Below are 488773 nucleotides of genomic sequence, written 5' to 3'. Positions count from 1 at the left end.
CTCACTTCACTATTTCTCATATACACTCTCAAAATGAAAAGCTCCCACCAGCCCTGAGGACAAAGAGGGATGAATATTTGATGTAAATATTTGTGTATTTTCTCTCTGGTGCAGACTGTTTGCCGTGATACATCCTGAAATATATAGGTCAAAAGGAAATCAGGGGGGCCTCCCATTTGGCTGGCTTTTACTTTTAGAGACAGAACACTTCCCTGATCTTTATTTCTAGACAAAGTGCTTTAATTATTAACATGTGGATGTGATAGCAGGACTCTGCACCCTTTCTGGGACTTGATCACACTTGCATACACACACACGCAGGGTTACGTTGTCTTATTGGAGATGCCAGACACATGTGCGTGTGGAAGTAGTGTCAATCAATAGTATCTGACTGCGTCATCAGGAGACAGGAGCTGTGAAGGTCAGCCTTTGATTAGCTCTCGGCCCTCACACTTCCCATCACAGCCCTGGAGCTGTCTCTCTCCGTATATGACAGTTAAAAGGATTTTTGATTTGAAGTTAAACTTGAAAAGTTGCGCAAACTTCTTAAAATTGGTCATGTCAGAAAATGAAATTATAAATTATTATGTTTTACTTTGGAGATATGTTTGGATTTCATGCTTTTAAATCCTTGGATGCCTAAATAATTCATTATTTATGAGTGCATTTTTATAAATTGTGGATACGGTACTCCCATAAACAAAGGACAAAAATGAAAAACTATCCAAATGAAGCATTTTGACAGATAAATCAACACTGTCCCATAAAAGGTTTACAGATAGATTAAACATTTTCCAAAGAAAAAAACCAATTCCATGAATCTATTGAGATTAGTCCACAGTTTACCTTAATTCACATCCCCTTCTTCACTCGGCTTTTTAATACTGTCACTTCAACAATCAGTAAAAGCGAGTATTGACCAAATTGTTGATTTGCAGTGGATTTTCTGTAGCCGTCCAATGAGGAATGTGAGGTTAAGTGACATTTGGTTGCTGGGGACATAATCCAGCTTTAAACTTCATGAGTGCATATAAGCAAATTACAAACCCGAGGATTAGATGAACAACACATAATGAGATGTAGCGGCAGATATCACTATCCAGCCTGCAGAGCTGCAGCCTGCATGGCTTGGGGTTCATCCTCTGATATTTGACAAAATAGGAGAATAAAACCTGTCCAACTTGTTCCTTTTATTTGTGGTGCGATCTGTATACGTCCAGCTCAAGAGGCTTTGAAGAAGAGCAGCACAGTATCTACCAGATGACAGCATGTTACTCTTCCACTTCAACTTAATGTTTTCATCTGAAAACAACAGCATGAGTTTGAGGTTTTAAGGGTGTAGCAGTCATCATTTGAAGTTTGTATGATGGTTTTAGGAATTTACATAATTCCTAAACATTCCAACTGGTTTCTTGGTGAGCACCAGATGGATTTTCCCTGCAGGGAAAATAAATTAGTCGGGCTGTTACATAACCACTTACATTGTTAAAGCTGTTTTAAACTTAAGTGGGGAAATGTATAGGCACACTGTGTACCGTATTAAGCTTTAAAGCCAGGTCCTTTATGCTCCAGCTAACTCCAGATGAGTCGCAATCTTCATAAAGGAAACCCACTGAAGCCCTTTAATAATATTGAGTACTGTCATCAATTATGGTAAATGAGCTCAAAGTAGATTTCCACATTCAGCATCTCTACAGTCCAGCTGTATCTGTGCAGATACAGATGTATTGACAATCTTACATATGATTTCATTGTCTCCTTTTAGATAATTTGTCTCTTAAGGATTTCAGTCTTACATGATGTCTGTCTCCTTTGAGGTCCGATGGATTATGTGGAGCAGAAGAAAGCTCACAGAGCAGGGCAGATGTGTCATGGGACAATCCAGATGAAAAATAGACAACTATATGATCCGGAGGTATACAATCTGCTCTAAAAAAGGGAGAGCAAACTATTCAATAAAAGCTATTGGATTTGCCTCAAAATGAAATTATAGGCTATTCAGAAGCTCATAATGCATGTGCGGTAACAATAACTGGGTTCACTGAACAGATCAGGATTTGGGAAGCAAAGCCCAAATCAATAAATGCATGATTTGTAATAATTTGTAATATTTACGCAACTGCTCAACTTAAAAACTGTTTGCTCCATTTTACACCTACAGGATAGGAGCACCAACTGAAAGATAACACATTATTTCTGAGTAGGACACGTACAGTTTTAGCACAAATGCTTATTTAGAAGTATAGCATGATACAATGGGACTTAAACATGTAACATGGTATGAAACCTATAATGTAGGATATAAAAGATAAAGGTGGTGAAAATAAAAAAATGTCCTACAATATCAAATTATTTTATAATTAAAAACTAATAGAACTTCAGTCAACCAGTCATAAAGAGTAAAAAAAGACTAAAGAGTTCATCATTGCAACAATCAGACTGACCTATCAAGAAGATCATATATAATCATTATATGATTTTAGAGCATTGGGCCCAAACTTTTAGGCTTGTGACCCCTTAAATAACCTCAAAGGTTGTGTGTCAGTGTGGCTATTACTTGTTATCAGTTTAACCAAAGAGAAAGGATCAGTTTAAGCAAATATTTATTTTTTTAGGATATATAGAGGCCTGGAGAGGTAAGGTAGGTAAAACTATCTAGTATTCCACAAGAAAAAAAAGCAAAAAAAAGGAAAAGTCTGAAAAAACAACCCCATTTTGTTATACAAACAATTTTGTATAACAGAAATATTTTCTTTTTCTTATCCTTTTAATCATCCTGTAAAAACAGATTACAGTTTACATTGCACCATTACCAACTGTACACATGGGTGGTAATTTACAGGCAGAATTTTTAGATTTTCCTTAGAATTTACATAGCCACTGGGTGGATAAGTTGGAAAACCTACACCACACAGGGCCCAGTTAATAAATTTGATTGATTATTGGAACCATTCCTGGACCACTATAAAAATGTCAAGAAATGCCTTTAAGTGGTAACCACAACTTTGAGTCATAAACTTGTTCTTATAACAACATTATTATAACATTATTTATTTAAATTTATTCTGAGATCAAGTGATTAATTTTATTTATATTGGAATGTCAGGATGCTTATTCAATAATTCATAAGACTTTTGTTAGTTTTGTTCTGCTTGTGAGTTTACTTTTATATGTGTGTGTGTGTGTATGAGAACTTGGAGTGTTGAAGTTGTATGAGAATGTTCAAAAACCCAACAAAAACATTTAAATATATTCAAATCTGATTACTTTTGGTCCAAAGAAATTAAAAATGAAAATGAAATGATTCACCACAATTCTTTCCCTGGCAGGTTTTTGTTTTTATTTAATTCTATTTTTTTTACATGATAATCAAATTTAGAGAAATATCATATTCATCATTTAACTGAAAGAAGAAAAATATAATGAGAAAAGTCCAAATAGAAAATTTGGGCATTCTTTTGGTGTTTATTAAAAAAAATTGAGGGGTGGTGGTGTGTTTGGGGGGACTCGAACATCAGAACTTCTAAGCTGTTTCTCATTATTACTTGCATGCAACAGCAATGTTATGAAGTCGACATGAAAAAAACGTAAATAAAGTAGGAAAAATCCTGAAAAAACACACTCTTGACCTCTATAAAAACCTTGAAGAATATTCTATTACGTCTTATAATATTCTTCGAAATGAAAACGAGAGCGGCGGGGAGCCAGGTGCGTCTGTAACAAAGCCCCGCCTACGTTTACCTTAAATGTCCATTGCACGGAAATATGATTGGCACAGGGCTACAGCTGCTCGCACGGTGAGACATGGCGGAGTTTGTAGCCACACAGAGAGAGCTCCTGAAGAGTTTTTACACTTTCCAACATGTCGAAAGAACTTGATTTCGGGACGACAGTGTCTTCGCAGCGTATGCAGAGCGGAGCTTAAAGAGGCAGAGACGTCTTTCTTCTTTTTTTTCTCTCGGGAAGGACGGAGCGGCGGTTGGGAAAATGTGTTGTCATCTTCGTGCAGTCAACAGCCTTGGGCAACAAATATGGCTACTTCTTGTGTATCCTCCAATTCGGGTTGAGAACCGTCCCAACTGGGCCGAGCGAGATAGTTTCGTTTACTCGCGAAAATAGTCCGAAGTGAAGTTTGACTAACCAGAAAGATTAAGAAGCTGGATTTGTCCCGAAACTGGTTTCGTTAAGCCGAAAAGGGGAGCAGGGGAGCGAGGAGGAGGAGGAGGAGGAGGAGGAGGAGGAGGAGATGGAGCCCAAACATAAAGAGTTACTGGAGAAATGTTACCAGAACTTGGTGGAGTCGATAACAGATGCGGGCCAAGTCGTGGATGTTTTGGCTCACTGCGGGACCCTCAGCCAGTCTGAACGCTACGAGCTGGGGCACAACTGCTCCTCCAACTCGGAAAAAGTGGACCTTCTCTTGAAGATACTGATAAGTAAGGACAGGGACCATTTCGCAGAGTTTTGCACGGCTCTGGAGAAGACGCACCCTCACCTGCACTCTGTGCTGCTGGATGGCATCGGGCCAGTGGATCATACAACTGGTGAGAAGAAAACCCGATTGTTTATTGCTTGATAATTACGGAGACATGCATCGTAGTGCTGGAGAGAAAGGGCAACATGCATGTATGAAAGTAGATGGAAGCTTATTACAGTGATGCATAGTGTGGTTAGTGTCCTGTATTTTGATTATGATCCAACTTGTTTTCGATCTTGCTCTGACCATGATCTATCTAACTAACATTAGGGGTATTGACCATATGACAACTTGATGAAGGGCATGACTTTTCCTTTGGGCAAGTAATAAAGAGAAAGAGAGAGAGAGAGGGAGAGAGAGGGCTGCACAATCATGTGACCTGATGCTTATTTAGCCTACACTCTCACTACTGTGCTTGTTTCCTTTGCCATGTCACTAAAAGCACAGCCTGTTAGCCTTTTGTGAAAGTATTTAATGGACCTAAAAAGACCAAAACAATCAATGCAGTGACAGGCAGGGCTGCCTGAAGTTGTGTGTGTGTGTGTGTGTGTGTGTGTGTGTGTGTGTGTGTAAATCAATAACCCACTGTCAAAGTCAAATGACTGAGTAAAGAATTAAATGTGTGTTAATGCACAAAAGGGGCAGTGACTTACTTTAGAGTGATGTGTTTCATTTGTGTCTTAAAGCAACTGTGCATCTTTTTAATCTTATTGTATTGTAACATAAAGGGGGTTTGGTGCTGTACCATCACCTTGTTTTCAGTGCTACAGTAAGATTAATTTTATTACTGGTTTGCAGTGTGTGCATAAAAACTTAATAATTAAAACAACACACTTAGAAGAAAAAAGCAATCCAAGACATAGTCCACATAAGCCATACATCCTTTGTAAAATACACAGAACAACTACACAGCAGCGTCCAGCAGTACACTGAGAAATAACTATATTACACATTGATTTATTGATAGATTTATTGTTTTAACACAAGACATGCTTTATTATTTCACTCTCGTCTCATTGAACTTGACAGCAGTGATTTTTGTTTCTCACATGAAAACAAACAGCTGCTTGATAAAATGTCACATATCTCTCAGGCAAAAAAAAAAAAAAAAATATTTTCATTATCTGCTGATTATTTTCTTTACTGATGAATCATTCTGTCCATAAAATGTCTGTTACGATTTCTTCCAGCCAAATATGACATCTTCAAATGTTTTGTTTTGTCTGATCAACAGTTCAAAATCCAACAATATTCAGTTTAGCTATGTATCACATAAAGAAGCTTCAGATTCTCACATTAGATAAGCTGCAGCCAGTAAATTTAACATGTTAAAATGTCAACAAATGGCAACATTTTTCTTTTAAGAAATGGCAAACGATTATTTGATTATCAAAATAGCTGCTGATTGACTCTCTGATGTTTGACTAATTGATTAATCGCTGCAGCTCTACATATCTGCTGTGCATTCAGTGTAATATGAGGCTAATTTTGTGTTGCTTGCTCACAATAATGCACCGCCTTCTCCCACCCTGTGATGAGTACTCCTAAATATGTTTTTCTTCCTCACATCTAAATCCTAAAGCTACATAAATACTATGGCTGCTTTTATGATGCTAATAAATTCATCATCAAAGTCTGCATAAACCAATCCAGTCATGATTTTTTTATCCCAACTTTTCAGTATTGCTTTGAGCACTAAATCCTTCATTCATATGTATTATGTATACGGTAAACAATATTCATCAGAAGTAATGTCTGCACACTGGTACATGGCCCTTGCTCAACACCTCTACTGCACCTTTTGCATTTCAAGAGAAATATTTGCATTGCTCGTCAACTTTGTTCACTCTCTGCTATCGTGTCATACTCTGAGCTGACTGGTTGAGGTCTCAATTATGCATTTATTCTCTTCTCATTATTTATGAGAGAACTGGAGCTGCAGAGTGAGTCCATTTTTCTAAGCTTTTTCAATTTTGCGCTGCATTTCACAATCGTGCACCAAGTCTAAAAGCTGAGCACTGATATGCTTTCTGCTGCTGAAGGGAGGGATATACATGAACATGTCCCTGTTGGTAGTCACACAGGACACAAATGGGCTGAGCTGCTTTTTGCTACTGGGCAGACAGGTTCCTCCACTGCACAGCCAAAAGAAGGGCCTTTCCCAAGGAAAAGAGTAACTTGTTACAGCTCAAAGTTTCTAGATAATACGCACCCTCAGCAGCGTTGTCGTACTCCCAAGTCACCCAAAATCCCAGAGGGTCAGAGAGGTACTTCATTTCTGCGCTCAAAACAATGTTAGTAAAACAACAGCAGAGATGCTAAATGAAGCAAGAATTTCACTGTGATGTGATTATGATGCATGCATATACAGCACTTTAGAAAGGTGTACGTCCTGGAGGATGTTTGTTTTTTAATAAACAAAGATATTCTTTAGTTTTATATAACCATAGCTTCAGGGCTTGACAGCAGAGACCTTTTGTTTACAGATTGCTCTCACCTTCTGTTAAACAATAATAAGACGGCAGCATCTCTTAAGGGTGTGTGTCATGGCTGACGTGTTCTTGTTTGTGCTGTGTCACTGCAAAATAAGACTGGGCGTTTTGTTAGTAGGAGAGTAAAATACACAATGTTGCTATGCTATTATTTCCTTCATTCTTGATTTTAATAGGGAGAGAGAAATTAAAGAATTCTTCCAATGAACTTCAGCAATTACCATGAACATTAGATAAATGGAACAAGCATTTTATTGCAAAAATAAAAACAGTTTTTGGCTGTTTTGTACTTATTATTGAGCATCATTATGCTTTATTTAGTTGTAGATTTCAATGGTTGCTTTTTTTGTACAAGAAAAAAACTGAATTTAAGACTTGATCTCAGATAAAATTTGTAATTTGTCTCATAAACATACAGTATGGTAGTATATGTACCTTTTTTATGATGGAAAAAAGACACCATTTAACATGGTTAGTCATGCTCTCCATACTCCGCTGTTGTGAAATACTTAGCTAACTTTTTCACTGGAAATATTTTGACATCTCACAAAAGCACTGATGTAATGGGATAAAATCACTGGCTTACTAATCTCTATAAAGAGATATCTGCATATGAATGCAGAATCTGTGGGCAACGGGACAAGATTTTGGTATTGGAAGCGTTAGTAGTCCTATTGACCAATCACATTCGAGCGGGCTTTGGTTGCATGCAGGTAAACAGTCCGTGTGGAGAGCGAAAGAGGCAGAATGCATTGGTCTTAGCTTTTTATTAGCTAATTTTAAGTTATCTACACTCAGAAAACTGTATGTATTTGAGTTGTTGGCTGTTGCTCGGGACAAAACGAGACATTGAAGGTTGGGCTTTGGGAATCGGTGATCGTCATTTTTCACAATTTTCTGACATTTTATAGAGCAAATGACTAATTGATTAATCAAGATAATAATAGACTTCACAAATTCGATCTTTGCTGTAGTTTGAATTTTGGCTTAAATGGTTAAGTTGAATCATGTTCCCTACTTAACTGTAAACTTAAGAAGCCAAATGGTCAAGACTCTAATCTGTCATCAAGGGCAATTTTCTGGAGCAATTCAATCAATAAATGAGAAAAGAAAAAAGACCTTTATAGATGCAGTATAAAATATGTTTGAACCTTTACATCCAAATGATATTTAACTTATTAGAGCTGTCAGATCTGAGTAAGAATATGTGCCTGTTTTCATAGAAAGGGCACAGTATTCAGAGTGTGGTGCTCCTGTTTTCAGCTTTTAGAGAAATATTGTTCCAGTGCAGCCTAAATCTTTACGACAATAGACAGTTTCACCCTGTTTAAGTCTTGTGCTCGTGAACATTTTAGGTACAGTACCAGTCTAAAGTTTGGACACCTTCCCGTTCCCTTGAATGAGAAAGTGTGTTCAAACTTTAGACTAGTACTGTAGGTCAGTTCAAAAAAAGTTCCAAAGAGCACCAAGTGGCTGTGACTGTAGAAAAGAGATCAACCTAAATGAGATACTTGATTGGTGGGGGTCAGACCGCAGCAAGGTCCAGGTCACATGACTTCCACAGAGCAGAAAAGTGAGTGGGCTATGACACAGTGAACCTTGCCCATTGAGACACTCTCAGCTCAAACAGAGTCATGGGAAACTTAAGCTAGAACGAGAACAAAGAGAGCTTGATCCATGGGATGCCACGGTTCCTGAGGCACATCAGTCTTTTCTTTTTTTTTTTCTTTCAGTCCTTTGCTGGGAAAAAGAGGGGTGAGCCACGTTAGCTGGGTTCCTTCCAGTCTTAATCAAACTCATAGTCTCCTTTAGCTAGTGGGAACTCAGCCAGCCAGGGATTGATTTAGAGTACTGGGACGTGGGTAAATAGAATCGTTTGTCATGCTCTTGCACCGAGTCGAGTGCTAGACTTTACATCAGGGGTAGAAGTTGCTGATTTAACCAAACCTTAAGCTGCTCGCCCCACAGCCAAGTTAGATCTCTGTGAGTATGCACTGCTGGCTGTTTGATCAAGGCTTGTGGAGCCTGTTAAACATCTAGAGCATCATTTAAAAAAAAAATCCTTTTTTCTGACAAACCTTCAGGTTGAAATATGTGTAGGTGCTTATTGGATTCACAGCGGGGAGTGTTGTTGAAACAATTTAACCAACAAAACATGAATCAAATCAAATGCCAAATATTCGGTGATTCCACCTGCTTCTTGTTTTACATAATTTTCAAATTGAATATTTTTGGGGTTTTGGACTGTTATTTGGACAAGATATCAAATTGGTAATTTTTTAAAAATGGTTTTCTGACACTTTATGGATTAAATGATTATATCCACTTTGTATATGTTTTTTAAATTTCAGATTATTGTCCAATCAATAGAAGATTTTTGAGGCTGACATCAATATTTGAGATTGTAATAAATCTGTTAATGATACATTGGTCAATCGTCATTTTTTACATGACCACTTAACAGACATTTATGACAAGGATCCATATTTGATATGTCCGGGACATTTTGAAGTTGAAGAATAACTTGTGTATATATTAATAACTTGTCAGTGCTCTCCAGTGAACAAACTGTTTGACACTGTTTTGGAGCTGAAATGATTAATCAACTAGTCGATTCACAGAAAATTAATCTATACTATTTTAATAATTGATTAATAGTTAACTTTTCAAGCAAAATACCAATTATTTCCTTATTTCCTTGGGATCATTTTATAGAAAAAAACGATTAATTGAAAGAATACTCTGCAGATTAATCAAAAATGAAAACAATCCTTAGTTGCAGCTCTATGCTGTTTCTAATTGACCTCAAACATATCTTTGACATTTCTGCCGACAGACTGTACGCATGATATATATGCAGGAAGCCATTGTTGGCTTATCCTCGGTTCTGACTTTGGCGGCCTCTAGTAGGATGAAACAAGACACTGTGGCAGACAGCAATGCATGCCGCTATCCCTAGATTACACCAATTTTCACTGTGGTCGTCTAATGTTTCTACAAACAAAAATGTATGACTCGGAATAATACAAAAGATACCATAACCACATAAAACTCCTACACATATTGTCTTTTAATTGCTTATTCGTTTTAACAGATTTACTAATGATGAACACAATTGTTAATTTTAGGCTTTTGGATTCTCTTCAAGAATTACTTTCACGTCGGTTTTTCAAATAACATGATCTTCTCCATAATGCTTACAGTGTTGTACTCGGGCTGCTTTTCTGTACAGTTAATTGTGAATCACTGTAGGCTATAAAAGAAGGGGCTTTCACAGGGGGGACTGTGTGATGTTGTCAGAGGAGATAAAAGGAGAAGCTCTGAGGCTGCAGCCTCTTTGGGGCCCTGGCTAGTCAGTATTCAAGCTCCCTGCCCAACTGATAATTAGCCACACTCTGCTGTCAGCCCACAGGCCCGTCATCCCAAGTTGGGGAAAGTCCCACCTTATTATGCCTCCAGCTGGCCTTTTTTCAGTAAAGGCCCCTGAATGTAACCCAAGACGCAGAGCCTTGATGTACCATACAATGCTGGAGATAATCATCTGACTATAATGCAGACATGGTCGAGTACACTCGGAGCTGACTTTAATGTTTTGTTCACCTCACAGGGTCCACTTACAGCGTCTTGTCCACCATGCCGTCGGACTCCGAAAGCAGCAGCTCTCTCAGCAGCTTAGGTGAGTGTGGCGCTCATGGCGGTACGCAAGTGTCAGGTGTAGTAATGTCGAAGAAAAAAACGTTATCTTCCTGGAAAAAAAACAATGAGCGTTCTAAGGGACCGACCACTGTTTTATAACTCTGGTCGCTCCCTGTTTAGACTCTGAGCACATGCATGTGATTACACAGATGTGACAAGGATTTAGAAACTCTCAACACACACACACACATACACACACACAAACACAAACACACTCATAGACCTGTTTCATTTAGTCATTGTCTGAGCGAGAGAGAAACCGAACTTTTATCAGTAGGGGAATTTCTGTGTGATATATTCACAAGCACCGAGGTTAATGAGTACAACAGCGAGGTAGATAAATGAGGTAGAATATTAAACTGATTTAGGTTGCAGAAATGCCAACAATAATAAAAGTGATACAGTAAGATGATGATTAAGGTCGTTCCTTGTTAACTAAATACATGTAGATGTTTGGACTAGCAGCCACCACAAAGAGCTCTTGCCTCTGATTAGTTTATATTCATACCATGTAAGTTTAGTCTTTGCTTCCTAATTAGATTTGACTGTTGAACTTTGTGAGTTCAAGTTTTCATTTTGTCATTTGAGTTTGCAAGTTTTCAGTAAAAAGTTGGAAAAACACGGACTACAGAGTTTTATTAAGTACACATGAGCTATACACTTGCCCTTAAGTGGGCATTTTCAAGAAATAGATGATGAAGCTGCACTGATACCCCCATCGTTTGAGCTCTGTGAACAGCACATGCCACCAGTGACATGCTAACTCACACAGGTACGCCTGGTCAAGCCTCCTCCCCTCCACCCGCCCACATGGACAGCCACCAGGTGCAAGAGAAGATGGAGACCGTTCTGTTCCAGCTCCGACATGTGACCCGTGAGCGGGACGAACTACGCAAACGTCTGGCGCTCTCTTCACCCGGAACCACCTTCGATGACTGCAGGTACTGTTCTGATCTCATGCACCTAACTGCCTGTTTTCCAAAACAAACATTGACTGAAAGGCGTAGTGATCCTGTGTGTACTTACACTCTGTGAATAGAGGCATTTTGCCTTGTTCAGCTTTTAAAAGCAACAAAAAAACCCCAAAAAACAAGTGAGCGAAGGTCTTCGGTGATGCGAAATTGTTTTGAAATACGCTCAACTCTCAAGCACCAAGTTTGTATGATGTTCATCTCGCTGTTGCTTCCGTCATCCTCCCATGTGGCGTCTTAAAACTTGATTTTGATGCATTGCAATGTTGTCTTTGTTCTTTCCCTCTTTTGTGAAACAGACCTAACTCAAAAGCAGGTCATGACTACGAGCGTCTGAAGCTGCAGTGCATGAAGGCGATGGCAGACCTGCAATCCCTGCAGAACCAGCACAGCACCACCCTGAAGAGGTGCGAGGAGGCTGTGAAGAAAGCAGACTTCTATCAGTGAGTAGAAAGCCTCCTACAGGTTCTTTTGTAAATTTTTTAACAGACAGTGCATTTATGCTGTATGTATACTAGCCCCAGCCTCCAGGGTTTTAGCTGGTATTCAGTTCCTCCTCTGACATATTCACAGCAGATTGCACCAGAACAGATTTTATTTTTGTGAGAGTAATAGGGATGAAGCTTTTATACCAGTCCAGACGCTGATGAGTTAAGCCCTGAAAAAATCCTTGCAGCCCCTCATCAATTTAATTTCATCTTTGTGATTGTTTAAAAAAAAAAAAAGACTGTTTGTATTGTCTTCTTAACTGAATAAACCCTGAGTCGTCTTTTTAAACCAAATGTTGAGACCAGAGACTGAATTACTTCTCTATAAGTAATACCCTTCTTAAAGAGTTCATGCCAAAGCATGCTCTGTAATCATCATCTGAACCCCGTGTGCATGGCACGGCATCTGTGCCATGAGGATAATGCTATGAACAGAGCATTTGTTTTCCTATGAAATAAGCTGCACCGAGTTGACGTGAAGGGGAGGCTGGTCCATTTGTGTGATTTAATGATGCCATACTGTCTCCAAAGTGTAGGGAACCAACATCTGGCCCCAATGCAAACAGACAGATGAAGGATTATTGCCATGTTTAAGCCTCTCCTTCTGGGCTATGTTTGCACATCAGAGAAAGTCTTTATTTATTACTGTCCTGTCTGTCTCTGCACTTTTCCATTCACACTAAACATCATCCTCTGTGAATGGGAAGCCATTTAAATCACATTCATTCCAGATCGATGAATAGATCAATAAGTCACTTAACACATAGGCTAGCATTAGCACTCGGTAATCATGGAGGATTTTGTTGGTCCTCTTAGTAATTTGTGTTTGTACAGTTACAAGTTAATCAGCATTACATAAGATGGTGTTTTACTGTTAAGATCAACACAAAACTAATTTGCATCTTATAAGTAGCATGAAGAGCCTTGAGTGTGATATTGAGACCAATTATCACACTCAAGGCTTTAAAGAATTACCATGCAATTATTTTGCTCCACAGTACCTAAGTAGTGTATATCAGGGAGTGCGAGAAAGTTCATAAACTAGTTTCTGAGAGGATAAGGCTGGCATCATTCGATATTTTGGTTGTTGTCAAATCCCATGAATAGACCAAAACATACGATCCATATTCCGTTTTTTATCATAGAGGACCGAAGAAACCAGAGAATTTTCACATTAGAGAAGGTGCAATCAGAGAATATGGACATTTTCTTCTTGTGATTTTGAGAAATTTGAAATTTTTCTCTTCAAATGACTGAGGCATTAGTTGCTAGGCGGCAACTAATTGATTAATTGCTGCAGCAATTTTCAGCAATGGATTAATACACATCTAGTAAGTATTCATGGGTGCAGGACGGTGTATGTGGGATCAACTCAGAACAGACTAAAGTGACCATGTTCATCATAAAGTAAGAAAGCACAATCTGTAACAATGTGACTTAGAAATGTAACTTTTGGAGCTCTGTGGCACAGAGAAAAAAGTTGTATCAGGCTTTGACTACATATTAAATTCTTCGTAGTCAGATCAATTATATTTTTGTATGACTACAAGCGCTATGAAGCTGATTTGAAGCATGACTGGCAGCGCTCAAAGTCAGATGGTACTTGCTGTGGTATCTCCTCAGTACACTACACAGCCGCCTGGCGAGCGAGCACACCCAGCTGAAAGAGGAGCTGGAGGCGGTGAGACAAGACAACATCCAGCTGGTCAGGGAGCACAACCATGTGAAGCAGGCCTGCGAGGAGCTGAGGAGGCTACACGATGACGACCAGAGAGAAGTGACCGACATGAGGATGCTGCACCAGCAGGTACTTGCGCAACTGGCGATCCCACCTACATTTAGGCTCACACACCTACAGATGTGAATACAGATGCATACACAAAGATACAAAGACGCATACTGTTTGCACACACTAGTACTCAGACACTCGTTTCCATTTCAGGATGCCCTTGAGATGCAATCATTTGGATCTTGACATTTGAGACAGAAATCAATTTATTTCTCTCTCGGTGACCATTACTTAAAGGAGGATGACATCGTTCAGAGAAATCGGGTCAGACAGTTTGGTCTTTCCATGTCTTGCATCGATCAAAAAAATTCTTTTGAATTAGACGAATGACTTAACCTGTGTCTTTTACTTTTGCTCTGTCTGATACATTTTCAGCCTCGCTAGAGTCAGAAGGTCAGATCATTAAATGTCTGCATTATCTTACATAACGAAGAGTAGCGTCTTATATGGCTCTTTGATAAGAGGGACAAGGATGTATGCCTCATTGTCTCCAGAGCTCATGTCACCATTAGGTAAAATACTGTTCAGCGTCAGTCAAATTAGGAATCAAATCAGCTCAGTGATGTCAGTCCACAGTTGATCTTTGGACTGACATCAAAGTTGTTGGATGCCGGTGACAAACTACTTATTTCCTCTTATGTGAAACTTGTCCTGGTTTGTCCTTTTTAGTTTTTTGGCACTCAGTCCATGATTTGAATCATATGCTATAATAATTAACTAGTTAAAAGGATACGTGTACCCTGGTCTTGACCAAATGATACAATGTTGCCTTTCAACGTGAATCAGCTTTGTGTTCACGCCGACTTATAAATAAACCAAGAGTCATAAATAATGACAGACAGATAGAAAGTGAACAAATGAGGTGTCTTGTACCGTATCAGTGCCACAGTCCTGTAGTAGCTCCAGTTTACATTGACAGTACAAACAAACTACATCAGAGTTTGCTTTTCAAGCTTGGGCCACACCTGAGTTCAAATGACAGTGATCACAACAGCCTAAACTAACCAAACCAACTGAGCAGTCACACCAAATGGGTTATATCTCAAAGCGTCCTTTAGTGGTATGCAAGTTAATGTACATACAGCATGAAGCTAGAAGCTTTTCTCTCTCTCCTCTATTTATTGTAGAGTTGCTAGTGTAGAGGCAGACAGGAAATTAAGGTAGAGAAAGGGGTCATGATATGCAACAAAGGTCCTCAATTAGAATCGAACTGTGGATGTTGTGGTTATGTGGTCTGCACACTAACCATTTGGCTACTGGGCCACTAAGCTTTTCTCTTTATTACTTAATGTTTTGTTAATTTTATCTCTAGCACTAAGAAACAGAGTTGCCACCAACTTTTCTGAAAACAAAAGTTTGTCAATTAAAGTCTTGCTCTGGCCTGCTACCTCAGCACACAGTGGATGGCCTAAATTTTTAGTTGATTGCTTACTTTCCTATGCCAGGACACTGTTAACTTATATTTAAGACTCAGTTATTTACAGCACCAGTCAAACTTTTGTACATACTTTCTCATTCTAGTGAATGGGAAGGTGTAAGTGTGGTGTATGTAAGTGGAAATGAATAAGGTACTCCTGAATGACAAAACCTCATTTTTATATAATAACGCTGAAACACTCAGTCCATTACATTATTTGGCAGTGTCCCTATTTTCCTACTGTAAATGCACCATGATATATGATACGAGTTGTCCAATTGTGTGCCTCTAAATTAATACGGCACCTGAATGATGTAATTTCTAGGTGATGAGAGAGGGGTCATCTGATGTCCTCAACAAGCTATACGACACAGCTGTGGACAAATTGGAGGCCATGAAGAGTGACTATGAAGCTCTGAGAAAGCGCTACAACGAGAAGACGGCCGGACACAACGCAGACCTGAGTCGCCTGGACCAGACTGAGGAGGAGAACCATCGGCTACAGAAACAGCTGGACATGCTGCTGAAGCAGAGGGACGCTGCCATCCTCTATCAGCAGCAGTACTCTTCATCTATAAGAAGGTTAGACCGGAAACATCTGACGTACAAAACCAGCAGCACTAGAAGCTGAAGACACATACTTGGCAGCTGTAAAAAAAAAAAAAAAAAAAAAAGCCTAATGATTAACAGCAGCAAACTTTGCTACAAACTCAGTACTTGAGTTTAATGCCAAGGTCAGATCTGCACATGACCAAGTGCTTAAAACATTCTTAATCCAAGGCAGATGAAGCTTTGCAGATGGGCAGATGCTTTCCCATTTTAACTTTTCCTTTATGATGCGGAGACTGCAGGCTTGGTCACTTGCTGTTTTTGCTTGTCTTGTGTTCTTATATGTTTTGCCTTTTTAACACAACACAGAAAATATTCATCTGCAAATTTGTAAAGAGCTGTAAAACCCAACACATTCCCTATCTGGTACAGATTTGACAACACACAGCAAGAACTGTCCAAGGCCGCAGCCCAGAACAAGGAGTTGCAGCGAGAGATGGATCGGCTGCAGTCGGAAGCGACGCGACTCAAGACCCAGCAGCTCAAAGCGGTAAAGGACTGTGAGAAGTACAAGGAGGAGCGGGACTCTGTGATCAACGAGTACCGCCTGATCATGAGTGAGCGGGACCAGGTGATCAAAGAGGTGGACAGGCTTCAGACCGGGCTGGAGGTGGCAGAGGCCAAGTTGAAGAACACTTCCTCAGAGAGGAGGGTGGCCAATGAGGAGCTAGAGGCTCTTCGACAGGTAAGAGCTGAAACAGGAGCTCCTTTAGTCCCAAACAAAGAAAACTGTTCTGTTTCGATTGTTCGATCATATTTGAAAAACACATTAAATACATGCTTATTGATTAGTAAACCTGTCCATTAAAACTGACTTATTGCATAATATCTGTAATCTACTGTGGTTAAGCTGGTTACTGCTGCTATGATCATTAATCTAGGCAACACCCAGTACTTATTTAGGCTAGCCAAAAAGTAATCGTGTCATCATTGGTGTTAAAAGGCGAGATGAGTCAACCAGTCAAGAAAGAAAATTGGAAATTGATGTTTCTTTTTAACTGGCCACAATAAGTAAAAATGATGTTGTAAGAAGTCTGTTGTGGAAAATCTTCTGATGTGCCAGTAAATCTTCAGGTCTCCCACAACATTTTATAAAAACCAAAATGACTCAGATATATTCAGACTCAAAAAACACACTTGAAACTGACAGAGTTCAATGTGAATAGGTTTACTGCGCGTCAAGTGGAAAACAGAGCAAACCGAGGCTTCGATCTCAGGATGAGAAACTTAATGCAAAATCAGACATCATTTCATATACTATTCATAACTCCTCCTGCTGTCAAGCCTATTCTGGGCTCCAGCTTTTTATCAGTTTCACCTGGCCTGAAAACAATGGTGTCTCAAACTTCCCTAAAATCCAAAACAGTAAAATTAGGCCTGCTGGCCTCTTAATTACACATCATAAGCAAATAACCAAAACATCATGTAACTGATTAACCCCTCTGTGTACTGTCTCTATAATGATTGTGCACTGTCATGACTATTTACTCAAGGGAAATTATTCTCCACAAGTCTTTATAATCCTCAGTTCTTCACCTAATGGGACATTTGTTGTTAGTAGCACCTTTTTGTTCTATGAGATGACATGAGAAAACATTTTATTGATCCCCCTAAGAGAAATTCTAGTGTTACAGCTGCATAAGAAACCAAAGACGTAGGCACAGATAAGTAGGAGAAATCGTACAAAATGAAAATGCTTTATACATGAAATAAACTTCATATATTGCAGTGGAACAGAAAATTGAGACAGTTATGAGTATTTATTCACGTTTGATCTCTATCGCTCAGTGGTTTTATGTTTTTGTGATATGAAGGAGCTGGCCTCAGCACTTGTGGACAGGGACCGGGCGATCTGTGAAAAAAACGAGCTGCTGGAGAATTACTGCCACGAGGTGAAGGACAAGGCCGAGGCCCAGAAAGAGCTGAGCCAGGCCTGCAAGGACATCGAGACGGTGCGTGAGGAGAGGGACGTTGCCCGCAAAGAGAGGACAGAGGCCATCATCCAAAGGGACCAGCTGCTGCGAGAGTATTACCAAGCCAGACAGGTAACCAGACAGACGGGAGATTTATCATTACAAATGCAGGGATTGATTTATTCTTCTGACAATAATCCCTTCATCCCATCTCATATAGTAGTAGTAAATGTTTTTTTCAGCAGCTGGCAGGTTTCCACACATTGATTTTTTTTTTTTTTTTTGGAGAAACGTTTGTATCAGCCATCACACTATGTTTCAGTCTGATTGCCAGATTAATTGCACTGAAAGTCCTGAGATTCCTGCATTAGGAAATTACCAGTAATTACTGTGAAAAGGCTCTCTCTGACTTTGAAGTGCACAAGAAAACTGCACTGCTCCAGAAATGGATAATTAAGCCGAACAACAGAACAGTAAAGTCTAATGGAATTAATTTAGCCATGGACTTAATTAATACTCTCACTACACTTGACAGTCTCTCTGCTGTACATTTATTTAGAGCGAGAGAGAGAGCATGCGCTACAGATACACCGGCAGACTGTGAGACTCACATTCACTGTATTATACCTGACACACTTCAACCACATCACTTAATCCAATCTATCAATGTTACTCATTTAAATACTTTTACAAGACATCATTTTGCTTTTTAGTTTATAGCAACTACAGTTTAATTGAGACATAGTTTATGGTTAAACATAATGAAAAATGGAATCTTAAAGTAAGTTATGTTGAGGTTTTTCTCTCACCATGTACTTTTTGTTTTTACTTAAAGGCATGTAGTAAAGCATTCAGAGCAGAAATATCCCTGCTATAAAAGGAGATGCATCAGTGTGGGTGTGTCTACATGTACAGGTGTGAAAATTAAACACAATCCTGGAGATCCAGTTTGAGCAATGCATCACTTGGTTTGAAAGTTTAACATACCTTAACACTACACAGCTGCTTATAACACTATGAGACAAGATTTTACATCTCTGGAAAATGGTAATGGACCACACTTGTGAGGCAAAGAGAAAAATTAATGATACTCATGATATAAAATAGGAATTTGCACTTGTAGGTATTTGATTGGCCAATGCACTGTGTTGCTGGATGACATTACATTGCAGGACTACCCTGTATTCTTTTTGCCAGAGACCTCTACATCGGCACCCCTGCTATCTGTCAATGCAGGGGTATCACTGAGATAAATAAGGAGGCTGTGTTTTTTGGTCTTACCACTGCATCAGGTGTCTCATACATGTGGTGGAATAAAAATAATTATTACAGAGAAGGAAAGTCAAATAAAGCCAAGTTCTTCAAAATCTGTCTACTGTTCTATATGTATATGTAATGCCTACATCCTTTCTACACTTGGACAACAATCAACTAACATGCCCTGCTACTCCTCCAGCAACAAGACTCTGCCACTCTGGATAAAGAACGAGCCAACAAGGAGATCGAGATGCTGAGGAAGCAGTACGAAGCCATCTCTCAGGAGCTGAAGGAGGCCCTGCAAGAGGCCGAGGTAGCAAAGTGTCGACGAGACTGGGCCTTCCAGGAGAGGGACAAGATAGTGGCAGAGAGAGAAAGTATACGGTGAGGCCACAAATACAAATCACATGAACACAAAAGATGATGTCTTTCTTATATAATATGTTTACTTGAACTAAAATAGATTTGTTTACATCTTGTGATACCTTGTGTGCATCTTTCAGCACGCTATGTGACAACCTGAGGCGAGAGAGGGACAGAGCTGTGAGTGATCTGGCAGACGCTTTAAGGAATCTGGATGACATGAGGAAGCAGAAGAATGATGCTGCACGGGAGCTCAAAGAACTGAAGTAAGTAATTACTCCACACTTATTTTTTTTCACTTCTTGCCAGGGTTATACCATTTTTTGCACTATTTCTAGGTCTAAAACTTGAATATTATTTGTGAAGTTCCACTCATTTGATGGTCTGCGCTCCTCTTGTTTGGGGATCCAGAATGTAGATTTCATATCAGATCTTTTTGTGCCATCCAGGGGAGGAATTAATACACCGACTGAGAAAAGTTCAAATTCCACCTAAAGGTGACTTGTATTTATTTAAGAACTACACATTTCATGTTTCCTACAGAGAAAAGATGGAGGACCAATTAGAAAAGGAAGCAAGATTTCGTCAGCTAATGGCTCACAGTTCACACGACTCGGCCATCGACACGGACTCAATCGAATGGGAGACGGAAGTTGTAGAATTTGAGAAGCACAGAGTAAGAACCACTATGAATCATTTTTTCAGATGTATATTCAATAAACTACTTAATGTGCAAACTGCAATGATATTAATTTTAATGTCTTATTTCAGGACATGGATTTGAAAGCACTTGGGTTTGATATTGCTGAAGGGGTAAATGATCCTTATTTACCAGGAGATTGTGGCATATTTGTCAGTAAGGTGGATAAAGGAAGTATTGCTGAAGGAAGATTAAGGTAAACGTCCCACTTCTTTTTTCCTCATCAGTAGTTTTCTGTGACAAATTTCGATTTTAAAGACACTCACTGTTCTCTCTTCGCAGGGTGAATGATTGGTTGTTGAAAATTAATGATGTAGACCTGACCAACAAGGATAGGAAGCAGGTGATCAAAGCAGTGCTGAGTGGAGAAGGAGTGATCAATATGGTGGTTCGCAGAAGAAAGTCACTAGGAGGACGCGTCATCACTCCGATCCAGATAAACCTCGCTGGGCACCAAGGTCAGCTCCATCAAGAAATAAACTTTACTATTAACATTTAAAAAACACAGCAAATTACATGTTTAAAGATTATTTAACTGTATAGATTTGTATAGAATTCATTCTTTTTCCATCTTACCTCTCAGACTGTGGCATAGGCCTGGAAAGTGGAGTGTTTGTTGCCACGTTGGCTCCAGGCAGTCCAGCTGTCAGAGACGGTGCTCTTACTATCGGGGATAGACTGTTAGCTGTGAGTATGCTGGCAAGATTTTGTTTAAGTTATTTGGAAAGTAATGATGCTCATTTAAGGCCATGCCACTGCTATTGATGGGCCTCTAGTGCCCTCTACTGTACAATGTGGTGTTTAAATAAAGGAAAACACTGTTGCTGGTTCCCAAATCTACACTATATACTAATACTATATTATACAGTGTACATTCACTGCACTATTTTTCATTGTACACTTTTTGGCTGATAGTATACAAGAAAGTTATGTATTTTACCATTTTTTACTAACAGGAAATAATACAAGACGAGCAGTCAACTGCAGCTTTGGAAAGCTCCTGCCAGTATCAGATTTGGAAAAACCAAAATGTTTTTCTAAAGATTTTCTGACTTTGAGATGTTAATGGAGCTTTGTCACCACTGTTCACAATTAGTTTTTTCAGCCACAAGCAGCTCATCAAATCATGTTTGTTTAGTATGCATTTAAACATCTTTGACTAGTTTTCACGCTTTTCCAGTGTGAATGTACTTCATACTCAAAACCAAGTTAGAATCATATACAGTATGGACATTTGTGAACTCTGTAATTCCCATACATATGACTCTGTGAGGGTGACATGCATAATATACTATGTTGTGTATGGAGGCAAAGACATTTTTCTCATCTTATTTTTTTGTCCACTACAGATTAACGGAATCACACTTGATAACAAGTTGCTCTCTGAATGTGAAGCTCTACTGAGGAACTGCCGTGATTCTCTCAGCATCTCCCTCATGAAGGTGAAGTCCTCAGACACACATAAAAAAGTACCACTGCAGGGAAAAGATTAATTTACCGTGTATGGAAGTGTCATTAAACCTGTAATCTTTTCAAAATCAGTAAAATATTATTAAAGCAGCATTTTAATCATGCTGTGTATAATAGTAGTTCATTATAAATCTTAATTTCAACAGCCTCTATGAAAATAAATTGTAAAAAAAATCATTTATAGTGCTGATATTACTAATTAGCTGGTCTTTGAGTTAGTGTTCATTGTCAACACTTCACTCACTCAACCATCCAATTTTGAGAAACAACAAATTATGTTTAAAGAAAAAACAGCAGACTTTTATAATATAGTAATGTGAGGAACATATTTAGACCTTTTTAATGATAGAAAGGTGCAAAGGTAGCCCTTGTATGCTTCAATTCCATAACACTGAAAAAACAACAGGTATTTGATCACCTCCCTTTGTCAACAGTTCCTCCCACAGAGCTGCTCCGGCCAGAGTTTATTTGAAAGTTTGAGAGATTCGGAAAAGACCTCTAGGCTCCAGTCCTGTGAGATCCACGCCAGGAACTGCAGGAACTCTAAACACAACTGCTCCAAGCACAACTGCTCCACACAAACAGACATTTGCAGCTGTGACTTGAGCGGCAGGGACGATGACGCGTGTAAGGATACAGGTGATTCTCTGGACAGCAGCAGCGGCAGCATTCATTGCCACCACAAACCCTTTTCCAACAGCTCTCTACACTCCCGCTCCCTTTCTCACCAAGGAACCCCCTCCTCCTCCTCCCACAGTCCCCAAGAGCCCCACCCAGACTTTTGCTACAGGAGGCAGGAGCTCCACCGTCGCCCCTTCACCTTCACCCCCGTGCACTCCGACTGCAGCTCCCCGCAGAGCGCTGCGGACCAAGGGCAGAGCTCACCAGTGAAGCCCAGCGGAGGCACGTGGCCAAAAGTCATAGCGGGAGCTTCTGTTCCAGAGTTCCAGCTCTCCATCTACAAAAAACCCAAACCCAAACAGAGGAAGTCCATCTTTGACGTAAATGTTTTCAGGAGACCTGAGGCACCTCCAAAACTGGACTACATGTCTCTTTCCCAGTTGCCCAAACACTCACCACAGAGCTCAATATCTGAATCTACTACAACACCCCCCACCCCTCCAGCCAGGAGCGACTCGTTCAGGTTCAAGCATCGCCAGCAGAATAGCTCGGCATCGGACTCGACCATCGCCACCAGCGTCCCCCCAGTCTCCCTGGCCCAAGCTACAAGCCCACAGGAAGAGGGAGAGGCAGGAAATAAGCTCTACTACACCGATGCTCCTCCAGGAGAGTCAAAGGTAGGCGCCAAGAAACCTGCGGAGGAAGAGGGGAGTCGACGCAGGGCAGAGGAGCAGGAAAAGAGGAGGTACAGGCCAAAATCAGCACCGGCACTACGGCGAAATGTGACTCCTTTACACATTCCCGTTCCAATGCAGGTAACTGAGATGATGTCCTAACCTGATCTGGCATGCTTTTTGACACGTGTATGTTTATAGTAAGCCATCTGTTTTCTGTTTCTAAATTTAGTGGTTAAACACTTTTCCAATTAACTGATTAGTTGACAAAACGAAACATTATTTCACCTTCATAATTAATTAATAGTTTTAGTAATTTATCAAGCAAAACTGCCAAATATATATGATGGTTCTGATGATCTGCTGCTTTTCTCTGTGAATGAATATCTTTGTGTTTTGGATTGTTGTTATTGATTGTTGTAAACTATAAATTGATTACAGTAATTGAAAAAATAATTGTTGGTTACAGCCCTTTTTCTTATTAGATGATTGTTTGCTTTTTCCAGGTACAGAGTTTCTCTAACGACGAGCACTCCCCTGAGCCAATGGACTTGTTACGCTTCTCTCCTATGCGAACTAATCGGTACAGCATGCCTTTTGCACCCCCCAGCTACAGCAGCATCACAGCACGTAAGTTATCAGAAACAACTTTACCTGTTCTGTTTCACATGTCCTGCTGAGTTGTCAATCTGTTTTTCACTGGCATTTGAATGCAACATGCATTTCTGTATCAAATGACATTAAAAGAGTCTCTACACTTGAGATGTAATACAAGTTGTTATATTTATTTGTAAAATTGTTTGACATTTAAGGTATTCGATGTACTTGTGATCTCCATAATTTATAAATCATCATGTAAATTTTGTCACTAGTGTTGAGACGTTCAATATTTCTCATCACAATGCCTGTGTTGAGTCTGATATGATCTGTGTTTTGGCCCTTTGTGTTCCTCTAGACCCAGCACAGCGAGGTTTAGCCCCGTGTACTGCTGTGACGGCTGTGATGAGGAACCCGGTCTACACTGCCTGGAGCCATGAGATCCAGACCAACAACTGCCCTCCAGCCCCCAGTTCAGGCGTCCACACACATTCACACACAAGGTGTAAACATCTGGCAGTCTTTTCCTGCCCCTCTGCATTCTTGATAGGTCACACTAATAGGTCTTCCTCACAGCAGACAGTTTGACTTGTCATAGTAGGAAAAGCACAGGTGTTACTGATTTAATATTAACCATGGCTCTGTTCTGTTAAAGTGTCCCAGTAAACCATGACAGTGTGACAGTGAGCCATGAAACCAGGACGGAGAGACCTTTAGCCATCATTCATGTTGTTATGTACACCTGTGCCTATATGTTTAGTGACAAGTAGGTCCAGCTTCTCCTGCAAATAATCAACAAATTTTATTTTTTACCTTTTTAATATCATATATTTAGTGTTGAAACAATTTGATTAATAAACAACAGTTTTGATATTTGATCAGTACTTTTCATCAAGCAAAAATACAGAACATTCTCTGTTTCCAGCTTCTCAAATGTGAGGTTTTACTGCTGCTGTCTGTTCAATATCACTGTAAATTGAATATCCTTGGGTTTTGATCTGTTGGTCAGACAACACAAGCAATTTCACCTTGAACTCTGGGAACTTGTGATGGAAATGTTTTGCTATATTTTTGATATTTCATAGACATAACAATTAATTCTTAGATTGATAGTGAATGTATTAGTCATTAGTTGCGGCCCTTGTATTGTTTTAGAACATTTAACAGTGATTTAATAAATCCTGTGATGTAGTGATGGTGCATTTTATTTTACAAAACAACATTGTTAACCTTGCCCCAGATCTCAAAAAAACAGATGGCATGGGGCGAATTATATCTTGCTCTGGGTTGAATAATTGACTGCCAGGGGACTTACTGAGGCCTTTTTTTTCCACTTTTAGCCCCCAGCATCAAGGTCACCTCAGTCTGGACCTCAGCCACAAACGCACTGGAGAGGTGACTGAGACGAGCTGCAGTCAACCATCACACAGCACCAACTCCCTCCCCTCCAGTACCAGACTGGGTACATATAGAGTCCTAGTTTACGCAAATCATAACTTGTGTAATATGTCCCATAAATGATCTGTTGCTGTATATCCTCATGGTTAAGTCAGTTCATCCAAATTACAAAAAACAACTTTTGTCTTACCTCCAGTCATGCAGATAGTTATGGTTTGATTTTTTTCTGGATGGTCCACAGACATTACTGTGAAAAGTTTTTATAGGAACTATTTCTTTGGCAGTAGTAAGTAACCAGGACATTGTTTCTGCCTTCACAAACGTCAGAAGAAATTACAGTATTATACTTATAAAATATAGAATCTACCATCAGAGAAAAAGAGCGGAGGTATAAATGTATATTGCACAGCAGAGGCTGCATATTTAATGAGAGTTTGGACTGTCATTTAGCAAATTGACATCTCCTGACTCAGCTTAGGAGATGACAGTGAGTGATTGGCCACATTTGCTTCACGTAATTAATCAGAGCAGCCTATCGCAATGTCAGGAAAAACAGCTCCCCAGGTTCACTGATCAGTTTCCTGAAGGAAACCTTGTATCTGCATGGCTTGATAACAATAGTTAAGTAAGAATGTTTTTGTTTTGTTTCTCATAATTTGGGTGAACAGGCTTCTTTTTAAATAAATTCTTCTGTTTGTGGTGCTTTTTAGGCTCCTTAAGTACTTCGCAGTTTAGGGCAGAACGCATTAAGATCCCCCCAACTCGTTATCCTCGCTCCACTGGATCTGACAGAGGTACTGATTAGTCTAGCAGCAACACGGTCTGTTAGCTGCATTATTACAGCTTTAAAAAAAAAAAAAGGCGTGTCTGAATTCATGCCTTTCTTTTTTGTCACTCTAGGCTCCCTTTCCCATTCGGAGTGTAGCAGCCCAACACCTCCAATGTCCCCTGTCAACCTGGACACATCGTCTTTCACAAGCAGCCAATCGCAGAGCTCCATTTCCACCCAGCCCAGAATATCAGTCAGCCCTGCTCCAGTTGGTGACAGGCGGAAGGATGGGTAGGCCAGCCCCTTGTCTGGGTCATTATACTACCATCATTCAGCAGAACACGACATGTTTTCCACCATTTGTCTGTACCTCTGTCTGTTTCATTTTGATGAAGTGCTTGCAAAGCAGTAAACAAAGCTGTGAGCCTCCATCTCATATTGTTAGAACACTGACGCACCATCTATCATTTTCTCTTCCTCTTTCCTCTCTGTTGTAGGTCATTATAACATGAAATCTTTCTCTCCTGGTTTGGGTGATCACCCCTTTTTCTTCTCTCAATCTCTTTCTCAGATTTGTCTCTCCTCCTTCTGTCAGACTTCCAATAGCAGTTAAGCCCAAGTTCTTCTCTTTAAGAAGCTTGAGGTTTGTCCTGTGCTGCTTGTGGGAAATATTTGTACCGCTAGATCATTACAGCAAGGATCTGAAGACTTTCCATGTACACACTGCAGATATGTTATATTCTAGCCCTGCTTAGCAGCAGTGGCACTAAATGTTTGAATGTTTAATAGCCTTGATAATGAAAGGTAATGGATACGTATCTCTTTAAGACATCTTTTTTCTGCTTGTTATTAATTCAGAATGCTGTTGAATTTTGTATGATTGCATGACTTTGAGACTCTGAAATGCACTCGGCATACTCCACACAGCTTCCATATGTTATTGTCGAGACCTCTCATGGGTTAGCAATGCATCTTTGCTGTAAAGGAATCAGATGAGAAACAAAATACAGAGAGCTACATTGCATTGAAACATCAGATTACAGGCAACAGCTTCTCCTATGAATTTTATTTGGTATTATAGTTTATATCTTTTTTATAGTCACATGTTGCAGTTCCAGCAAGTCTTCATGGTTTCCCACAGATGTTACAATATCACAGTTAAACAACGTGTTCCTCTTTTCCTCTGAAGGCCATACTTGGAGGAGCCACGCAATGTGACAGTGCAGAAAGGAGCAGAACCACTGGGGATTTCCATTGTGAGTGGAGAAAACGGCGGAGTGTTCGTCTCCAAAGTGACAGCAGGCAGCATCGCACACCAAGCACGTTTAAAGTACGGAGACCAACTCCTCGAGGTACAGCAGCCAATGCACTTCTTTTAAAATATATAGCTGTGTGTGTATATATATGTGTGTGTGTGTGTGTGTATATATATATCTCCTTTCTTTCTGTTTCTAATGAATCACTGCTCTTTCCAGTTTAATGGAATCAACCTCCGGAATGCCAATGAGCAGCAGGCACGGCTGGTGATCGGGCAGCAATGTGACACTGTCACCATTTTGGCTCAGTATAATCCTCACATGTTTCAGCTGGGCAACCACTCTCGTTCAGGGTAAGAGGGAGAGTCAAACACCACAACGACAATTTACACAGATTGGTCTCATGAATTTTAGATCAAATGAATCTGGCAAAGAAATCTGGAGCTTCAGTGTCTATCAGAGTTATTTTCAGTATAATGTGAAAGAATGAATGGATTTGTTATGCTAAATTCAGTCAATACATGAACACATAACACTGTGTTCTCAGCAAACAACACATTATGAGTACACAACCAAACATCAACATACTGCAGTGCAAACAACAAACAGGGCAAAACGAGTGGCTTATGTAACTGAGATGAAATAACAAATACAAACACTAAACATAGAAGAAACATTTTTTTAAAATATGTTTGCATGCTCTGTAAAAATCTGCTTAAACAGTGAATAATCTATGTTTTTGAGATTGACATCCTCTCTGAATCTCATTAGCTTTTATTTTAAGAAATTTAGCAAAGAGTTTAATATTTTTCTGTTCTCCTCAGTTCTCGGATGGAGTCCATCAGCAACCAGCCAACTCCCCAGGACAGTGGCGCTACCACACCAGATAATCACTCTACCATCGATACGCTTAGTGAGCAGGATGAGGGCACCATGACACCACCGTCCAAACAGACAACTCCTGCCACCAGCCCTCACAGCTCCTTTAGGTAGGACTGGACTGCAACACTGATATTGATTTTTAGGTTCAGTTTATTACCGTATTTCACATTCAGTGACAATTATTTCATGGTGAATACTGGCTGGTGACCATTTTGCATTACTATAGAAAATAAATGCAGATGCTGTAGGGAGACAATGTGTTGGGAATGACTGAGGTTTTTCTCCAGGGTTCCTGGTTCAAGTTTGCGCCGGGCTGCAGAGCCTCGACTAGTGAGGTTAAAGAGGATCCATGTGGAGCTGGGAGTTCAGATCTGTGGAGGAAACTTGTATGGCATCTTTGTAGAGAGTCTGGAGGATGACAGCCCTGCTAAATGTCCTGATGGCCTGCTGCCTGGAGACTTGATACTGGAGGTATCTGCACTGTTTATTAGTCACTCACTAAGAAGGTCATGTGCACAAAGTTCAAGAACTGCTTCTACTTTATAAGTACAACCTCCTCTTTATAACTGGCTGTGTCTTCATAACTGTTATGCATTGTTAGGATTGCTTTTACTGAATATGATGAGTCATTCTGTGTTGGCAGCCTAGCTCAGTGTCCTTTTGTCAGCTGTGTAATTGATGTTTTCATACAGTACAACGGCATCAGTATGAAGAACAAAACTAAAGAAGAAGCTTACCTGGAAATGTTAAAACCGGCTGAAACAATCACATTCAAGGTCCAGAACTGTGTGGAAGAACTCGCTGCACTTAAAGATTCGCCTGGAGATGGATTTTTTATAAGGTACCATCAGTTATTATGAAACAATCCAAACTGGTGACAGAGTAGCTAAAGTTTCAACATCAGTGGGGCAAAATTAGATTTTGTATCAAGCATTGAAGCCAACAGAATATAGAAACATAAGACAGGCAAGTCCAGTAATTAGTTACAACCGTAGATGTTTGGAGGTGTTTAAGAGGCCTAACAAAGCAGGCAGAAAGGAATCTTCATACCAGTTTTGGGGAATTGGGTCTTACATGCTCTAAATGTTTTTAATATTCTGCGAAGTGGTCTCTCAATCTGCTGTTCTCTTGTTTCCCCCATAAGGTCAGAGGAATGTGTTCAGCATAACTGTTTTATTGTTCATCTGTTGTCAGAGCACTTTATGAGAGGGTGGCAGAAGTGGAGCAGGAACTCAGCTTTAAAAAAGATGACATCCTGTATGTTGAAGATACACTACCAAATGGCAATTTTGGCTACTGGATGGCCTGGCAACTTGACGAGAATGCACAGAAGCTGGAAAAAGGGCAGATTCCAAGTAAATACATGTAAGACCAGGCTATAGTTTAATCTACTTTTACACACTGGAGGTTATGTATTTACCCCCATCAAGCATGTCATCTGTAGTTATCTAGTCAAGTATTTCTTTATTCAAGCTTAGATGTTAAGGAACATGTGAACATGCTGAAATGTCTCCATTAGGATGGACCAGGACTTCTACAGGAGACACGGCATGGCCGACATGAAAGATGATAACGGCACCAGTAAGACTCTATCTGCAGCCGCGCGGAGGTCCTTCTTCCGCCGAAGGCTGAAGCACAAACGCAGCGGATCCAAGGACGGGAAGGACCTGATGGCTCTGGACGCCATAAGCACAGATTCTTTACCCATCACAGAGGGTGAGTAATCATCTACTGAGGCAGGTTTATTAGCAATACACAAGACCAGACACGTAATGAGAAGCCCTAGATTACCCATAGACTTCTAGCGTGAACTTTGTCGTAGTGGTGGTGAAAGATGTATTCAGTGGAAAGTCCTGCATACTCATTGTAAGTAAAAATTACAAAGAAAGTTGAAAGAAAACAAGTGATTGATAGTCTAGATCAGGTTGAGTTCATTCTAATGTGTAAACTGCAATCATTGAGCACTGAGTCAGCAAAAAGTTGACAGTTGAGATTTTTTTTTATCCACCAGCAGTAAAATATATCTCATATTTATTGAATTAATTTGCACTAAAGTCATCAGATAAATCTACTGGAGAAAAAGTCATTTTTTATACCTGGAATGAAAATACTAACTATTAACGTTTTTTTGTGCATCAGCATCCTCAAGCAAAGAAAAATCAGGCTTGTGACCAGGTAGAAATATCTGAATGGAGAATACAAACATACTGTATAGTGACAGCAAATTTAAGTACTGCTGAGCAAAGTAATAAAGCTTCAGCTGTTGGTGTCTGGATGTGTCAGGCAGCTCCCAGGTATGAGTGTGTTTATAAAGCAGGCTGATGCTATAAAAAGCAGAGATACAGAAAGTCATGACTGTGGTTATTACAGGGTAGCTGTATCTCGGTGTACTTCTGCGCTGTCTTGTGTATTTTGGAATGAACATTAATATATTTCTGTACTTCCTGCCCAGACGGAGTGAGCCTGATGTACCAGCGAGTTCAGAAGGTGGAGTGCTCGTTCCCCAGACCGGTGTTGATCATAGGTCCATTAGTGGAGGCCAGTAAGGACATGTTGGTGAAGGAGGTTCCCGACAAGTTCTGTCGCTGTTTGCCTGGTGAGCTTGTGTACACATCACACTGAGTCTGTAATGAGTTTATTTTATTCATCAAAGATTTGACGCGTCCATCAGGTTAGTATCATTGATGTCATACTGTACAGACTAGTTTTACCTGGAAGCTGCCCAGTGCAACCAGTCTGATCTGTTGGCCACTAAGCAGCTCCACTCTTGCAGTGGGAGGTTGGGTCTCTTGCTTAAGGCCACCTTTTAGTGGTAGCGTGCTTAAAATTAATAAAATAACTTCAAGGAAGTAAATAATTTAGTTGATGTGAATTCTACTATTTTTAAAAACCCTTTTTTTCCCCCTTCTAGAGATTATGAAGGCATCTCAGCAGGCGATTGAGCGGGGCGTGAAGGATTGCGTGTTCATCGACTACAAACGGCGGAGCGGCCATTTTGACGTGACAACTGTGGCATCAATAAAAGAGATCACAGAGAAGGTAAATTCATCTCAGTTGTCTCACAGTTTTCTATACCAGAGCTTTGTGAAATGGTAACTGCGGACTCAATAATCCTTTTTTTATGATTACTTATTCTTTTATAATCCTTAATATCAAAGTTTATTTACAACCAGTCTACAAAGTACAGCAAAGTCTGTCTGTATTTAATACCATGTCTGTGCATTAGTATTCAGATGTCAGATTTGTCTGTGTTAAGTTTGGAGTTTCCTGAAGAGACAATAAAGTTGTTCTACCCTCCTGGGTTGGCCAGATATGAAATGAAATCTCAGGTTCTTATGAAGATGTAAGACTACTGGCAGATTGGATATTTGAGTTTCCTCTGCAGCGTGTCTGGTCTTAATCGTAGGGAGAAAGTGAGAAGCACATAACATCCAGAATAAGCTCTGAATAGAACTTCTGCTCTATCACACTAGAAGCAGCCAGTTGAGGGTGGTTTGAGCATTTGAATAAGATTGAATAAGATGCCTCAGTGCACCTCCCTGCAGAGATGACACCAGGGCAGACCCACAACACTCCAGAGGGATTATACTGCATGTCCCATCTGGCCTGGTAAAAGCTTTGAGATCCTCCAGGAGGATCTGGAGCCCATGGCTGAGGAGTAGGATAAACAGTGTGGGATATTTGGCTTAGCCTGCTGCCACTGCAACCTGAATAAGAGATGAATTGATGAATGGATGTCCAAAACTGGAGTCAAGCAGCTGTGTAAATTACTCTACCCACATGTCTGACAACTACCAGGAAACAATTATGTGCTCAACTTGAGTCCAACCAACCTAAATTTTAGCTTTAATGTCAACTTTATGTTGTATTTTTAGTTATGTAGCCAAAACCATGAAGAAGTATGAGAAACAAAAGTAAGCTTCTGTATTTTTTGGCATATTTTTTTGCAACATTATGCTTTGAACCATCCCTCATTTCTCACACAGTCTTTTGCTGTCATTTTTTCTCTCATAGGACTGTCACTGTTTACTTGACATTGCCCCTCACGCCATCGAACGTCTTCACAGCGTTCACATCTACCCAATCGTCATATTCATACGCTACAAAAATGCCAAGCAGATAAAGTGAGTAATTTCATGCCTTCAAAAGTGTTTGTTATTTTTCTTTCTTTCTTGCCTGAAGACATGTCAAGTGTGTGTCAAGCGTGCTTTGTGTTTTGGTGCCGTTGCCGTTTACTCAATAAGTTCAGATCTTTCAACTTTTTTTGGTCATATAGAATAAAGTGTTAAGAAAATTTGATTTTACAGACATTTATGCCCAAAGAAATATCAAAATATAAATCATTAATGCACACAAGGGATCCAAGCACACTTCAGTGTCTATAGCATCTAATTCAAGTATCTGTTCTAACTTTGCAGTTAACTGATTAAACATTATATTCATATATAATCAAAAATGTTTCAATCAAAAACAGTTTGCATACAAATGTACAAGATTATTTGGTATAAATGCATCTTTTTCCAACTCAGCACGTTGTTTTAATTGAGAGGATGGATGTTAGAATAACTCAGCTGCACAATTTCATATTATCCAAACTAAATTTTCATCTATGTTGGTGCCAGTTCTCCTTCCAGTCAAGACAGACACTGGAAATTGACATCTGCAGACGTCTTGCTGCTTTCATAATCATATTCATCCTGCAGACACAACAAAAACTAATTGATCAACCTGATTTGATCACAGTGTCATTAGTTCAGAAACCACAGCCTGGTCTCTTCCACCACCTGCCGAGGTTTTGATAGGATGATTGTGATATCTCAAAGATCCCTCTGCTTTTTCATTTTTAATCGCATGGGGAAGATTAAATCTGCTGAACCCCCAGCATGGTACGCACACACACACACACACACACACACACACACATGCATGCACGCACAAATAAAGACTGACTCGGGTCTGGCAGAAACAGGCTTTCTCAGCCACACACATACACACCCACACATCTATGAAGCGGTGCAGCAGGCAAACATGGTGGAGATTGATTCCTACTAAGCCTTCGCTGTCATCAGCTGAGTGCCAGCTGTCCAGAGAGAGCTCGCAGGGCCTGTGGCTCCGCTCCGTGGCGTAGGTGGCTAAAACACTCACTGCCCCCACCTGCCGCCGCCACGTACACACAAACACACCTCCCACCTCCTGCCCGCTACAGCGATTCACAGAAGCTTGAGCTTTTTCATGGTTTTTTTTTATCCTCCGGGAGGCATCAGCAGACCAATATGTTGACAGCATACTGAGTGCCAGGGAGAGATGGGAGTGTGATTCTGGGTTAGGTCAGGAGCTCCCACTGGATGGAAACTGAGGACCGAGCAGTCACATGGAAGGGTTTACAGTGGAGGGATCTCATTAAAGCTCTGCAGTGTTTTGTCTAGACTTACGTATGTAGTACCTGATAGAGCTGCATTGTATATATGGTGATACATACTGAAATTTCCCTTAAAGACAATATCTTTTGATTGTTTTAGTCAATTGTAGACAATGCTACCAGTCAGTGAGAAGGAAGGTTTTGTGGATTTACAGGATTTTTGCTTTTCAATATGATAAACTACTTTTATTTTGCAGGTATTCAGTGAGTTAGCCAAAAACATACATAACCATCTGGTAAATCTCAACTGAATTTCCTGTAGCACCACAGTATGCTGTTGTATACTACAGATACACTTTTGAAGTTATGTCAGTGCAAATATTATCATCCAGTCAGGTCAGAGTAAGGGAAGTGACATATTTATGGACAAATAAAAAATTTTGCACCTCAGATTTTCAAAAGTAAGATACTAAAAGTGCTCAGGATTGCATTGTGGTTGGAGTTTTAGATAAATCTGTTGAAATCCAGCTCATAATCATACAAAGCATGATGTCAAGAGATGAGAGTTTGTGGGTGGTGAGTAGAGTGAACAGCTTTAAAGCAACAAAACAACTGGGCAATGATGATGCTTAATGAGGTGTGAACATTCACTGTAATCTCAAAATCGGATCTCAAAAATGACATACAGGTTCTTCTATTTATCTGTCAGACTCTGACTCCTTCCACGCGGTGGTATTGAATCCATGTGTGAACCGTGAAGTGAGATTTTCTAGCGTGCTGACAGGTGCTGATTTTGTATTCTCAGAGAGCAGAAGGACCCTTTGTACCTGCGGGATAAACTCTCACAGAAACATTCCAAGGAGCAGTTTGAGACGGCGCAGAAGACAGAGCAGGAGTACAGCCGCTTCTTCACAGGTTGGTTGAAATGACTGATTTTCATTCACATGGACTTATAATAGTAATAATAATTATTATTATTTTGAGCATATAGACATCTGCAGTGCTCTGTAATTGTACTAAACGAGGTAGATCAGAAATGTGCATACGATTTATCATTTGGGAGTCACTGCAGGGCTGAACAGATTTTTTTTTTTTTTCCTTTGTCACCTTAGACCTATTAAAGGATCATATTTCAACACTAACCCCCCAGTGGTATCTATGCATGCAGATTGTTCCACTTGAGTACAGTGGAGGTATATAGACATGAGTTGTTTGTAGAGCTGCAGCGATTAATCAATTAGCCAATCAACATAACATTAATCTGTAACGATTTTGATAATAATTTAGGATATATTTTTTAAGTAAACATACCAAAAATTAGCTGGTTTCAGGTTCTTAAATGGGAGGATTTAGTGCTTTTCTTAGTACCTGATTAGTAAACAATACATTTGAAGAATTTGTGGGGAACTTAAATGGATATTCTATAGACAAAACAAAGAATTGATTAATCAATTAAATAATCGGTAGATCGATAATGAAAACAATCTTCAGTTGCAGCCTAGTTGACTAGTTGTGGTGGTCAAAGTATTGAAAAATGTGGACATTTTTCCATCGTGGCCTTGTGAGACAGTACAGGAGACAGAAGTTGGGATAAAGCAACACATTTTTAAGCCAAGCCTGAACCCGACATAATTTACATCATAGTTTCTTGAAAGACACAGTTCAGTTGAGTTTTTCCAATGTAATATTAGAATGCTTTACGCACTATGAATAAAAATAAAATACATCCCCATTGTATTGGGATGGTGGCAAAATCTCAACAGCTAATGTCTTCAAACCTGAGCAAATACAACCAAACCTGTCTGCACTAATAGACATCAGTTGGGTTAAATGGGATTTGGGTGAACTAACTTTAGGGGCTATGTTGCACAGGAAGGGTCCCAAAAAGAAACCAGAATACATAAAATAAAATGAGGAAAATATACAAAAATATCTCCAGCAAACCAAGTTGCAATAAGTCATGTTAATTGTTATGGTCTAGTTTAACCATAATGAGTCTCAAAAAGCTCTGGAGGTCATCTCATGTTTTTGGAGCAGAGTATCTCTGTAGTCTATCACAGATCTGAGTTAAAGTTTGGTATCTGGAGCAGCAGCCAGTCTGAGAGACCCAACTGTCCAGCTGATTAATGGCTCTATAAAAGGACGCGATTTATGGGGAAGGGTTTTGGAAATGAACACATACCACCACTGATCCCTCTAACAGGGAGAGGTGGCCAGCCAACTTCTTCACACAAGCCACAACGCTGAGAACTATAATTATCAGACGTTATAACTCAGGAGTATTGGGCGGTAGACAGCATGAAATGGAGCTGATCACATTGCTGAAGTACTGTTTATCTCCAAAACCCAGTCAGTTGCAGCCCTACATTTGTTTGATTTTTCTACCATTTTTAAACTAAATGATTCATGGATTCAATGTAAATAATCACCATTTACAGCCTTATATGTGTATATACAAGGAGCAAAGCTTTGGCCAAATCAGACATACATGCTTAACTCTCCCTTTTGTAAACCTCCCCACCCTCACTGTGTTGCAGGCGTTGTCCAAGGAGGCAGCGTCTCCTACATTTGCACTCAGATCATGACCATTGTGGAGCAGGAACAGAATAAAGTACTGTGGATCCCAGACGGAGCACCGTAGAAATCTCACTTCTCACCTGCATGTCTCTGCTAAACATCAGAGAGGACGTACAGCTACACAAAGTTTTATTTTATTTCGGGATACGCAGTGAATCGGTACATCTAGCAAACAACACGGTTAACTCCAATACGGTTTCACATATAGCAATATCAGCACTGATGATGATGTAATATTCCCACTACAATAGTGATGTACTGTACTACCGATAGATTTGTTTACACTAGTATTTAATACAATGCTTACTTGAATGTTTTATTTTCCCTTATATCCAGTAGCACTCCTTTAATCCCACTTTGAATATGTTGGACCACAGGAAGTTTGCTTTGATGCAAACTGAAGACTTTATTCTAAGTGAAGATGGAATGGACCACTGTGTTCCCTTCTCTATATTTATATGTATTTCCCTGCCATTTAATTTATCTAATCAAATCAAAGATGTTGGTTTTAAACCTTTTGTTATACAGATGTAGCTGTCTAGTTAATAGAAGAGATGATATTTTCCAATTAATGTTCTTATTTATAGAGAAGAAACCGGGGCAAACTTGCTTCCTTCACATTATGTTGCAGTTCTAGGCTGTTTTGTATCTATTTTGTTCTCTGAATGCACCATTTTTTTCCCTCTGTTGACATCATTTCAGTCCTCAAACATAATATCATGCCAAGCTTGAAATATTTGCTAATCACTATCCGTTCTTGGATTTATTAACACCACAACTTCCTTGATAAATCCTCCTGCAGGCATGATAGTTTCACCACAAAGTCCCAATTTGTGTGTTCTACTGATATTGCCAATATTGATTATAAATATTGTTCATCTTTGTCAAGTGGAATTTTTAAGAAGGGATATTTTATTTCTGGTTCGTGGTTGGCTGTCAGCTAAACATATTGACGTGCGCATCTTGGATTTTCAGTAGATCACGTTATCAAGTTGAATGAAACACTTTAGGTCAGATTTTCTCATAATGAAGGTTAATATTTCTACAAAATATTAAAAAAGGTACACTTAATGGAATGCAACTGGTCTGTGTTTTCTATTTCTGTCTTTAATTGTAGGTTGTATCAGGTCTTGAGCTTTTTCACTAAATAATTCACAAAAAGCAAGCTGATATTTGTCAAGAGAATACTTGGATCAATGCACTTTCTGTCCACTGGGGGGAGTAAAACACTACTGAAGGTAAGACTGGTAAGCGTTCTTTCTTTTTTCTCTTCATACCACACCATCAGGGCTGCCTCTTAAAGTCCTATATGTGAACTTAGTAGACTTTCCAGTCATTATTGTTTATCACATAGTTTATATTACAAACTGCTGAACAGCAATGATTCTTTCTTTTCTTTACTGTAAGAGCTGAAATATGTTGGAGATGCTGCATCCACGAAATAAGTTCATACTTTCAGGAGTTGCTTTATCATCCCTAATTCATACAGACCTTCATTGCTGTAAAATAAATGTTTACGTGTCTCTTTTTTTGTTAATTACTGACTAAAATGTAAATCATCTAATTGATTACAAATAGAGAACACGTACTTAAGCTTATGATGTGTTATACAACAGACGCATTAATGTTATGTCAGTAAGACGTGAAAAAAAGTTTACAGTAGTTAACGCATTATTGGAAATTGAATGTAATTTCTGAACATGGCTGTCAATCGGTAATAAAAGTGAACGTGTCTCCACAAAAGTAACAGTTTCACAGTTAGACGACTGTAACCACAAAGTTACAATCATCAAAAATTGATGAAGCGGTCACTATAAATAACCAGACATCCAGATAAGCATCGACGTCTGCTATTGATGGCTCCTCCCCCGCTACCTGTAAATCTGCGATGCCATCTTCCAACAAATGGATGTGACGGGCGGCCGGCGGAGCCCGGAGAGCGAGATAGACCGAACCCGCTGTTTAACACATGAAACCGACATTTTTTTTTCTCTCTGATAAGAATATCGCTAAACTGCGACCTTCAACGTGAGGAGCGCATTCAACAGTGCGCGGTGCGGAGCTGCTGAAAGCTGCGCTGTGAAACAAGGTGGAGTGAGTGAGTGAACCATCATCCGACGAGGACAACACGTCTCTCCACATCATCATCATCATCATCATCATCACCACCACCACAATCAAACTACAGCTTTTTCCATCGGGGATGTCAGGGAAATCGTGAGTTTTTAGAGAGTTTGCCAGAAAATGTGATTTTTACGCACAGATCAAATGGATGACGCGCAATCCCAGTCATGAACGCGCATCGTGAGACGCACCACTGATATCTTGATTTCAGAGGAAGTTTTTTTTTTTATTATTGTGCGTGCGTCTGCGGTCGACTCAACTTTTTCTCGCCGAGTGAAGCCAGATGAGAAGGCAGAGGAGTGGAAGGTGGTTGACTCAACATGGCTGAGCCGCTGTGGCATCAGGGGGCGCTGGCTGGAGCTCCCCAAAGCGCCTGAATCACAGTTGGGTTGATTGTTTAGGGGCTGGCACATGACCAGGAGTCGATAATGTCGAAAAGGGATAAAATCAACTCGGATCCGTCCATCCATATATCCAAGATGGATATGATCATCCCGTTTTCTCCAGACGTGCCCTGTGACAGCAATGGCCAGCGGATGTGGTGGGCTTTCCTCGCCTCCTCCATGGTCACTTTCTTTGGGGGTCTCTTCATAATCCTCCTGTGGAGAACTCTCAAATACTTGTGGACTGTCTGCTGCCACTGTAACGCAAAAAAGAAGGTACGTCCGATCATTTCATAACCATCAAACCACACTGAAATGGCATATTTACCGCAGGCTTTCAGCCAGTGCGTACAGCAGCGTGTCCAGCCAGTTTGATTCATGAAATGGGCTCGTAATTAAATCTGTGTTAAGGCCTCTTAAACAGAGAGCACAGTGCATGACTTTGAATAATGAACTCTGATGCCTATTGGTTTAATCTTACATACAGTAACAATGAGATACCTTGAAATGATTTCACTTTTGGACTTGATACAAGTGTTTCTGGGCAGGTTTCCACATATACATGAAGCTGACACTTGTTGGTGAACTACCTTCAATTTGTTCCTTTAGGCTGGTTTAAAATGATCCAGAAGACAAGCAGGTTGTGAGGATTATTAATGGTTTCTCTTCCATAACTGTTGGTTGATATTTAAACATATTAATTATCTTTAGATGGACCTAAAAGCATAAAATACATCATATTTAAAGAGTTTTAAAAGCACAAATATTCATGTCCTTTCCGAATCATGTCAGGTTTCAAAGTTCATAGTTCAGTTTTATTGTCATTATATAATACAAGATATGCGTAATAAATGCATTAGTAGTGGACTTGCTATGATGTTAACCATGTCATATTTGAAGGGTAGGTTCAACCAAATTACCAAAACATTGTCTCATGTAATACCACCTGTGGTATCTGGTCATGTAGATAATTTGTGGTTTTATTTGTTCAGGTTTTGAGATATCTGTCTCTCAGGCTTCTGCCTACATCCCAATATAATGGAAGTGAATGGAATTTCATTTGTGCTGCTATAAACAGTAGAGAAATAAACAATGTTCTGGCTACTGTGAATGACTCACAGATCTCACACTGTGATCATTTGGCACTGGAACTAGTTTCTACTGAAGTATTAGGCCTTATGAAAACTGTTCTAAGTGCAGATAAATCTTTTTTTTTTCGATGCCCTGATCACTACAAATTTCCATTCACCCCCATTTTATTTGGTTGGAGGCACAATTTCTTGTTATTTTGGTGAACCCACTCTTTATCATTTTAAGGCATTGACAGAAATGATCAGAAACGTAAAGATTGTATTAACTGGTGGCACAATTTCCTATAATTTATCTTCTCATCAACATATTCTACGGCCATGATTATTTCCTGCTTGAAACCCTCCAGTGAACTGTGCAGCACTATTCGTTTGACACATTTCCAAAAGTCAGAAATAGTTGTGCTCGTTCAGGACATACAGAGCTCGTCAGCTGCTGATACACGGGTCAGACATTGTTGGACGTCCAACAGACATTCTCTTGCCAGCGGTGCGTATCTGAATGTCTGTGTGGAGGTTAACACTCATTCCACAGCGTAATCCCTAGAAATCATTTTCATAACGTTTAAGGCAGACTGCCACTAGATCTTCTGCTTTACAATTGTTACGACACAATCTGCCGTTCAGTCAGCCGCAGTCCTGTGTTTGGGGGAAAAAAATAGCATGTTGCTTTCATGTTCTTTTGTCCTTTTTTAAGTTGTTTTTTTCAGAGAAAAAATATTAAGTTTGTAGTCTTTCTTATATGCTAAAGGACAAAGAAACTCACTGATCAAGGTGCCAGAGGTGGAGCTGTTCATCTCTTCACCTAATTTACTGTATGTGCATTAATCTCTCAGACAGGCAGGATGGAAGAGGAGAAATGGCAAAGGCTGCATCCAGGCAGGGTGGTGCTGACCTTTTGAAGGAGACATCAGTGTCATTTCCAGGCTTTGGTTGTAGCCTTAATTGTAACCAGCAACAACCAATGATTATTTTCATTACCGATTTATTCTGGTGATCATTTGTTTAATTATTCGATTAATTTCAGTCTTATAAATTGAGTTTTCTGTTGTACAGATTGAGGCAAATTTGTGATTTGTTACTTATATATAATAGAAAAATAATAATTATAAAATAGGATATGCTTGACTTAAAATGTCAAAAAAATACTGAAAATTCAGTATTGATGATTTCCCATCACAAGTTCCCAGAGCTCAATAAATTCTTTTTTTTTTTCCTGCCCAGCTGTCAAAAACCCTAAAATATTCAATTTGAAATGATGTAAAACAGAGAAACAGCAAATCCTCACATTTGAGAATCAAGAAGCAGTGAGTTTTTGGCATTCTTGCTTGACAAAATAGTTATTGATTATTTTTCTGCCAGTCAGCTCTAGTTACAATATTTGTCTGAATCTGAATCTGTCAACCTGCATCCAAATTTTATGTACAGATGAATAGAAATGGAACAGAGATACATCTGTGATCCAATCTGATAGTAAGAACAGGATGAGGTTGTTCCTTTCCACAGTCGAACAGTGTTCATGTATGAATCCAAGAGAGCAGTCACATTTTGTTCAGATGCTGAAGTGAAGCTGGTGAGCTCCACCAACCTGTTGTGCCATCTCTGTGGGAGTCAGCCAGAGACGGGGTCATTCTTTCACTTCCAATCTTCCCCTCTGTGCCTTTTGCTCTCCTGGCATTCGTTTCGTAACTCCTGCCCTGTCTTCCTTCTCACCCTCCTTTTCTAATCCAAGAATCAACCTTCCTCCAAAGTGTCGGAAGTGCAGTGTCAGGCGCATACGGTATGTGCCATATGAATCAGTGTTTTTGTTGCTAAGCAACTAGCAAGCAAAGGATTTCATTATAAGAGTAAATCTCTCTCTGTTATGCTGTTGTCTAGGCTGTGAGATGTGGCAGGTTGTGTTGGAGGAACACCTCCCACCCCCTCCCAGTCTGTGCATGTCATTAGCAGCCCAAACAAGGAGCTTTCGGTGCATTGTTCATAGATGGGACTTGATAATCCGTTTCCTCTTTTTTGTTTGTTTTCCCCTCTCTGGGGAAATCGCTGCCCCGCTCTGGTCTGGTCTGTTCTGTTCTGGGCAGCTGTCATGTCTCTGAGACTGAGCCTCCTGGTCTGTAGTTCTGCCTTCCCAGTCAGATGGTAATCGATGAAAGTCGACGTTTGTGAGGTTCTGATAAATGACGGTTATTATCTGTCTGGGAGGAAGTAAGAAATTATTGTAAACGACACTATACTCACAATGGGAGTACGGACTGACGAGCTGTGGCAGCTCCTCAGTCATGTTGCAGACTCACTGTGTGCAAGTTTCATTGAAGTGATGTATTTTATTGTGCTGCTGGAGGTTTGAGAGACCACAAACCTACAGGGAACTTTCTTTTAAAGGGGGCATATCATGCCTTTTTGTGATTTTCTGCTATTTTTATACTGTTATGATGTCAGATGTCTGTGTTAAACATATGTTAAACAAGTTCCAAAACTTGAGGTGAACATATGTAAAATGCTCAAAAACTGCTTCGAACGCTTCGTTTGCCATGTTAACTCTACATCCTTCCCGTAATGACGTCAGATGCCCACAAATGGCTGTCCAGTCTGTAGCCTTTGTTGTTAAGGTTGTTGCTAAGGTTGTGCTATGGGTTGATGACGTTGTCCACTCGGATTCAGGCTCAGACATGTATGGATGTATTTGAGTAGTTTATATTTCGAGTAAAGAACAAGAAAAATAAGGGAAATCCGACTACAAATGTTTGATTATGTAGACTCTGGAACTAGCCAATCAGAACAGAGAGGACTCATGGCGAGGGGGCCCTTAAAGAGACAAGAGCTAAAACAGCCTGTTTCAGACAGAGGGGCTGCATAAAGGGCCAATATAAGATACATGATGAGTTTTCTACTTCAGTAGAATATAATTACAGACCTGGAAATGTGCATGATATGTCCCCTTTAAAAGTGGATTCATCATTGACCAATATGTTGCATGTTCAAGGTATTTAAAAAGGCCCCTCACCACCACATATTTTTATTTATTTTTAACATGATATTTATTTCACCCATTATTTACTACATTATTTTTTATGTTTAAACACACATTGAGTTGTTAGTTTTGAGCAAAACAGCTCTCTGCTGCAGGATTAAAGAAAAAACAAAAAAACAAGACTGATTTGGTTAGTGTCCATTTCACTTTATCTGTAGCCAGGAGAGCTTGAACACGACACATTGTTCTTCAGTATGAACTCAAAAGAAGAAGCACTTGAAGGCGGCATCATTTATTTAACATCTAGGCCATCAATCCTTTGACAATAGTCTCAGTTCCAGCAGTTTAACTTGTCAGTCTTCTTTTTAAAGAGAGTATATATATATATAAATATAAATATATATTTGCAATGTCTGTTTAATTGGCTGTGTAATTAGTTAGGCAAGTATTAGCTACTCATGTTGCATAATATAACCAGCATGTGCAGCTTGGCTCTCATTACACCATCTGGGATCCAACAGGTCTCAGATTAACACAACTGTTAAACATCTCAACAGTGCCAGAGCCTGCTGCTTTTTGTCAGTCAGAAAGACAAAAGATGCACTTGCTGCTGGTAGACAGATGTTCATGTGTATATCATCTATGTACTGGGTCTTTATTTTTATATATGTAATTTTCGTGAACTTTTATATAAACTCCAGGCACTTGAAAGTGGTCAAAACCATTTTTTCAGGCAGTTCAGACTGCCTGGTTTTGTCTTTTTGAGCTCCTCATCATCTGTGACGTGGTAATTGGCAGCTTGACAGATTATACAGTCCATAGTATGTTTCTGCTTTAAAGTCGTCAGAAGACGCTTTGGACTAGTTTTCACTCATTAATTTATTTCCTCTATGGCAGAAAAATACATTACACAACCCTTCAGGAAGTCCTGCAGGTTAAACTGAACAAACTAAACACTTTCAGGGCTGACTAACTCTCACACAAACACCATAAATAGACTCTAATGGGGACATATTATGATTTTTGTGATTTTCTGTTATTTATATATTGTTACAATGTTGGATAACTATGCTAAACATGATCAAAGTTCCAAAACTTGAGGGTAACATATGTAGAAATGCTTCCTGTAAGTCAAAATCCCAGGCTTAAACCTGCTCTGAACGCTTTGATTCCAACAGATTTTTCCTCTGCGGAGATGTCGTGTATACCCATAAACAGCTGTCTGTTCCGTAGCCTTTGTTGCTAAAGTTTTTCCTTGTGTTGTTTACGTTGTCCGCTATCATATTTCGGAGCGGATTCCAGCTTGAACATGTACGGATGTATTTGAGAAGTTTTTGTTTCAAGTAAAGAATGAGAAAAACTAGTGAAATCCTACTACTATAGGAGCTAAAACAGCCTGTTTCAGACAGAGGCTGAACTGAGGGGCTGCATAAAAGGCCAGTATAAGATAAATAAGGAATTTTTAAAACTGTAAATCATGCAAAGATATTCCAATAGAGCCCCAGATTAAAAATATAGATGTGTAAAGGTGCATAATATGTCCCCTTTAAGACACTTGCTAGCCTAGCCATATTAAAGCTACACACAACCCATAATGCACCACTCCTTGTAGGAGTCGGTACTTTTTCCACTTAAAAAGAATATCTGATGTTGTGAACATGTAACTGTCTGGTTCTCGAATATAAGACAACCCCCACTTTTCAACTGTAATTTCCAGAATAAAAAATAATTAGATATTTGGGCCGATATGATATTTCAAATAGTTTTTAATAATGTTCATCAACAGGTGAGTCATTCATAAATAACACACAGAGGCCCATTTTAGCATCTGATTCCTCATAACATCCATGTTCTCACACTCCTGCTGATTTTAGCTGCAGACTAGAGGCATAATTTCACTGCTCTTTGATGTCTGCACTCATGTTAGCCAAATAATTGTGTTCATTCATTTAGTGATTCACTAATTGGAAGAACACGGGGTTAAGTGCTGTATATGGTACATCTCTGAAGCAGATAGAGTCCCTATAGATCAGCCATAGATCAGTTATGAGACTCGGATATATCAGGAGGTTTTTTTTCCTGCTCTGAGAATATCTTGATTCATTATTAATGCAATTTATATTAATATGTTTTTAAATAATTTACCCATTTTTAGAGAAATTGTGTCACGAGCCACATGTTCTATTCTAGTTTAATGCACTCGCTCCTATGAGAAACGATTATGGTTGATCAATTACCTCTGATGTCAGGAGGACTAGATTTAGGCGAGATAGTGAAACCTAAATTTGGAGGCTCAGACAATTGATCAAAATGACCAAGAGGAGATGTGCTGTCTGAGCGTCTGTAATGACTACTTGTACTTTTCTGGTGTCTGTTGCCATTAAAAATGTATCTCATCTTTTTTTATTTCATTAAAATAAAATCCAGTAAAACACAGTAACCCTCTTAATGGTTAGGTAGCTAACTAAAACTAAAGAAATGACTTCTACAAACACAGACTCTTCTTTTCAGGACAAAATCCACAGAAATGTTATGTGAAATACTAATGACAACAGAAATGGTGATTTTCAGTAATGCAGTATTGGCTAAAAGACTAATTTAATTGCTATTCATGCTCACAAATGCCATGATTGACTTTGAAGAATAATATAAAAAATAACGGAGAAAAAAAAGGCAGCTATACATCTTCCCATTTCCTGTATGTGACCTTCACATGAAATCAGACCCTTTAAAGAGTAATTGGACAGTGGCATGTCATGAATCACCAGTCTTTAAACTCTGCCCTCACTGGCATTAAAAATATCACGACCAGTGTGTTTTCAGCTCTCATTATTATTATATTTAGTCATTAAAGTACTGGGGTATAACAGTATGATGCCAATTAAGTCCACTTAAGAGCTATCACCTCCATCAACGCAGCCTGTGTCATTTCATTCATTAAAACAGGAAAGTTCACTGTCAGATGCTCGTATAACTGCATCAAACTAAGTGTTTCATGAAGTTATGTAAATCAGTTTAAAGCACATTTAGTTACGCAGTTTTATTGGTCAAAATATATTCGCTTACTGTTAAATTCCACAATGACTAGTTCACATGACTAGTTACTAAATTGACTGCTGTAAACACAGTTACTGAGCATCTTTCTTATTGGATGTTTTTTTTATTGCACTTTTGTAAAGGAGTACTTAAGTGATTTTGTATTGCCAGATATCTTAACTTTTAGTCTCTAATACAGTATGAGTCATGCTCCAAAAAACATTTCCCTTAATACAACTCAGTATCTTGTTTCTTTATACCTCCTCTTCCTGATGAATGCGTCATTTTATAAACTCTGTGCACCCAGTAAAGCAGGTTTTCTGTCTAATTGCATAAGACATGGACATGAAAATGTGGACATTGTACAGATATTTGTCTGTTTTTGTCAGTTTTTTTTCTCTCCCTCTAGATGTTTAATATATATGGGAAAACTTGCAGCCAATTACTGTACTGTACAAATACAGCTCCTGACAGAAATCTGAGGAGAAACACCCCATTGTCTGAGAATAGTGAAAAATGTCCACTAAGTCTTATCATTATTATTATTATTATTATTATTATTATTATTATTATTCAACCAATCCCAAATAATTTTCCATAAAAGTAACAAGCCTAAACAGGAAATTGATTATGCCAAATATGGTATATCTCATGAGGGTAACAGGAGATGTTATATTATTCAGTAGGACTGCATAAAAAAAGAAAGCAGTATCAATACTGAAACATTGACAATGACAGGAAATAAAAATCTTGAGCACCAGTTCACTTACTTTATCATTATAGGCCCTGTATAATATTTCTACTAAGTCTCTGTAGCAATGATATAGAAGTTAAGTATTGTTACAACCTAAGGTTTAGTACTTTATAGCGAGCTTAGTGAGAATTTATAACAATATAATATTTTTAAAAGATTTCTTATGTTCACTTATGATTTTTCACTGTTATCAGTATTGTATTTTCTGACTGTACCCAACTTTGCATTTGTTTTAATTTATTACATCATATAGTAAAATATGTTCTGTTGAAGCCACTCTGTGACATTTTTATCATATGGTATCAGTATATTATAGGAACTGTAAATAGACCACCATGCTTTAAACAAAGTGGTGGTCAAATGGTCAAACAGCCCCTGAAACCCCCTCTCCCTACACCCTCTCTATGATGGAATTGAGGGTGCTGCGTCTCACCCTTTTTGTGACTTCCTGAAACTGACAATCTGACAATCGCACTCATGTCATGCAGCAATTGGCCAGGGGCACAACTGAGTGCAACACTCTGGATGCTTTTGAGGAAACATTGTGCAAAATTGTGCACTGTTACAGCTATTTGAATGTGTATTGTGTCTCACCCCTCTCAGTGACGGCAGTCTTTTCACTTCACCTTTGAGTGTGGCCATTTGGAACAGCTATAGACACTTTCATATGAACTAGTTTGCTTTGAGCATACACAACCGTTAGTCTGTACATGCTGTCCAGAGACTCTCCAAATAATTGGGAGCATGCAGCATTTCTTTCTATTACTGTCAGTTTACTGCCCTCAAACTAGAAACCTACATGTTTATTGTATAGCTTTGTATTCCTTTGCAGTTTAACATCCATTCAACAGGCTGCTGAGTGACAAGGCAAACAACATGTTCTTTTCCCTTTCAGTCTCTAACCCATAGTTTGATCCACTCACCCTGATCTCCTTAAGGGGATTCAAAAGTGAGATTTAACTTAAATTCCCCCAGAGACTCTGTTTCAGGGCCAGACTGATGAGATTTTTTTTTTCAACATAAATGATGTAACCTTTGAAAGTGGTTTGGTTCACAATGTAAAATACCTGCTGCAAAAGTGCCTATGGACCCGTTTTACTACTAAAATACGTTGTACTCGACTCAAATTAAAACTACAGTTTGTGCAAATCATAACTAAATAATATGTCTGTCTGAAAACAGCTGATACCTGTTGCTTCCTATGTTTTAAAACTGCAGTTTAACAGAATTTTCCATTCCTGTATCTCGTTTGCTGCATTTGCAACTAAGTGAACTAGACATGTTATTATAGTGTTATCAGGTTAGTGCTGCAGGCTCTGGACAGGCTGTAGGAAGTGTAACATGGTCTGCTGATGGTCTGCTTGTCTCTGACTAATGGCTGTGAACATGATTGAATTTCTTAGTGCAGACAGCTATTTAGTAATAATAATGGAGACGGCTGAATGTGTGGCCTGTGGGTCGGCACCACTATAGAATACTGTGCTGAAACCATTTTTAGGTTATAAAGTGTAAAATATTGACATTAGTACTAGTAGTTGACTACTACTTGACTATTTTTATTTTCTGAGACTTAATCATTTTCTTCACTAGATGAAGCCACTTTTACTCCACCACATTTATACTACAGATGCAATTATTAGATTTTAAATGGACTAAGGCTGTTTAATTAAGACACTGTTGTTATACTAATTGGTATATGAGTCTAGTGAAACACTAAAAATGGTTCAACGTAATGTCTGGTGACACTTTCCACATGTACTATTAAAGGGGACATATGCTTTTTATGATTTTCTGTTATTTTTGTAATATTATAATGTCAGATGTCTATGTTAAACACATTTCCCAAACTTGAGGTTTGAGTATGTAAAAATGTTCTCTGCAAACAGAGCGTTTAGAGGTTTTGACTTTCAAAGTTACCTCTACTTCCTCCTCGTGATGATGTCAGTGTTCACACATGCCCACAAACAGCCGTCTGTACTGTAGTCTTTGTTGCTAAGGTTGTTCCATGGGTTGTTAAGCGTTGCGCACTTGCATATTTCGGATCAGGTTTGGGCTCAAACGTACAAATTTCTGTTTTGAGTAAAGAATGAGACTGAAAAAGTAAAATTCTACTACTATTGTTTGTTAGACACACGTACTTGAAAGGGAAATGACAATAATTTTTTTACTTACAAATAAGCCAGAGTAACCACCAAGCAAGTTCTGTTGAAGAGGCTGAACTAAAGAGGCTGCTTAAAGGGCCAGTATCAGATAAATGAGTTTGTTTTTTTTTAAACTATAAATCATGCAAGGATACACCAGTAGAGCCCCAGAATATATATATATAGACTTGTAAATGTGCGTGATATGCCCCCTTTAAGAAATATTGATTAGATTTGCCAGGTTTCATCTGTCTGGTTGATAATGCCACTCTAATGTTTAACTTCAGTACTTAAATATATTCACATTCATGTTAGCTGGTTAGTCTGACATTTTCACCACTTGCTGACAACTTCACTATTTTATTTCAGCCATCTGTTACTGCAAACATGGTTATATTTTAAAGTACAGTTTTGAATGCAGTTCATTTATTTTTATTGGTTTATTATTCCTTTGCTGACACTTAACTTTAATTGAAGTAATTGACTTCAGTTCATTTGCCAACTCCCCTCTTCTTCCTAAACCAGACTGTTGGCAAACGAATGCCCTTGTCATCTACACACAACTGTGCTCCCCATAGTTGTGTGGTGCAGACCACATTCATTCATTCATTCATTCACTTACGTCAGTGGTGCTGCACGCCCTTCAGCTTCACAAAGATTTATGGTGGAATGGAAGCACAGCACATGTTGCATAGTGGCATGCCAGGAGTTCTTTGATGCAGGCTGTCTTATATCGCAGGGACACACAATAGGCCCATCTGCTTCTGGAGAATGTGGCATGTTGAGATCTTGGGCATAAACACCACAACAACAAAATGCAATAAAGTGTAAACCCATCAAAACACCCACAGTTATCCCCACCCCTCTAACTATGTAAACTGCATCAACCAATCATTAACAAAGAGCAGAGATGGTTCAGGAGAAAGGCCTCAGATAGTGATGTGTGCGACACAATTAAGGTAGAGGAGGTAAAGAGTCCTGAGTCGTGTTAGCTTCGAGGCTGTGGGGTGTTTCATCAGGGAGCATGGCTAACCTCTGCATCCTGTCTCGATTTCCTGCTCTGTGAATCATGCCAGTCCCAGCAGACAGACAGACAGATAGACAAGCAGACAGACATGCAGCCCACTCAGTGGAGCAGAAACACCGGGAGCTCAGTGGCTGCCATGGATACACTCCTGGAGTCTCTTTACTGCTCTCACTCTGTATGTTTACTGTATACATGTATGCATGCATGTGTGTGGGTTTATTTTGGAAGCCTTGAGCCTGGCCACTATATTAAAAATAATGTATTTCTGTTTTTCAACTGGTGATCAGCAGTCTTAAATGTTGTGTTTTTGCACAGTCAATTGATAAATGTGGGCTCTACTTTCTACTAACAAAGTTTGGGTTTCTGTAGTACTCCTTTATATTGATTTAAAGTCATTCTGATGAATACTTGTATTAAAAATTGATCAAATTACTATATATAATGTGAAAGGGGTTGCTTGTAGGTACAAACCCACAGAGAACTTAGTTCCTCTCAGCTCTATAGAGCATTTTAGCATCTTTTAGCTCATTGTTTTGGTTTTATGGCTCACAGTTTTACAGTTTTGATTCACTCTCTCTGCTCTCATCAGCTTTGTTTTTAGTAAGCGGCTGTTTTCAGCAAAAAAGCTGTAAAACCCTACAACACCCAGCAGCAAACAACAGACAGACAAAGTAAGCGACTAGCTGGTGAACATAGTTGAGCATTTAGCAACTAAAAAGCCTGATATTTTTCTCAGGAGATGATGGAGACTAAAACAGAGCTTAAAGGAGAGTGAATACTGGACTTACATCAACCAGCAACTTAATAAGGTCATATATCAGTGCCATGTTTATAGCTTGTCTGTGCTGCCCTTATGTGGCCAAAATAATAATTCAAATTTAAGGAAAAGTTTTGCCATTATTGTGGATGTAATGTTAATAAGGAATATATTTATAGTGCTCTGAGACCTGTCCCCTCTATGTCATGATGCTCCCTGCTAAACAGAGAACTGCAGCTGATATCATGCTAAAGTTTGAGGTGGAATAACATTATCCTGTCTGACAGATGTGTAAACACAGTATTGCACTTCTTACTGTTTCTGGCTTTTTTCCACCTAGATTGAAAATAACCACAACAGCAAGTGAGCTATCATGAACTGGCTGTAGGTCGATGTAGCAGCTTTTGTATGATAACAATCAATGATGAGTGTCAAAACTGAATTTTGGAAAGAGATTTAAAAAGAGATAATTACTAAATTGATCATTTACTGTTTTACTTTGGTAAAGTTTCCGATATTTCACTGTACGACTTCCTGCATCCTTTATTCTTTCAGGAGGTCCATCGGATCACCACAGGCGATGGCATCAAGCGCGTCGACAAGGACGACCCGGCAGCCAGCGAGGTGGGCTGGATGACCTCGGTTAAAGACTGGGCTGGAGTCATGATATCCGCTCAGACACTGACGGGCAGAGTCCTGGTGAGTTCAACCATCACCCCCGTTTAATCTTTGATTGACATCTTGGGCTCCTTTAGCCTACATGTAGCAGGCTGTCGGTTAAGACGTCAATGAGATGAAGCATGACAGCTGATCATGATCACCTCCAAACTTCCTCATGACAGCTAAGCACTCTGGTTGAACTCCCTCACAGTATTTTTGTCTGTGAGGGGGCATCATGAAAAATATTTGTTATTATAGGACAAGCCAGAAACCTTGCTGAGGAGGAGCTGAGGAGCTTCTATCTGACAAGCCACAAATCTGAAGCGCTTGAATGTTCCTTAAATTTATTTCTGCTTGTCGGAGGCATAAATACACTGTTTTGAATGGCATACCTTGGTAGCTTATCTCCCAGACAGGGAGGCAGCCACATCAAAACAAAGCTAGGGCAACAAAGAAGAGAGAGATTTAAAGAGTGTATTAAGGTCATACATCCCATAATGCCCTCAGACAGCGGAGAGAAACTGATCCAGAAGGAGAGAGGAAGGGAGGGGAGGGACACATACAGTTTACCAATTGCATTTGGTCAACTGAGGTGGTTGCCATGGCGCCTGCCACCTGGTGTGTCTGTTGACAGTGTCACATGGCGTACACATGCCTTTACAGCCACAAGTTATCATCTTTATATTGTACAGCAGGATTAAATGAAGGCATGAGATTATCAGATCCTTATCTTGTTGCAACCTGTCCCGCCCAGTGAGTCAGTATAGTCAAGAATAGGCGTTTGCAAGGTGAAGTGAAGGAACCCAGCTTTGGCATGAAAGAGATTATGCTACTTTTTTTTTTTTTTTTAGTTTTTGATTTAACAACAGTGCTTAATGATTTGGCTATAAGTGCTTGGCAATCCAAGAGCAGTACTGAGGACTGATGAAATGAAATGGCATGAGTGGGGACGCCATGCCAAGGCTTGCCGCAGTGCTTGGGGCTCGATCCCACTTTCACCCACCGCCCTAAATGATGCAGTGCTGCATCTACTGTTGGCTCAGTGTGCGGAAGATGTTAATCATGAATGCTGGGCAGCCACAGTCAGCGTCATAGTTTGATGTGAAACATTAACTTCATTTTATACTTGTGTTAGAGGCCATGTTGGAAAGGTTGTGACAGCTTCTAAAACTCAAATCAAGTCAAATCTATCTGTAGTTGTAAACAAAAAGATTTTTTTTAAAGGATTTCTGGTTTCTGTATGTGTTTGTATAATGGATAATAATCCTGCTTTTGGTGGATTTTGTCATTTTAAACCCCATGAAGTGAGACGTTTTTAGATGATGTCTGTAGCAGTAAGCTTCTGCAAGGAGATGATTAATGCCACGAATGATATAAAACACTTTTCGGAGGGCTAAAAACAGCACAATTTCTTCATCTTCCTCCAAATGTCATGTGAAACTTTGATGAGTCAGACTGAACTCAGGTTTTTCCCCACGGCATCGTATTATTAGTTCGTCCCGAGCACAGACGCTAGTGACTGTTAATGGTGACAGCAACATATTGCTAACAGAAGCATGACTGCTATTCTGTGTTTCCTTGTTTTTCAGTTTGAACCACCAACACTCAACCCATACGTGCGTATGTGTGCATGCAGCTGAAGTGCTCTGTCTCAATGATGAGACACACAACTGTTTAGCGAGTGCTCGTCTGTAACCATGGCAACTGCAGCTTACCTAAACACAGCAGATGTGTGTTTTCTGTGTCAGCCTGTTTAGGGAGGCACATTAAAGCCTATTTCCAGGCTGTTTGAGAGGGAATTTTAGGGAGGGGAGTAAGAGCACGGGATGGCTTAAATGAAAGGCTGAGTGTGTGTGTGTGTGTGTGTTTTATTTCATGCATCTGTCTCTGTGTGTTTGTGGAGGAGGGTTGAGCTGCTTTTCCCACATGTTCACTCACACTGTTTTTTCCAAATTTATTTAAAAATGTACTGTTTGCAAGCGGCTAATTTGACTTTTTATGCCTGCATATTTCTATACCTCTTTACCGGCAGCCTTCATTAATAAACGCAAGTAGAGGGGGAATTGATTGTTTTTTAACCTCCGTACCCAAGGAGTGGAAAACTAGAAATTTCATTTTTTCTCCATGATACATGTGGTGCATGTGAATCCAAGTGAAATGCGTGTCCTCTCATTAATATTACCAATTAAATCTGCTTAAATTATTAAGCAGAGATGTTGAGGGGGTTGAAGACGAGGGAGAATAAATCTTAACCCTCAAAGACAACTGAGACATGGATTATGCAAAAAAGGGGCCTCAGCTGCAAGATGCCTAAAGTAGTTTGCAATTGTGATGTAGATATGTGAATCTCAGCCAGACAGATATCAGTTGATGTCTCAACAAACTCACTTTTCAGCTCAAAACAGTAGTTACAAAGTGCTTTACATGATGGAGAAAAGAAAAGGGAAACTAAATGTGATGAACAAGCAACCAAACATATAAAAACAAGAGTCCTGTGCAAACTACAAATTTAAAGTTATAAGATCAAGAAAATGAAGTATAAACTCATAAATCAACATTTTTATGCTAAGTTTCTGCTCAATCAGCTCTTTTAACATAGAGTACAACAAGCAACACAAGGTAAGAAGCTAGTAAATGTTTAAAGTACAAGACAGAGTTTTCAGACTTATATGATTTTCCCATCAGATAGCATTTGAGTGGACTGTCGTGTTTTTTCATACTACTTGAAATCAATCTCTCACGGTTTATAATCTGGCATTTCAAACTGAAATTAGGGGTATTAACCTCAACAAATGCAGCGTGACATATTTTAACCAAATGTGAGATGCTGTACGGTGATTCTGGCTGCAGACTGAACTGAATGTTTACCTCTCATGGTGGATGTTGAGTGATAAACAGGTGCAGGCTGCCCTGTGGAAGACCCAGAGGCCTGATGTTCATTTGCCCGGCTGGCCTGCATTTTAGCAGATAGTAAAAGATCAAACGTCACCTTTAGGGCTATTTGATTAGCCGGGAGGACACTTCCCGATGACCTTTCAGTCTGTAAAGGTTTATCTGCTGGAGATCAGCGCTCTGTTCCTCATGCACTCAAATAAAACAGAAAAGGCAAGGCCTCGTGTTTACTTTCTAATTCCAGGTCAGCAGCATGTTGTATGTAAGGACATGGTTTCCCTGAGATTGGGGACACAGAAGGATCCCATCTGTCAGTTTATGCATTATTGCATTTCCCCTCCCCCCGAGACATGTTTGCATGAAACAAGACCACCCTCACTATTCATCAAAAATGTCATCATGTTACTGTTTGCTTGTGTCAAAACAAACAAAACTGGCTTTGGGGGCTGAACAGGTGGCTGCAGCTCGTACCTGTGCCAAAAAACCCAGTGGGTGTACTGTAATGTCATGCATCTATTTCCTGTTCAGTCACACTTCCCTCGAGAATGTAATCTTCAAGAAATTGTACGATGGGGAGTGTGACAGAGCGAGTCTGAGGTTAATGTATTCTGAAGGAAAATGTGATTTCTCTTAAATGATGGGACCCTGCAGAGTGACATTTAGCCCATGTGTGCTCGGCTGTAGAGGTCCACAGGGGGAGCTGGGATGTCGCAAAGCTATTATTCTGGCAAGAGAGAGGTTTTCTATTAATGGAAGCACAGAACTGCCCTCTGGTACTGTTCAGTTTGCAGTCTTTACCCCCTTACCCCAGACACAGTCACAGGTTAAACACAGTCAATGATATTAAAGGCCTGGACAAATGGTCCCTAGTATCGTGGGTTACTCCTTGGCTGTAACGTCTTTTATATAAAGGATTCTGGCATAGTCATTATATATCTTAGTTGGGCATATTGTTTATACCAATTTGAATTTGTTATTTTTTTTCTTCTTTATGTCCAAGGCTTTTCAAGAATGTTTACCATAACCATCATCTTAGTGTATCATGTTAGCATGCTAACACTTGCTAATAAGTGCTTAATACAAAGTACAGCTGAGGCTGCTGGAAATGTCTTCAGTATTTAGTCATGTACCAAAGTATTGGACAAATTGAAATTTTGACTTGATAATGATGCTAGAGAAAAAAATTAAGGGATCACCAAAGTGATCACAATTAATCCTGAAGGGAACATGAGTGTCTGTGCCAACTTTCATGCTAATCCACCTGTCAGATTTTGAGATATTTAATTGGAGAACTGAAAACTTTGACCTGCTGGTGGTACTACAGGATAAATCAGAGGGTCAGAAGGATTTATTCTTGGGACACCATGTATATTTATACTAAATCTCATGGTAATCAATCCAACAGTCCAACAACTATGGATATTAGTTCTATTTGGGAAGAATATGTTAAGAGTTTTTCTGGCACTAAGGTTCCCATCATCCTTTGAGTAAACAAGAAGCATATTGTTGCCATGAAGACAGTGAGTTAGCTGTGGGTTACACTTTGAGATCCCTTGTTTACATTGTGATGAATTTGTACCATGACATGCAATGCTACATTACCTATTAGCAATTACAACTGGATCTTCTTTCAGATTTTCAAACAGCATCTCCTTGAAGGATTTCATAGTGTTGTGCTTGCATGTAAACAGGGAAAGTGCCAGAAATAGTTGTGTGAAGAATGGGGGGAGAAAAAAAAGGGGAGCTGGAGAGAGAAATTCAAACCCTGTTCCCTTTGTCACCTCCACACACCTGGCTGATCGCTGCATGAAGTGGGTGTGAATGTTGGATTGTCAATGTCAGAAAGTTGCAGAAATTGTTGCTGTTTCCGAAGCGGTTCGACCATCCGACAAGTACTTCTGATAAAGCACACTGGCAGATTAAGCTCTGAGAAGGAGAAGGCCTTAAGGGTTAAAAAGTGTGCAAAAGGTGTCGGCAGATTTACTTCCAGCTCATCATCACCGGCTGTCAAACAAAATGTCCTAATGATTCAGAGTTGTCTCGGATTACCGAAGGTCAACATGTGGAGGAAGTCGTATTAGATGACAGGGGGAAGGAGTCGTCTTCTGTCTTGACCAATGTCGTCTAGATTTGATGTCGCCTGGGAGCAGCTGCAAGGGGAGAAAGGAGCACTGAACGAAATTATAGGTGGGCCAGAAGGGCGTTTTCATCAGGCGGACAAACTCACCTCCTCCTCCTCCTCCTCTGAGTGGCTCGGTGAGCAGCGGCAATTGTGCCACTACATGGAAAAGCTTTTTGTTTGATGAGAGTGAAAAAAGGAAAACAGAGAAGGGGAGAGAGAAGAGTAAACACTCCTGTGGGGACCTTCTCTCGTCTCTCAGAGGCGATTATGGCACTGCAGCAGCAGAAATGTCCAAAGTGCCATTCGGAAGTGATGGAAGCACTTATCCTTCACATGACTGAGAATTCAGCTTAGTGCTGCTTTATTATTACAAATTTTTGACGGTGTTCAGCATTTTACTGTGTGTGCCCTTTTCTTGACATTCTCAGTTGACTCTTGGCTTCAGATTAGTACATCGGTGTTGTTATATGTAACAGATATTCTACCAACATGTCTGTGGCCTTGTGGAGGCGACAGGAGGCTGTTGGCCACCTGTGTGACTTTCACCGCACCCAGTTGCAACAGAGTGAACAACGTGGCAGTGTCACTTGGCTTTCTGCCCACCTCTAAGTCTGCCACTATTTTCGGGCGACAGCAGCTGCCAGGCTGTTTGTCAAGGCCTCCCAGAAGGAAACAATGCCACAGGGACTAAAGTTATTTTGTTGCTTTTGTCATCTCTAGTTAAAATAAGAATATCTCAAGTAATTTCTGTCTATAATTGAGTCTTAAAAACATTATTTTCTGATATGTTTGATATAACAAGAAAGAAAAAGGGAAATTACTGCACTAAAATAAGAAAAATGAAACTTGATTTTAAAAATACATAAAAAAAGAAAATAGCGCATAAACACAAAAAAAGAGATTTCTTTAACCTCAGGAACTTATTGGTTTTAGTTTTCATTATTCAAAAGAACTGGTCAAATGTAATGCAAACATATTGTATTAAAAATCAATGTGAAAGTTTAATTTTAAGAATGCCAATGCACAAAAACTATTTAGTTTAACCCTCCAGTCAAAATTATACTTTGTCCAATACTTTGATTTATGACCAAATACCTGCAAAACTAGTGACATTAGTGCTAATTAGCAAATGTTAGCATACAAGCACACTACAACAAAGATGGTGAACATGGTAAGCATACCTGCTAAACACTAACATGTTAGCATTATCATCGTTAACATGTTAGCATGAGGACGTTAGCATTTGGCGCAGTATTGTTTTTTTCTTTTCTTAAATGGCCCTTATGCATAATCAGCAGCTCATTTGTATTTAGAGCTGAAACAATTAGTTGGTTTAATCGATTAGTTGACTGACAGAAAATTAATCTGTAACTATTTTGATATTAAGTGATTAATCATTTGTTGTTTTTCAAGCAAAAATGTGGCTGCTTCTCTTTGTCATATATGACAGTAAATTGAATATCTTTGGGATTTGGACTGTTTGTTGGAGAAAACGGGCAAATTGAACACATTGTGGGCTCACTTTTTTTAAAAACATTTTGGGACTAAAAGGTTAATCAATTAATCAAGCAAATAAAATAATCGTTAGTTGCAGCTCTATTTGTATTTTATCCCCATTTTTGCTTAAGATAATCATTTTCTAAGTTGTAAATGTCACAAGATGGCATTGTTTACTGCAAACTGTAGTCGTCAGTGTTTTCATGCAGCAGGAAACATACCCTCTGGCTGCTGATAATTGGTTTAAAACAATCTGCTCCTTCAAGAAATCCTAGTATTTTTTGTTAGAAACTGGTAAAAAAAAAAAAAAAGAAAAAATGATGAGCCTCATTATACAGTATGCTTATCTTAGCAGAATTCAGACAGGCTTCTTATTTTCAATTCAAATGTCGTGGCCGTCTTCTTTAGCGCTTTGCCTTGAACGGTGTTTAAAGTGTCTGGAGTCTGTGTAGATTTATAACATCATTAATATTAGCCCTCGGTGCAGCACGTTGTCTGACACTCAGACAAATCTAAGTGTTGCTTTGACACATTTATTTGAGATTGTCTTGACCTGTGGCCATCTGTGCCTGCAGAGTTTACAGATTGAGAGTTGCTTAATTCTCTGCGCTCGTGAGGCCAAATTCTTGCAGCAATCACACCATTAGTTTTGGACACCAGCATGTATCAGGTGTGATAATTACCATCCTCCCAGGGGATGGGAGGGGAGGAGGAGTTTCTAATTTGGATCTTCTCTATGATTCTGAGTTTGGCGGGCCACATTTTGAACACGATCTCATTTGGCACAAACAATCAGGGGAGTATAATTAGTTTGGTGGAGTAGCATCATATTGAGATATGAGGGGAAAAACTATGAAGAAGAGCTTTGTGATAACATTCTTCCCCGTCTCAAAAATCCCATTCATAAGCAGAATTTTGATAAGAAACTCTCAACCGTCACGAATTGGGCTCTCCAGATTTCATTAAAAATCTTCAGCTACACAATGACCTAACAACTGCAGCTGCTATAAAGCTCTTCAGTCTTCAAAACTCATCACAATCTCCCCTTTCCTCTCACAGGAAAGGCAGACATGGAAGAGGTGTAAATGAAGAAAGTCTTGATTTTTACAGCTGGCACTTAACATCAAACAGGCTTTCTCTTGGCGAGTTCAATTTAATTAATTAACAAAGCCACTTAGAGAAATTGAATATCTGGAGGTTAATAGATGTTGCAAACTGGGCACACAACAGGTTATAACTTTGAAAGTTCACTTTAAGCTCAGCCGTCGGTCTGTGTGGCTAATTGCAATCTAATTATGTCCGACTGCAGAATAGGAATCCAATCTCATTCATTAATATCTCAGAAGCTGTTCTCCAACACGTCCAACTGTTGAGTTCCTGCTCCATGCATCACGCATCCCCATCGAACCCTTAAAAAAACATGTGGCTGCTACAGTTACAGTATGTCCAGCTTCCCAGATACAGAACATGATTTACATTTTAACACATGATAGGAATTTCCATTTCCACTGTACAGAGTTTCTCTCTCAGTAGGAACCCCTCCTCTCTGACGAGCTGCTGGAGAAGTTGAGTCACTGCTCGTACTCCAATCACACACATAGATATACGTCAGAGAAGTGGTATTTTTAGACATATTAGATTATTTTGTCACTTCTTTTTATTTGGCAGCTCCTTTGTCTTGTTTTCAAGACTCAGAAATAAGTGAATTACAACATCATATTTTGGCTGAGACACACAGCGAGAGGCTGAGGGGACACTACATCCATCCCCTCCCATCCTAAGCTCTTTACGCCTCTCTGTGAGAGTGGTTGGGCTGCTTCCAGGATGGCTTAAATCACAGCTAAGCCAGTGTGGGATTTAGAGTTCTATACTGCGTGTTTTGACTGTGGATATTTTAATAGCTGAATAAGGGGGACAAACTGTTGTAGAATAAGTTTAAGTCTCTTAAATAGAGCGGAGCATGTTGTTTCGGTCTAATGAGAGTAGATTTTAGGATCAATCCTGTCACATGAAAGAGTTATAAAAAGAGAATCCCAAATAGACCAGGCTTGACTCAAAATGTTCAAGGATAGAAGCATTGTTTTCACAGCTCAGAGTGAATGTCGTCAGCGCTCATAGATCAGATCGCTCACTATATACAGTGTCAAACAAACAGAGGATAAGGTTTCAGGCTGCGGGTAGTTACAGTGCAAGCTATACAACATGAAACACAAACTGAGCACTTGTGTATAGCTGCCAAGAGTTTAAGGGAGGATCCAGTTTCTAAGTGCTTTAACCTCCATTGTGTTTTTAATATCCCTGCAACAAAGCAAATATTTAGAAGCCAAATATAAAGCTACTGTTTTACAGCTTGAAGTGGATATTCTTCTTTAATATGTGATCGTTGTTTTAACCTCCTCCTCCTACTAGTATTATAATAATATTAAAGATAATAATGTAATTCTATATGCGTTACAACTTTCATGCAAAGAAACAATGTTAAGCAGATTACAAGAGCAAAAATAAACAGATAAAATGTTCAGTAATAGTAAAAATTAAAACTTAAAACAGAAAAAAAATGAAATATTTAAAATTTAAAAAAGGCACACTTAAGGATAAAAACATGAAAGCAGTGGATATAACATCACCTTAAATAAAAGCCAGTTTAAAAAGATTTGTCTTAACCTTCCTTCTAAAAATACTAAATAAGTCATTCTAACATCAACAGGACATTTATTACATGTACTGTTGACAGTATTTTGAAAGAATGCTCTCACATTTCATAACTTATTTCATCGATGATGTTTTTGTTGAGCTGACAGCATAATAATGTTTAATATTAAATTATTTGTTTAAGTAACTCATGCTCATAATTGTTCATAAAAGTCAAACAGACTCTTTATGTAACCCTTTGTGCTGTTAGTTTACATCTTGTCAGTGGGAGAAATGGTTGAATATGAGGATGATCTCAGCCTCTAAACATAGATTGTGAACAAGCCCTTATTTGAATAATAATTGGAGTTCTTCTGAATCCCTTAATCCAAACAGAAAAGGTTTGCTAATCTCCAATTTTACTTGTTGATTAAACAGTTTTGAAACGGTTCCATTTAGGGCCTGACTGATGCTTGCTTTTTTGGGGCCGATACCAATACTGATATTAGGGAGTAAAAAAATTCTGATATTGATATATTGGCCAATAATCTTATATATACAGAATATATACATAAACACACATTTTTTGTGTAACAATGTAGATGTGACAAAGATATGTAATGGATGTATGATATTTCACAGTTTGACAAGTTTAACTTTACTTGGAATTTAATAATTATATTAAAAAAAAACAGAACAAAAAAAAAACCATACCATGTACCTATATATATTAAACTTGAATTAAGAAAAAGGATCAAATATACATAATATGCTGCCTATATAACTTTAAAAAATAGACAAAATATCAGCACATATCAGACAACCTATTTGCTGATACAGATAGATCTGTGATAGGCCAATATCGGCCGATAATATCGGCTGACAGATATATCGGTCGGGCTCTAGTTCCATTTATTCCTTTTTTATATCTACAACACCTCAAACGCAGAACTCTGTGACTCTGATTCCATTGCCTCCACCTTTCGTTCTTTCCCCTGCTGCCACTGTCATGTGCATACAAATGTAGTTTTTTAGTAAATATCCAGCACATGTTTCATCAGCATGTTGCATCAGCAGGCATGTTGTTCACTCAATACACCTGACTGATGAGTAGGCAAGAGATGAGAATGATGAGAATGCCTAAATAGGCATTCCTGGTCGCTCATTAGGAGTTTTCATCCCTGCTAGGAGACAGAGAACCTGCCTGGAGCTGCTACAAAGCGTTGCAACGTTACTGCATTCAGCTGCAATTTGCAGAGGGACTGAGAACAGAAAACTTAACAGGTGCTCTTGCTGACGTTAGCAAGAGACAAGCAACGTAGCACAAGAGGGACTTAGACAAAGCCCCTATGGAAAATAAAAAAAAGTCTTAGGTGTATACTTTATCAGACATAACATCCTTGCTTATTTTTAATCTAAGCACGCACTCCCATGCCCCTGAACCTATTTCTCAGTCTGCCATTTTCTTCCTACATGTTCAGCATGGATTTTCTTTTTTCTTTTTTTTTTTTCTTTTTTGGATTCCCATTTGAAACCTGCAGGAGCCTGTTACTTCATGCTGTGTGTTCTGAGGTTCACTGAGCATCACAGATTACAGCTTGGTGTGTTGATGTTGGGTTATGGAGTGAATCAGGAAGTGTGAGTGGCTGCACAGACCCTGCAGGCTCTTCCCCAGGCAAACCTCAATTCTCAAGAGTATACTATTTATTGTTTACAACAACAACCATTTTCCTCTGTGGCATTCAGTGCACTATAGGAAAGGAATAAGACACATTTTGTGTTTTCTATATATATATATCTTTCTCAGTTGTGGTCATGCTGGAAACGTGCCACATTCAGAGAAGATATTATTTATATCAAATGATAAATCAATGTGCATCAAGCTGCCACATACTGTAATTTGGACAGCAGCTGTTGGGAAAGTTCACTGGCTATTTTTAACCTGATGTTTACAACACAGGAGGGTGTTTGCTAAACGGTGTTAATGATTATGATGTCATCAACATACAGTGTCTTTGATGATGTGTGTTAGAGAAAAAAAAACAATCACAACATAAACAACATACGTAGAAAATGATGACAAATAAAAATTAATGCTTTCTTGGTTTTAATGCACTTTAAATGAATTCTATGAGCGAAATGTGAAAACCCTTAATTCAGACTGACATCATATGCATAGTTTTGGATAGATCCTTAAAAAAAGTTAAAAATGTTTTGTCTGATAAAGTATACGCCTAAGACTTTTTTAAAAAATTTTCCATACTGGCTTTGTCTAAGTCCCTTTTGTGCTAGGTTGCTTGTCTCTTGCTGACATCAGCGATAGCACCTGTTAAATTTTCTGTTCTCAGTCTCTGCAAATTGCAGCTGAATGCAGTAATGTTGCGACGCTTTGTAGCAGCTCCAGGCAGGTTCTCTGTCTCCTAGCAGGGATGAAAACTCCTAATGAGCTACTAGGAACTTTCCTCTGGTGCCTTCCATAATTACCCAAAACAGTGTTCAAAGTTTGCACGCAGCATTAAGTATAGTTTATTTTAAACGTATACATCAGGGTATGTATAGTAAATCAGGGCATAGTAACACAAAACTTTGCACGTATAAAGTTGTAGTTTTCATTGTGTTCAAGTGTGCAACTTGCATGTAACTTGTGTATTGCAATGTTTGCCTGTACATATGTCACTTCATCCAGTGCGCTTGAACACTTGCCTGGATCCAGACATTTGTATCTGCCCACTTCACTGAGTAGAGTTGACTGATTATCTTGACAATTCTGTCTGATATCAGGCAAGTTGAGCACACAAATTTAAGTAAATAGCAAAAAAGTTGGTCTGCATTAATTTGTTTAAACATCCTTGGTAGAAAAAACATCCACACTGAAGAGAGTCATTCATGATGTTGACTCCTCGTAAATAGTCACTGTTAATTTCTTTTAGCCATGAAAGTGATGTGTTACTAACCTTAGCCAAGCAGTTTCGTGTGTCTCAATCCCACAAGGAGGCAGTAAATCAGCGCTCATACGCTGTAGGTTGTTTTTGACCGCCCTGACAAACAGCATATGTTGTTTTATAGGTGTGAGGACTTGTGAGGATTGCTGTAACGCCAGGGAGGGTGTGCGTAAATGATGTAGAAGCTATAACAACAGCCTTTCATCAAATATCAAGTTTTCAAAAACAACTTGACAGGGGACTTAATAGGTGCCTATGGTGCAAAGTGACAGGTTACAAATAAAGGGTTCCTTACAGTGGATAGCATTTTTATAAGGATATTTATTTTGGGGTTAGAGCTCTGTAATCAGAAAACAACAGTAAACTACCTATGGGTTGTGGCTATAGTTTTATGAGTTAGAAAATGGATATGAAGAGGAAAGCTCTACTGGCTGTGGCCTCTCACTTGGCAGAGCCAGGTTGTATAAAGCTGAATGTTGTGACAGAGCTTTCTCCATTCTGGACTTTCCATTCTCTCAAACATCATCACTGTCAAGATGACTTGGACTTGGTCTTTGGTGCAAATTTGCTAGTGTTTATTTCTACACAAAAGCTCAGCGTGAACAGATCCCTGAGTAAATCCACTTGTTGCATGGTGGTGTGACCAAGCCCTTAGTTTGTACTGATTTAAAACTACGACACAGGATAGTCATGTGAGATGAACAGTATCTACTGTGCTTTGTATACATACACAAACAACCAGTTGGTGATTGCTGTTCTTGCCCAGTAAAACTACCTGTAAACTCTGCTGTTTTCCTGTTTGCTTGTTCACTGTGGAGGCAGATGCATCCAGATTTAGGAATGATGATATTATTACCGAATAGCAGGTCTATCCCTCTTGAAATGTTGTAATGCTGGTGGTGATCCCTAATGATGTGGAAGCAGCTGCATGAAGCTCCACAGAAGCCTGGAAGACAAAGGAAATAATCTGCTTTCATTGACAGGATGAGAGAGAAATCCCTTAAACCCACCGGTTTAAGTCTCATGTGTGAAAGTTGCAAAAACAAAAGAAAAAACACTGATGGAGTCGTGCTTAGGATACTGTACTATTGTGGTGGAAATTCTCTAATGTAATGCATATATACTCTTTGAATACATATATACTCACGTATTCTTAATTCACCAGATATATGCTCTTTTATTGATTGCTTTATTCATGTCTTTTAAAGTTTCATACAGCTTCTTTTTTGTGTTGGGTAGTGCGTACTTGTTGTGGTAAATCAGAGTAGAATTTGATCCTCCCCAGGGCATGATGTACCCAACAACCAGACAAAAATCAATAGTCTGTCAAGCATAAATGGATAAAGTAAATACACCTGTCAGCCACTCTCTAATTTGACTGTAACCAATATTTTGGGGAGGCACTGTGATAATAATTAAAGACCAGTGAAATTGATGGAAGGATCTGGAGATGTGTTCTTATCTGATGTATATATGACACTATACTGCCTTATTAGTTCCTATTAGTTCCAGTTTCTCTGCACAGACTCAGGTCTTTGCTACTTTGTCAATTCAATAAAGACCTCATATTCTTCTGAAGGACATTGCCTCTGAACATTTTTTTCCAAAAGTTTATTTCTACTACACTATCATCCTTGGAAATTATCTTGAACATTACATTCAAGCTGGATCCAACCACTTCAGTACTGTAGATCATGCATTAGACAAGCATAACAGTTCTAAAACTGGGGTCTCCATAATCCCACTGGGGTCTTCAAGGGTTCCTAGCAAAAGTTTACTTAAACTGACAAAAATGTTTTTCCAGTTTGGGAAAGTTTTAAGACTAGTATTCTAATAATATACTATACTCCATATCTGCCCTTGTACAAAGTAGACCGTATATATAATTCAATAATGAATCAATAAAACATGAGCTATGTGAGTCTCCTGGGTGTCCCTACATGTCCAAATGTGGGTCTATCACAAGAAAATATCTGTGAAGCAGGGCCTTGAATAATGTAATATTTTCTGTGGCAGATGATTGTGCATGTCAAATTATCCCCTTCTTCCTCTCCTCCTCCTCCTTCTTTTTCTTAGTTGGTCTTAATGAAGGAGAGAATTCTCCACTGGGGTTTTGTGGTGTGTTTCTGGTTTGTTCAGGGAACCAACACTGACCTACAGTACAATCTCCAATGTATTTTGTTTTTATTTATTTATTTCATTGTGGCAGCATGTGGTTATAATACATTTATGCTCTGTACATGTTCTTGCTCTACATCAACTTCTTTAATTTGTGTTTCTTGAACAACACCAAAATGGAAATGAGAAACTGCATACAAGCCAGTCAGGGCATCAGGGCATCAGACTTAGAAAAAAGGGATAAGCAGTTTTGGCACTAAAGATTCAAATCAAGTCAATTTTATTAATATAGTGTCTAGACAGGTCTAGACCGTACTCTTTACAATATGATTTACAGAGACCCAACATTCCCCCATGAGCAAGCACTTGGCAACAGTGGCAAGGAAAAACTCCCTTTTAATGGGAGGAAACCTTGAGCAGAACCAGGCTCTGGGTGGGCGGCCATCTGCCTTGACCAGTTGGGATGAGGGAGAGAGAGATGTATAATAGAGATTAATGATGATAATAATAATGATAATAATAATAATAATAATAGCAGTGGGCATTGAGCAGGATCATGGGGGCAGTGGGTGGCTTGCAATCACAGATCCAGATTCTACAGCTCCAGAGGCAGAAATACCTGCAGAAAGCAACAGGAGGAGAGAGGAGAGAGATGAGAAAGTACAGAACTACAGGAGAGAGAAGATGCTGAGTAACATGCATTAATGGTACATGAATGCGTACAGATGAGAGAGAGAGGAGGAGAGAAGAGCTCAGTGCATCATGGGGACTCCCCCGGCAGTCTAGGCCTATAGCAGCATAACTAAGGGCTGGTACAGGGCAAGCCTGAGCTTTATCAAAAAAGGAACGTTTTTAGCCCTCTCTTAAATGTAGAGAGGGTGTCTGCATTCAGGACCCAAACTGGAAGATGGTTCCACAGGAGAGGAGCCTGATAGCTGAAGGTCCCTTGATGGTGCCTGACCATTAAGGGCTTTGTTGGTGAGGATAAGGATTTTAAATTCTATATTCTGGATTTTACAGGGAGCCAGTGCAGCAAAGCTAAAATGGGAGAAATATGATCTCTTCCTCTAGTTTTTGTCAGTACAAGTGCAGCTGCATTCTGGACCAGCTGGAGAGTCTTTAGACACTTGTGAGGGCAGCCTCATAATGAGCAATTGTAACGATCCAGCCTAGAAGTAACAATACATGGACTAGTTTTTCTGTGTCTTTTTGAGACAAGATGTGCCTGATTTTTGCAATGTTACTTAGTTGAAAAAATGCAGTCCTTGAAATTTGTTTTATGTGGGAGTTGAGGGATCAAAGACAACTCCCAGATTCCTTACAGTGGAGCTGGAGGCCAGGGTAATGCCGTCTAGAGTAGCTATATCATTAGATAATGTGTTTCTAAGGTGTTTAGGGCCAAGAAAAATAACTTCAATTTTGTCTGAGTTTAATAGCAGAAAATTGCAGGTCATCCAGGTCTTTATGTCCTAAAGGCATGCTTGGAGTTTAGTTAACTGATTGATCTCATCTGGCTCCATTGATAAATATAACTGGGTATCATCTGCATAACAATGAAAGTTTATGGAGTATTTCCTAATAATACTGTCAAAAGGAAGCATACATAAGGTGAATAGTATTGGTCCAAGCACAGAACCTTGTGGAACTCCGTGTCTAAATTTTACGTGCATGGAGAATTCATTGTTAACATGTACAAACTGAAATTGATCTGATAAATAGGACTTAAACCAGCTTAATGCAGTTCCTTTAATGCCAATTAAATGTTGTCTCTGCAATAGCATGTAATGGTCAGTGGTGTCAAATACAGCAGTAAGATCTAACAAGACAAGTACAGAGAGAAGTCCTTTGTCTGATGCAATTAGGAGGTCATTTGTAACTTAACCAGTGCTATATGGTGCACTCTAAATCCTGACTGAAAATCCTCAAATAAACTATTGTTATGTAGAAAGTCACACAACTGATTGGTAACTGTTTTCCCAAGGATCTTAGAGAGAAAGGCAAGATTAAATATAGGTCTATAGTTGGCTAAAACACCTGGATCAAGAGTAGGCTTTTTAAGAAGAGACTTGATTACAGCTACTTTAAAGATCTGTGGTACATAGCTGGTTTATTAAGACAGATTGATCATATCTAGTAAAGAAGTGCTAACCATGGGTAAAACTTCCTTAAGCAGCCTAGTTGGGATGGTTTAGATGAAGAAATCGCAGAAGTTAGTTTGGGAAGGTCGATTGGTTGGAAGATGAATGGTTCTAAGTATTAACAAGCCTAAGAGTCTATAGCCAGGTTGCTGGCTCTATGAGGCTACACAGTGGTGCTTTGATCTAAAATGCTGATGTTTATCAGGTACAATGTTTACCATGTTCACCATCTTGGTCTAGTATGTTAGTAGAGCTGAAACGATGACATTATGACATTTTACAGACCAAACAACTAACCAATTAATTGAGAATATGATCAACAGATTAATCAATAATGAAAATAATTGTTAGTTGCAGTCATTTTCTTCAGTCATTAGCACTAAGTGCAAGGTACAGCTGAAGCTGATACGAAGGTCATTAGTTTTGCAGGTATTTGGTCATGAACCAAAATAGTGGACAAATTAAAATACGTTGGAGGATAACCAAAGTTACTACAATTCATCGGTAGGGGAACATGAATGTCTGGACCAAACTTCATGGCAATCCATCCCACAGTTGTTGAGACCAACCAGTCAACACTGACATCCCTAGACCCATACTGCATGTCTGATAAAGAATGAAAGTTTAGGCAATAAAATCTTTGAGCAAACATTAATTTAGTGTCTTTGTTTTCAGGCTTAATGCCCTGGAGGTCTTTTGTGCCAGACACCTTTTTTCACACTGTCATTATGTCTCTCCTGCAACTGATCAGTCTAATGTCCTTCATAAATCAGTCCAGAGAGTGAAGGAAGGGCTCTGGAAAGGGTCACGGATTGCACAGCCTGCAGACTGACACGATGAAGTCGTCCAGCTCTGTGTCCTCCAGCTTCGCCGCAGTTATGAATCATGAGATTGACAAAACAGCTTGGGCATGATCAGAATGACACATGATGAGCTAATTTCTTACCACACACAGGTCTGATGATTGTATAATATTTATCATCCTTCCGCTGCTGTCGTCAGTGACTGCAGCTCATTATGCAATCTGATTGTTATCTTGTCTGATGATGAGTAATGTCACAGTTTCTGCCAAGCTAAGGTTTAGGTTTTCAATTACATCTGACACATTCATATATCTCAATACAGTGCAGTGAATGAAGCCTCCTACTCTGATACTGTAAATCTGATGAATACAGCCCACTCAGGCCTCATTTTTCCTTGACTCTTCTCTCAATGTGTTAATTGAATCTAAGAGATACGGGTTAGCCGGGATCACAGTTGCATTTCTCTCATTTAAGTCATAATAACAATAATAATAATGAACAAAATCATGGTATTTTTTGTTTAAATATTATTTGAAGCGTACAACATTCAGTTTAAAAGTGTATTCGTGTTTACACTGGACACTGGAAAAATATGAAGATGAGAAAAAAAATATTTGCGCTCAACTTCTCACAGACAAAAATGAATGGCCTGTCATTAATGGCCTGAACTACTCAATGGTCAACTATGTTCGCAATGTCACGGAAATGTAAATGCTTGTCTACTTCCCCTGACTGTGACCTTGTGAAGTCACATCCAAGTGGCACAAAACACAGAACAGCCCTTCTTTCATGCTGTGATTTAGACAGTTAAATCACAATTTCTTCATTCAGGCAGATGAGGCTGTAGACTGTTTTTGAAACACATGCTGGCTAGGTTATATTAAGATCATGCTTGAGGAGGGTGCCAGACTTCAGGAGAACCATCCAAGGCCCCATTAGTATGCATGTTGTGTTTTTGCCTGTCGCCACGAGCATGGGTCACACGTAGGCGCAGCCAGTGAACACAGGTCTGGGCTATCTTAAAGGCCCAATCTGCCATTACTTTAACCATGTAATATGAAAAATAAGCATTTGTTTGTTCATTAGCAGATCATAACTGAAATTTTAGGCAAGTTTGCTGTTGTGTTTACAAACATGACTCAGGTTGACTGTTACGTGCTGTCTATTGTCAGTTCATTATATATTAAAAGTCCTGTCAATCAGTCTGGGAGTCACAGCACATCTCCAAGCCTGTGTTTTGAATTTTTGATTGTGGGCGACGTTGTTCTTTATGTTAGGAGTATGTTGTATGTCTCATGTAGTATGTCTCATGGAGTATGAGGCCCAACAAGTACAAACTGTACCTTTAAGATACTATTCTATACTATACATTTGGACTCTTGTCTCTCAACAGACATTATCTGCTGACATTCAGATAAACACTCCTTTTGAGGTATAGATTGTGATCAATATACTGTAGTCTATTAAATATATTGTATATACTTTAAGTTTCTGTTTTTTAGTCAGACATTCACTCTCCTTGTAACCCTTTGTGGGTCTCTGCCAGATCTGGCTCTATAGCAGCAAAATACTCCTCCATGTTCACCAGTTATTTGTAAACTGAGTCTCTATTTCCCAGTAACAAAGTTAGAAAAAGGTGGCACTCCAGATGTCAAAAAAGCAAAAGAATCATCTCATGCAGTAAACTTCGGTAAATCGATTTGCAATCAATAGACAAATTTGAATTTTTGCTAACTTTGTCTGTCCTTTGATGCTGGGCAGGTAGTGTACGGTGGCTTTCAGAGCTTTTTTCTGATAATCGCTGCCTGCTGCAGCTTAAAGCAAAGCTATTAGAGCAGTAAGACTGAACCAAAACAGTAAGTAAGCTGTAAAACCAAAACAATGACCCCAAAGACACTAAAGTGGCCCGTAGAGCAGAGGGGAACTGCTAAGTTGGGTGATAATTTCTTTGGGTTCATCACTACAAGCGACACCTTCCACATTTACACGTGGCCATTTAATCCATTGTTAATATAATAATATTGATTAGTACAGTTTTAAGATTGTGCTGCCATAGTTGAAAATAGCCTCAATGTTCATGCACAAAAGGGCCATTAAGTAATTGTTTAACCTAATCAGCACGGACTAAGTCTGATTGACAATCATCAACTCAAATCTCAAAGCAATATAATCAGGATTATCATTTTAGCCATAATTGTGAAGCCCTATTTGAGGCCTGACGAATGTTCTGTGTGTACTCGAAGTGCTACAAATAGATAGTTAAGAGCCTCAAAGGATCAAAAGGTCATAACGAGTTGAGTGGTCATCATTTATCATGGTGACTTAACAGCCAATATTTCTCTCCCTAACTGTCAGCATGGAAACAACTACATCAATAGCTTGAGATTGTAGAGCTGACGTTGCATCACATGTCACGCATATCCTGTAGCATGTCCTGTCAGCTGCAAAGGAGCTGGAGTTCAACAGTAATGATATCGTAAATGTCTCAAATGTTCATTTAGTGTCTGTGTTTGTCAAGGATGCGGTCTATCACATTTATGGCCATTGTCGTAAACATGCTAATTTGCTGTTATCACCCTTGGCGAAGGATAAACTCTGCAGGAGCGCTGTAAACAAAGTCTTGTTAGTGAGGACAGTCATGATGACCAAAGTGTCTCCAACAATTCAAGGCCCATCACACAAACATTTGCAGCAGCTCAGTAAATCTGATGGAAGCACATGAGCATCAGAACAAATTAGATGTAATTGATTCTTATAATTTACGGAAATCACAAGACTCAATTACAGTAAGTGCAAAAGTTGTACTAAAGTTTTTCATGGAGAGAAACATGCATTATGAGTAGAGCTTTCTTGCGTTTGGTTCATAAAATTTATGAACATGAACGAATCAATTTCCATACTAGAGAAAATCTTCCTATCGATTAAAACAGGATATTCTGAGCTGGGTATCGCTCTGCCACTCATCTTTTTAAAAACGTTTTTTAAGCTCTGAAAAAGAAATCTAAACAAGAAAAAATGGATACTCACTTGTGTCGCAATTCTTATCGCTGTCTGTGATTGCACTATTCAGCTAAAAAAAGGGACATTGATTTTCTCCTCTATTGTGAGGTTATGTGAGTGTCCATTATGTCCAAGATGCCTTATTAATCTATGTAGCATTTGAGGGCAGACAGATGGGCTGGCTGGAATTCACGAGAATAGTCCTTAGGTCATTTTATTTTGGACAGTAGCACTGTGTTCCTGGGATAGCTGCTGTGGGTCAGACAGTCACCCATGAGGAACACCAGGTCAGGGCCTTATGCTCCGATGCACATTAAGTTCCACACAGTTAAAGTAAGAGACTCATGAACAGGATGTGACACATAGGAAAATGGTGTCAGCTCAGACTGGAAGAGTTAACCTAAACAAAGACAGTCAGTTGACTGCACACACAAATCTCTGGCACCCCATCAATGAGAGCTTTGATCACACAGTGATGAAGGGTTTAAGTGAATAGGGAACAAACTGACCCCTTGTTCTTCTGAATCCTGTTTTTAGATGCAGCTCACAATGTATAACGACCTCCCACTGCAGAATTTGGAAAACATGTTTTTTTATCTTACCTGAATCTTAATGAGACTCTGGGCCACTATTGCATATATCAACAAAAAATTTTCATCCTTAGGATTTTTATGACAACAAACCCTATTTTTGATACTATTTATGGCCAGCATTTTGCTATCTGCAATAACCATTCAATGTATTTACATTTTGTAATTACCCCTTTATATAATCATTCTTTTTTTTAGTGTTGGGTCTTCCTTTCCTGTGCTGGACTCAGATGGCCTTCCTAAACAAGAGGGATTCACACAAACGATGCATGTAATCCAGAGTTACTGTTTGTAATTTCATCTTGATGATATCAGCCTCACTGTTTACTGTTTCCTCCTAACATTGTGTCACAGTATTGAGTTACTATTAATGCAAATTAAACTGAACTTCTCTGCAAATTAACCATCTCCTTACCACAGCCTTATATAAAACTACTTGTGTCATAAGTAGCATGAAATCTGATCAGAGATGATTGTGATGTGATGGAAAAGACAAATAATTGGCTGACTTCTTTATAAAAACATGAGTTTGTTTGGATGTGCTGTAAACAGATACAACAGTTGCTGGCAAAGTAGCTGCTCAAGGAGTGCTTGCTGCCCACAGAACTCACAGACTTGTAGTATGAAACCACACTTGCCTTTACCAGGACTGAAATCTTGAGGTAAAAAAGCATCCTTGGTTCATCACTTCCCAATGTTTTATTTTAACCTCTTTCTTTTCCCCACCAAAAATAATTAAATAAGTAAAACTGAAATATTAGTGAGACCTGACACTATCCTGGGCTTTGAGCTCATCCCCTGCAGTAAAAGTGATTTTTCCGTCCAGGTGAAGTGTGTGTGTGTTTTTTTTTAGCAGGTTATTCATGCTGGTTCATGGTGAGTCACACTCCAGGAAGACTGGAGGAGCATGAGTGGGTTCTCTGATATTTCCAGGTTGACGTCTGAATGGGTGAAATCTGGTGGTGCTGTCTGCAGAGCACTGACATATTGTACATCATGGGCAGAATCTATTCTGAAAGTGGACTTTAAATGCACTTACTTCATTTTCAAAAATCCATCATTTTTACAGGCAGCTTTGGCCAACCTCCTTTCAACACATCATGATTGGACTTGGAGATATTTTAGAAAAGAGTTTGTAAAACTTTTTCCAACCAACCTCATTTTCCTACATTTTGCAATTATAATCTGTACAACATACAACACCTTCTCTGAACCTCAGTTCAACCTAAAGCTTTGTCCTAAAAAAATCTTGTGACAATAAAGAAATCAGACAGTGACAGATAGACTTTGTATAAAGCTTGAATATTTAATTTTTAGGCCTATACATTTAAATGACTTGTTCTCAGCCATATAAAAAACACTATTAACAGTAGTTGGAAAGAAAAATGTTCAAATAGTGTATCATTGTTATGACTTGTGACTTGACTTGGACCTGCCCTCAAGGACTTGCAGACTTGACTCAAGACTTACTCTGACTACCCTGAGACTTGACCTGGATTGGATTTAAATTACTTCAGACCTGCTTTAACAAGTTTGAGACTTGACTCAGACTTGTGTCAAATAACTTTGGACTTGTTTTGGGACTTGTTGTGACAGACTTGTGACAGACTTTTCTCTCTTATTGTGTCACTGGAAGTACAATTAAGTGAAGGGAAAAAGTATGTTGGAAAGAATAAATGCAAATCGTCTTGGTCATCATGTAGAGGGACTCATGCAGTGGTCCCAGTTTACTGTGCCCCTTGTGGGTGGAGCCATCTGCCAGCAAATGGCTGGAGTTGGAAATGTTGAGAATACAGATGTGATGCCTCATTATCCAGTGACAGATATGAATGATGAACACTGGCACCTTCTGCTGTCACCTCATTGACAGATCCAATCATGAGTGCCCCCCCTCCTTGTTGCAGCCTGTGTGTTTTATTTACTGCCATCACTGAATCTTCCCTCTGCCAGTGACATTAGCATTTCTAGGGTTGCACCAACATTGCTTCCAGTTTCTAAACTGGGGTGTTCAGAGGCATAGAGAGAGATTCCCTGGCTTTCAAAGAGGAAGGGTATATTAAAAATTCATGCGGATGCTTTTTGTCATTACGAAGCCATCAGTGGTTGCAGGTTGACAATACAATTTCACATCATGGAAATGTATTAGGCTGAGCTCATTCATTATGGATGCCCATTGGTTTCTTTTTCAGGATGGCCATTGTGTCATTTCTAAATAGATGAAAGCCAGGTAGGATCAGAGCGTATTTCACTATGTAAAACATTTGTTCTGTTGTCTCAGAGGAACCTTTCTGTTCTTATCTATGTCCCATCTACATTAGCAATGGCTTTTAAAAGGGAAAATTAGGACATTTCGTAATGGTATTGAGATGCTGTGCTTTTTGACTCCTAAAAATCTGTTATACTGTACATTTAACATGTTTTAAGAATTTAAAATCTAGGTCATGCCTGACCCAAATGGTAGAAAAGATGTATTTTGTAACTGATGCACAGTGAAATGTATAAATAAACTCATAAACTGTGTTGTGGTTTAGTTGGTTTTTAGCCTACTTTATAAAAAAAGGATGCTCCAGTTAGGTAACAGAGATTTTGTCCGCTGCCCTCTATTTCTGATAATCTTCCACTTTCTTCTCTGGTTGGACAAACACAACATGACAGCAGTCACTCTTGAATTTTACTGTGTGATACTCAGTGACAACAGCATTTCCAGAGGTGAGAACACAGGTTGTTTCCTACAGGTAATATTGACTAAACTGAGGAAGCGGTCACCTCGGAGTATCAGGATGTGCTGACTGATGTTGTGTTTATTCCTCACTTAACTATCTGTATTTACAGTTTAGGCTGTAAGTTTCACTTGAGCTCTATCAGTGTCAAAGCTGTCACCTGACAACTCCGGCTTTGTTTGCTAACAATCCTGGATCTCATGTTTATTACCCTGCAACCTGCCTCCCAGCCTGCTCTCAAAGTCTATCGACTTACTCCAGGCTTCAGTTTATTCAGCAGCTTCTCCCCCTGTGCAGAAAGGCAGAGTGACAGAATAAAAGTGATGCCCCGGTTTTATTATCATGCTGCTCTCTACTGTGGCTACCGAAGCTTCAGGCTCTGCTGTATCCTTCCTTATTTGTGTCTGTGAAAGCTGAAGCCACATTCTGTCACTTCGCCCACTCTTCCGCTGCCAATTTACATGATGAGCTGAGCTCTTGTGTATTTATTTACACTGCCAGATATACAGTAACTGATGAGTGTGTTTGTGACACTGCTGTTCCAAACTGTGACTCTTTCTTTTTGGTTTATATAACACAATTCTAACAGGCTGCCGAGATGAATCAAGGTCTGTGGATGCTCACTGATAGGCATTATACATTTGCTACAAACCTTGAAACACATTTAGATAATTTCATTATGTTTGCTCTTCTGTTCACATTGAGTTCAAGGTTATCTAGTTTATCCTTCTGACAAAATAGACCATCAGTTTTAGAATGAAAGATCAATTAATAATGTGTTTCAAAACATTATATACACATAAACAGTATGTAAGGCATTTTTAAATTTTTATATTCTTTTTACCTTTAATTTCATCTGTTAATATTGTATTTTATGTTCCTGGTAAAGCAATTTATAACTTGATTAGAAAAATGCACTATAAAAAATGTTATGGTTATAGTATTATTATTATAAGTTCTTAAAAAGGGGCAATTTGTGTTTGTAAGCACCTCCACGTTTACAATATGATTTAAGGTATCTAAATCATTTTGTGTCTCTGTGTATAGAGAGCATAAAAAGTGCAAAGCAGCTGAGGATTGAATAAAGTAACTACTGTCTTGTTCTTATCCAGTTCTTATGTTGAAGCATATTTGGATGGAAATAATATGGTAATAGCATTATGACTATATTATATGATAACTTGAGTAAAATGGTCCTTATTTCCTGTTTTCCAGGTGGTGCTCGTATTTGCTCTCAGCATTGGAGCCCTTGTAATATACTTCATAGATTCCTCTGAGTAAGTATTTCTTCTAACTTTTGAGTTTAATCTTATTGAGTTGTTATTTTTACCACCTTTGATCACTGGAGGCTACTCTGGCTTATAGGTCATGAATGAGTCCTGCAACATTTGGAATAGTAGCTAGACTACTTTTATCATTTTTCAGAGTTCGGTTTGAAAACTTTCCTCTCAAGTTACACATTTTCTCATTTGACCATAAGGTCAGATCTACTCTTGAGATGTGGTTATGTGAATGCTAATACTTTCATCATCGGAATGTAGCCTTGTAGCGATGAAACCAACCAGAACAGGTCTGAAGATGGATGGATAAAATACAGTGTGGGCTGTTATTCAAAAAGGTTGTTAAAACCAAGAGACCAGGAAACTGAGTGGTGGCCTTGAATCTGTGTTAATAAGGTGCCCAGGCTTGCTGTACCTGTACATTTACTAATTATACTGTATGTATTATGGTAATATAGCAGTCTAAATCACTAAAATCCTGCTGGTGAAAATATTTTTTGCTGAAATTATAAAGGTTATAATAGACCATTGGAAAATTGTATGTATTGCAGACATTTATGATTTAGATTAGCCTCAGAGATTATCTGTTCCCTACAGTCATGTAAATCCTCATATAGTGTATATTACGAGCCTTAATAACATTAAGTGCATTGTGCTCTGTATATGGTATTTGTGACCAAGCACTTGCTGGCTGTTTTTATCCAATCCCCTTCCAGGTAACTGATCCGGGCTTACTTGCAATCTCTGTGGACGAACAGCCAGTGCTCACAGATGAAATTTGCTTAATCTCTGTAATGAAAGGGTTAGTCTCCCTAACAGGCAGGAAAGGACCCAAGTTCCTGGTTAGAACAATCACCATCGCTCATCAAACTAGAGGAAGCGGAAGACCCTTTTAGCTCCGCTTGCGACAGTATACTGTTACTGCAGCCCGGTGATGTTTGGACAGGACATGCCATTAAGACTTAGAGCAAAATACACCGGGATAAAAGCTTTTATCAAGCCTAAAGGGAGTCCCCGCTGGGAGTCATTTTAAAGCAGGGAAGAGAAAATGGGCTGTAAACTCATGTAATCTGGCTCATGGTCCTGGAGGCAGGCATTCAGATTATTTGTTTTCATAAGACTACATATAGCTGAGAGCTTGGCCTGCTCTGATGTGGTTTGCGAGCATGATCTCATTTCATTATCTGACCAAGCTCAGGTAGAGTTACATCCTCACCAATGCCATCTGTGGCCTCCTGTTCTCAGAACTTGCTGCTAGCGGTGCTGGATACCTTTTCACGTGTTGAAAGATGACCTTCGACCTCTCTCTTTAACCTTTTCACGCATAAGAAAGTACACAATGAGGAATGGTCCTGCAGCATCTGTTTGACTTTTATAATCATGTTCATCCCACTCGGCTCTTTTGTCCCAGTTTTTATTCAGTCTTATCCAGGTCTTTCCATTATTCAAACAGTATTTTTTCACTACCTGTAAACCCAACAAGCCCAGTAAGCCTACTTAAAGCCAAAGAGCAGCCAGTTAGCTGCTCTCTTGCGTGCCTCTAAGTGGCAGCAGACTGTAACAGATACAGCCCTTCCTGTAATTAGTCCTTTGAGGTGGCTGAGGCTGTTATATGATGGACAGGCTGACCTGGCTGGAAGCCACACTGAGACAGAGCAGACTCGCTTAGATTCATTGAGAAGAGCTCAAGCTATGAGATCCACTGAGATGAAGATGTTGGTTAGGTCCCAGAGGGAGTTTTACACCATAAAGCTTTAGATAGGCTATATCTTACTTTGCCCACTGTGTTTCCATGTAGTCCCACTTGTGAGATGAGATGAACACAGAAAACTCTGTGCTGTATTTGTTTCATTAAGGTCGAACTTGGACCAATGCTAATGTGTCCATTACACTTAATATCAAAAACTGTCAAGGATTAAAAATATTGGCATTGAATGCTTGGTCAGATTCTTAGTGTTGTTGGCTTTGATAAGGTATTTCCTGATGTAAAGTTGCATTAATTGATATTTTGGCCACTGGGGAGCACAAAAAAAACCTCCACAACAAGCTGACAAACCAACAGCTAATAAGCTAATTCCCATAATGTTGTTACGGCTAACTATTGCCTATTTAAAAATCCAGCAGACAGAGAGCAACATTAGCATTCATTTGGAGTCATGTTTCTGTCCACCTGGTAAATATAAGTCCAATATTCAAATGTTTAGCTGGCTAACTTTGTCTGCCATTTTGTGCTGGGCAGGTACTGTATCGTGCAGTCTGTTTATTTGAGCTTTTTTTTTTTACTGGAAACCAATGGTTGCTGCTGGAAAAAGGTTTGAAAAGAGTGTTGAGCCCAAACCTTAACGTTATAGTAAGTGTGCAGGCTGTAAAACCATAACTGTGAGCTAAAATAGTCTCTGTTAACATTTCAAAGTTCTAATTTGCATGATGATTGTCTCTGGTTTTGTCACTGCAACTGGAGCAAACCTTTTCACTTTACTTATATTTGTTAATATGAACAATTAGTGAAGCTTTAAATCACAGTTTTGTTAATGGTGCACTTGCTAATTTATATAGGAAATGTTCGGCATGGCTGCTTGTGTTAAGACATTAAAATGGATGCATTTCACACATTTGGCTTATTTTAATTAAAAAAAGAGTTTTGTAGTATTCCTCAACGCAAAGTATCAACAAGTTTATCTGCACCAACACTCAATATTACCACCTATATCTAAAATTTTCAAACGATACCCAGTTAAAGTGAATTGTGTGACCTTTCACCCCCAGCGGATTTAGCTTTTGTTCAGCATTTGTTTAAGGTTGTAAACACTCAAATGAATCACATGCAGTGCCATCAGAAAAAATTAAGGCCTTCCACATGTGAGCTATCCTATCTGTTTGAGCTTGAATTGAATGAGGAAGAGAGAGACCAGAGCTACTTTGGGCAGGGAGAGTTCGTGATCCATAACAGGCTTAGTCCTTTTCCAAACCAGGCCTACTGGAACTCAATTATTCAGCGCCGCAGGTCTGCCTCCACTATATGGTCTGTCAACCGGCCATGACAGGGACTTTGCTGGGCTGACGTGTCATTACAGTTAATGAGGGCAGAACTATCCAACATGTTGGGACTATTCTTAGAGGTGCCAGAAAGATGACTGGAGAGAATTTCTTTTATCATTTCTTATGTTTTTATCTCTATTACTATTTTTGAGAAGAACAAAATTACTAAAACACAAGCCCAGACAGTTGGATCTAACAAATTAATTGTTAAATTTACACCTATGGTTGAATATAGGAGAAGGAAACAAACATACAAACTAACCAAAGAGTTGATAAGATACAACAGAGGGGGAACAAGTAGTCCAATATAAATTGGAATACAGTAAATACAATCAAAACATCAACCATTTGTCAGATATCTTACAAAAGTCAAAAAGTTAATTGCTTCATTGTAGTTCCCCCCAAAAAAGTGTGTGCAGCTTGCTAAATGTTCCAAAACTTGTCAATTTGGCTTGTAAAGTAGCTTGTTTTCTGAAGCAAGACAACAGGTTATCTTTTGTAACCGCTTGAAAATTCTGCAGCTTTTTTTTTCCATAAACAGGATATAAGTAGTTTTGTAACAAGAAAAAGACAACAACTGAATCAAGATCTTTAATTTCTTGTTGTCATAAAGCCCTTAGCATAGTTTGAGGTCAAGAGGAATCATTTATCTGTTATTTGTGCTTTATCTTTTCCTAAAGTCGATAGCCGATAGGCCCTCCTCTGGCTGCATAGGAAGGATTTTTATAAATACAACCCTGATTAGACTGAGGGTTAGATATGAATGTGAGTGTTCCACATCATATACCAACCTCTTGATCAGTATTATCAACCGGATGATCAACCGAGTGTCGCTGCTGTGCATCAGTTTGGTTCAAAATAATCCCAGAGGTATTTTCATGTCACCTCATGAACTCTATGAGGGCAGTATTTTATTAAACAGAGTTTATTCGATTTTTTTTTTTTACATAACAAAAGCAATTTGCTTTAATCCGAGTGGTATTAAACAGCACAGGCTGAGATTGTAGCTGTTGAGTGATGTGGTGTGCATTAGTGAAGCTTGTGAGTGTAGGGACCCTGCATGATGCAGGTAGTGGACTAACAAAGAGGCATGAAAAACAAACTAAATGTATGAGAGGGACGTGCTTGGCACTAACATGCTGCAGAGAAGCAAGACTGCGCATAAGGAATGCATCATTCATAATAACCTGTGCATTAAGTAGGTGATTCCCAACCTTTTAATTCTTGACCCCTTAAAAGCTTTGTCAAAAGTTGCGTATATCCACGAGTTGTGAAGACTTAGCCAGAGAGTAGTTTTTCCTTCTCAGATTCATTTATTTGAATAATTTTAGAGGACTGAGGAGGTAAAATTATCCAGTAGTTCACAAGAAAAAGCAAAGATTACAGTCAAAATATATTTCAAAATGATGTTTTTTTCATAGGATTTTGTGTCAAAGAAATATACATTGTCTTCTGCTTTCATATCCTGTTAATTATCTGACAACCCTTAAGTACAATGTAACCCCCTTGGAGGGCTCCTGACCCCACCTCTATAGGTGATTTTTTTATGTTTAATCTATTAATTGTTTTGTGCAATTCAAATTTTAAAATAGTTTGAAAACCAAGTTCCCAGAGCCCAAGGTGACGTCTTCAAATTTCTCGTTTTGTTCAACCAAAAGTCCAAAGTTCAAATATGTCAACTTACAATCATATAAAACAGAGAATATCAGCAGATCATCACATTGAGAACCGGTGAATGTTTGGCATAGTTGACTGAAAAATTACTTAAAGGATTAATTAAACATCAAAATTGTTGATTGACAAATCAATTAATCTCTACTGTGCACTTTTATTGTCAACATAATTAAGCAGTCACTGTTCCATCATAAATATCTTCTATTCTATTTTTATTCATTTGATTGATCTATTCATTAAAATGATATATTAATAGAACATATATTCCACAGCACAGCTGTGCACTAATTAATTATCCACCGCTTTGTTAAGTTTTGAATGTACAGTAAACTTGTGTTTCATTTTAGGTGTGAATAATATTTTGATGGGGTCTTCTTTTTCACACTTCTAGGTCATGATTATTATTACAGCATCATACTAACGTATTACATTCACATTTACTTGGTTAATTATTTCTCTTTATTTGAATTCTTAGTGCCAGATACAAGCTTTTTGAGGGTGAGACTTCACTACATTTGCTATGGCTGCCTGATTTCATAAAAGACGATATGAACCCTGCATGCATTTAACCCTTAAACTACTGCTTCGGCTCTGCATTTCCATTATGTTTGACTTAATGTTTACCTGAAACATCTGTAAGATCAGAAATGCAGGCCTAAAAGGTAAACAGCACCATTTTCATTATGTAATATTGCACCTGGAATACAATGTATTCTTCAGATTGTTCTGCAGTTATTTAAGGGTTAATCAGGTATATCAACAAGTTATTGCTTGTATGACAATAAATGCATGTCCTTCCTCAACAGAAAAAAAACATTGGAAAATATCAACTATTGCACCTTTTTGAACACTTATGTTCCTCTTGTTTCAGAAATCTCAAAAATGCATTTTCAGGAAAAGAAGAATGCATCTTTTATGCTTTTTTAAAAAGAAATGTGGTTGTAATTTATCAATGCATTGATTTTCTCACTTTGCTGTCAGCATTTGTCCTTGGACATTAACATGCTTTGTTTCTGTCTCTAACAGTCCTATCGAGTCCTGTCAGAACTTCTACAAAGACTTCACATTGCAGATTGACATGGCATTCAATGTGTTCTTCCTGCTGTACTTTGGCCTCCGCGTAAGTAAAACCAATGTTTCTTTCATGTTTAGATAACAAAACATCTTAAATTTGTAGTTTTACATCTTTGCAAGTCAACTGTTTAACTGAAGGCTCCTGAATTCTCCTTTATTTTCTGCAGTTTATTGCTGCCAATGACAAGCTGTGGTTCTGGTTGGAGGTGAACTCGGTGGTGGACTTCTTCACGGTGCCTCCAGTGTTTGTGTCTGTGTACCTGAACAGGAGCTGGCTTGGTAAGGATGCACACATCTCTCACTGAGGCTGATGATCTGACCAAGCATTATACAGTGGATCTTTTAAGTTTTTATTTCCTAGCAGTCTGTGGTGCCACCCAGTGGATTTACTGTGTGTGACAGCAGCCAGTGAACTCACCAGATAATCTCAGCGCATCACTTTGCTGCAAAACGGGAACTTCTTGGTATTTTGTGTAGATGCAATAGATGGGCACACCTACAACTTTAGCCATATAATTTTGATAATTTTGTCATGGATATATGCTTTATGTTTTGGACATTGCATGACATGCATGAGAAGTTCAAATGAGCTTCATTGTTAATGTAAACATAGTGTATCAAATTAAAAACCAATGGCACAGCATGAGATCTGAAAAGCATGGTGACAAAAAAGCTTTCTGAGCTTTACACGTCTCTTTTGCATGACAACACTATCAAATATTGTATGGCTGTCAGCTGGTGTGCCATTTAAAAGTGCATTTTTGAAAGTTGGTTTGAATGGAAATGTCATTTTCTATCGATTCCATGTCTTCGTCCGCGTGTTGTGGGCAGTGGGTGTTGCGCTGCAGGTGTCATTCACTTGCCCTTCATCTCTCCCGCAGAGCTCCCCAGCACACCTGCAATAACACTCGAATGAAATCATGCTGTGATTGAAAAGTACGCGAATGGATAAAAAAAAGGTAATAGGCTTTGTTGGGGGCTCGAGCGCTAGAATAGAAGTCAATCTGCTAAATGTGCGAAGCTCATCACTCGGAGAGGTCTGTAAGGAATTAGAGGATTATGGGGAATCATTTTTTTTCTGCATTACGGGTCTCCATAGCTGGTTTTTCTTCTCCTGTCAGCTGAGAAACAAACCTGTCCTGTAGCCAACAACAGCACCTCTCTTAGCAATGAACACCCTGTACTTTATAGTCAGTATGACAGCTTGATAGATATTGTTGCATAATGTGCCTGTGTATTTTCTCTGGGCTGATGTGATGTTACTTGTTGGCGTGAAAACAATAAAAGTAGAACAAGCTACTGCTGGTTGCTGGTGCCATCTAGTGGACATGCGAGAGTATAGCTGGCATTTATGTTGATACCTTCTTTCACATTATCATTATATTGTCATACTAGTTATTGTTTTGGGCAATGTTGTTGTTTTGTACATGTTTATTTGCCGTTTCATCACTGTAGTTGTAGCAAACAGTGCTTATATTCAAGCTTAAATGACTAATTGAGAATAATTTTAAATTTTATGTTTGATTTGCTTTTGGGTCTAACATCTGTGTTTTCTTGTACATTGTACATTATTTTACATTATTTTATCATTTAAGCCTTTGCTTATTACTTTGAATTAAACAATTCAGCTGCACAGTGAAATGCTGGCTTTGGTTTTGCTGAGGATGTTGGTATGATGGAAAATGGAGAACTCAGAAAATGTACCAACCAAATCTCTCATCATTGTTGATATTATAACAATGGTTTTGAAGTGGTAAACATTTTTTTTTTTTTAATCATGGCATGAGTTATGTTGCTGGTGATTTTTTTTGGCTGCATTTCCCAGAGTTCCCGAGTCACACAGTTTGAGCAGTGCTGTGATTTTGTTGATATTGTGTGTGTAGGTGTAGGTGTTGATCTTTTGGTTGTCTGTTAAGCCATGCACAGCTCCCACTGCTCGTGTTAACTGTGGATTTCTTCTATTTATTTCACACAAACCAAAATGCAGCACTTCCTGTCAAACACAAACAGGTGTTTAGAACAGCTAATATATGCTGTATTTGTTAGTTTTCATGCACATAGTTAGGAGCCTGAATGTAGGTTTGAAAATGTTTGTATTGTATTATATCAGTTGTCTAGTAAAATGGGCTTTTATTTGTGTTCAAATTTACATATTAAAATGAAAGATAGCTTTATTTCAAACTAAACATTGAGGGGGGCAGGTGGTCTGTGAGCAATCATGGAGGATTAGTGACTGCTTTACTGATTAGTTAAACTGAGGTTGAACAGGTTATGAGGTCATAACCAGCTCAGTGCTGTGTGATCACAGCTGTCGGACTCCCTCCACTGATCAAAACTCCACATTTCACCAGGCGCTCAGCCAATCTGCCAGTCCTCCTGTCTGAACATTTTGACACAATTAAACACACAGTACGCACTATTATTTGCTCATTCACACACATTCATTGATGCATGACAAGCTCGTGGGTGCGAGCATGACACACGTTTTGTTTGGATGTTCATGCAGCAGCTAGTAACGATAAGTTTTTACTGCACTTAGAAGTTTTAAATTCTGACCGGCTCTGAACCAGCAGGTATGAAATACGAGCAGCCACATAAGCAGCACATTTATCTCTCACTGTGAAAATAATCCAGTGCAACTGTTCCAAATATTAAGAGGTAAACAGGACATTACTCTTCCAGATAAGATATTCATATCTTGGTGGCAGATACGCATTGCAGCTTTTTCTCCCAGCTTAAGTATAAAAGCAGAGAGAGAGAGGCTTTTAGTATCAAATTGTCCACTGAAACTAAATGTCCTCAAATACAAATTCTCTAAAGTACTCTTTATCAACTTTGGTGTCAGGACTTTTAAAGACATCAACAAGATTATTAATGGGATAGAAAAGAAAATATAGTAATGCTAGATTTAGGGGCCTGTCATTTTCTGATAATTTCCCAGGAATTTTTCTGGAAAGAGAGACATGGGTCACAAAGTTATTTGAGTTTAGTTGGCTGAGAGTTAGTTGAGTTCATAAGCAGTTGATTTCCAAAATGTTCTTGAAAGGAGCCTGAATTTTAACCCAAGTAAATATTCATTCGTTGTTGTTTTATTCTCAATATATGTTGAATTGTATGTTTGCCTGTAGACAAATTTTACATTTTTGCACATTTAGCTGACCTGCTTTGCAGTGACAACACAAAGTCTCTATAGTTACAGCAATTAATGGGATTAATTAGAATTAGTAGAAAATCATATAGTCCTTTCCACCAACTGTCCTATGAATTTACAGAAACACTTCACTTCATCTCTAGGAAATTACAACTATTGGACTCGTAAAATAAAGCATTAGGTTCTGCTACACAAAATTATGTTTATTTTTTTGGACTTATCTCTAGTCTTTGCTTTTGTTCTTAAAAAAATACAAGATGAAAAAAATCAAATGAAACAATCTGAGAAGAAGAAAAAAATCTTTTCAAAGCTCATTGACAGATCACAAGCAGATTTAATTTTAAATGGTGACAAGCTGGAAAGGTTTTTGAACCACCATTCTAGAGAACTTTTTTACCCTTCATTGTTTGTACTGAAATGATTTAGAGCATACGCAGTACTTTTCTGACTATAGAAGTGATTCATATTTCAAATTTTAAGTCACATTTCAGACTCTGCAGTGCTGCTGCAGCAGTGCTGTATTTTCTCTTTGCTGGGTCATATTTCAAGCTGTACTTTTAGTTTTAAAGTCAGCTACAATAGCTGTTATTACATCAGCTGTGATTAATTTAGGGATTGTTGCAGAATCACTAAATCCATCAAAAAATACAGGACTGCCAAAGCTTCTCATTTTTCCATACACAGCTTTGCTGGCCACTCACATGACTTGTTTTCTGTTTTAAATGTAAAATAAAGATAAACGCTGTTCTTGTCCAAGATTAAAGAATGAAATTTGGATTGTCCAGAGCAGTTACAGGGTTATAGGGATGAGATGTGGTTTACATTGTGAAGCCAGCTGATGGACAGACGTCTGACCTCTTCCTTTCCCTGGATGAATCCTAAAGGAGCTTACACTCTAATATCCTGATGGGAAAAGGGTTTGCTTTAAGCTCACTGTACACGCCCAATCGCAACGAGAATACTAGAGAGTCTGAAGTAAAAAAAGAGACCTTTTTGACGCCAACCTGTTGGGTGCCAATATCATGAAAGCACTTGATTGCTTTTGTTTTTTTTCTCTTTTTGGAGGAGGATCATATTTTTCTCTACATGATATCTGACAAGGTGGATGCAGAAGAGTGAAGACGTGGTTTTGAAGCAGACTTGTCTTTGGAAACTTTGTCTTGGAAACCATATTGATTTTCAGACATGATTCCCACTAAGATGTTAGTGTACCGGGGACCCGATGGAGGCACACACTCCCAGACGATTTCAAACACGAGAAGGAGAAAGAAATCAACCGGAGAGCTCTTCCAGAAGGGCTACAGAGTCAGGATGGGCCACGGGCAGGTCAGCGAAAAAGAGGACCAGGACAGCATCTGTTACAACTTCGGTTCATGCGTCCATGTAATCTCCTATTGGGGTAAGACCTGCAGGAACGTGCTAGCGAGGGGGAATCTCCGCTAAAGCTGAAGGCTGGCATGTCTAGAACTCTTTGGACTCAGTGTCAGCTGGAGCAGGTTCAGGTTCAGGATTTGCTCTGTATTATGATCCCCATCTGGCGAACCCTGACTTGAAATGAAAAAAATAAAAAGAGCTTTGGCAAGGCACACCGCGGTTCACGTCATTTTATAAAAGATTATTTATTTATATTTTTTGGCTGAATGGTTTCCCGTAACGTCTTTGATTTGTGTCATTTGGCATTCGCACAAATCCATTCCAGCAGGGAAATTTGTCTGCACGATTAATGCACATAGAGATGGATTTCACTTGATTGCTCAATCTTGGCTGAGATGGCTTTTAATTGTTTATGCAGCAACGACACTGCGGCGGATACTGCTTTTTTCCAAACTTGGTTATGAATCATTTGGCTTTTAAACTAAAGGTGGGAAGTTCCTTTTAGCAGGCAGGTAAATAATGAGACATAGGAAATGGTGATGTCTGTTGATTTATTTGAGCTTTTTTGACAGACACAGCAGTAAACGGGTAGTAATGAGATTGCGATATACATAGCTTTAATGATGGTATGATACAGTCAATCGTGTACGGATGGATGGATGTCAAAGCAGCTCAGGCTGATGCCACTGCTGATTTTGTTGTTGCAACATTGTCCTTGACCTCCTGGCAACAGACTCCAGTTTTTTTTTTTTCCTTTCCATAAATACCCTTAAATTTAGGATTTGACGTCACAACTGTTTACTCATTCAATGTGGCGTGACAGCATCCACCTGTCTTTACTCTAATCCAGGTTTTCATCTCTTCCACGTTCAGGGTTTTATTCAGCAAGAAAGAAACATCTATCAGGTAGATGCTGGTGCTGTGTGAAGCTCCTGAGATTAAAACAGAGTGTTATGAGTTGATCAAGAGATATCTGGGATGCCGAGCTTGTTTTCATTTTTTCCTCACATTATAAATATTTCTTTTATAATACAGTAAGTGCTCAGTATCGTTTGATCTGTCGGAGTTTATTTTTTATCAAAATAAGTCCAATGAAGCTGATAAACATGGATGAGAAATGGAAAGGTATGACTACTTTTTAGACCACAAGCAAATGTCATTGATGTTGTTTTAATTGTTATTGATCATCTCTGGTAATTTCTTTATGGTTTTTTTGTCTCACAGGCTTGAGGTTTTTAAGGGCCTTAAGGTTGATACAGTTCTCAGAAATTTTACAGTTTTTGAATATACTAAAGACAAGGTAAGTGTATTCATATTTCATCTCACTTTTTATTAGTTTAGCAGAGTGTAAATTTTGTTGTAATGTGAAATACTGCACGTACAGTGATATTGCACTCATTTTGCTCTTAAATAAGGCACTGATTTTACTTTGAATGTGGAAAATGAGTATTTTGCCATGTTTTGCTTGATGCAAAATTAATCACAGTATGATCACACGCTCTCTTTCAATTTGGTAACAATTAATATTACGTGCAAAGATAATTTCTCGGCACTGCAGCGTGCTGTTTTGTGCACTGGACGTTCTGTACTTTATGATGGAGTCTTGAACTAAACAGCTTTCTGTGTGTTAGAATTAAAGCTTTTTGCACAGATGTCATGTCAGGAAGAGCTTATAGTGCCACAAAATGCTTTAGAATAATCTCCTCACTCATGCACTCAGATGAAGGTAAAAACAGAACACACAAAATAGAAGTGGACAGAGGTCATACAGGGACTGTGAAGAACTGAGAGTTTCATCCCATAATAAGACATCATCTGTATTATTTAAAAAACATTGCACCTATAAATCCTAATTACATAGTGAAGACTTCTGCTTGGTCACATTTTTGAGGGACATCTGCATTTTGTGTTGCATGTTTTGTGTTTCTGTTAAATCCCTCTTTTTAACTGTTTCTCACAGTAGCCCCCTTACATAATAGCACACTCACGTAATTTATGACTGAACTCAAAATGCAAGCCGTATAATGCATTTTAGAGCATGTATCTTCCAAATCTATCAACTTGTTTTGACATCTTGTACGCCGTTTGTATCTATGCCAATGTAATGACTAATGCTAAATAACTAAATACCTCATACTTTGTTGTCTGGCTTTCTTTTTTTTATTTTTTATAGCAACTCGATAAAGCTGGTGAACTTGTGCTCAATCTTCATAAGCACATGGCTAACTGCAGCAGGCTTCATACATTTGGTAAGTTAATGGGAGCCATTGAGGTAGAACAGGAAGTATGTTGGTATAATGAATACCCGCTCATTATTAGTGTATCATTTTTATTGCACTGCCAAAGAGGATAAAATCCATTATTTGTTTTTATGGTGGTTGTATAAATCTCAACCTCTGTTCCAGGTGGAAAACTCAGGGGATCCTTGGGAAAACTTCCAAAATTCCCAGGCACTTTCTTACTGGGAATGTGTCTACTTACTCATGGTTACTATGTCCACTGTTGGCTATGGAGACGTTTATGCAAAAACCACCCTGGGCCGCCTGTTTATGGTCTTCTTCATCCTTGGTGGTTTGGTAAAAATCCCTCTCATTACTTATTCCTGCTTAAATCCTCCATGCAACCAATCATTACATTGCGCCAGGTGTTAACAAATGCTGGGATGCTCCCAACTCAGGGCGCCCCATCACCCGTTGTTTACACTGAGCTGTTTTTGTAGCTCATCACTTCGCCACAGTATGTTGCATGTCATGTATCGTAATGAGTTGTGTACAATATTGCAGCATTTATTCAGGTATAATGCTGACATTTTGTTTTGTTACATATTCATTATTTTATGACATGTACAGTAGAATATTTGCATCTGTTATTAACTGTTTAAGTACTGCGGTTTCAGGTGGCTCCACTCTCCCGCTCCCCCTCTCCCATTCCAACAAACACAATGACTTAGGGATGATTTATTATAGCCCAGTTTAATGGATGTAGCAACATAATCTCACTTTCTGCACAAATATTTAAAAGCAAATTTACAGAATATAATGTGAGGATGAAAGCAATCAATCAAACACAAAACATCTTTTATGAGATTTGCTACAGACTTTAGTTAACCGATGAAGAGAGTAACCAGAGGTTATTTAGAGAACACTGTTATTCAGATTGTAAAATATTATGCAGGAGTGGATTGTTTAGTAAAAGAGAGTTGTGTATAAAATGGGTGTAAGTGACATTAAGTTTTATGTCTTTGGAAAGCCACAATGATCTCTTCTTGATCATCAAAATAAATTTGTCATCATTAAAAAAATACCCAGAAAGAAAAAAAAAAGACTCAAATGAATAACTTTATTTACTTTTAGAGCCAAAGGGGCACTTAAAGATCCCTTTTTGCTTTGTAAACAGCATGTTTTATTGGTGCAGATCCCCTGCAAAAGTACTCTTGCAATTACATCTTTTGCTTTTTTGTAAATTCCTTTTAGTTTATTTGCATCATGGGAATTGCAAATCTGTTGTATTATTTAACTAAAATTCTTGTGCATTAACAATCAAATACTTACAAGCAGTTAGAAACTATTTTACCAGATGTGTATCCTGTTAATGTCGATTTTAAATTTTACTTGCAAACTTACATTTTGAATTTTAATATGTGAAAAATGCTCACGTTAACTATAATGGAAAAGATGCAGTCATTTGAAGTTTAGATTTTCCTCTCATGTATCATTAGTAAAATGGCATCTGTGTCCCTTTCAGACTCAATTCTGTTAGTAATAGTAAATAGTAACACAAATATATTGTGGCATTTTTAATGCAAGTCCTCAGACTGAGTTCTTCATTGTGCAGCAGTGCAGAGGTTCAGAGTTAAGCTAATTGTCTGCCATCCATTTGGCTTCGTTATTCAAATCATCCCGACATGTGTGTTTGTTGGACAAAACATGGCACATAAGGCTTTTTCTTAATTTGTTATAATTTCTATTTTTCTATCACAGATTGACATACCGCTCATCGGCTGTCATTTTTCTCCTTTATTTTTCTTTTCGTTCAATATCTGTAAATATTGGCCCGATAATTTCCTTTTATTTCTTTCATTTTCATACTTTTTCTCAATATTTTGAATGTAACTGTGGTATAATTTCAGGCTACATTCAACACAGTTTTCTTAATTCATTAATGACTAATTTGAATGAACTGCAGCTTTTTTTATTTTCTTTCTCCTTTTTCCCGTTATCAACTAAACATTAATACTACTCCTGCACATAGCATTCCGCTTCCAGACTTCACGGATTGCTTTAAAGCAAAAATAGAGGACCTGCTCTTCTTTGCCTGTCTTTTTTTAGTCTCTTCTTCTGTCTCCTATCTTCTCCTTAGGCCATGTTTGCGAGCTACGTCCCTGAAATCATAGAGTTAATAGGAAACCGCAAGAAATATGGTGGTTCCTATAGTGCTGTTAATGGGAGAAAGTAAGTATTCAAGGAGGCTCTACTGCCTCCACCGCAGTAGAACCTTCTCTGCATGCCCTTTTCTTTTTCTTTTTCATGCATGTAGGCCATGTTTGCTCGCTACGTGCCAGAAATTGCTGCTCTCATCCTTAATCGGAAGAAATATGGAGGGAGTTATAACTCGACCAGAGGCAGAAAGTAAGTCAAACAAATGGAAAAAACAGCAAACTTTTAATGGTGTGGTTTTGTGTGACTCAAGTGGCCCTCTCATAAAGAGGTGACATACCCTGACTTTTGCTTAACTAGACATCATGAAACTGTCATTTGAGATGTAATGATCTCAATTAGCACTAAAGTCACACTGTGACTGAAGAACTTGGCCATGATAAATGTGTAGAGTTTATTGTATAGCTGCTGCTTTTATTTGTGCAAGCTGTCATCTCTGCTTGTCATGAATGAACGTCAGCTTTTACCCTGCAAAAAAAAATCTCCATCTCAACAAGTGATTTTTGTCTGTTACGGTGTCATAAAAGTCTTTTTCTTTCAAGTGAAAGAAACTGCTTGTGCAGTTGGATTATTTTGATCTGTTTTCAATAGAAATCTACTTGTTTTGAACATTTCTAAATCTTATTGTCAGCATCTCTAAAAAAAGACATTCTTTTAAAATGAAGTCAATTCGTATTGGAAGCATGTTGAAGTAACTTTTACTGCCAGACAGGTTTTTTCACATTTTAGGAAAATAGGACTTTGAGAGCTCAAAAATAGACAAAAATGACATGAAAAATGGATATTTTTGCAGTGTAGTCATATACATGTATTACTGTCATGCTTAAAGATAGCACATGTAGGATTTTCTCACATCTCTTCCTGTGATATAAACTGTGATTATCCATGCTACTGTTGGGGAAAAGATTAGAAAAGATTAAACCATGGCCACTAATTAAAGAAAAGGATGGTAGGCTGTGCAGACTCCTCATCCATTTTAAAGTGTGTCTTGGTCCATTTCAATCAATGATTAAGTTAGGTTGTTTTGCCATTGGCTGAAGTAATGATGTAGCTTAAAGTGAGCCAATAACTGTTGCTGTGGCTATAAGTGTAGATTACATGATAAATGTAAATGCTAAAACATAATATAACTGGTGCACCAGTAGAAAACTGATTCAATAACTGTCAGATATCCATCTAAAGTTTGCTAACATTATCTAACATTAGCCACCAGCTACTGGTCATACCGGAACAAGTAAGACTGTAGAGGCAAAACCTCTGAGTGTATTGAACTGAGCAAGGGTGAGTTTTATTTGTTATGAATTAATGTTTCATTTGCAAGAGGAAATATGTGTTATTTCTTTTTTAAAACATTACATAGTCTTGCTTTAGAACTCAGTCATTGTTGCTATGGTTACATCCTTGATTTTATTGAACAGCTGCCAGCCAATCAGAAATTAGTGGTAAAACAGTGATAAATAACTCCAGTCATTATAACAGCATCCTCTATTATACTGTATACTTTTTTGGATCAGTATTGTGCATCAAATAAGTCAAAATAAAAAAGTGACACCTCTCCTGTCACACTATAGAAGGATCTGGGACTCTTTGGGATATCCTGGTTAAATAAATGATTTTAATAACCGTATCACAGTTTATTCTTCACTGGCACATTTTAGAGAAAATCCTACATGTTCTGTGGTGTCTTGTAATTAGACTGCTTATTGTCAATGTACATTTGTGCCTGTTTTGTGTTTGTAAATCAAGTGTTTGCATTCATTCACACTGTTTGATTGTTTTCATCCATCTCCCATCACATCCATCCAAAATCCAAATTTGCACACCAGACAAATTGCATGTAATACAATAAATCAAAAAACTGATGGAAAAAATAAGTAATACTAATACTTTTTACTACGTATCTATATGTGATTTCTATACCACTGATTTAACAGAAAGCAGAAAAAAAGCGACTAATTATTGATAATCATGTTTTTTCCCTAACAAACAGAAATAGTGATTAATTCCTGATAAAATATTAAATGAAATACAGAAACTAATTAAGATTTGTCGATAGAGACATTGCCTTGAAGACAGAAATAAGCAACCATAACAGTATTGATCAGATCAGATACCAAACCCATACTTTTGGTCCCGTGTGCCATTGCTTGCTTCATGCTGATTTTTTTTTTTTTTTTTGGAATTTTCTGTTTTTCTGCACTGGAAAAACTATTTTTGTCCTGCTATGCTTGTCTATTTTCCATGCTTTGCTTCTAAGCATTCTTGGCCTTTATCTTCAGTCTGACCTACACCCTCAGGAATAAATAAAATCTTGAGTTTAATGGAATAGTTTGATATTTTGAGAAATGCGATTATTTGCTTTCTTGCTGAGAGTATTACAAGATTAACACCACTCTCATATCTGTACAGTAAGTATAGAGCTACTGTAGAGCCTGGAGGTGATAAACATAAAACCACAACTTGTTGTTGCATTTCTTTTTGTGCACAGATTAAACAAACAAGATATAACATGTTATATAGTGAGCTTTTGAGGTGCTGGTCGGTGTATTTTTCTGCTTTGGACAGAGCCAGGCTAGCTGTTGCACCCTGTTTGCTAAGCTAAGCTAAGCTAATTGCCTTGTGGCTCCAGCTTCATATCTAATGCACAGACATATCGATCAGCTCATCTAACTCTTTGCAAGAAAGCAAATATGCATATTTCCCAAACTGTCGGACTATCCCTTTAACATATACACCTTTGTGTCCCAAGCTCTGCAGCTGTTTCTAAAGATAGTGAGATACTGCTGGATGCCTCAGCCCTCAAAAGAAAATATGGCTTCTGTTAGAATGGCTTTTGGTACTTTTGGTAATGGTGGTCGTTCACTTTGTTTTGGAGAAACAAAGACTTGGTTTCTTTAACCGAGTCTTTGCTTCTTTTGTAGGATAGTTTTGTAGAAAATTAATTATTAGAGCTTAATAACTATATAATAAAATACATTCCAGTTCTTGTGTATCTTGTTTTGTGTGATTTGTATTTATTATGATTTTGTCTATTTATTATTATAAGTGAAATCAAAATGTATTAATATGATTCATGCAGTATATGAGACTTTTTCTTCCTTGTGATGGTCATAGGGAGCTGAAGCAAAGGACCAGCTCATTAGTGTTTGTATTGGGTTGTTTTCATGCAATTACTCACACAAACATAGTGGACACACTGGCACCAATAACATCTAGCATAGTAGGTACATTTTAGCAGCAGCCTACAGTTCTGAGGAATTAAGAAAATCTGTGGATGTAATTTTAATCTGCACATGCTTTTAGCTTCGGCCTCCTACATTTAAATATAATACATATTCATTTTAGTGTCTACTTAAGATGTTTTCACGGCTGTATAGTATAATTAGGGACATTATTTTTCTATTTCCCTCTGCTCTTTTTGATATCCTTACAGTACATGGTGTCATTACAGTCATTATTGTAATAGATTCAGTGGTGGAAGAAGCACTCAGATCCTTAAAGGTGCAGTATGTAGAATTTAGTAGCATTTAGCAGAACAGACTTGGCAGAAATGGAATATAATATTCATGTTTTCATTAATGTTTTAATTAGTATATAATTACCTGAAACTAAGAATTGTTGTGTTTTCATTACCTTAGAATGAGTCCTTTATATCTACATAGGGAGTGAGTCCTCTTCCACAGAGTCCACTATGTTGCACCGCCATGTTTCTACAGTAGCCCAGAACGGACAAACCAAATACTGGCTCTAGTGAGAGCCTTTCATGTTTTTTGCAGCCACTGTAGGTTCTCCTACAGGCTTGGAAATGGGAGGGGGGGATATTCAGTTTGTTGCAATCTGCAACCTCACCACTAGAGGCCTCTAAATTATACACACTGCACCTTTAAGTACCAATACAGCAATATAAAAATACTCCATTATCCATCACTCCATTACCATTAAACATGAAAAATCCTACTTAAGTAAAAGTACTTAAGTATTATCAGCTTGATGTAGTTAAAATATTGTATTATTATTATATATGACATCATTAGGTTATTGATACTGAAGCATCAGTGTGTAAGCACCATGTTACTGTTGTTGCTGGAGATGGAGCTAGTTTCAACTACTTTATATACAGTTAGCTAGTTTAGTCCAGTGGTTCCTAACCTAGGGGTTTGGCCCCTCCACAGGATCACCAGATAAATCTGATGGGTCGTGAGATGATTAATGGGAGAGGAAAGAAGAAAAAACAAACTTCTGATACACAAATCTGTTTTCAGTTTCTGTACTTCTTCTCTAATCTTTGATTTGTGGTGAAATATTGGATCATTTGAACATTTACTGAATTGAAACCATGTGAGAAGTTTAGAGGGAAAAATCACTATTTGGTGGAGCTGTCAACAACTCATAGACATCTGAAATGTGACCCCGACTACACACTGCTTTTTGTAAGACTTAAAAAGCCAAAAAGGTCAGAAACCACTGGTTTCATCTTTAACAATGTGTTGTATTTTAAAAGATTATTATACTATCCATACTATCCGTGTCAAATATTCATCTGAAAAGTAACTAAAGCTGTCAGATAAATGTAGTGGAGTAGAAAGTACAATATTTACCTCTGAAATGTAGTGGAGTAGAAGTATAAAGTAGCATCAAAGGAAAATACTCATGTAAAGTCCAAATACCTCAAAATTGTACTCAAGTACAGTACTTGAGTAAATGTACTTAGTTACTTTCCACCACTGAATAGATTTAACATCCTTTAAATTGTTTTATAAATTACTGGAACAGTGCAAAATATCTTTTGATTAATTCATTGCACATTAAAGCCATGAAGACACACTACAGTAGATTTCCAGCTGTGTTTTTTCTTGGAACAGCAGCACGTCTAAACAAACCTTTACCTGGTAAACAGTTGAAATTATTGTCTTAATAATTTTTAAATAAATATATTATAAAGATAGGAATACCTCTAAACTAGGTTCCTTACATAAAGGATCTTTGATACAGTGTGTGGGGAATCTGTCACTGTGTGCTGATTTCATAATCTCCATCTAAGTAAACTCTGATCCTTTATAATCTGATACTGAAATCCGCAGTGCTTTCTGACAGACTCATTCAATCCTCACTCGTCACAACAGGAACATAAAACATCCCTCCTGTGACATAGTCTTTATCATTTCCACACAGATTCCAAATCAATCACCTGAATACAACATTACCGATTACTTTTCATGTCCATTACATCCATTTCATCTCAGGTTTACCTTCTGATTCTAGGATAAAAATGAAGATGAAACAACGATTTTTGTGTGTGTGTGTTTTGTTGTTGACTTTTATTCCAACTATGTTTTAGTTTCATGATTGTTCTGCACCTCGTTTTCTAGGCACATCGTGGTCTGTGGTCATATAACACTTGAGAGTGTGTCCAACTTTCTAAAAGACTTCCTACACAAGGACAGGGATGATGTCAATGTAGAAATTGTTTTTCTCCATAAGTAAGTACATTTTCTTTCACTTGTGTTGCTGAAAAAACAGCAAATTTCATTGCTCAAGAAATAACAATCATCTCTTCAGGAGATTAGAAATAGTGTTTCTCCTCAGATTTAAGAATTGCTCTTCTTTTCTCAGTATTTCCCCTAATCTTGAGCTGGAAGCCTTGTTCAAGCGCCACTTCACCCAGGTGGAGTTTTACCAAGGGTCTGTCCTAAACCCACATGACCTGGCCAGAGTCAAGGTAACTGACTGATAATGCTTCTTCCTCTGTGGCTAAGAGGGAAACTGTTTTGATGTCCATAGAGTCTAAATTATACGGTTACTGCTTGTTGTCGATTGTATAATTTTGTCTGTTTTCTGTGTGTAATGTTGTTTTCAGATTGAATCAGCCGACGCCTGTTTGATCTTAGCCAACAAATACTGTGCTGACCCTGATGCTGAGGATGCATCCAACATCATGAGGTAAACCGCTGCAGCCTCTCCAAGAATTACTGTTTGGTTATTTGATCGTTTGTTTGTTTGTTAGTTTTTTTTCATCCTGTGACCAATTATGTATGATTGAGTTTTAGCTTCTGAGAAAAATACTGAAATTGGTGAGAGCTTCAAGGCTATTTCAGTTTTCAAACAGTTGTTAATGGGTTTCAGGGATTTTCATGTCGTTGATAATAATACTGTATAAATACAGCTTAAAATCTAAATGGAGAATTGCATTGAGGGTTTAAATACTCTTCCAAGTTCTAAGAAGTCAGAAAGAAAGAAGAAAAAAGAAAAAATGTTATATTTTGATTATAAAATTAGAAGTTTAAATGTGCTACAGAAATAAGGAGGTACTTGATTCTAATCAATATGCTCTATAAATTATTTAACATGTAATAATCTGTTTATACACAAACAATTGTCATCATGCAAAGACATATTGACATTCGTCTCCTCAGTTAGCACTGTGTTGGTTTTTCCTTGTACCACAAACTCCACTGGCCCCCCTTGTGTGAGTAAAATGGAATCTTTGAAAATACTAAATCATTTACAATGAAAACTGTCAATACAACACCAACTGGTAAACTCATGCAACAACGGACAGGTACTGTATTTTGGAAATCCAGATACAATAGACTGACATACTGTATATGAAATGCTACCAAACGCTCGTACCTCAAAAAGTGAATGTCAGTGTCTGATATCAGTTTCCACTTCTTCCTGGACTCAAATTGTGAGTGTAAGGGAGCCTGTCAGAACTGGCTCTCAGACAGACTCTAAACAAACTCCGGGTGCTCACTTTCCCTTTTGGAAAAGTTTGAAGCACTCAGAGGGAATCTGTTAAAAATCTGCAGTTTTCTTTTACAGAGAGAAACAAAAAAAAAACAATCTCTAGTTTTAAATCTCTGGGCATAAAATATAAACTGCCTGCTGCCTACCTGTAAATTCTGTTTTTAATACACAGTATGTGAATGTTATTCTAGAGGTGCAAGGAGGACAATGACAGATAAACCTTTTGGAAGTTTTGCAAGTGGTCTGATTTTGTTTTGTCCTTTTTGTCCTGCATTAGAGTAATATCCATCAAGAACTACCATCCAAAGATCAGAATAATCACTCAAATGTTGCAGTACCACAATAAGGTTTGTATAATCTTACTTTTACTTGAGTCATCAATTAGATTTGCTATTGTTGTATTTTAACATTTTGAACTTAATATTTATGCTTGGGTTAGTTTACACTGATATCATTTTAGTTTTGAAAGATGTTATTGTTTGATATTTTGTATGACTTGGTTTTTAACATCTTAGAAGTGTTTTACTGCAGTTTATAGTTCTGTGAAGCAACCATATAACTTTATGTTTTGTTTTTATCCCCTTAGGCTCACCTTTTGAACATCCCAAGCTGGAACTGGAAGGAGGGAGATGACGCCATTTGCCTTGCAGAGCTGAAACTCGGCTTCATCGCCCAGAGCTGCCTGGCTCAGGGTCTCTCCACCATGCTGGCCAACCTTTTCTCCATGAGGTCCTTCATCAAGGTAGCCACAACTATTCATCCATCGGTGCTCACTGTATTAAGTTCAAGAGTAAACATTGTCTGAATAGATAATAATGATTATCCCAGATGAGGTCTAATCTGGTGAGTGGGTGGAAATAGACTTGTAAAAAATAAATTAAACTTGGATAACCTTGTTTTTGTGTTGTTTTTTTTGTTGTAATAGTAAGAGCTTGTCTGTCCTTTGCGCATAAACCTTGTTTGCAGATTGAGGAGGACACATGGCAGAAGTATTACCTAGAAGGAGTGGCCAATGAGATGTACACTGAATACCTGTCAAGTGCCTTTGTGGGCTTGTCTTTCCCTGTAATTTGCGAGTAAGTACTCAAAAACATACTCAAGGTTTTGTGTTTCCTAGATGTACATTAATACACACTCTGTGGCATTTAGTATTGGTCTTTTTAGTAAGTTTTCTGATTTTTCAATGAAGAGTCAGAACGCAAAGGTTGAACATATGAGAGAATTTTTACTGGAAGCTGAAGGCAGCTGTGGTTGCAATAAATGTTTTATATATTTATCTCAAGATCATACATTAATTATCTGGTTAAGTGCCGATCAAGTCTCTTGCTATGTTACGAAAATTCTTATTATTATTATTGCTTTTTAACTTGCGTTGAGAAAACAAAAGACTTTTCTCAAACCTTGCAAATTATTGTGTTATTATGAGAAAACAACAATCCAAAATCACATGATCTTGAGATAACAGGTTTTAAAAAAGAGCAACCATTGCCACTCTTTGGCCTCCGTACAATAATTACTATTTCAATTACTGGATTTGTTAGTTGAAGACTCAAAGAAGCTAAGGTAATTCCAAAAGTATGCACTCCACAGGAAAAATGGATGATCAGCTTCAAAAATATACTAATTTATACCGCAAAGTAGAAAACTGGCACTCCCAGTTAAGATTAGTTTCAGAAAACTGCAGGCGTTAAGTGTGCATGATGTCTAATTATATTGTTGTACTCTTCTACAGACTCTGCTACGTGAAGCTAAAGCTACTGCTGATAGCTATAGAGTACAAGTCTGATCAAAGGGAAAGCAGGTAAGTGGATGTGCTCACAGTGGATTGTAAGTTATTAAAATTCATGAATGCAAAAACTTAAATGCGCAGGTGTGTTTGCTGTCAGTATTTACTTGCAGTGATGAAGCTACTTTAAATCAGTTTGTCTGTTTGACTGCAAACACAATGTGCTTTAAAAAACGTGCTAATTGGTGTCTAAATCGTTTTGTTCACAGACATCACAGGGCTTTCTGACAAATTAATGTGGAAAGTGGCCATTTGTTTCTTTAAGCACAGCTAAAGCTTTGTTTTAGTGGTTTCTCTAAAGCACTGATGCTCATTTTTATACCATTTGAAGTGTCACTGCTACAGTATCTATTTCATCAATTTAATTTAATAAACAGAGCATCCAGTCAAGTGAGGTGCGAGAACTAATCCTGCCAGCCTAGTACCATTGCCAGTGATTACAGCAAAGCCTTACGAATTCTGATATAACTTTCTGCTGTAACATCCCTGGTCTATAAATTCTGACAGCACCCTGATAAACCCTGGAAACCATGTGAAAATGCAGGAGGGGACCCTGGGCTTCTTCATTGCCAGCGATGCCAAAGAAGTAAAGAGGTAATGAACGGGAAAAGTAAAGTAACGTAACGGTAAAGTCTCTTTTCTGATAGAGGCTCTTTCATGCTGGGTTGAATTTGCTGCTCTGTTGCATAATGTATCATGACACACACCATATCTCTATTCACATTATTTCTATTGAGTAATAGTATGTAGGAGAAAGGGCAAAGAAAACTTGGCCAAGCTTAATATGATTGTACACAATTCAAATGTTAGAATGTCAGATTGTTAATACTGTAAGAGGCTTGTTTGGTGGACTAGGCTGCATGCTGCCAGTCCTGACAACTTGCCAGATAGCTTAACATGTTGTTAGTTAGCATGCTTATAGATGATTATGTTAGCTGTTAGCTAAGTATCTGCTCTTTGCTTGGTCCAGGGTAAGATTCAGATTAAAGCAATGTTAAGTCAACATCATTTAAGGAATTCTCAGCCAACTCTTGGCACATTTTATTTCATGAATGTCCCAGAATTTTCCTCCATATTTTCCAGTTTTTCTGTCTGTATCAAATACTTTTATTAAATGTTTCTGTTCAAGAGTGACTAGATGTGAACTGAAACTATTTGTTGCAGATGTTGGGAAGATAAAATGTCTGTTAACAATTTATTTCAGCATCTTGGACAGTGGTTACATGGGATTCTTGTTTTTCTTCCATAGGGCACTGTTTTACTGTAAAGCTTGCCATGATGACATTACTGATCCCAAAAGGATAAAGAAATGTGGATGCAAGAAATGTAAGTGATTACATATTAATATATTGTCTGAGTTGCTTTGCCTTCATCAACAGGCTTTCGCAGACTAAAGTGAAACAGCAGACAGCATTAGTATAGCGGTGTGATCATGTGTTTACATGACCTACATAGCTTTGTGTCCAAACCACTTAGTTCCTGCTTTAATAATTCACTTCATGAAATCTTGTAACTTGTGCATGAAGAAAGGTCATCAGAAAGTTTCCCTCTTAAAACTACATGTTTAGGCCTCTGTATGACATCAGTTATTGCCCTCATTAAAGGGTCAGTTCACCCAAATTATAAAACACAGATTTCCAGTGGTGTCATGCAAATAGTTTAGTTTTGGTTTTATGAACTTAGGTTTTGAGATATCCTTCACTGGATTTCTGCCTTTTTTGAATTTGGGTGAACTGTTTCTTTAAAAGAAGCTTAGCATAAAGACTGGAAACAGGGAAACAGCTAGCCTGGCTCTGTCAGAGGGTAATGAAATCCTCCCACCAGCACCTCTTTAACTCACTAAATGACATGCTATATCTAATTTGTTTAACTCAGACAAGAAAAGCAGTGACTTCCTGTCACCGTGAGGTTGCCAGGCAACCACTAGAGTCTTCAGGAAGTCACTATGCCCAACCAAAACATGTCCAGCACATAACAACCTGTAAAACCACATCTTGTCGTTCTTTTTTTAAATTTTTTTTTTTTTTTTTTTTTTTTTTTACATTTTTTGATTTTTACAGATTAAACACATTTGATTATTAGTTTCCAGACTTAATGCTAAGCTAAGATAACTGTCTCCTTACTTAGCTTCATATTGAATACAGACAGATATGAGGATAGTGTTGCTCTACATGTGCAAATACATGTATATCCCAAGCTATACCCCAAGCTATTCCTTTAAGTATTCTTACTTTTTTTATTCTTTCCTTGTTGGTTGCTCAAGTATGTTTGTCTGCTCCTGATGGACATGATAAGAGCATCTACACAATATTCTGTTTTCAATCTTATTCCCACCTATTATAGATAAAATATTGAAAAGCAAGCAAGTTAACACAGGTAGATTCCTCCTTACAGATTCACTATGTCTAAATATGCATTGTGTGGATGTTGGCTATAGTGTCTTTTGTACAAAATCTGTCTGTGCTGTCAGTTCATTGATAACTTTGTGATGTTAACAGGCGTTCAGAGAGACTATTAACACCACAGGTACCTGGATGGATTGTATGTTTCTAGACTTTAAAAATATCATGTGCCACTTTGTTGTTCTTTCACTTGGATTTACTACAGTTTGTCTTGTCTTTACACTAACTATTACAGCTAATATGTAACACTAACATTTGGTGTATTATTTTACTGCTGCTTGGGAACTTGACACACTTTTCTAAAAAATTCACTTTGTAGTGATATATTGTGAGTAATGCGGATTCATTTCCGCTCCGAAAATACAGCCTGCTGTCACTGATTGAAACAATCTGTTTGAATGTAATGTAAATGTTGCATGTACAATGGTTGATGCTGCCTGGATCCTTTCCCGTTGTCATGTGCACATCGCTTTTCAATCGAGAAAAACGTTCAACAAAAATGAGCAACAATAACAATTTTGGAAGACGACACAGAGAGAGATAAGGACAAAAGGATAAGGATAAAAAGTTGAGCATGCAATAACTACTATCTGTTGTTATTGAGATAATGCTAAAAATTTGTTGATGCACCATTATTAACTGAGCATCAGCGTTTCATTCATGCCTGCTTGGGTCAGTAATACTCCAGATCACCACCAGATGTCCCTGCGGTCCTTTGACAAACACAACAACATCCCTGCATGAGGAGCATGGCTTTAGAAACGCAAGGATGAGAAATGAGGGACATTTCTCATTTTAACTGTTTGATAAAAGAAATAAATCATTTGACATATATCCCAAAGCGATGTAATTCACAGAGGTGACTGCACACTGTCTCACAACACATCAAGCAGTATGTGTTACTTGAACATGTCAAATGAATTTATGGTCTTATATAGTTTTACACAAGTGTTGGAACTTATTTATATGCCCAGAAAACTGTTTTATGTGAGACATTGTCACATTTACTTTTTCACTTCTTCATCTTATCTAAGAGTTTAAATTATCAGTTAGATTTTATATTGTTTAGTTTTTAAAAAAATCAGAAACCAGTACAAATACTTTAGTGTTGTAAAATAACATATAACATGCTCAAATATTGTCTCATTGCATAGTTGATATATAGAGGTGAAGGATAGGGGTGAAGTCAGGAAGTCAATCAGGAATTCATGAGAAAGAGTTTCTTCTGCTGCTGAAGAAATTCATGACCTGCCCTTCCCCCCCACCCTCAGTCATGTCACATTTTTACCCACAAACCACATGACTTAAGGACCTCATGATATTTACCCCACTAGTCTCATAAATGAACCAAGCTGAATAAACCACAAAAAGTGGGGAAAAAATCTGACATTTGCTCGCGGTCAAGCCGAACTTCATCATGTGCATCCCAGCAGCAGCCTTCCTCTGTGCCCTGTCTTGCCTTTGTCCACTCTTCCTCCAGAACGACCCTCACCATTAATCTGCTCTTCCTCTCCTCTCGTCTGAACCCATGACTGTAGCCAAGAAGCCCGCCTACAAGAAAATGAGACTGGCATGTTGTTTTGATTGCGGCCGCTCAGAGCGGGACTGCTCTTGCATGCCAGTTAATGTGCGTTGTAACATGGACTCTCCTCAACGCGACATCCCACTCTCTGCTGTCTCTGTTAATGATTGCTCAGCCACTTTACGTGCCTGTAAGTTGTCGCCATGACATGTGCTCTTCAAAGTTTGTAACATGCACTGTGTAACCCGTGCAGTGTGTCTTTTAGCTTGTGTGGTGTCTAGCTCTAGCAGCTGTATCAACACTGTCATGGATATAGATGTTGCTTTACTGTTTTAGCTTTATGATTTTTTAGTCAGCTGGTGCTCTTCCCCCTGTGTTGCTACTTTTGGAGTGACTTTTAGCTGTTGTGAAGCATGCTGGTATACTGTTTTGCTGGTGTTTTGTCAGAGAATGTGAATTCAAATTGACCTTTAAATTAGATCAACAGCCACTAATCCTTAATTTTTGCAGAGTGTGAAAACAAATCTTCCCCTCAACAATAGTGATATAACTTAAATAGTTGAAGGGGATTCTGGAGTGCTTCCCCCTCCAGTGATCTCGCCAACATGAAACCATGAAACCTACATGTAAAGCTGTACATCCCTGTCACACTTTTCTCGATGCAAACTCAATCTTATAGTCCTCCTGGTGGAGAATTTTTTATGCATTTCATCAAATTATTTGTTTTTTTAGACGAGCACAAATGCCATAATGATGTCACTGGAGAGGGTAACATCTTTTCAATAATAACCCAATTAATATTCATTTAATCAAAATATTTCACTAATATACCCTCCAGAAATGTGTAAACAGGATAGGATTTGATATATATATGTATAGATGCCACTGACAATTTTTTTAAAGATGGTCTTGAGAGCACCTAAGGGAATTATATAAGGGAAGGATATTGAGGTTAATGTACAGGTTTTATTAAATTAAAAATTTAATTAAAAAAAACCTTGAACAACCACTGTCGGTAAATTCTCCAAATCACATTCAATACATAAACCAGTGTCCCATTCATTGCTGGATTGTAGTTTCTGGCTTTGAGAGTTTTTATAGCACAATAATACAGTAGAGTACAACAGTACGATAAGAGGAACATACAGTAAGTAATACAATAGGACAGTTCTGGATCATATCGGACTTGTTTGAATTGACATGAACCGAATAGAGCTGCATATGAATTCTCAATTCAAGTGTGATTCCCCTTTAAAGCCAGAGGGCATGTTAAATTGTACTGATGTATTGCAGAAGGCACGAATAATGTGTCTGAGTTTGTAAAGCGTTGATACAATTTGCTGGAATATGTTGTAGACTGTCATACAATTTTAGCAAACGTCTCTTGATCAAAGACCATTCTGTGTTTAGCTGAACATCCCTGGGCGTTTCTACCCCTCAACATGTCTTGCAGGGTTGTGTGCTCTGAGCATCGCCTGGCTAGCTAAGCTCGAGCAGAGCTCCGGAGTTGCTGTCGACACAGTGCGGGAGACGCACGGAGTGAGGCCTTATACGGCCTGACATGGAAATTATGTTTGCATTTTCATTTTTGGAGTGCTACCGGTTGTCATGAAACTCAGCCTGACAGTTCCTAACCACCAGGCAGCCGAGTGCCCCCCGCCCCTTCTTCTTCTCTCGTTGTGGGACAGATGCTAGCCTGTTAGTCCTGTGACTCTGCTCGCGCCCTCCGATTGCAGGCGACAGATGCCAGGACCAGCAAGGTCCCTGTTTGAACATTGCTGTCACTGTCCTGCCTTAAGCTCAATGCATGACCTTTATTGTAAGCAAGGGGTTGAAATAAGGTACTAATGAGCATGTGTGGGACTCACGGCTCCAAAAAGTTCCATGTATCCGTGCAGGTTGTCTTAGGCAGTGTAGAGGAAGGAGAAACAAGCTTTTGGGGAAGAGGAGAAAAAAAATAAAGACAATACTATATAGACTTTAGAACAATAATACATATTGTCACATAATGCAAGTCTGGTTACATGCATACATCCTTACTAAATGTTGCAGGTCTACCCAGTAAGCACTGGTGATTTTCATGTCAAAAGACATCAAGACATGTAGGTGAAAACCGGGAAAATGTGGTTGACATTTTTAGAGGTCAAGGTTACATTTTAATGGTTATATTTCAATGTGTATTGTAATAAGAGTTTACTTCACACTAAAACATTCATTTAATGCTGTTAAAATAACAGTTATATGTCACCTTGATAGAGCTTAAACAATTAATTGATTAATTGATTAGTCAATCAACAGAATCACCAACTAACTGATTAATTGCTTATGTTTTTAGGCGAAAATATCAAACATTTCTTAGTTTTAGCTTCTTAATTGTGATGATTTCCCAATGTGACAGTAAAGCTATATGAAGACATTGAAGGCATTTTTCATTTCTTACATATTACAGACTAAACTATTAATTAAGAAAATAATTGGTAGAATAATTGATAATGAAAATGATTGTTAGTTGCAGCCATAAACCTTGAAACACTAAACCCTTAAAATTTTTAACCAAATTTTGCCCTGTTTGAACCCAGCCATCTTTTACCTGCAAATCACCAAATAAACGCTTACTTTAAAGTATCAAATGTGTTTATATTCAGCAGGTGACTACCTACAAACATTTGACTATGTTTCACAATTTAAACTTACTGACCAAATCACTGAAAATAACATTTTTAACTGACCTGTGTTTTGTTTTCTCATTGCTTTGTCCATGTTGTCTTCAAGGCACACCTTTTTTTTTTATATGTGCCTTAAAGAGAAACCCCTCAGCCTTCAGTTCTCAAATGTCATTTATAATTTGCTTTCATTGCAACCTGTTCTTCCCTGTAACCTCTCATCTGTCTCTGCATTTTTCTCAGCTAAAAATAGCTATAATGGATATATCAAATCAAGTAAGTTTTGATTTCCATTCTCTCTTTTGTCATTTGTTTCTAACCCATTCCACTTGTGCATTCTTAGCTATCACCACTTGTTCTGTCTTTAACCCTCTGTATTTCACTGTTTTAGTCTTCATTGCTCTGTCCAGTCTATCATCATCCATCATTATATTTTATATGCAACGCATTAGGAAATTGTGTGGTTTGTGTTAGGTATCAATTGCAGCTCAGCAGTAGATGGTGCTGCTGCTTCACTGTGAATGTGGATGAATTAATCCAGTGTAGATTTGAATACATGACATTAAAACATTTAAGGTAAATTTAATGCAAGGATTTTTTATGGAGATTTATTTTTAGAGAATAGACAAGCGGCATCAAAAATACTGTAACACTTGAGAGTTAGTATAATTTTCTCTTCAGTTCTCACCCAGCCAGCAGAGGAGTGTGAACCTTGTGGGCCATCCACTTTAACAGGATCTGTGATAGGCAGCAAATATGCCACAATGTGTTGTCCTGGAGAAGTGCTGTGCATGTTTGACATGGGGCAGATGAATAGTGGAGGTCTAGAGCAGGGAGGATAATCTGCTAGACAGCTGACTGTTGAAATAATCATCTCTATTCTCCAGTTTTAGCTCCTAGCCATTTTTGAGACTAAGGAAAACACTTTTTCTCTGCCTCATTATTGTCACTATTTTATCTTCAACAGTTTTACCCCCATTATAACACCAGTGGAACTGTACGCTTTCACATTTCAAACACTCAAATGGATACTGAATTCATTCCGCTCTCATCGGGCATAAACTGCATACAGCAGCTAGTGGTTGTTAATTCACATTGTCACCTCCTTGTTCTTATGGCATAACAATAGCTGGAACACCTGAAAGCATATTTATTAATTCATGCGTATTATAAATATCAAAGTAAATGTCAAATCCAACATTTCATTGGTGGCTATACCAAGTGGTTAAGTGGTGTTTAATAAAAATGAGGTTATTTAATTATTCAGTTATTAGCATTCTTGTGCCAGAAAGAATTACCCCCAAAAACCAGTGAATATGCTTTAATTATGATAAGAGTCACAAGATGTTTTATTAACATACACACTGCAGGTCTTATTGAAGTCAGTTTAAATCAAATCCTATCTTGGTGCTAATGTAAAGAATTAAAGGTTAGTTCACTCAAATCACACAAAAAAATTGTACTTATCCCTTGTGGTATCTAGCTGTCCAGATAGTTTGTTTATTCCTCTCCAATGTTTTGACATGTCTGTCTCTGAGATTTCAGCAGCTGTCCCAATACAATAGAGGTGAATGGAATTTTGGTTCTGATGATTTAAAGCCCTGCAAAAGTAGTTGACACAACTGTGACAATGTAATGAAATATTGTGAAAACAGTTTAAATAGGGAGTATTTCTTTAGAAGAAAGTAGATCCAATAAAAACTGTTCACAGCAAGGTGGTTGGATTATCCAGAGTTAAAGATAAGACAAATTGCTGTTTTTCAAATGGAATTTTTTTTAACAATTTAAGCAGAACAAACAAAATTCCCCTCACCTGGTATACATTGTATTGAGGTGGAGGTAGAAACCTGGAACCTGAGCCAAAAATTTTTTTTTTTGTGATTTGGCTGAACTGACCCTCTAAAAAACAAGTGAAGAATCCATTAACGTGCATTGTACAGCTGCTGATTTTGACTCTTCTTTATTTAGCAGTAAATGATGGGCCCCTAATCCAGTCATCAACTTATCAATACAAGTCAGCTAAACTGAACCACAACTCAGCCAGCATGGTCTGTAGGGGCCCCCGCAGCGGAGTCACTGCTGTGTCGGTCCCATTGGTAAACAACCGCAAGGGAAGCCTGCTGCCCCCCGCTGAGCCCTCCGCTCTGAGACTGAGCTTTATGGGCTCCAGGGACCTGGGCCAGGTGGGCCGGCTACCAGGGGTGGCAGAAGAGGCCAGCCGGCTCCACCGAGCACGTAGTCTGCCGGTGAAATACAGATACCATCCCAGTCACTCCAATAACGCCACTCTCAGTCACAGGCACTGTAAGGGCCACCCTACCCCCCCACCCCCCAACCCCCGACCCCCTCCCCTCGTCATGTTTGGCAGGCCTGTACTCAACAACAGCACAACCAAAGCATGTGCTTGCCAGGCTGGAGTGGTTGCATGTGTAGCATTCCTTACTAATGACCCAGTGTGTGCAGCTGTCAGCTGTGAAACATTAAATATTGAACAGGCCAAGCAAGATGTGAAGGGCCAGTGTGTTGGAGCATCTCTCTCCACTGGAAGCCCCCCGTACTTCAACATTTTCCATTATGGTGTCACACTCAGACATGTTAGCAGTGTTTGAAATTGTGTGTTCATCTGCAGAGGAGCATGATCAGTGAGCCTTTATGAATTTTAATGAAAGCTCTTTTAGTTTCTTTGTTTAAAAAACAAAAAAAACCCCTGCTGACAGCTTAAACATTCATTTAAAAGACTCAAGTGTATTTTCCATGACTTGTAACCAGCTATTCCCATTACAAACTACGGCGAACTATGTTAAAATGTGATTTGCGCAAGCACTTTTGTGGCTGCTTATGCTTATTTTACCAGCGTCTGCCACGGAGTAGAGTTGTTTTCCTTCACTGTGATATCAGCTTGTGAAAATATTTGTCTGATTACTTTACTCGAGGGTAAAACTTGTAATTTGTTCCCTTTGAAGAGCTCAATGCAGTTTTGTGTAGTGATAAAGACAATGTCCAAGGGCCATCTCAGCTGTACATAAATCACTCTGGCAAGAGGACCAACCTAATTATATGAGCCAAGGGCGTCACACACAAGATGAAGAAAGACCAGCAATCCAGACTGGATTCAGTATTGGCACGAGAGCCTTATTTATAATGTTGAATGCTTGATGTTTATAGGTTATTACCTTAATTAAATGAGAATGTGAGTGATTAGCATGGCCAACAGAGAAGCTATCCAAGTCTGAGTTTGTAGAGCGTTGAGGAAATTTGTACTAACAAGGGATGGAAAATTAAAGCAGCCTAATGAAGGTTTTAAGTATTTGCGGTGCAACATAATCTGAGTTATAAAATGTAGCTTAAGCAACTAAAACAATTGGCATGATGGTTGATGATGGCACTATTGCATGTTTGTATCTTCATACACAATCATGCAAATGATGTGCTAATGTATCCTGTCGTCATCATGCAAACACTGGACTGTTTTCTGTTGCTCACTAGTTAAAGTGTCCTGTCCATTCCATCGTTTTCACCCAACTTCACTTTCCACTCTGTCTCTTTAACCGTATTATCTCTTTGAATTCACTGACCTCAAATTGTGGTGTGGCGTTCTTTTGCTGTCACTGATGTGTGGATTTTTTCCGTGTCTTCTGATAAGTTCGCTCCCTCATATTGTTGCTTCTTGTTGCAGTTGAAGAGGACCAACAGTCGGCGCTTTCGCCTAAAAAAAAGCAACGCAATGGAGGCATGAGAAACTCTCCAAACTCCTCACCGAAGATAATGAGGTAGGACTTCACTGATGACATATGGTATCTGCTGCGTCTGACTGTGTGTTTAGATTGTATACGTTGATTTTTGTTTGTCTTCAAAATGCTTATACAGTATATTAAAACCCGAGAGATATATCAGCATGGCAGAGTTTAGCTTATCATAGATAATGTGTGTACAGCTTGGTCAAAATTCTTTAATAACCAAATTTAAACAAGCATTAACTGATTGGACACTGTGGGGTAGCAGAACCACAATACCATTTTATCACCTTATAAAGCATTTTTGTGGAGGGTATTAGAAAACAATTACTTGTTTATATATCTAGCACACATGGGTCAACAGCATTCATTTGGAGTTATGTTTCCCAACAGATATAAGTGCAATGTACTCTTTTACTAGCCCCGTTTTGGTCTCCATCAACCCATAAGGGAGATACCTGCTTTTTATCTGCTAAATGCTATGTTCACCAGCTAGTAGCTAACTTTGTTTGTCTACTGTTTGGTACTGGGCAGGTAGCATTTTCCCTCTGAAAACAGCAGCCTGCAGCTGGAAACAAAGCTAACAAAAGTGGTGAGATTGGACCAAAATAGTTCAGATGTGGGCTGTAAAACCAAAACAATTAGTTGAAAGAGGCTAAAATGCTCCATTGAGCTGAGGGGAACTTGCATGCCGGATGGTAATTTGGGTAAACTTTGGGTTCATCACTATGTACCACTACAAAGTCATTTAATCCAGTGCTATTAGCAAGATACTGATTACAACAGCTTTAGGGATCCTTTAAAAAAAAGTCTTTCTGGTTATATTAAAAAGCACATATCGACTGAAATACAGTATTTTTTTTGGATTTTAAAAATTTTGGTATCAGCCTTAAAAATCCAGTATCACTCAGACTCTAAAAACAACATCTTAAACATCTGCTCTCCTGTTTTCTTGAAAAACATCTCAGACTTGCAGAAGCGCTCTATGCCACAAGGTTTCAAGTGACACCCACTGACTATAGCTCTTAAACAGGCATGGCACTAATGACAGCACCAGCCAGTCAGAGAGGCTCTAAAGGATAGATAGCCCAAGGCTATTCATCTATTGTCAGATCCCTGTGAGCTCTTTTCAGCACGTAAGGCCACAGATGATATGTATCCTCACAATGAAAGGCGAATTCAAATGCTACCTTGCTTTTATCTTGTCCCGTAAAATTAAATCAGCACTTATTGATTTTGACTAGAGATAACACTGTTATTCAACATGAGGCCATTACAGGGATGATAATAGTAATAGTCATTGTCATTAAGTGCCATGTTATAAGGAAGGCAGGCAACAGGGAAGTCCTGCAGCTTGACGTATACAAAGTGGAATTGCACATATGTAATTTAATTAAAACTGACAGATGACTTTATGTTCCCATTGCCAATACTGCTGCTATTCATTTGACATTTAGAAATTAAATCCACAAATGTCTGTATATTTTAATACTATGAGGTACAATACAGATCAACAATATAGTACAGTGGTCATAAGAATGACTCAGTATTATATCTAAAAGGCATGTTTATAGGCATAATTTAGCATTTTCCTTTGATCTATAGCCTCTGTTTTTTCAGGTGGGCGTCTGCCCTTGTTTGATTTGGTTCAAAGTGGTGCCAAAGTTGAATCGCTCCGGGTGATTTCCAGACTCTTGGGTAACAAAACCAGGCTTTCTAAGGCAATAGCCATCAGCTAAATATCAACCCACCAAACCAGCCCATCTATTTGCCATGTTAATGCACTGTACGATACAGGTTGATGTGTTATTTCATACAGTGTGTCTGCTGCCTAGAGAGGGGTTCGCTGCGGTAGCCTAAGGGATACTTCATTGCAACATGCGGAGAAAAAAACATCTGGGTGTATACTATATCAAATGTGTTTTTACAGGACCTGCGGCCTCAAGGCCTTCGTAAATAAGTAATGATCAACAGATTGGCTGTGGGTTTTGAAGAGCAAGCCTTTGTCAGTTTGCATGATGGGGAGGATTTTCAAAGACTTCGCCTGCCCTCGGTGCTCGTATCTGAATTGCAGTATTACAGTAAGCCACTGCAGTGATGCTGAAATAGAAAATCTACATAATATGCATGTCTAGTTTCTACTTTATGTCTCTCTCAGCTGTCATTACACTCCTCTAGAAGACACCTGGCCTTATGTTTTGCGGTCATGACGTGTGAAGTCTTGTCAAATGTGTCATCCTACGACTTAAGTAGTGAATTATGCCGCTGATCATTTTGAATGTTTAGGAGTGCGCTTACGGAAATGACACTCACAGACGCCTCTGCTCTGTGTAATGAAACGGAGCACACAAAAGAAGAAAGTGATCAGCTGTGGAAGCGGACCTGTCTCCTGTTTCCAGATGTATCAGCAAACTAACACGTCCTGTCTGGAACTTAGCAATGACGACCTCACTGAAATTAACACCATTTCCACAGGCTCCTTGATGGGTCATAAGACACATCTAATTGTGAGATGTCACAACGTGTTTGGTCACATCGGATCGTGCCGTGACATACACGTCATGTCTGCTACAGCACTGCTGAGGCAATTGGCAGTGCAGGATAGTGACAGGCCGTCATGGCTGACAGTGAGCGATAGCTATCCTGGCAGAGCTTTGCCTCACCAGTCATCTCCACAAGGACAAACTGAAGTGACAGCGGCTCCACTGAGTGGTGAAACATTCGACTTCTGATGAAATATTTAGCTGTGGTGTAAAACCTCTAAATGCTTTCACTCTTATTAAGACAAGATTACAGATTCCAGACTCTAGCAGAAGTTGATGATTGATCAGAGTACAATGAGAATTGTGGGAGATAATGTATGATTGTAATAGAAATAGTCTGAATCAATACATTACTTGATATACAGGAAATTATCCAACATTGATCAAGCAAAAATATGCTTAAAAGATCTGCAATGACTACTAGCAATGACTGTTTATTAAGAATTGAGGGTTTGGAAAGAGGTGCACTTTTCCAAAAAGACTTTTTTTTTGATTTTGAAACTTGATGCAACAGTATATCCAGGCCTCAACAAGAAAATTGATTTCAGGCATTTTTTTTTGTGAAACAATTGTTTCAACACAGAATGTCTCAGAATAAGACACATTTTTCATTTGAGTCTATACCCATGTTTACCTTTATTTTCTGTTTTTGATTTGATGTTTTTGGAGCTTCAGAAACAGAATAAAGCAACAAATCATCACCGATTTCCTGCTCTGCTCTGTTTTATATCATTCTAAATTTAATATGTTGTATATGTCAGACAAAAACAAGAAATGTGGTGACAATACCACGAGCTCTGGAAATTGTAATGGCCGTTTTCATTACTGTCTGACACTTTATTGACAATTAACAGTAATAAAATGAATTGTTAAAATAATTGATGATGAAAATATTAATTAGCTGCAGCCCTACACAGAAATGACATGGAGTTTAAGGTGTCAATGTGTTTTGAGTTTTACAGTAATATTTCTATAAAGAAACTGTAGATGATGTTTACTCCAGCCTCCTGCATTGTGCATTAATGTTGTCGTGTTTCGTTGAAAGGATAATATCTACATACTTCCACCCACAGACTTTACTGTGCACACACTGTGTCCTTTCAAATTAGCATTGCTTTGACAGATGTGATTCTGAGAGGTAGAAAGTGGCAGAAAAGACATTACCTTCTCCAACTACTTCCATTCTTGAAAGGACATACAGGACTTGCCTTCGGGGTATATCAGCCCAAAGGCGAGCTTTTTTGGCTTCAGTCTCTTGCAGCCTCAGGGATGGTAGTTTCAGCTGACACTTTCATGCATACTTAACATGTTACTTAAGGTAGCATTCTTTTTAAGTACTCACATGGATTAAAGAGATGCTCTTCTTAACGGGAGAAGACTTGAAGTCTTTAAAAGGTTTTGGACAGAAACAGAAGGCTTTTGTCTGGGTTTCACAAGATAACATCTTCAACTCTGATCTGAATCCAACAAAGTCGATTTAGTGCAAAGAGAATTGTGTTGGATGGCACACGGCCTCCGTGGTTACCACTGTAGCTGATGGTTAGGGTTGAGGTTTTCATTTTAGGGCTTCTCTTTGTCGAGTTTGTATGCTCCCCTTTCTTCTGTGTGGGTTTCTTCCCGCAGTCCAAAGACATGTAGGGTAGGTGACTCGGAAACTTGGCAGTAATTCCATATTGTTAACTTTCAGTGGAATCATATCATGATGATTTGATCATATTGCTATCATTATATATTTTTTTATTCAAATATATAACTCCAAGCACATTTAATTTAATTTTTGTCTAATGTAATACATACCAGTGGAACGGTTTAATTCACTGAACATCAGTTTTATTATTTAAATGTAATTTTGTATACATTTGCCACATGGATCTGTAATATAGATCCACATCAGATAAATATTCTTGATAATATGGTGTAAATTTGAGCGTGAAGTGTTTTTCTGTTGTTCAGGTCCTTGTTCAGGGTACACCCTACAGTACCTCTCTCCTAATGCATGCAGGATTGGCTACAGCCCTTGAACAGCAATAAGTGTTTTAGAAAATGTATGAGTGGGAAATGTGTCACGTTGGTTACAACAGATCTGCAGGAACCTTAATACTGTAAGAATGATCAGAACTACATTTCTGTGTTTGAAGTTGAGTAAATTTAAATTTAAATTAAAAATTTAAAAAAATGTCATGTATTGCTCAAAGAAATAGCATCATATACTCTAGAGCCTTTGAACAAACAATGTTTGATCCCAAATTAAAATGTTCTCTCTTGGATGAGCACTGGAGTGACTTTAGACAAAATCCTAGCAACTGAGGTCGGATATCAACTCAAGATGCATTATTTCTGTTTTTATTCAATTCTATTATTTTCTGTGATACTGGACATGATTTTACACTTTTTGATGTATGTTTAATTTAAATGCCTTTTGTTTTTTATGTATGTCTTTGCAATTTAATCTATTTATTCAATTGTATATAATTTATTTAATTGTAATTTCGAGGGGGGAAGGAGAAGAGGTGAAGGGTTTGGAAGTCAAATAATTGTTTTTGGTGTCATTAGATTAAATGTATATATATACTTTAGTTAAAATAAGAGGAAAAACCGCAGGTTCTCATGTTCGGAGACCACTTTAGTGGTCAGTGCTGGGCAGGCTTAAGGTCACCGCTGTGCTCAGTGAAATTAGTTTATGTAGTTCTGATGCTCTGTTTAAACATTAATAACCTTCACTTTGGAAAGCAAATATGATTGGGCAAATTGCTGAAATATTCAAAGTCTGGTATGTTAAAGCTTTTACCACGCCGCACACTACGTCAAAAGCTGTATGCAGTAAGGGGGCGTAATTGCATCTCCGTGCTCATGCCATTCAGTGCTGTGTTGCTGCCATCTCCTTCCGCCTGGCTGCTGCCGCTAATGTCACTCTGTTTGATGACATGGCAGTTTTGTTGGCATTTTTGCAGATGGCCTCTGACAGGAATGAGCAAAGAGGGGGGAAAAGGAAGGCAACTTTTTGAAGGGGTTTTGGTGAAGTGATGTGTTTGTATATCCTTATGGTCTATTGATTTAAGTGTTTGAAGATTTTTTGTATACTGTAGGTATAAAGTATAGGAGTATTTTTTAGTATTTTATAGTATTTTAAGATATAACTACTATGCAGTAATAATATACAGTCTTCTGCTTCATGTTCACCTTGGATGAGCACATAACTCATAATTTATTAACATTATCCGTAGTTTTCTATTTCTAGCATTTACATGTCTTCTGTTTCATTTGTTTATTGTTTATTTTTTTATTTAATTGTACTATATCTCATTTTTGCACTTTAATATTATCATTTATGTCTGCCTGTGAATTATATTCTTAGGTTTATCATAATAATTATGCTTTACTAGTTCAGTTAATTTAATTCGGTGTCTTATCATATTCTTTCATTCCCTCCCTCCTGTCTTTTTGTTTGATTAGACATGACCCGCTCCTCATCCCAGGGAATGAGCAGATCGAGAGCATGGACGAGAACGTAAAGAAATACGACTCCACAGGGATGTTTCACTGGTGCCCGTCCAAAGACATCGAGAAGGTCATCTTGGTGGGTTCTGCTCCTTCGCTCGGCACACGTCATTTGTCCCTGACACTCTCTGCGGTGACAGATGTGTCATGTCACAAAGCGCCATCAGAGGTTGACAGGGCACTTAAACACTCTGTAATGAGGTGTTTGACATGTCATTTGCTATATGGGGGCACTGTACATAGAACATTTCTTGTACTAATACATATGCCATTTTTCAAATTACTTTCATAGTCTATTGCAGTCATGAACTGCATGATATATTTTACTGCGTGAGTAGGCAGCTGAGAGAGGAGAAAGCACTAACATTTGCTAGAAAAGCCAATTCATGCCAAATTCCTGTCACAAACATCATTTTTTAAAATCTTTCTTCTTTCCCTCTCAGACCCGGAGCGAGGCAGCGATGACTGTTCTGAGCGGTCATGTGGTTGTGTGCATATTTGGAGATGTGAAGTCAGCGTTGATCGGTCTGCGAAACTTTGTCATGCCCCTGAGAGCGAGCAACTTTCACTACCATGAGCTGAAGCATATCGTGTTTGTCGGCTCCCTTGAGTATCTGAAACGCGAGTGGGAGACTCTTCACAATTTTCCAAAAGTCTCCATTCTGCCTGTGAGTGAGCACATTTCAAATATTTTCACTGTAACAGGTTTAACCAAATAAACAACCCTGTCTCCTAAAAAACTATGCTATCATCCAGCTAATTTGCATCAGCAATATCTTTAGTTAAAGCAGGAAATGTTTCTACTGCCAATGTTAAATGTTTTCACTGAATGTATCTGCAAATTGTTCACAGTCAACATACAGTATTTCATTTGTTTTTCCTATAATACCTAATCCTGGCAACTAAAGCTTGATGAATGTTTTTGGTTATGTGAAGGCAACTCAAAGTACTTGTTGACGGTTTGGGGAAAATTGTCATCTTGCTATTGAAAAAGTCAGTGTTTCCTATCTCATGCTTCAACTCAGCATTGACTTTTTCATAATTTAACCAAGAGATTGATCTTTTCCTAACCATAATCAAGTGTTTTAGAAGCCTAACAACAAGTGGTACTTGCAGGAAAGTTTGTCAAAGTCCTGTCCTTTGTACACCCAACCATTCACTAATTTGTTCCTATGACTTCTGTGCAATATAAGAACACCACATGTCCTGTATTGGAAAAATACTGCCAGTGAACATGAAATTATTAGTGTATAAACATTTTGGTAGGAGACAGGGTTGTCATAAGGCTCAAGGATGATAACTGCCATTTATAAGTTGCCACATTTTCAGTTACCTCTTGTATCATGTAGGTGAGATAACAAATTCTCTCCTTCACTTCCATCTCAAAGGGCACACCATTGAGTCGGGCAGATCTGAGGGCTGTCAACATCAACCTCTGCGACATGTGTGTCATTCTGTCAGCCAATCAGAACAATATTGACGATGCATCACTGCAGGACAAAGAATGCATCTTGGCGTCACTCAACATCAAATCCATGCAGTTTGACGACAGCATCGGGGTCTTGCAGGCTAATTCCCAAGGTAAGGAGTGCCCTATCATAGTTCACTGCACCGCCTAGAAGGGACAGGGCGCTGGCACAGAGAATATCCCTCACTGGGTGCTGCCTGGCTGACCTGGTGTCATTGCATTTGACAGTAAACCCTACTGACTATTCCTCCGGTTACTGTAGCAACTGGTTTCTTCACAAACCTAATTGGTGGCAACAAGCACAGCACTGGCACAAAACCCTCACCTGGCTTACACATTTTCCATGTTTCAAAACATGGAACTAGTTTATATAAATCATATGAGTGTATTATTTATGAATATTGCATGTTATAGCGCTCAAAAAAGCAACTGAAACACTGGGTTGGCTTCAGATGGCCTTCAATAATGGTCATTCTTTGGCTTTGAGAGAAATGCTTTTAGGAACCTTTTGACCTGAGGAGAGAAAAAAAAAACCCTGCCAATTTCATTATTCCTCTAATACATATATGACCTCGCATTTGCCTTAGTCAGCAGTAAGTGATGGATGTCAAAACATGGCCTATGTATAATACATACAGCATCAGTGATTTAATGTGCTTACTTGTCAGTCTGAGGAATGTCAAGTCAATTTGAATTCAATCTTGCGTCACTTATTTTCTATTTCATGGCTCCATACTGTACATGCTCTGTGCGTGTGTGTGTGCGTGTGTGTGTGTGTGTGTGTGTGTGTGTGTAAAAGGTTTCCGTCTCCATGCACACACAATCTAAGGGAAACAAAATGAGCAGTGTGTCACATCTATTATATATAGACTAATATTGGACCTTGTCAAGAATACGGTAACATCACACTCAGCAACTTTATGCTTTACCAATGGCTGGGAATGGATGAAATAGCCTCAGTGTATTAGTTCTGCTGATATGCCTGTTTGTAGCCTCTGATGAAGTATTGAATATTGCATTAACAGATAGGCTTTTTGTCATGTTTGTGTCCATTTAGGCTTCACACCACCAGGGATGGATAGATCTTCTCCTGAAAACAGCCCAGTCCATGGATTAGTAAGACAGACTTCTGTGACAACTGGGGCAAATATTCCCATCATAACAGAACTAGGTACGCTTGCTGCTGTATATTTGTGTCAGTTGATTGATATGCTAACTGTACTGTTGCATGTTTTCTTTCAGTTAAATAGTTGTAAACAGATCTGAAAACACAGTTTCTGCAATTAGAGGCTGTTGACACTTGATTAACTGTACTAAAAATGGAGTTTTTATGTTTTTTTTTCCCTTGTTGACATGCTTCAGTAACTGTTTTTCCTCAACACTTGTCTAGCGCCATTAGCAAAGCCAGGCAAAAAAGTGCCTGTGATTTCATTCAGTCAGGATAAAAGCAGTGGGACCAGCATACAAATGATAACTGAGCTGGGTAAGAAGTGGCACTGTCCTGTACTGCAGTGTTGTAACTGCTGCTGCCTCCATATCAGCTTTCTTTTGATTTCTCTCGCTGCACAAGAGGCTCAGTCCATTCCCATGGCATCACTTTGAGCACATTTTACCCTTGGTTCTAGTTGAAATTGCCTGTCTTGTTTTGGCCCCTTATCTCAAAGCAAAAATTTTCCCTTTTATTTTTCTAAGAATTACAAGGCCTTTGATCCCTCAGAAGTCCTTGTGGCTGTTTTCATAGCATCTTCTGTTGGATCACATTCTCTGGCCCGTGCCCTCTTTCATCTCAGCCCTGTCGATATGACTGACATTTATTTCTGTCTGCACAGAAGTACCAGTTCTCAAAGTAAATTTTACATCATTACTTTCTGCCAGCTAGTGCATGTGTTTTTGTGCTCAAAGACATCTTCAAAGAAGGTTCTGGGGCAATGATATACTTTCATTTGTTTTGACATACAAGTAGAAGTAATTGGAAGTTCTGTCTTGGATTTACAAGACAAACAATGGCATATTGGTGCTACTGATATTGACCTCAGGAGGACTTTGAATCAAGGCCTGGAGCTTTGACAATATGCATGGTGTCATGAGTGTGCATGAATGGCCTGGATATGGAATGTGACAGAGGCAAGTTGGCCACAAGGCCAAACACAAATACTAGACATAGTTTCATTTGTGTCGCTTAAAAGAAACTACAATTTTCTCCAAATTCGGGACTCAGAAATCAGATAGAATTCATCGAACCATACACAGATTTCTAATACAGTCCATATCTGCAGCTACTGACTGTTGTGCGCATCCACTGTACTTTTGTGTCCTCCTCTTCATGTGAATCCAGTATAGTATTTGCCTGATGTATGCTGAAGTGCACAATCCATGCTTTCTCAAACCACAAAAACTTTCCATAAGATCTGGTTTGATGTGCAGAAAATAAACAAGCACAATTTAAATAAGTAATGAAATGTACATGTTTACTCCTTCTAGTGAATGACTCGAACGTTCAGTTCCTGGACCAAGATGATGATGATGACCCAGACACAGAGTTATACCTCACGCAGCCTTTTGCCTGTGGGACAGCCTTTGCAGTCAGTGTGCTGGATTCCTTAATGAGTGCTGTAAGTCAGAGTCAATTTAGCTTACTGACAATACTGTAGATATAAAGAGCTTTTGATAGAGATTTTTTTGCAGTGACAAATCAAATCTGTCAGCTATCTGAAATTTGCAAAGAAATCTTGTGTTTTGATATTGGGACAAATGGCAGAATACCTCTGGTCCCCAAAAATGTCTCTCTCTGCTCCCATTAAAACAATAGATGGCAAGACTGGAACTTGTACTAGGTATGACGGCTTCATTTGTCTGCCTTTCAGTTTGAGTGAGGTTAGAACAAAGCTGCCTTCAAGTGCGCTCCAGTGTAGACAGAGGTAATGCTACCTAATGGACAGCCCTCATCCATCATCTTAGTCAATAGTGCTGTCAGCAGCTGAGGGAGATGTCACTGTGCTGTACAACCAGGGGGAGACAAGAGACTGCAGTGCAAAGAAAAGGGCAAACATTTGCCCTTGTTAAAATCAACAAAGCAATAACTGGTTGTTAAAAAGATAACAACTACACTGAGGAAATTAAATCTTCAGGTTTTACCTGCAGTTTTTAATTGCTGATTTTTCCACAGAATTATTTGTTATTTAGCTGTAAGAAATGCCTGGACAGCATGAATGTGTACATGGACTGCCTGTGTCTCTGTCTGATGGGAGTGAGAGTAACCTGCAGTAATTGGATTCTCCTGTCTTTTCACTCACAGTGCAGCACAATGTGAAGCGACAGAGCAGGGTTAGATAGCACCACTCGGCCTGGCTGTGTTCAGTTGTGACTTTGGTGGCGTTTGCTTAAGGATTCACCCTCCTCTGCTTTCATTCCTTCAGACATACTTCAATGATAATATCCTCACCTTGATCCGGACGCTGGTAACAGGCGGGGCGACACCCGAGCTGGAGGGACTGCTGGCGGAGGAGAATGCATTACGGGGCGGCTACAGCACACCACAGACCCTGGCAAACAGGGACAGGTGTCGCGTGGCACAGCTGGCTTTGTACGACGGGCCCTTTGCTGACCTCGGGGTAAGTGACTGGTCTTGTCACCTAAGGGCTACGCACATCTTTGTCTGCTTGTGTTGTGGGAGCTGGCTTTAGTGAAAGGATTCAGACTAACAGGGACAGCTGTGATTCAGACTTTAGATACCTAACAGGGATATATGCCTAAAAATAGGTAAATTCTGTGATGATAAAGTTTTAATCCACTCCAATCATGAAATAAGCCTATTGGCATTTAGAAAAATGTTACATTTCAGGGGCATAAATATTCCTACAGTCATACAGTATGAGTTGTCAGTTGTAGTCTTATGGACCGCAGAGAGTTGCAAATGAAAGTAACACATAGACATATTTTATATGATGTTGTCCAATTTAAAACAGATCAAAATTGTATTTTAATGTAAATTATTTTACTGATCAAGATCAAATCTATACAGGAAACTTTGGAATATATAAAGTTATTGCAAATTATTTGTGATGTACCTACATACTTTGATGAATGTCAGTGTACACTCATTTCTAGGAAAATCTTTCATAATATATGATGATGTTGAGCTGATTCCTCAACAACACAACAAGCGATAGGCCAAATTTAACCAAACCATATGTACATATATCTAAATATCTGTATATTGGTTTTATCTGAAAGATTCACACATGACTTAAATCAACATGTGTATCAGATAAACATTGTATAATATTATACAATATTATAATATTTTTTGATGCTGGGGGTATATTTAAATTGTTATTGTTTTACTGCTTTTAGTGTTGCTTTAGTGAAAATGCAGACTGTATAGTGCATTGTCTTAGTGTCACTGTCTTGCAGGATGGTGGTTGTTATGGTGACCTGTTTTGTAAAGCCCTGAAAACATACAACATGCTATGCTTTGGCATCTATCGGTTACGAGACGCACATCTAAACTCACAAAGCCAATGTACCAAACGGTGAGTTTTTTTTTTTTTTGTGCCCTCACATTTTGATATTCAAAATTGGTATCCACAAAAAAGCAATGTTTAAAAAAATTAATTACTTACTACCAACACTATATTTAGAACTCTCTTCCCATCTGTTCCCTCTCTCCTCTAGGTATGTCATAACCAATCCACCATATGCGTTTGAGCTGGTGCCCTCAGACCTGATATTCTGCCTGATGCAGTTTGACCACAACGCCGGCCAGTCTCGAACCAGCCTCTCTCACTCTTCCCATTCGTCCCATTCCTCCAGCAAAAAGAGCTCCTCTGTCCACTCTATCCCAACCACCAACCGTACCAACCGCACCAAAAGCAGGGACTCACGAGACAAACAAAAGTATGTGCCCCTCTAGAGCTCTCTGACTGTCTATGTCCTTGAACAGTGCCTGCCAACAGTTACTGTTGTCCTGTGTGTCTTTTTGCAAGGTCCAGACAAACTGTAACATGTCTGGGTGTCGATGTGTGTGTTTGTTTGTCTGAACGTGTGTGTATGTGTAACTTAGTCTTGTCTTAGTTTGCATTCAACAACATCACACAGCACAGAGCAGTGTGGTTTTCCTCTTGAGCAGGTCAATCCCATGGCATAGGGCAAAGAAAACGTCCACGAAAGGTTTCACCAGTGTGTGAGCCCCCCACACACTGAGCTTTTTCTTGATGTTTCATTTCCATCCGTTGGCTGTTACTGTGGTTTAAATTTTTCTCCTTTTTTCCCAAATGATTTACATTATGTAACATATTCTTCTTATCTTATCGTTTTTTTTATTATCATGATGTAACATATTCCTCCTTGATTTTAACTCTTCAAAAGGACATTTCTTAAAGGTTGGATATCCATTCAAAAGTCCAATGGAGTTAGAAGCAAGATATCCATCTTCTGTAATAAACAGATACAATTTGTTTATGGTACACTTTGAGACACAACACATGTAGCAGAGGACAGTACAGTGTTTATTTCTACAACTAAGGTAAATTATGTTTGTGTGCAATGAACTGTTGAACTTGTTTTGATCTAAGTTTTATTTGATCAACTTCAAAAGGATAATTAAGGTTATCTTCCCAGTTCAGTTTTTGCTATCATCATCATTAAAAATTCCAACTCCAAACTCCTTTTAAACTTTTCCGATGTGAAATTATGCCATCTGGATTAAATGTGGAGGACAGGCCTTGAAAGCAAATGAAAGCATTTTTTAATCATTTCTTCACATCTACAGTCTGTCATGTTAATATAATAATAATAATAATATTAATAAATTTAATTTGTACTGCACTTTTCATTCTTAGTGAAACTCAAAGTGCTACAGTATTAATAACATAGAACACACAACATAAAGAAAATAGTTATAAGAGTCAAGATTAAAAAAAGCCTTCCTCAATAGAAAGGTTGGTTGGTCAGATGGTTACAAAGGCTGTTCCACAAGCGTGGTGCAGCAGAGCAGAAGGCTTGATCCCCCATGGTGCGGAGCAGAGCTTAGTACTGGGGGCACGGAGGAGCAAGCTGCTGGCAGATCTAAGGGTGTGGGTGGAGGTTTGTGGTATGATCAGTTCCTGTATGTAGGGAGGCACATGTCCGTTGATGGATTTGTATGTGAGCAGCAGGACTTTGTAGTCAATCCTAAAGAAGACAGGGAGCCAGTTCAATGAAAGCAGAATTGGTGTTATTTGTTTGTGTTTTCACACTCTCATCAGGATTCTGGCAGCGCTGTTCAGAATGTACTGGAGCTTCTGGATGCTCCTGCCAAGGATCCCTGTGAAGAGTACATTGCAGTTGTCCAGTCTTGAGGAGATAAAGGCATGGGCAAGTTTCTCTGCATCTGGCAAGGTTAGAGTAGGGCAGAATTTAGAGATGTTTGAGATGGTAGAAAGAGGTTTAACATAGATGTCTTTTATGGTCATCAAAAGTCAGCTGAGGGTCAAACCTAACACCAGGATCAATAATAATTAAGGAGGAAAGGCGGATATCCTGACTGTCAAAGGTGAGATGAGGTATGGGGGATGACTGAATCTGGTGTGGAGTGCCAATAAGGAGAGCTTCACTTTTTCAGAGGAAATTTGTGCTCATCCAGTCCTTCATCTCTTTAAGACAGGTGCTGTGGTGTGACATGGCTGCAGAAGGGCTTGGGGCAGTTTTAATATACAGATGGGTATTATCAGCATAGCAATGAAAAGACATTCCATGTCTTCTGATGACACATCCAAGGGGGAGCATGTAGAGGGTAAACAGGACGGGGCTGAGAACTGATCCTTGCGGAACACCGCAGGTGACAGGGAGCAATCTAGACCTGCATCCACCGAGTGAGACATACTCAATCCTCTCAGAAAGGTAGGACGGAAACCACCTGGGTACAGAGTCTGACGGTGCAATGGTGGTGTGGATGCACTCCAAGAGGAAAGTGTGATCCACAGTGTCAAATGGAGCACTCAGGTCAAGGAGAGAATCAGGATAGAAGGGCACCCTGCATCAGCTGCCATCAGCAGGTCATTCACAACCCTGAGCAGTGCTGTTTCAGTGCTGTGTGCTGAACAAACCTGACTGAAATTTTACAAATTGGTTGTTGTGTTTAAGGTGGTCATGAAGCTTAAAAGCAACCACCTTCTCCAACACTTTGGATAGGAAAGGGAGGTTGGAGATAGGTCTGTAGCTGGCAAGAACTTCCGGGTCCAGGGTGGGCTGGTTGGAAGGGAGAGAATAACAGTTTGGGTGATGAAGGGGCTGAGAATGGGGATGTGTGATTTGAGCAGAACTGTGGGAATGGTGTCTACAACACAAGTACAGGGTTTCATCTTCCTGGGGATTTCCTCAGTGTGGCTCTGCCTGACACCAGTAAAATGGTGTAGAGATGTTGACCTTGGCTCTGAAAAAGTCAATGAAGCTGTTACATTGCTCTCCCATAGCCTCAATTGGGTAAGATGATTGTGGCTTCAGCAGATGATTTACAGAAGAAAAAAGATGCTTAGGGTTGCCAAGATTGTTATTAATTAGGTTGGAGTATTCCTTTGATGTTCACGGAAGGCCAGTTTATGGACAGTGAGCCCAGAGTCATTTCAGGACATATCCAGCTGTTTTTATTTTCTGCAGGTCATGAGTGAACCAGGGAGCAGAGCGTGAAAAATTGACCTTGCGTGTCTTGACAGGGGCATGAACATCAAAGACACTGCTCAGAGCTGTATTGTAGAGTGCCACTAGTTCATCCACTGATGCAGAAGCTGGGCAGGTGATGTGCTGGAGGTCCATAGTCATGATGGCTGGGTCACTGCTTTTCCAGTTCCGAAAAAGCATTTGACGCTTAGGTTTAGTAGGGGGTGATAGGAATGTCAAATCCATTGAGACCACCTCGTGGTCAGACACCCAGATGATAGACCTGTACAGTAGGTTATTGATGAGGGTGGAGTCAGTGATGACCAGATCAAGAGTGTGCCCCCTGGTGTGAGTAGGGACATCAACATGCTGCTTCAGGCCAAGACACTCAATCAGACTCAGGAACACCATTGCAAAATGACAGGAGGGGTCGTCGATGTATATTCATATCACCAACAATGACAACGTTTGTTGACATAGAGCAGAGTGAGGTGAGGAGGTCGTGTATCTCAGGGAGGAAAGATGAGTTTGGTTTGGGGGGGTAGTAGATGAGAAGCACCATCAGGGAGTACGGAGGTTTACATTTTACATTCAATAGAAGAAAGATCAGGCATTGGCAGGGAAGACAGTTTCAGTTTAGACCGATGTATGATTGCTAAACCACCAGCACAGCCAGAGCTGCAGGCTATTTCCATGTAACTATAGCCAGGAGGGCAGGCCTCATTAAGCATAGAGTAGTCCCCTGGTTTATGCCAGGTTTCAGTTGGGCACGTGAAATCAAGCCCCTTGTCCAAAATGTTGTCATGTATAAGGAAGGATTTAGCGGTGAGACATTGTGTATTAAATCATTCCATGGTGGCAGGGGACAGAGCTAAGGATTGAAGTCTGCAAACTCTGCAGTACACTGTGATCCACTTCATAGTTTGCATCTCGCCTTGTATAGGGTAGTCTCGCAATGATTCCAATGGTGACGCCCAGGTTTGTTTTGCTTACGTATTCCACACTGAAACCACGGTGCGAGCCTCTATGGATGTAATAAGTTCTGTTTCTTAAAATCCCAAACTCTTGGCAGCGGATTGAAAACCCCTTGTCAGGTGTAATTAGGAAGCTACATGAACTCTGTAGCTGTGTAGGACATCATATTTAAAACAGATTTGGGCAGAATGGTAGCTTTGGTAACAGCCACAGTCACACAGTGGAGATCATTACAGCAAACATGAGGGGAGCTCGAGTTGAAGAAAAACCCCAAAATACTAGAGTCCATCAGTGACAGTGCAGCTCTGGATGATTTCCGCGCTGATAGAGAGTGCAGGGGAGCTGGACGGGGCTTTGTGGCACACCTGAGTCGATAAGATGGAGGAAGAGACAGCCGCTGTCATCCGGAGAAAAGGGTTCCCAGTAGAGCAGGTAGGAAGCAGTTTATGTTGAATAATCCAAAAATCGACAAATCCCAATAAAGAAGGTAGGAAGCACTTTCCATTGAATAATCCAGAATCTGTAAATCCCAGTAGAGAAGGTAGGCAGTACTTTACTTTAGTTAATCCAAAGTCCACTAGTTCGATAGAATGTACTCCAACTCAGGGAGTGATCAAAACATACAGAAAAGAGAAAAACATAAAAAGCTTGAACAAAGTGCAGGAAGGCCACATTAATCACACGAGCAGTGAAGTGCACAGTCAGTGTTCTATTTAGCAAAGAGGAGCGGTAGCCAGTATGCGCCGGCCAGTATGCGCCAGCGTTCCTTCATAATGCAGAATAGCCTCTCTCCCACCACAACACAAGCACCAAAACAAACAAATGTGTGACATGGGCCAACAGAATGTACAATACTACAGAATATGTCCCCTCAGAGTAAGAATAAGCAAACGTGTGACCTTTAGTTTTAATTATAGTGTGCTGTCTTTGGTTATAACTTTATAACCTTTCTGTCACTGGGTCTCTAAACCTTATAGCATTCCAAGTTTAGCTCTGTTGAAACTTGTGTTTGCAGAATGTTTGTTTTGTTTAAATTAAAGTTTATCCTTATTGTACTTGAAAGGCACTTTAAATTACATGTCTTAAAAGCTTACATTATGTCATGTCTATGAAATACATATGTTCTCTTTAGGACTTTTGAATTCTTCTTACATTTAAATGGTATTCTTCTGATTAAATGTTATTTGCCACCATGCAGTATTAATTATGTTAGATATTTAGAAGTAGAAACTGTAACTTATTATTATTATTATTAATAAAGTTACACCCACATTATAATTACATTGTTTTCACATATGAATGTCACATTTCTACTTTATATTTGTTAAACTTGTAAAGAGTCTTTTTCAAGGCATATTAATGAATGTTTGGGTACCTAACAACATGGTAATTATTACTTGGTGGAGTAATAATTTCTTTGAAATTACACATGGTAATTACATTGCTAGCAAAGACTTGTTAATATGCAGCTATGCATGTTCACACTCTGCTGCAAACTGTGTGTGCTAGAGCAGGGGTTCTCAATCTTTTGTAACTTAAGGCCCACTTCTGATTGTTAAAAAAATTCCGAGAACCACCTTCCCAAGTAAATGAGTAAACACATAATATGACAAAAAAGGAGAAAAAATATACTGGGCTGTAAATATGTGTTATGTCACAGCTGTAATGACCAAAATAAATATTCTGCTTACCCTCAGTGAGACACTTGGGCTTGCTTCTGGGAAATAATTAGATCAAGTGGTGGTGGGATGGGTGAGAGGCTGACATGCAGAGTAGCATTTAAAGGTGCTTTCAGTTGTTCCTTGCCTTTGATTTTGTGACAGTCACAATGAAAAACCCTCACTCACATTAATAGATGGAGGTGAAAGGCAACAGAAATTTGATTGCCCGTTGACAGAGAGGGATATTGACTGGCAGCCAGTACCCAGAATGAAGCAAGGTTAACTTGTGTGAGCTAAAGCTTCAGTCTGCTCTCTGATGATAGTTCCATCAGTTCATTTTCCAACACAGTAGACAGAACCACATCACCTGAAGCAGGATCCACAGAAAAAGGGTCTGTATCCAAAGGTTTCCATGTCATGGGTCCTCTGGGAAGTAGTCTGTAAACTTGTGACTACTGAGTCAAATGATGGGTTATTGCCGTGGATATGTTGACATGAGAAGAGGCATCCAAAGTTTCACTTAGGCGTGAAAATATGTCAAATTGTCCCTCCATGACTCTTCTGTTCCAAAGAATAAGTTTTTTCTTGAAGCCCTCATTTTTGTCAGCAATCAAAAACACTGTGCTGTTTCTGCCTTGCATTTATATGCTGAGCTGATTTAACTGGTCAAATATATCTAATAAATAGGCCAGTTTTGCACAAAAGTTACCATCAGGGTAATACTCAGCAAGAGGGGAGTGCTGCTCTTCCAGAAACTTGTTTTTTCAGTTAAAAAAAGTGATTAAGCACATGTCCTCTTGAAAGCCACCTTACTTCACTGTAGGACAAGAGCTGCAAATGATCTGCATCAAGTCTTTCATAGAGAGCAGCAAAACACCTTGAGTTGACTGCATTTTTCTTATAGTTGACAGTTTTCACAGTCACACTCATGACTACATGTAGTTCTGGTGACATCTGCTTTGTTGCTAGACTTTCCCTGTGTAAGAAACAATGCGTCCACTTGGCATCAGGCGCCCTCTCTTGGATCTGCTTGACAACACCACAATGCATTTCTGTCATTTCCAATCAAGACCTTTTTCAGTGAAGTAATTATCAAGGTAGCGCATTACATTTTCTGCCATTGTTCTTGTGGGAAGCTCTTTGCAAAGCAGTAGATCCTTGTGAAGATTACTGTCCCTGCAGTATCTTACAAAAACGAAAGCAGCATTACTAACGTCAGTCAACTCGTCTAGGTGTATGGAAAAGTATGGGCTTGCTTTTATTCCTTCCACAAGTTGGCATTCAATGCTATCACTCATGTCAACAATTCTTTTGCTCATGGTGTCACTGGAGAGTGGTACTGACTGAATTTTGGTTGCAACTGCCTCCCCCTGTAACACTCGGCACATATCCACGGTGCTAGGCAAAATAAGCTCCTCTGCGATCGTAAAGGGTTTCTTGCAACAAGCTACATGAGCAGCAACCATATATCCAGCTTTCAGTGGCTTTTGACTGAGTCTGACTGAAACCCGTCCCTTCCTTAGGAAATATTCTTTTGGCTTCCACACACATCCCAGGTGCTTTGTGTTTAAGTGTCTCTGGAGCTTCAGTGGTTTTAGTGCTCATTTGACAGGATTTTGCCATATTCAACACACTGTGCTTTCGTCTCAGCATTACTGCCTGTCATTATGAATCCACATTTAATGTATTCAGGGTCATATTTCCTCACCACACACTTTGGAGCTTTATTGGTGCAGGTTTGTCTCCCACATCCAGACATGTGATTGGCAAAGGACAAAAAAAAAACAGGAAATTATACAGAGCGCAGAGCACGGTGCGGCATTATATTCTCGATTAAATTTACTGTTCAGTCTGTGACAGAAAACAGCTAAAAATGTCTATCTCACTTTTCTAAGAGTCCAAGATAATGTGTTTGAATGTTTTGTTTTGTCCAACCAACAGTGCAAAACCAAAAAATAATCAGTTTACGATATGAAAACAGAAAGAAAAGCATCAAATCCTCAAACTGGAGAAGATAGAATCTGCAAACTTTAGGCATTTTTGCTTGGAGCATACCTCGAACAATTAATTGATAATCAAAATAATTGTCAACAATTTTCTGTCAATCAACTAATTGATTACTCAACTATTTGTTTCAGCCCTAATTCACACTCTCAAAAGCATTCAGAGTGTTTGTGAAACCTCTTTAATATAATTTGTGCACAAAATTTCATTCAGACATAATTTTTTTCTACAATCACAAATAATTTCTTCACATTTACAAACTTGCATTTCTCCAGCAGAGTTTTTTACAGGTTTAAAGGATGAGTTACGAGCAGACACTTACTGATCATCATTTGAAAAGCTCAAAACTTTGAGACCATAAATAACTAATTTGAGACAACTAGACAAACTATTTGTACCCATGTTCAGTGTAAACTCTGACTTATCGATCTCACTGTTTAGAAGCAGAAAAATAACCCTATTTCAGTCTGAATTCTCTCTAAATCTGCAACATCTGTTAGTCTGGAGGTTTTAACTCATATCCTTTGACAGTGTCGGTGATTAATGCGGGGACCTCGAACCACATGAAAACTGGACTTTCAGCTCCATCAGAGAAAACTCTGCTGAGTTCAGACTGTTTACTGACAGCACAGCTACACTCACAGATAACAGAGCCTCCTACCTGCCTGTCAAACAGCAAACAAACCATAAACTTTCTCTAAACATTTCAGATCTGAGTGGAGTCCTACAGGGATCAACATATGTGAAGTCCAGCAGTTGCTTGCTCTGCCTGCATGCTGCTGCTGCAGTTCAGAGGCTAATAAGCAGAGCCAACTGCTAACAGCCACCACTGCAACCAACAAACTCCACAAATCCATTCAACAGTTCCACCATCCATAGTCAGACACACACAGCTGCTTATTTAATGCCAAACTACAGCTAAAAACTTGTGCTAACAGCTAACGCTGCTCTGGTGTGAGTGTTTTGCAGGCTAGCGAAACATCCTGGGGCTGACTTTTTACGGGCTGTGCCAGAGGTTACGGTTCAATGAAGTAAACAGAACTATATCATCAGCAAAAAGGCAGAGATTCAGTCATTGAAGGACTAGTGTGTAGGCTTTAGTGGCATCTAGTGGTGAGGTTGCAGATTGCAACCAAATAAATACCTCTCCCCTTCCTACAGTGTAGGAGAACCTACGGTGGCCACTAAAAGCCCTCTGGGCTACTGTAGAAACATGGCGGTTCAATATGGCAGGCTCCAAGCTAGAGGACCCACTCCCAATGTAGATATAAAAGGCTCATTTTAAGGTAACAAAAACACAATTATTCTTATTTTCATGGGATTATACACTAATTAAAACATGCCTATGAATATTACATTCCATTTCTGCCAAGTCTGTTCCGCTATATGCCACTAAATTCTACCCACTGCACCCTTAACTCACCAAACCGAACACTACCCACTCTTTGGCTGCACTGACATATTCTTTCCTTGAAAACCACAAACAGAATCCATGGCAAAGAATTTCTTTGGAGGACCTAGTGCCCATTAAGAACACACTTGACTTATTGCCCAGTATACAGACACAGCTCTAATTGAAGTTATACAAGTGCCAGATGGCTTGTAGCTACAGCCTCAGTACCTAATTTTTGCCAGTACGCCCACAGGACACCACAACTGAAGTCCACAAAATGTATGTAGAGTGGACTGGCAATCTCCTATTACCCCTCCAGTACCCTTACAAGAACTTGGTTGGTTTGACAACTAATCAGGGCCTGCCAGCACACTGGCGTAATTTATTAGGCTGAGCAGTGTGGTACCCAGATGTGGAGCAAAACTTTATATCCATAGGCACTGTCCCAGACTGCCACAGGATATTGAAAAGGCTTGTCAACTAAGATACCTTAACAATAATAGATATAATAGGACACATCTCATCCACTCTTGGCACCTTGCCACTGCAGAGCCTTTTCAATACCTCAGTCACCTCCACCAAAATAATGGGCATAGTCTTCCTTTAGGTTCATTTAGGTGAGAGTGCCTTTGCTGAACAATAGCCCCAGTTGAGGTAAGCAGTTCTCCTCCCTGCTCAGAATAGACTCCCCTTACTGAGTTGTCTAATGGTATGCCACAACCCTTTTTTGTACTTGCAACCATAGAAGTCCTGCAACAACAGTATGGAGTCTTCAGGTGGTGCCCTATAAAGGACCTAAACTTGAGAGACTCTAAGGAGGCTGGAAATTCCAAACTGTTTTTTGCTGTACATGCACAAACACACAAAGAATAATTTTAGCCTTCATCTTTGCAGAATGCCGTCACATAGAGGCAACCCTCTCATTTTCGGGGAAAACTCCAACACAGCAGTGCTCAGCCAGAGGTTCATAAGTATCACCAAACCCACCTGGTGGCTCTAACCCCAGGGGTACTCAAGAAAAGGTGCAAACCCCTATTCAAGAGCATGGCATTTTGACTGTGGCTGGCAATATAGGAACATGACAAATTTTAATGTCCATAACTCAAAAATTGTACAAAGTACCACAGTATTCCTAGACATGATATTGGTTTTCCCAAAAATCATGGCTGCTATCACTTAATAAGTATTATTGTCTGCCACTGTGTGTATTTTATTACAAATATTTAAACATTTTCTATTATTTGAGCAACACATTTAGAGGATTTTGCACAATTGGTGGAGGTATGCATTCTCAAAGTACTCTCAAATATAATGTTGTTTCTGTGGGAATATTCACATTAAATATTGTTTGATTGTTCATTCAAAAAACGAATGAGCATGTATTACATTTTCACAGCTGCTGAATGAACACAACAAGATTTCACTGGTTAGTAATCGGTGCCCATTTGGAATAAGAAAACAAGTTCAGCTACGCAAGTTCATTTACATTGCCCATTTTACTGAAATATATTTATTTCTCCATAAAGTTGCTGAGCCTTCTTGTTTTGTGCTGATTTCAGTATGTTATATAACACATTTGATATTATATAATATGATATTATATAATACATATTTGATACATATTAGCTGCATGCTGCTCATTGGGTTCTGAATTACCTCTGAAACATGGACAACATCCTCCTTCCAATTGCTTTGGCAACAGGCATGGGCCCAATGTGGCTGCTTGACACATGCTACAGTGGCTAGATGCACAGTAACTGCACTCAAAAGATTTTCTGACATGATCCATGTTCTGTTTTTATTATTTGCTGAGTTGCTCCCTACTGTTTAACCTACTCTACATCCATATGTAATGAGAGCATCTGCTGTTTTTTATACCTTGATCATCATGTTGTGCAGTTTTTGTTATTAATGGTCATATAAGTATTTCCCATTTAGCTTACATTTAGTGTACTACTTTCTTTTTCCAAAGTGCAACAAGGATGAATAGAGTGGGCCAAGGTATGGAAGTGAATGGTTATGCATGATGTTAAATAATGCATCAAATACGGTCATGTTCTTGCTGACATTTTGCCCTCTGAATGAAAGCCAAGTAGTTTGGTGACTGCATCGGGAGCGCATGGTTATGACCTATGCAGTACATGTGACTGTAGGTTTGACTGTACAATGTGATTGAAACTGAATGGTTTGATGCTACTTCAGCTTAATCTCTATCAAGTGATGTTTGATGTTTTATTATTGGCAACATGTATCTACTGGCATATGTGTTAATGTATTGTCTTAGCCTACAGCCTTAAGTCATGTTGATGAAAATGCATGACCATGGACATTGCCAAGTGGATGTATCATCAGCAATATATAATGCCAAAATATCCATCTCCAACAATAAGAAAAGAAAGTTGCATCAAGCCAAAAGCCTGAAGCCCCTCAAAAAGAAAAAAAACCCTTTGACAGTATGAATTGTGAAGGTATTAACTTCTTATTTGGTACCGTGAAGTATGAAAACAGATCTGCATGTTTGCTGACCCAACAAAACAGCATGCTTCAATAGCAGTATGGTATATGTGAAAGACATTTACAGCCTTGAGATGAGTCACATTACAGAGGTGAAAAATGGGACAATGATGGGACATTAAGTGATACTTACCTGCCATTAAAAAAACCCATTTTGGAGCATATTTTTATCATGTCAGAATTTCTTTCTACACCATCTATACAAATGATTATTTTAAAATATACAATGTCCTCCCAATGTTCTGTGTGTGCTTAAAACACAAATCAATTTGATGACACTGAAATTGTAATCGACGACCATGTAGCATTAACTGTCTGATGTCCCTCCTCTTTGTCTTTATATGATTTTGGCTCTTTCTCAGAAAAGACATGGTTTACAGATGAGCCAGAGAATACCCACCTGAGGACCATACAGATCAAGCCTGTGAATACCCTCTCCATCAACCAAGTCAGTCAGTGTAAATCCACAAGCAGCTTGATTCCACCCATCAAAGAAGCAGAAGACGAGTGCTGAGCTCTGGACCCTCGCTGACACCTGGACGCCTTGACTCCCAGAAGACTCATCGTGTAGGTGTCAGACTGGGATATTTTATCATCTGCAAACACAAATCATCATTGGCCATTAGATGGAATGAACACATAACTGCTTTCCTCATTCACCTCTACAGCAAGCTTATTGTACATGCAGATTTAGAATCCTTGTACATGAAGACAATCATAGTCAAATGTTGCACCCACACTTAACTATTTGTTTGCACAGCTAATCTGTAGTGGTGACCAGACTCCATTATTTTTTTGTTCCATTTTGGGGAATGAGGGTCACTTGAAGGAGAACAGCAACGTAAAAATGATTACTACTGAATATTATAATTACTGGATCAAGATTTGCAAAGATAAAAGTTGCCTTTTTAGCTGTTGATGAACAACTACTACTACTGCATTTACTTTACCCAGTGTTGCAGAGTTATTCTGTACAGTATATTAAAATGTGTATTTTACATCCAGCTGCAATCCCACCACAATGGCATTGTTAGTGACTGACTCTCAGTGATTGCTTTGCCATTTGGAGCTAATTCACAACATTTGTGACAGTTATGATGGCCAGTGTCCATGTGTAAATGGCATTTGGCTCCAGCCTTATCTCTATCCATTTATATTTGTCTTATCTTTGCCTTTTTTGTCATTTGTAATAAATGTTTTCTTGTTGCTGTTTGGTTGCAATGTCCAAAACCCCAGAAATCTTATTAAGTAAAGCGTTCAAGTATCTGCAGAGTTTCTCCAGGGGTAAAAAGTTAGGGATATTCTTTTTCTTTTTTTCTTTTTTTTGGTCAATAGCCAAATATGATAGAGCTGTTTTGATGGCAACATTATGATGTAACCAAAACTCTCACACACTTTCTAATACAATAGAAGAGCTATTCATTGACTTGAGACTCCATAGACAGCAAAGCCAAATACTATAACATGGCACCATAACATAAGTCTGTAGGAGTTAAATGTAAAAGCCACATATCGCATGAAGTGGGCATCTTTTAAGTCCTCCTTTGGCTGTAAGCACTGCCTGACACAGGATTGTCTTGGAGGCCATTAAGTGCTTGCATGTACTCCATGACCAATCTTAATGCCATAATCAGACATGTTCATGCTTTTTGTAGATACATGAAAAACAGCTCTATCATAAAACTCAATTTGGGCTATTTATATGTTCTGACAGCTTCTGTTGTGTTGGTAAACCATCTTGGTGATCGCATATCTGATATATCCATAAGACAAACAAGTTATACACATCTGATGAAGCACCAATCATTTGTGTAGTTTGTAAGCAGATGAGGCCAGAATGCAGAGCCAAGAGTGGTTATTAATCATGTCTTATATAAATAATAGAGCAAAGCTATATCGGCACTGTTGTCACTTTACTTCAGGATCAATGAAGGGGAAAGAAAGGTAAAAAACAAAACAAGCAATCCATAATATCCTTAATCCACCAAGGATGCGTCACAGTCTAGCCTAGGATTTGTGTTGGATGTGAAAAGAGAAAGGTTGTGACATTTTTACTGGCACAGAGAACATCCAAACCATCCATCCCTCAGTGCCAGTAATGTGCCAGGCAGTGCTGAAGCCAATGGAGGACTCCAGAAGACCCACTGCTGCGAAAAGAGGCTTCTAGTTTGCTGAATTTAAGCAAAATTTACTTTTGCTGTGAGACTGAGAAATCTACTTTCCTCTTTGCTTTCCATCATGCAAGCTCAGAATCCGTTGTTTTAAAAAAAAAAACACAAAAAAAAAAACTTTGAATTTCTTTGAATGACGCTTCAAAAAGATCAGATTTAATGTAATTCCCTGGAGATAACTAGAACTGTAGTAAATCATTTGAAAAGTCTTAAAGCTATTTTTTAAATAATCAATTATCGATAGCAGAGCCTGATAGCAATTCATGTTTTATGACATAATTTATGTACTCTTCAAAGAAATCTGTAAAGCTTAATGTAAAATATTTCTTTCTAGTGTGTTCTTGTTTGAAAAATATTCTTGTTTGACAGTACCTGTGGGGTTGAGAGACATTCAGCATTGCGGTCTAGTTTGTATTATTTTGTGCATTTTTTTTTAGCACATTGACTTGTGGATACAATGACAGTGCTAAGTTGATATTTCTGACTATGTCATAATACCCAATAATAAATACAGTTTATTGTCTTGTACAAATAGGCTTGTACATAAATTGTACATGATTTCATTTTGTATTTTCACAAATTAAAAGCTGATGTATTGTGTTCTACAGTATGTCTTGTGTTTTTTCTACAGATTTTCCCAGAAAATGAGTTTAATATTTTGCCACCAGGCTCAGCACAGAAGACATTACTTACACATTTTACTTAAATGCATTGCACAGGGACTATATAAAGCCTTCTCAGTGATAATGACATAAGGCACTTCCTGATGGCCAGACAGATCATGTGACACTGGACACTTCGGTGCACCCTCTGGATAATGGCTGATAAAAACACTCTCCACATTCTCACCTTGGGGATGGAGAGGGCCCATCATGTTGCTTGTTAATGATTTTACACACCATGGCACTGTGGGAGACTGTCAGCATGCCAATAATATTTACAGTCTAACACCTCGCCGCTGCACAGGCAGCTAGAGAGGCCGCTGGTTTCCCTGATCCTCCTGCCAGTGGCAGTGTCACCTTCTTGGTAAACAAACACATGTAGCTATCACACTAAAAAACATTATTATTAATGTTTACATCAACTATAAGGACAACTAAATGGATTTAATGGATTTTAAATAAAGGTTACTATACAGTGATGTGCTGAGCATAATTAATATCCATGTACCATATCATATTATGATGATGATTGTCATTAATAATGTTTCGTTATCAACCGCTATCACATACAGTAGGAACATGCAGTAAAGCACTGATTTGTTCGAGAAATGTACAGTAGAAGAAGCAGTTTTACAAACAGAAATAATCTCACTGGATAATTTAAACCACAATGGTTTAAGACAAAAACAACAGCTCAGCTAGCTAAGGAGTGTTATTTAACCATAGCGAATTGTGGTTTCAACAGTTGGCCTAGCTCAGTGATTTCCAACCAGGAGTGGTCATACACCAGGGCGTACTTCTGCAGTTACCAATAGGTATGTGGAAAGACTGTGGAGTAGCTCAGCTAATTTGAAAAAATAGAAACTTACTATTTTTGTTTTTAAAAAGTATATCTATAATCTAAAAAAAAACAAAAAGCAAAAACATTAGTTGGGCTACCTCTTGTTAGTTATGGCATTCTCTGATGAAACTGAAATTGTTACAACCATAAACTGCATTATTTACAATTTTGTAACTTATGTTGAATGATATGTGATATATACTATAATAGTTCACATTTATATCAGCCAACATATCTTCTGAAAAACTGATTTAGTTAATGAGATTTATTTTCCCAAGAAAAATCTGTGCAACTACAACTTCAAACTGGAGTCACTAGCTACCACACTGTGCTGTGCGTGTATATACACACAAAAATCCATGGTCCCCCTGTGAAGACAACTCTTGTCCAGCTGCACAGGCTTGGCTCGTGATAATAGTTTCCATGACAATGCAGCACTATCATCAATGCCAGCCTGGATAAACAGTGATCCTTTACCAAAACAAGGGGGTCATTATACTGAAGCTTGTCAAATCAATGTTGAGAGTGTCCTGGCTGATTAAGGCGTCCCCTCTCAGTCCTGACACAGTGTCAATACTGGCTGGCCTGTGGCGGCACACTCCCATGATTGGACTGAAATGCCTATCAGTCAGGCAGCTGAGCTGGACTAATGATTCCCTGTGCTGCCTATTAGAGGGACATGACAATTTAATCCTGTGGGCCAGGCAAGGAAAAAGTGACCTTGGTGCTTTATATTGAGGCTGAGGTAAATTGACAAGAGCAGATAAATCTTTACCTTGGGCTATTAACAGAATTAAAGAACAACAACAAAGGCAGAGGGCCCTCTCGTTTTTGTTTTGTTTGCCCCTGCTTTTCTAAACCCTATTATATAAAAATCCCCTTACATTTGAACATAATCTGACAAAAAGGAACCAAAAAATATCACAGCATCATTAAAACTTTTGTATTTTTATAATATCTAAAACATTTCCCCTCTGTGCAGGTACCATCGATCCAATGCTTAGAACAACAAAGGGTCAAATAAAAGCCATAGGTTGAATTCTTCTTTGCTTTGCAGTCAAGCTGGAATATTGAAAGTGGATATTGCTTGAAGCTCAAGGTTTTTCAGATGTTCAAAGCCATTCCAGCATGGCCCCGGGGCAAGGTATATTGCCTTGGACATCTATCTTAAGGCTATGAGAACATTGTCTACATGGTTGGAAAAAGGCCATGTGTTTACACAGATGTTTCAAGCTTTTAGCACACAGATCTTCCTGTACCAAGTTGCACCACCATCTTTTGTGCCAAGGGCCATATACATTTTGCATTAGTTTACCCTTTGATACAGAAATGAAGGAGGGCAGGAGAGCTTGTACGCTTGCATGCACTATATAAAACAAAATAAAGATTCTCAGCGCTGCCACTTGAATATTTCTCTGAATATGATTTAAATTGAGGAAAACTTTACTGTTAACATTTCCTTCACAAAGACTTAATTTGTTTCTCTCTCTTTTCTTTTTTTTAAATAGTTGACCTGTACGCAGAAGAAACATTATGCCTCTCCACATTTCTACTGGAGAAACAGCAAACAAATGGCAAAAGATAAGGATTTCATCCCTGCTGTAAGGATAGATTGTCGGCACTGGGAGGCAATTTGCCTGTAAGGCACAGTTGCTGCACTGACCCTTTATGTTCCCTGTAAAGGTCAACATTTCTTTTTCTTTTGTTTCACTCCATGCATGCATAAATCAAAGCTCTTGGCTATTTTCATGTTTGAAGTGGGAAATACCACTCATCAAAAACAAAATATAACCTGTACAATCATAGTATATTTCCACTTTAATATAAAATACCATATGTAGTTAGTTAAATGTGGTTTGGTTTCAGATATAATTGTTTTAAGGTGGATGCAATTTGGCTCAGCATCTGCAATCAGACATTTCCTGTTTTTGTGGTACTACATTATAATTTTGCTCATTTAAAACACCTTCTCCTTTGCTTCCATGCAAAGAAATTAGCAGTAACGTACAGCAAACAGATGGCACTCCCATAACATCACTTCTCAGCCCAAGTTGTAAACATGATTTACAATTTGCAAGATATTATTTACTGTGATTCATGTTTCTGTCAGTTCAATACAGGAGGTTAATAGAAATGCCAGCATGCTCGCTGATTTACTTAGTAAAATTTTCATCCCAAGGTTCAGGTTCAGAAGATTGGAGTCAGAGAGAGTTACAGGATTCATGCATTATGCAGAAGAAGCTGACACGACCTTCAGCCATCACAGTCTTTTCTATATATCACACTGGGCTTGACCCTCCCAAGGCCAGAGGGAGCATTTGATATATTTAACCACTACTGCCATTAAATTACTCACATTCTTTATGAGCTGAAGCCATTTTATACAGCTAGCAACATGAAGGCAATATAATTTTGATTAAAAGTGGTTTTACACTTTGTATTTGCCTTTTACCGCGGGTGATGCTTCAGCAATAAGGAAGACATTCATAAGTCAAAAGCAAACTAAATCAACAAATAAATCTCCTGCATGGGCCTTTGGATTTTTATGTCTCACATTATGGCTTCACCATATGTTGGCCATATGTAGAAATAAAAGAAGAAAATCTGCTCCTGCTGCTTGATACAGAACACATCATAAAATGATAGGAAATAAAGTGCTGTTTTAGAGTGTGAGGTCCATTTTAATATAATTGGCTTTAGAATTATTTATGACATTAATTGCTACATTATCGACTGGCTGTCAGCTCTTTGGGCTTGCAGTACATTCTTCTTCACAAAGAGCGCTAGCTCAGCCTAAAGTAGACTGACAAGCTAATTATACGATCTTCCCTCTCAATGATAAATGTCACTAATGTGAATCTGGCCCAGAAATAAGACTCCCTAGTTGCCTCAGCCGCAAAAGTTACCAACTCCAGCCAGGATCTTTAGTTAGGGACGCTTCACTCTGCTTCATTTCCTCCTGAATCGAGTTATCTTAAAGAATTCAAGCCCTAAATTTTAAAATTGCTCGTTAGGTTAAGTGTATTATCTGTGGAGGCAAACCTGAATTTACACCTATTTATATCTACTTAAATATGTACTCTCAATGAATAACGAGTATTTGATAGTGTATTCTATTTTTAAAACCATTTTGCATCAGGAGCATTTTACCCCCAGAAGTGTTCAACGGCAAACATCAAAAACATTTTCCCGTCACTCCACCCCAAAATGTTTCATATGAATTTTATTTTAATGATGCTGTTTACATATTCCAACTTCACTTAGGATATATCCTGACAACAATGAGAGCTGACACATACCAAACTTGGTATGTCCCAGAGCCATCTTCAATGGCTGGGACGCTGTCAGCTCCACCTACATCAGTGACAGTGTCTCAATGGTAGCGCGACACATGTCAGAAACTTTTAAATGTCTGCTCTTTTCAGCAGAGTGCTTCTGCAGCCCAAAGATGTCATTTTATGTGTATTAATGTTTGTATGAATACTGGTCAAAGAGTAAGCAGTCTGTGCTGCAATATCGGCATAGTGTGAGTATGAAGCACGTACTTTATCATCACTCTGAGGTTCAATTGAACCGTCTTCACCAATAAACTCATATTCTTGAAACATATTCCTTTAATCTTTTTTTTTTTCTTTATACGATATCTAATTAATTAATGATATAATTACTCTCCAGTTCAATCAGGCAGCTATCAGCAAAAGAAAAATTCAGCCTTACGATCAGATGTTTGGGCAGGAAAAGCCATCTCTGGTGATTGCACATGCCTAGTGCAGCCCCGACACACATCTGAACTTCGACCTCCTTTGATCAGCAGTTTTGGCAAGGCAATCCATCATGGTGCTCTTACTGTCAGAAGAGGTGCCTGGCTGCAGCTGTGTGTCACTGGCTAAGAGGGGCTGCTTAAAGGCAATCATGTCAACCTCCACACGACTGCTCAGACTCCCAGATTGAAGGAGGACTTGACAGGGCCAGAAGAGTCAGCTGAAGACACTGGAGGGCTGTGTCTGATTGCTCTGTGGCAATAAAGTGATGGCTGATGTTATCCTCTGTGAACAACCAACTGAATCGACTCAAAAAAGGTGGAAATTCAACAAATGAATGCACGACCTTTCTGCTAAACTATGGCTTTCACCCTCCTTTGCTTTTGAGTTGGTACAGTTGATACACATTGTATAGGGAAAAGGGTAGGATGATGTTTTAAGAACAAAAACGAGGTTCTGTTTTTATTTGAAATGCATTTTAACTTTTCTGTCAAAATTCTATACATGAAAGAAATCCTTTACCCGTGATCTAAAGCTGTTTAACATTATGAAACGACAGGATATGAACAATTTTTAGTCTGACCTTCAAAAAATGTTTCTGCCTCAGGACAATGTCTAGACAGACAGATTATTATTTAAAGGGATCACTGGCTGAACAGTATGTTGAAATTAGAAGAAATCTAAAATCCTTTATTATTATTTTTAGACTTTTCTCCAGCAAGGTTTCAGGGTGTGCTGACCTTACATAAACACATCAAAAACAACAAACCCAGTGGGAATAAAATATATTTACATGCTCAGGAAAACTGGTGGATGAGTGGGTTTTTGCCCAGGGCAGGAAAATGATATGGGTGTATTGCGCTGATGTATACAATATAGATATTTGGAAGAAAGCCTGGATTCTTGTACATAAAGAGAACTCCTGAGCAGCAGGTTAGGTCGTCTTTGCACACCCAATGCCACTTGTCAGATCCTGTAGCATGTAGCGACATACTGGTATAAATAAGGCGAACGGTGAGTGATATTCCAGTTCCACTGCCAATGATTTCCTGGCGGGAAAGCAGATAGCGTGTTTCCCGTCACTTCTATAGAGGCACCGAGTGCATTAATGGCAAAAACAGGCCTGACTTTCAGACAAAGAAGCTGAGTGACGGCTTGCTGACTGCAGCTCCGAGTGTGCAATAACATGATGTGAAAGGACATTGTCAGGAGCCGAGGAGACGAGCCCAGATTGTACATGGTGACAGAAAACAGAGATGAGGACAGAGATACTGGTGCCATATTAGTAGCCAGCATATTCAAACACCATCCTTGAGTCTAAGCAAACTTGACATCACCTCCAATGGCTTCAAAGTGTTTGCTCCCCTCCACCACCACTACCACCCGCCCCCCCTCTCTCCTCTGTCTGCAGCCAGCTTTCCCCTCTGATGTGTCTCCAGACTCCGCTCTCTCTTATGTAGAGAGTTACCAGCAGGCCTGTTCTGTCAGGACAGGAGGATAGGGGCGCAGCGGCCTGCGGATACCCTCAGTCAATCTACATTTGGTCACCGCGGTGGGAAGTGTGCTCATTTTTTCCGATATCTGAGCTACTTGAGGTGATCCGAACACTGAAGTGTGAGGAGCTGTCACCTTGCATAAAGCTCCCCACCAGCGGAAGATGTACGTCTCCTGATATGCAAACGGGGGGAGGGGGTGGCGAGTTCTCTGTCCTGATAGGCTACGAGGACACATGGGACTCTATAAAAGAGGGGGGCATGTATTCCACTCTGTCCGCCTGGGGACAAGAGGTCGGCGGGGAAGGAGGCAGCTCATCACCAGGCCCCCTGCAGTCTCAGGACAGATTTATGCTGTTACTGGGCCAAACATGCGGGAGATATTTTAATGCCGTATCAAAATATCAACAAGAGACCAGCAGAGAGAAGCATCAACAATCGATACATTATTGCTTTTGCAGAAAGTTGGAAGACAAAAAGAGCACTGTTAAACCCTACACTACAAGAATTATTTAGCTAGTATAACTTTGAATGGAGCTGTTTGTTTTAGTTTTGTGTTTTTACTGGAAGGTGTGCTGTAAACCTGCCCACTGGCAGTGGCAGGCACCTCTGTTTGTGCTCCACAGGCCATTAACAGTTCACCCCACCTTCTCCAGCAGGGCAGCAGCTGGGGAGAAAGAAGCATGCAGCAGCAGTGCAGGATCTCACAGACACAAAAAAACATGGCCAGAGGTAGGGAGGCTGGAGTACGCTCCGAGTAAAGTTGGCAGCTGTGCGGCTGTGTGTGATGAAGTGCAGCTCGCCATGAATACACTCTGGGGCTCCCTGCACAGCTGGCGACTGTAGGTTACAGTTCTGAAAGATGGAGCGCAGGAAAGGGATAGTGGGAGGAAGAGACAGATGAGGGAAACGCAGAGCTTGCATCTACACATAATTTGTCTGTGGTGGGCCAAATTCATGTAACAAGGAAGATGAGGAGGAGGGTAATAAAATGTTATTGTGTCAGTGTAAGAGAAGAATAGAGCATTCATAGGCGTCTGCAGACAATTGAAGAGTCATTAGCATGACAGCATGGAAGCAATTTGGGCACTGTGTACTGTGGATATGCAGTATGTTGGTACACTAAAGCAAATGAAAACACTGGTTATCTTTTGTGCATCTTGTAATCTTACATCGTAATACAGCCCTGTTAATGAAATATGTATGAGACACAACAAAGTCATACACAGGTGGATCAGATGTATTAACCATTAGCTTATGGAAGAAACAACAATGATACTCAAACAAGCTGTCAGGAGAACATAATCACAGTGATTTAAATGAACATTTTTATAGCCTAGCGCAATCAGTTTTTAACCTTTCAGAGTCATTAATGTGTCAAGGGGTGACACAGCCAAAGGATGTGACACTTAGCATCCAGGGTAGCCATCCACTGTATCTGTGTGCTCTCCTCTTTCATTATGTTCAAAAGAACAATTAATAGCAGTTATAATAGTGTACAAAAATCTATTAACAAAGCTATTACACTTTTATCATCACTGACAGCTTCCACACTGTAACTTACTAAACCTTACAGTACCAAAATATGAATTATGAGTTGATTTAACTAAAATGCTGACAAAGAATACTAAATATTAAAGAATACCTCTGAAATGATAAATATCAAAATTCAGACATTGTTTTTAAACAGATTATATTGTAAATTAACTGTAAACTAATGTGTATGTTTGAATAATTAATAAAATGACATAATTTGACACATTTGATTAACTGAAATATAATGGAAATGCCACTGAGCATAATGGTTGTGAAATCATTGTTGCTGAAGAAAGACAATAATGTTTACATATAGTCGAATACGTCAAAACAAGTTAAAATGCAAAGTTAAAACTGACTGACATTCAGACATCATTGGGGCATGTTGTATTTAATGAAATGTTACGCTGGCCTGCTTATTATTTATATACATTACATATTTTATCATAGATTACCCAAAGCAACCAATATGAGAGAACTGAAGTATTAGTTTAGACCATAAATCATTCATTTCCACTGTTGTTTTTGCTGATATGCTCCTGCTCCCGAAGGAAACATGGAAGCACAAGCTGATAAAGTTATGCAGACATTTATTTTTCACTTCCAGTGATTTAGCATGACTGCTTGTCGCGGTGATTTAGAGGAGACTGCAGTCTGCATTCTGTTTATTGTGACCATACAAGTGCAGCGCCTGCATGCTTTCAACTTCAGGGTTATTGATTAAAGTTTTAAATGGTTGCCATATTACCCAGGGACTTCTGGGAGATTAATTTGCGTCAATGTTCATCTGTAATTCATTAGCCATTTAGACAGCTCAACCACAAGGACTCTGACTATAGAGAAAAGGCAATTTTTCACACAGTGAAAGTACGAGAGCCAACAAGATGCTACTAACAGTAACATACAATAGATTTCATGTTGCAAAGAGGATTCGGTTCAAGACTGAGCATGATTATGTTTGAAGTTTGGAATGAAATAGAATTTCTCCAACACGAGGAAAATCTGATGTATCTACCAGTCTTATATGATAAACTACTACATATGCACAAATTAAAATGTCCACCAATCAGTTTATTCTATATCAACAGTGAAACAAATGACTATGTATAATGTGAAAGGGGTCATTCAGAGACAAACCCACCCAACTACGCACTTCCAAGCATTTTAGCCTATTTTAGACTCTAGTTTTCTTGTTTCATTTTACAGCAAATTTAGTGCATGGTTCAACCTTGTTTATGGTAGACAGGCAGCAGTTTTGAGCATAAAGCTCTGATAAACACACAAACCATTTCCTGCCAAGCACTAAAAAACAGATAGAGTTAGCCAGCTGATAAAGACAGTCAAACATCTAGCAGCTACAGATTGGTATATATTCTAGTGGAGACAAAAATAGAGCTACCATAAAAAGAGAGTGAATATTAGACTTTTGTTCATCAGGAAGCTACAAACACACCTCCAAATAAATGATAATATTGCTGCGTGTCTGCTGGATGTGTAAAAATGCGACTGTTTGCTAACATGTTAGCCATAGCATAGAAGGGCAAAGTGTGACCAGAACTTCCAGGTTCTGTTCTAGCACTGGGAAAACCTCATTCAAAATCACATTGACATTGGTAATAACACTAATTACTTGAAATTTAGCCACGAAACATAGCCTTACTCAACAATATGTACGTAGATAAGGATGGCCATTAAAAGAACTTACAAGATTACTATAGTGTATTTAATATATCTGTATATATGTAATATATCATTTTAGTTTTGCCTCTTTTATCTCTGTTATGTGTATATTTGAGTTAATTGTAACCAATCATTGCAACAAATAAATTTATTTCACCAAATTCATCAGGTTTTACGTTGCTTCTCTTTCTCCTAGAGCTGGGTTATAACAGTGACCTTTCATTGAGACTAATTCACATAAGGCCTTGACCTTCGTGGGTTAAACGCCACCAGCTCGACAGAATGAGGCGAGTCCATTTCTCACATCCATGAAGGCCATGGATGAGTCCAGTATCTGCAGTTAGATTAGACATGTTTGTAATAACAACAAGACTTTGAGGACAGAACAGTGTAGAGGTTTTGAGACAGCAGAGATTACAGCTAAAAAGTTAGAACGATGACATTAGAAGAGAGCACTGGTTAAAACCATGGATATGGAGGTTACGATGACCTAAGTACCCACGCTGATGTGCTTTTAAAGTTTCATGGAAGCTGTAGTTCTTTGTATGGCATTAAAATCCTAAAGGTTTCAACTTCTAATACCGTGCTGTTGACGGTTCCTAATTTGTCTTAGAATATGGACAACAGATTTCTTGAAAAATAATACATCACCATCCAGTTTTGATTTGAGACGACATAGAGAACAAAAAATATGACTGTGAATATGACAACTGAGCTGGCTGCGTATGAAGGCAAGTTGTGTCCTGAGGCTTTGGGTCAGCAGTCAATTAAATTATCACACTAAACTGAAAGACTTTTAAAATCCCCTTACTGAATAATGGTTGTCAGACACTCTGTATCCACCATGATGTTCTGTAGAAAAGGTTGCTGCAATGGGATTAGGGCTTGATCCTCAGCTACAGCTGTGCCCAGTCTAAAATGACTATCCTCTTATCTCAAGGCAACAGAGCTACATTATGTTATGTACCGACTTCGTCAAGATAGAATGGATGTCATTGAAATTAATTTAATCTTCCTTAAATTAGCTTCTGACTATGATCTCTCTCAGTCAGAATTTATGTCCTCCAGAATTCAATTTCCTCCACGGTGTGATATGCTTTTATCAGTTGGTAACTATTCGGTGGCCTCCAATAATGAGAGCTGTCACAGAGACCAGAAGCGGATAGTGTTTGATGGCGACCATCTTGTGACCACTAGAACTGTCGCCCACATCTACCAGGGATTAAGAAAAAATAAAAGACTTGATGCTTCCCAGACTTTACACAGCAGCTCTCATTATAGGGAATAGTAATTTCAGAATCAGATGCTGATCAATCTGGAATTACTTTAATCCAATTACTAGTCATTAGACCAGTAGAGTGTATCAGTGTTTGATTCAGGGTTGCTGAAATGAAAGAAAAGGGCATCTGATGTCAGAAATGTTTTGAGTCACGATGGCAAGATAACAGCGTAAAGCAGAGAAAGACGCCTTTAAACTTGTTTCCACCCCAGTTCTTGCACAGAATTCTACAATAAATCAATTAACTGATAACACTTTATTGGATGGTAATGTTTATGGGATGTTTAACTTGTTGAAGTTATAGATAAACTGGTACTATAGTAGCTGTCAGTTTACATAAGTGCTGAAGTGATTAGTCAATTGATCACAAAAAAATCCTTTCACAACCATTTGCTTATATGTATCATTTCAAGTAATTTACACGAGAATCTACAGCCATGCTAGCAGGTCTATGAGGCTGTGGTTAAGCATGTGCTAAATCTCAGCATGCTAGCAATGACAATGTTAACATGTTGATGTTTGGCAGGTATAATGTGTACCATTTTCACCATCTTGGTTGTTTGCATTTAACATTTGCTATTTAGCACTGAACACAATGTACAACTGAAACTAATGGAAACATCATTAGTTTTGCAGGTATTTGGTCATAAACCAAAGTATTAGTTAAAAATTTGACTTCATGAAAAGTTACTGTAATTCACCCTGGTGGGGACATGATTGGTTGTGTACCAAATTTCATGGCAATTTATCCAATAGTTGTAGAGACATTTCACTCAAAAATACAAATGTCAACCTCATGGTGGCGCTAGAGGAAAAGTCAGGGGATCACCAAAGTCAGTAGGACACACAGCCTGATGACCATGTATGTCTGTACATGGATATCTGTGTTTCACTGGATAATTGAAAACTCTGACCTGCTGGTGGTGCAGGGGGAAAGTTTTTATGCTGTTCAGACTAAAAAGTCAAACTGAAGATGTCACCTTAGTCTTTTGGACTTGGCGATTGGTCATTATTTTTTCACATTTTACAGACTAGCAATTAAGTAATAATGAAAATAATAATTAATTGCAGCCCTGATTTATAGCACAATACAGAAACCTTAAAAAGCTGGCATATTCTGAGAGAAAAATGTATCCCAAAACCCACTGCTAAATAAAAATAAGGTACTCTTTCCTATCTGACAATTTGACAACAGAGACAGTTATATATTTTGAGACCATATAAGCTCTGCCATGTGTTCTTTTCACCAGAAAATCCAGAATGTCACTTCCTACCTGAGATGTTAGGTGCCCACCCGGCTGTCTGGTCCCCATTATTACTTTCATCTCGTCTCAGCTCCTGATGCTTAATAAGCTAGTACCTGAGGGTCCTGCCTCCATCTCTAAACTCTGATTTGATGTGGCAAGGAGACAGAAAACAGGGAAGAGGGGGGACAGAAATAAAAGAACAAGGGATCAAAATAACTGTGCCTGGCTGGCTGAGTGGAGTGGGGCCCATCAACACCAATAACCGTTAGCCGCGAACACGTGTGTCACAGCGAGACAAGTGTCATATCACTCAGCCCACTGCTTCATTTGACTGGAACACATCAATCACTCAGGGAAATCCACACAGACTTGCTGAGATAGGCCTCACCTCTGGCTCCCTCATTACGTTGCGTCAGTGTTAGTGAAACCTCGGCTTGTCAGGAATTCAGTGACGTCTTTCTCTACAAGAGCCTCTCTTGTCCAGTTGTTTCTATCAAAAGCAGAGTGAGATGCAACAGCGCACGGGAATCTTACAGGTATAACATGTATGTCAATGTATTTGGTGTTTTAGCTGACTTCTGCTACTACCCAGAACACAAAGCATCTGCATGGATGCACACATGTGTGCCCATGAGCTGGAGGCAAACCTCCTCGCTCATTAGTCATGACAAAGACTACTCGACACTATGACATTAAAAGATTTGTGCCTGCAACAAATGATTGTTGTCATTATTGATTACTCTAATTGTTTTTTTTATTAATCTTTTAATGTATAAAATGTCAAAAAAATTTGAAAAACTAAGACATCACAAGCCCCAAAGCTTCAAATGACCTGTTTTTCTTAAACAAATGGTCCAAAACCCAAATATATACAATTTACAATGATATCCAACAGATAGAAGCAGAAAATATTCACATTTAAGAAGCTGGAGCCAGTATATGTTTGCCGTTTTTGCTTTATAAATGACTTAAATAATTTATCAATTATCAAATTTGTTCATTTATTCTACAGCAACAATGCCCACTTATGTGCAATATGGGGGGAAAAGAAGCCCAATTTAAAAAAGCATCCTAAAAATCACATGATCAAATGTTGTCTATGAATTGACTAATTGATTAATTGACAAACGTGCTCACTTTCCTGCACCAGATGTCATACTTGAACGTTTATTGACATCCAAAATAATGAACGTTATTAATATCTCATGTATGACACTGCAGGTCTTTCATAAAACTCATTATTTAAACTCAAAATCTCTATGTACAGAGTGAAAATGAGAAAGTGTCCCTCTGCGGCGGGCTTAAACCAAGGATTAAAGGCTTATTAACAAAGGCCTCCCTTGAAAGCCCGGCTCTCTCCCTGGCCACCGCCATGCTGCGCCCAGCTGTGTATACAACTCCGACAGGTAGAATAATAACGGTTATACATCACTGCACCTGAGAGCCCAATCATCTAAATCTTCCCCTGCCACTACCTCCCAGACTCCATTACTTTATTGACACGCAATCTTAAGAAGGAGAGAAATATTGCACATGTAAGGTCACTTGGTTATGAAGACATATTATCATATTATCTGCATGAGGGTTGTAGGGCTCAGGCCTGACAAAGCTAATTATAATTGGACATGATACAGAGCTCAGAGCATATTACGTGCTTGGCTGCATGACAAAGTCGCAGCTGAGATATGAGGGGAGAGAGGAGTGGAACATGAGCTGAAACTCAATGCGAAGTGGGTGAAGCTGTGCAATAACAGCAGCGAGCTCTCTGATGATAATTTATGGATACATCCTCTATAAGCACCGGGCCAAACCTGTTCATGCTTGTTCACAGAGCACAAGATGGAAAGAGCCAGTTGTTCAAATACAAATTTCTTATGCGTGCTGACTTGAAACAGCTCTGCCCAAATGTCACATTTTGTTAGTGACAACAAAAGTGGCCCTGTGGCTTCTTATCTCCACTCCCAAGGTTATTTCAGTATCACCAGACACAAACAACTGTTTCTGTTTTTCTTCTTAAATGACTAAATCCTTGTGCTGCCTCCTTCAAAGAAGCCATTTACCTCCAAACAGTGATGCATTATTTTTAAAGCTGGCTCGTTCAAACTCGAATCAGTCGTCGCAAAAATTAAATCAACCTCAGAGAATAACAGGCAAAAAAAAGTCAAAGTCAAGTGATACTGTACATCTGTTCTAGTAATCGCATCACAGGGGTCATGATCAGTGCTGGATCGAGTAGCCGCGATTTGTGAGCAGACCCAGAGGTCAGATGTTAACTTTAGTTTAATAGTGTCAGGCACAAAGATGGTTTTTCCCTACTCATTTGCAGTGATTCATGGCTTCAATGCTCTATTAATATAATATGCATTCACTTAAGCCCATGAATATGACTATTTTTACAACTGGGCTCAAGTCTATTACTGTAAGACAGCACTATTTAACTTCCCACTTCTTAAATAGCTGTCATCTGTGGACTAATGGAAATGTACTGAAATGGAAAAATTATGATCATTTCAAATGAGCTGACTTTAAGGTTAATTTGAGGAGTTCAATTTGCATAATGTATGACGTTAGCAGTCGGTAGGCTGTGATCCCCCCATGACTCAGTTGAGTATCTTCTTTCAGTAAAATGTCAAATAAGATACACCTCGGAAAAAAAATTATTTCTTACTTGACCCTAGTGGTATTTAGCCATATGGAGATATCTGGTTTTATATTTAAGGTTTTGAGATCCACGACTTACCCAAGACTTCTGACACCACCCCGATACAATGGTGGTTAAAGCGATTACATCTCTGGTACTCAAAGCATCAAAAAAATTAAACATGAAAAACTCAGCAGTAACACCCCCTTCCTCGCTTTGACATTTTTCAAAAAAAATCTTTGTCAGATAATAATTCCTAATAAAAACTGAGTCGTATTTCTTGAAGAAGATGTTGCTCACTATTTCAAATATATTAAAAACTGAATTCTCCTCTCCAGTTTTGGGTTGATGCCAGAAGTCTTAGCAGCAGATATCTCAAAATAAAACTGAAATTCTCAGCATGGCTAAATACCACTAGGGGGAAATATGTTTAAGTCATTTTGTAATTGAGTTGAACTGACCCTTTAAGGCCACAAAGAAACCTTTTCATTTTTGTTTTGTTATAAAGTAGGCAGCTCTATTTTCTTGACAGAAAGCAAGACGACTGTAAACTATCAGAGTATTTGGTGGCCAGACACAGTGAAACGGCAACTGAAGTTTCTGGATTTAGTTTAATTAGAACAAAGTATCTGGATAACACACAGTGTATTCAAATCTAATCTATTGCATATGTTTCTTCTCAAAAAATAAACATGTCTACAGCGCTGTTGTGGCCTAACTTTTAAAACTCTCTCTCTGCAAAAGATACTCAAAACATCTGGAAGTCCATCTGCCAATAAATCTCCCTGATAAATGATGGTGCTTCAAAAGTCGGAGAAAAATAATGAGTGGTGCAACATCTTGGCACAACTAAAAACATACTTGAAATACAAGAGTTCATCTGAGATGCTGAGCTCTGAGACCACAAATCACAAAGGCTCAGTGTATTAGGAATTTATTTCAAAGCACATCATGTCACACACACATTTGCAACTGTATATCTTTCCAGATACTGGCGAGTGATACTGGAAATCTGGTAATGCTCATAGGTGGACTAGTTTACATTGCAACATCACATCTTGAATTTGCATGGCCCTGTTGTATATTGTTATTAAATGGCACACTTGTTTCTTCAAGCTGTTTTCCCTGAATGTGTGCAATAACAGTGAAATAAATTAAACTGTAGATCATTTTCCTGACTGGAGATAGGTCAATATGTCTGAAAATAATCAAGAATAAGCAGGGAACAGCAAGCTAACTTTAAATTACTGAACTTTTAAGCCATGCTATTTGAGCATCATGACTGTGCTTTAAACAATTAAATCTAATTAACAACTATTAAGCCTGGTGTTTCTATCTGAAAACTCACCCCAGCCATCCAGCTTTGTCATCTGGTTTCAGAAACTTGCCATGACAGGCCATTTTTCATGATTTCTCTTACATTGGAAAAACACCAGTATTTTAATTAAGAGGCCTGAATGTCCAGATGCTTACCTATTTTTTTTAAACGATTACTGATGGGAAAGCCATGAGCGAGGCAAGCAAACATCGATGAAGGCAAGCAGGTTGCAAAATAAGAATCCTCTTGAGTATGGTGAAAATTGACGTTTAAGGCTCTTTGAAGCTGTGACTGCACTGTTTGTGCCATTACATGCTCTATGCTTTTCTAACAGCACACAGTTATCTTGATGCTGCTAAAATACTTGAGTACCTTAAAACATCTTATACGACACTCATTTAAGGCTATTATGGTTAGCATTGCACCCAGAGCAATGGAATAAAACATGTCTTCTGAACGAAGCGTGATGAGTAAAGGGTCAGATGAGGGTCAAGAAGCAGATGAGTACCTGTCTGAGTTTGTGTTGCTATATGAGGACAATCCAACAGGTGGCATGAGACTCCTGCCCTACTCCCTCATTTCTTTCTTCTATAGAAGAGCGGACACAGCTGCAGGGGACTGACTATGCCTTTGTTGTGTTGTTATTTTTCATAATTGGCTACTAGACAGAAACTGAGCCTCGTATCTGCATTTCAGTGTTGATCATATAAAAGGAGCCACATTATGTTCTCTAATCTAAGAAAGTAAATGGAACATATTTGACTCAGTTTGTGTAGTGTTTTCTTTAGTAAGTCCTTGAGTGAATTTAAGAAAATATTTTTCTCCTAAACAATGCTTTTTCCTCCTTGTGCTTTCACATTAGCGCAATGAATATTAACAATATTGGCCTCTCAAGAATGTCAACAATTTTCTGGCTACTTATTTCAATATCCTCTTTGCACAAGGCTTTCATTTCCTTAGGTACGCTGTTAAAAGGCAGCTCCAGCCTGCCCTGACTAATTTCCTCTCAGCCTCACAGATCACAGGCCTTTCCCACCCAGTGCTCCCTTTGCTCCCACAAAGACCCTCGTAATCCTGCTGCTTGTCCACAATTAATCTTCCCAGTTACCACATTATTAACACAACCACCCACGGGCAGAGGATGCAAATGTAAAGCCAGGAACAAGCCTCTCTGTGTGCACTCCCCCCCCTCTTCATTCGCTCCACAGCGGAGTGGCAGGAGTGTCAATCACTCCAGGGGTTTAAACCTCTGCCCACTATCAGCATCAAGGGCTTTTCAAACTACCCCCCTTGTCTGCTGATCAAACAACGTGACCCCTCCCTCTACCAACCCCACAGTTGAGTTCCCTTTAGACTTTTTCCTCCATCTACCTTGCCCTGTTTGTCTGTTTGACTGGCTAAACACATAAGTTTCTGGTATTTCCTTTGGTTAAAATTATTAGTCAAATGACCCAAAATTAATCAACAACAATTTGATATTCAATAAACTGTTCACAAGCATTATCGTGGTATTGGTCTGTATGCAAGTAGTGTTGGAACAATCCATTCACTGATTAGTTGAGCAACAGAAAAGTGATCGCAACATGTAATCATTCGATTTTTAGGTGCCAATTAACATTTGGCAAGGGATGAAAATCAGCCCTCTTGGCTAACTCATTTTATGGCTTTTTTCCCTCTGCTGATCAACGGGCATCGTCCCAATAAAATAAGCCAACTATTTCAACAAAAAAAAATTATTTAATATGTTAAGAAATTCCCCAACATTTGTTTGTTCCAGCCACTCAGATTTGTTGCTTTCCTCTGTTTTCAATCATTATAAATAACATCTTTGGTTATTGGTTGGACAAAAAAAATAAATTTGAAAATGATGCCATTGTGATGGGTATTTGTTTGGTGTTTTCTAACATTTTAAAAACTAAATCTTAAATTTATCAATCAAAAGAGATAGCTCCTTGATTAAGGTGTCTAAAATGTAAAACAGGTTTAAAAGCAAACCACCATTACACCTGAAAAACTGAGGAAGATTGATGTATGGGAGAGATGATGTCAGGGGTTAATGTAGCTATATCAAACTAATGAAGTCAACATGTTTCATCAATGTGTCATAACAAACTGCTTATGACAAGGCATGCTTATATGATGTTATGAATGTATCTTATCTTATAATTTAAAAGTTACTTTGGTCCTGGAGTGATGCCATGTAAATGTAGATAAAACAGAAACAATACTCCCTTTTGTTTGTGTTGTTATGTTAAAGACATGTGATTACTCTAGCCATCTACTGGGGGTGAGCTCCACCAGTCGAGTCTTAGCCGTTAGCATATACTCTACAAATCATAGTCTTGATCAAAGCTGCTGCTGTGAGAATAGCTTGGCACCACTTTAAAAGAATATGAAATAATGTCCCAATCCAGCAATCCTAAAAGACCAGAAGAAAGAAAGGGAGAGCGTAAGAGCTGAATATGTGGAGGCTTTTTGAGAAGTTGTTCCCCAGTGGTTGAAATGCTATTGTGTGTCAGACAAAGGGCATGGTTTCATAGCACCCCCTTGTTTGCATGCATGACCAGCACTTTCAAATAAGGCCTTTAGATCTAAATCTCAGGCTCCACTCAGCACAGAAGGCAGCAGGCAGCTTTGTTAGTGGTGAGAAATTACTGGGGATGTCCAAACTGAAAATCAAGCGTTCACATCTCCAAACAAGAGCTTTGATTATGCTGAGGTCTACAACGGAGCCCCGCTGCGAAGACAGTCCTGCTGAGCTGAGGCATGTTGTTTACCAAAGTATCATACTGAAAGATACAAGATTGTCTTCTGCTGCTGTCGACTCTTTGGAGATTAAGCAGTGAATCATTACAGATTGAAGTTTTAGTTTAGCAAACATTTCTCAGAGGCAGAGCTGCACTCTCTGCTGAGTTTAACCTCAGCGGGTGGAGCCAAAGGAAACCGTTTTTTTTTTTTTTTTTGAATGAATGAAAATATATCAACTGACAAATCTGAGAGAAAGCAGAAGGATAATATAAATAAAACATGTTAAGAACATCAAAGACAATTCAACAATTCTTACTTTGTAAGATGGGATATTGCAAGGTTTTCTAAAAAACCTCAAATTTGTTCATCTTGTCATTTCTGCTTACATTAAAGCTGCTATAATAAATATTTTTATATTAAGAATGGACAACATGACTGTATGTGAAACGAGTCGCTCATAGTGACGACACCACAAAGAATTGTCACCCGACTCCACAGTTCTCCTCAGCTCTATGAAGCATTATAACATTTTTCAAATTATTTTGGTTCAGCCCCACTCCCCTCATAGCATCATTTTCAGTCACAGCAAAAGCTTTTAGCGAAAAAGCTCAAAAAACTGATTGCACACTACCTGCTCTGCATCTAATAGGAGACCTAGCAAGTACATTTAAACGGGACATATTATGCTTTTTGTGATTTTCTGTTATTTATGTACTGTTATGATGATATATGCTAAACATGGTCCAAGTTCTAAAGCTCCCTGCAAGTCAAGAGCCAGGGCTTCAACGTCATCCATGCTCATATTTTGGCTCAAACAAGTATAGATGTATTTGAAAAGTTGACATTTTGACTAAAGAACAAGAAAAAGTAGTGAAATCCTACTACAATAGTTTGTTGCATGGTTTGTTGACATAATCTCCCGAGGGGCAGCTTCCAAGACCTGGCCAATCAGAACAGAGTGGGCTCCTCAGGAGGGGGCCTTAAAGAGACAGGAGCTAAAACGGCCTGTTTAAGACAGAGGCTGAACAGAGAGGCTGCATAAAAGGTCAGTATGAGTTAAATAAGGAGTTTTTTTAAAACTGTAAATCATGCAAAGATGTTCCAGTAGAACCTCAGATTAAACATATAGACCTGTAAATGGGCATAATATGTCACCTTTAAGTAAGACACAATGAGACTCACTTGTCAGATGTCAAAGCCAACCACTCTAACACCTTCTCTTTGACATCATTTTACTGTCTTGTCTATACTGTGTTTCCTTCATGTCATAATGAAAAGATGGATTTTTCTCACTTCTCATGCAGAGAGCACATCCTCGCATTTCAGAGAAATTCAGGAGGCCAAGCTCAACTCACTGTCACTGTCCAAGTTATTATCAGAGAGAATGAAGAAACCATTTTTCTGCAGAAAGCGAAATTCTCACAGTGATATATCAAGATCTTGGAATTGGGAAAAGATTGTCTGTCAGTGAAATATGTGATAGTGTTTCAAACTTGAAGGGGCTCCTGGGAGCAGCAGAAGACAATGTAAATGACGTATTATATCTGATGACCTGAGCCACAACCATGATTCTGACTTAAGAACAATAAAGATGAGTGAAACATTATACACATGTTTTGTTTAGACATGTACTGTAGAAGATATGATTTCATAGATATACAGATGCTAAGATAAGAACCAAACCTTCAAACAGGGACACCATTAAATAGCTCAATAACAGCTCTGACTCAGTAAATATGTATGTCTGGCATGTCCAAGGGCTGGAGAGGAGGGGAATTAATTCTTTCAAAATAAATTATGAAGGGGATAGACTCACAGCTGTCTTCAGGATGATGATAACACCCTAAAATATTTGTATTATTATGTGATTGGATCATTTGGAACAATTTGTCTTCTTAAATCAAATTTTCATGTGAATATCCCTGAGAGACAAATGTTGCAAGTTGGTTTGGGAGTGTGTTTAAATTTCAAACAAATTCAAAGTTGTATTAATCAATATTTTTTATATTACCTAAAATTAAGATGTTAAGATGTGTCTAAAATTTGACCTTTCACACATGTGGTGATCTCTACAAATGGTCACTTGTACTAATAAACTCAAATTCACCCAATTCTGTAACTCTATGGTGCTTTTTAGCGTCTTTTAGCTCATTGTTTTGGTTTTGCTGCATATGTACTGTATGAGTCTCTATTAGCACTCTCTTCAATACATTTTCCAGCCAGAGCAAGTAGCTATTTTCAGTAAACAAGTCACTGTACGCTAACTTCCCAGGACCAAAGAACAGAGAGAAAAAGCAAGCAACTACGGTAGCAGCTATGCAGCTAGATAGCAGTTAGATATTTTTCTTGGAGACCCAACCACAGCTAAAGAGACTGTGAATTTTAAAATTATTTTTACTAATGCTAAAATTAAATTTGTTCAAGTGAATTCTAATGCTTTGCCATGCCTGCCAAATACAGAAATATACAATTACTTGCTAACACATCAGCCATGGCGACTCTTAAAGGTGATACACAGTATGTTAGAGCTGTGTATTCATTGGCTTGTTTTTGAGTTTTTCTGCCCCCTTGTGGCTAAAACGGATTAATGTAGCTTTAAGAAATCGCATCACTTGGCTGCTAACTCATTGGTGTTCATTAACAATGAGTTCAAGTACTAATATGGGGCACTAAACATTTTAATTATGGTATGTTTACATCAGCATGTATACATCTGATGACACCCCGACTAGACTGACATTAGACATTAGTTGCATCTTATGAAGGCAAGACTGAGGCACTTTATTTGTGACTCATGTTTAGCTTGTGGTCAAACAACAGGAACTAGTATGATTCTATCTGGTCCCTTCAGCAAAACTCTTCGTGCCTTGCCATGCTCGGACATCTCTTCCACAGACATGTGGCTGAGGAGAGAGTGGGCTGTCTGACAAAACACAAAGAACAAGCACTTCTCCAGCTGCCCGGTTCCCATGTGAGAGTGATGAGAACACACAGAGGTTTAGTCAGAGCTCGCTGGAGATGAGCAGCATGGAGGTAGGCCAAGGAGATGTCAAGTGTTCCCTTACAAGAAGCCTTACACACAGTGGGATCCTTCAGTAGCATTTTATTAGGGTTCTTGTATATATATGTATCAGCTAGGAGGTAACCAGTGAGTAATCTGGAGGGTTTTGTGAAAATACGGAATTGATGACAATGGCAAACACAAAGCTCACTTGAGGTGAGGTGAGGAGCACAGCTATTATTTACTTTACGGGATGACTGTGGGGATTTCAATGTCAGATATGATGAAAGCATAAACTCGCTTCCTCTGCAAAATGCTGAACCAGCCAAGCAATGACTGAAAGGGACTAGTTTCCTTTTCTGTGAGGGAAAACAATGTATAATTTCTATGCTAGCTTACTAAACATTAACAAAACATAATGTAACTATTACATGTAACTCAATTCCCATGATCATCGAGAACAACATGCATTAAGTTGGCCTTGAAAGAGTCTGCCATCAGTTTTCAAATGTCAGATGGTAAAATCAAATTAAGCTGCTTTGTCAGACTTCCCCCTACAAACCGCCAACATGTATGTCTCACATCACCTGAAAAATCATGACCAACACAATTTAATTACAACTAAAAAAAAAGTGTAAACATCACTCTCTTTCATCCCTTTATGTATGTGGACAAGAAGACAATGTGTTAAGAGGAAATAAATCTGCCTTGACAGCCACATCAAAGGGTGCAGTGAGGGGCTTACTGCTACTTAAGGCACAGGAATGCTGTTGCTAAGCATCAGTCCAAAACCTATCAGCCCTTTAAGGACTTTACTATTTTTGAGAGGGGGGCTGAGCAGGCTACTAGAGGCCAGAAACTTCACTCTGACACCACTATGAGAATTCATAAATCCTCAACACAGCAAAATCTGACACATGAGTGATTCTAACATAACACAGAATCCAATCATTCAGCTCTTTTTTGGGCTAGTTCATTACCACTTAACAGGGGCTTTTGATCTCTGAATCTTTACTCATAAATAAGTAACTATTTGTTGTCTATGAACTTCCTCTGCCCTTCTAAGGAGGACGTGCTTGTTGATGAATTAGGACATGCTCTACTGCGTAAAGGCTATGAGTCAGTGCTAGCCTCCACCTTCCTGTGAATAAATTCAATTCCCTCATCTTGCCCGGGTAAGGTACTAAATCACTGGCAGCGTCTTGGAGCGGCGGGGTGTCATTGGATGGCTGGGTAGCCAGCCTGTTATAATTCTGTCCATCAACCTAATTCATTATTTCAGCAGCTGCACATTTCTACTCTGAATTAGAGGAAGTGACAAGTTTGAGTTCAGTTCAAAGGAGAAAGCTTTTAAGTAAGACTTTGGCAAATGATCTAGACTAGCATGTCAACCACGCCCTGTCATTCACCACTTTGACGTGTAGTAAATTTTTAGGTCAGGGAAAGGGAACAAACTGAAGAACCACAAGTCTCACTTGCAGGAAATAGAAGCGATAGGTGACCTCTCACTAACTTGTAATCCACAGAGTATTAGTCATAACAACAGTGGATAAATCCCTTTGAGAGAGTTGAGCCGTCTAAGCATGGCATGGGGCTGCCTGGCCAACAAATCTCCTTTTTTTTATCTCATCGTTGAGATGAAAGAGAAATGGTGCTGCGGATTACAGAGAACAATCATGCATTATAAGCAAAAAAGAAAAAATACAGAATCGGCTTTGTGAGAGGCCACTCATTACCAATTATCCACTATTTCTGACAGCCAGAAAAAATTACCCAGCATCGCCTGAGACAGTCTATCAGTGTCCGTATCCAGCAACAGCACTGTGTAGCTGTTCTATTTGGACTCACATCTTGTTCACAAAAAGCACTAAATGTAGAGTAATTTGTCTTGTTGACTTTGATGTTACAAAGAAAGTTTTTTAGTGTGTCATCTGTGTAAGATTTTTGAGTTATATTTTCTTTTTCAGTATGCACTCACTCTTGTAGGGCTTGCTGAGATAATTAGGCAATGAATTGGTTGGTTAACAGGAAAAAGATCAACAACTCTTTTGATACTTGCTTGTTAATTTTTCATATATCAAGCAATAAGACTCAGAGTTTACAGCCATGCTAGCCCTAGCTCTGTGAGGTTGCTTTTGCTGATACTACTAAACACTAACATGCTCACAATGACAATGCTAACATCTTAGCTTGTTAGCATGCTTACATTTCCTGATTAGCACTAAACAGAATGTGCAGCTGAGGCTGATGGGAATATTATAACTTTTGCAGGTACGGTATTTGGGCATAAACCAAACTATTGGACAAATAATAATTTTGACCATATCAAATTTCATGGCAATCCATCCAATAGTTGTTGAGATGTTTCAGTTTGGATAACAGTGATGAGCCAATCAACTGACTGACTGACAGACAACTTTGCCATCCATAGCACTGCTAGCATAGCTTTTAACACCAAACATTCTCTGGTTTCTGCCTCTAAAATATAATGTTTGTAAATTAGTTGGACAAAATCAATTTGAGGCTCCTTGGGCTCCTTATGATACACCTTTTTTCACTATTTCCGATCCAATGAAAATAATTATTAACTTTGTAGCCCTAGTTGATACTAATTTTAAGCTTTATTTGTAGGCTTATGAAACCCAAATATGTTTCATAAACTACTACAATGTTGCTTATATAAGTCATTACAGCATAACCAGATAAAAGTATTTAAATAACAACGCTGCTGCATTTTCAATACTGTTGTTCTTTGTTTATTTATTGACTCTATTGACTCATACCATGGCATTGAGTGGGTGGAAGCTTCTCCCTTTATTGTAATCAGCTTTCATTCCAGCCCTTTTGATCCATTGGTTTCTTTTGTGCGACACACCTCATCACCTTTATTTTCTGCCATAATTGCATGGGAAAGATCTCCCCTTTGATACTGTCTGCATGCCAAATCACTATCGGGGAAAGAGTGTCGAAAAGTGCCATGTGCGCTGTCTGCTGGGAGAAAAAAAGAGCTCATACACCTGTGGAAGACAAACAGGGTTTTCAGAGATATGACATATCTATCATCCCGGCGCAGGATATGAACTGTTCTGTCATCTTAATGGTGAAGGGGGCTTTGCATAGTGGAACAGTAGGTGCTGAGAGACATGTGTTGCACATGGTGAACTGTCTGGCAGCTGGCATTCCCAGGTCTGCACCCCCCCACTCAACCTCTTCCAGGCCCCTGTCTCATCTCCTGGCTCTAATCTGCAGACACAGTCCTCTCCTGCAGGCTCATCACCGGGCTGCTGAGTGGAGCTGAACAGGATCCTCTGCTCCCCCTCAGGCCTCCTCCTCGTCCCCTTTAACATCACTACAACATCAACACCCACCCTACACAAGTGTCAGGTGAAGTACCCCACTGGCTCCTGCTAACACAGCTATTTTAAAAGGGAATTTAAAAAAAATCTTAGACTTAAATCAGCTTCAAAGAAATGCATAAACAAAAAAAGGTCTAAAAACAAAGACCAGATATGTCATAATGAGGCTGAGGAATAGGTTTTGAAAACAGGTCATCTCATCCAGAATAATTTATGAGTGATTGGTATTGATCAATAACCTGCTATGTGACATAATTATCCCATTTATATCACTCTTATTTACTTGCCGAGTTATGTCAAAAGGCCTAAATAATTCTATTTAGACGTGTTGCTTATCAGGAATATATTTTGTAAACATTTATCTTAAATTATGTACTGAATCAACGCTCAAAAGTCTGCAAAGAAAAAAAAAAAAAATCCTGCATTGCATCTCCCCGCACAGAAAGGCAGTCGCAGCCTTACCACATAGCAGCAAGATAAGCAGGGTGGATTCTACTGAGAGAATCTGTTATCAGGGATGGTGCTATGCACTGACATTAAGGATAATCATATCTATCAGCGCGCTGCCAAACATCCCCAAGTGAGCCTGGTGGAGAACAAAGCCTGCATCGTCTCTCGAAGCTAAGGTTACAGGCGGATGATGATGTACTTGTCACTGGGGTGCAAATGATCCACTGCCCAGCCAGCTCCAAGTGCAACGAATAGAATCCACACAAAGATATGGATATCAGCTGAACAGTTTAGATATCTGCTCATTCCTCTGCTTGATAGTTACAGCTGGCTTGCTTGTTACAGTCCTGAACCAGGAAACTGTATGGGCACTCCAGTAGCATATAATGAGCTGTCTGTAGATAAAATTGAAAAAGAAGTGTTGGAGGGAGAAAAGGAAGTTGGATAATGCTATCCTTCATCGCCTCAGCAGACACACCTGTCTGGGCGAGGTCTCCTCAAAGTCACTGTTTGTTCTGGATTATCGCTCTCTTGTTACACACAAGATTTGAATATCATCTTTTGTACATGATTAGAGTGATGTCTGTGTTATTCATACTCACCTTAGAATAAGGGAGGGCAGAAATTTCAGTTACACAAAGCAAAACATATTTTGCAAAAGTTCTATGAAAGTAGAAACAAAGAGTGTTGTGAAGGAAATAGAAATGAGTGTCTGTGTTGAAACTGTGAAACGTTGCAAAGGATTATCTGTTTTTCAGACCTAATATACCACTAAGACCATAGGCTAGCTATTATAGCTGCACTCTGAGTATCTCATTACTGACGACGCACAAAAACCAAAGCATAAAAAAAGCAAAAAAAAAGCAGGATGAGTAGCGTGTTTTGGCAGCCGTGTCAATTGCTTCAAGTAAGTGCATATCCCACGTTTTGTTCAAGGCCATGAGAAAACCAAAACAAAAAGAGTTGGCAGGACAATTTGAATCTGACAAAGTAGTTGAGGATGAGTCAGTGAATGAATCACTCTCAATATCACAGACCAAAGCACAGCGTTTGGAGAGAAACCCACCCTGAGCAGGGAAGAGCTCCATTGGCAGTGATAAATTGCCTTTCTGTGCAGTTTCTTCCACATGGTTCACATCAATATCCCATTCATTATGATGTATCGACTCCCATCACAAGTATCTTCAATGTATATTTTAGGACATTTCCAGCTGATTTAACTTTTTTTGGGGCCAAATCAGGAATGTGAGAAAACAAAATATCCACTATTACTGAATATTTATTCGTTTGAATTGCAAAAACATTCTGTATATTTTAGTTTACTTTTTTTTTTGCTTTGAAATATTTTATTGACAACTAGGAGGCAAGAATCATCAAAACAAACACTCAGAAACACAGCTCTATGAGCTTATAAAGTTGTTACAGCTAACATGTTAGCAACCAGATTTCTATTTTCACACTTGGCACACACGAAAGCTACAGTATCTTATCATCCCACTTGAGCGGTAGCCAAGCTTATGAATGGTAGTCCAATATTCACTACTTTTAGTTTAGATTTGGTCTACACCAACTCCTAAGAAACATATCTAACTCTTTAGCTGTTAGATGATCAACTTTGTCTACCAGACACATGTATACTTTGCCAATTTTCTGTTTTGTGTTGGCACAGCGTAGACTCTCTCTAAGCTCTAAATTAGTTTCCAATTTTGCTGAAAATAGCACCCAAAGATTAGAGCCTTTTTTCCTTTCTTTCTTTTTTTTGGAAGGTTTTGCTTTATTTTTTTTTTTCTTGGTTTTGTTTTAAGTGCTTCAGTTTGTCAAAATATTTTGTTCATATGTAACGAAAACTGTAACTATAGGGATTAATATTTCAACATTTAGGGATATATACTTATTTACTTTCTTGTCCAAGAGTGAGATGAAAAGATCAGTATCAGTATAGGCCTAGCTATATGATATATGCCTGGCTTAGCAAACAGATAACTTGGCTCTTTACATTTTAAACAAATGATATACATCATGTCAAAAAGAACTTAAGAGTTTTTGGTTGTTGTATGTTTTTAAACTTTGGACAGAGGCAGGCTAGCAGTTTCCCACCTACCTTCACTCTCTATGCGAAGCTAGATCTAGCTAGTGTTACGTTTTGCCCTGCTTCCTAGCTCATGTTTTCATTGTTTCATGTCAGTCATTCATTGTTTCCTGTTTTATTTTGAAATACTCCCCTCATTTCAGATACTTCACTTCCTGCCCTTGTGCGTTTCCCACCTGTGTGATTGTCTACCCCACCCTGATTTGTTTCACCTGTCCCTCACTATCCTTCCCTCCCTAATGTATTTAGCCTGTGTGTTCCCCTTTCTCAGTGCCAGTTTGTCTTAATATCTCTGTTTCTAGAGTTCTAGCCATTTTTATAGTGTTTAGCTTTCCTGGTAGTTTTGATCCCTGCTTTGTTTTTTCCTGGATCTTGCCTTTGCCTCCTCCTTTTCAAATTTTGTTTGACTTATCTCATGACTGACTTCCTGTGTACCGAACTTTGCATGTAAAGACTGTTTTTGATCAAGATTCCTGTTTCTGAGTCGTGCGCTTGAGTCCAATTATCTGTTGCACCAGTCGTTACAGCTACCTAACTATCTATTATGATAGTCAATTATGCATTTTATTTGTGCTGCCAGAAAAACCAAAACAATGAGCCAAAAGAGGTTAAAAGCTGCACTGAGCTGCACAAGTGGTTGTTGATTCTCAGTGGGACCTGTAATATGAGTTATTATCACAAATATTGCTTTATGGTGCTTTGATTGAAATATTGCGGGTGAAAACTAACTGATTAAACAACTGTTATGACCCTGTATAAACAAACCCGTGTTTCATGTCTTTATCAGCTGCCACCTAGAGCCAGTCACACAACCAGAGCAACCTCACATGACCTCCGACGGTCACCCCACACACACACACACACACATACACACACACTCACAGAGTCAAGGTGTGGGCAGACAAAATGGGTGTGGAGTGCTCAAAGCCAGACGAGGCAGCTCGTCTTGCTTGCAGAGAGAAACAACTATCAGTAGGATCACTCCACTTCACTCCACATGCTGGAGTCTAAACAAGTCTCTGTTTTCATTTCCATAAAGCCGGGCTCTGTCTTTTGTTCTGACGGAGATAAGATGTATAAATTATGAGCAGCTGACAAAGTATACTGGGGCGCCTCGGGCAGCTCATCAGTCATGCTCGGCCTGTCAGCAGGTAACTGATGGGGGCCCTACAGGCACAAAGCCCCCTTTTAAGCAAAGGAGGGGGAGGCAGAGGAATTAAAGCTGTTGTTGGCGTCTCGAGCACAACAGCTGACTCATATTTAACAGTCTCTTTAAAGGAGTGAGGCAGACGCCAAAACCTTCAAGCTTCAGAGTGTGTTTTGTAGCTCTCTCCTCAGGAGTGTGTGTCTCGCTGTTGTGCTCTGTCGGCATTATACAATGGCCTTCATGCAGGAGGTAGGCACACAGAGAAAGTCGCCTTAAGAGACCACCCAAGAGGAGCATGAGAGGGGTGCTAAAGAAGCTGTACAACTGTAATAATCTTCAGCTTTGTCAAAACTACCAAATATATATAATCCTCTCTATGTATCTACAGAGAATTCAGCTAAACTCCTTGACATTGTACCTAATAATGGTACAACCATAATGGATCACTGAGTTTCATTACAGTACTAAAGCCCAACCTAACCTGTAAAAGAAGAGGATCTGATTTACTGGTGCTTTTATGCACTGTGTGTACTTGAGAGATAATCGTAATGAGACAGTGTGCTCGGCTGAAGATGACAGGTAAGAATTGATGTTTCTTCCTGCAGCCATGTGGGTGGGAATGAGTGGGCTTTATTTCAGTCGGCACCGCAGCTCTTATCTTCCGCGGTCACTGTCGCTTTCTGTCTTGTGGACTCTAATCTAACCAGGTGGATGTGCAGAATATAACACAAGAGACAAAGTCAACTTTCTGACCAGCACTGCCCAGAGTATAACAAAAGTGCTGGTCTGTGTTTACTGTGAGGACCAATTAGTTCTGCTATTTTTTCTTGCATTTCTGTGTGTAGGCATGAGGTGCTAAAAGTCTGAATATTAAGAAAGGGTAGTTTGGCTATGAGATCTTATTTGTTTCAAGTAGATATAATGTCCTATGTAAAAAATGATTTCTATTCCACTTAACGTGAACATTTTTACTAGAAAACTGCTGTGGGAAACAAAGCTCTTTTGCAAGAAAAGGGGCAGTGAGTTCAGCTGGTTTATGTGCCCTCATCATATTTCTGCAAACCAATCTCCACGGCTGTCTGATGTCTGGAAGGACATAAAGTATCACACCTTCATTTGGGTCAGACAGGTACTTTACTGTATCAAATGATTGGGAGTGTAAAATTCTCTGAATAGAGTCTGATACCAGAAAAGGAAAGACACCACTGCCGCTCAGGAGATGTAAAATAATACAGCTTATCTCTGATGCCCAGGAGAAAGAGACGTGTCCACCGTTGCCAAATAATGGCATACTTCCATATGAGTCATTTAAAATGACTGTTAAAGCTTAAAAATATATTTTGTTCTGACATCCAGAACATCCCAATATTTATTTGAAGTCCTTGCCTTATTCAAAGAAAAGAAAAAAGTCTAGGAATTTGCAGTTGCAAGAATTGATGCAATCTTTGTGAGATCTTGCATTTTTTTTTGCAAAAAATGGTCAAAGTGGAGTGGATTTCACCAATCGCCATTTTTTTTCCACATAAAACTTATCCAATAGAGACAACTTTTACGAGCCAAGGTCAAATAAAAGTCAAGCCTCAATCTCCACTTCTTCAATTAACTATTTTAAAGCTGCACTAACCACCACCTTTATATGAGCAATGGGTCAAATGACTACAATATGAGTAACATGATTGGGCTTGCTGATAGTGACTACCCCACAAAGGATTATCACATCATTCTGTAGTTCCCCTCAGATCTATAAAACTTTTTCGCATTTGTCTTTCTGTAGCAACATCATCTCCAGCTGCAGCAAAGAAGCTCTACATAAACCCACTGTACACTACCTGTCCAGCACCAAACAGCAGACAGACCAAGAGAATGACTATTGGACTTTATTTATCAGGTGGACACAAACCATCACTAATCTGATACTTAAAACTAACCTTTTGGTTTATGGAGCATGCTGGCAATGCTACATTTTTAAAGCATGAAATGCGTTTAACTTCCTGGCAACTGTATCTATCGGCACAGACTACTATCAATAGAAATACCCTATGAACAAGGCAATCCTCAATAACTCATTTTTACTCACTGGAATTTATTATAAGCTGTATTTATTAATTTAGCAGACAGTTCAATCAATCTCAATTCTTTTCATATTTGAGCACGATTTTCTTACAAAGCTACTAGGCCACAATAGCCACTAAAAATCCTCATGCTGAATGTGTAATTTTTTAATTTAGAGTTGATATTTTTGGAAGATCTTCTCAGCTAAAGTTGTCTCCTGACCTCTCCACTGACCAGACTATGACCCTAGGAGGAGTGTCGTCTGAAGGCCACAGTGCATGTGCACACCTGCGTCTGTGTCTACATGTGAGAAAGTGCACGTGTTTGTGTGTGTACACTTCTGTGAATACTGGGTCATCCAGGTAGACGGCTCAGATAAGCGACCAAAGTGAGAGACAGATGGCCGATGGGAAACCAACTCCAATAACAAAGAACTTCAATACAAATGGTCAATACTTCAATCAGGAAGGGCTAATTATAACTCACGGGCTGATCTTGATTGATCGCTCAAGAGCACAATTACCAAACTGTCCACATTAAACTGATGTATGAGTGTTTTAGGTATTACAGCTCCTGAAGGTTTAATACGTTTCTCATTAGAACAGTGTACGGCAAATGTCCTTCCTGTGCCTGATTTAAAGGTGACACTGAGGGGCAGAAAAACATGAAAGTGAACTGAAAGAACACTTAGACTATGACAAGAACATGCTCGCTTCAGTACATGCGCTTGCTTTGAGTGTTGCGGAAAAAGACTAAAGGTCATTTGTGTCCTTTCATCACAAAGGTGGAAAAACAGTCGTCATTCTGTCAGACATGCATTGTGGCGTCTTCTCAAGACAACAGCGTCGTTAAAACAACCTTGTAGAAGGATGTGTGACCCTAAGCAGCTTAACACGGCATCACAATGTGTAAAAATGACTTTTAATTAATACTGAGGATAGCATACACTTATTGTTCTTCATATCATAGTGACATGCTTGAGAAAATGTATTTTTGCACAGAATCTGCATGATTATAGATTGGTTACTGAAGCGTAGTGAGTATTTGAAGACGACATCCAAGCTTTTTTGAGCCTAAGAACTGAGTATATTCAAATTCATGTGCATCTGTGAGCATTATATGTATGGATTATTGTTATATAATAATACATAACAAGGTCAGATGCCTAAAAATAACACAGGTTTATGTTTAAATGACAAAGACCTCTAGCAGCTGTGTTAATTATGACTCTTGCCTGTAAGAAGCAAAGGCAAATGTAGCGCAACGTTCTTATCGAGCCACAAAGTCAGCATATGGAGGAGGCTGGGGTGGATGGATCAGTCAACAAAGTCGTAGTTACTTTGACCCAAACCTTGATCTTTCTCTAAACCTGTTTTGAAAGTGTTTTTTTGTAGCTAAAGCTCACCAAACCTTAACCAGTGTCCAATCAGAAAATGCTCATATGAATCATTTTTGTAAAGATGATTTCTTACTGTTTTGTAAGACGATGACAAACAAAGTCGTCCTGCAGGCAGGGGTGTCAAATTGAAGAAAGTGATTATACAGGTCTTTGTTGTTTGTTGTTTTGTTTCATCAAATTTCCAGACAATGGACCATAACATGAAACTGTATATAGTGCTATCACAATTACAAAATGACCTATACAGTGATAGATTTCATCCACGTTTGTACAAGAAAAAGAGAGAGCGAGAAAAGAACAGAGGGAAACTGCTATGAAAACAGAAAGGGAAAGAAAGTGAGTATGTGCCTGTGTGAGTTTGTACCAAAGCACCCACTCTATTCAGATCCAGCCCAAAAGAGTTGTCTCAGTAACAACAATAGTGGGTAACATGATCTTTCATTACACATTGTGTAAACAGTGTAACCTATCAGTGCTGTCAATCAAGATGATTGATTGTGGCCTGTCACAGGAGAAGAGTGACATGTCAGGGAAAAAAAAAGTTTTTTTCTAACAAAGTGCAGTGCATTCAGGCTGCCACAGAAAGTGGTGATTAATGTGTTCTCACTGGGTAATCCCACACCCCTAGCTAATGAAGGAGGAATCTATCATCCACACTGTGGTGGCAGATGTCGCGAGGACAGCAATCCAAGTGCCTGGGAACAATTTACTTTCTTTTCTCTAATTGTTCCTGAAAAGTGTGACAGGTTTGGAGAAAAACACTTGAGTCGACAGCTCCTCGGGGCAGACACAACAACGTACAATGATCGCCACTTCAGCATACAAACCAACCATTTTCCACCTGAAAGTATCACTTACTGCGGACTGGAACCACTCAAAAAGATAAGAAAAGCCATCAGACCATTTTCTACAGCTAAAAGATGTTCTATTATTATTACTCTATGCTGCAAAAATGGTCTGAGAGGCAGCGAAAGAAGAAAGCTACTAAAATAAACTTTTCATGCACTGCTTTGCGCTGTATAAACTAACTGTATACATCCTTCATGCTAACAAGAGAAAGTGCACAGAGTTCATAAACAACACATCTGTGCTTCATTAAGCTGGCTACACCTTATAATCAAGAGCAAGGCAAGAAATTAAACAGCAATTAGAGAAAAAGGGGTTGAAGCTAAGGGATCATCATTCACGTCCCTAAAGAATACCATGTCTTACAAAACAGCCAGAAGTGAAACATCAGCCAGAGGAAAAACTGTTTGGGATTTACTGTTGTTTGCAAAGCTGTTATTTTCTATTGGTTACTTCACTTTTTATGAGTTATTAGAGGCAACAGAGAAAAAACATTTCAACATTTAATCTCAACATGTCATTTTAGAGCGTTCATTAATAACACAGTTAGGTAGACTAGAACGTCTTTCATGTCTTTCATGTTTGGGAACATAAGCTGCTATTAGCACAAAAGGGGAAAGCAGCAAAGTCCAAATGTGTCACAGCTGTCTGTCCTCACATCATTTAATTTAATCTGGTTTCATGCCTGTTCACATTACTGGCCTGATAAAACAGCAACACTTTCAAACATCTGCTTGCTCGGGGAGCCTGTTGATTATTCATTCAGCTGGAGGTCAGATGGCACTCGGCTCACACAGCCTCACACCCGAGCTAATAAATCAATTTCTGGAGCAATTATGAGTAATCGCATGTGCTTTAAAGTTTAACAGTCTGCTTTACCAGGTGCAGTTTTACGTGAATTATGCGAACAAGTTGAGTCATCGCTCTAATTGCGCTTGTTTTTGTGAATGATGACCTAAGTATGACCTCCACACATACAGTACACTCCTCCTCTGGCGCTTTACATAGAAACATGTGGAGCTAGATTAAAAAGGATCAAGCTGCAGTCAGTGTGGAATTCACACATACACTTAAGAGGAAACACCCCATCAGGTATTCTGCTGACTTGATAAAATGATTTAATATGTGTTGATGTGTGTGTGTGATGTGTTTAATATGTGTGTTCTGTTCTACAAGGTGTTTTCCTGACTTACCATGAGGCTCAGTGTTGGACCGCCTGTATGGATCAGTAGGCATCACGTAAAGGCTTGAAACCTGGTGATCTGGGCCAAAATACTACAAACACTTTTAATATCTGTCAATCAATTTTAAGGTATTTTTGAAAAACGTATTATAATTAATTTTTACCAGAAAGGGGCTGTAATGAAACAGCTCTAGCGAAACATTAGCCAACTCATTTTGGACTTGGGACCGCCGACTCTGTTAAGACAGTTTTCTGCTTGTCAGTGGTACAAATTTATGTGTCAGTTAAACATTTTGTATACCTGCTTATCCTGTTGCACAGCCTGTCCCAGCATGCTTTGGATGAGACGTGGGGGTACACCCAAGCCAGGTCGCCAGTCTGTCGCCGAGCTAAAACACACAGACAAACACAGTCACACCTACAAGATATTTACAGTCACTAATTTACCTGACGTGCCTGACGCTGTATTGTGGGAACCAGAGCATCAGGGTTAATTAACTAATGACTGAAACTGAACAGCAAAGAACTGATACAGTTTAACAGTCTGCTGCGCCCAGGCCTCGTTTCTTCTTGTACTTTTGTGGAGGGACAGAATTGCCAATGGGTTGCCACTAGCAATGAATTTCTAAGAGGATAACATAAATTCATGTGCCTCCAAAATCCTTTTGTTTTGGAAACCCAAAACAAAGTTTCCCTTTCATCAAAGTCGACTGTGCAGTAAAATCCAAATTATTTACATATTTCTCACTCTAAAAGTAGAAAAAATGAGACGTTTCAGCAAAAACTTGTGTAAACTGTTGTGTAAGGGACATTAAGTTTGGAAATACAGTTTACCATAGATTTGTTAGACAGGAAAAATTACTGTGAGCAGTTCAATAAACAAAGAAAGGAAAATCCTTTAGTGCCAGTGATGACAAAGATGAATCCTACAGTAAGCGTCAGATACACTACAAGCTGCTCAAACAGTAAAGAGAGAATAAAGATGATGATGTAGTGGGTAGTTGGCTGTGAACATGGCTAACACCCAGCTGTTATCATAACCAAAACAACTGGAAACACTGTCCTGGTGATCTCATCGAGGTCCAGTCAGATCAACATTGGTGTTTAGATTAAGCATCAAAGAGCTGCCACAAAGACTGAGTACCTGGCAGAGGTGCTGAACTGTGGGCTTGTTGTTTGAACAGAGAGAGCAGATCGAGGTCAATAACTAACTTCAAATAGCTGAAAGACCTTCAGTACTGGCAGGTGGCTGCTCACAGCATTATAGGTCAGATAGAGTCTGAAATGCTGCCAATTCAAAACTGATGTGAGTTTCATTTGTATAACTATCTTGTATGGCTGTATTTACAAATAGTATCTGACTGAGATCCGGTGGTGATTCACACTTTGCTACAGCATAAAGAGGACTGGCAGTTGGTGTTTGTTTCTGTAGCTTAACCTTGTCCAGCCTCCTCACTTTGGTGTAACAAAGAGATTAACAAAATACATATTTCACAGGGTGACTTACTGTAGCTACAGCAGTTAAAATCACAGAGCTACCTCTCTGTATGTGAATATACAACTGATGTCTGTATCTTCTCATGCATGTTGTATTGTACAAAGACATTGTATGCTCCTTAAGCAGGGCTTTTCAAGATGTGCACAGCCAAACAAGTGCATTCATAATTACTGTAGGGTTGAGTTTTAGTAGTCAGTTCCAGGTTGGTCTACCTCTTTGTTCCAGACTGAAATATTTCAACAGGTTTTGGATGGATTGCCTTTAAATTCTACAGAGACATTCATGGTCCCCAGAGGATGAATCCTATTGACTTTGGTGATCCCCTGACTTTTCCTCTAGTGCCAGCATGAGGTTGGCAAGTTGTGGTTTTGACAACTATTGGAATTGCCTAGAAATCATGTACAAAGATTCATATCTTATCTTACATCCCCCTGAAGATGAATTGCAATAACTTTGGTGATATCTTAACTCTTCCTGCAGCGCCACCAACAGGTCAAAAATGTGTTTTTGTTGTTGTTCCATATTTTACTTTTTGACCATATTTCTGCAAATCTAACAACATTCCCATTATTCTCAACTGTACTTTGTGTTTAGTGCCACTGAGCAAATATCAACATGCTAATATAAACTAAGGTTGTGAAAATGGTGAGCATCTTACCTTCTAAACATCAGCATGTTAACATTGCAATTGTGAGCATCTTAGCATGATGTTAGCATCTAGCACAAAGCACCATTTTGCTAAGTAGCTACAGCCTCAGAGTCGCTGGCATAGCTATAGTTAGAACAATGCTAGTTAGTTAGAGCAATGCTTATGCTAGTATAGCTCTGAATACAAAGATATAAAAATAAGTATGAAACTGTTTTCCTTTATCTTCTACAACTGGCGTGTGTAACTGATGATGTAAAACAAACACATGCTAACTCAGAATCAGTTAGACTCAGACTAACTGAACAGGGCAGAGCACCTCAGTTGTTCCAAAGTGTGAGTACACTTCACTAAAGTCTATGAAGAAACTCACCAAACCCACATTTATCTAGCATGCATGAAGTCAAACACAAAACTTGCTGCATTTTTGTGACATTGAGTGAATCATTTTAATCTCCCTACCAGCTGATCTGTGAGCAGCATGATGCTAAAGCAGCAACTTATTAGCTGATGTTGGCTACAGTAAATGATAAAGTACAATTTAAATGATTTCCACCACATCATGTTTATTTCAACTTCTATGGCTACTGCAGCTCCAGCTTAGGCCTCCCAGCAAGGACCAAATACAATTTTTCCCTCAGAGCAAAAGGACAAATTAGTCAGGACAAGGTCAAACAATGCCACAGAGCAGTGACACAATATAAACAAACGATTCCCTAAGAGGATTGGACAGAATTCAGATTTGAGAAGCAAGTTTGGCCCTTGATTTACATTTAATAAAATGCTATTGAATTCAATTGCTATACAGTAACTTCTCTAGGCAGCGCAGAATGCAACAAACACCAATGAACAATGATTCAAAGCCCAATTCTCTCAGATGTGCCCCATTAGCATCTACTAATGACTAATGGAAGAGAAAATGGTAATGTAAATCAATCAAATCCTAAGTTTTTTTGACAGGAGCAGTGGTCCTCCTCATACAAGGTCAACCCAAGGTAAAACTGCATAGCCTGAACCTAATTAAGCAATTACAAGCTCCATGTATGTGCTTTGTCGCTCCAATGTGAAATACTGTCAAGTGGAAGAACGCTGTGCAGACTGGACGGATGCTGTCTACTTTGATGTAGGCTTATGCATATGAAATGAGGTCAGATCCTGGTCATTAAAAAGAACTCCTTTACACGGGATATCACGCTACGAGAGGCAATTTCTTCAAAGGGCTTTTACTTAGGAGATTTGTAAAGGATTATGACAGGAAGGCATGTATAAACAAAGCAATGTGAGAAGAAAAGGAAAATGGGTCAGATAATGCCCTCTGTCACAGTTATTACATATCTCAATTATTCAGGCTGAGGAGAATGCTAGAAGTTACAGTGATCATTTGCCTGAGCAAGAATGCAGGACCAGTCCCACAGCCTGTCTGCTCTCATGTCATTTTGAATTTCTTCAATGATATTTTTAACTTAGTTGATATTGTTTCAGTTTGCTTGCAGTTTTTGCTCTGCTGTCAACAAAGAAGCAGCCTTTAGTCCCTCTGAGGATCAAAATCCTATTGCTAAAGTGCTTATGCTACAAGGGAAATATAATGAGGGGAACGAGCTGGAAACAAGCAAGTTGAGCAAGTAATATTATGCAAATGAACTGTCCAGAAAGCTGAAAGACACCACAAAACTAGAAAGATAATATACAATATAATACTGCATTGTTAATACAAGCCAAGAGTACCTCTTACATTATTTCCTTGCTGTAAACATAAATCAAGATGTAAGACCACAGGAACCACAAGAATGTGTTCACTCATCTGTTATTTGGTTCAGAGGTTAAAAAAAAAAAAAAGTACTGTAAGTAAGTAGATTTACTCAAATACTGTACTTAAATACAGTTTTAAGGTACTTGTACTTTATTTGAGTATTTCTATTTTATGCTGCTTTATACCTTTGCTCAACTACATTTCATTGTCATATTGTACTTTACTTGACTGTATTTACCTGACAGCTACACTGTAGTTATTTAGCAGATTTTACAAATAAAACCAGTTATCAGCTGATAAAATATGATTTATTGTCATGCATAGAAAGATAATTACATTTTGTAGACTTTCCTCTGAACTTTAACTTGAGTACATTTTTGAATGCAGGAATTCTACCTGTAATTAAGTATTTTAGTGTTCCAACTATATGTTGTTTTCATTCTTGATTAATATGTTGATTTCTTTTTGATTCATCGATTCATCATTCAGTATATGGAGTGTCAGAGAACAATGAAAAATGACCATCACAAGTTAAGGTGAGATGATGATTACTTGTTTTGTCTGCCCAACAGCCCCAAAACCAAAGATGTTCAATTTAAAACAGCTGACTCAATAAACAACAAACAAATGATTACTGTAATTGACTATCGAACTGTCAATTAATTTTCTGTTTCAGCACTAGAGTCTTTGTACAATGTGGTGTTGCTACTATAAGTAAAGACTCACCAATGGGTTATAGAACATTATTAATGTGCTTTGATTTTTTTATCTGATCCAAAAAACCCTTGAACACAAGTGACTGTAGGCTCATATTTGCTTTGGCCAAACAATCCCTGACCTGCCTCTGTACAACCATTGTCAACCCATTGCGCATGACGTAGAAACAATGGCTCATTCTTGGCCTAATGCACGGCAATGTGACATATAATAAATATTGCATCAGGGGAGCCTGCAATGCTGTCAGTCAGGAGATAATGCCTTTCGTCAGCATCAAACCAACCACAAACGTCTCCAAAGCAAATGATTCCTTTAAGGTATTCCTGTATGGTAAATGATTCATAGTGCCTGCATTGTTAAAAACAGCACTTAAGGGGGGACTGGTTAAAGTAAATATAAGTCACGGTGAAAAAGCTTGTAGTATTATCCAGGGCTGTCTGAAAGCATATTAATGCCCAGCGTTGTTAATGGATACAAAGGGCTCAAGAGTGTTTTAGTTTGAATAGATATGACCTGGCACCCTTCAAAAACTTTGAAACATCAATTAACATGACACAGTAAGTAATTCTATGTTTTTTTAATGACATAATTCTCTTCCTTAAGTATTTGTTGATACAGTTTTTAAGGGGGTAGCTTCCATTCAACATCATAACCAAGTATAAATGAATTCTAGTACATTAATTGCTTAAAGGGCAACACATGCATTTTATGTTTAGTTTGAAATACAATCAATGCCTCACTGTAACAGTTCATTAACTTTTACATCATTATTTCTGACATGAAATCAATACTCCTCTCCCGAAGAAACAGGAAATACATTTTAGAAGTACAATATGCCTTAACTGCTGATTAAGCAGTTTTATGAAATCAACAGCATCAGTTTTCATTAATGTTGTAAGTGTATTTAACTATATGACATAATGTAATTAAATATAACTGTCATGTTGTATGTAGTCATCTGTCAGTGCAACAAAAGAGATATGAGTGGATATCCATCACAACTGCTTTTGTGTGGTGCTAGCTGTAGAACAGTGACTTGAATAACATCATGAACTCCTGACATAGGCCCATAACACATTTCCTGCCATTCAAAATTCACAAATCCTCTCAAAATGGGGCCCACAGACGAAAGGAGGGAGGTACAAGATAGGTTGAAATTTTGGCATGTTGTGAAAGCAACCAACTGCTTTGTCTGTGTTACTTTCCTCCCTCGGCCAAGATTGTATAGGTCCAAAACATTAGAGTGTTGACAAAATGATGGATGAAGCATGGCAAAGTGGTTAGCGGTTGTAAAGGCACTGAAAACTTCTTCCAAAGCACAAACAAATGACTGCTTCACATTGTATCCATCACTGATACATTGTCCTAATTGGAAAATGAGACTCTGGGTATCAAAACACAAAACCACAGACACATTGTGTTGGAATACAAATTTCCCTTGGCTAGATTGCTCTGTGCACAACTAACCCTCTAGCAATAGAGCCCTTAAGTGTTCAATACTGATGTGTCAATAGTTTTATTGCTTCAATAAAACTGTTAATATGAAAATAAGAATAATGCAATAACAATTAATAATAATAACAATAATTATTTCATAATGTATTCATTAATTTATATATTTTACACAATTAATTCATATGATCATTTATTTAATCTCTTCATCTTTTTTATTTGAACACGTTGGGGTTCCATATTTAGCATGTATGTGTGGCATGTTATGAGCTTCAGTAAAAGTGTGCAATTAATTTGAGTATTCATTTGTAATTATGTCGACAGTTCAAAACATTTCAAAACTGACTTACAAGGCTCAACACCTGCAAGCTACATTTACTGCTTCTTATTGAGCCAATCATCAAAATTCACAATATAATAATAAGCTCTATGCTCTTGCAGAAAATGTGAAAAAAATGTTTAGAACACTGATTGGCTGAAGAATAAATTATATGAAATATAACAGCAATAATACTGCATACAAATAGATATGTAAAAATCATTGCAATAATTAGTCATTTTCAGTTCAGCTGCTATAAACGTATCATAACTATAGCTTCAGGAATGGCTGTTCCCAGTGACTGAATAACATTAAGGCATCCTCAGCCTCCACTAGAGGTCTCTGTGGCTCACCCCCTTCTCTCCATAGCATATCCCTATACAAGAACATGTAAACACAATTGTCTGCCTCACTACTGTAAACACCGGGGATGATGCAGGAACAAGGTAGCCATGGATCCAAAACAAAGAGCAAGCTATGTTTAAAGCATATATCTGGTGGAACTTAAACAGTAAGCTAAACATAGACACTTTGTCATTTAAAATATTTCTGAAGCTCCCTGTAACTTTGAGAAATCAAATTAACCCAGTGACCCAGAATCTAACAGTTTCTGAATACCCTCAACAAACATGGTTCAAAAAGAGTCAAACATTTAGGCCTCACAGAAGAATGAACTACAAGCATCAGCAGAGGTAGGATGCCTGGCATGGCAGGGCATTCTTCACACATTGGCAGCATGAGCGATGTGGGTCACTTAGCGAGTGGCCAGGATTCAAAACAAAGAAAAGGCCCAAGCAATGGGGTCCACTGGATAAATTTGTCAATGTCTTGTGCCTTAAGGCACCCAGCCTCGCCTGACCCCAACCTCCATTCTCAAGATAAATACCTCTGTCACCATTCACCTTCAGTCCCTGGACACAAATTTAACTTGTCATCCATCATCCTTGTGCAGAGGTATAATTTTCCCCCCTCCCAGTAATGAGTTTAAGACCTCCGAACAGGCCAGCCATGGGACCTCGCCACCGAACATGACAAAGCATTTTGGAATCCAGAATTTTTTTGTGGTTATTATTTGTATAAAATGACTTGATCTCACACTCCCCACCAGAAAGCTTGCCAACTGGATAAATGATTGACTGTGACATTCATAGCAACTGTGGGTCCATACAAAGTTCAAGCCGTGGAAGGTGTAAAGCTCCGGGTATTTGTTTCCCTCAAATGGCCGCGGCTGACAACCTTGTATGATAATGTGCCCACTGTACATCAACTTAATTGACACTTAAATCTGTCAGTAGCCTTACAAATGCCGACCTTCTTTGGGGAACAAATCCTTTTTAATGTGCATTCTTTGTGAGTGATTGTGCATGTGTGTGTGTGTGTATGTGGGGAGGGATGGTGATTGGGGGGGGGGGGGGGGGGGGAATGAGTGAGCAAGGATACAAACGAGATAAAGAGAGAAAGCTGTCAAGATAAACAGTACAGACAGTAAAAACAGAGCTTTTCTCTTCACTGTACGTAAAGCAAGCAGCCTCTTTAGCACAAGTTATAATACATCAAGCAAAATATGGTGAATATTCCTATAAATAAGTTTGTAAAATTCAGCAGCTGGCAGCTGGCTATGAACCTACACACTAAGGAAGAAAATCAAATTGCCTCCAAATCCCTTTTCACCTGTCTGATTAGGATATTTTTGCCATGTAATGTTATTAGCAGCCTGGTTAAAATGGAGCCGCTGTGCACTGGGGGTTGGCTTATTAATTGTTGTTTTCGTGTCACCACTGCTGTGTGCATCCAGTGATTTAATCAGCTAAATTCACTGCCATGGGAGCTGCGGCCTGAGCCAGGTTTAACGCTATAGGTGTAATAATAATATATTGGCAATGAACCTGTCATTACAATTCATTTCTGAGAATGATTTACATATATGTGCACTGAATAACACTGATTAGCCAAATGGGATGAAGTTATCTCGCTCCTTCATTGCATTAATGTTGCCGTTTCATTAATTCAATTTTCACTCACTCCTTGTAGACCCTGAATGTCTGCTCATCTTGAAAGATTGCTTTGACTGGCTGACAGTTTAGAGCAAAATAGTAACCCTATTATCTCATGGACATTGATAAGCACTGAGTTGTGTGTGTGCCTTCTGCTTCCTGCTCTAAGGGCAATAATGACCTGGGGGCAGCAGTTTCTGTCTCCCTCACAGGTACAATCTTGTTTACCTCAATCCCCCAAAGACTCACACCTTTCTCTCCCCTGAGACCTGATCTGGCTTCTTTATCCTCACCTCAGTCACCTACCTGGTCCCTTTCTCTAATCACAAAGCATCTCACTGCTCTAAAGCTCTATGTTATCTGGAGGGGCAAGGCCTCTGGTACTCACCGCAATTAACATGGGGCTTTGTAACCACAACGCTCACTACAGCAAGTCAGTCTCAATGGGCGAATACTGCAAACAAGGCCTGGCTACCGTGTATCCATTAATGATGTTAACAAAGACTCGATATAATACCAATAAACCACCCAGCATCTACTTGCAGTGGTAAAAATGTAAAGCTGATTGCTAAATAAAGCCCCTTTCACACATGCAGTCTAACCCTGAATGTTCAGGAACATTTCCTGCATGGGGTCATGTGTGAATGGGAGCAGGGAAATCAGGAAAATCTGTACCTAGTAACATTTCAGGGAAAATGCCGGTACGGCTGTGTTGTGAATGAAAGCAGTAACATTGCAGGGACAAGCCAAAAAAAGAGTTACTTCCATCGAACAAAAGATGCTTTCACGTGGAGCTAGCAAACCAATCACAAGACTCTGCATTACTGCTAATGGACTGTTCCTTGTCCCATCTATTCCCGTATTGCTATGGCACGTGTGAAAAGGCGCAAGACGGAAATGCTCCTGAATGTAGCTGCATGTGTGAATAGTGAAAATCATTAGCGGTGCCTGAAAGGTTATCCCAGTATTTTACTGGGCTGGGAACTATGTGTGAAAGAGGCTTAAGAAGTATGAATCTGATTTTCTGCATCCACAACAGCAAGGTCAGGTGAGATTTCGACATGATGTCACGAAATGAGGCCGCAATTATTCTAAATCTCCTTTCCAAGGTGGAAGGATTGCAAACTGAGGCTCCTGCAGCCATCTCTCCTCACAGCCAATCCATTGAATGACAACAGACAGCTACAGTGATGCAGAGACAGGCGGACAGAGATGGATGGATCGATAGACTGCATATGCAGACGTGCCTATTGATAAACTCCTGCTGACAACGGGCGAACACTTCGGGCTCATCGGTGGAAATGTCAGTCATGCTGGCCATTAGTTTGCATGCATTTCAGGTCGGATGTCCTCAACCTATGACCGTGGGGTACTAAGGCCAGCCCACAAGGCCCGTAAGATGCCAAAACACTTTTTTATCACTTGTCAGATTGGATTCCACTTGGTGTCAGTCCAGGCTTCTCTACTACTGTATGTGACAGGGAATAAGGCAGCCTTGATTTGACAGTGATGAACAGATAATGTATGTGAGCAACTGAAATGGGTTTGATGTTGCCCTCTCCTCCATGAAATAACTGTACTACAAAATCAAAAATGTTTCTGAATTGTGGCTGCAACTAATGATTATTTAATTATCAATTAATTTGTATTCTATTTTTATTTAATAGATTGTTTAGTCTATAAAATTTTAATAAATAAATACATTTGTGAAAAATGCCCTTAACAAGTTCCGAGAGTCAAATTGCCTGTTTCCCTCAGGAGTTGGTGGAGACCAAAAACAGAGCTAAGAGAAAGTGAATATAGAACTTAGATTCACCAGGTGGACAGAAACTCAACTCCAAATGAATGACAATGTTGCTCTGTGTATGCCGAAAAAGGATATAGTCAACCGTACACTAACAATTTTGGTATATCAACTTAAAAGGTGATATGTCAGTGTTGTGCTCACAGCTTGTTTCCACTTAAAGTGGCTAAAAAAATCTGTTATCGCAGGTTTAAACAATTAATTGATTATCAGAATTGGACTGTATTGAATTGCACAACCTCTCGTACATTGGCAATGTTGTACCTTAAGGGTTTATTGTCAATGTACAATAAAATACCAGCCTTGTCTTTTTATGCCTCAAGTACTGCCGGCTGCATTTCTAGTCAACACTGTGTTGTACTTGACATATCAGCGTAAACTCCAGCCCGCGCTCTAACCGCTGACAGGTAATGGCTCATCACTGTAAGAGCTCCCAACTAGCTCCAGAGTGGAGAAGTCATGTTTGTATTCTAACAAGGCCGTTCTGGGTTGGGAATGGCAGTCAAATCTAAATTCTGTTCAGGGAGCAGAGAGAAAAATGCCTGATGAATTTGTCAATACTGCAGGAGTGATGGGCCTCATATGTGTGTAATGGACTGGATGCTTCTCAGTACAGATTGCCTGTCGAGATAGGAAACTATAATGAATGGCATGGAGGAGCATGGTTGTAAAGAGATACGACTTTTCACCTTCATTTAAAAGACATTGTTGGTTAAAGTCCCAATTCTTGTTGATTTTTTTTACCATGTAAATTTGAGGTTAATTCAGATATAATTTTAGATTCATCTCCTAATGCTGGAAAGCCACAATCTGTGTGTTTGACAGATGATCATAATTGAAATATAGGCCTGTTTTTCAAATCTTAAACAACACTATGCTGTGAATAACAGATTTAGTTGTTGTCTGATATTTCTACATGCCTGTCAGGCAATTGTTACACAAAATAAGTTCCAGTGTGTTTTAAATGGGACTTTTGTTTACATGCATATCACAGACTGAACCTTTAACACCAGTGTTGAAAGTTGTTTGAATTGAGGACCTTCTTTAGCTCTTTAAAAGTGTAACATTAACAATAACATCTTTTTTGATGAAATCTGATCTAAAGTCAGGCATATAATTACACAATATTATTGATGTAAACAAACCTTGAAAAACACCAAAAACATTTCTAGCTTAGATTTTGTTGTGTAGTATCAATATTAACAGACCTGCCTATCAATTTGAGAGCATCAGAGACTCCAGTGTGGTCTGGATTTTGGTTTTCCGGCAAATCTTTTGTTTACATTTGGATCACAGATTGTACCTTTGACAACAGTGTTGTACATGTGGTTAAAATAATTTTGTTTTGCTGTTTTACTGTTTACTGAATTGAGGACCTTAAACATTCTCCATTGAAATATAGCATTCAATTCACTCAAAGAGTAGAACTAGTTTAATATCAGAATATACTGAATGCCAACAGTGCTACAGTTTTTGTGGGCAGGTTTAAAAGAGAAACAGTTCTGTGAAATAGGGTTTGAGTAAAACCTTGGATGAATAATAGACTGCTTCCCAAGCAGCAGCACTCTTGGTGGTAGGAGGTTAATATTCTCACATGTCATTAGGTCTGCTGGCTCGACTGATGGCTCATTGAATCAGGCAGCAAATGATTTCCTCATGCTGCAGAGGACAGAGCACTTCAAAGGGAAGGGGCTGAGGTCAGGACAGCACTCCGCTTTGATTAATGACCGGGGCTCAGCAGAGGTTGCCTGTAGGTAAGAATGTGACGGTGGATTGAATGTGAAGGGGACCGACTTTTAAGCTAGATTTGACCCACCTCCAGAAAAACTTGCAGATACCATCACACAGGCTGGGTTGATGGGTTGTGACTGAAAAGCTTGCTGACCCTCTGGCTTATACAATCATAAAAATGAAACTTGTTGGCTGACAGGCTTACCTGACATCATAATAGCATTTGCACATTTCATATTTTAATAATGAATACAGAAATACAGCAGCTATCACCTCTAAATGTTAATCTTAATGTGAGTTTTTCTGCTTTTTTCAAAAGTTATTACACTAGTTCAGGCTTTATGATGTATTACTACACATAATCCATTAATTAGATACATTTATTCTTTTAAAAACTAACTGAAAATTGAACCATCTGATTGTTTCAATGGAATAAGGTTTGAGTGGGGATTAAACACACCACCACCTGGGTTGTCATTCTCCTGGGCCCCATTATCACCCTCCTTATTAGTTTTTGACTCAGCAGAACAAAACGTGACCGCCTCAATCTTTGATCTCTCACGCGCTGACACAAATCCTTTCAAGCCTCCCGACGTTCCTCTGCTAAGGTAATTAGCACTAATTAAAAGGTTTCCAGCTGCCTTGTGTGCATTTTTTGTTCCTCCACAACACATTGTCCTCACAGGTGCATTTCCTATGTTTACTGTGGGCACGTCACTCACATTCCTCTCCACTTGTTCACAGAGCATGATCAAGGAGATTAGGACTATTGTTTGGGGATGATAAAGGATTGAAATGCCAAACTTATTGCCAGTGGGAAGCCATTATAGGAGTTCAACACATTTGGAAAGAAAGGTTGGGTTTTCTCTGACTTGGTCACAGGTAAAAAGGTCATGCAAGACAGAAAAGTGAGTTTGACAGGAATTTGAATTCTTATGTGTATTCTAATGATATAATTGACTTACTTGCCCTTCATTACCAATTTACTAAAAGGTTATGAATGTTCTTGTTAGATTATAAATGTTTATTTCTCCTGTGCGTATAAGATGTTGGGTAATTAGTAATATCTTTTCTCCATATTTCCTCCATTTCAAGCTATTTCTTTCGATGATATCTACAGTTATAGCACCGATTATAACTTTGTGAGAGAATACGAATACAGATTAAACTTCTTGAGTGACTGAGATGTTTCCTGAAGTCTCCACTCTCCACTATTTAAAAAGAATCGGCCAGCCACATGACGGCCAATCTTTTAAATTCACTTGCAAGTCAAGGAGCCCATAAACATCATTAACCATCATTTCCCAGCCCACTTCAGTTACATGTGAAGTGTTCTTTATTGTGTAATGAGCCAAGAATCTGAAAAGATTGCCACTTCAAAGCCTCTCTTGAAAGCTGTCGCCCATGCAGCCTGCTGACATGTCAAGCTGGGATTAAACGTTCCCCCATAATCATTTCTTTGTTTTCAAATGAGCCCATTGTTTATCTGCACCTTGGGTGACAGCCATCAAGGGCACACAGTGCTGCAGAGGCACGGGAAGTGGCGATACGGATACTTCATGTGCTTGTAGGAGATTCACTTCAGCCCATGTTTAAAGTTGTTTTTTTTTTTTTTTGTTTGGAGATGTTCGTAGTTCTTGGAAATTCTGATTTAGATTTGTACGGCTGCCAGGACTTTCTGCCAAAGAAAAGGCAATTTAGGAGATTTAGGGGAAGGAAAATTTGATATGCATGTAATTTTGGACAAGATGTGGCACTTCTTGTATTTCTGAATAAACCCTTCAATATATCCTTCCGTTATGTCACTTTTTTATTAGTTTGACTCAGAAAGAGAAAAACTCCTCATGTGCAGCATACAAAACTCAATTGTCTTTTTTATTCTTTTCTTTTACAAACCATTTTAAACTTGATTTAGAGCACACAAGAGTGACTGTAAGTCTCATTCAAGTCTTGCCCCAATTGTTATGCAGGGAGATGCTCCCTCCATCTTGTATTAGAAAAACAGGCCTTTGTCCAAGACCAGCAATGTGTCATCAGTGCTGGGCCTCCAGTGAGGGAGGGACATTAAGCTCAGGCAGCAGGGGGACACTTCTCAGGGCCTTTAAGAATTACAGTAAATCTTCAAACACTTTATCCAAACAAAGGCCGCTGTGTAAGGGGAGAGAAAAGACACAGGAAACAGATGAATAAGCAACATCAATTACCAGGCCCTGACCTTGGGAGCCCTGGACCATGGCACACATTTCACACCAAATGACTGCAGATTGGGGCTGACAAGCCTGAAGTGGAGAGGCAAGACCTCATAAGGTTACCCCCCCATGCATTTCTTGGGGGCCAGTGCGAGTGAGGAAGAGAGAGAAGAGGATACTGAGAGGTAAAGGAGCTATGGGGTTCCTATAATAGATGAGTGTGTATTTTAAAGTAAGAAAATTTGAGCACTTAGCCTGACAAAATAGGCACTAGTGAGACACAAGTGATACAAGCAAGTGGACAGCCAAACAAGTTCGTTGGCAAGTAGGGACCTTTGAGGAAAAATGTCCAAAAGGCTGATAATTTAAAAGCACACCTTTGGTTCCCATCAGATCTTATGAAACTTTTATAACAGCCGCCCTTATTTCCTATACACATTCATGTCATATCATATAGACTGTAAATACAAACAGTAGAAATGGGAAAAACATTTACATGAACCTCCAAGTTCTTAAATGATGATCATTTATTCATTAGTGTATTAAAAGAAATACAAGAGAAGAAATGTAATGACTATGGTGAATGTTTTTCCTAATCAGTCACACTATCTGTGTCTATCTCCTTTATTTAGATCCATGACACACAATCATCAGAACCCTGGAAAATGACCGCCTTCGCTAAAAAAAGAAGCTGACATTGAACCACTGAAAGGGGAATGGCCACTTGACCTCATAACACTCTGAGAGAACACTGTAGTAATTAATTGCCCAACAACATACCCTGCATGATGACATGCGGTCATTCTAGACAAAACAATGGAATCACGCCTTTTGCATACCAACCGCAGCGCACAAAATTAATTCAATCTGAGTCGCCTCCAATTAGCCGGCGAAGCAAGAGGTGCAAAGCGCAGTCAGACTACTACTGACAGTAACAGTAACTGACAGAGGGAAGGTGCAGAGAAAGAACATGATTATACATTTAAGTTTTGCAATGTCAATATTACTATTATCTGACTAGTAGCCCTGAAACAATTTGTTGATTAATCAAAAAAGTTATTTATCAAGAAAAAATGCCAAATATTTGCTGGTTCCAACTTCTCAAATGTGAAGATTAGCTGCTTTTCTGTTTTACATGATTGTAAATTTAATACCTTTGGAGTTTGGAGAATTTGTCAAACAATACAAATAATCTAAAAACATCAACTTGGACATTTTCTAACATTTTATAGATTAAACAACTAAAAGATTAATGAAAGAAAGTAGTGACAGATTAATTGATGCTGGAAATAATTGTTGGCTGTAGCCCTGCTGAGTACTTAGCTGTCTTTTAAGTCTTATAAGCATTTTAATTAAATAATTACAAGATTAATCAATAGATTATCTGTCTATTGTGGTATGCATAGCTGACCAGTCTCTATATTGATTCTTTTTTAGCCATAGTCGTAAGGCTCAATGAACAAGTGAACTGTTGATAAAGTACCTGAGCACTGCAGCTAAACCTGAAGCCATTAACAAAGTCTTTGCTCCCCACAAGCGTAACCAAAACCCTGACTGAATTAGTGCACCCTTTAATTACGAACAACCTTAAATCAGAGCCTTGAATCTGAACTTTTTAATGCTCCGCACGCTCTAGCTAAACAATTTGCAGTGAAAAACTGTATTAACAACCTGCCTGTTTCTGCATTGATTGTCACAACATTAACAGTCCCCTGACTTTCTAGTGCTGGAGGGGACCAAATTGTAAGGCATTACTCACAATAACGCATATGTTATAATCACAGAGAACTTACTTAAAATTCAATCCACTTTGGCATCATTATCATTTATCAACATAATGAATGACTCCTTCAGAGTATGGTAATTATAATTTGATAAATCATCAGCAGAAAATTAACTAGATGTCAAAACATTCATTGGGAAGGGTGATGAATCGAGGATGATTGTGGTGATGAATTGTGTTAATCTGCGCAGTATGTATCCAGTGAAATGGCTAAACAGCCCAAGATGGATGGGGCACAGAAGCTGCAAGGTCAGACCACAAAGCTGCAGGAAGGCGAAGAATAAAGGAAAAGCTGTGCCTGTATGCATGTTTTACTTTTTATTTATTTCTCTGTTGGCTTCATAAATACTAATCTACTGAGGGTAGTGCTGACACAATTAGTCAATTAACCCACTGGTGGATCAACAGAAAACAAAATCGACAACTGATCATCGCAATAATAAATCGCTTTGAGTCATTTATTAAGTAAAATAATTTCTCAAATGTGAGAATTTGACTGTCCTCTCAAGAAAAACAACAAGCAAGGGCCCCAAAACGAAATATGTTCAATTTCACATGACAACGCCCTCTAGTGGCTGTGTAATTATGACAGGAGCGAATGGAGGAAATCCAGTGATGTTATTATAGAGCGACAAAGTCCATGTAGGAAGTAGGTTAGGGTGGATAGATGGGTCAATGAAACAGCCAACTTTAATATGGGGGATCACACTCAGATTGTTTCCATTTTCCAACTGCGAATCAACATTGGGGTTTTTTTGTTTTTTTTAAACCATGGCCACAACCATTCCCTAACCTGAACCATGTGGTTGTTACTGTAGCCATGATGTCCAAGTTCCCCTAAACCTTAAGTTTACCAAGTCATTTTTGTACCTAAACCTAACCTTAACTATAGCATTGTCATATAAAACATATTTCTTTTTTAACAATTATTTGTAATGGTTTTAGAAGGGTTTTGTGGGCGGCTGTGGCTCAGGAGGTAGAGTGGGTCATCCACTAATCAGAGGACTGGTGGTTCGATCCCTGGCGCCTCCAGTCCACATATAGAAGTGTCCTTGGGCAAGATACTGAACCCCAAATTGTTCCCGATGGCTGCGCCAGCGGTGTGTGGGTGTGTGTGTGAATGTGCATTAGATTAGATCCTGATGAGCAGGTTGGCACCTTGCACAGCAGCCTCTGCCATCAGCATATGGATGTGTGTGTCAATAGGTGAATGTTGACATCTATTGTAAAGCGCTTTGAGAGCTCATAAGACTAGAAAAGCGCTATATAAGTGCAGTTCTTTTACCATTTCAAGACAAAGACAAATGATGTCATCCTGCCAAACAGGCACCAGATCAGAAAATGTTTCTATGTGTCATTCTAGAGTGCATGGACCAATGATGTATTTTGCTTTTTAATTTGGAGGACTTTGCTGCTTTTCTCTCAAATGAATATAATCGAGTTTTGTACTGTTGTTTGGACAAAAAAAGGAATTTGAGGATGTCACCTTGGGCTCTTGACATTTTTAACTATTTTCTGACATTTTACAGACTTAAAGATTAATTAATTTATCAAAAAAAATCTACAGGGTAAATGATATGGCTGTAGATCGACACTCCATTTTGTTGTACAATCGTTTTTGTTGCACTAATACCAAAAAAGTACTGGTCTCATAACCTTCCCTCCACACACCCATAATCGTGATTCCCTCTTGGATGTTCCCAATGTGAAAGATGTGTCTGCTAAGTGAGAGAGGTCAAACATGAATCCAGATATTTATTACATGTGCTGAAACCAGATGGAGGCAACACATTCATCACAGCACCGTGTCACTGAGGTAACACCCGTTCCCCATAAAAAGCAGCTCCCTCTTCCCAGCATGGGCACTGGCCTCGACTGGTGTTTACAGTGACCAAACGTTGGGTTAGTCCGGCAGCCAGTCGCCTTAATCATCCCTACCTCACTCCGCCTGGCTCTGACCAACTGTGGTTATTTTTAAAACTTTTGCTTTTATCAATACTTTCTGCTCTACTGCTGTTGGGCAGATATTAAAGCTGCAGCAGGGCAAAGAAGGGCGTTTCTGACACTTGCTCCCTCATTTATCAGTCCCCTTCATAGGAGCCGTCAGTGACAATGAAAAGATTTCACAATACCGCTAGGCAGAAACTCATTCCACCAGTCATCCATCATGCTCAGCCCAGCGGCCGTTCCACTGACCTAATCGGTAATGCCTGGCTGCATGCTGGAGACTTCTTAGAGCCCCCCTTCATTAGGCCTATTTAGAATGAGGCAAGTCATAGGGCTAAACCCTGTTACTGGGTGGGACCTACATGCCTTGCAACCCATACCCATTTGGACCATATGAACCACATCATCGTTTTAAAAAGCCTCATGTCCACAGCCTTCAAGCCCAGGAGGGAATAAAATATTTCCATCCATGCATCAAGACGCTCTTGGAAAGGCAATAAGAATTTCAGATTTTTCATGGTAAAAAGATTTATCCTTTCATGTATTCTGGTCAAAAAAAAAAAAAAAAAAACGGGCGGAAAATACACACCATTAACTATCCAATACACAAATGGCACATAAAACCACACCAACTGAAACAACAGCAGTAAATAATTCACGGCGCTCCCAACAGAGATAATTTGCAAAGTTGTATTTTTGCTGGGAGGGGGTTAAATCTGCCTAAATCAGGCTCTCACTGGCTCGGAGGACTTCTTCAGCAGTTTCCCCCCTCCCACTGAGGGGCGGTACGTAGAGGTTCAGCCAGGTCGCGGAGCTGCTGAGAGTTTGGATCCCACTCCATGGCTCTGCCAGCCCCGAGTTCAGGCAACACTCTGGTGAGCGTTAGTTAACACACAGGAGGACAGCGGGGGGGGTCCAGGAGTGCTCTCTGACCCAACACTGGCTATTATAGAGAGATTATTCCCTAACCCCCACAGCTGAGTTTTCTGGCACATTTCCCTTATCTGCAGCACTCTTTTTGCTGCTCCATCTATTATGGCTGTCTAATGTGACCTGTCTCTTTTGTAAGTCACTCAAGGAAAACTGTGTTCATCTTGCCAACATTTGGGTCAAATTAAGCTTGAACAAAGATGTTCATTGTCTCATATTTGAGGAGAATGTAAAACACATAACACTTATCCTCCCAATGTGGTGCCAATACCATTAGAAAGGGAAATCAAGAAGCACTTGGGGCAATAGTACAACTTCACATAAATACTATAGTTGGCTTTTTCAGTCGAACTAATTGGACTGAATGGTTTTAAAGATGTCTAAATTAGCCTTAAGACAGAACATTAAGAGACCCTAGATGAACTCCCAGACCAGCTGCAATCTGGGAATGTGAGGATTTTGAAAATCCTGTCGATACGAAAACCAAGAGGAGCCAAAACTCCAAACAGCATCCGTCGTGTTCACTGACAGCTGCACTTTGGAGGTTACAGTTGGCACTAGACGAGGATCAACCAAGAAATAATGAGAGAAAAATAACCTTTGACTTAAACTGAGGGGAACAGCAGCTCCTGGTGAGTTTCAAATGGTTCAGTATTGTGCTCTGATGTGCCTTGCCTTGTTTGTAGCCACAGGCAGAGTTGTTGTTTGTGAATGCTACTTGGCAGAGGTGTTGAGGCTGTGTGAGACCTGCTGATGGGCCACAGGGTTCTTGCCTGACCCGTGGATATTCACAATGACATACAGGCAGATACAAGAAGGCGTCACACTGTGACACAACTTTTACTTTCATTCTACATATATAAACAACATTGTGATTTACCTACAATACAGATACAGATAATGCTATCAACGATTAACACTCATCCGGTTATGCTACAATCTGACCCTTTTTTTCTATTTATTTATATTTTCTTGATTGTACTTTTTGTATTTCATAGACGTTACCATCTCTCCACTCTGGCTATCTATATAGATAAGGGGTTGAATGGGTAGGGAGTTATGTTCTTATGTTCATTTTATTGTTTTCTTTTTCCCCAACAAAAATCCTCAGACACTTGTGGCACATTTTTCACTTGCATGTTTCATTATTTTACCATTAAAGCAAATAGCTCAAAGCAGTACCAGACCATTGTTACACCTGAGTAAATAATTGCATCACATGCTAAATCTGCTTCAAGTGTTAACATGATAACCAACATTTCAGCATTGTAATGAAAGAAATCCTGCATGTATTTTTCGAAATCCTTAGTGGATGTGTTGGTTGTGCTTGGCCCTGATTAGGTTAAATTATCTCACTGTAAACAAAGCAAATGCTTAAATGATGTGGGGAAAATGTGCTCTGAAGTGTAAGCAACAAATATTCCCTCAACCCTGTGTGGCTAGTAATGCTCATATCCTATTATTCTGCTAACTATCAGCAATTATCTCCCTGTCAAAGCTCCAGGTGACAAATTCTCCCCATATCCCGCCTGGCAGTATCATCAACCGGACATGAGCTTCATGTGATGGAAACTAAATCACTGGCTCTGCTCACAGCCCTGACAGACAAATGGAGTGCCTTGGAAAAGCTAGGCCCATCATTCTGGGCTGGGGAAGAAAAAAAGTCTCTCCCTCCCAGCTGACCTTTTTTTTATTCGCTGAGAGAGGAGATTAAATACCACAGATTCTGTATGTATGGTCTGTTTCCAAAATATGAGAATTATTAATGGCTTTTGCGGAGGGCCCGTTTAATCTTCTGCCAAGTTGCAGTCATCGTTTTTACCTTGGGCTGTTTTTTTTCTTACAGATGGTCCCAGAAAAACAGGAACTGTGCTTTATCCTTACAGCAAAGGCAAAGGAAGTGTGTGGGCAGCGTCTGGGCGGCAATAGTATGACAGAATAATCATCCCTCTTGAGGCGACGTATAACATTATGATGCTAACAGTATTTTAAAAATGTGCAACTCTGTGTGAATGGATGTGAACGTTCTATAGACTTGGCAAGGACGCCAAACACATCTCGACAAATGAGCTCCCGCGGACACTTAATTGTTTCACACCTCCACCAAGGTTTCTCTTTGCTGCACGATCATTTTCACCAGCTGAGGATTAATATCTCATGTTGTTATTAGCAGTGTGCTAGTTTGAGCCAGAGATGCGAGAAAGCGCACCTCCCCTGAAGTGTGCATACCTACAGCCACATGCCACTTTTCACACAGAGGGCACAAATCAACTCCCAAAGCCAGAATGACGACTCAATCACAGGAGCATGACACAACTAGTAAATTATTCTCTTGTCTTTTTGACCTCATGGCCCATTGAACCTTGGCTGAACAAGTGACCTGCTCGGTTGATTTAGAAAGCTCCAAAGAAAGTGCATTTGCAACTGCATTATAGTATTTGCATCTCAGTGAAATTAGCTCTACTGGCTGTGTCAGCAACTTCTTTTATGGCTTTACAGTTTACTCCCCTTTTATTCTACTTTAGCAGCAAAGAACTGAGGACATTAGTGTTATGCAACTTACTAAGCCTAAATTAAAAGAACACAAAGTCTAATGAAGTAACAATTAATTGTCCCAACTATGCAACAAGTCATTGACTTCATTACAGATAATGACTACACAGTTAAGTCACCAGGGTCACCTTATGTATAAAATGCTCCACATAAAATGGTATTTTTGCCAGGAATTTCATAAATTCAAATAGGGGATGATCACTCTTCCAAGCAGACGCCTGTGACTCACAACTAAATTGTCATCATTGTAATCATAGCCACAGTGTTTCATCATCTACTAGAATCAGATTAATCATATAATGTCTCTTCTCTACATAAATTAAACAAAAAAAAAGTGTACATTTAGGGCAAAGGGTTTGGACTGCTTCTCTCCGGATGGCATCACTGGGTCGTTCACAAACACAAGCTCTGTTTTCTCCTCTGTTTTCTAGGCAGTAAGTTAAGTGGACTCTGCTGCCTCTCCCATTTGTGATAGTCATGGACATCAAGGCACCCTCAAGATCTGGAGAGTGTACGGTTTGGTGACATTGATGTCTGCAGATGATGTTTTCCTTTTGGCTTCATCTGACATGTGACTATTTGTAAATGGAGGACCAGCAGCTAAAGCTGAAGCCATGCTTCTCTCATGAAAAAAGCAGATTGTTTGATAATCTTAAGGAGGGAGCTGCTGCCCCATGTGAAGGAGTTTAGCTATTATGTGATATTTGTCACAAGTGTTGGCAAAAAGGATTTAGACACTGACCACCGGTTAGGGGAATTGACTGCAGTAACATAAGTTTTGTTTTCAGATTAGGGTGGTGACAACAGAGCTGAGCTATAAAGCAAAGCTCTGTCAGTCATTTACCCAAAAGATTTTCAGTGGTCATCAGTTTTGGGAGCTGCATGAGAGATTGAGATAGAGACACAAACTTGATGAAATTTCTCCATAAAGTGGCTGCACAGGCTACAGTGCAGAGTTCTGTAATGGGAGTTGAGAAGCGCAAGTTGAAGTGGTTTAATAAGCCCTTTTCAGACCTGGAATACGTAACATTGCTGGCTTAAAGTGATGGCTTTTTGCCATTCAGACAGGTGTCTATTACATAATGGTTCTTACAGCTTTATTCAGAAATGACAGGCTCGAAAAGGAAAGCCACAAAGCTTGCATGATATTTACCAGCTGGTACACAAGAGAAATAGCAATCTCTCACAGGCAGCATCAGTGTTGCATATTAGGATTTATTTTGCCAGTAAAGCCTTAGTTCATGTCCATAATGAGGGACTGTTGCTCCTCTTCTCATGCTAAATTTTCCTGATAGAACGTTATCATCAATTCCATCATTTATTATATGAGAGCATTCAATTCAGATTTGTGCTGTGTTGAAAGTGTTGCAAACAAAATCACCTCAGACATTGGTACCAACATGTTAAATTGCCATCACATTTACGTCACAAGGTGCATGTCTGAACGTAGCTCTTGTAAGGATGTGTCCTGGCTGTATTGCTGTTGGTGGTGTTCCCGTCATGACCATCTGGGAGAAGATCGGCCAGACCAAACACCCTGGAAGTGCTACATCTTCCAGCAGACCTTTTCCTGGCTGGAAAAGTCGTGAGATAGAAAAACACTTAGGCTGCTTTGTTTGCCACTGCAACCCTGACCAGGAGAGGCGACTCAAAACTGAATGAATGAATAGGTAATTCCCTCCAGCTTGAGTCCACATCAGTACTGACCTGTCATGAAACTCGATGCTACTAATGCCTCAGCCTTCTTCAGGTTTCTCTTGAAAAGGGATTGAGTTATTGATACAGCAAATCTATCCGCCAGCTCCCATGTGAGGGATCAAAGCCACCAGAAACTGCCTGTTACATAATGGTCTCCTTGCCCTTGGCATTCAGTGGGCTCCGGCCAGGAATCCATACTGGGGGACATTTGTGTCCCAGTGGGATCAAAAACTTAATTAATACTTCTTCAACTTCTTGCTCACTTTAGAGGCTGCTCTTCCTATCTTTACCAATATATCACCTAGCATTGTCCACATACATAGAACCTCAGTAGCCTTTTCTCTCTGACCTTGGCATTTCCTCTCCGCCGCCGATTATTGATAATTTTCTGGCTGTGGTGCCTCTCCTCATTTGTCATGATTATTGCTGAATTTTTAAGCTGTCATCCGTGAGCATGGATCAATGGTTGTCGACTTCCCCTTTGTCATATTGGCAGCACAAACAGCCATTCCTCTCTAAATGAGGCTGCTCTTGCTTCTCTATCTATTAGCTGTCTGTCTTACTGGGCACTTGAACCTTTGTTAGGTCAGTCTATACATCATTCCTCCAATCAAAGCCTGACACTTTTGTATCATGCATGGGTAGTGACCAAGCAGATGAATGAGTGGGGTATTGTAGATGTTTTTTCCATATCCATATATGTATATTAACTAATATTGCATACATTTAAAGCAGTGGTTGCTTCCCAAGGTCAGCACAGGACTCCTCAAAGATAACAGGCTTCTCTGAATTACAACAAGAGAGCCTGAATTCACTTTGAATTGCATTTATAATAGGATGCAGTTGACAATCCAATTGCTCAAGTGTCAAATATTCCATGTAATAAGGCCAGATCTGTCAAACTGATTAATGAATTGTCACAGCGAAAGGAACCAGTTGTAACTGGTAGCAGCCATGAGTGGCTGACGATCCGTCTCATTCGACTGCATGATTTGTACCTGTAGCCAGGCCAGTGGCACGCCGGCTTCACCCAGCTCTACCACGTCTACACCTATTCCACCATATTCCTTCTTCCTCCCTCGACTGGCTGAACAGGTCTGACAGGCGGATTCCTTTTCTTTTCAATGTATTAAAGGCACTTTCCTGCTCTGACAGCCTGCTCTGTTCTGCCACCTTCTAGCTGAGGCTTCACACTACTCTGGGCAGCCACTGCGTCTTGACAGACCACTGTCACTTCCCATCATCCTCTCTGTAGATCCTGCTCTCCCCCCTCTAAGCACGCAGACCCACTTTCCAACCAGTGCAATTATTTTTTTTGACAAGCCATCCATCAGCTTTAACTTTAAAGCACTTTCCACTGATACCCATTGTTACAGTTCTCTGCCTTTTTATGCAGGCGGCAGGAGAGAATATGATACCAGACATTCAGACTACCCAACCATGTAAATCTACTTTGTTCTCTTCTTTATTTCCAATTTTCTGTTCCATTTTTGCCGAATTATGCATATTTGTTGTGCATAATATGCCCTTGTCAAATCCAATTAACATGTCCTAGCTTGCACAGTCAGAAAAGGTTATAATTTTCCAGTTACTTGAGGAGCGGGGGCTAAAGTCAGACTTAAATGAGCAGCTTAACTCTTACTGTGAGTCATGGCACAGTACCATCAGACTAGGATAAACATGCACTGTGCTTCAGTTTATGAGCCATGAGATAGAGCTGATAACATTTAAACAACTTTGGCAATGGTAATTTTAGCATCATCACCACCTCTACTACAAACTCCACCTTAATGTTTTTTCGGACCTTCGGATGGACACAGCAGAGAGCCGTGTGGCTTGGGGCCGAGTCACCATGATTAACTGACATCAATACTAACACACGGCCAAGCTGATCCATCTTGGCCCGGCCTATATAATTAGAATGACAGCTTAGAAAATTTGGTCTGATGCAGAATCTGTCTTATGCCGCGAGGAGCCCTAATTACTATCTCAGTGTGAGAGTTAATGATGAGAGGTGGGAGCAGCATCTGGGGGACTCGAGGGGATGCTCTCTCCCTCTGCCCCTGACATTTGCTATGTCCTAACAACTGGGCCACCTATGGCCCTCAGTGGTCTATCCTGCTGACACACACTGACCAGAGAGACAGTGATGTTTGGTACCAAAGCAGGTTGTGGTCCCCTGCTTATATCTTGATTGGCTGCCACTTAGAGGGGTCTGAAAGTTTCACGCAAATACTCATAGCTGTAGTGTTTTTCAAATGACCAAAAAAGTCTGGCTACCATCCAACATTGTCGGAGTATGTGAGTTAGAGCTGCAATAAATGATCCTTTTCATTATCTATTAGTCTACCTATGATTAATCAATTCATTGTATACAATTTACAATGCAACAAAGTAAAAAAAGCAGCATATTGTCATATTTGAAATGCTGGAACAAGCAAGTGCTTGCTGTTTGCAGTTTCTAAAATGTGAGGATTTAATATTTTTATGTGCCATATATGATCATAAATTGAATATCTTTGGATTTTGGACTGTTGGTCAGACAAAACAAGACATTTGAAGACATCACCTTGGGCTGGTATTTTTAGACTGTTTTCTGATTTTATAGACAAAATGATTAATCGATTAACTGAGAAAATAATCTGCAGATTATTTGATAATGAAAATAACTGTTAGTTCTTAACTGAATATCATAATTTTGAGGCAAGTCGTTTCATCCAACACTTCTTGGATCTAAAAAGCTGTTTGAGGACAGAGCGTATGGGCTCCAGCTACAAACTGTTTTCATGAACCTGTGCAACAATAACAAAGTGTGAACATATGGCTCTGAATGACCCAGATGGCCCGATCACTCTTGAAGACTGTTAACTTATCTCCACTATCATGAGATTTCTGAGATGTTCAACAATTAAGCAGGTGTTGATAAGATGTAATGAGAAAATCCTCATTCAGCCTGGAGTCTATGATTTGCTGTTTATTGGCTATTATAAGCATTAAGCACTGTGTGTAATCTCACCCTACAGACGATGACATGTTTGGTCTGTGCGTCTGCATAATCAGCCAGGGAGCTAATAACACGCAGGTTGTCATAGCTGTTAAAGACAGAGAGACATGCTGCCCTAAGTGACAATATGTCAGTGATTGTCTAGCAGATGAAACCATGGATATTAATAAATCAAAGTGACCCCTACCTGAAGCCAAACAGATGCAACACCTGGACATGTAAATTCTTGAGTAATGGATGCCATAAATTTAAATCGGAAGACCTCCGATTTAATAACCATGCAGACAGCTGCAAGTGGGAGCAACCATTTGGTTTAATGTAAAAGACAGTTTTGGAATACCAAGTATCTGCTGCCATCAATCAAATCTAAAGTGTACATTGCTGGGCAAGCAACTGAGATCCTGCCCTATCATTTCTCTTCTTTTATTATACACGGTATATATCAAAGAAAAAAGTGCGGGATGCTGTTGTTAGGTATGTAAGGTGAGTAGTCTGTGTTTGTCAGTAACAGTAGCTGGCTGGCAGCAGGGGGTTAACCTCCTGGCTGCTGTCAGTGTATTAATCACCACTGATGTGTGTTGTAAAAGGATTGCTGCAGGAAATAAAGACACCATGGTGTCAGCTGCAGTGCCCTGATGTGACTCCATCAGACAAGAGGATGCTTATTGACAGGGTGAGAAGGGGGGATGGACAGAGAGCGAGGGAGAGACAGAGGCAGCAATCAGTCCTCGAGTCAGTCACCTTGGCTCTGACGCAATGTCATGAAAGTCCACACCATTATTCCTCCGACCGCACAGGAGCATTATTTAAACTCAAACATCTACCAGGGGCTCAATGTCAGCAGAAGGGCACCCACCCGCACATATACACTTATACTGTGCACACTCATACACTATAGTACTGAGACAATTAGTTGATTAACACAAAAAGTACCATTGACAAAATTATGAATCAATTTTTTCTTTGCAGTCATTTATCATTCGCTGGTTCCAGCTTCTGTAATAAACATTTGCAGCTTTTCAAATGATCGTAAACTGAATCATTTGGGATTTATAACTGTTGTTCAGACAAATTACTCAAAATGAATATATTAGTTCCTTCAGGAATTCGCTATCTTGCAAAAGAAGAACACAAATTTAACCAATCAAGATCTTCTACTTTTCCAAATGCCCACAATTTTCAGCAAAAAAGGGTCAAACTGAAAAAATGTTTTCCAATTTCTTCACATGAAAATAATCTGATTAACAACCACTTTTACAAGACAAAGTCTTTTTCAGGCGATGCTTTTCCCCTAATGTATCGCTCTAAATCAGCTAAAAAGTTACAAAAACGGAACTGATCTAATATCTGCCACTAAACATTTGGATTATCATTGACATAGTAGAAAACACCAAGGTTAGCTTCTAGATTTAAACCTGCAAAAAAAAGAAGAACATCAAACTTCCTGGCTAGCTAGTTAGCTAGTCTATATGATGAGTGGAAACCAACAGAAATTCCAATGAATACATCTTCCATCTTTACATCTTCCCCATTTTTATTTTCTGGAACTTTTACATGATAATCAGTAAGGTCAAGGTCTTCATGCGATGTTTTGAAAAAACTGTAGTAAATTCATCATTTTTGCAGCAATGATCCTGCAAATGACATGTCACCTTGGTCTTTGGGAACTTGCTATGGACATTCATCATAATGTTCTGGTATGTTACGGGCTAAATGGTTAATTGGAAATCATATTTGATAATGACAACAATCAGTAGTTGCCAAACTACACACACACACACACACACACACACACACACACACACACACAAAAATCTTCCTGTGCAGAACTATCAGTAGATCAAAGCACTCAAAGCACTGAAGCCCTTCATCACAAACACACCGACAGCAGACACAGGCACAAAGCCATACACTGACATTGCTCGACTGCTGGCATTTCAGGCAGCACGCACAGTTTAACTGCATATTCCCTTTAAATACTCTGGAAACTCTACATTTCATGCTAGGCGATGCCCACTGCTCAACAAATACTAATTAAATTCCTGGGCCAAATTCACAGAGTTTTATAGCTGGCTGTACTTTAATGAGTAATAGCTCATGACTGCTTCAGCATTCACATTAATTACATGCTCCTCAGAGGTCTGATCGTTATTACATGCCTCAAAAGTTGAAGTAATTTAATTTAATCCATTTGATTTCATTTGGCCACCAAATAATGCTGTTGCAGGGAAATATTACACAAGAGAGACGTGAATAAAGGATATGACTCTGATGAGATACACTAAAGCGGTTTAAAAGCTGTGCTGGCGTATGTTTGTAAAGAACATATGAATAGGCAATGAGGGAAATTACCAAAGTGTTTGTATATATGAGGGCACTTGGCTTAAACATTTCTTATTATTGTAACAATGATTCAAAGCAAAAAAACAACACAAAAGACAAAATTCTTTATTGATAAAGCCAATTGAGTTTTTAAAACGGATCAATGTATTGGTTATCTGTAACGAGGCCCCTGTGAGTCTAATGTACTGTATATTTATACGTGTGTGCATAAATATACATTTTGTATGATGTATTTTCTATTTCACTTATCTCTCCTCTGCTTATTTGGAAGAATCAACACTTATTTTATGTATGTCCACATTTTTATTGTTGTTTATGTGCTTTTACTGTATTTACTTGGTTTATACTATATAGTGGCTAAAACCAGCTCATGCACACAGAAAAAGAGAGGCAGAGAGATGAATTTCCATAACGTTATCTTAGAGAGTCAGTGGCTCTGACTTCCTTGACCCTTCTTGGTAGACTACCTTTCCAACCTGCCTCAAAAAGGTGGGTTATTTAAGAAACAATTAGGAGCATACACAAAGCAATTTGCAGGCAGTCTAACTCCTCCGGCTCAGCCAGTGAAGGGCCTTTCAGCGCTGATTTATCACGCTGTCGCCTTCACAAGGCAACATAATTAATAGGAGCATGGACTTCTAATTCCACCCGCTTCCACGGCCAGTGGACTCCATTTGATTTATGATGGCCAAGGACTTTGCATTTTATCAGTTCATTCGCTCGTTATTTATGCTGATGACCAATTTCAATGGGTTGCCATCATCTAACTCACTACTAATCAAAGAGAATTAGGGTTCACTGCATTATTTAGAAGCTGCTAATTTATCTTCAGAACAAGGGGAAGAAACGTTTGCACCAAGCTTCAACTAACTGTAGATCTCACTGCGGCATCACATGGCTCTGCTTTTAGTTGCAGCCTCGATGTAAACGTCTTCAGTTTCTCTAATCACAAAGTGAAAATTGTCTTGCTGATACAATTATGACCGACTTTTACTTTATACAATACGATACAACTTTATTGTTTACACTGAAATTCATTTTGCGTCCTTAGGCAGTTCCCTTCAAGAGATTTACACACAGATAAACATCAAATTTCACATATGACACTTTTAATAGATACACAACACATCAAATAATCAATCATACATATCACATTATATCCACTGGATTCAGATCTCAGTTAGCAGCACACTGATTTTGGTTTAGCAACAGGATAGACTGATGTATGCATTTAAATTGAGAGACTCTAAATCGCCTATTAGAGGGAAGAAGTTGGTGCTATCCATTTAAAACAGGCGAGGAGTCAGAAGAGATACAATTATTTAATGGGTCATGGCTTATTTGCATAATTATACCTACAAAGTTTAGTATTTAAACTACAATTTATATATGTGTCCTGTGTAAGACCACACAGCATATAGCAAGAATATTATAAAAACAATAAATTCTCAGTGTTTTCCATGTTTTGGAGGATAAAAGCCACCAGAAGAGCCTCAAACACAAACCATTGAAAGCAATCAAGCCAGAAAATTCACATTTAGAGATGCTGAAACACAAGAGCCCCTTCTGCTCTCCGATAACATATAATGGTTCATGGATTCTTGTGCAAAGAGCTACAAAGCCAAACTCCCACAGATCCCACACAACAGCTGCATGGTGGAACACTAAAGCACAACTGGACAAGAAAGATTCTCCTCAGCAGCGAGGCTGAACAATACGAGTGAATTATTGTCCCGCTAAAATAATGGGTCATGAATGGCCCACAGATTAATACAATGCATTATAAAAAAACAGAGACAAATAGGGTCACATTGCAGCTCTGTTTGTTAGAAAAATTACACCTGTTCCATGTGTTATGAACCTGCAAATGCTATTCTGAAGGTTAAATTGTGTATTACTATAAAACAAATTGAGATGGAGAAAACGGTTGGCAGTGGGACATTATTTAACGTCCTTGCAGGCAGAGCTACAAAAGGGTAGGATTAAGATGCAATAAACCTTACAGAGTCAAAGAAAAATAGCCCTTGTAAACAATGCAGTAAAGAAACGAGTTGCTTCGCAGCACATACAGTAGGTTTAAGGCTTTACATAAGTCATTTTAATGCTACAGCAAACTTTCCAGACAGGGATATTAGATTCAAAAAACACCTTTAGATTAAGATTTGACCTTCCTAGCTGCAGCACAGAGCTGCATACAAGCCTCTGTAGTCATTCTTATTTCCTAGTCTGCATGCTTTGCACAGAGACGTTATCTCCCGTCAGTCTTATTATGTTCAATTAGTCAGCACAGTGACTGATAAGGTGTTTTCTGACAAAATGAATCACTCTGTTCAGCCGTGACACCCGCCACTGTAAGAGACGGTCGGACATTGGCATCGACTAAACTACATCCTCCCTGTTCACAAGGTGTATCATTTATCCGGGGGGGTAATAAGATGCAGAATTTACACAGGCATGTCAATAGGCATGTCAATAGAAGGACACTTAGCATCTATCATCTGGAGAATCAATGCCATTTTTCAGCGATGAATCCCAGGAAATGATAGCTTTCAAATAAATGGTGGAAAGAGAAACACGACACTCCTTGGGGAGAGATAGATGTAGGGCGGCTCAATTTCCCTCCTTCTAGCTCCCCTCACAGCTCTCAGCTCAGCTATCCAGATGCAAAAGGTCAAGAGACATTACAAGGGACAATCTCTAAGACAAGACATAAAGAATCTCTGGAGAATCTGTAGAACAAGACAGACAGCTAACTGTGAGGAGGAGACTGACATCTCTATCAATATCAGAGATAAAAAGTGCTGATTAAAAAGCAAGAGGAAGATAGTGTCCAAGTACAACAGAAGTCTGTGCTAACAGTTTTAAAGAACAGGCTGATGACTGTGAATCAGATGAGGCACACTGGCGTCTGTACCAGGCCAACGAAGAGAGTTGGCAGTGTTACTAATGGGCTTTTCTAGCCTTTTAATTTCAGTGAAGAAGTCCTCAAGATGCATTTGCTTTCTGGTGCTAATTGATCCTACCAAATTCACTTCAAAATTTTAATCTGAGTAAACCATGGTCTGCAAAATAGCATGACTCTCTGAAAACTAGTAGTTTGAGATAGAGAGTGCGACCGACCTCTCTTTCAGGATGTATTTTGGCGCTATTTTTGCAAAAAAGCAGCAGACATGGTGAAATGCTGCAGGGTTGGCAGTGAAAAGACGGAGTGGACAGAGGATTAATGAATAAAGTGTTTGGTAACTTGTGGGAAGCTACTGTTAGCCTTTTCTTGAAATGTTACCCATACTTTTTCCTGTCCCGCCTGTTTTTCACGGCAGTATGCAAGTAAATTCTGCTTGAAGATTCTGGTCTGACAGTGGCATCAATGCTAAAGATATGAATAAGAATAGAACAAGGAGAACAGATGGGAAACACCTGGTGGGCTATCAAAAGAAGGGGGGAAATCAAGCAATTCAAAAAACAATGCTAAAACAAAAGCTAAACTAAATACTGTAGCTACTGTAAAAATACAAAACTATTGATAGTCATCTGAAATAGTGCTATGAACAAAAGCTAAACTGCATACATTATTTAAACTGTAATGTAAAGCAATAATTCTAATAATAAATTTGCCTTGAAGTTTTTGCTGAGATGCTACAACTGAGACCTCCAAACAACCAGAGTCCTCCAGGACAGAGTGTCACGATGCTCTGAGGCTGATTGGCAACTTGCTAAATCAACATCAGAACTACAGGACATTAATGACATGATGACACAACCGATTTTTATCCGTTGTATCATCAGTCTAGACATGGTTTGAACCCATGCTCCTCTTAGTGACAGTTGGGAATGCTGTGGCAGCTCATTAATCACCAGGACAGCCTGGAGGAGCAATACTTAATCCCATGATGGTATCCTCACCATCCTCCACCGCTACTGATGCTCGTAAAAGAGAGAGAGGGAGCAAAAAAGAAAATGATTTACACAAATCAATCATTCAGACCTAGCGCTCATCGGCTGTAACACTGGCAGCCTGTCTTTACAGCTCCATTTTAAAGGGCGCCTGCTGACAGCCACACTTGATTAAGGGCTCTGGCTCCCTAACCTTTCATGTTAAGAAAGATTGTCACTGAGTGACACAAACTTTTTTTCCTCCCTTTTCCAGGTCGGTTCAAGGCAAGGATATTGGCATTCAAATTTGTGGCTGCTACTTTGAACAGATGTCACCTCTGGCGGGTAAGGGTAATTGCACCAGCAGAACCACTCTGAGTCCTGGGGCTAAACAACATACCACCACAGGGCTTCAGAGGGGGCAGGAGGCAGGAGGGATGGCCTCAACAAGTAAGCGCTTTACGAGCCTGCCCTCCACACTCCTTTTCCCTTCTCTGCAATTATCATCAAAGAACATCTGTTTGTTGTTCCTCAGGCACCCTCCCCTCACAAGTGTCCTAGCCTCACCTTGACCCATACTCTCAATTGTAGTGGATGTTATGACTAAAAATAAACAACGTGAAGGAGTGAGGCTACCCTTTGTGTGAGCAGGGCGTTCTCCCTTGCCGCTGCCGAGAGGAAGGATATCCCCCGACGAACACAGCCGCTTCCTCCTTCTGCTCACAGCTCCTGACAGGTACATGAACACCAACCGCTGCATATGTGGTGGATCAGACGTGAGGTAAAGTCACCACACTCACTTTGTGTCCTGGCTTTTAAGTTGATCCCCACTGGCCATTCACTGCTGTCAGTCTGAATGACCTGTCGAAGAGAAGTTCAATAGTTCCTGGTGAGCAACCTGATACACGCCGAGGCTGTGGTTGGTCCTGTGGTTGGTCCCGTTTTTGTTCCTTGACTGCGATCTATATCACAAGGCAATAGATGCCACCCAAGTAAAGGCTGAACATCTTTGCTCACAGGTGACTCGATGATTAAACGGAACATTACACCTAAATCAATTGTAGAAAAGGTGCGCATTTCTGAATTTGTTCATAGCCTTTCACAAGATTCCTTACACTGCTATGTAACAAGTGAGCACTCGCTGTAGATGTTATAATTCACTCAGTTCTCATCGGTCACTCAGGTCAATTAGCAGAGTTATGTGAAAGATGGCGCTCCCCTGCTACAGGGTACATCCAAAGTGCAGAGTGATGAACAGTGTGTGTAGACGTACACAAAACAGAATCCTTTACAAAATGTTGAGATCAGATTTAGAAGTATTTGGCTACTCTGCTTTTTGTCTTCAATATTAAAAAAAAAAAGAGTAAACTCACAAGAAGAGGCTAAAGGGCTTGGGGCTACTGTATACTGTAATTGTCACCTGAAATTATTGGGTACAGAATGTCTGCAATGGCTTCTTCTTGCTCCCCGAGGATATGTATGCTGATTTGTGCAACCTATTTCCCAAGCAGCCCTACCTGGCAGTATACCGCAATAAAGGCTTGTATTATAGCTCAAAACAACAAAGTTCAAATCTTGTAGTTTTCTCTACAAACTGCACATCTAAATTCCTAATTCAAAAACTAAAATCACTCAAAGGTTGTTCTCCTGCGTGTAGTGCAGTTGATGCACCCAAAGGGACTTTAAACATTTAATTCATAAAGACTTTTTGTAATGACGGATGATAACACATTAATATGTCCCGAGGGAGGGCACCAGCTGTGATCCTCAGAAATTATTCTACGACCTGTGAGGCAGATGTGATGACTTCTCTTCCAGGAAAGCTGGGGAAACATCAAATGACACTGTGTACCTCAGTGATTATCTGTCCTCACCGTTATAATCACTGTGGATCAGATTACATCCCATCAGACAGCCCATAACAGCCCTACTTCGAGTGATCACATTTAATTAAAATGTATACGTATTACTGTTCATAATTTCTGTCACACAGCTTTTGCATGCAGGACTTTGTTTTGCGATTCAGCGCTGTACCATGTAACAAAGGTGGAGTCAAAAGCGACAGCATTACAGATGACTGTAATTAAATAATGCGTAAGACTATTGTGCTCTGTGCCGTACTTTGTAAACTGGATGGACTCCAAACCATCTGTGTTTATCAAACGTCAATGGGTTGCTAATGTGTAAAAACAAATACAGATATCCTGAACATTAGATATGCTTGTGTTATACTTCTTTGTTTTTGAAATCCCTGGAGAAATTTGATGGCAGTTATAAGATTATTTCAACCACACAGCACGAGATGGATTAATGTGTCCGGCAGCCCAAACATAGACTTAGTCGTGCAGTTTTATCAGTGTCAATCATTGAGCTTGAACCCTGTGAGCGCCAATCTTTCATCAGTGGGCGGGATCAGCAGCATGGCTCTCAAAAAGTTGGATTTGAGCTTGGAAAAAAAAAAAAAAAAAGCACACAAAGGGTGATGGAGGTCTTACAGCGAAAAACAAAACAGGAACCTAATTAATTTATAAAATATCCGATGTGCGAGTCGACTACTTGCTGGGGTTTTAAAAAACAAAATGGAAAAAGGTTACGGGAGGGAGGGGTTCATATATAAGATGGTCAGCCTGCTCTGTGATGTCCCATAAATCTTCCTCTATCTTCTCTGTGGTGATGGCAGAAAGGGATGAGTCGCTCCCCCAACCCCCCTCCATCTCATTCACATGTCTATCTGCCTGTTATCCATGCCCTTGAGCAAAGATTACTGATGCCCTGCCTTTGATATATGACACATCATGTGCAACAATGTTTCATCCAATGAATTAACCCAGAGACAACGTGAAAACGTGAAACCCGGCTGCCGTCAGTCCCTCGGTTCCTTTTTTTTTTTTTTGTGTTCATCCTCGCTGATATTGTGCCTGTGAATATTATGGCTTGCCTGGTTCGCTGTTAAAGTGTTATCTGACCTCTGCAGGACTCTGCATTGTGTTATCTGGTGTGTGTGTCACCTCACGTGTCATCCCACAGGAAATTTTTTTGAATTTGACTCCCAGTTTGTGGGCTCATAATCCACTTGACATCATATTTTGTGATTTTAAATGCACAGCCAGAGTCATTTCCTATATTAATTGATTGATCTCTCTCTGTCGGCAGTGATAATATTTTAAAATATTTTGTCTTCGTCTAATATGAACCTGACATAAAATTGTACTATGATATGTTTGTTCATTCTTTTACAGCTGTGAAGCAAAGAACGATTGACATGATTCAATATTTTTTTACCAACTATCACTATTATCATCAGTTCACATTTAACATCATAGTCTCTTATCGAACAACTCTAAATTCATGCATTAATAGATATTACGACCAAAGAGGGGATGATGTGTTCAATTTTTACTCTTGCCATAATTGTGAGCAGCCGAGCAAAATAAAACATACAGCTCAATATTTTGACAGTGATGATATAGGAAGTGGAGTAAATGTATGCTTCATCTGTCTATAAACAAGAACTGAGTGGCTGCATCTCCCTTCATTCATAAAAGAGCTCCATTAACAAGAACAGAGGTTGATACACCAATCATATGCTGCCGTGCAACTAGCGAAGCAGTAACTTGGCACATTTATTATGAGCTGTTCCATCTGACGGCAGACATTTGCCTTTTAAATCTGGCTGTCTGCTGTTCAGTCTCATAAACAAGACGAAGAAGAAGAAGAACAGGCTTCCCACCTGGAAGGAGATTTCATTTTCATGTTTTACTTTATTTGTTTATGTTTCTTTGGTCTCATTGTGTGGGAGATAAAAACTTCAAAATAGGGAAGAAAAAATATGTAATGCATAACATGTAAGTGTAACCCTTTTCCTGCATAAATAAAAACAAATCATGAAGATAGATATGATCGTTCTCCAAATCTGAAGAAAAACAAGTTTCCAGAGAGATTTAACCCAAATACAATTCATGCTGGAAAGTATGCTGATAACCTACCTATCTATCTATGTTCCTAATAAACATAATTTAATTACTTCAGTGAGCAAAAAGAACTGTAGGACACACCTGAACCCATTATTATGGTTCTGGTTCTGGTTATGGTTCTGAATGGGAAAAATAGACTAATTACATATGAAACTGTGAAGCTTATCCATTTACTTTGAGGTAATGATAAAAAATAAAAAAAAATTTCACTAAGTCTGTTATAGTATTTTACAATATAGGGACATAAAGATTGGCACAAGTTGAAAAAAAATGTTTTAAAGTCATGTCACTTTCACTTAAACGATACTGACATAAGTATACGCATCTTGTAACACTTAAAAACATAAACCATTTCCAGTAAACTCATGAAAAATACGACTGAAATCAGGTCTGAGCATAACAAGCTGTATGACAACAACTGCTGGCACACACACAGAAAATGACATGAGCTACAGAAAGCTTCATCATAACTAGTGACAGAAAGCCGTTGTTGGAAAAAAAAATATGAGAAAACCTCTAGTACATGCAGCACGGCAGTCAAGTGCTTCTTCGCCACCACAAATCTTATATCAGTCTCTGAAAACAGTTTGTATCCCACAGTGTTATTCTTTTTACAGTCGAGTCACCTGCCTGATACCCTTCAGCCATTTTCCTCAGAAGCTGTCACACACGCCAGCTATAATATATGGCTGCACCAATGAGAACAGCTGTAGCCAATCTCCATCCTCTCTCTCCTGGAGCCCACTGCCTGTCCAGCATAAAATAATACATCAGGATTAATTGATTTCCTGTCAGTCTCATGGAAAAGAAAATAAATTTTCATGTAGTCTGTTTCCTGCAGCATTATAATTTTGTACATGGCAAGTAATTTAAGTTTTTTAATTATGCATGAGAATGAAAAACCATGACAAAGTGTGCTGCCACCTGGCCCAAGGCCACAGCTCTAGCCTTTGTATATGCTGAGACAACAACAACAGTAACTTAAGCACACATAAATAATATATTTATGTATTTTTAGAGGCTACACATCTCTGTCCAGAAACTAGTAGCCTACAAGAGTCCAAGTGTCAAGGTCAAGGGCCGGTCATTTGTCTTAAAAGTAATGACGTTCATTTGGAGCATATGAATCACCAAACATGCACTCTGATGCCAAAAAGTCAAGAGCAGGAAAGTCAGGATCACCATGATTCCCAGCAACTGACAGGAAAACAGATAATGTGCTAACAGAACTCTGAAACACTGGAAGCAATAATCTGTTCCTTCAGAGTATAGTTGCCTTAGACGCGGAATATATTTCAAAATCTGCTAATGACAAAAAGCTGCGGCCTCGTAAAACAAAGGACAGAAAAGTAAAAGCTCTACATTAAAGATTTACGCACAACAGTGTTTGTGCTCAGCTCCTTTCATTGTTCGCTGGATTAATGAGCGCTGGAGAGAATGAGCAAGCATTTCCCTAAGTCAAGCTAAACTAGAGCCAGAGATAGAGCAGAGGAGGGAGAGAGCAGCACACAGGGTCATCAGTAGGCCAGGGTCTTAAATCAGACCAAAGGCCGGCCCTTGTGTCAGCTCAGGACCAGAGGGGGAGGAAACTCTTGACAACAATGAGGAGGGGCTGAAGGGAGGCCTATTTGTTGTGGATTTTTTTGGCATTACCAGCTGGGCCTGAAAAAGCAGCTGGACAGAAAGAGGCTACAGTATGAAAGGCCTGAGCACATGCCTCTGGGTCATGAGGAACTATCGGTTATTCACTAACTCATACAACTCATACAAATGGCATGACTTTAACGAGGTAACGCGTTGAACATGATTACAGGCTTTGTTCATTCAAGAAAGCTCCAGAAAGCTGTTCGAGTGATTTATTTGATAGCTGTTGTTTTCTTACCCCCACAACTGCCTCACATCTGCAAACTGTCTGACTCTGAAACTGTCCTGTGGCTAAAATTACGACGTGATAAATTGCATCATGAAAGATTTAACTGTTCCGACATTAAACAAAACTCACAGCATAATGCGATGGTATTTCACCACAGATAAATATACTATATCTCCTGCTTTGTGTGACATCTGAAAGCATTTTGGGACTATTTGGCGTAACTCTTACCAATCCTTTTTGTGCTCATAGACACATACATCATCTCTCTCTCCATCTCTCGCACTTTATCTGCTTGTACACAAGTACAATCTACATGCAATGAAAAATACACGCTTTGCATCAAGAGTGCACCTTCCAGAGGATCAAAAGGATATGGTTGGACAAACAATCCGATATCCAAGGTTAAGAACACAAAGATAATAAATCGCTTGACTGTCATGTTCAATTTCCAGGACGGCATTACCCAGCATTATCCATAACAGGATTTAAATTGTTATCAGGACACTGAACAATCCACTTTGCGTCCGGCGAGCATCCTGCCTCTAGTGATTCATAGGGAGGAAACAACTATCACATTTTCCAGCGTCCCACTGCAGCAGCAGCAGAACACCGCACACTTCATGTACTTGGATGATTGGCTGAATAAATTGCTTCCATCCTGGCTGCTGTTGACACTCATGTGGACGACTGCTATCAGTTTTAATTGTCTTTCTTCCCTCACTCAGACTACGTCTGCAACTCCTTCCTGTCGCCCTGGAACACAAGGCCAAAATAAATTAAGTTCAGTCTAAGATTTAGCCCTGCGAGCTGTACAACACCACTATGGACAAGAACTCTAATGTTCTGTAAATGTTTCACATCTGCTGGGAGCTGCTGAGGTCTGCACAGCATTACCAGAATATGAAGAGTAAAATCAGCAGTGACTTAATTCCTCTGACCCAATAAATTACTGTAATGTCTGCCCGGTTATTTTTATAAAAAAAAAAAACAACAAGCACCTGTAATTTATATACACATGCTACATAGCACCCAATCTCCAAAAAATATCTTTGTATATTTCCTGTTTGGTTTGTAGTATGTTTTGGAGGAAATCATACAATCATTGCCTGGATCAGATTCACTGGCAGTCTTTTGAAATCCAGGAAGTGTGTCATTGTTATACTGCATAAGTCATAGGGAGGAGGTCAGGGTGGGTGTTTTGGTATATACTAGTGCTGTCACTTTTTAAAAAATCAAGTTCGAAACAAATTTGAACTAACATGGATGTTTCTTCTCATCTATTTCTGTGAAGAACAAGGGGATTTTCAAAGCATGGAATGATGTTGTTAGCCCACTAGCCACACTAGCTTCTGGAGTTTATGCTCATAACCCTGACCACGCTTTTTTTCCTGTCCCACCTGCTTCTTGCCTCAGCGAATAGGGTTCAGCGGGCGAAATCCTGTCTATCTGCGTTCCATTCACTCGCGTTGCCTTCGCTGCCTCTCTTGAATGGCAAACTAATGTTACAAGACAGTTGCTGTTTTACAAAGTCAACAAACACACAAAGATGCATTTTACTTTACACTGGCTGCAGAGCATTTTGATTTCAAGCAGATGATTACAGATCAAATATACATTTTTTTTTGTCCTATGTTGAACAGCAGAAGAGTAGTATGAATCTAAGTTACTGTAAAAAGTGACAGCCCTAGCTTATATGGTGGAAAAACACAATTTGTGCAGAATTATAAGCCTTAAACTTTATTTGCTTTATTAACTTTTAGGAAACAATTTAGCTGATGTAAGGATGAGGTTCAGAAGCTAAATTCACATACATCATTTTGTCTTAATGATGCTTGTGTGTTTGAAAACTGTCCTTTTATCCTGCTGTGGTAATGTAAATTATGGTTGTAAACAAACTTCAAACAAGATCAGAAAACAATAATAACGTCAATGTTGTGTACTATTAGTCCTTCAATTTAAAAAAAAGTAAATAAATCTGACAGTGTCAGTGTGTTGGCAGTGCTTTGACCCTTTTGTTTACATTTGGATTACGAATTGTTCCTTTAATACGGATCTGACTCAACTGTATGTATGAATGCACCATTAACAAAGCATAATAGCATTGAATACGTGTGAGTGATATACCTGCAGCCTACCTTTTTGTTAGAGCCCCTTGACTTATTGATATACAATCCGTCCAGCTTTTTCAGAAAATCTGAAAACAATCAGCGTGCAGCACAGCACAATGCTGAGGCATTAATCACAAAAGGCAGCACTTTATTCCACACAACAACGGGATTGTTGCAACAGCTGCTAAGCATTCTGGTAAAGCGAATGATTTATGGCTGTGTAGCAATAACGATGAGACAGAGTCATTACCATATCGACAGGCTCCCAGATGGATTATCCTCATTGATTACTTCATGGCCTGTTGATAAGTATTTGTTTGAAACGCAAATGGGGAAGAGAAATGTGCTCGATGTGCCCTGGTCTGCAGCCTGCATGGAGGAACCAATTTTCCAGAAATATTAACAATCTTTGACCTTTTCTTACCACAAACGTGTATCATGTTTGAGGTTATTTTTCAGCTTTTCATTCTCTGTGACGCCACAGTTGCCAGATCAAAAGAGAAGGGAGGTAAATAGTCAGTATGATGAGCAACAGCAAAGAGAGTTCACATGTGTAAGATTTCACAGCTAATCACAGGCAGCTCTGATTCATGGCGCACCTCGCTCCTCTTGCCCGTACATCATATGATGCTTTTTTTTTTTTTCCCTTTCGCCACCCAGGCTTCCCATCTTACAACCTCACCAAGGTCAGCTGAAGGAAATGATACCGCTACACCACAAGATTTATGAGAGATTCACTCCTGTTTGCCTCCCCGTTTACAGAATACATTGACTCCCACCAAGGAGCTGCTTCAGTCACTGGTGGTTTACAAAGCAGGAGCACATCTATTGGGTGTCACAGGGAGCCTAAGCCCAGCAGCTTGTCTCCTATGACAGGTGCTAATTGAAAACCAAACACAGGTTGCATCCAGTTTAAACTTCAAAGCGTCTCTTTGCCCCTCTGTTACCACACTGGCATGGATAACCTTGGACGCTGACACAGACACAAATCATAAGATGATATGTCACAATATAAAAACGTAACGATGTGCATTATGGAGCTGAGAAAAATAACTAAATCAGGCTGCAAATTTTTGTTTGCACACTTTAGAGTAAATAAATATGACCCGTTAACACTTTGAGCCATTAGAGGTCTCAACTGCACCATGGAAATGTTGACAAGCTTTAAAAAATATCCTTATGCAAGTGCAGAAAACCCAAATCAGTTTGTGCAAAGCCAGCTGAGACGTTTGGAGACAAGTTAGACATTTGCTCTTTATCTTCATGCAACCCTATTGCCAGACAGAACATTGATATCAGTTGATTCTGTAAAAAAAAAAAAAAAAAAAAAAAAAAAGTTCTTTGACATTTTCCTGGAATGTTCAACGTCAAAGGTTTTTAAATTATGTATTTTCTACAATAACCAACTGCCTATTAACAAATCCAACAGACCAGTCTGCAGCAGATTCATTTGGAGTCATGTCTCTGGCTACCCAACAAGTGTAAATCAAATTTTCACTCTCCTTTTACCTCTGTTTTGACTCCTGAGAAAAATATTTGGTTATGCAGCTGCTAGATGTTCCCTCACAAACTAGTCTCTAACTCTGTCTGTCTGCTGTTTGCTGCTGGGCAGGTAGCTTATAGTTAGTTCAACCAAGCTTTTTTACTGAAAACAGCACCTGCAGCGACTGCAAACAAGGTTGGTAGCAGCGGAGTTGTGCGGCGCAAAACCAAAACAATAATCTGTAATACACTAAAAGGCTCCAAATACTGAGGGGGAACTGCTAATCTGATAATTCTCTGAGGTTTTCACCACTATGAGTGACCCCTTTCACACTACACACAGTCATTTGACCCATTGTTAGTAAAAAAATATTGATTTGGGCAGCTTTGAAGTTATAGAAAGAATTTTGGTTTTATGTTTTTGTGTCATGTTGATCTCTGACAGTATAGTACAGTATCATATCCACTACCCCAACCTCCACATCCACTCCAGCCTGACTATATAAAAAGCAATTTACTTCATGGTCTGGCAATGAACATTAGCATTGGGCAAAGGTAAAATAATCCATTATGATCATAACTCCTAGGGGCACTGGGCTGCTTCATCTACATCTTTTCTTATTCTTCAGCTTAAAAAGAGAAAGATCTGCATGTTAAACTTTTTAATTTAAGGATTCTAATTATTTTTATTCCTCCTTGGTTTTATGCTTAAGGAGGCAGTAACAGTTTCAACTTTGTTAAAATACCTTGAGTGTAAAGAACAGAACCATGAGCTGACTACGGTAAAAACCCCGACTTATCAATCAGGTGTGAAGTTATGAATTAAAAAGTTTTATTTACCCCAAACTGACAATCTGTCTGTGAGTGAAAGGAGATCCTCTGCGGTCAGATGAACTGGAAGTGAGGATCGAGGGGTGACTGGCCTTCACGTGTCCTTGGCGACAGTAATGAACGGATAGTCGGTGGATGCGAGTGTGTCGCCCCTCGTCGGTGACAGGGTGCTGCCCTGCCCCATGCTCGGAGAGGACCGGGGCTTTAAATTGCTTCCATCTCCGAGACTCTGATTAATGAGAATAGTTCTAATCGGAGTTCCTGAGGCCAACAGCATTAGTCTTAATCTTCCAGGCCCCATCCAGCAGCAACACTGACATTTAATGTAGTGCTAGTGCAATGGTAATGAGAATTCATTCTTCAACAAGGGAGCAAACTCTTCTACCCCCCACACAGGTCCCGGATTTGGGAAGGTTATTGGCCCTGAGTTTCAGGGGTTATTAGTTCTGTTCAGGCCATGAGGTACCTAAAATATCTTGTGTTTTACAGTCCACTTTGAGGCAGGACAAATTAAACTCTGCTTGAGCACACAGACGATTTAAAGCTCCTTTACACAGCCTAGATGGAGTCTGGTATAGTGCTGAAGAACAGAAAATACCGACAACAATTTTAACCATTCTTTCTTCTTTTTGAAGTCATTTATTAAGCAAAAATGCCACACATGTGGTGTTTTCAGCTTCTAAAATGTGAGGATTTGCTGCTTTCTTTCAGTTTTGTATGACTGTAAATAGAACATATTTGGGTTTTGAACTGATTTTCAGACAAAACAAGCAATCTGGAGATGTTAGTCTTGGAACTTGGGATGGCCATTATCACTATAATATAATGACATTTTAAAGGGTACAGAGTGTAAAAAATAATCATTAGCTTCAGTCCTATCTGTAATGTGGTGTCATAAATCCCTTATCAGTTTTGTTTTTTGTCATAATGTAAGAATTAATCGATGAATCAAGAAACCTAACTGTCAGATTATTTGAATTGTAGCCTTTATCTGGCTGTGTGTGTGTGTGTGTGTGTGTGTGTGTGTGTGTATACAGCAGTGAATATATGCTTACATTTAATATGTATGGATTTGACTATATATGAAAAACAGGCAATCATAAAACAATAGTGTAAAATCAGGCAACCTCTATCAACTGAATGAAAGCCATTCCCGCTGTCGGGCGCACTTGTACCGATGCAAACAATCCTCCTGTGCTCAGTTAGCAGTAAGTAAATTGCTCTGGGATTTGTATTGCCGGAATGCTTTAGCAGGTAATTCCTCTCTGTCTTTCATTTTGTTTGTCTGTGTTAAGTTCCCACTCTGGCCCCATCCATTCTCACATCCAGTTCCCGGCTTTGTCCATCCATCAATGGGCGCACTTTGTCAGTGCTGACTTCATCCTGGCGGCTGCAATCACATCCGAGCAGGGCCCGACTGCCACCGGGGAGCTTTTTCACCTCCCATCTGCATCTCCCCGGTCTGCTGACGGGGCCCCTGACGTGCAGTGTTTTCTATTGCACAGGCAAGCAAAAAAAACACTAATGCTGCACCTCATTTCTCCAGACCACTCCTGGCCTCGCATGGCAAAGAGAGAGAAAGGAAGAAGGAGGAGGGGGGGGGGGGGGTGAATGAGGTGAGATTGAGAGAGGCAGGGAGGTAAAGAGGGGGAACATTTTCAAGAGGGATTGGCTCTCAGGTCAGACTAAAACTCAATTTGCCTTTTCTTCTCAAATACATCAATAGACATCACGGGTAGAAAATGTATCACTAATTAAGGCTTGATAAGAAGCAAGTCAACTGTACTTTGGAGAGAGAGAGAGGGAGTCAGCTATTCCACATGGAGGTTTCACTGATCTCTCTAGACATTTTAAAGCCAACTATATATATTATATGGACCACACATAAGGTTGGGGTTTGATTGAATTTCATCAAATCCAAATGTAGCATCAAATACACTTACCAAATCAGAATCTTTTATGAACCCTAAGTTTTAAGCAGGGCTGCAACTACCAATTATTTTCATTATCAATTAATGCTTTGATTGTTTTTCTTCAATTCATCCATTAATTGGTTGGTCAACAGAACATCAGATAAAACTAAAAGCTCAAGACAAGTTCCAAGAGCTAAAGCTGACGTCTTTAACTTTGTCCGACCAACAGTCCAAAACCCAATGATTTTCAATGTAGAGTGATATTAAACACATAAAAACTACAAATCCTCACATTTGAGATAATTAAAAAAATATATTTTGCTTGATAAATTACATAAAAACATTAACTGATGATCAAAATTTATAACTAATAAACTAATGGTTTCAGCACCAATTTCAAGAAACAAAAATTGTACATAACCTAATACTTAGGAAGCAAATCTAAAAAAAACCCAACTCAAACATACAGTCATTTTGCCAGGCAGATTATATATAGTTACTTAACCAAATAACTACCTAAATGTCGATAAAGGTTTAGATGGACTCAGGTCTTAAAGAATCCAAGTATTTTACCATTTTAGGAAATGTTTAAGGAGTAACATACTTTGGTACAATATCATAATATCTAGGTTTATTTTGTTGTCGGTTACATAAACAGACCCTAATGGCATTTAGGGTGTAAATAGCTCTAAATAGTATTTAGGAAAACATATGAGGAATGCTGGAAACATATATTACAACCTAATTAGATAGGGACTAAGACAAATACACTACAAAAGAACAAGGTTAGTCCAATCCATAATCTGACTTTCAACAGTTCAGCCATTTCAAAGAGGCATGGATGACATCAACAATGATCTTTACAGGAGAAAATCACACAACTCCATGATTCAGACTCGTTTACATCAGGGAGCACTAATTAGACTGCGATGGAGGGTTATTTAATAGGCTGGACAATCCAGAATGATCTTGTTATAAATGGGCCCTGTCAAGGCTTTCTTCAACCTCCAAATGAGTATTCTCACTTCACTGCCCCCATCCCAAGCATCAGCACCAGCGCCGAATAACAAATGATTGCTATTAACTGTATTGTTAGTAATGATGCCCGAGAACAAACAAAAGTCCATAAATAACAATTTGCTGGGGAAAAATGAGCCTTTAAATAAGACTGATACCAAGCTGAGTTGTGGTAAATGACATCCGAGGGCCTGCAGAGAAAAAGGAAGTGGCTGCTGTTTGGGTAAAAGGGAGAAAATGAGGAAGGACTGAAACAAGGTCTGATCCAGGGAATGAAAATTTGGCTGCTGTGACCTGCCCGGTGCTTCCCATGCAAGGAGTGTAATGTTATTTGCAGATTACAGCTTACTCCACACACACACACAAAAAAAAAAAAAAATCCCTCACGAAATACTCAGCTGAGTGAGCTTAAACAACAAAGCGGCTCCTGCTCAAGTCGTTTACCCGGACACAAAGGCAATTCCTCATATTAATTAAGCGCTGTCACCGACATGCTCACTCCCTCTCGCCAAGCACATGTCCGCAGTTCTGATATGTGGGCTAAGTGTTTTCCCTGATGCCTCACTCTCAGCCTGCTTTTCACATAAAGCCTCTAGTGGGAGCCGCTGTTTACAGAGTCAGTTCCACTTACGCAAATCCCCCTGCCGTGTAAACAATATCCACGGCGACTCAACAGAACCCGCCGCTGTGTGTTTACGGCATGAAAAATGTTTATCCAATTAAGTGACATTTCAATAACATAATCCTAAAACCATGAAGGCTTTTAACAAGATTACATGACCTACAGAGAGGCGAGAGAGTCACCAGTTCTGTGAGATGCGGCTCAATAACATTAAAAAACTGCAGCAAAATGCGTCCATAATTACTTGGAGTACAACCATCCCAGTGGCCAGTGCCAGTGAACAATAGCCAATGTCTGTAACTATGAAATATGATACTACAAAGCCCATCTTTGAAGGAAAAGAAGCTTATTTTTTGAGTCAAGAGGGATTTTGTGAGAAGAACATTAATTCAATTATTAAAAATGTGAAAATAAGTGTCTGGAAAGCGCCAGAATGTGAATGGAAACCGCTTTGATTCTCTTAATGTTGAAGTTGATGAAATTGTTGAGTGTTTTACAACAACTCCACAGTGTTCAAGTCAAGCTACTGCATCAAAATAATGGGACACATAAAGCCGAGGCCCCAGGTTATGTGCAGAAAACAAATATGGAGAAGAAGGTATCAAAATAATGAAAGATTGTTTATGTATTGTGGCATGAAATGGGAGGGTGTGTGAGAAAGGCAGCAGCGGGGAGGGGTGATGGTGACGGATGGACAGAACTGACAGTGCGGTATTCATCCTGCACGCTAGAGCGCACGTCCTGCTAGTGGCGGTCGACAGAGCAATAAATCACAGGCCCTCCATCCTGTATCTACAGCTTATTACGTCCACCATGACAAATAAATAATAATCCCTGTCAGCACAGCCCTTTGCTCAAGGATTGAGTCTGAAAGCGTTTGCTCATCACTCCTATTCCTGAGTGAAAACACCAGAGCAGGGGAATTGAAAGCCATGGTTTATTGGCCCTCTGAAAGTCTGGGAGACAGTGGAAAATAAGACACGCAGCAGCCAAAGATCTGAAAAATACGAGAGGGTGCGGCAGTATTCAATAGAAACAGAAAATGTTATGCTGCTCAGCAATCACCATGGTTATAAACATTATGATATTCTCTTTATTAGCTGAATTTAAAATGGCCCCATTATGAATTTCCAGTGGTGGAGCATATATTCAGATCATTTACTACAGTAAATGTATGGCAATGTATAAATATGCCATTATGAGTAAAAGCATTAAAAATGTTTACTAAGTACAGAAGTATTATCATCAAAATGTACTTAAAAATCAAAAGTGAAAGTTATGCTTTCAGACCATAACATTAAAGTATTAAATAATTATTATAACTGATGCATTAACATGTAAGCAGCATTTAATGTTTTAGTTGGTCGAGGTTGAGCTAATTTTAACAATTATTATATATTGTTGTGTAGTTAAATTGATAATAATTCATCATATTTTATAAGAAGGTCATATTTTTTACATTTTACAAATTGTTAAGTACGAGTATAGAGTAGCAAAAAATGCAAATCTCTGCAACCCTGCACAACAAAAGCATTAAAAAATAATGGATGATAAAGGTACAACTCCCCCAAAACTAGGGCTGGGTTTAAAAAAACAACAAAAAAACAATTTTTCGATTCGATCTTCATTTCAATTTTCCAATATCAATTCATAAAATCCGAGCTCGATCTTTTAATATATGCCTTTTCCCCATGGATTTTAAATCCGAAACGTATCCAGACATTTGCCTTTAGGCTTGGCGGTGCCTTCAGTGGAGCAGCTCCTGCCATGTTCAACGAGAACTGGCCGCGAGATTTCACACGAGATTCTTGTTGAACATGGCAGGAGCTGCTCCACTGAAGGCACCGCCAAGCCTGTTGCACAAAAGCTTTGTGAGACAATCACAGCAAAGTGTATGTTTTCCTGAGGTATTAGTGATGTTACATTACAGTAGGTATGTCTGTAGCCACCTTAATTACACTGGCTGCCTGGTGATTCGATTTAAAATCTTAAGTTGTTTATACACTGCACTAAAGAAAGCACTTATCTGGTCACTCAATACTCACTGACTGAGTCTGTAGAGTTGCACTACATTGTGTTGACTGCTGTAGTGTGTTCATGTTAAAAAAAAAGTACATTAATGTAACTGCTTTGGGGTCAATTCTTAATGTAAACATTAATATTTTTAATAATGCAGCAGTTAGATGATTCCTTGTACAATTTATTGCATTAGATCTCTGAGAATCTCTTTCATATCCAAGCAAAACTGATATTGTAACTGAAATATCCGAAAACTGAATCAATATTGAATCAGGAATCGATTCGGATCAGGACCTTGTGAATTGGAATCGAATCAATTCAGGAAATCCAAATTGATACCCAGCCCTACTCAAAACTGTACTTGACTACATGTACTTTCCACCATTGTGACCTGTTTTATAAGATACAGTATGTATGCATACTGTATCTTATAAAACAGGTCTAAGGACAGACTACATCAAAGTATGAACACATATGACTGTCAGGTTTTAGCTAAATCAAATATAATTTTCTATTTGGATAGATCCAGCAGTTATCTAATTGTTTAATCAATGAATGTGCAGAGCTGCTGGCTGTATTGTTTGGATCAATACAAATTGATTTACATGTGTCTGCAGAGAAACACATCCTCCTCGCCACTCGTCTCCCTCTGCATCTCAACCTCCCTTCACATTATTTAGAGGACATGTGCTGTAAAGCTCATTTTCAAGCCTTTGTCCCTCATGCCCTCGTGTTTCTATAAATTGTATAAGACCATTTAATCTCCCTTAGATGAGAAACCATTTACTTTGCACCGTCCTTCAATAAAAATTAAAAGCTCTCATAAAAACCGCAACGAGAGTGGAACGCCCTCAACTAAATCAAAGAGAGCTGTTCGTTTAAAAGCAGAGCCAGAACACTTCATAGCCCTGTTTTATTTTGACATTTGTAGATTACTTGAAGTGTTACAAAGAAAATAAAATGCTGATGAGATCCTGCCGTCATGAAGGTTACTGATCTGTAAATGCAGTTCTCCATCTTTCCTCATAATGGATTTAAAATTGTAAACATGTTGAGAGATGTGAGAGAATGTCCTGCAGCTCCTTCAGGGATTGTATAAACATTAATCATAGAATCACTCGGCCATGATTAATCATGTGCACTAGATCACACTGATCTCTAAGAGGGAATAAGAAACTCAACATTGCTGTCTCATAACACAGACTGCCAGCTACTGTACACACAAGGCTAATTTTAATCTAAAGAAAGTGACTTTATCAGCAGATCGTTTATCAGCATAAATACAGTGTGCAGCCTATTGGACAGGTGAGAGATACAACATCGGTTAAATGTGTTTCTGAGCAAATAAACTCAGTATATGCAACACCTCCTTTAAAGCTGAAACAATTAGCCGAATAATCGATTTGTTAATTGACAGAAAAATGTTTATTGAGCAACAACACTATGACTCTACAGCCATGCTAGTAGCTCTCTCTGAGCTAAATGCTAATATCAGTATGTAAACATGCTCACAAGGATAATGTGAACATAATGTTACTTCATGTTACCTCATGTTAAGCAGGTATAATATTTATCATGTTCACCATCTTAGTTTAGCATGTTAGCATGATAATATTAGCTCTAAACACAAAGTCATGTGTGGCTTATTAGTTTTGCAGGTATCTGGTCATGAACCAAAGTATTGGATAAACTGAAATTTTGACCAGATGATGGATCAAGCAGAAAGGTAAAATGATCAGTAATCATAATTCATCCTGAGTTGTCATAATTCATTCTCAAAACCATATTGCATGCCAAGTCATCAAACAGTTGTTGAGACATGTGACGTAAACTACATCTATCATGCTAGAGGAGAAGTCAGGGACTAAAGTCATTAGAATTCATAATCTGGGGACAATGAATGTTTGTACAAATTTAATGGCAATCCATCTATTAGTTGTTGAGATATTTCAGTGTGGATGATTTGCTGCTTTTCTGTGTTCACTGTATATTGAATATCTTTGAGTCAGCTGGTCATATACGGTTGAATCCTGGTCAAATCATATGTACAGGGACCCTGGTATGAGAGTGAGGATTTGATTACCTATCTCATGTGAGTTAGTGCTCCATAGTGGAATATATTGTGCATATTTATGGGCTGTATTGCATATTGTCTCACACTGAATCTTTGTACTGCAGTTTTGTGTACTTTTACAGACTTTGTCTGCTGATGGTTGCTCTTTCTTTATTAGTGTGTATGTTTTTATTGCACATGTTAAATTTTGTGCACACACTGCAAACCAACCACCCTCTCAATCTAATCATGTCTCATCACATGACGCAACTTCAGTCACATGATGACATCTGATCAACTTCCATTTGCTGAAGAAGGCAGCGAGATACATTTAAAAGCTCTGGAAAAAGCTGGTAAGTGAACCTTGAGTTTAGAATATTTTATCCCTCTTTACTTGATCGACTACTAATAATAATGATGATCAAATTACTTCTTCAGATTAGTTACTAAGACAAAAATGTAAGACATTTGGTGTTACTAGCTTCTGATATGTGAGGCTTCGCCGCTTTTCTCTGTTTTATATCTTTATAAATTGAATATTTGGGGGTTTTGAACTGTTGGTCGGACAAAACAACTCTGCTCTCATCTTCATCTCAGATAATGTGGTGACATAATCCACCTGTCAGGTTTTGTTTCTTGTCAAATGTACCGCCAAGACCTGAGGCAAGCGCATTGACAAAGACCTGATGACCTCTGACTGCGTGAGTAGAAACTGTACATCACCTAGAAAAAGACAGAGCCCAATTAACATGTTTTTGGGAAACTGTAAATCTTTCCTGAGCAAACACTGTACCTGAACTCACGGGAAAGGCCAAAATTCCACACAGCGAGAGAGTGAATATTTGGTGAAGTAAACCACGTGTCAGACCTTTAACCTTTGCTTGACAGATATGAGTCAAATGCTGTCAATCTCACTTTTTCTCTGTGAATTTATTATTGAAATCTTAAGGGATTACGATCTTCTAATCATCTTGTGCAGGGTATCCTAAAATTCTCTTGGGATGGACAGAGCAGACAGGCACCTGGGTGGGAGAAGCCTGATAAGAACTGGCTTGCCACTGCTCGCCCTGTTACATTTAGGGGGTCGGGAGTTCACGCCCCACTCTTCAACTCTTCAGGCTGGGCTTTGAACTCCTGACCCACTGGGGGAGGAGGAGAGGGGGGAGGGGGGGGGGGGGGGTTGCTCCATGCACAGTAGCTGCATTTACAAATGCATGCTGACTCTACGCCAGCAAAGCGGAATCGAGAGGAGTCTGATAACATCTCGCTTTAGAAGGAGCTGCTCAGCCGGCCCTTTGTATTTATGGGCAAGTCTCATGGTTACCCCCGACCATAAATCATGTTAATTGGTTTACTGATAAAATGTCTGTCAGGCCCCATTCACATTGTTCTGTGGCACCCCCAGTTACTGTTTAATCTTTGTCCTGCAATAGTTCATCTGTTTAACTGACTGGAGGGGAGGAGGAGTAGAAAAGGGGAGTTCTCCTCCATATCACAGCACTGCACAGTGTGATGGAAATTTGAATGATAAATGACATGACTTTCACTTTAAAACAATTAACAACAGAGGTTAACAAATCAGCAGATCACCTTTCCAGGTCATCAGATATTCTTTTCCCTGATTGAAATCTATTTCTTGAAACAAAAACAAGCGTCTGACTGCTATTCTTCATGCATGTCTCATCAGTATACTGACTGGTTGTTCTGTGTTTTGTTCAAAGATGGCAATATTTCTTTCTTCAGGGTGGTGGTGACAAATAAAAATCGTCTCAAAAGATGCCTGGGTTAAGACTTCTCAGTAAATGGTATTGACTTTCTGGCAAGGACATTGAAGCCCACAGGACTAAACTGTCCCTCGTCAACAGATAGACCACACACAGACTCTCATTTACCTGTCAGATTAACATTAGGAGTGACTCTGCTCCAGGCCATATGGCAAGAAACCAGGAACAGTACGTTGAGACAACTATTTGTCTCAGAAAATGTCAAAGCTCGTTAATATACGAAGATCAAGACACATTAGCAAGCAAGGCTTATAAAAGGAAGACAACTCTGTTTATCTTACAGAACAAGAAGACCACAAGTAAACAAGTAGTCTCTACTGGGAAACTTTTCTTAACTTTATTAAATGCGAGTGGGGAATAAGAAAACCAGCTGTAGTTCATAGTTCCAGATAATTATACACAAGTTACTTTCCAAATGGACCGCTGAGGCAATGCAATGCAATCTACTCTTATTTGGCTGGCGTTGATCTTTGCATGATTAATGGTTTGAAAGGATCCAGAAAAAAGGTCAAATGCGGAGTTGGGGATGGAGCAGCTTCGCGGGGTAATTAAGACAAACATGATTAATAACCCCAAGCTGCCACTGTGTTCTGTAAACAAGATGCAGCCAGATGGGATGCATATTTTGAATATTGTACATTAGTTTTCCCTGAACAAAAGGGCACACAGCTATTCAACGCACTTTTAAATAAGCATAATATTTATGTTGTTATAACACTGTAATAGCTTGTGATGTATGATCAGGGTGCATTCATGTAACAAACTTTAAACCTCATTGAGGCTGCACCATCAATCTAAAAATAGCATTACATCAATGACTACAGTAATGGAATAGAAAAGTCATTGGACTTAATTGCTCCTAAGCTTTATTGTCTCTAGAATATGAGCCGTAGATAACACGAGTACAGTATAATAGCTCCATCATGGAGACTTTCAAGACAAGCTGTGATTACGGTCCTGACTGAGAGGGGTAAAGTCTCCCACTCTTATTCAATCCATTATCTTGCCTACTCTCCTCTCTCTCTGCCCACCAGTGTGACTGACAGTATAGAGGGATCAGGTCCAGCTTCCAGGGAAAGCAGGGAGACAGGTGTCAAAATGGTCCAGCAAGCAAATCTAACCCTCACTAATCAGCCCTGTTGTTCCTCTACAATCCATGTCTAGTCCGTGGCTCTCATTCCGTATGAAAAACAATTACGCCGGTTTGAAGTTGAGCGCGCACTAACTCACCTGTCTCTTCTGATAAGTGTAAAGATGGAGCAGAGGGAGGGGGGTGGGGACGGAGAGGGCAGTGTAAGAGAAGGAGGGAAGGGATGTAGTGTGTAACGTCAAATGTGTTTGGATATATCACTTCTCAGGCCTCCCAAAACAGCAGGACTACATCTATAGATCTGTCCAATACTTGATTAACAGCTCAAGTGGAAAAAAGTCAAAACTGGAGGATGCGATGTCCAGAAATATCAAACCACGAGAGGTTAGAAAACATGAAACCAAGAAGATGAAAACAATGTCTGATTACAGAGAAGATCTGTGTTCATTAGCACCACCGAGGACATTATATTTTCAGTCCCATTTGTTTATGTGTTTGTTTGCAGGATTTCAATGAAATCTGGTGCAAAGTTACAGTAAGTAAAAAGCCAAGGAACGAGAGATTAGTTTTTGGTGCAAATCAAATCTGAACATCACAAAGTAGGGGATCTTGGAACATGTTCATTATTTTCTCATTATGAACTGTGCTTGGTTTGAACATTTGCAAGTCAGAAAACACTGAGGTTGAAAAGTTTGTAGACTTAGACATTTGTAGACTTAAATGACTTACTTCAAACTGAAATGAAGTAATTGAGCATTTCAGTTACTTTATTTAAACTAACTTGTTTAAACATCAGTTAAACTTAAGCTGACTGTCTAAAAAACATTCACTTTTCAGACAAATTTATCTCCTCTTGACCTTGACCTTGATTTCTCTCTCATTGGGTTGAGTGTTTATTTTTGTGTATTTTGATGCAGATACAGATCCAGATGCAGATTAAAAATGATCTATTATCTATATTATTATCTAGTATTAAACATATATAGGACTACAGCCTTGGTGGACATGTTCACTCTTGGATATAATATACATTAACACCTTCATAAAGTACAAAAACAGAAAACAAGAGGTTAATTAACTATTAATATTCAAGAGCTTTTCCCTTTACTTCAAAGGGGAATTATTCCAAGTAGGAGGAGGAGGATATGGGAACTTCAAAGAAACTGGGATGGACAAGGCACCACACACTCATGTATTGAAATAATAGCTGACAAAGATCCTCAGCATTTGTGTCAGTGTAATGCTCAGTGGCACCAAAAGCAGCGCCACTACCAGAGCCTCTGGTTTAATTCGTGGTGATGGGCCTGGGACTCTCTGCGGGCCGAGGAGGCCCACTGATGCGGTCGGCAGTCGGCCCTAATGCACCGGCTTGATGGGAGATGAGCGAGGGGGAGCGATCGCAGCCAATGGGCACTTGCTGAAGTAAGACCACAGTGACAGTTAGCAGCTGTGAGAACTTTCATTCTCACTCAGCGGGAGTCAGAGCTAAGTAAGAACGTTTGAGAGGTTTGACAGAGGGGTGTCGCAGCGGCGTGATTAAATGACAACTACGTGCCAACCTCTACAAGTGGCTGCGGGTGGGTGCGAGGGAGTTCAACCGGTCAGGAGGACGGTGATGTCATTTCAGTGACTCTTTGATCCACCATTCAAGAGTTTGGTTTGGATCCAACTAACTCCATTTTTGGCAGGACCACAACAGTGGGGCCAGCCCTATAACCACGTCTGTCCGTCACTGAGTCACTGACTGACTGACTGACTGACTGACTGACGAAGTTACACCCTTGTTTAGCCAAAGCTGGCTGAAGGCTACCAAAGCTAAGTATCCCAGAATGCATTTTGCACCAACCGATAGCAATGGCAGAGATTAAGCTGTTGTAATTTTCTGCTAATAATATGTCACTTTATCAAGTTTTAGTATTTTTTCAGGTGAAAAAGTAACCATTTAGTTTCCCACTATGTGGTCAGTTTATCCAAATAATGCCTGTTTGAGAAGAGATGATCTGTGAGCCATCACCACTTCCTGTCAATTTCTGCACGTTGTATGCATCTAGTGTCTTTTGAAAATAAAGCATTTCCATGTTCATGGTAAATAAAATAAAAGCAATGTAACAAATACATTTACAAATGCAAACTTTACACACATGAAACACACTGTATTGGGGTCATTTACACTTAGCATTAATGATTAACTTGATAGTTACTGCATTAAAACTATTTTTCGGGTTGTGCGTAAGTGAAATAATATATAAAACATATTAAAAAAAGACTAAATCTTAATTCAACCCTCCTTGCAACAGCACCATAAAGTCTACACCCAAAATGGTGCAATGTATTTTAAGTATTTTTAATGTTTTTCTCATGTGTACAGCACCTTGAGTTACAACTACTGTACAAAAAGTGCTATACAAATAAATGAACTTAAACTGACATAAAAATATGTACAAATTAGAAGCCCTCTAGTGTTTCATTCACGGTTCAGCCACATACTAGGTTTTGACTTAGTCTCGTTACTCTCCAACTTCTTTGACTGATGCCTGTTTTTGAGGCATCAAATGAGATTGCAGCTATGACTGCAGCTGCTGCTTTAGTATTTTTTTTAAATGTTTTATTGATTTAGTCCTGCTTATAATTTAGATTACACAGAAGGTTAATTAGGCTGCACAATATAAAAAATAGTGAAATATGCCCATCACAAGGTCCCAGACTTCTTCAGCTTGTTTTGTCAAATCAACAGTCCAAAACCCAAAGATATAAAATTGTCTGATATGAGCAGCTAGAACCAGTGAAAGTTTTTGTTTGATGAAGGACCCAAATGATTAATTGATCAATACTGTTGCCAACTAAGTTTCCTTTTCAGCACTATAGGGCTACACAGTTGAAATTAATCAACAAATTGTGCCTGTTGAACATCTCAGGACAGAAAAAAGGCAGTAAAAAAGGGATCAAGAAGTGTGTGGGATTTCTTGGTACTGTCATAGTCAGAGTTTTTGATCCAACTTTCTGGTGAGCAAGAACTTTGTAAAATTCACATATAATATAATCAAACTAATGTTCAAAGCAAAAAACTGTGCTCCAGTTTGGCATTAAGACACCACATACTTTGTATGTTTTATATAAAAACTTTAATAACTGCAAGTTTTTTTACAGCTTCCTCTGAATCACTGATTTGTCGAATGATTACATGATAATATTATATTATCACAATGTACTTCCACTGAAAGTTGATAATATTGAATTATCGTCCACCCTATTCAGCACTACTTACGTTATACTATTATAAAACAGTGACAAATTGCAATTGACTACACTTCAGTGTGTCCAATCCAACCCTCCAGGAAAACGAGCAATAAAAAAGCCACAACTCCCAGCGTGGGATGGCTTCACTTTCAGGGTCAGTAGACTTTCCAAAGTAACAAGCCGAGCATATGCCGCAGCGGTTCCCCTTATGTCCCAAGAAAGACCCAATTAATTCATCAATCTGTACACCTCTGTCACTGCCTAGTGCATTTTAGCCCCTTGCCAGCAGAGCTCCATCCATTACTGGCCAGGTTGTTCAGCTCTCCCCCCAGTCTGCCTGCCAAACAGCAAGCCAGGGTGGCTGCTGGGTAATTACACATTGCCTTGACAACGCACATGATTGTTTTCCTAGCAGTATATTACTTCATTAGTACTTCCCAATATGCCGTATTTTTTAAATGTCACTTTTTTTCCCCCAACTCAGTCCAATCTCGACTCGTCTGTATATCATAACAATCATTAATAACTGTCAGTCGGCAGCATCAGTTCAGCACTCGGGCTGCCTCATTAGCATGGCCCAGCATTTGTTCTGCGGAGAGGCTGATTATTTTCTACAACAAGCCAGGCCAATTACTTTAGTGAAATGGTATCACATAAATCAAAACTTAACAAGGTGGCAAATTTGAAGTTATCAGATTCCAAGAGACACCGTAACTAATATGTCACTGTCACAAGTGCTCTCTGCAGGTATGCCTCCGCCATACCAAATATATCATCCCACAGGATCTCACAGGCTTTCTCAAGGAAATTACCATATTCAGAAAAGCGGGAGCACAAGTGGTAGGAAAATGTAAACGGTAAAGTTCAAACAGGCTGGCTTTGGGCAGTGGAGAGGGTGAAATGGATAGAAAGAGACTGATCCTACTGTAATGTCTTTTCAGGCCATCCTGGGCAATACAACATGTCGGCTTTCTCTTGGAGCTCAGACCTCTGCTTTTACTCTTTACATGATGATGTTCATCCATCACATCACGACAGCTGCATCAAACCAACAACAAACATGCAAACCCAGCAATCTAAAATATGCTGACGCCATGCGCGGACTCATAAATACAGACCACTTTAGCTCCACTCTGAGTGGCTTTTTTTCTCTGTTTAAACTAGATTTTCCATCTACTGGGAATTCCCACAACCCAGAACGTGTGATAAAGTACACTTCTGTCCGTTAGCCAGTGACACGAGAGCGATTGCAGAAGCTGTGTAAATGGGTTTCTGTTTGTTTGCCCTTGTTTCTTCTCCCTCCTCTCACAGAAGCTACAGTATGTGCTGCACAATGACCGGTTTTCACTCGCTGTTAGTTAGAGAGGGATTACCTCTCACTAAAACATTCACCTCATCTTGATGTTATTTGCTCCATTTGTTTTCCACTGTCTGCAGCACCACTTCTGCTCATTTCTCATTTTTAAGTGAGGATTGAGGACAGATGGATGCAAACTCCAAGTTTCTGATCTTTAGCAGAAGTTATGGAGGGTTATCTTTGGCTGTATATCTCTGCTCTGGCAGCGCTCCCCTGGTGATGAAGGATTAACCACCGCAGCTGTCTCTTCCCCAGGATGATGCAGTGCACTGCTCCCCGACACGACAGCATCACTTAATCTTAATGTCCGCTTCTCCAGAGCGGCCGCACAGGACAAAGCCAATCAGCATCACATGCCATGGGGATGGACCTACAGCTTGGCCCTGGAGTTTCTCACTCTCACAGGCCTATTCATCAACTTCAGCCACACCAATCCCTGAGTTCTCCTCTCGCAAACCACAGCTGAGCCGGCCAGTGATGTATAGGATGAGGGGTGGGGAGGGGGGGACCTGGCGTGCGCAAGAGAACACTTATCAGATTGCACATTATGCACTGCTTTGTGTTCCTGAAGAGAAAAAAAAAAGAGGGAAGAGAAGTAATGAATGCACTCAGCCTTCCTTCCAGCCCAGACCACCTATTTGCTGTGTTTAAAGAGATATCTGCTCAATAGTGCTCTAGCATTAAGGATGGGGTAGATCTAGAATAGTGATCACTGTTCATTTAGATAAATTGCACTCAGAGAATCCATTTGTAAAGATCTGAATTCAGCTGGAAGCAGAGGAGGGATACTTCATTTTGTTCAGCATCCTCCCAGTAACCATTACTGGGTGTACAGGATGTGCATGCATAGCTATACAGGGAGAGGCATCCCATAATCCCATACAGATTGCAGTCTTCAAGATATGATAACACACACAAAGGCCATATGCAAGACACATGTTAATCATTCACTTGAAAGGAGGAACATGCTCCTTTTCTGGTCAACATGTAATACTGTTAAAACTGGAATATAAATCAAGAAGGCAGCGCATAGAGGGGATGCATGCAAAGTGAAGCAGATGTAAAACATTCAGAACAGATCATTCAGAAGACGTATCCATCCAATATCAAAGAACAAAGTAAGAATAGATACAGCTAATCCTTTAAAGTCAAAGAAATTTGATCGAGAGATGATAATTTTAAAAAAAAGTGATATCACTGGCGTATCGTGACCTAAGCTCATAATGTAAAATTATGCTAAACAATATCATGATGATAGCCTTCCCGTAGCAATGCGAGTACTTTGCCAACACCAGCCATCAACCCCCATTCTGAACCCGATAATAAAGAGATGACACTTTTATGATACCATAATTAACAGTGCTCTAGGATGAAATTAAATCAATATGCCCATCTAATATCATTTTCTCTAGTTATGCAAATCAAACATTCAAAGCCCTTGGAAAGTGATATGAATTGCTTTCACATTTCAGTTCACACATATCATATCAGACCTCTTGGGTTTGATGACATGGAGGATGGGGGGAGACTTAACGATGTGAAGACTGCGCTGAGGAGAGAGAAGAGAGCGGCTCTGACTGCTGATTAGCTTGCAGAGACAACAGGATGATAATGTGAAAACTAAGTACTTAGATTAAAACAATTCTGCTTATTTCTAAGATAAAATAGTACATCAAACTATAGAGAGGGAGAAAGAAATTGGGATTAACCACCTCTGCTGTAGAGTAACAAAACGCTATAATTACATAAATTATAACTTTAATTCTCCAGAATGCATGCTAGCACCCTTTTTAGCATGCCCGTATCTCTGCAGAGGGAGGTGAGGTGAAAGTATACGGCCTTTCCCTTTATGGATATGAAACAAAAGGGAGGCTGTGATGGCTGGGCGCAGACAAGGCGAGCTGCGGTGGAGGGGGAACCTAATGGCCGTGATTAATGACAATGGGCCAGAGGAGAGCTGGGACACAGGCGCTACATATATCATCCCTTCTCATCAGTCTATGCACCTCTGTGGCCTCTTCTCTGCAAAGCAGCACACTACAGTAAGAAAAAAAAAAAAAAAAAAAAAACCCAGCTCATCTGCTCTCAGTCAGCGTGTACCACCGAGAAGCTTCTCGTACGATTCTTTATGGGCCTCGTAGATGATAGCTGAGCAGGGAAATGACATGTAGAATAAGATATAATGAGTAAAGGGGAGATGGCTGTGTGTGTGATCACTCATGTTTTTCATGAACTGAATACTTCCTGTGCTTAAGTCACATTTCCAAGGTCTAATCTTCCATATGGAGAGAGATGAGTTATTGGCTATTTATGAATAGAAGTGATGATGAATGGTGCTGCATTTATCTGCATAAGTAACTCCAAGGGCTGGCGCGAAGGTTCAGGCGGCTATAATAAACATAGTTTGCACTCAGGGGCAGCTCTTTATTTATGAGGCTCTGTGAATAGACATTATGTGGCCATCATCAGTTCCTCCCGTTCCCTTGAGAGGAGGACAGGAAATAGCTCCTATATATGCAATAGTTTTAGAGCTTAAACTACTCTGACCAGGCTCCACACCATCACTGTAATCAACTCTACACAGGCTTTAGTTATGACCAATTAATGGACTACATTCTTATGGGAATTATAACACTCTCAGGGACTTGCGGTTTTAATTAGGAGGCACCTTGTTGGATCCTAGTTAATGCCTTCAACTTACTGAAAACATGGCAAATTAATCCCCAATCAACACTACGGGCAGATTTAGTCATTATGAAACTGCTTTCTGCATAAAGGGGTTGAAAATATCCCATATGTAAACGGTTTAATCGGTAGTCTTTGATTGGAGCCACTTGTCCATATCCTGAACACCCTTTGCAGGGCCAAAACAAGGTCAGCTTCATCCTGACCTCCACTTCTCCTCTTTTATAACACCGCACACCTAGCTGTGAGCTGCCTTATGAAGCTGATTTATGACAAAATAATCTCTTACCCAAAATATCAACTTTACCACCTGCACAAGTGAGCAGTTATTGTATCATTTACTGTACACCTGACAAGCATGTTGTGTTTCCAACATGCTCTCAAAACAGCGAATGACATCAGAGGGATTAATAGCTACGGGAAAATCAATACTAATACCAGTTACTTGATATAATAAAAGGAAATAGTAAATCTACAGCATACACGCTCCTCAGCTTTCTAGCACTTTATTACCAAGTTATCGAGTAGTGACGTTGGAATTTGTTGAAACTGTGCATGGGTGTTGGCTCTCGTTAGAAACTGAATGTCTCTTCCTGGGGTTTGTTCCATTTATTAACCAGTGTGAGTGATTCCAGCTTTTATAGTCACCTGCTGCAGATTTAAACCCCAAATCACATCATTCCCAATTTGCACTGGAAGTCCTGAAACGGACATCACGGCAGCAATAATTCTTTATGAAAACACATTGTTCATGTTAGCTTACAAACAGAACATTTTCCTGCAATTCATTCTGGAGGTTTTGTTGTCTATGAAAACATTATCAAACATTACAGTGAGTGTGAATGGCGGCACTGAAACACTGTTCTCACTGTAACCAGGAGAAATTCATCTGCATCTACCTTATTTTCCTGAGAGTAAATTGTTTCAGACGACTGCTTTAAAACCGTTCTCCTCAGGAATCATTTCTAATTCTCACACTGAATTCTTGTTTAATTTTGAAAAATGAAGTCAAAAGATAATCATTCCTCTAATCATCCATGTTTAAAACTGGTTTGCTACTGGCAATAGTTAGAATTATTCCTTCGTTTTTCCCTCTTCTGTTTATTGGTTATTATTAAATGCTTGATGCACAAACAAGGGATCTTGTGAGAAAACAAGGCGTCTTTTGTCTTACCAACTGTTTTCTCATATTTTCCACGGGTGCTGCATATAATTAATATCTCAGCAGTGCCGGGGGTTGTCATTTTTCAAATGGTTTCCCTGGAAATGTTCTACACCTCTTAATGGCCCTGCTAATGCTGTAGCTGTCATGTCTTGGACAGCTGCACTTTTACAAGACAAACTCAGCTGTGCCACGGGCCTCTCTGTGGACTTACTCACTCAAAGGCTTAGAGGCTGGTGCTGCCAGCTGGTGATAGTACACATAACATTTGATTAATCTTCACCTTGTGCCCATGACTGGCGAGTCACCTTCCAATAGTGTCCCTTGTGAATCAAAATTTTTTTTTGCTCTTTTCTGGCGGATGACAGATCGGCCAAACGGCCCCAAATACAGATGAAACCAGATGACCACTTATAGGTGGCTTCCAGTGTGTCAAGGCAGCGAGGTTTGAGGATTTAGATAAAGTAGTTTAGGTATTTAAAATGATAAAAGATGTTATTGTATTGAGAATAAAATGTGGATATATTGACATAACATTTGTGAATATGCAATTCAAACAAACACGTTATACTTGTGTTTAAGAGCTGTACAGGCTACCGAAAGCTCTTTGAAATGTCTCTTAAAGTAGTGGTTCCCAACCTGGAGGTCAGGACTCCCCAAGGGGTCACAAGATAAGTCTGAGGGGTCGCAAAATCATAAATAATAAAAATAAACCACCAAAAGCCATTACTACTGGACAATATTATGTTTACTGGAGGGGTTTACCTATTCAAACAAGATGACACATCACTCTTGGTTGAACTGTTCACAACATAGTCATATGCAACTAGTGACAAGGGAATCAGGGGTCACAAGCAAACGGTTTCTTAAAGGATTAGTTAAAATAAAGAGACATTTATGAATATAAATCATATCCTGTAGCTCGCTCATTGCTCAGAGGCTATGCACAGCCAAAGAAAGTATTTCCAAACACACATTTCACTCAGCAGAAAGCTTAAAATGCAACATTTTATGCATTTCAGTCAAAGACTCAAAACTGCTTTTGTTACTGAGAGCTGAGCAACGTATTCTAAGCCAACAAGAAACAGATCCAATAAATGTCAAAGCTCACAACAATAGTAAAACCAAATAAAAATACATGCAGTAAAAGTACAAAAAACAATGATTTGAACATTGATTTATTACCATAATATCCTTTCAAACCCACTTACTTTCTACCTGTCCTCTTCGAATTAACATTAATTGATATATTTGTCCTTTTTGCATACAACCCTGACTGAAGACAGCTCAGCTCACATTCCTCCATCACAGAACTGTAAAACCAAAGATCACTGAAGTCAAGATATGCCAGTCGTGATAAGTAAATCACCATGATGTGTGATATAATCACTGGGGAAGCACAAGTACTGCTGTTTTCTTCGTTTTAGACACTATCTCTCTATTCCTTTCGTGAAAGCAGATATTGTTGACTGTGAGATGGTTATCATAATTCAAGAGAGTTCAGCTCGAGTTCAGGACAAACACTTCATACGCTTGTTACTTCCTAATAAGATGACACAGCACAGATAAAGCCACTGTTTGGACATGTGGATCATGCATACAGTGTGTATGGAGAGTGGTGGGGTGGTGGCAATAAAGGCTCCATTGTAACAACCAAGACTCGCTCTGGGTTAGAAAACCATGTAATAGTGTTTATCATAGGGCAAGGAGTGTGCGGTCACAGGACATTCGAGGCAACACGACAACAAGTTTGCAGAAAGGACAAGAACCTTGAAAACGTCCCCCTTGAGCTTTGAGCAGACGGTTACAAACTGCAAGCCGGAGTTGGTGTACGTCTCCATCTTTGTTTGAAGCACAGCATGATGGTGGCCCTTCAACCCCATTTTCCAGAAGCTTAGACCTGGTTGTTTGATGAGGGCTTATCCCTCAGCTGACATATTATCGTTGGACAGGCCTCTGGCTGCGCCAAAAGAACAAGCTACGCAAAGGATTAGCCTGCACACTCGTGCTAATGCAGTCAAACTGTCAGAGAGATCAAAGCCACTCACTCCAGATTAAGACCAATTAAAGTAGGTGGCCCTACACAAATTAATAGCTGGAGCACTCACCTGTTAAAAGGAGGAAAAACAGCGAGAGGCTTTGTTCTCTCAGTCGAAGTGAGAAAACGCCTATTTTTCCGTTGTCAGTCAGTTATGCGTTATGGAAAGCAGTCAGCAAACAAAATCATTTGTTCCGCAAGGTTATGTGAAACTGCACGTGTTTATACTGCACTTGCACCCAAATGAACTACGACTAGAAGTGAATCGTTATGTCCAAATGCTAACATGACAGTTATGATTGCTGCTTTTACAAGAGCAATTTAAAATAACTGACACTTCACTTTAAGGCCACCTTCCAACTATTAGACTTTGATTTGGCTTTTACAGCACTGTATATTCTGTTACATAGCGCACTGTAGAGTTTAGAGCAGCTGCCAAATCCTATCCAAATCTAGGCTGCGATGAGGACATCTTATTTCCTGCTTAAAGGGTTGGTTCACCCAAATCACAAAATAACAGATTTTGTCACTTACATCCAGTGGTATCAGCCTCTGAGATTTCTCCCTCCACCACACTACAATGGAAGTGAATGAAAATTGTGGTTTGTGGTCTAAAAATTTAAATTTTGAAAACTCAATAGCAACATCACTTTCCAGAAGCAATGTCTTGGTTACTTTGGGTAATCCACAGACTTCACTGAAAACACTTTTCATTGGAACTGCTTTCTACTAAAGAAATAGTCCCTCCTGTATGAAAACTGTCCGAGATGACTTCAAAAATCCAAATAATCGCACTCAAAACCTGAGAGCACTGGGAAGGTACAGTCACAAAGAGCTGACTGAGGCTGCTGTTGAGCTGAAGGGGTTAACAGTCTCAGTTATTACAATAATGCGAACATCTCAGACTGAGGCATCTGAACCACAGCTGGTCAGATAGGCTGCGGGTCATTTGAGGGCCAACGGAGGCTCTGCTGATCAAGGCCTCTGCTCTTGACAGGGGGATGAATGATGACTGCAGAGTAAATGCCAAAACTATAAATTTCATCCCACACTGACCCAAAGCCCCTCTAAAGTTTATTTACATTTTCACATAGCATCTACCCTCCAACGTCAATGTCAAAGGCTCTCAAGGTAGGATGAATTAGTGATTGCAGCGCGTGCGCTCTAAAACACACATTGCCAGGAAAGTACATTTCGCTCCAACATGTCTGTTGTGTGCACGGCTGAGGAGCACACTGAAAGGATCTTTCATTAACTTGTCTTTTCTTGTTACTCGCTCTGAATCTTGCTTTCCACTTGATCCAGAAGAGCTGAGTAGAAACGGGTGCAGTGTCAAAACTTCTCTTTAAATACAGCGTTGTCCCGTCAATTACAAAAGCTAATGAGCAAATTTTGGTTTAAATTTTTTTTTCTTTTTTAAATCTGAGGCCAGACACATTTTTATATGTGGAAAATAAATAAATAACCTCAGCACCCCGTGGTTAACTTTCCAATGGGCTTTGCAGAGAGCTCTGTTTGATGTGGATGCCTAGAGTCAACTGTGTTTGGACAGTCATGGGGTGGAGCTGCCAGGCTTTTAACTGCTCCAGAGAACACAACCCACCACAGAGCAGCACATAGGAGTCCCTCTGTCCTGAGGCTGGACAGTAACTATCAACTGAGAGAATGAGAAAGGGAACCACAGAGGGATTTATTCCTGCACAGGCCTGGAGGCTAACATAGCAGAGCTGCTAAAACAGTGAAACTGCCCTGAAGACGTTTGTGGCGTGATTCTCAAAAAGCAATTCATTAGGTCTTCTCTGCAAAGCTGCTAGATATGAATATTACATCTTTTATTCAAAACGTTTCATTTCCCAACACTTGTCAACTGCAGGTGAAGTGATGCGGCTAACAAAAGCAGATGTTGTGAACTAAAAAATGATTTTAACTCAGATCTGTCAAAGCAGGGAAATATATACTAAGATATATATTCCGAGGGGGTGGAAATAAGTCATTGCTCCTGTTTTGTGGTGTGGGAGGCATGCGATGCCTAATTTGAGAGAACGAACGTGCTTAAGTTATTACTGCAGGAAGTCAATCTGTCAAAGGCAGGCTGTTTTGGCATGTTGCATACCGCTGCTGAGATCATAGAGTCAGATTCTGCTTGCAATTACTGCTGAAGGACCTTGGATGCAGGCAGGAGGCCATTAATCCTGCTTCTGGCCCTGGACGCTTTGACATGTCAAAATTCCCACTATCCTCCGTGCCACAGCTCTGGGAAAAATGCACCACAGCAGCCAAACCGCACCAGTGGAGTAATTGATGCCATCATTAATGTAATTAGGTTCACTTAAGTCAGCAGTACTTCATGACTTACTTTGTACTGTAATGTATGGGAAGTTACAGGGGAGAGGAGATCACTGAGATGTACTTTATTAACAGTAAGTTACTGCAGCTAAGGATGAAGCAGCAGACCAAGAGTGGATGAAGTTTTGAGATCCTCTACTTAAAGTAGTTTTGACCCTAATTTCTTGCATTTATAATATTGAATTCACCAATGGAATTGCTGAGATCTAGGAACATGGCATCATCGGTAATGCCGGGATCAGACAACAGGAATTCAGCCCGACTTAGAAACGACTTTGTTGTCGCCAATAAATTTCCAGTATTGGGCCGAACGGGCCTTGAAGTGTGACATAATTGAAAAACAGAGATGTGCATTTCAGAATTTTTTGTATTTTCCTGCCTAGTTTGACATTTCTAACCAATAGGGTGACAGACTGCTCTCTGGTGCACATACGTCAACACCGACACAGAAAGTCAAAGCTGTTCTCAGCAGCTGTAAGGCCGAGCTGAGCCGCACTTACAGCGGGGAGAGCAGCGGCTCATCTCCGCCTCCTCCACAGGCTGATTCGGGCAGGAAAACCTGCCGTCAGTCACCAGTGACCGTTTTCTTGATTTCAGTTAACGGTCACTGATGACTGACAGCAGGTTTTCCTGAATCAGCCTCGGCTGCACAGCTGCAGAGAACAGCTTTGAACAGCTTTTTTATGTCTGTGTTTACATATGTGCTCCAGAGAGCACTTCAGTTTTAATGATTGTGAAACCACCTGATATTAAAACATATCTGTGTATCTTCATTTACCAGAGTATACAATTCCCAAAACTCCCAATAATTTTTTACTTACAGAGAATCTGGAGGCTTTAAGTAATGTTCTTGACATGTTAACATATTTGTTATCTCAAGTTCTCTTTGAAGGATAGACAGCCTATACTGTTCTCTTTGTAACACACAGAACGAGTCTACAGTCATTTTTTTCTTTCTTTTCTTTTTCTTTTTGGGACACAAGACCACCAACATTACATATAGAGCTTCTGTAGCCATGACCGACAAGTTCTTAACCCTCCTCCCCAGTGACCTATGAACTTGCGCAAGGTCGTCAACAATGATTGGTCGGGGTCATACTCGTAGTGTTGCCAGTCTCCCGACCAAGACACGGCAAGAATTTATGGCACTATGATTGCTTAATCTGACATGGTGAAAGACATCATGAAAGACAAAAATATCACGTAGTCTGATCCCAACATGAAACAAAGTCCAACGGAACAAGAAATTTGAGCAGTTAGATATTCTTAAGGATTGTTAGCAACACCTGAAATGACAATAATCCCTCATTGCACTGGAAAACTATGCACACAATGCTATAGTACAGTAGTTTAGAACCAGGAAGTAGGCCTGTACAATGTGATGGATGTTTACAGACAGTTTGGTAAAAACTGGCTTTCATTTTCTCTTCCACATATGTTCTGGTGAGTAGGATGTTAATATTAGCATTTGGAAAAAAGGAAATACAATGCATCTTTACACCAATGTAAAAATGCTCTATTGCAAGTAAACATTCTGCATTCAAAAATATCACTTAAGAAGTATTAACAGTTAAATGTAAAAGTATGAAAAAAGTACTATACATTATGGTCTCATAATTCATAATGATATACTATAGTTTGATTAACATGTAAGCAGCATTTTTAACTGCTTTATATACTGCTGGGTAGGTTGATTTAAAACATGCATAAAAGAAATTTGTATGATGTAGCTTGAAACATCACTTGTGGATGTCCCATTAAACTGCATTTAAAGAAAAAGGGAGCTACAGTGTGTACAGATATTCTTCTTTCTTTATACGCTCTTTCTTTGGTCTAGCACCTGTTTTAAAGTTTTTTTTGGATATGCGCATCTACCACACACTTTTAAAATGATGCATCAAATTTTAGAAAATGATCTATATCCATAAAAGGCACTACTCACTATATAAATGTTGGAGGGTCAAAAGTACAAAAAGAAATGTAGTGTGGTAGATGTATAAAGTAACATAAAACGGAAATAATCAAATACTGTACTAGTACCTCAAAACAGTACTTAAGTACAGCAGTTGAGTTAATATACTTACTTTCTGCCACCACAGCAGTGAGTGTATAGGACTGCTCAGTGTATTCAGTGTCATTCCAGTTGACCTCCATATGTGCAACAACAATAGAGTCCCTTACAAACCACTATTCACTCTTTGTTCCTGTCCCAAAACCGTCTTGTTTACCATATAAAGAATGTGGTTTCATCTGAGTGAGAGCAATGCAGACAAGCTGAAAAAAAAGGGCTTCAAAGGAAGAGATTCATCACCATGTGTCGCCCCTCCCACCCACGCTACACCTACACATCGCTGTGATCAGGTCATTTAGCTGTTTAATGTGGTATGACATTTTATCCCCACCTTAAGCATCTTAAAGCAGTGTGTTATGAACAGTGTAATTTGAGTGTCAGCAAAAGCCTTAAGAGTTTCTTTAACCCCCATGTTTAGTCTCAGGAAAAAGGAAGTAAATGTTTCACACACAGGAAAATGTTGACATTAAAATTAAAGTTAATTTCACAAAAACAGAAACACTGGGAATTCACATTGACAAAAGAAAGCAGCATCTTGGCGAATGACACAAATGAACCTGTATAAAATGCTGGCAAGTCTGAATCCACTTGACATTCCATGGACTGTGGCACTAAGCATTTTGTCACGCATCCAAATATCTGCATAGAGGCTCATGTTATACCCGAGCATCTGTGTCCGATCTGAATAACTAGCATGACTCCCGTGCAGATGGTCACAGGATGTGACCACCTCGTATCGCCTGTTCCCATCCATCTACCAGTAAATAGCTCCTTTGACACCCTGTGCCCGCTTTTTGTCCAAGGCGCCTCACATGATTGCCGCCATTTTGAAAATAACACAAAGAAGAAGAAGAGATGAGCAGAAACATTTTTTTTTTCCAAAGTTGCAAAACATCACACCACACACACGGTACATCCCACAAGAACTTTTGACCCGTTTGTGGCAGACCGTGAGTCATGAGTTAGTCCTCTTGATATCACTCCTTTGAAATCTTAATGTCCAACTGCCCTTCTTCATGGCCCCTGCTACAGCTAAATCAGATTTATAACTACTGTCAAAGGCAGGGATGACAGATAAATTAATCTTCTCTTCACGAGTTTACATCTCGGGCATCTGGACTGCTGATCTTGCCCTAACAAGCGCAGAGGTCTCGGCGAGCTGTCTTTTAATGTTGATGTGTTCGTGGCTGGAGATAAATGGCTCTGTCATATGAATCTATTTATACAGTAGTTATATGGCAGTGCCACCAGATCCAGGACATTGCACTTCCACGAGACGAGCACCAGCATCTGTTAGAGGAAGTCAGCAGATGACACTTCTTTGTATTTGGAGCACTGTTAAATGCAATGTATGTCAGTTACTGTGTGGTAAAAAAAAAATACTGTATATATTTTCTTTCCTTCAACAAACAGTTTACGTACTATAAAACACTCTGAATGCACAATCCTCTCTTTTACTAAAGTAAATCTTTAGATTTTAAAAAAAAATCTGCATCCGCATACAGAACTGCATCAATAGACACATTGATAGAAATTCATGCCAATTGGCTGATGACGGCCATGATTTTTACAGACTGTACATTCTGTCTGGGAATGTAAGGACTTTTTAAAATGTTAACGTGTAAAACTTAATGTGATTTAGACCCATGACCACATTTAAATATAGACATTTAGGTTTACCATCTTGCTGTAGCAACATGCGACTGCAATTGTATATTGTGCAGATTGCATTAATTCATTATGCCAATCAATGTTAAATGGGCCACAAATACACAATATTGGCAACCAAGGCATGTAAAAAAGTACTTCATTCAGGCTGATCCAAATATTTTATGTACCATATTTAGTTGAAATTTGTGGGATGTATGGGTGAAAAAGGAGTTATGAAAAATCATGACAGAAAAAAGGCAAAAAATTCTGTCATGGTGGAAATTGGCAGCTCCTTTGCTCATAAATTTACTTTGAATCAACGAATTGAAATTATTATGATTATTTTAAACTGCACTTAAAAGATACATCTATATCTATGCTGTTGTCATCAAATCCCATGATAAGACCACAACCAACAATGTGTTAGTCTGTCTCTCAACACTTTATGACTTCCCCAGCTTGTCTGTGGTATCCAGCCTCAAGCCTTCGGGTTTATTTTACATATGGCTCAGTAATTTCCCAAACAGCTGGGCACTGTGGGTTTTAGTAAACTTTACTCAAGCAGGTGTAAATTGCACATTTGTTGGCAGATTAATGCACATTTGGTGCCCTGGTGAGTATTTACAGCAGCAGGACGGTGTATGTGGAATTGACTCAACATAAACTACATTGCCCGTGTTCATCGTAATGAAGGAACATGTGACCCACAACAGTGTGGCTCACAGATTTGTTTTTTGAGGTCTATGGCACAGAAGAAGAAGATATATTAGACTTTGGTTACAAAGAGAGTGCATGTTAAAAGGATTAACTCATTGTTGATTTTGGTCTTTTTAATGGAATTTTTTGACAACAAGAAAAATATAGAATATCCACACTTAAGGTTACATAAGTACTTTATAAACGGTCACATAGTAAATCTGTTTGATACAGATCCGTGCCCAAAACTAGTCACTTCTTCTTTGACCTATGGCCTAACCTAACACCAAATTTCACAAATCTCGGTTGACTGGTTATTAAGATACTGCTGGATATCTACCGAGATGTCAAAACACACATATACACCTTAAACACATTGGGAGATGAACATGTCACTATCAAACAATTTTGTAGATAATGGCAGAGTAGAGTTATTTCAAAAAACAGCTGAAAGACAGGACCACCAGCACTGCAGAACTCAAGCTTGTCATTGTCGGCCCACCCTCCTCAGTACCTACCACACCTCCTCACCCCATCACATGAATCACAGCCACCACCCTCCACTGCCTCTGCAACAAAAGATGCTTTGAGGTCATGCTCTTCTTCTTTGTGCCCACCACAGCGCGTGAACAGAGAGAGAACAGAACCACTCGGGACAAGGACAACTTAAAGAGGAGCTTATAATGAAAATATGTCCATCACGAGAGAAAACACATGCCGTTACTGAAGAGCCGTTGTGGTGATGTTTAAATAAATTAGCTTTTTAAAAGGTGTAACGTTGTGAGTAATTCTTCCCAGTCTTGACTTTGACTCTCCTCATCAAACTGGGTAACGGTCTTCATTGATGATAATATGCCTGAGCTTTAAGCTGCACCTCCTTTTATATTCATCGCCCCAAGAATCCTCTGTGGGGGTTTAAAACTTCAAACAGTACCTCATGAAAAAGTCAGGAGGTGTCAGACATGTGTTCCCCCTCCGCTCCCCCAACCCCGCTGGCTTCCCAACACCAAAGGCCAGAATTGATTTTGAGTGAAGCAGGACCAGCTCCACCCCCATCAGGGATCACCTGCCTAACCCCTGCCTGTGGCTCTGATGCAGCACTAACAATTAAGAAAAGACAGCGAAATATTGACGAGGTATCTGTGGTTTTCAGAGTAAATTTTGTTAATTACGTATCGTGTGCAGCAACTGCACAGCGTGTTTTGTTCAATGTGATTTCCTGTAAGAACATCTGAAGGAAGTTAAATTGTCACGGTTACATTTTTTGCTCTAATTCAACATGGATGATCCTTGTGTATGAGCTCATAAAGTGAGGTTTATGGAAGATTGAGGACAGATTATCTGAGGTAAGAGCACTGTCCTGCAACTGAGCAGGCTTTAAAGTTAGCCCAGCTGTACATAACAAAATGCGGTATGAAAGGTCATACAAGAGCCAACAGAGATAAAAGTCTGAGGTGGCTTTCTTGTCTAGTGATCCATTTACGATCCCCTTTAAATTAAACATTCCTTCCTGTTTGTCTGCATGTGCTCATCCTAGCAGGTAACGGCAACAAAGTGCAGGTAAATTTCAGATTTTCATCTCTGATCTTTGTGTTTTTGATTTTTTGGAAATGCCCTTCATTTATTTGAACTAATCATCTGAGTCTAGTTGATTAGATTTTTTTTTATCTGATTAATCAAAGGTTGATCCACATTTACAAATCCAAATTCTCTACATCTGCATTCACGAGAGAATGTAAAGAGAAAAAAAATGGAAGAATTTCCATCATTTCTTTCCATCTCATTTTAAAGGATAATAACAGCTTATTACAGCCGTGTTACAACCTGGTTTGGCCATTGTTTCCTTCTGTTATGACAGTATTCTACTGGGAACATTACAGTGATGTCCAATGGGTCAAGAAAGCGGTCAGACATTTCAAAAAAGGTTGTAAACATGCCAACAGTTTAGTTGGATTAACTAAACCACTTTATTTGAAGGAAAAACACGTATACTGTATGTAAAGATGGACATGGCAAGGTGTGACGTTGGCCACTAGTTTGCATTAGAGCCAGTTTGAGTTGCAGCTTACAGTCGGCCCCATCTTTTCCATTTGGAGCCAGGACCTTCCAAATAAAGGAGTGTGGGGTTTTGCTTTTCACGCTCTGGAAAAGCCGTACTACCTTGGACCAAAGTGACCGCTGGCTTACTGGGAACACCAAGCCGTGCATACTGGAGCTAAGGTTAGCTACTTTAGCTAAATTGTGCTAACAGGGCAGGTATTGTAATCAAGTAACATTAAACATAGTGAAATATTGAGACTATAGTCTGACTCAGTGCAAATCCTGGTGGTGGAGACAGCAGCAGGTGAGTGAACTGTCAATCACAGCTGTCAATCAACGCCCACACGGCAGACATCAAAGCTACTTTAAGTCTTCCAATCTTATTAATGGAGCAATCATTTCCGAAATGACCACCAGCACACTTATTAGAGGGACTAAATTTAGCGATTGAGAGTTTGATTTCATTTATCAGGAGAGGCAGACAGGAGTACTAAGAAATGGACTGCTGTGGACGGGGCCAGAATCAAAAGGTATTTTAGCCACCTAAATAAAGGCCCACCTAAAAAAAAATCAATATCAGTTTAGTGTATGTTATGTTTAGAATATTTTCAATGCTTTACCCTGCCGTCAGACAGCCCTTTCCTTTGGTACTACATTTTCTCAACTATAGAAATTTAGTATTCCTACGTATGCTGCATTCTGTATTATAACATAGATCAGCTGTTTGGGTCAGAAAGTGCTGCTGTGGCGCGGCATGCGTAGGAATACGGAAGACCTACGGTTAAGAAAATGTAGTGCCAAAGGAAAGAGCTGGCTGACAGTAAGGTAAAGCAGTGAAAATATTCTAAATATAGCATACACTGAACTGATATTGATTTTTTTTTTAGGTCAGCCTTTATTTAGGTGGCTAAAATACATTTTTTGCTGCTGGCCCTGTCCACAGCAGTACATTGCTTAGTTTCCGTGCTGGTACTCCTGTCTGCTTCTTTAAACTGGGAGCGTGCCGACCCAAATCTACCGCAGGTAATACACTGACTATGGATAAGTACCTCACACAACCCCACTTCAAAAAAATCTGAACTATCCCTTTAAGGTACTTCCACACTGGCTTCAGCTTCAAGCCATGATAGTTGCTGTTTGGGAAAAAAACACAGTGGTTTGCCAGGTATAACTGATGTCAGCACCAGTAAACCCCATGTGTGAGTGACACCCAACCCATAAACACGATACAAAATCAAAGCTAAATATAAAATCCTAATGACAAACTAATATTTAATTATGTGTTTAAGTGCGAGGACCTCAGTTTATGTACTATGATAAAGCAGCCATAAAAACAGTTTAATGCAGCTGATTCCATTAAGTGCTAATACCTATTAATGGATTTGACAGACTTTCATTTTTCCTAGTACCCACTGTGAACATGTGTCATTTCCATCACTCAGCAAACAGTGTTATATTTGTCCACAGTAAATGACCTATTGAAGCTGCACATGAAGGGCAGCATATGAAAAGACAGAAACAGACTGGAAAACAAGCAGCCTTGAATGTGTTTTGGAACAGAGGTTTTAGGAGCCTGGCGTCTATGTGTGTGACACGACTTCCTTATTTTTAACAGTGGGCACTTCAACCACTGGCTTGATGTCAACCTCCCGTTCTAATGGACAGCTACAAAGCTGACAGGCCGTAGATCAGGGGGACTATAGAAAGCCATTAGTCCAGGGATACACAATAAAAAGCGGTAATGGTCTCATAAAGCCTGCAACACCACAGCAGACATTCTGATTCTGTCTATTAAAGGCTGCATGGAGCCTCGGATGAGTGAAAATAAGGAAGCCATTTTTCTTGTGTGCATTGTTGCCTGGGGTCTCGTGCTTCTGATCAATGTACAGTAAGATGCACTGTGCTGAGAGCTATTTATTTACACTGTACTCCAGCTGAGTGAATATTAGAGGAGAATGTTGGGATTATGAAGTGGTTCTATTGAGCTATATGTTATAGACGGCTCATTGATTTACAGCGGGCGGCTTATAAATGCCAGATGTGCTTGGAGTGCTGGTTATAAAATCAAGAACAGTTTACATTAGTTGTTATGGTGAGTGCAATCTGGGCCTTCGAGCCATGTTAAAGTCACATTACACACAAATATATTCTCTTACCTCTTGTATCTAGCCACTCAATGTTAATAAACACGTTACTAAAAACAGAAACACGAGTGTCCTGAATAAACGAATGATCTTATAGGTTTATGTTATGACCACTGGTTTTATTTATTTTAACTTACACAACAAGAAATCATGTTTTTTGTCAGTTTGGCATGGCAGATAGCTCTAAATACTACAATACACATGAGTTTCGGCAGCTGTTGCTATGGAGAAGAAGCCCGTCAGAGGCGTGAATCAGGGCGGTAACAAACTCAAAATGCTTTGTCATTGCAGTTGTAAACAAAACATGGCGCCATAGTTACTGAATTCATCCAAAGCCGACACAGTATTAGTTTTCTCAACAGTGTAATCTTTAGCTTCCACCCGCTGTTAGCAGCACACGAAACAGAGTTTTAAGATCAGTGATTGGATGTTTTTTTTGCCGAAAGGCACCCTGGGAGTCATAGTTAACTTCTTCCACAACATTTTTATGTCCACAGGTTTTTAAATTCGACTTTTTATCTAGAACCAGATATTTTTCTAATGCAATCTTTTGTGCTGGTGATTCACCCAGGAGATTCATGTCCATACAAACTTTTACTTTCAGAACCAGCCAAGCCGGAAATAGCTCTTCCTTTGGAGTTCTGTGAATATAGATACTTGGAGCACGTCCACTGTGTTAGGTATGGAGGCAAATGTATATCTTTAAGCCTGGACAAATAAAACCAAAATTATCTGCATAACTAGAGGAATGTTACAAAATATGTTTTTGTATAATTTGGGTGAACCAAACCTTTAATTATATATACCTTTACCCAATATTATGATGCAGAGTCTTCCAAGGAAATTGATGAATGGATAATATGTTGAATTAATGTGGCACATGTGGGGCTACAGATGTTAAATGTTTGGCATTTCACGGCTGGAAACTCATGATAGCTTTCTGTGTAATACATCTAATTTACCAGAAAGAATCTTCTTGAAACCATGCCAACTTATTTCAGCTATTCAACAACCGAACAGTTTCCACCTAAAATTTCACCAAATCAACCTAAATGTCTCCGCTCAAAAGATAAGAAAGTCTCCTGAGTGACATTTCAACAGGCTGTTCCTAACTTACAGCGAGATTCAACTCGCCTGAAGACAATGACAAGCTCCTCTCTGTCTAATGTCACTTCCCATTTCCAGGCCGACTGCTATCTGCTACTGGCTTCTGCCAATAATAGCTCATCAAAACAACACAACCCTTCTTGGCACCAAAATAAAGGCAGCGGTCCACGTCTGTGCCACTCAGTTGTCAATTAAGAGTCCTCTTCACACTGACACTTGTGACTTAAAAGAAACAGTCGAGAATGTGATGAATTTGAGCCGACAGATGAGAAGGCAGTACGCTGCGTTGCAGTACCATAATGCGCTTGAGATATGGATAACAACTGACACCACTGGCAGGTCTTATGAAGTTTGATTTCATTTGTCAGGCCTCTTCTACTTTGTCTTTTAGCTCACTCGCTCCCTCTCTCCTCAATCATCGTGGTAATAGCTCATTCTGATAGCCTGAAGACACTCATGCTCACTTCCATTTAAAATGCAAAGCCACAAATATAGTAGGTGCTGCTATGGGCAACACATCAACATGACATCATGTGTTGTGTCTAATGTTTTATTGCAAATGTATATGTAATTGTATAAAAAGAAGCAAAATGGATGTCCACGGGGTCTTCTGATCTTTGAAATTCACACAATTTCACAACATGGAAATACGTATAGATGAACGCTTATCAAATAAACCCCAAACGACAGAGAAATAACAATCAACCTCAGTATTTGATCACTAAGTAGACAAATGGAGCAGTAAGTGTCCAAGCCTGTCTCTGCGAATACCTTGCATGCTTGTCTCCAGCCGACCACATGACGCTAATTCCTGACTGAAGCGCTCCTCCTGCGTATCCCTAATCCTGCCTGTGAAATGTGACAAGATCATTCTTTAGGCCTACTTTAGTCTGAATAATCTGCCCATCACAGACATTCATCCCAACCTGCACAGTGCTTCCAGTGTCATAACACGCTACCTGTACATTTTCACCCCGGCTTAGGCTCCATAAATTAAATCTAGACAAGTAAATGTGAGGGATCAGCATATAGAGCTGCATGTGTGCAGATGTGGAGAATGTTGATTCTACACGGACCGCTTCACAAACAAATGTACCTTGTGTGGCATCTTTCTGCCTCATTTGAGATTCAATACTTACATATAAATCAAGTAATTATCATTGGCTAAAATGGCTGAAATCATTAGTCTACTAATCGATTAGTGGAGCGACAGGAAATGTGTTATGATAATCATTTATCAAGCAAAAAATGCCAAACTTTCTCTGTTTCCAGCTTCTCTAAATGTGAGGATTTACTGCTTTTATATAAAAATAAATTTTGGTGTTGGTCAGACAAAACACATTGGCCTCTAGAAAATGGTGATTAGCATTTTACATCAATTTCTGTCACGACTGATCAATTAATTGAAAATACAAGCAACAAATTTATCGATAATGAAAATAATCATTAGACGGGGCCCTTATTGTGATCAAAATTAGCTAAATTAAGTCACAGGCCATACTTAAATGTCATCAAATGTGGAAACGATGGCAGTGTCTCTTTTCCCAAAGCCACCAGACGAGTAGATACAGTACAGTAGGTCTTACAGGAGCTTCATGAAGTTTCCACAAAGTTCTAAGCCAGTAATGTGGCAGCTGTCAGGTTGAATTGAGCCATTAGTTCCAGTGCTAACAGGGAGGGTAGGTGAAGTTAACTCCTCTCTACAGCATGACTACAACCCGTCAGGATCCTCACCTACCTGATGGCAAGTGGACGACAGCATATAATCTCCATAGGCTTTACTTGCTACTCCTGACCAACTTTAACTAATTGAGGAGACAAAGTGAAAAAGACCCTTCACCGCCGTGATCTTGGCTGCACCTCAACTTTTCTAACTCTCTCTGTCATGCTGCGCTTCCATCGTCTGACTTCCGGCGAGATAGTGTAAGTTCTTCGTGTCAGCTCCGAGTTGAGCTCTTGCAAATGATGTCAGTGCTACAGTATTTGACACAGACGGGGGGAAAAAAGATCTTGGGTGTAGTCAAGGGGAATGGGTATGACTTCTAAGTATCTGAAATGTCCTGTCTTAAACACATAATATCCGTAATACTTTCTGACACTTTCTCCTATAACCTCTTATTCTCTGCCAGCTTCTGTGGGGCCTTTTTTCCCTCTCTGGGCGCAGAAGAAAAGCAGTCTATTTTCTTGTCATATTTGGTTGAAAGGCGACTCTCAACTTGGAGTCTAATTTCCTGCACTTTAAAGACAGTCCACATGCAAGGTGCATTACCATACTATCAAGGTGATGGGAGCAATTTCAAGCTGTCAGTCAGTCATGGAAATATCAGAGACTTGATGTCTGCTGCAACCTGTCAAAAGGCTCCTGTGAAGTGTTAGAGAGCGTAATTTGAGTCTTATTCACTCAACACCATTTACTTGTCAGCGTAGCTCTGTTTTACTCTGGATGGTAGTTCATAATGAGATGGGGATATAATATAGCCATCTATATAACTACTTAAATGAAGAGGTCAAACTGTGGCAGGTTTTTTAAAAAAAAATATATGGTAGGGGGAAAAAAGAAGAACATGTACAGATACAGTCATATCATAAATAGAGCTGTTATATTATAAATGCCTTGCCCAAGTATAAAACTGCTGCATCTCATATGATCACACAGTTCTTGCTTCACAGACAGCAGTTAGTTAAGGCTGTTAATTTCCCGATAGACGCACCACTCTGGGTGACACACTGGGGCTGTACTTAACCATTATTAATGTGACAGGCCTCAGTGCAAAGCAAATCAATTAAACAGGAGCAATCACCATAGTCTGGATAACGGCCTTTTAAGACTGTTTTCATGTGACAAGGAGGTCCTCGATCCAGGCCTCTGCGCCAGGACCTGACAGGTCAAGAAAGCGGCATGAAACAATAGCACCTTCTAACCATCATCTCCCCTTTTTACCTGTCAGTTCCAGTCGGCCTGTCTAGCTGCCGACGTGGCAAGCCGTGCGCCGGCTGCCACAAGGTGAATTTTCATGTCATGTCGAGGGAATTTCTTATTCCATTTGCTTAGCATTACAATGCTGCATTTATCGACCATATCCTTTTTTTGAAAGCTATATGTCAAGGGCTTTTGCACCTAAGTTTTTCCTTTTTTTTTCTCTAACAGTTTCTGTTACAGGTCCTTTGGGATGTTTTAATGTACATGTGCAAGTCAAAAGAGCAGAATATTCAGACTGGAGCACAGACTTACCTCCATGCTGCTGTTCCACTACTGCCTGCAAAGTGTCTGGAAAAGATAAGCAGATGTCACAAAAATGTCACTTTTACACTTCATCATTAGGTCAGAGTTCCAAATTTAATGGTTCTTTAAAGTGACGTGAACTACACTATGATATGCATTTGTTTAATCAGCCCTATAGTAACCATCCTACTTGCGGGGCTGAATTATACAATACACATTATACAATTATGCATTATACAATACAGTCACAATAGCGGCTCCTGCCACTGTGACTTTAATTGCCATTATTTTTAAATCACCTCCACTGATAAATTGTGAAGTTGTCTCCAGCACACATATAAGGTGTTGTTTCCGTACATGAGCACTACTACTGTGCATTAAATCAAGACTAAGAGTGATCCTGAGCCACTTCAGCAATGGAGGCAGGTGGAGGATAATCACCCCACAAAATTAGCTCATTAAAATTTTATATGAACCTCGGTAAATTCAAAGAAACTCCATAATAGGTAAACATAACCTTCTGAAAAATATGTCCTTACAAAAAGTGAATAATATTCTAAAAACTATTTATTGTCTTTTTTTTAATCAACCTGTATGGTTTTCATTATTTGCCCAGAGTTTTATGTATTGTCTTGTTTTTTTTTTGTCAAGGACAAGGAGAGTGATAAGATGATGAAAAAATAAAATAAAATAAGCTTTTTAATATTATTATTGAAGATGAGTCTTATAAACACATTTACACGTTTTTATTTTTTTCTGAATAAAAAATATCATACCTGATGGATAGAATGGATGGAAGGTTTTATTTTGCATCTTGGAGAGAAAGTGGCCAGAGATTTTACTAAATCAACAAAGTTTGCATGTTGCACTCTGCTTACACCTCCTCCTCATTTGCAAAAGTGAGTTTAGAGCTCTGTGGAACTGTATAATCATCGACTTGAAATACCTAACCCTGCTTGTAAACGCTTGTATCTGCACGGACTCTGAGTGATTCATAAACGTGTCCCTGTGTGAAATACTAGCAGGAGATTTCAAGCTTTCTGTTTAAAAGTAATGAATAACGGCGACGAAAAAATGTGCAGCCATTTAAGGATAAAGCCGAGAATTTGGTGTCTGCTGCGGCGAGCCATCCATCACGTCCACAATAAAGGAGTTTTTGCCTGACGGTCGAAATTTATGGTCGCCCTTCTCTGCCCTAATAACTCAAAGCGCTGTGTCAGAGCCTGACAGCCGTTGCCGAAAACAGCACCCCTGTTATCAATCAAAAAACACTTGCATATGTTTAACTTTCGCCTGATCAGCAAGACATTTATAGGCTATTGAGTAATAAGATAAGTGGGTCTATTTCAATGAGAAGAAATGTGGAAGCTTTAATGATTAATGGCAGCCACAAGAGGGGTTTTTAAAGCGCTCTTGGAATAAAAAAGAAGGAATTTTTGGCTTGAATGTGGCGGAATATTTTTAATTTCAGAGACAAAAACACTTGAGAAATCACATGCTATTAGATGTCTGTAGCAGAATTCAAGCTCTGTAAAAAAAATGCCTTCGAGCTTGTCTTCAATTAAACAGTCTTGAATTATAAGACCGGCCGCATTTTAACAGGCCTAAATGATGATGGAGGAGTGAGTGAGAGACGCATCCCTTCGTCTCTCGACTTTTTTCATGGATTCATTTTACAGTGGTTGACCTGAATCTGACTGAGAAGAGGCGAGAGGACAGCTGACAGATAACTGGCGTCCAGGACAGGGAACTGACAGATGACAGGCTGTGTGATTGAGAGGAGAAAGTTACAGAAAATGTGTAACATGCCGATGGATAACGGTAGGCTACACGTTGGGGTGAATATCTAACCAGAAAAGTTGGTTTTATTTCTTGTTTTCGAGCCAAAAGTTATTCATTGATGAGTCGAGTGGTCCACGTACCGTTTCTTTTGCCATCTCTTGCACGGATAAAGCATTAAGTTGGGCTTATCCACATGACAATTAGCTTAAATTCACTTACTTGAAGTTAGAACAAGGAGTGTGAATGTATAATTTGACCTTTGGTGTCAATTTATCAAATATCGTAAATTAAAAGGCCCGGACTATGGTATCTTACGTAAAACGTTAAGAAATCGTGTTAATCAAAATGTGTCTGGTGCTACCTCAACATGGCCAAAACCTCTTCATCTTCACCTCGTGGTTATCCTGGTCCACCTACCCTGAAACCACACAGGACGCAGGGGCGGCGCATGCGTCAAAGCGCCAATTACGCAAAGACGCATATGAAAACTCAAAATTAAAAGCGCTCGGAGTTGGTGAAATGTGAAATACACAACCGTGTGATGAGGAAACGTCACATTCCCTCGACCCGCCGATCACCTCAGGGTCTCCTTTTGATTGGGAGGCGGCAAAAGCCTGTGATCAGCGGACTAACTCAGATGCTGCTGGAGAGGAGGCGGAGTGATCCCTCCTGCCCTACGACTCACGTAAACCGAGTCTGCTCTCGGACCCGCAGCCACTGTCAGAGCGACGCCGGGGATGAAGCAACGCGGCTGTGATATACACGGATCCTGCTCACACACTCCGCGTCTCTTTTAAGGATTTAACATTATCGCTTTTATCTTTGGCAAAGGCTATAACCGTCTGACGTCTTGAGTGTTGGCTTTATTTACCCTACACATGTATTTCTCAACCATTTCCACGAGAATTGGGTCATGATCACATCGCCCACGGTCTCTGTCCTGAGAAATAGCACGAATCCAGCGTGGGAGAGCGGCTCCTCGGGGGAGAAGGGCGCAGTGAAGATCAGCCAGCTAACCGTCCACAACTCCGTTCCTCCCGCAGACCCTTCTCGCCAAGCCAGTCGCCTTCCCATAAAGGTTTTGAAAATGCTCACGGCTCGAGCAGGACACATTTTGCACCCGGAGTATCTCCAGCCTTTACCGTCCACCCCGATCGGTCCCATTGAGGTAAGCACTAAAACATTTGTTTTTTTTTGTGAAAACGTTTGCGCACACGGGCATCAATTCGCTTAAACTACAAAGTGTCTCCCTTCGGAAATCACTGGACTTCCAACCCGCTATCATCGGATGAATTTTGTGGACGAAATGGGTCAATAACTGCTGACAAACAAGATTTAAATTAGAATAATAAATACAATATTTGATAGATGACGGAACAGCCCTGAATACTCTCCAAATGACCTAGACCTGGTTTACGAGTTGATTTCTAAACATAATGGTTGATCTTTTTTTCTCTGCATAAACCGATGTGTCGAATTTGGACTCACTTTGAAAATTAATAATCTTGTTGTAGCAAATTGATGCCAATATGTGTAATGTCGTTTCGGACGTGTGGCAGTTTGACAATCTTATCTTCTATCTCATGTAAAACAGCTGTGTGTGTGTGTGTGTGTGTGTACGTTCGCCCTTACATGCCCATTGTGCCGAGTTGTTTTAAGTTTCATCCAGAGATAAGTTTATACGCAATGCGTAAAATACGCGGAACGGTCATGTGTGCGTATTTACTACCAAAAATTATATGTACAAGTGCTTTTATGGACGTCATTAATTGTGTTTTGTCCTATTTCACAGCTGGATGCCAAGAAAAGTCCACTGGCTCTTTTGGCACAAACATGCTCTCAGATTGGAAAACCGGACCCACCGTCCTCCTCCAAACTGTCCTCTGTGACCTCAAATGGATCTAGTGACAAGGAGACCAAATCTGGTCCGCTGAAAATGAGCGACATCGGAGCCGACGACAAATCTAGCTTCAAACCTTACTCTAAATCCTCAGAGAAGAAGGACTCGAGCAGTAGCCTCAGTGGAGATAAAACCAGTTTCCGAGTGCCTAGCGCCACCTGCCAGCCGTTCACCCCCAGGACAGGCAGCCCCAGCTCATGCACCTCCGTCTCTCCACTGCCGTCTGAAGGCAAAACGGGGGACAAGGAGGAAACGAAGGAGTCTGACAGCAATAAAAGCAGTACAACAGATAGTAACGGCAGCCATAGGATAAGTGGAATTACCTCTGATGGCAGCCAACACCAGGAGAACACATCTGGATCCAAGACTGTTACATCAGACTCACCATGCGTAACCTCATCGTCCTCCTCCGTCATCGGCTCTGGACTGGTTGCCCCTGTTTCCCCCTATAAGCCTGGTCACACAGTTTTCCCCTTGCCACCTGCTGGTATTTCCTATCCTGGAAGTTTAGCGGGTGCCTATGCAGGTTATCCGCAGCCGTTCCTCCCTCACGGAATGACCCTTGACCCCACCAAATCCAGCAGTCAGCTTTTGAGCGCACAGTTCGCTGCTGCCAGCTCACTGGGATGCAGTAAAGCAGGAACGAGTCCACTAGCTGGAGCGTCCCCGCCGTCCCTCATGTCTGCTAGTCTGTGTAGAGACCCCTACTGCCTGAGCTACCACTGCACAAGCCATTTGTCTGGTGCATCCAGCGCCAACTGCGCACATGACTCTGCGGCCGCTGCTGCTGCGGCCGCCACGGCGCTGAAATCTGGATACCCCCTCATGTACCCGGCGCACCCGTTACACGGCGTGCATTCCTCGGCCCCGTCCTTCGGCGGGCATCCGTTGTATCCTTACGGGTTTATACTGCCCAATGACCCCCTGCCGCACGTTTGTAACTGGGTGTCTGCTAACGGACCTTGCGACAAGCGCTTTTCCTCCTCCGAGGAGCTGCTCAGCCACTTGCGGACTCACACGGCCTTTGCGGGTACGGAGAAGTTGATATCTGGGTACCCGGGGTCTTCCTCTCTCGCCAACGCCGCTGCCGCCGCTGCTATGGCTTGTCACATGCATATGCCTCCTAATGGCAGCCCAGGCAGCCCCAGTACGCTGGCCCTGAGGGGCCCCCATCACCCACTCGGACTGAGCAGCCGCTATCACCCGTATTCAAAGAGCCCCCTGCCCACTCCCGGAGCCCCGGTGCCGGTGCCTGCAGCCACCGGGCCATATTACTCCCCGTACGCCTTGTATGGACAAAGACTGACAACAGCCTCGGCCTTAGGATACCAGTAGAGACAAAGAATTATACATTTATAAAGGAGATTTAGGCCCAATGAGTTTTATATTGTACTTCATGCAGGGACTGGATCCATGTGGGGATCAGTGTATTTATTTGCGATAGCTTCAAGCGTGACTAAAAATAAAAAATAATTATAATATAACTTTCAACAGCCTCAATGTGCATTATTTTACACAAGAGAGATTTTGGGGTCATGTTTACCTGCTGTGCATCGAAAATTATTTTTCTGCTTATTTAAATGGAACTTTTTTTCCCCCAAACCACTAAACAATAACATGGATTTGATTCTTTATGCTGAATCAACTGTTAAGTCTTGCAAAAGTTCCATTAATTCTGCCTAATGTAGACGATTTAAAGGGCCGCTTGTACTGAGTGATTTGACAGATTGATGGACGTGGAAAATCAGTCACAGCAGCTTCTTCAGAATTGTCATTGATTTATTTTGTGTGGCTGCTGTGGCCTCATGCAACGTGACGCCCGTTTTTACCCGCATGACGTTTTTAAAGCTTTAGGCAGCTCTAAAGTTGCTTCCAGTGATCTATTTTTTTTTCCAGAACTTTTTTTTTTAAATACACATTTACTATTTATTGTACATTCAGTGAGCCTCAGTCAGGTCAAAACGCCTTTTAGTTTTAAGCAGAGGAATTAATCTAATTGCCTAAATCATTTTTCTTTTTTTTTCATTTTGTTTCAGGATGTTGGTTTGGCTGTGCAATGGGGTTGTTTATTTTTTATTAAATTGATCATTATTTTGTGTAAGAGGCTGTGGCAAACACAAATACATTTAAAGAGTATTTATATCATTTATTTGTGAACCATTACAGTGAAATCTAACAAATTTCCTTTTAGTCATAACTTCTGTTTTCTGTTTTGTGTTTTGGTGTTGCCATGATGAGGCTGACTGGGGTTTTTCAAGGGCGTACAGATGTAAAAACAAATTACCGAATTACAAAACCATTTCATGTTTTTATATTTCATACAAGATAACATCTTGGATGAATGAGGCGTCTATGAGCATGTATGTTTTTGTTTTATTAACTTACGGCGACAAGAAGCTAAACCCACTTGGTAGATTATATTGTGAAGGCCTTGGTGCTGTGGCTACAGTCTGTGCAGCGTGTGTGTGTGTGTGTGTGTGTGTATGTGTGTGTGTGCGCAGATGCGATATCTCTAGGCCTCATCAGAACATGCTGAATCTTCTCAATCATGAGGTCATGGATTATCGTTTCATTAACGAAGACAAATGAGCTACTGATATCAGCGAAGAGCTCTCTAAACAAAGATTTACGATGACACCAGATGTGGAACGTTTCCACAGCTTTTGTGATTGCTGTAATGAAGCCATGAAGCACAGAGCATGAAATAAAACAAGGCCTAACTATTTAATCAGCCCCTTAAAACAAATCAACTAAATCAAGCTAACAGTGTCATTATCGGTCCGCAGTAAATCAGGCTGCTCTCCAGCAATAAAATCGCCATCATTAACGGTCAGATGTCATATTCATCAAACAAACCCATCTTTCATGTAGATTAGTCCAAAACATAGCTCAGTGATATATGCTAATAAAGCCCCCTAACAATTCAGCACTGCGTCCAGTCTAGCATGAAGCCAGCCAGCCAGCGTGGATCATATGTGATGCCTCTTTTTTCATTCATAAACAGTACATCAATGTGATGTGAACAAATGGATCTTTGAACGTAATTTCTCAACATTTAATTTGATGTGTGACACTGCTGTGTAAACTTACACGTCCTCTTATGTCTGTGCAGATAAACCAGTCAGTAAATTATTCAGTACATTAAATTTTATAGGATCAGCTGATGCATTAGTTTGAATTTAGGAATGGACTTAAAAGTCTGTGGACTACAGCAGAACATCTCTGCTCATTACATGTGGATCAAATGTTTAGAAAATTATAATAAGAAAGTCTTGGATTTTACAGTGTTACGTTATTTCTTGTGTGGAAACTTAATCGTGTTTTTTTTTAATACTCAATAGTATATTATTAAGTGAAGGATTTTATAATATTAATAGCTTTTTAGCGTTTTTGTTTTGTTTTCCAGGAAGTCTCATTAAAATCAAGAACTCTATTCCAAGGGGTAAATCAGAGCAAATGACAAACACGCAAGATCACAAATTAGTCTCATGAAACAGCCATTACACACAGACTTTCACAAAATATTTTTTAAAAATATCAGTAAGGAAAGTCCCTCAGATGTCTCTAAAGTTAAAATATGTTGCCATTATTCTAGCAGAAAGTTGCATAATACTGAAAAAGAGTTTCCCTTTGCAGTTAAGTTTTGGTATAAGAACTAATCTGCTGTCTTTAGCTTTGCTTTTAACTATAAGGATAAAAAAATATACTTAAATATGTTGCCTTATAAATAAAAACTGTATATCCTGCTGCAGTAAATGGTATCCTATCGTAATCCACCATAAATAATACTGTATTAGTGGATTGTATAAGGTTTTTTGCTTTTTTCATCTCCAGAATAAGAATACAAAAACATTTTTTAGTTTACAAGCAAGTTATTCAACATTAGTTTTGTTGAACAATCTGCTATCTAACCAGTATTTATGATAATATATGTATTCTATCAATTACATCACCATTTTGGCCATGGAGCAACAATTTGAGCTTATGTCGTATATTTAGCCTTTTCAGGATTTAGAAAAAGTTTTAACATAATTAAGGAGGTCTGGAGGTTATCGGGGGCAGATGCTGCATCATATGGATACAGGTACTGTATAGGTACATCTGTTTATAACATTAACTGGCTCAGTGGACTTCAATACAACCATCCTACGACGGTAAAGTCTATCAATTTCTTTCTGGTGACAGATGATCTCTTCCCCACATGCTTGAATCTAAAATACTGTCGGGACACGAGACAGTGGATGGCTTTGTGACTCCACGTTGAATCACAGGGACGGCCTCACCTGCTCTGCTTTGAACTGCAGCATGAGCAAGACTCGTGGCCTTTCACCTAAGGGGGAACAGATCAGCGCAGCGTGGGCCCGTCGCGGACACATGTTGAAAAATTGTGTTCTGTGTATGCGTTAACGGCCTGCATGCGCGTCACTTCTGCACAGCTGCGCGCCATGTGTTGCGCTGTGTATGGCGTGTTATGGTTGAAGGCGGCGGACGTCATCGCTGCCACGCCGGGCTGACGTTGCTCGGAAATGAATTTTTCACAAATTCATCAAATACATAAATCATCCAGCTTTCAAACACTTGTTATACATGTTGTAATTATATAATGAATTTAACACTCTTTTGTCAGCTGTATTAATGATCCAATCGAGGGATTTCCCTGTCGTTACATAAACTTTTGCTGCTTTGAATAAAAATTCCTCACTGCTTATGTACTCTGGAGAGGCAGGCGGATCTTTGTTAACAGACGCAAAGGAAAAACCAATGACCTTTTGCATGTTCAATCAGCTGAGAAGTGCGTCTTCCATCATCCCGAGAAACATGGAGGTTTATTTTTGCAGGAGAAAGGCTTTTGCTTCTCCAAACAAGCCCAAGTATTTATCATCACTCCATCATTTCCTCTCTTTGACAAGCAAAGTAAACGGTAGGAATACAAAGTTAAAAGCTGGGGTTTTTACTGAGCCGTTGACCTTTGGAGCTTGTCTTCTTCTATTAACTTTAGTGAGGCATCATAAAATGAAGCGTGGTATACTGAGATTATCTTAATGTGGACAACTTGTGTGTGTATATTTCCTGCATGCTCACGATAAAGTGTGTCTTTTTGAGTTATAAGCCAGCCGATGGGAAATGGAGAGAAGGGGAATTTTTCCCTTGTAGGCAGTCTGTCAACACACAAAGCAAAGGAAAGAGCAACAGTGAGTTAAACAGTGGGCCCTTGTCTTTCAGCACTCAACATTCCCTATAATTTACACACCACTGACAGGGGCCATATTTAAGTCTGTCATAGGCGGCAAACTTTTTGTTTCCAAACGTCTTGCTCACAGTTAGTCGGCTTCTGCTATGGTCCGGGTGATTAATGACTTATAGCCTTATTGTGTGGAGGTGGCTAATTAACTACAGGCTGACTGAAGAGACATGCTATGAAAACCTCCTGATAACCCCAACTTTTTCCCCTCCTCGTGTTGGCATGTGGAAGCTCTTATTGACAAATTTGCAAGAAGCAGACTAACGTTGAGTAAGATGAATGGCCTCTGCGAACAGTAAACAGCCTTTAATTTAACAGTGTTTAAATGTATGACACACTGGCATTGTGCTTCCTCGCCGTTCGTGCTCTCTGGTTGAGAAACGCAGCCAAAGTTCCCCCTGCTGTAGGTTTAAAATTAGGCTTGGCATATTCATGGAGGGAGTTTCTGGGTGCGTGGGCTGGTGTTCATTGCCTCTAAGTTTTTCGGCAGTCCCTTCAGACTGACGCTCTGAGACAAAGACAATCAGTTTCTTTCACAAACTACACGTGAACATGTTGAGCGGGCAGCCGTTGTGAAGGAGATCTGATACAGTCATAAACAAATAAATGGATTTTGTAGAGCCAGCAGAGGAGGAGGACAAAGAAAACATTATATTGCACACAAACTAACAATAAACCAAAGCCACACAAGCTGTTCCTTAAGGTCAACGGCTCGTTGTGGCAGACACACGACTGGCCAGAAATTGTGCAGCCATCTCCTCCACTTTATCTCCCCCTTCCTATTATTAGGTTTGTTAACATACTGTATTGCCGTGTTTGCAGTCATGTCGACAGGCTAACTTAATCAAGTTACTATCGAACTCGTGTGCTTCGCCCAGTGCGACAGTTTTAGTGCCAGAATTATTGCCTTGACCTATGAGAGGAAATTAGCTGTGGACTCAACTTGGTGACTTTTCTTCCTGGTGAAAAAAAAATATTTATCAGAACAGTGACAATGATGGAAAATAGCAGGGAACAAAAAAAAAAAAAAAAAAAAAAAAAAAAAAAGTTCTTTCAATAACGTTGCAAATGAAAAATGCCACGTGGACCCAAAGTGGTGCAAAATGCATAATGCCAGCTGGCAGACCATTACAGGTGATGGACATACCTAAGTCAAATATAACAGACTGCTGTTCATTAATATACAGGAGAGCCTGCAGAATCAAGCCTGCCATCTGGTTAAATCGACAGAGTAATCTACAGCTCGTGATTAGGGCTGAGGAGCAGAGTTTCTCTTTAATCTTTTTCAGCTTTCAGAAAAAAATTTCCATCTGCACCATGTGGCACATCATTTTTCTTTAAGACAAATGGACTGTTTTCGTATGATCCAAAATTAAATCAGCAGAAAACAATCAATCTTGTAAAAGGCCTGGGAAAAGAATTGAGATTTGGATTTGGTTTTCCCTCCTCTTGTCTTTAATGTCTCACCTCTCACTTTTCTTGTCTGACTGGCTTTGCAGCCATCAGCATTCTTCCCATGATGCTCTCTGCTCAGTGCCATCACATGGCCTATACCGAGCCCTCAACTAATGATGAATATGAAAATGGGCCTTAATATAGTGATCCCTCTTCAGCTTCGTTCCCTGTGGCGCTCCACAACAGATGGTGACCTGTGAGAGTCTGTGACACCAGAACCAAAATCCACACTGACGCATAAAAGAAGACAAAATACTTCAAGTCATCCTGTCTGCAAATTAGTGAGATGACACAACTGTCAGGTGCCAGCCTCCTGTGACAGTTGCCCCCCTCCCCATTACAGGAGCAGCGATGCTTTCACTGCACGACAAAAGGGAAATGGGTGCATGTTTTTTTATAGGAGACCTGTCTGTCAGCTGGCTCTCAAGTCATAACAAATCACCAGCACTCAGCTGAGGCTGAACATTCAGGGCATCAGGAGGAAGACGGATGACCTGCAGGCCTTTGAAGTGCTCTGGCAGTTCAGATGGCTCAGCGGCGCTGACAGAGAAATATACACAACAGAGCAACCAATAATGAGAACATTAAACATTCCAGCCACCTGACAGGCTGACAAAAACAGCCTGGCCCCACATCAATCATCCGCTGAGACATAACCTTGACAATTAGTCCCATCTGATACTCCCTGTAACCCCTGGGCCTGCACTGCAATGTGACTCCACTTAAGAAGGAGAAAGCCAAAGAGCTTAATCTAATTCCTTAATTCTGATTGATAAAGACGTAGTAGCAACAGAGACCGCAATATATATCGGTTCAACACATGATGGATTCAGAATCAGTTGGCAAGCTCTTTGTAAAGTAATGACTCTCCAAGGATAGATCTGAAAATAGAAAAATGCACATACTGTAGTTCAATTATTTTCCTGGCTGCCTCTGAAGATGTTGCGGCTAAGAACACAAAAAAATGTATCCAGCATATGTTTATGGCTCTGCCTGCTCAAATATGTGTTTTAACGCCCCACAGGCATTTGGAAGCTATATAAATACTTGTAGCACAGCCAACGTTTCAATATAACTCGAGGCATAGATTCAACATGAATAGTTCTTTAATGCACGTCTAACGAGGTTACATATCTTACATCTGTATCTGTGTAAACATGTGCTAAATGTCAAGTCTGCTATTAAAAAGCACTATAAATTTTGCTTACTAAAAGACTAAATATCATTAATGTTATGAAAAATAATAATTACAGTGCTTTTTATTGTGAGCGTACTCCTCATTAGCCATGTACAGAATATTTTTCAGTCTTGCCCAAACTCTACACCCCAAATTTAAGTCGGTTGACCCTCCGAAAAAAGCAAGGGGCCATGTTGTCATCACTCCATTCACTCTAACTATGTAGTTACCATATGACAAATGAGCCATGTGAAATGACATTTCCCTTTTGCCTTCACACCTGTAGAGAAAAAGCAAAGCATACGACAGATGGATGGATGGCAGAACCTCAAAACTACTGTATCTCCTACTCGTTTGGCAAAATGGAAAGAGCCAGGCCAATGACTGTTTACAAAAACTACCTGAGACAGAGCTGCGGAGTTCCAAGCCCTGAGGATGATAAATGGCTTTGCTAACCCTGTGGGACTACAGACCCAAATGAGGACAGAGCTAATTGCCGTGCGAAATACTTTGGCATGAATGGAAAGAAAATGCAGGCGAGCCGCAGCCAAAAAAGGGCCCAGTTGCTGCTCTGAACTCCTAGTTGGCTTTTGCTTACAACAGTTCACTCGGTGTCCATAAATCATGGACTGCTTACAGCTGAAACTGCCCTTAGTCATCAACATGCAATAGACTGAGTGACAGATTCCATCCTGACTACATTAGCCCCTGGTTCAAACGAGGCTCCTTTTTTTAACTCTCCTACCATCTTGAAGCTCACAGGAAATGAAAACCAGATGGCTGAGGATTGCTGTGTACAACATAAAGCTGGACTCATATGGGAGAAAAAGACACAAAAGAGTAAAAAAAGAAAAGTGCATACATTGTTGGAGGAAATGATAGGGGTCAATTTGAGGTATCCTGGGTTTTTGATATCCTTCAAATACTGCTTCAGATATGGTTTTATCCTGAGGCTATGATTTGCAGCACATTACTCATTTTCAGCTGACAGGAGGACTGAAATGCGGTTTCAGGCTGTGTTACACCCACACAGGTGAGCACAAGTGTAAAGTCCACAGTAATTCGCAGCTACATCTGTGATTTCTGAACTCCTGAACGATCTTGAATTTCTTATTTCAATGAGAAGAAATGTTTAGAGATGTTTTAATTGCATCGGAGTTAAGGTTCTGTATCCAAATAATCATAGTCATAGACAGTAATGGGATACATGTGCCAGATTTTTTTTTCACAAGCAGTGTGGCTAATTTATGTGTTTTTAAAACACATTACATGTTTTTGGTCTATGGCGAAGAGGAATGCGCTATATCAGACTGTGGCTACCCGGGAAATACTTTTGGTCTTTTCATGGGATTTGTTGACAATAAGACAAATTATCACCAGGCTTAAAGTAAAAGCCCTGTAAAGTCATCTAAAGTGTAATTTTGTCTTGTTTTGAGTCACAGTCACATTTGATCATCATTTAAAAAAGTCAGTTAAACCAAATAACATATAAAATACCAGTTTACTTTCTACCAAAGATTTAGGCCCTCTTAAAACTGTTCAGGGTAATGCGGTTATTTTTTTTATTCTTTTTTAATCGGTACTTTGAGCATCCCAAACCAAATTCCACTCACCACCATTGTATTGTGGTGGAGGCAAAAACCTCAGTGGCAGATATATCAAAATCTGTACAAAAAAAAAATTCTTTCGCAAACAAATCTCATGTGCAGAGCCAAACCAACAATGAATTGTTCCTGCTTTCATGTATTGTGCGTGTATCCAAAGCCTGATATATCTCATTCTTCTGTGCTGTAGACCTCCAAAAAACTATTAAAAACACTTCAATGAGCAACACTGTTGCACTGGGTGGCATGTTCTCTGGTTCTTTGTTTAGAAACAGCTCCAAAGACTAATAACAGCAATCACGTTTTCAATCTCTGGAGAGTAGTTCCATGTAAGGCAGATGTCACTGAGCATGTGCTGAAACGCAGTTCTGTTTACAGAGTTCAGCTAGCTTGCTGTGCTACATATCACAATCTCTTGACTTTGCACTAGTTCACTGAGAAATTAACAATGTAGCACAAAGCCTGCGACCACTGGCGTGTTTTCTTATAGTTTTTGGAAAACAACAGTGATCTACGGCAAAGAGGAATAAGATATATTAAAATATATATCAGGCTAAGAATCAATTCAATCAGTTCATTGTTGGTTTGGCTCTGCACATGAGATATGTTGACAGTAAGAAAAATATACTGTAAGTGTACTCAGGGAATTGCAGCAGGTCTCTGGTCTGTGTGTCAATATGTCTAATACCCAAGTAGATCAGAGCAGACCTGCTATCAGCTCTAATCAAACGGGTTTGTCACGTATGTCTCCTAGGGATCTGCTCCAAATATATTTAATTCCTTTTAATTAGACCTAAACCTAATAAGTAGCGCTTATAGCTGATAAATGTTTGCTCATAAGGCTAAGTACCAGTATGATTAGACCTTTAAAGTGCTCCTTTCATAATCTTTAATGGAAAGGCCATGAAGCACGTTATACTCAGCTGGTTAAGTAAACATCAAAGTAAAATTACAAAGAGCCTCATGCAGACACGGAGAGCTGCTTTACAGCAACAAATGGCTGCAATATACTGTAACACAATTTATAGCACAAAGTCAGCCTTTGTTTTTAATAACCTTGATTTATATACATTTATGTCGGTATATATTCCTTATGCAAGCTGCAGTCAATTATATTTTTACTTTTTTGCCACCATCAAGCAGACCTATGCTATATTCCCACCTGCCCTTCATGCCATAACATTTGTGTTTTTATTTTATGAGGAAAGCTGGTGGTGACTCATTTTAATTCAATTGCATGAACCGGAGGCACAATCTGTTTTTCATGTTCACTGGCTCCGGCTGAAAACACCTGCCCTGTTCTCACAGCTAATATATTAAGTAGTAAGTGGCTGAGCAGATGTTGTAGGGTCAGCAGGGAGTCCAGGGCCTATAGAGCGCTCAATATTTATTGGACCGGATCAGAAGGCAATGACATGAGCCGTCTTCTCACTTGATAAATCACGTTTTACATACAGGTAGAAGCCAGAGCATGCTCTACCCTCCTAGAAACACCTTTTCCAATTTGTCAGCCTCTAAATCGTTACAAGGGTCTGATCAGCAGGTATTTTTTACTTCTAGAAATGCATCGCCAATCAGGAGGAAACCTCTTGGAAAAACAGTTAACTTGCAACTTTCTTACTGGAAACTGTAACACGCTGGAATCTTTTATTTGTGTTTGCTTTGCGATCATTCATGGAGATCAAAGCCCCGTGCTTAGGGCCTCGGTGTCAGCGCAAGACATCGATGACATCTCCCATTCACACCGAGTCTTCTCCTCACATCTCACATGCGCTCAGTCGTCACATCCCACAACAAAGAGAGACGCCCCGAGTTATCATCCATCAAACCGAGCCTTTTATGGCCCATCAAAAGACAATGAACTGCCAGAGTGAAAGGAGTGTTTGCAACATGAAGTGACAGCGAATACTCCAGACAGAGATTAAACAGTGCTGGAAATGAGAGAGCTACATAATGTTTGGGTAATTTGTGAGAATTAGACGTTATGATTCATCTTTATGAAGGGAAGGAAAGCTCAGATATAAGCACACCACGACTCCCTACTCTGATATTTCAGGCATCTCAATTTACTTTGGTTTTGAAGTGTAGGCTTCATACGGTTAAAGAGTGGAACACTGTTTTCAAACATCATCAAATATCTTTAACGCCTCACTTCTAAGGTATGAGCAACATTTTAAGATATAAAACAGACCTTCTAGGCTTATTTTCCAACAAAGCATCCCGTTTATTTCATCTACCATCAAAGAAAAGGAGGTTAAAGAATAAAGAGAGCTACTGGCAGTACAGTACATCATTGTGTACAATGGAAGACTTGCAACATAAACCATCAACGGGTCTTTGTATGTTATCTCCCATGGATTATTCCTCTCAAGTCAACCATCAAGCACTGCGGGTATGCGCAGTTGTGGTGTGCGCCACCACGTGCAGCGTAGATTTTGCTGAAGCATTCAGGCTGAGTGAAACAGGACACCAGCATGATTATACTGTATCCTGTCTGTTTCTGATTTATTGTGACAGCAGAAACTCCCTGCAGAATCATGTCGTCAGAGAAACGCTGCTGAGAACGCTCAAAATTGCTAAATATACGACCGCATATCTACTAATGTTGAACGGAAACAGACGGCTCATTTTTGGCTTGAAAAGTAACAGCTGTGATTTTTTTTTTTTTTTTTTTTTTTAAATCTACAAGCGCTTAAAGGGGTAATCCTCAAATTTTAACCACTAATGAGGAATTTGATGGTTTTGATCCTGTTCTGCAGGATATCTCAAAATGAATGACTGGCCATGAACCAAGGCACAAGTGATTAGTATACTAGTATGTACAGTGCTGTATACAGTATATACACACACCAGTATATACAGTTAGTATTTAGCAAGGAATTGGAACACAGCAAGTGTCCACAAATAGAACAATCACAAATCAAGTCTTTTAATCTGTGTACTAACTTGTTTTCATATTTTTTCCAGTGTGATCACACCACAGTCAAATACTGCTTATAAATAGTATGTACTATGGTGTTGGGACAAAGCTCAGGCATTGAAAGGTCGTGAATGGTAATTTGAGTCCTAGAACAGAGCCCTGGAACAGCTCTTTCACATACGTAATGAAGGAGTTGAGCTGTGGCTGTCTGTGGCGGTGTTTGTCTTCAGAGATTCACAGCAGTCAGTCTTCAGTCAGGTGTAAGGATGTTGCAGGCAGAGCCGCCTTTAAAAATCTGTCAGAACTGCTTCCTTGTGTAACCCACCACATATGGACATTGGACAGGACCTTCTTATTACAAATGAGGGTCAGATGGGGTCTGGTTGACTCTGGGCCTTGTCGTTCTTGTTTGTGTCTAAGGAGTCTTGTGATGCACGACTGTCAGAGCCAGCCAGGAGTCTGGCCAGAGGAATTAACGCTCCGCAGCAACTGCATGTGATCCTCCCTTGCTGTGTTGTACACTGGAACATCTTAATAATTGTTTACCGTTACAATGTCTCACCGCACATGACGTTATGCACAGCTCTGTGTGCTATTTCAGGGACACTAGTGAACGTTTATGCATATTTTGCTTCTCTTGTTTATCAATTCTCTGCAGTGAAAATTACATTTAAATTATTCTAATCGGACACTCTGCAGTAAATTATCTCTGATATTATCTTGGTTTGTGATCCCCTTAAGGAATAATTGAAAATATACTTAATACTCTAATTAAAAGCTTCCCTGAATAATGTGCAATTGTTGCTTTTCGTCTGTCAACCATTGCATATAATTGTTATAATATAGGTTTGTCGAGGGGGGGAAAAAATACTGCTTATAGTGGTATCACCTGAACACAGCACTTTGAGCATGAAGGGAGGCATTATTCAGAATAAATGGATTATCAGGAAAACCAGCATAAATGACTCAATAAAACTGTTAAGCAGCCAGCCAGCAGTGGCCAACATGATTAATGGCAGGCGTTCCAAGACTGGATTTATTTTGTCTTTTATTTCTCCTTTAATGACTAGCCGCGAACACCACTCTTAATATATCGCCCATGTTTCTAGATTACCGGTGACTAATGAGGATTCAAAATGGCCGTTATCTACATTAATGTCTTTTTATTTGAAAAGTCAATACTGCCCGTGTGTGTATATGTGTGTGTGTGTGTGAGGAATATTCTAGTGAGAGCAACTTGCAGTGATCCATTATAAGCCTCCCAATTAAAAGGGTTTTGGAATGCATTAAGGTATTTTTAATGAGTAAAAGGTTGTGTCGTTACATTTGTGTTTAATTTTTTACCTCTATTGATATTCTTCATTCAGATAACAGTTTTGCTTCTCCATTAATCAACTAGATCTACTAAGTATATTTACTATCCCTCCGTCTACATCTACATCTGAATTATTAAAAACTTAAAGGTGCAGTGTGTAGAATTTAGTGGCATCTAGTGGTGAGGTTGCAGATTGCAACAAACTGAACACCCCCCCTCCCAAGCATGTAGGAGAACCTACATGCTGCACCTTTAAGGGCTTCAAGATGTTGTCACCCATTTTCTCCGTAGAGGATCAATGTTCTGCATTTGTGGGATAAATGAAGCTATACTTTACATGTGGCTGTTTTCAAAGTGGTTTTAGCCCATGGAGGTACAGTGCATTCTTGGTGCAGGGCCTCTCAGAAGACCTTGTGTTGAGGCAGGAGATATAGCTCAATTTAATGAAAGAGTCCAGCTCTGTAATGACCCCAGTGATTCATATATTCGTAAAGGAAATCAATCCCACATCAGCTAAGTGCAGAAACAGGATCTTCTACAGCCTTAAATCTTGGCATTGGGTAATATACACTAAACTGTAGGTTACATTAAACCGGAACATGTCATCGATGTGCAGAATAAGACAGATGAAGTTCATTACAGAGCTGAAAACAGGTATAAAGACAAAACATTGACTCCAATAACGGGCTTTAGAGAGAATGTAAAACCCAGGCCCAAGGCAGTGCTTTGTCAGACTGGACTGTTGTGCCACCAGACTGTTGTTCTTTCCATCTATGATTTAACACAGCAGAGCATGGCTAGATGGCACCCGGGAGAGGACTTGATTTTCATGTTTGCCAATCTTCTTTTATACCTGCCCATGGTGACCATAAATACACTTTTATGCCTCCCGGAGAAATGCTTAAAGAAGCAGTTTGTCCCAAGTCCTGTATAGACTCGTGTGGCAATATTCTTGATTGATGACAGCAGCAAAGTTTAGAAGACACCCCGGAGAGTTTTACCAATCTCGTTTGTTTGGGAGTTTTACATTTGAGCATAATTCCCGCTTGGCTGTATTTATGTGGGTTTTGGACTCCTTTATTCGGTCTTTTGTTCCCACAGTTCACTAATGAGGGAGAGCACCACCAGTGGTCATGGTTATCTCAAAGTGCTTTTTGTTAGGGGGCGGAGCCAAAAACAAGAGGATATTTTTAACATGCTTGGCTAGTGGACAGTGAGCTCTTGGTCAATTAACCCTTTTCATGATCATTGATGGGTTTAGGCTGCATATTGAGTCATGGTCAGGTGAAAACTAATGAGGGATGCAACTAACAATTATTTAATCTAAAGATATTTTTTCTAAAATCTCAAAAATAATGACAAATTACACTATCATTGCTGGAGCTGTTAAGTTACTGTGTTCTTAAGATGATCGATTTTGTCTGATCTTGTCAAAAAAGGTATACAGCAACTTGCAATGATGTGAAATGGTGACAAGGAAGGAAACTTTTGCATTTGAAAAGTTAACTAGCAACCAGGTAATGTTTAGTGTTTATACTTAATAATACTTCAAAGTATGCGATCAATAACTAAAAGTCTGATAAATAAATTCAGTGTTTCAGCACCAGTAAGAGCCTTTTATCTCTAACTTTTGGTAAATTTTCATGTCCTTGTACCCGCTGAAAGATTCAAGCTCCTTTGTTGTGTAGTCTGAGAAAATTCTTGGGTTCATAAAACATTTGATGGACTATCGGCCTTTCAAAATGATACATGAGATTCAAGTTTTTCTTAATTCTGAAAAACCTAACAGTATTACTAAACTAATTTTGGAGATGAAATAAGAGTTTGAGTGTTGACATCAATCTCCAACACATGAGTCTTGTGTACTTCATCTTCATCAGTGCAAATGGAAACATTCTCTAAATGATAATCAAATTAAGTTGAGTTGAGTTCAGTAATCTCTGTCAAGTGACTGCTGCTGAAAAAAAGCATATTTTAATAAAAGAACAAGAATTACTGTCAGTGTCACTACCATCTCGCCACCTGCGTAACCCCTATTCAGTGGGCACTTACAAACTGGGAGGTCTGTCTATAAGACAGAATGACCCTCAGCCAAAATAAAACCCAGCTGGCTATACATAGAGAAGCGGCCCTTTAGCTTCTTCTGGGATTGATATATGGTAGCAGCATGACAGAGCAAAGCCGTCCCACCCAGCAGCTCTAAACTATCATAAATACCTCCCACCAAAGAGGAAGGTGGGTCAGTGCTGCAAACCTTTCCCTTATTATCACTGATCGTCTTTCAGTGGAACAGCATTACGATGATATGATCATATTATGTTGTATCGTTTCACAAAATTCTGTTGTCCAAATGAATGTAAGTTAGTAAGTTTTTGTTTTACTTGTGGGAAGAGTTTTCTCTGAAGTAATGCCTAACAGCAGATAACAGCTCAATGCTTTGAACATCAGTTTTAATTGTTGTGATTTATATTGTTTCTTATTAATACTGAGGTTTTGATTTCAACCATACAACTAAGCCCTTGTTTCACATGAAGTATAACCTGTTCATTTGTCAAACATCATATTGAGCTGCTAATGACACTTTCATTAACAACTTAGGCTTTCATGTCACCACCTTATTCTTATGCCAAAGATACATTGATTGGGCACTGACGCAAACAAGGGCTATTTTAATACACAGGATCAAATTCATTAATTGCTGTCATCACATCAATCCAAAGCCAAGCTGAAGGAGATGACACCCGGACAGAATTAACATCGTTCAACAAATACTGCATGAACAATGTCATCGCTAAAACAAGTGAACAGCTGATAGAGAGTGAGAGCTTAAGAAGAATACATTGTAGGTTAATGACAGACAGAACAAATACAGACCAATGCAGCAGCGCCAGACTGGAAGTATTTTCCTGCACGCTGATGTTTCAATGATTGAGACATAATTAAAATAATTAATAGTCTAAACTAAGAATACACTGATCTCATAACAGAGGGGGAAAAGGTGGCTGGTGACAAGTGACAAGTTTTGGTTATTTCATGTGAAAGATTTCTTTATTTGTGTTTTTGTAGGTGGTCTTCTCACCAGTTTGAAGTGGGTGGCGTTCAGTTGGAGAAAGGTCACGTGTTTCCATGCATGGATCAGGTTTTAGTAACATTTAAATCATAACAGTTGGTGGGTAATTTGCCTCTGTTGCCAGGAAGCTATCAATCAAATCTGATCAAACCACACCCACACAGCACTGATGAAGCCAATTAGCTGAATTTTTCAGTGTTAAACTCTTAATAAATAATAATTAAGGATGTTAACTAAGAAAAACATAAGATTTGAAGTCAAGTTTTGAGGCTTTAACAGTTTGTCTACACAGTTTGCATTAGCAGCAGTAGCTTCAATTCTCTATCTAGATAAAAAAATTGCCATGATTAATGAAAATATTGACAGATAATCATAAATTGCCCACAAGCCTGTTGGATGATCCAGAGAAGAAACTGACAGTGGTGCTCTGAGCAAAATAAAAAAGACTGAATCAGACTGAACAACCGGCCCACATGGTTACCGAGATAGATACACTGTAATGTAGCATTTAGAGTCACATTACAGCGCCTTATGCTTTCCCAGTCAATAACAAGATGATTGGTTGGCAGTGGCATGTCTAGTTAGCGGGACATTGTCGCGCTTGACATTTATCATAGCTGCGGGGTCGTGAACTTGAAGCTAAACAGCAACTGAATCATTAAATGTGAACGGCTGCAGCTTTGCCGTCTCGGAGGCACTGACATAAGTGTTTTCATGCTGAAACAAGTGACTAACTTCCGCTAAGCTAAACACGTCTTTGTTCAAACTGGGACATTATGCGCTAAGAGGGACATATACTCCGGGGGTTGGCGAAACAATGGTTGCTTTAACAAGCGGATTATTTGCTGCATTTGATATTAATACCAATTACTATTATAGATGGATGTCTTCCTGTAAATCAAATCATGTGTTTTGTCTAGAAAAGCCAAAAAGGAACAATGATTCTTATTAAGAAGGGATAATATCCGTACATCCAGTGCTGGCTTATACTCTGTTCTGGTGCTGGAATTGGAGATATTAACTGTGGCGTAACAACTGTGGTATATCCAAAAACAATTTGTAATGAGATCGAATTGACTATATAAAACAACAATTCTATCATGTTTTGTGATCCTACATCTGAAAACATTTCCACAGTGAATGGATATCAGATAAATTAATTCAGTGTGCAGAATCTGTAGCTCCATAAAAACAATCCAAAAAGCTGTATTTCCACTCTTAAGCTTAAAGCAAATAGGATGTTCAATAAAAACAATGCACTGGCCCTCTCTGTTAAAAAAATCAATAGCTAGAGGACAAAGAACCTATAGCCATCACTTAATTCTCTTATCAGTGTGATTTAGGGGACAAGGATGATGTTAAATAACTGTAAATCCTTATCTTTGACTTTGTGGGTGGTTTATGGCAGTTTCAACAGCAGTTCAGAGACAGAATGTCCATACCTTCTGCCGGATACACAATTTATAGCTTTATTACTCTTTGTCTAAAAGAGCAGAGAAACATATAATTGAAAGGAAGAGATAGCAGGCAGCGGATGGAAGAACTGGAGAGGGGGCACACAGGAACTGAGAATCATCATTGCTAGAGACATATCATGGAGACAGTTTTATGGCTAAGGAGCCGGCCCTCGGTTTTTTGGGGCTCGTTTTTATGAAACGAGAGAGATCCAATTTTCTGATTCATCTGCAAACGGTCCCGATTGAGTTTAGTATTCTGACGCTGGGCTTCAAACTGGCCTACACAAGCGTAGAGGTCACTGAGAGGGCTCGAGGAGTTGAAGTCATGAGTTTGCGCTCACACTGTCACAGGCCCGCTCATATTTTTGCCCTCAGTGACAACCAGCCTATTGTTCTCCCTGATAAGGCTTCAGTGTGCACAGTAATGGGAATTAAGAAGGGCATAAGTCACGGAGAAATTGGGTGACAGCAGATCAATAGATAGTGGTGGAGCCTCAGGGACCATTAGTGAAGAGGACCCCTTTGTTTGTTCACTGGTGGGGAGAGTTAGTGGATGTTCGGTTGTGAATTAACTGTCGAAACTAAGAACACATTAAGCTCAAAAGAGAGGAGGAGAAGGTGCTTGGTGACATGAATTCATTAGCTTGACCTATGTGTTTTTGAAAACAGTGAGATGTCATTATGAGGTCACATCAACCTCCTTGTTCTTTTTTTAAAATACAATCTGTTGTATTTGGGCTGCAATGCAACTATTTGAGTCACAACTATGATTATTTTGGTGAATCTGTCAAGTATTTCATTCATTTTATATTATTTTCTTATTCTCTTACTTGCCTGTAAGTAAGTGATATCTACCCAAGCAGATAGTTATGGTCCGCAAAACAAGGGAATTGAATAGATTTTTTGTTGTTGTTATTCTGTTCAGCATTGAAAAATTAAATCTAAAAAATTCCACAGTAAAAACTCTTTCTAGAAATAACGTCCCAGTTAATCTGGATAACACACAAAACACACTGTAAATAGTTTTCTTTATGACTATATCTTTCTTTCTTTTTACAGCATCATCTGTGGATTATCAAGAGTTACCAGGTTACTGATTCTGGAAAGAGGTATTACTGATTAATGTTTTTAAATTAAACTTCTTATGCTGCGAGCACCATAAACAAAATTCCATTCACCTCCATTATACTGGATTTCAGGCAAAGGTCTCAGAATCTAAATCTCATATCGCAAAACCTGGATAAGAAAGCAAAACCACCAACCCTTTTATAATTTAATCTTTTCATCTATAAAATGTTGGAAAACAATGAAATATATCCATCACAATTTTCTAGAGGCCAAAGTGAGGTCTTCAAATTGCTTAGTTTATCTGACCAGCAGCCAAAAATCTGTTCAATTTACAATGAAAGCAGCAGACATTTGAGAAGGACACTGCGGTTATTGTACAGTTTGTGCTTCAACCACTACACCATGTTTAGCAAATTTCCTTGAAATATGACTTAAACAATAAATCAATCGCCAAATTTCATTTTCTGTTGATCAACAAATCTTTTCACGAATGGTTTCAGCATTAAAATCAATTCTGTGATAAATCAAGAAAATCTGTCGGGTTTGTTAGCAATGCTGTTTTCACTTTTCTTTCCTTTGTCTACAGGATAAAGAGTGCTCTTACAGAGAGCATGTGTGGCGTATGTTTTTATTGACTGTGGGAAAAGTGTACAGTGTGATTAGAGAGGCCCTGCAGCCCTACACTGGAGCGAGAGGATGGAAATGCATTAGCCCTAATCTTTACAGTGTTCAAAATGATTAGCCAGAACATGTGACAACTCTGATAAAACAGATTCCCCCATTAAGTTCTTAAGGCAAATGCATATTGTGGCCATCACTCCGAGACATTCCCACTTAAATGCACAGATAATTTGTTGTTGCATTGCATTATTCCTGCCCCATAACCAGACCCCAGCTGAGTGAGCAATGTGCCAATGATAACTAAAGATATTAATTAGTATATCACGATGGCGGCACATGCATTTTCACTATTAATAAATTCCAAGCCAGCGGGTTGTGATTTAATTATGAATTATGTAAATGGTTGCCATGAATCATTTAGGTCTATGCATTATATTAGCTAAATGGGAGAGCAGAATGTAGGCATATCACTATGATGAGGATTTACACACTCGAGTGATGACAGCAGAACTACAAGAATATGTAGTGACTAGATCACAACTTCATGTAGGCCCCCCTGCTAATGGCAGAAAATATTTCGCATTGATGAATTATTGACTAGAGATGTTGTTTAATGGCTATTAAAGGGTCACATTTGTAGGTCTTAGGTTTTAAGAGTTCTTTGGTGTGTACATTAAGATTCTAGCACTGCATAATGCATTATTATAACAAAATCACTCACATCATGTCTACCGTACATTTAAGTATGCTACAGCAAAGAGAGGAATTGTATTTCATTTAATAAAATCTAAACAATAAGAAAATATGATGGTGAAATTGTGAAAGTCTGTTACTGTATCAACAACAAGTAATTTAACAAGCAAAAACGCTAAAATGTAAATTTCTCTTTAGAATGTTGGTTTGACAAAACAAGTGCTCAAGTTATAAAACAAGTAGTCTCTGGGAATTTGTGATTGGTATTTTCATTTCCCTGGTTTCAGTTCCCCAAATCGCTACTCATGTCTGACTTTTTTAGCGATTCCAATAACTCTGATGTGGTGCTTATTGACGTCTGTTTTCCCCAGTTGGAGAAACAATCAACCAGTCAAAGGTTTGTTGGCAGGGTCGAGATTAACGACGTTATCTTCATGTGCTAGAGTCAGAAAATTGGACAGAAAATGGCAACAAGCGTGGATTAAAAGGATGCAGCTATACAGGTTTTTGCTAGTCGACCTACACTAGTGACCAAACTTAAATCTGCACGTCTTCAATTGTTGTGAAAAAAGTTGATATAACTGCTCTTAGCACCTACTTCCATAGCTTCAGTGTCAACTGAAAATTAAGTTGGTGGGACAGACTCATCACTCGTTACTGATTGGATAGGCCAAAAACAAACCCAAACAACTCAACCTCCCAACAAAAACTGTCTTTACAGAAATATGATGTCATGCTGAATCAATTAAATTCACTGAAAGGCAATTCAGTCTGATTATCAGTCTAATTTTTCACTACATTTTGACATTTTATAGAATAAATGGTTAATTGAAAACTACAAATCAATACATTAATAGATAACCAATAAATAATAAACCAATATAAGGGATAAGAAATAATCTGCCAATCACTTGTCTGACAGGCACAAGTATTGTGTAACAGCATAAAAGATAGAAGCATGATGAGAAAACTGAACACTGGGTGACACTTTGTGTGTATTTGGACATTTTTTTTCTTTTATTTTGTAGTGAAATGTATATCAAAGTGTAGTTATCTACATCAATTTTTTTTTTACCACTTTTCTTCTTGTCAACTTGATGTAGTGCCAAGAACAAGGAGTATATTTGGTTTGAAGAGGGCTGTCAAATCAAACTGTCAGGCTGCACTTTTTGATGGAGTCATATCGCTCGCTCATCTGTCAGTCAAAGAGAAAGACTGCTGCCAAAGTCAAATTCGAGAGTTGAGAAGAGCGGACTTACATGACATTTCATTGTCTGGGAGAGCAGAGAAGTCTGACGAGCAAAGTTCAGATCTAAAATTCTTCTGGTTTAAAAATTTCAAGGCGTGTTTGCTTAGTAATAAAATATAGTCGCAAGTAACAAGGTTAATGTTTATAGGTCTCTTAAATCTTAACAGTTCTCTGAAATGCTATGTGGAGAGAGACAATAAATTCATAAAGCTTCCTGTAATCTGAGATAAAAACAGAATATTTCCTCATCACATACAATGAAGGCCAACACATTTCAGAGCACATAAATCATCCCAGCATGTGACATCATAAAACACAGCTTCTCATAGACAGAAGACTCAAGTCAGGCCGGCCTATAAAATTCAATCATCACAACAGTGTCAGACATTGTTCTGGCATACCAGAAAATTCCCCGACCCGGGAAGCGTGTCTCTCTGCTGGATTGTTATGGTGTTTACTCACACATGAGGCTTACCCCGAGGCAAGCTCCACACCTCAGCAGTCCAGCTGTAAGTGTCCCAGCTCCCTGGAGGAATCCTCTATCCTCCCCTGCTGTCCAGACTCTGTCAGTAACCACTGGCTGCCTGGGAACTGGAGATTAGTGAGCAGAGAGAGTATCAGATAGCAAGCTATCCACCAAGTAGAACAGGTACAAAGAGGTGTAATTTAGAAAACAGCACCAAATCTTGTTCTGTTGATGAACACTACCTTCTACACACTCTCATAGTCAAACAGGAACCTGTGATATCACCGTCATTCACATGTGTTGCCATTGTTTGTTTTTGATAAAGTTTCTCTGTTTAGTCATTATCAGTGTAATATACAGTAGTAACATTGTTTTCTGATAAGCAGCACTCATTAAGTAATAAAAGTATCAAGAATCTGTTGATGCTCATTAGCTGCTTGTAGTTGATACATTTCCTTCTGTGTATTCCCTTATTCTCTAGACTGAAGATAAGAAAATGATATGGAAGAGATAAAGAAAATGAAAAATGCAAACTATATTCGTGCCACAGACTCTGAGGTCATTTTTGCTACAAAGCTTTGAATACATCGGGGGACAGAAACCCTTCATTTTTAATTTTATACTTTCAAAGTTTAAACTTTTTATAATAGGATTTGGGTAAAATCTGCATAGAAAAGTTTAAGAAGTGAAGAAAAGTAAAACCATCCTTGTTGCTAATGCTTCTCTGCTCTAACATACATTTTTAAGTATTTTAAGGACCCTCTGTTCTATATCTGGGGGTGTGAGTACATTTTGAGATGATTAAAGCATTTTAAAGTTTCTTAAGGGATGTTTTCTCTACTAGTCATCAGATTTGGTTTTTGTTTACCACCTAAAATAAATAATATATCACTAATACATGGAATCATTGTTTTTCAAGCACAAATATGTCTCAAAATCTGCTTTGCTGTCATTTGGGTTGAAGGCCTGCAGCCACATCTGCTGAATGTACTGAAAGTTCGCAAACACCTCCCTACACTTATGAGGTTTTTTTTTTTTAAACCTGCAGTGCAGAACTTTTACACATGAATGAACGTCTGTTACATCGAGCCCTTTGCATATGAGTTCACACAATACTGATTAAGTCTATCCAACTTAAACCAGGTAAATCTGTCTGTATTTGACAGTACAGAGTTTTTAATTCTGGTGTCAGTGGCGACATTCCTGCGCTGGCTGGATGAATGCATACTGTGCATTAAGGGCAGAGCATGCGTACCAGAGAGACCCGCCGGCCGAGCGGCTAACTTCCAGTTAACTCTCTACTAATTTGAATGAGGATAAAATAATTTAACTGTGAGGCTCTTCTAGACTATCCAAATGTTATCGGACCGAATGGATCATATTCTGATAGTATAACGAGTCATTTCGTGTGGGTTGTGTGACGCTCAGAACAATTTATCCACCATTTTACAGCCGCAACAGTAGCGACGGAGCCTATGACGTAAGCACGTGTCGACAGTGTTTGTGTATTTCCTCTCACTGCCAGAAGGGGGCAACAAAAGTCCTGCACTGCAGGTTTAAGTTCTTTTGTTTTATTTTGTTTGTCAAATTATCATCCAAATATATTTGACATTATCTAAAAGTATTTTATGTTTTTGTATGGCGAGATTTTATGTATGTATGTATGTTTGTTACGTACATACTTAAATAATCTGCACACGCGTTTTTTCCCCACTTACATTTATACGTAACAAGTGACAATTATGAGAGTAATGTGTTAATGAAAGCTGTTTCTATTACCAATAGCTCTTGATGGCAGAATACTGGATGAAAACTTAATTGCAACAACATAGGTTATGCTTTTCACAAAAACTGTTTCGAATATGCCGCAATAAAGAAAGAGAGCTACAGGCTCTCCTTGGTTGATTGGCTGATAATAAATAGTTATCGCTGCCCTCTGGTCCACATTGTGATCTGCTTCTGACTCCCTCATGTATCTCACACAGATGTAACCAAGCAACATCCCTCATCATGGCAGTAGCAAGTGGTAGGAGGTAGCATAACAGTGTTCTCACAAAACAACATCCTTTAGGCAATTGTAAACACCCTCATATAACACACAAACACACACACACACACACACACACACACACACACACACACACACAGACACAGAGTCCCTGGGTGTGTGGAGGTGATGTGGCCTTGCCAGAACAAAGACTGAATTACACACAGGGTGTAATCATACAATTACATTTACCATCACATGGTCTGTAATTTACAGGGAGCTTGATGTCACGCGGCTTTCTTTTTTCTCTGTCTGCACTGATACTGAGGTTAAACCAGTACGGGTGTTTGGTGATTAATGAACAGCTAGTCCTGGTTTGATAAATTAAAGGTTACCATATAATCCAGATGTGGATACACCAAGTGCTAGTACCAACAAAAATAATGAATATGAGAACAAAATAGCATATTGTATATAAAGTCAGGGAAGATTTACTTTATACATTTTAATTCTTAAAACCAAACTCTGTTTTATGTCAATTTATTCTTATTTAAAAGCACCTGAATACGTCCTCCTGCGACTGAACATGTACCTTAAAGATAGAGGTATATTTTTGTAAAGAAATTCAGTTTTTCAGTGAAAAGTTTTAGTGTCACTTCATTCATGCAACTGCATCTATTATATAGCCCACACTTGCAAAGGGCGGCAACTAACTATTATTTTAATTATCGATTAATCTGCCAATTATTTTCTCAATAAATCATTTTGTCTAGAAATGCTAGAAAATACAGGAAATGTACATATAAAATAAAAATGCCTGTTATAATTTCCCACAGTCCAAAGTGGTGTATCAAAGTGTCTTATTTAGTCCAACCAACAGTCCAAAACCCAAAGACATTCAGTTTACTATTAAGTATGCATAAAATCCTGACATTTGAGAAGTTGGATCCAGCAAATGTTTGGCATTTTTGCCCAAAAATTACTAAAATGATTATTCAGTTATAAAAATAGTTGATTTTTTTTTTTTCAGTTGAGTAATCTGGCACTTGTATTTTTGAGGATGCTTAAAGAACTTAAAACAATAGTCAATATCTAGACTGAAACTGTTTTTGGTCGCTGTAATCATCCCTCCAGTTTATAATTCAAGAAATCCCTTTCTAATGAACTTCACATGTATCTAAGTGATGAGGGACAAAATCCACAATCCTTGTTCTATGCAAAAATATATCCCAAAATTAATCTAAAGCTTAAGCAGTCAGCCAAAACAAGTGAGTATCTTCTTGTAGTATAAGTCTTCTTAGTAGGAAATTCCCTCTTCAGTGCAGAGCAGGAGGGATGATAACATAAAGCTGGAATTTTGTACTATAAAGAATGTTTTTCTAAGCTTCATTACCATGACAACACTGCCCCTCTCTGTATGAACAACTGTATTACATGTCTTCAGTCACCTTAGCAATTTTTATTTGTTCTTAATCATCCAAGAAGGAAGAGTCTCATGTTATCTTCACCATATTTATTATCAATAAGTTTATTAGATGATTTGTCTAATAAAATATTATACTTTAGTACAGATCCTTTACAATTTTGAGGGTAAATGTAATATGAAAATTTCCATTTTATGCAAAGTTAAACTTCATCACACGCCACAAAGGGAAAATATTGCACTTGCTTACTCCACTACATTTATATGACAGCTTACTTTGCAGACTTTATATATAAAAACATTATCAGCCTCTAACATATGATGATTAGTTATGGACTAAACCGCCCAACACTATATGAAGTAGTTTCACCTCAATCAAATACAAAGTAGAATGCTGCTTGTGATGCATTTGTAATAATAATCCAATAATGTAATATATAAAATATAAAACTCTGAATGGAGGCAATTCTGCATAATACAGTAATTTTACTTTTGATACTTAAAGTACATTTGCTCATAATACTTCAAGAATAAAATTTAAATTCAGGACTTTTACCAGAGAAAGATAAACTTTTGGTATTGTACTGAAGTAATAGTTTTGAATACTTCTTTCACTATTGTTCAGTTGAACTTTGGCATAATTTTTTTTGTTACATCTCCTGCCATCTTCCCCCCAAAAAAGAGGCACGAGCTTGTACGCAGCACCAGCACCAGTGGGCGTTTGTTGTACAGTCCTATCATAAGAGCTGCAGTGGGTCATATGACAGGCATTATCTTTACATGACTGAACGAAATTTTAAGCTTCGTTTGAGCAGGAATTCTTTCAATCGCCCTCCCAGACCCAACAGACCAACCGCCAGGAGACCCAACTAAGCGGTGAGCTGTTTTAATAATGCAACGCTTTATTGCTTCGTGGGTTTAAGTACGCGGCTCAAGTCTTAGCAAGATAACACATTTTTTCTGCATATTTCTGCATCATTTGGGTAACGAAGTGCATATAATACTTTTATCAAAAACCTATTTTTCCATTTGATTGTCTTGTTGGGAGTCGTTACATTGTTGTGTTCAACGTCTTCCTCGTAGCATCGCTGCTAAACACAGTGACAGTCACATGATAGTTGCAGCCGTTTTCTTAAACTTATAGTCTACTGATGTGCAGCAGAGGTCTTGCTCGCTGGCCGTAACGCCTCATTCACAGCGGAGCTTCGCCTCTCTTCGTAGTATTACGGTAGCACGCTCGGCCGACGCGGAAACGCTCACGGTGGGGTCACTGTAATGCGTGTTTTTCGCTTAAGTGGTACTCTAATTGTGCTTTCTAGATATGACTTTTCGAAATATTTCTAAAGAGGCCCTGGCTGGATCCATCACACTGGGATTCATTTTTGTCGCTGGTTATTTCTTTGGTAAGAGCGCAGGTGTTCAAGTCTATACGAATTTAAAGCTGCAGGGAATCAAAGAGGGCAGTGTGACGGAGAAGACTATGCACTCATGTTTGTTTAGTCTAAATTCCATTTCATAAATGTTTAAAAATTTCAAATCTGCTTCTAAGTTTTATATGGAGATCAGTCCCAGGTTCGACTTACAAAGGTACAACAATTTTCATCGTAGACTCAGATTTATGTGGTCTGGACAGAGGGGAAAAAATTAAAATGCTTTTTTTTTTTTAAACAAATCTGCAATCTGTTAATTTTTCAGTTTTGGGTTAAAGTGGTTTGAATGAATATCAGAGACTGGGGGTTTATGTGGACAAGTGAATGCTACATGGACAGATTTAAGTTCAAGTGCACTTTGTTGCCTCAAAGGACCTTTTTTTCAGCTGCAGTTACATCATACAGCAGGTCAAGCAGCTCAGTCCTGAGTATTATCAGGGAATTACATGGTTACAGTGCCGATCAGTGACCCAGTAGACTAGGAAAACTTAACAGTTAAACTAAAACAGTATGCATGATCATGTCAGTGTTATTTTTATACCTCAAACAGTGTGATACAATGTATTCTCCAGACAAACTGCCTCATGTTTACAGAGTTGCACAGATTAAAATTTGGAGACCGCCCAGTACAAAGTCCTCTTATACCCATTCAGTCCCCTCTAGTACCTCACCGAGCCCAGGGAGGGATTCAGCTACTTTACGCGTAATGGCAAAACTGCAAAGCCTTCGAAATACACATTAATATCAAGTGATGTACAAACAGTCCATGAAATGACATGTATAAAAAAAAAAATCAAGTTTCTCATTTGCACCAGTGCAACTACTTGGTAAACATTAGAAAATACATGGTGCACATGCAGGCCAGAAACACACTATACTGATGTCACATGAGTCTATGGTCTATGTTATTAAATTTCCTGCAAAAAATCATTACAGTTTTATCTAATCTATATCAAAAAATAAATTACATTAACTAGACAGTTTCCTGAAAGATGTATAAGCTGGATGGTTCTATAGGTCCCATGATGTCATCATGCTCTTAAGGTCCTTATAATTGTTTCATTGTTCGTGTTTGCCCTCAGGGAAAAAGAAATCTTCCAGAATGAGCATCTCCAAAAGTCACTGTGAGGGAAAAGATAACCCGCTGTTGCAGTATGTCCTCAATCATTCCATGAGGGAGCATCCGGCCCTGAAAGAACTCAGACTGGTAAGTGTGTCTTGGTGTCTGAAATATTGCCTTGCTCTGGCACAATAAAGCACTTTATGTCATAGGATGTAATCGTGACTCATGATGTAATTTGTGCAACTTAAGCAACTGGTTTCCGCTCATTGCTTTCAGAGGACAATGGAACACTCCTGGAACATCATGATGGTCGCCTGTGAGCAGTCGCAGTTCATGGCCAATATGGCAAAACTAATAGGAGCCAAGAAGGCATTAGAGATCGGTAATGTCAGATTTTAACATCACATTCAGTCTTTGAAGCGTGCAAGTTTTTCACAGTTGAGACTCCACAGTCCTTTACCTGTTCAGACCTTTATATGCACATGAGAGACCAGGTTACTAGGAGAAACCAGGTTGTGCAAAAATTGCATCCACATGCATTCTAGTAACCTGGTCACTCTAAGATCTGCTTTAACATGTGGCAGGTCGGTAATCAGACTCCTCTCCAAACCCTGAAATTTTGGAACCATGGCACCTTTTAAGTCTATCAGAAAAAAAAGTCTTCTTTTTTTTTGGCAGAGCATTTGGACTGACAGCGAGGTAACAGGCTCTGTAGTGAGACTGCAGTTTTTTATTACAGTGTGAATGAATGTAAATTTTACGAATAAGTTGGTCAACCGTTCAGTGGTGGAAACTGCCTTACTGCATGTTGTCAGTTTCAGTCACAGCTTAATTGGTTAGTCGATCAAAGTGAATCAGCTCAAATCAAATCAAATCAAGTCACCTATTTGTTGACTAAAACTAATTGTTTTTCAGCCAAAAATTGTCTGATTTCAGCTTAGCCAATCTGAAATTTTTCTGCTTTCCTCTGTCCTTTCCTCTTTTATAACATAGTAAACTGAATATTTAGACTTTCAATCAAACAAAGCAAGCAATTTAAAGACATCACCTTGGATACTGGAAAACTGCGATGGACATTTTTCACAATTTTCTTATATTTTATAGACCAAGTGATTAACCTATTAATTAAAAAACTAATCAGCAGATTAATTGTCATGCACCTGCAGACATGTGAAAAGATGATTAGATACCCAGGTACACGTATGCAGTATGTGGCCAAGAAATCTCTCTCCAGGAGGAATCTATCCAAGGAAATCAGGTGTCTCTAATCTCCTACCCCGATCATAGAAGCCAGGTTTCTTATACACATGAAGTTTAAGAAATCTAATCACTGCAGAAAGCTGACAGCAACCCAATTACTTGACTACATATAAAACACAGTGTGCAAAAACAGAATGTTATTTAAAGTCTAATTAAAAGAGACCATTTTGCTCTTTCTGGTGTCATCTTTCATGTGGATCTTAGTGCCTTATCATTGCATTTTCAGGCGTCTACACAGGTTACAACACTCTGAGCATTGCACTGGCTCTGCCTGATGATGGTGTCGTGGTGGCATGTGATATCAGAGAGGACTACCCCAACATCGGCAAACCCTTCTGGAAAGAGGTACAGTTTACATCTGTGTTTTACTATCAGTCAACTCACTATATGTTTTATCTTGGGGTTCAGTAAATGACGTGTAATATTCCTGTATTATTCCCATACTGCAAAGTGCTGATCATTGCAGAGGATTTTCATGCATCACAGGTAATAAACGTACTGTAGTTCTGTTTGGCGCAAGTCTGTACATCTGCATGTGGAGCATACTTTAGTGTCTATTAGTCTTTTGTGTGATAACAGATTAGTTGATTAAAATATTGACTGATTTACAGAAAATTAAAAAAAATTGACAATCAGTGAATCCTTTGAGTAATTATCAAGCAAACATCTGCTGGTTCCAGTTTCTCAGATGGGAGAATTTGCTGTTTGCTGTGTTTTCTGCTTTATATTTTTTGTTTATTGACCATCTTTGAGTTTTAACTGTTGGCCGGAAAAAACAAGCAATTTTGATGAAATTTTTTCAGAAATTGTTACTGGCTTTTTACCATTTTTTGACCCAGACTAAATGATTAATCAAAAAAATTATGAATGTAAAATAAATATACCCATTTGTTGCAGCCCTATGGAAGTTTGATGATATATTACCACTATAAAAAAAAGTGAACCACCATTTTTTAAAATTTCAAATAATTTGCATCCACACTGCCTAAAAAAGTTGATTCATGACTTATTATTCACAGTCCATAAATGCAGCCTTCCGCCTCTTCTTAATGTTTGCAATGTTCTTAATGTGGTTTTATTTGAGGGTAAATCTATTTACTGTAACTGTTAACCTACAGTTAGCTGTATCAAGGCTAATACAACCTTCTAAATCTTATTTTGATCCATCATAATCCAGAAAAGAGCAAAACTGGGTTAATTTAAACATCATGTTTGCATAACTGACTCAAAAACAGAATAAATAAATTATCATGCATGCAAATACACTCACTAAAGAAATGGTGATATACTGCAAAACATCTCCAGTGGGGGAAATAAGTATTCAACGTCATCATTTTTTCTCAGTATACATATTTCTAGTGCAGCTATTCACATGCAATTAAGACCAGACATTGGTATTAAATCAATAATGCAACACAGCTAAAGAAATCATAACATTAAAATCAATAAGAAAAGTTATGTGCATTAAATGACACAGGAAAAAAGTATTGAACACACTAACGGAAATGTATTTAATACTTGGAGGAGAAGCCTTTGTTTGCAATGACAGCTTCAAGATGCTTCCTGTACGAAGAAACTCATCTCTCACAGTGTCCAGAGGGGATTTTGGCCCGTTCTTCTAAGCAGACGGTCTTCAAATGTTGATTTCAGGAGGCCCGCTGGTGAATCTTTATCTTCAGTTCCTTCCACACATTGGGTTCTAGTTGGGTAATTGACTGGGCCAATCCTACACCTTTATCTTCTTTCTCTGGGACCAGTTGAGAGTCTCCTTTGCAGTATGTTTTGGATCATTGTCCTGTAGGAAGGTCAACCTGCCTCTCATCCTCATTGCCTTGGTGGATTGCAAAAGATTCTTCTCAAGAGTATCTCGATACATGCCTCCATTCATCTTCCCTTCAACAATTTGGATACCATGAGAAGAGAAACAGCCCCATATCATAATGCTTCAATCTCCAAACTTCACTGTAGGTATGGTATTTTAAGGGTCATATGCAGAGCCACTTCTCCTCCAAACATGGCACACAGTGTTAGTGCCAAAAATTTAAATTTTTGTCTCATCTGACCACACCACATTCTTCCAGTAATCTACAGGCTTCTCCAAATAATTTTGACAGCAAATTTTGATTTTTTTAGTCAGTCTTTTGACTAAAATGCCATTTAGTTTTAGTCATCTGAATTGTTTTAGTCTAGTTTTAGTGGACTAAATATCATAGGATTTAGGACATACTATAGATTTAGTCGACTAAAATCTTATATTTAGTCAACTAAACAGGTTTAGTTAAAGTGTAATGCGTTATTTAAACATTTCTCCAGAATTTCCAAATAATTGTCTGTATATACACAGATTGATCTACAAACTCTATAGATTCCTGGAGGAAACATCCGTCTCTTATTATGGAATGGTATTGAGGTTTGAACATGCAATTCAGACAGTTTTAACTGTTGTGATATCAAACATGTCTTTATTTATCTTAAAATCCAATACAAATAAAACCCAGTCTCATACAAAAGAAATAAGAATACGGCCTTGCTTTTTCGCAAAAGACTCAGACAGACCATCTCAGACAATAACAAAATAACACCAATGAGCATAAGGCCTACTCTCCCTGAATAATTATACTGTTTCCATCATTAGAACAAACCCCTCATCTTCAGTTGTTGTGACCAGTAATCCTGTTCGCTCAATCCATTATCTATGCCCTCCTCCTCAGTATGTTGGTCTCTAGAGTCACTTTTGTACTTAGGAGCACTTAGAAGAGCTGTTGAAATATTCTGCTGGGATGTATTAGCTTTATTTGCACTCAGTGGCTCATCACTGTCATCGGAGGTCTTCTGTACCTGTGAGTTTGAATAATGGAGGGTGGGGGGGGGTATTTACCCATGTCTGACCTCTTCCCAACTCGTCTCTCCCCAAGATTTTCGTCTCATTTTTATTTGTTGACGAACGTGTCAATAGATTTTGTCATAGTTTTGGCTTCATAAATTATTTTTCTATTTAGTTGTTGTCTCATTTTCGTCAGTGAAAAAATGTCATTGACGAAAACTAGGACTAAAATTATCCATCAACGAAAAACTTCAAATGAGCTTCAACATATGGTGGTGGAGTGTATTGTCTATTGTTTTCTCTGTGACTGTGCACCTGCTTCTTTACAGGTCTTTCTCAAGCTCTTTTCAAAGTGGTCCTTGGATGTTGAGTTACTCTTCTGACTAATTTTCTTACTGCCCGGTCAGAAATCTTGCGAGGAGCTCCTGTGCGTGGCTCGTTGATGGTGGAGTGATGCTTCTTCCACTTACAATTAATGGCCCGAGTGGTGCTTATGGGAACATTTAGGAGTTGAGAAATCAGTCGGTAACCTGAGCCATTCCTATGTTGCTCAACAATCTTGTTGCAAAGGTCTTGGAAGAGCTCTTTGCCTCTACCCCTCATGAGATGGTTCTTGTGTGACAGCTTGGTAACAAATGATTGCATTCACAGATGGTACAAATAGCCACATGCACTAATCCAGCTGATTATAATTAGCACAGGTAAGAGGACTAATTAGTGGAATCACCTGGTTCAGTGCTTTTTCTTACTGCATGTTTGTTGCTGTTTTTCTGTGTCACTCCAATTTAATGCACATAACTATTTTTATTGATTGGAATATTATTATTTCTTTAGCCGTGTTGCCTTATTGAGTTAATACCAATGTCTGGTCTTAATTTCATAGGAATAGCTGCACTTGAAATATGTTTAATGAAGAAAAATGTTCATGTGTTCAATACTTATTTCCTCCACTGTATATGTATATATATTTCTCATCCTGTTTCTCTTTGTTTACAGGCTGGAGTTGAGAAAAAAATTGATCTACGCATACAGCCAGCATTGAAAACTCTGGGTACAGTAATGCATCTGTTTTCATGATTTAATGTTCTACAAAATTTGACAGGAGATGTATGATTTCACTGGGGCTGTCACTCTGCCATTACCACAGCTGACATTTCAGGTTTAATATGGGTATTAACCTGCATTGTCCAGAACATTATGTTTTGTTTGTCCTCAGAAGCTGCAGTTTACTGTAGCTGTGGGTTATGTAGTCTAAAACCAGTTTCTGTGTCCTGTAAAAATCAGCTGAATGCCAACTGTGGTCACTGTATCTCAAGTTTAGGATAAACCTGCTGCAAGGCCATAGAGTTCAGTATAAAGGCATATCTCTAAAGCTCAGATCATTAAACTAAAGTTAAATGATCTCATGAAGACAACACTGTGTCAAACTATTATCATTTTGTAATTACATTTCAAGAAGCATTTCACCTGCCTCAATTCATTTTTGATGCCAGAAAGAGGATTACTGATTATATGATAAAACTGAATGCCATTAACTAATGTACCAGCGCAAGTTGTTCCTGCAAGGAGGACGTGCAGACTGACATGTCTGTCAGTAACGTAGGTGAGACATGGGATTTTTTCCCTCACCTGGGTGAAAGTCACAGAAAATATAATAATAAATGTAATATAAGACCAATTACTAATTTCAAGTTTAATTATTATATTTTTTTAAGATTATATTTAAAAGATTTATTGGTTAGACGTTATTCTTCGAGGGGCAAAATATCCAATGATATGATGCACAATAGTATTAAAACATAAAAGAGCAGGCTGATAGTGATAAACAAAAGTGCATCTAGACTATAACTTGTAAAATATGCTATATATTGTATCAGTGTTATTTCTAAATGATAAAATGGTCGGCTGAACCGGAAAATCAGAAATCCGAAAGCTGAAACTAGGGCTGGGCAATATATTGATATTATATCGATATGGTGATATGAGACTAGATATCGTCTTAGATTTTGAATATCGTAATATGTCATGAGTGTTGGCTTTTCCTGGTTTTAAAGGCTGCATTACAGTAAAGTGATCCAATTTTCTGAACCCACCGGACTGATATAGCTAGCTGTTATGTTATTTGCCTTTACCCACTTAGTCAAGCACCAATAGTCATCCCTACAATATTGTTGCAATATCGATATCGAGGTATTACGTCAAAAATAGTGATATTTGATTTTGTCCATCGTCCAGCTTAGCATGCAGCTGTTTAAAACCCCAACAGGTTCCGGTTAACTTAGCATTAAGCTAAGCTAATGAGCTCTGATGCAAAGTGACATAGCCGCACGATTTGTTTTACCTCAAAAACTTAAGATAACGTTACCTGATATCCAAAATGGCAACTAAGGTATTAACGTTATACCTTAAAGACTTAAGATACTAAATTACCTGATATACAAAATGGCAACTAACGTTATAACGTCAACTCCTGTTAAACGTTTTGGTACCTGGATAATGGATTTCAGGTGGCCCACCAAACACATCCACTTGTTCGTCTTCTCTTTGTCCTCCGACATTGGTAGAAATTCAGTGTTAATTATCTCTGAATTTGCTGAATACACAATAGTTTGGTTTTTTTTAGCATTTAAAACCTCGTTTTTGAGTTATTCACACTTGAATCAAATTTCCCCCGCAAAAGCTAACGTGAGCGTAAACGTAGCGACGTTGATGTCACGTGCACAAATCGTTACGCAGTCATCAAGATCAGGTGGCCTTGATTTACCTTAAATATATTTATTTACCTTTTTTCTTTTTTTTCTTTACCTTATTGACCAGTATACAGAGTTAGTGGAACATCTACCCATGTATCAAACAACATATAGTAAAGTACATAAAAAATCATGATGTTATCACCAAAGAAGATATTTAAATAACTTTAATGTCAGAAAGTTTAAGGATTCATACACTGTACTAGTCTAAAATGGGAACTGCTTGTTGATTTTTGAATGATGAAATAATATGTTTTCAAAAAGACAATTATCATCAGAGTATCATCGCTAATTCTTTTGTAAGTGTGTGTAATCACCAAACCAGGACACATTTGTCCAACTGTTTTTGGGAATAGCAGCAGCAGCTATAAAACAAGTGAGATATCTTTTATATTTTATTTGGTACATGGCTAAAATTTATGGACCATTTTAAAGTGATTGTACTTACTTAGTTAAGTATAATTAGCTATTTAAAAACTCTGCGGGCAGATGAGTTTATCCAGCAGTAGTTTTGTTGACCAGCTGGAGACGTGGGGTGACAGTTACAGTACACTGTGTTGGTGATGTTGTATATAACCTGAAGTGTAGTTTACTTTTGTTTCCTCTCATTGCTTTCAGATGATCTCCTGGCTGCTGGCGAAGCTGGAACATTTGACTTTGCCTTCATCGATGCAGACAAAGTCAACTACGACAACTACTTTGAAAAGTCTCTGCAGCTGTTAAGGAAAGGAGGCATTATTGCTATTGACAATGTAAGAGCTACACCCTAGACACATTTTTCATTTCAAGTTCTTGCAATTGCAGTCATCACTTCAAGCAGATAATTCTCTTTAATCCTTGTTTGCGGTCCTGCAGGTGCTGTGGGGCGGTAAGGTGGTGAATCCTTCCCCAGACGACGCAGACACTGTGGCCATTGACAAGCTGAACAAGAAGTTGCACAGAGACATTCGGATCAGCCTGAGCATGCTAACTGTTGGAGATGGGTTGACACTGGCTATCAAACTATAGAAAAGGTGTCTAATAAGTGCAATGATTTATGGTGCTTAAGAGGGTGGTGGCAATACTGGGACACTGTTACCTTAAGGTTAATTATAATGTGGAGGATGTGATGGTAGCTTAAGCATATGTATTAGGTTCTAGGCTCATATCACTGAAGGTTAATGTGGGAATTATGGAACACCTTATTTTTATGTCATTTCTATAATGGTAGTTCATTCCCTGTAACATGACTAATTGCAACATTTGAATAAAACTTGATTAAAAAAACTAAAAACTATTAAAATAAAACTAAACCCATTTGTTTTTTGTATTTCATCATTATTTAAAGCTAACAATTTTTACTCCTTTCTCCATGGTGTCGAATTACATTTAATACTCAAATTCCAGGCAAGTATAAAGGTTGACTTGAAGACTTTATTGCAAAGGTAGACACACGCCAAACAGGTTCCTGATTAGTGTTTACAGTCCTCAAACAGGAAGAGAGGTGGATGATTCAGTCAAATATTCTTTCACTCAAGTCACACTGAGGGAAAATTAAAATCCATCTAGCAGTCTCATAACCTAAAAGCAGGTATTTAAGGTAGGAGTCTGAAACTCACCACACAGCATAGTTAAGCCTTTCCACAAAGATAAGTGAAGACGAGCCAAGAGAGTTGGAGTAAATCCTCCCAACAGGCAGAACATCACTTCCAAAATATAAATTAAAATGTGCAATTAAAACAAAGGAAGAGATTAAAATAAAGATATATTCTACTGTGCAAAATAACAGCTCAGATTTACATTCTACATCATCACACTTTAGCAAGATAACAAGGTTTTGTGTTTTTGGAACCATTCCTGGATTGTCAAACTGTAGAAGCCAACATTCAACATGGTTTTCCCTATGCAGGACAAATAGGCAAAAGGAGTAAATGATTTATTAATACATTTGACTGAAACTTGACTAGTTATTGTAGCTACAACGAAAGGAGGCTGGTGGAGGAAAGGTTTCCATCCTAGTAGTGCTCGAGAACTGGGTTTTTATTGTTTTGGCTTCATTTCTTTACAACATCTGTTGCTGACCAGACAGGAAGGATCAATGCTAGATTCAGCTGATATTCCTCTTCTTGTGAAATGGTGGAACAGATCCTCATGCCTCCAACTCCAGCCCCAGACCAAGTTTGTGACCACCAGCGTTGATATTCTTTCCATCCACAAGTGCCGACAGGACTAGTTTCATACCTGGAACCAAAAATTGAATACATTTTTTAAAAGTTACTGGAAATAAAGTCCATGATGTTTGGAATTGTGTTGAGTTGTATCATTAAGAAGAGATGGTTCTTACCAGGCCGCAGAGTCTGGGTGTATCCAATTCCTACCAAGCTGGAGTTATTCACCTTAGCCTGAAGAAAACGCATTAAGAATTTGACTTGAAAGCACTCACAGAAAGCATACCTCATCCAAGGCTGGACAAACACCTCCAAATGTGTTGTTTTAATGATAGAAATGGATCAAAAAGAAATATTTAATCTGCATCTAGATCCAAATCTGCATTAAAGTTAATGGTCAAGGAATTAAAGATGGCTCAAAGGCTGACTCTCTACAAAATTTGACTGAACTGTTAATATCTTTTTGAGCTATCCCTCTGACAACATAACCTTCTTAGCATAAGTAAAAAGGCACTTACCGATATGGAGGCACTGGAGTCTAACTGGTATTTAGCACCAATTCCAAAGCGAGTGCCGTTGCTGCCTGCTGTCCAGGCAAGATTCACAGCAGTCTCCAGTTTGTCGTTTACCTTCTGGTAAATGGATCCACCAAACTCTGAACCATCGTTTCTGAAAAAAAGAAAACAGGCACAACAACAACTTCATGTCAGTTTTCTTGTAACACCTGAGAAAAAAATACCACAGGAGAAATAGATCATTTTCTTCAGATTCACAGTATTTGTTTTATTCTACAGTTAAAGGATAGGGATAAACACTTAAAGACGTGTTCCTCGCTGTAATCATTCCTCCTGTTCATACTGGCTATTAAAAGATCACCATCAAATGCGCTTTCAAGTGATGGGGGCCAAAACCCCCTTCAGCAGTCGGTGTTAGTCATATCAAGTGGATATCTGCCACATTTACAGTCTTTTTAGCATAAAATTCCCTCTTTGTGTTTCCTCAGACAGTGTTTCCCTGTTGAGCTACAGTGGAAGTATAGTAACAAAAAGAGGGACTTTGGCACTAAAAAGACTTATGTTGAAAAATATCTACTTGATTTGACTAATTCGGACGACTGAGTGAACTTGTCCTTTAAGGTACTCATGCTGCTTGGTTTAAATATAGTTATGTCAAAACATACACATTGGTGTGAAGCTGAAAGTCTCCAGTCTTGTAGCCAACAGCAAAGTTGCTCTGGGTCATCTTGGATTTGGCTGTGTCAAAGCTCATCTGGTAGCCAGCCAGCCATCCCTCATAGCCAGCCACTGCTACTCCGTGGATGGTAGGACCAGCGAAATCTAGATCCACATCAACACCAGCGTTAATGTACTCCCTTTTATAAGCTGTCTTGACTTTGCCACTCTTCTTGCTGTGAAAAAAGGAGAAAATTAAAATAAGAAAGTATTTTTAGATCAATGATTTTAGAGTACTGATTTGATAAGTGATATTTTTTCTGCAGCATACCCAGTATTTGGAGAGAATGTAGTGTCAAAAGTAAGTTTCAGCCCTTTGGTGATCTAAAGAAGAAAATAGTTTCATCAGGCACACTTAATTTGGAGCTGTGTCATAGGCAGGGTGATCAGCAGCATGACAGGAGTTTTTAAATTTACCTGATCCTCAACACAAACTTCTGTCCCAAGTGTGTTTTCTGTGGTCCACTTCTCTGTGAACGTCAGCCCATACTCAGCCCACTTGTACTTGGTTTCCAGAGTTCCAGTGACCTTGCTGGTGTCTACATTGGATGACCCGGATGTCTTAAATTCCTAAATGACAACAATATAACAGGTTGAAGACGTTCATCCACTTATGTGTTTATGTTGGAAAATCTGATGATATATCAGCTGATATTTGTTTTTAAACATATACACATGACATGGACAAACATTTTTGCTAAGGATGCATTATCAAACATATTTTTGACATATCATGATAATGTAAAATTAGCTGATATCATCTGCCATTGTGTACTGTTTAATTACAGTAACAGCTAAACTCACCACTCCACTTGCAGACTTTGTCTTCACGTCAAGCTTAACCAGTCCAAAACCTGCAAGGATAGTGACAGTGAGGAACTAACCACTGAGCTGGATAATGCTTCTGAGACAGCCATCCTGTCGTCTGAGGGTCAATAAAAACACACTTATAAAACTGCCTTTTAACTTGCTTCCAGTTACCATATCCCTTATTGAAGATGTCCTTTGCTGATTTTCCAAGGTCTGTGTATGTTGGTGGAATTGCCATTATGCCTGTAACAGAAATAAAAATTCAGAGTGTGTAAATGGTGACGTAGAGACATATCTTAAAGGACCAGTGTGTAAGATTTAGTAGCATCTAGTGGAACAGACTTGGCAGAAATGGAATATAATACTCATAAGTATGTTTTAATTAGAGTATAATCACCTGAAAATAAGAATCACTGTGTCTTTGTTACCTTAGAATGAGCCGTTTATATCTACATAGGGAGCAGGTCCTCTCCCATGGAGCCCGCCATGTTTCTACAGTAGCCCAGGGGTATTCATTTGGTTGCAATCCGCAACCTCACCACTAGATGCCACTAAATCTTACACACTGGTCCTTTAAAGGTTGAAGATTGTGATAATTAAAAAAAATGCATGTTTCAAAATAAATCACTTGTTGATTGAAACTAAACATGTGTGTGGACAAGTCAGAAAAACATGTATCTGTAAACTAGCAAAGGCTTTAAAGGACAAAAGAAAAAGTTCACAACCAGAGCTATAGCTACCACTGGGGACACTGAAGTCATGACCTAGATATCTTTACTGGAAATGTGGGCATTTTAGCCACCTCGGAGGAGTTTAAATTCTACATATTAAAAAAATAACACATGCTGGTATCTTATAAGGAGATTCTATAATTGTTACACTTGATTAATTTGGATCCATATCAAAGACATATAGTAAAATATAGTTTTTTTCCGAAAGTCTTTTTTTTTTTTTTGCTAAATCTGTGCAAGTATACACTGGCAACTGGAAGACCTCTAAATCCTATATGCTAAAATAATGTTTTACTTCGTTTTCTTCTACGGACAAACAAAAATTATAATACCAGGAAATCATGAAAACAGACAAATAAAAGTCAAACCTATTGGCTGACATAAACAGACTCTACAAGTGTTACACTCAATAATTTGTATTTGACTACTTTTGGACCAATAATAAAGACATAACAGTAAAAAAAACAAAAACAAAAGGGAAACAGTTGAGCGAGTTATGTTTAAAAAAAAAAAACTATTAACACCAATTATTATCTCATTAACTAGTTATTATGCAGGGTATGCACTGGCACACTTCAATCACACGATCTCCATTACTCTCGGTTTCTGATGTCACGTCTCCTCACGGTCAAGGTTAGACGTCGGAAGCTTGAGATTGAGACACTATTGCCTGCTTAACAGGAACAGGAACCTTAACAATCCAGGACAAATTACTTGGTGACATTTAGTGCTAAACGTGTGATAGCATACCTTGAAAAACACTACTTCATGTGTCTTTTTCTTTACCATTATTAGTGTTCAGTATGGAATTATTTGACAAAGCAGCTGTTTGTAGACTTAATTCTTTGTACCTGGAGAGATTTTTCTACTAATTAAATGTATACGCAGTTGAGGATTGTCCATTTATGTCATTTTTTTAAAATTCATGTTCAAATAGGCGTGAACTTTGCCAATGACACGACAAGGAATATTACACAGTCACTGTTACATTATTTTGAGGGAGTTTGAACACATGAGGGTGGTAGGGGGCGTTTTGCAGCTAGCAAATGGGACGTTTGATAGCCATCTTGCTTGCTGACATTCCAACAAAATTCAAAACTAACAACCTATCGTTACATAATAACACGGCTTACTACTTACCGAGGATTAGTGTTGTTGGTGGTGTTGCTGTCAACTTGTGCTAGAGGTAAAACAGCAGGAAAAGCGGCAGAGACCGGTGTAGGACGATATGGAGGAGACACCGCGAAAACACCCTCCTGACCTCGGCGCCGCAGGACCTCAAAAACAGTATAGCTGTTTATTTTGTGCCTGTCTGAAATCGGGGCGAGAGGACTCTTTTGTTACTCTCTGCCAATTAACTTCAGTATTTATTATACTATTTAACAACAGTGAACATCATTTAAACGTTAAGCTTGTCATTCGCCAAAGGCAAACATTTGCGTGTTAAATTTATGCAAGTACACACCGGCAACTGAAAGACCTCTAAATCACCATGGTAACCAGTATGAATATATATAACGTTTTTCTCAACTTTTACTTATTTTTCTCTGATGGACAAACAAAAATTATAATGCCAGGGAAATATAAAAATATACAAATAAAAATTAAACCTATTATTCATACAAAGTATACATTTCTAATTATATTTTCACAGCAGTCTTATTTTTCAACATTATGATGCCCTTTTTAGTTAGGAACTGTCAAAATTGTATGAATTTATGTACCATTTTTCTTACGTGGCTTAAAGGATAAGTTCACAATTTTTCATGTCAGATGCACAAAAACATGTTTTCCTCGCTGTAATCATTCCTCCTGTTCATACTGGCCATTAAAAGATCCCTGTCTAATGCGCTTTCAATGTAAGTGATGGGGGCCAAAATCCACAGTGTGCCCATGCAGTCATTTTCTTAAAAAATGCATTTAAAAGTTTATCTGAAGCTTATATGAGGCTTCAGCAGACTGAGTTAGTCATATGAAGTCGATATCTGCCACATTTACAGTATTTTTAGCATAAAATTCCCCCTTTGTGTTTCCTTGGACAGTATTTCCCTGTTGAGCACTTACATTGTAAATGCGTTATGAAGGGATCCTCTAATGGCCAGTATGAACAGGAGCAGGGATTATTGCAAGAAAAACCTATTTAAATGTTAATTTGGGAACCTCACTATTATGTTAAGACAGACTTGAAAATTTGTAAAACATGTCCTTTAAGCTACATAAGAAAAATGCACCTAAGTTATTTTCATAAGAGCTCCATGGCCAATATTCACAATTTTGACAGTTCATGACATGAGTCACAGTGCTGAAAAATAAGACTGCTGTGAAAATATAATAATATATTTATAGTTTATATGAATAATAGGTTTGACTTTTTTCATATTTCCCTGGAATTACAATTTTTGTTTGTCCATAGTAGAATGTCTGCTCACCATCAGTGGTTTGTGATTGATTAAAATGCACAGCAAACATTAGCTTTCAACAAGTTTATGAAGTGTTAAACTCTCATGGCAACGACTTTCACGGTATCCACTTATCTTTATAACACACATCAATTATATGGTTGTGCAGTGAGTGAAAAAGATAAGAAACTGGTCTTTGATTTCAGCTCTTTAATGATGGAAATGACTGAATGAGACATGAAACAAGTATAATGTGGCTTTGAAGGAGCAGATCAACACAACAGCATCATTTACTAGGAGAAAAGATGTGTCGTAACCTGTAAACTCCATTCTGAATACTGGTATTTCTAACATGCTGTAATGACCAAATCAATAACGTTGTCTCTACTACAGTGGCAGGTTTCACTCGATGAAATGTAGAGGCCAATCTGAAATCAACATTACACTTAAAAAGCACATTGTGTTTCAAACAAATAGTTATGAGCAACTGTAAACATATTTCTTCATGTGCATGTTGCTGTAACTTTGTATATAGCATATAAAAATACCTATTGACATTTACAAAATGAAATAAATTAATATAAACAAATACATACAAATTTAAGGATCCTTATAAGAACTATTACTACAGATGAATGTTACAGGATTAATATCAGGGAGAGCTCAAATTGCATTTAAGTCTGGTCATTTACAATGTATAATGATTAAAAAAGCACTATACAACTATCCAACAGTAAACATGGAAAATCTTGAACATTTCTACACAGAGAAAACTACTGTAACACTGAACATAATTGGCAAATGGAATTATATTTAAGACAACTGGAAAAAAATCATTCCACGTTTTTGGCAGATAAAGAATTTTCTTTCCATATTTCTTAATTTTCTCGAATGGGTCTGGTTTAGAAAAGGCAGGTTGTGTGAACTACATAAATAACTGAGTCATATACTGTAATTTATCACATGATGATTTTCTCTGTCAGCGTTTAATCGCATTGTCAAGCATAAAATCTCAAGGAATGCAAACAAGTAAGATCTGCTTCTCAACATGATGAACAATATTTTGCCATACAGACTAGAGCAACGGTGTCATGTAGATCCTTTACATATTGCTTTAACAGTGGTCCATGAGAGTTGCATTTAGTTGTGGAAGGTGAGACAAAACTTTCAGTCCGAACCTTGAAATGATCAGGTGTTTTAATTGCACAGGAAATGAAAAATGTAAAGGATTATGTGCACTGGTGCCTGAGAATAGTGTTGATGTGGCTTAATTTTATCATGTACTACCCAAATACTCTTATGTTGCAATTTTAAGTTGGGAAGTACTAAAAAAAATGCAGTTAATGCTACATAAAACCCCTCAGATTTAATATACGCAACCAATCAACGTGATGTATTACCACAAAGCTCACTTTTCAAATTGAGCAAAGGGTGTTGATGGGGTCTTTTAAGAAACTCCACAGGGTTTTGTGGATTTTATGTAATCCAACTAAAAATGCTGTCAGGGGAAGCGGGCGAGGAGCCAAGTCCCAAAATATGAGGAGGTATGGCTCTGTGTATTGCATCTGGCCTCAGCGCTGACAGGATCGCATCAGTCGTCTTTGTTGATGAGAGTATCACACACACCGCCTCAGTTGGCAACTTGACAAAAGCAGACAAAAAAAAACAGCACAGGCTAAAAATTGTCTGACAGTACCGCCGCCGTTCATTATCCGATCAGTCTCCTCATCACAGTGGGTCTAGAGAAGGGCCAGCAGTACTCGTTGGGGACAGGCCCATTGACGTTGCACTCGAAGAAAGAGAACATGGGGAACCAAATGCGAGCTCGCCGACTCTGCTGGTAGGCCCGAGTGTTGGCTAGAGTGTGGTAGTACAGGAAGAGTCTGGTAGTGATGTAGAACGCTATGAACACGTCAATGGAGTAGTGTTCATGTGCAGCCAGGATGAAGAAGATGCCAAAGAGATTGAGGACCCAGGACAATGTGTGAATGAAGTGCCAGCTTCTTGGAGTGTCTGTTTGTGACAAACGAAACAGCAGTTGTGGATAATTTGAACAATTGTTTTTATTCTGCTATTTGCTAAACCCCTGTGAAATGTAATATATTCTTGAATGACAGACTATTTCTGTCCAGTTCAGACTAAGGATGTGTAGCTTTTAAATTTCAGTTGTAGTACCAAAGAAGACCACTCGGTGGCAACGACTGGACAACGTTTCAAAATATTATTACACTATTTCTGCCTCCACCTCTGACTTTCTCATGATTTTGTACTTTGACCCTCCTGGGTCTTAGCTTTTAATAACTGGGAATAATTTCTCATGATTTTCATGAATGAATGTGGATAAAACCTGGCATCCACTGTGACATTTTAAAGATTATTTAAGTCTTTATACCAAGTATAAACAAGAGCTCATGTTTCATTCTTTTTGAGTGTTTTGTGGTTTTAAATCTTGAGTCACACAAAAAAATGAAAGATAAGTTAAAATATATTTTGTTTATTTAAAAAAAAAAGGATCAAAACAGCAAGACTGTGCATGATGTAAACTTTGAATTAATTTAGTAGTTTGCAGTTGCAGTTAGACTGCAACATAATGAGACAGAATACGCTGATAAGTTCTTAATGTCACTATAAAAATCAATCCAAGAACACCCTTTTTATTTTGCTTTTTCTCTTTTTTTGACTTAAGTTAATAATTGTTGTTAATAATTGTTATTTTTCTGTCAGTGTTGCTCTACAGTATTAACCTTACATGTTACCTGTTCTGTAAGATGCAAGTACAGAGAGAATTGAAGGATAGTAATAATGTTAATGACTGATATTGTTCGAGCAGTTGGTTCAGATTTGTAAATTTGTTTAGGAGGGTTAGAAATGGTGGGACTCACTTGATTTTTAATCAATTGTCAGAATTCTGTATTTTCTTTTTGTATTTTTGTGAGTCAATAAAAAGTAAAATAAATAAATAAAACAGGCCCCTTAGATAACGTCTAGATTAAATTATTAAACCACTAATCATTCACCATTAATACATAAACTGAGGAGCATAAGTGACATTCAGAGTTTCATTTTGAAGTCAAATTCAGTTAGTGTTATTCTTTATTGGTTATCTCAATCTCAAAAAGTTTAAGGAGCTCTTGAAGTAAAAAAAAATAAATAAATAAGTGCTTCTGTTCTCTACTGAATGTAAATCAAAAATGCATAAGTGACCTCTGAGTTTTCTGACTACAGCATGTCAAGAGAAGCTACTCACACTCTGTGACAAAGAAGTTGAGTAAGGTAAGGACCACAGTGTGACCGCTGAACATGTAGTCCCCACAGGTATGCACTCCTGTCAGTGTCATCCCAAAACCACTCCAGATGGCCACGGCCCGTTGCAGTTTGGCCCACATGTCACCGTACATCTAGTAGGAGAGAAGAAGTGAAACACTGATCTTTCAAAGAGGGAAAGATGTAGTATTTAAGATATAATCGATTCAAAACTGATCAATTCGTTACCTTTCCCGAGCACTGCAGGTGCTGTCCTGGCACAGACAAGGAGGTGACAAACATGGTGATGCAGCGCAGCATAAACACCGTCCCCATGAGGCTGCACATGCGCCGAAGAAGAATGGACCTACAAATCATAAGAACATAACCTTTTAGGGTCATAAGTTAAGCGACACGCTGTTCATATCAGTCGGCACAATCTCTGAAGTGTCAACAATATACTGATGTGAAAGACAGTCAGGACTCTACCTGTGTTTATGCAGCAGTAGAACCAGCAGCCAGATGTTACAGAGGATCACTCCACATGCCTCCGCCATGGCAAAGGCCCACGGTATTCTAGGCACACTGTTGAAGAGAGGAAATAAAGGGATTTAGAAGCATTCAAGTTATTTATCGAGCAAAAATCTCAAAACATTTGCTGGTTCCAGCTTCTCTATCTGCTGCCTTTCTCTGTTTTATTTCTCTGAAAATTGAATATTTTTTGGAATACTGTTTGAACTACAACTTAAGTTCATTTTTAACTATTTTCTGATTTTTCTTCCCATGACAAAAAATATTTATTAAATAGCAAAACATGCTGTAAACTAATATCACTATATGAAGGCAAAATCTGTGAGATCCAATGTTTCATCTCTCCAAACACACACTGGCATTTCCCTGAAATCAGCTCTCCCAATACACAAAGAAATTCCATGAGAAGCACAAAGCTGGTCCTAAACTACGGGTCACTCTACAAAGTAGGTCACTTAAAAAAAAAAAAACGTCAAAGATATCTTTGAACCAAAGGTAGCCCATCAGGAATATGGGAGGACAATAATAGAAACATCGTACAAGGAAGTAGGGCAGTTATAATGTCCACCATCTGGTGCAATATCCTGATAAAGAATATATGCTTTTATTTCGCTCTCTCTTCGTCATTTCACTGCTGACTAATTTTTTGGTTGTTTTCTGTAGCCGAAAAGTCAGAAAAATAATGCTTAAGAGTGTCTCAAAACTAAATGTGAGCTCTAAAAAACTCACCTGTCAAGGAAGATATCTGGCAGTGGAGGGTATGTGCGCATGTCAGGCACCCTCTCATGCACTATGACCATGACGAAGGACGTGAACCCAAACACAAACACCACATAGATGGAGCTCAGCACTGTCTTCCAGTACTCTGGATCGAGGCGCCTAGTCTGCTGCTTGTATTTCCCATTAGTGTACTGGTGATACTCCTCTCCCACCGGTGCTGTGTCAGTGCTGTCACAGTCTCTCCCTGGGTCTCCGTTACACAGCCAGTCCAAAGTGCCTCCGGAGCCTGTAGGAGAGTGGCCGTCAAAGGGGAGACCCAGCTCCTCCAACACGTCCATGTTCTGTTTCTGGAGTTTGCGGATCGACACCATCAGCCGCTTGATGTCCCCCAGCACCTTGAGCTCCAGAGGTGGTGAACGGAGGTCATACTCACTGAGGGCGAGCAGACTGGTGCCGTCCAGTCGATGCTTGTAGCACAGAAGGTCCACATAGTCACAGAAGCCCTCTTCCTTTAGCCACTTGGCCACATGTTTGGGCGTCCAGCGACGGACACTCAGTTGGGTCATTTCCTCCACAATCAGAAGGCTGAAGAAAAGAAAATCAACAGTTATAAGTGCACCTCCAACAACTGACTTCTCCCCTACTATCAATATCAGTTCCTTATTGACTTCCTCGCCAACAAAGGAATCTTTTATGCCCTATTAGTCACTTTATTTCCACTGAATCAGCAATACTAAATCCAAACAAACCACACAAAAACTGCCACATAGACAGAAAATAACTTCACTTTGTGACAAAGTTAGTGATAAACAAGACCATTCCTGCAGGCAAGCTGAGCATTCATACCTTGAGCAAATATATGAGGTAAACAAAGGCAAGAATTTGCATTAGTTTACACAGTGGGAACCACACCCTAAACATGTAGGTGAAAGAGCAGACGTACAGTATTCCTCAGGCCACACAGTGACTTTAAGACTTTAGTGCTTGTTATAGATGACTTGTTGGTTTTACTCCAATCTGTAATCTTATTAATAGCCGAGAATATCCTACACGCTGACTGAGGAAATCACGTTTATGCTCACTCCTGGGTCACTGGAAAACTCTACTCCCTAGATTGTCACTACATTCATACAATGCTGTTAAGGTTAAATTATTCTGGTTTACAAAACAAGCAGAAACTCATAATGGACGGTCATCTGCAATAACAAACGTCACTTGGATGTCAGTAAGATGGGGCCAGGAGATAATGCCACAACTAAAAGCCTATTAAGTAAAGTAGCAGACCTGCTAGTTAACTGTTAACCACTCACATGCCTAAAGTAAACATGAAAGCAAACGACAGCATCATCTCCTCTAGCACAACAACGCTGAAGGCTAATTCAGCTCTAACGTTAGCTAACGTCAGCTAACAAGCCCTTTCCTTGCTTGATCAATTGGTGTGCGGTACGCTCACTTACCCGGGCCAAGATGTAACAGGACACGATGCGGAAACTTATCTGGTCACCTAGCTAGCTATATGGCATCTCACAAGAATCTGAAGAAGTCGCATTAGTGTTTGCTGAAATGACAGGGGCTTGTTGGAAATCATTTCGCCCTGTCTTCGCGCTGGTTAGCATTACTGTTGATTACACAAGGCCGTAATGTCCACACAAGCTGCGCACACACATTCGGTTATAACGGGATTGATTCTACCTAAGCAATAGTGACACCTACTGGTGAGAAGACGGCACTGCAGCGCCTTCGTCAATCAGTGCTATAACGTTAATTGTGATAGTGAAAAGTATTTTTTTAGCAGTTTAAGACCATAAAATGTGAAATCGTGTTTGGACATAAATTGCACTTGTTTCTGTTTTTTTGCAGTGTATTTTATTACTATTTTCCATTATTTTTTCTGCTATTTAATCAAACTGTGGATGCCACAAACAATGTAGTCCACACATTACATTATTCAACTCACACCATGCCAAAAACAAACAAACAAACAAACAAACAAACACTGCAAACATTGCAAACAAACAAACAAACATACAATCAAACAAAACAAAACAAAAAACACCAACAAAAAGTAAAAACAGCCCTTCAATTATATACAATGAGCCAAAATTAAAGAATTAAAGAATATATATATTTTTTTTATAACAGAACATATATTCTTTCTGGCATTTTTCGTTTTCCAAATACAAGATAAAAGGTGATCAAAATCTTAAGAATCAGAAAGTTTGTGCACAGTTTTTGTTTTCCAATGACAACTTCTCTAGGAGAAGAAAATAAGACATTTGATCAATAAATAAATTAAAAGTTGGAGCGGTCTTGTCTCTCCAACACAACAAAATACATTTTTTTGCAAAATAAGTAATGGTAATGGTAATTTTTAATTTATCTAAGTTCAGCAAGGAATTTAATAAAAACAAATTGCAATTTACAAAGATAGAGCTGTGACTGGAGGTGACCAACATTTAGAATATGGGTCACTGATTTAATTTTAGACCAGGAACACCTGTCCTTGTCAGTACCAACATGGTTGTAGTAAAGCCTCAAGTTTGAAAATAAATGATGGGAGAAGAAATCACACAAATGGTTAGTTTCAGAGTAGCATTTTGTTCTATTTTGTGCTATCTTAAAGGTTCATGCTGTCAACTATGAATAATCTGCAGGAAGTTAGTGCCGTTTCCCCTGCAACTCCTTCTGTGAAAGACTTGGTGAAGGTTTTGTATGGAGGAAAAAGGTTTGGTAATCATGTGGATGAAGTTTGGCCTAACCTGTTCATTGGCGACATGTAAGTCTTAACAGGTTATAGCATAAAATTAGAACCCCAGTTTGATGTATTTTGTATTTTAAGGTATTTCTGAATGATTTCTTCTGTACACAGGTCAGTAGCCAATGACCGCTACAGTCTGTGGAAGCTGGGAATCACTCATGTTCTGAACGCAGCTCATGGGAGGATGCACTGTCAGGGGAGTCATGACTTCTATGGATCTGCTGTGGATTATTACGGAGTGCCTGCAGATGACTCACCGTCCTTTGACCTCTCTCGCTATTTCTTTCCCTCTGCTGAGTATATTCAGAATGCACTTAACACTGCTGGTGGTAAATATCCATCCTGTTGCTTTAATGTCACTCATTTTTATGACAGATTGTGCAGTCGTCTCCTCAACTCATTCATCTTATTCAGAATAAAATCTGTATCAATTTATGTTTCAGGCTCATTGCAATCTTCCCCTTCTTTTTCTCTAGCTCGGGTTTTTGTCCACTGTGCAGTCGGAGTAAGCAGGTCTGCCTCCCTTGTCCTCGCTTATCTAATGATCCACCACCGTTATTCCCTACTAGAGGCCATTAATAAGGTTAAAGAGCACAGGTGGATTTTCCCAAACAGAGGATTCCTCAAACAGCTTCGGGCTTTGGATTTGAAACTACGCGAGACATCATGAACACCAATCATATTTAATCATCTGCACTGCAACAATTCACTGATATTCTGACTTACAGAACCTCAAACGCCTGTTTTCCTGTTTTCATAACAAATGAAGGATTCAGTGCCTGCCAGTGGAGGGAGACACTGTACTTCACTTTAATCTCTTTGTTTCAAGAGCTCTATTGAAACAGGAGTCTTTTCTTTGACTCTGGTGCTGCATTGGATGTGAATCATGCTGCCTTTTCACAAGATATTGACCCCAATATTAATAGGAGATGAATGTAATCGACTTACACCTCAGCCAGAATCAATTTTAAAACCTGCGACAGAATGACTTGTATTATGCTGAAGAAAAAAATACATTCATTATGCTGTGTTACAGTTAAAGTCTTGTTGTGTGAGCACAAAAGCAAACATTAACCTTCCAATTATTTCAATTAACCTTTCATCATATTTAACTTTCAAATAATTACATTTCATTCACTCCATATATTGATTTGCATATTTGTATTCTGGTAAGACTTTATTTTAAAGTCTCCTCTTTAGCATTCATGTACAATCAATAGATGGTTTATAACATGCTATATTTTAGTTTTAAGCAGAGTTAAGAATATTTTTAAGTGTTAATTCATGTTATTGTCAATGACTATACAGTAACTCATCTTATGAAGCATCCATAATTGGTGTATTAACAGATAATGTATGAATGCTTGATGATATAGCATTTGTAACCACGTATATATCAACATGTCTTATATATCAAGAGCTTTAAACTTTCCTGTAAATGATTTGTCTATGTGTTGTGGCACAAAATAAATACTTAATAATATGCTGAAAGGATTTGTTTATGTGCGTGAAGTCAAATCATTAGAGAGGATTACAGCTATGTTAACTGTCTAAGAGAGGTTACAATTGTTGAGAAATACATTCATAAACAATGACAGTATAATGTGTTAGAAACCACTAATTAGGTTTCTATATGCTATCTATAAATAGTAAGAAGGGTGGGTTAAATTAAAGTGTTACTTTCACTCCTGTTGAAGGGCTGCTCTTGATAATTAACCTTCAGTCCACATGCTGAGGGGAACGTACAGTAATGTAAATGCTTTCACAAATCTCTTTTTTTTCCATGTGCATTTTACACAGGTGGTGATGGTTTTATTGTCTACTCAAGGAGACAGCATCTCTCGCCAACATGTCTTGTGGTTCCAGTGGTGAACTGGACTCAAGTTGAGTTAATGTCATGGAGTCAAGTGCTGGAAAACATATTCGTAATTACATGATTATGTAAATATTTGAAACCTGACAGTCTGCTGTGGCTTTTCTGTGGTGAAGGTGATCATTCAACATGACAATCTCCAGATTCCCATGGTGTTTTATATCTTGTGAATCAGACATAGAGGAAGATGTGGAATACTTTTTCATTAATGACTAAGAAATATCTTCTTCTTACATTACCGGTGCTCTCTAGAATAAAAGATATTGGCTGGTGAATCCTCTGGAACACTTTGTCCTAACATCTGCATGGACACATGTTCATCATATTCTTAATTTTTTTCACATATTCAGGTGGGATTGCTTTATCAATAAGGAGAAGCAGCACTTAAAACAATCAATCAATAACTGTCTCCAGGTCAAAAGGACCCGGAGACATTTATTGACTGATTTTGTATACAGCATGATATTTCCCAACACATCATTACATCCGCATGTTACATACACATTCATGACCCTGAATGAGAAGAGGTCATTAAATTTCATGTTGTAAAAGAGAGGTTAATTATGTTTTTCTTCAAGTTAAAGGTTAAAATGGGTGAAATTGACCTGTAACATAAAAGGAGGGTTAAAAGAGATATTTTCCGCACTGTGACGACTATTTGATGTCATGTTCAGCCAAGTGAAGCTTAATTTTTCCCTCTCCGTCCAATTTGCTTTCACAAAATATTTATATCAGAAAAATAAACAAAATGTATTAAGCTGTTACAGTATATTTGTTCCATAAATGCTGCATTACAGTGGCCTTCCTGTGATCCAGTATAAGCAACTCACTTAAACATTTGTCCATAATAACACCCAATTATCACTGCTTTATGGAATGATTCATTTCTGTTTGAGGCTTATTAAATTAGGGTCCCACAGCGGTGTGAAAAGCAGAGCCCAGGCTGCAGTGTGTTTGTTGTTCTGCCCTCTGCACGAGTAAGACTACACGCTAGGTTAAGCACTAAATTGGGTAACTGTCCAGTGACTGCAGATAAACACCTGCTCGTACAGATCATCCTGAGCCGGAGTAGACGGGAACTGCTTTAATACAATAAACATTTGGAACAGTAATCGATCCAAGACGGGAGGATTTTGGACTTAAAAATGTCAGCCCTGAAAGGCAAGAGAAAAGAATACCTAACTGTGAAGGATCTGCAGAAGGTTTTGGACTCATGCAAACTACACCTCAATCAAATTGACGAGGTCTGGCCAAACATATTCATAGGGAATGTGTAAGTATATAATTTATCTTAAATTTAATCCACACTCAATGAGTGTGGATTAAATTTGGCTTGTGGTGTTATATTAAACAGTTTCCCAAGGTCATATTCTTTGACATAACTCCTGCCAGTTATATTCTGACATGAAATATTGTGTTGAGTAAGTCTTGAACCTCTTTCTATCTCTTTGTCTTGCTAGGGCAGTAGCCCAAACCAAGACTTCCTTGCTGAAATTAGGTATAACTCATGTATTAAACGCTGCTCACTCCAAGCAAGGCAGCATAGGGAACCAAAGCTTTTATGGCAACGACTTTGTGTATTGTGGCATTCCAGCAGATGACTCGACATACTTTGATCTGGATGTTTACTTCCAGCCTGCAGCTGATTTCATTCATAAAGCTCTGAAGTCACCTGATGGTAAGACCCCTTGAGGCTTCTTTTTCACATGAATTATCAAATCTAACCTTCTGCATTGTGAAATAATGATAATTACATCATTCAGTAGCCATAAAGATTGTTGTAATCCCTGTACATCACATCTATTTTTCACTATATAAACCCATACACTCAAATTCTCCCATCATGTCATCCTTTCAATGTCACCTGTAACCACAGTGTACCACAGCTTGTAATGGTATGTAAGTGTATTTTCAGTCAGCAGTAATAATAAAGGTCTTACCTTGCAGAATTTAAGTCTATAATGTGACCATGGCTCCTTTCAGAGAAGCTATCAAGCAGAGGACGAGTTGGGATTAAAGAGACAGACAGGGCCAGTCTGCAAAGGGACCATAAATGAACAAAGGCGATGAATTGTGGGCTCTATTTTTAGCTCACAGCAGGAAAAAAGAAAGGCCACAGCGTGAGGCGAGCAGTCATGTATGATATTAATAAGACTGAGGCCTCTCACTAATCCTTCCCTCACATCCCTCTCTGCCTTCATCTTGTCTGTTCTTCAGGGAAAGTTCTGGTGCACTGCATCATGGGAATGAGCCGGTCATCGACCTTGGTGTTAGCGTACCTCATGATCTACCGTCACCTCCCGCTCAAACAGGCTTTGCAGAAATTGATCCAGAAGAGAGCCATCTACCCCAACAGGAATTTCCTGGCTTTGCTACTGGATCTGGATCTTCAGCTGACAAGAAAAAAGAAAACGTGTCAGATCCTGTAATGACGAGAAGTTTTCAGTTTTTGGCCACACAGTTGTGTGGTGCTGATGTTGATGATGATGCCACTCGGACTGTTGGTCCAACACTTTGAACCAGGGGGAAATATATTAGGCAAATATTGAAATGATAATGTTTACATGTTAACATGTTACATGCTAATAGGAAGTTACTATGTTTCTTAACAGTTCTTAACATGCATGTGAGCAGATAATTTTAGGCTTGTGAACATGTTATTATTCACCTTGAAGCACAATTGAGGCAGATGAAGTACAAATTAGAGAGTACAGAAAGAGCAGCTGAGCCTGACAAGCTGGCCACCGTACAGACAAAAAACCCTTTGATTTAGGTAACATCAGTGGTGGAAGAAGTATTCAAATCCTTTACTTAAGTAAAAGTACCAATACAGCAATGTAAAAATACTCCATTGCAAGTAAAAGTCCTGCATTCAAAATCCTACTGAAGCAAAAGTACGTAAGTAGTAAGTATCAGCAGCAAAATGTAGTTCAAGTATTGCAGTAAAAGTAGTGGTTTGGTCCCTCTGGCTGATATATTATTATTTATGACATCATTATTAATACTGAAGCATCAGTGTGTAAGCAGCATGTTACTGTTGTAGCTGCTGGAGGTGGAGCTAGTTTGAACCACTTTATATACAGTTAGCTAGTTTAGTCCAGTGGTTCCCACCTTAAGGGTTGGGCCCCTCCAAAGGGTCAACAGATAAATCTGAGGGGTCATGAGATAATTAATGGGAGAGAAAAGAAGAAAAAACAAACTTCTGATACACAAATCGGTTTTCAGTTTGGACTTTTTCTCTAATCTTTTATTTTTGGTGAAATATTGGATCATTTGTACATTTATTGAAATGAAACCATGTGAGAAGTTTAGAGGGAAAAATCACTATTTGGTGGAGCTGTTAACAACTCATAGACATCTGAAATGTGATCCAGACTACACACGCTTTTTGTAAGACGTCAAAAACCAAAAAGGTTGGATACCACTGGTTTCATCTTTAACAATGTGTTATATTTTAAAATAAATGTAGTGGAGTAGAAAGTACAATATTTTCCTCTGAAATGTAGTGGAGTGGAAGTATAAAGTGGCATCAAATGGAAATACTCAAGTAAAGTACAATTACCTCAAAATGTTACTTAAGTACAGTATTTGAGTAAATGTACTTAATTACTTTCCACCACTGGGTAACATGACCTTTTCTCTGGTGTGACCATCAGGCTAAACAATTTTGTTGTTTTCTGTGTAATACCTTACATCCTGTGGGATAGATACAAGGGATATAGACATTTAATCTTGTTTGCTGATGATTTAGTAAGTAGCAGTAAGGATGTCTTACCAGTAATGCAGTATGGTTGAACACAGACTTAATGTGAGGTGAAATTGGGGACAAGACTGAACAGCTAATGATAATGAGATAATCAGATGTTATGACTATTTATGTCTTGAATTCTGTTTTTTACCTCTCATTCTTGTAAAATGGCTTTAGTACCTCACTTTGTATTACAGTAGAATGGACCAAATGTCATGTGGAAAATGTTTTACAAAGCATCATATTTTAGTAAATTTACAGGTGCCTCAGAAATGATAGAAAATGTTTTTGTTTCTGCAAACATCAACATTCAAACTCAAGATGGGAATCAATCTACAGCATCTGACTTTTTATCAACCTGTCTGTGTTCACAGTATGAAATTCCTTTGGTGTATCTGCCAAGATAGCTGAGCTGATCACCGCTGTACATCAAAAGATTTCAGGTTTTTTGATTGCACACAAAATCATCTCTAGAAATATTAGATATGTCACACACACATACGTATCTTATGTAGAGTTTGACAGCAGTGATTTCTCACAAATACGCACACAAATACACACACATGGGTATCTTCACAGGAAGCATTAAATTAAATTAAACATTTCATTGTGAATAATACCTCAAAATAATATGATACAGAAACAGCTGTAACAGAAAAAACTACATTAAGTTGTATGTCGCAGTTTGTATTGCTGGAGTCAGAAGTTCAATTTCAATAATTGTTTTTCTTCTGTGGATATTATATTTGCCATGATAAAAAGAAACACTGAGTATTTTTTATCTGTGTTCATCTTTCTGCTCTTCTTAACATACTATTCGATGATATGATTAAGTCAAGACTGAATGTGTCCATACTGCAGTTTTAAGTGTTATAAATTGCCTTATATTAGTTTTTGTGCATTCACTGAGGAAATGATCAACATATAAACTAAAACAGATCAGAACCTTCTGACCAAACATCCAGGTTTTCATTTAAACACAGTTCACTGCAGAGGAGAATCTCTATCTAAAAACTGTGTCAGACTTAAGCTCAAGTACAGCAGCACTGATCTAATTCTCTTGCTATTGAAGAAGCCGTGTGTCCTATCCTCCCTCCTGTGCTGCGCTGGTAGCTCGGGTAACCTTTAAGGAATGCAAAGGATGATGCCAGAATTATTTTGGGCTGAGATTCAGATGTTAAAATAGCAAAAAAGGTTACAGGGTAGATTACCAAGGAGAACGCAGACAGTTGTGCTGTCGACCTACATGTAGCTCTTGTGCAGAGAGACCTTGAAAAGCAACGTTTCCAGCCAAGGCAAGTGTCTACTAACAATATTATAAATTTGCTGCAGATAGAAGTCCATGTTGGAAAGTATTTAGTATGTAGAGTATATTTGTATGGGTTTATTATGCTGTATGCCTTTATTTGCAAGGTAAACATGTTTATGAAGCACTTTTAGAAATGAGTGTGTACTATGATGATACTACATTGCCTGATGGATCACCACACGTTCTTCTTTTATTAATTTGCCCACAAATTCAGACGAACCACATCCGAAAGGCTAAAGAGGGAAGTGTAATTCATAAAACCACCAAGAAGAGGCCCGGAGGAGGTAAAAAGCCATTTTTATTTGCCCTCTATGTTAACCGTGGGCACTTTCCCATACATAGCATCTTTAATTACACAGAAGTAGAGCAGGAAGGACAGGTTAGCCTAAGGGGGGAGGCTATGAAAGCAGCGCTGCAGCTCAGCATGTGCACCAGGGAAATCAGTTCTCTGCCCTGACTGTGGGAGGGAGGGAAGGGTTGTACTTATAGATCAATGAGGAAAAAGAAGAGCCTCCAGGTACTCTGGGCACATGTTGTACTTGTGCAAAGACACACTTTCCTCTGCCTTTAAGACTCACACACTCACATGCATCGAACATATGTTGGGTCAGATGCAGCTTTTCTTGCAAACACATGCTCTGAGTGACTCTCATGCAGGCTTACATGTACAAAACCCATGCACATGCAGAGATGGATAAAGCCATCATGATGTTTGAGTGGACCTCCATATGCCGCGGCAGCTTAACAAAAGGTCACTGAAACAGATTTGGTCTCAATGACTCATCCCTGTGGACACGACAATAGGTCTCCAAACCTGAGTGCCACATTATGTCTCCACACACCAGCAGAATGCAAATAAAGAGGCAGAGCTGCCATCGGTTTCTTTACTCTAACAATGCATACACATCACTTGTACGTCCCCAGCCTGGAGCAGAATCACACAGCTGCCTAAATGGATGCTAATGTATACAGTATGCATAGTATAAGTCTCTCTAAAGCCCAGTGTGTAAATTGTAAATGCACAGGTTAGACTTGCCTGCAGGAAATGAAAAGCTGATGTTTATAGGCCTTGAATACCAATTTTCTGTATCTCTGGAGATAAATAAATCTACCAAGAGCTACTGAACTGTGCATAAAATAATGAGAGCATCATAAGGTCATCCTACAATTATGTGTTCTTGTGGTCCTTTGCCACTATGAAGTGCATTTATTGGCATAATAATAGACTATATTTAAAGGCTATAGGCCTGTGTAGCTAATGTTCTAATTAGCAATTCTCTCTTTAATCCCATATTGTATTTCTCTCTCAGTGTAACTTTAGATAATGTCCTCACTTCAATAAAACCTATTAGTGGCCATCAATAGAGTTATTTAGCATTCATAGGAAAACCAGATGCCTGTAACTGTATCTTCATTTCCTTTCTTAAAGTGCAGATGAGCAAAATAAAGAGAAAACAAACATTTCCCACCCTTTTTAATGACTTCTCAGCTCACGGTGCGGTCCACAAAACCGCTGCTTAAACTCCCAGTTAAACTCTGTTAAGTGTGGTGTTTTTTTTTTTATGTGACAGCTTGTAAAAGCAGAAGTGGAGCATCCAGACATGCCCAGAGGCCTCAGCTGCTTAGCGAGCCCTGAGGGGGCAAACGGCAGGTATGAGACCCCCCCAGCTTCAGAGCTCCAGAGGCTGATGTGGACAAAGAAAGGGACCAGCAACCATCTGGATGAGGTCCAGCCCAGGATCTATATAGGAGACATGTGAGACTAGAGCAGTAAAATTCAACACATTTCAGGAACACTTTGCATTAAGACATACTAATAGGATTCTCAAACTGTCATAAAAGGTCAAAAAGAGAATCATCACCTGGCTGTGCATTTCAGAGTCTTTCAGCTTTGTTTTGGTTTTCCAGCCTGCTGTAGCTGCAGCTTTATTGTTTCATGTTTGCTAAAGTTTCTTTAGCAAAAAAGGCTAAAAATGAACTGTGTGCTACCTACCCAGCCTGGCACCAAACAGCAGACAAAGTTAGCGACTAGCTGGTGGACATGCAAGAGTCCTTCAGGAGTTGGTGGAGACCAAAATCAGAGCTACAAGGAGATTGAATATTGGACTTATATTCATCAGGTGGCCAGAAACAAGACTAAACAAATGTTAATGTCACTTCACGTCTGATGGATGTTTAAATAAGCAACTGTTTTCTAACAAGCTCGCTATATCAACAATTTAAAACATTATATCAGTACTGTGTTGCAGCTTGTTCAGAATACAATAATACAATATCAAAATGATACAGAGTTGCTTCACCCAAACAAAACCCAGACAGCTTATGTTTTATTTGCCCAGGTTCAGATATCTGTCTGAGATTTCTGCCACCATAAAAAGCTGAAATTCATTTTGTTAATGTTGCTCGCAGCATTGAAATATCACATTTTCAACAGTCCCTTGACATGTTTTTTAATTATTGTAATTAGGGTGAACAGAGCCTGTAAAAGTCTACCTTAAAAGACAAAGCAGGCTACTGTATGTTGACAGGGGCTGTACTGTGCACCATTAAAGGGATCATTCACCTAAGTGTGGATCCACAGCTTGACAATACAAACGTTTTTTTTTTTGTAATTTATGCATTAGAACAGCTTCATCACATAGTATTAGGAAATGTTTATATATGACAACTTGTGCAGTTGTGTGTCCTATGCCGTATGTATTGTATGTTTACTATCATGAAACCTGCTCATAGAAATGATAAACCCATCTTTTGCTTATCCGCACCGACACATAATTATGCTTCTTCCCTTTAGGTATGCAGCCAAAGACAAGAGGACTCTCCAGGCTCACCACATCACCCATGTACTTAACGCCGCTGATGGGAAGTTCAACGTTAACACAGGCCCCAGCTTCTACCGAGACACAAAAATCACTTATCATGGAGTGGAAGCTTTTGACATGCCATCCTTTAACTTGAGACCCTTCTTTTACCCAGCGGCCAATTTCATCAAGAACGCTTTGAGCTCGCCCACAGGTGAGGAGCTCTCACCGTGCTCAAGGTATTTCTCATCATTTTCACACATTAACTCGGGGAAGACATCTTTTTTCCTGCAAGGCAAGGTACAGAAACATTTGTCAGTCAATTCCCATTACAGCAGCCCCCAGTTGTATTAGTCATTAAAATGCAAATCAAATACTAAACATAATATCAAGCTAATATCTTTCCCCCACGGTAATCTTCTCATAAGCTCAGACCTTGGCCAGGAAAATTGGTTTTAAATGGATTGCCCTGGTAATTTGTAAGCAACACTTTTATTGGACATGGAAATTACACAATTATGTTTGTGGCCTGTGTCTGCCCAGCCTGTTATGCAAAGTGAAGTCGGTATCTGACATGACAGTAATAAGATGAGGCCTCCTCCTTCACATGCTGGCTGATCGGGGGCTCCAGTGTGTGGCAGGGCCTACAGTAATCCCCGGCAGAAATACACAGACGCCAAGACAGTTCAATTACGCGCTCCTCTGCGCCCTAATCCTCGGGCCCGATAAGGAACCAGGGATTACCGTGTGTAGAAACATTTGTTGCAACATTGTTGAAAACTTTTTAGTCAGGAGTTAGAAGCACTCCTCGTTGTGATGTGCATGGCTTTTAATCCACAGCGGAGTAACAAATTAGACAGTTAGAATAAAGTTCACCACAATAATCCAGTTGTCGCACGGTTGTAAATATAGACATGGAGCTGGTAGAGGGTGGCTGAGCTCTTCAATTTGAGTTTTTTCCCTTCCCGCCAATCGGCAGGTAAAGTGTTTGTCCACTGTGCAATGGGTCTCAGCCGCTCTTCCACCTTGGTCCTGGCCTACCTGATGATCAACGAGAACATGACGCTGGTGGATGCCATTAAAGCTGTCAGCGCCAACAGGAACATCTCACCAAATTCTGGGTTCCTGGAGCAGCTTCGAGAGCTGGATAAAGAGCTGCACTTCCAGGGATCATCGAAGAGCTACAGCCTCAATGGGCGGACTTGAAATAAAATCCATCAGTCCATAAATTTGGATTTGCTGCTTCCTCTGAGTTGGAAGTAGATATCACAACAAAGATATGTATGTACAAACATGTTTTAATTGTCTTTTCTTTGTAAGATATATTCCACTTCTTGTGAAAAAATTAAAGTGCCATATAAATACATTAAAGGATTATTTTTTAAATATTTTTATTGTTATTAAAAAATACCATTAATAGACCAAAACAAACACTTAATTTATCTTAATAACAGGTCATGTTTGTGTAAAACATGTCAATCATCACCCAAAAACGAATAAAAATATATAAAAGAGACATGAAGTCGCAGTGACATGTTTCTTCTTTACACTAAACACAACTAACATAAACACTTTCTTGACGAGAGTAAGATGAGACGTCTGCATGCTAAATATGAAGCTACAGCCAAGAGATGCTTAGCATAGCTTAGCATAGCATAAAGACTGGGAGCAGGGGGAAACAGTAGTCTGTCCCTCTACAAAGTAAAAAAAAAAAAAAAACCTACCAGCTGCTAAAGCTCATTAATTAACATGTTATATATCTCATTTGTTTAATGTGTACAAAATCAGATCTCTTGGCTATGTGCAGTGACTTCCTGGAGTTGTGTCCATGTTTAGAGATGCAAAAATGACAGTGGTAGTGATTACACAAAATGATGATTAATAAGTGTGCTTTTACTAGTATATATAGTATACTTTCTCGTTTATAGGGAATAGTGAAGGAGGTCACCCAAGGAGCCACTGCACCTGGCCAAGAAATAGCTACAGCACACAACTCCCCATAAAACCACTAATTGGCATCTTTACATTTCTGCTTGTGTACAAATTAAACAAACAAATTCTATTGAGTTAATCAATTAAATTTAGAGGCGCTGGTGGGTAGATTTATTTTAAACTTTGGCTCACTGTTTCCCCTTGCTTCCAGCCTTTATGCTCTCTTAGCTCTTGCATAGTTAATGCACACATGAGACTAACTCTCAGAAAGAAAGCAAATAAACGAGTTTCCCCACAAGGAATTGCTTAGAAAAAAATGGAAATCTGAACATATAACATCCCATGACAACTTCCATTTGCTGGGGAAGATCATGTGATATGATCGAAAGCTCCAGAATAGCTATTAAATGGACCTTGAATTGAGACTGTTTTGTTAATATACAGCATAGTTTAGTTGTCTCAGAATCTCGTCCTTTAGTGCGCTTACGACATCTGAGCTACACCAGAGATGGAAAAAAGCCGTTTCTGAGTAATTTGAGATTAAACTACAGTGTCCATGTTCATCATAATGAAGGAATGTATCAACAAATAAAACAGTATGTCTGTTTTATGTGTTTTTCTTAGTTTGGATGATCATATCAGTCACTGGCACACAGACAATACTTGTTAGTGGGATAAATTCAGGACAAATTCATTTTGTTGTTCAAAAACAAAAAGATAGAATAACAGCAGCCTTATCCTTTAAAATTCCCTACATCAGGTACAAATTGTGGTTTGAACTGGCAGCCTGACATAATTCTTCACAACGTTTTGAATCACTTACACTATTACAACTGTAAACACTGCTGTGGCTCTGTTGTCCAAGTTGTCACAACACAAGCAGGCTGGCTTCTGTCAAAGTCATCTGAGGAATAAATAGTCCACGCTGCTCCTGCCCAGACTCTGGCATCCTCAGCTGTCTAGTTCCAACAGGTCTCAGCCTCTAAACAACACTTATATCCAGCTCAGATGGAAAACAGGGCGAGCTGCACCAATAAGGTTAGAGTTTACTGTAGTTCCTCTCCAAATGCCTGCAGGAAGAAAAACTAACAGGACAGCAGCAACGATTTCACAAACTTTCCATCCAGGGAACATCAAGTATTCGGGGGGGGAAAGTTATCTGTTATCTAAGTGTTTCCTTTAATATAATTTGTGATAATTATATATGACACCGCTCAAGTGAAGGATGCAGATATGAGGCCAGAGGAGGAGCCAGACTATCAGACACCGCCCACCTGCGATCTGCTCAGCCTTCTGCTGAAGAACAGACGCCCCACTGGAGCTGTCAACGAGGTTTGGCCCAACCTCTACATTGGAGACGCGTAAGTGACATTCTCACTTCAGGGCTCAGCTGCAATATGGTGATTTGAATGTGAAACTGTTGCTGCAAAACAAGTCCTGTATTTGGCCAACTAGAGGGACAAATATGAAATCTGTACATTTGAGTCACCAGTGATGCACTGGCAAACATACAGTATGCTTACAGAGCTGGCCATAGGCGAAAAAAAAATCACTAATAATGACATTCCTTGTGTCATTCCTTGTGTTATTTACAGGGCTACAGCTCAGGATAAAACCCTGTTAGTGAATCTGGGAATAACACACGTGGTGAATGCTGCAGATGGCCCTCAGCACATTGACACTGGGCCACAGTTCTACAACGACACCAACATACTGTATCATGGAGTAGAAGCATCAGATTGTAAAGATTTTGACTTGAGCCCATTCTTCACCGAGACAGCTGATTTCATCCACGGTGCTCTGAATCAGAAAGGTAAAAGCCACAGATCCAAGCAAAAGAAAGACAGTAATGTTGGAGTGTAACGTTATATCATGTCATGATATGTTGCAATACAAAAGTTGCTTGAATACAATGAAGCCATTCTCAATGTTATTAGAAAAAAACTGTCCCTTTTTGCCATTATAAGAAGTCTAAATGGCTATTTATCTTTATGACCTACAAGCCTTTCAGACATTTGAGGTGATTGTGTCTCTTGTCCGTGTAGGTAAGGTACTCGTCCACTGTGCACGAGGGATCAGCCGCTCAGCAACTCTCGTGCTGGCCTTCCTCATGATCAAAGAAAGACGAACCCTCGTGGAGGCTCTTGAGGCTGTTTGTAAGCACAGAAACATTCTACCAAATATCGGATTTCTGAACCAACTCTGTAACCTGGACTCATCCTTGGCCCTGCAGAGGAGGAATATCAGGAAGTGAAGATGAGAGCGATTGGATGGATGGATTTTTGAATAAAAAAATTAAAGGAACATACCAATGATTTTGCATGTTTTAGTCTATTTAAGACAAATCACATAATCTTTACATCACAGCTTTTGTGTTTTAGGTTTTTGGATGTATTGTTCTACCTTCCAGGAAGCAATTGGTTTCCATTCATTTCTTTACAGTATGAACATCAGTTAGTAAACTCTGTAGTTGTGAAATCCATCCATGATAATGCAGTGCAAGAGCAGATTCATTTGAAATATCTGCACTGTATTCACATGACAATAACACATGCGTGCAGACTTGATGATCACTGTAATGGACTGCACTGCTCCAGCAAGTTTCAAGTGTCTGTTAAAGAAGTTGTTGATGATGTTGAGACTTGGACTTGAGAGAATTGACTTCCTGAAGACTTGTCATGAAACTTGAAAGATCCTGCAACAATTGGACAGCATCAGACACACAGCTTTAATATTTATACATTTACATTTTAGATATTACTGCTTAACTGCTTTGAAAGAAAAATATTCAAATGCTGTGTCATGCTGTGTGTTTACTGCTCAGCATTACAAGATTTGAAAGACTTACATCTTGACTTGCAATTTGTTTCTGAAGTCTTAGGACTTTGACACGTACTGAAAGACTTGACTTGAGACTTGCTCTAACAGACATGAGACTCGACTTGGACTGGTCTCAAATGACTTGTGACTTAATGAGGACTTATCTTGAATTACTGAAGAGCTGACTTGTCTGACGTGTCTCCAGTGATGTGAGACAGGAAAAATGTAAAAACAGCTCTGCTGCAAACTGGTTTTCATATTGTACTGCTATTATTTGACACAAATTGCTGTCAGTCATGTCTGAGGAAAACACATTTAAAAATCTGCAACAACGCACACGACACACACACAGTCAGCAAAAATGTAAAGTAGTACATTTATGGAGCTAACATATACAAGAACACTGGTATAGCCCTTTAATTAACAGTACAATCGATATAACAGAGACCATTAAAAAAATGCAGCACAACTGCCAAAAACCCCTGCTTGTACTTGAACAACACAAAGACAGTGTACGCCTATAAATAAACAATGCTTCATTTATTTATTCACATTTCTCAAAATACCGTCTTAACTGCTGCAGTCCAGCGTTGTACAGCTAAAAACTGTGATGTCTAAAGAGGCTTGATACAAGATGACAAAAATATGCCAGCATGGTTCTGAGCGTGTATACAGATTCAGGTCAGACTTTGAAAAGAGATGAAACGTTGAAGCCGTCTTAATAAGAGATGCTCTCCAGAGCACACTGGGAGACAGATAGAGAGAGAGAGACAGAGAGAGAGAGAGAAAGAGAGAGAGAGAGATGCTGCCAAAATAAAAGGAATTGGATATCACAGGTTTAATGATTTCACTGTCAGAATGAATGATGGCAGAGTATGAAGATATGAGGGAAAAATAAAGGAGTCTGATGGTGTGAAAACTCTGTCTGACATGTTAGCAGCTTCATCCACCCATTCTGCAATACAGTCATCATCACACTCTCACTTTGGGGGCTCACATTTAGATCACTGAATGGACCATGCATATCATATAACGTGGAATCAAAGACATGTGTCATCTTGTAAAAAAAAAACCTCATCTGTCTAACAATCTGACACATTTCAGTTCTCTTATGGCCCCCCGAGAAAGCTCCAGAAGATGCAGAACATCCTTAACGGGTGTTGCAAGGCAGCGCTTACACGGTTTCTCCCGGCATCTAAAGATATGCAGAAAGGCTAAGAGAGGCTGACACAATTTCAAGGAGTCGCTCATACAGCTGAGCAAAAAAAAAAAAAAGCTCAGAGTGCCCTGTTCACTCCAGTGAATATGGGTATCCTTTGGCAAGTGCAAAGTTTGGATAAGCACGGCTTCCTGCCAGCAGCGGAGATTAAAGTTGTGTGTTTAGAAGTGGATGGCAGGGACTTGCTTGGTGGAAGTTTTTCCCCACAGGCAGGGAACGTGGCAGCTAAGGTCAGGGGGGCCGCCATATCACAGCCCTAAAAATATCCTCTGCATTTGATGCCCGTCACAGAGCAGTTATACAATCTGTGCCCTGACTTGAGCCTGCCAGAATTAAACCTCACCATGTTCTGCCTTTAAGGACGGCTTCACAACAAGCCGGCTAGAATGATGAAAACAAAACTGTCGAGCAGGAAAATGAAGGACTTCAATCTCTCGGTGAGTTGTATTGGAGATGCATGCGGAAAACAAAAAAAACCCCAAAACAAAACAGAGCTTTTTCATGATTGTATAGCAGAGGAAAAATGGAAAGGAGGGGGGAAAAAAGCAACTGTGGTATTTCTTTTTCTCCCTTAAGCTAATAAATCATGTGTGAAAGGAAGCCACGGTGAGAAAATGGCTTCTCACAAGTCAAAGACTGGCACCAAGATAAATGTTACAAAGGCAGCGGAGGAATCCAGTCCAGTGGATGAATATGTCACACCTGGGGGCTATGAGCTGGAGAAAATCCTCAACCGTGGGAGTGTGGCTTACACTCATGTCAACGAGGTTTGGCCTAACACCTACATCGGGGACGAGTAAGTATAAAAAGCATTAAATTACTAAAATGAATAACTTAATAGAGGATTAAAATAATATCCACACTGGCTTCTCGCAGGGAGACTGCAAAGGACAAATATAATCTGGAGAAGTTGGGGATTACGCACATCTTGAACGCAGCAGAGGGGACATGGAACAACGTGGACACCGGAGCTGGTTACTACAGCGACATGGATGTCGTCTATTACGGCGTGGTAGCAGAGGACATCCCGACCTTTGACCTCAGCCAGTATTTTTTCTCTGCTGCCAAGTTTATTGAAGAAACACTAAGCAATCCTCAGAGTAAGATGACACAGATTTAAAGGGTCATTTCAGCCAAATTGCAGACGTTTTTTTTCACTTCTCTTTAATGGTATCCAGTCTTGATAGGTCTCTTCCACCTGAATATATAAGCTTTGAAATTTGTGCTCAAAAGTTTTGAAAAAATGAATGGTTTGGGCACCACAAATGAAATCTGATTCGCCTTATTCATGTTGTTGTAGCAGCAGAAATAAAAAAATGTAGATATCTCAGTGATAGATACCACTAGTTAGAAAGTGAAAAAATAGTTTTGTTGTAATTTGGATGAACTGACCCTTTAAATTGACAAAAGAACAAAATACAAGGAAAAAAAGTTGTAAATGTACCAAATCCCTGATTGTGTGATTTGCGCATCTCCAGATAAACTGCTGGTTCACTGCGTGATGGGAAGGAGTCGGTCTGCCACGCTCTTCCTTGCCTACCTCATGATCTGTGAGAACATGACGGTGGTTGACGCCATCGAGCATGTGAAAAAACGCAGGCGGATCATCCCCAACTGGGGCTTCCTGAAACAGCTGAGAGAATTGGACATGCAGCTCCAGGAGAAAAAGAAAGACACTACAGAGCAGAGCTGATTATAAAGACTTGTTGGGGCGAGTTGAGTCTCAGGTCAAGCCTCAAGTCATTTAAGACTAAATTCAAGTCAGGTTATAAGTCATTAGTCCAAGTCTAGACACAAATAAATCAAGAATCCTTTGTCAAGGTTCAGGACTATCACAGCAAGTCTCAAGTCAAGTCTTTAGTTATTCAAGACCAGTCCAAGTCAAGTCACAAAGCATTTTAGAGTCATGTTAAAAGTAATTACAGATAGTCCAATTAGTTTGAGACAGGTTCAGTTTAAATCTTAAGTCCAGGTCTCATGTCTATTGCAGCAAGTCACATGACAAGTCTGAAGTCAAGTCTCAGTTACTGAAGACAAGTCTGAGTCAAATCTCAAGCACGTTATTGGAGACAAATCCAAGTTAAGTCTCAAGTCATTCTAGAGGCGTCCAAGTCTATCAGAGCGAATTTAATTAAGTCTCAAGCCTTTTAAGGGATTAAGCCATTTCACTGGTCTAAATAAACAAGCTGCAAGCCACAATGCAAGGTCTCCAAATGCTGACCATTAAAATGATACAGCGTTTCAACATTCACCCTTTAAAGTTGTGTTAATAATGCTTTTTTTTTTTGCATCATTTAGATCAAGTCATTTTTTTGTATTGTATTAAATATTCAGGTGTGTAGCCATGAAAAACCTGCCTGTTGCTCTCTGTTGTGTATGGTTATTGCTCTGGAATTTTACCATCATCAAAACTGAAGGCAAGTCAAGCTTTTGGGGGGGGTGAAATCTCAATTAAATCAAGTCTCAGAGCAGCCAAGTCCAAGTCAAGTTTTCTTTTTCACTTCTTTTTTATTTTAAAATACTTTTCTGCAGAGAAAACGGACTCCTGGATTACCACCAATTTGAAATCTGTCGTTTCATCCTCGTTCTTATGATACATTTCAGGCTAGTGGTTTATTTTTTTTTAAATTAAAGGAGAACAAGCATGTACATGGTCAATCATAATTTATTCTTATGCTAAAATGTACAGCATTTTAAGTGACTGACAAAAGGAGAAAAGTCATAAATACAAGAATGTCATTCTGTCCGATTTTTGTGCACATAGCCAGGTATTTCCCCCCTTTTCTAACCAGCAACTCTGTACAGGTACAAAGGCTACAAAAGAGCAATATAAACAAAAACACAAGTACAAGTTGCGAATTACATGCAATTCATTAGCTTAGTTTGGTCTATTCACAGGCTCTATTCTTCTACACTTCGGTAAAATATAAATCCAACATTTTATAAAGATAGAAAACAAATCTACAGATGGAATGAAAACGTAGCTTTAAAGGCATTATGTAAAATATCAACTTTGGACTAAATTTATATTTTCTTTATTGTTATTCATTGTTATAATCATTTAGTTCTTTTAAATTCTGCCACACTTCTGGACATTTTGAAATGTTTTAGAATTTTCAGGGTACAAACACTGAGATATGCTTTGTTATTTTGACAGAAATCAGTCTGCTTTATTAAACAGAAAGCTGCCTCAAGGAGATCTGTTACAAAAAGACTTCAGAATTATACATACATAGCAATAAAACCTCTCAAACCGAACAGAAAACAGGACTAAGTTTACATTTTTTTACATTATTAGAATTAACAAAATATAGTTTCATCTTTCTCCCTGTGGAGGGAAACCTAATAAAGGCCAGATATCTTTAAAATGGCTTGCTATTAAGCACAACACTTGTACAGTACTACTCAATGCACTGTCACTAACAGAGACTGAAGCATGCTAGTTTTCACTTTACAAAATAAGTACAATAATTTAAATATACAAAGGCATGAGTATAGTACAAACTAATTGTCAGCACTGTTAGACAGGTACACTGAACAGGTTCAAACAGCCACTAACTCCACTTGTAGCAGGCACATTAAATGGCTTCATTTGAGGCTGCTACACGACTGCAAGACCACTGATGAAATCTCTACCTCCGAGCTCTGAACCCGCCTGCTGCAAAGACACATCAGAGACACTAACACTAATTAAATAGATTTTCATCATAATGATGTAAGGCTTCCCATCTGGAGGAACAAAAATACTTTTTTTTTTTTTTTAACATTAGCTTCAAAGTTTACTCATTGATGAAAATTTTTGCATTCTTTCCAAGTGCTGCTGCTGGTTTTTAAGTAATAAACAATAACAAAAAGACACCAAAAAAAGAAAACAAGGCCAGATCAGTGCATCTTTGAACAGCAAAATGCACGTGAGAAGAACCAGCTCAGTCCTGCGGAGAGTTACCGCCTGATGAAAGGCCCTTTCAGGGACTGCTTGGACATGCCTGTGTTCATGTAACCATGGTGACCAGCTGGAGTGTACACCATGTTGCCATGTGGTGGAGCCTGCATGGGCTGCTGGGGGTATGGCTGTGTTCCCATCATGCCCATCTGCATAGAGTACTGGGGTGACTGGTTCATATAGGCGTGGTTGCCATGGTAGCCGCTGTTCATCATGGGCTGGCTCATGCTGTAGCCATTCATGGCGTTGAGGGAGGACATGTTCATGGAGTTGACATTGTAGGCTGGTGCCGGCATGATGTTCACGCTCATGTTCATGCGCGGCATGGCGGCCAACGTCCTGGATGGTGCCTGCATGGCAACAGTCTGCGGCGGCCGGGCGTACATCTGCTGCTGGTGGTGCGACAGCGGGGCAGACTTGGAGCGTGCTGAGATGTGACTCTTGGAGGCCATTTGGGGCTGAATGCGCTGCGATGGCGGGATGCCCATGTTGCGCTGTAGCATCATGGGTGGTGGAGAGCTGAGATTTGGGGGTGGGGTCATGGTGGCCTGCACCTGTGGGTTGGAAACTCGATGTCTCTCGGTCTGGGATAAGGATACCAGACTGGAGTGCTGCGATGACAACGAAGGGGTGTTTGCATAAGATGTGATGGGGTGTGAGGCCGAGTGGTTGAAAGGCAGCGAGTGAGGGTGGTCGATGAATGTGTTGGTGAACTGCTGCAGTTTGGCCAGACTGAGGCCAGACGACTGAGAGTAGTGCCCGCTGCCATATTCCCCCTGGTGGTTGATTCTCTCGTAGAGGGTGAAGTTTGGGTTGCCAGACTCAGGAATGTCTGCCAGCTGCATGGTGGTGGTGAAGTTGGTGGGTATGGCGCACTGTGCCATTGACTGCTGCTGGCTGTGCTGACTGTGTTGATTGTGAAGACTATGCTGAGCGTGCTGATTGTGCTGGCTGAGCTGATTGTGCTGCAGGTGGTGATTGTGGTGGTGACTATGCTGGTTGTGGGGATTGTGTTGACTGTGCTGGCTTAGCTGATTGTGTGGACCGTGCTGATTGTGTTGGCTGTGCTGATTGTGTGGGCCGTGCCTGCTGTGGGAGTTGTGTTGACTGTGTTGAGTGTGTTGGCTGTGCTGGCTGCGCTGGTTGTGTTGACTGTGCTGGCTATGCTGACTGTTGCTGGGAGGCCTTTCCACCACCACGCAGCCCTGGGGCGACTTGACGTTGCAGTGCGGCGGTGAACTCAGGCTGTTCTGCTGAATCATCCCGCAGCTGCCAGCCATTTGCTGGCTCACGGCACAGCTGCTCTGGGGGATGCTGCCATAGGAGCAGCTGTTCTGGGAGGGGCCTGCCCCACAGATGCTGCCTCCCATGGTGGAGTCGTAGCTGCTGGGGTTCTCATAGTTCTCCGTGGTGCTCTCAATGCTGCCCAGATCGCTGAAGCCGCTGTCCACCACCTGCTGCGAATGATCCGACACCGATGGCACATCCATCATGGGACTCGTCTCCATGTTGTGGAGAGAGGGCACTGAGATTGCGCTATGGTCAGGGCTGATCTGAGTGTAGCCGCTTTCCAGGATGGAGACAGCCGGGCTGTTAACAGAGCGTACAGACTGGCTGGGATGGGACTGCGCAGAGGAAAGTGGACTGCTGTGGTCTGACTGGGGGCAGTCATCCAGCGGGGTGAGCTGGGGGCTTTGGGCCATGTGGGCATAAGTCTGCAGGCTCCTGCAGGCCTCCTGGCTTTCTACACAGTCCTGGAAAACATTCTCCCGCTCACTCTCCTGTGTCAGCGACTGAACAGCTTGGGCTGTCTCTGAGTCAATCTCTGTGCAGATTGGGGGATCCTCCCTCAGCACGGGACTGAGTGCTGGCCTCTCTGCAGGCTGAGGAGGCGCATGATCCGGACAGGGACTGGGTGTGCTCTCCTCCTCTGACTCAGAGTCTACAGGGTTATCAGAGTCTACAGCTGCTACTGAAGCGACTGCTACTGCTGCAGGTGGTGGTGTTGCTACTGTCGTTTCTGTCACTACGTCCTGAATGCTTTCTGCAGCAGTAGCTGGTTCCTCTTCACTACACGGTAGCGTAGAAACCTGCTGACTCAACTCAGAGTCATTGTCTTCTTTTGGATCTAAAAAAGGTGGGGTGTCTTCGGCTATTTCTTTCGAACTCTGTTCCAACTCTGCTTTGCTGCTCTCAGGCTCTGCTGTCTTGCTGTGGCTGTCATCTTCATCATCTGCATCCTGATCCTCTATTTGAGTTCTCTGCTCATCCTCCTCCTCATCTTCCTCATTGTCATTCTCCAATGATACAGCACCCTCTGTGCTATGTTCCACATCTTTGGCTGGGGAGTCCTGCTCGTGTTCACTCTCATGCTGGTCGTCTTCAGGCGGTTCTGGGGAATCGCTTCTGTCCTCGTGCTGAGGGAACATGGCCACAGGAGAGGCGGCAGGTGAGCACACCGGAGAAACCACCGGTGATCCCTCAGGGGAGCTTGACTTCTGGGATTGGTGGTCAGCAGGACTTGGGGGCTCAGAGGGGAGCCTCTCTAGCATTCTATCTGGACTAGCTGAGTGCCTGGCTGCTTTGCTGCCCTCGTCTGCGCTGACAACGTCGTGGTCTGGTTCCTCTTTCACTTCCTCAGTCTGAATATGGTGCTGCTCCGCCTCCATAGGAGTTTCAGGGGGCGTGTAGAGGTTGAGCTTGAAGCCCATTTTTCGCTCGTTCTTTAGCCTCCATTTAGGGGGACCCCGTTTCACTCCCTTGGGCCACCCTTTCTTCCGTTTCATTGGACGAGGTCTGCTGGGTCTCTTAGAAAGGACATCAGCTCCTACAGATAAAAAAAACAACAAAACAAAACATTTTACTATTTTGCCAGAGAATTCGCACAATCTGCTATAAAAATATTTTATGAGTAATAATTCACTATAGAATATTTTTATGACAGTTGAAATGCAATTACCTTCATTCCAGTGTTCAAGATTGTCTTTCTGTGCATTTTTCTCGAGCCTTGGGCGACCTCTCCGGCGTTTCACTGGTGTAATCTGTGTCTTGTCCTCCTCCTCCTCCTCTTCTTCTTCCATCTCGCCCACTCTGCAGGTGCGTTCCAGCAGGGGCATAGGGCGCTCATCGTCTGAGTTGTCAAATGGCTCATTCAGCACCTCTGTCGTCTCAGAGATGGTTTCTGTTGTTACGCTGCTGTTTATTCTCTTTCTTTTACGCCCTCTCTTCTTGAGCACAATGGTTCTCTGAAACCCAAATAAAAGACCAACCAATGAAAACATAATAAAACCTCCGTCAGAGAAGACTAGTTTTGTAAAGAGTGAAAACTAGGGCACTAGGTGGATGACCTCCATTAGGATACAGCAGAAATTCATTCAGGCTTTTGTGCTAAATGTAAAATGTTAAAACCACACAGTGAAACTAAATGTTTGAGCAATGCAGCCTGGTGTGGAAAACCACAAATGAGACAGGCAGAGTAAGCAGAAACCACAGTCTATATTTTAATTCTCCAGTTGTTTCCCAACGGCTGTCTACGACTCAACCGCTTTCCTCTCCGAAATTCTTCACAAGAAGAATGTGAAATCAATACTGTAACTAATGCACTAAATAAACTCCAACAGCCACTGCTGTTCTTTCCTGGATTCCATACAGTTTTTGTTGAAAAGGTCTCCCCTGACATCATGCAGCCGGCTGTAATATTATCTCCAGCACAAGGGGGCAGTGCCATATAGACAGAACAGATGTGAGAAGCACAGAGGAGGGCAGTAAATTAACCATGACCATTGACAATAGTACAAGGTTTAGCCTGCACAGTCTCGACACCAGCAGTGAAAACACAATCTATTATCTACAGCTGCAGGCACACAGGGAGGCTCCAGATGACAAGAGAAAGCCACTGAACCCTCCACTGAATTCATGAATATTTATCAAACCTTTCCATCTCACCCGAGTACACAACATGGTCCCTAATGAAGGAAATATCTCATGATATACATTCAATTTCACAATGTCCTAGAATAAAACTCCAGATAATCAATGAGATAATCCCACTTGGGAAAATAGCTGACTTGTGGTGATGCAAAAGGAACATGATTCACATCAATAAACAATAAAAGTCACCTTTCTTTTGGCTGCAAGCAACGCATGGGCTTTTGTCAGGATGGGTGGTGAGCCATCGGAGTCATCGTCGTCGTCATCGTCGGCTTCGTCATCGCTCAAGTCCTCCGACTGCTGGATGCGCCTGGTCCAGGACGGTGCAGGGCGGCGTTCGTAGGTTCTGTAGGGAACCTTGCAATGGACCTTCGTGAGAGGTTGTCTGCTACTGTGAGTCATCATGTAGCCCTCTCTCTCCTCCTTCTCCCAGCAACTGGCCTGCTCCTTCAGCCGCTCAGCCTGGTAATTAAACAGACAAGACGCATTATCTCTGGGAAAGGCACACGCACGACTACAACATCTGAGCAATGAGGCTAATGGGAAAACACGAGATTGGAATTAACATCATGACAAATGAATCACTGCAGGTTTCTCCTGATAATAAGAGCAACGTCCTGATTGGATGTTTGCCCGTCATGGAGGAAACATTTCCGTTAAGCAACCGTGGAAAGATTGCTTTCATGGATGTATGTGGTGAACTGATTTAGGGCAATTTTGCACAACATTAGATGCCTGCTGACAGTGAGAATGCTCTGCCCGTTAATGGCCTCAATTTGAACTCCCCAGCTAATCAAGCAAACCTTCAGCATTGCAGGAAATGTAAACAAATAACCAGCGTCTCCTGATTGATCAGGAAAACCTACATCCATCTCTGCCTCCCTCTCCTCCTCCGACAGGACTGCGTTGACAGTTGTGGAAGGTGTCCAGCGCAGGGCGTCAGGGTCCACCTCGTTCTGACGTGGGTTAGCCCTCAGCCTCTCCATGTGCCTCTGAATCAATCGCTCTCTTCTGATCAGCACAATCCTAGGTCACAGAGAGAAAAGCCTATGAGATCATGTCCAAAACAGAGCGAAGCACTAGCCACAGTAGACAGAAGGTGATGTGTGGTTAAATACAAGCACAAAGACGAACTCTTTGGGACAGCAGGTGCTCCATGTCCTTGGGGGTGCTTAATCTGACTTACTTCTGTCAATATTCAGCGGCATTAATGGATATGCTGTTAAAAATACCCGCTGGCCTGGATAAGTCAGACAGCACGCAGAAGCGGCAGCACAGGCTGAAGGAGACTGCGGCTCAGAAACTGACCTGCCATCCTGTCTGTCAATCATGCCGAGCTGCTGGAGAGTAGCGGCGATGTCGTGTGGACACATCCCAGTGGCCCTGCTTATTCCTTTAACACTGATGTGTTTATCTGGGTGCTTATAAAGGTACTCCAGTATGACACTTTTCCAATATGCCAGGTAGGATAAGCGACCCAGATCTGACAGCGGCTTCTCCGGGGAGCCAGCTTGTCCTTCTTGCCTGGTGAGAAGGTAACCTAAAAAGACACGATTCAAACAAAAACAAAATGCTTTAGTCAAGCCAGAGGCTGCTGCTGGGTTATTTCAGATTGCATTTCAATCCCCACACCCCCCTCCCTTATGGATTACATATTCATGTGAGGATGTGACACTGAACCCTAGTTGGGATTTCACCTTCAAATAGTATAAAGAGAAGCGAGGCAATCAGTTTTCCTCTCCTTCAACCTCTGTCAGAAGCTATGATACATGCTGGCAAGGGCAACAAAGGAGGTTGAAAGAGGGAGTAAAGAGGAAACAAAGCGACAGAGCGCAACAAAAAAGCAGCTGGATGTCATTGCTCACAAGAGACTGCACTTAGAAGAGATAACGAACAAGAAAAAAATCTAATACTAATATGTATCTGTGTGTAATTAGTTTTATAGTGGCCCTGTCAAGGGTCATCCATTATGAGCGGCATGAAATTAATTAATGCCTTTTAATGTGCACCCACTACCGAGAACCAAACAAGCAAATCTAATCACCAAACAGTGAACACATAATATTCCAGTAATCATGAAAATATTCATTACTAAAGCTAAGAAGAGGAGCCAGTGATAACAAACACTTAGCGATGAATATTCAAATAAATTAATTGAAAAAAAAGTCATATTTCATTTCATGTCATTTTACAAGTATATTATCATTAATAAACCAAAACAAAAGAGCTATTCCAACTCCTTTGAATTATGATTTGAAAGGGAACATTTTTCACACAGGCTCCCACTAATGCTGTGCTCTCAGAGCTACCTGAGACAAAGTGTTCCTCTAATACAATCCAATATAACAGAAAATCTTAATCTAAACAACTTCCAGCTCCAAAGCTACATTTTCCAATAAAGCCTTCAAAGAGCTCAGAACTCAGCTGTGTTCAATCTCCCTTAATCCCTGTCTTTGTTATCAGCACACTCTCAATATCACAGATCCTCTCGCATCTCTGTGTCTCAATGGCTCCCAAAGTGAACAGGAAATCAAATGCTCCATTACCGCTCGCCCTCCCCTCACTTGCTCCTTTTCCTTCTCTTCATCACACACACAAACTCGGCGAGGAGACAACTCTTGAAAAATAATAATAAAAAAAAGCTGTAATGATAAAAAACTGCCTGCCTAAACACAGAAATCCACTCAAGGCAGCAACTGTTTTCATAAGTGGGCCGCCAGGCTTTAAATATTGTATGTGTTGTGTTGCATTTACTGGACTAAAACATAAAAGCAGCATCTATACCTCATCACAAGTCAAAGAGAGAGAACTGGGGTTTTTTCTACAAAAGAGCTCTCGAGGCGATGCTTAGGTAAAATACTATTGGCCATCAAATAATGTATGCACACGGAATATAATGTTTCTCACTCCTAATCTTCTGTGATTGCTTAAGCACTGTACACGAATGCTCTTGATTCGACCACTTCAAAGCCTTAACCAAATAACAGCACCTTGCCACAAGCTACAAATTCACCCCTTAATCTGAAATTGTTTGTAAAGACCAAGGAAAAAAAAAAAAAAAAACTCAGTTCAGTGGTCTAAAAAAGCATTAAGGAACTTACTGAAATCAATAAGGAACCTTCCAAATCCTTGCCTTTGGTACTGAGGCATGATCATTATGCAGGAGACATTGTACTTCTGCTGGCAAAGCTTTTCCTGAGGGAAGGAGAAACAGATCAAGTATGTCAGAGCTCTGCTGAAGCTGGCAATTTACTGCACCTGCCATTGTCCTTGTCTGAAGCTGTGCACGTGTGCATGCACGCCACACACACACCTTCACTAAAAAGTATTGCTCTGTGTGTGAATTAGGGCTGCAGCTAACGATTACTTACATCATTGGTTAATCTGTTGATTATTTTTTGATTTTTGGATTAATTATTTAATCTTTACAATGTCAGACAATAGTGAAAAATTTCAGAGTCGAAGGTCTTGTTTGCTTAGTCTACAAAGATATATAACTACAATCATATCAAACTGAAAAACACAGAATCCTCATATTTGAGAAGCTGGAATAAGTCAATGTTTGCCATTTTGCTTGACTAATCAATTATTTGACTCAACATTTAAGCAAAACTGCGAATAAATTGGATGCACTTAACAAAAAAAAGGACAAATTAGAGTAAGATCTCTCTGTATCAGTATCACCATTCAAATATGATGTGCGGTATTCCTTCATTTCCCATATAATCACTCTGTAATTCTTACCTTGGAGAAATAGCCCACAAGATGACAGCCTTTCTCATCATTCTTTGTAAGTATGTAGAAGAGGAAAGGCTCCACATCATAATACAAGGTCTTGTGATCCAGGAAAAGCTTGGCTAACAGGCAGAGGTTTTGGCAGAATAGTTTGCTGACATTTCCATCAACCTAAACACGGAATAAAAGGAGCAAGAGGACACTGTTCAAACAGTCCCATTTTTTCCCTCCTCCTCCCAGAACCCATTCAATGGAATCTCATGCAGCATACAGTTATTGCTTTATTGCTGTAAAAGGAAGCTGACCTCAAAGACGGAAAGGTCGTCCTTTCTGTAGATTTCATTGGCTGGCGGGTGGAACCAGCCACACTTCTTTGTGTGTCTCTGGAGAATGTTTTTGCTTCTCATGTACTTCAGACAGAACTCGCACAGATAAAGCTTTTGTAATCTAACAAAGACAAAAGGGAGAGCTGCGGTTTGTACTCAGGCATGAGAGGTTTTTTAAAGGACATTCAAATCAAATTTGTCTCAAGTAATAAAGTAATAAAACAAACTGGCGTTGTGTGTTGTGTATCATCAACATTACCTTGAATATTCAGGCGGGTAAGGTGATGAGTACCAGGTTTGAATCTCATTCTTCCCAAATTCAATGACTGCGGGGCATCGCATGGAGTCTGTGTTCATCAGAGGTCCAGTTCTCTGAGAAAAGATTTAACAAAGACAAAGGGATGAATATGCTGATCAAGATAATCATCTCTTATCACCAGACCATATCAATGTATTGTGACAAAATTCTCTACTCAAGATTGTGGTTCACAGTTCTCATGTCAAAATGAAAGATACATTACATTTGACCACGATCTGTCAATAATTAGATCTCGAGTACTTGTGTAACATATAATCTTCGAAAAATATAGAGTTGCTGCTGACATCTGGGTTAGCTGATCCACTAGCTTTCAGTGTTCAATGTATTTTATCATAGAGAGTTTCTTTTACTGCTCTTCCTAAAAATCTGAAATGTTCCTGTGTTTTTCTGTCCTTACTCTAAATATGTCTACTGCTACTACTGTGTTGAGGGAGTAAGATTTGAGCACAGATAAAAGATTATATGTATTATTTTGTTTGCGCTGAATGACTACAGCTCCCATGAGTCTTAGCCATACGCATGCTACTAAGACCTCATGGGAGTTGTAGTTGTTAAGGGCTAAAAAAAGAAACATTATTTATGTTGGTTAAAATATTTAAGAGTCGTATGTTACTAAGCAGCACAGTTGTAGATCCCCAAGAAAACGTCTATGGGAAAATACATAATGTGGATGAGGATGGTGGAATAAAGGATAGTTTAAAGCAGGGTGGGACGGCCATATGTGTTTCAGATGACAGACATCTGTATGGCATATCTCTTTCAAATACTTTTGGCTGCTAGCAAGAACACAGAATTGGCTGCACATATGTGATTGTAAGACCCTGTTCTTGTAACAGTATTGTGTTGCCAATGTCAACCCACTAGTTCAACTTAAAAGTCAATAAAAAAGAAGTTGCAAACTTCACCTAAAATTCAAGTTGGTGTTTAAGATGTTTTACCTCTTTCCTAAGTTTTCTCACCTGCGCAGCGAGTTCCTGGACACGCATGAACGTCTCAATGTCCTCCTCTGTGACGTGGTCTCTGGACATGGCCGCAAAGTCGGCTTGAGCCTCCTGCTTCACTCGCAGCTCCCCATTGTGGCCTGTTACAGGCAAAGTAACACAACATCAACACATCAGATAGCAAATCAACACTGGCCTATTTGAAGCAGCCGTGGCTGAATAATCTCATAAATGCATTCTATGCAAATGTGCTTATACTGTGAGTACTGCTGCTGAGCCTGTTTGAGGCCGTGTCTCTGAGGAATTTCATAATATATCATCTTTGCATGTTTATATGAAAATCCCTAATGTAATGAAGTGAAACTAAATCACTCTAATTGCGTAACCGCTTTCATGTGCTTAGTCATCCACCAAGACAGTTTCCCATGAATTAAGAAGCAGATGCAGTGAAGGGAGCGAGTGTCGACATGAAAAGCAACTGATGTTGGAAAGCAGGCAGTAATTTTTATGAAAGACATCAACACCATGACTTAACCACCAAAACAAAAACCCATTACAAGTGGAAGTGATGTGTCATTAACATATTTATGGAAATGTTCTGCTGGGTAAGTAGTGTTTGTGCAATATATTGTTTGGAACTGTTTGAAATACATCCATTTGTTTTTCCAACGTGTTTTTTTTTCCGACTATAACTTCACTCCTGAAGACAGTGAAATGCAAGGGTTACTGCCCTTCTGGCTATAATCATCATGTCAGCTCTGAGTCAGCTTGGGTGGGTGAATCACTGGGTTGTATGTGTCTAATGACCACTGGAATTGAGGTTGAGTGGAGACAGTGATTTCAAGAGTGAGGGTGTGATGAGGAAGAGCGCTGATGGGACTACAGCCTCTACTAGGTAGTGATCACAATATACGCACTACTGCAGAGGGTAAAGGACAGAGCAAGGAGCAACATGAGGGAGTTAGTGGGCCATGCACTATGACAAAAGCCAACGGGCGAGAGGATGGAAGCCACGTAAACTCCGCAGCCAAGTCAAAACGCAACGAAACTGGGTTAAGAAACTAAAATAATTCAAATTAGGCAGAAGATTAGTAGACTGTTAGGATGTTGAGGGTGTCTTCTCAAAGAAAAGATTAGCTCTAGTCTGGAAAAAAAATAACTGCGAGTGTCAAGCTTTAAAAAAATAAAGAAGAAGCTTAAAAGGTGTGGAGACGCAGGTCTTGGCTGGCGTTTCGAGCCTTGCTTACCATGATTATTCTCAGGCTTAATTCTTCCGTCTGTCAAGTCTCCCTTTCCTGGTGAGGGGGCTCCCTTCTGAGGGCTCACTTTATACCTCAGCCTGCCTAGTGTCCTGTGCTTTTTAAGGAAGGGGTTACGTTTGAAATGACTGACCATCTTAAATGGGTGTCCTCTGGGTCGTCCCGGCCCAGCAGATGTGGAGTGTAACCTATTTCTATTAAACTCGCTCTTTCCAAGGCGCTGGGGCCCCGTTTTGGACGCATGGGGTGAATCCTGCTTATGGTGCATGCGCTTAGGCGGCGCATAGCAAGGTAGTCTCTTTTTTCGCGACTGTCCCTGAGTAGTATAAATGTGTGAGAGTCCGTCAAATAGTCCCTTAAGTTGGCTGCTATTGCAGAGACTACTCAGGGAAGGAACACTAGACTGGCTGGAAGAGCTTTGGGGCGAGTTAGCAGAGGTGGAGCTGCTGGAAACCTGCGAGGGTGGGCTAAGTCCCGGCAACGTGGGGGCGGGAGGAAGTGCAGAGGACGAGGGAGTTATCTTTTGAGTGGCGTGAGCAGCAAAGGCAAACGGCTCTGGTGGCTTGGACAGTTTGGGCAGAACCTTGTCCCTAGAGCTAAACTGTTTGGCAGGCGACTCAACAGCTACAGCTCGCGAGCGACGGCCCACGGGGGAAGGGGTAAAGAATTTGGAAAGCCCATCAATAAGCCCTTTGGTTTTCTTGTTAACGGTGAGTGTAGCTGGGGTGGAGGTGGGCGTGAGGGGGGGAGTGGTGGTGGGAGTGGAAGTGGTGAATTGGGTGGCGTCGACCGCACAACAGGGGCCTGCAACAGCCATTCTGTCTCTGGCGTCCTTCACAGATGCAGCATGACCAGATGAAGGTGTGGAACAGACGGTAATCTTTTGAACCCTACCAGGTGACCCCCTTCCTCCAAGTGCTACCATGGAGCCATCACCACTGGTTACAGACCTGCGTAGACAAGAAAAACTGAATCAAGATCTCACCGGACAACAGATCTGTAAGTTATTCTTTATTCATTCATGGGACATTAAGAGTTTTTTGGGAACAATCGACATATTGTGTATCCAAAAAATCTCAAACAAAAAACCAATTTACTGTTTTAGCTTATGTTTGCTTGTGTTCTTATTCTCTGTAAAAGCATTTTGTAACTTTGTTAAAGGATCATTTCCAGTTTATTACAACTTGAGTCCTATTACATGGGTTTTGACCATCATTTTTATCTATATCTATCTTATAATTTTGATTGATTGATTATTTTTCATTGCAAACATGTTAAAATAAAATAAAATATATAGGCAGTGAAACAAAACACATAAAAATAACAGCAAACTTTCAGTAAACAACACAAATAATAACCATTCAATGTTCGAAAAGGGTGTAGGATGAAGTGAAGAACTTTTCTAGTCCTACCTCATTATTTTATGATTTACCAACCAGGTTGTTAAATTTTACTGCATTTAGTTTGATGAAGAATGGGTTTGTTGGTTCTCTGTAAGTGGTTTTATTTACGATTCTTATGGCTCTTTTTTGAAGGATGAAGATTGGATCTGTGTTTGTTTTGTATGTGTTCCTCAACACTAACACACAGTAGGTAATGTATAGGAGTATGAAGGAACAGTACAAGGAGTATAGTGATGGTTGATTTAGGAGATCTTTGACTTTATATGATATTACACTTGACTTTGATATTTTTGCTTTAATATAATTTATGAGTGTGTGTACTCTTTGATTTCTACATAATTTATCATGAGATTCTTGTTGAGTTAGTTGAACGATTCCCAAATGTTAATATAAATATTATATTTATATTAACATTATACTCAACAAACTAATTGCTGAGAACTCTGGAATTCGCAACATCACTCACAACCACAGCAAGTACGGCAAGTAGGTCGAAGTTGAACCAGAGGCAATATGAATTTTCCTTTAACAAATTGAAACTGCTAATATTGAAATTTGTGAACACTTACATTCTTTGCTTGAGCTTATTTCTGGGCCTTCCGATTGGCTTTGCATATCGACGTTTGATCTGATCGGCTTTCTTGTGCAGCAGTTTCTTCCCATTCTCCTTCGGCCTGCAGACTTGGCAGATCCAGGTTCCTGGAGGGTGTCCAAACACAGAGAGTACCATTTGGGTGGGTTCATCAATTCAGAGGACATACAGTACATTCATTTGAAACATTTCCTTTAATACCAAGAGCTGGCGAGGATCCCACCAGCTCACAATGACAATCAATTACTCAGCACAAAGCGAAAATCCATAAGAAAAACATTGGGTCAATTCTCTGTCCAGTGAAATAGACTTCGTGTCAGCTTGTTGAGCAAAGCTATGTGACTTGTATGAATTGCCTGCCAAATGTCCTACTACAGTACGTGCACCATCATTACAAGCCTCGCTGTAGGGTCACTACTGTAATCCAGAGATAGCAAATCTCCCCGGGGATGCTGGAATAATTTGATATGCATGCAAAGCTCCTAATAAGCCACCGCTGCCTCTCTGTGTGCTGAGTGACAGCCCCAAACGGCTGTCTGTGAAGAAAAGGCTTTGAATTGACAGCAGAGAGGGAAACAGAGAAGCCAGACAGTGTAAACACCTCACCTTTTGGCATTCTTGAAAGCGGCGGGTCGCAGCATTCCATGTGAAAGCCCCGATCACATGAATCGCAGAATAGCATCTCATCCTGAAAGGGAACAGCAGGCATGTGTAAGGGATGTCCCTGTTGCATACATGTAACGACACCCACATCATTTTAAGTCTTTTGCAAAAATAAACCCAATTGTGCACAAGAGAGGCTTTACAAATCTGAGGGAAAACCAACAAATCCTCAGGGATGCACAAAATGGGATCTACCTCCAAGCCAACAACACTGAAAATGGTGTGTGTTAAGATGTATGCAACATCGTACTTACAGCATTTTTCCCCTGTATTCGACAGGAGCTGCAGGTTTTGCATTCAATACACTGCCACCGTAATCTCTTCACATTTGAGGTTAATTCAGGGGAAAACTTCAGACATGATGGATGCCCTTCAGAAGTAATCAAAAATGCATATTAGCATGACACATTTTTTACAGCGTTGACTGTGTCACAGAGCTAGAGACAAGGCTTTCTATTTAATCACACAGTAAGGTTAAATATTAACATATTACATCATCAAAAACAATGCGGCCTATATGTCCGCGACACTTTTTCTCCCCTCTGCCACAAGTTGTGTCTAAAAACAGTATGATCGAACATCTGAGCCGCTAATTAAAGATAATTTGATCTTAATGAGGCAGAAACAGTAGCAGCACTCATTCTAATGGAAGCCGATCCATGAAAGTCATGTAAAAGCTTGCCTTCTCCCTCACCCGGCTCCCTCTCATGGTTGTAAAACAGCTGTTTTACAGTGAGAGCACAATTTGTGTACACTACGAGCAGTTAATGAAAACCACCTCGACGCTACTTAGTCAAATTTGAGCTATAAAAATGTCACCAGGAGAACAATTCCTTACGGCATTTAAAATAATTGTTCAAACATAAATGACTCCTTGGCAGAGGTAATTTTATGGGGGGTTAGCAGTTTTGTCTGGAACAAAAGAACAGTAAAGGAAATGCCACCAATCTGCAGCGGGAAAATGGTTGATCTTTGATCCGCTGTGCCTGGTGAGCTATATAGAAGATTCTGAATTGAACGAAAATTACTTGGGTGATTTCAGATTCTAATGGCCACTTATAGAGCATCTGCCCTTCTTGAGCCCAGTGAGAGTTGCAAGCAATTTGGATCCCTTCAGCCACTCAATTTGAACATTGTTCTTCCAATAAATCCCTTAAAGGGAAGCAGAAAAAATATGGAGCGAGAATATGACATCTGCCTAGCCGACGCTGAGAACTGCTGATACCAGGGTTTGGTGATATGATGATATACTGTATCTTGTGAGATGACAGAAATTTATCAGCCATCACAGATTTTTCTATAACCTTTATAGTGAAGTAGCTTTAATACCTCTGGTGATATTCGGAGATTGCAGGCTATGTTGCAAATCAATGAGCAGGACAGCTTTAAGGAAATATTGGATTTTTGCATCAATGTGATTTAAGTGTTATGATTTTCCAGGTATTTAAGGCAAAAAAAAACACATTTCCATCTGGTTATGTAAACATTTGGTTAACTTAATCTCCAAAAAATGCAATACAGCATAGCAATAAAACAATTACATATATAGCTTGATTATGAAATTAAATTACATACCATGATAGAAAATGTAATACATGTTAGCCATGTATGTTCTACTACTCTAAAGTTTTAGTTTTTCAGGGTTGGGCAACAAATAAGTATTATCCCTTGTTATTACTGAACTTGTTATTACTGTTATTACTTACTTTTGTGGTATAGTTTTGCAAATTTTTGAGGTCCAAATAAATTATAGCAAGCAAATTGTCATTGTTATAAAAGTAACAAAATGAGCGAGTGAAATTACTGTTTTACACAATACCAAATGATTTTAACCATATTGTCCAGCTCTGTTCCTCGTACACTCACACTGTTGCCTCTGAATCTTGCCAACATGCTAACAGTTCTGTCCAGACTACAACATGTTATGGCTTGTGAGAACTTACCACTGCTCCCACAGTCTGCACAGGACAGCAGCTCTTCTGGCCGCTTGTCCCGATTTGACTCTTTCGTTCCAAGACAGAAACTGCATATTGGGATGGGGTCAACCCGGAGCTGGGTGGGAACACAAACAGAGACAAACTGTTTAAAAAACAGAAACGGGCACAGGCTGCGTATGTAGTGCTTGAAAAGTCTGTTTGTTTTCGGACATTTTATCTCGTCAGGAGTTGGGAGATTGCTGTATACATATTGCTGGTTAAGCCAAGAAGGTAAAAACCTGTGTGCGAATGAAATGAAACAGCCACAAAAATACAAACCAGAAGCATGAGCTCAGAGAATGAGCAAAAGTCGAGTTCTCACAGACTAGAACTGAATAATAAATGAATCTTGTCCTCAGAGATATGCTGCGTTTCAGATCCACCTCCTTTATCCATTACATCTGAATGGGAGAGTGATCTTAGTAATCATAGTTTAAGGGCTTAATCCAATTCTTAAAGCTTGCACTCCAGTCTGAAAGGATTAACCAGCATGTAATCAAATTACCTCAATAATAAAACATGCTCTCATTGTTACTGCCGTGATCCACCGTAAATGTTGCAAGTCTCAGAACAAACACTCATTTAAGGGCTTACGGTAAAGTTCAGAAGAAGTAAAATATGAGCTCAAGATTTAAGAGGATTTCCCCATTGATCACTCAGAATGAAGAGAGGCTGACTCCAGGGAGGGAACTGGGAAATACTTGACTTGTCATCTTGTTAAACAGCAGCCAGTCAAAACCTAACCAATCTTAGGCTGAAATTATGGTCACACTCAACTCAGATTGTGTACCTTTAAATATGAGATCATATAAGCAAACCTCTAGAGGAGCATCAAACAAACTGCTGCCTGCTTGAGAGGAAGTTCTAAACGGAAAATAACACTCACAGGGTGTGACCATAAATAACCTACCTCATCATCAGTTTACACACTAAGGCCTTGTCAATCGACTGGAGCTTTGAAGGGCACTCTGGGGATGCCCATAATTAGTTTCTATGATGCAGATCAGCATCCTCACCTCAACCAAATTTGCGACCTCCAAATCTCTATCGGTGCTGACCTCTGCCCGACCTACAGTTGAATAAAGGGGTATCTTGTTTTGTTTTTTTTCCCTCCATCCAGCAACACACACATATGACAGGACAATCCTTTCAACCCGTCACACCATCTAAATGATTCCCAGGAGGATATGCAGCAAGGATACAGTGGGAATTTAGTCATTGCTCCTGGCTGTTGCATCAATTAGATGTTACGGCGAGGGAAAGCAGTTTACTGCCACATCAATGATTACTCTATTTTCCAACCTGCCAGGTCAATATTTGAAAGCGGGCGCTGGCATTAGAAGCAGACTGCTGCTCACACAGCTGTGATTATGGACCAAAAACATTGAAATGCTACTGCTACACCTGTAGGATACAACATGTGGCTCAGAGGTAATCAGTGACTTTATTGTCTCATGTTAAAGAAAAGAAAGTATATTTTGCTCAGATTTAGCAAGATGTAGCCTCTACAACTGCAAACAATCTTGTTGAACAGGCCTGGTTAGAAGTACTGTTCATATTACAAACGAACACAATTGCTGCTGAAACGATTAGTTGATTGACAAAAAGTTTATCAGTAACTATGTTACGCCATTTATTAAGCTAAATGTGATGGTTTATTTTATGTTTCTAAGTTGACCTTTGGCTCTTAGAACTTGTGATAGTTAGTTTTCCCTATTTTCTCACATTACATAGACTTAACGATCAATCAAAAAGATCATACACACAACCCCAGTGTTTTGTTAATTGGACTGCACAATGTCTGACAATTAAGGGCTTATCAAAGTTCAGATCACGTTCACTTGGGGCAGAGATAAAGAGAGAAATATTAGCTTTTGTCCTTGATCATAAGCCATCTTCCTTCTAAAAGATGCAGTCAAAGGCATCTGAAAACAAGGGCTCAGAGTTGTGAGTGCGTTATTATTTCTTCTTTATGTACAAAAAGCGCATGTGTGTCATTAGGGATGGTGTTCAATAACATTTTACCAAATTGGAATCCCTTGCAAATCTATTAGGTTTACCTTTCACCATCTGAAGTAACTAAAGGCTAAAAGAACTACAACTCAAAGATGTCTAATCCCCTTTTGTTAGCTGTGAAAGCAGGAACACTAGCGTTGTTAGTGGCAGCCTAATTAATGTTCACAACCTGTACCTACAACGTGAAAATGAGATGCGCAGCGTAATGAAATGTTCATTAAACGTATCTGACACGTTCAATTAACAGCTGTAGCCTCCTGTACTTCACAAGCTACTTACTCCTGTTTCAGAACTATTAAATTGATCAGATTAAAATGTTGATATGATATGAATCAACGTTTAACTGGGAGACTCTTAATCTGATGTGAGATGATCAGCTAGATCATTTCTCTAAAGACACCACTCTGTTGGTCTCTGTTAAACTACAAAAACACACAGCCCACAGTGGTGTTACAAAGTGATGTGTGTTTTCCCTCCCAAACAATCTTTTGTTGAATACAGACACCAGCTGCAGAGAGCATTTTAACAACAGAATAGGCAAACTTTTCATTTTAGCCGTTACAGAATTAATGTTAATTAGCTACAGCTGCTCTAATGTGCTGCCGGTGATGTCTGTCATTTTAACCAGCGACTGAGACAGTTGGCTAAAAATGAGAAGCCTGCACCCTGTATACTTTCCATTGCCCTTTGCTAATACAAAGAGTGAGGAGAGATAAAAGGTTTGATAAGATAATTGTTAGCGTCATAGCTTAACGAATGTGGGCATTTTGCTGACTAGAAACCAGATCCGAGATGAAACCAGCTATCGGAACCCATCCATGTGGTATTTTTATTACACTGCATGCGGAGAAAAACTGAATCACTGAGTAAATAATTTTCTTATGAGCCTTTAAACTTTGGTTTTGGATCAACAAAATGTCTGTGCTAGTGTGCAGCCTGCGCATGGTGCTGTTGAAATGCTCAGAGCTGAGACACACACACACACACACACACACATACAAAAAAAAATAAATATATATATATATATACATATATATGTATATATATATATATATATCTTAATAAGTCTTCACTTCATAGCATAGTCTCCGATGGCTGAGCTATGAAGTCTAATCCAGAAACTGGAGAATTAATTTCCATCAGGAATATTCTTATATTCTTAGGCCTGGTGATTAAAACCAATAGCAATTTGCAAATCTACCACAGCACAAAAATGCGCAAACAGAGAAACAAACACAGCTGAAGAGATGCTGATGATTTTCTTGGGGATTCTAAATTAAGTACATTACAGGAAATTATGCTGCTTCAAAAGAGCAGGCTGTCCTGAGTGAGGGGGTGGGGTCCTATTAGAACACTGCTGGTAGAGAGAGAGAGAGAGAGAGGTAGTGAGAGACAGAAAGAGAGAGAGAGAGAGAGCTCAAGTGGTTGCATAACACAGCAGGAAAAAAAAACTCTCATTCCTTGCCTTTGTTCCTGCCAGAGTCTCTTCAGAATGTAATAAACTCAAAACCAAGACTGCTCTTTTTTACCTCAAAGTATCTGTTATTCTCAACACACACACACACACGCACACACACTCGTTGTGCTTAAGGAACAGAGCAGGCAGAGATGTCTCATCCTTTGAAGTGAACGGCAAACCTGGACTGGGCTAGGTGATGTCATCAGGCCGGGAGCAATAGGTTGAAATGTTCCAAATGGAAAACAGCAGGCCTTCCTCAGCTATGAGAACCATCGCAGGACACTGTGTCTCTAAACAGTTCTCAGTTTCACTCTTGGCCTGACCACAGACACAGTCACAGTTGTGGCTGCAGTATCAAGGTGTCGCTTCCTGATTATTCACTGCGAAACTGGTGGGGAGCTGGGTGACATCTCTATAGCCTGATGCTGCTCGTCACTTCAGCTGCATAACTTGTGCATAAACTATTAGACCGCAGCTCATCTTGATAAGCCTCAACACATGATCTGCAAAAAGCCTTCACAACAAACTATCTAGATGACTGTATGCTGCGCTTTGGGGCCACACAAAGAAAACTACTTTCACTCTCCTGCACTCGACAGTGTCTTCTTAAAATTGCAAAGCGAGTACAAAAGTGCTGTCATTTCACAGGCGTTTGTTTGCAGCGTGTGTTAAAGCTAAGCACCAGTAAAAAAGACACAATCTCTGCAAGCTATAAACCACCCCTGAGGTGCCAAAAGCAGCGGAAACAATGCAACCTGGAAGTTTGTTTATATGGTTTCTTTTCCTCTCTGGGGCATCTCGGTTAGCACAAAGGTCATAACAGCTGCATGAAGTCTGAGAATATTCTGTCCAACCACACATACTTCAGCTCCAATTTCCCAGCCATATTTGCAAGGACTACTTCGTGCTCTTGCCTTTGTCAATTACAAATAAAATATCCTAATTCTGTTCACTAATGCTTTGCTACTCACAAGACAGCCAGCCACATCCCTTAAGGTCATTAGGCTAGAGTTACATAACTTGTGGGAAGCCTACAGCAGACTGCCTACCACACACTGTCAGCATGACTTTCTGGTTATCCAAGATCTCTTATTATGGAGACCAAGACCAACACAACCCCAAAGGGACACACTCTAGATTTGCGTTGTTCCTGACCTGCCAAGTTAGAGTCCCAAAGACCACAATCATAAAATTCCCATTAAGGAAAATGTCACCCGTCCTCCTTGGAATAAAAATTTTCCAAAAAAAGTTCCAAAAGGCCTTAATACATGGAAAACAAAGCTTTAGTACATGTTATGGCTGAGTGACAGTGTTCAAATCAATGACACATTGATAACAAGATTATTTCGATCATTGGGACATCCCTTTGGGGTAACAGCAACATAAGACACAGCAAAGGTGAGGGTGATATGAGGATCAGCGTGAGGTGAAGCAGTGAAAATGCAGAGGCCAAGGTGTGTGTACCTGGTCTCGCTCATGGGGGAGGAGTGTCACTGATGACAGGACCAAGGGGGAAGCACTTGGACACCTGGAGCCCCTTCCCTCTGCACTGCCATGGCTGAGCTTATACCGTGGGCCGTTTTTCAACAACCTGCCGTTGTTAACCGACCGCTTGGCCGCCAGCCGTAACCTCTGCCGGAAAGCAGGGTTATCAACAATGTTTGAGAGGTCATCCTGGTTCCTCAGATACCTCTCGATGTTCTTTAGCGAGGAGCCGTGTGTATCATCCAGGCCCTCAATGGCCCTCTTAAGTATCTTATTCCAATCAATATGGCGCAGATCGCTTGAATTCCATATAGATTCCTTTGATGGCACAGACACGTTTGCAGGCGGGATTGATCCAACTCTCCCGGGATTTCCTGGGTCCTTATAAGAGGCGCTCCCCTTATTTGTAACCTTGAGAATAGAGCCATCATGAACACTTAATTCCAACTGCTCAAGGACGGTCTTCTTGTCCAGTCCATGTGATGTGGCCACCGCATGACAAATTCTCTCCTCCGAGGGCCTCTGCTTTTGCCTTTTGATTTTCTGTATTGCTTCAAGAATCCACTCCGTGTACAGAGGGTTTGCAAGTTTTACCATGGTTGAACAATTAGACTCACAAAAATGTGATCCATACAGATTCCTCCTTTCTGCTGCTGAACACTGGGTACATCCACATCCTTGATAAGGTCAAAAAGTTATGTTCCACTCCGCCATCCACATATTTTTCCTCAATCCTGGGTATCAGACATTGAACTTGAGGAAAAAGTTGGCACTAATAAATTCCACAATCGTAGTTACCACCTGACCTGGAGCTGTGTTAATTGAAATCCCAGATCAAATCTAAAAGGGAAAAAAAAGAGAAACAAACAAGTCAAATACATTTGTAATTCTCAAACTCTCCTGTTAATTGCTGGTTATTTCCTCTAATATACATTCTACAAACTAGCTTACAGCATATTAGATATAAAGGCTAAGCCAGAGGCATGTAGCAAGAAGTTTAAAGATGTGGTAAAACATGAGCTACAGATGAATTATAACAGATGCAGGAGCTGTCATGGCTGCTAAAGAAATTACAGTGACTTAATCCATAGTCTGACACCATATTCCACACAGCAAACCAGATGTCCATTTCAAAAGAGACTATTTTGTCAAAGTAGCTAATAAGTTTCCACACTATGACAGTTTAGCTTAGCTAGAAACTTCTACCGAGTTCTGGAAAAGTATGAACTCTCTCCTCGACACTTTTTTTTTTGGTTTCAGATTCATTTTCTACATTAAAGAAAAAACAAAACAACCTTACAAGTTAACATTACTTCTACAGCGTAATTTACAAAGTGTCAGTTTAACATTGCGTTTAAAAAGAAGCCGTTACTCACAAAAAAGCACAAAAAGGAGGTTTAACTGTAACGTTTAACCGTTAGTCGCCCGCACGCGACTTTTGACAGCTCGACGTCCGCGACGACTAACTGATCAGCGCGAGCTTTAATGACAGATGTATATAATCAATGTTCACTTCCTGACAGCTGCCGTTAGACGTTTTAAAGGCCAGTCTGCAAATCATCACCGCGCCGTTTAGCGAAGGAAGAAACCGGTAATAACTACGTAACAAACCTAGAGTTGTGTTTCCGCTGAGTTGAGCAGATAAATGACAGTGTTGCCAGCATTACTGATGTCACCTAAACAGTCGCCATTTTGTTACAATGTTGTAGTTTACATGAATCCGACATGACGCTGATTACAATCCAATGGAGTCTCATTAAACCTTACCTACACTAATGTGCCCTCCCTAGCAACTTCAATATTGGCTGTAAAGACAAGATCCGATTTCTGGTTTGATAAAGCACATGTCAATCTTTATGTATGAGCTCACTCCGAGAGGCACGGCACTGGCTGTATGATCTGTCACTTCACTCAATTGACCCGCCTCTTAAGGTGCCTTCAGTGATGAATTGATATAATTTACCTCCAACAGTCATAATATCTTAACTTACAGCTCTACCCGCAGCGACAGGATATTATTAAGTCACACGTACACTATAACAGACATAAACTGGCTGAGTTATGATTAAACGAGATAAATATTTAACCTCATTTGCAAAGCGTTTAACACCGGCCCACCTTAATTAGATTCCTCCTTGAAACAGTTGGTTACACTTGAAAGTGATTTGGATCATTTTAGACTTTAATTGGCTGTTTGTTAAATCTATCATTTGTTTGCATTATAACCAGCAAAGACTCAAGCGCTGATTTAAAGTGGAACACGTCTCATTAAAATAAAATAAATAAATAAATAAAAAACCTTCCAGGTAGCATATTCAAGACTCCTGCAGGCTAAAATGTGTGAAAGCTATCGCCTTTCCCTCCTCTTTATCTTCCTCCCCTTTTCATTCTTTCCCCCCAGAGAGGAGCCGTAATTCTCCTGATATTTAACATTTAAACTATGTGACGTTAAATTGAGGGGCGATGAATAAACGTTCCGCTGAGCTAAAAAAAAAAAAAAAAAAAAAGTAGGTTTTTCTGTACGCTTCACGTCTGCCAGGCGGAATTATTAACGTCCTGTGTTGCGCTGTGCAATGATGGCATGACCTCTTTATCACCATTAACTATCAAATATCTCCGATGAGGGAAAAATAGTGAGCCCTGGAGGGGAAAAAAGATGTTCAGGGGGGAATACAAGTTAACACGACTGCTGGGAGAGTAGCTCCTTCGTCACTGCTTCTCAATTATGTATCGCTATAGTTTTTTCTCAGCTCCCATTTCTCAGCTCAGCGCCGCTCTCGTTTTCCATATTATATTAGGAAATGATACACAGCCTTCTTTGGATTTTTTTTTAACACCGTTTCAGATGTTACACAAACCCGACCGACCTATCTAACGTAGCCGCCGTTAAAAAGCGAGAAGGCAACAACAACAAATTAACGCCAAGTTTCATGCAAGAATGAAGATATAACTAGAATGAAAGAGAAAGAGGAAAAAAAGAGGGCACAGGCTACCGTAAATATTTGCTGGTAGTTTACCTCTTCAAGTTTTTCCCCCCCTCGGATACTCCTCTTCATTATCGGGGAAACGTCGAAGGATAAAAATGTGCAGCGACATATCCGAGCGATTTCGTGGGATTTGATCTCTTAAAGCGAAGGCTGAAAAGCTTGCGCCGAGACATGGAGAGGACCTGATAACAACTAATTGAAAGGTTAATCTACATAGCAGCCTGTGACAAAGTGGTACCCTCCCCCTTCTTCTTCTTCCACTGTAGACATCCCTACTTCAGTGTAGTGGAGCGGACCGTCGCCCCTTTAGTGCGCTCCTACAATGATATTGTCAATTTCACTTTTTTCCCCCTCCATCAACGTGTCCAGTGATGAGCCAAAAGGAGCATTTTTTTTCCAGACTTCATGTTTTTGGAGGTTTACTCTCGACAGGATGCAGAACATTTTTATGTCATAACAACCCTACTAACATCAATCCCCTATGGCCATTTTAAACTTCCATTGATGTGCAGAAGATATAAACCCAAATGTGATTGATTTTGACACAAACACATAAATCCAGAATTTTAGCCATTTCCACCACTGGCCAATATCACTCAGGGGCAGTACTGGATATTATACACTAACACCCTAATCTGCTAATTAACTTCACCATGCCCAAGGAAGAGCAATAGTTGTTAGCAATAATGTAGATCATTAAATCTTCAGTCTTTAGATTTGCGTTCCCCCTCGCTCATTCACCAACTCTTTAGCTGCATTAAAAATGCCAGAAAGCTCATTTTTCATGCAGTAATACAGATGTAATTAGAGAGATAATTGGTAACTTCCCATTAGATTATAGACACATCCTGTACTGTGCAGTCAGATTTTTTAAAAAAAGACCTCAAATGAAAACATTTAACCCTTATAAAAAGACATATTTGATGTGTAATTTGATTTGCATTCATTTATTTCATGTGTTAATAGTCTTGTCATTTTTTTTCATTATGCCACATCTTCATCAGATGCTTCCCTTATTACCTTGATTACCTTGTTAATGTTTCTATTTACCTGTATGACCCATTTTCAGTGTTTATATCATTCACTGTCTTGTTGCCATTCAGTCCTCCACATTTATTTAAATCTACTTACTGATAATTTGTGAAAAATAACGTGCAAATAAAATGTTATTTAATGTAGGTGATGTTGTAAAAGAGGGTTCAGATTTGATGCGTTGGAGTGGACTAGTGTCATGATGGAGGCACTGACCAAACCTGCTTGTGTCTGGTTATAATGAATGCCACCCTGGGCCCCAGCAGGTCCTCCACTGCTGCATGGGTCCAGGGATAATTTGAATTGGAGCATGTGCCATTGCAATCTACCCATCCCCCTTCCTCAATCCCTGCCAACTGCCACACTGGTGTTCACAAACACTGCTGCCCATCTGCGGGGCAAAACACTGGCCGGGGCCCCAGTTACTCCTTTGGCTGCGTTAAAAAAAAAAAAATTCTGGTCGTGAACCCACTTTTGTAGGCAAATATCACAAAGTCAAGCTTTTCCTCTCACAGCGTCAAAGTTGTTAACAGCGCATTTAACACAAAACAGTAAATAAGAGGAGTTGTTGTAGATGGGTGCTACAAATTAACATTGGCATTAAAATTTTTGAAACTGCCTGTGGCTCACTGGCTTAGAAAACAGAATAGTATTGTAAACTGTCAATTAAATGCACAGGTTTTATGTTTGTTTTTCCACCCCGCATTCATTGAGCAAAGCAAAAGTTTACCAGGAAAAGTGAGAAAAGTATGTTTAGTAGTTTCCTTATTGTGGCAGGCATTCTCATTACTTAATCATGGCTCCCTCTTTTTGTGTTTGTGTTTTGCCATCTGTCATCTTGAGAAGCAAATGAACCAGCTGCCATGGAGTGTGATCTTGCCCAATCAGAAATGTGGTCCTTTTCAAAGCGCATCTGTGTGAAACCTTAAAAAATGCTGATGAAAAAAAAAGTGTCTCAAAGTTGTTAATAACATTTTGGCTGGAGAATGTTTTCACCTAGATGCCCCTGATTAGCATAAATGCATAATCTATGCCTCATTAAAGGAAACAGAGCTCTCATGCAGGGAGTGTAAAAACCAGATTCCTGGTGACATTTTCAGAGAAAATAAAAGAAAATATGATGTAACAGGTTGTTCTAGGGGAACAAAAAATGTTATTCTCAATCACACTTCTTTGTACAACAGATGAGTGTTGAATTGTTTTCCACAAAACACTTGAGACACTGCCCAACACTTCTGCTGGCCCACAGTCAGTGGGAGGCGGGTGGTCGGGGAGGGGCCTCCCTCTGATCCTCGTCTCCAACCCCCAGCGACAGCACAGCTGGGTACGAAGGATCAGCCTAATTTTCAGGTCCCTCTAATGATCGCCACGAAGAGCAGCCACTAATCCCTTAACTGAGAAAAATGATCTCCTGTAGCCCTGCAGTGCAGCTCCAGACCCCCGAGAGTCCAGTTAGGACCCAGCGAGCATGAGTCGGGGTGGCTGAGCGGAGCCAGGACACCAGGCTGGTCCTGCACCCCCCCTCCTCCTCCACTCTTCCCCATTAATGGAGGGTGCTGAGCTGTCCAAAAGTGATTAGCATGATGATGCCTCCGGCTGATTAAATAATAGAGTAAGATACAAACCCAGTGTGTTATAACATTGTTTTTGCATTTGGTTTTTGGGTATTTTAAAGAAAAACTTCATCTGCTGCTTTGTTTTGGTATATATCCTGGTAAGATGAACTTGATGATTTTTTTATTTGTATGATAACAAAAAAAAAAAAAAATTAAAACATTATTTCCGGCTTTGTCCTGTTAATACTGTCACTTTTGGAAATAGAGAGCCTTCCATAATGGCGCCCCATCCATAAATCTACAGAACGACAGTTGAATATTAAAGGAATATTCAACTGAAAATGTACCATATTTTACGCATCATAACATTCACCGCCTGCAGGCTTGAGAGACATCTCTGAAAAGTTTGTAGTTTTCTGCTTTGTGAAAGATGGCACTCATGGTCTACACATATAAATACACTACCTCCGTGTCACACTATCGCCTCCTCATAGCACAGAAGCAGTAGTGAAGAAGTAGTGTAAACAGCATTGAAGCGATAATTGTTTGTAACATATTGAGCAAGAGGATCAACATGAAGAAGTGGATTCAGAAAAAGTTGTTTTTTTTCTGTGAAGTTTCTATGGATGTTTATATTTTTTGGCCATACTCTGGGTCACCATTGGAAATGATAGTAACTCCTCCATGAAAGAAGCGAGCAACGACCTTTTCACAGCCACATATGGCCATAGAAACTTCTCAAACCACTCCTGCAGGATAATGCTCTTTTCCACCATTGATCTGTTTGCTCAGTATGTTCCAAAATATTGTTACCTTGAAAATAAATCGCTAAATATGCTTCAATTCAGGCAAAGCCTTGGAGTGATGAAGGGCAATACAGCGAGATGGAAGAAGTGTTTTTAGCTCTGTTGCTGAAAAAGTTGTTTTTTTTTTGCAGTGAGTTGTTTGCCACTGGAATCCATTATACCTGCTGTAAATCCAAGCTGATGTCCTCTGCAAAGACGCAAGATATAAACTTCTGAGAGCCACATTTCAAGCCTAAAGAGGATGAGTATTTGATACTCAAAAGATAGATTTTCAGCTGTATGTTCCTTTAAACATAACCATATTATTCCAACATATGATACTAGTACATTGTTTGAGTTGTATTAAAACATCTGAGTTGATTATTCAAGCTTGATCAAATATTCAAGCTGCGGCACTTAGTCCCATGCAGTCACTGTAAATAGAAAAAAAATGTACATAAAATCCTGAAGCATACATATACAAGTATCTTGTGGAAAAGACAAATGTGCAGTGCTCGGATGCATCAGTGAAAGTCTGGCTTCTCTGGGAAGGTGCATCCGACCCGTCTGATGATGACATTGGCGGCGTAGTGTCCGGCCCGGATACACTCCTCCAATGAGTGCTCTTGGACCAACGCAGAGAGGAATCCTGGGAAGACAGAAGAGCAGAGGTCAACCTGTAACCATACATTACCGCCAAAATAGTTTGGGGAGCAATTAGCATTGATATGAACCAGGTATGGCTTCTGGAAAAAGGGACAACACTGTTTCATCCTCAACCGCAGCCAAATGATGACTGTTTTATGTGGCGCTATGATCAGCTCATACAGAGTACAAACAGCAGGCTAAATGTCACGCTCATATAATCTGGCGACATCACTATGTTACATAGTTGGCCGATATCAAAGGTTAATTGGGAATGTACACAAAAATCAAGCTGCGTAGAGGATCATTTTCATGCCATACCTCCCACGAAGGCGTCTCCTGCACCATTAGTGTCCACAATATCGTTCTGGTCGATGTCCAAAACAGGGAACATGGTCACTTTCTCACCTGTAGTCAGGACACAGGAGGGCTGTTAATTAAAGCTGAACACCAGTAAATATATATATATATTTATATATATATATATATATTTTTTTTTTTCCTCCTGTTTTGGCCCATTATTTCTTTGATTGCAACTTGACATTACATTATTCACAGGTCATTTCACACAACAAAGCATTGTTATAATTGGAGATAATTGGTCATTTGATTTTAACATTTCAGTCTAGCTTAGTTTTTTTGGCTAATTAATAACGTATGAAGTAGATATTTGTTACTTACAGTACAGTACATGTGTCCTACATAATTAGCACTGGGTAACATTTGAGTAACTCAAAGCCAGTTAAAGTAAAAAAAAAAAGAAAAAAAACCTAAACGTTGTGATTTAAGTTCAGACTGTGTAATTCACCTTTATGGCCAACAAAGCTCAATTTTCAAGTTTTTGAAGCTATAAACCACATAAGGTGTGAATCTCAACACATACTGAGTGCAATAAACACATTATTAACATTTTTCAATGGCTCGCACGGCTTTAAATTATTTTTTTCTAACGACAAAAAGTCTAAAATGGTAAAAATTATCATCCTATATTCCCAGAGCCCAAGGGGACGTCTTCAAATTGCCTGTTATGTTTAACAAACAGTCCAAAACTCAAAAATATTACATTTACAATGATATAAAACAGAAATGAGCAGCAAATCGTCACATTTGAGAAGCAGGAACTGGTGAATGTTTGGTGTTTTAACTTGGGAAGCAACCTAATTATTATCAAAATTGTTTTTAATGGCTTAATTCATCAAATATTGTTTCAGCACAAATGGCGAGATTAATGAGGTGCTGAATTAATTGACACTTGGACTGGAGTGTCTCTAGCTTACAATAAACGCTCCAAAAGCAACAGATGATCAAATGCAAAAATTCTCAGCATTTCTGAAGCTTTAGGCGAGTGCTCTGATAAATTAACAACAATCCAAGAACAGTTACTGCGAGTCGTTTCCGTTCAAAACGGAATCCAATGAATGAGGTTCTCTTTATTATCTTCAGTGGATTATATTGCTTCAATTATCAGTAGCATATGCACTTCAAAGAGACTTCCAGTTTAAAAGAGAGGGGGGGAAAAGAAACAAAAATCTACCAGATGACAAAGTCTTGAGGTGTAGAGTGACATTAAATCAGCAACTTATGTCAGAACAATCTAAACCACACACACAATCTTCAAACAATCCAAGAGCTCTGGTGCCGACGTGAACCTTCAAAAAGGTGCAGGAGACAAAAGACTGACATGTGGATAAAAGGAACACGAGGAGGCTGACAGACCCCTTATTGAGAAAAAAAAAGGCTGGGAGTTTAACGAGAACATGAGAAAGAAAAAAAAAAGACAAAAAAGTTGTTTAATGAGGCTCCCTACTAATCTAACAGCAGCTCACGGAATATCTGAGGTGCAGATAAGACACCCCACCTTTTTCTTTTTTGAATATTTCTGAATACATTTCTGTCCTTGTCCTACAGGGTAAGATACACAACCTGCAGCCAAGCATATGCTCAACACCTGATGTCAAAGAAATGACTGTGAGAGAGAAACAGTCAGAAAGTTGTGGTAAATGCAAACATATTGCAGAGCAGAATGAGACTGTATTACAGGTCAGGTACCAAAGACGTATCAGATAAAGAGTTAGATTGTGTTTTTATAATGACACACTTTCTCTTTAAAAGGAAAGCAGCAGATTGTCACTTTGATAATAAATTACAATACGACAAGAATCCTTTTAGGATCAGCTAATTAGTAGCATAACGACTTTGCTTAATTAATGCCACAGATGAAGCTTGAGAATCCTCCTCCCTCTTGAAATGATTAACCGCATATGAAAAATGTGCTAATAATAAATTACAATTTGTCAGTTATTCCACACTTAAACTCAAGTCGTTAGTTGCAGTTGTGCTTATGCGACGCACGTTGCAGCTGCAAAACAAGATGCTTTAAGGTATGAAGCTGCTGCACTTGTTCAGCACAGATTCTGCAAGTTAGTAGACCCGAGTAATCAAATGTAAATAACTGTGTAAATATGTTTACGGTGGTTAAAATAAATGGTTACTCTCCCCGGAGTGGGCGGCACACGAGGAGTCAGATCTCATTATCTGCAACCATGTAACCTCTCACATGAAGCGATGCTCATCTTTGTGATAACACTACATCCAGAAGTGTCAAAATTCATTAAACAAACAAATCAGAATCCGTTAACAACCAACCTATTGTTCTGTTGTTGCAATCAGCAGTTCTTTTTTTGGATCCTTATTAAAATCCTTAAAATTCACAGGGAACTGGATCACTTTGTGAACTCCAATATACATTGGGCTGTTCTTTTTTTTTTTTGCTCTGTTGAGTTTCATCAGCTCTTTGGCTATTTTTTGTTTTTTTCCTTTTATTTAACTCAATCAGTCCCTCAAGGAATTCGCCATATTGCAATTAAGAATGAATGCAAATACAACCTATCCTACAATATTTTCGAGATCTTGCGAGTTTTTCCCAATCTTCACAAGTTTTTGTCCACAAAAACTAGTCAATTTTACCAAACTAGCCAATTTTGCCAATTTTACCAGTCATCACCGTTTTCAGGATCAAATAACCAAATTTAGAATCACTTTATGAGTGACATTTACATAAAAATGTAACCTTAATCTCTCCCCAAATATAACAGTGGGCCGAACTGTCCTTCCCTAAACTAATTTTTGCTCTCACTAGAATCATGATTATGTATACAACTAAAACTATATCTGAGAGTCCTTAAAGTAAACGCTTTTTTTTTACCGCTGGCTTGAACTTTTTTAAATATCCAGCCCTGTCAAGTCCATCTTTTTTATAACACTGCCCCCCCCCCCAATAATATGACTGCAGTTTATTGCAAAATAACACACGATATGGCCAGACAATTTATTGCCTTTTTCCCCCAAAAAACTTTTACTATGATTTGTTTTGGCCAGAAATCATAGTAACAAAACATTTTGATATCCTGGGACAGATTGCTCAACAGCTACACTAAACTGTCAAGGCTCGTACTGTATCGTGATCATTTTGTCCTTCATGAATATGACAACAGCGATATATTTTAAAATTATTTTTTAGTTTAAACGTTGAATTTCAGCACTTTCGAGACATGACGTTCCTGGCTGCATGACGGCTGCATGACGTGGTTGAGGGAATTTGCAGAACTTTCTGCAAATTGTTTCTAGAAATATGGCACAATAGACATCCCGTATTCTTCTTCCTTCTATCATCATGGCCAAAAGTTTGTTCTCTGCTGCTTGGGGGAAAGTTCACATAACCTCATTGATGCAAATTATTAAATTTGACTGACATGTTAACTCAGGTTACAATCCAACAATTCCCCAGACGTCTGTAACAGAGCTCATTGGCAAAAATCTGTCATGGAAATTGCAACAAAAAAAAAGAAAAAAGAAGAGAGAATCCTTCCAAAATACTCTGACTCTGTTATTACTGGCTTGTAGAACGTCTGAAAACATCCCTTCCCTTTCAATCATTAAAACTCTGCTATACTTTTTTTTTTTTTTTTTTTGAAAACACTAACATATTCATGTTCCTAGAATTTGGTTTGACAAAATGAGCGAGGCAGCAGATTTCTGGCAAACACGTGGGAGTGTAGTATGGCTGTGCTTTGACAGGTAACCTGCAACAGAGAGAAAAACTGTGAAACTCGAAGGAATTCAAATACCTCCTTCCAGTAAGCTATAATTGTGTGCTTTGTTAATTCGCTCCTCATAATTCCCTCATTACAACTCTTGTATGGTGGTGATTAAACTTGAAAAATTCTTTCAACAGGCATCTCTTTGAAATGAGTATCAATTAAGTCAATATTATTGGCTATTCTCTTGAACAATGCCAATTCACAGAACAACAATGACTGAGAAAATGCTCTCCTGTAAAAAAAAAAAAAAAAAAAAAAAGCGACTGTGCATGCAAATAAGACAACCTCGGCTTTATTGAAAAATGAGCATATGGAGTATTGTTTTGACTCTGAAATTATTACACGCTTCACTTGGTTGTGTTCCAGCGCACGCTATTGTTTCTTTGACAGATAGCAGGTAGATCAAATAGTTGGCATGCCATTAAAACTAGCTTTGATCCTGTCACACTTTATCATCTACACAATTAGAAAAATCATTTTAAACCCTGGGATGCCAAGTGACTCAATTACACACGACTATTCAACTAAAAGGCACAAGATAAAGTACTCGACAGAGTTTAACTACAACATCTCTATGTGAGAAACTTCCATGAGAATACTTCTTCTGGAACGTCTCCTGTTGCTTTTCAGCCAAAACTCTGAGCCTCGGAGAGGAAAACAACTTTACCGCTTTCTTGGCAAATGCAACAGGTTAGGAGCAAGTTGACATTCAATCTGTTTCCCTATCATAACCACCATCTTTGTTCACAATTGAGTTAGAAAAAAAAAAATACATATGCCTGTAATTACTGTAACTACAGGCAAAAGATCATCACCAACCAACATCCTTTTCAGGGAGACATGAAAGAAAACACTTCAACATGAGATGCCAAGGAAAAGAGAGGAGGTCTTTCTCATAGTGCAGTCTGTTAATTGATTTTGTCTATTATGACATACGGAACATAAACATCCAGCTTTTTTAATAGACCATTAAGAGTTCTTTAAGTAGAGCGTAAAATAATTCTGCAACGTTTAATCTAACTTTGGTGCCAAGTCACCCCGCTTTTAAAAAATAAATAAATAAATGAAAGAAAATAGCCTTTTTTCCCTTGCAGTCAGTATCCATTCCCCATGTGATTAACATGTATAGATCAGGTCTTTTTTTTGTCCCTCAAAGTTGAAATCTGCCTGCTTTGCCCCCTCGAGAGCCCTAAAACTCGCAGAGGAGCCGACTCAGGCTTTATCAAGTCCTTATCAGCGATTAGAGCGGCAACCCCGGCTGAATGATCTTTTATTAGATCTCCTCACCGTTAAGGTTCAGGGCTTAATTACTGCTTTAATGGGTGTATAAGCAAAAGCCCAGTGTAGTTCAGCAGTGTCAGTGGCAGCTAAATAAAGGGCCATTTCCCCTGCTCCCAGCTCTTAAAAGGCACGTTTGAAGCGGTGGTGTGATGAAAGGCTCCAAATGAAGGGCAGGAAAAAAAAAAAAAAAGAACAATAACAAATTGACATCTCTTTTTGGAGAATTATACCACGGGGGAAGGCATTCTCGTGTCCTTAATCACTATAAAATGGTTTAACATGACATGCAGAGGCTGGCAAATGATCAAATCCTGACAGGAGGACAAATTGCAAACAAAATGAGAGATCAAGTTTATTAGAGCGCCGCCTCTGGGAAATGAAAATCTTTAATTCTCTTTTTACATTGACATTTATTTGGCTGGCATGAATAGTGATGTACACACACACACACACACACACACACACACACACACACCAATTCTGCTGCACCTACTACTGTAACAGCTCCACCACAATGATAGCACAGTCAATGACATTTATCATGTTTGCCTTTGTAGATGACATCTGAAACACATTGTCTTTCATCCCGCCCGCACTCATCATGTATTTTATATAAAGTTCACAGCGGCGCACGGCTCTGTCTTCATGCAGGAGCAATGAGAGAAGCAGGCAGGAATTATCCATCACCCCAAACACAATGGATGGATTCCTATTCTTCTTCTGCTACAAGATTTCTTTTCAAATTCTCATGAAAGGAAATGTATTTCCAAGAATTCATACTTTCAATTAAATTTCAATTCAAATAAATGCTACTATTTAGGGCTGGGCAATAACTCAATGTAATCATTTACTTGAAGTGGGATCGTATTGTGATGATATTATCACGTCACACTAATTCTGTTGATTAAATTATTCCAAGCAAGACAGTTTTTTTATTATACATACTTGAAGGTTTTATGTGATGTAGTATGTTAAGAGCAGAACACATAAGAGGCATATGACGCACGTCAGAACACCAACGCCTTTTGGTTTCTTTGTAATCTTACACAGTAGCCTTAAGATGTATGACACCATGTGCTCCCATCCCAGTATCACCTATTAATTATGTCCATGTTGAACGATTCCACACCTCACAGTTTCTGTACAATGCTAACGTTCAGTGTCAATACAGGAAGTACAGTAGTGTTTCCTTTATGTAGCGAAGTGTTAAGTTATTTTATTAACTGTAATCATGACCTTAACTAAGTGTTTTTAGTTGCCTAACTCTAGTTTATTGGTCACAGTCTTTCCCTAATCTTAACCATGCCATAGCTGACATGCAGAGATATTGTAGAAAGCAAGAATTAAAAAAAGGTTGGGGTCAGGGTACTGAATGTAAAAAATGATGTCCTCATTGAGTGTGCTCCAGGTTCGAGCATCGAGTATTGATGTTCTCAACCTATTCTGGTGATAAGGTTGTATTGTCACATCAAGATACTCCACTGTCCTTTTTTCTAGCATTGATGCTCATCCTGGCTACTATTTCTTTACTACGTCTGTCTGTATGGCAAGTCCATCGACTGGGTATCAAATGATGCAACGCTACACAATGTGGCCGGTGCGTCTAACAGTTCGCTGCACTAAACATCAGTATGAATTTTGTAAATTAAAGTAATTTTTTCATACAAATATCTGTCTCTTTAGCTGCTAAATAGTCCCTAACTTGACTGTTTGCCATTTGGTATTGGACAGGAAGCTTCGAGTGGGTTCATTAGAGATTTATCGCTGAAAACTGCTGCCTGCTGTGACTGAAAATGGGGATGACAGTGAAACAAAACAGTAAAACTGTGGGCTGTAAGATCAAAACAATGAGTTAAAAGACGCTAAAAAGCTCCATAGAGCTAAGGTGATAATGCTCTATTGGTTTATTTCTACGAGCGACTCCGTTCACATTGTCATTTCATTCATTTTTAATATAAAAATATTGATTAGAGCAGCTTTAACCTTTTTACCAAGATAGACTCTTGAGAGTCCTGGCCAAAATGGCAGCACTACAATAGAAAAATACAATGGAAAATACAGGAAAGAAACAATTAATTATTGATTGATTAATATTGCCATCAGTGACATAGTGTAAAAGCTTCAGCTCACAAAGATTCTTGCCAACAGTGTGAAATTGAGGACAGTGGACACATGTGAAGACAGTGTCCCGCAGTGCTAACAGTTCTGCTTCTCTGCAGTCCCCAGTGATGAGTGATATGATGGAGTCTTTACCTGAGGCCATCTCTCCCCATGCACGACTAGTCTGAACTGCAAGGGCAACAAGGAGAGACACCCTGTGGTTCCAAACAAAGGCAAAGTCTCCCAGCAGTAATCAGAAACTATCATCTCTCCCCGCATTGCTTAAACCTGTAACCCCCGCTTCAGTTATGATGGTGCTGCCTTTTAATGTCTCATTAACAAATATCCCCTGTATCAAAGAAAATTGGATTGATTTGAGGACCAACATTGTCAACCTCTCCCCAAGGTCACTCTGCCAGCATTTTGCAGGAAAAAAGGGGCAGGATGTAAGAGTTGAAGCATTAAAAATTGCTGAGGACTGGCCTGGAGTCTGTCCAAGATAAAGTTAGAAGTACTTCACAAATCAATGCCTGCTCTCTGCATCCCCCACACTTCTTTTATGCTCTGAAATGACAGAATGTAGTGCAAGCAGTCTTTTTTTTAACATCTGGTGTCAATATTGGAGGTTAACTTCAAAGAAATTACTGATAGCATTCGGCTCTCTTCAGTCAGCGATCTACCATCTATTTAAGGCTGCAGTTGTGAGATATGAGGTTTAAGAGAAGGGTAAAAATGTCCAAAAGGGGCCAAAGTTGGGATGTCTTCAAGTAGTAGAAATATGACTAGATAAGCAGACAAAAAAAGGAAAACAAAAATGGCCTACCAACAGTTGCAACAGTGTCGTCCTTGCCCTGGGTGAAGACCACCACTCGCGGCCTCTTTGTGTTCTCCTTGGGTAGGTTTTGGGTCTTCTTCGCAATCTCTGCAATGTCATCTGTCTGTAAACACACCAGACCGCTGGGTAAGTATCTTAAGTTTAACATCGCCTGAATGAATGCATCATGAAGGGCAATTTCTAAGGAGTTAATCAAAGATCACAAGTGTGACTGAGAGGGGTCAGAGTTTTCCAATTCCGGCAGATGGATCAAGTGATAATGAAACCAGATGGGCTATGAAACCGTTTTTGAAAAAAGATCAATAGGCGCACTCAATGATGCTTCCACGCAGTTACAGGAGAGCTGCAAAATATTAGAATGTCATACTCCCTAAGTGAGATGAAAATAAGTGTGTGAAGATATGCTGTTGTCAGATAAAGCTACTTCTGCGAGCTGAAGGGATAGGTGGTGCGTGTACTGTATCATTCTCTTCCTGAAACAGGCCATCTCTCCTCAGCATCTGCACAGAATGGATATTCTCGCCTGGAGACGACAGAACTCTCCGGAGTGCTTGCCTTTGATCATGAGAGGGATAAAAAAACCCACACCTGTCAGTGCTACTTTATTATTAACTCATCATGATGTACTATGAGCAGGTGGAATGCCTTTATCACCGTCTCACAGTGGGGTGGACTCTGCGTTTCTGTAATACAGCACACTGAGGAGCTAGCATTAAGGGTCGTAGACGCCTCTAGCATTTGTATCAAAGCTAACACTCGAGCGCCTTCAGGGCGAGCACATACTGTGGTTATGGGAGTAATCAGAGAGATAGGCTCCCACCCAATACCACCAGCCACACTGGCTCACTCAAACCAATGAGCTTTTACACCTCTAAATGCTTCCCAAACGTCCTTTAATCAGCCCTGAGAGGTCCGGGGAGACCCTGGGCCGAGGAAAAATGGGTGTAACACTCTAAGTAAGTGCTAATGGTGAGGTTAATACAGAGGCTGTTAGCAGGCGATGGTGAAAAAAAAGGCAATTTGTCACTGTGACTGGATGTAACCACAAGCACTCCTCCAGACACTGAATGCAAAACCACACAAGGCTTCGGCACATTGTCACCCTTCGGTTTTATGTTCGCTGACATAAAAAAGGTGCTCTACTCAGGTTTAGGCGCTAAAAGGCTCTAAGGGCCCTGAGGTGGTAGGGTAAGCATCATGGCTGTTGAGTGGGGCAACCTACACACACTAACACACACAATCACTCAGAGACAACTTCTTCCTTTTTGTCTAGAAGAAAACTTACCTGACAACTTCCTACGGCACAACAACACAGAAAAATAATGTTCAGCGTGAGTGCAAAACAAATGAATTGACAAATGATATGGTCACTTCGGTTTACTGCTGACAAATATTTACGATTGCAGGGCAATTGATCAGACATAAATCAACAAACCGTGAAATATGAAAGCTTTACAAGGGTGTTAAATTGTGTTTCTGTATTGAAGCCAGTGAGAAGCTGATCGTCTCCACTGCAGGCTGTTTGAGAAACACTGCCAGGGAAAGATTCAATTAGAGCTGTGATGCAGATAGTTCTTTGAGCGTTTAAAGGAAACAGATCACAATCAGGCGACTGTGTTCGGATCTGCTGATTACTGTTTTGGAGACTACACGCTTTTTTATCTTGTATTTACACTGAGGAAGTGCTGCTGTCATTTTTGTAAGTCATTCCTAATGCGATGATAACAGTGTTTCGGAAAATATTCAAAGTGCATCTTTCAGTGTTTTTGGGTCAGATATTGACAACTGGGCAGCAATTGCAACAATATCCAATTATAGTATCACTCGTAGTGCCATACTGACCAATTAATTGGATTGTTCATGAATTTAAATGAACCTCACTGGCCTTAAAAGACCCCAGTCTTTTGTAATGCAACTGGGTGATTATTCCACTTACAACAAAATAGTATTCTTGATGAGAGATCATACTGCATTATCATTTTTCAAAACTGACTTGTCAAAGTTAATGTTATTTGTTGTGCACATTTGTTACACAGTTAATTGCATTTGACAAGATTTTGATTTGATAAAAAATTCTTAGCTCAAGATCCACTTAGTGGAAATAGAAATGGTTCAGTTGCTATCACGTGACCCAAGAATGGAATTATGAGCGTAACCTCTGTCTCTGGCGTCGGATGTAACAACTGAACCATCTCCATGACAACTGAGCAAACTCCTTCTGCTGATGAAGGCAACAGGATGCGGATGAAAGCTCTGAAAAATTGCCATCAAGTGGAACATGTGCTTTTAGTCAAGTTTTAGTCAATTTCCCAAGATCAATGATTACTGTATGTGATTTTGCAAATCTTTAACATTTATTATATCAGGGTTGGGAAATATCTTTATTATACCTATTACAGGTTTTATCCATATTGCCCAGAGCTGTTCTGTGGTCATATTACAAGTTTATTGTGTTTGTGTGTAGGACTGGTTTTCTACAACGATACTGACGTAACAATATATTTGCTATTTCCTGTTTTAAATTCAAAGTTATAGATGCTTCTGTATAGAGTATATTGACATTTGAAGACTTGTACAAATACAGTATGGGCACGGGCTTGTACAAAGCAAGTCAAATTGTCATCATAAGTGACAAGAGAAGAAAAAAAAAAAGACAACTGTGAAGAAAACCTCTTTGAACTGCAACCATCTAGAAATGCAGTAAGTACAGTACACACCACCGATGTTATCTGAGAAATCACATTCATCCAATGCAATTTCGCAGAGTGTTCTGGCAAATCAGGTTGACATGGAAAATGTCAAAGAATTGTAAGTACTAGGAGAGTCTACACTTTGCCCTTTGTGTTTTTTTTTTCATGTGAGGCCCCCTCCATCATCACCAGCATTACCCCCCCTACCCTTCATCCTTTCTCCTCTCTTAAACCTGTCACTGCCATCAGGATTGCATTTCTATTCCAGTCACGTTGATCACACCGTTAGTGATTCTGGATGACAATTATTCACACAGAGCAGAGCCATATTCAAGGCAGCTCTACCTTTGAAAGAGAGAAGGCACTTAAAATACCTGAGCCCATTTTGAAAATCTCTCACACACACACACACACCGGCTATTGGTGTTTTTGATTTTCACATTTTAAAAGCAGCGCAAGGAATATGCAAAATACAAGCAAAAAATAGACTAAGGGAACATTCATTTTACACTTAAGAGGCAGCCCCACTTTAAAACACCTAGTGTACATTCTGTGGGGTAACAAGCACTGTGATTTTAATTTCCATAATCTAAAACCACAGGTGGCTGTAATTTGGTTATTAAAAGACTACAGTGTGTTTCAGTGTGGTGTAATGCTATAGCAGTGAAGGGAAGACATACAGTATCATCCCTGAGTGCAATGTAGATAATGAGGAGGCTTTTTAACCAGGCAACCTGATGAGCCCGAAGCCTGCAGAGAAAGGCTTGAAACCATGCCCAACTTCTCAGCTTCCCAAGAGGCTTTTCAAAATTCAATAAATAACATCTGTAGGCGATGTTGGGTGCAGACCTAGCAGAGTGCGTCATAACAGAGAGCTGGCTGAACAAAGAAACCATGACGACTGCCAGGTTTCCATAGCAACTGCTGCAAGGCCTGGAGAGTATAATAGCACATCAATCACTGTCCAAAAGGAACTTCATTATCAGCAAAAATAAACCTTTAGGATCTGTTTAGTGTGCAATTGCTGGTCAACTCACCTCAAAGCCCAGCTCTTTGGCAAAGGTGGCCGCCTCCTAGAAAAGAGAAAACAAAAAAACAAAAACACACAAATGAGCAGTTAATTACAGAGTCACAAACAGAGCAGAATGTCACACTCAAGACGTGAAGTAAAGACATCTCGCTTGCCTCCGCTCCTCACATGTGTAGCCGTGTCACTTGAGAATAAGTAACCTGAGTTAGTGTTGCTCTGCCAACTACTGATTTAATAGGCATGCAGCCCACCCATTTAATCTATTGCCCCACTTCATCTCATCTTACCACAGCAGCACGAGATAACACCATGTCAGCCTCCAGCCATGAAACCACCACTGAAATCATGAATATGTGCTGGTATGTGGGAATCCCCGACAATGAAGGCATTCAACACCTACTGTATGTTTCTTTAGTCTCATAACAGGTGCACTTTAAAGGACAATACCGGTGTTTTTGTAAGTTTTACCTCCTTAACTACAAATTATGTGAACTTTAAATGTTTGCTGACCTTTTTCAGATACACACTTTAGTTTTAGATTTTCACATATATTTTGGCCCCTTTAAGGCAGCCATTGGCTTCCATTCATTGCCATAAGCATAAAAATCTAATGGCAAAATCGAGACTTGCTTAAGTTGTCTAATCTAAATTCATGCTGTATAGATTCAGATTTTCAAATGCATTTTTCAGGCACCCATTGACTTCCATTCATTTCCCTAGAAAATTCAAACTCTATTAGCAGAGTCTTAAAACTTAGCTAACTTTTCTATTACAGAAAATCTCAACCTGGTGATTGGGAACCCCCAAGGGGTACAAGATAAATCAGTGGGGTTATATGATGATTAAAGGGATAAGAGAGAAAAATAGATTTCTGTTTAACAAAATAATAGTTTAATAGTTTAGCCTTTTCAGGACCTCTCAACTATCCACACTAAATCCATAACCTGTGATGAGGATCACAATGAGATATTCCTTTTAAGGGGTCTAAAAAAGTTGGTCTAATCCATCGCTGTGAACAAAGTCTGCATTAATGTTGTTTATTTATATTGATGTGGTAAAACAGTGCAGACTTCTCAAAATCAATCTGTAAATAAACTGCATGATCATGCAACAACACTGTAACAACAATTCATGCCGACATTTGATATTCATGTTGTACTGAAATTAATGGAAATCAATCAAGAAAAACTATAGTGCATGCATTTGAAAAAAGCTCAGCTATTAGTTCAGTTATTATATAAGTTATACATGATCTGTAGAGCTAAAAATTGAGTCTGCTAATTAATTTTGAAATAAATGGAAATGAATGGAAAGCAAATGTGTGTCTGGAATGGACAAACACATCCAAAAACTATATTATACCTGTGTTTCAGGGTCTGCTAATTGATTTCTCATATTGTACGGAAATAAATGGAGGTCAACGGATATTCTAAATGGTCGGTACAGTACATCCAAACATTTTTAATACACAGGCATGGTTTGCAAAATGGTTAGCTGTGATGTCCAATATGTGATTTGTAGTAAATAGGCCAGACCAATCCTTTAACTGATGACAGAAGCTGTTGCTTGTCAGTTCAGAACAATGCCACAAATTGTTACAGACAACCTTGTGCACAAAATTCACTTTTGACCCCAGATGGGGCAATAAGTTGATGCTATGATTCAAAATAATCCAATTATCTGAGGAAGGGGGGCCGGTGTTTGCGTGACCTTGGGGAGAGGTTGACAACCTGGTCCTCAAACAGAAGGGGAGGAGATGACATGGAACAATAAGGTTACTGGTCCCTGGAGGAAAGTCTCATGGCTCTCTGCCTTGGATCAACATCACAGCGCCAGCAATATGTCAATTCATCACTCCCCCCCACTCCTTCAACACACACAGAAGCTAAGAGGCTAGTCAATTAGTCGCTATAGTCAAGAAGCACTTTTATAATGAGTAAAAGTGAGTTTATTTTCTCCTTCCTTTGCCTCTTCAATCTATTGAAGGCCTAGGTCTCACATTTGTTTTCATTTATTTACAACCACATATTGACTTTTGTCCTCAGGAGCGTTCCATCACCAATGAGCATGAGGCATGAGCAGCTTGGAAAGTGTCTTGTCAAAACAGTGATATTTCATCTCAAAGCATTTAAAAAGAGACACATGAATGAAGGCTGGAATAACGATGGTGCTGCAGAGCGACACATGCCTCTATCTCACCCTCCGTCTCTCTCTAGTTAGCAGCTATAATATTTGTGAGAAAAGCCTTTCGAGAGAGTGTGGGTGTTAGAAGAAAAGATAATTGAAGCGATGTCTATGAGCCACATGTGTACAATGTAATCCCTTTTAGGAATTTATTAATTTCTATGAGCTGTTATGAATGCCTACATTAAAAAATATTTGGTACTATAAGCTCAGCTAAACCTGCTGTAATATATTAGTTTGATAAATAGTGTATGGTGGTAAATATGCAATTATTGAGACTACACATGCAAGCAAATAAAACTGAAATGACAGGCAATAAATGTCACTATTACTTAAGGGGTTTATAGCATTAACATTCTAAGATCTTATATTTTAGGCTGTGTATGTTTTACATTTGGCATGAGCTGTTTGGTATGTTGTGGTAGACAGTTTTCAAATGACACTCCATATACTTCTACAGTTATCGCTGCGGTGACAACTACTTTGAGTGACATCTGGACAAAATCCTCTCATGCCCAAAAAAGCATCTTGTTTGTTCAGAGATTGCTGTGATTGTGTTGCTCGCCTTTGATGATCTGCTTCAAGTCTGATTCCGATGGAGAGAGGACTGTTGTAGATTTTGGGACCCATAAATTGCTCCTCCTTCTACTCCTCGGGCAAACAAGGTAAAAGATAACAAGGCGGGCTGAGTGCATGAGCCCTCTGCAGCCATAGTTAGTATAAAGCTATCAGAATGTGTGAGATGTTGCTGCTGTCAGAGGCTTAAACAGTCAAAGGGATATTTTTAGAGAGCTTAAGCTAATAATCCAGAGCCCAGCCAGGGGGGCGGGAGTCTACAATTTCTTGCCAAGCAAAGTGAAAGAGGAAATACACACTTCATGCAAAGGGCAGTTTTCCATAACCCTTCCTTTTACAGTCCCCTAATTACTAAGTATTTACCCGTTAAATATATAGTAAATTATAGTATGTTATTGGGTAATTACCATTCGTAATGAGTAGTTAAATACAGAGAAACTTCTTCTGAACTACTAAGAAAAACCTCCACTATTACCCATCAACTCAACTAAGTACCATGTAGTTGTGACCACTTTAAGTTGGTAATAACTCAGATATAATTGTGTACTTCTTGGGAAAGTAGGAACACCTCCCTCATTACCAATCAGTTCAAGTTGCAATTGTAGTTATCCAAGGTTTATGTTGGTAACAACCCAAGTTTAATTTTCTACTATCTAGAAATTAAGATAGTACTTTCCAATACATTACTTTTTCTTATATAGTTATTGTTCACGGCTACACCCATTTATAATGGGTTTATTACATTTACCTTACTGGTACCTGGTAACAACCTCCGCAGGAACAGTTTTCCTCTAGTATCATGGTACATCATCTTTAATACTGGGTATGTTCTTGCAGATGTTTTTACAATTTACTCAGTAAGTAAGCTGAAACTGTACTGTAAAAAGAAGCCTTGTTTGTTTCCATGGTATCACCATGTTCTCACAATATCCTTTGTAATAGATTATTTAATTGTCCGTGCAGTTAACAGGAACTTGTACCATTTATGTTCCACAGCATTACTAAGTAAAACATGACAATTTACTCAGTAAGTAAGCTGAAACTATACTGTTAAAGGAAGCCCTGTTTGTTTCCAGGTTATTACCAGGCTCTTACCATATAATTTGTAATAGATTATGCCCTTTTCCATGCAATCAACACAAACTTTTACCATGTATGTTCTGCAATGTTACTAAGTAAGACATTACAATTTACAGAGCAAGTAAACTGAAACTACTGTAAAAGAAAGCAATGTTTAATCCCATGGTATTACAAAGTCCTTTCCAACATTTACCATATGTTCCATGGTGTTATTAACTAAAACATGACATTTTGAGAGAGAAAGGGGAGCGTGTGAAACTGCAGAACTAAAAACTCACAAGTGTAGAAACAAGTTATAAAGTTCAGTTAGACTATAAGTCTTGTTTCTTGAAGGTTTAGAACTGTTTTGTCACGTATGGGAGTTGGATTTTTTTTTTTTCACTCTGAACCTCTGGTGAGTTGAATTAGCCTGCACTGGTAGCATAGTTACTAGCATAGCATCTTGCTAGCTTAAGAGAATATGAGGAATTCAGTTTATTTGTGTGAAATTGAGCTAAAATTGATTGGAGTATTCTGAACAGTATTTTGAGCAGTACTACAAAGCATTTTGGATGAGTATGGTGTGTCCAAATGTATTTTTTTTTGGTTGTATTCATGATAATATGTTGAATGTTAGTTATGAATAATAGTTATGCTGGTCTAATATCTGCAAGTTATCCTGCTTTGTCAGATCCTGTTTAAAGGGATTATAATTTTATGTCATATTAGAGATGTAGGGAACTGTATTTCATGTGAGCAATGCCTTGCTTTACTGATACCAGATGAGGTTAATTTTTGGTGGAACACTATCAAATTATAAGAATTATAAGTCCCTAGACAATAGGTTTGTGAATGGGGGTGCAACAGATCACAAAACTCACTGTTTGGATCGTATCACGGTTTTGAGTTACGGATCGGATCATTTTTTCGGATCAGCAAAAAAAAAGAAAAAAGAAAAAAAGGAGATAAATCTAACTTTGCTTTCCATTTATTCTGTAAAACACAAAGCGACTTTTGCCCATGGTATTAAATGAAAACAACATTCAAGATGTCCAATGTTTAAATAAAATCTTGAAATATTTAACAATTGAATATAAAATATTCAATTGTGCAATATATACCTTGTTCCTTTAAACACGGTAGTGAATGAACAATAGCCTGTGTCCATGTCATCAAAACTTGATGATAAATTACAAAAATGAACATCTTATCCTGCACCTTAGCTTGTTGAACGAGCCACCAAACAAACATTCACCAGGGAAAAATGCACCGCTAACGTCAGTTAGCTGGCTAGGTAACTAATTAGTTGCTCAGCTGCAGCACATTAAACAGCATGTAAACACACATGCAGATGTCACTTTGGACCCGTTAGGCGCTGGTTTGGTCATTGCTCTTCAAAATCTCTGTTAGCAACACGCAGTCTGTCCATGACTTGTAGCTACAGTTTGTTTACTTTGTCTCCAAAAACACATTAAATTTTGCAATTAATCCGCGATTCACTTGCGTGCCAAACTGTGGGGGCGTTCCGTACGCATCACGAATCAACTATGTTCTGTTACACCACTAGTTATGAAATTGAGTTTCGAGGAAGTGGATGAAATCTCATTTGAAAATAGACTGTATGATGATTCACCTGATTTATTCTGTACTGTACACGCAGATTGTTTTTTTGATGACCCTGGATTTGTAGCTTGGAGTTAACTCTTTGCTGGAACGTGATGGTGAGCCAGTCCCAGTGTATCACGTTTATTTTATGACCCTTGCATCAAAAGCACACTTTTTTTAGTACAATGTAACTACCATGTCATTAAGCGTTACTTTCTTTGACAGTTCTTCTGTTTCAGCATACTTATTCAATAAAATGTCATGTTTTAGTTAGTAACACTATAGGACATATGGTACACATTTGTCTATATTGCATGGGAAAGGAAACCATACATTTTGATGAAAGGATGTGGTAAGGACTTTGTAATACCATAGGATTAAACATAGCTTTCTTTTACAGTAAATTACTCTGTAAATTGTAATGTCTTACTTAGTAATTATGCAGAACATACATGGTAAAAGTCTGAGTTTATTGCATGGAAAAGGGAATAACCAGTTACAAAGGATATAGTAAGAACATGGTAATATCATGGAAACAAACAAGGCTTCTTTTTATAGTACAGTTTCAGCTTACTTACTCATTAAATTGTGAAAACATCCGCAAGAATGTACCCAAGAATGTACAAATGTACAAGAATTACAATTGTAACTTGAATTGATGGGTAATAGAGGAGGTGTTTCTGAAAATTGGTTGCCTACTTTCCCAAGAAGTGTGCAATTATGTCTGAGTTATTACCAACCTAAACTGGTCACGACTACTTCTTCTTCAACTATTTCTTCTTTTTAATTAAGCTAATTTGCTGAAAGTGTAGATAGTCTTTATGTAACATCCATACCATAAAAGGGGAACGTACATACAGTAACAAAGTAATCCAATCCTTTTGTTACATTATGACATGTGGCTACATTGAGGAGCACTGAGGTTATCATTAAAAGAAAACTTTAACATGCAAATTTACAGTGGCCCAAAATACTTGTCGCTTCACTTCACTACTCTGCATCTGATAAAAGAAATTTCCCACCAAACCAACCAAAACATTTCATGCATGTTTGCATGGTAGATAAGGACACCTGAAAGAAAATAAATTAATAAAATTATAGAGGTGGCTCTCATGATAAAGTATTCTTAGTGACAAACCAAAGCAAGTATTTATTTTTTTCTCCTCTGTGTAACAAGTTGTTGAGCATATGTCACAGCAGGAGTGAGAGTTGAAAAAAAATCCAATTTCAGTGTTTCCCAAAGAATCTAAATCAAAGAGCAAACCTCAGTGCTAAGGTTAATAAAAGTTGATAAGCTGAAAAGCGTAACTCCCTCAGGCCATTCAGAAAATAGTCATTTGCTTGACCGTGTTGGCCCAAGCTGACGCTGAGGCATAAATTGAATTGTACTTGACATTGTGTGTGTGTGGGGGTGTGACACTGAGGAGGGTATAGCTCTGACAAGCTATTTACAACAACACCCCTGTTTACTTTTTCCTTTCTGATTGACATTTCAATAAGCACTTGCTTCAAAGACATCTGAGTATTAAGCCAAGAAGCATATTAGTCGAGAACTGATTTTCAATATTGTAGAAAATATGTCCTCTTAAACTGGCTTAGTGGTCAAAATGTGCAAACTAGCAGAGAACAACTTATCAGGTCTGGACGGATCAGTTGGAAATGACAAATCACTTACTATGAAAACCTTTAAAACTAAACTGTGCATGACTGGGTCATGACATCTCAAATAATTCAGCCAATTATCACTACTTACAGATATATATAACAATGGCATATGACATGTTTTTCCTCATTCAGTGCATGTGAGCGTAAGACATCACTGAGGCGAGTCAGACAGCTTTCATAAATGGCCAGTAAAAACAACATCTGGCATTCAACTCAAGCGTTTCCAGCCAGATTACTACAGCATACATTACAGGGTGGTGGCTGGGGTGGAAAATGAATAACTAATCAAGACGATGGCATCACTGGGGATTGTGAGTACCCTTGATGTGGCCTCGGGGTCACAAACACGACTCCTCCTAGATGTCAGGACGTCAGCCCTCAGCGTGAGTCCAGGTACTGCTGAACAGGAAACTGCCACCTCAAAGATATGTGAGCTGATAACGACCGCAGGTGATTATTAATATGATCATGCAAGCTGATAGGACCTCACTCATGCTGCTTGGAAGGAAGGCAGCCCGCCTGCTACTGTGCAGGACAGATTAGGAGGAATAAATCACCTGTACAGAGCCCTCCTGAAGCTCCCAGGAGAATGCAGCAATCCTGCTCAAGCATGACAGGCCACAAACATTAAGTTAAACACACACAGCAACAACACACTCCTGAGAGGAAGGAGTCGCTTTTACTGCCTCTGGGAATTTACTCAACAACGACTGATGGCATTTCACTTTAGTTTTTATCGAGCCATTAAATGGCATGTTTAATTCCAACCTTGTAATTTTCTTACATTTGGCTGTGATTGTGCAGGTTAAGCAGTCAAGTCAGTTTTTGTGTTACTGACAGATTTACATCTGTCATGCACAGTTTAGCCCGTTTCCCAGCTAGGGCTTTCCTCCAACTCCCAAATGCATTACCTAGAATTTGACTTCTTATCTGCATTTCTCTAATGTCTTAAAGCAAAGTTGTGAAAAAGCACTTACAAGAAACACCTGCTACAATAGCAAGTGAGATTTTTTAAAACAACTCTATTATTTTCCCTCAACTTCATTCAACTCTGCACACTGTTCACCAGATGGTGTATTGTTGTGAGATAGAACATCTACATTTACAATACCTTCTGCAGTGCGTAAGATGTTATTTATTTTCAACTTCTGTCAAATCTCTCTGCTCACCTCAGGCTATGTTCGTTATATAATGCACTGCTGTAAACTACAATGCTACCTTTGCTTTTCAGTAGTCCCCAATTCATGTCTATTAATATTTGTGGACCTGATACAAATTCTGTTTCAATATTTATTTGAATTACATGTATACTCTTTGCAGATTGTTTCTTGCATACTACAGCTACACAGTGCACACTACATTAAACTAGTAAAGCAATTCAAATATGTTTAATAGTTTAAGAGCTCTGCATTAAGAAAACATAGCCTGCATCACAGTTTCCCTTGAATGTTTTTCTATTATATTTTGTATTGTGTCATATCGTGTTTTGCTTATCTATGGTGAGAGGAGTGTCAGTGTGGATGTGTTGTGCTAGGATTTGGCCTCTGTTCAGCTAAAGCATGAACAAAATACTTCAGTTCATTTGCAATTTTCAGCAGATGGCAACACTTTTGAGATTTGGTTCATCTGCACCTTTTTTGCTCGCTGTTATAACATAAATTGAACCTGCTGGCTGTTTTGTGTGTGTGTGTATTTATGTGTGTGTGCGTGTGTGTGTGTGTGTGTGTGGTCCGCAGTAAAGTCAATCGCAATGCTGTGAGGCTGCAGCATTTTAAGGAAACATGATGGGGCATTTTGGAAACCAAATTGGAAATGGATCGGGCTATATGACTCAGGACAACCATATTTGAAATTTAAATCTTGTAAGTGACTAAAAGTTTTTGACTTCACACATGGAGGGGATGCGTTGTGTAAAAATTAGTGGCTATAAAGTTTTATTACACAGCACTACAGGGTCTGCAAACTCCTCAGCATAATTAGTGTCAAATTATGCCAATTCATTAGATATTACTGCAAATTTGAAATGGCCTCTGGATAAGTGCATTATGTAAAATAGAACCAGAATCAAGGGGGGAAAAAAAACAATGACTTGGTTGAACATTTCCCTTTAAATCCATTTCTGATTATATTTGTCTTGAAAACTTGAAAGCAAGTGCAGACTTGACCTATGTGACCAATTTCAACAGTGCCCTTGCCTGCCAGTCCATTACACACCTCTAGCAACAGCCTCTGCTCTCATCTATCTCAGTCTGCCTACAAGGGCAGGAGAGAGGTCTCTTAGCAAGCCCACAGGGACTGCAGCAGCACCTACAGCACGGGTCCAAAGGTTAAACAATCGGAAACATGTGCAGTACATAAATATCTCCACTGATAGCAATCTCAGAATGGAAAAGCAGGGTTTGCATAAGGGGCTCAGAACAGAGGATGTAACCTCAGATAGCGCGGAGGGAACAGGCAGACATTTAGGCGGTCTGGTGGGGCTAATGGAAGCAGTGGCAGCGGCAGTAGCAGCTTTGTGCGGGGAGGAGTTAGTTATCAGCCTGATGGCCTTATCAGCACTAAGGGCTTCTATCACACATCTCACCTCTGGGCTCTAACAAGGGGTCAGCGCACAACGTTAGACTACCAGAGACTGGGTATCTCTCAAGGAATGACAGTGGATGAAGGAAAAATGGTGGATGAACTGGTCAGATCAGCTTTTAGCTAATTCTTATAACTCTAATTCCACTTCAATTTGCAGCTGAATTTAGAATTTAAAGACTTTTGATTACTTTTACAACATAAACTGGTTAATCCCAGCTTATATCATGGATCTTTTATCTCCCTAAGTAATAGTCTTGACTCAACAGATACTGACCGTTTGACTCGACGCTGGAGTCAAAAGGTAATGAAGCAAATGCAATTAAGGCCCCTAAACTTTGGAACAACCTACCTGAGGAAATACGAGCTGCTAACACAATTGAAAGTGAAGTTTTACTTTTGCTCCGGTAAGTTTTATTGATTGTCTGCTTGTTTCGTTGGTTTAGGTCCAGCTAAGTTACTTTTTTAGATCCGCAGTTTGATGATAAAAGCTGATTGATTGATTCCAGCTCTTTGAGGCACATTTTCAGGGTCAATAATTCAATTTATCATAAAATTTAAAGATGTGATTGGGGAGCAACAGCAAGTTAGGGAATTGTCCAGCGCTCGTGGAGTTTAAACTCTTTGAATGCTTTTGAGTTATAAACCTTGGGCTTTTTTTTTTTTTTTTTTTTTTTTTTTTTTTTTAAATCAGTGATAGGATCCAAGAGTGCATGAACATACAAATATATGAGAGATTTATGTATTTGTATTTTTTCTTCTCTCTGGTTTGAATTAGAAAGAAAAAGCGGATGTCGGGGTTTCCACACACCTATTAGACTGTAACAAGATAAGAATCTGTCGTCAATCTTTTGATTCCTTGTTTGCTTATGTTTCCCGTGATTTAAATCTGATCAAAACACTCCTACACACTCATGATGAAGCAAGTTAGGTTACATTAGATTAGATTTTTATCAATTATTAATTGCTACTACAGATGGTCACTTATTTAGTCACAAATATTTAACATTATAGATGAGAAGCTGAGACAAGTAAGAGATTTGAAGCTGACTTTTTGGCTGCTCTTAATGCTTCTGATTTCGCAATTTTGCTGTCATGTTTGTTGTCTTATTTGATTATTCTTTTGTTTTCTTTCTTGTTTTCTATGTAAACTTTGCCTCAAATAATGATCTGTGAATGATGTGATGATTATGATTATACATTTATTTTTCCACTCTGGATAAAAACAGTCTTAAATGTGTGTTACCAAAACTTTTGATGAGGTTAAACCAAACTTCCTTGCAGTCTATCAGTTTCTTGCAGCTTATTATCCAGTAAATTCAACAGACATGTGGTTGCAGGCAACAAAGGTCAAGAAAGCAAACAGCTTTTTTTCTGCACTCAACTGTTGAGAACAGTGACCATGTCCTCGTGTGTATAATAAACATATGAGCATTTGGCCTGCTCTATTTACCTCCTAATGAGAAATAAAGATCTGCTCTGCATGAGCTTGCATGCTTCAGACAATGAAAAACCCAGGGAGGAAAAAAAAAAAAAGCTCTCGGAATAATTCAAACCATTTGTGGGCACAAGGGACAGGGAGCTTTGTCTGAATAAATTGGCCATACAAAAATCAGAATCAGAATCAGATTTATTGGCCAAGTATGTTAACACACACAAGGAATTTGACTCTGGCCGTTGGTGTCTCTAAAGCAATACAGACAATATACATATTATTTAAAGACAATACACAATATATAAGCAATATACAGATTATATAAAGGACAAACAATATACGTAGAGTGCAAGTGCGTGTGGCATTGCAAACAACAATAATTTGCATCACGTATGGGAATGAAATTGTGATGTATGTATGTATGTGAATTGAGATGATGTCCAACGTATTATCTGTTGATGTGGCATAGGACGGCCATTTGCCAGATGAAAAGTTACATGGAGGGCAGGGGCCCTTCAACAACAAGGCTAAATCATTTCACATGTATGCACATAGCTAACATGTGATGGATGGTGCTGGAGAGCAAAATAACCACATGGCTGCTCCAGAAGGAAATACTTGGCATGATGCAACAAAAAAAGACCCACAATAAATTAGAAAACAATCATTTCATTCAACTCAAGTAGAAGCACTGGGCAGATTGTGCTGAGCAGCATTTCTAAAATAAATCCATAGGTTCCATTAGCCATGTCACGGGGCAAATTAATTTGGTTTTACGGGTGGGTAGATTAAGCTTGTTGATTGTGTCTTTGTCGTTTTCTTATCCAGAATTTTCTAACCATGAGGACAGGGGAGTCCTCCAAATGACACTGGAAAACATGACTGTATAGCTTGGACTGTGGGAATACAATCATGAGTAGACAAAGGCCAGTACTCCCGCCAACTCTGTGTGGATAAGAGGATTGGAGATGGGGGGAGAGCAACCAGCCAAACTCCAAGCAGCAGTGATTTGGGAAGAGGACAGGCATGAGGATTGTAACGGTATCTGGGAAGCCCGCCTGTGTTCAAACTTCTGCACGTCCCTCCAGCAACAAGCTGATATCCTGCACTCTCTCCTGCTGTGACAGAAATACACTGGCCTCAGCGCCAGCTGAACGTGGGCACTATTGATCTGCTCCCAGCGCAATATCTCCTCTTACATCCATAATTATTCTCCTTCAGAGGACTCCACCGTGTGACCTGGCTGCCCGACTGGCTGGCTTTCTATCCACCTCCTTGTTAAAGATGCTCTATGGTCTCACATTTCACGTTGGACTGCCAAAGACCCCCGTCTCTTAACCCCGGCATTTTCGAATATTTCATGGTTCAATCCCAGGGTTGGGGAAGGCGGCTTCGGCACAGCACAATTACAGTGGTTAGTCGGACTCCTCTGGTGGAGCCATGCTGGCTCCTAAAGTACCATGACTCGCAAACAGACAGGCCAGGAAAAACAGAGGAATGTTGGAGAGATCATTCTTCTGTACTGAATCGTCTCTTTGCCTGTACAGTATACACTCAGGACACTATGTGATCTTGAAAAGTGGCTAACAACCTTTTGTCTCGTGACCCATTAAAGTGAGACTGATTAATTTTTGACAGATGAAATAACATAATCTTCCTCTTACAAATGAAAAGTTGAATTTATAAGCAATGAAACACACCCTCGCTCAATTCAGTGCACTTTTGCTACTTCAGCCTCACCAAAAGCTTATGGTAACCACTGTTAGCTAGTGTTAATCTTTGGATGGATATTAATTAATGTATAACTGATATTAGCGAGTCAGTTTTCTGACTATGACTTTTTACTACTTGTGCTACTGTTAAGATATATTATATATTAGCATATTAGCATGTCGCAGATAAAAATTTCAATTGTAAAAGTAAATACCTCACAAGGAGACTTGTTTCTTTTTGGTGGCACAGACCTCATTCATTTCAATAAAAGTTTCTCAAAAAAGTTTTTCTCTGTTTTGGGCCCATGGATCAAATGCATCACAGTCCTTTGAGCCACAGATTACACAAACATAATTTACTAATATGGATCCTCCAGACTTAATGGCTCAAATTCTCATGGTAAAAATGATCAAGTTGGAGTGTTTGTGATGCTCAGAAAAATGTGTTAATCATTCTACAGCCATTTCTTTTATCATGATTGCGTAAGGGAAAAAGTCTTTGGGCCAGTGGGCATCAACTTGCAATTTCGACTATGACCACAGAGCCAAAATCTCCTCAAAGTGCTCAGCCTCGCTCTCAGCCAGGTCAACTAATTACAGTGTAATTAAAGCAATGGAGTCGAAAGAATTTAGGAAAATAAAGGGAAATGCAATGTGCCATTATCCTGTAACCACACGCCCTGTGACCACAGAGAGCGCTGTTCAGCAAAAGTTACATAATCTCAATTTAAAGCCAAGCAATGACTACTCGCAACCTCTTGTCAGAGGTTTCATATGTCAATGAGTTGCAAGCAGTTAAACTCGAGTGATACTTCCTTCTCAGATGGTTTCATTTAAATTGTTTTAACCATGCTAACGGTACGGCTCAGTGGATGGGTTGGATGGTTGGCACACACTTTGATGAACTGTAATCATACTGGTGATCCTTTGACTTTTCCTCCAGCACCATTATCAGGTCAAAACTTGCAACATTAATGACATTCCCATAAGCATCAGTTATATTTTTTGTTAATTAGCAAATGTTAACATGCTAACATGATAAACATCAGCATGTTAGCATTGCCATTATGAGCATATTAGCATGCTGATGTTAGCATTTAGCACAACAACAAAAAGCAAAGATTAGAGAGAAGTCAGAAAAAAATAAATCAAATGTGTAAAAGAATGATTTTTTTTTCTTATTTCCAGTCTTTTTAAATTTGCATCTTAGGAGACTTGATTCAGAGGTTGGGAACCACTGATCTAAGATTAAAAAAAAAAAAAAAAAAACACACACACATGAAAATAAAACAAGGCAGCTTTTGCATTTAGCAAATCATCAGAGTTAATGCGCGCTATGACTCATCATGCAACTCACTGACTGTACGTCACACTGAAGGTCAATGTACTCTGGCTCAGAACGGAAGGCATGTGACTCATCACAGAAATAGCACATTCAATTAAAATTCAGTTGTGAAAGACACAAAGGAGAGCAGCAGCTAATACTTCATGTCTTTTCCTCCAATGACACATTGTGATTGTTCCGCTTCGCCGGCTTTAGAGATGGTTCTGTGTTCATCCTCCCAGTTGGCCTGTGGGGCCTTGTGAATAAACACATGGAGGTTAATGTCTCATGTTCTTCCCCGTTCTCTGCAGACAGCTCTGACAGGAGGAGAGAGAGAAGAGCCTAAAAGGAAAGCTGTTTCGGTAATACGCTAATCTGGCTCTCACATCTCTTTGTTTTAGGCAGTGAGACGGGATATTTTCCCCAAGCCACCGTTGAGAAGCACATCTCCAGTCCGCTGTGGGTGAGCTGTCAAGGGGAAATTCTTTCTCCTACTCTGCTATTTTTTTTTTTTTTTTTGCGAGAACACCCCTCATACCCTAAGGGGTCTTTAGTGAACTTGCCATCACCCACACATACTGACAGTAGAGAGCGCGCACTTCCACGGTCCCATACACGTCACTGAGGCGATAAACAGCCACGGGCCTCGCCACAGAGATAAGGCTTCCAAGCAGTCTATCAAACAAACAAAGCCAGATGACGAATCTGGAGAGATGTTAAGAAATGACGCCATATTGCCCGTGTATCTCCTCCGCCTGTCTTTTTTCCATGCACACAAAGACACAGACATAAATATATATACTTGTACACCCACTTCAGCCTGTCCTGGAAAAATCATTAGAGCCCCCACCACCACACACACACTGCATGCAGATGGAGAAAAATAGGGCTGAGAGCCAAAACGCCTGAGGGGCTTTTCATGACAATAACCTTCTGTAGAGCTGCTTGTATCCCTCCACCTAGATCACGGAGAGGTGCTGAGGGATGGATGGGAAAATAAGCGAGATAACCATACAAAATATTAGGCGAGGAACATTCACACAAAGTACAGAGGAGGAAGAAATCCGTGTCATTTTGCTCTCATGGCCTGGAGAGATGGCAGGCTAAATGCTCTTTTAAAACAGCTTGAACATTGAAATGATGATGGCCCCTTTTGCCTCAGCAAAGCACATTAATACATAGCCGAATGCCATTTCCACTTTTGTTAAATGGCTCACCTATTGAGTATTCAATTACAATGGCTGTCTCTCGTTTGGAAGACGAGGCTGGGACCCATATAAATAAGCTCCCTCTGAGTGTGGAGCTGCAGAATGCATTGGACAGCAATGGAAGCCATGTGGAGCTCCTGTATGGGGGTGGTATATAATGTTAAATGGCAGAGGAGTGAGGAGGTTGTTGGGTATTGGCTGAGGGGCAAAAAAAACTGAGCTCCTCATCTGCGGTATCGTTTTATTAAGGAAGCACATTTTTAAACCATTTGCACAGATAAAAAAAAAAAAAAAAGAGCCCAAGCACATGAAATGATCTAAATTAGGAAAGCTATGAGTCCTGGCTTAAAAAAACATCAGTCAGGGTGATTAATTCAGTCTTGATTAATCGTTCCATTTGTCTATGATATGTCTTAAATTCCACAATACAAATCCAACGGTAATGGTCCAATCCTTTCCCCCCATTGTGTGGTTTATCTCTTATGCTCAAATAGCAAAAGCAAATTGTGGCTAATTTTATCGGCGAATCCACTGGCATGTGGTTTTTCCAGCGGTAATGATTCCCTCATTTGGGCCTAATTAACTGCAGCCATTAAATGGAGGGAAATGTAATGCCCTGGGTTCCATGTCAGGTAGTGAGAGAGGGACAGCACAGGAGGACTCAATTAGGCCTGCACTGTTCCCAGGTTATCACACGACATGTTTGCCAATTAAGTGAAGTAGCGTCTGATGTCTATGTGCTTCCATCGGCACCATCTCAGAGGCCCTGCCAACGCAGAAACGGCGTCGCTAGCCTCTCCACCACCCCGCCAGTGAGGGAACAGACACTACACTATGCCCCAAAAAGGCAGTAATTACAGGATGGATGGGAGACTATTATATAAGTACGAGGCTGCCGATAGGCCAGGCAGGGCCTGCTGATGCCAGGTTTCAAACAAGTACCAGCAGGATCGAGTTACAGCAGAATTACCCAGGGTAGACTCAGTCAGAAACATAGACACTTTCAACATCAGAAGCAGGCAAAAACAAGAAAAGAAACAGAGGCTATTGACATTTTTTGGAGTCTGTGTTGTTGTACAACTGTTTTGGAATGTCAAACGATCAAAATGGAATTGTGATCTGACTGAAATAAAACCCAAGTCATGACAAATAATGCAGAACTCGATTCTCAAGGACTTTAATCTTGCCCAAAAGTACTATTAGTCATTTTCAAAACATCATATTTTAAAGCTGCTTTAAACATATTTCCCCAAGTGTGTGTAGCTCTGTATCATGACTCAGTAAGTGTGGGAGAGGAAGGCAGAGACAAGCAGACATATTAGCCTTCCCTTATGGCACATTCTGCAAGGCTAGAGGAGTCAGTCTGCATGATCCTGACTGTCACTGACTTGTTATGAAAGCATCGCGGGCTGAGGCTGATCCATCACTTTGGGGGGTGGAAGTTGGGGTGAGAGGACGGCCGGGGGGGGGGTTTGGAGGGGGCGAGCGTGGGCGAGGCAGCCCTGTTGCCTGTCACTCACCATGCACCACTGCATGACCGCCAACCTTGTCTGGCCTGTGCACAATGGGAGGTCTGGGGCTCGACTGTATAAGCAGTCATTCCCCCGCTTCCCTCCTCCCAGCAGCCAACAAGGGGGAAGGCCAAAAGGAGTCAAAACACTCTGGACAGGCATTAGTCCTATATAGACCCTGGAAGACCTCACTGCTTGAGGCGGCTGAGTGGTGAATATCTGCTCTGTTTCCCGCTGAATCCCTTATTTTGGCCGGGTTCAATTCCGGAGAGCAAGCCCTGACAGAGTCTCCAAAAGATAATCTCCTTCAACAAACATACATTGCAATTATCCAGTCATTAAACTGTAATGACTGGAGGTGTGAGCAAACTTCTTAAGCAAACAGTTACAGTACCACCCACCCGAAAAAACATAACGCTTGCAAAATGTACACCGTGGTTAAGGAGACAGAATCGTTCCTCACAGCAATTAGGGAGCGAGAGAGGTGCATATGTAAAAGGGAGGGAGAGGAAAGAAAAGAGGAAAAAGCTGAAGTCAGCAACAGCAATAAATCCTCTAATGCTGAGCAGTTTTTTCCAGTTCTGTCCTGGTCTGTGGACCCCATCTCTAACCCGAAAAAAGGGCTCTGTTTAGTAGCTTTAGCAGTGGGGAGGCGAGTTCAGTCCAGTGATCATCCACTCCCCTGCTCCCCTCCCCAAAGGTGCAGTTTGTCCAGGCGGTGCCTCCGAGTCAAGCTCAGCTGGCCTGTTAGAGGATACTTCCCAGCAGCACCACGGTCTGTGACCACAGCTTGACCCCCAACCAGCTACTCACTTCCACAGAGCCGAGAGAAAAAAAAAAAAAAATCAATGGATCAACTGGCATGAAATGGTGACGGGATTGAGATGAATGATTACTGGGCTAATTCTTATTCATCTCTTTATGGGGCAGTGATAAGTGAGAAGTTAAATGGATATTGAGGAGATACAAGAGCAGAGAGTGGAAGGAAACTGAAGACATGTCATTTCATTTTGCTTAGAACAAGGTGAGAGGATATAGTCTTAAACTACAAAGCACTCAGGGAGCACATACCTCCACAAATCCTTTGAATTTGTTATATATATAGAAAACATTCAGTAGTATCTAATCTGCATCTTTTTCTGGATATTAATAGACAACTATGCATCTTGTATGAAAATGAATTGCTGTTTAAACTCATCATGTTTCAGAAGCATCACATAAAGGTGTAAATGAGTTATTGCAGTGTTAATAGGCTAAGTCTACAAGAATTTGGAATATTATGAGAAAGGTGGTGTTATGTACTAAATTTGCTGAAGACTGGAAATTTGCATGAGTGATGAAAAATATGTCTACAGCCACGCTAGCAGCTCTTTGAGGATGTACTGCACAGCAGGGCTTTGAGCTAAATGCTAGCATGCTAACAATGACAATGCTAAGATGCTGACGTTTAGCAGGTATAATGTTTATTTTAGTTTAGTGTGGTAGGTATTTTATCAAAGGTATTGAAACTGAACAAAAAAACCCTGAAATTTGGTGACAGTCAGGATATCACCAAAGTCATTCGGCTTCATCCTTCAAATTCGTTATGTTTAAATACTTCATAGGTTTTTGAGATATCCTACTAAATAACTAAAAACAACAAAAAAGAGACAAATGACTGAAAATATAACCTCTTTTGTGGAAATAAGTGCACACAAAAAAAGCATGTGCTGTATATCTAGATCACAACAATGTGGTAGCAAACAGAATCTCTATCCTAAACATGTCTCGTTTCACTTACCGTCTCGTTGCCAAACAAGATGTCGACATAGGGCATGACCTTCATCAAGGGCTCTTTAAAGAACTGGCTGATGAAAGGTGCTGAGAGGTTCATGCAGAAGATTTTGTTGTTATCTGAAGCGTGCTTCGCCACTTTGAGGATTGACTCCGGGGACACCGTCAGGAAAAACCCCTGAAAATGAGACAATAATATTTACTTACATCATACCAGTTTGACTCACTTCAACCGAACCAAACAAAATAATCTGTATAGCACTGCTGTACAGGCGGCTTTATCTGTTTTTTGACAGCCAAACATGTGCCAGAAAGGACTGAACTGCGGGCTCCTATGGACTGAAACACGTTAAACTGCTAATTTGTGGGTTTTTGATTCTGACAAGGAAATTTTAGGGTGACAAGGCATGGTATTATTGAAATAACACAGGAGCAAAAGAGAAGAAAAAAAAAGCAGCAGTCGTGCTCAAACATTTGTCTGAAATGGTTTCTTAGAACACACACAGTGTAACAAAGAAGAGGAAAAAGGGCAGGAAAAAAATCCATCCAGGACAAAGCCTATGGCTGGGCTCCAAGGCTCGTACTGGAGGAAGCAACATGCACGTATCCGATGATAGGGCGAACAAAAGTCTCGTCTGGACTCTCCTTACTTGGAAACAAGAGAGGCAGGTCCACTCATTGTGTGAATGAATACAAATCAGGTAAGAAAACACCTTTGTGTTTCAGGTGGAAACCTGAAGCGAGACTCTCCTGCAAGCCACACAAAAACACTCCTCCTTTGATACTGATCTTCTTAACCTTGTTTTTCAGCAACAAGCTGCTCTGTAAAACCACTGTGTCACAATAGGGGCAAAAAGGGGAGAGAGGAAAGGAAAGTTTCAGCTCAGTGATACATTTAATCTGGCTGAAAAGCTTCTATTGTGGGCTACAGTGCAGTTCTCATTAAAGCACTATGACATTTGCAGCAACGGAGGAGCGACCTCCCTGAAAAAGAAAAAGGTAAAGTATAATACCGATGAATAGAGGGTGACTGAGGTGTCAATCAAATGTACAAGGCATTACAATTCAGCCGTGCTAAGCAGGGAAACTCTTTATTACACACTGATGGTGTCATTCATTCTCTGGGCAGACATTCTCATTCCCTTACAGTGCTGCATGTCCTGTGGTTTTTTTTGGAAATGTCTTTAAGTTAAGGCCCAGGTTAGCACCTGTGGCTGCTGTGTCACGGCACCATCTGTTGAAGACTAAAAAGTTGTTTTCAATGGATCTGAGAGCACAAAAGAAACTCACTCTGGGCTAATGGCCCATCACTGACCTTGACATTTTTCTTTTGCAGTGTGCCAACGTGTCAGAGGAAGGGGAGATTGTTTTCTGACACAAATGGCCTTTTTTTGGTAGTTGAAAATAAACTGTCATGGTTACCGTAATGTTAACACTGATCAAAGGCCGGCAGCTCGATCAAATATCCTGAGGGGTGGTGAACTTTAAAAGCCATGCCACAGCTTCTCTAATCACACACTGGCTCTGTGTAATTTACTTCTAACCTCACTACCACTGCCAGTGCCATCACATTAAATCACTTAGAAATCAGAACTGAAATACATTAACTGATTCCTGAATGAATATCCATGCAATACTAAAACAGACTGATTTAATTCTCATTTGAGCAATCAAGTCCATTTTGATTTGATACAATTTATTTACAGATGTGAAAAACACACTGCATCCAGTCCATGTACAGTGAGAATAGTCTCAAGACAGACAAAAAAACAATAATCTTTAAAGCCAATCATCAGTACAACTCTGTGTTTCTTCCAGAAATGACACATAATTAGTCATTTTGATGCATTTTATCAAGTGATCAATTTAGTTACTAGGCACAACAATGAGTTGTGACTAAACAATAGTCACACTCATTAAATAAAAAGCATTTGCTGTGTGAAATAGTGCCTAAGTATATAAAGCATATTTATCTTTATGATGTTAGGCCCAACTTCGCTATAAAAAACTCTGTGAATCCTTGCAAACTAACCCAAAAATACATTTGGGTTAGTCAAATGAAAATGCTTAAATACAACAATTACAAACATCTAACTGATGTCTCGAAGAGCCTGAAGTCTGCAGTATATCCGTCTTTCAGTGCACATGTTTTTATGTAGTCTATCAACATCATCATAAAAAAACATTTTGTGTTTCTGTGTTTGAAGTCAAAGTAATGCTGCAGGAATCCCGTTCATAAAAATCATACAGGCCATTTTTTCCACCAGGCTCCAAATGTTGTGACTCCAGTGGCTTTGTGGGGGGAAAAAAGCCTCAGTCTGAGCCATGTGAAATTTCAGTTCCCATCAGTAGTCTCTGCCGACTCCGAAACAGGAGAACTTAAGTCTTTAGTACTGCGGTGCAGATCATGTATCAAGAATACCAGATCCAGTTTCCCAGGTGTCAGAGAGCCCTGTGAAGTGGGGTGACTATCACATTTCCAGGTCAAGATGATCAAAGCGCTGGGTACACTTCGTACAATTTCCACCCAGTCAAAACATTCAATAAAGCATTCAGAAATGCATTTTCCTGGCAGACAATAATGCGGAGCGATGTTTGGCCATGTCAAGTGGTAATTTGAGGGAAGAGTTGGAAAGGCAGGGCATCCATTTTCAATGTTTACCCTAAAAAGAGGAATGACTTCCACTTTACTCACACAAAGAAAATGTCTAAATGCTACTCTGAGATGAAATTAGTGGTAATCTAACCATAGAGGTCCTAACGACACAGCAGCAACACGCTATCACACGTTCCCTGCATTGTATCAGTGTTTTCCCCGGGGCTGCTCACATCTGAAAAGCTGGGTGTGATGGATGGCATGGTGTCACCGGGCTTAAAATAAAAGTGGACATCTGAAGGGTAAAAATGATCTATTTTGGGAAGGGCATTTTCATTTGCACCAGCAGCAGAGGTGGTCATGGAAAAAGGAAAAGCTTTTTTTTTTTTTTTTTCTTCTTTTAACCCAGGTCTATTTTAATTCTGCAGGGATAAGGGGGAGTGTTCAAAGTACTGTGTCATGAAGGTTTTGTTTGACACTTCCTATTACTCAGGAATGATGGAGAGAATTTAAACCATCACCACCTCAGAGACAAGAGTAATTATGGCCACTGCAATCACACCAAATTTCCTCAAATCCCCAGATCTTAGTCAAGTTTATTTATACAGCCAGAAATCATACGTTTCTCTCAGAGGGCTTAACAACCCAGAGACTCTCTATCCTTAAAAGTCTCTCAGCATTGCTTTTATAATAACAATGGATGAAATGTGAGTGAAAGGGGTCAGTCATGGTGACAAACCCTCAGAGGAGCAATTCCCCTCAGCTCTAGAGAGCTTTTTAGCAACGTTCATCTCATTGTTTTGGTGTTACGGCCCACAACTTTACTGTTGTTACTGCTTTTATCAGCAGAATTTTCTTATATTTCAGCAGGCAGTAGTTTTGATAAAACCCCAGTAGGCTCTCTGCTCAGCAGCAAGCTGCAAACAGGTGAAGTTGGCGACCCGCTGGTGGCTTTTCACTCAGGAGGTGGTGGACCAAATCAAAATGAAAGGTGAATATTGGACTTACATTCACCAGATGGCCGCAAACACGACTCCAAATGAATGCAAATGTCGCTCTGTATCTGCTGTATGTGTAGGCAGGTAGGTAGTTGTGAGTCAAGGATGTTCCTGAATTGTATTTCATCTTCTCACCTCCACCTGTAGCAACACCAACACAGCCCATTGCTTTTCTCTAACAGCCTAAAGTTGCAGTCACACAAGCATTGATATCTTTTTCCTTTTGAAGTGAATGCTCCCCATTCACTTACGAATTCCAGGAAGCGCTCCTTGTTTTGGTGTGATCTCCAGCCGCCGTGAGTAGACTGTAGTTCAACCTTTGTTCAACTCTAACCTGCAAATTCAGATAGAATATCCAATAGAAACACTCATGCACTGTGTTTGGCAAAAAAAAAAAAAAAAAAAAAGTCATTATTCTAGCTGGGTGCCTTCACTCTGTTTAGTACAATGTCACACTGCTGTCAAACACTGTTCACAGTTTGTGATTTCGCTGCTCAATATTTATCTATCACCCAAATCGGTGCAGTGATGTCATATCTTTTCTCTAGGCTGAGTGAGTGGAGGGAAGGTTAATGTGACTTTACGTTTCGAGCCTCAGTTCAGGTACTTCTATCGCACAAAAACTTCTATTGAGCAACAGAGTAGGGATCCCTCTTCAAGGATGTACAGGCATGCAATAGTTGTCGCTTGTAGAGAGTAAACAAGAGTAGCAATGGTAGAGTTACAGAAGAAGAACTACAGAGTAGAAGTGTTAAAAAGTAGCATGAATACAGGTGATATAAATAACATTATACAACCACAAATTGCACAATAATATACCAGAGAGGACTTTGTGTAGAAATAAAATGTAGCATATATACAACTTTGTAAAGTGACTTTGTTTCAAGTTGTTTTATTGAGGCGTTTGTTCCCGTGATAAATTCCTCCTGTCAGGAAAGCCCTGTGAGCTAACCAGCAGTGTTGCAAAGCTTTTCAAAAACCGCCCAGGCCATGCTATCCCTGTCATTACCATAAACAGCCCCCCATCATGCTCTCTGGTGCACAGGGTTCATTACACAGAATTAGATGTCACACAGATCAGAGCGTGCGTGATGCCACACACTGCTCTCCTCCTCAGTTATCTCTGTAAAGCACCGTTGCGAGGTGGATCGATAGCTGAGGTTTGGAGCTTCATTAGCTCAGTATGACTCCATCTCCATCAAGACACCTCTGGCACGCTACACCAGTGTTGCAAGATATATTTTACTCTCCGATCCTGAAGGTCCTGCTGTTTTACACACAAACACAGGGACAAACAAGACCTTCACACATGATGAGGGGTGGGTGGGTAGCGGGGGGGGGAATCTGTGTCAGTCTCTGGCTTGATAAACAGCAGAAAGAAAGAAGACAAACAGAGGTAAGTGATTAATGGTGTCACAAAGTGCCTTGAGTGGAGGAAAAAAAAATTACAAGGATGAAAAGAGCTCATTTAAAGCTTTTCGTTTCAAAGGAAAATGAGAGGAGGAAAAAAGCTACAAAGCAACTGAGATTTTCACAATGCTAATGATGTTTTGTTTGCATTGAAACGGCCAGTTGGTTTCATTTAGAAACAAGTTCAATTAAGCCAACAGAGAAGATAAATGTGTAACAACCTCACAACATGATTCAGCATTCCATGCACTTTTAGGATGTTTGATCTGACTGCAAGGCAATTCGACCGCGCTGATAGCATCTGCCTCTTCTTCTTCTCTCTTCCATTAAGAATCATGTTCTGGTGAAGCTTATCAGACATCTAGGAATTCACCCACTTCTTCTGGAGGGAGCTGGAGGGAGGCCAACTGTACTGGAAACATAAGGGAGGGCTGTGCTTTTAAAAGGCTGCTCGGAGATGAGGAAAGGGGGCTATCATGTCAGCCAGGATCTCCAGGGCAACATAAATGTGCCACAAACGCTGGATTTAACAACTGGGCAGAGACATCACTTACTAACTGCTGCAGTATTTATTTCTATAACATTTTCTCTGGTTTAAATATTACCCGATTTTCAAGTGAGCGGATATTTTTCCCCGATGTCGTGAAGGTCTCTTGTGGTGTATGTGAAATATAGAGATGTAGCTAGAAGGTCAGGGCGATAACTAAACATACCTGAACAAGGTCGTTCTAATGAGTGTGGATAAAACAAGACATTAGAGCCAACCGCAGAACATGTGAGGGGAGCGTGTGTCACACTGCAATTTGTACAACCATCAGAGACCGTAATTACATTAACCTCAGACACCTCCACTCTGTAAAGTAACGGAGGAAACTACTTGCACGGAAAAAAAAAAGAAAAAAAAAAAAGGGTTCTTAACCCCAACTTGAGGTTAAGGTTTTGTTGGCATCACAACACTGGAAGAATTGGTTTGATTTTAGTGGCATCTCACTAAAAGTAATTTGAGATCAGCTTCAGGGTCTTTTCAAATGGCAGCCTTTTGCTCTCCTGTTAAGCTCTACAGTTTCAAAAATGTGTTGGCCGGGGGAAGAGGCCAGCCTGAGCGGGAGAGTGGGATGCCAAGGAATGTACTTAAGATCTAAAACAGACAAGATTTAAAGCCAAGAGCATTTAAATGCCAATACTAATCCACAAAATAATTCACCGCATAGCACAAACTGACTCTCCCTTACAGATACCATATGTTACCTCTGTAAAGAGATGAAACAAAAATGATGCCAGCAGAGATGCTTTCTTCTCTTCCCTAAAACTGTGTTATCTTGTTATTGAAAAAGAAAGCCAAGCTTCTCTCTCTCTCTCTCTCTCTCCTCATGTTCTAAAGTAAATCTATGTTTATGCTCTCTTGTTTCTACTGTTGTTCTTACCTCCATCATTGGGAGATTAGCCCAGAACAAACTGTTTGGTTTGCAGGGAGTTAAAATTTACTAATGCATACACTCTCAAGTGTCCTTGTCTGCCACACAGCACTTAATTAGCATTTTAGTGCGAGCAGTTCTCTCTCCTTCAGTACCTCTGAAGGGGAAACATCACTCCGACTCTTGCAAGCACACGCTCGCGCGCACACACACACACACACACACACATGCATACACTTTTGGAGTCAAGTTGAGCTCCTGTAGTTTCTTACACGATTTGAGAACAGGATGAGGAATGGAAAAGGGAGTTTGTGGGGGTCGATGGAAAAATGGGATAAAAGTCTGCAATGTGAAAACAGATGTCGGGGCTTCAGAGTTGTCTCTTCTGAACTGGCACGAAAAGACGTATTAATATATGGGTCAGATGTATAAAGCAGAGGTTCAGTGTCAGAGTTTTGACACTGTAGAGGAGTTTCTAGTTTCAGTGACTCGGGAGGTTGAACACAGACAGAAACCAAAATCTCAGCAGACACTCTTGTTGCTGAGAAGTGAACATTTCCAAATGTACCACTCTGTGGATGTAAATGAATTAGTGCACTTAACACTAAACACTAAAATGAGGGACTGAGGAGACAATCTTTCACTGTTTGCAGTTGCTCCGGTGAAAGCTAGCGTACCAGGTTGGAAAATTACAGGTAATTGCTGAAGCCATTGAATCCAGTTTGGTTTTGGTTGAAAGACTAAAATAACAAAGCTTTGATTGCTGAAAAGACAAGGGCAGGGAGCTCAGAGGCCCCGTTGCTAAGAGTTAATTTGATACATATTTCTCCCCCTTGAAATGTCTGAGGCACTGGCAAGAGACGGCAAAAAAAAAAAAAAAAAAAAAAGAGTGAGAGGGAGGGTGAGACCCCCGCTCTCCCTGCAAATACTATCCATCTGCCATATTACATTTAACCAGCATGAGAAGCTAAGGGAGCGCCCTTGCACAATATTGTGTGAAGGCTGTCAAACTCAATGCAGAAGCCTGCTGCCCACTGCTCAGAGCTGAGGACACAGGGCTGCTTAAATTCAGTCTAATAATAACTTCTGACTGTGTGCGCTCAGCACCAGCAAAACAGGAGAACACGTGGCAGACAGGGAACTTTTAATTATTCATGCCTGTTTTAAAAAATATCTTCTAATTGAAACTGTAATGTGATGGCCACCGGATGAAAACACCAACAGCTATCAACAGCTTTTTGCCTAAATGCCAAATTAAAAAAAGTTGCAGCAGCAAACAAAAATATCTTTTTTTTTTTTTTGCTGAGCGTGCATGATGCTTGCTGGTGTCTTTAAAGTGTCACTTTAGGTTGTTTCTAGGATGTGATCTTTTATATGATTCTTACTGGCAATTTTATTTCTGATTTCACAGTCCTGTTTGTGTTTAAAACGGATACTTCAGCCATTAAGTGTTGCACTTCCATAAAACTTGGGGACCAACAAGAGACATATAACAAAGAGTGCTGACTTTTAGACTCTACAGTTCGAGCTCCAAAAAACGCTGGATCCTACCATTCCCACAATGCAGCACAATAGCGTCTTTTCATGAGACTCTTCTTGTCTGATAAACACCCATGCTGTCGAGCGGTACTCCTCACTATTGGTACGCTGACCTTCATGTGTACAATTGGTGAGATGCCTCTTTAATTCTGATCTTGTAACATTAAGTCCTAAAAAATCTAAATCGGATACTTTTACATTTTCAAGACTTACTATAATTTATACTGAATGAATGAAGTTTATGAACTGTAACCAAACAACCACTGCAACCATATTAAAACAACAACATGCTGTGTTTCTAGTTAGGCAATACCAATTCAATTTGAAGTGAGCCTGAGCACATGACTTGCTAACCAGACAGGATACTTAGCTAGCTAAACAGCCTCGCATGAACAAGTAGGATACTAGCTCAAACATATTCAAATCTTTGCAGAAACAACTGAAAAGGGATACACTTGTTATCCAACTATCATTGACATACAACAAATCAACTTATGTAATACTCACAGGCATTTATTCTCAAAACGTCACCAAGAGAAAATGCTGAACTGCACATTAGCTCCACTCACGCGACAACTAAAATGGAAACTGGTGCAACAGACTTTATGTAGCTTAATAATGACCACCAGGGGAGCTCAACACCATGAAATTATATCTGGAATTGGACAAATGATATGAACTACCAGCACACAAAGATATTGTGTAAATAAATATTTTCTTTCAAACTACTTGGGCTACTCGCAATTGGGGCAGGGCTGTTTTTGAAGGCTATGACATACAGGCGTCGAGGAAGCTCTCTGTCCAGTGGCACAGCACATTTCTTGCCTTGTATTCAACATCATCAAGCTCCCTTTGGCCCGTGCTCTCTCACACAGTGGTGAACATTTTGGCTGTACCGGCTGCCTGCTCCGAACGCCATGAAAAACATTCTGCTTGTATGATCAATTTTTTTTTTTTTTTTAGAAATTCTGAATTTTATGTTTTAGAAAACAGAATAGGGGCAATAGTCTGGAAACACAAATATTTTCACTCTCTCTTCTTTTTTCCATTCTTCTAGACCTGGAAATGACTAAAATCAAAGTCAATACTTTTCCATACTGTGTAGGAACCCTGAACTAATAATGAAACTGAGAAAAAACTGAGAAAAGCAAAGACATCTTTGCATTTGAGAAGCTGGAAACAAGAAGTTTTGTATTTTAACTTGATAAATGACTAATTGTTTAAGCACTAAATCAAACACATTTTCCCCTCAACTTTGTACGTGCTAATTTGAAATTGTAAAATCACACTGAAGTCACAATAAAGTCTCAGTATCTCTGGACCTCAGTGACACAACATGGTGCTAACACTCACGACTGGTATTGCTACAGTACTAAAATCAAGCTCAGAAAAATCAATTGCCTGGAGGCAAGAAGTGTGAACTTTCATACCCTAAGCCCAATTTCCTTGAAAGTGGAGGTCCTAAATCAAATCAAGCCAAGCCAATGCACCGTGGAATTATGCAAAAAATGACACAGCTATAGAAAATGACAACTGGTAAGAAATACCGTCAAGGCTAGGAAACTTTGGAGCTTGTTTATTCACTCCACATGTTTTTATCTTCCTGGTGCTGTGATGATACTACGAGTCAGCTCTGATTGTTTTTGCTTTTATTCAGGCCAAGGGGGAGAAATATTGAGTGCACACAGATGATGTAAACAGACAAAAAGGAAGAGCAGGCAGGAGGATGAAACAGTGCAGAGAACAGAAAGTTTACTAGTTTCGTCGATGCAAGAATAATTTCCATGAAGATTCTGTTGTTGCTGTGGTATTTTGCTTTTTAAGAGAACGGGTCAGTTACTGTTAAAACTTGAAATTGCTTTTATGATTCACCGCTGAGTGAAGAGAACTTCCCTACCTGTGCACGGCTAATCACAGCTGATGAAAATACCTCAGCTGGACTTAAAAAAAAAAAAATCTTAGAGATCAAAAGAAAAAAAATGACAGAGACTGAAAGACACTGGAGGAGCTTTCAAAGTAAAGTACGTTTTAAAGTAAATGCATGATAATACCATTAAAAGTTGGCCACTGTTGCTGTACTTTTCTCTCTGTCAGTTATTGTGAAAGTTATTGCTCTCCACTGGGCTAAACACACATTTTCTTCCCTCAGAGCACTCAAATATTAGTAGCGTAGTGTACTGAGAGCTTCTGCCACTTGAGAATAGCATCTCAGACTGAGATGGATGTAATCATAGCCAAAAAATATGAGTGTTTCTTAAGCATCAAACTAAAAAAAAATCATGAAATTCAGATGCTGCTTGTAGGCGTCAGGGTTGTCTGCCAAAAGCACAAGTAACAGGGTGAGGAAACGTGTTAGATGTTAAATCAAAATTGTTCAGAGGTATTAGCATGCTCTTTGCCTTTGATAATTCTGCCATTGCTTATTAGCAGTCATGTGGTCAATATTACCTCTCTGTAGGACGAGATGACTATAACACAAGAGAGGGCAGGGTCACGAGGACACGTTGGAGGGTTAAACCAGTCTTAATTTACACAAGGAAAAAAAATAGGCTCATAATCTGTTTTGAGACTCAAAATGCTGTGGTGTCTTCCAGTTTGAATATTTTTTTAAAAATATAGTTTTTCAGTTGCATCTTGCACCGTGTTTGTGCATCTTTTTTGAATGTCTTCCCATCAACTGGAGCATTAATACTATTTACTGCCGTAACTGTATTTTTTCCTGGTATTGCTACGCTTGTTACAGAATCTTTGTCACTGTAACTGTTGATATTTTTTGTTTGTTTTCTTCTGGAATGAATAGAGCTGAGCAGCTTAAAGTGATTGTGTGGTTGGCCATGGCTTTTAGTTTAAAAAGTCTGAAGACCGCGTACAAAATCTTTTCCTTGTTGACTCATTCATTATTTCCTACATAATAAACACTCAGGTTTACTCTGTAGTAAGCAATGAATTGAGATTTTGGACATTTAAGAGTCAAGTTTGCTCCATTATTGTTGATTGCAGTGTTGCATAAAGATAATTTACACGTCTATCGAAGGTAAAGCATTGCAATGTGGAATTTCAAGTTGAAAGAAGTAAAGATTCTTTGTACACTGCATGTTCTTCTTTATTGTGGTAATTTTTTAGGGCACAATATAGTGCATAATTGTGCAACTTACTGAGTGTACTAAAATAAAATGCCAGAAAGTAAATATAGCGTATTAGGTAGCCAACAGAGAGTGATTTCTGACTTGGCCTTGAGTTTAATTTAATAATTCACACCAAATTAATCCTTTTTAAGGTCCACTGCAATAAAAAATGTGTTTTTCTTCGCTGTGCAGAATGATGTATGTGCAGAGTTTGACACCAGAAGGCTGTTGTCACATTAATCTGATGAAAAGTGGAAAGTTTCTCTGTGCGCACCTTAAATCTGAGTGAGAGGTGGACATAAAAGCGGGATATTGTGACATCACTACCAGCTTGGAGGCCAATGGTGGTCCAGTATGCAACTTACACAGCAACTAACCTTATCAGACAATTTTTTATTCAAAATAGTATTCTTATATATCTTAAAAAATGTCTGGAGGGAATCTTTAACTTGGTTAATATCTAGAAAGATTTGTGCAACTATAGTAATGAATATCTGACTATATGTTAGATCTAGATCTAAGCCACAAAGTCATCACATCCGCAAAGTCAATCTTTGTGAAACAAGCTCTAACTCAACAAATACTTTAACTAACTGGGTCCAGGTTAATATTTCAGCACTAAAACGAGAGCCTAAAGTGGCCATCGCTCTGTGATCACAATATTAGCAATAAAGCTGTGTGGATGATAAACCTCTTTAGCCAAGACCAGTCACTCTCTCGCCTGATTTATTCTGACGAGAGCCTCTCAGACGGACAGGAGAGTCATCCTTAGCTTCTACAGCCACATCCATTTTTCTAATATTTCAAAGTGCTTGAGATTTCTAAGTGGAACAGGCTAAATGAAACACACGGGATGTACTGTAGAGTGCGTGTATCATCTCGAAATAATATACACATAGTACAGTACAATATGTGCCAGTGTTTGGAGACTGGAGAATTCCTCTTCAAAGACAAAGACATTTTAAGAAAAACCTTAAATTTGCTCTCCAACACGTCAGTCTGGTTGAAGAGTATCCATTACTTAATATACACCCACACTTCTTAGAGCTGAGCTGCAACATGAAAAATTACCACTTAAGGGAAAAATAAACGTGTAAAGCTGGTCTGAGGAGCAAGAGGTGGAAGGTTGCCTTCTAATTGCTGGAGGGGAGAGAAACCATGTTAGAGTAAACAAAGTCTGATCGATGGTGGGGATTATATCAGAAAGAGCCTTTGGCCTTTGGCCAAGACGAGCAAACACACTGGTCTCTGTCTCTGCTACAGATGGAAAAAATAGCCAAGGCAAGAAGCTGGTGAGTTAAAAGCATTATATTTCAAAGAAGGGGGGAGCAGATAGAGTGTAGTACAATGCCAGATATGACATGTAGCCAACTATATCACGTCTTGGCTATTTGTATCAGACAGAAATGCCAGTAGATAAGAGAGCGGTGTTGTGAGTTTGATGGAAGGCTGTTCCGGCCGAAGGCTTAGCTTTAGGTCAGGCTATACTCCCACGGCGCTGCAGTGCTGTGTGTGAAACCTCTCCATCACCACACGCACAAGTTCAACGCGCTGTTAGCTGGTCATGGCCGGGAAGAAATGTATTCTGTATACTCCCGGCTTCAATGTGGCAATTGCAATTCACATAAGCCACTTAAGGAAATCTGCAGAGGGAGAGAAAAAGGGTATAAAACTGAGAGGGGCTTACGAGTTATTGGAGCCTTTTAAACATGGAGGCTCCTCATCAGACAGGGTTTCCTTTTTTCACCAAGTCTTGTAAATGAGTTCACTCCATTGCCTTTAAAACCCCTGTAAAGGTATTAAGCCGGAAATAACATAATTCATTACCTCTGTCTGAAACATGTTTAACTTGATATAACACGAGCAAAAGTGCTTTGGTCTCAGTTGTAAGGATTTAAAAAAAAAAGGCAAGCAGGTATGTGCAAAATGTAAGCTATTCTGTCTGGGATGTCATTCAGCACAAAAGGAATACTAATGACTTCTGAATCCATTTAGTGACTCACATCAATTTCTGATTTATATTAATGGCCTGTGTATTACTTTCTCCACATCCAGCAGGACTGTGTTCTGCTAAATTTCACCATAATATTCATGTCGATAAGCAGGTGACGACTTGGAGAAAGGACTGATTATATTTGCTAATCCCCAAAGAAATTAGGCGAGATTGATGAAAGCGTGCATATACTCCACACAAAGCCTTGGGAGTCTCTAAAAGCTGTTACCATGGTGGTATCCCATTAGAATAACAAACATTTCCCCTGGATGTTTAACATCGCTTCCCAGTGAGCACAGCCCTCCCTAAACCTCCCCTCTCTCCCTCTCTCCCTCTCTCTCTGTCTCTCTCTCTCTCTCTCTCTCTCTCTCTCTCTCTCTCTCAAGCACCTGCCTTCACATTTTCCACTTCTAAAATTCTACCAGCGGCTTGGAAAAAAAAAAAAGGGGGGGGGGGGGGTGAAATATGAAATGCAGTTACGAGAAAACTTGAGTGCCAAAAAAAGGACTTTTCTTCAAACCTGTAATAACTTTCCATGGGAATAGGGAGAAACTTAAAAAGAATAACACTTCCCCTTGATTTTCTACTCCTACCACTTTTTTAAGCAGGCAGTGAATTTCCTGGAGTGATAAGGGCTTAGCCAATGTAATCCTCAGAGGACCCTTCTCTGGCATGCCAGGAATCAAGAAACCTTTCCCTCTCTCGCAAAAAAAAAAAAAAGAGAAGTAGAAAAAGACAGAAAGAGGGAGGCAACAGTAGGTTTGGGAACAAGGAGGAGAGGCAGCCAGCATGCCATCTCCCACACATGCTGGCGAATGCAAATTAGCATGTGTGGAAAGAGCAGCCGGACTCGCCTCAGCTGGAGATCAACAGAGGAATATTGATATGACAATGCAAGGGGCTTCCCTGACTCAGACAGCAGGGGCCACTGAGGATGCTCTAATTGGCCTCACGCAAAGTAAAAAGGGGTGGGGGTGGGGGGGGGCACCCATAAATGTTTCACACAGATTGATTCATTATCAGTTTGCTCGACAGGCTGGGTGGGCCTTGTAAAAGTGTACCATCTTGAACTGGTAGCATGTAAGTCACTGTCACCGTGGCAGGACAGAATATATCATCCCGACCTTTCACTTCAGATATTGAAATGAGAGGCAGAAACATGACTTGCCACACTGCAGGACTACTACTCTTGCATTTCAAAACGCGAGAGTAGAAGGATAGTGCAATGATAGGTGACAGTGCAAGGGAAAACATTAATAATTTACGAATGTCTCCTCTGTCAGGATATGCCAAGCTATGATGTGCTGTCTTTTTTTTTTTTTTTTTTTTTTTTTACACCAGACGTCAAAGCTTGCTGGCATGTTTGAGGTATAAATATTCTCTTGATTAAGGAGCTACTGCATGTGTCGCCATTCAAAATAGATCTAAAAAGCCCAATAAATCCATTTACTGACTCTGGTAACTGCTGGTTTACACAAATGACCAATTGATGGCTTCTGTATTGCTATAAAAGCATCCACATATCTACTGTAACAGTTTGCTACGTGAGAGGTCATAAAGTATTACAGCCAAACTCTCTTCCGTCTCCCAATGTGGTTAAACTGACTATTTGCTCAATGATAAACGTGCACAAATTATTCAACATCCCACAAAAACTAATCTGTCCGTTAAAAAAAGAACTGCAGGCTTCACAGACACGCAGAGCTGCTGAAGATCACTGGCAGCCATTTAAGAGCCGTGAGAAAGGCAGTTGAGCATTTCAGCTTCTCGCTGGGTGGTTGGTTACATGTGGTTGACACATTTGCATCTTCAAAGATGCACACAGACAAACTCAATATGTGTGAGAATGTCTGGGCGGCATGTGGAAAACCCCAGTCCTCTCTCTGAAGAGGTTTCCTCCCCCTCTCAAAGACTATACGACGTTTTAAGGTCCTTTATCTGTCAGGCAGTTGCTTCAGCAGCAAGTTGTAAACAAGTTGCTTGGACTGGATGCACAGAAAACTGTGTTGCTAAATACCGTGCAGCACTGTCTGCTCTGCACCAAACTGAAAAGGCGCTGCAGGAAGCTACAAATCAGGAGCCATTACACACCAACAAATATGACAGGAACAGTGCTGCACATTATTTGAGCTCCAAGACTCATTCACTCAGTGTCTCTTCCAATGAGCGTGAACAATGCAAGCAGAGTGTGCATTGTGCTGCAGAGCAGGAGACTGTTCTTCTGAATTGGGGGTAAATTACAAAAGAGGCCTGTGCAAATTAGACGTGATGGCTTCATAATACGTCTGAAGTGTCAGCTTCTCCAGAAACCTATCCCCAGGCTACACTCACGGATCGACGCTTTGAACTTCCAATTATCCCTGCCAAACCGCTGCAATCACCACGCTGTAAAACAATCATTCTAGCATTACAGAATGCACAGGATCAATGTTGACTCAGTTGTTGGCAATGACGGAGTTACCAAGTTAAAGAATGCTTTCCTAACACGATGAAGTTAATATATAAATACAAGGAACACATATCCACCTTAGCATTACACTTAACAAGTGTGTAAGTGTTTTCCTTTTAATGCAACTTTTGAATGAGGCCATAAAAGAAGATTAATATCTCTACAGTGTTTGTAGTGGTTTTAATCCTGAGAGACCATTTGTTACAGACGCAGGAAGAGGACCGGAGGGAAACAGCTGTATTTCAAGAGGAACCATCCAGAGCTGTGTTCGCTTCTGATTTTCATTTGGTGAGGAAATATATGCAAGTGCTCTCGCAATTCCATAAGATTGCAGCACAGAGAGGACTCATAAACAGAAACACAAATCTGTAACGGGATCTGGCATATGTGCAACTGCTGAGCAATTTCATCTCGCAATATGACCTCTTACTCATGCATAATTCTGCTTCCAAAAAGAAATAAATTACCTTTGCAATTTGGGACACCTCCAAAAAGGTGCTACTGGGTGCGGTTTGTCGACAATACATCGAGTTTGATTGTGAGCGCAGCAGACTAAAAGAGAAACTAAACCCAGGCGGGATGACCGGGGTCAAACACCTCAGTTGAACCGGAAAAAGTGACCACAACGGTTGAATAGAGTGAGACTCTGAGAATAAAATGAAGCCCCGAGGGAAAAGCTGACAGAAAGAAAAAAAAATGCTTCCTGTAAACACTGGCTAAGAATTATTTACTCACAAGGCTAAACATTAAAAGCGTCTTCTCATCCTTAATTAAGTCTTGTTTATATTTCCCAACGACAAGTGAGTAATATACATAGGATGTCTAGTGGAGATGCATCAATATTGTCTCCTCAACTGCGCTTGCTACATAATTAATATACACACTGACATGACATGGATATGATATGACAAGAGTATCAGAGGCGAGGAGTTAGAAAAAGAGCTGAGTGAATGCATTTTTCATGAACTGTAGCGCTCCCCAGCCAAAAATTCTAGACATGATGTTTCAGTTTCAGAGACGAAAAAGGGCACGGAGGGCAAGAGAGGCAAATATGTAGCTGTATGAAAACAAACCTGGAATTTCATATGCAATTGCACTCATACTGATGTGTCCACATCTCTGATCACACATCTAGAGGTCGACTTTGATCGGCCTTGCATCTGCCTCTGGGCTATAGGAACGGGGTGCTGTTAAAAAAAAAAAAAAAAACTGCAAATGTGATACAACATCCTCTCATCTTTTTACTTCTACTGATGTCTCAACATCTGATTGGCTGCGGCGTTACTGCAGCTGCTGATACTTAATAAAAGTGAGAGCTGGATTTCTTTAAGTGTCGCGTTTTCCATTTCTTTCACCCTTTCTCCTCAGATTGTCGAAGCTATAAATAGCCCCAATTTCTAGTTCTGTGAAATAAAAAAAAAAAAAACCCACACAGGTGTAGAGCAGAATTCATTTCGCAGTGTATTTGGACAGAGCTGCTGTGCTCTGTCACTGGGAGGGGGGCCTTACAGGGGCCATTCCTCCTCATTCAGAGCCATTACCACCCCACTGTCACTGTCAGTCTGTCCCCTCACCCATCACGGAGCCCAGAGCAGCCCCACAGCCCGTCTCAAACCTCACAACTAAATCACATTCTACGCACAAACGGCCGGGGCCGTGCAGCATCTACTGTATCTAATCTAATCTGTCCATCTCCTGTGTCCCTACACATGCACATCAACACACACACACACACACACACACACACACACACACACACACACACACACACACACACACACACACACACACACACACACACACACACACACACACACCATGTGTCTCTGGGAAGGCAGGCTAACATCTCAGCACCTCAATCATGAACATTTCCGCTGTGTGTGGTGAAACAAGAGTCAGTAATGCAAATCAGAAATCAGGATTTGCCTTCACAATTGGGGCTTTATCAGCTCATTAAGAAACAGGGAGGTATCGCTGAAATGAGCATGCAATATTCCCATTAAAACCACCAAAGAGAGAGCACTTAGAACATATCAACACAAGTCCTTGGGAGAGAGAGGGAAGCAGCTGTGATTGATAAGGTTACTATCTTGTCAGCTAAAAAAAAAAACACCTGGGGGAGGCAGCAATTTAGCAGAAAGAACAGAGCAAATGTTCTCAGGTGGCCCTGATGGCCACTTGTCTGCCCCTCAGTGCTATAATGCCCGACACAAAATGGCACATCTTATTAAAAATTTGACAGATTTATTATTACAGTTGTTTAACCTCTTTATAATCAAATCATGTTAGGGGTTCAAGGAGACTCTCTCCCAGTGAATTACAATCATTTTAGCTTGATTTAAATTCTCCCTGTGTGGCGGAGGTCCAGTTATCCCACGCAGGCACATATCCTGTTTACATTCACCATCATTCAGAGTCAAGTGTGCATGGGGGCTATTTAACAAAAAAAAAAAAAAAAAAAAAAATCAAGAAAAAGAAAAAGAATCAGGCCACTTTTTGCACTTCAAGTCTGGCAGTATGTAAAAAACATGATAGAAAACTGCTTTCACAGTGATTATAATTTGTCAAAGGGAAATGATAGGGTACAAAGTTAGTATTCCACCCTCCTCTGGTCCACCATAATAGTCAAACCTAACACTCATAGATCTGGCTGGCAGGATACAAATTTATCACTATTAAAGAGAGTGGGCAAAGCCACATTAATCCCACAGTCACTGTGTGATAGACCGGGAGGGTGACGTGCTGGCATATTGTGTTTCATGTACAGTAATTGCTGCAGCTCAAAGTGCTCAGAGGTGACATCGTAGCGTACAGTATGACGATGAACGAAGCATGTCATTGGGCCTGCAGGGAGAGGACTGTCATTAGCTACAGGACGCTGATGATTGAGTAACACTCTCTTAGTGCTGCAGAGGAAAAACAACCGAACGCCTTCAGCAAAATCAATACAGTTCGAGCCGTCGGAATGCAAATAGCGACTATTCTGGCTGCATGACACGGGATGATGCACCATTACTTATTCTGGCTCCATTCAATGTCATCATTAGCCTTTACAGTGTCAAATCCGCTCAATAAAGGGCATTATTTCCAAAAGGATAAGCGCTACATTAATCCTTTTATGCTGCTTTCAGCAGGATAGAGTCTCCCATAGCTAATATTAATGTGCTAGGTGTCAAGAGTGAGATGGCTAATCCTGATAACTCAGGATGTACAGTCAACATTGCAGATGGCTATCTGCCCTGGACTAGCACTCCTAATAGGTGCAGGAACAGGATGTGCTTTTAAAGCTGCACTTCCCGAACGTCGTCTTCAAAGAAAACGATAATTTTCAACGGGGCTTTCTGAACTGAGAAGATAAGCCAGAGAACGGGGGAGGACAAAATAAAAATGATGCTCGCCTCAGAGAGGAAAAATAGCTTCCTGATATAGTCCTAGCTCCCTCTTTAAAGCTGACACCTAGAACATACAGTTTATCAATTATACATGAAGCCAGAATCCATCTTCTGTTGGCAGCTTGTTTGGATCTGGCCCGAGCCCTCTGAGTAGTGAAATGTGTCTGGGAGCCCCCATCCCTCCTGTCGCCTTTTTCCACTTGCAGCCTGTCCTTAAATCAATCCCTTTTTAGGCCTGAATTTATTTTTCCTGTAACAAATCTGTCTTGGCAAATGATGTCACATAAGCGGGGAGAATGACAGCCTGATGTCTATGCGGGGAACATCAACCTTGCTCCAGCAGCCTCCTCCCAAGGTGAGTAATCATGCTGAGGAGCGGTGCAGTGTGTGGATGCCAGCCAGAGTCCAAACAAACCCAGAGTCTGTTGCTCAAGATAAACAAACCAATTAGGGGGAAGGCATGTTATTCCTCAGTTGGTGGGATATTTGCTAGATGGAAAATAATCAATGCATTCTTATTTCCACGGGGTGAAGCCGAAAAGTCCTGAGCAGAATAAAATCTGGGCGGAGAGGGAGAGTAAAATTATTCATTAGAAAAAATAAATAATGGGACTAAACTACCTACTAGTCATGTAATTAATCCATGCAGGCTCAGTGGAGAGAGGAGAGCACAGAGGGGAAGATTCATCATAGCTTTTCGCCCCTCGCTCCCAGGGATACATGCCCTTCTTGTGTGGATGAGTCAGCTTACATCTTCTGACAATTGTGAGCCAAGGGCTTTGTCAAAATGAACCACAGTTATTGTTTTGATTGGTCCCCCCTTGTTATGTAGGGAGTGCAAACTGCTTTCAAATGTGATTGCGCCACAGCATCTGAAAATAAGGCACGCACATATAGAACATCAAAAAGGGAGATGTCTGCTTTTTATTTACCGAGGACAATCATTTGGCACTTTGGCACTCTCCCTGGCCTCTCCTCCGCACTGGAACAAGCAGCCCTATCAGTAATTGCAGGGAGTGGCCCCATTGGCCAGCTGAAGCATTAGACGACTGGGCTCACGGTGCGTGACATTCAAGCTGGCCAATAACGACAGACATGCTAATCAAAGTGGCTCTGGCCTCCCCATCACAGTGCGACTGGAGGACCTTGCCCGGCCGGGGTGGATGTGCAGCTGCTCTGGCTGCATTTCCACCCTGCCCCCTCAGGGCCTGGGCACCAGGCTAAACCACTGGCACAAGAGTTTAGATGCCGGGGAAAAAATAAAAGTGGCAGAGGCTAACAACGCCACACATGAAAAATAAATCACAGCCAGCTTGTTAGCATGGCAGGAAGAGAGGGAAAGAGGAAGAGAGAGAGACAGAGAGAGGAAGGGGAGGGGAGAAAAAAAAAGAACTGGGTTAAGAGATTTAATGTGCTGCTGAAAATCTGACACTTGCCAGAGGTCCAAATGTTCCACCAGAGCAACGGCAGCCCTGCCGGCTAAGTCTCTATAAAGCCTCCAAAGCTGCTTACAATATACACTTGAGAAACAATAGATAAGGTCAGAATACTAGCCTATGTCTGACTGGGACCATGTATGAAAAATAAACACTTTCCCCTGCATGTGCTCATGGGAGCCTGGTTATGTTTTAAAATGGGGGAGCAAAAGCATAATTGGTGGGAAAACAAATTTAAATTTAAAACACATTTCCTACATTTTTACACCACCTCACCTCTTGGATTAAGTCATGAAACAGCCACCTGCACTTGTCTAGATTAGTTAGATTGAGGGTGCTATAAACCAAGAAAGTGTCAAGAACAGAAGAGTATATAATTGGGTGGATCATTACAGGAAATGATTATCATAAGAATGGCCATTTCATATCTGAAATTATATTTATAAAAAACATTATGTAGCCTAAAATGGTAGTAGGCTGCAGGCTACTAGGCCATCTTCAAGGTCAAACAAGGACAAACAATTTATAGAAATGAAATAGCCTGACAACACATCACAATATGATTTGGATAATTAAACATGATTAAGCAATGTTAAACCTGAGGGTCGCTATTCTCAATACTCACAAGGCCATCTTCAAAGTGTAACAATTGCAACAAAGTACAAACAATTTGGATAAATTAAATGGCCTCACAACAACTATCTAATTCCAATCCCACCTGTTTACTGTACACACAGGTTCTAGTAGTAGCTGTTCTCAGTAGCATCACTAGCTTGTATAGTTGTAATGTTATGCAGGAATGAATAATCATAACTTCAAAAGCAGATAATTTAGCTAACACTGACTCGCAAATCAGTTAGCTAATATAAAGTTTGGCTGGAGACTGTGGGCCAAGCAGGTTCATTCATCATACACTAGCCTGTCTTTTCCTATGTTCTATTTTCATTCAATGATCGCAGTTAAGCTAAATGGCATGTTTCTCACCTTTGTAAATGGTCAGACTCCTGTGTAGGTTGACAGACTGTGACTGACAGCCAAAGCATGCTGTGTCAAACGAGCAACGACAGGTTCGACTTAACCAACTCAAGGAGTGGTTCAAAAATGTATGATTCATTTTCTTACTTGTTTTTGTCAGTTGCTGAAAATAGTAAAATAATCACTGATATTGGCTGCTTAAATATAATCATTTGGGGATGCATTTGCTCCACTTGCTCCATTGTTCAGATGCCTATGCATGTGCTAACCCATAAACATGCTAACTGAAACCTACAGCAGGCAAAAAACAGCTTGACCTGAAACTATTAGTCAATGTAAACACAAATGTATCAACAACAATCAATGAGAGCGGTATCAATGTTCTCATCTAACTCTTGGCAAGATAGCAAATACACCTATTTTGTCAAACAGTTTGACGACACCTGTGCGTTTTAATAATACATGTCCCACAGTTTTGTTCAAAATTCCACATGTCAACATATCAACCAGTGAAGGCGGCAAACACGCCTTGAGAAACTCAGTGTATCACCGCAGCCCAGTAAACCGTGGACTGAGACAATTTAAGGAGTCACGAAATAATGAAGACTTATAAAGGCAGTCAACATGGTAATACTAAACCTATGATCGAATATTGCTGCAAAACGCCTGCATGCACCGGCTTTTGTCGCCCACATCACATCCAAAAGACGCATGCATTGTTTACTGTGAATCCTTTGTGCGTGTGTAGACGATCTGAATTGATATACAACGACTTGTTTACAAGTAATTAAATTTACATTCTCAGGTCATGTGTTGACAACTGAGCAATCTCCATCTGCTGAGGAAGAACTAAAGATGTGTTTGAAAGTTGAGATTTTCTTGGGCCGGGGGTGGGATTGGGGGCTCAAATTTTTGACCACAATGGAAACAACTAAATAGAGAGGTAACAACTATGCAAATACATCCAATGGCAGCCATAAATAGTATCAAAATTGAGAGTTGATATAATAAAAATCTTGGGGATTATAACTCTAATGAATAAATTATCAAATCATTACAAAAATATTATATTATCCTCAGAAGTCATTAGTCTCCTTTAAAAAGGGAAAGGAAAAAAAAAATTACTGGCAGTTTATAATGGATCCAGGCCAAACTGGCAGAAGGAAGATATGCACTGGCTTATTACAGACCATAAACAAATTACGGCGACATAAAAGGGAAAAATGAAACCTTGCAGAAGGAAACAATTCTCCAAGAACAGTGTCCAGCATCTGCCGCACAGAGACGCACATCTGCGGTGATTCTTTGTTGGCCAGTTTCAGAAACTGTCAAGCTGACCCGAGTGCTGCGGATGGTTTGCGGTGAAGAGAATAATCCAGCAATATTCATTCAGTCGAAGCTTTATGCTCCAGCGTGATAATATAACAGCATCTGACACTTAACTCTACTCGCTATCTTCGCCCAGGAGACACACTATCCTAAAGCGTCTGCGGTTCCATCATGTGAATCTTAATCAGATACTTAGCCAGTAGAGCAGGTTTTTACTCTCCCTGGTGAGAGTATCAACACATGGCCATCAGGCACAATTCACTGCCGCAAAGTGGCTATTTATTTTCTGCTCAGCATTACTTGACAAATAATTACTCAGTCTATTCAATTAAGCCGTGGAACTCGCACAAATGGCCACAACATCCCAGTGTAGGACTGAAACATTATTCTACTTTCTATTTTACAACTTGGTCTCATGAATAAAAAGGCACACACAAACGCCGGGTGCTTTGATGCAGAGGGAGCGAGGGGACAAGGTGAAAGAAAGTAGAAATATCATTAAGTCTGAACTATTTCATCCCCTGTACAGTGAGGCAAAGGAAAACAGACTTGTTGCCGGTGGAGCAGATGCACACAGTAATCTGGGGTGAAAGGACATGGTGTTTTCCCAGCTGAAGGAGAAAAACTGTTTTTACAAGGTAACGTGGGTGTACAAGGAGAAAGCCACCGCATGCTGGTAGAGTAATATGGACTACAGCCTGGAGGCCTGCCAGAGTCCAAAAACGTGCACCCCTCCACCTCCCCACCCCCCCCCCCCCATCCCACCCCAAAGAGAAAATTACTCAAAATACAGTGGATTAAAGCATTTTTTTCTCCTTGTTGTTCAAATTAGGGGGCTGAGAATAAAGACTCCCAAAATAAAACCAGCACAGCCCTGCCAACTTTTAACTATTTCCACACACATTTCTTTAAAAAAAAAAAAAAAAAAAAAGCAAACAAATAAAAAAATAAATAAACTGCACAAATAAACAAATCTAAACTAAAATAGATGCCATTCAGCATTCAGTATAATGAGAACTAACCCATGCTGCTCCTCCATTATAAGAAAATGAGGTGAACTTTGACATCCTGTAAACTTACTCATCCACAATTAGAGACATATTTGCTTATACAAAGCTTACTGTGTTTATATTGCAGTTAATCAAACAAATAAATGGAACAATCAACAGTGGTGGTACGTAACAAAGTGTAGTATATTTACTCAAGTACTGTACTTAAGTACATTTTTGGAGGTACTTGTAATTTACTTCAGTATTTCCATTTCCTGCAACTTTGTATTTATACTCCACTGCATTTCAATGGGAAATATTGTATTTTTAATCCACTTAATTGATTTTACATTTGAAATTTTACAGACAAATCATATGATCGTCTTATATGATGCACTGTCATAGATTAAAGGGCAAAATCTTACTTTAAGACTCCCTATTTAGCATTTGCTGTATAAACAGTATATTAACAGTTAATAAATGGTTTATAACCCACTACAGTGGTTGTTTGCAGATATATATTTATATTTGTTGGCATCTATAACTCCTCCTGTGGAAGCTGGTATATAAACAGATTATGATTGACAATACAGTAAAACACAGTTGTAATAATATAACATATGATATATTATTATAAATAATAAAAATTATAAAATTGAATTGAACTGTCTTCATAGGAGAGTCATTATTCTTGACAAATACCGCACATTAACAAACACTTACACTCTTTGTATCTCTACATCATATGTATGTTTGTATACTGCTTCCAAATGCTAAATACGCAGCTACATCTCAGCCAGCTACAACATTAAAATGCATCAGTGATAATATAATGCATATATAATAATATAATCAACAACTGTTAATTTTCGCATCTACAAAATGTGACTCACTGCATTGAGGGATTGCTAGCAGAACATAATGTTCATGTCATGTACACTACTATTTTCATTCAGAATTCAAACACTGAAATAGTGGACAGTAAATATAGAGCACTATGTAGTAAATAGGGAATGTTTCCAGACACATTTTTCTATAAACATAAACTTATTCCCTTGAGGATTAGATGCAACAATCACACAATTGATTCTATACATAGTGGCTTTAAGTAAAAATTAGACTTTTACTTTTATGGAACATGTTTACAGTGCAGTATTGCTACTGTTACTTGAGTTAAATGAAGGATCTGAAAACTTATTTCACAACTGACATCACGTAGTAAAACCAAATCAGGAGTAAGGATAATTGTAAACAACCTAAATAAATCCTGCAGAAGAGTGAAAGCCACAGAATGTCTCAGCAGCCAGCGTTGTTTGGCCTCTCCACCCTAATTTACCACGCTCCGCCCACTCAGGCCTGCAGGGCTGCGGAGCTGGCTGATCCTCCAGCAGGGCCAGGCCAGCCCATACATCCCACTGGCACGGGACGCCCCGCCGAGAGCCAATCACCAAGCCTGCACTCCTGACAGCTCATTACCACTCAATTAGGCAGGTGCACCTCCATGCACAGCCTTCTGACAAATACAGCCCTCCCAGATGCATGTTTAACATTCGAGAGAATTATATAGTGACAGCAAACACTAAACGCCTCACCCTTATCACTTGATTGCCTCAAGATTGAAATCCTATAATTGGCCCAGGCCAGCGGGAGAAAAAAAATAAAAGGCCAATAAATATGATGCAGTCGGCTTGTAATTGAACAATTATGAATTCATATTCATAAGATGCTTGCTGGCAATTACAAAATGCCATCTGATTAGGCGCAATTTGAAATGACATTGTTCCATGCTAAAGACACTGTGGTGTCAGCCTAATAAAGAGAAGACACATCATAGCAGTTGCTCGCCCGCCGACATGACCTCCAGAGATGGGAGACATGCTGACACAGTGGCTTGGCCGGTGACGGACAGGACTTGGCACCCATCGCTCTTTGTCCCCTAAACCTACTGCTCACACTCACTCACACAGAAAAATAACACCACCAAGGGTTGACTTTCAAATTTTAACACCAGTGGGCACAGATTGTGCGCATAACAAAACACAAGCAAGGCGAAAAAATGTTGATCCCTTGAGAACAGATTCTAATCAAGATGAAATGATTTACAAATCTATTTAATAAGGCTTGCCAGAAGTCAAACTTGGCATGTAAATGCGGTGGGGATTAAATTTCATCGGCAACCAAGACTGTAACTGATCGCCTGCAGACAAAGGGGGAGCCTGCCAGTTTTTTTCTCCCCCCTCCACTTCTCTTCCCTCCCTTCCTCTTTCTCTCCACTGCCTGCATTTTGCCTCGTGATCCCTCCCTAGCTATGTGGAAGGACAGGGGCAGTGCAGAGTGGTGCAGTACAGAGTGGAGAGGAAAGAGAGAAAAGACAGAGAAGGAGAGGGAAGGAGGGAGGAGATGGTGACAGAGGAAGGGAGGAATTTTGGAGATAAAAAGCAGTGGTGAGAGGAAAAGCAGAGGAAGAGAGGAGGGTAGGAAAGAAGGAGAGAGGAAGAGAGGGAGAGAAGCTCAAGGTCAGCGTGAGGACAGTGTGGTCCTCTGAGTTGGACAGAGACACAGCCGCAGTCACCTCTGTGCTAATCAGCCCTTTGGCTGGCTGATGAGGTGTCAGTTAGTTGTGTATGTGGAAAACCTCTCCCTTTGCTTTTTTGGCTGCAAATTGCAGGGGCTGGTGGGGCGGAGTAACAATGTGTGTGTATGTGTGCCACTCTGGGGTGTAAGCAGGCTGACGTGCTGCTTGTGGTGCCAGTATTGCGCTTTTTTTTTTTTTCCTGCTTTTGCCCTCCCCTTTGCCTCTTTTTCTTGCATATTATGCTACAGTGACTGAAGCTGAACTCAGCTTTCCCCTGCAGTGAGGGCAAGAATACAACTGCCAATTAATGCTATATGCAGTGTGCCAGTGTTAACAGTGTGAGGCATTGCTACTTCAACTTGCTGCGCTGTTTGAAAAAAAAAAGGTGGGCTAGCTGTTTTTTCCGGGTGTGGCTAACCTCTCAGAGGCTAACGGTGATTGCGCCGTTAGCTTAGGGCATAAAGGAACAGCTTCCACAGCTGTGATCAGGTTTGCGACCTAACAGCACTGCAGCTTGTGTCTCATTGGGTGAGTTTTGTGTATCAGGCCAGTTGGCAGAGATGAGTGTCTCCTCCGTCTATCCTTGGGTTATTTCTGACCATCTGTGCCCAGTCATTAACAGGCCTTTTCACAGTCAATTGTCTTGTTCGTCTCCCCACTTCTTCATTTCTTCTACTTGCTCTGTGCATGACCAGGAGATGAACCAAGAGCCAAGAGCATCTTTTTTTTTCCTGCATGTAAATGGCATAAGTTAGGAGAGGCCATTTTATTAGGTGGGACTAAGGAGAGCTGTGGAGCCATAGGTTAATTCAAAGTGGCATCATGGAGGATACATCAAGCAGTGGAGATCAAATTACAGGGCAAAGCGCTCAGTGGTAAGAAAAACAAGCCAGTGGTATGCTGCAGAATGTGTGCGTGCACACTGTGTGTGTTTAGCAGCAAGTGTATGTGTGTCTGAGAGACCGAAGAAAGAGGGGGGTGAGTGGGTGGGGGGGGGGGGGCAAAGGAGACAGCAAAAGGAGACGAAGAGGAGGAGGGTGGTGTCCACAGAGGGCCAAGGGGGATGGGGATGGAAGGAAAGTGGGAGTGAAGGGAGGGGTGGGGGGTGGGGGGGGGGTGGGGGGGGTGGGGGGGGGCTAACTGGGCCAGCGAGCACACATCACCCCCACCAATTAGAGTCACTCATCTCCCCTTCACACAATACATCACCCTCCATTTCTGATGTTTACAATCGTCGGGGAAAGAAATAACTGTAAACATCACTGCAGCAGCAATGGCATTCAACAACAAAAAATAGATATCCTCTGCCTGAAATGCGTTTAGCCATTCCTTCTTCCCCCTCACGCCTTTGTTATTGGTCTTTGTGCAATGATTTGCCTAAGGACCCAGATTTCCTAGCAACAGCCTGCCACCAAACATTTGGCAGGAGTTCAACATTCTCTCTCTTTGTGAGAAATGGCAGTGCTGCCTCCCTGCTCTGCGTCTGCCACCAGCCCTGCTGCTACTGCTGCCGCTGCTGCTGGAAGAGCCAGACTGGCTGCAAGAGCCCTCTAATAATTCTGTTTTCATCCAATCACACCACATAGTAGCAGGCACCTTGAGAGACTCTGCCAGGAATCATCAATCACCTCTTTAACACACATGCTCCGACAAACACCGACGCACGTGCAAGCAAATAACATGCTAACATACACACATGCGCGCTTTCCGGTAATTAAATTTACAGATTAGAGTGTACAAGACCGCGTGTACCACCCAGCAGCCGTTTTAATGAAAATCAACAAAGCACATTAATACACAGCAGAGGTTAGTATAGTGTGTGTGAGAGAGAGAGGGAGAAAATGTACAACCTGGCTGTAAATTGGGTAAATACATCTGAGTGCTCTCGACAAGGTTAATGGAGAGAGGAGGCCTTAGTGAACACCGGTCTAGACACGCCACACAGTATTAAGTGGGAATAGCTGTGGCAGTGTATCTGGCTAAGTACTTTAGAAGTGCGAATGGGACTCTAATAAAGCGAATGATCCCCCTGTTTTGACAAAGAGGCCCAGGAGGGACGCTGAACACCCCGTTTGAGATTCCAAGCACTGACAAACACCCATTTGTGGTCCTTCTATCCCCCCTCAAATCCCACGGAAGCTTTTCCCTGCGCACAAGACTGTCGGATGTGGGCAAAACCCAACTGCCAATTTGCAGAGGATGTGCCGTGTTTGCTAATGTGGAGCAGAGGCTAAAAATGAGACCACACAAACTCTGGAGGATGGACTGACTGATCTGCTTTCTGGCACGAGCACTGACAGCTTTTTTTTTTTTTTTTTTTTTTTTGGTGTTTGTTTCTGCGACTGGGCGGCTAATTATAAAACCTCCATCATTATTGCACTACAGTACTCTCATGGTTTGAGGGCTTGTGGGCAACAGGGGAAGCATTGTGTATTTCACTTGGGACAATATGCCAAGGAGTATGTTGATTGCTTGGCTGTAATGCTGATTTATACCGATAATGACCTGCTTAAAGATGTGGAATGCAGTGCAGTTTCAAGGCTATCATATTGACTTGAGATCAGAGAAAATGTTGATCTGCTGGAATTAAATGTAATCCCAAACAGTGAAACATGAGCATGGCAGGCCATCCTACTCTAGAAGCTGTAAGTGAAGACATTACCTCAGTGGTACAGCTTGAGTGTGTGTGAATGTCGTAGCGCACATCTGTCCTCCTCAATCTGTGCGTGTGTGTGTGTGTGTGTGTGTTTTGTCTGTAAAGGGAATATTGTGTAGGAGGGGGTAAAGCCGAATGAACTTGCATAATCAATTTTCACACTTTCACAGCACCTGTTGGCTTGTCTTCACATTAAAAGAAATGAATGAATGCATTACATGTAGAACAATTTCACACTGTACTGCAGCTTCGTGCACAAAGACGAGGGGAAAATGGGGAGAATGGAGCTGTATTGTCTCAATAGATAACATAGCTCATTTCACTTGACAAAGGATGAATGGATATATTGACAATGCAGAAGGCGCGCTGAGGCATTTCCTGAATAAAGCCTCTTAACATTTTGTCCTCTTCTGGCAATAGAGTTGGGGAGTAGTCATTTTGAATGTACAGGGTCTCACTTACCGCAATATAATAGACCTTGGCTTTCTTCACCAGCTCCCAGTTGCTGTCCAAGTCCAGGTGTTTTTCCTTTTTGTAGCAGTTTGCCGCCGCCAGGTTAGCAACAAGGGACCTGCCGAGACAGACCCCATAAATCTTCCACCTCGCTTATCATCCATCTTAATTTTGTCTCAAAAACATCCCTAAAACACTCAGGCCCCAGACTTTCCTTTGTTCTTTCAAGATATAAAAGGGATGATAATGGTTTCTTAGAATGTCTGAAACAAGGTGAAGTAAAGTCGTCTGGATGTCTTTATCTTTCTTTCTTTTTCTAAAATGGGTTATCTAAAACACCAAGAGAGGAGAGATTAAAATAAACAGGGGGATTTTCAAGACCAACAATGAGCCACCTCCATATTATTCATATTATCATATCACCTGAAAAAGTGGTTGATTGTTAACAAAGGTGTGAAAACAACAGAAATGCATTACTAAATGAACACTTGAGTTGAGTAGTGAGTGGTGGGAGCTGGAAAGTGTAGCAGGTGGCATTATCTTAACACAGCTCATTAGCCAGTCCTCGCATGCTGTCTCTTTATGAGCGACCATCAAAATGAATGCAACCATCATCGCTACTTAGGGGAAAACTGTTAGGCGACCATATGACAGGAGGGTGCAGCAACAGGAAGAGGTATCTTCTCACACTGCTAGAAAAAGCTGCAAAGCATGGTTAGTGTCAAAGAGAAGAGTAACAGTGTGCTATGTTGATCGGGGCGTGATGACGGAGGCTACGGTATGACAGCAGGATTGGGACTGCACATGACCTGAGCTGCAGTAATGGACTCAAAGGTTAGAAAAGCTATGACAGTGTCATGGTTGAGTATCTTTACTGAGGCAATCCAATAGACATGAGAACTGCATAGTACATGTACTCTCAAATAACAGCTAGATCTGATGATATAATGCATTTAAGAACTAAAACTGTAATACTAAAATATGCAACTGGAGAACTAAAAGTAGCAATATATATCTGAGATCTTGCTATTTCTTATACAAATATTGGTCAAACTGGAAGAACTGTTTTTATATTTGTTTTTTTTAGGAAAATCCTGCATAGTATACCTTTAATGATACAAAGTTGAATAAAACAATCAACAAAAATCTCCATAAGCAAACCTCCTTGTAACTGTGGTGAAAAGGACTTTTCTCTTTCTCTTTTCTCTAAAACTTGTCTTCACGGCCAGCTCTTGTCCACTGTGTATCCTCCAACCAAGTTTTTCCATTTCACTTTTTTTTTCTTTTTTTTCTTTTTTTTTTTTTAACCAAAACTGAACTTTTTTCCAGTCTAACGCATAAAAGTAACCATTTGTTTTATGGAACTTGGAACAAAATGGTATGGTAATAAGTGCTAAGGTTACCTTACAGACTCTTTTTTTACTCTCACTGGAACTTATTACACATCATGATTATCAGTAAGTCCTTTAAACAATTACAAATTAAATATTAGCACAATTTATTGCAAAATAACATTAAATTGTTCACAAATTGTAGTATAATTTTATTTTAGAAAAGCTGATGCAAAGTGAGTCATTTTGGGCTGCAATTATCACAAAAAATCCTGGAGGGACTGACTGATTGAACCTTTGATTACAAGTGTAAGAACTGAATAAACTTATTTCCTAATGCCTAAAATGTGATTATTCAACATACAGTATCTTCAGAGACAGAGAACTCAAATTGTCAATTTGAGTAGGGGAGGTAGATTTTTTTTTTTTTGAAGACCTGCACTAATCAAAGCCTGGGGGCTGTGACACACTGGTTCCCTGTCCTTCAAAGCCATCACCCTTCCAATCTGGCCCTGCAGGCGACCTTTCCTCTGGCCTCCTGAGCTGTCTGTTAAACACCTGTAAGAAATATTACAGAGCTCGTCTCCCTGAGCACGGCATCTGACCTTTTCAGGTGTCAGTACCCACATCAAACAAGCCCACTAAGACCATTCAGCAGGGCCGGCTCCCAGGGCGATCGAGGTCCAGCCGCTGACTGACTGACAACTCCAGTAGCAGCAGATGAAGGGTTGCAGAGGAGGGGAGTGTTTAGAGAAGGAGGTTATTGATCCACACCTGGTCTATCATGAACTGGAGCCCTCACTGTTAGTGATATTTGTGTGTGTGTGTGTGCACGCGTATGTGTGTGTGCGCGGGGTTTGACCTCTGCTGTCTCAGACGAGCTGATGATGATGCTGGCGTGAGAGTCGCCAGAGACGCTAAAGCCTCTTTTACAGCCGAGGAGGCTGACAGGTGAGAGCTGGGATAGCCCAGCCATCTCTAACACATTGCTACTGTCAGCCTATAGATGGATGACAACCCACTGAGGCGGCAGAGACTGAGTGGGGGCCTGGAAAAACATACTCAAGCTGTTCTTTTTCCTTTTGATGTGTGAGCCGAGCAATGATTCCCTGTTATGACTTCCAGCCCCGAGGAGTCAACTGACTGCCTGAGGATGTAAAAATGAACTAAAATGACTCTTTCGAATCTGAGCTAGAGGGTCATTTCTTGGTCAAGGGTGACTGAAAGGTGCCTAACCTATTGTCCCCGGTGATACAAGCTGCACAGGTTCCAGTCGGCTCCTCGTTTTGTTCATAGTAATGGGCATCGACATTGGCTTCGTCTGCCTTCTTCTTCAGGATTTCCCCGAAGTGGTCGGCACCGATGCACCCGAAGAAGGTAGCCACCTTGTGGGGTTTCTGGATCATCCACTAAGAAAGAGAGAATACAAACAGCAATTACAGTGAGCTCAGTTTACAAAATATAAGTCTGTTTGAAGGGTCAAGTTCAGCTAAGGCAGATGGCATACAAACTGTAGCTTCACAGCAAACATACTGCTTGTGATATATGAGGGCTGCGAGCTGTCGTAAACAACCCAAGACCAATTCCACTCCGCACAGAGGCACTATTCTAATCCAAGCACTCCTTCCTCCCTGTGTGCTAAAAACAGTCTCATCTCCTTATTTACTCAAACCCCATAATTCAAGGCTCCATCCTACTTATGCAAACATAGACTCTGTGTGTGTGGATGTGTGTGTGTGAGAGAGTGTGTACCTGCTACCACAGGACACGCCCCAAACTGCTCGTCGACCATTTTTTGGTCTCGACAGTTCTGATGTACTCAGTGACTTTTACCTGATGAGAGAGGGGGGCTGCTCAAATTCTACAGCGCTCAGGTTTAACCTCCAAAGATTTATTGACGTACAGTACGTGCTGCTGTTTGCTCATTTTATTGCAGCCTCCTGTTTTGTTGCTGACGGGGGCCCCTTGTGAATGAGATGTTGCTGCTTTCGGGGATGACCTGTATATGTGTGAAATTAATCATTTCACACGACCAAATAGCATCTCGGTAGGGGAAGAAAAATGCATTTTCATCACCCATCCTGAGATGCTCTCCCGTTATTCTGCGCTCCCCCCCCCCCCCTCTCTCTGGTCTCCAGGTAACTAGTTCAGTTGGAAAAAATAAATAATCAAATAGAAAAATAAAATTACCCGGGAAAAAATTCATTACTTCTAGCAAGGCTCAGGTGTGTTTTCAGACCAAGGCTGCCAATTTACAAACACAGCTGATCAGGGAGAGTTTGTGGCTTTTGCCTGGTAAAACTTGGGCTGCAGCTAATACTCCATTATCCATTGATCCCTATACATTTTGCTTGATAAATTACTAACTAGTAAACGGTTATCAAAATTATTGTTGACACAACATTGAATCCTATCAAAATTTTATTCAGACTAATCAATTAGTCAACTAATTAATCTTTTGTTGATTGTTTCAGCACTAGCGCCAGCAAAATGAACAGTAATAATGCCACATATGACTGCTGCATCTGGGACTGCGAGCGGGCCTACTGCGTGTCATCTTGAGTCACGGTTCAGTCATTCAGCCGTGCCCACCTCCGCCCCTCCCCACCTGGCTGAAATACACAAACACACAAACACGCACGCGCAAATCCACAGCGAAAGCCGACAGAAGCCAGCTCTTCTTCCCTAACCTCTTGCTGCAGGCACCTCACACTTATCAAGGTCACTGGCTCGGGTACACGTCAAGTCCAATCTGATTTTCCCTTCGCCGTGATGAGCTCCGAATCCAAGGTTAGGAGCTGCAGGCTGTAAATAATGACAGCGCGGCCCCTCCATTTGCAGGCCTCTCAGGTGGGAATAGAGAGGGCCACTCAGGGGCCCCCGTCCCTCTGATGACAGCATGGTGAATCACAGTGCAACCACCGACCTCACAACCATATCCCCGCACCCCCCCCCCCCTCCCCCAACTCAACTCTCCTGCCTCTTCCACCTCCTCTCCCTCTCTCTCTCTCTCTGACCGTCGGCTGTACTCTCACTGCCAGCTCAGCTTGTCATTTTACAGGGTCATTAACAGACACACATACACTAACATGTGCATGAGCACACAGTGCACCCACGCAGGGAAAAGGCTGACATACACACACATATACACACACACATACACACATACATAGAAATCCTCTCTGGTGCCACAGAAATCATAACTCCCTCCCTTCCTAAAAAAACCACCCTTGCTTTTGCCAGAAGCTGCTCTCCTACTCCAATAAACATAAAGTAGCAATAGATAAGAAGAAAATGTCTTCATTATGAGCATGTAAGAAAATGTATCTTGCAGGGAATTTTTTTTCTTCCTCTGTGGTGTACAGGAGCGGGGAGTTATATCAATTCATTTCCATCCCTGGCACCCTGCAGACAATCCCTCTCCATTCCCAGATTATGTGAGATAATACCTCCATTATGACAAAAGCACTATTCGCGGGGTCGCCGAGAGGTCAACCAACCCTGCGCTGGGTATTCATGCTTAGTCACATCCCAATTATACCGCAGTGGCAGAGGCAGAAATTGGCAAATGTACATCAAGGCGCTTCATTACTGAGGGCCGCTCCAGTGAAATTAAGCAGCAGATGAGAGAGAGTGAGATTTGCCCCCAGGCGGCATGTTAGAGAGAGAGAGAGAGGAGGAGGAGGAGGAGGAGGAGGAGGAGGATGGGAAAAAAGAGGGAAGCTGAAGTAACAGATTTTTCTGAAGGTGCTGGGAGCTTGTATCTTGCACAGCAGCTCATGTATATTTACTTAACTAGTGAGAACGCCGGTCCCCAAAGATTAATAAGTTCCCATGATACACCACAGCGACATATCTCTAGGTACGTTTTAGATACGGAAGGGAAGCCTAATACAAACAAGTGAGAAAAATATCCCTGAAAAGCAGGGGGTAAGATGCTGCACAGGCATACTAGCTAAAGGCAAAGTGATGATAAGTATACATTATGTTAAGTGGAGAATAAGCCTGCCGTCTCTTTCTGTTTGGAATCCATTTACCCAAATAATCTCACATCCCCACCCACCCAACACTGGCCCCCGGGGCCCCCAGATAGCTATTAATTATGACATCTCATGGTTGCAAGGAGCCCCACTTGGGGAGCTGACCTAGGCCTGCTCCTCAACATCCAGCAGCTGCCACTCTTCACTACGGAGGCAGCAGCTTCGCGTGGCAGCTTCCAGGAGGGCAATTACACAGCCCAGATGAGATGAGGCGGCTGAATGTTTGGGACTTGAGCGCTCAGACTGCCATTAGCACTATAAGCTATTACATTCCCTCTTCTTTCTTTTTTTTGCTCCCCTCACTCCTTCCATCTTCTCTCTCACTTGCTGCTGTATATTGATGAAGTGGTAATGGGACCTCTAGTTAGATATTCCTCCTGTAAAAACATTGTCTTGTTTCTAGTCTCCCTCAGGGGTCAATGTATTCTCTCGGAGTTGCTGGGAATCATTTCTGCTCTATTAATGATGCAATTCCAATGCAATTCAGATCTACTGAAGACGCTGTAGAGTGGGCTTTTGCTGTGGAGTTGATAGATGACGCTGTGCGTTATCCTGCAGCTCGACAACAAAGCAGCGCCTTCTGCACATCACTGGGAAGCTGGTTGGCCGTCACTCCAGTTTCCACCCTCTTACACTGCTCATTTCATCCTTAAAAACAAAGACAGAAGAGAAGTCTCCATTCTCCTCGCTTCACCTCACCAGCGGGGTCCTCTTGAGAAGAACGTGTCCGTGCCTAATGATGGTCACATTAATTTAGTCTTATCAACCCCGGCAAAAATTCAATAGGGGCTATTTATAGAGGCCTAAAATAGCAGAGGGTGAGGGTGCTGCACACTGGGGTGGCCTGAAACTGCCTCTTCTTGCTCCACAGCCTGTCTTTTAGAGCCAGAGGTGAAGGGCTGATATCCGTGTTTCTTTTACTGTGCAGTTAAAACAACTAGCAAACATCTGTCCATCACGACCTGTCATGGTGAGCACTTTTATATAAAGCACGGCGGAGCAGAGGGCCCTCAACATGAGCGCTGACATTGATGAGGTCTGGCAGCTTCCATTAAATCACTCTTTCCTGTAAAGTGCTAGGCATCAAAGCAACCGGCTGAGGATTTTTCACTCAATCAGGTAACACACAAACCCCCCCCAACCACCTACCCACCCTCCTCCCTGTCCTCTCAGGGGCTGGAGCCTTCTGGTCAATAACTCCAATCAGTCCAATTTCATGCACAGTTAGCCGTGTTGGGGTGCTAGGGCACTGCTTGTGTTGGGGTTGCATATGTTGTTGTCGCTGTTGTTGTTTTTCTTTAATTTTTTCTCTTCCCTGGGAGGGTTGACAAGTGGGGTGGGGACCTGTACTGTGTAAAAGTGGAGACTAGCCAGGGCTAGCATGGTTGTTTTAACTCTGCTTCACCACAGCGGGATCCCTGCCAAGCCATTAAAAGTCTCTGTGCTCTGCTTCAGTGACACAGCTAAAAGAATAGACAGCAAGCGAGAGGGAGAGCTGTAAATGATCAACACGATAATGAGCTGATTATCAGTCAAAGGCATGGATAAGCTCTCTCTCCAGTAATTTCCTTTCAGATCAGTCAACCACATTCTCCTCTCTGCAATCAACACTCAAAGGGGAGGCATAGCATGTAGCCCGATGGGATTCCGGCCCAGTATGAGCTTCAAATATCCAGATCTTCGTTGTCTTGTGATCAGTGCCTGGCTCGTCCCTTGCTGACACACCAGCATAGTGGGGAGGGTGGTGTATCACTACTGAAGTCTGCTTTTGTAATAGCTGTTTCACAGTTGTCATGCAGCTTTAGGCTCTGGATACGAGACAATATAAAACTGACTGATGATGCTCAAATGTACTGTGCAATCTGTAAGTATTTGGACAATGACTCCTTTTTTACAGTTTTTTCTCTACTTCAGCAGCAAAAGTGCTGAGTTTCATTAAACAGGGACTTGAACTTGAAAACTGTGTCCTTCTAGGATTCAGTCTTGCCAATAAAGCTATCACTAATTTGTTAATAATTTCACTGGTTAACAATTAAGACTGATCCTTCACTATGCATTGTCCCACCACAAAAACATTATTCAATAGGAATTATCATATTGGCTAGAATATAATCCAATTTTTTTCTGGAAATTTGAAAAAGTGGGGGTCGTATTGTATTCAAGGACTAGGCATTTAAATTTGCACAACAGCAGATGTTTTTTGAATGGAGTGAGAACAGGTGTAACACTGTTGCATTATGGGTTGTTTAAAGCCTTAATGTTGCTAAGCTAGTGACTTACTTCAAGTCAATTTATACTGTAACTTTTAGAGTCAGTCATCTTCAAATCTCAAACAGTCTGAAACAGCCAGAGAAAATTATTCAGACCTCTTCAAGGACCTGACAGGGGAGTATGCGAGTATATGACTGATAAACAGGAGGAAGTATTCGCTGTAACTGAAAACATACTGGGACGAGCTACACAAATGTGGGAATTAGATTCTGCTTTAGTGGAAGTATTTCATGTTCTTCTTTAACAAGAGAAAAGGCTTTAAGGATGAGGAATCTGTTAGTATCTCGGGGAGACTTTCTCAGCAGGACTACTCTGAAAGTGCTTCTTATCTTCACTAAATTATTTTACTTAAACGGGTACAGGGAAGGGAGGGGGGGGCTTTGTCTTATAATCAAGGTTGTCCTATATTTGAGCAAATAAGTGTGTTTGAGGATGTTCAGTTCACATCCATATTGGGTGGACAATGTAGGAATTGCAGCATCACCATACTTTTTTTTAACAGGCCATCAAGAAAAGGCTACATTTTCTCATAGCTCAGTTTCCATTAAAATATTGTGCAAATGCAAGCCAATGCCTGTTTCCATCAATTACTGTTATGCGAATAGACTTACAAGGACACAAGATTAATGATCATAATTAATTAAGGACCAGAAGAACTCTGTTGATGGCTTTTATTGCTGATCCCCACTTAAGATGGCATGTTTTTTCTACATTTTTTGGGATTTCTGGTGGAGGCATGTAACAGCAAGTGGCAGCAAGATGCAGGTGTTTTGTCTACTGCGCAATACAAAGAGTGAAGGCAGGTACCTCAAATTCACTGTGTATGTAAAAAAAAATCTGTTTCCATCTGCATTTAATAAATATATATTGATATAGCAACTTATCTGCCTCAGCCAAGTGTAGAAACTTGTTTTGATTTTGATATTTATGAAATTTCTGGTGTTTCTGGTGTGATTCAGATTTTTCTTTTTTTTTTTAACAAATTTGACACAAAAAGAAATGTCACACTGTCTGAATACTTACGGACTGGTACACTACTCCAGGACAGTGACGCTAGACAACACAAAACACCAAAAGCAAACACAAGGCAGCTCGCATGTCCGCATACACGTGTGTGTGTGCCACAGACGGGGCGGCGGGCGGGCGGGGAGGTGACAGCTCCCAGGAACAGCCTCCCATGATAAGCATCAAACTCGATGACGCGCCGACACACTCCATAGGTTCTGATGTTAAACACGACAAGAATGTCCCTGTCAGTATCTCTGCACCCTCTTCAGAGAGCTATCAAAGGGCAAGTTCAGTGAGCACACAAAATAAACACCTACACCCCCTCCCCACACACACACACACATACACATACACACACACCTCCTAACAGATCTCACTGCAGAATCTTCGCGCTGCATAGGAATCAGGGATGTGTCGCTGTCTCCAGGCGCCAAGTTTATCTAAAAAGGAAACACCTGATTTTTTTCTCCTTTTTTTTTTTTTGGCTCGTCTTCATTCCTTGCCTCCCTTGTTAAACACACAACCTTGATTTTGTTTCTGTTGCCCGGGAGGGGTGAATTATTTACAGGATAAACAAGGTGATGTTGTTTCAGTCAGTCAGAGCCAAACTCCCCTATCGCACCAACAGAGAGGCAGACGGGTTTACCTGGCAGGCATGAGGGGCTGAGCTCAGATACAGAAACCAGGGAGCAGCTTCACAATGGCGAGCCAACCGGTGATACCTATCTGTGGTGGGGAGCAAGGAATAGAAAATGCCTCCACACCAGATTCATGGGCTGGGAGTCCCAGACTACAGGGTTGTCCTATTTATCTGTAGAGACAATGGCAGCTATAAAAGCACATGAGATGATTTACTGAGTGTGTACGCGCATGAAGTGAGGGTGGGGGTGTTATTAAGTGATCACAAAGTGGCGTTTGTGTTTGCGGGGGTTGTTGCCATACAAGGTTCAGGCGGAGAGATGATGAGGGACCTTTGCAGCTAAAGCCTCTAATCCCATCTATGTTCCGTGAGCTCCAGCTGGTGGGAGTGCAGCTGTGTTCGGCCCCTGCACAGGTGAATCTGCACCCTCCCCGCCAACCCCAACTCCCCTGTACGCAGTACGGTGAATTTCCACGGTGCTTTGATCTCACGGAGGTGGCAGCGCCCCCCTTGGATACGGTGACAGCACGGGTGATCCGTGTTACCGAAGATTTTTTTTTTTTTTTTTTTGAACATACGCCAAATGACAGCCCCGATTGAGGGCTTAGCGCAGGTCAGGCCCAGCTAAATTCAATGTGGCAGTGCAGAAAATTCACTTCAAAACATTAGCTGCCGGGAAGAAGTGGGCTCTAATGAATGTTATGACTATTTTGTGAAATAATTTACTCTCACAGAAATGATGATCAGGATCATTCAAAAAAAAACTATCCATTCCAGACACTTAACCCTAATCTCCCTGTATATCCATTGTTGGATCATTGACACACTTCTATATTGTTTAACAGTGATTTGGACACGTTTAAAAGTAGGTCCCTGAACATAAGCAGCTTAAAACACGACTGCCACAAATTCAGTTAATGGTGGTCACGCTGTGTTTTTCGAGGAAACCAGGCTAGCAAACAGCAGACACTTCACATTCATAAGAAACAAGCAGACAAAACAGCTGTGCTCCCAGCTTGACCTCTGACCCCGTCTGCGCGTTTGCTGCAAACTGATTCACATTTAACACACTGCCTTACTTTGACAAGGGACACAATGGGCGGATATGATTCGGCCCTGGGCGCAGATCGAAAAAACAACATTCCTAATGTCTTTACGCACTGTAGCAAGATCCCACTTATCATATTACTCATGCCTTTGTGTCCTTTTCTGCAGGCAAAGAGGTTTCTCTTCATGTTACCAGATGGAAATACCAGTGATGAGCTTCTCCGCTTACTAAGCTCGCTGGTGTAAAGGCAGTTTGTGTGCAGATTCTGTGGTCGGCTGGCTGCACAGGTAAGCAGAAAATAGCTCTTAGCTCCGGCCTGACCTTGAGAAGGATGCCATTCAATCAGTGAGCTCGCCGCAGTAAAGGCCCTATCATTGCACTAATAGACTGAATCTTCCTCTCTGCCCGGATCATGGACAATGCATGGATGGCTTCCTCCTGCTTGGCAAGTTAAAGGGGCAATTTATTCAATAAATTAAACAGGGAAAATAAGCCATGATGAAAGAAATACTACTGCTCCTGCTGTTGGGTGGGTATAGATTGAACTTGCGTAACAGTCTGCACACCTAATTTAATTTTCAGTTTATAGACATAACAGAATTGGATGACAGCAATTGACAAAACAGTTAAAATGCAAGACTGAACAGACTGTGCTCGTGTTCCCATTGCCAAGAACGAACATCAGAGGTGGAGAGAAGTGTGCAGCGCGCTCCTTATCTACACCCCATCGTGCAGCTGGAAGCAGACAGAGTCAACGTAATAAGGAGAAGATTTGAGAACAGTTGCCCGCTTTGAACTTTGAGGTTGCGCTATCAAATTCCACCTTATCAACTGGCAGCTTAAACAAGTTGTGTTATTTTTCTGATGGCTTACAGAGAGGAGGAAAGGGGGAGAACAAGCTGGAACCGTCATAACTACTGGCTGCTGCAGTGCATCGTGACAAACAACGGCGAAAAACTTGGGATTTATTGCTCTGATAACCTTCCAGATTCCTTCGGCTGGTGCTGTATGCCAGACAACTCCGACAGAGTTATGCATCATTAATCCCCACGAACACTGCCAGTGATAAATAATGCTCTGCGTCCCTATGAAAAATAAGGCAGTTATTACCAAACCATAAAGAATGGTATTCGTATCATCACTTCAAGCAGATAATAATGTGAAGATACGATGTTTCAAGGATTCAAAAGCACACTCATAGTGACAGTGAGCAGTATATTTCTGCTCTCATCAATGTGCTGCTGTAGAAAGAACTCCCAATAAATAACAGCACTTGAGCAAAGCAAATCAAAGATCTTTATATCCATGTCACACTGCTTGCAATACTGAGCAGACACTCAAGCTATCAAATATCATTTAGTACATAATAAACCAAAGAAAATAATGACTTAGCTCCATCTTTGCAATCATGAATAGCATAGTAGCAAATAGCAAGTAATCAGTCAGCGCACAACAAAAAATAAAGTGCATCTGGTAACCTGTTGCTTGGCGTTTCCCAGAAAGAGCATCTTATTTCACTCATCTGATAATTTCTCAAGACTCAGACTTGAATCCAGTCCAATAAACATAGTAATACTATATCCCCCACAGGTGTAAATTCTTGGTGGTTAAGCAGTGCAAAGAGAAACTAGAAGGAACTCCGTTTGATACAGAGATGTTTCCAGCACCAGATGCTGTGGGGCCCTCTCTTGTGAGAAGCCAGGCGAAGATCACTTACTTTCCTATTGAGAGTTGGAACATAAATTCAAACCCTGCTATAAATCAAATATAAATTTTCAGCTCCCCTCACTTTCCCGGGGAACGGCTGCAATAACAATGTCATTCGACTCTGCCTGGTTACCATTAATGCTCTGGATTCCATCCATGCTAATGATTTGGTCCTGTATCCTGTGCGTTTTACAAACCCCAAAGAGAAAGAGAGAAATATTACTGACCTATTTAACGCTTTGCAGGTTAAGAGAAGAAACTAAGGTCTGTGGCAGATGCTCTTTACATATACAGTATTTCCAAACTCTTTCAAAATGGGTTCTGCTTGCCAGATATAACACCCTGCGTGCCAATAATGTTAATATGCCGAAACTCTGCGGCTGCGACTTTCACATTTCTAGACGGCTAAGTTTCTGAGCCAGAAAGGAAGACAATGCACTCCAGTTAAATCTAACTTGAGTGAAAAATGTGATTTCTATTTAGATATTGTTCTGTGTGCCAACAAGCCTTTCCTTCTGCCAAGAAATAGAATTCGATCTCATTCAGTCTATTTTCTTCTTGAAATCAGTCTCATAATAATCTTTAAAAACTGAGCGTGTGCCAACACTGATTAACCTAACTCACATCCCACACTGAATATTTACTGGAATCGACACATATATCCATCTGAGCAGTTATCATAACCCAAATATATACAGTCTAGTATAAGACATAATTTATATATTTGTTTCGCACAGTGTAAACAGACTATTTAATTTCAGTGAAACTGTAACCCTGAAGTGGAGCGCAGGGAGCTGATTCTGGTTACAGAGACTGTTTAGAGAGAGCCATTCTGGGTGAAGCACACTTTACTTTTTAAGCAAAAAGCAAACCAATTCCAGTGCAACACCTGCACCCTTCTGCCCTGTTGGCTTTGGCGAAGCAGATTCAATGAGTTTTCAGCCAACACTAGTGCGCTGTGTGCCTGTAAGAATCTGCACTGACAGAAGGCTTTTAGAGAAGAACCAAGGTCACCACTACAATAACACAGCAGCAGAGGATCTGCTCAGAGCCAGGGGGGGAAGTGCTGTGTCTTTCACACCCTTGAAATAAAAACCAATGAGTGAAGAAGGATACCAAGTTCAATAAACTTAACTTCACACTGTAATCTGTGCAGAAAGACTAAATAAGCAAGAGGCTAACCAGCAGTGCTTGTTCCAATGGTATTATGTACTTAAGTATAAACCAACTGTATGTATATCAAAATCTCCATCACTGCTACATTAATTACATCTCAAGACAAATGGTTGTGGCTTCCAATCTAAGCAGCATTAATATAGTGTTAACAACATGACACAATGTATTAGTCACACAGCAGCCTTCACAGAGCACCAAAATATATTTGGAGGACAAAAAGGCAAGTTAACTTATGAGCATTGTATTATTAATGACCAGAAGGAAAAGAACAAATTGAACCAATTGCAGTTCGACTCATGTATGTGTTGTAAATCAATTATGACACATGCAAATAAAACAACAGTCAAATTTTATAAATGCTACTTTATTGAAACCTGTAATTACCACTGTCAGGGTAGTTATGTTTCTGGTGCAGTTTGTCTTTCTATTTGTTTGTTAGCAGAATATCTCAAACAGATTTCAATGAAATTTGGTGAAAAGTCGGGCGATAAGCCAGGGAACAAGTAATCAGTTTTTGGTGCAGATCCAGGAAGTTGGATGGATGAATTAAAGGACAAGGCTGGTATTGGTTTGTGTTTTTCTTATTGTTAACAAATCCAATGAAAAGAACAAACCCAACAATGTCTTAGTCCGTCTCTCATAACTTTCTGGCTTCCTTACTTTGTCTGTAGCACTCAGCCCCAAGCCCTTTGGTTCCTATTGAAGACGTAAATCTTTAAAAATGCCTTGAAAGTATATAGCTACATTTTTTAAAAGAGGCCCAGTAAATTCCACCAACAGGTTTTTAGCAAATGTGACTCAAATAGGAGTAAATAGTGTTTTTCTTGCGGACTATTTTCAGTGCCAGATGAATACACATTTGGTGCTCTAATGAGGACTTACAGCAGCAGGATGGTGTATGTGAGACTGACTCAAAATAAACTATGATGTCCATGTTCATGGTACTGGAGGAACATGTCAGTTCAATATATCAGATAGGATTTGTTGACAATAAAAAAAAAGATCACCAGACTTTTAACAACTCACTACTGCATTGCAATAAAATCAGATAAATACTGTATGCCATGATTGTCTATCACATTGTCTATTTTGATGCTGATCCAGATTTCTATTATTCAAAACATATATATTAAAATTGTTTTTAATATTTACAATATGTATACAATATTGTGCAGCCCCTTGCAAATCACTGCCTGATCTAAGTGCTTGCTAGTTTTTCATTGACACTACTGTTATTTAACTCTATTGTACTTTGTGCTGTTGTATTGAACTTAATCTTTATCTTCATTACATTATATATAATAGCATTTTTAATATTTTGTCTGCTTCATTTATGAAAAAGCAGTGTCAACAACAATTAAAAATCTATTTCATAAAGTACTCTTGTACTGAATTGTGTTACAGTGTACAAAGGTTCATGGTTTTCCCATAGTGTAAAGTCACTGTATGTGTGTATGTGCACGCAAGAAGATTTTTTTTTAAATAATTGCTAATGATGGGAAAGCCCCAGCAGGCTTCTTTAAAAGGTTGTCAGAGCAATCGCTAACAGCTGCCAGCCGCAGGAATTCAGAAATGCCAAACCAGCACTTTGTGATTGGCATAAGGAAGTTACACCCACTTTGTAATAATATGTTTCTCTTTGGTGAGGTGCCAAATGGGTCGATGCCAATGTAGATTGACAGACTGATCACATCATTCTGTACGAAAACATCAGGGCAGGGAAAAGTATTATTCGTCTGAGGTCGAGTTAAGGTCGCTGGAAGCTCATAAATACAAATGAAGATGTAACTTCTAGTACAAATCTAATGATGGTGACACCACTCAAAAAGTAATTTTGATGAATAAGCCTTAATTACAGCTTCATGCCTGTACATTTCTTTACACACTTCCATAACTAGGAGCTTTAATAAAAGGTAATAATGGCAAATCATGGAACAAATAGTAGGAGTTCCTGATGGGAATTTTTTTTAAAAAATGACTGATAACTGGGTTTGCTACAGGTAAGCAGCGTGATACTACACTGCTGTGTCTAAAGTGAATACAGTGTTCTGAAGAAATAAAGTCAAGCAAACATAAGGACCAAAAACCTTTCAGAAAAAATTAGCTCAACAGACTGACTGTAGTCGTACATCTTCCTTGACTCCACCACGCCTGCTCAGGTCCGTCTGTAATAACTGGCTCTGTCTGCTCTGCAGGTGTACTCTGGGTATTTACTCCAGACCCATTTACCACAAATACATGCTACTGTATGTCATGTTCTCCCAGCAACCCCGTTTCCTCTTCTGTCTCCTCCCCTTGTAACATCTTCAACCCATTCCCCTCCCTAGTCCCAGGCTTGATGATACATTTACTTTCCATAAATCAATTTTTGAAACTCAGCAATTACCCCACGCCACAGGGAGTCAGAGGAAATCTATAAGTCAGAGGTCCTGAACATGCTCAATAGTAAGTCCTGTCACTTCCTGTCTGCTTGCTTCAAAACCTAGTGATGGACCTCAGAGGTCAAGATAACATAGGTCAATAACTAGAAGAGCGCGCTCAGTAAAGTGCAGATCTCCGCCAGGTATGTACAGTAAACATGGCGGTGACTATAACAAAAACAGGGATTTATTCATCTCGTATCGTAATTAACTTTAGTGGATCATAACATATTAAGTATGGAATTAATCTGCTGATGCGCCGGTTCAAGATGAGACCAAACTTTTCTCTGGATGTGAGTTTTTGAGCCACAACAAAGGCCAAAATGTAGCCTCCAACAGACTAGGTAAGCCTTGTTTTTAGCCTAACCGATTGCTGGAAATGCCTTTTCCTATGTTGTATCGCATATCGTAAAATGGTGAGGACTGCTGAAAAGACGAAAGTTTAAGCTTGACGATAGACTGATAAGGAATCTTACCAATATTTAATGAATTCACAACACAACCCGCTCTCAAGCTTCCGCAACTTGCCACCGATTGATCTAACATGATTGGTTGTCTCTAGCGGAAACTAGACTCCAAACTGAAGCCGTTGTTGATCACTTGTGGCCCCTGCTGGCAGGTTAAGAGGAGCAAGGAGTCAGCAATCAATGGCGGTATAAAACAGAGCAGTCAATGGCGTTATATATAAGTTTTTCAGAGACCTTGTGAATCACCACAACCATGAGAGGTCCCTGATCATACAGTCATACATGTGCACAAAAAATATTAGGCTGATGGGTCCAGTAGTATTAAAGATTAGCTGCGGACAGATACACACATGGACACACGGACATATGCACACACACTACTAAACAAATGACCCCCTGCTGGCTTACACCTGGTAGAGATAATAATCACTTGACTCCACACAAGAGGAGCTACTGTAGGTGGAGAACATAAAGAAAAAACAGGAAAACTATGCATATGCCTGAATTGTTGTTACACTATTCAATGTATCCACACATGCAAAGATACTGACCTGAGGTTCATGTTTTTAGATTTCAAAAACATGTATGGAAAAAACATCAAGTTTGTGTTATTGTGTGACTTTGATGAAATGTGTACCTTTCACACATTCTTTACCAAAAGAGTCACAACATATGGCAGAAAATGACTATAATAAGCAGTTTGATTGGATCTTTGATTAAAAAAGTTATCAGATGCCAAGATTTAAGGATTGCAAAAACATACTTTCCTACCTAAACCCTGTTTTGAAACATACAAATTATGACAAGTCTTTCATATGCTGCAACAGACATTTTGATCCAATTTCATATTGCATACTAATAAGACACAGTATGTACAATATACTAATTATCATTGTCTAGTGTTTAGCAGTTAGTATTCCAGTAATCAACGTACTTCTCTGGTTTTTACCAACAGTAACTACAATTTAAACAACTTGCATCAATCAAACTGCAACTTTGGAATACCGCTGCCAATTAAACTTCACAAAAAGAAAGCAAATTGTTTTTCCAAAGATTTAATACTTTGTTTTTGTTTTTTGGGATGTTCCTGTAGCTGTCTCACGACCATCTGCAATTTCATTTTATTTTTTTCAGCTGTGAGGAGCTCCAGTATTTCCTTTGTGCACTGTTTTATAGGACAGCAGTGTCCGTCAACAACACGCTCAAAAATTATACAGATCTTTGAGTATACTTAATTTTGTCACTTTTCCATTTTGAAAACAGTACATACTCAAAATCTGTTTAGAAGTAGTAAATAATATGGACTTGGGACACTCCATCCAGTGTTGCTGTAATTCGTATTGGTTGAAGATAGAGGTCAATACAGGTCATAGATTACTTAATGCCCCTTTAATAACTTTGTGGAAGAAAGCAAGGAAGACATGTCTGCAAAGGCTAACAGTATTATGACTGATGTACCTGCAAGACCCATGAGACAAAAACTGATATGTGATATTCTACTGCTCATCCCACTGTTACTTCAACAGCATCAACATCATCTTCAACAGCATGAGCCGACATTTAATTTCTTTACATGTTTACCTTTGCTTCATCCCTGCCTGCCCCTCCCCTGTAACATTTCCCTTCTCTCTCTTCCTTCCCAGGAGACAAAGCATGCAGACAGCTCTAATAAACAGTGGCGTGGAGCCTCACAGTGACGGCGTATGCCGAGGCAACCTACGTGATCAATTATCGAGTGGCCGATTCTCTTTAATTAAAGGGTTTAAGTATTGAGTTAGCTTGGGTGGGAAGCTGAGAAGCAGCATGTAAACCAACCTCATTACACTGCAGTGATTCACCTCCCAGGAGCTGTGATCCACGCAGTGTTTACACCATACATTTGTTTCTGTGGTAACATATCGAGTGGAGGAATGGCTCAGTGACAGACCCAGTTTTTTTCCCCTCCTCTCCCCTACTCTCTCTCCATTTTCTTTCTTTCACTCTCCCTCCCACTCACTGCTGAAGAGGCTGTCACACTGGTTTGCCTTTTGTTGTGGAGAGTCTGGAGAGGTAGCACAATGTGTCCTAGTTAAAGCAGTGCCCCATCTGCCCGGCATAATTAGACAATTATGCTGGAAGGATCCGTCATTAATTCCTTTGTGGTGGCCAATTTTGCACCACAAAGAGGTCTCAGGTTTAGTTTTTCTTCGCAGATCTCTGTTCATTTACCCTGGCCCCTGTTATCATCCTCAAGTATTAATACTGTGGCAACTTGGGGCAGGAAAATATTCTCCTGCCAATATTGACTGGTTTGTGCTGTTGTAGTGAAAAGGCCAAGGGGAATATTGGCTGCTGTCTCATGCTGAATAAAAACAAGCAGCTAGGAAACAGCACTGTGAAAACACAGGCAGACACACAACAAACAAACAACTACAGTTAATGCATCGAGGCTAGGTATACTGATGAAATATGCATTAGTCTTGCATTGTGGGGTGTGTGTAGACTATTATGAGCAGGAAAACCTTGGCATCAGTTTAAAAAAACAAAACACACACACTGTCCTGCTGAGACAACCAATTAATGCTGAAATCCAATATGTTTTAATCACTGTATCTTCATTATATCCATCAGCATGTTGGACTGGTGAATCATACACTAAATCATCTGAGAAATGATCATCTGTTTTTTTTGGGGTCACATCTGTCCTGATGACACTGTCAGTGGTGTCTAACTTCATCACTGTAGTCAACAGTCTAACTCATATTATGACATAGCCACAGAAATTCTCCTTTTTGATTGGCTGGTCAAATATATACAAGGTAACCTCAAACATAGCCCCAGTCAAAGGTTCCTGACTAATTGCTGAAACCCCCAAATATTTCAATTTTCAATTACATGAAAAGGAAGCACTTGTTGCAAATGTTTGGTATCTTTTTATGATAAACATCTAAAATGTTAGTATTAGCACTAGCATGTATAGCATTAGTGATGCATACAGTTAGCATGTTAATTTTAGCACACTGTTATTCTATGTTACATGCTAATGTTAAAATTTTATATTATATGCTAATGTTAATGTAGATGGTTACATTAGCCTTTTAACATGTGTACAGCTAGCTAGACATTAATGTTTGTCACTAGTTTTTAAAGGTATTTTACTATGAACTGAAGTGTGGGACACATATCATCCTTTATCAATCAATACTTAAGATAATCAAGATATTTTGGACCGTCCAACCAAATGACTGGCATTACTACCCCTAAATCTACACTGCTATTGTGGCTGACATGTCAAATGATCATCTATTACAGGCTGAGACGAGGAGAAGTATGACACATCAAACAAAGATGTTCTTGAGACTCAAACAAAGATTAATGGTGTGTCTGAAATCCATCCTATTTTCAACCTGTTGCACTACAGTTACTGTCTGACATTTTATTTGTATCCAAATTTTGTGCATAAAACTTCTGCAATATGGTGCAGCATATGCACTACTTTTTTTGCTAAAGATGTGTAGTAATATTTGATTAGACAGGCAATGGTGCAAAATGTTGAAGAATCAGCCTGCCCAAATTTCAATTTATGACTCACTATAAAGTGCAGTACTGAGTGTAAATTATATAAAGAACTGTGCATGAGTGAGGAAAGGAGTGATTTCTGACAGACATCACTTCAACACAGTATTCAGCTAACCAGCCTTTATACTTAATTATATGGAAATGACAGACTGAAGTTCCACCTTAGCTTTCTATCTGTTGTTATGGAGCAACCTGCTGCTTGTAAAAGAACAATTTATAATCTCGCTATCTAACAGACAGCCTGTCCTCACATGAAAAACGACAGTGTAGGTCTAAAATTAAGGATGTCAAAAACAACCTACAGTTATGTTTACGTCATCAAGCAGGCGTAGTAATTATGACCCGGGAAAATGAGTTTGGATGACGTCAATATAAAGTGACTTGATAAGATGATTTCGCCTTATTAGGAGGAGGCAGGTTGAGTGGATGGCTAGATAGTTAGTTAGATCACTGTTCACTTCCTGTTTCCAACCACAAGTCGGAACTTTTTTTTTTTTTTAAACCGCAATGTTGTGGTGTTTACTGTAGTCATGACGATGAAGGCGACTTTAAGGAAGTATAAACCATGTTTCAAGTGATCATTTTAACCCAACTGATCTGTCCTATCAGTCGTTCTGGAGTGCATTACTATGTCTGCTAGATGGCATAAATGGAACTATAGGTTGTTTTTTGCCGGCTGAATTTTAAACCTATACTGTCCTTTAATTATGAGGATGTGTTGCTAACATATGTGTTCACAGTTACCCTGAGTAACTCAGCTTTGCAGAGAGATGTGGGAAGATATCTTACAATGTAACTCCAATCTGATTAGAGCAGTGATCTAATCAGTCATGAATTCATCTGTGAAGACAAGCAGGCAAAGAGAAAATCACCGCGGAGAATTCTGTATAATTATCAAAAATCTCACAGCGGTACATTAAAATTCTAATTACGACATATTATCTTAATTGCTAAGGAGATGCAAATCAAAACAAGGTTAACGCTGCTCCCTTAACATGCAGGAGAACATGTGGTGGGAACCTCTTCAATATTCACTGAATCAGCTTGACTTGTTCGACATGAGAGGCTGTCATTTTGTAATGCTTCCCCCTCTTAGGGGCGATAATCCTAGCTGAGAGCACAAGCAGCAGTGGCGCAGTCGTGCAACAATAACACAGAACAAACATCTAATTGCTGTGCATTCATTTCCTTTTATTATATCAAACAAAGCTTGTGACAGATCATCACAAGCCAGCTAATGTTGCTGTCCGGAGAAAACCATGTACCTCCAAAACATCAACGCCTCAGAAACACAGAGAAACAGCCTTGTTTTAAGCTTAGTGAGAATGCATTTTTCAGATAATCGAATAGGTTCTGAAATGACTTTATGAAGCTCAGATAAAGAATTGAGAATTTTCCCAACCCAAAAAGTGACTTGTAATCCTTCAACTTATCTGAACACAAAACAAATCACAAAAACCTGGAGATACTCAATTTTCACACTTGGACAGAGATGCTGCAAGAGAAACATCCATGTCTAATGTCTAACAAATACAGAAAAAAAAAGAAAAAAGTTCTCAAGAAACTGCAACTCCCATGGTACACAACAAATTGCTTGCCATAAATTGTATCTGACAGGTGCACACTGTAACTCTGCAGACATAAGACAGCTGGATGACAGCAGGCACAAGGGGTAATAGTGACAGGAGAAGAACATGCCATTGAACATGGATTTATGAGCAGGTCCACACTGAGGCGATCCATCAATGGAGTCACATAGCATCAAATGCGGTCATGTTTAGGATGCGTTTAGATGAGGCTTTAGAGGGTTTCAAAAGGTGCCAGTACTCAAAAACATGTGGGATGTGTGCGGAAATGAGCAATTTGCTGCTTTTTTAGCAGAGGAGAAGTCTGTTGCCACCCACAAAGGCGATTTTCAATCTAGTGCAGTCTCTTAATTGGAGTAGTTATGCTTTGATAGAGCGCTCCCATTTCTCCGGAGGTTCTCACAGTAGGCTAATTACAGTATGTGGCAGCTTTAAACTAACTACAGCCATTTTTGAAACATCAGATTCCTGACAGAAAATAATAAACTAGAGGCACCCTATGTTTTCACTAAAAGATATTGGAGTTTCTCTACGAATTGGCTTTGGGATGGCGGTTACCCACATACTGTAAATTGAGTTTCTCTTTCTCACTTTCTTTCTCAAACACACACATACAGTACAAACACTTTCACAGACACACAGTCCCTCCCTTGCTGGACAGAAATAAATGGAGACCCCAGGAGTTCCCTTTGGCCTCGGCCCTAGCAGTCTATAACAGAGCCGACAGCTCCGATCACTCCTGAGAAAGCAAAAGCTGCTCAGGGATCGCTTTACAATTCTCAGGGGCTCGAATAACCTGATCTTGAACTGATCCCGTGCACTGATCCTTTGGTATTGGGTTAGGAACGTGTGAAGGGGCCTGTTGAATGAGCTCGCTGGATATCAACATCCTCACTTCGTGTTGCTCCAGCCAGGCAGATTGTTTGACTTGATTAGTCTCTGCCCGAGTGTTGGACTACCCAACGCCAAGCCCTCCAGACACCGGTATCAATGTGTCAGAGGGAAAAGTGCTCTCCCAAGTCTCGAGGTGGAGCCCATTACCCTGAGTGAGAGCACTGTAAGTTAATAGGATTTGCTCCCGATCAAGAGACTGAGCTATTTCCTGAGGCTGTTACAGGCCGAAGCACAAAAATAAATGTGCCTTTATTCAACACTATTAGGCGTCCCCCCTCCAAAAAAACTCCCGCACCACCTCCAACCACTCTGACCCCACCCCTCCTTTTTCGTCTTGTTGGGATATCTGTTATTACTGCAGGAGGTTGTGCTCTCCCTCTCTTTTTTTCTTGTTTTTTTTTTCTCCCAAGCAGCCAGTAAAAGTAAAAGGTTGGCACTTTTTGTCTAAAGGAGCCATTTGTTCAGGTGAAAATGAAACTTGCATGGTAAGCAGAGCCAGGCCTGCCAGGGGCAGAGGGGATTCCAGATTAATCATATGGACTATACACCATGAGGATATTCACTGAGGAGTAATTGCCAAGGGGCTTTATGTAATGTATTCTCCCCATGAGGTAAAACCTTGTAGCGGTGAGAAAGGATAATAGAGTAAGAGGATCATATAAAAATGTTTGCTGCTCCAACCTTTAACTTGGAGCTTAACCCTGACCTCTGATAGTGATTACAGAGTTAATTGCCAACTGATCTGAGGAGGAAGCTCCATCCAGCTTCACTGCAGATGTCAATTGGGCTTAAGAGCCTCCTCCTGAGGTGCAACAGATCATGGATTGTCTTCTATAATTCAAAGAAAGGACAATTAGCAGAATTAGGGTCAAGTAGAGTTTGAGGTTAAAGTTTATAGCAATTAGAACTGACAAATGGTTCAATATGCATACATTTATACATTTTTTTAAATCATATTAGAGCTGCAACTAACAATTTTTATTATCAATAAATCTGTTTTCTTTTGGTTGTTTTGTGGGATCAACAGTCCAGGAGCCAAAGATATTCAGATTCACAATGATGTAAAACAAAAGCAGCAAGTCAGCAAATTTGAGAGGCTGGAACAGGTGATTGTTTGACATATTTGCTTGATCAATGATGATTAATCCTCAATTTTTTTCAGCACTATACTGTAACATGGTAACATCATATGTTTTTACTGAATGTTTCACATAAAAATTGCAATTAAAAAAAACCCCAAAATGAGTTATTTAAGTTTTTGTGTTACACATATGAAGAATGTTGTCTGGTGTAATGCAAGAGTGGAAGACAGTTAATTGTAATTAGCATCAATTTGTTTATTTTATGTGTGATTTTGCATTAATTTGCAATATTGTGATATATATATCAATGTCAGGACAATATTGTTATTTATATTAGGACTGGGTGATAATTAAATATTAACATGTCACAACTTCCAGAGGAAACATCAAGATTAAATGATTATTATTTATTTTTTTTATTTTATTTCAGAATACTGCTGTCCAAATTAAAGATATTAAGCAAATTGTAATAAAGATCAAACAAAATGAGTAAGTGAAGTTTTTGTATTATAAATAAGAGTGTTGTCTGATGTAATGTATAGAGTGAGATCGCAATCTGTTGCACTGAACTTTAATTTGATCACTTTATAGATGATTTTGCTTACATCACATTGATATGTATAGAATGTATTTCGGTATTGGGAAAATATTGTTATTAATATTCCAGTTTTAATTTTAACCATATCACCCAGCGCTCATGGCAATCAGTCTTCCTTTGGTGTACATGACAACACACAACTCAAGTTTGACAACTCAAGAGAGAAAATAAAGCACATTAGACCATATAATAAGCCTCTCTGAGTGAAAAAAAAAACCCAGACAGATTTCCTTTGAATTTGTTTAAAACCTTAAGAGAGAATAGAGCTGGCGCATTTCACCACAGATCTGAGCACAGCTCACTCAAGAAACCTGAATGTCTTCAGTGAGTCAAATAGTTAAGTTGAGCCGGCGCTGCCATAAACCCGGTGGGAGAGCTTGGAATAATCTAGGCGATGTTAATGATGCAATTTATATGTGAGGGGACTGGTGTTTGGCAGGCTCTTTCCATCTGAGCGGGCTGCACAACCCAGCGAGCTCCCAGCACCCCCTGCTAGATGGAGGGGGTGGAGTAGGAGGAGGATGTCAGAGCCCATGTGAAAAGAGGGAGCGAGCGAAGCACTGATAAGAGCCATTACTATTAGTGTCTGTCTGTCACCTGCTGTGCGTCATCCAGCCTTCTCTCTCTCCACATGCGCCCCCATCCCCATCGCTCCATCCCCATCCGTTTTCCTGAGGCACATCACTTCAAATTTGCACTCACCTACACATTTTCCATCCTGTCACAGATATACTCAGTTGGCTTGAAAACTGAGGCAAGCTGCACTCTGAAAACTACCGTGAGCTTTGTTTCAAAACACTTGTGAATTAGTGAAGGTGCAGACAGCTGCCAGCACTTATTCGATAAACAAAATAGCTATAGATGAATAAGTGAATTAGCACAAGGGGACACAATATCCTAGACATACTGTTTCTCATTTTTTCCAAGCAAACACAAAGCCTAATTTGGTATTTCATTTATTACTTGGCACAATACTACAGCTCCTTAAACTTATGAACTTGGGAGAAATGAACAGTAATTGCAGGCTGTTCTTTATTTTCTTAAAACCTTTTTAACCAAAATATTTAAAGCTGTTTTTCTCAGTTGCTATGCAACACTTCAACCGCAAGAGTGGGAGCATGCTGAGAATTTGCCAAATAAATACTACTGCCACAGACATTCTGCGGGGGAAATATGAGAGAGGGGCATCGTTCGATAATCATATGAAAATGTAGAACAGTTGTGTAAAATGCACAATCATCCTTTCATTCATCAGTTACTTGACCTGTGTCAACAGATGATTCCAACCAACAGTTTGTTTAATGAACCATTGTTTACAGTCTGAAAGGCTCTCAGACCATTCCACAGCCGTGTGAGCGGATTTTTTTTCATCGCCTGTGCACCAAACATACAAGTGCCTGCTTTTAACTGCAGAATACAGCGATGTGGCAGGCATACCAAGTGCCCTGTGAGAAATATCATTCTGTAATTTGACATGAAAATGCTGCCAGATATGTAGACTACTGTCTGTTTCACAAGTCTTTTTAGATTTCACTCAGAGCTCGCCTGGAGCCCGGGCAACTGTACAACAGCCAAGCAAAAAGCAAGCAAGCCAATGGTGCAGCCTTTCTTACAGAGCCTGGAACCAAGGACTTAAAGCAAGGACACGTTATGCAAGATATCACATTCAATTCCACTGCCAGCCTCTGAGGCCAGATGATACACATTGAGTGTGTCTGTCTCTTGAGCCCTCAATGTTAATCAACACTCTTTCCAATGCATACTTATGAGTTACAATCTACTCCCCACGTCTTCCCTTTGGCATCTTAAATTAAGTCACAAATTTGACGGCAAATTAACTTCAACGGGGACAGTAATACGTCACCTATACAGCAATCTGTGCCTTTTTTCGCCGGGGCAACACAAATCTTGCGCATCTGAGAGAAATATTTAATCAAACAGTTATTTTTGTGTTAAAGTCAAATTCAAGGAAACACAAGAAAGAAGGTGCCACGCGGCGGGGCCATCGGCTGTTAACAAATCCCTCTGATGACAAAGCCTTGCATAATCGCCCAGTCAACCCTTATCATTGTGATCATAGAGCCTGAGATTTAATGCACGCTGGTATTAACTGTGACATACAGTCACAATACAGTTGAGGTGGGAGGAACACATGCTCAGACAGTGTGTGTACGTACGTGTGTGTAAAGGGGAGGTGGATGTGGAACCAACAGAGATCTCCCCACTTCATCATTGAGTAAATGGCACCACAGACGTGAGCTGCGACTTCACAGCTGCCTCATGGCGGGTGACATTGAAGCCCACGCATGAACACATCGCTCATCAAAGCGAATGAGGCGTTTTTTGCTTCCGCTGCTTGTGCCGAGGAAAACAATGGCAGCCCCCCTCAAGTGCATACTTGCACACCTGGAATGTCTAGAATGAGCGGAGATGGGAATGGAAAAGCGAAAGAAAAAAAAAAAATCCATTTGGTTTCATGCATCTCTCACAAGATGCTTAACAGACTGTGACCTTCCACTGCTTCGTAATGGGATGGAAACGGCAAGACCCCGGCGCCATAAAACGGCTCAGAGCGGGTGCTAACAGTGGTTCTGCAATTAACCTGTCTTAAAACAAACAAGAGGCTTTTGCTTTAACAACAGGCGCATACTTGAGAGGCTTGATTTCTGCTGCGTGCGACTCAAAGGCCCACCAGGGTTCAGGTTTTAATCGGTCATTAGCATGCTTATTTCGGCACAGCTGCGCGAGATCTATGCAACTACAAGCTCACTCAATGTGATCAAAAACCAAAACAAAAGAGTCAAAGCTCTTGTGTTGATCCCAGAAGCTAAAGAATGAACCGCCATCAAATGTCTCAAAAGCACTTCAAGTCTCATCACAGACAAAGAATATTTGTCTTGACGTTAATGATTAGGTGTGAGCAAAGTAAAGTAAAAACGGCGAGCAACGGTAAAATTGTGAATGCCCTCTTTTAGCGAAATAAGCACATCCTCCTGAAAGTTCAGTCACATAGTTTGAACACAAAAGCTCCACTCTTTCTCCTTCACTGTCCTTTTTTCTCTAAGTGGTACCAGACATAGGCATTTCTTCATTTAGCCCATTCAAATAGAGGCGAGTTGCTGTTCTTTATTTATTTAACAAAACGAGCTGTAAAAGCCAAACATTAGGTCATGGAATATTTTCACCCCGAGAAATAAGTCAATGCCTTCAATGAGACATCAAACCCAGTTTAAGTATTCCCCTACAAAATATGAGCTGGTGAGGAGCTTTTTCGAAGTCAAGTAGTGCTGTGGGGTTTTTCTGTTTTTTAAATAGAACTTTCAACAGTGTGGTGCACATGCGTTTCCAATTAGGAGCTCAGAGCCAACATCCAAGCCTGGGCCCCATTCACCCCTTCCACGATTGACCAAGTCTGAGGAAATGTTAAACAGGCATCACAACCATAACAGAGACGGCAGATTTTTCAAAAGCCTTCACTTTTAAACAATAATTAAGACATCGCAGTGAATTGATGATGTAGACTGCAAACATCGCACAAAATCTAAATAAAGAAAAGGGAACATACTTAATCATATCTTGTGGTGACGCGTTCACAGCTACGGCATTTAGACAAAACAATTTGTCCCTTTGGTGAACGGGTACAGTCTGCTTACAGAGCAGAGAAATAAAATGTCAATGATGTTGATTTGTGAGGATCATAATGAGAATGCACGATTTACACAAGACACTCTGGGTAGGATCTACTTCCCTGGCAGCGGCAATAACTCCCTATGAGCCTGTCTGCTCAGACTTCAATCTCTGGGCCCTAAGGAGCTGTTGGAGGACTTTGATGTTCTGTCTAAATGAATTGACTGTGCTTCTTGATACAGCCCTCCAGTCAACTGACTCCCCCCACCGATTCTGTCACCTGTGATAAACACCACGTGTGCTCGGCGGCACCAAATTCTGGATCACATGCTCAGAAACAACTTTGTAAATGACTGGAAAAAAAAAAAATATGATTGTTGTTTCCCGCCTCGCCCTATCTGAGCAGAAGCCCTTTGATGTGTGAGGCTGTATGTGAGCAAGCAACGCTGGGCTGGTTTTTGTTACCTTACAGCCCTGCAACATCCAGTAGGTGAGCCTTTATGTTGGATGCCCCTTCAGGGCATGGTGTTTGTTAGAGTCTGGGCAAAGGCAACAACTTCCAAACCACTTCTATCATTGCATTTTTTTTCTTTTTCTTAAGAATCAGAGCCAGAGAGCTCTGCATACAAGCTTGCAACTTCACTGACTTGATCCAAACAAGATCTAAGGCTTATTGAGGAGCACCGGTGCACGGCTAAGGAAGTACAAATGTGCTGATAGATCTAACATGGGACTTCTAGTTTGTCATGATGTTTGCTTTGAATATGGATAAGTACTGACAGGAGCCATAATGCATGAAAAATACAAAAAAAAGTACATGTCCCAGTGCTAAAGATAGCATTGAGTACAACCAATTGATGACTAGCAAACACTGCAACGGATGATTTCAATCAAAGAGTGGGGCAGAGACGGTGGTTAGAGGAAAACAATACTTATCCGTCTAAGCTTCAGCTTGGTCAATTCTCATTTGACTAAATCCAATTACCATTGATTCTGCATCTTCTTAAAGCCGAGGTTTAGGTTTTCCTTGATAGTGCAGAAATCTTAACTCGGATGAAGCGGCAGTATTTAACCTATTACAGCCTCCGATGAAGCGGTTGGGTTTTGGAGGAAAGTACGAGTTCTACTGGCGAAGGCATTGATCCTCCCACACCCTGGGTTTTCCCAGCGTGTGCAGCGATTCCTGTGCAAAGCCTCTGAACACTTCTCTCTCTCCTCCAGCGGCGATGGTGCTCCTGAGCAAACCTGACCTGGATCGAGCATCTCATTTAGTCAGTGGGCCCTTTGATGTGGATTCAGTGCTGCAGTGCATATCATTCGTGTTTGAAGGTTCAGCTTCCACAATACAGCAGGGTTTGAAGTTTCACATATTGCAGGTGCTACAATGTGATAATCTGGGAGCCAGTTATGCATTATACATTTTTCATAAAAGAACACCATCACCTGAAAGTGAAATGTGGAAAAGTCAGCGCTTCAAGGTATATATTGACAGAAACTGTTTCTGAGACTTCTGGGTGTGGGACGAAAACACTCTTGTTATCTTGAGCATTTCAGAATCAGCACTACATCTTCCCTCTAAAGGGGGTAAATATCCAAATAAACAGAGTAGAATAACATTTGACTGGAGTCTGCCATGCCATTATAAGACCAATTTTAGTTGACTGAACGCTTCTCAGAGGGCACAGAGGGCATGACGACTCTTCCTCCAGTAAGGGCCAGCAATAAAAATCTCTTGATTTCACAAGAGTTGATACACACCTTGGGGCAGCTCCTTTGGTGGCTTCTTAAATAAAACATGAAAAATGCTTGTCAAGATCTATGTCTTAACTGAGGCGGACCGAACTGACTCTATGGCTTAAGCTACTGTAATGACAAAATCTCTGTTGAAAATTCTGCAATTAAAATTTTCAAGGTTAACTCTGGTGGAAAAGTGAGTCTAGCGGTTTTTAAAATCCAACTGCGTGGAGCACACAAGACTTAACATTTTAGAAAAAGAGAGGAGTTGTTGCTCAAAGAATAAAATCAAGTTGGCAGTTAATGTCTGTGAGTGACTGAGGTTTATGCAAACGCTTCTGATCTTGATAATTAAAGAGTGTTTGCATGGAGGTACACAGCTCCGCGTCTCTCTTTAAAGGATGTTTACTGTCTCCAAAGCATGGAGATGGTGGCAGCCTGAGGGTCTGCCTGCTATCTTTTCCCTCTCTCTGTATCTATCTTGTCCTAAATACACACACACACACACACACAAGCACTCATACACTCACACACAAGCGCATGTGTACAAACACTGTATGAACTCTACACACGCTAATGACACGAACAAACGAAAACCCACACACAAGAAAGAGTCTACACTTCCACAAACATCAGCCTCTCAATTAGCTTCTGCACTCATTTCTCCTTAGAAGACAATTATTTTTCAGCTGGTTGCTTTTTCTTTGTTTATTGTGAACAGACCAAAGCCTTATCAGCAGCTAATCACTGCATGTCAAATTCACAGACTTACTGCAGTCAGTTGTTTTTTTTGTTTGTTTTTTTTTAAAAGGATTCAGTGAATAATCTTCTCAAGTTCAGATTGCCATTTTAGATTTGGACAATCACCAATTTCTTTCAGATGCTCAAATCTGTCTAACAGCCAGGGAGAAGATCAGCATTTATTTTATATAATTTGTTGTGACATGTTAATTGCATCTACTTGTAATTCTCTCTAATTGATGTTTGATATGTCTCAGGAAATTAGGCCAACTAGATAACACTGCAAATATTATGAATTCTGCCCGCCTTTCTCTTTCCATGGCAGGTCTGATGAATTCACAACACCTAAAACTGTAATGTGTCGACATGCTGTGCAGCTATGCTCTGTATTTCCAGGACTGCCAGGCTGACAAATCTAAGATTACAAGCATACCACTGTATATTCAAAACACATTCAGGTACACTGCAGAGAGCCAGAGAAGACTAACCTGGGCAATTTTCACTGAGTTCTGGGTAGAGCCACCTGCATGGTATTCAACTTTGCTCCTCTTGACAATTTCTTCAAACCTGAAAGAAAGTACAAGTAGTTTTTTTTTTTTTTTTTTTTTTACAAAAGATAACATTCAAGGTTAATTAGACCAGACCTGCTGATAGAGTCTAAGTGAAAATTGCGGATACAACTACCTATGACATCAGCATTGTTTTTAAAAACACATTACAACATGCCTAGGAGGAAGGAGGAGATTTTGTATTTTATAAGCACCACAGATTAGTCAGTATAAAACCCATTAGGAGAGGTTGCACAGTTGAAGAGCAGCTGTGAACATAAAGCATATGAAAATATCCATAGTGAAATTTTGAACAGACATTCTTGGTCTCCAGAGGATGAATCCTAACAACTCTAATGATCCCCTGACCTTTTTATCACTATCAACATCATATTTTACAGTGAATCTTGATCAGCGGTAATTTGAGCTGGACTAACATAAAGTGCTAAAATACAAATATTAGCATCGTAACCTGCTAACATGATAAACACATCTTAGTAAACCAACAGCACATCTTAAAGTTAGGATGCCTACCTGTTAACATACTAAAGCTAGCATGCTAACATGCCAGACTGAAATATTACAGGGTTAGGGTTAACATTACTGAATTTAGCATGTTGACAGAATCTTTGCATGGTAACGTGTCAAACTTACATAAAGCTGCACTAATCAATATTTTCAATGGATCAAACGACAGCGAGCAGGTGAAAAGCTCTGATAAACCCACTGAAAACACGACTACTTGCCAAGCACCGAATGGCAAACAGACAAAGTAAGCGACTAGCTGGTATAGTAGAGCATACAGCAGCTAAAGAATCAAATATTTCTCACAGGAGTTGGTGGAGACTAAAACAGAGCTACAAGGGGAGGGAAATTTTGGACTTAACTAAATGAATTAGAAAAACACAAACACAACTCCAAATGAATGCTAATGTTGCTCTATGTTAGCCAGCATTAGCAATTAACATTATCATTATCATGCCAACATGCTAGTGTTAACATTCAGATTATTAATAGGGCAGTTGAGATAGTTAGTTAGTTTGTTTTTTATACTAGTTTTTTAATCTATTGTATTGACTGTACTTTTTGAATTACAAATGAATTACGAATTATCCGATGATACCTGGACACGCAAAAACAAATTGGCTTGATGTCTGCAGACCTGTTCGATATTCAATCCAAAAAGGAATAACGATAAAACGGCAAAAACCAAAAACGGGCCGGGTTTGATTGGTTTTTCGTTATTTGATTCTGACACCAAAAACGTTTTTTTGTTTTTTGTTTTGAAATAAATAACAGACTTACTGTTTTTTTGGTTTTTGAATTACAAATGAATTACGAATTATCCAATGATACCTGAACCTATTGGATATCTAATGATATCAAATAGTTGATGTATGCACAAAATCATGGGGCTGAATCTGAACTTTATCTGAACTGAACTTGATGTTATTTAACACTATTAATTATATAAAACAATACGCTTTATATATGCATGTTTTCATACAATTTAGCTGTCAATGTTAATGTTGTAAAGGTCAGTTTGGTCAACTTTGCATTTCTATTAATAGTTAGCTAAAAGTATGTACTTTTAGCTAACTATTTCAACAGTTGGCTAAACAGTTGAAATAGTTTGCTTAAGTAACAATTACTTTTAGCTAATATATCTATTATCTATTCTCACCATTTAGCCACTTAGCTAATTCAACCATTTATCTATTACTTTACTATTTCAAACCATTGATGTTACTTTTAGCTGACAATAGTTTATTCCTTATTTTTATCTGTTAGACCTTTCAGCTCACTTGTTAACTAATTTCCCAGATTCTCAGTCACAAGACAGTGTTCAGATGTTACAGCTTACTTGTGGATATATTTTTATATTTGTATCTTTTCAAACGAATTAAGCGATCTTTCCACACACCCCTGGTAACAGCAGAAGTAGCCCTAGTTGGGAATCACCAGGTTAAATGATCGATTTATTTTTCTTTCCTGGCTGTAAAGAAGACAGCAGTATGTTAACCTTGCAGTATAATAAACCTGCGATTTTTGCCATCCTTCAACTGTGACACTACAGTTAAAAGTTTTTTTTATATAAACTGCTTAAAAATAAAAAGAGGCAGAAAAAAAAAAGCAGCAAGCAAATGCTGGATTTCGTTGAATGGGATACTTGACCACAAATGTTGCTGGAGTTGAAAAGAGGCAGTTAGGGTCTAAATGTCAGCTTGATAAAAGCAAAGGAGGAACATTGTCCACACATGGTTGCAGTTAGCCATACAGTATTAAAGCAAGATGAGTAGAGAAATTTACTTTTGAGGAACTTAAACTGCTTCCTCAAATGGATGCAAGAAATAAAATGAACTATTCATCTTTCACTTGGCAGAGATAGGCCATTATTTTGTGTTTCATAGGTGATATTTTCAATGCAATTAGAAAAACAAGTTTTACAATTTTCTTGTGTACAAAACCCCCATAGCCATATAAATTGTTTAGGGAGAGGCTGCATCTGATGTGATGTCTGAACCCTACAACAAAGTTTAAAATGACTGTAAGAGACTAAACACAATGAGTCAAGAAAACAGACATGACACTGGGGGATGGGGAGTAAACACGTTTTGAAACATAAACCACAGGAAGACACTTTGGTCTACAGTGAAACACTGTAGACAGTTCTATTATTTCGGTATTTTCCATCGCACTGCAGTTTCAGACATCAATAGCTTCAATGCTTATGTGTAACGTGAGGTAAAGCTGGGCTATACTGCGAGATAGAGTCTTTATCTGGGGAGCTGAGAACATGAATAATGTGTATTCTCCACATCGTTCACACAAACAGCCTCCCAGGGGGCTGGCTATATAAACGTGTCCACCCTACTAAGGAAATTGACCTAACTGCAGTCAAAATGATACGCTGCATTAGGAGGTCCTTGGCTTTTTTTTCTCAACTGCAAATTGAAGACTGTCCATTTGTAAGTGTATTTACATCAGGGAAAAAAAATCCAATGACATGGTAAATAGTTCAAGGTGCACCACACCATTCCCACTGGCGTTGTGTGTAATTCCACCTTAAATTAACTGAGTGAGAGGAGTTGTTGAGAAAATGCCTGAGTGTAATCACAAGGGGGGCTGGTTATGTAAAGGCTTTGCTACACAGTGCCAATGCATTCCCTTTTTAGGATTAAAAAAAAAAACCTTTTCATGGGAGGTTAAAGGTTGCATGTTTGAAACTTGAATTTTAAGGTTGAATGTAGAAATATGTTTTGTCTATTTTAACACACTTTTAAATATACGCGCTGGAAACAGGAGTAATCTGTATGCAAACTGGATTGTGGCTTACCAACATATGTCAGCCAGAGGTGTTCAATACTTCAGCACAACCTGGTTTAACTAGGCATGGCCGAATTTTGAGCAAGTGTGAAAGTAACCTTTACTGCTTCAAAGAAAGTCTGCATATCATGTCTCAAGGCAAGGGGTCTACCCAGGGCAGAATGTTCCTAATAAAGAAAAAAACTTTCCATGCAAGTGGAAAATATGCTAACCGGGGAAAAAACTCCTTCCTGAGACACCTGTTATGACTCCTTGACAAAGGAAGAATTTGAGCACTGTGGGTGTTTATAACATGAAGGCAGCCGAGGGACTCCAGAACCCATTTCAAATAGACACCCAGCTTCTGAGGATTTCAGCCTTTTTTTCTTCCTAGAAGTATTTGCTCCACCTTTCAGTGCAGACAGCATGGGGCCCTGCTCTTGGACGCCTCGAAAATCCCATCCGAAAAGGAGCAGCTGCCTCGAGACCTTTACACCCTCAAACATCATGTGATCCCATAGTAGTGACACCGTAAACGGCCCCCTTGGCCATTTAGGGAGAGAAAATCCCTTTCCATCCACTGCAGTCTAAGCTCACTCGGTGATGGGAGGGAACAGAGAAAAAGAAATTGTTTTGAACAAAATGTCCTCAGCCAGTAACCTCTGCTTTTAAAACCCAGTGGTGTTGTTAAATGGAAGAGCAATTCCAACTATGCCATGCATTCCACTAATGTATGGACAGTCTGTGTTATATAACATGTGCTTTACAAGAGACTGCCCCTGACACTGTGGTTAAATACCACTCTTCACTAAAGGCACTGTGCTATTTTTCAATTTCATACCTTCCAATTGGAGACTAATAGAGGCACTTATTTATTCAGCTTAAATCAAATCATATTCAAATTAGGGGAATTAGTCTACTGAATGCAATATTTGTATTCAGAGGATATTGAGAGTCCTCCTCGAAAACTAATACCTCTACATCTCCGCGGCTTAACACATTCAAATTGTTGGGGCAGATCACACAAGTCAGGAACATCGTGTTGTTTACATTCCTGGGAATGGAGCCCCCACCGTTGTTTCCCATCAAGGGAAATATGAGAGCTTCCAAAGTACTATGAGTGTTCTCCGCTCCAAGTGACTCATGAGTTCCTCTCTCACCTCTCCCAAAAAATGAGCCTAGTAGATTATTTACATGAGACAATAATTCAAGATTTGCTCCTCTTAAGTCTCTTACATGGAGGGCAAGGCGAGCCCATTTACCCAATCCCTCTTCATTCGGCTTTGATGTTAGCCTATCTTGATAAGACCGGATGAGTGCCCTAAAATCCCCGTCGAGTGATTTCACAGGAAGAACAAGTCTCTGTTAATCAATGGCTAGATTGGATCTGGATCCTCGGGAGTGGTCCACCTGAAAGTCCTCCCAAGTGTTTGAGTGCACACCAGGGTAATTCATCGCTAATGATCACCGCGGCGCCCACTCTCCTCCGCGCTGTTCGTCCTTATTTAATTGCCTCGTTCACGTTTAAACAGCTTACAAATCACAAGGACAGGCAGGGAAACACGATCAAACAGCCCCTATCGCTAATCAGGGGAGGGCAAGGGAAGAAGTGAGAGGACTGGGACTCCTTTGCTGCTCTCCTTAGGGATTAGGAAGGAGGAGGGTTGTACAGGAACAGTAAATTATCTCTGCTTCAACTATAGTAGGCAGGTACATTTAAACAGGCAGATCCATCTTTCTCTTTGTCTGACACAAGCAGAGAGGGGGCAATACAGCTAAAAGGATTCAGTAATCCCAGTTTCAACAGAGGCACCTGGAGTGGAGACAGGTTCCACCATTGATTAGATTCCCCAATCAGTGTGTGGATCCTACACCAGCCTTCCTTGGTAGTCTGGAGGCAGTACAAGGCCTGATGCACAGTAATTGTTTCCATAGGTCAGGCAGAGGAAAAACAGCTTGGGGACGTGATGAAAGGGAGATGGAAAGGGTGAGGAATATTGTTGTTTTTCCCCCCAATTAAATTGTTTGTCAAACCCTTCACAAAGGGTTACGCAGTTTATCTGTTTAAAATCAATACGTTCGTCTCAGTGTGAAAGCTTGTCCCGACACAAGACAGGCCCATTAATTATTCTGTTCTGCGCGCTATCACCAGGCTGCTCAAGGTTGAGCCTTATCTTTTCTTATTTCAAATCAATAATTATCTTCTACCGTGCTCGCGCTCCCCCTCAGAAATAGATGTGCTTTTCATTCAATGCCTGTAGAGTGTCTCTCTCTCTCTAGCAACCGGTGAGGAACGCAGAATGAATAGGACATTCTTATCAGTGGAACATTAGGGCAGGATGGGAATAGATGGGCGAAGAATGAAGCACACAAAAGTACTGAACACAAATGAGTCATGATTCAAACAGTGAGCAAGGCCTTGTTCCCGTCCTCTGACATGTTTTTAATAGACTACAGTAAGGGATGAATGTTGATCGGCACAAAAGCATTACGATATCGCCATAGTTCAGGTATCTCAATCCATTTGGGTAAATCCCTATTCAGCTTCAATTCCCTCGGTGCAAAAAAAACAAAAAAACAACAAAAAAAAAAAAACGCCACGACTCCAGCCGCGGATAGCCTTTTTACATTATAGACTGGATGCACAATTAATGACTGCACAATTACATGGTCATAATGGGTGAGTAATTGCATTAGAATGCAGAAACAACAAATGTGCATCCCTTTAATAATCGGCCGATCCAGCAGCAGCAGCAGCCCATTTGTTGGCATTAACCGAGGACTGCTGTTTGTACTTAATTAGGCTGCACTCAAGGATTAGGCAATGGGGGCAAAATCTGGTCATGGAGGATGAGTTCATATTATTTCCTCTAAAATGTCACAGGTTTTTGGTTTCGCGCTGCAGAGGGTGGCGTTGTTTGTCACACTGTACTGTGTGGATTTGGGAGAGGGAGTGTGAGAGTGTGTGATGATATGAAAGAGAGAGAGAGAGAGAGAGAGAGAAAGAGGGACACATTCAGGGAGACAGTGGGAAGAGGGAGTGTGTAAGCAAGGATGGGGCTTCTGGTGTTCTCTTGAGGATTGAGATTTGAAGCCGGAGCACAAAGCCTTTGAGACGTTCCCCTTATCTTGGAGGTTGATACCAGGATCTCGGTGATTCAGAGCGCTCCGTGTGAATAATTCCACCAACACCCCCTACTGTGGGGACCATATGGCCCAGTGTGAACTTTAAACACACGGGGAGTGTTGCTGCTCACCAGTCAGGCCTATCTCTACCCCCGCACAGGCTAGGTGTAGAGAAATGATCAGCACAGATAGTATACTAACTAGCCTAGATGTATAAAGGCTGCTGCCATCAGTGGCTTTTCCTGTGTGGCTGCTGGGGATCAAAGATGACTAAAAATAGCCCTGAGCATGCTTTTCTGAACTGAACACGCTGTATGTACTGGCTGAGACGCCCACATTTTAATTATAAAACGCTCTTTAAAAAGGGAGAGTTGGAGGGAGAGGTGGGGAGGAGGAAGGGGTGGGGGGACGCCCACATGCACAGAGATGTGGATTATGTCTGTTACACCTCCTTTGACTTGTGATGTTTCCTTCTGGCACCACCTGCTGGCAGCTGCCATCAACAAGAGGCAGGAATTTGCAGCTCCAGCGAGGACGAGCCTTAATTATGATTGCATCAGCCATCTCTCATGATGCAGCATGCATGCTTTAAGTGCAGCGCAATCACCCTGCATCACGGGGAGTTATCCCATTCCATCGAAAAAAAAAAGAGAGAAAACAACAACAGCAGAACAAGATATGGGGCTTTTTTTTCTCTTTCCATTATTTGAAAAGTTTTCCTGTTTTATAATTGAACAGGTCTAGATCCACATTCCTTACAGCTGAGTACAGCCCTGGTGAGCATGTCAGATTCATGCAAGCGCCCCAAATCGTCAGATTCATGCATATCAATAAAACATCAAGAGCAGCGCGGTTGGCGGCTGAACATGTTTCTGATGTCTCAATTACCAGTTGAGTGCTATTAATCTCTGCACTCTCTCTTTGGCTCAGAGGTCGGCCGATGGATGCGGGCCCACGACCTTTGCCCTCAGCGGCAGGGGGAGTCGGATGTTCTGACCCCCCAGCGGGCCGGTGGAGGTGAGTTTAAGTACTGTAGTACAGCACTCAGCAACAGACAAGGGAGCTGGGAAGTAAAAAGGAGGGGGTTGTAATGTGTCTACACACTCAGTCAAGCATGAGTGCATCCAGTGAAGTGGCACCATGGCAAGCACATGCAGCTTCTGCACGCATGCTTGCATGTGAGCACACACAAACACACACACGGAGGGAGTGTTTCTCCTCCCTGACACACCAGGATAGCTCCGCCGGGGGTTTCAAGCACTCACGATTCACTCCGTTATATATTTTTTTTAAAAATAGGGGGGGGGGAAGGGGGTAGAGTCAAGTGTTTACAGAGCAGAATCTATCACACACACACACACACACAACCAGGAGCCAGAGTGTTTAGCATGTACTCAGTAAGAGAGGCCTTTGTTGTTTTCCTCCCAGTAAGCAGATTGAGCTGCACGTCAGCAGCAGGGGTGTGTAAGATGTACACAGACAGCGGGGTGTGTGAGTGGAGAGGCACCTCCACTGATCTCCTGTGTCGTGTGATGATGTGTGTGTGATGTGTGTCTCAATCCAGCGCTGATCCCCCTGAGTCAGCCCTGTCAGTGATATGAGCCTCCCACCCTCTCTCTCGCTCTTTCTCTCTTTCCGTCGCCATCCGGAATGCTAATAACAGCCAGCCACTAACGCTGCAGCCCTGAATTATTCATGCAGCAGAGGGTCACACGGCATAATGAGGAGTTTACTCTCATTCTGGATGCGATTGTGACGCTGCTAATCTGCATTTAGCACAGAGAAAGAGAGAAAATGAGGGAGAGAGGGGGAGTAGAGAGAGGGAGAGAGGCAGTGGGAGGAGGAGGAGGGGGGGATGAGCACTGATGAACTTAATTGCTGTGAGCAAACAACCTCTGAAAAGAGTCACGCCATCATCCAGAGATGAGAAAGTAAACAATTAATTATCGTTGAACAGAGGGAGCCATAAAACAAATGTTTGAACGGGACTAATATTCAGGAGCCAGCCGATCTTTTTTTTTTTTTTACCCCCACGGAGGTGACAATACACTCAGTGTAACAATGACTCACTCATTTGACACACTAATAATCATTAGCTCTAATATGATATGGTTAACAAGCCCAAGACGGTTTGAGTGGATGGTATATTATAAAACGCTGTGTGTTCTAAACAACCTGTAATGCCTAGTTATCCTGAAATAAAATGTCTATTTGCCCACATTATAATCTCCTGCAGAAAGAGGCGTGTTTTCATTATGTTGACATGTTGTTTCCTATGGAGCCTCCTTGGGGTAGAAACAGCAGGCTACTGTTGCCCCCTGCTGGACTTAAAAGGTATATGCCCCTTTTTCTATTATATTCAACACTGAGAGAAAAGTTTAAAATGAAATATCCATCTGCTGCTAACATAAATATTTTAAAGGCCTACGATCAAAGATAAAATGCAACATTGTGAACGAAAAATAGCCAGCACTTAAGTAGATAATACTGTACAACTTAACCTAGAATGATTTCATTTGTCTGATCATCTGAGATAAAGACAGTATCTACCCCAAATATATGTGAGTTAAAAAGGTAAATCCATTAAAGATATACCTTAACTTGGAGACATAAAACTTACATTTTAAGCCACATGATGGCAGCATTGTCTATAAAAAAAATGAGCAACATCTAAAGCACGAAGACCTGACAATATCAACCACGGTAATATAAAATGATACATGTCAAGACACGTAGACAGGAAGTCGCAGACAGCGTTTTGGTTAGTTGGTTTCCTCTCATATCCTAATTTCAAACCACCATGGAAATATCATCTACATAAAAGCATTTACAGTGCAAGAACTACGCATTTACTGGAATATAACTCACCAACTACAACACTGTATAAATGCTGTATAAAATACAAGTACTGAGAAGCAGCAGCTGCCTCATACAGAGCAAAGAGTGATGAGGTTATTGCAGTGCTTAAGATGGGGGCCATTTTGTCAATATTGGATAGTATAGATACAGGAAGAGAGAAATGAGAGAGGAAGAAATGAGAGGTCAACAGAGGTCCCGGGCTGGAAACAAACCCCGGTTCAAATTGTGGTTACATGGTATGCGTCTTAACCACTAGGCGTTCCCTAGACACAGGAAGTGTGTATTTACAGCAGAGCAGATCCTCTACTGTTTTTCAATAGGGCTGCAGCTAATGTTGCTAATATAATTATCAGTTTCCTGTATCTCTTGATTATTTCTTCAATTACACCATTAATCATTCACTCTTAAAATATACAGCATTGAAAAAAAAAATTCCCATCATAAGCAGGAATGCAACTAACATGTATTGTCATTATCAATTAATCTGATGATTATTTTCTAAATGAATTGTTTAGTCCAATGTCAGAAAATAGTGAAAAATGACCATAACAGGTTGATGTCTTCAAAGTGTTTTGTCCAAAAAAAAGAGTCCAAATTCCATTTGTGGTGACATAAAGCAGAGACAAGAAGTAAACTCATATTTGAGAAGCTAAAATCAGCTGATTGTTTGGCATTTTAGTGCAATAAATGATAAACGATCGTATTACACTGTTGATCAACTAATCAAATGTACTATTCGTTTCAACTCTAGTTTCCTTAGTGAAAAAAATGCTGATAGTTTGAATAAAAAGTGGAAATTAATAACTTAAAAAGCATTTAAAGCTAAATAAAAATGCATCAAAAGTCACAGTTGACACTTATTCAAGGAAAAAAAAAAACATTAAGTCCCCAGCCAGGACTAACAGCAATGTTGATGGTTTCTACTGTACAGCAGGCAATTTCTCAACCACAACAGGATTATATGGGCTCTGCTGTGACTAGATAATTGAATTCAGACATGGCCACAGTGCACTGCATCCAATGATCTCTCTCCCACCAGGGTGATGGGAAAAAAATGAATCGTGTTACACTCTGTAGATTCAGAGGCACAACAATAGTGTTAGTCGACTAGACTTGTAAGTCTGTTGTGGACTTTTTAGCAATTACGTTATTTGTCACAACACTTGAGCCAAGTTCTTCTTCATCCCTGGAGCATCGACCTTGTGAATGACCTCTTTGCACCTATTGGTCTGAAATTGATGTCGTTGATGTCAAACGTCATTAATGGGAATACTGTGGCTCATTATGGCAGCATATTAAGTGTTATACATTACCTGTACTGCTCTAAGTTAACGGACAATGTGATAAAAATACCACATGTACATGTGGATATAAATTGACAGACGTGATGGCGAGGTATGCTGGTGTGTGTGTGTGTGGTATTGGAGGGGACATGCATTGTAATGCATTGTACTGGGAATTAACCACCAAAGCCTCATGTTAATCCTGCCCTGACCTTGTGCAGAATGTGGAGGGAACGGTGTCTGTGGGGCTAAAGATAACACCGCTGCCTTTGTGCTGGAGGAGAACAACACTGCTGATGATGCTGCTTTGTGCCGCTGCTGCCACCCAAGGTCACATGTGTCCTTTTGTCAAGTAACAAGACCTGACAAGGTAGCCTATTGTAAGGTACAGACGATCTGATGTACTGATCTGTCTTTATACTCTATATGCATTATTTAGGTGCTTTAGAATTTTAAAATCACCACACTATGATTTACTTAGTGGCACTGACGCTTAAAACGTGTTACTTCTCAGGTCTGCCATTGTTTGATCAGCATGTGCTCTCTTAAAACTAGAGCACACAGCTCCACCAAGGGTGCACAATCCTCTAAATTTGTCATTTTAATAATATAAAATGTTTAGAAATGCTTAATCTGCATCTGGATTCAGATCTGCATCACGCACTACAAACAGCCACAGAGAATCAGGGATAAATGTGCCTGGTTTATTTCATTCAGGTAAGTGCATTAGTTCATGAGAAAACAGCAAAAATACCCAATAATAATATAAAAATACTAGTTGCACACCAAAAACATATCACTTGCTCCTTGGGGCATGGCTTAACTTTCCACCAAACTTCACTAAAACAACTTTTAGATATTCAAACAAACATAACCTCTTTGGCAAATGTAAAAAAAAACAAGGTTTACTTGTATATATTTGACAGCTTTAAGGCATTTTGTTTCACGGTCAAATCAATAATGTAATCCTAGTAACAAGAGCTATGAACAAGAACATGTGTCTATATCTTTGCACATGTTCAGGGCATATTGCCTGACCATATATTTAAAGTTAAAAAAAAATCTTGTGATATATTGGCCAATATTGACTTTCTTTACACAACCCATAACATAAATACACATTTTATATTTCTAAGTTGTTTTTTCTTAACAATTGCAACAAAGAAATGTACTGGGCAGGATGTTTAACCCCAACCCCTTGTTAATAAATAAACTTGTCACTGCTATCTGGTGGTCAAACTATAGAATGGTGACACAGTTTCAAATATATCTGTACTTCAATTTCTTGTTGTTTATCTGCTGCCTATATACAGTAGCGGTCAAAAATTTGGACACACTTTCTCATTCAAGTGAATGGGAAGGTGTGTCCAAACTTTTGACAAGTACTGTATGCTATTGATATACTGATATATATACAATAAGCAGAATATCGGTCAATATATCAGCCTGGTCGATTTATCAGTCAGGCTCTAACTCAGGTTATTACTCACTGTACCCAAAATAGTGCTCTCTCCGCCTTGTTAGTACAAGTAAAACTGTTCGCCTCACTTGTGTTAAGATTTGCAAAAGCATGGTTACAAATCTCAAATGAATTAACACAAATTAACATTAACAAGAATTTTTATGATGATGATGATGCTAATGTTCTTTCCTAAAATGCTCATGCCGTAGTTAATAACCAGTTAATGCCATTAGCTGGCACTGGTCCACTACTGCTGAATCAAAGTTTAAAGATGCAGGCTCGTGACCAGAAGGTCATGGCTTCATTCCCAGACCGGCAGGATGAATTTGGGTTTAGGAAATGAAAAAGCAACATTTGCTCCTCCTTTAATACCACTGGTGAGGTGCCCTTGAGCAAGCCTCTTAACCCCAAACTGCTCAAGTGCAGCTGCTCAGTGTCCAACAGATAAGAGTGTGGTTATCTTATATCCAACAGATAAAACTGTGTTTGTGCTAGGCGGCTCCGAGGTGTGAGTGTGTCAGAATGTGGAGCGATGAATTCCTTAAAAAGAGTATTTGTGCTCAGTGAATCGACCCTGGTTAAATAAAGGCCTGAAAAAAAATAATTTGTTGCGCTCAAGAGCAGCAACCATGTGGCAGCAAGCAATTTGGCTTCAGGCTATGTCTGAATAGAACATACAGTATTCTGGTAAGCTTCATCATTATCTTCTTAGTGAAGCTGAGAGTCACCACAGAGGCTGCAGTAGCAACATCCCCTTGGTAGAAGATGGGAAATTATTCATCACGACAAAGCTTTATAATAAAAATCATAATATTCACTGAAGCAATACCTGAACTCCGAACCAAGGAAGGTATGTTTTCAGTCATTCGGCTACTGTTTGTCTGTTACGCAGCAAGATTTTCTCAACATTGTGACACAATGTATGTGTCTATTTTTTCATGAACTGCTGTACTTAGTTGATTGTTTTAGTTTACAAAGAAAAAAAATTCTGTTGTGTACAATTTAAAGCATAAAAATTTTGTCAGTTTTGAACTCCAGATAGTCACATATTGTTTGGCATCCAGTTCATCAATTCCGGATAATTCCATTATTTTATTACAACAAATCAAACACACTTGCACTCATTTAGAAGAGGCAAGACTGAACAAACTTTTACATTTTCCTGAGGGGGGAGAATATGTGATTTACTTATCAGTGGCAAAACTATCTAATCCTCAAGACATCAAAGAAAATCCAAAAAACCTCTCTCTCTCACCATCACCTTACCTACAGATGGTTTACTTTTATGTCTGCACTAAATTAACACAGACAAATTATCTGAAAAGACACCATCTGCACTCTATCAAACAAAGAGAAGAGGACCATGTAAGGTCAGTGAGTAATTAAGTCTTGTTTCTGCTTTAATTTTACCAAGTCTGTTGTTTACAGTCTATGTTTTTAGAGTGCTGAGCGCTATTTTCAGGCATATGCAACTGTGTTTTCGAGGAAGGATATAATGTTACTGTTGCATCCACTTGCAGCGTGAAGGAGGGAGGGTCTGGAGAAAGAGCATGCACCCTTAGCAAAACCTTCTCTAAATAAATGAATAATGATAATTTATGTATCTAGTGTCAATCATATTGAATGCAGTAAAGATCTACTGTTTAGCCCTAAGCAGTAGTAAATTCAGAGATATAGTTTGGCACAAATTCTGTATGTGAAAAATATGGGTGTCAAGTCCGTCTTGCTATTTTGAGCACAGCGGACAGTGTCAAGATGGTAGTATGGTATGAATGACCAGTGTGTCCTTATTTGGCTCCATGTAATTTTAACACTTTGCGTTACACTACTGAAGTATGTGCTGTCCCAGTGAAGTTTTTACTCACAAGGCCTTGTGTTTGTCTTCAGCGAGGATCTGGTCATTCGGCTTCAGTCCGTACCTTTTAGGAAAGAATCAAAAAAATAAATAATGTCAGATGAGACACAGAAATATGAAGATGTCAGAGAAAACAAAAGAGCTACTTACTTGTCAAGGAAGTCCTTGTCCACAACGGCTGAAATGTCAAGCAAGGGATTTCCCATCCCAAAGAGTGTGTTTTCACTGTGTGGAGACAAAACCATATTGTATTACAAAAACTCCCACTCAACAGCTCTGAATGAACAGAGGAAACAAATAATCTGCTGTGATACAGAAAATCATCTGTTTCAGATTAGCTGAGTTAAATCAATGAAACGTCCTTTAGGTTTGATCCTGGGTTTCATTGATGGCTCTGTTACCTGAGCTCCTCTCTATGGTCAACACATGTTCGACACGCAAGACATAAAAACTACAAAAACACATTCAATGGCAAATTTATGAGCTTATAAAAGAATAATTGTTTTTTTTGACTCATCTTGACTATGACTCATCGCCCCTCATGCGCTAATGTAAGACAACCAATGATAGAGTTTATTTTTTTTCACACCCAGATGGAGATTAGGCAAGTGAAAACAGGCATTTTAGCATATTGGAAAGATCGAAATAAAGGATTATCATTGTCTAAAGAGAACTGGTGTCAATATTCTCATGTACAGGCATCAGTCACTTATATGTCATTTAAAAGGACAGTGGTTCTACGTGGGGTCCAGGGACCCCCAGTGGGTCCCCAGCAAAAAGGGGAATAATTTAATTTCACTATAATTACATCCATAAGTAACCCAATGACATAATGTATGACTATTTTGGTCATGAGTTTCATACACTTTCTGTAATAAAACATCTCAAAGCAAAAATCTTATCAGATGGTCAACCCTGGGACAAAATATTATCAAATGGGGGTCTGTGGTCTAATTTGTGTCAGTTTAGGGGTCCTTGACGTGAAAAGCTTTGAAAACCACTGCTTTAGGATAACTGCTTACACTAAAGCTGATGTGTTAAAGTAGAAAAAAGTAGTCATCTGTTTTGAATAGCTTTAGAATTAGGATTTTTTTTCCATGAACCTTTTACCTAGAAATTTTCACCAAACATGATATCTTAGTGGTCAAAGTCTAGTCCTGACATCTGTCTTTATAACAGGTTACCCAACTTTCAAAGAAGATGAGATACAAACAGTGATAACCTGGTTTAGATCAACGAGAGTAGTAATTATTCTCTTGCAAGCAGTTTAGCTTTTACATCATCTACAACAGGATGAAGGCATAAGAAGATCTAGACTTATGGAAGACAGCTTGAGACTAAATTGTAAGATCAACCTAAAAGTCTCACATCCACTGTTTTTTCTTAAACAAAGAAATATTACTGCAGTGTTTTCAAACTACCCACTGAAAGACGGACAGTGCTGTGAGAAAAAAAAGAAAACAATCCTAAAAGCAGAACTGTCTCCTGAGAAATCAGGAGGTGGATAGCATCACTTAGATCTTACCTTGGAGTTGGCATGATGTCTAATTGATGAAAACTAAGCAGCCTAATCTGATGAGTAAATGATCAACTGCTTCCTGCTCTCTGTCAAAGCAACGTGCTTTTTGAGTACAGGAACTGTAGCTCCACTTTGGGCAACACTGACTGGTTAGTAGAGAAAGTGGGCGGGCCTCAGGGGCTTCTTGGTATAGGATTGGCTACATATGTTCCAATTATTGTAAAGCTGTCTATGTTGTGTTTGGGGCAGCTGGGAAAGAAGGTGGACACTTTACATGGTAAATATCATTAGCAGTATCAAATTAGTAAAATACTGACATTTAAAGGGCTAAACTGTTAAGTTTTAACTATATGTATGTTTGTATATAATTAAACTGTTAAAGTTTAACATGAAAAACCTGCATTTTGCAAGTTTTGTTAAGGACCACAATGAAAACAAAGGGGTATTGGACTTATGCAGTTGTAATTTAACATCCTTCTTCTCATAATTTCAAAGAAATTAAACTACACAGTTAGTGAAGGATGTTCTGTCCCCATACAACACTGTCAGAGACCTGAAATTCTCTAAACAAATGCTTCTGTCTAACTCAAGATCCAGTACTACGTGCTATAGAGACAGGGCTTTTTCAATGGCTTGCTCAAAAAAATGCAATAAGCCTTTTTCCAGACAGATATTTTGACTTGTAATGGTAGGAAAAGCACATGTGTTACTAATAACATTAACAATGGCTCTGTTCTATCCAAGTAAACCCCAACAGTGTGACAGTGAGCCAGCATGCAACATACCAAGACTCCGAAACTAAAGCAGCTAAATGGAATTTAGCGATTAATTTTATTATTTACTAGAGCTACAAAAATTAGTCGAATAATAGAAAATTAATCGGCAACTATTTTGATAATCAAATGATCGTTTTGAGTTATTTTTAAAGAAAAAAAGTATAAAACTTCTCTGGTTTCTGGCTTCTTCAATGTGAATATTTTCTGGTTTCTTTAGTCTTTTATGATAGTAAACAGAGTATCTTTGGGTTGTGGAGTGTTGGTCGGGTCAGAACAAGATATTTGAGGTTGGATCTTGGGCTTTGGGAAACAGTGATCGACATTTTTCACCATTTTCTGACATTTCATAAACCTAATGACTAATTGATTAATCGAGAAAATAATAGACTATTTGCTGAGTATACACTGTTAAATGATGTTAATGTGCTACAGTATAGTTAACATGCATATTTCTTTGGAAGCATTAAGTCGTTTTCTTTCTCTCTTTAGGAGCCTGTTCTCTCTGTTTGTCATGAACATGCCATTTTTTCACCTTGTGCTCGCCTTTATTTTGCTCTATTTTCTCTCTGTTGTGTACTTTGGCTCAACTGTGCTTTAAAGTTGACTTAAGTTCAGTTAAGTGTATACATTCTGAGACTGACTTTTGCCAAGAGCAACAGAAGTCTGCAGAAAACTTCCTCATCTTGTCTTACTATTGTCTTTAAACTCAGTATTTCTATGGACATTTATGTGTAGAGTGCAGTTTTCCTCAAGTCAAGTGAACGCCGCATCGTTCACTTCACATTATGCACACAATAAAACAGTCTTCACAATGTCAACAAGACTGTAGCCGCCTGCCAGCACTGGAAACGTGACATTAATATGTCATTACTTCATTAACGGTGACAGGAAACATAAAACCATCATGATACTGAAACAGTAAAACAGGATACATCTCAACACTTACTCTTTGTACTGAATGTCTAGCTTTGTTTTTTCTTCTGTTTATCTTAACTCGCATTTTTCATGTTCACCGTCTGTGACATGTTAATCATTTAACACACATTTTTATGTACGCAACACCTGGAATCTTCAATATTGGTGAATTACACACATACTGAATATGAATACACACAAAATTCTCACTCTTAATGAAGAAATACTGTTATGTCACAGCCAGCATCACTGATCAACTTCTTAGCTAACGTTAAAGTTTGTCTAACGCCTGTCAAAACCTTCATCCTTCATCAATTAACAGAAGGCTTTTCCGCTCTTTTACACAAGCTTTTATCTTTTTTTTTTTTCTTAAAGGATAACCACAGGTTGCATAAAATAGCGACAAATCTTGTCTCCCAGTCATGTGATGAACCCACCCTCTCCTGCTAGCTGTAGTTAGCATCGTTATGACTGAACAAACGGTGACTAACCGTGAACAGCGGTTTTTTTTCAGTTGGTGTAACGTTCAAAGGTTCAAACAGCTTAGCCTGCAACCTGCACTCCCCGCTGTCAGTTTACATCAACGCTAGCGACGTTTGCATTCACTGACAGCTAGCTACAGCGGCTAGCTGCACAGAGCATCGCGTATCATATAACAAAACCTGCTGGTTTTTATTACCTTAACGCTATTTTCCTCCCTGTCGACATGTTGGGATCTTCTTCAGTCATTGTTTTTAAACGGCTTTAAGCGTGTTTGTTGGCGCTGTGGAGCCGGAGAAACCACTGCTCACTGTCGGTGAAGAGTAGTAACAGGCTGCAGCGTCCTTCCCCACAGATGATGATGCTAATGGACAAATTGATTAACAGCATGCAAACCTAGAGAGAAAATAATTAATTATGTTCAGGGATCTACCAGTGTTACCTAGTTAATTACTTTCTCCTCACATAACATCACCTGTTTCACATATCTATAATTATATTTCTATAGCTCCACAGTCTGACAGTGTGTAATGTGTTAAATCATCTATAACATATATTTCTATCTATTTATTATTACATTAATTGGATGTTTGACCTTAACTGTGCAGAATGCTTGAATTTTTGTGATTAATTCATGGCAGAACGATGCGCAGATACTAAACGGCTGTTTTCACATTCATCTTATGAAAGTGGGAAGTTTATCTGTGCTCAACTGAAATTTCAATTTAACAATTTATGTAGCTTTGATTGTGTTTATATGCTGCAAGTGCCTACATGAATGTGTGTGAGTGTTCAATTCAGTTCCCACAAACTAACTGACAGAACAAACCTATAATTAAGCTGGACAATCAGTCAGGTCAGAATGTTTGTAAAAGTGGAAAACACAGCCATATTTATACATCATGCACACCAATAGACTGACAAGCACTATGATGACAGGTGTAGTTAACCATCAAAACCATCCTGGGTGATAAACATCTCAAAGCAATTAATAATTCAACAAAGCACATAGAAAAGAGCAGGAATTCAAAGGCCATACTTCAAAAAACAATACATCAAACATACATCTTACACATAAACATTACATCAGATTCATCATCATGTATGTCAGAGTCAACATCACATATGTTCAAAAATATATTATAGTACACTAAGAAAGAGGGACCTTAAATTCTTATACGGAGATGTGTTCTTATATAAAATGTCCAGGTTAAACTTTTGTAGCTTGGAGTAAGTGTGCAGGTGTTACCTTTTTTTAAAAAAAATTGCTTTCTAATAGCCTTGCACCTATACGTGATGTGCAAATAATTACTCTCCTTCAACTCATAATATAAATAATCTGACATGTACCATCTGCTGTGCGAACCATACTGTTGGCCTGCTTCAAAGTGATAAAATCCAAAGGGAAAACAAAGAATGAGGGTTCAGTTCTGCTCATTTCTGGCCCAAGGGCCCCCTAGTGGGTTAATCTGGCCATGGTTAATACAAAATCAGGAAAAATAAAACTGTTGTGACTGTGGAGTCATCAGAACAAACTAAGCCTTTACATGATGCAGACGGTTCAGTCAGTTGATATATATACACACACACACAACACCTCTAATCTAGGTGCTGTTTGAAGTCAGTACAAAGGTCAGCGAATTATTGTCCAGCAGGCTAAATATGAGGTGAGACTAGAAACACACTGGCAAACAGATTACAAGAAGGGAAGCAGACTTTCCTCTAGATGATGAAGGTCAAGTCCAGTATTATGATATAAAGTACATAGTATAATGCAGACAACTACCTGTTCATATCAAATACTTATGACTTGATCACAAGCACTTTTATTATCACATGCAATTATTTTAGTCATAACTAGATCTTAAAACTCACCCTACTGCTGACCCACACAACTAAGTATTAAAAAAGGGATCTCTTTGGCAAAACTTCTCAGTTTAAACAAAGTCAATGCTTAACGTACATGTTCAGAAATTAAAGCGCAAACACACCTCAAAGTGCTATAAAATGCTTTATTACAAAATTGTGAACAATGCCTAAGCAAAATGTTGTTCAGCCCCATTTGAGCCAAAGTAAGCTTTGCATAATTCTGATATTCTTTTAAACAAACGTTCTCAAGGTTTGCATAGAGCTCGATTTGACTCTAAGTAAAAGTCATGAAGCGGATGTAACTTTATAGAAGAATCATGTACAACGAGTGTTTTGAACAAATCAACACCATGATACCTTGTGCAAATGATACAAAACATTATCTGAAAATGAAAAACAAAATCAATTGCAAATAAAGTTTCTTTTGCAAGGCACATTGGTTGGTTTTAGATACTTAAAAGACACATTCACACCAATGGTCTCCAGACGTTTAAAATATCTACTACAGTTGCCACAAGGAGTGGTCTGTTATGTTTAGTGTATCAAGACATGTTGAAACAAATGTGATGACTGATTTCACCAGCTGCAGATGACACTGTGCTTCATCTCTAAGCCCTGGCTGTTCCCTTGACTACCTAGGAGAAGTGTGCAATTCGTATATCACAAAAAAAAAGATTGTGCACAACAAGACAACATGAGACATACAACTGTGTGCAGTGTTTTGGAAGAGAAAAAAAAAAAAATCGCAGGCAAGATGAGCCTCTGCAGACTGCCGGACTACTAAAAACTGTTAGCTTGCTGTGGAAATAGGTGATCGTTTTTACTGTTTATTACTTGTAATCTCAATGCAACACGTGAAACATAAAACACATCTAGAACCAATTGGATGCAAGCTAACAAGCAAGTTTTCTTCTTGACCTGCTGTTGGTAGAAATTTTTGTTATTTCTTGAATTAGCTTATCTAAAAACTAGCCTTGGTCTCACTGACCAAAAAAAAAAAAAAAAAGACAATTACACTTATTTATTATACTAAGATTGTGGCAGAATGTCTTTGGCAGAGCTCTGAAGTAAATAAACATTGCTACAATTGCATGTAAAACAAGGAACAGTGTTTCTCTTTAAGTTGCGATAATATAGAATTATGTAAACAGACAAATACCACTGGATATATTTTATGTGAGCTGAGCGCAGGCCTATAATGCAACTTGTAACAACTCAAGTTCATGTGCTCATCCTAGCAAAGGTGAATGAATGATGACAATAAAAATTATCAGTACAAAGATATAAAAATGTCTCTTGAGAAAATGTTATTTAAATTTTTACTTATTATGGTTTGTGTCTAGAAGAGACCAAAAAAAAAAACCTTACATTATGTGAAATCCAACCTCTAATCAAAATATATATATTCCTGGGATTTGTCAAAATAAGCTTTAAAACATATTTTTTACACACTTTAGAAAAAAAAAGACATTCCCAGTAACAATCTAACCCATAATTCGCACTGATAGTCCCATTGTTTACATTCTACCAGAACAGCAACTGTTACAGACAGGACATGGGACTAATAGAGAAACTTTGCCCTCATTAGGGTGAAGGGCACTGACATCATAGCTCTGATAAAGCATATATCTGTCCATTCAATGTCCTCCTGGACAGCTGGACAGCTCCAGCATGAAGCAGAGGAACTCTGGCTCTTCTCTTACTGATACCAGGGGGTCTTTCTGACCCAGTGGAGGGTGAAACCTGCATCTGTCCGGATCTTGATGGAAGCTGCCTCGGCCTCCCTGACTGTCTCCTTCACAGACTGCATCAGGTTCTGAGCGTTGTGCACCAACATCTCAGTAGCCTGGCGGAGAAGACATGAAAAGAGATACAGTGAGGGAGATAATCATCCCATTCCAAAGGCTATTATAGAAAAATAACTGGAATCCTGTGAGCTGACATGTTTATAAGAAAAACTCACCTGCTCCGACTCCTCTTCGCTGATGTTGGTACGACCCAACATAGTGGCCTTGACTGTGGACAGGATTTTGAGCTGAGTGCTGATGGTGGGAATGCGTTCACACACCTGAAACAAGGTCAGAAATTCAGGTGAGGTGAAATAATTTAATACCAAAACAGTATTTATATTCAGTAGCCTTTCCACAGTCAAACCTGATTTAAACTACTGAACTGACCTGGAGCAGGTTGGTCCGGATACGCTTGTCAGTACACTGCTTGGCCACCTCCTTGGCCAGCCGTGTGACTTCATCAGAAGCCTTAGCAATGTCCTTGGCGCACTGGATGAGGGCGCGCTTGTTTCCGCTGCCTCCGCGCACCAGGCGTGACATTTCAGCCATGAGCAAGGCCATTCGCTTGGCTGCACCAATGATGTCATTTCCCTATGAAGTGCAACAGGAAGATAAAATCAATCATGTAGCAGAGGGCTTGAAGTAGAAGTCTGTTACTGTATTACAATATTACAGTGTTCACTTACTTTGCTGGACCATTTGCGGGCTTCATCGTGGAGCTGCCTGGCAGCCACCATCATGGGCTCGTTAACCATATCACCGGCCTTCTGCTCAGGGAACTCCTCATCTTTCTCCTCTGGGGGAGGAGGCCTGGGGGGAGGAACCTCACCTTCAGGAAGAGGAGGCTTGGGTGGTGCTGCCTCATCATTAAGCTACGAAGAGAAGTTACAGTAATTATGGTTTGGCAGTTTAAATACACAAGTTTTTGTGAGCACTAAACCAAAGTAGCTTCAAATGATTAGTCCACACTAAAGTTTAATGTACCGCAATATTCCTGGTTTGATTCCGGCTGTTTCTTGTCTTTCTAAACTAGAAACTATTAAATAAAATAAAAATGCCAAATCTATTAAAAAAAAGGTTTGCTTGACTCTTTGATCAAAGAACTTACATTAAGCTGATCCAGTTCAGGAGGAGGTGGTGGGAAGTCTGGCTCCTGAGGCTGGAAGGCCTCCCTGACCTTTGCCACAGCACCAAGAATTTTATAACCTGAGTCCAGGAAGCCCTTCTGAAGGCCTGGTGATCAAAACAAACATGTTATCATTTATCAGAAGGTTCTACATATGTATAAATTGTAATCTTGAGATCCGTGAGCAACATCAACATACTTGGATCCTGGATGTTTCCTGCCACTGCTTTAGCATCCATCACCATGGGAGAGATTGTTTGGCTCAGTTCATCAGATGCCGCCTTCACTATCTCTCTGAATTTAGGATCCTCAGAGTTCTCCACCTCTCGCTTCGCCACCAGGAGGATCCGGTTGGCTCTGCGGGCGATGCTGGTGGCGCCCGCGACCAGCATCTGAGGCTGGTGATTGGCCATGGCCACACGACATTTATCCAGGTCCTTCTTGATGGCCTCCTCTGACGCATCCAGCAGAGATTTGGTATCGATGGCCTCATCCACCAAACCTAAGCATCCAGAGGATATTAATCTACATGTATGAAATAAGGATCACCTCCAATCAGGGAATTTAAATTATGCTTATGACACCTCACCTGTCATTTTCTCCACATTGTCAATCCACTGATTCTTCATTGTCTCAAAATGTTCGTACGCAGCTTGATTGCCGGGGTTTCTCAGCAGAATACGAGCAGCAGAAACCACCTATAAAACAATCCCGGCCGTTAATTGCCAGTCCAATGACAACTGCTATAGACTTGGCTCAAGAAAGCGAGAAACACTTAAGCTCTTTGACTCGTGATGCATGATGGTGTGCTTGTGATGAGTGGAGGGTAGACACAAACGGAAACAGATATAAACACTAAACCGTGACATACTTGTGGTGTTAAGTCTCTTGTTGACTTGACGGCAGCCTGGATTCCCTCCACTGTGCTCTTGTTGGCAGTGCCGACAGCAGCAGCCTTCTCTGCTGTGGTGCCAAGCTTATTGGCGTGGTTCTCAAAGTTGGCAGCCCTTTCATCAAAGACCTACACATGATCAAATGAAACAATTATCCAAAAAGGTTGTTAGAAATAATACAACCCCCAGCCAATAAATAAAACACCACGGAAGGAGGCTCATTGCGGTGAAGTCACAGAGTAATTGCACTACTGACCTCATCCCTGTTGGGGGCGTCCAGTGGGGCGGTAGCAGCCACTGCCAGTAACTTGATAGGGGTGGTGGTGTCACTGAAGATGTCGGACACCTCCTGAGTCATCGCTTCCTGCATTTTCCCTTTCAGGTCCTGCGAGGAGGACATACAGATGTTACAACTAGTCAGCTCACTCATGGTGGCTCACAGAGCTTACAAGAACAAATGAGTAATATTGGGTGTGTGTGGTTTGTCTTTGGCTTACAAGTAACTCTTTTATCTTACTGATTAGAAAAAAAAATTCAAATTCTTCTTGAACTTCAATACAATCTGATAAAGTACATATTGGAAAATGATAATTGCTGCAAAAATGATTCTTATTAATTATTTTTCTGGAACACTGTCACATTTGAGAGGCGGAAAACAGCAAATGTTCTGACATTTTTTTCTTGATAAATGATTTAAACTAATAAAAAATGTTATACATAATTCAATACACTTAAGACACTGGATGAAATAAATTAAAAATAGTTGTTGTCAGGTAAAATCTATCAATAAAATGCACACTTTTAGGGTATTATGAAAAACTGCCTTATTTCACAGCCATTATTCTAGTTTTACAGAATATACTCATCATGTTATCTTTCAAATGGTCAGAAAGCATCAAAAACCCCAAACTTCTGGCACATCATTCCGCTAATACTAGTTGACTTTTACTTGATCTTAACAGTAGAACATTTAATGGAGTATCTTCCCATGATCACATCAATTGTACTTAATATTTTTTTAGTATTTCTTCCACCACTGAAAACCAGCAGGGGGGGTTGTTGTCTGTCTCAGCGTATGAATCCTGATCTATTTACAGTGAAGCTACAGGTCTGAATGAGATTGGCTGTTAAGTGTGAGCCGTCTTACTTTCAAGGCCTCCTGGAGCTGCTGAGCCACAGCACGTGCCTGAGGGGAGTCCCCTTCACCGCGGGCAGCCAGGTCGGCCAGCTGGGCCATGAGCTGCTCCACCTGCTCACATTTACCCAGCAGCTCCTGCCTGTACGGGCCTGGGAGAGCATTGGCCAGCCTGCGGCCCTCTGCAACAAGCCCACGGATAGCTGCCTGGCCTGGACACACACACACACAGACAAATTTATAAACATAAAGACTCCCAAAAATACCATTCTGCTCATTAACTCATATTTAACCTTCTCTTAACTCTGAGTGCATCAACACTAACAAATTTGAGTCACACTTCTGTATTTCTTTTTTACAAGGCACTTCTGCTAAATGTTTTACATTTTACCATGCTACAACACCTTTATAAATGCCATAAAATAGTGAAAAATTCTGAACACATCCCAAGATGAACTCTTCAATTTGCTTGTTTTGTACAACCAAGAGTCCCAATCCCAATATATATTTACAATAAAATAAAACAGGGAAGACTAATAAATTCTCACATTTGAAAAGCTGGAACCTGAGCACTTAAAAGTTAACTGCTGCAGCACTGTTTAAGTGTTAAGATTTTATGTTTGTTTATATACCAGTTGAACGGCAAATGGCTGGGTAGTTTTGGTATTTTACTGGCTGCTTGTATCAACAGTGGAAGGGAAAGAAACCCATGCCTTCCTCTGTATTACTTCATGGTGTTACTTTGAGGTAAACTATACTACGGGAAACCAATGACTCTTAGAGCAGCCAGCCTCCAGCTCTATTGTAAACACATAAGACGATTTCCAGGATTCAGAAGAGACAAGCCAAAACCAAAGAAGCTGGGAGAGCGCTGCAGAATATCAAGTACAGTAGAAAGTGGCATGTACACAAGTGTTTGGTCTGCAATTTAGCCACAGGAGCAGCGGAAAGAATGTGAGGGAGAGAGATAAAGAGACAAGGAAGTTGAGGAGGATGGGAGCGTGACTCACCCACACCACTGTCATCCACAGTGGGATTGTCAATCCAGCGCTGGGCCTGCTCAATCTTTCCTTCTAAGTGTACAGCTGCCTTTGCAGGCCTGCTGTTGGCCACGGCTTTGTTAGTCTTGGACTGCAGGTTCTGCAGAGCTGTTGCGATCTGTTTAGCCAGAGCTCTGGCCTCAGGAGTGTCACCTTTACCCCTATAAGGAATTAAAAATAAGTAAGTAATAAATTAAATAGTGTTTTATTACAGATATGGTTGAAATGAGGTCTGTATGGCAGTCAATCAGGTTGACTAATGATGCTTTTACACAGCTTGGATGTAATTCACCTTAAAATGTGGTAAAATTAGCACTAATCTCTGGTGCGGACCAAAAGCCCATATTAGTCTACCTGAACAAGGGAGAACAAGAAGGGTTCCAGTCGAATTGTTGTAAGAAATCTGTACTCCTACAGGAAGAAAAGCCATGTGTGCATGTTGTGATAAGATCTTTAGTGGAATTCCTGCATTTTCAGCAATAACCAGAAGAGGTTTGTTGTAGGAAAACGGAAGAGATAAAATACCTCACTGATCTATGGACAGAGAATAACTGTCAAGTACAAGTTGATACACAGTACTGAAGACGGATTTCTCAATGTTACCGGCATATGAGAAAACAGTCCCATCTTGTTTCCCAGCAACAGTGGTGACAGTTGCACTTTGATGATGGCATTTAATTGATTCAAGTATTGAATAAAAGCACCTGAATTACTGTAATAAAGTGTGAAAAAGGGACCACAAAGCTTGGGGGGCAAACCCAGCATAAAACAGCCCGATATTTCTAACAGTTAATAACTTACTGTCTTCTAAGATCAGACAACTTGGCAGTCATTGCAGCGATTTCTCCAATTGAGCGTAAGATGTCATCTCTTTCTTTGGGATCCTCAGACATGTCTGCAATCTTTTTGGCCTCAGTGAGGAGGGCTTTGATGTTCTCCTCTCCCTCTGGACCTGCATTAGGGTCTGCCAGCCAGTTCTGCAGGGGCAGGAAACACAAAAAGCACTCAAAACAACATCAAATACTTACACGGAGAGGTTTGAATCCATGTTTTGTAAGAACAAAAGAACTAAAAGAGTTATTGACTCACCTGTGCAGCATCGATCCTTTTGGCAATGGCCTGCTTGGAGTTAGTCATGGCCTCCAGCTTACGAGCAGCATTCTCCACCTTGCCCGTAAGAACGTCGAGTCCTTGAGAAACCTGCTGGGCCTTCTGCATGGCAGCTGGGGACGCCCCCTGACCTCTGAGGTGGACAAAGAAAACACATGGATACAATAAACTGCAGCCTCGCTATGCCTTTACAGCTTTCACATGCACAATTCTTGTTCTCTGATCTACACAACATGTTTGTTTACTCGAAAGCATATGCTTTATCTCCTGTTTAAGAACGGTATTTCCTAATTTAATGCCTCTATTTCCAGATAAGGCTAAGAGGCATCCCCCAGTTTTCAGGCAAGTAACTCAATCAGGAGTTAAAGTAGATTATGGATTAATACCAGACAGCTGCTTTTAATCTAGCGTGACTCAGGATCCCTGGTGACAATCACACTACACTTTAAGGAACGGAAAATGAAATTACAGTGCAAAATGACCATTTCTAAATCAAACTATGCGATGAAAACTGAATCACAGGTTCAAGGAAACAGAATAAAAGAACACCAGACTAATGAAAGAAGCATGGACTGCATGAAATATGAGGAGAATTATCTCGCCATAGTTGCGATTTTCTTTTATGTCTGTACCTGGCCCTCATTTCAGACACCTGGTCAGTCATCTGGCCAAGGGTCTTGGCTGTGCCCAGAATATCTCTACGCTCCTTCCCTGCACATAGTTCACCAACTTTCCCAGCTTCATCAAGGATCTGTCGGATGGCCTGCTCGCCTGCATCCCCTAGAAGCACAACACGCATGGTCAGACACATCAATAACAACACCGCATTCAATTAGGTTATCAGCCCTAATTAGAAGCGTAATTAATAAATTAAGGTACATGAAGGACATGGATGTGTTTCTTTATTACCTGGTTGAGCGTTTGGATCCCTCAGCCAGTTCTTAGCCTGGGCCATCTTTGAGTCGATGAGCCCCAGAGCCCTCTTCATGGCCTCTGTGTCCTTTGGGTTTGAAAGAAAGAATAAATGAATAACTTAACGGATATCAATACAACCAAAAAAAACTAAAAAAAATGAGTCAATCAATGCTCTTAATTATACCACGTACACATGTTCTCTATAAATCATGACATGATTATTAGAGACATTGGAAATGCGTGTTAATTTCAAGTCTATATTCCTGTAACTAGTATAATTTGTGTGGATGAGGTTCACATGTGATGTCATATAATTATATTCCTATACAGAAATCCAGTCATGACTTGAAATTGAGCTTGGAGCAACTTCTTCCTTATTCAAAAGTTTTTCCTGAGTTAGTTACATGGTCAGGAAAAGCTCCAGGCTCTCGTCATTGCCACATTCAAACCTCCCCATATTGTTTATTCCAGTAAAATAAACATACAGCAAAGTCCTTGTGCACTGTGCAGCATCACTAACATGTCAGACACAACCACGTAGCACATGCTGTCTCCGTCATTCTTTTCAATGGTCAATAATGAGCGTGTCATGTTATAAAAGCCAAACGACTCTCCATTGTATCTCAATCTGAGTGGATGGAAATACAACAATCCGTCCAACAGCGGCTGACTCGACAATGAGTCCACTCATTGTCAAAGTCTGCTAAACAAAGCAGAGTCCTGTAGGACATGGAGCAAAGCAGGAGACCAGAGCGGATAAATGAGTGATTAAGTGAGCTTATTTTACAAGGTAAATAATAGAAATTTGGAAAACAGATGTTAACGTTCTACGTAATGCAGCTTGAACCTTCAGCTCTGAGTTCAAACAAAAGGTTCACGGCAGAGAGCTGAATAATAACAAACCCCCACTCCTTTGCTTAAAACGATTCATAACAAGATATGAGAAATCGAGCCCTCACAATAATCCCCATGTCAAAATAAAAACAACGAGCATGTTTGTTTGAATAGCTGAGTGTTAATGAGTGTGGGGTAACAGAACTGAACAAGAAAAAAAATAAAAAGGAAGATAGGTGTGAAGTGAAGTCACAGGAGCTGCGTGGGTGTATTAGTTTTCTGTTCAAACTTGTGCAGCTGCAAATCTGTCCGTAACCTGTGTGTACGAGTGAAAAAAGCCAGTGAAGAGAAGTTAAAGACGGACTTGATTTCTGCACTCATGTCAAATGCAAACACACATACATTACAGCCTATAATCAAACACAAAGAATAGTATTACTCAAAAAGTAGAAAGGTGTGGTTCATGGCATTAGTAATGGGGGATTATGTCCAATCTATTAAAGGGGCGTTATTTAGTATTCATGGAAATAACTTTTGTGAGCAAACTAGTCCGTTTTTGTGGATTAAAACTAAGAATTAGCCATTCAAACAAATATCACAAATATCATCAAAATTCATATCAGATCTTCTATGCGCCCTCCTCTTGATCATTCTGGTAAAACGATTTCTCATTAATGACACCCAAATCAATACAGCATGAGTCAGGTCAATCAATAACCAGACCAGTTGAGGACATGCATACAGTATGCTAAGGGTTAATTGATATAGAGGAGAACACACAGATGATACAATGTCATGTTATGAAGCAAAACAAATCCAGAAAGAAGTAGATAATGCATACTTCAACATTTCAGCAGTTCAACCTGCTAAACACTTCCTCAATAAACACAATGCCATTAGCAGTATAATAATATTCAAACTGCTTTATTGATCCGACAGTCTGACCTCACGACTGTTTCTCTACTAAAAAGCACACAATGGCACCACAAAGCACAAGACAGCACACACATCTGTCAGACATGCTGCTGCACAACCAAGGTCCGAGAGAGATAAGGCTTACCTTCTACAGGGGGTGAAGGGAGAAAGAAACAGTAAAAAGAAAGGAAGAACCACATAAATACAAATGTTCAACTGCACATACCAACTGAGACCAACAACAACAACAAAAAAAAAAAAGTGTCAACATAGGGAAAAAGTGGCACAAGAAAGAGCCATTTGAAGAGTGACCGGACAGGAAAGAAGACAAACGTGCAGAGCAGGAAAAAATAAAATATCCCAACATATTAACCAGCAACATAGAGGCAGAGAGAAAGCAGGCCTACTTTAATTAATTACCAACTGTATGTAAACTTCAGATCGGAAAGCATTTTTCACACCTGTCAACCTTGATATAAGGTCATCCTGATGAAACAAAGCGCATGCCTTGTTAAAAGGTATATTATGCAGGATTTTCCTAAAAAACAGTGAATAGACCTTTGGGCAGTGGGCGTGTAGCCCCCAGCCAATAACAGCGTACAGGTTACATCACTGTCTTCGTGTCTCTCCTTGGCTCCTCTCTGCACTCTGGATGTATAAAGAGCTGCAGGTCTGAGTGTCTGCTTGACTGAGGGCGGGGCTGAGCTACACACACGCAGAGCAGAGAGGCCACGGCGGACAGGATGAAGCTCTGCATTCACACAAATGTGCGGAGGTTTGTGGTTGTGATTATTTGTGCTTTAGACCATAACCGCTCTGAAACAATCAGAAAGTAAGTAGCTGCTCACTCTCTTCATTCACTCTCTCTCCTCTCATTGTTGGACCCTTCTCATGACTTTGAATGCTGTGTGTTTACAAACATCAATCAACAAATCCTGCATAGTATACCTTTAAGGTAGGGAAAAAAAAAATACACCAAATGAGAAAAACATCACTTCATATTCCCTCCAATCTGCAGCTTCCTGCCAAAGGCGTTCTTGGAGTGTGTGAGAGCACAGTGGGTAGCAGACGAAAATTAAATTTTTGCTCATACAAACACAGCTTCCAGTTCTTATTTTTAAATGTGCGAAAACTGGTTTAACACTCTGAGCAGCGAGAAGAGCAAAAGCCACAGTCTCTTTTTCCTCAAGTTTATTCATAGTAACAGAGTGTGCATGTGAGTTTGATGGCCATAGACAAACTTAGGTAAAAGCACGTCATTTATGGTCCATACCTTGTTGGCCCAGGCATCCTCGTCCCAGGAAGTAAGCTGCAGCACTCTAATGATCTCATTTATCTCGGCACTCATCTTCTCAAAAGTGAAGTTACGGTTCTTCAAGGCCTCCTCCACTCCCTGGCTGCCAGATGTCTTGGTTGTCACAAATATTTTGATACCTGAGATACAAAACAGAACTCCACTCAATAATGCTGACCAGAAGTACATCGTGTGGGTCTGTATCTAAGAGATAAAGATGAAAATGGAATAACTAAAAACTGAACCGTGCAATGTGTAGGTAGGGTGTGATTACCTGAGATGAGGATGGGCAGCAGCTCTTTGACTGTGTTCATGGAGTTGACAAGCATCACACGGTGCTCCTGGTGTGTCAGCTCCTGCTGTCGCTCATCTATCATCTTTGCCATCTTTGTCATCCCTGAACACAACAAACAAAAGGTGGAAATGAACATTTACTTGCATTTAATCAATGAATGTACTTTAAGTGTAATTTCATGGAAATAGTACTTGAATATTTACATTTTTACTTTTACTCTGAGACATGTAAGTGGGAAATGTATATCTCCAAAACTTCTAAACAGACATGTTTTAGCCTGATGACAATTTTGGATATTATCATTTACAGTAATCCTTCAACTAATACGAAAACATAACACTTGAAATTGGGGATTTAATGTGACAGAGACAATTATTCAGAATGTCATAGTTTTATTTTTGAAAGAATGCTTACATTGCAAAAACAATACGTTCACTCCAGCACATACAGGCTGAAAATGTCAACCAGGACAGCAAATCCTTTGAGATACTGTCAAATCAAGACCTCTGCAAAGAAATCTTTCCGCTTCTGTATCAGCAGACTGACCTGGTCCCAGATTCTTTGTATATGTGATCAAGTCCTCCATAGACTCCACCACCTCTGCCACGGTCAGGTACTCCAGGATGCCTTTACACACGCGGATTATTTTGCGGACCTGTGATAATGACGGGATAAAACATCAACAAAAGCTAATTCAAAAACAATTTTCATCCTCAGAGAACAGTGATTATGCAAACACAGCCCCCTCCTCCCGTTCACATTCCCTCTAATTACACTCTGATAATGCTGCCTACTGACATTCCAGCCTCTTTGTCCTGCTTCACTCCTGCTCTATGTGGACTGCTGGAGTCACCACAAACACTACACAGAGCTATCCCTGAGCTCCATTGGAAAACATGATGGCACCGCTGACTGATGACTCCTGCTGAGTCCTGCTGACTGCTGCAGACAGGGCTGGGACGCCTGATGCCTGCTGACCGCTGATCTGCAACTTTTTTTTTACTTTACCCTCCATCCCTGAGAGGAAAAGAAGGATGGGTCTGATAGATGATACTCCTGCCTGGTTCAACATCCAGGGAGTGTTTGTGTAAGATGTATGGAGAGTCCCACAAACATGTGAGCCATATTTATCTACCTCTCTGTCATCTTTATAGACGTTATAGTACCCTGCAGGGTAGCAAGACTAGATACTGTCCTTATACAAGAAGAGCCTCAGTCCTCTTTGACAGCAGAGGACTGAGGCTGAGTATGCTCAAGTGTCCATTAACAAGACATTGAAGCCCTTCAGCTCAGCTGCTGCTCAGTGAAAATCAATGGTACAACCTTTAACACAGTTATAGGCTACATTAACTATGTTCTCTCCATTTCTCAGCATCTGTTGTCAGTCGGTCAGTCTTCCTCAATATCCCCACAAGTTGCTTTAACTTCTATGATACAGACACAGCAATACAATATCTATTAGACTCTATTAGACTTGGATTTTTGAGTTTGATTTTAAACAATATGTGAGCATAATAAAAATCTAACATACAGGTAAGCCCATAACCACCCACATTTGGTTCTTAAACAGTTATGACAAGGATATGTCTGGGGCAGGAACAAAAACAAACTTTAGTATAAAAGGATCAAATTAACAATTAATATAAAAGTGAAACACTGGGAATGAATTTATAAATATACATATAAATGGTGCCTGTAGTCTATGAATTGCTGCAATTTAGCGCACTGCAATTTCTTTTTGCATGGTTAGGCTCAAATATCTCTATTTTACTCTGGCAGCTGTATTTAGCACAAATTTGGCTCCCAGGCAGGCAGGCGGGGCAGCGCACTGAAGTTTCAATTCCTGTGTTGGAAATGATGTATTCTGGTGCCCTGTGGTTATGAGCTTATCACAAATTCTGTTTCCTGCTTTCATTTATGTGGATATCTACTTCTTTGTGGCTTGGTTTGCAGCCAAAGCTCAAAGAAGTAGATGTCATATTGAGATATTTCCCTCTTTCTGTCATCTGAAACGTCAACAGTAAATATCTGGCCTGAACAGGCAAAAAGATCACATTAAAAAAAATTGTGAAATCACACATGATTTTACTATTTTACTCGCTTTAATAATGGAGTATGTGAACTTCACAGCACAATACACAAAGAAATAAATCCCTCCGTTGTCAGTTGCTACAATAAACCGTCATTAACCGCCATTCTTAAATTAGGGACCCCTCCTTCAGGATGTAGGAAATCACTACGTAGATGAGGTGTGCTAGAATACAATGGCCCTCTAAAACATATAATATTTAGCTGTGTCACAAGTTACAGGAAATAAAAGAAAAAAATGAATGAATGAATGAATGAATGAATACCTCTGCCTCATCGAAGGTCAGGAGCAAGTCAGAGGTTCCAGAGAGGATGCCTCGGGAGCCATCGATGAGGTAATCCCGAGCAGGAACAGAGTATGGATCAGCTTTCAGCATGGAGGCAGCCTGCACCAGCTTAGTGCATGCATTCTCCACTCTGTGGACAAGAAGATGATGACTGATTGAAGATGATTTGATTTGAAAAAAATCCTCAAAACAAGTCATGCTGATGGAAAGAAGCCCTTCAGAAGCCAGATGAGCATTACGCAAGGAAACAGCAAATAGTCTGCAGCAAAAACAGATGGAAGCTTTAGGAGTACAGATAGCCATAACATATAGTGACTGCTGTCTAAACATGACTGTGACATTTCCTGCTGTCAAATGCTCTTCATCACATTTTAGCAACATATTAAGGTGAAAGATGATGTTGTATAAATGAATGCCTTTCATATAATCTTTCACAAGGGTTTAAATTGGGAATCAGGAAGTAGTGACTGACACCTACGTCAATGCCTGAATTCTTCAGACATTTAAATAGGATTTCAGAGATTCAAATAAATTAATTGACAAGATTAGATTAAATTGGACTGTAACTGCAACTAGTTCTAATCAAAAACAACCAAGAAATGACCAGAATCATTTAACTGAAAAATGATCAACCAAAACTTACACCGTTTACACAGAGTTGTCACCTCATGGTGCCATGTTCACAGCTTTGTCTAAATCTTACTCATCCTAACACTATGGTCAGTAATTTCCTTCCTGTACCACAAGTTATGCGTGCACAATTTGCAGCTTGTGTTTGTGACAACAAACTACAGCACTGCTTGCATGATGTGACTAATTATCAGATTTCTTTGTGCATAAACTTTGTTCTATACTAAGCAAATTATCTTTAACAGAATCAGAAGGGGATTTTGTAAAGTTTCTATTGAACAAATATCTCCTCAAAAAAGCAGATGTTTCCCCATGTAATGCAAATTGATGGTTCAAAGGGGTACAATATAGGTTTTTGTACTTTTAGTCCATTATTTGATGATATTTAAGGGATTTACAGATTTATTCAGGGAACTACTGAAGCATGAAAACATGATGATTTCACAACATAAGCTGTGTCTGTGTTGTGGTATTGTCACTTCCGTGAAGAGAAACTACATGAAGAAGCCAAATGAACTGAGCCTAAAAGTTCATTCTCAACCTTAGAAATAGTAGTTTGACAAAAAATTTAGTAGATTTCTTTTATCAGCTCACAAAAATAGGGTGAAAGCTCCAAAATAAATTTGGTAAACAGGCCTTGAGTTAGGATTTTTTGTCAAAAAAGCCTAGGATAGGCCATTTCATTTTAAGTTAACTCTTGAGTTAATGGGACCATGTTAAAAATTAGGCATACTTCATACCTCTTACTATTTTGATGGTTAAGGGTCTAAGGATAGAGGCTGCACACAGACTGTAAAGCTCTATGAAGTGAATTCATGCTTTGCGATTTTGGGAAATACAAATAAAATTGGCTTGACTTTAACTAAATGCACATCTGCAGCATGAGTATCCAGCTCATGACAGAGAAGTTAACTTGCTTTCAGGATGCAATTTGGACCTCAGGAGGTGGAGCTCCACTCTGGCTGGCACTGGCCCAATTTAACGCCTGCTTCCACAGAAATGTAAATGATTGATAACGGCCACCTGGGTGTGTGTGTGTATGTGTGTGTAATGCACTCAGTGAACTCCAGAGCACCAAAAACTGCAGGCTCAGTCCTTTGATTCAGCGTTATACATGCCACCTGTGTGGTATCATAACAGTCATATTGTACATAGAAACAGGCAACGAGCCAAGAACCGACACATGTTCCAGTTCCCACAGTATACTGACTTCCTACTTTTGCAACAGGGTAACATTATTTTCCACATTTAAGGCGTTGCAAAAGGCCCAATCAAGAAGAGCTCAGTTTCAATTCTTCTGTGGGAACAAATCTCTTGAAGGATAAAGGCTAATGTGTATGACATCAAGGCTGATGTGTGTGTGTGTGTGTGTGTGTGTGTGTTTCTTTGCAGAGCCAGCTAGCAGTGTCCTTCAGCGTGCACTAGCAAGAAACAGCCATGCATTAACCGGACCCCGACAGACACTATATTTAGTGAAGGAGACACATTCCAGCACATGTGCTGATGGATGACGACAGGGTGACGATGTGACTTCGAGGCGCCAAATGTGTTGAGCTTGACGACCTGCGCCTGCCAATGCGTTTCATCCCTGACCTTGGGGGGCTCCCAGGTCCTGCCTCTCCCTCCCTCGGCCGTAGTCTCTCATTTAATAAGGATCGGTGAGAGACCGTCATATGTACAGACAGCAGCTGAGGACAATTTAATGATTAAGCTGATGTGGAGTCAGCCAGGGAGACAAATACATTGATTAAATATGTAGATCTCTCCTCCTTTCTACATTAATATCTAAACTTTTTTTCATGTTTTAACATAAATCAAAAGCAGCAGTAGCAGCTCTTATGGACATGTACGAGGACAAGGAACTCCTCCCTGGGCAGAAAGAGTATTTATGTTACACCAGGCCAAGACTCTGAGGCACTTAACATGCCATGTCTGACCTTTGCTTGGGCACAACCAGCCATTACTGCAACAGATAAAGAGAGAAAGAGAGCCAAAGAGAGGCTAGTGGGTTCCACTTACTCAAAGAATGATATAATCTAAGTTTGTCACTGAATCAATTACAGATTTGAAAAGAGATCCTTCTGTGCTTACTTGATAAAAGCTGGTGGCATGTCCCTTTTCATAATCTGGTCCTCTGTGGTTTGTACAGTCTCCTTCCCCACCTGGAAAACAAAGATTCTTTATGAGTAAAACATTTCAGAGCAATGATTTACCACATTTCATCTCACTTTCACTTTGTGACAATTCATGCCAACAGTTTTAATTAACAAGTTGAGGACAAGCTAATACATGTTGATCTGTTTTCTAAAACCAGTGCTCAGTTTGACTTATTCAGTAAGCTATTCAGTAAGTTGACTTCCCCTTCTTTTCATTCACTCCCTTTGTTTCGTCTCTTTCAGGGTCATGGGGGTGTGGGGGTGGAGCCTGTCCCAACATGCATTGGACAAAGTTTTGGGAGGGTATCCTGTGCAGATCACAGGTTCAATACAGTGTCAACACACATGTTGTACAACCACTATATCTTTCATACAACAATTTACAGAAGTGGTTGGACTAGTGGGGGAAACTGTGGCAGGTAACCCCGGTGAATATGGTAAGATCACGGAAACACAGAGAGAAAGAGCTGAGATCAAACGATTTAACTTTTTGGCTGCTGTACATGGTTTTAGATAGATATATGATTATATTTTGGATGTGTTTGCCTTTTTTTAAATTTGGATTTGATTTGGATATTGTGATCACATGCTGCATATCTTGGCTAAGTGTGTCACCAAGACATGCCATGTGCTGATCTGTGTCAACTGCATGTACTACTGTTACTATATTCTTCAAAACTGTAGATTGTTGGCTAAACACTGATTTAGTTGAATCCGACTTTTAACAACATCCAACATCATAATGTTTTATTTCTTTGAATGTCTCATCAGAGCATTGCCAGCTGACAGCATTAGCATATAACGTCGCCACAGAAAATACACCTTTCTGATGGGGTGGGCAGTGTCAGTTAAAATTGTGTAACAGTTGTATAACTCAAATATAGTATATAGACAGTCTGTCTGACCACAGTTCTAAATCAGTGCACAAGGTTAAACTGCTGTAATGCTTCAGACTTCTTCTGGTCATTCTAATTCAACCATGGGCTAAATCGACAGCAAACCAGCTTTAAAGCACATGATAAAGTACTCCATGGTGTAGCAATACAGAAACAAATGGATTCGATGGACTTCTTTGACTCCATCTAATCCATTGTCCTCTCATATTGGGGTACTTGTAATGAATTATGACTCAGGTTGAACACTCCACTTAGTTTACTAAGTGTTTTACTACTATTTTACTACTAAGTTTAAACAAACCCCTGAAATGTCTTTATTAAATAGCATTACAGAAGAAGTAATACTTTAACTTCAAACTGTTTTTATATTATTCTTATTATTATTATTATTATCCAATTAGCTATCATATTTTAAAACTGGTAATGCTGCACCAGGGTTGGTCAAACAGACTCCAGTGGAGACAGGAGACACCCCCACCCAAATGACTAGTTCATCAGTCATGAGGATTTTGTATCAGTCAACACTTAAATCTCCAGCTTTACATTTCAGAGGAGTTGGCAGACTTGTACTGACTCAGTAATGTTTAAATTTTAGATTTGATGCAACTTGAGCGCTCATTTTATACATCAATAGCGTGTCATATGCATGAGTAAAAACTCTTTTACCACAACTTCCCCCCTAAGGGAGTTTTATCTTTAATCATGCAGTTTTCCAGATCGATGTCCTGTTACGTGTACAGCCAACCATTATTTCAGCGAGGCAGCTGCTGGGGGGACGCCAGGCCCAGGCAGTTATAATGTGTAAAGCAGCTGAACGCCTCCTCTCCCTCAAATTCCAAAATGACTCATCTCCCCCACCATGACCTCAGCTCTGCTGGGAGACACAATTCACCCACGTCGAGCTGCCAAAGGTGAGGGATCGCACGCGTTCATACCGGGACACGATCACACCGGCAGGGTTAAAAGACCTGAATCACTGCCCAACAGGGAGATGTAAAACCCTCTCTTTTATGTTTTACATTATTATTATAACAGATATAAACTACATGAATGAGCACCTCACTGTCACACATGCTGAACTTTGCTGCACAACCTTGGACCTGTTAAGTGAAAGGCTATACGCCTGCCAAAGTTTAGTTGATATTCATTTTAGACAATAAAACAGAAATTATACAAGTGCTGAGTGATTAGTTGACTGGCATGTTTTACTTAATTTTTTATAATTTAGAGAAACTGTTAGGTAAACTACCATGTTTCCTCAAATAGTGGCCTGCAGAGGGTACCAGGCCTTTATTGGAAGCAGGCTTATATTAGAGAGAGACCTTTATTTCTAATTTCCCCTGTTTGATAAATATATTTGCTTATATTTTAGTATGAAGCCTCCTTCTTTTCTGATCTGCTTATGTTTGCTCTGTTAAATTTTTGTTACTGCATTACTGGTAACCCACTTAGTCCAACATGCGGAACAATAACTCTAGTGCTTGAGTTTCACTGGGAATATTTTGGCAGGGCACCATTTAGCTGTAGCATGCGCATAGCATGTTCATGGATGTATGCTCGCTGGCTTAGCGAAGTTATCCTGGTCACCCTGGTTACCCATGCTCATGTAGTGTCGCTGTTGTCATTATTACTAAAATATGCACTGTTATCCTCGTATTTAAAAGATATTGCGTCTCCTCCTTCCCCCTCCCCTCTCTGTGACAGTCGGCTAGAGGGCTACGCATGTACTCATAGAACTGGAGTTACATCCAGGTAACTACTATTTATGCTTAAATGGCATGCACCATTTTATAATAATAGGGACCAGGAGTTTATCTACCCTTGTTTTTTCCCCGACCTGTTTTTGGGGCTTTTATTTGTTTGTGTCGACCACACCTTCAGCCATTATGGGCGACCCAGCTTTTTACTGACTACCGTCTTTTATTTGAGGATATATGAGGTTCACCTTCTCAAATGTAAAAATGTATTGTTTTATATAGTTTAAAACTGACTGTCTTTAGGATTATAGACCATTAGTCAGACAAAAACCATTTGTAGATGAAAGGCTCTTGTGATTGGCATTTTTCACATTTATCTGATATTTTATAGACTTGAAAATTAATCAGTTAATCAAAAAGTAATCAAGCAGTCCTCCTGGAAAAATATAAAGTTGTTTATGTTTATATTTTGGTTATTTGTGATGTAGCCTCAATGCTATGGTGAGCAATCCCAGAGAGTGTGTTGATGTGTAAGTCTACAAGCAGTAGCAGAGCCATTCCAGATGGTTGACGTGGAGGCTGTAATGGGGCAGAGCAGGCATCCATCTCCTCAATCGCTTTTCACTGGACTCAGAGGGACTCTGAGTAACTGAGGGATTATAAATTAGGGCCAAAGGTTGTGCCAAACTAAAAAAGGAGCTTAGCATAGGCAGTCCATCGCAGAGCAAAGTGCCAGCATACATGTGCCAACCTAACATTCCACCCATGAGTGGCTCTGTACAAACGCCAACAACAACTGAAGCTTGTCCCGTTCAGCTAAAGGGCAGCAGGGCTACAGACAAGGATATAGGGTACTAACATAAATATAAGTGAGGGGGAAGGAAGTAGCACAATGACCTTACAGCCATGCCAACACTACAGAAAACAGTAACCTCCTTGTAGGAGCTAATACCGCTGTCCTGCCTCAGACAACATACAACCCAAACAAGTTGCACATGTTTTAAACCAATTTTTTTGTTTTAGATATGACATCTTCTGCAGCTCTGTGTTGGTGTTCAATGTTTTAATTTGTTGTTCTTGCACTGTGTGGTTATCTTTTTGATAATTTTTTTTGTCTGTCTTAGGGAGGCTGTTTGTAAGCCGCATCTTAGAGTGCAAGTTTCCTTTCAGACAGTTTAAGTGTATTTCGTCTCATCTGTGTCATGTTAAGTTACATCATATTTTGATTTGTTGTTGAACAGTCAAACTATCTGATAACAATTATAACCAGTTTACCACTAAAGTCCTTTATCAACTACTAAGTAGTACTCTTGCCTTTCAACATTTTTTTCAGGAATACATCTGGGTTTTCTCATTGTTGGTTGGGCAAGATGAGTCATTTTAAGACACCACTTTGGATTCTGGCAGCTTGTGATATTGTCATGTTTTTGACAGTTTATAGGTGAAATAACTCGATAAATGAGCACAATTTTTATAGATCAATTTATCATGAAAATATCAATTAGTTTCAGCCCTAAAGTAATAGCATTTTGACCATTATAGACACTTTTTACAAGGTACTGATCTGCAGTTCTGCCTGAAAAAATCTCAACAGAATTGTTAACAACACCAAGATTTATATGAGATGAAGTCAAGTTCAGACATGACCTAAACTGAGCAGAAGAGAGAAGAAAGATTGACTACACTATGGACCAACAATGTGGAGGCCATGAGCTGTGTGTGTGTGCGCTGCATTTAATGAGCGCTGAGTCATATTCTCCTTAAAGTATCACGCAGGAGTGTCTGAAACCAAGCAGAGTCTAGTCTCTTGATACTGCAGTATTCAACAGGTCACTGCTGTCTTCCTCTTCCCTCCACCCTCCGGAGCCTCTTCATGCTGTCTGAAGTTCAAAAACAGTCCGCAGCCCAACAGTGATCCAAACAATTCCCTTTAAAAATAGAACTGTGACCCAAGTTCATATCTGCTGTTGTCAAGCAGCCTGGCTTTCTTCGCTATATTGAGCCTCCGTCCAGTTTTTAGACCACATACTTATGATACCAACACTGACCAAGCTCAAAATTAGGGCAGCAACTTGAGATTTTTTTTACCTGTTGATTCATCTGTTGATTATTTTTTGTTCAGTTGATTATGTTTACTCTGTAGCATCTCAGAAAATAGTGAAAACAGCCTTCATATGGTCCCAGAGAGAAGGTGATATCTTCAAATTGTTTTGTCTGACTGTCCAAAACCCAAGGACAGTCAATTTACAATAACATGAAACAGAAAAGCAGCAACCGCTTCTGCTTAATGAAAGACTTATTTGATTTTTAATTTTAAAAAATTCTGTCGACTAATTGATTATTCTAATCGACTCAACATTTTAACTCATTTCAGCTCTTGAATAGTTGACAGTGAAGTCTGTAAACACGGGAGAGAGAAGAGATGACTTGAAGACGCCCAGTTTCAACTCATTCTTAAATCAGAGCTGAGGCCCCACGACCAGACCACAACACAAATATCCTGTTCCTTGAATAGATTCTGGCAAACCACAGGAAGGGCAGTTGTTCACTTCCACCTTCTTTTTAAAACCTTTCACTGATTCAGTGTCATCTTCTTCCAAGTTGTCACATACCACGCTACTGTTTGACAGTCTCATTTACCATTTACGTCTAGAGTGGAAACACTGACACTCCTTTTACCATCCAAGAGTGCAGTGTGGAAACCCTGTGTTGTGAAGTAGCTTGATAAAGTGGCTGCTCCTTTAGAACAGACTTGGCTTTGTTGACAACAGCCCATCGCTCTGCTGAGAGAAGAAAGGCCACTCTGAAAGCCTCAAGGCTGCTAAGACAGAGCCTGCCTTTCACATGTCGGGTTGCTTTAGCACAATGCTGTGTTAGTCATGGTGACCACAAAGATCTATGATGGCAAAATTCTGGCAAGCACCGTCGCCGCTGCCCTTAGCAATGTCCTACAAATAAACTGTTCCTCAAAGAGCAACTCAGTTACCATTTCCTACTGTAAGTGACTTTGTACTGCAATCTGATAAGACATGCTCATACAAATGATGGCGCAGCACTCCATTAGCTACCCTTGATCAATAGTCTCAGTACCAGCCAGTGCTGCATTCTGAGATATCAAATGGCTTTTGACAAATAACGACTCAGAGGGGCAGCAGAGAGGTTGCACTGAAGGTCAACGCCTTTATCATGCATCTGTCAAGTGGTGTCAAACATGGTTTATTAATTCAGTTCAGGAAGTATCTACACATGGGGTATCCAAGGCGATGAAAGTCACAAATCAAATGGTCTGCTTGGCCGTGGCAAAACAGACCCTGGAGCCAAAGAGAATATATCACAACTATCTAGCTCATGTTACAGGAGCTTAGCAGCTCGTACAGTGTTACTAGGGAGCGGCACTCATCAGTGTGAATCCTCCTCTTAAAAAGAAGAGTGAGTAAGTACAAGGCTAGGCATAGATGAGCTGTCATTTTCAATCAGAACAGGGATTGCTTAAAGAACAGAAATAACAGGGAATTACTTTTATTGCATTTACTGAGGGTTGGGGAGGAAGGGGTAAAATCACATCCAGGAATCCAATGAGGTGATTCAATGGACCATAAACAAAACTGATCTAAATCCTTCAGTGCATTGTAGAGATATCACTTTGTATTGCGTGTATCAAACAATTATTTAAACATGTGAAAAACGAATGATTTGAGCTATAAAGAAAATTCATAGGCATTATCGATTTCTGTCCAACTGTTACTTATTACTGAGAACTGCCACTTTTCAGGGCTTTCGCTGGGTAAAATGACAAACCCCGAAGGTCATATCAGCTGTCGCTAATTAACGTTAATGCCATGAGTAACTTGATGACAAGCCAAAATGAAACTTGGCTGTTTTGCTGTCAAGTTTATGTGCTCTCTGTAAGTTGGTGTGTATACTCAGTCAAGGATTGTTGTGAGTAAAGGAACTCCACTTTGTACAATCACAAGTGGACTGATGGTTTTGTAGTTTGTAGTCCATCCAATCCAACAGAATGATACATCGTCCATAGTAAAAGGATCTAGCTGATCACGTTTATCAGGAGTTGCATTTTCCCAGTTAAACGTTCATTCTCATCAATAATTTAAGCTTATCAACTTCATAGTTTTGAACCGGGACCTTCAGTGTATTTGGACCAAGTTGTTTGTGAAAAAACATAAGGTGTGCTAAAGTCATAATTCTTATGCATGCATGTACTGGGTCCCTTTTTATTCCAATTCAAGTACTGGATAAAGATTAGTGTTTTATAAATAAAATAAGACTTTATAAAATGTAACTGCTTTACAACTAATCTGATGAGTCAACTGTTAGGTTGTCACTGAGGTGAGGCAACACAAATGAGTGGAACATCACTTCTATGTTGTAGTCAAGGGTAAGGCTAAATGGGATGCATTCAAATTAATTTGTACAAAATACATCTTCATTAGAACTAGATTTTTATTTTCTAAGTGCCAACCCTAGTGCATTGTATCCTTTGTCATGGTCCGTAGCCATAAACATCTCATTGGGGTTTCCCTTTGTTGGCTCACACTCCCTTTCCTGAGTGCCGACAGCTGCTGGGTCTTCCTGACTGGCCTTTTTGCATTTCCTCATAATACAACACTCCTGTGTCCTCCTGTCCTGACAAATTTTCATCTGACTGATGAGGAAAATAGACAACAGATGTATAATCAATCTATAACACAGCAATGCATTTCTGTATAGAGTCTACTTTCCAGAACATTCCTGGTCCTTGTGTTGTTGCCAAGATGACATAATCAAATGGCGAGCATCCTGACATTATTTCCTTTGACAAATTGCAGGAAGCTTAAATACCAGGTAATAGGAAGCGTTTCTTTTGTATGCCTTCATAGCACTATAGTTAATAAACGCATTTGTTTCCCATGTTTAAAGGATTGGAGTAGTTGATTGAAATGACTTGTCAAGACCTCATGAAATGCTGATCTAACCATAGTTTAGTATTTCAATCAATTTTTATTTATATAGCGCCAAATCACAACAAAAGTCATCGCAGAGCACTATTTTAAACTCCTCAAATACTTCCTCGTGTTGCATTTACTGTACTTCTCTGTTAAGTTTAAGTTGTTAAGCAACTCCAGTTTTGTTGCGGACATTTCCTGCATTATGATTGAAAAGTATGAAGTAATTTTTCACACAACTCAAAGACTGCCGTTAAGCCAAACTTCCTTTATAGAACAAATTGCATAAAGCGCAGTGGTATTTTGAAATCTCAGCAACACTGTAGAAGATGATAACTTCCTTTAATCCAACCAGTATCTATGCAGCCCCTACGTGATCTGTATACAGGAGCATCTCCGCAAGTCATGTGAGCCTTGTGATCTGTGCAAACAGGAAGACAAACACTTACAACTTCATCCGCTCCAGGACTCCGCTACATCACTGGCATTCTTCTCATTATCCCATGCCTATAAAAAGGAGCTGTAAAAATAATGAAGTACAACAGGCCTGAAATAAAAAAGGGCCTGTGTAGTCAACTCAAAGGAATGACTGCTGACACAGAGATGCATGTTGTTCTTCCAGTTACGCCGGCAGGAACATTTTTAAACTCACGTAGTCACTTAATATACAATATAAACATTAAATCTACTCCATAATGTGTCCTCAGTGGCTCATCTTTGTCTGAGCTGTGATGTGAAAGCACAGCAAAGAAAAATTTATATGCTTCATTATGACTCACAAACTTTTTACCACCACAACATTAATTTGAACTTTAAAACTGAGGCATATGAGATATAATTAGAATCCCACAAGCACACAGACGCATAGATGTGAAATGGTTCTTTATATACATATACAGCTCAGCATGTTTTTCACCCCTGCTACCAGTTATTAGTTACTACTGTGACTTTCTGTCATTGTTGCACAAGCCATTCAAGCAATAAACACAAGGCTTGCTTATTGCACAAGGCATTTTTGACACACACTTTTTGGATGAGCGATGAATACATCATCTCTCAAATTGTTCCACTATTTACCCGCAAGTTCACTGAGTGCAGTTTTACACAACCTGCTGAAAAAGACATTCACAAACTTCAAGCTGCATTATGGGTGAAAAACAAATTATCACAGATACAGAAGAAGCTGACATGAACTGTCTGAGCAGTTTTTTTTTCCCCTGGGGCACCTTGTTAGTATTTTCTTATTCAATGCCTCAGTAAAGTTGCTCATTCAAAGCATCAACTCAACCCCCCTCTGAGCAGGGATGCATTCCTGCTTGCTGGGAATTCTTCACATTCCTCACATTCATCTTTAATTGAGGTCTGGTTCATTGTCTCAATCAGAAAACACTGCAGTCAAAGATGCTGAGCACTAGTGAAGGGTTCCAGTTAGACATATTTGACTCACACTGTTTTGTGATCTTGCTACTCTTAAAATACTGGGTCAGTTTACGTAGGCTGCACTTTTATCTCCAAATGAGATTAGGCCCTTTCACATAAATAATTTAAAGGTCTGAAGATTTACCACAGGGAGCGCAGCACGGAAGCATTCAGCCATATCTCCTCAGACAGGCTTAAGCATCCAAGAGCATTCCTGAAAGCTCATCTTTGTTTTTTTTTTCTTTGCCTAGCAATGGAAAGCAACCCGACACAATCATCAGAATATGTAATTTGAAAAAGCACAATCATTTGTAGCCCACTTTCAGTCAGACTTGATAAACTGTTTAAGCTTCTGGCCCGAAGAAAACAAACGAAGGAGGAAATGTGTGCAACATGTGGTTTTCTGGGCAACACAGAGCAATGAGCTAAATGGCTCTCTCTGACACAGCCCCGCCCTGAGAATGTCTCAAGAAATGCAATTAGACAGCCTCATTGTTTTCCTTTCCAAGGATGATCCTCGACAGTAATTTACTCTCCAGTTAGGTGTTTAGATGTTAGACTCATTTATACTGACTGACTTAAAACAGGTGCAACAATAGACAATGCTACAAAATCATAGTAAACAATGAAATGTGTGAGCCAAAATGGCAAAACCTAGAAAGTGGAGTGAGTTTAAAAACCATTCCTGTTTCCTGAGAATACCCAATGATCATCTGTTACAAAGAAGTCTAAGATAAGCGCCACACACTGTGTTTGATTCTTCTTTTGAGCTTTGCAAATGTATGACTCACGGGACTGGTGGGACTGAAACCAGAAGAAAAATTACATCTGATCCTTAACTTCAATGAAATCATAACACTGTCCATGTTGTAATGTTGCTATGGCAACTGGAAATAATTACAGACTTGTGCGTTCATTTATGCCACTGTTGGAAACATCTGATCGCAATTCAGAATGTCCAGAGCGCCTGAATCATCTCACTCCAAGCTAGTTGAGCTTGCACAGAACATTTTCATATGTCAGGACATGCTGACCAGCATGTTAAATTAATCAGCAACAATTAATCAGCAACCAATCAGAAACAATGTACTGTTTCTATATTTTAAGCTGCATTAATTTTTTAGCCATTTTGGGAGCAATATAACTTTAGAACAAGCTGAAAGACATGCAGCTTTGACATGATTTTCTTACAATGTCATATCTATAATGTGTTAGCTAACAATTAGCTTTTTACACATTCAACAGATAATATTTTTTGGTGTCATGAGTCCACCTGATGAATGCAAGTCTTATATTAACTATCTTTGTAGTTCTGGTTTGGTCTCAAACAACTCCTGAGAAAAAAATTTGCCTTCTAAATGTTTTGCTTTCCTCACCAGCTGATTGCTGGTACTGGTCAGGAAGCACGTATCAGAGCTGAAGAAAGTTGCCTAACATTAATTAGATTGGTGGAACTGAACAACACAGTCAATGTGCTATAAAACCCAAATAAGCTAAAAGAGGCGAAAACGTTTTGTAAGAGCAGCTGAGTTGGCAGATAATTCTCTATTGGTTCATCACTGCCAGCAACACATTCGAATTCACGGTTAGTCTAAAAAGCAATATTGCAACAATTTGATGTTTTACTCTGCATACATTAACTCTTACACAATACTTAAACTATACTTTATCAAACAACACTTAAACATAGCCAACAATATAATTCCATTGAAGGACAGACTAGTACATGCATCTACAGTATAATGACCTTTTACAAAACTGTTCAATTTTAAATGTAGATTTCTTCACAATTAGTGGTAATAATGGCAAGTAATTATTACCATAGGTTCAAGACGGTCAAAGGTTTTCACTACATGTAACCAAAGCAGTTTGTCACAGTATCTATGAACTAGCATCCAAGGTATTATTGTATCTTCAAAAAAACAATGAGGTCACTGCAGTATGATTTGGTTGAGAGGGCCTTCTGTCAACGTATGACACGAAAAATAAACACACCACCCTCTCTAAACACTCACTCTCTATTATGCCCCACAGAGGAAGGGAGTCTGGTTGTTGTAGACATCAGCTAAATAATGCACACAATGAGGTACAGACCTGTGGTTTGGGAGTGGGCATTGAGAAAAAACAAAGGAATAGAATGAACTGAAGTGGCTTGAAATGGACCATAAAATCTACTAAATAAATTGAGGGCGCATGGTAAGCAATCCCCTAAACGAAGCATTCCTTTTCTAAAAGGAGACGCCAGAGCAATTGTCCAAATTTATCTCAACAACTACCAGAGACTCTGTGCTTAACCAGGCTGACAGAGGAGAACAACACACAGGCAGTCTTCCTTAATATAGCCTTTATCTCTTCTTTTCTTAAATAGCTACACTATCTGACATGCCTCTCTCATATCCTCATTTCCTTTAAAAGAAACTTGACATATATTGGTTTGTGTTTGAGGCCAAAATATGAGGAAATAATACTCCCTTCAATAGTGTCATGATAGCTACGATGTCTGAAGAACACCATTATGGTTAAGTCGTTTTAGATTCTAAATATACTTGAAACCAAAGCTACATCTGGTACAGGGGGTGTATGTAATTTAATGTGTTCAAAAGACAGACTGGAAATGCATAATTAATGGCCTCAAATACACTTTAATTGCTCTGCGTAGGTTGAGGAACATCGTGGGCACCAAGAAGATATGACAATGTATAAGCACTTGTCATATTTTAGTTGAAGTGAGTCAAAATTACAGCTATTGTACCTCTGCCAAGGAGGTATATTTTAGTTCAGTTTGTTTGTTAGTTGGTAGGTTCTTTCAAAATCTTCTCCACAACATGGCTACATCCGGTGGAAAGTTAGGCTATATGGTTAAAGAATAAATGATTATGTTTGAGGTACAGGTGCATCAAAATGATTTTTTAATATGTCTTGAAATACTGCCCTTAGTTTAATGAAAAAACCTGGCACATTTCCCATGATCACTATGGCCATTTTGATGCAAATTCTGTGTTTAGCCAGAATTTTTGACCAATTTTTGATCAGATTCAGTGACTCTGGGGAGTGAACTATAGAAAAAAGACAACAATTTATGTGAGGATAGGATGGCCCTACAGACAGACCTTCAATATTCACTATTTGCTACAAATGTCTGCTATCACAGCTATAAAACTGTAAGACCGGTTTTATAATGGGGTCACAACTTTTGTTAACAGCTATCAAAATACAGTATATGATAAAAACTTTTGCGGAGGCATAGAGCAAGCAATAGACCTTTTTCCATAGAAGTCATCTTGACTTGTCATAGCAGGAAAACCACAAGTTGAACTGATAACGTTATCGATGGCTCAGTTCCATTGAAGTGTCCGAGGAAGCCATACTGGTGAACCATCATGCACTACACCAGGGTCATGAATTTGGAAAACTAAATGGGTTTCAGCCATAATTAATATATTAGTTACACCTGTGCTTTTCCTGCTTTGACATGCCACAATGTCTAAATAGTGAACGAGGTCTATATGGCTGAGATTCCTTATCAGGTCAAACAATCTGATGAGTCAGAGAATGCAGGGTAACACCACATTCAAATGCAAAAAGAATTTCAACATAAGGGGGTGAAGTCTTTCAAGAAATTTGATGAAGCTTCCTAATTTGTGTGTCTTACCTTAATTCATCACATTAGCAGAGCATTGACAGCTAACTGCTGAAAAATAGCTCATCAATGACGAATAATTCAAACTGCCCCATGCAGAAATATAAGTTAGTCTATATAGGAGGTATTTAGAAGTTTTGGTTGCAAATGAAATGCAGTGCAATGAACTGTTCCACCCCTCTGTATGGGTCAGTGAGCTGATGTCCCTGAAATCAAACCTATCTATATTAGAGGTTCATTCATATTCTAATCCATAGAAATGCTGACAGACAACCAGTGGAGCCGGTCTTTCAAATGAACTGGATTGAATGAAAAAGTATTTCCTTTAGCCTCAGTACCTGGCACACACACAGCGGCAGTGCCGACGTCAAGATATGGCAGTCAGCGACAGAGGAGGCAGGGCATATTTTCAAGGGGAAAAGGGCGTCACTGCCCTTTGCCCCGAGGCAAACAACTTCAAGAAACTTGGATAGCATGTATACATCTTCCCTGCCATTAAACAAGTAAAACAGAGCTACATTCATATAACAGTAAGTGTTGTGTGTAGACGTTCAAGTAAGTTAATACGAGAGTGGACGGTGTGGGACAAAGAGCGACAGGTAGCTTACGACACCCGCCGAGTTTAGCCAGACTTTGCCAGACAAAATGTTAAAAAAATGGGATGAAAGTTACTCACTCGAACAAGGTTGCTAACAGCCGCCTGTACAGCAGCCACCGGCGCCGTCAGATCTGGAATAGCTTTTCCGTCAACTTCACCTTCTTCGTGCATTATCACCAGATGGGATATCTGCTGAGCCACCGGCTCCAGGATACTTTCTATCGTCTTCGTGTGAAAAACCGGCATGGTGGCAACTTTTCACTACTATCCAAGAGAAAAACGAGTATATCTCCTACCACCTAAGGCAGTTTTCTCCCGAACTCCTGCTAAAATCACCTAAAACAGTCCCGCTAGCTTCTTTCCTCCCACAGTTTGACCCTCCTGTGTGAAGACTACAACTACTCCCGTGAAACCATCAGCGTGAAAAAGTCCAGGACAGAGAGTGAGCGCGAGCAACCTCAACGTCAAAGAACGTTCTCCGCCCTCTGACCAATCACCGAGCTATAGGGCAAGTTCCCCGGCCTCTGATTGGTCGATCGGGGTGCCACTCAGTATCAGCGCCTCCCGCTTCCACACTGGCGAGTTTGCTAGAGATCCGAGTGCTCCCTAAATTACGTAATAGATTCTCATGCCCTAAAAAGGGAAATATGTGTCTACTGTTTGTGAGGAGTA

General features: G+C 39.7%; 14 protein-coding genes and 1 long non-coding RNA gene across 35 annotated transcripts; 9 read left to right on the top strand and 6 right to left on the bottom strand.

Moving 5' to 3' along the window:
• Positions 1–3616: 3616 nt before the first annotated feature.
• On the top strand, positions 3617–36851 carry LOC122970752 (disks large homolog 5-like). 3 transcript variants are annotated; one of them, XM_044336939.1, is made up of 34 exons: positions 3617–4544; positions 10577–10645; positions 11453–11606; positions 11936–12079; positions 13748–13931; positions 15656–15912; positions 16312–16624; positions 17754–17984; positions 19309–19493; positions 19613–19738; positions 20016–20148; positions 20244–20368; positions 20455–20630; positions 20756–20859; positions 21522–21614; positions 22077–23078; positions 23444–23567; positions 23893–24037; positions 24875–24996; positions 25643–25726; positions 25833–25992; positions 26273–26344; positions 26891–27053; positions 27177–27310; positions 27782–27946; positions 28127–28310; positions 28532–28680; positions 29034–29204; positions 29359–29555; positions 30292–30435; positions 30751–30878; positions 31854–31963; positions 34004–34113; positions 35736–36851. In XM_044336939.1, the coding sequence occupies exons 1-34, from the start codon at positions 4247–4249 to the stop codon at positions 35837–35839; spliced, it is 6060 nt and encodes a 2019-aa protein (XP_044192874.1). In that variant the 5' UTR covers positions 3617–4246; the 3' UTR covers positions 35840–36851. The 3 variants fall into 3 exon arrangements, with proteins under 3 accessions (XP_044192874.1, XP_044192873.1, XP_044192875.1); XM_044336938.1 differs by having other exon boundaries at positions 11438–11606; XM_044336940.1 differs by lacking the exon at positions 26273–26344 and having other exon boundaries at positions 3627–4544; positions 11438–11606.
• Positions 36852–37620: 769 nt separating this feature from the next.
• LOC122970753 (calcium-activated potassium channel subunit alpha-1-like) lies at positions 37621–135520 on the top strand. Of its 6 annotated transcripts, XM_044336941.1 has the most exons (32): positions 37621–38558; positions 50612–50755; positions 75385–75446; positions 81189–81282; positions 81404–81515; positions 86986–87061; positions 87935–88010; positions 88167–88337; positions 90121–90212; positions 95567–95677; positions 95811–95916; positions 96055–96137; positions 97222–97291; positions 97531–97686; positions 97911–98020; positions 98677–98745; positions 99238–99324; positions 99980–100056; positions 102671–102844; positions 105561–105593; positions 107286–107621; positions 108994–109087; positions 115048–115171; positions 115536–115760; positions 116481–116673; positions 117618–117731; positions 119042–119172; positions 119977–120171; positions 120974–121092; positions 121235–121456; positions 132201–132229; positions 133105–135520. In XM_044336941.1, the coding sequence occupies exons 1-32, from the start codon at positions 38328–38330 to the stop codon at positions 133254–133256; spliced, it is 4068 nt and encodes a 1355-aa protein (XP_044192876.1). In that variant the 5' UTR covers positions 37621–38327; the 3' UTR covers positions 133257–135520. The 6 variants fall into 6 exon arrangements, with proteins under 6 accessions (XP_044192876.1, XP_044192877.1, XP_044192881.1 ...); XM_044336942.1 differs by lacking the exon at positions 132201–132229 and having other exon boundaries at positions 37623–38558; positions 133105–133214; XM_044336943.1 differs by lacking the exon at positions 107286–107621 and having other exon boundaries at positions 37626–38558.
• Positions 132687–287763, bottom strand: LOC122970758. Of its 2 annotated transcripts, none has more exons than XR_006399320.1 (5): positions 286891–287763; positions 274411–274539; positions 248405–248440; positions 169944–170031; positions 132687–133338 (listed from the first exon to the last, which is right to left on the bottom strand). It is a non-coding gene; the product is annotated as an uncharacterized LOC122970758 (long non-coding RNA). The 2 variants fall into 2 exon arrangements; XR_006399321.1 differs by having other exon boundaries at positions 274424–274539.
• On the top strand, positions 250636–253564 carry LOC122970755 (zinc finger protein 503-like). The gene is made up of 2 exons (XM_044336947.1): positions 250636–251345; positions 251970–253564. Exons 1-2 carry the CDS (start codon positions 251091–251093, stop codon positions 253410–253412), a joined length of 1698 nt encoding a protein of 565 aa, XP_044192882.1. The 5' UTR covers positions 250636–251090; the 3' UTR covers positions 253413–253564.
• Positions 278565–288831, top strand: LOC122970757 (catechol O-methyltransferase domain-containing protein 1-like). 2 transcript variants are annotated; one of them, XM_044336951.1, is made up of 7 exons: positions 278565–278700; positions 280337–280461; positions 280594–280699; positions 281804–281922; positions 285398–285452; positions 287770–287903; positions 288007–288831. In XM_044336951.1, the coding sequence occupies exons 2-7, from the start codon at positions 280357–280359 to the stop codon at positions 288157–288159; spliced, it is 672 nt and encodes a 223-aa protein (XP_044192886.1). In that variant the 5' UTR covers positions 278565–278700; positions 280337–280356; the 3' UTR covers positions 288160–288831. The 2 variants fall into 2 exon arrangements, with proteins under 2 accessions (XP_044192886.1, XP_044192885.1); XM_044336950.1 differs by lacking the exon at positions 278565–278700 and adding an exon at positions 279066–279227.
• LOC122970756 (voltage-dependent anion-selective channel protein 2-like) lies at positions 288545–293351 on the bottom strand. Its single transcript, XM_044336949.1, has 9 exons — positions 293212–293351; positions 291512–291583; positions 291335–291384; positions 290948–291100; positions 290802–290854; positions 290479–290706; positions 289817–289967; positions 289475–289532; positions 288545–289371 (listed from the first exon to the last, which is right to left on the bottom strand). Exons 2-9 carry the CDS (start codon positions 291576–291578, stop codon positions 289280–289282), a joined length of 852 nt encoding a protein of 283 aa, XP_044192884.1. The 5' UTR covers positions 291579–291583; positions 293212–293351; the 3' UTR covers positions 288545–289279.
• A 1314-nt stretch (positions 293352–294665) lies between these two features.
• LOC122971042 (sphingomyelin synthase-related protein 1-like) lies at positions 294666–305794 on the bottom strand. 2 transcript variants are annotated; one of them, XM_044337478.1, is made up of 6 exons: positions 305536–305794; positions 298974–299549; positions 298203–298298; positions 297963–298080; positions 297718–297868; positions 294666–296483 (listed from the first exon to the last, which is right to left on the bottom strand). In XM_044337478.1, the coding sequence occupies exons 2-6, from the start codon at positions 299528–299530 to the stop codon at positions 296179–296181; spliced, it is 1227 nt and encodes a 408-aa protein (XP_044193413.1). In that variant the 5' UTR covers positions 299531–299549; positions 305536–305794; the 3' UTR covers positions 294666–296178. The 2 variants fall into 2 exon arrangements, with proteins under 2 accessions (XP_044193413.1, XP_044193412.1); XM_044337477.1 differs by lacking the exon at positions 305536–305794 and adding an exon at positions 300422–300632.
• LOC122971045 (dual specificity protein phosphatase 13-like) lies at positions 301327–303267 on the top strand. The gene is made up of 3 exons (XM_044337481.1): positions 301327–301740; positions 301834–302051; positions 302199–303267. The coding sequence occupies exons 1-3, from the start codon at positions 301592–301594 to the stop codon at positions 302390–302392; spliced, it is 561 nt and encodes a 186-aa protein (XP_044193416.1). The 5' UTR covers positions 301327–301591; the 3' UTR covers positions 302393–303267.
• LOC122971046 (dual specificity protein phosphatase 13-like) lies at positions 304559–306425 on the top strand. 3 transcript variants are annotated; one of them, XM_044337485.1, is made up of 4 exons: positions 304559–304868; positions 305056–305093; positions 305193–305273; positions 305813–306425. In XM_044337485.1, exons 1-4 carry the CDS (start codon positions 304741–304743, stop codon positions 306022–306024), a joined length of 459 nt encoding a protein of 152 aa, XP_044193420.1. In that variant the 5' UTR covers positions 304559–304740; the 3' UTR covers positions 306025–306425. The 3 variants fall into 3 exon arrangements, with proteins under 3 accessions (XP_044193420.1, XP_044193419.1, XP_044193418.1); XM_044337484.1 differs by having other exon boundaries at positions 305190–305273; XM_044337483.1 differs by having other exon boundaries at positions 305056–305273.
• Positions 306426–308550: 2125 nt separating this feature from the next.
• Positions 308551–312975, top strand: LOC122971044 (dual specificity phosphatase 29-like). Of its 2 annotated transcripts, XM_044337479.1 has the most exons (5): positions 308552–308638; positions 308867–308936; positions 310224–310408; positions 311447–311667; positions 312433–312975. In XM_044337479.1, the coding sequence occupies exons 3-5, from the start codon at positions 310254–310256 to the stop codon at positions 312657–312659; spliced, it is 603 nt and encodes a 200-aa protein (XP_044193414.1). In that variant the 5' UTR covers positions 308552–308638; positions 308867–308936; positions 310224–310253; the 3' UTR covers positions 312660–312975. The 2 variants fall into 2 exon arrangements, with proteins under 2 accessions (XP_044193415.1, XP_044193414.1); XM_044337480.1 differs by lacking the exon at positions 308867–308936 and having other exon boundaries at positions 308551–308638.
• A 272-nt stretch (positions 312976–313247) lies between these two features.
• Positions 313248–316756, top strand: LOC122971104 (dual specificity phosphatase 29-like). The gene is made up of 3 exons (XM_044337597.1): positions 313248–314746; positions 314981–315198; positions 315431–316756. The coding sequence occupies exons 1-3, from the start codon at positions 314619–314621 to the stop codon at positions 315637–315639; spliced, it is 555 nt and encodes a 184-aa protein (XP_044193532.1). The 5' UTR covers positions 313248–314618; the 3' UTR covers positions 315640–316756.
• A 962-nt stretch (positions 316757–317718) lies between these two features.
• Positions 317719–319895, top strand: LOC122971103 (dual specificity phosphatase 29-like). The gene is made up of 4 exons (XM_044337596.1): positions 317719–317861; positions 318001–318220; positions 318301–318524; positions 318903–319895. Exons 2-4 carry the CDS (start codon positions 318039–318041, stop codon positions 319115–319117), a joined length of 621 nt encoding a protein of 206 aa, XP_044193531.1. The 5' UTR covers positions 317719–317861; positions 318001–318038; the 3' UTR covers positions 319118–319895.
• Positions 319896–320071: 176 nt separating this feature from the next.
• Positions 320072–344780, bottom strand: kat6b (K(lysine) acetyltransferase 6B). 5 transcript variants are annotated; one of them, XM_044337591.1, is made up of 17 exons: positions 344465–344780; positions 341451–342311; positions 336479–336587; positions 334790–334905; positions 334479–334560; positions 333850–333979; positions 331866–332827; positions 330637–330758; positions 329618–329730; positions 329338–329479; positions 329042–329203; positions 328399–328492; positions 326606–326837; positions 326164–326323; positions 325487–325759; positions 324327–324612; positions 320072–324194 (listed from the first exon to the last, which is right to left on the bottom strand). In XM_044337591.1, exons 2-17 carry the CDS (start codon positions 342066–342068, stop codon positions 321367–321369), a joined length of 6429 nt encoding a protein of 2142 aa, XP_044193526.1. In that variant the 5' UTR covers positions 342069–342311; positions 344465–344780; the 3' UTR covers positions 320072–321366. The 5 variants fall into 5 exon arrangements, with proteins under 5 accessions (XP_044193526.1, XP_044193524.1, XP_044193523.1 ...); XM_044337589.1 differs by having other exon boundaries at positions 344489–344780; XM_044337588.1 differs by lacking the exon at positions 344465–344780 and adding an exon at positions 343083–343243.
• A 3354-nt stretch (positions 344781–348134) lies between these two features.
• adkb (adenosine kinase b) lies at positions 348135–456907 on the bottom strand. Of its 3 annotated transcripts, none has more exons than XM_044337593.1 (11): positions 456731–456906; positions 452992–453066; positions 452852–452905; positions 438891–438969; positions 411042–411214; positions 408484–408592; positions 379152–379322; positions 360520–360555; positions 356781–356895; positions 348798–348884; positions 348135–348480 (listed from the first exon to the last, which is right to left on the bottom strand). In XM_044337593.1, the coding sequence occupies exons 1-11, from the start codon at positions 456778–456780 to the stop codon at positions 348356–348358; spliced, it is 1074 nt and encodes a 357-aa protein (XP_044193528.1). In that variant the 5' UTR covers positions 456781–456906; the 3' UTR covers positions 348135–348355. The 3 variants fall into 3 exon arrangements, with proteins under 3 accessions (XP_044193528.1, XP_044193529.1, XP_044193530.1); XM_044337594.1 differs by lacking the exon at positions 456731–456906 and adding an exon at positions 454367–454589; XM_044337595.1 differs by lacking the exons at positions 348135–348480; positions 348798–348884 and adding an exon at positions 355591–356521 and having other exon boundaries at positions 456731–456907.
• A 1622-nt stretch (positions 456908–458529) lies between these two features.
• On the bottom strand, positions 458530–488552 carry LOC122970937 (vinculin). Of its 2 annotated transcripts, none has more exons than XM_044337311.1 (21): positions 488180–488552; positions 474844–474914; positions 472102–472252; positions 470294–470402; positions 469727–469849; positions 469432–469592; positions 466404–466497; positions 466127–466274; positions 465474–465627; positions 465186–465361; positions 464355–464545; positions 463357–463556; positions 462466–462594; positions 462188–462337; positions 461906–462014; positions 461516–461818; positions 461299–461423; positions 460877–461062; positions 460578–460781; positions 460364–460468; positions 458530–460246 (listed from the first exon to the last, which is right to left on the bottom strand). In XM_044337311.1, the coding sequence occupies exons 1-21, from the start codon at positions 488345–488347 to the stop codon at positions 460100–460102; spliced, it is 3204 nt and encodes a 1067-aa protein (XP_044193246.1). In that variant the 5' UTR covers positions 488348–488552; the 3' UTR covers positions 458530–460099. The 2 variants fall into 2 exon arrangements, with proteins under 2 accessions (XP_044193246.1, XP_044193248.1); XM_044337313.1 differs by having other exon boundaries at positions 466404–466494.
• Positions 488553–488773: the final 221 nt, after the last annotated feature.

This window comes from Thunnus albacares, chromosome 20 (assembly GCF_914725855.1).
Source record: "Thunnus albacares chromosome 20, fThuAlb1.1, whole genome shotgun sequence".
Classification (NCBI taxonomy): domain Eukaryota; kingdom Metazoa; phylum Chordata; class Actinopteri; order Scombriformes; family Scombridae; genus Thunnus; species Thunnus albacares.
This window is presented reverse-complemented; position numbering and strand designations above follow the sequence as displayed.

Bases quoted from the DNA above. Each gene is read 5' to 3' on its own strand.
- LOC122970752 (XM_044336938.1), top strand. From the start codon at position 4,247: ATGGAGCCCAAACATAAAGAGTTACTGGAGAAATGTTACCAGAACTTG. The intron at 27,947-28,126 runs GTAGGACTGGAC...GTTTTTCTCCAG, and splicing joins AGCCCTCACAGCTCCTTTAG to GGTTCCTGGTTCAAGTTTGC. The intron at 28,311-28,531 runs GTATCTGCACTG...GTTTTCATACAG, and splicing joins CTGGAGACTTGATACTGGAG to TACAACGGCATCAGTATGAA.
- LOC122970753 (XM_044336941.1), top strand. From the start codon at position 38,328: ATGTCGAAAAGGGATAAAATCAACTCGGATCCGTCCATCCATATATCC. The intron at 109,088-115,047 runs GTAGGACTTCAC...TTGTTTGATTAG, and splicing joins TCCTCACCGAAGATAATGAG to ACATGACCCGCTCCTCATCC. The intron at 117,732-119,041 runs GTACGCTTGCTG...TACTCCTTCTAG, and splicing joins TCCCATCATAACAGAACTAG to TGAATGACTCGAACGTTCAG.
- LOC122970755 (XM_044336947.1), top strand. From the start codon at position 251,091: ATGATCACATCGCCCACGGTCTCTGTCCTGAGAAATAGCACGAATCCA. The intron at 251,346-251,969 runs GTAAGCACTAAA...CCTATTTCACAG, and splicing joins CCCCGATCGGTCCCATTGAG to CTGGATGCCAAGAAAAGTCC.
- LOC122970757 (XM_044336950.1), top strand. From the start codon at position 279,146: ATGACTTTTCGAAATATTTCTAAAGAGGCCCTGGCTGGATCCATCACA. The intron at 280,462-280,593 runs GTAAGTGTGTCT...CATTGCTTTCAG, and splicing joins CCCTGAAAGAACTCAGACTG to AGGACAATGGAACACTCCTG. The intron at 285,453-287,769 runs GTACAGTAATGC...CATTGCTTTCAG, and splicing joins GCCAGCATTGAAAACTCTGG to ATGATCTCCTGGCTGCTGGC.
- LOC122970756 (XM_044336949.1), bottom strand. From the start codon at position 291,578: ATGGCAATTCCACCAACATACACAGACCTTGGAAAATCAGCAAAGGAC. The intron at 290,855-290,947 runs GTAAATTTAAAA...TTTCTTCTTTAG, and splicing joins AAGTTTGTGTTGAGGATCAG to ATCACCAAAGGGCTGAAACT. The intron at 289,968-290,478 runs GTATGTTTTGAC...TCTTTTTTTCAG, and splicing joins TTTCAGCTTCACACCAATGT to AAACGATGGTTCAGAGTTTG.
- LOC122971042 (XM_044337478.1), bottom strand. From the start codon at position 299,530: ATGACCCAACTGAGTGTCCGTCGCTGGACGCCCAAACATGTGGCCAAG. The intron at 298,299-298,973 runs GTGAGTTTTTTA...TCTCTTCAACAG, and splicing joins CCAGATATCTTCCTTGACAG to TGTGCCTAGAATACCGTGGG. The intron at 298,081-298,202 runs GTAGAGTCCTGA...TATGATTTGTAG, and splicing joins CTACTGCTGCATAAACACAG to GTCCATTCTTCTTCGGCGCA.
- LOC122971045 (XM_044337481.1), top strand. From the start codon at position 301,592: ATGCTGTCAACTATGAATAATCTGCAGGAAGTTAGTGCCGTTTCCCCT. The intron at 301,741-301,833 runs GTAAGTCTTAAC...TTCTGTACACAG, and splicing joins AACCTGTTCATTGGCGACAT to GTCAGTAGCCAATGACCGCT. The intron at 302,052-302,198 runs GTAAATATCCAT...CTTTTTCTCTAG, and splicing joins TGCACTTAACACTGCTGGTG to CTCGGGTTTTTGTCCACTGT.
- LOC122971046 (XM_044337483.1), top strand. From the start codon at position 304,741: ATGTCAGCCCTGAAAGGCAAGAGAAAAGAATACCTAACTGTGAAGGAT. The intron at 304,869-305,055 runs GTAAGTATATAA...TTGTCTTGCTAG, and splicing joins AACATATTCATAGGGAATGT to GGCAGTAGCCCAAACCAAGA. The intron at 305,274-305,812 runs GTAAGACCCCTT...TCTGTTCTTCAG, and splicing joins AGCTCTGAAGTCACCTGATG to GGAAAGTTCTGGTGCACTGC.
- LOC122971044 (XM_044337480.1), top strand. From the start codon at position 310,254: ATGCCCAGAGGCCTCAGCTGCTTAGCGAGCCCTGAGGGGGCAAACGGC. The intron at 310,409-311,446 runs GTGAGACTAGAG...TCTTCCCTTTAG, and splicing joins AGGATCTATATAGGAGACAT to GTATGCAGCCAAAGACAAGA. The intron at 311,668-312,432 runs GTGAGGAGCTCT...GCCAATCGGCAG, and splicing joins CGCTTTGAGCTCGCCCACAG to GTAAAGTGTTTGTCCACTGT.
- LOC122971104 (XM_044337597.1), top strand. From the start codon at position 314,619: ATGAGGCCAGAGGAGGAGCCAGACTATCAGACACCGCCCACCTGCGAT. The intron at 314,747-314,980 runs GTAAGTGACATT...TGTTATTTACAG, and splicing joins AACCTCTACATTGGAGACGC to GGCTACAGCTCAGGATAAAA. The intron at 315,199-315,430 runs GTAAAAGCCACA...TTGTCCGTGTAG, and splicing joins CGGTGCTCTGAATCAGAAAG to GTAAGGTACTCGTCCACTGT.
- LOC122971103 (XM_044337596.1), top strand. From the start codon at position 318,039: ATGGCTTCTCACAAGTCAAAGACTGGCACCAAGATAAATGTTACAAAG. The intron at 318,221-318,300 runs GTAAGTATAAAA...GGCTTCTCGCAG, and splicing joins AACACCTACATCGGGGACGA to GGAGACTGCAAAGGACAAAT. The intron at 318,525-318,902 runs GTAAGATGACAC...GCGCATCTCCAG, and splicing joins AACACTAAGCAATCCTCAGA to ATAAACTGCTGGTTCACTGC.
- kat6b (XM_044337591.1), bottom strand. From the start codon at position 342,068: ATGGTAAAACTTGCAAACCCTCTGTACACGGAGTGGATTCTTGAAGCA. The intron at 329,480-329,617 runs GTAATGTTGATG...TGTCTTTGTTAG, and splicing joins TACCCGCCTGAATATTCAAG to ATTACAAAAGCTTTATCTGT. The intron at 329,204-329,337 runs GTCAGCTTCCTT...TTCCGTGTTTAG, and splicing joins ACGACCTTTCCGTCTTTGAG to GTTGATGGAAATGTCAGCAA.
- adkb (XM_044337593.1), bottom strand. From the start codon at position 456,780: ATGACTGAAGAAGATCCCAACATGTCGACAGGGAGGAAAATAGCGTTA. The intron at 438,970-452,851 runs GTGAGTAAAAAC...ACTTTCTTTCAG, and splicing joins GAAGACAAACACAAGGCCTT to GTTTGAAGAAATTGTCAAGA. The intron at 360,556-379,151 runs GTAAGTGAAACG...TCTCTTTTCTAG, and splicing joins TCTTGTTTGGCAACGAGACG to GAGGCGGCCACCTTTGCCAA.
- LOC122970937 (XM_044337311.1), bottom strand. From the start codon at position 488,347: ATGCCGGTTTTTCACACGAAGACGATAGAAAGTATCCTGGAGCCGGTG. The intron at 466,498-469,431 runs GTATGGACCATA...CTTTCAAACCCA, and splicing joins AGGATGCCTGGGCCAACAAG to AAGGACACAGAGGCCATGAA. The intron at 461,063-461,298 runs GTAAGTTCTTTG...TTCTCTTCGTAG, and splicing joins CTGAACTGGATCAGCTTAAT to CTTAATGATGAGGCAGCACC.